General features: G+C 35.6%; 1 pseudogene; it reads left to right on the top strand.

Moving 5' to 3' along the window:
* Window positions 1–311448: 311448 nt before the first annotated feature.
* On the top strand, window positions 311449–313774 carry LOC100971125 (alcohol dehydrogenase class-3-like; annotated as a pseudogene).
* The last annotated feature ends 262942 nt before the right edge of the window (window positions 313775–576716 follow it).

The following is a 576716-nucleotide window of genomic DNA, read 5'->3' as shown; positions in this document are numbered from 1 at the left end:
TCCTGAGAAGACATCCTCAGAGCCCAATATGAAAAAAAAAATCAAAAACATATAACCTTAGGATTTTTAGTGAAATACTGAAATGAAGATAATTATTTATAAAGTAATAAGCCATTCAAAATTTTGTCTTGGAAAACACTAAAAGGGAAACTATATATCATTAAATTTTACACACACACACACACACACACACACACCCCTTCTTATTATCATGTTCTGAAAAAGTGTAGAAAAATAAAAGCCAGTTAGAACGTAAAATTGTCATGTTTATGAGAGAATGGCATTAGAAATGTGGTTACAAGGAGGTTTGTATTAAAGAATGTTAAACCTGAAATGACTAAATCAACAGTTATAATAAAAGGCTATCGGAAAATCTTCTCTCCTTAAAGATCTCTCTAGAAATTTGTTTTAACAAGCTTGTCACTGATTGACATGGTACACGTGCAAGGTTTTAGTCTTCTGATTTTTAACTAAGTTTTGATATTGAATAAGATAATGCCTTTAAAGATATTTTTGCTAATTAACCAATCTTATATGAATATTGAAATTGTAGAAGTATATTTTATATTTAGAGTAAAGGTGTAATTTTTGAAGCTTAAAAATGAAAACAAAAGAAGAGGTAAAGAATATTTACAATATAATGTATTTAATAAATTATAATTAATGCCTATCACCGCCTTTATTTATCAACTCTTATTAAAGATCTACCTTGAACATTAAAAATTATTTGAAATTCAATTCTCATATGAAAAATGGTACAACTCTGAACCCAGCAGATGTACAATCTTGGAAGAATGAAGAGTCCTAACAAATACTTTTTATTTTGTTGGTAAATTCTAAAAGACTGATGATTAGAGAGTTACAGAGGCACAGTGTTTGGCATGCTAGCTTTGACTTTTGGTTATCAAGGAAACTTTTCTGTGGAGAAAGTAACACTGAGATGAACTTGGGGTATGGCTAAGGAGTTGGGCAAATGAAAGAGGGGGCAGACAATAAGTCTAAGAAAAAAGAATAGTAGTAAATCCAGAAGCAGTAGAAAGTTTATTTTTTATCATGTTATGTTGCCATATAATCATGGCAGTTTAAAACTTAAGTAGAATAAATTAGTTATTCTAATATTTACTGAGTAACTAGGATGCACTCAGCACCATGCTAGATACTGGGGAGATATAGAGATTCTGTAAAATTCTGCCCCTATTATCAAGAAAGTTACTTACTAAATGGAAACAATAGGTCACTTCAAGAAAAAATGTTAGAATAATAGAAGCAAAGTTTAATTGAATCAAAGCAACTGAGGCTTTGTGCTGTACTGCAGGGAAGCTTTTCTGGATTACAGGAAGGTGTTTCTCTTTACGTTTTAGTAGGTAGAAGATGTTTTTTCCATTTCTTAAGTCTGATGTTTTGTTGTATACTCTGCTAATATGAGTATATAGAGAATATGAGAAACATACTCTGTGTCTAGAAGGCAACTTGTAGTCTGGGGCTGGGGGAGAGTGTTTTTTCTATCTCACTTGGTCTCGTTGCTGTTTACTTTTTCACTTGCTGCTGAATTTTTCACAATACCTGTATCAAATAGTCTTTCTCATATTGTGAACCTGGAAGCAGAGACAGAGCACATGATAGCTCATGATCTTTACATTTGAATCACTGTTAGAAAAATAAAGCTAAGATAAAAATAAAGCTAAGTTACAAACATATTTGTACCTGCAACAGTTATGCCATGTAGTATGGAAGAGCACTTGCAATCTACTTATGGGTTGAATCCAGCTTTATTTTAAACCAACTTTATTAAAAATCTACTTTTAACATTAAAAATTATTTGAAATTCAATTCCAATATGAAAAATGGTACAACTCTGATGGTTGACTGAGTTCATTATTAGGGACTAATAATAAAAACAATTTCTCTTTATACTAAAAAGATGTCAAATCTAGACATGTCCTCAATCTATTCATTGACTAATGGGTCTATCTTACTGTCATACCTGCTTCTAGTTAGGTATAGACATGGTGAAAATGTGATATGAATATTATTTGAAACATTACTACCTTTAGTAGAAGTATCAATCTACTTTTCAACCTAATTCCATAGTAACTATTATTCAAGCAGCCTAGGAAAGTTAAATTATGATCACAAAAAGGCGTAATTTGTCACTCAAATTATTTTATAGTCCTTTGGGTTTTGGTAAGGTTGAATGGTCAGTGGCTCTGGCTGGTGGATATCAATGACCTAATTGGAAATTGTTAGATGATGAACAAATAGGTAAGACTTATATCTTCTCCTGGATGTGATAATTGAACTGAGGGGAATGCCTGGAGCAAAAAGATTAGATAGGTTAGAACTAATAGTGAAGGAAACTCTATTTTCCAGTTTATTCCAACTTAACTCTAAGGACATAAAACTTCAATTTGCTGGTTGAGCAAAGGTCATGAGGTGATGAGCAAGCAATGTTATAGTCAGAATGTAAGGTGTCTGGAGTGGATATCAGTTATAACCCAAAAGTTTAGGGTTAGAATATAATAATTTAAAGTATCAACAGCAAATTTGTGCCTGTGCTCAAAATATATCTTGGAAAAAATGGTTTCTTTGCTAAGAGGTCTGCTAGTAAGATATATGTATTGGAGACTGGTAGACTACCATAACTGTGATAGCTGAAGTTAACACCTTCTTTTTTCTTCCCAAGGCTAATTGTTATTAAAAACTTATTTAAAATTAACCATAATTATTCACATAGACTTCATTATACATTTTTCTCATTTGTTCATCATTTATTCATTTATTCTTTCATTGAAGATAAATTTATTGAGTTTCAACTATCTAAATCAGAACTAGAGATACGGCATGAATACGATAGACTCAATTCCAGGTCTTGTGAAGCTCATATTAAAGAAGAACACATAGACAAAACAATTAATTACAAAAATAGCCACTAACTTACAATTTTGTTCGGAGGTATCAAAGAGCAGTTAAGAGTACTAGGAGAGTAACTGGGGAATCTGATAGAATCTGGGATTAGGAAAGGTTTCCTTGAGACACCGAATTCAACAGATTCCTAAAGGATGAAGATGCATGAATAAAAAAGGAAGTAGAAATTACTGAAAAAAGTTCTGTGGGTATAGAAAGTAGGATGTACAAATACAAGACAACTGAAGCAGATGTCTTGAAGAAAGCCAGAGTCTTAGGAGATTGGGATTAATAGAGATAATGGAATATGATAGGCTGGTAAGAAAGTCCCTGCTATGCTGTGTTTTCTATTAATATGCTAAGATCATGGTCTTTATCTTAAGAACAATGGGAGGACATTATAGGGTTTTAAACAAAGATTGACATAGCCATTTTTCATTTTAGCAAGGTTGTCTGGAGGCAATGTGAAGATTATTCTGGATTGGAAAATGAGAATAATGAATAAGGAAGACTATGGAACTATTTCTGTAATTCCAAGAAGCTACAATAGAACCTTGAAACAAGATGGTGGCAGTAAAGCTGAAGGAAATAAACAGAGATGAGAAATGGAGAGATATTTAAGAGGTAAAATGTATGAAATTTGATGATTAATAGAAAATGGAGGTGTGAGAGGATGGTTTCAAAACCTCCCATATTTGTGTGTTTTGAATTTTGGCACTGTGGTACCATTTATTGATAAATAGTGCAGATGGAACAATTTGGGAAGTAATCATTGATAAACTTGAGCAGGTTAATGATAGGTGAACATGTTATATTTTAACAAAGTGGATGGAGCACAATCACCCTGCTTTGATAGACCCAGGCAGTGACCAACATGTTTAACATATTTCTCCTTTTATGGATAAAGTAACTGAGTACAGCATAGTCTATAAAGTAAAGATAGCTTTCTGTTTTATAAAGAAATATTTTCCTACTCTACTTCCTTCACCATTCACTCATTCATTTCTCAATAATTCATCAAATACATATTGGACAACTTATGTGTTACTGATTTATCTTGGGTGCTTGAGATATGGGAATGATCAAGGCAGACTCAGACCTGGGCCATTTTGACCTTTCAAACTTTCTAATGTGAAGGTATTTAGAATGTACCAGGAAGAAAAATGACACAATCATTCTTTAGGCAATTTGATATGTCATGAATTACTAAAAATGTTAATATTCTAAAACAATAATTTACTTTCTAAGAATACTTTTTTTAAATATTGGAGCTAAGTAAAAAATTCTCTATATTTATGAATGTTTTTCAGTGCACTTTATAACAGGAAAAAGGTCAGAAACTTCTTAATGACCAAAAATGGACATTATCACAACATATGATACATTCATACAATATTCTCCACTCATTAATATGGTATTATAGAAAAACATTTTCAGATATGGAAAAATGATTTTATTATATTGCTTACTACAAAAAATATGTACATATGATTCTCACTTTGTAAAAAAAGTAAAAGGTAAATATTGATACATGTGTGACTGAGCCTGGAAATACATACTTTGAAATACTTTTGGGTGATATTTTGGTGATTCCTCTTTGTGCTCTTCTCTGCTCTCTGAGTTTTCTACAATAATTATGTATTCCTTTGTAAACAATAGAAATATCCAATCAGTATAAATATTACACATCAATTTTGTTGTTGTTCTTGAAAACCTTTTATAGTGCACATAATTATTTCTGAGTTAAAACAAAAGTGTGTGTATGTGTGTGGGTTTAGAAAGGGTGGCTATAAAACCATCTTGATGATTTTGAGGCTTATTTCAATCAGAAGACAATAAAACTTTATTATCAGTATTTATGCCTTTCCATTTCCTATGGAAATGGTCATTAGGTATATCCATGAAAGCCTTTCCATCCCAGATAACACTCAGGGGAATTAACTGAAGAAAAATGATTCTTTTCTCAGTGATGTTATCATATGTAAGTTTGATAGTATGTTAGCCACAATTGTTGAATATTTCCAAAAAGGAGATGACAGATTTATTCATGAAAGACCTATTATTAAATTCTTCCACCAGCATGTTTCATTAGGCTATTTTGTTTGAAACTCTACAGTGTTGGTTGTAAATCCCTGAAGTTCTAGAAACCTTAGGCGGTCCCTTGCAAAACACTATTCAGTATTCAAAACCATGGCAACCAGACAACTTAGTGTAACAAAGAAGGAATACATAGTATATTGTGAAAAGAGCTGGATTTAAATGCTACCATTGACTTGCACAGAGATGGTGAGAAAATCTGTTTCCTTACTTATACATTAGAGATAATACTTTTTTCATGTAACAAGTATTTATGGAGCAATTACTATATGTCAGGCATTAAGGAAGCTGGGGCAAAACAACAAATAAATTAGGAATGGTTGGCCAACATTCTCAGCAAAGGGAAGGGAACAGTGTGTAAGGACCTGACATGGTGAATAGTAAGAGAAAGAGAGTGTGCAGGTCCAAAGAGTGAGGCAAATATGTCAAATCGCATCATAATCCAGACAGCATGATGCATATATTTTTATATTTATAAAAATATTTACATTTTATTGTTACCTCTAATGTTTAACCATTGCAATGTATATTTTAAATTCATCAGTTTCCATCTCTTTCTATAAAAACAAATGTAAAAATTCAATAGAATATTGAGTCAATACAATTTAGAAATTGTATTGCTCTGCTCAGCTGGATGTTTTAAGTGTCTTTTTAATCCTGGATGATCTATAGATTATTTGTTTCCAAGAATACACAAAGGCAGTCTCTTCTGTGAAGAGTTCTCTTTTCTTTATGTAGAGAAGGGGCATCAGAGTTCCATCTGAAAGGGGGCTGCAAGACACTGCTTCTTAGGTATTAATTTAGAAGAAACAGAAAGGCCTCACTCTTCAGAAACAGCTCTCGGAATGGCAGGTTGTGTGACTGAGAATTAAGTTCAATACTCCAAAATAATTTACCCAGGGAGACTAATGTAAAAATTTGCAGTAGCCAGGGGATGATCCATAACTGTTGCTGGAATTGCCATACCTTCTGTCTTAGAGGGACATCAGACAGAAATAATAGCTGACACATAAAATGCTGGAAAATGGGACTGAGTCACAGTCAAGGGACACTTGGTTGGGACTGGGCCATGAGACAGGTGTAGAGTGAAAGAATGACAATGGACGCCTTTTGATAGTGTGAGAATCTTTGGGTAGCTAGAAAAAGAGAAGCTTGTAGTTAAGGCTGCAAAGGATCAGGCAATCTCTGGGAACTAACTCATTGTCCAGAAAAAAACAAGGAAGATACCTAAGTGGAACCAATGAGTTTAACCAAAAGGCATTATCTCAGAGAGAGGAGGGATGTCAGCATCACACACTAAGCAGTGCTACACTGTAGTGGCATGGTCTTTTACTTCATCTCATGTTAAAGGGACCTCATTCCTCAAGGAATATTAACAAGTGTTTATAGAGCAATGGAGACTGGGAAATAGGACTAAGGAATTTCTATGAAAGAAATAACATAAAAAGATTCCTTGGGAATAATAATACTCATATATTGCCTTCATATAGATTTGGAAAACTTATAAAGCCCTTTCACTTTTGTTATTCCTCCCCACTTCTGAGATTAGGCTAAATATTACATATCTAGTATGTATATATGTCTATGCATTTGTATATATGTGTGTGTATCTGCTCCTGATCAATTGACATATTGTACTTGTACTGTGAACTTATTGAATAATGGCCTATGCAAACATTAGTTTAATGCCTAACCTCTAGGAAAACTGAGGACATGGCTGTCTTTTCTTGCTGTATCTTCTGTCTTCCATAATTGAGAGGAGCCTGCCAAGTAAATACCATTAATACAGGAAATACTTTCTTTACTTTGTAGATGAGTAAGTTGAAACTCAGACAGGTACTGTGGTTTCTGTGTGGCCTCCTAGGGTGAAAATGGTATACTGCAGGCCTCTGAACTTAATTTCTTTTTCTTTTTCTTTTTTTCTTTTTGGAGCTGGAGTCTCCCTCTGTTGCCCAGGCTGGACTGTAATGGCACGATCTCGGCTCACTGCATCCTCTGCCTCCTGGGCTCAACCGATTCTCCTGCCTCAGCCTCCTGAATAGCTGGGATTACAGGCGCCTGCCACCACATCTGCCTAATTTTTGTATTTTTAGTAGAGACAGGGTTTCACCATGTTGGACAGACTAGTCTTGAACTCCTGACCTCAAGTGATACATTCACCTTGAACTCCCAAAGTGCTGGGATTACAGGCATGAGCCACCATACCGATACAGGTCTCTGCACTTCAAATCCCTTGCTGGTATACAAGGAAAGACAAAATCAACTGAAGTTTTTAAGAGAGGAGCCTGGGAAACCAGGGGATCCCTGAAAGTCAATGAAATTAGGTAGGTGGGAGAACCCCAAAAGGAAGGCAAAAAAGCACACAGGATGGGCTGTGGCAAGTTCTTAAATCTCTTTTACCTTTCTCAATCTTGTCAAGAAAAGATGTTTATTCCTATAAATTCTAATTAAGTGATTATACAGCTATTATAAAGCTATCAAATTAAATGAAGTTAGAGGAAGCTAACATTTATTGAGCACCTACTATGTGCTAGAAACTATTTTTTTGGGATTACACATATTGTTTCATTTACTCCTTACAACTATCCTGGGAGAAGTAACTACTATATTTCCATTTTAAAGTTGAAGAATCGGAGACTGATAGAACTTATTAAAGTTTCATAGCAAATGGCAGAGACAGTCTTTATAATTCCATGTCTCTCCGACTGTAAGTCACAAAGGTATTGAATCAGCAAATAACTCTCAAATGCTTACCATAAGAACTTACTGTTCAGTATGGAATATAGACCTATAAGGAGGCAAGTACAATTAGTGAAATGTGGTAGGACACTTACAGATGCTAAGAAAACATTTGGAGAAGTAGCACATGATGCCATCATGAGGCTGTCAGAAAAATCTTTCTAGAGGAATTATCTTCAAATATGAGACCTAAAGAATACAGAAAGTCTTAAAGTCTTTTCACTGTATTTTCAAAATAAGGGAATGTGGATATCTTCAGTTCAAATTATCTAGATAATTGTCTTAATAGTCCACATTGCCTAACTCTCCACCTCATTGCCCACTCATGCAAGTGTGACTTCAGAAATGGAGTTGTTACAAGAGGAATGATCTTACCAAATGGCAGAGAACTAAATATGAATTGATTTTAAAATGATATAATTTACCAGCAAATTCTATCTAGCTCTACTGTGGAATCATCTACATGTGACTCTTTGATCAATAACTCTCATCGTTTCTTTATATAATACTTGTGGCCTTTTCTGTCTTCATTTCTAAAAGTACTGACATTTTTTATTTCACTTTTCTGTGTAACATGATTTCAGATTCTTTTGTCTTTATTATATCTCCAAATCACATTGACACAAAGTATATTAACTTGGCTCTGTGGTTTTAATTTTCCTTATTTGGTATCTGTGAATGTCGTTAATGTGCCATCTACATCTCTTCCACCCACATACTTATTTTGAAGACAATGTAATAAATGAGAAACACAAATTCCACTGAGCACCAAACTATATTTTTGGCCTTGTTTTGCTCTCTTCAGCTAGCTTTTAATCTCCATGAATATTAAATGACTTTCAGATTTTAGAGTGAAATATTATGGTACATTGCCAGGTACACGACAGTTAAAACACCCACAGACTGTTGGCAGTGAATAAATCAGTGAATGTTCATGTGGATGAACAGTGTCTTAACAAGGGAACCATATGTGTTCCAATGAAAAGTTTTATAAAAATGTGTTTGTAAAGGTATTTGTTTTGTGCTATGTAAAGAAAAAAATTCAACAAAAACTATCAAGGCAACAGTGCTGCCCTTCATGTTGCTAGCAATTAGCCAAACTCCTTGAGGAGCTGTTTGTAACAGTTGTCTTTAGTTCAAGACTAATAAGTGACAGTCACGTTGTCAGAAAAAAATCCTCTGAAGTCCACTGTTTCAGGAAGTACTGTTTTGCTTTTTTTTTTTGCTCTTCAGAAATATTGACTTATATGTAAAGATGAGAGCAATATGGGTTATAGTAACGATAAGTCAGAAAAGAGTATGGAAAAATCAAGAGTATTTCTGTTTGAAAGTTATTTTGCTCTGTATGTTGCATCAATTTATACACACACACACGCAAACACACACACGCATATATATGACTAAAAGAGGAAAAATATATCAAGCAGCAATTAATGTTACCTGAAAGCTGGGGTTTTTAGAAGGTGAAAGCTACAGAGCTTGTTTGATAAGTAAAGGAGGGTTTTCCTTCATCATCTGTGATGCTTATGTTGGCCGAGGCTTTATGTCCACACAAAAACTTGTACATGAATAGCAGCTTTGTCATAATTGCCAAAAGCTGAAAGTAACTAAGATATTCTTCAATGACTGAATGTTTGTAACCACAAACAATCTGTGAATATCCATATAATAAAATATTATTTAGTGATAATAAAAAATAAGCTTTCAAGCCATGAAGATGTATAAATGTATGTTGCTAAATGAAAGAAGCAGGCCTGAGAAGAATGCCTACTCTATGATTACTATTTTATAACTTTTTGGAAAAGTAAAACTGTACAGACAGCAAATACATCAGTGGTTTTCAGCAGTCTGAGGATAGAAGGGTTGAGTAGATAAAGGCACAGGGGATATTTTGGGATAGTGAAACTATTCATATGTCCATGATTATAATATACACGTTACTGTAAACATGGACGTAAGACACCATGCATTTGTTGAAACCCACAGTATTTTGACATAGAACAAATAACAAAATTTAATATATGCAAATTTAAAAAGTAACTTAGGAGGTCATGTTATGTGTGGATGGAATATGGAACATAACAAAACAATCTAAGTACATTGCATATGTATGAAACTATCACACTGAAAATGTTGGAGAAATAGGTACTGACATAAATAACTCTAGAAATGTGTACTGTCTGTGAGACTGAAGGCTAACAGACAAACAAACAAAAATGTAAATAATTGGCCAGGCATGGTGGCTCATGCCTGTAATACCAGCACTTTGGGAGGCCAAAGCCAGCAGATTACTTGAGGCTGGGAGTTCAAGACCAGCCTGGTCAACATGAGGAAACCCTGCCTCTACTTAAAATACAAAAATTAGAGCCGGGCATGGTGGCTCATGCCTGTAATCCCAGCACTTTGGGAGGCTAAGGCAAATGGATCATAAGGTCAGGAGTTCGAGACCAGCCTGACCAACTTGGTGAAACTCCATCTCTACTAAAAATACAAAAATTAGCTGGGCGTGGTGGTGCGCACCAGTAACCCAGCTACTCAAGTGGCTGAGTCAGGAGAATCGCTTGAATCCAGGAGGCGGAGGTTGCAGTGAGCCGAGATCATGCCACGGCACTCCAGCCTGGGCAATAGAGCGAGACTCCATCTCAAAAAAAAAAAAATTAGCAGGGTAAGGTGGCATGCACCTGTAATCCCAGCTACTCAGGAGGCTGAGGCATGAGAATCATTTGAACTTGGGAGGCAGAAGTGAGCCAAGATTGCACCACTGCACTCCAGCCTGGGTGACAGAGCAAGACTCTCATTCAAAAAATAAAAAAAAAATAAAAAAATGTAAATAAGCACTATACTCTAGTTAATAAAATCATTTATCATAAAGTTTACAATATGGGAATTCTTATTTCATTCTACATACATACTAAATTAAACAGTTTACTAAATTTACAGCAGATATTGGGATATCACATATCAGTAAGGGAAGAAGACTAGAATGATTTATATGGTAATGGAATAGAATTGGAGACATCAGAATGAACTTACAGATAATAAAGATACATTGTTATATATAGAAATATTTACAGATATGTATATATGCATTTTGTGTGTATGTGTGTGTACAGAATTCCTTGTTCTGTCAGCTGAGAGGGCCTAGAAGGAACATTTTAGTGTTACAGACATGTATATATGCATTGTGTGTGTGTGTGTGTGTATGTGTACAGAATTCCTTGTTCTGTCAGCTGAGAGGGCCTAGAAGCAATATTTTAGTGGCAATGTACACAGATCTTGGTTTGTGATACCACTTGGTATGGTATGGCTGTGTCCCCCCTACCAAATCTCATCTTAAATTATAGCTCCTATAATTCTCACGTGTTGTGTGAGGGACCTGGTGAGAAATCACTGAATCATGGTATCAATTTCCCCCACACAGTTCTTGGGATAGTAAATAATTCTCATAAGATTTGATAGTTCTTCAAGGGAAACCCCTTTCACTTGCCTCTCATTCTCTCTTGTCTACCACCATGTAAGACATGCCTTTTGCCTTCCACCATGATTGTGAGGCTTCCCCAGCCACATGGAACTGTAAGTTCATTAAATCTCTTTTTCTTTATCAATTGCCTGATCTTGGGTGTGTCTTTATCAGCAGTGTGAAAACAGACTAATACAATTGGTACTCGTAGGGTGGGGTGCTTCTCTGAAGATACCTGATGTGGAAGCAACTTTGGAACACAGTAACAGGCAGAAGTTGGAACAGTTTAGAGGGCTCCGAAGAAGACAGGAAAATGTGGTAAAGTTTGGAACTTCCTAGAGAATTGCTGAATGGCTTTGACCGAAATGCTGATAATGATATGGACAATGAAATCCAGGCAGAGCTGGTCTCAGATGGAGATGAGGAACTTGTTGGGAACTGGAGTAACGGTGACTCTTGCTATGTTTTAGCAAAGAGAGTGGGGGCATATTTCCCCTGCCCTAGAGATCTGTGGAACTTTCAACTTGAGAGAGATGATTTAGGGTAACTGGTAGAAGAAATTTCTAAGCAGCAAAGCATTCAAGAGGTGAGTTGGGTGCTGTTAAAAGCATTCAGTTTTAAAAAGGAAACAGCAAAAATGTTCAGAAAATTTGCAGACTTACGATGTGATAGGAAAGAAAAACTCATTTGCTGAGGAGAAATTCAAGCCAGTTGCAGAAATGTGCATAAGTAATGAGAAGGTAAATGTTAACTGCCAAGAAAATGAGGAAAATGTATCCAGGGCATGTCAGAGCCCCTCCCATCACAGGCCTAGAGGCCTAGGAGGGAAAAACGGTGTCATGGATCAGGCCCAGGACCCCGCTGCTGTGTGCAGCCTAGGGACTTGGTGCCCTGTATCACACCTGCTCTTGCCATGGCTAAAAGGGGCCAAGGTACAGCACAGGCTGCAGCTTCAAAGGGTGCAAACCCCAAGCCTTGGCAGCTTCCAAATTGTGTTGAGCCTGCAGCTACACAGAAGTCAGGAATTGAGGTTTGGGAACCTCTGCCTAGAGTTCAGAAGATGTATGGAAATGTCCAGTCAGAAGTTTGCTGCAGGGGTGGAGCCCTCACGGAGAACTTCTGCTAGGGCAATGTGGAAGGAAAATGTGGTGTTGAAGCCCCCACACAGAGTCCCCACTTGGGCACTACCTAGTAGAGTTGTGAGAAGGTGGCCACCATCCTCCAGACTCTAGAATAGTTGATCTATTGACAGCTTGCAGCATGCACCTGGAAAAGCCACAGACACTCAACACCAGCCCTTGAAAGCAGCTGAGAGGGAGGCTATACCCTGCAAAGCTACGGAGTGGAGCTTCCCATGACCATGGGAACCCACCTCTTGCATCAGTGTGACCTGAATGTGAGACTTGGAGTCAAAGGAGATTATTTCAGAGCTTTAAGACTTGGCTGCTCCACTAGATTTTAAACTTGCATGGAGCCTGTAGCTCCTTTGTTTTGTCCAATTTCTCCCATTTTGGATGGCTGTATTTACCCTTTGCCTGTGCCCGCATTGCATCTAGGAAGTAACTAACTTGCTTTTGATTTTACAGACTAATAGGCAGTAGGGGCATGCCTTGTCTCAGATAAGACTTTGGACTGTGGACTTTTGAGTTAATGCTGATATTAGTTAAGACTTTGGAGACTGTTGGCAAGGCATAACTGGTTTTGAAATGTGAGGACATGAGATTTGGGAGGGGGCAGGGGTGGAATGGTATGGTTGGCTGTGTTACCACCCAAATCTCATCTTGAATTGTAGCTCCCATAATTCCCACAGGTAGGGACCTGGTGGGCGATAATTGAATCATGGGGGTGGTTTCCTTCACACAGTTCTCGTGGTAGTGAATACCTCTCATGAGATCTGATGGTTTTATAAGGGAAACCCCTTTTACTTAGCCCTCATTCTCTCCTGTCTGCCACCATGCAAGATGTGCCTTTGCTCCTCCTTTGCCTTCTGCAATGATTGTGAGGCCTCCTCAGCCATGTGGAACTGTGAGTCCATTATATATCTCTTTCTTTATAAATTACCTAGTCTCAGGTATGTCTTTATCGTCAGTGTAAAAACGGACTAATATATCACTGTCCAAAAAAAGAAACTGGGGTTTTGGAGAAATGGCTAATTCTAGGAAGGAGATAGAGAATATACAATTTAAGCCTGGAGCATCTTGTGCATGTATAATATGGAAATAATTCTTACTCCTTGACAGATCTCTCTCCCATGAGAGACCTCAAAAGTGGAAAAATCTTCCTTTGTTTCTCAATCTTTGTAGTTTGGACAGAAAGCAAGGAAGTAATAAAAGAAAACCTTTATTGATGAGAATACATCAAAGGGACACAGCAGGCGACTAAAGAGTTCCAGATAGCCAAAGATGAAATAATTTGAGCAAAAATATATAAATAAAATAGTCCAGGCACTGTGGCTCATGCCTGTAATCCCAGCACTTTGGGAGGCCAAGGCTCGTGGATTATCTGAGGTCAGGAGTTCAAGACCAGCCTGGCCAACATAGTGAAACCCCCTCTCTACTAAAAATACAGAAATTTGTCAGGCATTGTGGTGCACACCTGTAATGCTAGCTACTTGGGAAGCTGAGCCAGAACTGCTTGAACCTGAGAGGAACAGGTTGTAGTGAGCCAAGATCATGCCATTGCACACTCCAGCCTGAGGGACAGGTGACAAAGTAAGGTTGTGTCTCAAAAAAAATATATATATATATATATATGTGTGTGTGTGTGTGTATGTATGTGTGTGGTAATATAATATATATAACTACTCAAAGTATAAAATAATTATATATTAGTCAATACTGACATTACTGTAAGATTGAATGAATAAATAAATGAGAGATAAGAGGTGAAACTCTCAATGCAGGTATATTTCAAATAATTTATGTAGATAGTTTGCCTTCAAGAACATGGAGTAAGATTCTTCACTCCTAGGTATGGGCTGTGCATAGTGAATTCATTCTAGAATGTACAGTATGTAGGCCACACACGGTGGATCACGCCTGTAATCCTAGCACTTTAGGAGGCCAAGGCAGGTGGATCACCTGACGCCAGGAGTTTGAGACCAGCCTGGGACACATGGGGAAACCCTGTCTCTACTAACAATACAAAAATTAGCTGGGGATAGTGATGCATGCCTGTAATCTCAGCTACTCAGGAGGCTGAGGCAGGAGAATCATTTGAACTCAGGAGGTGGAGGTTGCAGTGAGTCGAGATTGTGCCACTGCACTACAGCCTGGGAGAAAGAGTGAGACTCTGTCTCAAATAAATAAATAAATAAATAAATAAATAAATAAATAAATAAATACAGTATGTAAAAAAGGAAAAGAGAATAACTTCATGCAGAAAACTGACAAATGCTACTTCAGTCAGGTAATCAAGGTCATTATCAAAAGTGAAAAGTTGTGTTGATTTTGTTGATACTATATAACTTTGATATAATATGATGAAATGGTGGTACTCTTTCTCTGTAGTTTTCATCTTGAAACATATTACCCAAATCTGATCATGAGAAAAACATTAGATAAATCCTAGTTGAGTGACATTCTGCAGAACACCTGAGCAGCACTCCTTAAAATTCCCCAGGTCATCACAATCAAGGAAAGCCTGAGAAAGTGTTGCAGATAAGAGGAGCCTAAAGAGTGATGACTACTAATGTAATGTGGTAACCTGGATAAAATTTTGGAACAGAAAAAAAATTAGGTAAAAACTGAGGAAATCTGAAAAATATGGATATAAGTGAATGCATAATTTAATGTTGGTTCGTTAATTATAACAAATGTACCTTTCTAATGTAGGATGTTAATAGGAAAAACTGGGTGTAAGGTATATGAGAATTCACTGTAGTAGCTTTGCAGCTTTTCTTTAAGTCTAAAACTTTTCTACAATAGAAAGTTTATTTTAAACATAATTAGAAAATTTTGTCAAAATTTATTAAAAATGGAGTTAAAATATTAAAAATAATTAGCAAATTTTGGACTTAGATGAAAGTTACAGAGATTGAGAAGTAAAGGAAGATTTTCTCACTCTTGAGGTATATCTTGGGAGAGAGATCCGAAAAGGACTAAAGATTATTTGTATATTATAGACACACAAAATGCACGCACGTGTGCATGTATATATGCAAAGAAAATATAAACAATATTCATACGATACACAAAAATCTTCATAGCTCCAGTCCTTAATTCCCTAACACAACCCCAATTCACTCAGTCTTCATTCATTTTTTTTTCACTCAGTGAACATTTATTCATTGCTAACTACATGCTTTGCATTATTCTAAAATCTGTAAAGAAGAAGACAAACAAGATCCCGGCCCTTCTGGAACTTAAATTATGATGAAGAAGAACGGACAATTAACAAATAAATACTACCTTAGGTTTTATATATGCAATGAGGAAATATATAGGATGAGAGGTTATTCTGCTAGTCAAGGAAAAAAATGAACTGTTCAAAAATCTACAAATCTACACAGAAATGAATATCCTACTCTTGAAACTGATAAATCTGATGACTTGCCATTGAAAACTCTGCCAATGGTTCTCCAGAAAAAACAAATTCGCTGAATACCATGCCTGCCTGGCAAAAGCAGCAAAAGCAATTGGAATTCTGCCCTTACCTTGGTTTTGCCTCCCAGTTCACGTGAGAGGACACTGATTGGTTAAACCTAAATCCCATTTTTAATTCCAGCTTCCAGGAAATCTGGAGACATAATTTTTAGCTTTACATTCTCCTCATTATAGAAAATACATTAGATGTAGGAAGGACTGGTGGTTTCAAGACTGGAAAGTATTTATATCAAATATTGCTGAGTATTCAGAAAAATAATAAGGTTGGAGATATGCTAATTTGATTTGAAACTGTATAAACCATTAGTGCCCTTGATAAATGGAGTTTTTTTATCAGAATTATGGCGACATAAATCCTATGCACCTGGTAAGTCTTGCAAAGGAATGTACATGAATTAAATTCTAAGCTCAAAGCATTATGAGAGTTAAATCAATTATTAGGTTTTGACATGAAACTCGTTGCTTCCTAGCAGACATATAAGGTAAGCTCTATAGCAAGAGAAGTTCAAAGATCATGAAGTCAAACTGATGGGTTAGAAGTGGCTTGTCCTCAAAGTATGGATATCATTGTTTTATTAAGCTAAACAAATCCGGAGGTATAGTCAGAAGAGAACATGTTTTTATTTCCACAGTTGAGCAGATGGAAGTGAAAATGTGGCCAACCCTCAAGCTGAACTATCAAGATGAGGTCCAAAGGTGATACATAGGTAGTTACGTAGAATTTTTAGAACCAAATGCAATTTGTTTCCAGCAGAGACCTGGAAAATTTCTGTAAGGAAGGCTATCAGTTGACGGTTTGTGTATCAAGGATTTCTCCCTCACCATGTGAATGGTGTGTGATGTACAAGTAAGCAAGATGGTGGCAAAAGGAGTCTCAGTGTCAGAAAGGAAAATATTAGATGATTAGCTGTAGGATTTAGTAAAATATTATTCTCCAGCTGTATTCCCTTTCGAGGGTAGGCTAAATGGATCAACAAAGGACCTTAGTTTAACTTTGATATAATAAAGCGTGTAATTCATAGGACTCTACTTCCAAGAATTCTTATTTTGCCTAATTGTAAAAGAGTATTCCAAGATGCAACCTATCATTCTCTCTTCCTGGCCCCAAAGTAAATACAAACATGCATATGTTCTGTGAACACAATGTTAAAATGGAGTCTTTCCTTTCGCTACATATCACAAACTTTCTAGTACATCCTTATTTATATTCCTCAACATACGAGTTGTCAAAAACCATCAACATTTTAATGATGGAGGCTATGTTAGGGAGATAGCTGAAGGGAACCTTTATGTACAAACTTTTCTTTGATTCCTAAACTCTTTGTTAGAAATTACAATAGGCAAAAATGGCATCATACTTTCTACCTACTAGACAACACAAGTTTTTCTTTTAATTATTTTTTCTTTTGAGTTTCTTTTAATTTGTTTTTTCTTTTCTTTAATTTCTTTTTCCCTGTTCCCTTTTTCCTTTACTTTTTAAATTGATTTTTGCCTTCATTTGGCTGTTTAATTCTTTTAACTCCTAGGTTTGTGTTCCTCTGTGAATTCCCTCCTTCCTTCTTTAAGTGCAGCCTCTATTAGAACACTTTACTTCTTTTTCTTTCTCGTAGTCTCCAAACAGGTTCTCTTTCTTCCATCTTACCCCACTACACTCTAATGTCATACTCTTCTTTATTTCTCTGCTCAGAGGGACTTTTCCCAGAGGAAACTGTTCAAGGATCAATTTTCATTTGGGGTCAAATTTTATAACTCTCTCCCCTAAAATACTCTTATGTGATTTACTAATGATGAAGAGATAATTAATATATATCTGCATAACCAATTTTATTCTTTTGATTTTTATTCTTTTCTAAGTTACATTTTATTTCTCAAACCAAGCTTCGAGCATCTAAGTTATAATAAATGATTTAATGAGTGTTTGTTTATCCCTTTAAAATACTAGCATAAGATGCTACCAACCACTCAATAACTGATTTTGCAGGAAGAGTAAAATAGAGATTTCAAGAATTAGCCAGTAAATAAGACAAATAACTTGAAGAATCTTGATGTTTTTCTTATAAGCATTCAAAAACCTCTTTTCCATAAGTGGTTGAAATATTTTTCCTAGTTGAGATATTTTTGTGGTGATTATGAGAATGGTTTTTCTATTTATTGTACTGTGTTTACATATAGATAGGCAATCTTTAGAGTATTTTTTTGTGTAGTTTCCATTATACTGTGAATGCTTATGGGAGAATAATTGTCAAAAGTAAACATGAGTAAAACATCTTATTTTCTCTGGGAACCATCATCTGCAATAGATTCCATGGTATGATATTAATGTACTTCATCATAAAAATATTTTAATGTAAAATAAGTTTTCTTTCAACATAAGAATTCAGATAAAATTATAAATATAAATTCCTAAGTAGCTGTGGTCTTTAACCCTCAAAAGCACATGAGATTGTAACACCTCGTAACACAGATACTCATTGAAAACTCTCATTAGCATTTTTTCAACTTATTTCAATAGAAGAATATAAGTAAAATGTTACAGTTAACACATCCAGAACTAAACATTTGGATATCATTTTGTAGCTGGTTTATGAAAGGTTTAGTTACATTGTCAAGGTCACTTAAGCAAGCAGTGACAGATCAATTGTTCCTAGCAATATTCACTTTTCTTCCATTTTCCTACTCTTTCTTGATTCAGCTTTGAGGACTGACAGGTATATTATTGTCAAGAGCTAGCAAACTAACATAATGAAATGATTTACGTTTTGAGTGAAGAAACTATTATGAATACTGGTGGAAAATTTGTGCGGAACAGCAGTCTATTCTGCTCTTCTCTCTTAGTTTTCGCACTATCCCTCATTTATTTTATGACCTATAACCAATATCCACTGTCAGTAATTTCACTACAGACTTTGAGAAGAACAAAACTGTCCCCACACTCCCCCACATACTCCTCACCTTTCCACCTCCCCTCCATCACCACTCCCCCCTGCCCCACCTCCAACCCAGGTCCTTTCCTTTTCTCTCTCTTATCAAGATTGGAGCTCCAGAGAAGACAATTTAAAGTTTCATCCTCAGCGATGGCCTGTGATCCTCTCCTCCCAACTCCCATCAAGCCAAATCTTTGGGAGGCTTGTTATTCAACCTTTCACCAGACAGAGTGAACATGGAAACAAAACAATAACTGATTTCCTACATCAAAAAGCTTACGTGAGTCCATTAAAAAAGAGAAAAGAGATGGCAGACTAACTTCTAAAGCCCACCAAGCCTATGAAAACCCCCTGCTTCTCACTCCTCGAATGTCACAAATTCTATTGATTATTGCTGGTAATATGATAGATTATTTTATTTTTTATTAGTTCCTGTTACAATTCTTAATTTTCAATTTGGCTGCTGGTTTATTTTAGATATCCCTCTAAAAGGTAAATTATGGAATGTGGGTTTTTTTGTGTTTCTGTGTCTTTGAATTTAGGATAAAAACTGTAAAGTGGATAAAGCCTCAAGTATGCTAATTGCCATCATTTACAAACATGCACATGTAACTGGTAAATAGAAAATAGCCAATAATTACATGGGAAATAAGCATGTGATAATTTGCAGAATTTTATATGTCAACCAAAAAAAAAATGTGTAAAGAGTAACAAAAACCCAAAACCCTAGAGAACTCATTCCTGTTTTCATAAGAACTGCCTCTCACTTCTGATTGGTGAGCCTGGGCCAAAAATAACGGAGGTTTGGTGCTAAGCAGAATAGTGTTGTGCAAAGAGCTCTGGGGTAGGTATCAAATATTCTGGGTTTGGTGACATCTCTACCACAACCTATTTTTCAGTAATTTGGGCAAGACACTTGAGTCTCTCCAACCTTGATTTTTCTCATCCATAAGAAATGTGGCTGTATTATATGCTCAGCCAACTCCCTAATTTGTTATGAAGTTTAAATTAAACAATGTAAGTGAAATCATTTTTAAAATGTAAGTATATCTAATGTAACGTTTCTCTTATTTTCAATAAAAGACCTATCATGGATTAATGATTAATGAGTCTGACTCCTCACAACCTCTACACATCCTTTCCTCACATCTGAGAGGGGAAAACAAATGAACTCAATCCTCAGGAAAAGTGGCATATTTTTCTCAGTTGGTTTTTACTGTACAGAAGTAGGCTGATTGGTGTTTTATCCAAGGGACATACCTGGTAGGCAGAGGGCTTAACTTGACCACTGGAAGTGCTTTATCTTGCCTTCATTAAGACCATACAGCATTTCGGAGGCAATGTGAGCAGGCAGACTTATGCTTGCTCATAGTACAAGTGGCTTTCACCTATATGCTTGTATCAGATTAATGGCACCCAGTCATGTTGACCGCCACCTCCTGAAGGCAGTTGAGCTTGTGATCCTTTTCTTTGTCAAATATTTATTATCTTTGTGAAAAGCCCCAGATACTCTGAGATACTCAAAGAACGAAAGCGCAAGACAGCATATGTCTCCTTGGATCTGATTAATGCTCTGATAGCGGAGTGAAATTAAGTAGACAACAAATTGCAATATACAGCAGCATTTGACAAATTCTGTATGTGTTGTTAAGAGAATAAGGATTGCGGAAGCAATCATATCTAGCTGAGGTGATGTGAAATGACTAGGTGGAGCAGAAAATATCTTCCGTTGAAGAGTGGGAGAAATTTTAGAGGACGGAGAAAGAAGGTTTGGAACCAAGGAAGTGCACTGTAGACGGAATGCCAAAGACTTTGGAGATGCTTAGGAACAAAGCTACTTTTTAAATGCCTGGATCCATTGTCATATCATCAGATAGCCTTTCTAATTTTGCATTGCAAATCACAAATAAAATGCCCTCAGGGTTTTATCAATTGACTCTCAAGAATCAATTGGTATTAAATATAATTCCTGTAAATATAATACATACTGAAATATTAGGTCCTATTATTATTATTATGCATATTAGTGAATATATCTTTAAAATTATTGTTTTAATTAGATTAGACTAACTAGAATGGCAACTGTCACTTATGTTACTATCCATGGTATTATGTTAAGAGTTCTAGTACACTAGCTAGTTAATGATCATAACTGGTCTGTTAAAAAGCCTTCAATTAAAATTTAGTCCTTTTGCAACATAAAAGGCCTGGAAGTCTAAACTCAGATCATACCTGAACTGAGAATAACTTCTAGTTTAGTTAAGACTGCCAGTGAAGAGTAGTAAAAACAGTTCTGGACAAGAAAATAGAAGACCTATTATAGTAGGCCATTCTTGCGTTGCTATCCATAAATACCCGACACTGGATAATTTATAATGAAAACAGGTTTAGTAGACTCATGGTGCTACAGGCTACACAAACAGGATGTCAGTATCTGCTTGGCCTCTGGAGAGGCCTCAGGAAGCTTTCACTCATGGTGGAAGGTGACACAGAACCAGGTGTCTCACATGGCAGAGGGGGAGCAAAAAAGAATGGACGAGAGTGCTACACAGTTTTAAAAACCAGATCTTGTGAAAACTCACTCACTATCTTGAGGACAGCACCAAGCCATGAAGGATCTGCCCCCATGAACCAAGCACCTCCACCTGGCCCCACCTCCAGGGTTGGGGATTACAATTCAACATAAGATTTGGCAGGGATGTATATTCAAACCATATCAACTATGTTTTGTTCTCAACTCTGCCCTTATCTAACTGGGCACTTTTGATTTATAATTTCTTGAGAACAATCTTGAATTTTCAGGGATTAAGTGAATGGATTATTAACATAAGCCTTGAAGTGTTGCAGGAAGTCAGGGACCTGGAACGGAGAGACTGGCTGGAGCCAAGGCAGAAGAACATAAATTGTGAAGATTTCATGGACATTTATCAGTTCCCAAAATTAATACTTTTATAATTTCTTACGCCTGTCTTTATTGCAATCTCTGAACATAAATTGTGAAGATTTCATGGACATTTATCACTTCCCTAATAATACTCTTATAATTTCTTATGCCTGTCTTTACTTTAATCTCTTAATCCTGTTATCTTCGTAAGCTGAGATTGTGTGTCACCTCAGGACCACTATTGTACAAATTGATTGTAGAACGTGTGTTTGAACAATATGAAATCTGATTGTAAAACCTGTGTTTGAACAATATGAAATCAGTGCACCCTGAAAAATAACAGAATAACAGCAATTTTCAGGGAACAAGAGAAGATAACCATAAGGTCTGACTGCCTGCAGGGTCAGGCAGAATACAGCCATATTTTTCTTCTTGCAGGGAGCCTATAAAAGGACGTGTGAGTAGGAGAAATATCGCTGAATTCTTTTCCCAGCAAGGAATATTAATAATTGATACCCTGGGGAAGGAATGCATTCCCGGGGAGAGGTCTATAGATGGCCACTCTGGGAGTGTCTGTCTTATGCAGTTGACGTAAGGACTGAAATATGCCCTGGTCTCCTGCAGTACCCTCAGGCTTGCTAGGATAGGGAAATTCCAGCCTGGTAAATTCTAGTCAGACCGGTTCTCTGCTCTTGAACCCTGTTTCCTGTAAAGATGTTTATCAAGACAATGAGTGCACAGTGGGACATAGACCCTCATCAGTAATTCTAATTTTGCCTTCACCTTGTGATCTTTATTGCTCTTTGAAGCATGTGATCCTTGTGACCTACTCCCTGTTCATACACCCTCTCCCATTTTAAAATCCCTAATAAAAACTTGCTGGTTTTGCAGCTCGGGGTCGCCATCACAATCCTACCAATATGTGATGACACCCCCAGAGGCCCAGCTGTAAAATTTCTCTCTTTGTACTCTTTCTCTTTATTTCTCAGACCAGCCGACACTTAGGGAAAATAGAAAGAACCTATGTTGAAATATTGGGGGCTGGTTCCCCTGGTATTGAAGTGCTGTTGAAAGAAGGGCAGATTTGGGAATGGAACCAGAAATGTCTGAAAAATTTGGGACCATCCCTAAACCTGGAATTTACCCACTTACCAATGTCTACATTGTTTACACTAAAATTCCTTTGTTCTCCAAAGACACAAAGTTGAACATTAGATTTGTTTACTGAACATGTTAATCTGTCCTAAGGTGAAAAGAATATAATAGAAAAAGCATAAAGTACCGAGGGAAGAACCATGAATGTGTTGCAATCACTGGAACAGATATCCCTAATTCCCTGGGGCTGAAGTTAAAAGTGCTTTGAGGAATTGGAGAAAACTTCTAGGGATCCATCTATATGACAGCTGTTTGAAGCAGTATGTGTCACATGCATGAGCATGGCCCCCTCCTCTCTGTATGAGAGGTACAACTTTGCCACACCACAGCCACATTCACAAGGAAGAGTTATGCTGCTTCGTGAAACTTAAATTATGGTATATGGCAGCCAGGCATCCTAATTACAAATGGTAAAGTAGGTTCCAGCTAGTTTAAGCAGAAAAGGTTTTACAGAGGCATAGTGGATAGTTTTATGAAACATCAAGGAAGGCCAGAGAACCAGATTTGGTTTTTAATGTCAGTAAAAAAAAAAATGCCCAACCACACCATGGGACTCTTCTAATGGAAACAGCTGTGAAGTTGATACCCACACTTAGGAACCTTGGACTTGTGTGGATGCCAATATCCCATGCTGTCCAAAAAATCCGATTTCCCTTTGACCAGCTGCCACCTTATGCAGGTGCATGTGATTGGAAGAAACTGATCACAGGCCTGCAGCCTAGCTGGAAGGGAGTCAATAGGGTGTTGTTTTTAGCTTTCCAGCCTACATTGTAAAGAAAAGAAAACTAGAAAGATGTTGAAACGTATGCTAAGTAAGCCAAATTTCAGGATCCTGTTATCTTTGTAAGCTGAGAATGTACATCACCTCAGGACCACTATTGTACAAATTGATTGTTGAACATGTGTAATGTCAAATAATAACAATAATAATGGCAATCATCATCTTTCATATAGCACTTATTGTATACAAGGTCCTGCTTTCAGCCTTTTAGCTGTTTTAATTTACTTAATCCTTAAAAATATGGTATAAGTACATTACTCATTTGCATTTTATAAAAAATGAGGCACAAGAGGCTTAGTTAGTTGCCCCAGATCATGTACCTGTTCAACGGCAGAAGCAGGCAATGGGCCTTGGCAATCCATCTCCAGAGGCCATGACCTGCACTGCTAGCCCATGCCTCCTCTCATGCACAGAGGGAGGGGACTCTGACAACTAGGGAGGAAGCAGGAGTTACAAAAGCTCTCTGGTAATCAAAATCAGTTAGCCCAACTTTACTTGCTTTGGAAAAAAAAAAAAAAAAAAAGCTCTGAACTAGAATTTGGCCCAAACTGGAATTCAACCATGGAACACAGAGCAAACCTACCAAGTAAAGGAATTTTTTTTCTTCTAGGACACAATGAAGGTTGTGCAGCTTGACTGTGCTGTGCTGTGCAGGTTGGCAAGAAGCAGTCTTGTTATTTCTATTTCTCCCAGCCCAGTCTTTTTGCTTTACTGACATAAGAAAACTTGACTGCTGGCATAGCAGAGTAATGTTTCTAGGAAAGGTCAGGGGATATTGTGTTCTGCCTCTTGACATCATCAAGGCAATCTCTGGCCTGATTGTAATTACAGATCTTTATCAATGGCCAAGAGAAGAGAAGGTAGGAATGCAGTTTGAGTTTCAAATCCCAGGGTGCTCATGTAACATAAAAAATTGAGAAAAATAATCTCTGACTTGTAAACTGAGAAAATTTGAAATGGAAATCATTGAGATAAAACAAATATTGACTCTCAGTCTAACGGTTTATAACTACATTTTAAAAATGCATCAGCTGGATTTGCTAGGACAGCAATAGCTGCCTTTTCCTATTTGATGTTTTTATTGTCTGATTTTGATGTGAAATTTTTGTCCTTTGATGTCTGGATTGTGAGAACACATATGCCTGTTAATTACTTTATTTAGAAATACTATTGTTCAGATGTTAGCATGGTTCATGCTTGGACATCCTAGGGACAATAAGGCTCTCTAGGGGGTACTTGGTCTGATGAAAATGTTGTTCCTGAATGACCATTTCTTCCTTGCATAAGTGTGCTAATAAATACCACTAATGAACATACTAAATATGGTTCTTCCTCCATTATGTACTAGGTCACCCCTAAACATATCACAGATTCATTTTACTTACAAAATGGAGCCATTTATAATATTTCCTCTTTAGAGTACTTTACTACTTTAGAGATTTTCTGTTGAAAAACTATTTATTACTTTTCCCCCATGTGGAATGATTAAAAACATTAGAAAGATGTAAATCTGAATATCATCAGAAAGAAGAGAAAAAAGTGAAAAAATAGCATAGAAAAAGATATAAACATTTTGGTAAGGTCACTAATAAAATTTGTTTTCTATTCAGTAGGTAAAAAGAAGAGCTTTAAATACTGTATCCATGTAACATTCTTATAATGTACAGTTCTTTGCCTTCAGTAAATACATTTGAGCCAAGTCAAATCATGTTCCAAGGGAGTATAATTTAAGAACAACTTTGTTGGGAAACCCATCAAGATAGTGTAGTTACATAGATGTTTTCCTGGTGGTAGAATAGCTGCATTCTAAAACATCGAAGGAGGAAGGATTGCCTTACATTCAGCAAATACATAAGAACATTCAATAGGCAGCTTGGTTGTTCTAAAGGTAGACATTCCTGTTGCCCCTATGCATTCTTGTTTACTATAGTCCTTTTATTCTATAAGCAGATGACATCAACATATGTGCACCAACTTTTAAAAAGCTATAGCAGGCTTTCTGAGTCATATTTCTATGACCTGTATTCTATTATATCATGTGGCATCAAGACAAACATAACTGATAGTAATGGAGCTGCTTTGGTGAAATCTTTTGGCTAATTTTATGTTTTCTGATGCAAAGTAGAACATTATCTCTTCCTGTTTAAGCTCTATATCTCACAATTAAATAAGAGTTTACAAAGATTTCTATAATCTCTCACTTATTTTTACCCGTATAGATTTTAAACATAACCTTAAAGAAACCTTGAGCCTTTTGGAAGATATGTCATTAGGATAATTTTAAGTCACATAGCAAATCAGAAGAGTGAAATGTAAGAAGACATGAGAAACACCTTTTCTGTTTTAATAAGCAAGTATCTAGAAAGACTGCATGTTCCTGATTAGAAAGTAAGACTATTTTGCAAGCAAGGGAAATATAAAAAGACAGGAGAAAGAGTTCCTTGGAGTGTTTCATCATTTACCAGACAGTCCTTTGAATGGTAGCCAATAAAAGCAGGCTATCACTATTAGCACCATTCATTACATTGCTAGAACATATCGATTACTTGGTTTTCAAGAAAATTACATAATAAATTCAGACTTGATTCACCATTTCCTTTTTCTATATTTGTTCTGATTTGCTGTTGAATCCATTTTTTATACATTTAACTCTGACTGTTTTCTCTATAGAGGAATGTGTGTTTCACATAATGAACAGGATCGAATTTGTGTTCAGATTATTAATGGATTGGTAACAACTGTCACTGTGCCATTCTTCTCTCAACAGCTGTTTATATTTTATTTAAAATCTGTAAAAACATTTTCATGTAGTACCTTGATCTGTATAATAATTTCCTTTTGTTCCAAGCTGTTGAAGGTGTCTTTGAACCCACTAGAAACTATTCATCTATTCCTTCAAGACAGGTTCACTTTCATCATAAAAAATGAACATCATGAAAAATGAACTCTGAAATCAAAGTAAGAAAACAAAGGTGAGTGAACTCTACAAGGCAATAGAATAAAAGTCGAGGCAGCTGCTGAAAACGATCAGTCACTATTGTTCTAACTCACTCTTGATTTGTACCACGAAGTAGTCTTGGTGGTACAAATCTTTTCCTGTTACCTTTTGTGTTCACTCACTGCTTACAGCCTCTCTAAAAATTCAGCTCACTGTTTGTCACAGTCAGGAACAAGTCTGTTAAGCTCCCCTAGTTGATAAGTAGGCGTTGTTACTTATGGATATCCTGTTGTGCTTGCCTCCTGTAGTCTTGAATTTTCTTATTGTTCAAGCCAGAATGATCTCAGAACAGCATTCTTTGTAAAATACAATGTCTACTTAAAAATTTGTCAATGTGCTTCTAAAAATAACTTGGATATGAGTACAAATGACTGTCCTCTCCACATGCTTCATAGTGATTAAAGTAAAACCAGAAAAAAAAATCTTCCAAATGGAAAAAGGAGGCAGAGCACATCCTACAAATTGCTATCTAACCCACAAAAATGCCATGAAAAGAGCTTCCTTTGTGAAGCAAAGGATGAATAAAAGCATGTGAGTCCAAAATATGCAAGTAGAGAAAAAAATAAAGAGACAAAAGCTTTTACTGCTTTGTCAATACAGGATATGAATAAGTTGAACTGGGTGAGCTGGGGGTGGGCTGTAAGGAAGAAGAGAAAGGCTGAGGAGAGAAGACTGAACAACAGACGTCTGAGAGAACACGGAGGTTTTGAGCATGCACATTTACAAATAATCTTTCTCTAGTACAAGCAGAAAGTATTCCTTTTTATTCACTTTATGTAACAATCCCTGTTTTATGGGGAACTCTAGAATCAAATTGTGAGGGATTTCTTGAGTCATATTTAATACCATTTTCCCATGACATTTTAGATGCAAAGATTCCAGATATTTATTAAGAATCAGATCATGATTTTCATGATATTTAACATCTTAAAGCATTCTTTGTGTACAAAGTAGTTCTTCCTTGTACTCAGAAAACTGCTGCTCATCAGTGAAGGGAGGTGAGAAAGACTGGGTTTAAGGAAACGAGGCTTCAGGCTGCAAAAGGAGATGCACGAATCTACTATCTAAACAAAGCCCAAGAAAAAATAGCAAAATATTTCCAAAGAGAAGTATGTTTATTTGTAGCCTCAGGAGAGGCAATTTATGTGCCAATAATTTACGTGGGTTTTATGTGCCTATTAGTTTCCTATTCAATTAAAAAATGTGTACTTACTATGGCAACACCCATCTCTCCTGATACGCAGTCTAATTGTGAATCATGCAGAGCACCTTCTTAAAGCAACACACAATCAAGCCATCAGATCCCAATACATGCAAATTTCTTTAAAACATATCATTGGAACAGATGTGCTCCAAATGCTATTTTTATTTTAGAAATGCTTTTTGTATTTCACATGTTAATGATAATTCTGAGTTTAAATGAGCTATTTAAAAATCAAGTTGCAAAATAGTAAGCACCATAAACTTACAAGTGATCTTTAAAAAAGAAATATGTCCATTTATTAAAGAGTCAATTTTCTAAATTAGTTGTTCTATTAGTTATAAGGTAATTAGGTTATCTTCTGTTTCCTCAAAATATCTGTTTTTATTTTCTCTGCATAATTGTAATCAAATATATTAATGGAAAGAGATGGTTAAAAATTTGCTCCTCTTCATTTTTTTGTCTTTATTTTGATGGTCCCTATCTTTGTAAATATTCTGGTTATTACATTGATACATTGGATGAGACCTATTTAAGAACTTTGGATGGCTTTAGAAGAATTCAGATTATTTTCTATTTTAAATTATTCAGTTTGCATACATATTTGTACATAATGCAAATGCTTCCTGTTATCTTCAATATATTTGGAATATACTGTTGCTGAAATAATTAGATAGCTTAGTGGCCAAGAGCAGAGGTTCTACATCCTAACTGTTTGTGTTTGATTATAAATTCTACTGTTTAAAAGCTGCAGACATTAAGCAAATTATTTAGTCTTTCTTTGGGCCTCCTTCTGATTGATTGTAAAAATAGGATAACTAACCTCATGGGGCTGTTGTGGAAATGACATGAATTAGTATATATCTGGCATATAATATGTTTGCAATATGTTAGCAAAAATGATTGGACCATAATCTAATATGTCTAGCAGTTTATATAGTACTTATTTAAATAATACATTATAAAGCTTACCTTATATACTATACAAAGCCATATAAATAGATAATTTCACTGTAAAATAGCCTTTTATGACAAAGATGAGTTAATTTCCTACATCTTCTGTCATAGCTGTTAGACAAATTCTCTGAGCCTAGTTTTTTCATTAATAAAATAAGGATAATAACATGTAGCCTTATAGGATTGTTATGGGGAGTCAATAAAATAATATAAATCAAATTTCAATGCAGTGAAAGGCATATGATACTCATTCAATGAATAATGGTTTTCTTAAACCTGTAGCACAATCGGTTTATAATTGAAGGTACTTTCTACAATAGAGAGTAAAATACATATGTCTACATAATATTTTAAAGTATTGAATATGTAGAAAAAGAGGAGCAAGTTAAACCTAAAGAAAACACAAAGAAAGAAATAATAAAAATTAAAGCAGAAATTAATGAAATTGAAAACAAGAAAATAGACAAAAATCAATGAAATCAAAAGCTGGTTCATTGAAAAGATCAATAAAATTAATAAGCCTCTGGCTAGGCTAACTAAGAAAAAAAGACAGAAGTCACAGATTAGTAATCTTAGAAATGAAAGAGGGAGCATCACTACAGATCCCATGGATATTAAAAGGATATTAAAGAAATACCATGAAACAACTATGAGAACGGTATAAATCTGTACATTTGTATATTTAGAAATTTTTCCACCAATATATACTCATTATCTTAAAAATCCCTTGAGAGTAATCTAGAGTTATTTTAATTGTCATAGTTCAATATGCAAGTCATTAAATACCTTTCTAAAATATTAATATTATAATTAATATTGTGACTCCATTATTTTATATGTAGCTAAGTAATAAGAATAAAAAATAAATCTTGATATACAAAACTTCCAGAAAATAAACTACATCTCCCACATTTTATAAAATAATACTTAAGAACTACCCTAGTTGACCTAGAGATTACAAATAAATATGTATATTTGTACATAAAATATGTATATTTTTACATAAATATAAAATTATTTTATAAAATAATACTTAAGAACTACCCTAGTTGACCTAGAAATTACAAATAAATATGTATATTTGTACATAAAATAACAGAAAAAAACACAGAAAATTAGGGCTTTTTCCTGCACAATTTGGATCTCAAATTAAAGAATTTAATATTTGTTGGCTAGATTTAATACATTGTGAGTAAATTGCCATCCTGTCCTCAGAACTTCTTCCTCAAATATTTTCTGAGTTCTAAGAAATTTGTTTATAAATTCAATGCTTGGCCCCACAATTCAAATAACTCTAATGATAATTTTTATATCCATACATTTAGACAATACAAACAATGTATTAATCCAGCTGTTATTTTATTGGCTAAACTATGTGCTTGGAACACTGAGAGAGAAAAATTACCTAAATATATATTTTTTCAGGGTTCTCAAATAAAAAAAAATAGAAGTAGAATTGAGAATTACATTAGTCCATTCTCAAGCTACTGTGAAGAAATACCTAAGACTGGATAATTTATGAAGGAAAAAGGTTTAATGGACTAACAGTTCCACATGGCTTGGGAGGCCTTGGGAAACTTACAATCATGGTGTACGGGACCTCTTCACAGGGCAGCAGGAGAGAGAATGAGTGCCAGCAGGGGAAATGCCAGATGCTTATAAAACCATCAGATTTTGTGAGACTTATTCACTACCACAAGAACAGTATGGGGGAAACCACCCCCATGATTCAATTATCTCCCACTGGGTCCCTCCCATGACACATGGACATTATGGGAGTAAAATTCAAGAAGAGATTTGGGTGGGGACACAGAGCCAAACCATATCACCAAAAGTCCAAGTCCAAAGTCTCGTCTGAGACAGTAAGTCCCTTCCACCTATGAGCCTGTAAAATCAAAAGCAAGTTAGTTACTTCCTAGATACAATGGGGGTACAGGCATTGGGTAAATATATCCATTTCAAATGAGAGAAATTGGCCAAAACAAAGGGGCCACAGGCCTCATGCAAGTCCAAAATTCGATAAGGCAGTAATTAAACTTTAAAGTTCCAAAATGATCCCCTTTGACTGCATGTCTTATATCCAGGTCATGCTGATGCAAGAAAGGTGTTCCCACAACCTTGGGCAGCTCCACCCCTGTGGCTCTGCAGGGTACAGCCCCATTCCTGGCTGCTTTTACGGGCTGGTATTGAGTGTCTGAGGCTTTTCCAGGTGCATGGTGCAAGTTGTTAGTGAATCTACCATTCTGGAGTCTGGAGAATAGTGGGCTTCTTCTAACAGCTCCATTAGGGAATGTCCGAGTGAGGACTCTGTGTTGGGAATCCAACCCCACATTTCCCTTCCATGCCACCCTAGCAGTGGTTCTCCATGAGGGTTCCACCCATGCAACTAAATTCTGCCTGAACATCCATGTATTTTCATACATTCTGGGAAATCTAGGCAGCGGTTCCCAAACCTCAATTTTTGACTTCGGTGCCCCTGCAGGCTCAACGTCATGTGTAAGCCACCAAGGCTTGGGGATTACATCCTCTGAAGCAATGGCCCGAGCTGTACCTTGGTCCCTTTAAGCCATGGCTGGAACTGAAGCAGCTGGAATTCAGGACACCACTTGCCCAGGCTGCACAGAGAAGAGTGGCCCTGGTCCCAACTCACAAAACTATTTTTTCCCCCTAGGCCTCCAGGCTTGTGATGGGAGGGGCTGCCCTGAAGATCTCTGATATGATCTGGACACATTTTCCCCATTGTCTTGGTTATTAACATTCTGTCTCTTCATTACTTATACAAATTTCTGCAGCCAGCTTGAATTTATCCCCAGAAAATGGGGTTTTCTTTTCTGTTGCATTATCAGGCTGCAAATTTTCCAAACTTGTATGATGTGCTTCCTCTTGAAAACCTTGCCACTTAGAAAATTCTTTCTCCAGATACCCTAAATCAGTCATCTCTCTTAAATTCAAAGCTCCACAGATCTCTAGGGCAGGAGCAAATGCTGCCAGTCTCTTTGCTAAAACATAGCAAGAGTCACCTTTATTCCAGTTCCCAAGAAATTTCTCATCTCCATCTGAGGCCACCCCAGCCTAGACTTCATTGTCCATATCACCATCACAATTTTGGCCAAAGTCATTCAACAAGTCTGTAGGAAGTTCCAAACTTTCCCACATTTTCCTGTCTTCTTCTGAGCCCTCCAAACTGTTCCAACCTTTGCCTGTTATCCAGTTCCAAAGTTGGTTCCACATTTTTGGGTGTCTTTATAGCAGCACCACACTCTCTGTGGTACCAATTTCCTGTATTAGTCTGTTCTCACATTTCTATGAATAAATACCCAAGACTGGGTAATTTATAAAAGAAAGAGGTTTAATTGACTCATGGTTCTGCATAGCTGGGGAGGCCTCAGGAAACTTACAATAATGGCAGAAAGTACCTCTTCACAGGGTGGCAGGAGAGAGAATGAGTGCCAGCAGAGAAATGCTAGATGTTTATAAAACCATCAGATTTCGTTGGAACTCACTATCACAAGAACAGCATGGGGGAAACTGCCCCTATGATTCAATAACCTCCCACCAGGTACCTTTCATGACATGTGGAGGTTATAGGGATTACAATTCAAGATGAGATTTTGGTGGGGAAACAGCCAAGCCATATGAAGAATCACAATGGTCATTTTCATTGTCAAGGAACATGAGAAATTACTTTCTGCATCTTTGCAACTCATAAAAATTCCATAAGTCATTGAGTTTTTTTTACTTGTGAAAAGTCTATAAGCCACTCAGTTGAAAATATATATATTTTTTATTATGAGCCCATACACATATCTTCCTACTGGGACATGTGAAGTTCCTGATTAAGGATGCTTAAAAATTATTTTGCCATAATTTCATGAAAATATAAAAATACATTTAAACTCTGTCAATAAATATGGCAACATTTTAATAGTGAAAATAAATTAAAGTTTTAAAATATTTAAAATAGTCTTATTTCTTAATATTATAATGAAATTATTATACTTATATAATCACAAAATGGATGTTTGAAAAGTCAGGCAATATAATTTTATATATATCATTTGATCTGAACTCAATAAAAAGAAACAAAAGAGCAGAAGAAATATTCTCAACTTCTAAAAATGTGTAACTCTAGGTGGTGTATTATGGGTAATGATTTTCCATCTTCTACTTTTCTGTATTTTTGTAATTCTAGCATAAAGACATAATATTATAATGAAAATCATCTTAATAAAAATATAAATGCAAACATGCAAAGGGAAAAAATTAGCCTAAGCTTTCCTGAAGAGGAATGAAGCCGAAGTATTTATAGCATTGACAGCTGAGACACCACCATTTTAACACTAAATTGCTATACCACGAACTGACAGAACCCTGTGTGCAGGACGAAAAACTCATAATACACCCAAAGTGAAGAATCATATAGCAGCATGAAGGGGGGAAAATGAACTAAATGGGAGAAGTGTGTATGACACCAACTGCACTTAATTTGTGAGTTGCGGAAAATAAAAGGCATAGGGTGTGAAAAATGTTTGGGGTTCCAGGTTCTAACTAACTGTACATCCTTTAAGCAAATTAAGGTTCTTTTAGCTCATCTATAAAGTGAATTAATTAAGCCAGATAATTTCTAAAGTCCATCTTGACTCTAAATCAGATCCTAGCAAAAACAAGAAATCTACCACTTCAGATCCTTATGAAACCTAGGAAAAATATGAAATGCTAAAACACAGCAATGATATTAAAACTGTTCGGAATGAACACAGAACTATAGGGCATTATTATAATGGATTATTATATTATTATATTATCCATTATTATAATGGATTGCAAAGAGAATTTTCTATAGCCTTGCACAACAGTGACACCAAAGTATCTAAATCCTATTGATATTAGTACAAGTACAGACAAACTAACCAATGAGATAAGACAGAAAGCCCAGAAACAGCCACATATATATAGTCACCTCATTTATAGTAATATTGAAGTATACTGCAAAAGGAATTATCCTTTCGATATTTGGTCATCGAATATATGGATATATATTCATATATATCCATATTAGCACAAGAGATTGAACGTGTCCCCCCAAAATTCATGTGGAAATTCTAACCCTTAAGATGATGATATGAGGAGGTGGGACCTTTGGAAGGTGATTAGGCCATGAGGCAGAGCCTTCCTGAATAGAATTAGTGGCCCTATAAAAGAATCCCCAGAGAGTTCATATGCCCATTCCACCATGTGAAGGCACAGTGAAAATACAGCAGTCTATGAACCAGGAAGTAAGCCCTCCAGCAGACACTGATTCTGTCAGTGACTTGATCTTAGATTTTCCAGCCTCCAGAACTGTGAGAAATAATTTTTTGTTGTTCATAAGTCATCAGTTTATGGCATTTTGTTATAGGAGCACAAACAGATCAGACAATGTGATTAAACAAATGTGGACCCTTACCTTGAGCTACACAAAATATTAAATTCCACATTAATAGTCAACCTAAACGTGGATAGTAAAACAATACACATTTGAAGATAAAAGAACATTTTTGTAACCATGAAAAATTGTTCTTAAGCAGGACATAAGAAGTAAAAATTATAAAGAAAACCACTAATATCAAAACATACCATTAAGCTGAGCAGGATGGCTCAAGCCTGTAATCCCAGCACTTTGGGAGGCCAAGGCAGATCATGAGGTCAAGAGATTGAGACCAGCCTGGCCAACATAGTGAAACCCTGTCTCTACTAAAAATACAAAAATTAGCCGGGCATGGTGGTGTGTGCCTGTAGTCCCAACTACTCAGGAAGCTGAGGCAGGAGAATTGCTTGAACCCAGGAGGTGGAGGTTGTGGTGAGCTGAGATCGCATCACTGCACTCCAGCCTGGGCAACAGAGAGAGACTCTGTCTCAACAAAAACAAAACAAAACAAAACAAAACAAAAAACTACACATACCATTAAATAAACTTTTGCATGTGCCTGAATCAACCAAAAACAACAAAATATATAAGCCATTGGTGTTCAAGACATAAAAATTAGACAATGCAGGGCAGTTCTCTGAGAGACATAAAATAAATGATGTGAGCCCTATTGCTTTTCCAGTAGGAAAGGGGAATCCACATTATGCTTAGCAAACTTCCAGAGTAGAAAGACTTTTCTAAGAATGTCTTTGAACCATGGTTGCTAGTGTGCTCAGGACAGATTACAAGATAAGACACAGATGCATAGCTAGAGAATGTTAGAGATCTGCAAAGGAATCTCCTCAAGGATACAGTAGAGTGCTGATTAGCACACTTGTGTGCACCAATACGAGGCAAATAACCAACCAAAACTGCTACAGGGAAAACCACCTGGAATTCTCACAGGTCTGGGAAGAGTGTATTTTCCGACCAGCCAAGTCTGGAAAAACTCATAACCCACCAGGCATTTGGTAGAGTAATAATACTGCTTCAGTTTTGGGGAATAATTATCTCTAGACAAAATATGTCATGACTACCACCTCACAAATTTTAAAAACAAAATTTGAAGGGATCAAACTCTTTCCAACTAACTATCCCAGAACAAAGCTCAAGAGTCCTTACAGGAATTCAAAGATATCCAAAATATTCCAAAGTATAATAAACAGTGTCTGACATTCAATCAGAAATTAGTAGATATGCAAAGAAACAGAAAAATACAACCTGTTCTGATGAGAATAATTATTCAACTCAAACCCATTCAAAATAGATTTGGATATTAGAGTTAGCAATAAGACATTAAAGCTGCTATACTGTATTTCATATGTTCAAAATAGTAAGTAGAGACATAGAAGGGATAAAAGAGAGCCACAGCTAACTTCTAAAAATGAAAACTACAGTATCTAAGATAAAAATAATACTAGATGGGATTAACAGAAAGCTAAATATTGCAGAACGAAAGGACAGTGTACATGAAGACATGGAAGTAGAAATTATTCAAGTAATTACAGAGAATAAAACAATTTTTTTTTGACATGGAATTTCTCTCTGTAGCCGAGGCTGGAGTGCAGTGGTGCAATCTCAGCCCACTGCAACCTCCACCTCCTGAGTTCATGTGATTCTCCTGCCTCAACCTCCCAAGTAGCCTGGATTATGGACATGCACCATACTCCTGGCTAATTTTTGTATTTTTAGTAGAGACAAGGTTTTACCATGTTGGCCAGGCTGGTCACAAACTCCTGACCTCAAGTGACCTGCCTGCCTTGGCCTCCCAGTGTGCTGGAATTACAGAATGAAACAATTTTAAAATGCACAGGGCATTGTGAACTGTAGGAAAGATTCAAGTGGCCTTTTATTTGTGTATTTAGAGCCCCCCAAAAAGAAAAAGGAAAGGAGCAAAAAGTGTGAATTAATATTTTCCCCAAAATTTCCTAATTGGATGAAAATCATAAACTCAGAGGCCTAATAAACTCAATAACCCCAGGACATGAATAAAACTACACCAAGAAGCATAAAAACTTATCAGAAAATTTACATAAAATTAAGTAAAATTTATTAGAACCAATGATAAACAGAAAAATCTTAAAAGTGAAAAGAAAAAGAAACTCATTATATGCAGAGGAACAAAAATAAGGAGGAAAGATTTCTGTTGAAAACAATGCAGATGAGAAAACAATGAAATATTATTTTTTAATGTACCAATGGGGGAAAATTATCAACTGTCTTAGTTCCAACTGCAAGACAGGATATTATAAACTGTGATATGGATTGGCTTTGTGTCCCCACCCAAATCTCATCTTGAATTGTAATCCCCAGGTGTTGAGGGATGAACCTGGTGGGAGGTGATTGGATCATGGCGTCACTTTCCCTCAGGCTGTTCTAATGATAGTGAATGAGTTCTCATGAGATCTGATGCTTTTATAAGTGTTTGGCAGTTTCTCCTTTGCACTCTCTCTCCGTGCCTTGTGAAGAAGGTGCTTGCTTCTCCTTTGCCTTCTGCCATAATTGTAAGTTCCTTGAGGCCTCCCCAGCCATGCAGAACTGTGAGTCAATTAAACCTCTTTTCATTATTAAACTACCCAGTCTTGGGCAATTCTTTATAGCAGTGAGAGAATGAACTAATACAAACTATGTAGCTTAAAAACATAAATTTATTTCTGACAGTTCTGGAGGGTGTCAGCAGGGTCAGGTTTTAGTGAGGACCCTCTTCTTGGTTATGTCCTCCCATGGCTTTACCTGCTTTATTTGGTGTACACACACACACACACACACACACACAAACAAACAACTCTAGTCTTTTTCTCTTCTTATAAGGACGCTAATCTTATCATGGGGACTCCGTTCTCCTGACCTCATCTAAAACTAATTACCTAATTGCCTCTACCTTCTAATACAACTCCATTAGGGGTTAAATTTTCAATGTATGAATTTTCAGGTATGCATACATACAGTCCATAACATTAACCTAGCATTTTTTTTTTTTTACCTAGGAAAGTATGTTTGTTTTGTTTTGTTTTGTTTGTTTGTTTTTGAGACAGTCTCACTCTGTCGCCCAGGCTGGAGTACAGTGATGTGATCTCTGCTCACTGTAACCTCCACCTCCCAGGCTCAAGAGATTCTCCTGCCTCAGTCTCCTGATTAGCTGGGATTACAGGTATGTGCCACCATGCGCAGCTAATTTTTGTATTTTTAATAGAGAAAAGGTTTTGCCATATTGGCCAGGCTGGTCTCAAACTCCTGGCCTCAAGTGCTCTGTTGGCCTTGGCCTCCCAAAGTCCTGGGATTACAGGTGTGAGCCACCATGACTGGCCAGAAAGTGTGTTCAAAAGATAAGGACAAAATACAAACTTTTTAGACATACAAAAACTGAAAAAAAAAAAAAAGTATCACCAGCATACCTGCACTACAAGAAATGTTAAAGAAAGTCTTCAGACAAAAGGAAAATAGGAAAATGATACCGCATGAAAACACAAACCCATACAAAGAAGAGAACTATAAATGATAATGACGTAGGTAAATATACAGAGTACTTTTCCTTATTGTTTATATCTCTGTAAAAACAATTGACTAAACAAAAACAATAACAATGTAGTATGGAGTTTATGAGAACGTAAAAGTCAAATAAATGAAAGCAACAACATGAAGGTCAGTAGCAGAGAAATGGAAGTCACCTATTATAAGGTTCTTATACTCTGGATGAAGTGGGAAAATATCACTTGAAAGTAGGCTGTTAGGTTAAAGCTGTAGTCTACAAACTCTTGAACAAGCACTTATATAAAAATGTTTTGGCTAAGCTGCCAAAAGAGAAAATAAAATGAAATCATAAAAGGTAATTAAAACAAAGGAAGCAGAGTACAGAAAAAGAGGAAGCAGAAACATAAGGCAAATAAGAAATTTAATGCTAACCATATAAATTAATTGTAAATGGTATAAACATCTCAATTAAAAGGACTCTATGTATCAAGCTTTTAGACATTCACTATCATTATTTGGAAATTTTAATTAGACAATGCAATATGAAATTGATGCCTATTGCTTATTTAAAAACTTATTGAAATGAAATGTACCTAATATAAAATTAATTATTCTAAAGTGAACAATTCCATGGCATTTATTACATTCACAATGTTGTGGAATCACCATCTCTGCCTAGTTATAAAATATTTATTTAAATCCAACATAAAACCCTATACCCTTTAAGCAGTTTTTCCTCATTTCACTCTATCCTCAGCCCCTTACGACCACCAATCTGCACCTTTCTCTATGAATTTACCTATTACAGATATTTCATATAAAAGAAATCATGCAATATATTACCTTTAGTGTCTGAATTCTTTCACTGAGCATATTTTTGAGGTTTATCAATGTGTAGTATGTTTCAGTACATCATTCCTTTTTACAGCTGAATAATATTCCATTGCATGTATATACCATATTTGTCAACACATTCATCTGTTGATGGATGTTTGGACTGTTTTTTGTCTATGGTGAATAGCACTGCATTAACACACATGTGAAGGTGTTTGGTGTGGGTGCTTACCTTCAACAATTTGGGTATAAACCGAGGAGTTGATTTACCAGGTCATATGATGATTCTATGCTTAACTTTATAAGGAACCTCCAAACCCTTTCCATGGCAGCTGAATCATTTTATTTCCAACCACACTGTACAAGGGTTCCAATGTATACTACATTTTGTTTATGATTTATATTAAGACAAAATTACATTGAGGTAAAATTTACATATGGTGAAATACAAGTATGTTAAAAGAACATCTTAATGAGTTTGAACAACTATACACAACCATGCAATCAACATCCTAATAAATATATTAAAACATTTCTATCATCCCAAAAAGTTCCCTTACACCCCTTCCTATATCAATAATTGTTCTCATTTATATGGTTTGTCCAAGTTCATCAGTATTTATTACTGCTAAGTTTTCTGTATGAGTATACAATTTGCTTAATGTATTGTCCAGTTGATAGAAATTTTAATATTTTAGGTTAGGGTTACTATGAATGAAACCAAGATAAACAAGCTTTTTGTGTATAGGTGTTTTCATTTCTTTGGGGTAAATACCCAGCTGTAAAATTGATGGGCCATAGGGTATATGCATGGTGGACTTTATAAGACGTTGTTGGTTTTCCAAAGTGGCTCTAACATTTTTCACTGCACCAGCAATGTGTGAGAGTTCCAATTGTTCCTCATGCTTGACAACATTTGTTGTTGACAGTTTAAATTTTAGTTATTCTGGTGCATGTAAAGCAGTATGTCACTGTAGTTTTGATTTGCTTTTTTCTGATCACAGATGAGATTGAACAATTTTTCATATTCTTATTAGCCATTTGCTTATTAGGCTTTTTTGTACAGTGTCTGTTCAAGGCTTCCAGTAATTTATTTGTCACTTTATTATAGTCATGTAGGAATCTTTTTAAATATATTCTGTAGACACATTCTTGGTCAGGTATATATGCATTACAAATTTTTCTCACAGTCTATGGCTTGCCTTTCGTATTCTTAATGCTGCCTTTTAGGGAGAAGTCCATTTAATAGAGCCCAATTTATACATTATTATTTGTCTTATGTTTTGTCCATTGTATATGCTAAAAAACATTTTTGTAAAACCTGGAGATATTGCCCTATCTTTCCTGCTATAAACTTTAACATTTTCTCCTTTACATTTAAGTGTCAATCTCAAATTAATTTTCATGTGTGGTTTGAGAAAAGGATCATGCTTTATTTTTTCCTATGTTTATCTCCTTGTTTCAACACAATTTGAGAGGAAGATTTTCCATTTCCCATTGAATTATCTTAGACCTTTTGTCAAAATATCAATCAAACATGTAAGTATGGTTCTATTTTTGGATTCTTTTTTCCCCATTGATCCGTTGCTCTGTCTACATAAGAAACTCAGGAGGCATCTTCACTAATGTCAGGAACAAAACAAAGTTGTCACTATCACCATCACTACTTACTATATATTGGCGAAGTCATTATCTTAAGTGAAATAAGCCAGGCACAAAAAGACAGATGCTGCATGTTCTCACTCATATTGGTAGATAAAAAAACTTGATCTTACGGACATAGAGAGTTCAATGATACCAGATACTGGGAAGTGTGGGTAGATGGGAGAGGAAGACAAAAAGAGGTTGGTTAATGGGTAAAAATATATAGTTTGATAGAAAAAATAAGTTCTAATATTTGATAGCATACTAGGATGACTATATTTAGCAACCATACTTTGTATATTTCAAAGTAAATGGAAAAGAAGACTTACAATGATACCAACACATAGAAATCATACATTCCCAAGGCAATGGACACCACAAATACCATGACCTGATCATTACACATTCTGTTCTATATAATAAACATACACTCATATGTACCCCATAAATATGGAACATATTATGTGTCAATAAGAGGGAGAGGTAAAAGGTAAATCTAAGCAAAACTAGGTAGCTATATTAACTATTATTTACAAAACTTGTTGTGGGTCTTTACTATGTGCCAGAACCTGAGCTATCACAACAAAGCATTTTAAGCTTTCAAAGAACTCGTGGTCTAATGAGAAAGATCAATAAACATAATAAATAATAAATAGTATCAGTAGACTCCTGTGGGAACAGAGAGAACAGTCAGTATTCTGGCTATTTAGAAAAGGTATTATTGAGCAGACATTTGGCATATTCGTGAGTATATGCCAGGCTGAGAACTGGAGAATAGGGCAATACAAAGAAAGCAGAATGTGCGAAGACATGGCAGTGGGAGAGGATCTGGGACTCTGGGGAATGTTGAGTAATGTGAAGCAAAAAAAAAAAAAATGAAATGAGACTACATCAAAAGGCAAAAAAAAAATTGTCACATGTAATCTAGGTAGAAATAGCTAATGACTTGAAGTTAGGTAAGTCATTTGCAAATAGTAGCTTTGTGTATAACTGAATATAAGACTGGAAAGCACAGATCCGTTTATTAAGCACATAATGTTTCTTGGAGCATGCCCAGAAGTAGGCTGGTATGAGGTGCATTGGACCAAGTAATCTCTTTTTGATATAGCTGAATGAAGAAAGGGCAAAAACTGGATAGGTTACATCAAAAGTAAATCACACTTCCATTAGAGGTGGTAATTTTCTGTCCCAAAGGATCCACTTTGAAATTAATAAAGCAGCGGCAAAATGGGCTGATTTAAATTTCACCTTCTCTCACTTTATATCCAACCCCTATTAGAAGTGCTAATATCCATAGGACCATAAAATGGCCTAAAGACCTCTTGTTGTGCAGATAAAGTGAGGATAATGAGGGTAAATTGAATAAATTGCATCTGGAAAATGAGGAGTTATTTAAGAATTCTATAGAACTTTTCAGGTTTCCTGTATCGAACAACCTTTTTTATTTTAACTATCATTTTAATCTAGGTTTTCTACATAAAATAAATGAAACAGAAGTTATTACAAATTGGGATGGAATGGTGAATCAGATAGATTTATCCAAAATGTGAAATCTGTTTTCAGACAAAGCTAAATTTTATCATCTAAGTTTTCATATAGTTATGATTTTATGGTAAGAAAATATAAATATGATTTGTCATCTGCAGACGTTTATGCCATGATAGTGTTTATAAGATTTTTATGAATGCTTTCAATTTTTTTCTTTTATAGATTCATTCAAATTTTAACTGCACAAATGCTATATTTATTGTTTTAAAAATCAAGACAATGTGATAAAATTGGAATTTTTAGATAGTTGACACTCAACTGTCTGTTGCTAAGGGCTATTAATCCACTTAGACATAAGAATATTATTTAACTAAATAGCTAAACATTCCCTGCTTGCCACAGAAAGTAGCTTTGGATCACAGAAACACAAGAGACCGTATAGATTTTTCTTGATTAAGAGCATGAACTCTGGGGTCTTTTCCAGTTTTCCCACTTGCTAGTTGAGTGCACATTAGGCAATTTATGTACCTTCTTCGTACTTCATTTTTTAATTTATAAATTGGGGATAATATTAGTATCTACCTCAGGAGATTACTACAAATATTTGATGTGATAGTTACAAAGCATTTAGAATAGTGCTTGGCACAAATTTTGTGTTCAAAGTACACTATTAGCTATATTTATTTGCACAGCTCTTTAGACAGCGGATTTATCAGCTGTCAAAAGCAATATCCCTATTTCTACTGTTGCATTAATTGAAGTAATCTACTCCAGGCCTACTCCAGATCCTATAGATCTTTTAAGGACCAAGTTTGGCATACAGCCATCTCTAATAAAGGCACCCTGGCTTCCAACTCTTCTTCCTCCCAGTACATTTTGTCTCTTAACTCTTTTCTCTGTAGTTGTAATGACAGTTACTCTATTAGTCTGTTTTCACTGCTATAAAGAAACACCCAAGACTGGGTAATTTATAAAGGAAATAGGTTTAATTGACTCACAGTTCCACATGGCTGGAGAGGCCTCAGGAAACTTAGAATCATGGTGGAAGTCAAGAGAAGCAAGCTTGTACCTTCTCACATGGTGGCAGGAGAGAATGAGTGAGTGCAGGAAAAACTGCCATTTATAAAACCATCAGATCTTGTGAGAACTCACTCACTATCACGAGAACAGCATGGGAAAACTGTCTCCATGATTCAATCACCTCCCACAAGGTCCCTTCCCCAACACACGGGGATTACAATTTGGATTACAATTGAAGATGAGATTTCAGTAGGGACATGGAGCCAAATCCTATCAGTTACCCAATTCAGCTCTTGATGATTCTGAATTATATATACTTCTTCCTCTCTCAACTGCTCTATAGAATTTTAGTATATTGGATTTACAATAATAATAATTAGCATTTATTAAGTTGTTGATATCTGCCAGATATGGTGCCAAATGTTTAACATATGTAATGTCACTTATGGTATCCCAAGAACTTCATTTTATAGACAAATCAACTAAGGTGCAAGAGTTAAATAAATTACCCTTCTTCCATAGTTTACCAAGCATAGAACTAGGATATGCATTCATATTTGCACAGGCTCAGATAACCAAAGCCTCAGATACATGGCCTCTACTACTGCTCTGTGAATCTCAGCCATATGAAATGGATAATATTCAAGCCTTTCAGAATTAAATATATATAAAGATCATATGATACAACTAATATTATTCTGCTATGCACAATGTAGTTCCTCAACAAATGCTTGGAATGATTTTAATGACATATCCTTAAAATTTCAAGTCAGATTTCCTCTCAGTAGCTCCCCTTCTTCACCATTATTTGTTATTCTTACACATCTTATTCCTTCTTTATTGTGACTGTTGAGACAGTCTACTGTGACATGAACCCATTTAATCTCAGGCCAATAGAAATCTGATTTCTTTTCTACCTATCAGTATTATTCTTTTTAAAAAATAGAAATTCCTGACTGTTGATTTACATGAATTTGTATAATCAACAGTAGGAACAAGTTAATTTACACAAACATTAATAAAATAAAATAAAAACTGAAGCATTTCCAAGCCTTGTTCTGGTTCAGCTTTATTTTTCCTCCCTGGGTCTTTTTTTAATAATACAGAGCCATTCCATGCTTCCCTTTACCATTCTACAATTGCAAGAAGTCACAGAAAAAAATATAATTGAACTCTTCGCTGTTTTTCAGTACACACGTAAGAGACATAAAATGGCAAATATACCAATTACACACTCAAATAATTATATATTTTTGCACAAAATTGCTTTAGCCACTTATGAACAGTTCCTGTAGAAACAAGTGGAAAAATTAAGAAAAGAAGGGTTCCAAATCAAGTTCCACAGTTTAATAGATGTAAGAATTGGGGAAATAAATTTCTTCTCTTTGAACTTGAGTTAATTTTTGTGTACCACGGGAGCCATTGTTGCTGGCTTAAACAGAGATTGCGAAAGACTGGATCATTCATTGCTTTATAAACCGCTAAACTCTATGCAAGGTAGTATTTTTCCCCCAGACTCTCAATTTATGTCCATCTATTTTGATTTTCTGATTTGTATCAAACTTATTGTTGATCCAACTTTAAGATCCAGAAATTGCCACCAGGTAGTTATGAGGATTGCTCTAAACTTGAACTGGCAGATATTTGTATTTTGTGAATTCCCAAGTTAAACCTACCCTTGACTTTGTTATGGTAGAACTATCTAAAGATACGAAGAATTTAATGAAACTTCACTCACAATTGATTTCTGAGCATACTATCATCTTTCTGAAAAAGATAGCTCATTTTTAAGCTAGTGTAATTTGAATAACATTTTAAGAATATTTTTTAGTGACTGGATTAAACTTATCATCTTTAGAGACTAGTATCTACCTCATGAATTCTTTCAGCCTACACTTTTCATTTTCTTAGTGAAGGAAAACAACTCCTTGGTAAGAGGTAAGAAATAAATGATTTTACAAATACAAAAAAAAGTTTTTTAATAAACTGTATTGTTTCATCAGTTTTGAAGCTGCTAATACACCACAGATACAGTTCCCTCCTGCTTTACCCAAGGGAAGAAGAGCTTTGAGTCCTTTTGTCACATGATGGATGTGAGTGATTTTCCTGAACAAGCACTGCTTTTCTTTCCAGAAGAAGAACATAGTTAAGCATATCAACTTTGATACACCTCCTTAAACAATTTCAAATTGGGCACTGCCGCTTTAATAACCCACACCTGGTTAAGATTCCAGTTCCATTGAATTCACACTGTGGTAATAAGCCCTGAACATCAGGCAGAGACATTAATGAGAACAATGCAATTAATCACCAAATTGTGCTCAATTTCAATAACATAAAAATTTCTCTTACATTTTTTCTCTCCAGAAATAATATTGCATGTAGTAGAAAGATAAAGTTTCAATGATGAACAACAAAAAAGTCCTTATATTAAAAAAAAAAAAAGCTAATAGCAGACCACATGAAGACAAGTGCATAAATCAAATATCTATACCATCTGTTATAGAAAATTTAACAGGAATTAAGTGACACACATTTCTAAAAATATATTGAAAAAACAGCATGCAAGAGCGCATCCAAAGAATTAAATTTCTGAGGAGGAATATAAAAATTTATCAATTAAAAAATCCTATCTCATTAAAGAAAAACAGATTTACAGCCAAACTTCTTGCCAGGTGAATCTACTCTTGTAAATATAAGACAATATAACACACACAAAAAAACAAAAACAAAACAAACAAAACACTGGGTTAAATTTCCAGAGAGCTGGGTGTACCTGAGTCACTAATTAATTTGTGTGATGTAGGAAAAATCACTCAATCTTTCTAGGCCTGTCTCCTCACCTATAAAAAATAAAGCAGTGGGACAGAAAGTAAAGCAGAATTTAACAGAGTTTAATTCTACGGCTTAAGGAATCTAGGTATCTGAAGGCTAGAAATTATAATAATTATTAATTTTTCTTATTCATCTGATTTCTGTGGAATTCTTAGTTACAGCAAGGGAACAACAACAAAAAAAGCACATTAGTAAAGATTTTTTTTTTCGGAACAGACTATTATTTCCTCACGGTGGTTAAACCCTGATGGACTACTTGCATATATTCAATACATACGCAGGAGAGTTGATCCTTGTGCTATAACATTTGTGTAGTACACGGCTAGTTGTCTTGCAATTGACACAAAGTCTACATATTTATGACTGAACATATTTCTGAAAAAGACAGTTCATTAAGGACTGTAATTTGAAAAACAGGTGCAATTAGCCCACCTGCAAAATTAGTTTATGTGCGCATTTCTGTAATAATAAAAACAAATTGGACATTTAGTTACTAGATATGCATTTTTGTAGTCTATTCTCTTTTATAATAACAAAAGAAAGAAAAGATTTTGCATGCATAATTTGGCATTCATATATGGTATAAACCCTGTTTTTCTCACTTACTTTGGAAACAGTAAGAAGGGCCACAGCTCATAGAATAAATAATATTTTGCGATTAAGAATGACTATGTTCATGCAATTTGCAGACTAGTTTACACGGTTGTATTCTGATTTTAATTTAACAGAGCCAAATCCAAATGAGTAAAAGTGGTGACTCATGTGGAAACTGGCTTTTGAGACATTTAAAATACAACTTAGAGCTTGAGTTTGATGCTGTAAAGTAAATTCATGCTATCTTGAATAGAACGTTTTGCAGTCAGGCATTGCATAAGGACATTATGGTCAATGATAGACCACATATGGGACAAAGATCCCATAAGATTATAGTTCCGTGTTCCTTGTCTATATTTAAATATTATTAGATGGAAAAATACTCACCGTGATTTACAATGGCCTACGATATTCAATATAGTAACTTGCTCTACAGGTTTGTAGCCTAGGAGCAATAGGCTATACCTTATAGCCTAGGCATGTAATAGGCTATATTATCTATGTTTGTGTAAGTACACCCTATGGTGTTTGCACAATGACAAAGTCACCTAAGGACACATTTCTCTGAACATGTCCCTTTCACTAATAAATACACGACTATTTTGTTTAGCTTAAGCAAATAGCATGTCAAGTGCTTTTAAATGTAAAACTGAAAAGACAGTAGCATTTGGTTGGCCACTAGATGTTATACACAATGCATTTTGCTAAATAACAACACCACAGTTCCTGTATAATGGAGATAATACAATCTTTTGAGCAGATGTTATAGGACAGTTAATAGCCATATCATGCCTGTGGAAAGATTTTGTTTTTACCATCTTACAAATAAGAAAATTGAAGATCAGAGAGGCTAAGGTATTTGCCTAAAGTGATGTAGCTGATAAATTTGGTATTGGGATTCAAGCCTGGGCAGTGGAGGCAATTGCTTTTCCATCCAGCAAAATGTTAAAGGACTTCCAAATATTACAGAAATTATATATTGATTTAGAAGTATTTTTCTAACTCATTTTGTGGACTTTTTAATTCATGAGTAAAATCAGGAAATGAATTAACAAAATAATCTCATGATTTCTAGTTCTTTCTATTCTTAGTAAGTGGAGTGGGTGAGGACTGTAAGATGTGCATCAAGACTTCCTCCAATTGAGTAGCAGGCCCACCTGCTGTTAAAGATGCTAGATAAATATGTTGTAGAGGAATTAAAATTAATTTTGGAGGTCTGGTAGGTTAATGTTATGACTTACGTATTAATGTGTGTAACCTACCATCAATCTCAAATACATTTGAAGAAGAAATGAATTTGAAGAAATGAAAAAAAAGCCTTTTAATAGGCATAATACCAGTGTTATAGCAAAAATGTTTACAATGGTCCAATTTTGAAATTAGTCATGATTTCTGAAGCAATGACTCTAATCACACCCACCTCAATTTTATTTCAAAAGAAAGAAAGAACAATAATATCTTAGTGCTAACATAACATCAATACTGTGCATTTCTTTTTCTCTAGAAATAATCCTAACATTACTTTGATGACATCTAGAACTTTGAAGAAATTCAGAAAATGCCTTTGCTTAGATGTTTGCCAGTACTAATCATAGTTTTTTTTAATGCCCCTAACATGGTCCCATTGCTTTATTCTTGTTTGGCCTTATGTGACAAGCCACAGGCAGATTATGATGTAATACAGTGTAGTAAATGTTATTAAAAGTGGTGAAATAAAATGCTGAGTGTGAATCACAGTCATGGGTGCTTTACGTGTTTTTACAGGTGTAGGTCTTTTTCAGGAATTTCCTTAAGTTTAGTCAATTTTTTAATTAATTCTTAATAATTATTTTAATATTCATTAAAATAGTAATAAGGACTATTTTAAAGGTCAACTTTGTCACTTTCCTCGCAAGGAGAGTAAGCACTGGGAATATCAGGTAACTGGGTCTCATAGCTTAGATAATGGGGTCAACCTTATAAACAGATCTTACAGTAGCAGAATATTTCTTAAAATATCTGGTATTTGTCCATCTTTTCATTTCTAAGTAGCTTATAAACTTTATGGAAGTGACCTCATTAACCAATTTACCATTTTTCAGAAGTAGGTTACAAGGTAAAGTATTTTAACTACTGCTTAAGACCAACTTCTGGGATGTTTTTCCTTCTGAACTCTGACTCTGGGCCCTGGTTTATTTAAATAGCACAATGGTGAGTTCCAGGTTGTGATGAATAAATGGTAGGCCTTGAATGGGACATGAAACAAATTACTTGACTTTTGAAAGTGGTTCATTAGAACTTGTGCAGACTTGTTAATGGAAGGCCTTGAAGAGACCATTAAGCATATTTCTTTATTACTTTGCAACACAACACCTGAGCTAGCTCAGAAATATAATAACCTGTCTTAAAGAAATCTGTTAAGTTAATGTTTACAATACATTCTAGATTGCAAAATTTATGAGGGAAGATGGTGTTGGTCTAACTTGCTTTCAGTAAACATCCTGTTCATGTTTACTTAATATATGAATTAATAGATAAACAATGATAGTTAAAATGTATTGACAATACACTGTTTCAGGCATTATTCTATGAATATTGTGCATACACGTTCACTTAATTATCAGGAGCTAATAATTATTATTATTAATTAAAAGGAAGAAAACAAATTTTCTTGTGAAATTGATAATTTAAATGGTCAAACTTTTTTCAGAAAAGTTTTCCTTCTGCATGAGCAAAACCCTTTATGTTTTCTGTTTCTTGCTCTTTTAAGAATAAACATATAGAAATACTAAGGTAAATACATTAAATATTTCATGACTATAAGAAAATAAGGAAAAACACTTGGGAATTTAATGTAAACATTATTTCTACAAAAACACAAATAAACTGTAAAGATAAAAAGCATAAGAATTGTTACTTTTACATAAAAATACCTTGTACATTTTATCATAGGTAATATAAATTTAGATGCATCCCCTTTAAATCATTCCATTTGTAAAAGATTTACAGTTTTAGAGCATGTGGTGGATATTTTAACATTATTGGGAAAATAAGATTTATATGCATAATAAAAGATGCAAATTCTTAATGTTGATCTGAGTTACAAGCAGAGACATACTTTTTACATGTTTCTCCTCATTATGGATTTAAAAAAATAATTGTGGCAATTATTCAGAGACTTTCACAGCCTCTTCCATTTTAGTAACTGCATTTACCTTTGAATGTAGAATTCATCCGACCAGGGTCATAGTTTTCTTAAAAGAAGAACAGTCATAGTGCTGGAAAAAACACTAATGATAGTGGTAACACATTTAGGAATCCTAAAACTTACATAGTGTTTACTTACAGAAGATGAAGGCCAGTATTTTTATCAAAAGACACTGTGTACTTGTCCCTGAATTGATTGTCAGTCTAGCAAAATAGAAACTTTGCATGTATTGTTGTCATAATCTTATTTTTTTCAAAGTCCTTCATCATCAGTTGGGTTTTTCTTTTGGCTTCATGCAGCACTGGAACCTCATTCTGTAAACCACTAGCTATGTGATCTTTAAAAAGACATCAGCATCTGACATAAATAGTTCCAAACAATTTGAGCAACAAAGCACACGCCACAAATAACTCATGTGCCTTTCCTTTCTAATAAAACCAAAAGCACTCGCACGCTATCTTTGTCCCAAGAATGTCTTATTTGAGAGTAAAAGAATAAAAAGAACAATTGCCTTAACTTTTTTTCTTATTTGTAGTAAGAAGATAAGAAATAATAATAGGACAGAGGTATTATTACCACCTGGTGCAAAATGGGGGCTGTCACTCTAAAGAGTGAAATACAAATGAAAACACTGTTTTAAAATTAAGTTTTATGTTGATAGCTATATTCTGCCAATCCATTAGTGTTGATAAAATAATTCTTAAATGTTTTTAGAGGCCTTGATAAAAAATTGAAATTTGCCAAAATGTTTCCCGCTTTTTCTCTTTGTTTCTCTCTCTCTCTCTGTCTCTCCGTCTGACCCCTATCCTTTTCTTATGAATTTGAAAATTTGCTGTTACTCTGTTGGAATGGGGGTCCTGCTCCTTTGAAACTATATGGCATCCACTCTGAAAGCCAGTAAGTATTTGCAATAGAGTCCAATTCCATTTGAAGGAGTTGTTTTGTTTAGGCTCAAAGTATTGACGTCATTCAGAGCAATTTACAAAATGTGTATGTACCCTGCTGTAAATGTTCAGTGTCAGTTCAAAAATTACATTTATATGAAATGTTCAAATCAGCGTTGTAGTAGACACATTTTATATGAAGTTTTAAAATAATTAAAAATATTCTCTTTCTATTACACAAAGAAAAAAATCATCATCTATAATTCAATTTACAAAGTAATTATTGAAACATTCATGAATATGCATTTATAGGCTGAATTTCTAACTTAAAGATTAGGTCTTTAACTGAGATCATGTTTTTCACATACAATCTGTGCTACTGGTGTAGTGATTGCTTTCTGGGTGTTATTACTAACTCCTTCCAAGAGAGAGCAGTAGTGAATTGCTTTATTTGTGCTGGCTATGTAGTTTTACTCACAAGTACTGATTTTCATTTTCAACTTTATAACCTTTCAACCTATTGACCATGAAAAATGCTCTGACACAACATGACACATATAAATGTTTAAAGTCGAAAGGGTAATTATCTATATTCATAGTTAAAACTGTGCCTTCATTTCACAATAGAAACCATATGTTCACTCAAAACACTTTCAATAGGTTAAATAACACCCAGATTAACCCTGAGTTAGTTTACTGGTTAAAATAATAACAGCATCTTCTTCCAATTCAGTAGTTCATTTATCATCTCTGATCAAGGCACTGGACATGAACTTTCAAGATTTAAAAGCTTAAGTTTAAAAAGAAAAAAGAAGCGAGAAAAAAAGCCTACAGATGTTTAAATATCCTCTTTCTTGACCTTATCATGGTCTTATCTGTTCAGGTACTTAATATTAGCTTTGAGAGTTATTATTGAAAACTATATATTCAATTTTGTCTGATATTTAATAAAATAAAACAATTTCTCTCTCAAGTCATGAAGGCAATAACTTGTAAATTTTTCCTTAGCACTGTACCATATGGAGAGCAATTTAGAACAATTATTGAATTTTTTTTAATGCAAATTGCCTTAGGCCTTGATCAGACCAGTGAGGTAGACCAGAATGAGGAAGGTGGACCTCTGTCAAGGCCAGGCTAGAACATCTTGCTTCACTGGTCAAGTGAGGGATTTTGTGAGACAAATATGTGAAATGAAACTTAACGTCACTTTCAAATAAACCAGCTTATATTTATATAGTCATCCTTACAATAATTGATTATTCTGAAACTTTTAATCATTGCAGCAGAGAGTTACAAACAGAAAACAAAATTGTGTATTATAAAAGTAATGAGAAGCCAAAGGAAAAAGATACTCTAGGGAAAAAAAAAAAAAAAAAAAAGACCAAGAGGCAAATGACTTTTCAGCATGTGCCAGCTCTGCTCATGTTATGCTGGTTGCAAACCCCTCCGCACCATGCTTTGTAATGTCACAGTTCTTTGTCAAGCTGCAGAGGAGATCACCTCCAATGAACAGATGATCTACTGGGGGCTTCATCAAAAAGGACCTTTCTGCCTCTGTAGAAGTGACATATTTTTCCTTAATATTTTATTCAAGCCCCATTGGAAGCAGAGTAAAAGCAGAGTACAGAATAAACCAGGAGACCTGTGGATGCTTGGTTGATATACTTGTTCTGATCACAATATTATTATTTTTTATGATGATAAAAAGTTGCTTGGAATTGTCATTCCTCTATATAAAGATAATACAAAGGTATGGGAACTAAGGAGGACAGTATTCCCTTTGGATTTAAATAAGTTTCCATCTTTATAGGTAAGGGCATGAACTCTAGGAGGGAGCTTTGACTGAGTGCTTTTTCCCTTGAAATAAAAAAGAAATACCTTTCTGCATATAAAAACCAGAAGTTCTACTTGTTAAAGAACAGCCTCTTCCTATCAACGGAAAAAAAATAGGTTTCTAAAATTTTGCAGTTTTGCATCCATCACTGGCTGATATGCTCTAAACAAGTGAGAAAACCATTCACCCTTAGAAAAGCTGGCTGTCACCTAGTTTACGCTCTGTATGTGAGTTTTCATATGTTCTCCTTATAAACCTGTACCATCATTTATGCATCATTTACCATAAAGACAGGACTTACTAATAAATCTCTTCTATAGAATGCTATAAAGTAATTTGAAGGTCTTTCATATTCAATATCTCAAATGACTCTGCAGCCTTCATTTTGTCATAGTATAGATTATTTTGGATATGGTTTACTTGAGCCTTACTCTTATTTATCAACAAGACTCTGAGTCTATGAATATAAAGAAAAATTCTTAGCATCTGCATGGGAGGAATACGCAAGGCTCTTGCCTCAGTTCCAGTTATCGAAAGTTAACACCAAGGCAGCAAGGCTTTTAAAGCTATCTACACTCACAGTAAGTTCTCAGCAGTGGCTGCTAAAGCCCATGAATCCAGAGGTGGTAAAAAACATTTATGTTGCATTATCAGCTCAAAGTGACAAAAGGCAAGTTGCAGTGCCAGGGCGAGTGTTTCATTAAATTTTCCAGTAAGTGAGTTAGCACGTGGAAAAAAGAATTGATACATGGTTAACACTAGTATGTGAAAGGCTGTGCTCTGCAGATCTAATAGATCCCAAATATAAGTAGTATCTACACTGATAGAAAGAAGGGTTGGAAAGAAGCAGTCAGAGAAGTTGTATCAGAGATGATTTACTCTTTTATTGGGTTTACTGTTATAATTTTGTTTTACGGACTAGAAAGAAATTAAAATTTTTACAAGGAAAATGAGAGGTTATCACTCAACTTCTTTTGTTTTGTAACAAAACAAAACAAAAATTGGAAAAAGTAAGATAAGTTTAAACATTTATTATCCTTTAGCAAGTTTGGTGTTCATTAAGGACACCTACCATGGTCAAAAAACTCAGCTAAGCAAGGGTAAAGTGTAGCATTTTTAGACCTAATTCAGCAGTCTTTAGACAACATTCTCTAAAGGTGCTGCTCACTTAGTTTTGCTCTTTCTGGACAATCAGAAACTTAATTATGATACTTCCATAATTTCATCTCTTATATCCCTGGGTCCTATAACTCTGAATTTAATACAAACTCTATAGAGGTTTCTAATGAGAATTATGTATTGTAATGCATACCTTATTGAAACATAAATATATTTAATAGCTTAAATATAGCCTGTGAATTTCTGGTGTTGACGTCTATTTTCTTCTCACTGAATATCCAGGGACAAATCCCAATCAATGCAGCAGAAACTGACCTGACTTCTCTTGAATTGTTCTGCTGATTGTTTTGTTTGGTTTTCCTGACCTCATTCCTGTGTGCCATTTGGTTCTGGGTTCTTAGTCTTTGCAATGCAAATGCCCAATGTTAACTTTAAATGCAGTCAGTAAGGAAGCCTTGTTTCTTTCCAAAATGCTCAGGAAAAAAATGCTGGCTGTCTGCTTGACTTATTAAATGGGAAACTGGTTTTTGTCTCTAAGTTGGCCCTGAAGCACTCTCTCCAGCCTGCTCTGTAATGTCTGTGTTCTTTTTCCAACTCTGAGGTGAGGAGAAGAAGTGATCTGATCCCCAGGGTGAAAGAAACACTTCCTTGTTGGAGACAAATGAAAACATATCTCCTGCTGAGGGGTGCCTTGTCATTTCTTATGTAACCACATTAAGCATGCTTCCGAGGAAAGGGGCTGGGATGTTAATGCTTAGCTACTTCATAGGCTAAGTCATCTGGGACAGAGTACATGTTTCGGGCACAAAGATGGGGGAAAGGTGTTGAAGTAAAAAGAAGTTGCGCAGGAATGTCAGAAACTACTTGCTTTTTAAATTACTCAGTATTTACTAAGCAACAACTTTCCATATGTAATATGATGAGTATGGCAGAGAATTAAAGATGAATTAGACCTAAAATCTTTATTCAGGGAGCTATGGGAGGAAAAAAAACCTCAGACACATTAATAACTTTGGTACTAAGTAGAAAGACAGTCAGGGTCATTAGTGAGAAACTGGTTGGTGTCAACCAGGGTGGGGAGTAAGTAATAAGCAAAGACTTTCTGGAAGAAATGGCCTTTGATTTGGTCTCTAAAAGGTAAGAACCTGTGTGTGCAGAGGTAGGAGTTTGAGGGCCAAAGCGGTTTAGTGCTAAATGGCCTTGCACATATAATAGTATGTAATTATATTTGTTTAATGTATATTGGATGGAAAGAGGATAGTAGAAAATACGTTTTATAAAGTAAGTTTGAGAGAGATGGCATAAGGCTTTGAATACCTGGGAAAGGAATTTAAACTTTGTTTTCTAGAGCAGGCTTTCTTAACTTTTAATCTCTTCCATCAGAATCTCCTGAAATGCTTCTTAAACAATCATTTTCATATTCATAGGCCTTACACTGAGCATCTCGATTACTAAACCGGTAACAATGGAGTTGGTATTCTGAATTCTGAATAAGTTTTTAACATATAAAAGTTATTATTATACTCACTAAAGATTAAGAACTACTGATCTAAGGTGCATGGAGTCACTGAAAGTTTTCTTTTATTCAATAGTTAGAATAAAAACCTGAAGAGTGCTACAAAATGAGAAAACTATAGAAGTGATCGCGTTTCACTAGAACTAGTTATATAATCAATTAAGCTTTCTGTGCTTAATTTACTGTGCTTACACTAGGGGTTATTGTGGGAAAACTCATAAACTTAGTTAAGCATAATATTACAAGTTGCAGATAATAAATGGTATAAAAATTCAAAGAAGGAAAATATTCGCAAGATAAGAATAAGTTGATGAGGTGTTTGTGCTGTCAGGATTTAAGCTGAGCCTTGAAATATGATAGATTCTAGCAAGAATCATAATATCCCTATATTCTGTCAATGAAAGCACAGATGATCATTTGTTGAGACTTTTTCTTTCTAACATTAAACTCATGGCAGGAATTATCATGTGGACTCTCATAAAAGTGACATTGAGCAATATAGTAAACGACATCCTCAGCAATGGCTTGGCTAAAAGTGAGTAATGGTTGTGTGTGACTATTCTTTATTTAGACTTTCAATGAAAATCAAGGCAAAACATTAAAACACAACAAAGGCATCATTCGAGGAAGTCAAACTAATAAATCTCAGGGATTTCGACCTCTAGTAACTTTATTTAGAGGATGTGAGACTGAAGTCTGTGTTATATAACCAAATAACACATATTTTGTGTTACTGTTTACAGAAAGATCCATTCCCCCAAAAATTAAAATATCAGACAGTAACATTGACATTCCCTGTGCACATCAGAAGTTTGTATGTGCACACTTAATGAAAGGAGGGTCCCACTTCAGCATTGGAATCCCAGTGTTTTTCCTTAAAAAAAATTTTAATACATTACCTTGGACAACAATTCATTGAGCACAGGGTTCCATGTATAAGATAATTTATGTGGGCCTAAAATATTTTGGGAGCGTCAGATGTCTTATCCATAGGAGAAACCCAGTGTTAGGTCAGAATTGTTCCTGATTTTGAGCGGTGCTACAAGCTGATTGGCTCACCAGGATGAGTTGGGTATGAAACATACTCCTAAGTAATAGGATGGATTGACTGGTTGGATGGAATTATTTAGTACTGTCCATTTTACTACCTGAGGACTCCTGCCAAAGACTACAATTTTAAATTTAGTGGAATTGATGTTAAGCTGTTCTGTCTGACAGTAATTAGCTAAAAGGTTTTATTGCTTCTTGAGGTTGCTCCTAGCTCATGATATAAAACCACGTATTCACTAGAGGAGAGGTCTTTTTGCTATGGCATACGGGCTGGTATCCAACTCATCTAGAAACAGAATCAAGCTATTTAAATGTAACTTAAAAGAGAAAAGAGGCTGTGCAACATAATCCTTTTAAATAACTGTTTAGAATTAGAATGAGATCAGTCCAGAGACTCTTCTCACTCTGCTGCTAGTGTGGCAATAATATTGTAATACAGGAAAAGAAGAAGCATAAATATTCAAGGATCTATGCTGAGATCAACATTTTGGTTAAAAGGCAGTTCCTGCTTTCTCCCTGTCTGTTGCAGAAGAAACTGACACTCAGGAAGATGACAACATTACAGACACTGATGTTATTATTTCAAGCCCTACAATCATGAGCCAACAATAATTGTCCATGACTTTAACAAGCATGAAGTCTAATGCCAAGAGATCACTGAAGGCTCTGAAGAGTCTTGCATTACTGTTAACTTGGCAAGATATAATAGTATAGAATGATCAGTAGTGTGAAAGTTTTTCTATAATGAACTGGTTCTAAGCTATAAGGCTGAGAAATGGCCCAGTTGAGGTAGCATTTTGAAGAGATAGCTGAAAAACTAGCGATATTTGAAGACAAAGCAAGATTCCAATGTTGAGGGTGGGGTAAGCTACTGCTATGATCTGAATGTTTGTGTGTCTCCAAAATTCATGTCAAAACTTAATCTCCATTGTGTGATTTTAAAAGATGGGGCCCTTAGAAGATTATTAGAGCATGGGGGCTTGGCCCTCATGAATAGAATTAGTACCCTTATAAAAAAGGTTTAATGGAGACTTCCACTTCTTCCACCAAGTGAGGACACGGCAGGAAAGCACAATCTCTTTTTTTTTTTTTTTTTTTTTTTTGAGACGGAGTCTCACTGTCGCCCAGGCTGGAGTGCAGTGGCCCGATCTCGGCTCATTGCAAGCTCCGCCTCCCGGGTTCACGCCATTCTCCTGCTTCAGCCTCCAGAGTAGCTGGGATTACAGGTTCCGGCCGCCACGCCCGGCTAATTTTTTGTATTTTTAGTAGAGACGGGGTTTCACCATGTTAGCCAGGATGGTCTCGATCTCCTGACCTCGTGATCCACCCACCTCGGCCTCCCAAAGTGCTGGGATTACAGGCGTGAGCCACCACGCCCGGCCAATCTTTAAAGCAGAGAGCAAGCCCTGATCATTCATTCATTCTGCTGATGCCTTGGGTTCTTAGACTTCCTAGACTTCAGAACTGTGAACAATAAATTTCTGTTTATAAATTACTCAGTCCATACTATTTTGTTATAGCAGCCTGAACATAGGAAATAGACATGAGGACTTAATTACACCAAACAATCTGGAAAAGATTGGAACCTTCCTCTTCAGACAAAGTCTAGAGCACTGGCAGCTAACATTCTTTTTCATGATGGTTTTTTAGCCTAAACTGACTAGCCAAATGTTTTCAGAACAGATATAGTTTCTGTATCCAAAAAGAAAATAAATCTGAGTTCTACAAAATAAGAATAAATATTAGACAGAAAAAAGAATGGATTTTCTTAGTGGGTTATTAAAAATAATTGTAATTTTCTCATTTTTCCCATAGGATCATGTCATGAATGACATGCCAAAATATATATTGTTTTACTTGATAGTCTTCCTATATATATATTACACATATCATATATTATAAATATAATTATAAAATTTAAATTTATACATATATTTTTATATATTATATAACTTTCCACTAATAATATAAAGTTTCCACTAAAATCTAATAATTTTCAAAAGTGACTTTATTAGGCAATTTGAATTTTTAAAAAAATTTGTGTGATTTCCTCTGAATTGTAATTGAAATTTTATTATGCTCATAATGTTGTTTAACTTGTGGACAAACTTTTTTGACTCTAAAGATAGATTGGTCAATTCCCTTCCATCAGGTATGAGACTATCACCTTTGTCTACTTTGGTGCTATGTGGAGAATAAAGAAAAACTTCCTAGACAGAGTGTAGTAATACCTTCTTAATATTATATTTTTGTTTATAGAACCCTGGAGAACCAGCCAAGTGTGGTGGCTCACTCCTGTAATCCCAACACTTTGGGAGGCCGAGGTGGGCGGATCACGAGGTTAGGAGTTTGAGACCAGCTTGGCCAACCCCATCTCTACTAAAAATACAAAAATTAGCCGGTTGTGGTGGCACGTGCCTGTAGTTCCAGCTACTGCGGAGTCTTAGTCGGGAGAATGGCTTGAACCTGGGAGGTGGAGGTTGCAGTCAGCCAAGATCACACCATTGCACTCCAGCCTGGGTGACAGAGTGAGAGTCCGTCTCAAAACAAAACAAAACAAAAACCCTGGAGACCCTTAATTCATTTTTGTGCCCATATGGAGACATCAATATTGAGGAGCTTAAAGGATTTAACATGGAAGTGATCACTTTTTATCCTGCCTAAGATGGAAATAGGAAAACAGGTGGTGATTCCTAGTCATCAAATAAAGCTGCGTCCTTAATAAGAGAACTATGGAAATGCCCACTCTTTATTCCCTAAAGTTCCACTTGGTAATTGACTGCCATTTAATAAAATGAGTTTGTAATTATATATGGATTTGGCTAGTTGTTTTTTTTTTTCTTTTTCTTTGATGAACCCTCTAGGCCTACAGAATAATCTATTCCGAAGTAATCTTTCAACCGCAAGTTTTCTATCAGTAAGAATTTGGCAGAATTGTTGCAAACTCTAGTATTTAGGTTACACATAATTGTCATTAAAAGGTAATGAAATTTATCATTATAACTATCAAGTTATAACTGAACATTATAGGATTCTAAATGGATATTACCTGGAAGGAAATAAGACATGATCTTGGTCATATCAACAGTTAGATCATCCAAATAACAATGAGTCTAATAGGAGATATTCAACCAGTGCAAATCTCACAAGGTCACCCCACATATATCCAAGAATGAACAATTAAAATATCTGCTAACACTTAATATGCAGGTAGTGGAGAAATGTAAACTTAAGAGAAGTTTATTGAGTCAAGTAATTTGTGTTGATTTACCCACCATTTTTCAGATGTTTGCAGACAATTTAATTCTGGTCTTTGGGAGTTATACCCTCAAATTTCCTAAGGGGTAGGAGTAGGAGTTGGGAATATCTTTCGTTCTTTGGAGCTTGGCATTGCTTATTTCCTTGATGGTTTGTTTGTTGTTCTGACCTAGTGCTCTAATTAGCTGTTGAAGGAAAAGGCTCTTTAGGGAAGTCACTGAGTGAGGTGTAACTAAGCCCTGACAAAAGGGGTTAGCCTGTGGCTGGTCAAAGTGGGATTAAAGTAGTAAGGAATCAACCTGAAAGTTTACAACATCAGTAAAAAGCATGTATGAGGGAATATCAGGGTATGGAAACTTCTCAAAGAAATGTTGATCAAAAGCTATGTAGTCTTTCATATTTCCTGTATCGTGCCAGTTATGAGGCTCTTGTCTCTCAGCTTCAAATCTACCCTTCCATATTCTGCTTTGTGATTTTGAAATTCTGCAAAACATATTTCTGCTTTGCCAGCAGACTTTCTGTTAGACCCTGTCAATAAGAGGTGCTGGAAAAAGACAGTAAGGCTTGAGGAAGAACACATTCCTTTCTGCTCGTTACCTTAGCCTGTTTGTACTTCCTGTTCTTGTTACCGTTGTGTCAGCCATAATTTTTTTTTACCTCAGTAACAGCAGTTGATTTCAGCTTGCAATTTTTTCCAACACTCAGAGACAGAATCTGTTCTGCCACCCTTCGGAGGCACCAGCAACAGCTGACAGTGTCCATGAGAGGCCTGGATCCTAGTTCCCTGGACCCCCAACTCCAAGCAGAGACATCAGTGGTGGCTGAGCACTGTCCAATTAGCGGTCCATGTTCCAGTACTGTGGGGCCCTTTCTCCTAGATTTTATTCTTTAATTCCAACTCTTTTGTTTGTCTTCCCAGCTCTAGAAATAATACCTACTTCTGGAAATTGCCACTTCGAGGACACATTAGTTTTCCTTTTTGCATTTTTATTTTTCAATACTTAACAATTATTTACACTGAATTATCTTTATTAAAATAAGTGGTGTTTTTAATTCTGTGACTGGATGCTATAACTGATACATGCCTTGTCTATTAATCAAAATGGCTTTTTTTTTAAGAGGCTTTCCTCATTTGGGAGTAAACAATGAAGAAAATTAACAAAATAAAATATAGAATGCAGAAAGAAAAATAAAATTATAAAATCGTTTTGTTTCTTAGAAGATCATATATAGTTCTTGCGGGCTCACGGCACCAGGACTAGCAGGCAGCTCCACCTGCAGCCCCGGTGCAGGATCCACTGGGTGAAGCCAGCTGGGCTCCTGAATCTGGTGGGGATGTGGAGAACCTTTATGCCTAGCTCAGGGATTGTAAATACAGCAGTCGGCACTCTGTATCTAGCTCAAGGTTTGTAAACACACCAATCAGCACCCTGTGTCTAGCTCAGGGTTTGTGAATGCACCAATCCACACTGTATCTAGCTAATCTGGTGGGGCCTGGAGAACCTTTGTGCTTAGCTCAGGGATTGTAAACACACCAATCAGTGCCCTGTCAAAACAGAACACTCGGCCCTACCAATCAGCAGGATGTGGGTGGGGTCAGAAAAGAGAATAAAAGCAGGCTGCCCCAGCCAGCAGTGGCAACCCGTTTGGATCCCCTTCCGCACTGTGGAAGCTTTGTTCTTTCGCTCTTTGCAATAAATCTTGCTACTGCTCACCCTTTGGGTCCACACTGCCATTATGAGCTGTAACACTCACTGCGAAGGTCTGCAGCTTCACTCCTGAAGCCAGCCAGACCATGAGCCCACCGGGAGGAACGAACGATTCCAGACTTGCCGCCTTAAGAGCTGTAACGCTCACCGCGAAGGTCTGCAGCTTCACTCCTGAAGCCAGCAAGACCACGAGCCCACCGGGAGGAACGAACAACTCCAGACGCGCCGCCTTAAGAGCTGTAACACTCACCGGGAAGGTCTGCAGCTTCACTCCTGAGCCAGCGAGACCACGAACCCACCAGAAGGAAGAAACTCTGAACACATCTGAACGTCAGAAGGAGCAAACTCCAGACGCGCCACCTTAAGAGCTGTAGCACTCACTGCGAGGGTCCGCGGCTTCATTCTTGAAGTCAGTGAGACCAAGTTCCGGACACATTCTCAGGGCCAAAATGGCTGACTAGAAGCAGCTACAGTGTGTAGCTCTCAGGGAGAGGAAGGAAAGGGAAGAGTAAATACAGCACCTTCAACTGAAATATCCAGGTATTCACATTGGGACTGACCAGGGAAACAGCTGGACCCACAGAGAACGAAGAAAAGCAGGGCAGGGTGATGGCCTGCACGAGAGTGACACGGAGCCAAGGGAACCTCCCCCTCCCAGGGAAGTGGTGAGTGAATGTGCCAACCCGAAACCATGCTTCTCTCATAGATCTTTGCAAGCCTCAAGTCAGGAGATACACTCCCAAACCCACTGCACCAGGGCCTTTGGTCTGACAGACAGAGCTATGTGGAGTCTCTGCAGAGCAGCTGCTGAGGCATACACAGAGACGCAGGAGCTTTACATACTCTGACCCTGGGACCCTTGGCAAAGGTGCCTGCCTCTCAGGCAAGGAGGGAAGTTGGATTCCGGAAGGGAACTGAATTCAGGAGGCCAAGCAGTGTAGGTCTGTGGGCTCCATTTCCATGGTGTCTCATAGGATAAGATCCACTGGCTTGGAATTCCAGCCAGGAACCTACCCTCCAAACACCCCCTCCCCACCCACAATAGTGTTGCACCTACCTGGGATGTGACAGAGTTCCCGGGTTGGGAGTGTAGGGGTGGGAGGCCACCATCTTCGCAGTTTGGATAACTCAGCCTTTCCAGCTTGCAGGTTTAGGAAAGTCCAAACCAAACTGACTGAGGATGAAAGGGACCCTCCCCCAGCACAGCAGAGGTGCTCTACCGAAATGTGACCAGACTGCTTCTTTAAGCAGGATCCCCATCCATTCCTCATCTCAGGGCAGAGCCTCCCAACCAGGGCCTCCAGCCAGCCCCACCCATATTCTCCAGCAGACAGAGTTTTTATTTCTCCCTGGGATGGAGTGCCCAAGGGGAGAGGAGGGCCACCTTCTTTGTGTTTGGACAACTCAGCTGTTCCAGCCTGCAGACTTAGGAAAGTTCAAACCATCTGGGGGCAAAAGGGACTCCCCCAACCCCCCAGCACAGCACATCTGCTCTACCAAAATGCAGCCAGACTGCTTCTTTAAGCAGGTCCCTGATCCACCGCTTTTCTCTGAGTAGGACCTCACAACTGTGGCCTCCAGCCACCCCTGCCCATATTTTCAGGCAGACAGTTTTGATTTATCCGTGGGATGGAGTGCCCAGGGGTAGGGATGGGCCACCATCTTTGCTGTTTGGGCAACTCAGCCATTCCAGCCTTTGGGCTTAGGAGAGTCCAAACTGCCCGCAGGTGGAAGTGGTACCATAGCATGGCATAGCTGCTCTATGAAAGTGTGACCAGACTGCTTCCTTAGTGGGTCCCTGATCTGTTCATCCTCACTGAGCAGGACTTCCCAACTGGGCCCTCCAGCCACTCCCACCCACATTCTCTGGCTGACAGAGGTTTCAAAACTTCCTAGTATAGCATTCCTAAAGGGAGGGGTGGGCTACCATCTTTGCTGTGTTAGCAACTTAGCCATTACAGCCTGTGGGCTTTGGTGAGCCTAACTGAAGGGGGAGAAGGGTATGATGGGAGGGAGGGGCAGAAATGGTACCCCAGCAAAACATGGCTGCTCTACTAAAGTGGGGCTAGGCTGCTTCTTTAAGCGGTTCCCTGATCCTGTTCCTCCTGGCTGCTGGGTGAGACCTTCCAACCAGGGTCTCCAGCCATCTCCTACAGGTACATCCCTGCTGGCAACAGGTGTGTACACTCCTGGGACAGAGTTCCCAGAGGGAGGGGCTGGCTGCCATCTCTGCTGTTTTGCAGCCTTCACTGGTGATATGCCAGGTACTGGAAAATCCGTGGTGACTAGGGACTGGAGCAGACGCCCAGCAAACTTCAGCACTTTATGGAAAAGTGGCCCAACTGTTAAAGAAAAACCAAAACCACAACAACAAAAAAAACTCATCCAAAGGCCAGCAACCTCAAAATGAAGGTAGATAAGCCCATAAAGATGAGGAAGAATCCATGCAAGAACTCTGACAAGTCAAAAAGCCAGAGTACCCTCTCTCTTCCAAATGACCACATCACCTCTCCTGCAAGGGTTCATAATGGGGCTGAGGCTGACATGGCTTAAACAACAGAAGTGGACTTCAGAATGTGGATGATATGGTTTGTCTGTTTCCCCACTCAAATCTCATCTTGAATTCCCATGTGTTGTGGCAGGGACCTAGTGGGAGGTAATTGAATCATGAGGCCAGGTCTTTCCCATGCTGTTCTCATAAGAATAAATCTCATGAGATCTGATGGTTTTATAAAGGGGAGTTTCCCCTGCACGAGCTCGCTTCCCTTGTCTGCCACCACGTGAGACATGCCTTTCACCTTCCGCCATGATTGTGAGGCCTCCCCAGCCATGTGGAGCTGTAAGTCCAATTGAACCTCTTTCTTTTGTAAATTGCTCAATCTTGAGTATGTCTCTATCAGCAGTGTGAAATGGACTAATACAGTGGATAAAAACAAACTTCACTGAGCTAAAGGAGCACATTCTAACTCAATGCAAGAAAGCTAAAAATCACAATAAAACATTGCAGGTGCTAACAAACAAAATATCCAGGATAGAGCTGAAAAACACAATACAATAATTTCATAATGCAATCAAAAGTATTAATAGCAGAATAGACCAAGCAGGGGAAAGGATCTCAGAGCTTGAAGACTATCTTTCTGAAATAAGACAGGCAGACAAGAATAAAGAAAAAAGAATAAAAAAGAATGAACAAAACCTCCAAGAAATATGGGGTTATGTAAAGAGACCAAATCTATAACTGATTGGTGTACCTGGAAGAGCTGGGGAGAATCGAAACAATTTGGAAAACATTTCAGGGTATTACCCATGAGAACTTCCCCAACCTTGCTAGACAGGCCAACATTCAAATTTGGGAAATGCAGAGAACCCCAGTAATATATCTCATGAGAAGATCATCTCCAAGATGCATAATCATCAGCTTATCCGAGGTTGAAATGAAAGAAAAAGTGTTAAGGGCAGCCACAGAGAAAGGCCTGGTCACCTACAATGGGAAGCCCATCAGACTAACAGAACTGGCAAACCACTGGTTTAAGTCCAAGGGTCCAAAAGCTGAAGAACTTATAGTCCAATGTTCAAGGGCAGGAAGCATTCAGGAAGGAAGAAAGATGAAGGTTGGAAGACTTAATAGGTCTTCTCTTTTCATCTTCTCCCTGCTTTATTCTAGCTGCACTGGCAGTTGATTAGGTGGTGCCCACACACATTAAGGGTGGGTCTGCTTCTTCCAGTCCACTGACTCAAATGTTAATCTCCTTTGGCAACACCATCACGGACACACCTACGAACAATACTTTGCATCCTTCAACCCAATCAAGTTGACAATATTAACCATCACAGGCAGTAATAAATAGCCTACCAATGAAAAAATGTCCAGGACCAGATGGATTCACAGCTGAATTCTACTAGATGTACAAAGAAGAGCTGGGACCATTCCTACTAGAACTATTTCAAAAAATTGAAAAGGAAAGGCTTCTCCCTAACTCATTCTATGCCAAATGATGCCAAAACCTGGCAAAGACACAATGAAAAAAGAAAACTTTAGGCCAGCATCTTTGATGAGCATCAGTACAAAAATCCTCAATAAAGTACTGGCAAACCGAATCCAGCAGCACATCAAGAAGCTTACCCACCACAATCAAGTAGGCTTCATCCCCAGGGTGAAAGGTTGGTTCAGCATACATAAATCAATAAATGTGATTCATCACATAAATAGAGCTAAAGACAAAAATTATATGATAATCTCAATAGATGCAGAAAATGCTTACGATACAATTCAACATCCCTTCATGTTAAAAATTCTCAATAAACTAGGTATTGAAGGAACATAACTCTCAATAATAAGCACCATCTATGATAAACCTACAGACAACATCATACTAAATGTTCAAGAACTGGAAGCATTCCCCTTGAAAACCAGCACAAGACAAGGATGCCCTCTCTCACCACTTTTATTCAATATAGTATTGGAAGTTCTAGCCAGAGTAATCAGGCAAGAGAAAGGAAAAAAAGGCATTCAAATAGAAAGAGAGGAAGTCAAACTATCTCTGTTTGCAGATGACATGATTCTGTATAAAGAAAACTCCAAAGTCTTGGCCCCAAAACTTCTTCAGCTGACAGACTACTTCAACAAACTTTCAGGATACAAAATCAATGTACAAAAATCACTAGCATACCTATACACCAATAATAACCAAATTGAGAGCCAGATCACAAAGGTGACCTCATTCAAAATTGTCACAAAAACAAAAAAATATGTAGGAATACAGCTAATCAAGGAGGTGAAACATCTCTACAATGAGAATTACAAAACACTGCTCAAAGAAATCAGAGAAGATACAATTGAATGCAAAAACACCCCATGCTCATTGATAGGAAAAATCAATATCATTATAATGGCTACATTGCTAAAGGCCATTTGTAGATTCAATGTTATTTTTATGAAACTACCAATGACATGCTTTACAGAACTAGAAAAAATTATTTTAAATTTTATATGGAAACAAAAAAGAGTAGAATAGCCCAGGCAATATTAAGCAAAAGGAACAAAGCTGGAGGAATCACATTACCCAATGTCAAACTATACTACAAAGCTACAGTGACCAAAACGGCATGATACTGGTACAAAAACAGGCACATAGGCCAATGGAACAGAATAGAGAGCTGAGAAATAAGGCCGCACATCTACAACTACCTGATCTTTGACATAGCTGACAAAAACAAGCAATGGGGAAAGGACTTCCTATTCAATAAATGGTGCTTGGATAACTAGCTTGCCATATGCAGAAGACTGAAGTTGGACCCTTTCCTTAGACCATATACCAAAATTAACTCAAAATGGATTAAAGACTTTAATGTAAAACTCAAAACTATAAAAACACTGGAAGACAGCCTAGGCAATACCATCCTGGACATAGGAACAGGCAAAGATTTCATGACAATGACACCAAAAGCAATTGCACCAACAGCAAAATTGACAAATGGGATCTAATTAAACTTAAGAGCTTCTGCACAGTAAAAGAAAATATCAACAGAGTAAACAGACAACCTAAAGAATGGGAGAAAAATTTTGCAAACTACCAAACTATACATCTGACAAAGGTTTAATATCCAGCATCTATAGAGAGTTAAACAAATTTAACAAGAAAAAAGAAATTTAAAAATGGGCAAAGGACATGAAAAGACACTTCTCAAAAGGAGACATATATGCAGGCAACAATCATATGAAAAAAAGCTCAATATCACTGATCAAGAAATGCAAATTAAAGCCACAATGAGATACCATTTCACACTAGTCAGAATGGCTATCATAAAAAAATTTTAAAAAAATTTAAAAAAGGAACCCCGATACACTGTTGATGGGTGTGTAAATTAGTTCAATCATTGTGGAAAGCAGTTTGGCAATTCCTTAAAGACCTAAAAGCAGAACTACCATTCTACATAGCAATCCACTACTGGGTATATACCCAGAGGAATATAAAGCATTCCACCGCAAAGATACTGTTCACAATAGCAAAGACACAAATCAACCTAAGTGGCCATCCATGACAGACTGGATAAAGAAAATGTGGTATATATACATCATGGAATATTATGCAGCCATAAGAAAGAACAAGATCATGTCTTTTGTGGGAGCATGAATGGTGTTGGAGGCTATCATCCTTAGCACACTAACACAGGAACAAAAAATCATATACCACATGGTCTCACTTATAAGTGGGAGCGAAATGATGATGGACACAAAGAAGAAAACAACAGACACTAGGTTCTACTTGATGGGGGAGGGTGGAGTAGGGAGAGGAGCAGAAAAGTAACTATCGGGTACCGAGCTTAATGCCTGTGTGATATAATAATATGTACAACAAATGAAGTGTTTATGTAACAAGCCTTCACATGTGCCCCCAAACTTAAACTAAACATTGAAAAAAACAACAATAACACATAAAAAATAGTTCCCTTAAAAAAAGAAAATCATATATACACTTTAGACAGAGAGATGTGAACCAGATAGATACATAGAAAGATATAGATGTAGATGCAAACTTATATAGAGATATGAATATACGGATAGTGTTATGGGTTGAATTGTGTTTTCCAAAAGCGTACATGTTGAAGCCCTAACCTTTAGTGCCTCAAAATGGGACTTTATTTGGAAATAAGGACTTGGTAGACATAATTTGTTAAAATGAGGTCATACTGGAGTAGGATAATCCCCTAGTCCAATATGACAGGTGTCCTTATAAAAGGAGAAATTTGGACACAGACATGAATGAGCATTGGGAGAATGTCAGGTGAACACGAAAGCAGAGATTACAGTGATATATCTGGAAGCCAAAGAACACCAAAGACTGCCTGAAAACTACCAGAAAATAGAGGGACATGGGACATATTCTCCCTTACAGTCAATTGAAGGAACCACATTTAGCTACCAGAACTGAGTGTAAACTGAAAATAAAATTCTAAGCACCCCAACCAATTGAATGGACCCCTCCTCTTGGCCAAGGGCATTCCTAAGATAACATGAAAAACTAGTTCAGGCTAACTAGATGAGGTTAATGAGGGTCAGACATACCACATTATACTCTACTTCTTTTGGATTTCAGGCACAACAGGCCAGCATTTAACATTAAAACAGACCTTAAGACTGACAAAGCAGACTCTCTGTAGCAATAAGATACCGATATGATAGATAAAAGGCCTTAAAAGAAATCAAAGTATTTTACCCCAAAATATATTTCTTTGACGTATTTTGAAATGATCCTGCAGAGGTGTCTCTTCCCTTTTCCCTTCCCTTTCCAGGTTTTTTCCCTGATCCAGGAGAGAATTAACTAAGAGTCTGGCACCTTTATAAGTCTGATAAGAAATATTTACAATATATTCTGCCTGAAGCCTGCTACTTGGAGACTTGCTTCATCTGCATAATAAAAATCCTGATCTCCACAATCTTTTGTCTTAACCCAGACACTCCCTTCTATTGATTCCAGATCTGTTTTGTTTTGTTTTTGTTTTTTGAGACAGAGTCTCGCTTATCACCCAGGCTGGAGTGCAGTGGCATGATCTGGGCTTACTGCAACCTCTGCCTCCCAGGTTCAATCCAATTCTCCTGCCTCAGCCTCCCAAGTAGTCGGGATTACAGGTGCATGCCACCACACCCAGCTGATTTTTGTATTTTTGGTAGAGACAGGGTTTCACCATGTTGGCCAGACTGATCTTGAACTCCTGACCTCAAGTAACCCACCTGCCTCGGCCTCCCAAAGTGTTGGGATTACAAGTGTGAGCCACTGCACCCGGCCAATTCCAGATCTTTAGATAAACTCTTTCAACCAACTGCCAATCAGAAAATCTTTGCAACCACCTATGACCTGGAACTCCCCAGCTTTCCCCTGCCCCTTCAAATTGACCTGTCTTTCCAGACCAAACCAGTGTACATCTGTACATCTTACATGTATTGATTGATGCCTTATGTCTCCCTAAAAACCAAGCTGTGGCATGACCACCTTGGGCATGTGTTCTCAGGACCTTCTGGAGCTGTGTCACAGGCATGTCCTTAACCCTGGCAAAACAAACTTCTAAGCTAATTGAAGCCTGTCTCAGATATGTTTTGGTTTACAAGAGAAAATACATTTCTCTTTCTTAAGCTACCCAATTTGTTGTACTTTTTTTAGGGTAGCCTTAGCAAACTAAAGTAGATAGTTATACGAGCACACATATACACTCCAATGTAAAAATAATAGCATACTTCAAAATAGGATGAAAACAGTAAGACAGTACAACTGTAATGATTTGACTTGGGTTTCTTTCAGTGTATATTGATATAACAGAAATGAAAACTGATTCTCATTGAGAGGGTATTCTCCAATTGAGCATTCATGTTGTCATGACATATATGAGGTTGAATCAGCTAAGCTCCAAGCTGAATAAATCCCTGAAGCATAAACCATTTCTATTAGGATGTCTGTGTGCCTGAACCCAGATCCTAAGTCTCTTACCAGATTTACCCTTTGTTACTCAGACCACAGGGATTCTCAACTCTGAAAACTCTAAAAACGTTCCTGTTCCTGTTTAGGTTTCTAAACCTTGTATTCCAAAAGAGCTCTGATGAGGTCCAGCCCAAATTCAGCTTCTCTGACCTTAGTTCCTTCCCACTTTTGCACTATACTTGTCTGTATTGTAGATTATTTTCCACAAAACTCTTTGAGATCTTCTCTAACTTCTCATCCTGTTTTTCAAATTCCATCAAAAACACTTTGCCTCCTATTTTATGAAGAAAACAAAGGCTGAAATCTAAGCTCATTCTACTGCCTCCACTTTGCCTTTCCTGAGGTTGATTGATTGGTTACTTTAATAATCCTAGATTTCCTGCTTAGAAAGACCATTTTCTTTCTGAGTTCTCATCTTGCAATTCTAGGTTCTCTTTAACCGCAGGACGCTAACACATTTATAGCTCTATTTCTCTTATATTCAGTATCTCCATTTCTCCTACCAACAACATGCATTCTGCTTATCTTAGAGTGTCTTTCCTGTACCATCTTATTGGTTAAGACAAAGTAATGAGTCTGGAGCAGGTGAGGAACAAGTCATATAATAATAGAAAAAGATAATTTGACTCCATGAAGCGAATTAAAAATAATTTACCCTCAAGTCTTTATTTCATAAATAAAGAGATCAGGCAGATAAGATATCCAGCCGAAGAAGTTTTGTTTTGTTTTTGTTGTTGTTGTTTTCAAAGTATTCTTTGAAAAATCTCAAAATCATCTCTTAGGCAAACCTGCAAGTTAATCTATCAATTGATGAAATAGGCAAACCTAAAAGTTAATCTATCAATTGACAAAAATAAAAAATAATTCAAGAAAAGCCACTAAGGAAATGGGAGTTTGAATGCTGAACTAGATATTACTTATTTTTCAAAACATGTTATTAAACAAATATTTATTGGCTAGAATATGTAAGGCATTCTTCTATGTACATTATATGCACTACCTCGTTTGACTCTCACTGCAACTCTGTGAATTAAGTAGTATTATTATTTCCATTCTAAACATAAAGAAACTCATGCTTAACTTAAGTAACTTGCTGTGGTCACAAAGCTTGTAGATTTATGAATAAGGACTTAAATTCCATTCTATCCAGCATCAAAGGTCTTCTCTGACCAACAATTACAACCAACACTACCTACCTGGCACTATACTCAATTATTTTTCCCTGACCATGTGGTTAGATAACTAGGGAGTGTGTGTGTCCTGTGAGTCTACTCTGATAGGGGTGGGGGAGGAGGGAAGGTAAGAAAGCTGTGGTGAGGCATGAGAAAGAGTGCATATTTGTTTTCAAAGGGGAGAATGAATTTACTCCAAGCCACCATCCTTAAATGTATTTCAGAGATACTTTTCTTTTCTCTTTCTTTCTTTCTTTCTTTTTCTTTCTTCCTTCCTTCCTTTCTTTCTTTCTTTCTTTCTTTCTTTCTTTCTTTCTTTCTTTCTTTCTTTCTTTCTTTCTTTCTTTCTCTTTCTTTCCCTCTCTCTCTCTCTCTCTTTCTTTTTGTTTGATGGAACCTCACTCTGGAGTGCAGTGATGAGATCTTGGCTCACTGCAACCTCCTCCTCCAAGGTTCAAGTGATTCTCCTGCCTCAGCCTCCTGAGTAGCTGGGACTACAGGTGCGCACCATCACTCCTGGCTAATTTTAGTATTTTTAATAGAGACGGGGTTTCACCATTTTGGCCAAGCTAGTCTTGAACTCCTGACCTCGTGATCCGCCCACCTTGGCCTCCCAAAGTGCTGCGATTACAGGCATGAGCCACCGTGCCCGGCTGAGATATTTATTTTTTATGTGACTTGACAAAGTTTAAAATTCAGTTTTTAGTTGTGAAAGATTGTCCCATCCCAGATGGGAATGATATTTCTAACCACGGCCTCATTAACGCCTTCCCAATTAAGTTTAAAATCTAAAAAGAGTGAGAAATATTCCTAAACAGCAAAAATATTTTGATTCATGTCATAAAAAAGGAACATATTCAGAGAGTAAAAAAGCACTTATTGATGCTCTTAAATCTTCAGCCATCAAGGGGGAGAGTCTCTGAAGCATGGGAACCAGACAAGAGGTCACATTGATTTCCTGCCAGCATTCACAGGTTAACCACCACAAACATGGCAATGATTATCAATGGGACTGTATGCTCTGTAAAATAAGTAGCATCAAGGTTATTTAAAATTTTCCAGGCTTCTCCTCTCCATCTTGAAAGCTGTTGGTATGCAATACAATTTTCAAGGCCAATGTTACCTACTTCAGGACAGGAAAATAAATGTGAAGCTCTATAGCATTATTTGTCGGTCATATTCTATAAAGAAATTCGAAAAGTTTAGTTCTTCCAGAATTGCTTTAAACCTCTAGGGAAGAAAAAAACCTCATTGGACATCTGTTTGCACAAGAACTTAATTCTCCTTAGAAACTTGCCACTAAATACTTAGGTGGCTTTGGCAAATTTGACAGTAATCTTTTTATACCATAGTTTCCCCATTTGTAACATGAAGAGTTAAGGGATCAAATTAGTTTTATTACTTTGTCCAGGTCTAAAATGTCATAATAAATACCATGCCATGACAAATAACTGATGATATTTTAACTCATATGATTCATACCATGTCACTAGATTTTTTTCAAATTCCATTTATGCCGAACATAGAAGAAGAAGGCAACTTTGAGACACAGATCACTTGTCTTCAGGATGAAAGACAAATTAGATTTCCAAAAATTTCTGTCTTCCCATTTCTGGTTTTCCAGGGGAAAATGGCTGAGGGTGAGCACAGGGAACATCACTAAGGGAGGCAAATGATGGTGGTAGCTGTAGTGAAATCCCTCTTCTGATCATGATTGTGTCCCAAGTGTTTCCCAGTGTAAGAGGGAGGCTCAAATATGATATTACTGAACACTTCTGGGATGATTAACAATATAAACCCTTGTAGTTTAAATTCTCATCCAAACCTCTATGTGCCCTCTTCGTTACAGAGTTGGTGGAATAGTGCTCATTCTACCCCACCTGAACTACATCTTTACTCAAAATTTTTGTGCGCCTCTTCTCTATAGCTTTTTACCAACACGGACTGAATCTTATTTTTAAAGTCTAAAATAAAGAAGTTATTACTATGTCAGCAAAAACAATTATTCACAGATTGTGAGGCTAACATATAAATCAGTCGAGTCAATTGGAGAAGCAAGAGTACTAAGATATATATACACACAAACACGTTATGTATTGTAATTGTCCTACTTATAAGTAAATGTATGTATATATTACTGTATGTATGTACGTATGCATATGTATACATATGCACATGCATACATACATATTAAGTATACACACACATGCACACATACACACACAGAAAGGATTCTGTTACAAGGATTTTACCTTACACAATTGTAGGAGCTGGCTAAGCAGTTTCTGTAAAGCTGTCATCTGTGCATCTGATGCTGTTGGTACTTGAAGACTACAGGGCAGGCAACAGAAAAGGAAAGATGAATGTAAAATGGAGAAGTGCAAGAGCAAGCTAGAGCCCACAAGCACAAGTTGGCTTGGCATGAATTAAACCTCATATCAGTCTTGTTGCCTCTGATCTTGAGGGTATGGCTGTCCTGCAGATTCTGGGCTCCTTCTTATGAAGCTAAAAATACACCTGGCCCAGAATTGAGAAGAGCTATAGGAAGATCTAGACAAAGATGAAACAGCTGCAGGTCTGGTCTCTGGCTTACACTATGGTGAGCAGTGTGTGTGTGCTACAAAATGATTGCAACTTAACTTTCACCTTCCCACAAGATCTCCCACAAGAATCTCTCTTGTGACCCATGTTTACCAAAAGCAAACTATGAAAGGGATTTTTAGGAAATGAAGTTCAGCCTAGTTAAACTGAAATGTTACAAAGCCACTATTAAGATGCTTTATTGACAACAGCAATATACTGCTAACATAGGAATTATGCCTTGCTGAAAACTGAGCATGTATCAGGCATTCTGCTGGGTAGTTTATATAGATGATTTCAAGTAGTCCTCATCTTACCAATTGAGCTAAGTATTCTTATCTCCATTTTAAAGATGAGAAGACTGAGAACCAGAGACAATACAAACTCTCTGAGATAATAGGGGTAGTATGATTTTAGAATCTTGTTCTGTCTCACTCTACCATGAGTTTATATGTTTTAATTATTCCATGTAGGATGGAGATGATGGTAATAACCAGCATCTAATCATGGGTACTATTTTGGCAGGTGCTGTGCTGAGTACTTTACATTCACTACCTTACTTAAACTTTACATATCTATGAAATAGATACTTTTATTCTATTTCACAGATAAAAGAAGAGAGGATTTGATAGGTTAAATAAACTTTCCCCAAATCACAGAAGTGGTAAGTGATTGACCCAGAACTGTGTCCAAATTTGTCTAGCTTCAAAGCCAATGTGCTTAACAGATGTCAGGTTAATGGACTTAAGTCTAATATGTACTTTTGTTTGTTTAAAATGTTCTATACCCAAAAGATATAGGTACAGATTTAAAAAATAGTAGCAGAATGAAATTCTATAATCTATATCTCTCTATCTCTCCATCTAATCATCATCTCTCCCAGTTTAAAAAAGTAGTTTCTCAGCATCTTGGAAGCCCTCTGAGTGCCTCTCCCCAATATTATCATCCACCCTTCTCCCTAGAAGTAACTAAAAACATTCACATTTTATTAACCATCTCCTTTTGTCTAAAGTTTTACATGTCTATTTAGTTTCATTTTATGTATTTTTTTGAAATTTAAATGAAATAAACCATGTCATATACATTTTTCTGTGACTTCAACTCAGAATTAAGTATGTGAAATTCCTCTAACTTGCTAGTTACTGTAATTGATTCATTTTCCCAGCTGCGTAGCTTCCCAGTATATTAATGTATTACAAATATGTGTCCATTCTGCTGTTGATTGGCATTTGGGTTGGAATATTTACTGTTACAAATAATGATCCTATTCACTTTTTAAAAACCTGTTTATTACTGCATGTACTCAAGTGTTTCTCAATGGTATTTTTGCAAGAGTGGACCGCTTGAAGTATAAGGCAAGCACATTTTCAAATACTAAGTAGAGGCCGGGCGCGGTGATTCATGCCTGTAATCCCAGCATTGTGGGAGGCCGAGGGGTGTGGATCCCCTGAGGTCAGGAGTTTGAAACCAGCCTGGCCAATGTGGTGAAACCCAGTCCCTACTAAAAAAAAAAATACAAAAAAAGCCGGGCGTGGTGGCGCGTGCCTGTAATCCCAGCTACTCCAGAGGCTGAGGCAGGAGAATCGCTTGAACTTGGGAGGCAGAGGTTGCAGTGGGCCAAGATCGTGCCACTGCACTCCAGCCTGGGCAACAGAGCAAGACTCTGTCTCAAAAACTAAACAAAATAAAACAAATTTACTAAGTAGTGTCAAAATCTTTTTGAAAATGATTTAACGCTTTGAAATTTCTACCAACTGTGCTTGAGCATTCCCATGACTCTATGTACTCTCTAACATGATATATTGAACCTTTTAATTGTTGACTGTCATTCAATATATATGATTTAAAATTTTTAATTTGAATTTTTCTGATAATAATATTGAGAGTATTTTCATGTAATATGAGTCATGTGTGTATCTTCTAAGAAAAACTTTTTTGTCTTTTGCTAATTTTTCTAAAGGGCTCTTTATAATTTTCTTATTGATACATAGTTTACTGTTATATGCATGTGTTAGAAATGTCTTCTCCTGGGAAGTGCTTATGCTTTCATGGGAACTTTAGATTATAACAATTCCTTAATTTTATAATATCCTAGTTTTTCAAATTTTCTTCATGATGTGAGTGTTGTATCTTCCTAAAAAAATTTGTTTTATTATACATATTAAAATATTCTACTTTATAGAGCTTTAATAAAAGTTTATTGCTTTGCCTTTTACATTTCGTTCTTCAATTCACCTGAAATTATGTATTTTCTGAAGTGGGAATCCAATTTAAATTTTTCATATAAAAAGCTAGCTTTCAGCCGGGCGCGGTGGCTCATGCCTGTAATTCCAGCACTTTGGGAGGCTGAGGCGGGCGGATCACCTGAGGTTGGGAGTTCCAGAGCAGCCTGACCAACATGGAGAAACCCCGTCTCTACTAAAAATACAAAATTAGCTGGGCGTGGTGGCGCATGCCTGTAATCCCAGCTACTTGGGAGGCGGAGGCAGGAGAATCACTTGAACCTGGGAGTCAGAGGTTGCAGTGAACCGAGATCGTGCCATTGCACTCCAGCCTGGGCAACAAGAGTGAAACTCCATCTCAAATAAAAATAAAAAAATTAAAAAAATTAAAAAGCCAGCTTTCTCAGTGCCAAGTTTTCATAATCTATCCTTTCCCTACTGACCCCTGATGATGGCTTTGACACAAATTATATTTACACCTTTAAGGAAGTGTTTTCCTACTGATTTGCTGATAGTTTTCTCAGGAGTGAATGTTAATTTTATTGGACACTATTTCTACAACTATCAAGATGGTTTGCGTATCATAATTTATCAGAATGGTAAATTATATTTATCATTTTAAATGCAAAATTGTCTTTGGTTTTGAAATAAACCCATATTGTTTACAATGTGTGTATATGTGTGCTTGTGTGTGTGTTTTAATACTATGTTAGATTTCATCGGGAACCATTTAGAGGTTTTCCAGATCACAACATTTTCATGAATTTCAAATACAAAACCAGATGCAGTCTGAATTTTGGTTACAAATTTTTAGAGTAGACTATTTTTTCCTACCAGTAAAGACCATTGTTATTGAGTTTCCACTCTGAATGGTGTGTCTACTTCTTGTTTATATCGACAAGATATCCCTTTTGGTTCTCAGATTTATGAGGTGGTTTTCTATAGGACTTTTCACCTTCAATGGGCTCAAGGCTTTATCTTCTGTCCCAGTTACCTTAAAGCTGTCAAAGGGGAAACCGAAGTCATCTAGGGTTTATTTGAAATCCTCTGATTTCCTGTGTTCGTATTAATTCTGGATTCTGTGCATTTTTTTTTTTTCATGCTCTTTCCAGTCTCCATGAGGAGAATCATCTAGGACATTTAATCTAGCAGAGGGCTAGCAACAGCATGGTCTATATATTCTATTCAAATTAATATTGATATCTCTCAGTGATTGCAACTCCTAAAGATTCAAGATAATGAAATTCTGAAGAGCTGAATATATATTTCCTATGATTTTAATTAAATTAGTAAAGACACTAAGAGTTTTTTGTTATAATAGCAACTCCCTAATCATATAAAGCTGCATTATTTACAAATGATAGCACAATTTTCACGAGGTCAGCACTAATTAATATAATTCCTAGTGTTAACATTGTTTCTATCATCTGATCTACTTTGTTTGAACCTCATCGTTTCCACATCTTGCCACTGAAACTATTCTAATTCACTGAATTTAATTGCATCTCTTTTTCTATGTTTCAAATATATTTTTCTGTTGATATCTTAATGGTGACATGGTGGCTTTTAGAAAGAATTCTTAATCAAAATGTAAAAAGGCTGCAGTTTGCTTTTATGTGTTGCATGTGTACAATATGGCAAAAATGACTTCACCACTACATAGGCTTACGTTATCTTTATTATCAATAAATAGGACTAATTCAACATACTTGTTCCCAAGAACTAGAGCTACGTCTTTGCATAAAAAGCTAGATATTAGTCAAAATTGCTGTATTGCCAACTCTATGGAACAGAATAACTGGCATCAGGTAGTATGAAAAGAAAGACGTAATAGATAAATAGATTGCAAATATTGTTAACTCAGTACCTTTCTGCAGAATGACATCACCTGAGAAGTTTTGTTAGCTTTGCATATCAATTGGCCTATAGTCATATTTGTGACTTCTGAAGCTTCTGTATTGTCCTTACCTGCATCCTCTTCCTCCCATCCTAACTTTATTGACTAATTAGTGTTTTCTCTTTCACTGAGTTGGGAGGACAATAGATTCTGCCACTAACAAATATGTTCAGAATTTATTTTGTACTTACAAATTAGAGATGGAATGGAGAAATCTCCAATTTTAATTAGTTATCTTTCTGGCTGATTTTTTTCTTTAAGTTTTCTCTCTTTTTAGAAAGTGTTTTCTGAATATAATCCAGTAGGTGGGCTATTGACTATTATCATGTCTGGCAGTAGAGTATTACATTAATGCCATGCTCAGTTTTCTTGATCCTAGATAAGAAGGGGAAAGAGAGATCACTCATTGGTTTAAGGTTAAGGCAGAAACATCAGGGGCACGTTGCTGAATTTTATGCTGGGTATTTTTACTTTTGAGAAATCACTTAACCTCTGCTTTGATTTTTCTAGTTGTAAAGTGGGGTGTTGAAGAGGTTATACAATTTATATTCCTAAAGTACTCTTAAAATGGAAAATGCTGTGCAGGGTGTTAATTATCTTGTCGTGTTGTTATTAATAATAATTTAAGTCATACATTTTAGAAAACGACCATCATGCCATTTTTTTGCAACCCAGCTGATTGTTTTCCCCAAAACAGCATGCATGTTAGTATAACGTAAATTCAAAGTATATAAAACATCTCTTCTGTAATTGCTAGAGGTGGTAGTATCTAAACAACTTGTAAGCTTACATTATGTTAAGAGAAAAAATAAAGTAAAACAGATAAGAAGACATGCAGACCAGTAATACCATAACACATGTATGGCTGTGTGTGCACGTGCACATATGTTTGCTCTGCCAACTAAGAGAAATGCTGAAGGGATGTTATATTAATGAAGGAACTAGGTCAGCAATCCTCAGTTTATTTTGACAAACTCTGCTTTCTTCTGTCAATTCTCTTCCTCGTAGGCCAAACAGGAGGAGAATTTCAAGTGACTTTACTGTTTTGTTCAGGCAATAAAGAGAACACATAGGTATGTAATACCTCAGGGTACTGACAGCTCACGGGCCAAGTAATGGAACAGCTCCTATGCGTAACTCCATTTCGGTTATAAAATGACGTTAAGAGCAGCAGCATTGGCAGAATTCATGTGTTTTCTATGCCATCTGAGAAGAAATGCCCTTTCACGTGAGAAGAAATTACCCTTCTTAGAGTTCTTTAGGACATGTACCAGGTAGGCTATGTGAGTAATCTTGAAAAGTTTACTGGACATCTGTTATCAGAAGGAGCTTCATTTGTGTAGACTAAGATAGATGTAAAATACTTCTGGAGTATCGCCAGAGTCAGATATAGAGCCTAATCTGCTCATTTCAGCTTGAGCCTATACTAATTTCTGTCCCCTGTCTCCTCAGACAACATTTATCTGAACCGCAGATTTTGAATCCTGAAATTCTACTCTCTGTTGCAAATCACTGTGCTTGTTTTAATGGAAAAATTATATGGTAAGATATGAAACTTGTTGAAAGCCCTTAATGTCTGAAAGTGGAGATGAGGTATGTGCATAAATGATTGCATGAGTTGAATGTTTAGTTTCAAAAAACTCCATATCAAATGGCTTTTGTTGTGTAATAAGTCACCCCAAAACTTAGTGCTTCACAACAATTGTGTGCTTGGCTCACATTTCCAGGAATTGACAATTTTGCACTAGATTCGGTTGATTTAGATCTGGGATTATTCACATGTCTGCTATTTGCTTTAGCCTGGGGCCTCAGTTCTTTTCCACATGATGTTGTGTCCTCCAACTGGCTAGCTCAGGCTTTCTCATATTCTGTAGTGTTCCAAGAAAATAAGAGAGAGAACAGAGGAATGCTTAAGCACCTTTCTATCCTCTGTTTGTGTTACATTTGCTAATGTCCGACTGGCTAACACATGTTAAATATCAACCAGATTTGTCTCTTGAAGAAACTGCAATGTAACATTATAAGGTCATAAATGTAATTAGGGAAAGAATTTGGGGCCATTTTTACACTCTACCAACACTGAGGGGCAAAAAATGGAGACTCTTGGGAAAGCCAGATGCCATTTCATGTACTTTGTCAATCAAGCATATATCTGCATATATTAAAAATGTAAAGTCCAATTCCTTTTCTTTGGATCTCTTTCCCTTGAGATTTAAGAAGTTTGCAGGTGTCTTATCATGTCCCAGGGGCCATTTCTTGCTATCTCTAACTCTGCTGAATATAAAACTAGGGTGTACCTTCTTGAGGTTAGAAAGTCTCTACAATCTCTGTTTTTTTTTTTTAAAAAAAAAGAAAAAAACCTGTCCTTCGCCAATACCAAACACTCATAGTTTTAACACAGCTTCCATGCACAAAGAGGGTCTTTGCTTTCCATTGCTTGACTATTGCACAATGCCATTGCAAAGTAGATGGAATTGAGCTATGACAGGTCTCAGGACACCCTATTCCAAAATGTGGCACCTTGGCATACTAAATATTTTAAGCTGAAGGAGTTTGAGAATAGGCAGGGGCAGGAAAGACCCTGACCTTACCCTGAAGCAGGTCATATGTCCCTCATATGAGAGGTGCTCCCCAAATACCTGGCAGAAAGGAAAATTTTTATTCTCAAAGACAGAGGGACACCAACAGGAATCCTAACAAACAAGCCTCGCTAACCACCCTTTAGTTTAATACACTTAGCTTGTACCCTTTTCTCTTATACTTTTCCATATCTTTCCATTCGCCATCAAATGTAGTATAAAATGCTCAGTTTAACCATTTCTTTGGATCTTCATTTGCTAATGAAGGCATCAAGTCACATAAAACTTATATTAAATGCTTTCCTTTTGTTAATCTGTCTTTTGACAAGGAGACCCAGCCAAGAATCTGGAAGAGTGGAAGGAAAAGGATATGTTTCCTCCCCTCCAGCTATCTGTTCTGATTGCTGCCTCTGTCCTTGCTGTAGAACTTCTTCAAGTTGCAAAGTAAAAAGAAATCAGTGCCTATGCTATCTCAGGATGTTTAAACCTAAATTTTCAAATTTGTGCCTGTACTTCCAACATTATATCTTTTTATATTCACTTACATATTTACCTTACCAGAAAGTAAGCCTGGCCTCTTACAAATTCAGAACTACCATACGTATCTTTTTCACCAGTATAGCTTCTAGGTAAAGCTCAGGAACTGCATGATGGTTTTATTTTAAGGGCTCTGTTGCTGTTACCTGTGTTCAGGCCTAGTGCAGGGTCATCCTGGGACATCCCAAAGGGTATGGTAACATTAAATTCAAAGATAAATATGTGGTCTTGATCATTTCTTACCAGAATTTCCCTAGAATTCCAATGCCTACTTTCTAGGTGCCCTCTCGGCATCTTTTATTTTTCAATGTCTCTCTCTCCCTATATATCTTACAGCCACAAAACCAATTAATTACTAAATACCTAGATTCTTGGCCACACCATACCACAAAAGTAGAATGGTTTAAGTTATAGAAGAGTTCATGGCAGAGATAAGTGTCCATGCTAAAGATAAATTATTTAAAACTAGGGGAATTAAGAGAAAGATTTTATGAAAATTATTATTTCATTTTTTCCTTTACTTGAAAAATGTATAATCTTTGGTTATTAAGAAAAAAATGGGAGAAGCTCTCTGAGTGGATAAAAGTGGAGCAAATGCATAATTACTAGAAGTTCAAGCTGTTTGGGCAGAAGAGAATGCTGGAGTAGATTGAAACTTAGAGTTTTTAAAGGGAAGAAAGAGGTGATAATTATTGATGGTATAAAAAAAGATCTTGTAGTACCTTGAAAGGTAGCCTAAGAGGTTTAAATTTTTCCATAGGGAGTAATAAAAGTGACAAAATCAGAGATATGGTTTAGAAATATGAATTAGAAAATAGCTTGAAGAGTGTACTCGAGAAAGGTATGCTTCATATGGAAATGAGCTTTGGGAAAGCTATCAAGGTAGTCCAGGGTAAAAAAACTTTTCAGTTCACTTATTTGCTTAATGGATGTAATAATATCTTGTTTACTTACCTTGAAGATTAGAAAAGATATTTCACTATAGTATCCAACACAGTACTTGGCACTTAAAAAGAAGGCTGTAATAATGGTAAGTTGCTACTGCAAGTTTCAAATATCCCTATCAGAATATATATCTGGTTTCCAATAGAGTGATTCTAAACTTGTTAAGAGGACAAACTTTTTCTATGCCTTTAATGACCCTTTTCCCCCTTTATATTTAACACAATCTAAGTTCTCAGAAAATACTTATTGAATAAAAGGCACACCCACATAGTACACTATTGCTTTTATGTAGAAAAATCTATAATTTGACATAGATTTAGTTATTCAAATTTTAATATTATACACCTTAAACGTTTTAATTTTATTGCCTTTCTATGCTACTATGCAGGGTTTTTTACTTCCCTTTATTGTTGGAATTCTCTCACAAATCCAGAGGTTTTTGCAATCTGGAAAATAAAGTCAGAGGGAGGTTTTTATAACTGTCTCATTTTAGTGCCAAACCACATTTCAGGTTCTAGTTCAATTCATTCTATTGCGGGCCTTCTGCACAGACTCACTTTGCCTCCAGTTACCTGCAGCAGATAAAAATCGAGCCCCTTGTCTTCCAGCACACGTCTAGAACTGGTCTAGCCTGTTGCTTTCTGTTCTCTCTTCTCTCCTGACTTTCAAGGGCTTCTTGGCTTTCCCAGATTTATCTCATTTCTATAATATCCCTGTGTGCACATACTTTTATGACTTTGTCCTTCGTTGTTTTACTTGGATTCCATTTGTTATTTGTTCTCTTTGTCTGTACATCACATCCATTACTCTCTGTTTTATCTAGCGCCCCAGATCCACAGGAGCCTTACTAACTGGAAAGCCCTATTGACCTTCCAGTTGATGTAGGGGGATCAGACACTGTTAAATACTTTGTTCTGTCTTAAGGCAACAAATGTGAGAAGCGCCAGAATTAAGTCAAGGCTATAGGCAAATGTAAATGCCAATGTAACTTCCAGAAGAGTGGGATAAGCATGCCCACAGGTGGCACCCAGTAAAGGATGTCGCTTATTAGTTTGTACGCTCTGGGCTTTGGATTGTTGATGGTGATAGTATTTCAGAGCCTACCAAATCCAAATATGCCTATCTTAGGCTTGTGTATACAATTCAAATATGTTTAGAGACTCACTTGCCTACAGAGGCCATGCAGTTATCCTTAATAAATAAGATCTCTATTGTGTCAGAAAGAAAATAGAAAGTGGAGAAGACAGTAATAAATCAAGAGGATAATTCCGTAGAGAGCTGCCAGCTACTACTCAACTCCAGCTAATTGTTCCATGAGGAAATGCAAGCCTGAATATATGTAATATTCTCAACTTTTTAAAAAGAAGATCAAAATCTGCAGTTTTATATGGCTGAAGTGTACTTAAGACACTGTAGGACCAGTATTTTGTGAATGTAACCTCTCTTTTACAATAATAAGAAAATGGAGTAAAATTTTACAAAACGTTACTCTATTCAATTAGGGATATTAAAATTAAATTATGATATAGCATTTACTCAGTAGTATAAGCATGCATTTATTTACAAAAAATAAATATTATTCAGTGGAATTTGTTTTTCATTGTCAATTGATATATCTATTACAGCATATTTGGAAAATATTTACCAGATTTATTTTGTATTTCTCCTGAATAATTTTCCCCTATAGCCTGTTCTTAAGGGCAAGCCAAGAGGCTTAAATCTTAGAAAGATGGATATACCAATTAGAGCGATGAAATCATTACTAGATTTTGACTGTCAAATTAGTCATTAAAGCCACTATGAATTTCTGAGTCTTTTGTTAGACAATTATTCTGGAAAGCTATGCATTACTGAGAGAAAAGAGGATTTTCTAAATTCCTTAAGCTCCATTAACATATCAAGAGCCAATTCTGATAGAGTCAAGCTTGAATAGCCAGTTTTATTCTATGCCAGGTAGAGAAATGAGGTTATGATGTACTAGAAATTCCACCTGCCAAAATAGAATGCAGAAACTTGACTGAGTTGGATGCAAGAAAATTTCAAGAGAAAATTTTAATGAAAGAAAACAGGTGCTAATATATAATTTTTCCCTCAAAGAGAATCCTCAAGGTGGTCTGTGAGAGAAATATCTAGATTAAGATGGAGGAACCTGGAAAAAACCAAAACTCTTCTCCAATAACATCACATTGTTTTGGTACCATATCTAGCATGACAAGCATTTGCTAATACATATGTATTTGAAGCAAATGATCAAAGAGTAGTTGTCTTGTTTCTTCATAGCCTGCACACATCGGGTTTCTATGTAGAAGATGTGTAGAATGATCAGAAGATTAACATCTTTTGGTCCAGATGAAGAACTCACGGTATACAAGGCCCATGAACCGAGGCTAATGGTCATGATCTTGGACTTCCACAGCCGATGTCTACAGGATGTCTCTTATGCTGACTGGCACCTTGGATAGGTTAGTGTGGAGTAGGAAAAAACTCTGCAAGACTGAACTTTTACCCATTAGAAAGTGGAATCTACTGGCTTAAACCTGAAAAGTCAAGGCTATCCTCACTTGTCAGTTATAAGTCCTTATTCCTTCCATCACCATTCAACAGGTTAGGAGCTTAAGAGCAAGATTATATCAATCGAAAATAAAATAGCTATTTTCTTGCACACCTTAAGAATGATTTGTTAGTTATTGACCTTACCACATCTCTAAGTAATTAAAGAGCTTCTTAGATAGGGCTAACTCAATTGTCTCTGCTGGGAAATTGAGTTAATTTCCTTTTTATTTTAATTCTTAATGGTCTTATGCTTTGCTGCTGTGTCCAACACTGGTCTTACCTCATGCTTGTTTGCTATAAGATGTTCCTTTCTAAAATTAAGGCATTTACCACTATTTGGGAGAAAAATCAACCTACAACAGTTCATATTTCAGATTTCAATTGTCGAATCCTCATCAACATATTTTATAGTTCCAATTGTTCAGTTCTTTGTCACAATAAACTAAGAATATTTTGATTTCTTCATGTAGTTCTTGGCTGATCATTATATAAATCCTCAGTTTTCTGTCCTTTTTTTCTGTAGTTTGCCTGCAAATACCATAAAATGGGAGGATGAGGGGAACATAAACTTTTTATTGGTAGTGTGGAGAATAATTTCACATATCAGACTTATTTACAAGTCCCTGTTTAGCATTTCCCTTCACTGTGAACTCAAACCAAAAAATGTTTGGTCCAGAAATATGGACTTTATGGTACTTGTATAGTGCCAGGATAAAAAGGCTTGTTTAATAGTAATAACAGATTAGGAAGCTCTTATGTTGCCATTTCCTGACAGTGTTCTATAGCTATGCCAACATAACATATGACTAAGTTGTGTGTCAGATTGGATGGGAACAGTAAGATATTGAGGATGTTTGGGAAAAGCAGCACTTCAACACTAGGAAACTGTCATGGTAGAGAAAATCTGAGCAGGCAAAAAAAGCAACAAGCTAATGGGCTAAATTTATGATCAGGCAACTTACAGAAAAGGAAATTGGAACGAACAAAAGCAGATAAAGAAGAGAAACACTGTTGTGACTACATTTGGTGCAGCCATTGTGGGGTGATTTTGTGGACAATAATAGTTTGAATGTGTATATACTCTATGACACAAACTTCCACTACTGAGTATAGTAATACTCTGGAGAAATTCACACACATTGGCAAGGAAACGTGTTCAACACTTCCAACTAGTTATTTCTAGTAACGGGATTAAATTTAAAAATAGTAAAATTACATAATGGAAAAGTTAAAACTTTAAAGAATTAATTCTCTTTCTTGTTTTTGTTTTTTGGAGATAGTATCTCACTCTATCACCCAGACCGGAGTGCAGTGGCACGACTGTGGCTCACAGCAGCCTCTACCTCCTGGGCTCAAGCAATCCTCCCACCTCAGCCTCCTGAGTAGCTGGGACTACAGCCACACGCCACCACACTCAGCTATTTTTTTTATTTTTTGTAGAGATAAGGTTTCACCATGTTGCCAGGCTGGTCTCAAATTCCTGAGCTCCAGTGATCTACTCACCTCAGCCTCTCAAAGTGCTGGGATTATAGTGCGTGCCACCATGCCTGGCCAGAATAAACTCTCTAGATAGCTAAATAGATTACTCTCTATAAAGGTATGTGTGTATATGTTACATATATACAACATAAATACATGGAAACCAATGTGAATAGCAACTTTCAGAATAATACATAAGGTATATTATGTGATACTATTTGTACAAGTGGTTAAGTATAATAGACATTCATTCATACATATATAGATATATGGAAATTTGAAATAGAGATAAAAATCATGATAAAGACTGCCTCTGTAAAAACAGACAAGAAGATATGACACAGTGTAAGTCAAATAACACTTCTAATACTTCAAAATTATCTGTATCCTTTTCTTAAAATAATACTTGAAGCAAATTTGGCAAAATGGTTGACAATTTCTAAAAATTATTGGAGCATAAATGTTAGTTACATTATTTTCTTTAACATCTACATTTTAAAAATTTCTAAAAATGATTGATGGAATCAGAAATCCCTCATGATTTTCAGCTTTGAAAAAAATAGATATGGATTATACTATCTTCCAGCTCTTTCTAAGGAAAATGAATCTTAACTTTGTTATAAGATGAGACATAGTAATAAGAATTCTGCTCCTTTGTTTCATCCCCCAAAGAAACCCGTTCCTAATTCCTTAAAAAGCACAATGAAGGAATTAACGTAGGATTTTTATCTCCATGCCTCTTTGAAAACTTGGGTAGCTGCTGGCATTCTTACTGCTAAGTAATTAGCTAAGGCAGCTCCTGCAAAGACAAGGCAGGTGCATCCATGTGATGGTGGCTCTGAGTTGACTTGTCCAACAAGTTGACACTGAATAGCTTGCATAAAACACTTTGCTCTGATGCTATTGCTTTAGAAAAAAAAATTGCTCCTACTTTCATAATCTCTGAAAACTCATGTCGAATTCAGAACACAAAAAAAGAATATGTGTAAATGGCTTTTAGTTAACATAAATTTTGATAATTGTGTTCATGTGGATATGCACTTCACCCATCTCTTTAAAATACTTTAAAATGAATGGAAGCAGTATAACTCACTTTCTGAGACCCATGGGGTTGAGAACAGTATGTGGCATGTTGCAGCTACTTAGTAAATATTTGTGGAAAGAAAGAGGAACAGAGTAAGAAATTTGTTATGAATAAACATGGAGACCAAAGTTAGATGCAATGCAATTAGCTTCATATTCAGAAAATGACTTGCATTGTAGTCATAAGCAGTAACACCTAGCCCAGAAAAACATCTTGTAAATTTGTGTGAAGTTCCTCCCAAGCTATGGATCTCTGAAATCTTAGGTGAAAGAGTGTTTGAAGGATACATTGTTGGAAGAGAGGCAGAAGAGGAAGCAAAAGCCCTTATATTTAAGTGACGTTCCCCTGTGGGGATTGAGTATTTTTATTCTTATGCTATCATTGATTGTCTTTGGATGAGAACCCGGGAACACCAAATGTGAAGCAGGGCATCTGCGGTCCAGGGAGCGCACTATTTTTATACTTTACAGAATTGTGAAAATCTAAGCAAAATGACTTCTTGTGACTCACATAATACTGGGCCCAGATTACAGGGACCAGCACTTCCACAGAGATATTTGAGGCCAAAAATGTAGATAAACCTCATTTTTTGACCCTCTGTAAATATCCCTGGGGTAATACAACTCAAACATGCACTTCTTTAACAGTGAGATTGTGTATTTTCCCATTGCATTGCGACATAACCATGGCATGAGATCAACTGCCTCCAGAGAGCTGAGCATTCACAAAGTCAAATTTCACAGCCCTGTTAATTTCTTCATTTCCACATTTTAATCAACATTACACTTAGGAGGAAAAAATACAGTTACCATTATCATCTGAATATCGCTTTATTTTCTCTTTTAGGGTAATTTCGTGCATAGTCCCTAACCTGTCATTAAAGTGAATTGAAATAACACACGAAGATAAAATACCAGGAAAGCTGGGTATGAAATAGTGGCTTTAAACTTTATTTTTGAGAAATAAGAGTATTTTCATATTGATATTTTCTAACATTTTTTTTTTTTTGCTTGTCTGTTAAGTTAGTGAGCAGGCTGTTGAACAATGGAAATTTTCCATCTGTAATGCAGAAATACTCTGAGATTTCCAGTCACTGAGTTTTTTCTGCTACACTGTGTGAGTTTTAAAGAGTAACTTACCTTGCCGGTGCCTGTTCCATATTAAATTTTATGTATAACAATTAAATTCCCCTCTGAGCCATCTGGTTTATTGGTTGTTTGAATTTACATTCTTCAAGTTGTCCTCCCAATTTACTCATAGTGGTACCAGATTTTCTCAGTTCGTTTTTCATAAATTCCCTGCATGTAGCCAGTCCAGTAAACTCCCCGCTGAGGTGGCTATAATGTGGCTCATACTTTTAAAGTTATATTTTCATGCATTAGACCCCACAAGGAAATGCACGTAGTTCTACTTCTGTGCATGCAAGTAAATTGGGGCACAATCTACTTTCAGAAAAATCACCTTGCTGGAAACTGAGTTTACTCTGAAATTAGTCCCTTTTTCTCTTTTTGTTATAATTGTAATCTGGGAAGAATTCTGTTATATATGTCATAGAGGTCCTTTATTTATACTTTAAATTGGAACCTGTTCTGTATATATTCATCCAAATAATTCATTCTAAGTAAATGAAAAGAAAAAATAATTACTTTTCCTCCAAGCTTTTATTTTAGAAGGTTGGTTAGGTCATCAAATTGAGGGAAAATATCCAAGTTCAAAAATCAAACTTCTTTCTTGTTGAAATGTATATAATTTCTTATTCTTCATACATTTAAGCTGCATAATAGAATATGCAGCCTAAGTAATACATGAATTCAGTAGAAAGGAAAACTAACCAGACTTTCATGTTAGTAAAACCTGGTTGAGAGTTTAATATTTCATTAAATATAATTTCAGGTATTTATTTTTGTAATATGTACTTTAAGTGCCAACAACAGCAAATCAATCTCATCTTACATAATTTATAGTCTTTCCATGTGTTATATTTTCATTGATTGTTTTATCAACTTTTTAAAACATTTTTTAAAAAGAAAAAGAATCTTTCAAATATGCAGACTATACAGAATTAATAATTTTGAATTCTACATAATATTTTTTCTAAGCATTTAATAACGCATATTACGTATATATAGATGATACCTATATTTCATATATGTATATTTCATGCAGATATGAAATATGTATATACTAAAGCCCTTCAAGAAATAATTACTAAACACCACAAATGCTGGGTACTGTGTTAGGTGCTAAGTCTACATTGGTGAATGACAGAAACAAAAATTTTTTCCCTCTTGGAACTTCACGCTAGTGAAAGGAGACAAAAAATAAGCAATAAGTATAATCAAACAATTTATACAGTATTTTAGAAACATATAAATTCTATTATATAGGTACAGATGAAAGAGATTGAGGGTTCCAGGGTGGGAGTGGGTTTTCTGTTTTAGCTGGGGTTGGGGAGTCATGGTAGACACATGAAGTAGGAGATTGAATCTTGTAAATAATGGGGGAAGAATGTTCCAGGCAGAGCAAAAAAACAGTAACAGGGTCTTATGGTGGGACTATTTTGAGACCAGGGAGGAGGACAGTGTGTCTAGAGTAGAGGTGGTCCAGCAATGGAGGGAGACATAGTGAATAAGAATAGAGAAATAAAGAAATGATACAAGTCATGAATGACTTTTTAGGCCTTTGTAAAGAGTTTGGGTTTTACTATTAACAAAAATAAGTACGATAATTTTGACTTAGATTTTAATAATATGCCTCATGCTTTTTGTTCTAATCCCTACCTCTTTCCTGAAGCAATCAAATCAATAATTCATTGAAGATATTTCTTTTCCTTTTTTATTATTTCACTATTTAAAAAATTTATGACTTTATTGATGTACAATTGACAAACAATAGACCACATGTATTTAAAATGCACAGTTTAACTTTTGACATATGTGTATGCAGTGAGACCATGAATGCAATCAATATAATGACATTTCTACCGCCTCCAAAAGTTTCCGCTTGACTCTTTGTAATCCATTACTCCCTTCACTGTGTCCGCAGGGAAACCCTGAGCTGCTTTTTTGTCATTATAGATTATTTTGCATGTTCTAGAGCTTTACATAAATGGAATTATATGGTAGATACTCTATTTTTGGTCTGTCTTCCTTCCTTAAGGAAGGAAGAAATAAATTTTGAGACTTATTCAGGTTGTTGCATGTATCATTAGTTCATTGCTTTTTACTGCTGAGTAGTATCCCATTGTATGGGTATAGCATATTTTGGTTATCTATTCAACTGTTGATAGACATTCGGGCTATTTCCACTGTTGGCTATTGTAAATAAAGCTTCTCTAAACATTGGTATATAAGTCTTTACTTATATGTATGAACATATGTTTTCATTTCTCTTTTAGAAATGGAATGGCTGCAGCATATGTTAGTTATATGTTTAGTATTTTAAGACTCTGCTAAACTATTTTCCAAAGTAGAGTGCCATCTATCTTACATTCCCACAGGCAACATGTGAAAGTTCCAGTTGCTCCACACTTTTGCCAACATTTTGTATGTCGATCATTTATTTGTATTATTTTTATTTTTTCCAGCTTTATTGAGACATAGTAGACAAAAATTTTATGTTTAAAGTATACATGTTTTGCTATAAGTGTACACTGTGAAATGATTACCACAATCCAGCCAATGAACATATTCATTACTTCAAATAGTTACCATTTTGTGTGTGTGATGAGAAAATTTGAGACCTACTCTCCTAGCAAATTTCAAGTTCACAAAACAGTATTACTAACTATAGTCAGCATGCTGTATAGATCTCCAAAACTGCATAACAAAACTTTTAACCCTTTGACCAACATCTCTCCATTTCTTCCACTCCACTTCTACCTGCCCCCTGGCAACCATCATTCTACTCTCTGTTTCTATGAGTCCAGCTGTTTTAGATTCATCATGTAGATGAGATCATGTAGTATCTGTCGTTCTGTACTTGGCCTATTTCGCTTTGCATAATGTCCTCCACATCCATCTGTGTTGTCTCAAATGGCAGAATTTTCTTCTTTTTTAAGGATTAGTAATATTTCATGTTATATAGACACCACATTTTCTTTATCCATTCATCCACTGATGAACACTTAATTTCATATCTTGACAATTATGAATAATACTGTGATGAACATGGGAGTGCAGATATTACTCTGACATACTAATTTTATTTCTTTCTGGCATATACTCAGAAATGAGATTTCTGGATCATGTGGGAGATCTATTCTTAATATTTTGAGGAACCTCCATACTATTTTTCATAATGACTATACCAATTTACATTCCCATTGACAGTGTACAAGGGTTCCCTTATCTCCGCACCTTTGCCAACACTTGCTATAATGTTTTTTGATGATAACCATTTTAACATACATTAAGTGATATATCTTATTGTGGTTTTGATTTTCATTTTCCTAATAATTAGTGACACTTAGTGTTTTTTCATATACCTGTTGGTAATTTGTATGTCTTCCATTAATAAGTATCTATTCAGGTCTTTGCTCAGTTTCAATGTGGTTGTTTACTAACTATTGAGTTTAGTTCCTTATATACTTTGGATTTTAAACTTTTACTTGATGTATGGTTTATAAATATTTTTTTCCACTCCTAGGTAAGTTGTGTCTTCTCTCTGTTAATTATTTCCTTGGAGCACAGAATAATTTTTAGTTTCATGCAATCCCATTTGGCTATTTTTGCTTTCACCACCCATCCTTTTGGGGTCATATCTAAAAATTCAGTTTACCCAAACCATTGCCAAGAAGCTGTTCCCCTGTGCTTTATTCTAATAGTTTTACAGCTTCAGGTTGTAAATTTAAGTTTTTAATCCATTTTGAGTAGTTTTTTAAATATGTTATAAGATAGAGTCCAGTATCATTCTTTTGCATGTGGATATTCAGTTTTCTCAACATCATTTATTGAAGAGACTGTCATTTCTCCGATTGTGTGTTAATGACAACCTTGTGGAAAATCAGTTGGCTGGAAATGCATGAATTTATTTCTGTGCTCTCTGTTCCATTCATCTATATGTCCATTTTTATGCCAGTACCATACTCTTTTGTTTACTATGGCTTTGTAGCATATTGAAATCAGGTAGTGCAATGCCTTCAGCTTTGTTCTTCTTGCTCAAGATTGCTCTGTCTATTCCAGATATTTTGTGGTTTCATATGAATTTTAGGGTTGTTTTTACTATTTCTGTGCAAAATGCCATTGAGGTTTTAATAGGAATTGCTTTGAATATGTAGATAATTTTAGGTACCAGAAAAATATTAATTTTGTAATTCCTGAACATTTTCCATTTATTTGGGACTTCTTCAATTTCTCTCATCAAGGTTTTATTGTGCTTAGTGTATGGACCTTTCACCTCCTTGGTTAAATTTATTCTTAGTATTGTATTCTCTTTGATGCTAATAAAAATTGATTTGGTTTCTTAATTTGTTTTTTGGATAGCATATTGTTAGTATATAGAAACACTTTTTCTTTGTATTTTGGTTTTGTATTTTGCAAATTTACCTAATTCATTTATTAGCTCTAATAGTTTTTATGATTAAGTCTTTACTTTTTTTTGTACAGAAACAAATAAACTAGACTCAAAGCACCGATTTTTATCATTCTTCTTCTTATTTTATTGTCATTATTATTATATTAAAGAGTGAGTTTTCTAGTTCTAAGTGTAACATGCAATTATTGACTATACAGTCTTCTTATATCTTTTCCTATTTGAATGTTTGTTTTTTTCTTATTTGTATGACCTCTGCTGCATATCTTCTAAATATGAATCATTTTTAGTCAAAAGTGTGTCATAATCTTCTTCTAGTCTCTTGTCTTTTAAATTAGTTTATGGTATTTATTTCTATCTTTTTGTTAGATTGACTTTCATTATCCCCATGTAAAGTTTAACAATTTTTAAAATATATTTCTATATCTTGTTTTAAATATTCTTTCTATTCTGAGGTAAAAAACATAAAACAAACTGTCGATGTGTTCATAAAAGTGTTGAATGTTTTTTCTCCTCTCTCCCAGACACTGAAAGTTTTGAATTTTCTTCCTCATTCAGGCTATTAATATGTAAGGAGTTTATCTAACTTTTTATTTCTTTTCCATGTAAAAAGCTGGTTTTCCTAACCACTTTGAAGGGTCCTTTCCCCAGTGATTTCCAATGTCACCTCTCATTTACCCAGGTAGTTGTTTTGTATATGACTGACCATTTTGTTTATGAAGTTTCTGTGGGAAGAAAATCTTCTTTATCTTTGTAGCCATACTAATTAGCATGGACCAGTTAACAATAAAATCTTTCAAAATGGAATGTCATTTGAACTGGAGCTTGACAGAAATGGTACAATTCTCCAAAAGCACATGACTGGGTCATGAGTTTTTATTAAACTTGGTTTAGAAATATTTCTTGAAAGCAAATATAAATATAAGAACTATTTTCCTATCTACTATACCACTCTAAATTTCTTAGGGGCTTACATTTTCAATTTATGTTTGAACAACTATTAAACATAAGATCTTCATGTTAAAATTATTTTTGTTTATTCATTTAACAAAAGATACTGATTATTCAATATCTAATCTGTGATGCACTATAGCTCAAGGCATAGGGTATAAAATCAGCCAGGTCATATTGTCTATCCTCATGAAGCTCATCATCTTTTCAGGGATAGGTGGATGAAGAAGTAACTTTGATATAATAAGTGCTCTAGGAGGGACATGTATAAAGGACAACAGAATATAGTGAAGGAAGAGTTAACTTTGCAGTAAAGAGCCAGAGAAGTCTTCACCGAAGTGATCATGACTTAGTTAAATCTCTGTATGAAAATTTAAAGTTCACCAGGCAGGAAAAAAAAAAAATGTGTTTTCTTACCAGTGGAATTACAAGCACAAAGTCACAGAGGCCTGATGTCATGTGGCATGTTCAGGAAATAGCAAACAACCTTTTATAACTAAAGCAAATACTTCAGGTATGGGGAAGGGCATTGAAGATTAATCTGAAAAAAATAGATTGGGATTGGATTTTGAAGAGATTCGTATGAAGAAATAGGTCATAAATCTATGGGCAACAGGCAACCACTGAAATTTTGAAATAAGCACATCACGTGATCCGATTTTTATTTCAGGAATTAACTGATGTCAGGATGATGAATGGACTGAAAGACATAAAAACTAAGACTTAGTAAAGTTTATTTTCATAGACAGAACAAGAAGCAGATTTCTGGGTTTCTGTAATAAAATCTTCACTTGTTTTCTTGCCTCTATCTTTGCCTCTTATAGAATAATCATGACACAGCAGCCAGAGCTATTCTTTTAAAGACAAAATCAGGAAAGCAAATCAGGTCATGTCACTTCTCTGCTCAACTCTTGCAATGATTCTTCAAATAGCTCAGAGTAAAAGACAAAGTCTTTATCATCAATAACGTACAAGCTCCCATCACCTGTCTGCTTTTGTCTCTTACTACTCTTTCCCTGGTTCCCTCATTCTAGCCTCACTGGCCTCCTTGCTGATTCTCATAAATGCCAGATATGCCCCATCTTAGGATCTTTGTCTCATAAATGCAGAGTTAATTATTGCTTTTAAATCTTAGCTCAAGTGTCACCCTTTCACTGAGGGCTTTCCTGGTTACCCTATTTGAATTGCAAACATCCATTTCTTCCTAGCGCTCACAATCCTCTATGTCCTGCTCTATATTTCCTCCCAAAGCATTTGTTATTCTCTAACATACTATTTAATTTATTCTTTAAATTATCCGATTGTCTTTCTCCCTTGCTAGAGTTTAAGGCATCAATCTTCTCCTTGGTTCAGTAATGTGTCTGAAAGTGCCTAGAACTTTGTCTGGCACATAGCAGGCTCTTAATTAATATTTTCAGTGAAAAAAATAAGGGTCTTAAGAAAGTAAGATAGTGAAAAAGGAACGGTTGGATTGAAGAGTTTTGAAATGAATTTAGTGTAATTGTGGGTGGGACTTAGTAATTGATTTAATACAATCATTAAGTGAGATGAGAGAATAAAAGCTTTACCAATTTATCTGGCTTTGTTGAATCAGTGGATTATGGTATTAGTAGCCTATATTCTCTTATTTCTAGAAAAGGCAGAAAAGTTAGTTCCTTATAAATTTTAAAACCATGTAAAGACTATATAAAATATATTAAAGATTTTAAAACTCTCTTAAAATCTCCAGCTATACAAATACACATTGTCTTTGCTTTAGTGTTTGATAAATATTTTTATTTTTCCTTGGAAAAGACAGAGAGACAGAGAAATAGAGAGAGCGAGATGCAAGAAGATAGGCTCTTAAATTATCATCTACCTTCCTCAAATACACAAATTAAATAAAGAGAAAAACAGATCCAAATTACCCTCTATTGCTCTTGTTTCTCTCTCTCTCTCTCTCTCTCTCTCTTTTTTTTTAAACTATGGGACCCTTGTCCTCATGATTCTGGTTATTGTGAACTTTAGCTCTTACATGGATGTAAGAGCTCTTGCAATAGTCTGGTGTCCTATAAGAGCATAGGGACAATGACTGCTATACTCTGAACAGTGTGGCCCCGAGGAGAAAAAAAGAGCTTCAATCTAGCTTGGATTCAACAGTTACTTTCAAGTTCCAGCTTTGTTAACTTATTAGCAACAAACCCTAAAGCAAATTATTTAACCTCATAAAGAATCAGTTCCTTTGTTTGTAAAATGATGCTATTGCAAAATATTGTGTGGTGAAGAAATGTAGTTTTTGAAAATCGTGAAATGCAATAAACGTGTAAGATACAGTCATCATTCTAAACAGCAAAGTGTGCTCATAGACAAGGAATCTGGCAGAGAAATTAATGTTACTTGGTCTTTAGAAAACTATTCTATTTGTTGGGGGAGGGGAAGAAAAAACTAGTTTTACAATTTTTTCAACCAAGTCTGGTACTAGGTTCCAGTGTTATTTTTCTACTAGACAGTCACAGACAGAGTTGTCACATTTATATTTTTGCCCCAAAAGTTGCCTTGGGGTATAGTCACTCAGGGACCCCTCTAAACTTTATATTAGCTCATATCAGGATATTTCCTGACTAGAAACACTACTGAATGGCATCTCTAAGGGAGTTAAGTGTGTTTAAAAATTAATCAGTACTCTAATTTCATCTTCAGAATATTTTTTAAAATCTGCTAATGTGTAGTCATGAATATAGCATCATACTATTTCTTATTAAATCTAAGATTTGAGTTTTCCATCTTGATTATATGCTTGGAAATTTCAATAATCAGTAATCTTTTTTTTCTATAATTTTTCACTGCTGAAGTTTTTCTGATATTACATAAGGCAAAGTCAATAGTAATTTTTTCCTTTGTCTTTGTACTTATAAAAGTCAATAACTGGAGCAATAAGACATCACAGGTAAAACAGGACTACTTTGAACCTCAGGGAACTAAGGCATTTTAATGCAGTAGAAAGTCCACTGAACCAGAATACCAAAGGCTTACATTTAGTTCTAATCTGCCATTAGCTAGATCCCAGGCCAATCATTTTACCTTTCCGTGAATCAACTCTTTACCCAAAAAGTAAGCAAATAGACTACATAATTTGTCAGTATGTTTTACCTACAAAATTTTATGAAAATTATCTCTTCCTGGAAGAGGATGGCAACTAGTGGAAAAGGAATTGTTTTGAAAGCCTGCTAACTGAAAGTTAGCCAAAGATGTTTGAAGCAGATACTGTCCTGATAACTTGTAGCCATTGGAGAAGACACCATTTACTAATTGTATTAAAATTAGAATTAAAAATAGCAGCATAGAGAGGCAATTTTATTATATTTATAAAATTCCCTCTCTAGGTAGTATAAAAGTCAGTAGCCAGTGATATCTAAAAGCATGCACTTGTTTTGGCTTCCCTGTGAAACTATTTTTGATATAAGAGTTTGTCAGAAGAGATTAGTGGTGATTTATATTCTCTATTTCTAATTACTTTGCCCATTTCAGATCTCCTGAACAATTCTTGATAAAACTACAGTGAAAGTTTCACAAAACCTTCAATATCTATTTATTTCTTAAGGATCTTCAGTTAATTCAAAACCAAAGAACAATCTGATATCCTGTTTAAAAATAACAATGCATGTCATACTAATTATTTATCTGAACAACAGAGGGTTTCAAATAAACAAGCAATAAAAGCAACATGTTAGGGGATGATGCGAAGAGTAACAGCAATTTCATTTTTAACCAATTCTGCTGATGCTATAATTATTATTAGTTTTTGGAAATACTCCTTCATCAAAGAATGCCTACCGTGGCATTCTGGCAGAGCCCATGTAGAGTTGACGATAAGCATTGTAAAAAGTCCCTATGCTTGTTTTTCTCTGGGAAATCAAAAACAACAACAGCTACCAATATGGATTATGAATAAAAACAAACAATAGCTCGGACTAATTGTGTATGACCACTGTATTTTCTTTCATAGGCTCATTAATTCATCAGGAAACATGTATTGACAACTCTTTACATACCAGGTACAGTGCTCTAACTTAAAACTTTTCATGTTAGACCTTGGGTTATGACTTTACAGGCAACTAGGTACTTTTTTCTGAAAAAAATAACTATTTTTCTGGCATCTTCAACATGTGCCATTTATTGCTGTTTTTCCTGATGGTAACTTCACATAATGTTGCCTTATGTTGTACTTATCAATATTCTTAAAACATTTATTGACTCCATCTTGCTTATTACCAACTCATAAGCTTTCTGCATATTTTGGCATCATATTTTATTTCTGTATTGTCCAGAGCTTTACACTTGAGATGCAGTCATCACAGTTTGGAAGCTTGTGAACATGTTGCACTCCACAATTTACAACTTCATGGAGAAACTCATTTTTCCACAGTGTTCTTATTTTGAAAATCTTCAAACCAATTGCAAAGTTGAAAAAATAGTATGATATAAGTATGCAGCTAGTCTCCAGCTAGGCCTACTAATTGTTAACATTGTGCCATTTTAAGTCTATTTATACATAGATACATTTTAGCTAAACCATTTTTTAATAAGTTGCATAAACCATGACTTTACTTTTGCATGAAGCTTTGAAAAATTACAACAAAAAAAGAGTAGGACATTTTCTACATAATCACAAAAACTCCATAATTATAAGTCTTGAAAATTAAATATTGATCAAACAGATTTATCTAATTTACAGTCCATTATAAAATGACCTCAGTAGTCCCGGTAATGTCCTTCACAGCTGTTTCATTGTTTTGGTGTTGAGCCAAAATTCAATTAAGGATCACATGCTATAAGTTAACTGTCATAACTCTTTACTCTCTTTTAATCTAAAATAGTGCCCTGCTTTAAAAAAGATTGTCTTAATGTATTAAAACTTAAAGAATCCAAGGCAGCTGCTTTTGTGATATAATTCGTACTTCTCTAATAATGCTGCATAGCTGGTGTTGGACCCTGGTCAATGTGTTTCACTAGAAGTCATGTATCATAAGTCTGATCTATGATTGGTAATGTTTGTTTGCTTGTTTTTTTTCTGTTGTAAAGGCATTTTATGCCCTTTGTAATTATTTTTAAACCCTATTTTAAGTAAATTTGATATAAATCTCTTTTTCTTTTTGACAATTTACTAATGGTTTGCAGAAGACATTGATGACTCTTCACTGTCTTGAAAATATAAACATCTTCATACATCTATTACTCTTTTTGCGCTGGGTAGATCAGTTACAATAATCTTCTTATTCCCCCATGATTCTGTGTAGAATAACTTGAATTCTTGGGCATGCAATTGTGAAATCATTTTTAACTTTTGACCAAATGTAATATCTATTAAATTTTCTGCAATGATTCCATCAATCTGTTAAAATAAAGCTGGAATTAATTATTGAAAATCAGAAATATTGAACAGGAATGAAGTCTAACTCTACCTGTCGCATGATACAAAATGTTAGCATAGTTTCTAATATATTCTTTCCTGGGAACCAAATCTTAGTAACTAGCAAATCCAGGATGACTGTTTCTCCAATATCTTTAATAGATGTAGTAAAACGGTAACACAATTATATACTGTTTTCCTAAGTAATGCTCTTGAACTATAATGTTGTATTTCCTAAGTTGTTGAACTCAAATATCTTTTCAAGAAGAGGACATAATTATTTAGCAGTTTCTTTCTTTCTTTCTTTCTTTCTTTCTTTCTTTCTTTCTTTCTTTCTTTCTTTCTTTCTCTTTCCTTCCTTCCTTCCTTCTTTTCTTTCTTTCTTCTCTCTCTCTGTCTCTCTCTTTCTCTCTAGAAATACAAGGAACTTCAGCATTTTTTCCCTAGATTTTTTGTTTGTTTCACTTTTTTTCAAGGCAAGAAACTCATGGAGTGGTTATACACTCTTTTCCTAGGTCTATGCTCAAAGCTAGATGAAGGACAGGCACCGTGGCTCACACCTGTAATCTCAGAAGTTTGGGAGGCTGTGGTGGGTGGATCACCTGAGGTCAGGAGTTCTAGACCAGCCTAGCCAACATGGCGAAATCCCATCTCTACTAAAAATACAAAAATTAGCTGCACGTGGTGGTGCACGCCTGTGATCCCAGCTACTCAGGAGGCTGAGGCAGGAGAATCACTTGAACCCAGGAGGCAGAGGTTGCAATGAGCTGAGATCACGCCACTGCACTCCAGCTTGGGCAACAGAGCGAGACTCTGTCTCAAAAACAAAAAAGCTAGATGAGTGTACCAACATGGTCAGAAGCTCTTTCATGGTTTATTGCTTTGGCCAAAGCAATTACATTTTAGAAATAAAATACAATATTACAAATAAAATAACACAAATACAATGCAATATTTTTTGTGAGCATTCTGTACTTTGCCTATACCCTCACCAGTACTAGGATAAATGTATTGAGAAGATTGCCAAAAATCCTTGTCCCTGAGGGGAGATTCTCTTTCTGTCAATGAAGATGATGAACTATTTTCATTTTCTAATTTGAGAAGACAGCCAAATGCCCTGCTGGGTTTAATCTTCTCTATTCCAGAGTATTATTTGGATTCTACAGGCTACATCGACAATTTATGTGCCTTCATTTGATTAGCAGATTATGAGGGTGGAATGTATAAATGCACTTCTTCAGCATTAAGATTGGGAGCACATTTTCTTTAAATAAGAATTGTACAAAATGATGACTGTAATAAATAATAATCATTGTATATTTCAAAATTGCCAAAAGAGTAGATTTTAAATGTTTTTATCATTTAAAAATGATAATTATATGAGGTGAATTTGTTAATTAGTTTGATTCAATCATTCCACAATGTAAACATGTATTGAAACATCACATTGTGCCACACAAACCTATGCAATTACTATTTTTATTAAAAATAGTGTGTTTTTCTTTAAAAAAGAAGAGCGACACCACCTAGATTTAACAGTGCTCTACAGTGTAACAATTTTTTAAGAGATAGGGAATATCAATGAGAAATAGCACAATTCATCTAAATCAATGTGAGAGCCATCCTTTAATTTGATACCTCATCATTTTACATTTGTTGTTTTTAAATTAATAATTTCCCAAAGCGTTCATTTTGATCAAGCCTGTCATACTCTTCAAGTAATCAAGGTACAGTTAGTGTTCAATTTCTATGCCAATTCACTATCTTGAAACAGAGTGACGAGTAAGACATATTTCAAACATACTCGGGTGATATCCAGAGTTGACAGAAGCAGAAACCTTATTTCCATTTTGTGTCTCTTGCATATCAATAATTTATAAATTATTGACCAAAAGGCCTGCATGTCTTGGTTAAGACCTTTAATGAATGAAACAAAAAAAGAAACTAGGGTTTAATTAAAGAAAGGCAAATTTGCTTGGGATTCATCCTCTATCTCCAATATTAGTGTAAATAATAATAATAATAATAAAACAGCTTCACGTGCCTTGTCTTGCAGGGCATGAAAGGTTCAAATAGAAAAGCAGCATGGTGATGGGGCTGACTGTTCCAGAATTGATGTGCCCGTGCTCCGTGAGGAACGCAGCTCATCTGTACCAGCAAATGTGTTGGCTCCTGCCTGCAATTGTATCATTCAGGTGTGCATTGTAAAAACAATTCACGGATAAGCACAGGTAAGTGTTATTACTCATGTCCTATCCTGGTAAAACCATGTAGTGTAGACATGCTGTGAAAGTGCTCACTTTTGTCCAAGTGTTTTTCTTTGGAAATTTTTTAACTGGTCCCTGTTCTGTGTTAGATTCTCGACTTCTTTCGGCAGCACTTTGAAATGACATGTAAGAAGGGGTATTATAGTGTTCAGTGTAAATAAGAAATTCCTTTTTAGTTAAAGTTTTAGGATTCTCTATCTTATTACCTCTCTCAACTAAAAAGTAATACCTCGAGTTCCTGATTGCGCTGTTGGTTGACTTTCTAATGTGGTCTTTCCTTCTTTTTATATTTTCTTTCTTTCTAAACATAGTACAATGTCTCTAGCTAAAAAAGAAATGGTTAAGTCACAAATCTGAAATATATTCCTCAGTCATGAACTTCACAGGTAACCAGTGTTCATTACAGAGGCTGAAGTTTTTAAATTTTAAGAACACTTTAAATCAATGCTTTTTGAGTGGCACTGAGTAATTTGTGCTAGTTTTCCTCAGTCGTTTAATGACCCGTAAGTGAACTATTGCACAAAATAATGCAGTGTTCACTTATAATTTTCAAATAATTTTTTGCATGAATGTACTTTTAATTTAAACAGTATTATATAAATTAACATTCTGGAGTCTGAAACATTGTTCATTCCCTCTGTAATATCCCGGTTACAGACATTGAAATAATTTCACCTTTCTTAGATCAGCCTACTATAGCAATAACAGTGTCATTTGGTTTCTCTTTAAGGAAGCATACTGATAAATTTACAATATAGTTTGCAACGATGGCCCAACTACTAAGGATATTCTACTCCATGAAGCTTGTTAAGTTATTCAACGTAAGGCCAAGGGCATATTTTTAAAGAAAATAAAATGAATGCTCTTAATTTATCAATTGTTCTGTCATTAGTGGTCTAAACTGTTGTATACTTTTTCTTGGATCATTAGGCAACCTTGTAATAAGGAGAAAAAAATGTAAATGTCTGGAAAAATTTGTTCATAGCTATAAGCCTACAACCACGGTGTTAAAAGCTCCCTAGTGGCAAGGTAGTTTCAGAATTCCCATGTGATATATAGCATTGCAAACGAGGTACTATGAAAATTTCTACAGATGGCTGCTTAATGTGTAAATTAATCTGACTCAGTAAGGATCTTGCCAGTCACTGGCAGCTATAATTATAGATCAAAATAAGATCTTGCTCTACAAATTTGTTCAACCAGAGAACTGTAGCATATACACAAGTTTATTTAAATACTTTAATTATTTACTGCCAGGATTTGTGACACACGTGTACTTCAACTTGCAAACACTAATAGGAATGATATAGCACCATGTTAGTAGCATAAAACAAACAAGGTAATTAAAAATATAGAGGAAAAACAACACAAAATAACAAAACCAAATATCCATCTCTAAGCACAATAGATTTTCAAAGCAAATTGATCAAATAATAGACATCAGTCAGAATGGGCATTTGGAAGGATCCAATTAAGTATGAAGCTGATACCTCTTTACAATCTTATAATCTTAAAATTAAAATTAAAATCTAAATTACCCCAATTAAGCCCTCATTAACTAGCTTAATTCAGAGGTCTACTTAAATTTCAAGGTAACAGCTGAAAGTTTATTTAAGACAAGCGTGTTTACACTTAATGAGATTCCTATGAATTTTTGGCTTTTTTGGAGAGTTTAGGAAAACGCCAACCTTGAAAGTCACATCTGTTCTGTTACTAGAACTAGAAAACAATCCCCTTCCTTCTATTAACTATGAGAAACAGAATTCTCTAGGAAAAATACACTGCAATTGACAAAGGATCCCCTTTTTCCCCCAAGGTAATCTTTAATATTGTCCTTACTCAATTGAAGTAAATCCTAATTTAAATAAACTAATCTGAAACTCCATTCAAAGAAAGGAAGAAGTGGTACCATAAGAGGAGATCTGCTATTACAATTTCAAAGCACTCCTTATTTTCTTTGAGGGTAATACTTAAAGATAACATTAACCAAGCTCTCTGCCTAATATTGAGGAATGTGGCCTTCTCCTTTTCCATAGTGCCAGTCTGTCAATGGAGAGATGATTAAACTATATACATCTTTCTTCACCTTCATTAAGAAACTGTGTAGCATAATGTAGGGAACATAAGGCTGGAAGTCAAGACCTTGGTTTCTGCAAGAATAACTGATTGTCAGCAAAGCACTTAACCTCTATGAACCTCAGTTACTTCATCTATAAAATGAGAAGCTTGGGCCAGGAGACATCTAAGGTGTCTCTTTCAGTTCAGTATTTAATCATCCTATAAAACAGTGTGTAAAGAAATGAAGAGAACTGACTGGTTCTCTAGCTAATCTTGACTCTTTAAACAAAGCTTCTCAGTGATATGGATGTTTCAAGGAAAAGAAGTTTGCCTTAATTTTTCACTTCACACAAAAAGCCCTACTTCTAGAAAGAAGAGGTATGTACCTCCATGATATATTCTAAGTTACTGGAAAATCCCTGTAACTCACTAAAGGCTCTGAAGTTGTCAGCTTTAGACACTTCTACATGTTAGATGGCAGCATTTTTCAGTAGGCTTTGAACTTGATTGGCTGTTACTGGGTTTGTCAAACTGGGAGCATGAATGTTTAGCGATCTGATCAAGTTAAGGTTATTCACACTTAGTGCAAATGTGTTTTTTAAATCGTGTCTCAGGTCCCCATTCTGCAGTCAGTACAGAAGCATTTGGATGGAAAAGGGACTGAGCATTACCATTTCAGAAAAGATTCTTGAAAGACACTGCATTAAGGATAACTAAGTATTAGCAAACACCAGAAAAGCAAGGGCAGGAACTCTGTGTCTCAAGATATTCAGGGTACTCACAAAATATGATATCCCATTGGGAGGAAATGGGATTTCCTCTTTTCACTAAGAGAAAAACTTAATATTTTGCTGCTAATCTTATCATGAGCTCCTAGTAGGGTTTGACTGTTCTACATTCCTTAGTCCTTTAATTAAAGCAAGACTGGAAAAGTGAAGTGCAACAAACATGAATGGTTTAGTAGCCAGAGTTTTTTCTTTTTTCTTTTTTTCTTAGAAAAACAATAAAGCAAAAGAAAAAAAATTATTTGATGATTGCTACCTAACATTTGTGTTTGGTGTTAGGAGGAAAATAGAGATTAGTGGAGAAAATAGCAAATCCCAGGTCTAAAAGGGGGCTGTGCATGTCCTCAGTTTCAACCAATGTTCCCGTATGATGGGGACTCATTATTGCCATTGATTACCATGTCTTCTGAGTTCTCACAAGAAGTCTTCAATCTAGACTTTCATAAGCCATCCTCCATTTAAAAAAGAAAAATTGACAGCTATTTTTTTAAAAGTTTAAAATATTATGCAGGTTAAACAAAACACATTGGCAGGCTAGATTGACCCAAATCTACCAGTTTTCAACTCTTGAACTAGAGCTCCATTAAACATATATGTAAGTATCAAACCCTAAAAAGCCAACACTCCTAATTGAATAAAAACAGCAATAACAACAACCAAACTCAATGCCCAAGTCAAAAACCTACCTGGGGACATACAGTAGGCTATCATCACCTGATTTCCTTGATGTTAGCCTGGTACTTAATCCACAGTGCCATGCTTTTACTGGTTAAGAATTTTTTTCCAATTATATGGACATGGAAGTATACCACCTACAGAATCAAAGATTACAGTCATTATTGTGACTAAAATAGCAGTCATATTATTAGAGTCACTGACATACACTCAAAAAAATTAGATGTGGGTGTTTGAATATTTTGAAAACGGATTATGCAGTGTATCTTCTCTATACTCTTTGCAGCTGATAAGTTATTAAATATGTTTGGAGGACAATACGTGGTTTCTTTCTAAAACAAGTAACAGTTTTTAATTTTTTCTTATTTTTTTCTTGTCAGCCATTTGCTGGGAAGTATCCAGTGTGTTCTTTCTTTTGCAGATTGCCACAAAAGGCACAACATTGAATTTGAATATTTCATTGTTTTTTAGCTGCTCTAAAGGTAAACCAAGAGAGGAAAGAAAATTCAAGTTAATTAAGGCATAATCCATTAATGGCATAAATACTGCCAACAAAAAAATAATACTCAGTACTCTTAAAACACCTCTAGCCCAATTTTGTTGATTAAGTAGGGGATTCTACTCTTAGTTTTCATATTTTTGCATTTGTTTCATAGGATCTAAGCTAATACCATAGGGCAGTGGTACCCAAATTTTTTTGTCTAATTCCCTATTACTTAAAAATAACACATAGTTAAAATTATATATGTAGTCATATACACTATATAGACCATGTGTGTGTATATGTGTGTGTATACATATATATTTGTTTATTTATTAAACAATTATTTATATGGCACCTAGCAAATGTCAGAGACCAGAGACCAAGTGGTAAGCAAGACAGCTACTTCCTATTCTATTCTAAATTTTATAACCTGGTGATTGATATAAACATTAAACAAAAAGCATTAAAAGAATTATTAAAAGTTTAATTGTGAAGAATGTTAATTAAAAAAAGAGTCTCTAATGGGGAGATTAACCATGGCCTGGTGTGGGTGGGGACTGAGAGTTTGGGTCTTGGAGGACAACTAAGAAAGTAGCATTTATGTTAGACTTGAAAGAAGGCATGAATGCTGGCCAGACCAAGAATTAGTGGAAGAGCATCCCTAGCAGCTAAAAATCAGATTTGGCTTTTAAATACTTCTTCCCTAATGGGGCCTCATTCAGCTTTCTTTAAGGCCTGTCAACAATTTCACATTTTATTATGACTTTGGTAAATGATAGTACTATTGGCAAAGGCCTTAGGTCACACAGACTGGGTTCAATTTACTCACTGTGGAAACAAGCAGAGTAAATTCTGTTACTTCTAATTTTCTTATTTGCAAATAGAAGATATAAAACCTTGTTTCTTCTCTAAACTTTTTTGGAAATTAAATTAAGTAAAACATATTAAGCAAATGGCTCAAATTTGATATACGATAGTTGTTAGTGTGTTATATTTTCTTTCCCCTTCATGCTGAAAAACCCTGAAAAAAGATACATCTTAAGAATATTGCAGGTGGATGGAATTATGAAGTTGATTGAAGGGGTTTTATTCCCGTATAAAAGTGTTTGCTTGCAACCCTTTTCTTTGCCTTTTACTTACTCTTCAGGAAACAAATAATCCTGCTTCCAAAAAAACAAAAGCTGCCATTTGTTTAATGTAAGACATTGCACTGATAAACTTTAGTAAGATGTTTAGTTTGGTCTTTACAACCTTGGGTATGAGATATTCTCACTTCCGTTTTACAAAAGGAGAAACTGAGGTTACTAATGTTAAGCAATTTGCCCAAGGTCAAATTCTTGTCAAGTAGCCACTTGGGATTTAAACTTAGGTTGCATAACTCTAAAGGCCATGTTCTTAAAACTCTGGGGCATATTTTATGGAATAAATATTTTAATTATGTGTGCACATCATTTGAAATAACTTGAAAAAAAAACCTGTTAAGTATTACATTAGAATTTTATATTAGAAATATAAAAACGTTTATTTTTATGATACAAACATCAGAAAGTACAATTCAAAAAATATTTTCTTATCTCAGTATTAGTGTTTCCTCAAGGGAAGGGTGGGGTGAGCTGAGTTTCAACATTTTTGTTTGATTGTTCTTTTGGATTTAAAACAGAAAGATTTGAGAGCCATTGGCATGGAAAGACATAACAAAATTTAAAATATTTGATTAAAGTATTTTTCTTCTGATTGTCTCTCAATAGGAAATGATAGAAAATGAGAGAAGAGTTATATACATGAGAACGCTTATTTAAAAAGTGAGCAATTAGAATCGACATCTTTATCCAACAATAGAAAAATAATTGATTAGTACAGAATTAATTCATAAAAATGAATATCAATTAGCCATTTAAAATGATAGTCCCAAAGACACTGGCAAAGTAGACAATATTTTGGTATATGAAGACATTTGGAGGAAAGCAGGATATAAAACTACCTATTAAGATTTTAACTTGGAATTGAGTCTAGACTCTTTTCCAACCTACAATATCCTGTTGCAGTGATCCCTATACTTATCACCATGGCTCCCCTTAAATAAAGTCTGCCTTATCATATTTAAAAAAAGAAGAGAAATTATAACTATATAAAAATAGAAATATAATAAACAGACAACAAAATGATAACGGTTGTTCTCTTGGACTTATATACGGGCATTAACACTATTTTTTATATTCTATTCTTTTTAAAGTGGCCAAAGTGCTTTCAATTTTAAAACATTATTTAAATAAACAGCACACACCAAGTCATAGACATACAGAGCAATTATTTCTAAAATTGTTCAACAGTGGATTATTTCTCCATCAGTTCACCCTTTCTCCTTTTACATACAACTAGACAGTGATTATCATATTTTAATATATTTGTTTTTGTGTCTAGTTCATTTGCCAGCCTCCTGACTAATTAAAAACTGGGATTGTGTCTTATCCATCTTTATATATTCAGCGCTTAGCACAGCGGCCTACATTTACTAAGATTTCAGTGTACTTAGGTTTAATAAATGGATGAATCACTATATCTTAATACCATTTATTTCTCTAGTGTGGATACAAGGGCTTGGCAATAAAAATTAAGTTTTATTTGTAGCGGGGAATTAAGTTTACTGATTATTTGTAGAGGAAAATTAAGTTTACAAAATAACAGGTTTAAGCAATGACCATCAGTAGTGAAAAACACAAGAATAGGCAAGGAAAGCAGACCTTATTTGCCTCTTGATGGAAATATACAACATCCTTAATGAAGCATTATTGCCTAAAGTTGAACCTGAAATAGAACACATCTCAAGATTCAACTAGTAGAAATATAAAAGATAGAAGAACATTAAACAACATCATAGAGATTCAATCATCAAAGTCCAGAACATGAGAACTCTAGGGGAGAGATGACCCAGTTTTGTCAACAAAGAAATTGCAAAATAAAAAAAAAGAGAGAATGGAAATATATAGATTAAAAGAGGCCTACGAGGCAAATCAATCAAATGCAGACTGCAGCTGGTTTGAATCCTTATTCAAACAAACAAACAAACAAACAATATGAAAAAGGGACTTTTGAACTCTGACTGGTGTTTTGATTGTATTATAAAGTTAGTGTTAATTTTAACTGTGTTAATTATATTATGGTCATTTTATTGGTGTGTTTGTGTCTTTTCGAGATGCATACAGGCATATTTATGGATGGTAATGAAATCTGGGTCTGTGAGAGAAGAAGGAGGGGTATCAATGAAAATGAAACCAGATGACTCATAAGTCCATAATTGCTAAACTCAGATGATGGATATGTGGTGATTTATTATACTATACTATACATTTATATATGTTTGAATTTTTTGTAATTCAAAAAATTCCTTAAAAAATAGGTTCAAAATAATTCAAAGCAAAACAAAACAAAGAAACTGGCTTAGCAAGGAGTCCCTGTTTTATTTATTCAATCAATTGCTTTCTAATAACCTGGCCAGTAAAGCACTTCTTTTGTTTTGTCTATGATAGATCAATACATTTCCATCTTATGACTATAATTTTTTAAATATTTATTTTCCTTTCAACAGTTTTCGGGGTATAGGTGGCTTTGGTTATATGGATAAGTTCTTTAGGGGTGATTTTTGAGATTTAATGCACCTGTCACTGGAGCAGTAGTGTACACTGTATTCAATTTTTTATATATATATATACACACTATATATATTACTATATATACTATATATTGCTATATATACAATATATATTACTATATGTACAATATATAACTATATATAATATATATTACTATATATAATATATAACTATATATAATATATATTACTATATATAATATATATTACTATATATACAATATACATATTACTATTGTACTATATATTACTATATATACTATATATTACTATATACACTATATATATTACTATATATACTATATATAACTGTATATACAATATATATTACTATATATACACTATATATTACTATATATACACACTATATATGACTATATATACACACTATATATATTACTATATATACACAATATATAACTATATATACACAATATATAACTATATATACACAATATATATTACTATATATACACTATATATATTACTCTATATATACACAATATATATTACTATATATACACTATATATTACTATATATACACAATATATATTACTCTATATATACACTATATATATTACTTACATACAGAATATATATATTACTATATATACTATATATAACTATATATACAATATGTATATTACTATATATACTATATATTACTATATATACAATATATATTACTATATATACTATATATTACTATTTATACTATATATATTACTATATATACAATATATATTACTATATATACAGTATATATATTACTATATATACTATATATATTACTATATATAATATATATATTACTATATATACTATATATATTACTATATATAATATATATATTACTATATATATACACACACACACACTTTTATCCCACACCTCCCTTCCAACCTTTCCCCCATGTCCACAAAGTCCATTGTATCATTCTTATGACTTTGCATCCTCATAGCTTAGCTCCCACTTGTAAGTGAGAATATATGACATTTAGTATTCCATTCCTGAGTTACCTTACTTAGAATTATGGCCTCCAACTCTATCCAAATTGCTGCAAAAGGCATTACTGTGTTTCTTTTTATGGATGAGTAGTATTCCATGGTGTGTATATGCCACATTTTCTTTATCTACTCGTTGGCTGATGGGCATTTAGGTTGGTTCCATATCTTTGCAATTGCAAATTGTGCTGCTATAAACATGCATATGCATATGCATATGTCTTTTTCATATAATGACTTACTTTCCTTTGGATAGATACCCAGTAGTGGGATTGCTGGATATGATTTTTTTTTCAATGATTTAGTACTCCTAGGATGAATACAGCATATAAAGGCAAATGTATGCAAATGAATGGATAACTGTTAAAGAACCACTAGTCTTAATTTCACAAATCTCTTTTCTTGGGAGAGAACTAACATTTTGATTTCTTTGGTATTCAATTATTTGTTGTTCATCTGACTCTCTTAGGAATTCAAAAGACTGCCCAAAGTCTTCCTGCAGCAAAGCTATGTCTGGGGCACTATGTAGAGTTAATTAGGTAAGCCAAATAGAACACAGAGATTAGCATAAAGTATAGTTAACCATGTCTACCATAGGGTAATTGTATTTTCTTACCACTTATGAAGAAATGATTATGTAGTAAATTAATGTTCCAATTTTACTATTATTTATAAAGAGCCACTATGTAAAAGACATTAAAAACTTCTGTAATGGTTGATCGTTACATGTCAACTTGGCTCCACCATGGTCCCCAAATAATGCAGTCAAACATTATTCTGGATGTATTTGTAAGGGTGTTTTTTGATGAGATTGACTTTTCAATCTGTGAATTTTGAGTAAGGCAGATTTTACCTCCATAGTGTGAGTGGACCTCATTCAATCAGTTGAAGACCTAAATAGAACAAAAAACTGAGCGCCACCAAGCAAGAGTAAATTCTGTTACAGGCAGCCTTTGATCTTGAATGGTAACATGGGCTTTTTTCCGGGAATTTCAGTCTGCCAGCCTACTCTGCAGATTTTTGGACTTGCCAGACTCCATAGTCTTGTGAGGCAATTCCATAAAATAACTCTTTTCATACACGCACACACACACACACACACATATACACACTCTCTCTAAAGGCTAGGTTTCTCTGGAGAACCCTAATACAGCCTCAGACAGAAGTTTAGATATAATAAAAGTTTCAGTTTAGCACTAAACAGAATACCTATTAACAATAGAATTTAGTAAGAATATTAGTGGTAGTCTGTAGCAGCTACATATAACGGAGGTCCCACCTTCCCTTTAAATAGCCTTACTTCTCAAACTCATCTGAAATGTTGTAGTGTCTTTTGGCTATGTAGTGTATAGATTTTCTCGTTCAATTATTTTTCTGAATTATCCTCTTTTAGAAGCAAATCCCAACTTTTTCTCATTATAAATTGTTACATATTTAAATTTTTATTTACTCTTAAAATACGCAATATTAAAGATTGCGGCAGGTAAGACACAAAGATAGCTCACAAATGTATACTTTTTAATGGGTTACAGTTTTGGAGTCGTTCTTTGCAATTTATTTAGGGAATATAAAGGCTATTTTAGTCAGTTTGGGCTGCTATCACAAAATGCCATTCACTGAGTGTCTTAAATAACTAATATTTATTTCTCACAGTTCTGGAGCCTGGGGATTCCAAGATCAAGGTGCTGACAGATTGGGTGTCAGTGAGGGCTCTCTTTCTGGTTTGTAAATGGCCTTCTTGTTAAGGCCTCACATGGCTCCTTGGTGTTTTAACAGAGGAAAAGAGAGAGAGAGGGGCAGACAGACACACAGAGAGAGGTAAGGAGAGGGAGAGAGGAGAGTTCTCCTGTTTCTTCCTCTTTTTATAAGGGCATTGATACTATCACGAGGACTCCACACTCATACCTAATCTAGTTACCTCCCAAAACCTTATGTGCTCTTGTTGCCGGGGCTGGAGTGCAATGGTGCTATGTTGGCTCACCGCGACCTCTGCCTCCCGGGTTCAAGCGATTCTCCTGCCTCACCCTTCCCAGTAGCTGGGATTACAGGCATATGCCATCACGCTCGGCTAATATTATTATTATTTTTTTTATTTTTATTTTATTTTATTATTATTATACTTTAAGTTTTAGGGTACATGTGCACAGTGTGCAGGTTAGTTACATATGTATACATGTGCCATGCTTGTGTGCTGCACCCATTAACTCGTCATTTAGCGTTAGGTATACTAATATTATATTTTAATAGAGACGGGGTTTCTCCATGTTAGTGAGGCTGGTCTCGAACTCCGGACCTCAGGTGATCCACCCACCTCGGCCTCCCAAAGTGCTGGGATTACAGGCATGAGCCAGCGCCTGGCAGAATACTTAATTTTTAAACACTTTATGAGTGCTTCAATGTATAAAATTTGGAAAGGCAACAAACATCCAGTCCACAGCAAAGGCAAACAAAAATTATAGACAACCAAGATAGATCAATGACTCAACTTCATCTTTTATGTATACATTCATCATCCTAATTCCTTTTCTCATAAAACAAAAGTATTATATCATTTATTTTCCGATGTTCACACTCACTCTGGATTTTTGTTGCTATTAATGTGGTCTGACTTCACTGGTATATTCCCATATGGAAGACAGTTCCTCCTATTATTTAAACAAAAGAAAAGAAAACAGAACAAAGTACAAAGAATGTGAAAAAGTTTTCCTGAGTATAATTGTTTATTAAGATTTGACAAACAAGGATGAAGAGGAGACCAAAAAAAATGTTTTTCCATAGGCCAGGGCAAAATTCTATTTATATTTCAAGCAGGACATTACCCTACAATGAATTTACTACCGCTTCAGTATGTCACCTCTATCTCATTTTGCCAAATCATCTATGTTGTTTTCTGTCCATCTTTTTTATCTCTTCCCTTTTCTTATAAGAAAAGCTCTGTCCTCATGTTATGCTGCCTGGGCTCTTCTCAGCACCCCGATCTTAGGGTCTTTGAGCTTATTCAATTATTTCTCGCTAAAAATGAGTTGCTGTTACAAGCAGAAATGTGGTGCAAACTGTTAAATGTAAAATCAAATAGAATTAACCAAAATAAGAAATAATTTAGTTAATTAAAAATAAATAATTATAATTTAATTAATTAGAACTAATTATGTAGAAATAGATATATATTAATAATCATAATAAAGTATAGACAACTTATTTTTTAAGTTAATATAAATGAATTTTTAAAATCCTATTATACACTCTTTATAAGAGATACATGTAAAGTATAAATACAAAGAAAAATTTTAAAAGGTTGTATAAAAGTTATATCAGTGCAATATTAAACAAAAAAGATGTTGGTTTATCAGTATCAGATATTTAGAATATAAGGCAAAAAAAAAAAATCCTAAGGAAAAGTAAGGTCACTGGACAATGACTTCAAATATATTGTAGAAAAAAAGAAACAGAGAATTTGATGAATATACCATTAAAGTGCACACAATTAAAAGCATTTTTGTAATTAATAGATCAAGTAGTCAAATTTAATAGAGATAAAGATTTAAACAAAGCAACCAATAAACAAAATCTAGCAGATATACATAGAGAACTCTGCACTGAAGATTTTAATAGTATATGTTTTCTCAGATGTACACATAAAACATTGATTAAAATTTACTAAATTCCCAGTCTCAAATTATTGGTATTAGACCATAAGTTATCATGTCCTATGGGTCTGGGAAGACCCTATAGTGTCAGAAATGAGAAAGATGTTTTAAATAATGCATTTGGAAATAGAATAAATGGGTAAATGAAGCTTACTACCTTTAATCAGTATTTTACTTACTGATATATTTTCACTTCATCCCTTTATGCTGCCCTTTGCGCGTAGTGGTATGAATATGCGACTTTAGTCCTCTAATGTTTAGATCACTATACTAGTATCAGGTAATTATATATAGTTTCATTGGAAAGTACTCAGGGTAAAATGTTTCATTTTGATGCAAAAATTCATTTTGTTTAGTCGCTCCGTTAGTAGTTGGGATTGATCAGAAGGAAAACATATAGCATGGGTTGGTTGAGGCTAATAACTTTAGCTCTGTTTTATGTTTCGATCTTTCACTCTACTACAGGTTACTACCTTTATTTCCTAAATTTAAACTGCCCAAAGAATATTTATCTTCCCCCCACAAACGTGTTCATCCTCTTCTTTTTGGTCCCCCTCTGTCAGTGAGTGGAATTGCATATACCCGGAAAAATGCATTCTGAGTCAGAAACTGCAGACAGACTCTATCCTCCCTTTCAATCTTCACCACCGATCTTTACAGTTTGGACTTAATCTCTCATCATTTCTCATCTTGGTTTTGCATCAGCAGGCTAACAATTCTTCTTGCTTCTAGTATTGTTCTCTTCTAATCCTTTATGGTACAACCAAAAGAGTCTTTCAGAAACACAAATCAAATTATAGCACGTTCTTATTTTATAGATTCCCATTGCCTATGAGATATATTCTAAACTTATTTGTGCACCATATAAGGTCTTTCAACAGCTTGCCCTTTCTCAGTTTTCTATCCTCAAATCTTCCCTTTTCTCTCATACTCATCAAGTCACCCTATCAAACTATGCCTTTCTTTGTAACTTCCACGATGCAAAATGCCTTCTCTTGACTCCTTCTTGCTCAGAGAGCTCCCTATGCTTACAAAATTTTTATTCTTTTTTTTCCCATTTAACTTCACTAATTTCTACATCATGACTCAGCTCAACATCATCTCCATGAAGGAATGTGTTTGCAATTACTACTAGTTCATGTGCTTTGCCATATGACCATAATTCCATTGTAATTATCATCCCTGCATAGACTATTTTCCCATGCATATGACAACCTTTAGATTGCAAGCTGTTTGAGAATAAAGAAAGAATTAGTCATTTGTGTCTCCTTGGTGCCCATTATTGCTCAACATATATGACTCACACGTCTCATAGGAAATGTGTAGCTGAAGTAGAACCGAAAGGCATGAAGGGAGTATGGGAGTATGGGAAGGAATGCAGCAAGGAGGGAGGTAGTCCCTCTTTCTGTATTAGCTAAATGAAGTAATTTGGATATATTATACACCTAATAAAATTAGCCTGTTTATTTCTTTCATCTGAAAGTCTTATCTGTGCACCCCCAAATTTCCCAAAATGCTGCAATAAATGCTTTGGAAATGAACTTACTCCTCCATTATACACAGCATCCCTCTTTAGTAGTTATACATGCTTAAAATATTTATTTTGGCTGGACACAATGGCTCATTCCTCTAATCCTAACACTTTGGGAGGCCAAGGTGGTGAAAGGATTGCTTGGGTTCAGGAGTTTGAGGTCAGTCAGGGCAACACAGTGAGACCCCATCTTTACAAAAAATAAAAAATTAGCTGGGTGTGGTGGTGCAGGTCTGTAGTTCCAACTACTTGGTAGACCGAGGTGGCAGGATTGCTTGAGCCCTGGGAGGTGGAGGCTGCACTCAGCTGTGACTGCACTACTGCTCTCCAGCCTGGAAAACAGAGCGAGACTCTGTCTCAACGACAGCAACAACAACAACAACAACAACAACAAAAGAAACATTTTTTAAAACTAATCTAAGAATAATAATTAATGGTATTAATGGTATTCCTGTTTCAAAGGCAAAGATCTAAGTTACACAGAAACTTTCCTTCGGTAGTTAAAATTAATTATATTTTTCATACATTTTTCTCCTTTCCTACCATTGCTAATTCTGTTTCCTCCTGAAACAGAATTGTTTTAGAATTTATGCACTTCATTTTTTAAAACATTTATTTATTGTCTTCTCTTCATATTTTGACAGGTATATTTAACATCATACATCTAAATTTAAAATATCTCTATTCTAAGTGGTCTTAGGATTCTGACCACCCTCTTTGCCTTAGGTATTATTATTGTCAAGTATTTCAGTTTTAATGTTCTTTTCCTCTTACGTCTCAAACCACGAGTTCTTATTTTTGTACAGAGCAAATTTTATTTTACATTTACCAAACTTCATATCAACTCTTACTGACATTTCTTCTTGCATTTTAAATTTTCCAGCTGGGACCATAGTCTCTCTTCTGAGGTATATTATTTAGATATTTCCTAATTGAGGCTCTGTTATGGTAAACAGTTTGTTCAGCTCTGAAAATGATTGATTTTTTCCCTAAATTTCAGTATACTAAAGTAACTGCCTGAGGGGTTCTTCCTGCCTTGTAATAAGGAGAGTTTAGTAGATATGAGGCCTGCAACACCACATGGGAGATGGAGTTTACTCAAATCATCTCCTCTGAAGCTCATAGGTTAGGGGTTTTTCAAAGGCAGCTTTGGGGGAAGAGGCGGGGGTGACTAGGTAACAGGTGCTTGCTGCTGATTGGTTGGGGTGGAGATGACATCATAAACAGTCAAAGCTGCCCTTTTGCAGGCTGAATCGCTTCTGGGTGGGGCCACAGGAGCAGGGTTGATGATGCAGGTGAGCCATGGGTGTCAGACATGCAAGAACCCTAGAAAGATATCTCAAAAGGCCAATCTACAATAGTGGTATTTGCAGGATTAATTGGGGACGTTGCCTTAGTAGGACTCAGGCTCTTCTCCTTCTCCTCAGCATGATGGCCTGCCATTAATTTTACAAAAACAGATGAGTTTTGGGTAGGGCCTATTATCATTTAAATGATAGCCTCCATGTCTTCCAAAATGAGCTTGGAATAATCATTAATTATTAACATAATAATAATTATCAGTATAGAATATATTAATTATATTAACCAATATTACATTTTACTATATTAATATATTATAATAATGTATAACTTTTAGTATAATTATTCCTTTGAATAAGTATTAAGTATTCATATAATTAATTATTAATATAATTAACAATTATAACTATATGGTCTCAATTATTTCTGGCCCCAACGCCCAGAAATAATTAAGAGAAAGGCACGATGGGCTGTAAGTTAGCTTAGCTTACTGTGAGAATTTTTCTTACTGATAATTTTTGCAAAGGTGGTTTCAATTATTTAACTGAATATTAAGTTCTAAGTTAAGTTTTTTTTTCTCAGCCTTTAAAAAAAAGGTCATTCTGCTACATTCTGGTTTCCATTGTTAGTATTGAGAAATTATTCCTCCATTCTAATTAACTTTTGTTTTTAGATGTCTCATTTTATTTCTTTTTTCTTTAAAGATCATCTCTTTGGTGTTCTTCAGAATCATGAAGAACAGTTTCTTTTTTAGCTATCTGGCTTTGAATTTGTCAGGCTTCTTAAATCTGAGGAGTCATGTTTTTCATCATGTCTGGAATATTCTCATTTTTATTTTGACTGTAGCTTTTCTTCCATTTTTTTCCCCCTTTTATCCTGAAACAGAAGTTAGACTTATGTTGGACCTCCTCAGTCTGTGCTTCATGTACCTTATTTTGTATTTTTTATCTCATTGTTTCTCTGTGTCAGCCTGGGTAGTTTGATTTATTATTAACCTCACTAGTTCTTTCCCAAGGTATCTGAATTAAACCTGCAATACAATATGTCATGGAGATTTTAATTTCACTGATTATATATGACTATTTTTACAAATTATATCTGATTAACTTATATATATTATTCTTTTTGGTGTTCCTACCTTTTTGGTAAGCAAATAAAGCTTATTGTATATCATTTAACTGTCATTCAATACTGCATTATCTTTGTGGGTATAACTTTACTCTTTTTTTCTGCTTACTCTTTTTTTTTTGTACATTGTTTCTGTAATTTTGGATGATGAGCTCTAACTATGGGATTGCCTCATCCAGACAATACTTGCTTTTACTACTATTAAATTCTGGTAATACTTTTGAGTTCATATCTTTTGGCTGAGTGTTTTAGATCTCATAGTTTCAGTCTTTCATTTAGATATGGCTCTTTTTTTCAAACTGTATATGTGTAATCATCTTCTACATCTTCCAAAGTAAGCTTACTACTCCGATTTCAATTTCTTTAATTTGGAAGGAATTTTTCTTAACTTATTACAATTAGTTATATATTTGAAAAGTTATTTTTTATATTGTATCCAAAATTTAAAAGTGTTTTGTTAAAAATTTGTTTTGTGAATATCTGTTCTGTTGTTTTATTTTTTCATTCTTTCAATGAAACTATATTAAGTACTAACTATGTACCAGGCATTCTGATAGGTATAGGGAGTTGGGATAAATAAAGAAATAAATTATTACTGAATGACATAATATATGCTGTACTGAAATCTGAATAAGAATTTATGGACACACATGAGATGCTGAATCAAAAAACAATTATTGGCTGGATATGGTGGCTCATGCCTGTAATCCCGGCACTTTGGGAGGCTGAGGCAGGCAGATCACTCAAGGTCAGAAGTTTGAGACCAGCCTGGCCAACATGGTGAAACCCTTGTCTCTAATAAAAATTCAAAAATTAGACAGACATGGTGGCGCATGCCTGTAACCCCTGCTACTTGGGAGGCTGAGGCAGCAGAATCATTTGAATCTGGGTAGCAGAGGTGGTTGCAGTGAGCCAAGATGACGTCACTGCAGTCCAGCCTGGGTGACAGAGACTCTATCTCAAAAACAAAAACAAACAAAAACAAACAAACAAAATTATTAGCCACTTCTAGGAAAATGAATTTTTTAAAAAAATGTGTATGTATATATGTGTATACATACACGTGTATGTATATATGTATATGTATATGTATATATGTATACATACACGTGTATGTATATATAGAGAGAGCATATTTACTTTGGAAAATGTACTTTTATCATTTGCTTTGGAAATGATAAGACAGGCATTCTTTCAAATATGTGATCAAGATATCAGGATGAATTTTGTAAGTGAAGATAAAAGGGAGTATATTTCAGCTGAATAAATGGTAGAAACAATGTCACTGAAATTTAAAAATATAAATATTGCCATGAATTACAAATATTTAATTGTTCTAATTGGCTAGTGAATTGGGTATGTAAAAGAGAGAAGTAAAAAGATAATATTGAAAAAGAATCATGAGAAGAAAAGCTAACACTAGAACTAAGAAATTTGAATTTTATTTTATTAGTGAGAGACAGTAAGTGAAGTGAGTGGGTAGTGGTATTTGACATTATTTGAGAAAGAAATTACATGAGGAATGCTCTTCTAAATTTGGAAATAATTTTTACAAAATGAAAGGTGGGTAGAGATATTATGTGGGCAAAATAGTTCCTCAATCGTATCATTCTAAAAGTATCTTATAACTACAGGATTATTACTGTATGAAGATAATTGATTCAGTCAGGTTATTTTAGGAAAACAGAAGCCTTTCTAGGTGTTACATGCTGGAAGAATTAAATACAGGGGAATAGATACTAATAAACCTGCTGGAATAGTTGGAAAAGTGAAGACCATGGAAAAACATGATTAAAGTTCTGAAAATCAGATAATACAATAATCACAAAGAGCCTCTACCAATTATTGCAGCAACCTGTAGAATTGAAGGGGATTATTCATGAAAAGAAATCAGAAAATCTCTTGTGAAACTGCTCTGCCTGTGTGTTATTTTCAGGACAAAATGGCATTTCATTCTCTCTGCCTTCCAAATATCATTCAAGTGCCATTCACTGGTGAATCTCAAATGGAACCCTGATGGCAAGGGAGCCTGAGAAATGTAAACTCTTGGTTTCCTGCCTCTGAGATACATGAGGGACATGGGAAGGAACAAAAAAGATGTTGAGAGGCCAACAGAAAATTCAGCATACACTTACAAATTTACTACATAGCTCTCAATACTTTGCTCAGTACGCAAAGCAGTAAAAATATATACTGGAAAATGCCTGGAGTGTTTACTGACAATTTTACTTTAGTGCAGAAACAACTAATCAAAAGGTTTAGAAAAATCATTCCTATCTGAAAGCACTTGCTTTAAAAAATCTAAAAAGTACCAATGAAGAAGGTTAATAATGGGAAACAAGTTTTTTGATTTGTCTGTTTTTTCTTCAATGTGTGAGCGTTTGTCACAGTTTAAACACCATATTACAGGATATGAAAAGAAAGCATTCTGGAAATGAGGTTCTGTTAGATCACTCTAAGTAATAATTCAATTTTATCAAGGTGGGAACTATTCCACCATGTTAAGTAAAATATGTAGGAAATATAGGATTCCACAAATCTACCAGGGAATATATATTCACTAACACACCAAAATACACACAGCTCTCTCCTTAACTGACATTCAAAAAGATAAGGCATCTAGATATCAATCTAAGTACTTTTCAAAAAGCAAAATTGTTACATATTTGCTTTTCATAGCCAAGCTCATACCGGTCTTTTAAATCCACTTTCTATCCATTTTCTTTTAGTTTGACCTGTAATCAGCAGTCTTCTTTAAGGTTAAAAAACCTAAGAATCATAAATACATGAGGCCTTGAGAGAAAATGTAGTTTATCTGGTTAATTCATGATTTTGACCAACCATGCTTTGTAACAGACACTAAAAGAAATATGTATTTCAATTATATTTTTTAAATTGTATACACAACTCTATTTTCATGCTAAATAATGTATGACTTTCATTTTATAATATTATATCCAACTTTAACATTGTAAATAAGACTCATTAAGTAATACTTTCAGTTGATTATTAACTGTACATATGGAAATGTTAAAATCAGAATTTTGTTTCCTTTTTATCATATTTTAAAAATATCTGCTTAACTTTGTTATATGGCTGGATTATAAAAGCAAATTGATATCTCATATCTAAATCATAAACTTTTTGGTTCATCTCTCTATGTTAGTTGATTTTTATGTAGGGAAAATCAGATGCAAAATAGTTGAAAGGAATAAGAAAAATAAATAATAAATCAGTAATAGTAAGCCTGAGTACCTGAGACCATATTTCTATATCATTGCTTGATCTCTCTCTCTCTCATTTCAATAATTTACATAATTTCAAGTAAGTGCAAAATGATAATATTCATTTCATTATTTGTCTGAGTACATGACCCCAATTTATAACAGCATCCAAATTTACAATCCATAGCACTTTTTTTTAAGAGACGCAAACCAAACATTTCTCTTCATAGGTCAGTGTAAGTAATCCTTTCATGCAAAGGGAGCTTTGCAGGGCCTCAAAGAAACCCCTTAAAGAGGTTCAGGGATATTACAGTGCAGCTTTCTTCAGAAACTAAATTTGCATTGGAACTGTTTACCTGAAAATAGTTTTTAAAATGTCTTATGCAGCCCCAGAGACTTTTGAACATACTTAGTAAATGAGGTAAATACTGGTTAGAATGTTTTAACTAAATAAATACCTGAGAGTTACTCTTTACCTGTTGGCAAGATTCCACAACTCCAGTATCTGAGTGAAAAATAAAGCCGAATTTTCCATCAACCCCAACAATACCTTGGTTTTCTCAGAGACTTCATTAAAATGAATGTTCTTAAAATTTAAACATTGCAACTCTCACCTCTAAGGTTTGCAGAAATGATTCTTTATTTATGAGAGATCAAAAAAGGTTATACAACACCAGTCATCCTGTCACAAGGGCTTTTGAAGTTTAGTTATATTTTTATGCTCCTGTTTCTGTTCTTAAAAATACAAAGTTTCAGCAGCATGTAAAGAATATTGCAACATATATTTCATAGAATTATTTTTCTTCTAAAAAGGATATTGCCCGCATTATATCTGCTTTCTTTCATGAAGAGGAACAAATTACATATTTTAAGAGCACATTTAAATTTGAGAAATGAGAAAAAAATAAAGATTCACCTAGATATTTAAAAGTTCCAATGTTCCAGTGTTTTACCTTTCACAGGTGGTTTAGTGATAGGAAGAGGCATTCCTTTTATTGACATGTGTGTGTGTAAAAGAAAAACTAAAAACTATATTAAATATAATTCTCAGAAGGTGTGGACCTCATATTCATCTTTATCAACACAACTTAGGGAGCATAAGGGAAAGAAATAAATAATTTCATTAAATGCAGGCAGAAATTAACCTGCCTGATAACTCTAGTTGGCTAAAACTCTTCTTTAAGCTGTTGAAATTGTCAAAGGCAGGCCACAGTCCATACTGACTGTAACTACAAGTTAGCCATCTTAGCTGAAGTCCTGGGGAATTCTAGTTTACTTTATAGAAGTATGACACTGTGGTATTTTTTTGGACTTGCTCTTACATAAATGACAGATGTCTTGCCAAGTTGTTATCAGTACCTGCAAGAACCTCTAGAGGAATAGGCAAAAGTTAATATATATTGAAAATCAATCCCATTCACTCTTCCGAGTGAATAGAAAAAACAGGCTCATTGCTTGCCTAGGTACAAAGCCTACAAACAGCATTTGAAAGCCAGAGGCAAAAGGTCCAAGACTTCTCCTCTGTACTTTTTCAAAAACTTTACATTTCATCTTCTTGAAAGTCGAAAACAACTCCAAAAAATCAGTTTTTTTTTAAATTACTGACTTTAATTGTCTCCTTTCATCCATTGAGTCCAAGAAAAGAGAAAGCAATATCATAATCACTTACATCTTAATTTCATTTGAGCCTAGTGCCAGGAAGTGTTTAATAAGATTTTTCAATAGATGATACAGTAGCAAATTGAAATAAAGACAAAACAAAATGAAATAAAGATTAAGGTATCAAAAACCACTTTTAAAACAAACATAAAATACAGGTCTTAAAAATTTTTAGAAAACGATTCAAATGTTACATCAAAAAAGGGTAGTTATGTCCTTGTAGCTGAATAGAACTATGGCCATATCTTAAAGACACATTTCATTTTTGTATAATTTCTTTTCACATTGGGTATATCAACATGCAACTGTAAAGTAATACATTTTAGGTACATGAGGCTTCATGTTTTCCATACTATTTTTGTCTTATCTTATTAGATTCACTTCTACATATCAGCAGTATTGGTAATTATATGTGTTGGCGATTGAGTCTCTAAGAATTCCAAATCTCTAAAAATCTTTCTTTCTATCAGGAAGCCATGTGGGTTACTGATGACTTGGATCATTAGCCATAAACTCAAGAGCCTACAGTAGTCAGTGAGAGAATTATAATTGATTAGAGTGTATTTTCTGTGCCAGTTATCAATCTATTGCCTCTCAGCTTTAAATCCATATGATGCTTTGCCCTGCTTTGGATTCTGAGGCTGGTCCCTCTTAACATTTTTCCTTTGCCAACTGGCACCTGGGTAAACTTTATCATGGGAAGCAATGGTGGGACACTGCAGGAAGAAGAGTCATCTCTTGCAGGTTCCAGTGTCTGTTTCTTTCCTTCTTGCTTCTGCAATGTGTGGCAGCCAGCAGTAGGCAGGACACATGGTGGCACTCATCCTCCCAAAATTTTTTATGGTATCCCAGTGGGTGACTTCCCAGTGAGTCTTGCTGGCCGTCCAGCAGGCAGTTTTCTGTGTCCAGTCTTGCAGTCTGCCCTTCTTCCCTATCCAGTATGTCATAGCCAGACCCTGTCCACTGAGGAATCTAGCCCTGGGTTTGAGGGTGATTGTGCTCTCTTCCAAATGTGTTTCTTCCCTAGGTACTCTGCCTTAGCCCTTAGCTGCTTCCTATGGATAGGATCTATGAATCCTTCAAGGATCTCTTTACCCTGTGGCAGTTAATCTCTTGTTACTAGCTAATAATTTTTATGTTAAATTTTCCCTGTACAAATTACTGGTGTGGTTTCTCTCTTCTGACTCGACCCTGAATGATTTATTCCTATCAGTTCTGGCTATTATATGGTGGAATATGTGTTTTCAAATCTTCATATTTTTCAAATAATCTGGAGGGTTTTTTTTGGTAAAAACTTTAAATTTCGTATATGCCATTTGACTTAAAATTTAGAAATCATAATGCAAACAAATATTCTATAAATTTTATGGTTTTCTAATCCTGCTACAGATAAATGGGGAGGCAGACAGGTGAATGTAGAGTCACCGAGCAGGCAAGTTTGTAGCAGAAGTGAAATTCGAACACATCAGCGCAATGAGCCATTGAGGCAGAGAGATTGGAAAGGTGAGGCTAGGGTCAGGCTTTTAAAAGATTGTTTTGGGAGAAAGTTAAGAGAGAAAGAAGATATTTCTCAAGCAAACAAAAAAAATTACAGCCACTTCAAATATGGTCAGGAAGAAGTTCCACATAATGTAGGGACACACACACACACACACACACACACTCAATTAAAACATATAGAAAATTAAAGTTAAGCCATTTGAGGCTAGAATCCCTCATGGAAATGGAAATGATTTCCTATTTCCATTTAACATGAAAAGAATCTGTAGCTTGCCTAGTTTTTAAAAGGGTAAATTGGCACTTTTTTTGCAGCTAAGAATTTTAAAAGATTAGAAGGGTCTAGAAGAGAAAAAAAGTTCAAGCAATTTTAAAAATACATATATTATTTTTGAACTATCTCAAATAAATGTGATGTGATTTTGTCACTTTATTGTGATCTAATTGTATATTCAGGAATGCAAGCCAGTTGCAAGGGTTGGTTCTATTTTTAGAACTCTCTTCTTTCACATTAAAAACGGAGAACAAAAGGGACAGTCAGGTGAATAGTGTCTGCTAATGTAGGTACTGTCCACTCAACCTCAGCATAATGGTTAAAGAAGGCTAAATATTTGAACAGTTTAGCATACAGAAGCATAGGGTCAGTACATCTTTATTTTTCATCTAGGCAGCTGGGCAGAAAATTAGTCAATTGAACTCCATCTGTCTCTATCTTTTCTCATTAGGTTTTGGAGGAAACATAATATTTTTCCAATATATATGCTCTTTTGTTTTTTTCAAAGTATATGAATTATCCCAACGCAAAAGTATGTTGAAAAATATTGAATGTCATGTCAGGAGGTTGGTGTATTTTCTCCTAATTCTAGCTAGGTATTGACATCTCCCATATATAATATAAAAATGCTGTTAAGAACAATGCTATTTTTCATCATATAATATGAACAGCACCAACAGTAATTTGTAAAACAATTAAAATGTTGAATAATAAACATGTAACTGTGACTTACTAACTTATATGTATGAGGCATATAACCATGAAAAAGACAAAGTTCCTGCATTCAAAGAGCTCTGTTTTTACCAGTGTAGACGAGCGCATACCTGACCAATTTTCTTCCTAGATTATGGTAGGTATTATAAGATAGTAATAAGCAAACTGCTAGGCACCTGGGTAGCAAGGTTGATTAATTCTTCCCAATGTTGATTAACAAAAGAGATTAACTGTGCTATGATAAATGACTAGGTTATCCCAATGCATACAAGGTAGCAATGGTTACCCACTCAAAGAAAATTGCCTGAGAAAAAATGTAGAATGTTTGTAGGTAGCCAATGATGTAGCAGGGCTAGAACATAAGGTACTTGGGGAAAATAACCAATAGGGCAAAAAGTGAAAGGATCGATGCCCTGCTAAGGAGTTTAGATTTCATTGTCTGTGAAATGGTATTGCCAGAAATGTTTTCCAGCTTCAGAGTGGTTATATATTCATGTTTGTGTTTTAAAAGAATAAGCCTAGCAATGTAAAGAGCGTATTTGGAGACAGAATGCATGAGCTCCCGGGAGCTTAGGGAATGGGCTCATGGAATAACAGAGCATTTGATGATGAGGACCGGAATCACGGAAGAAGTGTGGAGGATGAAGCATAAGACAAATTCCAAAGACATTTCAAAGATAAACTTGAGAAGACTTGGTTGACTGGATTTAAAGGGTTAGGAGAGGTCGAAGTCAAAGATGATTGAAGTTTTCTAGCCTGTGTGACTGGGAGGAGACTGGCCCCATTACTGGAGCAAGGGAACACAGAGGAGCAGCAACTTTAGGGCGGGGGTGGAAAGATAATGAGTCTAATTTGAAACATCTTAGGTTTTGAGTGTCTGTGGGCCAGGCATGCTTCGTATTTTCTAAAAATAAAAGGGCTTTTGGGGCAATCATCTAAAATAATTGTAATATTAAAATATAATTTATAAATGTCACCCTGATGTAAAAATATTTAGCAATGCACATCATTAGCTCACACCATGCTATTTCGAGAGGCCTATGCATGCACATTAGGTCTAAGGTGTAAAAGTCTTTCCATTAGAGAATGTGGCCCAGACAATTACATTTGATTTGACCTACCTCCTTGTGCATTTTGGAGACATGGATTAAAGAAATAAAATATTTTTTCTCTTATTTTACTAACAAATATTTTGGATAACTCATATATACAGATAATTGGATTTTTTTAAACTAAAAATTAGACAATAAAGTATTGAGTAGAGAATCGGGTGGCTTTAACTAATGAAAATAGAATGAACTATAAGTTCCTTTTTGTAAAGACTACTTTTTTAAAATGTCTAAAATCAAACAAAAGTGCTCAGTAATTTCTTCCCTTAAATTACTATATTAAACCTTCTAATTATGACTGCTAAATATTTGAACTGAATTGTAGAACAGAACAAATAATAGGATTAATACTAAATTCTAAATCTATTTTATATAGTACTATTGAATTTGATTAAATCAATGGTAATTTAGCAATTAGTAGAAGGGCATATAAGATGTTACTATGCAAACAGTCTGTAAGGCATACTAGCAAGCTATTGAAACTTTGGGAAACAGCAGGTACTGGTTGTTAGTCTCTTAAAGTCTGTTTCCTCACATTTTCTTACCTCTAGCCAAGCCCAAAACTCTTTAGAATACTCACCCGATTTTATAAAAATATTAACAACTCATCCATCTAATTGATCAGCACTTTCAACTCTGTTGGAACTTTTTGATTCAAATAGAATGCTGGAGGAGCAGCACGCACGAGCAATGCAGTTACATGCACTCTGTTTTTAATATTTATAATTTCTCAGTTTTACTTAGTATTAATGGGCTTACACTTCTGCTTTTAGAATTGTCTTATCCCAGGTGATTGTTTTGCTCATAGCTCATCTCAGAGTATACAGCTTACTCTATCACAATTTTCACACATATTTTTGATGACAAACATCAATGCATATTCCTTGTGTATAATCACAGTTCATGAAGATTTCACTTATTTTTCTCATTTGCTACCTTCAATGGCTCCAAAAGATGATCTGAGAAGTATTATTTGAACACATTTACAGGAGAGGAAATAGTATCAATGGTTTGCTTAAGTTCACATCACTAACAAATGATGGAAATCACACTAGAATCCTGAATTTCTTTATTCAAAATACATGTCACAGACTTAGAATGGACAAAATGCCAGTACTAGAAAAAACATTCCCATTGGAGATTTCTTTGTCTTTGATATTGTAATGTTAAAGAACATTCTCTCTCTCTCTGTCTGTCTCATTAGCCTTAAGATGAGAATGATTCCTAGTGTGATAGTTAAAAGATGCACACTAAAGTAATATATTTATAATATTCTTTTTCTACAAATAAGCACAGCTTACTGTTTAGATTGTCTTGTTTACATTCAATCTTTAATCACCAAAGAGTCTTAAAATTTTTAAAAAGCGTTTTCTATCAGTATAGAAAATGTGGCCAGATATCAGCAATCCCACATAGGAGCAGCGGGAAATAACTATTCCAGATCCATGCTCTAGAACGTATACAAAGGTACCACATTACAAGCAGCAGGGCCTTGGAAAATGCAAGGAAACAGAGGCTCCTCAGGACAATCCAATCCATCTCCATTTTGAGTGCAATACGGTCCTAGGAATTTAAGTGGGCAGAATTATCTCTTTACTTCTTTCTGTTCTGTTTTCCTATGTGCTCTCATTTTCATTGAGAAACTAATGAGGGGAAAAAATAACCCAGAGGAAACATTCTGCCTTATCAACGGAGTTCAGTGCAAATAGTCAAAGCATACCGGATATAATAATATTGCAGCTTAATTAAAAGGCTTTTAAAGCAAACCTTAAAATTATCCACATCAAGTAGTGACATTGGCTCTGGTCAGAGCCAGTGCTCTTAGAAAGCTTTTATCCAGAAAGAGATTTGTTTCTGTAAAATGAACAGAGTGGTTGTTATTGCTCTTTCTTTGTTGGCACATTGAGAATCTCCCCTAGGTAAAAATGTATAAGACCCTTAGTGTACCACCTGTAGGGCAGTTACTACAGAATCTCAGAGGTCTTTCTTTATCTGTCTTTATATTTTTTGTTTGTTAATAGAACAGTGAAAACATACATGAGGCCATATAGCATTTATTTCTAATCTGTACTCAAATCCTAACTTCTCTCCTTTCTAGTTGTAAATTTTGAGCTACTTGTTTAACTTCCCTCAGTTTCAGTTTATTCATCTCTGAAATGGCAAAAGTATATCTAGCTCACAGGCATGTGGTGAGTATTCCATGAGACTATTAATGTAAAGTACTTATCAGTTTAGAGTACTTTAGGTGTTGTTATTATTATCATTTGTCTTACTAATACCAATTTCATTGTTATTCTGTGATCCTGTGACGTTTTGGAGATCCAGCATACAGCCTTAAAGGCGAGGCTTCACTTAGATTGCAGCTAAGGACCATTGCCATTGGCCGGTCATGACTGTATGCTGGCACATGTCCCCATAATTCTACCTCAAGTCCCAGAGGATGCTAACTATGAAACAAATTCCCAACAGATCAACAAAGAGTTCTTTACTTTTTAAATTCACTGGTACAATGGGCTCCATGAAAAGACAGTGACTTGCACTTTGATTCTTTATTTCTTAAGTCAGCTAAAAAATTCTAGGTTGTGCAAAGACTGAAAAGATACCTATTTATATTTATTTCATTATTATCTCCACCACCCCCAAGCCATCAAGTGAAGGCAGAGGGGAAAGTTGTCTGCAAATCAATATGATATATAAAGGAGTGGTCCTTCGGTCCTTACTGTGTCCTGGACAGCACACTTCCTGCTCTTTGAGGCCAGTCCAGCCAAGGGAGAGGTAGAAAAAATGCTGTGATTGACATGAGACTATACAGTGGGCTGTCTCTGAATCCTGACAAGTTGAATCACTGCTGGAAGAAGGCACTTATTGAATTTACAGAGCTCTGTAATTAGTTGCAAAGCTAAATTTGCAGCACCAGCAAGCATATCTCAATCCTTACCTGATCCTTATATCGCCAGCTGTAGTTAAGGTTGAGTAAGCTGGCCCTCATGTTGGCACATTACAGAAGGGGAAATATTCTAAGAAACAATATTAGCAGGAAAAAAATGTAGATTTTAAAATAATAAGTAGCTCAACATTTTTCTCATCAAATTTATAAAAATAACTATACACATACATATGCCCCCTTTCCCACCTTTTCTTCCTTCATTGGTTCTTCTTTCTTTCATTTAAAGATAGAGAGAAGACAGTAAAAGTCATTCCATTGGATCCAGTGGGATTTGGTGGGGAACTGAATTCCCATTGGGATTCGGTGGGGAACTGAATTCTCAGTAGGATTTGGTGGGGAACTGAATTCCCATTCCATGGGATTCGGTGAAGAACTGAATTCAGGCTCTGGGTTGAGGATTGGCTGAGCACAGCACAGGCTGCCTTTCAGCCCCACCGCCCTCATTGGCAAGCAATTGCTGAGCAAGGCTTAACTTACACAATTGTACATGACAATAGGAAAGAATTATTGGGGATGAGAACTGCAGTTATTAGAGAAGAGCAGAATTAACATGACTAATACAATTGGGAAATTATTAAAGGCTGACTAGATGCTTCTCCATGTGGTTCTACTGAATAATCTTTCTGTCAGTTTAGCCAAGAACAAGAGCACAATGGGCAATTATCAAGTTTCATGGCAGGTCTCAGGTGGGGTTGGGTGGGATTAAGTTTAAAAAGATGTTATGCAATATGAGGAAGTTATGCAACAGGGACCAGTAAACAGTGTATGGTGGTCAAGGCCCACCATAGTAATGGGAGTGCAGATCTCCTCCAAATTCTTTATATTATACACATTGGTATAAACATGTCAGTCTTTTCTAAAATGCATGTTGTTGGCAGCTAAGAGAAATGAGAAAACAGGTGATTCATCAAAAGACTTGCCTAACTATAACATAATTCAATTAAAGAAGTAGAGGCTATCATAGTTAAAAAATGTAAATTGTAATTCCCGATCTCCGTGGCAATATACTTTAAATAATCCAGAATACATGTTCCCTTGTGATATTTCAGTTCTGTATACCAGAAGTTTATGATGCAATATAATAGTCTCATAATTAAAAGGCCCATTTTGCTTTTAAAACTTATAAAGTAAATTAGAACTGATCATGTGTTAATAAATGAACTCATTTATGCATATTGTGCTTTGTTCACTGTTGTTTGCCCAGAGCCTGGGACAGTTCCTGACACATATAATGGGCATGTTATAAATATTTTTCAATGAATCAATGAAATTTAATAAATCAGTTTTATATACTTAGCCCATTTGATCCTGCAGAACATGTATTAGAAACCCTGCTTGATATATATGGAAACATAGGCTAGAAAGTTTAGAAAGAAAAGTTCATTTATTGTTGCACAAAATTTCATTGAGTGAAAATTGGATCTCAAACATGAAGACTACTGGATTCCAGTCTATGGCTTTCTAACATATACTTACTCTCTCATTTGTAACAGTAGGCTATTACCTTCTAACTTCCTAATTCTCTCTAACTAAAAGTTGCTTCCTGTGTCATAGATTTTCAGATGTTATTAGTAATGGCCCAAGGTTTCTTTATCACAGATTAAATAACAGAAAACAAGTATTTGAGTAGCAGGTTAAACATGAAAATATTTAAGTATAGGTTGTTAGCACCCAGAGTTTGGATCTTTTGGACCATATTATATTACCTTCTGAATAATAGGAGGCCTGTGTTTTGGTGATAATAAGTAAAAAGGAAATTTAGTTTTTTAGAATATATCCAGACATGGCTTTGTTAACTGTGGTGGAATGGGTTGATTATTTCAACGCTTCACATCTTCAAGGACTCACACTGTTTTTATTGCTCTCCACCCTGCCATCCTAGGAGGACTCTTCTCACCCTGCTACAGGCACAGCATTGTTGCAGCATAACCGTGTACTACATTAATGTCACAAAAGTGACCACCGATAGACTGTTCTTTACTCTGTGTCTCTTTCCAAGAACAAAGAAACTTTTCCCTAAAGACCCTAAGCAAACTTCTTTTAATAGCTTTTTGCCATAATTATGTCATATAAATCAATCAATGGCAAGGAGAATGTAATTATCATGACTATCATAATCAGTATTTACTCCCAAGGAACACTAAATGAGACAATATAGGCAGCTTCCTTAGCACCGTCCCTTAGCACAAAATGTCAGCATTCAGTAAATGTGAAGGATTTTCTCCATTAGTCAAGAAATAGGCATATTCTGTGGAATTATGAAGGCAACCACCAAAAGAAATAACACTGGGCCAGATAAAATACAGTTTCTCCTGTAAACTGTGTCTGTGTTAAAAGAGAAAGGGGAAGATCATATTTTCTTTTTAATATGTTTTTAATTATATGGTTGAAATTGGTTTGCTATGTGTACTTATTAATTTTTATCATGCTTACCCCTTTATATTAGTGCATTTCAGTCAGTATTCATGTAAATATCAGAACCCATTTATTGAACTTGAATTATTGTATTGCTGAGCCCTCTATGTTTGCCATAGTCAAAGATCCTGCCATCATTTATGTAATCACATTTATTAAGCACCTATGATGGACCAAGCATAAGGAGAGACTCATAACTTCTCAAAGGGCCTCTCATTATACTGTAGTGCCCAGAAAGCGTAGTTCTCTAATAAACATTTACTAATAGTAATGGAGAAAAATGGGAATTTTTAGTTTTATTACAGCGTTACAACCCTACTTTTTAAAGATTGATGTTTATGAAACAATCTGCTAGAATAAATAACATGGAGGACTCAACTTTTCCTATACATTTGTCAGTTTGGTCTTTTTTATGGCAAGATAAATTATGTGATTTGCTAAGACAATGAAAGAATTAATTTCCACAATTATCTTCTCAATAATAGAAATACTCTTAAAAATTTATTAAACATATCTTTTATCTTTATATATGTATAAACGGTCTCAACTTCTTCTATTTTAGCGTAGCACAGTGTTAAACAGCACCAGCTTTGAAATCAGATAGACCTATTTTCACATTCTTATCCTCTTGGTTTTTCCATTTAGTCTGTGCGTGACTTTGAATATGGGCAAAATTCTCTAAGCCTCACTCTCCTCATCTATAAGAGGATCCTAATAATCCCTTTCTAAATTGGGTTGCTGTAAGGATGAAATGGGATAATGCAGTAAATAATTTAGTACTGAACTTGACCCATAGTGAGCATCCACTAAATATTTAATGTTATTATATTTGTAGTGAGTAAATGATATCTACTCCTAGTGTCCTAGTGAGTAAATGATATCCAAGGCCGGCGTGGTGACTCACGCCTATAATCCTAGCACTTTGGGAGGCTGAGGCAGGTGGACTGCCTTCGCTCAGGAGCTCGAGACCAGCCTGGCCAACATGGTGAAACCCCATCTCTACTAAAATACAAAAAATTAGCAGGGCATGGTGGTGCACACCTGTAGTCCCAGATACTCGAGAAGCTGAGACATGAGAATTGTTTGAACTCGGGAAGTGGAGGTTGCAGTGAGCAGAGATCACGCCACTGCACTCCAGCCTGGGCAACAGAGAGAGACTCTGTCTCTAAAAAAGAAAACAATAACAGCAACAACAACCGCCGCCCCCCCCCCAACACACACACAAACCAAATGATATTTAAATTGGCTGTTTTCAGCTGTGTTTTAGGATGTATACACTCACAGGAACAAAGTTTCAATGGAAGCTAATTTTTTGAGGTAGTCCTTAAACACCAAGTGCATTAAAAATCTACTAAAAGGCCATATTGGTACCATATGCCCTAGTTCTTGATTTGCTGCCTCATTTGGGGGAAAGAAGGAGAAAGATGAAGAATAGGAATAGGAGAAATATGGTGAAAGGATAAAAGTTTTCTGTTATTAATACTTCCTGGACACGTTGTTAATTTTGGAGACTAGTTTGAAATAGGTGAAACTTTCTTTTTGATTTGATATATTCCCTTTCCATGAAGCCTCACAGGGTAAGTCTTCAGGTTGGCAGCATTGAGATTCTCTAAAAGAATAAAGATTTTCAGAGTGATTCCATAACAATAGTGGAAACATTAGGGAGTAATAAAATAGTGAAACAAAAATAGTGTTTGTTATTTGCTTGTACTTATTTCTAACTTGAGAATTGCTTTTATTTGGTATATTTTAAAACTGGAGACTAAATTTACAAAGTGTGCATAATGTGTATTTGTATGTGTTCTTTTGAAAGTATGTCAAGGCTCTTGTAAGAATGGAAGACTCAAGTCATTTCTACCAATATAGGTTATAATAAAGCTATTTAGAATTTGCTTAAATGGAGAATGTGTACTCACTCAGTTAGGTATTCCGCTATCCTTATAAAAATTTCATGTAGGAGTTTTTCCTCAATTAATCTGCCAGCACACAAGGCAAAAAAGCATATAACTTACAAATTGAATGAAGAGAAGAATCTCATGCAAAATGAGGATAGAAATAGCAAAGCTGCATCGTACCCTTTACATATGGGCTAAATGCTTTCCTGAAATGTCTGGAAAGCGAATTTCTGCATTATTGAGCCTATTACCTCTCATTGTATTTACTGGACTGAATATCCGTTTTGCCAGGGGTGGAAAAAGAGCCATAAAGAAAACTAAATTCCTTGGCTCCACCCCGATCTACTTTTGAATTCCCCTTCCTCTTCTTTCCCAAATGGAGACCCTGGGGGTAATGCTCTTCAAGGAGACTGCAGACTGTTCCCAGGAAAACTTCTGTAAATCTCCAGAGTAATTAGGATGGAGATTATTTCTTGTCCTGATCCTATCTTTTTCTTCCTCACCCTCAACCAGGTCCCTGTCTGTTGTCTTTCCAGAGATGAAGACAGGGTCCCTAAAGGGTACCCTCCTTTACTTCAAATATTGCCAGTGGTGAGGAGCTAATAATACTCATTTAGCTGGAATTTATCTAGAATCTTCTTATTTAGGGATAAGAATGGGAGCAAGGCATATTCCCCTAGTGGGTATCTAAGCATATTTCCTCTGTTCCCTCTGAAGACCATTCGTTTGGCCCTAGGAAACATTCCACAAATACAGGGTTGGGAGAATGCATGCTTGAAACCATATTCTTGATTTATAAATCCCATAACACAAAATGCTGCACACAGGTCATGAAGCAAAAATCCTACATGGTCACATAAAATACTCTGGCTTTATTTATTTAAAGAATTAACCTTTCTCTCATAGGCAGCTGGAATTTCTATCAGTTCTCCCTAACTAAGGTATTTTATATGTAATTGCCACATTGCCCCACTCATATAAGAGACACTATCAATTCACTCTGTTGCCTCCAGTTGTTTCTGTCACAAAAATAGGACCCTTGGCTGCTTTTGCTTCCTTTTAACAAGTATTTGTTAATTTTAATAATTTGCAGAGTTTAAAGAACAGCAGTTCTGTTTGTGTAAATCACAAGATTTAATTAGAGAAGAGGAATCCAAATGGTGCAAATAAAAGTCTGTGCATAATAAAATATTAATTGCCTTTAAAAATACAATAGTGTTCCAGTATTCTATTACACTCTAGCGGAAAGTGCTGCAAGCAACAGAGTGCAGTACCACAGCTTGGCTGTAATCATGGCAGCCATGGAAAACTGTTTGCAACCCTGAAAGGTTGGAGGAGCAACTGCCTTTGTTGCATCGCTGATTAGGATATCCTAGGTGTTTTTTCCCTTGGGGTGTGGGACATCCATCATATTCTCATTGTACTTCTCATCCTTGCACTCTTCTGTACCTTTTCCTAGAAATTCCTAAAATGTGGAATACTTTAAAGAATTTAAGGTCTTAGGGTTTCTGGTAGAGGGAAAAAGCAAGTTAAAAGAAAGGAATTTGTTTTGGCTCTACCATTGAGATATTGCATCAGTGATAAGTCCTGTGACCTTCGGTCCACAGCTTCACATAATGAGATCTCTGCCTCTTCACCTGTGGAATATATAAGGGCAAAGTGCTCAAATCAAAAGGGGTCCCTTTGATTTCTAATCAGTCTAGTATTCTAGTTAGTATTCATCTTCACATTAATCTTTTTTAGGAGAAGTTAAGTCTAGAATAAAAATTGTGATATATTATTAGGTAATACATTGTGCTTTCCAAATACAGAGTTTATGATAAATACATGTAAGATCAGAAGTAATACCTTGTCATTCTGCATTGTGTTCAAAGATATGCTTCACAACTTTGGGAGGTGGGTGGACACTTGAAGTCAGGAGTTCGAGACAAGACTGGCCAACATGGCGAAAACCATCTCTGCCAAAAATACAAAAATTAGCCAGGGGTGGTGGCAAGTGTCTATAATCCCAGCTACTTGGGAGGCTGAGGCAGGAGAATTGCTTGAATGCAGGAGGCAGAAGTTGCAGTGAGCTGAGATTGCCCCACTATACTCCAGCCTGGGTGACAGAGTGAGAGTCTGTCTCAAAAAACAAAACAAACAAAAAACCAAAAAGATATGCTTGACATACATTATGTATTTGATTGTATTCAATAGAAATTATCAAGTAATTCTGTATTAGAAGAATTTATAAAGTTAATGCCAAACAATTACTGTTACTATTGTTATTAGAATTATTGGATTAAATTTTCATAAAAAATAAGCATAAATAAACTTGTTAAAAATTAAAATCAATATTAGATCCCTATGTTATAAGTTTATTTTAACTTATAATAATTTAATTTTAGAATAACTCATTCACTCATATATTCATTCATTTATTCAAAAGACAGATATTAAGTGGCACACTCTTTAAGATTACTATGCTATTAATGAATCTGGGCAAGGAGCAAAAGAGGCGTTGGCACCAAAGTCACAGATCTTTCCATCCAGGGCAGACAGGTATTTCAAGATGTAATTTTACTTACATTCAATTAGTATGATAATAAGGAGGCTACAGTGTGCTTTAAGAGTATACATTAAAGGTTTAATATCCTTTAACATCCTAGTTTAAAAATAACTAGTAGCCATTGATTAGTAGCTAACACTAAGTATCCCTTTCTAATAAAAAATTTTAGCTTTTACTACATATTTTTCTATATTTTTATTGAAAATATCTAGGAATTTCTACCAAATTTGATTTCTAGAATATACATTGTAGAAATTTTATATCAGTAAGTATCAGCGACAGGATAGTCATTCATGGTGAAGAAAAAATATGTTAACTCTGCTTCCTACTATTGTTAGCAGAAATCCTATGGCAAATATATATTTATACTAACAATTTGTTTTCTCAACTATATTTGTTCTTTTATAGCTGTCAAAGAAAATAATACTTGGTGTGAATTAAGCAAATATATCTACCTCCTGTCTCTCTGGAGAATCACTGGAATTAAAGTCTAGAATTAGAAAACAAAATAGTCAAAACAATAAATAGAATATGAGAGGTGTCACTGTTACAAAAATATTTTAATACATTTCTAGAAGACCATAATTGGATAGGGAAAAGCCTTAGCCTAAAGTACAATATTGATTGCTGTAGGAAAAGTTGGGGTTATTCCATCTGAAAGAGCTCTGGAAAATTCCTGTGACTCAGAGGCAGCAGATATGAAAGAGGACAAACCTGTGCGGTAGAGCTATGGTCCACTAGACTGGTCTCCCACTCCTGCCTACACAGTGAAGATGGCATTTACCCAACTAGACCATCTGGGGAAGGGTTATGCTTACAGGCTGACCCATAATGACTAGCAATGAATGTTTTCTCATATTGGCATGGTGGTGAGGTCCAGGTTAACCCTGCTCTACCTGTTCTCCTTAAAATGAAGCCGACTAATACACCCACAGACCCCACCGCACCCTTCCACTCAGAGTGTCCAGGCAGAATTCCACGCTCAGGGAAGAAACCGACCAGAAGTAAAAGCAGAGAAATCATACCAGCTATGTGTCCTGTGGAAACCAAAGATTACTAACATACGAGGACAGCAAGCTGCGTGGAAGAGAGACACCATATAAACAAAGAAAAAAAATGCCCCAAAGGAAACATAATTCACAGCACCAGGCAGCTTTTAGAATTTTTTTTACTTATCTTCTGAGATATTTAAGAAGTTATCAGGTTCATAAAACATGAAAAGTACACAATCAAAGGATCAATCAAAAAACATGAAAAGCTCTTAAGATATCAAAATATGGAATCTGAAATTAAAATAAACCAACAAAACTAGAAGATAATAATAGCAAAAATTTGTATATACTTACAATATGCCAGATCATGTTTTATGCCCTTTATGTGTGTTATCTTATTTAATTTTCACAACAATGCTGATATAGACACACTATTATCCTTTTTTATAAATAAGCCTAAAGCACACAATTGTTAAATTGTTAAAGGGGCACTTATTACCCAGTAAATAAGTGGCAGTAATGAGATACAAGCCTTAGTATTCTGCCTCCAAAAACCTAGCAGTTAGGAATTAAACTATATTTCCTCCCAAAATACATGAATGATAAAGAAAAAATAAGTTTAATAAGGTTCCAAAGGGAGAAAGACAAAAAATTATCTACAAAGTAATAAAAATCAGAGAGGCATCAGACATTTTGTCAACCATACTTTACGCCAGATAGCAATAAGGCTCTTAAATTCTTACATCAAATGATTTTCAATTCAGATTTAATATCAAACCAAGCAGGCCTTTTATAGCATTCAAGGACTGAAACACTTGACCTCTTTAATATCTCTTAGGAAGTATCTGGAGTATGTGTGCCATCAAAATGAAGAAGTACAACAAAAAAGAAGGATGCACAAGATAAAAAATAAATCTGGCCAACCACAGGAAAAAGAGAAAGACAGAGAAAGAGGAAGAAAGAGAGGAAGGGAGGAAAGAAGGAAAGGTGGACATTACTGTATGCTATTGTAGACTTTATAAACACTGTACACTTAGGATGTACTAAATTTATATTTTTTCTTTCTTCAGTAATAAATTAAACTTAGCTTACTGTAACATTTTTTACTTTATAAACTTTATTAACTTTTTTGACTCTTTCATAATATCACAGCTTAAAGCACACACATTGTACAGCTATACAAAATATTTATTTCTTTATATCCTTATTTTATAAGCTTTTTTTCTGCTTTAAACTTTTTTGTTACAAACTGAAATACAAACGTAATCGTTAGCCTAGGCCTACACAGGGTCAAGATCATTGATATCACTGTCTTCCATCTCCACATCTTGTCCCACTGGATGGTGTTCAGGAGCAATAAAGCACATCGAGCTGTCATTTCCTATGATAAGAAGGCCTTCTTCTGGAATACTTCCTGAAGGACCTGCCTGGGGCTGTTTTACAGTTGTTTTTCTTGTGAAGTAGAAGAAGTACACTCAGATATAATGACAAAAATGTATTGCATAGTAAGTATATAAGTCACATAATAATTTATTATCATTATTAAGTATTACGTACTGTACATAATTGTATATGCTATACCTTTAACAGCTGTCAATGCAATGGGTTTGTTTACACCAGCATCACCACAAATGTGTGTGTAAGGCGTTGCGCTGCAACATTACAGTGACTAGGATGTCACTAGTTAATCGAACTTTTCAGCTCCATCATAATCTATAGGACCACCATTGTCTATGTAGTTTGTCATTGACTCAAATGTTACATGGTGAATGACTGTACCTGCAGTGCAGTTCTGATGGGAGTGGGAAGCACAAGGCTTTGGATAGTGATCTCCAGAAAAAAATGACAAATGGAGACAGCAGAAAGTGGAAGCTGTTCTGGCAAAAGTGAAAACATGCTGAAGGTATAAAAATTACGAATTAGAGGCCAGGCGCAGTGGCTCACGCCTGTAATCCCGGCACTTTGGGAGGCCGAGGCAGGTGGATCACGAGGTCAGGAGATCGAGACCATCCTGGCTAACACGGTGAAACCCCGTCTCTACTAAAAATACAAAAAATTAGCTGGGCGTGGAGGCGGGCGCCTGTAGTCCCAGCTACTCGGGAGGCTGAGGCAGGAGAATGGCATGAACCCGTGGGACGGAGCTTGCAGTGAGCCGAGATCGCGCCACTGCACTCCAGCCTGGGTGACAGAGTGAGACTCTGTCTCAAAAAAAAAAAAAAAAAAATACGAAATAGAAAACACTTTAGCAGCTCTCGGAATAACAATGAGTTTGAAATATAAACTAAACTGAATTACGGCATAATTCTGAGTAATTGAATGAGTATAAGAAAAGAGAATCCACCTGACATTGCTGGTAGAAACATTCTCTTTGGAATAGCCCAAAAGTCATTGAATTGGGCCCACTAAACCTAGTGTCACTGCTTGGAATAGCACTGAACAATATATGCATGGTCATAGTCAGGTTACTACTGATTCTCAAATTTTAGAGTCAATCGGTATTCATAGAAGATTTATTTGTGGTTGCAGTTTAGATTGTAAATATGACCTGCATAGATGGCATACATTTTAGAATGTAGCTGAGAGGTAAAATAAAAAAGAGGATTAGGAAAAGTTAAGGAAAATATAGAAGCTCAATTATATTCATCTGACAAAATGAAGAATCAAGAGATAGTTTTGAATGTTATAAACACTAAAAATTGGGGTTTAAAAGGTAACCAATAGAAGATGAAACTGGAGGTCATTGTGTTAAGTGAAATAAACCAGATACAGAAAGACAAATATATTGCATATTCTCATTCATATATGGGAGCTAAAAAGTAGATCTCATAGAGGTAGAGAATTGATTGGTAGTTATCCTACAATAAGGCTTGTATAGCCATGTCATATTATGGGTCAAGACACCATAAATTGGGTCATATAAGTCATAATTGGGTCAATATGGTAGCTACATACACACACACACATACACACTCTCTCTCTCTCTCTCTCTCTCTCTCTCTCTAAAGGCTAGGTTTCTCTGGAAAACCCTGACTAATATAGCCTCAGACAAAAGTTTTGATATAATAAAAGTTTCAGTTTAGCACTAAACAGAATACCTATTCACAATAGAATTTAGTAAGAATATTAGTGGTAGTCTGTGGCAGCTACATATAAGGGAGGTCCTACCTTCCCTTTAAATAGCCTTACTTCTCAAACTCATCTGAAATGTTGTAGTGTCTTTTGGCAATTTAGTGTATAGATTTTCTCTTTCAATTATTTTTCTGAATTATCCTCTTTCAGAAGCAAATCCCAATTTTGTCTCATTATGAATTGTTACATATTTAACTTTTTATTTATTCTTAAAATATGCAATATTAAAGATTGCAGCAGGTAAGACACAAAGATAGCTCACAAATGTATACTTTTTAATGGGTTACAGTTTTGGAGTCATTCTATGCAATTTATTTAGGGAATATAAAGGCTATTTTAGTCAGTTTGGGCTGCTATCACAAAATGCCATTCACTGAGTGTCTTAAATAACTAATATTTATTTCTCACAGTTCTGGAGCTTGGGGATTCCAAGATCAAGGTGCTGACAGATTGGGTGTCAGTGAGGGCTCTCTTTCTGGTTTGTAAATGGCCTTCTTGTTAAGGCCTCACATGGCTCCTTGGTGTTTTAACAGAGGAAAAGAGAGAGAGAGGGGCAGACACACAGAGAGAGGTAAGGAGAGGGAGAGAGAAGGAGAGTTCTCCTGTTTCTTCCTCTTTTTATAAGGGCATTGATACTATCACGAGGACTCCACACTCATACCTAATCTAGTTACTTCCCAAAACCTTATGTGCTCTTGTTGCCGGGGCTGGAGTGCAATGGTGCTATGTTGGCTCACCGCGACCTCTGCCTCCCGGGTTCAAGCGATTCTCCTGCCTCACCCTTCCCAGTAGCTGGGATTACAGGCATACGCCATCACGCCCGGCTAATATTATATTTTAATAGAGACGGGGTTTCTCCATGTTGGTGAGGCTGGTCTCGAACTCCGGACCTCAGGTGATCCGCCCACCTCGGCCTCCCAAAGTGCTGGGATTACAGGCATGAGCCAGCGCCCGGCAGAATACTTAATTTTTAAACATTTTATGAGTGCTTCAATGTATAAAATTTGGAGAGACAACAAACATCCAGTCCATAGCAAAGGCAAACAAAAATTATAGACAACCAGGATAGATCAATGACTCAACCTCATCTTTTATGTATACATTCATCATCCTAATTCCTTTTCTCATAAAACAAAAGTATTATATCATTTATTTTCCGATGTTCACACTCACTCTGGATTTTTGTTGCTGTTAATGTAGTCTGACTTCACAGGTATATCCCCATATGGAAGACAGTTCCTCCTATTATTTAAACAAAAGAAAAGAAAACAGAACAAAACAAAGTACAAAGAATGTGAAAAAGTTTTCCTGAGTATAATTGTTTATTAAGATTTGACAAACGAGGATGAAGAGGAGACCAAAAAAAATGTTTTTCCATAGGCCAGGGCAAAATTCTATTTACATTTCAAGCAGGACATTACCCTACGATGAATCTACTACCCCTTCAATATGTCACCTCTATCTCATTTTGCCAAATCATCTATGTTGTTTTCTGTCCATCTTTTTTATCTCTTCCCTTTTCTTATAAGAAAAGCTCTGTCCTCATGTTATGCTGCCTGGGCTCTTCTCAGTACCCCCGACCTTAGGGTCTTTGAGCTTATTCAATTATTTCCAGCTAAAAATGAGTTGCTGTTACAAGCAGAATTGTGGTGCAAACTGTTAAATATAAAACCAAATAGAATTACAAATAATTTAGTTAATTAAAAATAAATAATTATAATTTAATTGGAACTAATTATGTAGAAATAGATACAATATATTAATAATCATAATATAGTATAAATAGACAACTTATTTTTTAAGTTAATATAAATGAATTTTTAAAATCCTATTGTATGCTCTTTATAAGAGATACATGTAAATTATAAATACAAAGAAAAGTTTTAAAAAGTTGTATAAAAGTTATATCAGTGCAATATTAAACAAAAAAGATGTTGGTTTATCAGTATCAAATATTTAGAATATAAAGCAAAAAAAAAAATCCTAAGGAAAAGTAAGGTCACTGAACAATGACTTCAAATATATTGTGGAAAAAAGAAATAGAATTTGATGAATATACCAGTGAAGTGCACACAATTAAAAGCATTTTTGTAATTAATAGATCAAGTAGTCAAATTTAATAGAGATAAAGATTTAAACAAAGCAACCAATAAACAAAATCTAGCAGATATACATAGAGAACTCTGCACTGAAGATTTTAATAGTATATGTTTTCTCAGATGTACACATAAAACATTGATTAAAATTTACTAAATTCCCAGTCTCAAATTATTGGTATTATACCATGAGTTATCATGTCCTATGGCTCTGAGAAGACCCTGTAGTGTCAGAAATGAGAAAGATATTTTAAATAATGCACTTGGAAATAGAATAAATGGGTAAATGAAGCTTACTACCTTCAATCAGTATTTCACTTACTGATATATTTTCACTTCATCCCTTTATGCTGCCCTTTGCGCGTGGTGGTATGAATATGCGACTTTAGTCCTCTAATGTTTAGATCACTATACTAGTATCAGGTAATTATATATAGTTTCATTGGAAAGTACTCAGGGTAAAATATCTCATTTTGATGCAAAAATTCATTTTGTTTAGTCGCTCCATTAGTAGCTGGGATTGATCAGAAGGAAAACATATAGCATGGGTTGGTTGAGGCTAATAAGTTTACCTCTGTTTTATGTTTCGATCTTTTGCTCTACTACAGGTTACTACCTTTATTTCTTAAATTTAAACTGCCCAAAAGATATTTATCTTCCCCCCACAAACTTGTTCATCCTCTTCTTTTTGGTTCCCCTCTGTCAGTGAGTGGAATTGCATATACCCAGAAAAATGCAAACATAAAGAAGCAGGGAATAGAATAGTGGTTAGGGGCTGGAGGGAAAATGAGAAGATCTAGATCAAAGGGTACAGCAAACATTCAGTTATAAGATGAATAAGCTCTGGGGATCTAATTTATAGCATGGTGACTATAGTTATCAGTACTGTATCATACACTTGAAATTTGCTAAAACAGTAGATCTTAAAAGCTGTTACAATACACATGCACACACACATACACACACAAAACAATGGCAGCTATGTAAGGTGAGAAATGTGTTAACCAACTTGATTGACATAATCATTTTACAATGTATACTTATATCAAATAATCATATTGTAGGCCTTGAATACATACAATTTTTATTTATTAATTATTCTGCCACAAAGCTAGAAAAAAAACAGGAACTATGTTTTCAGCAATATAACCAGAAGTTTCTGTCCTTTGTGGAGTGGGCTCCTGGATTCCACAGATAAATTCCTAAGATTGCAAATGAATGTGGGACAAATGATTTGGGTCAGTATGTTTTCTATATTCTAATATCTGAGTAATCATGATATATTAGATTCATATGTAGCAGAACAAAAGGCAAGATTTATTTTCCAAAAAATTTCTAGATATAAGGAAAAGACTGAAAGTTTATACTTGAAGGCATTTACCCCTTTGAGTTTTGAGTGTATAATTACATGGGATGAATACAGGGTGTAACAAAAATATATTTAGCAGATAAGTGGAAGATATGAATCTTGACTAATTGCTATGTGACAGTGGCCAAGCACGCTATCATTTTTGTGATTCAATTTTCTCATCCACATGAAAAAGTAAGAGAGGAAGAGAAGAAAGAAGGCTGAAAAAGAAGAGGGAGAGAAACAGGGAAGAAGGAAGGATGAATGGAGAAAATAAAGGAAGAAAGGAAAAAAGGCAGGCAGATAGGCAGTCAGTCAAGAGGGAAGGGGGGATTTGACTTTAGATTGGCTCTAAATTTATATATTACTCTGAGTGAGGAAGATGGTTTACTTGGAACTGAAATGATAGATGTGTAGTTTTGGAGATTGGTAGGGATTTTAGAAAGCTTTGAGGCAGAGGTGTATATTTTAGTTGTGGAGTTTCAGGAAATGGGGTCCCTGAAGTCTCAAGAAGTAGGTGGTGGGGTCAAATCAGTTACTAATTACAGAAAACAAAACAAAGCAGAGGATGCTTGGAGGCACTGGCAATTTATTAATGTATCAAAACTACATTACTCTATATTCAAAGTACTTTTTTAGGAGCTTTAGAGGTTCAACAGACACAGGCTCTGATTTAAAGAAGGTTACACCCAGACAGGAAGACAACACACAGTGTCTTCTTAAACTTATAAAAAATCAAATGCAATTGCCAAATATGTTGTAGAAAATAAATGGTCTGGGATTGCAGAAGAAAAACCACTAATGCCTTTGCTAGAACGAGAGAAGACTTTTGAGGGCACAACGGGTTAGAGACTGAGATTTCATAGCAGTTCAGACTGGGCCTCCCTCCCCGCAACTCTCCCTTTCTCTTTCCCTTTCCCTCTCAATTTCTCTAAAAGAGGCTACCTGAAACAATAGACCTGGTAAGGGAATAGCGTTAATGCGATCTTTCAGGGAAGGTGGAGTGACTTTGTTTACCTGAGAAATGAAACTAGAAACTGTTGGTCACTGGAGACTTTTTTCAGTCTTTGTATGGAGCGCAGAAGTAGTTGGATTTCGAAATCTATATGGCCCTTGATCCCTGGAACTTTGTTTCCATTTTTGCCTTATTCTTAAGTAGCTTGCTTAGACTAGTCAATGGTGGACAATACTGTGGCTCTTCCCAGCCACTTCCCCTAGAGCTCTCGCTCAACATGTAAGGCATGCTTCCAAGTTATCTCAGACAGTTTTCCAGATATTTGTACTGCACAAGGATTGTAGTTGTCCAGCCTCAGATACCAGTTTTAGCGCCACCTGCTGCTTAACTGTTTTTTTTGTTATAGCAGTACTGCCTTCAGTGACATTTTCTATAATACATCTGGCCAATTTGTGAATCATCTCCGATCCAACTAGCTGGAAAAATCATATGTAAGCAGTATCTTTGGGGTCATGTCTGAATAAAGTAGACATTCTTTCTGCTACATACTGATGGTTAGGACTGTCACATGGTCATTCATAACTAGAGAGAGGTTGGGAAGTGAAGTCTAGCTGTGTGCCCAGGAAGAAGGGAAAGTTCATTTTAATGATCCAGCTAGCAATATCTGGGAAATGGAAAGAGTGTTGTGATAGATTGACAATGCCTGCCACGGGAAAAGGGTCGGTGTGGAAATATTTGTGTCACGTATTTGCCATCCTGGCCATAAACAATGCAATTAGAAACAATTGTTAGCCAAATCTCTTAAAAGTTTATAAATGATCCGATTTTATTTCAAATACGTTTCCCCAATAATCTCCATCTTTTCTTAACGATCCTCTTCAGTGCTTTTAAAACAAATTTTGGCTAAAACTAGAGTTTAAATTTAAAACAGCCACCAGAGTATCTTTTATAAAAAGCCTAGTTTTAGAACATCCTTCGCTTTAAAATTCTACTGTCTGTTCTCTAATTCCACAGGGCCCAAATATTTCAGAAGCAATATAATCTTCTGTTTATTTCAAATTTCTAAGCTTTCCCTAGGGCACTTGTCTCTCTATAGGACATGAGTAACTAGGAACTTTGGTCTGATGCTATCCACTTGGTTAAAGTTCACAAAGGGGAGAAATTGCCCATGTGGAAACTGCAGTTCCAATACTTGTCGCTGAACATAAAATAACTCGGGCCTCCAGGGTTAATGGTAACATTAGAATCACTTGAGGCTCAGGTAAGAAAATTGTAATTAAAAAGGAAATACAGTTTGAGATATAGCTGAACTTTATTGTATAAAAGTACAGTGTAGCATTTCCTTCTTAACCTTGGAGCCAAGTCTCTGAACGTGCTGAAGTTTTTGATACCTAGAAAATGCCTTGATGAGGGAAGGGGAGAAGGAATCGGGGGGAGTTAAATAGACCACTGTTGGAGTTCTGCCCTGAATTTTTTAGAATAATTAAGCCCTGCTTGCCATCTATTTCAAGTTTCTCTACTTTTGTTTCATCTCAGCTCAATTTTCTTCTCATCAGTTCTTGTGCAAGGTGCCTTTGGCTTTAGTTCCTTCACAACTGATTGGCATCATCCCCTTCCCTTTATGGAATATCCCCCCAATTTCTCCATTTAGGAGTTTAGCCAATTAAGCAGAGTATCTTTTTTTAATTATTATTAACTAAAATTGCATGGCCTAGTAGCAGTGTTTTCTTATTCCTTCTCTGTGACAGGCTGAAATAAACACACCACCATCTGATAAAGGTCAGCTTTGAAACACAGCTGCCTGCTGGGCGTGGAGCGCAGACACAGTGCACCCCAAACCTTTCCTGACTACTAATACAATTTCAAATCCAATTAAAACCCTTAGCCTCCTCATTGAATCCTGAAGTGCTTAGGGAACCAGCCTCTTCAGACATAGCCTAGTGAAGTCTTCTTCCCCTTCCTACTTTCAATCACCACTAACTCTCAGCAGTTGTTTATTTCTAGGACTAAATTGAAAAGACCTCAACAAAGACATTTTGGAAATGGAAACCCAAGAGCACAGACCTCTCACTTTTCACATATCCACCCGAGTCTTGGTATAATAATTCACAACGTGGCACATACAACTTCCTCCCTCAACAGACTCACTAGCTTGGAATCCTAAGTCTGCCAAAGCCTGTTTTGTTTTCCCACTTGCATTCACATTGTTTAAATGGAGTGAAGCCCAGGAGAAATTGATTTCTCTTGGTTGCATTATACTTACATGTTTGTCTGATCTCATAGCTATGCTGAGTGCTTAGCAATATGACAGTTTTAATAAACACCACACAGTTCTGAGTAGGAGGCATGCAATCAGGAAAGGTGGGGACCATTAGCGTACCTGCTTATTAGTCCCTTTGACAAGACGGACATAGGGCACTTGATATCTTGCACCTGCTACAGATGCTCTGATCCTCAGTAGTGATGTGCTCTTCACCTGAGGACTCAGTTGCAGCAGTGGTATGCATTTCTCTTTGTTGTGTTTCTATCCCTCCTGATACTTCAGCTCTGCAAAGTACTCAGTGGGCCAGAACCACTCTTTCTTTGTGTTTGTGCACATGGTGTTAAGGGATTAAAAAACGGGGAGGAAGATTTACCCTTTAGGAAGTAAAGTGTTGGAAGCTTACACTGCTGCTGAACAGCTTATGACTGCTAAAGGGGGGTTTCCTTTCACTCAGATGGTCTAGGGACCTGAGAATCACAAATGTGGTTCAAACCCTTGACGCTGTACCTATTGCGGCATCTGTCCTCTCCATGCTATTGTTGGTGGCTAATATACAGAGCAACGTCTTTACAAAACATTTACATGTAGGGAAATTTTGCAAAGCACTGAAAGGAGTTTCAAGTCCTCTCAGAAAGTCCACAGGGTTCAGTGAAAATAGAATCTAATCAACCTGTAAAAATTGAAATCCCACATCTTTTGCATGACTTGATTTGATTTGAGGTATCTTCTTTTTGATCCCCAAGCAATAAAATGAGTTGACTATCTCTCCTGGAACATTATCTGCACCTGTCTTTGCTTTTCTCGGCCTCCTCTTTATTCTTTGTCTTCTTTCAGGCTTCTATTTCTGAAATCTTACTAATTACTCCTTGGCCTAGGTATAATCCATCTTTACTGTGGTGAGTGGCTTTGCCACTAACTAGAGAGGAAAGGAAAACAGTCCTTACTGCCTGCCTCCTATTTATGAGGTACTTCTTTGCCCATCCCTTTTTTGTGTCCTTCTTTCCCTAAGTTTCATGATTTCCCTCTTGGCTCCCAGGGTTTTATAAAGATTTTCTGAAGAATCATTGCTTAATCAATTAAATTTGTATCAGAGCAGTTTCAGAATTCTGTGTGGTGTTTAGACAGGCATCTCCTGTGCTCACAACACAACAGTACCATAGGGAAGTTGATGTTTAAGTAAATCTTTCATTAAATGTTTCAAGACTGAGACATCTGTCTCATTCAGCATCTCCAATAATAAAAATATTGTATATTCATGCAATATTTAAAAATTCATATGAAAGTGTAACTATTATTTAATTTTATCCTAAAAGGTAACCATGGAAAGTAGTATAGCACTTTTTCAATTAATTTTTTAACACATGAGAAATTAAAACTTGAAGGATTTTAGTGGCAGAAATGGAATTAGAAGCCAGATCTGATAATATTTGGTCCACCTTTCCATTATAACACAGTTGACATAATATCTAAAAATTACAGAGAATCAACAGTGATTATTAGTTTTGATACTATATATAATACTTGCACACATTACATTAACCTAAATTTGCAATAATCTGTAAAATGTCGATTTTTTCATGTTACATCTGCTTTTGAATTATTAGTTACTTTCTCCATTATACCTTGTCCTATACCGCCATCAAAAGCATATGTTTAGTATAATATTTTACAATAGGTTTCTTTATGTATTAATACAAACAGCCCTTCATTCTGAGAAACTCTGAGCCTGTGTATAATGCCAAGCTCACTGAAGGGGTAAAAAAAATTTTTTTTCAGTGAAAAATGTGTGAATACAATATAGAACTCAAAGGAATTTTACTATAGGGAGTCCAAACTTTCTTACCTACTCAAAAAAAAAATTTCATGGGGATGCTAGGGAACATTGTTTAATGCCACATTCCAGAGGCAATACCCAAAGCAAGGGTTCCTTCTAGCATCACGTTAGCACACAGGTTCAATTATGAATATGTGGAGAACATCAGTGAACTGCCCCCAGCTTCTCCTTTGCCTCTCTTCTACAGTCATCTCCCATCTGTACATTGTTAATGATCTCTGAGCTCTGTGCTGCTCAACTCTAAGCACGAATGTGATCACAGCCTAAGGAGGGAAAGCCTCATTTGAGTTTGATCTGTTCATTCAGCAATAGTGGAAGGAAAGGTGTGGAGTGATTTGCCCAACTCTGGAAGCATTTCTGGAGAAGCGTGTTGAAGCCAGCAGACTTAATTTGTTTGACCTTCAGATTCCATCTTCCTTGAAATTAACCTTTGTTTTTATTCCTTTTCCTTTTTTGTTGTTGTTTTCATGGCCAGTGGTGGTATCTCTTAGAACAGTCAAAACTGGTATTCGTATACATGTGGCAATTATGTGTATTTGGGTGTTGTGGTGTATGGTCTGGCATTACATTAATAAAGAGATCCCATGTTGCATAATTCTAAGATTTAAGATTACTACTTTGAATGCTTTTAAATTTTTGTCCTGATTTGTGCTCATATATATTCTAGCATACTTCATCTTTCCTATGAGGAGAGATAATAGGAGGCAATTTCTACATTACTTATCTCTGCTTTAATTACAACATATTGCATGGGAGACATTATTTTCAAATGCTTTCCTTTTTTTCTCAGTCCTGATTGTTTCTCATCCCAGAGCAAATATTCGCTTAAATGTTGTAAGCCATCTGTAGTTTATAAAACACCTTTAAGCTATTGTTTTAAAGTTTCATACCTTTTAATGTTTTCCTATTTATTTCCTGCTGATATCAACATATACCCTGCCAAAACCAATCTTTGGTGGATACTAACATATTCCTATTGAACATTTGATCCAGAAAGTTTGCATATAATAAGCAGAATGAACATCTGTGAGGGCTAGATAATTTTTAATATTTATGGAGAGTTCATTTCAGTGTTACAATTCTTATGATGAGTTTGGTATTTCAAGACACAGTGTAGGGTGAGTCCTTGAAGCAGATTGCATCATGGGACAAGTTTGAGAACTGAGTACTAAAATGTTGATTAATTGGGATTTCAACTGTGTAGGAAAATATCACTTGTAAGAATTTGAGCACTGTGAAAAGTACTCATGAATAGGAGTTGATGTCATACATTTTAAAATTGGCATATGCCAAATGCATTACAGAAAAATGTTTCCACCTTAGAGAGAAAAGTCCACAAATGAAACTTAATGTTTTTACTCAACAAGATGTCTAATGCTTTGGCTAACACTTTGGAAAACAGAAAAAGTAATAATTGTGGAATTAGAACAACATCTTATTAGTATATTCTCCTGTCCATAAAGTGTTAGTGCCTGGAAACAAGTCACAGGTTCAAGTATAATATCAATGCATTATATGGCAAGGAAACTTGTCTGAGGTGGTTTTTTTGGAGTCTCACTCTGTCACCCAGGCTGGAGTGCAGTGACACAATCTCGGCTCAGTGCAACCTCAGCCTACCGGATTCAAGCGATTCTCCTGCCTTGGCCTCCTGAGTAGCTGGGAATACAGCCGTGTGCCACCACGCCCAGCTAATTTTTGTAATTTTAGTAGAGATGGGTTTTCATCATGTTGTCCAGGCTGGTCTCAAACTTCTGACCTCAAGTGATCCACGCACTTCAGCCTCCTAAAGTGCTTGGACTACAGGAGTGAGCCACCATGCCCTGCCCTACTCTGAAGTTTTTGGGTTTTATTGATTTTTTTTTTCCTGTGGGTATTTTAATGTTTTCTAACTCCTCTCCCAGGTAGTTTCCTCAGGGTCAGATAAAGTGAACTGGTTGGCACAGGAGTTTGCTAAGATAATAAATGTTGTTATCATATACTGATGAATAAATTGCCAATCAGATTTAGACTCAGGGATCAGAACGGTATTTAGAGATCGTGTGCTTTCAACCTTCATTAAATTGCACTCTAAATACATTTTAAAAATTCATCTGATGATGTAATGTAGTTTGAGGCAGATGCAGGACTGAAATGTAACTCTGTCTCTTAAAGTACCTGAAGCATAGTGAATCTGGGAAATAAGCTTGAAAAATGGCCAAGATGGGTACAAGTTAATCTGCAATGACTATCCTTGTTTATGGACTACTGTTAAGGAGCCTCCACTTTTCTTCACAATCCTCTTATACACATTATGACTTTAGAGAAAGCCAACCTTCCCGAGTTGTTTACGTCAGTAGGCAAAATCCCTTTGTGTCCAAAAACAGTATTCATAGGAAAAAGGGCTTCAGGCTTTTTATTCTGTAATTCTCTTCTACCTATCTTTTTCTGCCTCACAATTTCCATTTAGATCCTGAAATCGATACTGAAGATAATTAACCTTAGATCAGAAAAGGCAGCCTCCTCTTCTCAGCTAGCCGTTGGAAATGGCTTGTTACTTAGCCATTGGAAAATAATGAAAGAAGATATTGGAAGATGGTTGTAGCACCATACTTTTGTGCTGTGTTGTTTTAAGCTTCCTAAATATATAATTTGATTAATTATTTATTGATCAAAATGATGCTATGAATTTCCTGTGCATATTTCACTTTGGGTCATACAGAAAAATATAGTTTATTTCTTATTGGTTTTGGAGGTAATGATCCTGCTGAAGGTATTAATGATACATGGATAGAATTCTTCAGCACAGAAGTGCTGCTGTGTTATCCAGAAAATTCTCTAGAACAATAAATATTATAAGCAAATAAGTATCTCTCCTCATGGGACCGTGTGGTTTTCTCAACACCAAACTGAAAAGAATCACTTAAGAGTTCATCTTTGTCTGGGCACGGTGGCTCACACATGTAATCCCAGCACTTTGGGAGGCCGAGGCGGGCAGATCACGAAGTCAGGAGATTGAGACCATCCTGGCCAACATAGTGAAACCCCGTCTCTACTAAAATACAAAAAATTAACCGTGCGTGGTGGCAGGAGCTGTAGTCACAGCTACTGGGGAGGCTGAGGCAGGAGAATCGCTTGAACCCGGGAGATGGATGTTGCAGTGTGCCGAGATCGCGCCACCGCACTCCAGCCTGGCAACAGAGCGAGACTCCATCTCAAAAGAAAAAAGAAGGGGGTTCATCTTTGACAGGCATGATATAAACAAGAGGGTGCGAAGAAAATATGTATAGAATAAGTAAATCATCTGGAAGAATTAAAAACCAGCACACTATAAACAATAAGTTGATCAATGTACCCCAATGCTGTTTGTGGATCTCTAGGAGGCAGAGACCATTGTCTCTGCAGTGTCAACGTGAACACAAAGACTGCCCTATACTTGCTATTTAATAAATTGTTGTTGAATTGATTAATTGATTAGCTAGTTATCCAATAAAAACGAAGCCATTGGCCGGGCGCGGTGGCTCACACCTGTAATCCCAGCACTTTGGGAGGCCGAGGCGGGTGGATCACGAGGTCAGGATATCGAGACCATCCCGGCTAACACGGTGAAATCCCGTCTCTACTAAAAACACACACAAAAAAATTAGCCGGGCATGGTGGTGGGCGCCTGTAGTCCCAGCTACTTGGGAGGCTGAGGCAGGAGAATGGCGTGAACCCGGGAGGCAGAGCTTGCAGTGAGCCAAGATTGCGCCACTGCACTCCAGCCTGGGCGACAGAGCGAGACTCCGTCTCAAAAAAAAAGAAAAAAGAAAAGAAAAAAAAACCCGAAGCCGTTATTTTCTTTTCTTAATAATCCATATGTATCAAATAAAATGTTTGCAATATGGGTCGTTAAGCAATTTGGTGTTGATATCCCCGGTAATTCAAATAAATCAACAAATCCAGAGAAGAATTTAAAGGTTGGTTCACCATTAGCTAAGAAAAATTGAATAAGGAAGTCAATCTTTCAAGTAAATAATGCATCCCAAGTCTATGTAACGTAAACAAATAGAAGCCTTTTAAATGACACGTTTGTTTTCCTACTTCACTTGACCCTGTAAAGACGGTTTAATAATTATGTTGTACAATGCTTTCTGTCTTTTCAAGGCAACTTAGGATAAGCTATTAGTTTCACATATAATGGAAATTTTCAAAGGTAAAATGTTACATTTAATTGGGCTAGGGACTTGAGCATAATGTTGCTCTCAAACAAAATGCCAGCGTCCCTCAAGGCATGCTAAGAGATATTATCTATGGGGCACCTTACTGCAAACTTCTGTTAACCTGGGTCATAAAGACATGAATGAGTTTATATAAAATGTGTTAGGAGTCGTGGGATTATTTTCCTTATTCTTTAAACCTTTATTCTAACTCTAGAACTTTGAAAAATGCATCATTTATTCTGCTCATTTAACCTTAATCCAGTGAACATAATTTAGCCTTTCTTGGTGACACATTTGGAAATACATAACGTGTGAAAACACTGATATGGGCATAGAGGCAGATGGCATGAGCATGTTGTCATCCATCATTCAGCCTTCTTTTTAGACCATGCCCCTTACCACTCTGCTGAACTGTTGTTGTGGCCACATGGCCTCTGGGTGTGAGACTTTTTGATGTGTAGATTACCCACATACACAATAAACATGCAGATAACCAAACACAAATGCTTGATGGATGGAGATGTTTTTCAAGTGTTACAATATGGAGAGGTACATCACTACATTTTTCTTCCCTACCTCTCTTACTCTTTGTTGAGCTATTCCAGTTTCATTCTGCCACTTGGTCTTCCATCATATTTATAAAAACTAATTTAATTCAATAAATTTTGATAAACACCTTCCATATGTCAAGTACTAGAGTAAGTGTTGAGGATGGATAATGCCTGTTTCTGCCCTTAATGAATTCACAATCTACCATAGTTTACAAGTACATGGCTGCTAGTTCAGAGAGCTGTGACCTTCACAATTTTAAAGATACTGAATTACCAGCTACGCATTTTTGTTTCCCTAACACTGAAACCTACTGGCAATTGCTATTTATAAGCATACTTGCACCATCATTACACAGCTTTGAAGAAAGTGAAATACTCCTTGTTCCCATATCTCTGTCAAAAATGGAAAAATAAAAGATAGGCCACAAGAAAAATGAGAAAGCATGTTTATTTGTAGGAGAAAATAATATTCTTATGAATTTAAATGACAAACAAGAGTTTCAAGACCATGACTTAAATCATCTCACCTTCCACCCTCACAGGTTATTTATCTGCCCCATAGGCATTTGGGTTTGTGATTATATATCTGCGGCTTACTTGCTACTTCTAACTTCCGCCAACAATTCTGCCACAAATTATTTATAAGCTTGGATATCTGCTTTCTTCACTTTTTAAAACTACTACTCTTTTTTGTATCTTCTTTCTTTTAACTTTCTAGTATTACCTTTGAAAGAGCTGAATTTTCAAAAATGTCATTAGCCAGTGAGAATACTTCTTTCCCTGGTGGACAAACTAATGATAGCATCTTTGCTGTAACCCCTTTTATTTCCATAATTATTATTTTTACAATGTTTTGCTTAGATCAGTTACCAGGTTACATATAGTGAAAAAAACAAAATTCTTTTAGTTTTTTTCATTTGTTTGAGTTCTTCAATTCAAAAAAGATCATATCATTAGGTAATGTGGTCACATTTTATGTTCTACCCAATGAAATGGTTATAGGAATAACCATTTTATGTATGAAAATTCATGTTTTAATGAAATAGTTTACATTTTGCCTTTAGTTCTTTCTCCCTATATGTTTTTGTCCCAGTGTGTTTCAATGCTTTGACTCCTCAACAGCTCCTTTCTAAGTTTCCATATTATAAAGATGTAAAAACAGCTGTTGTATTGAGTCTTCATAAATGCAATCTGACCCTAACGAACAGGAGAAATTAGAAAGGGCTGCTTATAGACACATTCAGAACATCTATTTAATCAGTGACAATGAAACATATAATTAACTTTAAAAGGAAACAGCAACATAACTGTGCACTTTGAAGGACAAAGCCTTCATGACATCTCTCCTCTAGCTGAACACAAAGTTAAACACCCACATGTACACAAAAATAGCTGTCTATAAAGTGCCATCTGTGATGCTTAATATTTTGGAGGTGGGTGCGGGGGCGGTGGGGAAAACTTATGTGAGGTAAACCAACATGTGTTAGACATCAGCAAAAGATGAGGCAGTCAGAAACATAAGCCTTAACCTCAAGTCCTATAGTATAAACAGCAATAACATTAACAGTTACCCAAACAAAGGAAACATAAAGAAATCTTTCCATAAACACAAAACAAAAATGTGTTCAGCCAAATGTATTTCTGTAGTGTCTGGAAAGCAAGGTTGTTTAGTATTGCTGTAATTATCACAATTACCATTTTCCTGGGAGTGAGAAGGTTGTTTTTGTTTTCTTAAGTTATTGTAATTGCACATTAGTGAGTAAAGACAGTCCCCTTAGGTAAACACCAATCTCATCTTGTGTGTGTAAACATAGATTAAGGCATTTTAATAAGTTCATTCATTATCCAGTTGAATAGGGAACTTGCTGTACCTGTTTGAACAGAATGAAGAGAATAATGCATTTGATATTGCAAAGGTACGGGATAACTAGAACGGGCAGTATGGAAATGTTCCATTTGTAGGCTCTATTTAGAATGAGCTTCTGAAAAAGAGCCGTAGTCTGAATCAAACTACAAGTGTCATGGTTCTCTCTAGTCTTATAAACAAACTAAATTTGATCTCTTGCTTCAAGATTTTCATTTCTCATATTTGAAGGAAAGAAAAGCATTGATATGTCATTAAGAGTGGGGGTCACCCTTGATGAAGTGTGATGTTTGGGAGCAACTCATCTAACTTATTTATGTTTAAAAATAATGAGCTACAGAAATTCGTTGCAATCATCTTGAGCCAAAAGGCTACCATGACCTAGATGATTAGGCATATTTCCTATGGATATAGGATCCGAAGAAGGCATAGACAGGGAAAGGCTGCTTATGCCAAAAAAAATGATACATACGCCTAAAAGCAAAAGTGAAGAAAGAGGGAAAAATTGTGGATGGTTGTTCTTGTTTAAAAACGTTCTAAAAGATTTTAGTAATGAGACTGGGGACATAAAAGAATTGAAGTATAGTGCTAAGTCATGAAGGACAAACTTTGAGATGAAAAGAATCTAGAGTTGAAAATAAAAACAAGATTCTTACTTTTTCTTTCCTTTACATGCCTTTGAAATTCAGAGCATTGCTCTGGTGGACAGGAATATTAACAATTGGAATGCAAACTGAGTTGGTATAATAAGAAATATCAAAACTTTCATTTTAGTAATCAGACTCAAGTCACAGAGGACAGCCCTGCTTGAAGCCCATTAACACATCATAATAACAACCACCTGATGTAATGAAAACAAATGAATTCCAAAGAAATAGAAAATGTAAGAGTGGGTCATTATTGCACACACTAATGAGGAACAGACTTTACCTGTTGTCTTGGGTTCCAAATACATTTTTCAGTCCACCGAGGGCATTTACAGCAGGAAAAATTTCATTCTTGTTTGGAAATTCTCTTTGGAACATCTTATGGGACAATTTTCTTGTCTTCAGCCTTTTTGTTTCAATTTTGCTACCTAAAATTTCTCTCTGTTGCTCATTACTTTATTTATAATTTTATAGAAAACAAGGATGTGAGAGAGCAGGGAGAGAAAAAGCAAAGAGCTTAAAACATTATTGTTCTAAGTCAAATTGCTCAAATAATCAAGACATAAAATATCAGAAAGGACTTTACTCTTATTTATCACATTCCATTTCCTAGATTTTTTTTTTTTTGTCATTACTAATGACAACCATTCCTGGCACAGTGTTTCAGAAAGGGATGAGTGCAAACCTTGGAATTTGTGTGGCTTTTGGTAACTTGGGATTCTAATCTGTTATATGGGGTAAATAATGACAGTTCATGCTTTAATTCCATGTTGGTTATGAGGATCAAATTGTATGTCTTCCTACACATCTCTGCCCAGCTCCTGACACCATAGGTAGTTTAGAGCAATTTACACATCAACAGCTTCAAAGTCCCCCTACCGACTCTCCTTTTCTCAAACCAGCTCCAACACCACCCCTCACCATCCACCCTGCAGACAACTTCATAATATTACAATTTAGAGTTTGTCTTTCTCCCAATCTCTGAGCCATTACCCAGCCACTTCTCAGCTGAGAAAAATTGGTACATATGTGACATATTCCCATTGTATTTTAGGCTAAGATACAGGCAAAGTAGGCTAGAGTAATGCACATTTCTTCTCAACTAGTTGCAATTTGACTCTTTTCTTTTGTAGGAATAATCTTGTTTTAGGATTCTTTGTGCCTAGATCAGTGCCTGGAACCTAGTAGATGCTCAAAAGTTTGTGTAATAAATAAAACTGAATGATTTCATTTAGAAACTCTAAAGTACTGTACAGATGTTAGGTGTCTTATTCAAATATCAGATCCTCTTTTGGTTGATTAGAGTTTCTATCCAATGCTGATACCCTGGAATGTCACAAACAAATTCTTCTAACAAGGACAGACATAGACAGATTCCAATTCTCATCCTCTCACTTATTAACAAATCCCAGCACTTTGGGAGGCCGAGGCGGGTGGATCACGAGGTCAAGAGATTGAGACTATCCTGGCTAACACGGTGAAACCCCGTCTCTACTAAAAATACAAAAAAAAAAAAAAAAAATTAGCTGGGCGTGGTGGTGGGTGCCTTTAGTCCCAGCTACTCGGGAGGCTGAGGCAGGAGAATGGCGTGAACCCGGGAGGCAGAGCTTGCAGAGCCGAGATCATGCCACTGCACTCCAGCCTGGGTGACAGAGCGAGTCTCCGTCTCAAAAAAACAAACAAACAAACAAACAAAAAAACACAAGGACAGACATAGATAGATTCCAATTCTCATTCTCTCACTTATTAACTTTATGTTATTAACTTTATGTTAATAAGTGAGAGAATAAGTTATGAAACCTCTCTCAAACTCAGTGTTTTTGTCTGTAAAAAGGAGAAAGTAATACCTACCTCCCAAAGTGATAATGTCCACCTGACAGGAGTGCTGTGAGAACTGAGTAGTAGATGACAGCTGGCACAGCACCTGGCTCTGAGGAGGCACTCAATCTATCTCCCTTGACTGACTAGATTAGCCTTGTTGGACAAATCTGGGAGACCATGAAATCTTTTTACATGGCTTTTAAATATATGCCATGCATTTTTTATGCCCTGCGTTTTGGTATATGATTGTATCCTGGACGAATCCTACCTGTAACCAAATCAGTCATGAAGGTAACTACATTAGATAGAAAGCTACAAAGCAGAAATGCCAACCAGATCAAAACATTCCTCACTGGCTTACCACAATGCCAAACAAAAACAAAAACAAAAAAAAGGCCCACAGTTGACTGTTCAGAAATCCTTTATCTTGCAAATATACCTCATGGATACAAATTATTAAACTGCTACTAAAATTTTAATATAAAAATGTAACGCAAAATAATCTCAGATTTGAAAGAGTCCCTAAATGCAGCAAGGGCATGCATTTTACTTTTCTTGGGATAGTTCAAATTTACACCTGTTTTTTGATACAATTATTAACAGCAGCCCTGGATACTCTTGTCCTGGTTTGGATAATAAATGGCATGGTCATCCTACCTAAAAATATCTGTCTAGTCTTCATCTCATACTTAAATGCTTTCTACAATACCCCTATCACATGGCTAGCATTTGGCTTGAACCGTTTTTCCGACAGAGAACTTACTACCCCTGAGAAAGTCTAATATATCATGGTTTTGTGTTGTTAGGTCTTTCTTAAAATAAGATAATTGGGTCTGGTTTTTGCTTCTACCCTTTGGTTCTCACCATAACCTATGGTAATACAGAACAAGTCTGCCTCTTTTCCTGCATGACAGACCTTTGAATATTTGAAGAGAGCAGTTATGTCCTGCCTGAGTTTGCTCATTTTCTGACTTTGAATCCCCATCTCTTAGTTCAATTGTTCTTTGTATAACTGGCCATAGAATTTCTTCACCTTTCTGATTGCGCTTTTCTGAATGCATTACAGTTTATCTTTGTCCATGCCTAAGTGAATTGCCCAGAAAACAACAACATAATACAACTATGGTTTGCCTAATATCAAGAAAAGCATGACCGAGAACACTGCCTTGGGGTATTATGTTTCTAATAACTAAACTAAAAATCCAGTAGTTGTTCTGATCATCACATCAAACTATTATATTTTTTAGAAATTATTTTCCAAAAACAAAGCCATGCTTTCTCCATTCCAGTAATTGTGAAAGTGAGATTTTGGTATTCACAGTAGAGAGTGAATTTGCTTTGAGGAATCAAGGCATTGAGAGGACACAGTTGTTAAGAAGGAAAGAACTTGTCCAGGAAGGGAAAGTTTGGATGTTTTCTTCGTGGGTGGGAGTATAGCAGAAGGACCCAAATCAATAAAGAACAGGAAACTTGCTGTGGACAACATTATTAGTGTGAGCCAATGCTTCAGATTTTCATCCCTTTCCTTGACCAAGGGAAGATTAACTTTTGTGCAGGGCCATGTGCCTAGTGATGGCCAGTGGGTTTTGATAAGGGGTGATGAGAATTAATTTGAGGTATGCGATTTTTCATGTTTCCTTCCACTACTAAGTAGATTCCTGAAGCATCATGTTGAGGTGGAGTTGTCACTATATTAACACAGTCTGAAACACTAAGCCACCATATGGGAACACCTGTCTTGGAGAGTCATCCACTTTTACACCTGTTAAGGCCTACACTGACTGTGTACTTGTTATTAGAGGAGGTCTGAGTCTATATACATTGAGGAGATAGTCAACACATGATTCATGGCTTCCATTTACTAATCACTTACCAAGTGATAAGCGCTGTACTGAGCACTATCCATAGATTTTCTCACTCTGTCTTTCTAATTATCCCCAAAACATGCATTAGTTCTAATATACAAACACCAGAGGTGAGGTTAGTTCTTAAGGGGTTAGCTAGCTAGTTTTTGAATGTGGGTCTGTATGGTGTCAAGCTCTGTTCTCTCTGCTGCATTATGCTGCTCTTACATACTTAGCTATACTATTTTGGTGTCCCTGTTGACAAGATGAAGGCGATTATTTTAAGTGTGAAAAGAGAATACATTAGTGATTCATTCAACAGTTCAATCTGCCTCTCAGTAAGCTTTTATTGAGCAATAATTATAAACTTAGTGCAATCCTAGAGATTAGATATAAAGATAATTAAGCTAAGGCTCCTACCCCTCTCACCTATCTTTTCTTCCTTTCTCTTTCCTTCATTTTATTGGGTCACAATTCTTCCATAGGTTTTTCCCCCTTTTTTAGAGATGCTCCCTATATTGCCTGGGCTGGACTCAAACTCTCAGGCTCAAGGATCCTCCCACCTTAGCCTCCTGAGTAACTGGGACAAGAGATGCATGCCACCGTGCCAAACTCCTTCCCATTCTTAATATTCCTTCCAGTGAAATGAGTTCAATTATTGTAACTCTGGATATCTCTATAATTTTACTCACTCTGTCTCTGGGTAAGAAGAATGATGTAACGGATTGGTCGTTTTGGGTAAAATAACTAAATATTCTCAGTCCACCTTCCTTTGTTGTTCTTCTTGGGAGGGGACTTGACTTCTGGAAGCTCAGTTCTCCTCTCTTCTTTACTGTTTGTCTTTTCTGTGCTAATTCCTTCCACCTGGGAAGGCCTGTTCTAACTCCATGTTCCCTATGAAGGAGTGAGCTAATCAGTCTAATTTTGGAAATTAGTGGCCAAGCTCATTTGACTCTGACATTAGTCAACCTTCTCTAACATAACTTCTATTAATAATAAAAAGTGCCATTTTGGCCTCTGTATTAGTTTTCTATGGTTGTATAAGAAATTACCACAAACTGCAAGGTAGAAACCAACACAAATGTATTTTCTCATGGTTTCTGTAGGTGAGCAGTCTCGATATGCTATCTAGCTCATTTCTCTGCTCAGGATCTCACTAGGCTGAAATCCAGAAGTTGACTAACATTGCAGTTCTCATCTGTGCTTAGAGTTCTTCTCCTTGCCAAGTGGCTGTTGGAAGACTTCATTTCCTTGCTGGCTTTCAGTTTGGGGCTCCAGACAGCATCTAAAGGCTGCCCATATTTCTTACCCCACAATCTCCTTCATCTTTATGGCAGCCATAGCAACTCAAACCCTTCTTTTGCTTTGTATGTCTGGCTTTGATGACTGACCAGAGAATACTCTTCGCTTTTAAAGGGCTCATGTGATTGTATCAGCCCACTTGAATAATCTCCCTATCTTAAGGCCAACTATGCCATATAACAAAATCTAAATGCAAGAGTAAAATTCATCACAGTCACAGTCCCAGAGATTATGCAGTACATGTATTCTGGGTGTATGTGTTGCAGTGAGGAGGAACTCGAGGGTCACCTTAGAATTCTGACTATTGCAGCTTCCATCTTTTTTTTATTATATTTCTCAGACTGTCTAGAAGTGATGGAAGAGGAGTAGATTTTGTTTATTGGGATTCCCTTAATGCTTTTCATAATTTCTTTTTTTTTCCTGTCTCTATTGTTTATGTATCTTCCTCTTTTTGATGATAGAAATCAAAAGAAAAATTGACTATACATAAATAACATATTCACACACACACAGACTTATATTTTGCATTCTAATTTGAAGAATGAAAAATTGCAAAGGTTAATGAATATATTGAAGCAGCAATTCCTGGAGCTGGGTAAGAATGGAGAGGAGTTGGAGAGGACTCATGGAGTAACTGTTCTATCCATAGTGTCAGCTTCATTCTTTCTTTCTTCTTGGAATTAGAATCAAATGGTTGTCAAAGGAGCACTAACCCTAACCCTAACCCTAGCCAGAATCCCCTTTAGGTGTGCCTAAATACAGGCATACCTCCTTTTATTGGCTTCTTCCTTAAATCCAAAGCTTCATTTTACAGTTTCTCAATAGGTTTCTTATGACAAAGTTTTACTATGACTCTTTCTTTACATGCAGTCTGCCTTCAAGAAATTATTCAAAACTTTCTCAGAATGAAATTCCTGGGATTTAAGGGTCCCTTCATATTATCTCCATATTTGTTATATTGCAAGACCTTAAATTTAAAAATATATATATCTACTAGGCTATGTACAAATTTACAATTTTAGGCCTGGCAGGTTAGTTAAGGAAAGGCCGTGATTTATTACACCGACACCACTGACATAGGTAGCTAGAGCTCCTTATGTACAATACTCTTAAAACCTCTGAGATATTCATAGACAGTCTCATTTTACATAGAAAAAAAGTTGTCAAGACCTTGTGGCTAGTCAGAAGTGAGAAAAGACAATGACGAATGGAAATACATATTGTTTTATAATAACTTTTCTGTTCACTGGAAGAAAACACCATGTTAATTACTGAATTGAATGTGAACACTAAGTTGTTTTGTAAGACGCTTACTATGAAGAGCTTAAATAAGAGCAGAATCATCTTTGTTTATAAAATGCAAACTATGAATTCACCTAAACTCATACAATCTATGAGAAACTATCTAAAAATATTCACTTCTATAAAAGATGGGTATTGCTGGTGAGAGAGATTTGATAACTGAATTAATTATACTCCATCATTTGAGCCCATGACATAATAGATGACAATATTAAATGATCAAAATGTATGATTTTTCTGTAAAAACACTCAAATAAAAAAATTAAATGATTCTGGCAAATTAACTGGAAATACGACATACCTTCTTTTATTGCCTTTCACTTAGCAGATACTGCCTTTTTACAAAGGGAAGATTTGTGGCCATCCTGCATCCAGCAAGTCTATCAGTACCATTTTTTCAACAGCACATGCTAACTTCCTGTCTCTTTGTAATATTTTGGTAATACTCATAATATTTCAAACTTTTTCATTGTAGTGATCTTTGATGTTACTATTGTAAATTTTTGGAGCACCATGATTTGTGCCTGCTAAAATCAGAAAATTTAATAAATGTGTGTGTCTGCCTGCTCCACTGACAAGCCATTCTTTCTTCTTTCTCCCTCTCCTCAGGCCTCCCTATTTCCCAAGACACAACAATATTGTATTATAATTATGCCAGTTAGTAAGTAAATAATGGCCTCTAAGTGTTCAGGTGAAAGGAGAAGCTGTGCGTGTCTCACTTTAAATCAAAAGCTCAAAATGATTAAGCCTAGTGAGGAAGGCATGTAGGAAGACGAGATAGGCTGAAGCTAAGCCTGTTGCCACAAGCAGTTAGCTAAATTATCAATACAAGAGCAAAGTTATTGAAATGAAAAGTGTTACTCAATTGAACACATGAATGATAAGAAAGTAAAATGCCCTTATTGCTAATATGAAGAAACTTCTAGTGATCTGGATAGAAGGCCAAATCAGCCATAGCATTTCTTTAAGCCAAAGCCTAATCCAGAGCAAGATCATAAATCTCCTTAGTTTTATGAAAGCTGAGAGAGCTTAGGAAACTGCAGAAGGAAAGTTGGAAGCTAGCAGAGGTTGGTTCATGAGGTTTAAGAAAAAAAGCCATCTCTGTATGATGAAAGTACAAGATAAAGCAACAAATGCTGACGTAAAAGCTGCAGCAAGTTATTCAGAAGATCTAAGATTCTTGATGAACATGGCTACACTAAGGGACAGATTTTCAATGTAGACAAAACAGTTTTCTAATGTAAGAAGATGCTTTCTAGGACTTTCATAGCTAGAGAGAAGTCAGTGCTTGGCTCCAAAGCTTCAAACAACTGCCCTTCCCTTCCCTTCCCTTCCCTTCCCTTCCCTTCCTTTCCCTCCCCTCCCCTCCCCTCTCCTCCCTTCTCTTCCCTTCTCCCTCTTGTCTTTTCTTTCTTTCTCCTACCTTCCTTCCTTCCTTCCCTCCCTCCTTCCTTCCTCCCTCCCTCCGTCCTTCATTTCCCTTTCCCTTCCCTTCTCTTCCCTTCTCTGCCTCTCTAGTTGTGTGAAGGCTGACTCTGTTGTTAGGGGCTGTTGCATCTGGGGATTTGAAGTTGAAGCCAATTTTCATTTACCATTCTGAAAATCCTAGGGCCCTTAATAATTATGCTAAATCTACTCTGGCTGTCTTCTATAAATGAGACAACAAATCCTGGGTGACAGCACATCTATTTACTGAATATTTTAAGACCATTTTTGAAGCCTACTTCTCAGCAAAAAATATTCCTTTTAAAATATTATTGCCCATTAACAATGCTCCCAGTCACCCAAGAGCTCTGGTAATAATGTACAAGGAGATAAATGTTTTCATGCCTGGTAACACAACATCCATTCTTTGGCCTATTAATCAAGGAGTAATTTTGACTTTCAAGTTTTATTATTTAAGAAATATATTTCATAAGGCTATTGCTGCCATAAATAATGATTCCCCGATGGATCCAGGAAAAGTAAATTGAAAACAGTCTGGAAAATATTTGCCATTCTAGGTGCCATTAAGAACATTCATGATTCATGGGAGGAGGGCAAAATATCAACAGTAAGAGGAGTATGGAAGAAGTTGATTCCAACTCTCATAAATGACTGTGAGAGGTTCAAGACTTCAGTGGAGGAAGTAACTGCAGTTGTGGTGGAAATAGCAAGAGAACTACAATTAGAAGTGGAACCTGAAGAAGTGACTGAGTAGCTTCAACCTATGATAAAACTTGAATTGATGAGGAGTTACTTCTTACAGATGAGCAAAGTAAGTGCTTTCTTGAGATAGAATCTCCTCCTGGTAAAGAAGCTTTGAACACTGTTAAAATAACAACAAGGAATTTAGAATAGTACATAAACTTAGTTGATAAAGCAGCAGCAGGGGTTGAGAGGATTGACTCCAATTTTGGAGGAAGTTCTTCTACTTGAAGTAAAATACTATCAACCAGTATCACATGCTACAGAGAAATATTTTATGAAAGGGAGAGTCAATCAATCAGACAAACTTCACTGTCTTATTTTAAGAAATTGCCACAGATACCTCAACCTTCAGCAACCACCACCATGATCAGTAAGCAGCCATCAAAATCAAGGTGAGACACTCCACCAGCAAAAAGAGCCTGACTTGCTGAAGAATCAAATGATAGCATTTGCGGCAGTAACATATTTTAATTAAGTTATACACATTGTTTTGTTAGGTGTAATCATATTGCACACTTAATAGACTTAAAAATACACAGTATAGTGTACACATGAATCTGATATGTGCTGAGAAACCAAAAAATATGTGTGACTCTTTTTTGCAATATCCACTTTATTGGGGTGGTCTGGAACTGAACTTGCAATATCTCTGTGGTATGCCTGTATACCAAAGGAGTTCATAATAATTTCAGAAACGTCCTGCTTCAGGGCTAGTAAAGCAGATCCCAAGATTACTGAATTCCATACACATGCCCAGTGTTGAGTTGGCAAATCACCTTCTAGGTTGAGTGGCATATTTGACAACTGGAGATTATACAACTATAAAATCAAGGCAAACATTGAAGTCCTTTTCTTCCAGGCTTGTTGAAAAGAAATGAAGACTTGCTCTTTTTTTTCGTGTATTCTGGGTTGATGTTTAGGGATTGCAAGGATTTCAGCCAACAGAATCTTGTCAAAATTCCTGAATTGATTCTTCATGGCTGTGAGTCCTCATGCTGTGCAGTGTTGGTCACACTGCAGTGCAGAGCATGGCATGCTTCCCACTGGCAACAGGGTGTTAGACCATTGGCTTCTCTCCAGTACTAACAATCATTGCTACTTCTGGGGAAATTGTGCCACCTTTTTATGCTGCACGAAGTGTCTTAAATAGGCATTTAATTTATTCACTGTAACAGTTGCCTTTGTTGAATAAATATCAACTGCTTATTAGAAACCTATTTATTGAAGATGAGCAGCTATATCATAGACACATATCAAATTTATGGTTACTAAATCTCACTTAACATGCTTTGAATATTCCATTGGTCTTTAACACACTGTACCAAGATGACTGTATTTATTCTAACCTTTCAAACAAAAATAGCTGCTATTGAATACAATGTATAATTTTTATTCTCTCAGGCTTATTTATGCAATGTTAAAAACAATGTGATAGGTACCTACTCTATATTACTTGTAGTGGTTAAGAATTTCAATAAATGTGTTTTTAATATTCATTTGATTTTCAATCAACAGAAATTATCTTATTAAATGTGTGAGATATTTATAATATTTATTGTAATATGTTACCCCAAATTCCTCCTAATCTCCTACTAGCTCTCTTGGGAAGAAGTGGAAACTCTGTTATTAGGAAAAGGATTACTTAATTTGTTCCACAGCAAAGCCCTGTAACAGGGCTAATCTGGTTGGAGATTCAATTGACAAATTGGCAGCTAGGATTCTCACCCAAGCAACAATGAACGAGAAAGTTTGCTTTTTTCAAATGTGACATGTTCTCTCATTCAAGAAGCTGTCAGCAGTTGTACATGCTTCTGGTATACTGAATAATTGAATTGGGCCATTTTCAGAATACAACAATAGTGTTTTATTATTATTATTTTGTACTATTGGTTATGAGATGAGTGTAGTCTCTCTTCACTGAGGCTGATGAGGCTTTCAGTTGGCAGCTGACATTTCTAAACCTATCATCATAAGAAAGGGCTACCTAAGATCTGGCATTTCCCATTAAAAAGACTGTGAGTTGAGACATCTGTAATTTGAATTGTTTTCTACTGATTATTTTTTGTTTTCTGATTTTTAAAAATGCTAAAAGATTTTTTTTTCTTCAATCCGTCTTACTGGATTCCTTTTAAACAAATGAGTTGTAAGAACAAGCAGCAAAATTTATAAACGTAGAATATATAGATTCTAGCTGTCAGAAACCATGTTGTCTATTTGGGGAGTGTTTTAATATCTCAAAAAACAAACTTCTATACAAGATTGGTATTTTAAAATGAAAATTGGAATTGAATAACTAACAGGAAACAAGATATTTTAGGTAAGAATAATCAAGTTAATTTAGAGTCCTATCTGACCCCTGTAATAACCCCAGTGAGGGTAACTACTTCCCAAAGGGCATTAGGATATTTTCATGAGGTCATCAACAATAAATAAACTATTATACATGTTGTTTTAAATGCTTCCAATGCAATTTATTTTATTATCAAACGATTTGATGGGAATCATCCTTTATAAACATCATGAAACATTTGTTAAAGTTTTTTTTTTTTTTAATCCTCTGACTGTTGATTATCTTCTTCTCTAGACAAGAGTCAGGCATGTTGTAAGCATTATCTGGGGACTGAGCATTTCCTGGCAAGCCATTCTGCAAAGGTCAACAGAGCAAGAGATTATCCCCTGTTGGTTATAGAAGCTAACCCATCCACTTCAAAAGAGCCAACAGTTTCTTGCTCTTTGTGAAATCAGTTATAATCAATGGGATGTAAAGATTACATTTCTGCCTCTAGTCGCACACCCTGTTTCTTTTGCATTAGTATTGATTTAGTCATGAGTCTATTTAACCATTAAAGGCATTACTGTATTCCCAAATCCTGCATTTAAAGAAATCCAGAGTGTCTTATTGAGAATTAAGAAAACAGACGGGTCTATCTCCCTTAAGTTACATTGGATTGGATTATGTTGAAAAAAAATCACCATTAGGTAGTTATTTATGCACATGGAGGAATTGCCTATGATTTTTGAATAAGTAGAATAGTTGTTTCAATTTTGAGATAATAATAATGATAAAATAAATAATAATATAGTTATTGATTAAATGAGCCAGTCCTTATAGTGAGCATTTTGTACATTATGCATTTAGTCCTCAGAACAAAGCAGTTTATATACCACTTTGCTGATTAAAAAATGGACACTACTAAGTAATTTATGCAGTCACACCACTATTAAGTGTTGACCCTAATATTAAAACTGGAATCTGTCCGAAGACAAACTCAGTACTTTAACCACTATGCTATACTATTTCCAATACTTTAAAATACATTTGGTGTTTTGAAAATTTGGTTGATTTTACATGACAATAAAAGTTGTTGATAGCCACTTCCTGGTGTGTTACTCAGTGTCTTACAGGAATCTGGCCTTTATCCAGCTTTCTTGAAACATTGAACAGCTAGAATAGACTACTTAATTGTATTTTCCAATGATAATTTCCAGCTCAATAGAAAAATATCCATGTGAAATAGTATTTATCACAATGAGTGAAACCACAGTTACTTGCTTCTCCTGTTACTATTTTTGTTTGTTTCTTCAATAGTTAAACTTGTACTGAAATAATACCAAATGTGTGATGTGTTTACAGAAAAAAGGAAGGAAGGAAGGAAAAGAGGAAGGAAGGAAGGAAAAGAGGAAGGAAGGAAGGCAGGAAGGAAAAATGGAAGGAAGGAAGGAAAGAAGGAAGGAGATTGAAAGAGAAAGAGAATGAGGAAACAAAGTAGATGAATTTTGGAGATATTGCTGCATCCTAGCATATGTTTTAATTCTTGAGGTCATTCTTTGAATATGACTTGACTGTTTATGGCTATTTGCCTCTATTATTGCATGTTTGCAAAAATGAGTGAAAACAGATTTTAAAATAAAAATAAATTATTGACTCATGCCAAATATGTATTTGGTATTGACAAAGAAACACATTAAGAGCTAATTTCTTTTAATTGAATGTTTATTCCCTAGTTGGCATGAATCCATCTACTAATAGTTTCAATAATTATGTGAATGCATGTGTTAAATTTACATGAATAGCTCTATTGTTGGGAAAAAAATTAACCAAATGTCCACAACACTGCCTTATCTGATACTTTACAGTAATTCTGAAGGAGAATCAGTAGAGACACTGAAACAATGAAATATCTGAATATTAAAAATGTGATTTTGGATCAAATGCATTTCAGAATCTGAGTGAATGAAGAATATGAACAAGGTAAGAAGTCCTTTTTAGGTTTTGGGCAAAATGGAAATTCTGAAAAAAGACAAAAATATACAAGAAAATTTATTTGGGAAGTGCATATGTAACTCAAGAGATGACAAGTTATCTAATAGAGTTTATCTTTTTTTTTTCTTTTTTTGTTGCCTGAACCAGATGGCCCCTCCTTAATTAAAATGAGTGCATGGTTCCAAAGCGTTCATTGCAGTCTCCCCACGGCCCAGTTGTACCACAAATGATTCTCACTTCTGGGAAAATATATTGTCTTCCTACATAACAAGAACCTTTGAAGCAACCTTCCTTGCAACTCAGTCTCCTTCTTTTTCTTAGTCTAATTATCTTTCAAAAATAATCAGAATTGTAATTTAAATATTACTGTACATAATTAACCACACTGGTTGACAGAGAATGAGAAATTATGGCTCCAGGCAAGCATCAAAATTAATATATACAACTGGGAATACATCTTGTCATGAAGGAATGTCATCTGTCTAGTATGCAGAGAGAAGCTGAGCTGAGCAGTCCAGGCCCTCCTCTGACCGGACCACTATCTTGGGTAAGGTTCATGAAATCCCATGCACAGTCTGCCCAGTCCTACTCTTTCTGATGCTTTGTTTTCTGTTTTTCGTGGTGAAATTTATCTGAAACTCCCCAATGACCACCTGTTTCATCTTCTTAGAAGTCTCTGGCTTCTTTTAGATGTCAGCATTTGTAGGTAATTTTTGCTCTTACTGTTTCTATTTTAGCTTTATGGCCAGTTGTGAAGGGTTCTCAGGTCTGGCTCTTTCCCAGGCATATTGTAGAAAGGTGACTTTGCTGTGAACCCTATATTTTAATGCACTGGGGAGGATGTAAAGGCAAATAAGCTGTAATTAAATCTTTGTGTGCCACAGGGCCAAGTATCATCTGAAGGCTGCTGAGTAGTGAGACCGAGCTAAAACGCTGGTTCTTACAAAAGAAACAGGCACCCCATGCATGGCAAGTAGGTTCTTTCTGGTTTTCACCAAAAATTGGGCTTATCAAGATTTCTGAGATATTGTTGTCTTTCAATACCTTTCAGCTAAAGGACCGTGTTGGGCCGTGTAGAAATGATGGATGTCAAAATGATGCCTCTCAATTAGGAATTACCAGGATTTGCCCTCTGAAATTAATTTTAAAGGAAAATATATCATTCTTTCTTCATTTTTTAAGAATGCAAAAAGCAACCCTAGGCTGTAGCCCAGATTTCCATAAGAAGCAAAAGGAATCAGCCGAAGTATTAGTTGAAGAAAGGAGGATAATAAGACAAGGAAAGAAATGAGAATTAGTGATGATTTCACAATCAAGTAGAGTCTTTTGGTTGCCCTCATTGTTAACTTCATGAACTTTATAATAACATTTTGCCCATGTTTGCATCTTCCCTGCTGGTACAGCATGCTTACTCTTGTGGTCTCTATTCTTTTTGGTGGTGGTTGTTATTTTGTAATTCCCTTGTGTTGGTTTTTTCCTTCAGAAGAGGCATAATGTAATGGATCCATTCACCAAATTTTTTAATTTGGTCCATTGCTTCTACCATGAAAGGAAAGCTGAATGCTGACATTTTTCATCGAAATCCTGTGCACCTTTACTGAAAGCGAAAGGAAGATAATGGCTCTGGCAGCTATTTCCTAATAAGGTCTTCCCCTTAATGGCCTTAGAAAGTAAATTAGAAAACATGGCTGCAGATTGTGTTTCTTGATCGGATGCATTTTTCTTGCCCAAAGGATGTAGACGCTAGGCAGCATTGCCTCAATTAGATGCCATCTTCTTCCTCAGAAATGGAAACTTTTATGTAGCTTTCACTTTAAACTGCACAGGAATGTGGATGACTGCATCTAACTGTAAGCAAGTCTGATAATAAGCTGAGCTGATGATGGAAACAACCATTTGTTACGTTTGCCTTTGATTGTAAATAGCACTAAATGTCTCTTTTCTTCCAATGTTTTCTCAAAATTAAGATGTATTTGTTTAGAACTCAGAAAACATTTATTTATCTTTCTTTTTTTAAAACAGAAGCAGCTATAATAGATGACTATTTTTCCAGTATTTAGCAACCAATTTTACAGATAATTAAATTACTCTAACAAGATTAATCAACTTTTAATATGAAACTGCAATGTTGATTTCATTGTATATGTATTTTATGCTACTCTCATATATGCCAACTAGACGTTTATGTGTATTAAAATACCTATACCCACTTGCACCCATGGCTATTAAACAATTAACCCACTTTTCATGGGTAATCAACCCACAATAATTTGGTTTGGGTGTTCATTACCCAGATTAATTCAAATAAAAAAGACACAGTGAGGCAGAAATTGGATAAGTGGATACTATCTAATCCCAACTGTCTTAATTTTCCGTAGGGAAGTCTGAATTGGATTTTGACAAAATACCTCTCTTCATCACAACTCCTCCAATCAAATACAGTGTGATTTTTTTCTATTTCTTAAATTATTCTTCCATGAGTTGTATGTAGTTAATAGTCTTCAAAATTCTGAAGAACTAGGTTATAAAAATCTCCAACTCCTCCACACCCAAACCCTACTCAATTAAAATTTATTTTATTTACATATATTCATATACATAATATACAAAACAGTAAACACAAGAGAGATAGTGAAGCCTTCTTAAAGGTATAATGAATTGACTTTAAATTTTTAGCAAAAAAAAATTACAAAATCTAGCAATGATGCTCAGTTCTTCTGATTTTTTTTTTTCCTTTTATAGCCCCCAGCTGCTGTCAGTTAATCAAGGGCCAAAAAAACTCAAAGAACAATATGTGTCACCTCAGGGTATTTGATTTCTTTCATAATTTAACTCCTGCTTAAAAGGCTAAGACATATGTATCTTTATATGATAATCAGTACCTGGGAAGATTAGGATTTTTTATATAAATGGATCTATTCACATATAAAAATATAATTGAAAATAACCCAAATATTCAAACTAAGGGAATTTAAAATAAATTTTGCTGTGCCCATGCAGTATGCATACTCATTTAAAGTGATGTTTTTGAAAACTGTTTAATGACATGGACAATGCTTATGTGTTCCTTCAGTGATTCTTAACCCTCGCTACACTTTACAGTCAGCTAGGGTGCACGTAAAAGAATAAATATGAGTAGCGCCACCTCCAGGCATTCTGATTTAATTGGTCTTGACTGGGATCTGAGCTTAAGTGTATTTTAAAATCACAGAGGATTATTATTTTCCATTAAAATCATGATGCCAACTTGTAAATATAGTATACACTATTTTTAAAATACTACAAATGTTCTTGTAGGCAAGAAGGAGATCTAGAAATAAATGTTTTCAAATAATGTGTTGTTGAACTTAGGTAATGCAACTTTGAATAATAATTATTTTTGATTTGGATATATTTTCACACTGGGTATGTGTTTGTTGAGCTTAAATTTATTTAAAATGAAATTAAAGGCAAATAGTATTCCAATGTATATTTGAAAAAGGAATATCTTAGAGATATATACTTGGACAAATTCATCAGAAATATACTGGCATAAAGATTTATTAGTTGATATAATCTTCTTTCTGCACATCCACATACACAAGCACCCAGTCTCTTGTGTTTAGACCATTCATTCACACATCAAAGTATGATGTTACTCTTTGAAGGACTGAGTCATACCCTTTCACATATATCTTTGTCAGAACATAGGAAGCCACATAAGTGAGCATTATATGTAGAAAAACACTGGTGGATAAGCACATAGATGGTTTTCAATCCTAGCTGTTCTACCTGGAGTGAGCGTTACATTCTAAGACACAGAAAACAACCCGAGAAGAAAGCTTCAGAGAAATATTAGGAGAGTTTAAGGATAGCACTCAAGTCAAATCTTTTTTCTCCCATTTTAAGTTAAAGACACTTATAAAGAATTTTCTTTAAGAGTAATGTAATGCAGATGCATAAATATTTTGTGCATAGCATGAATATTATGTTCTGTAACCACAATTAAGTCTTCTGGGTTTTATTCAGTAATTTAAAAAATAAAGCCATTTTTGTTGTGGCGGTGATTAGTTTTATGTGTCAACTTGACTGGGCCATGGGGTGCCCAGACATTTGGTCAAACATCATTCTGAATGTATCTGTGAAGGTGCAGATTAAAAGTTGACTCTATGGACTGAGTAATGCAGATTGTCCTCACTGATGTGGATGGGCCCCATTCAATCAAGTGAAAACCTGAATCGAACAAAAAGCCTGAGTAGGAGGGAACTCCTCCTGCCTGATTACTTTGAGTTGGAACATAGGTCTTCTGATTTAAACTGAAACAATTCTTCTTGAGTCTCAAGTCTTTCAGCTTCCAAACCAATTTATACTATCAGCTCTTCTGGTTCTGAAATCTTTGGTCTCAGACTAGAACTACATATTAGCTCTTCCGTGTCTCCAGTTTGCTGAATGAAAATCTTGGGGGTTCTCAGCCTCTGTAATTGTGTGAGCTAATTCCCTATTACACACACACATACCCTATTGCCCTATTGGACTGTTTCTGCGGAGGACTATAAACTAATGTCTAATGATTAATACAATTAGTATAGTCATGAAAAATTATTTACTATGCAAATAAATAGTAAAATAGTGTGACTGGATTTTAGTTTAGTCTATGAGTTGAATATTACTCATCTTAGGCAACTTGAAAGAGACTGTTTCAAATATTAAAGCCTTACACAATTTTTACTTCTACTGAATTGCTTCATACAATGCAAAATTTTAGTTTCATATGTAGACCATGATTGTTTAGTAAATCCTTTAAAAAAAAAAAGAACACTGGAATTTCTAATGGCTTTCATTTTTTTTCTGTGTTTATATAAGGACCACAAGTCTTCCCCAAAGCCTCAAGAATATTCACCTCTAATTGAAAAATCTACTTATTTCCTGAAGACATTCTTCCCAGAGTCCCTTGGTTGTATGTTTTCTATACAAAAGAATTGATTTCCAGTTTTAGTGCATAGCTACTATTCTCATGCCTCAATTTCATAGCATTCCTGAACTAGATCCACTGATCCTGGACTCAGTATCTCCAGATTTTGGATATTCTTACAATATTGATTCTACATATTCTCCAAGAACTCTTTCCCAAAGTATTGTTAGGGAGATAGTTTGGCAATAACACTCTTAAAAAAACCAGACAGTGTGTTTTCTTTATCTTTTTGGTGAAATATAATGTTTCTGAGTACACAGTGTTAGGATGACTTTTTAATTCTTTCTTGCCACTTTAAAGACATTGCTCTGATGCCTATTGGTTACTTACATTATAGCTGTTGAAATTCTATTTTTTATTCATCATTCTCAAAGAGATTTTATTTACTTATTAATCTATTTATTTTTGAGAGATGGTCTTGCTCTGTTGCCCAGGCTGGGGTGCAGTGGCATGAACATGGCTCACTGCAGCCTCAACCTCCTGGGCTCAAGCAATCCTCCCAGCTCAGCCTCCCCAGTAGCTGTGATAACAGGTTCATGCCACCATACCTGGCTATTTTTTTTTAATTTATTTTTTTAGAAACAGGGTCTCTCCATGTTGCCCAGGCTGGTCCTGAACTCCTGGGCTCAAGTGATTCTCCTGCCTCAGTTTCCCAAAGTTTTGAAATGGCAAGTTTGAGCCATCATGCCTCACTCTTGGAAGGATTTTAAACGTTTGAGAATGGGAGCAGGGAGCTATTCTGATGTTTAGTATAAATGAGTATTGATTTGAATCTGTTTTTACTTATTCCACTTAGAATTCATTGGAATTTTTGAAATTGAAAGTGTATTTCTTAATTGGTTCTGAAAAATTCTCATCTATTAACTTCCTGGACATTGCCTTTTCTCCATTCTCTTTCTCTTTTCTATTCTTCTGTGACTTTGATTACAAATAAATTATGTCTTTGGACTCTCGTCTCTTTGCTTCCTGTTACTTCTGTAATCTCTTTTTTATATTTTTCATCCATTTGATTTCTTCTACTGCATTGTTGGTTTATTCTGCTACATATGATAGTCACAAATTCTCTAGACAGCTGTGTCTACTCTGATTCTTAAATCTTATACAATGTTTCTAACCTCAATGATTGTGTAATTTATTTCCAGTAGTTTTATTTGATCTTTTTTTCAAATCTGCTTAAGCATTTCCGATAGTCTCTGATTCCTTGCTCATGTTTTGGACTCCATCATTTATTTCTTTGAATATTTTTGTAAATACTTTATGTTTTGTGTTTGATGATTCTAATATCTGAAGCCCTTGGGGATCTAAATCTAGTATTTATTGTTTCTGCTTTTAATATTTTTCTCACTCATGGTGATTTATTTCCTTGTGTGCTTGATATTTTTCTTTCTATTGTGAGTTCATACTTACCTGGACTTAATCCATAAAAATCCCATGGAGCCTAAATTGACAGGCTTCCCTCTTGAATGTAAATGTGTTTGTTTCCATTGAAATAATATATTTTTAATTCGATCTATTATCTTGGAATTTCTTAGACTATAGTCTTTTCCTGGTCACTATAATAAACAGACTCACATGAGATTAGGCCTATAATCATAATTCTCAGAGCAGGCTCTTACTGCTATTTCTGTGATTAATTTCCCAGCTGTACCTTGGCAACCGACATGCTTTCTCTTTAGTTCTCCTTGCTACAAACGGAATATATATAGCATCATCACCTTCAATGAGAGGGAGACACTATTGAGGTATCTAACTTTGTGTGGTGAAAAGGAATCCTCTCCTTCATCTCCTTCCCCTACCTTTTAGGGATCAGAGTCTCATCTAATTTTTCCCAAGTGTTATACTTAACACACAACTGTAGCTCTTAGTGTCCATTTTCACCCAGGGGTACCACACCTTCCATGTTCATTTAAAACTCTGGCTTCAGAATTCTGCTTTTTTTTTTTTAGTCTCCAAGAAATTAATTTTCTTATTTTGACATCAGCACATTTAAAGAAAGCTTGTTATAATTTACTAAGGGTTTTGGAAATGGAAGGTTTTTCAAATGATCTGTCTCCTATAATGGTACCTTATGGAATCATTAATACTCTTTCTACACATGAGTGGCCTTAGAATAACTGTTCATTCTTCTCTAGAAAGCACAGCCCTTTATGTACTTGAACGTAGCAACTGAGATTGAACCCTTTATATCTTTGTGTGTGTGTGTTAGGCATCCTCCTGACCTGTTCAAAATTTCCCATTTGACATCATTTCAAGTCCACTTAACATACTGAACTATTACCTCTGAACGCATTTCAGTTGGCTCTGTCTATATTTCAATAACTGAGAAACACACTATAGGTAGGTCCTGACAAGAACAAAGCAGAGTATCATGGTCACTTCCCTCAATCTCTTTCATTAATATAGCTTAGGAGTAAGTTTACTTTTTCATGCGCAGTAACATAACATTTCTCTTGTGTTTGTGGTCTCTTAAACCCTTATGTCTTAGATCATTGCTAATCCACACTTTCCCTTTTCATACTTGTAGAATTGTTTTTACTAAACAGAATGCCATCACTTGATATTTGTCCTTATTAATCTTCATTTTATTGGGTTAAAGTCACTGTATTAGGAGTCTAGTTTGAACTTATTTGTTATCTTTCCTAGCTTTAAAGTATTAGCAGTTATTCGATATTTTATATTCTTCCATGTATTTTCTTCAAATTTCATGAATATATTTCAACATTTAATTTTTTATTCCAAATTTCAATTTCCCACCACCAAAGATGTTTCCTAAACCTGTGAGTATGTGTGTGTGTGTGTGTGTGTAAGTGCGTGTATGTGTGTATGTGTGTGCTGTCCTAGCAATAGATTATTAAAGATGAAATATTACATCAAGGTGAAGATTACGGACTCAGGATAGAAACGTAAAAGAAATAAGATATACATGTAAATGTAAGAAACACAGGCTGGATTAAAATGTAAATTTGCTTTAAATTGTATGACTCCCTACAAGCATGTGCTGGGTTGTCTGGTTAAAAATTAATTTAATTACTTCTAACATACATTTAAGTGTCTTTTAAAAATATGACACACACTGAGGATAGAAGTTGCACAAAATTGGCTTCATCTCTACCAATCTTTGTCAAACATTCTTTTCTCTCATTACTGCAATTAATTCGGTCAATAATTTTAACTTATGAATTACAAAAGAAAATTTAAACCAAAACATAATTTTCTTTAACTGTATACATTAAAATAACAAGAAGAAGGAATCTTATTTATTCCCCAATTGCATTGGTATTTACTGAGAACCTTCTCCATTGCTGTTACTATTCTAAGTAGTGGAGATGCAGCATTTAAAATCCCTGTCCTCGTGGAGCTTATGAGAAGCCAGGTAATAAACAGTCACATACTGAATAATTAATGCAAATATATAGTATGTCAGCTTGGAGGAAATACCATGATAAAAGAAGGATGGGATGGTGAAATGGTGATATTTTGGGAATAGAGGGCTTGTAATTTTAAATTGATTGTTTAGGAAAAGCTTCATTGGAAACAAAATGGCATTTGAGCAAAGACAATGTAGCTGAGAGAGTGGGTATGCTTAAATGTGGAGAAACACAAGTTCAAAAGCTTTAAGGCATGAGAATATATGGAGTATTCCAAGGTATCTGGAATGGAGTAGGCAAAGAGGAGATTGTTATAATATTATATGAGGTTGAAATGGCAGGGATGAAATATGGCTAGATTCTCATTGCATTTTGGAGGGAAAACAAACAGGATTTATCATCAGATTGGATTACCCATGTGAATGAAAGAGGAATCAATGATGAAAATGAAATTTTTGACCTAAGTACCTGTAATTATAAAGTGGCCATTCAACTGGATGGGAAAAGTTGTAAGATATTTATGTTTGTTGGTGGAAGATCAGGAGTTTATATTAGAAATGCTGATTTTGGTATGTCTATTAGACATCAAGTAGAGATACTAGATGAGTAGTTGGATATCTGAGTGGGGAGTTCAGGTGACCTATGTTGTCTATTGCTGCATAACAAACTACCCCAATTTAGTGGCTTCCAATAATAGTTTGTTACTACTTCTCACAATTCTGTACATTGTCTGTGCTCAGCTTAGTGTTTCTTGTTTTGAGTCTCTCGTAGCTGCAGTTAAATGAAGACAGAGACTGGAGTCATTTGAAGGCTTGACTAGACAGCTGAAGGACCCATTCACATGGTGTGCAGTCCATGCTAGCTGTAAGCTAGGATTCAGCCAGGGCTATTTATAAAGCATATACACGTGATCTTTCCTTGGGGCTTTGGCTTGCATGGAGGCTGGGTTCCAAGAAAGAGATCCCAGGAGCAAGGGATTGGTCCAAATGCAAGCTATAAGGCTTCTTATAGCCTAACTTCGGAAGTTACACAGCCTCACATCTGCTGTATTCTACTTGTTGGAGTAATTTCCAGGGTGGGCCCAGATTCATGGGGAGAGAGTTATGCAAGAATGAGAATATCAGTAGAAGTGGCTCAGGAAAGGCCATTTTTAAAGGTTAGCTACTGGAACATGATATACAGATTGAGTGTCATAAGGCATATGGATGGCATTCATTCATAAGACACGATGAAATCAATAAGGCTGTAATACAGAGGAAAGAACAGGACTCCCAGTGGAGGGAGCCCTGAAATACTTTAAGATTTACGGGTTGAGGAAGAAGAAGAAACAAGTAAAGAAGATGAGAAAGAAAGGCCAAAGAAATAGGAGAGGAAAAAAAAACAAACAGTAGAGTGTAGTGCCTGGATGCCAAAGCCACAAGGAGGATGTTACCAATTATGGCAAGTGTTGCTGACAGTGCAAGAAGTTGTCAGATAAGACTTGGCCACCCCAGCATGAAAGCCATCAGTATAGCTTCAGTGGAGTCATGAGGAAGAAAGTTTATTGGGATGTTTTCATGAGCCACTTTGATGAGAAGAGCTAGAGGTAGTCAGTCTAGATCGCTTTTTAAAAAATGTTTATATTACAAGGCAGAAGCAAAGGGAAGTATTTGGTTGAGGGGATCAGGAAGTCGAAAGATGAGTTTTTCCTTATCAGGGTATGTTTATACGCTAACAGAAATTATACAATGCAGAGAGAAAAATTGAGAATCTAAACAGGCTAAGCAGAATTGTTGGTTCTTTGTCCTTAAGTAGATGAGAGGACACTCATGGAAGGATGACCTTAGATTTGCAGTGTGAAAAGTTCACGCAAAATAACAGGAAGGAAGACAGGAAATATGGACCTTGATGGAGATTGGAGGATAACTGAAGTGGTAGGAGATTTCGGAATTATCTTCTGTTTGCTGGTGTTTTCTCAGTGAAATTGCCAACCAGATCATCACCAGAGAAACAGAATGTGGAATGAAGTGCAGGAGTTTGAGGGCAAGAAGAAATGTGAAATAGTTATTAGAGAGTGAGGGAGACAGTGTGATGACAGTGGACTTGGGACATGTAAGATTATAAGGCAATAGTATGAATAGGCCTGTAATATAATTTATAGAGACAGATATTTTATAGTTTTATAGAGCCATAGATAGAGATAGAAATGTTGGTGGGGGAAAGAGAGAAAACCTGTCACCACATTCAGTGGGGGTAACATTTTCTTTTTAAGCCGTAAAAAAATATATACGGGCAAAATTTTAGTCTCATATCAGAGCAGAGAAAATTATGTGCACTACAAGAATTGGTTGGAATATCCTTTCTAAAGAATCAAAAATACAGTTGTAGAGTTTTATTACTTTTACAACCCATATTCTTAAAAGCCTTCAAAAGAGGATTTGGAAAAGGAATAGCTGAAAATATATTGAAAAAAAAGTTATTATGGTTAAAACCTTCAGCTTTTGCCTAAAACTATGAAATCACAGGCCCATGAATGAGTTGCTTTCTCTATATTTAATGACATACGTAAGTAAGGACAATTGCTTCAGAAGTACTGTGCTAGCTATTCTTGCACTGCTATAAATAAATACTTGAGATGGCATAATGTATAAAGAGGGTTAACTGGCTCATGGTTCTGCAGGCTATATAGGAAGCATAGCAGCTTCTGCTTCTGGGGAGGCCTCAGGAAGCTTTCAACCACGTCAGAAGGCAAAGGGAGAGTGAAGCATCTAACATGGTGGGAGCAACAAGGGAGGTGGTGCTACACAGTTTTAACCAAATATCGTGAGAACGAACTCACTATCGCAACAACAGTACCAAGGGGGATGGTGCTAAACCATTCTAGAGAAACTGCCCCCAAGATCCAATCATCTCCTACCGGGCCCCACCTCCAACATTAAGAATTACAATTTGACATGAGATTTGTTAGGGACACATATCTATACCATATTAGACACATACTTATATAGAGAGATAAACTAGTTTGAAATTATATAATAAAATATACTAGGTATCTTACTTCAAAAGATGGTAAAAAATAGTAAAAGCTTCTCAAAGCCTGGAAACATGACAGTATGAGAACATTAAATAAACACCAATAGCCATAGCAATCCCGCAAATGGGTTTAGTTTTTGTAGGTTTTTTGTCTGAAATTTTAGTGTCTATTACAATTTTTTGGAAAGAAATGATTTTTACAGGTAGCTTAACCTTTACATTAAATACAATATTTTTTTCGTGTAGAAGATTTAGACAATTTCTGAATATGTTTAATGCATTCATTCAAAAACTTATTACTAAGAGCGTATTTGTTCTAGGCACTGTGCTAGATGCCAGATATTCGTGAGAAATAAAAGCAGGCTTGATTTCTCCTCTTATGAAGCTCATAAACAAAAGCACACAAAAGAGCATGAAAAATTATGTTTGCTCGCATTACTCAAGGATTAGTCAAAACAAAGAATTTGGTGTGTTTCAATGGGATAGACCTGCTCACTGGTCTGATAACATGACTCCAGCACCTGTTAATTTCTGATTTTTTTTTTAAATTACAGCCTTTCTAGTAGATGTGTGATATCTCATTGTGGTTATGACTTGTATTTCCCTAATGACAATCATACTGAGCGTTTTTAATATTCTTATTGGCCATTTTTATGCTTCTTTGGAGAAATGTCTATTCCGCGCTTTTGCCCAATTTTAAGTTGAATTGTTTGCCTTTTTGTTGTTGAGTTGTGAGAATTCTTTATATATTCTAAATGTAAACTCTTATCTGATGTACAATTTTAAAATATTTTTTCTATTCTGTGGATTGTTTTCTCACCTTTTTGATAATGTTCTTTCATATGCCAATGTTTTTAATTTTGATGAAGTTCAGTCTATTTTTTCCTTTTGTTGCTCATGTCTTTGTTGTCATATTGAAGAATTCATTGCCAAATTCAAGGTCATGAAGATTACTCCAGCGTTTTCTTCTAAGAGTTTTATGGTTTAATTCTTAGGTTTAGGTCACTGACCTATTTGAATTAATTTTTTATAGAGCCCAAGATAAGGTTCCACTTCATTCTTTTGTGTATGGAAATCCAGTCATCTCACACCAGCTGTTGAAGAGATTATTTTTTCCCCATTGAGTGAAAAACAAAATCCATTGTCTATAGATATATAGGTTTATTTTGGACTCTCCATTTTTTTTGGTTCATATGTCTATCATTATAGCAGTACTTCCCTATTTTAATTACCATACCTTTGTAGTGAGGTTTGAAATCAAGAAGCATAGGTCCTCCAATTTAGTTTTTCTTTTTCAAGATTGTTTTAGCTATTTGGAGCCCCTTGCCATTCTCTGTGAATTTGAAGATCAATTTTTCCATTTATGCAGAAAAATCTGCCAGAATTTGGAGGGAGATTGCATTGCCATTGTATATGGCTTTGGGTATTACTGCTATCTTAACAATATTAAGCCTTCTTATCCATAAGCATAAGCTATGTTTCTATTTATTAATATTTAGGTGTCTTTTAATTTATTTCAGCAATATCATGTAGTTTTCAGCACATGAGCTTTTCCCTTTTTTGATAAATTATTTCTAGGTTTTTATTCTTTTAGGTGCTATTGTAAATGAAAGTGCTTTCTTAATTTTCTTTATGAATTAGTCATTGCTGGTGAGGAGAGACTAGTCATTATTGTATGCTGAACTTGTACTCTAAAACTTTGCTCAATTTATTTAATAGTTCTAGCAGCTTACTTGTGAATTATTTATAATTTTCTATATATAAGACATATATAAGGCCATATCACATGTGAATAGAAATAGTTTTATTCTAGTTTATTTGCCTTTTATTGCTTTTTCTTATTCAGTTGCTCTGGCAAGAACTTCCAGTACAGCGTTGATGAGCAGTGGTAAAAGTGAGTATCCTTGTCTTGTTAAACTGTGGATTATTAGGACATATTATTAACCTAGGAAAATTTTTAAAGTTTTCATAAGTAAGGACTGCAAGTATATATATGTGTGTGTGCATGTGTGTGTGTTTGTCTATAGTAAGCTAGCTGTCACAAATGACAATCCTCAAGCACTCTGTGGCTTTCTGTAATAAAATGTGTCTTGTTTTGTTTTATTTCTGTTTTTTTTTTCAGCCTATAATGTTATAGGATGGAGAAGTTGATTGACCCTCTTTCAGCCTTAATCTCTGCCAACTTTGGCTTCAAAGGCTACAGAGGCAGGGGAAAAGAAAACTAGAAAATTTTGAGAGATGTTTTTACAGGTTATGACTGGATGATGCTGCATCAATTTCATCCACAGAACTATCACATAGCCTCAATCCACCTGGAAGAGAGGCTGAAAAATGTAATTGCACTATGGATAATAATCACGGTATTGTAAACATGTAACATTTTTTTTCCTGCCACAATACATATTAATACTATTCAGGTCCACACAATCACACAGATATATTTTGCTGGCATACATACTGTTTATACTCTGCATGTTTTTTTTCTGCATTAATCTCTGGAAGGCAGCTTCTTTTCCTGTTATCCCTTCCCCAGTGAATATATTCTCACTCTAACCACAACAGACTACTCATTTTTCTCAACATGAAGTTCTGTCACACATTTTACATAATCGTTTTTGCCATAAAAATTCCCTTTTTAAACTATTAGGTTAAGTTCAGATGTACATGTGCAGGTTTGTTACAGGGGTAGACTCATGGGGGGTGGTTATATAGGTAAACTCGTGTCATAGGGGTTTGTTGTACAGATTATTTCATCACCCAGGTATTAAGCCTGGTACCCAGTAGTTATTTTCCTGATCTTCTCCCTCCTCCCATCCTCCACCCTCCAGTAGGTCCCAGGGTCTGTTGTTTCTTTGTGCCCATGTGTTCTCATCAAAAATGCCCTTTCTGGCTGGGCGCGGTGGTTCACGCCTGTAATCCCAGCACTTTGCGAGGCCGAGGTGGGCGGATCACGAGGTCAGGAGATGGAGACCATCTTGGCTAACACAGTGAAACCCCATCTCTACTAAAAAAAATACAAAAAATTAGCTGGGCGTGGTGGTGGGCGCCTGTAGTCCCAGCTACTTGGGAGGCTGAAGCAGGAGAATGGCGTGAACCCAGGAGGCAGAGCTTGCAGTGACCCGAGATCACACCACTGCACTTCAGCCTGGGCGACACAGCAAGACTCTGTCTCAAAAAAAAAAAAAAAAAAAAAAAAAAAGCCCTTTCTTTCATCTTCACTTGCAAATATCCTATTTGTCATTCAAAACTTAACTCTCATATCATATTTTCTGTACAATTTGCCTAGACAACATAAATCACTCCCTTACATCTTCAGAGCACTTACACAAACATGAATAATAATATGTACAACATTTACCAGGCACTTACCATGTGACAGGTACAATGCTGTATGTTTTACAGGCTCATCTGTGTTAATCCTCAAAATAACTACATAGAATAAGTAAAATCATAATTATTTTCTCCAGTGTGGAAACTGAGATTTAGAGAGATAAGGTAATTTATTTAAGGTAAAACCTGTCCAAAGTCCATGACCTTAACAATATTCAACATGGACTCATATTGTTCTGTCATCACCTTACACTTTTTTTTTGCTTTGTTTAAACTAGGAGAGTAGTCATGAGTTGCTGGAGGGAATAGCTACGTGATCCATTTTGTGTCTCCAGATCATATTACAGGAATACCACTGCTTTTTCCTCACTACTAGAGATTAATTGCCAGCCTATTATTTCTGTGACATATATTACTAACCTTGATCTCTTTGGAAGAAAGTGTTACAAAATCAGCAACAGCTCACATTTTATGATATCTATAAAAAATTAAGGGCTCTGAAGAAAAATATGGGCAACATGTTCTTGTTCCTACATAGATTATCTTAATGAATTATTCCCCTATTCAGTCAAGCAGAGACTGGTCTGGCAACATATACTCAAATTCCTTGTCAGTGGCTATGTATCTAGGAAATACAAGCTAATTTAGGCATTGCCAAACAAAAATAATTAGAAAGAGAACTCTTAAAGACAGGGACAAATTATGTTTGAAAATTTTAATGTTTTGCATTATCTGCACCACTGCCTTCTCCATTGTAATGACTTATTGAGATCTAGTTTTACAGAGAATAACTAATCCTTATCATCAAAAGTGAACTGTGTCAGAGAAGCAGTGGTCATGTCAACCTGCCACCACCAATTAGAACTTATTTGTTTTAGTGGATTCTTTTTCCAACTATTATTCTACGTAATAGCAAATCATATTTCTCAAACATAAAACTTACATTCAGTGGCCTCATAGGTACATGCAAGTATTAATTAAAAATCTTTGGAATTATGTCTCTCAACTTTGATTTAGCGATTCTGTCCTAAATCAGTTACATCTCATTAAAAACAACAGAATAGCAAGTATCCAAGTTTCTCTCATAATTCAGACGTTCTGTTTTATATGTCAGTAGTTCTTAAAGGCCTATTTGAAGATCAGCTGTTACAGAATCCCTAGACAACAGTCATACTCACACATACACCACATATGCACACACACACACATACAAATATATATGTAGTACATGTAATTTGTATAAAACTACATATACACACATATACACAGATATACACGTACATACATGTGTATGCATATCAAACATGTATATACTGAATTCTGAGTTTGAGGTGGGCTTTAAGAATTTCTTTAAAAATTATGTGTTGAAATTCATAAACACAACTTAAAAATAATTAGTTCAAAGATTTATAGTAAAAAGCAAATGTTCTCTGATCCATCCCTCAAAAGAAAGTATCTAGTTCTCTGTCTTTTTTCTCCTTTTTTTGTTTTTAAGACAGAGTGTTGCTCTGTCACCCAGGCTGGAATGCAGTGGCACAACCTTGGTTCAGCACAATCTCAGCTCACTGCGACCACCTCCCAGGTTTGAGCGATTCTCTTGCCTCAGCCTCCCGTGTAACTAGGATTACAGGCACCTGTCACCACACCCGGCAAATTTTTGTATGTTTAATAGATACAAGGTTTCACTGTGTTGGCCAGGCTGGTCTCGAACTGGAGACCTCAGGTGATCCGCCGGTCCTGGCCTCCCAAAGTGCTGGGATTACAGGCATCAGCCACTGTGCCTGGTCTAGTTCTCTGCCCTCAAGTTTTAATAAGAGAGCATGATTCCTTGGTCATTTTTAGTAATTTGTTTAATTTTGAATGTGACTAAAAATACTAGATCAAATTGATCTCTGGCCAATTGAATTGCAATGAATAAATCCATCTTGAGCCTTTAAAATATATCAATCTCTATATTTTAGAGAAGCAATCTGATTAATTTATACATGAATTCCTTAGTAGTGTATGCACTCTCATTTCTGAGAAACCTACTCTAATTTTATGTCTTCAAATAGTCATTAAAATTGTTTGGGACTGAATTATATGACATGTTCCATTATAGCTTTGATGGACATGTTAAAGCTTAATGATCAATACTATGATTAATGCATGGGTGGTGCTATTTACACTGATGTCATATGTCACCATATACACATTAATTAATAAAGTAATTTTGAGCAAATTTTTTAATGAGATGTTGTAGTTTGATATATAGTTATCATTCAAAAAACAGCCCAATTGAAGATGAAGAACAAAGTTGGATGACTGATATTACCTGACTTTAAGACTGACTGACTATAAAGCTACCATAATCAAGACAGTGTGCTATTGGTGAAAGAATAAACACAGATTAATGTAACAGGACGGAGAGCCCAGAAGTAGAACCACATCAATTTTGTTAACATATTTTTGACAAGAGAGCAAAATGTCCAGTTGATCCAGCACCATTTATTAAAAATATGGGTCTTCTTAATAAATGGTGCTGGAACAGCTGTACATTCATATGTAAAAAAAAATGAATCCAAACATAGACCTTACACCTTTCACGCAAATTAACTCAAAATGAGTCACAGATCTGAAGGTAAAACACAATACTATATAAAACTTCCAAAAGATAATGTAGAAGAAAATCCTGGGTTTGGCAATGACTTTTCAGATACAACACCAAAGGCACAAACCATGAAAGAAATAATTGATAAACTGGATTTTATTAGAATTAAAATTGTTTGCTCTGTGAAAGACACTGTAAAGAAAGAGCAAAGACTAGCCACGGACTGGTAGGAAATATTTGCAACGGATGTATCTGATAAAGGACTGTTAACCAAAATATAAAAAGAGCACTTAAAACTCAACAATACAAATATGAACAATTCAATTGAAAAATGGGCAAAAGATCTGGACATCTTATCACAGAAGATATACAGATTTAAATAAGTATATAAAAAGATGTTACGTATCATATGCTTTTCAAGGAAATGTGAAATAAAACAAATTAAATACAAATAAGAAACTTGACTGCATATTACTAAGTGACAGGAGCCAGTCTGAAAAGACTAAATACTTTATCATTCCAACTATTTGACATTATGGAAAAGGCAAAACTATGGAAACAGTAAAAATATCTGTGGTTGTTAAAGTTTAGCAGGGAGGAATGAATAGGTGGAGCACAGATGATTTTTAAAGCACTGAAACTCTGACACTATAATTGTGACTAAAAGTCATTATACATTTGTTCAAACCGATAGAATGTACAACATCAAGAGTAAGCACTAATGTAAACTATAGACTTTGGTGATAATGATGTGTCAATGTAGACTCATCAATTGTAGCAAATGTACCACTTTGGTGGGGGATGTTAAGAATATGGGAGGCTGTGCATGTGCATATGGGAACTCTCTGTACTTTCGTCTTAATTTTGCTATGAACCTAAAACTTCTGTACAAATTTAAGTGCATTAACACAACAACAAAAATCCATAACCCATTTATCAGTAATTTTTTGTTAATATCACAAATCATGAAGTATTTCAGAATGCTACTAATTTGACCATATGAATTTTATATTAAAATGTTAAGGAAGCATCTAATATGTAGGAGATATATATGTGTGTGTGTGTACCTATATACACACATGCAAAAAAATCTTAATATAATAGCTGATTGTATTCAACTGTATTTTCCAATAGGATGAAATAAATTTTAAAAAAGAAAACCAATTATGAGTGCAAAATATATTTCAGTAACTATTACAAAATATCAAAATGTCATCTGATCCATATAGTCAGCATTTATATAATGGCCAATGGCTGGAGTAGATGAAATGCGTAAGTCAGGGAAAAGGGAAACAGATTGATAGACCTTTAAAAATTATATTGTTATCACATATGCTTGCAAAAATTATGTAATTCTCTGTGGCTATATTATAGTTTTGTAGTGTTCTTAAAAAATAACCTGAAATATCAGTTTCATTAAAATTACTTTTTTCTTTCTTAATGCATTTATTCATTTCCTTATTTATTTACCAGAACATGTGATACATATATGCACTTAATAAAACTAGTGATTTGCACCTGAACAGATGCAATACGTAGCTCAGAACAGGTAAATAAAATAATTTTAAATAGTGCTTAAAAGGGGACAAAACAGATTTGTAGATTTTTTCTGTGCTAGAAAATATGGGTTCCTATATTAACTTTTGCGGGGAAATCATATTAGTCCTTTGAATTTACACTCAAGTTGTTTTTTTCTGCTGGTCAGTAGAGGGAGAAGTCCACCAGAGGATAACTTTTTTTATTGACAGATAATATGTTTATAAACTAGATGAAGATGAAAAAATGACAAAAAAATCTAAAAGCAGTGCCTAGACTTGGTTCAATATAAAGTTTAGCAAACTTGTGAAAAGTTGGAATGGAAATTTTAAAACGCAGATTAAAGAAAGATTTTAGTAAGAAATTGATATAATTTTCTATATGTTTTTTATTACATGCTAGTAACACACTATTTTAGATCACTTTTCAAAATATCTAGATTCAATAGAAAAATCTATTTCTTAAGTTTTGAGAACTGTTAAACTTAATATGCTATTGCTGTTAAAAACTTTGCTTTTATTTTATCTTCCTTGTCCTCCTTTTTTAGGAAATCCTTTATGGGGAAAGAAGAATCCTTTCTTCATAGATTTGGTTAGAAGCAAAATTTCCATATGAATTTTTCCTTTTTTACTTTGTTGTACAGAATGTGAGGAACAATCTTTGTCTACATAACAACTGAACATGGTTTAGTGTTAGACAAACTGAACTATAATGCAATAAATTTACATTGAATACCCATTTACTGAATGTCAATAATTTTCTTCAGTGCCAGAAATAAGAGTAGCACTAAAAGATATAATCAATAAAAGAGACAGCCACTCTTTTCAAGATAGTCATATTGCAACATAAAACAGCAGGTAATTCAGATTACTAAAATGGCCTGTAAAGTCAGTCCATTAAGTAAAGTAATATTATTGAGACAATAAAAACTTATGTTACCATGGTCTTTCTATTCTTTTGTTTCTAGATAAAGTTGTTCTATTACAGCAAATCTCTAGAATGTTGGAGCTTGTATTCATATATTCTCAAAATGCTACAAAGAAATACCTAAGACTGGGTAATATATAAAGAAAAGAGGTTTAATTGGCTCAAGGTTACACAGGCTGTACAGGAAACATAATTCTGGTATCTGCTGGGCCTCTGGGGAGGCCTCAGGAAACTTAAAATCATGGTGGAAGATGAAGGGGAAGCCAGCATGTCACGTAGCTGGAGCAGCAAGAGAGAGGGGGAGGTGCCACACACTTTTAAACAACCAGATCTCATGAGAACTCACTAACTATCAGGAAAACAGCAGCAGTGGACAAATCCACCCCCATGATCCAATTACTTCCCACTAGGCTCCACCTCCAATGTTGGGAATTACAATTTGACTGAGGTTTGAACAGGGACACAGATCCCAACCGTATTATAACTTACGTTTAAGTTAATGTGCAATGTTTTCTAGTTGTTACAAAACCATAGATTTTGAAAAGAAGATAAATATATTTCCTGATTTTCTTTTTCAATGTAAAATTAACAAGGTTAAGATTGATATATACTTATTTTCTAAGTGGATGGGGGTATTTATGCTTGTACATGAATATGTACATACACAACTCAACATACTGTTTATCCAGTTCTAAATTATTTTATTCATTTTTAATATAGGAGGGCTATTAGGGGAGGTGGAAATGGCCAAGTAAGAAAACAATGACAGATAAAGACATGAGATAAGCGGTAAAAAATAAGCATGCTCATATATATATATATATATATATATATATATTTTTAGATGTAGTGTCGCTCTGTCACCAGGCTGGAGTGTGGTGGTGTGATTTTGGCTCACTGCAACCCCGGACACCCTGGTTCAAGCGATTCTCCTTCCTCAGCATCCCGAGTAGCTGAGATTACAGGCACGTGCCACCATGCCCAGCTATTTTTTGTATTTTTAGTAGAGACAGGATTTCACCATGCTGGCCAGGATGGTCTTGATCTTCTCCTGACTTCGTGATCCGCCCGCCTCAGCCTCCCAAAGTGCTGTGATTACAGGTGTGAGCCACCGCTCCTGGTCAAGCATGCTCATTTTTAAGTAAACAAAGATGACATAAGTGAATGTTCTTCCTAATCTAGGCCACCTCTGGATTTACAACTAAATAGAAAAGGAAAGACGGGATGATTAGATGGTTGCGAAGTAGGTATTAGAAAAACAAATAAGGAGTTTATTTTCATAAGATGGATATGAGGTTTATCCCTTTCTTTCAGAGTTTAAACCCATGGCAAAATAAATATGTATATTAATAGTTTATAAAGAGAAAACATATTGTGTATCTTAGGTTGTATTTTCTAGAAACTGAGCCTAAAATAGGAATTTGCATTCCTAAATTTATTGAAATAATGCTCTTTAAGAAAAATCTGGGCATGAGTGAGGGGAAAAAAAATGAGGAAGAGGAAAGAGCTGACCAGAATACACTTAGGTAAATTCTGTCCTTAGCCTTATCCTGGGAGTATTCTGGGGAGTGAATTGCATTGTACAGGAATTCTGCCTTGGAGCCAGGGGGATGTAGACCTTCAGACCTGTGGAGAGGAGTTGACCCTGTCAGTCCAGGCAAGGCTTCAGAAAAGGTTGTATGTGCACTCAACAGGGGTTGAGAGGATCAGCCAGTAAAGGGGATTCAAGTGGGGTATACACCAAGATGGCTCCATTATGTTAAACAAACATACAAAATAATATGGGTGGAAGAGTCTAATTTCAGCTGGGAGATTTGTGAATGTGTTTATGACATGTAGCTCTGTCACATGTCACATGTCTGTCACATGTCCCTACCTAACTAGAGCTTGCAATGGTGGTTCTCCTATGTCATTATTCTCCAGAATTCCTTGTGGGAAATGTCAGAATTCCTTTAGCAGTGATTTTTAAGCTGTTTCCAGTAGAATAAATTCAAATAACTCACTTCCGGTTTTTACAGGCATATTACCAGTGAAGGTTGCAGGTTATCTCAAAGAAATATGAAACATGAAACCAGGATATTTTATGGACCAAACCTTTATAGTTTCTGTCATTTTTTACAACTGCACCTTTATGCAGCTTTGAGTTTATGTGTGTTGTGTTTTGAGGGGATGCATTTTTCTATTTTGTATTTCTGAAGCTAGTGTTTGAAAGATCATATTTAGGAGCGTCTGTTTTTTTCTTCTATTTACATTATGGTTATGTGATTTAATGACAATAGAAGGAGTTATAGTGTGTTGGGGGTTTATAAAATTCATATGGTTAAGAGCGGTAAGTATGTGTGCATTGGAGAAGTCACAATCCACCTATCAATTACACCCAGGGGCTAAACTAGATGTGGAAGTTGAATCAACCTGAGTCTGGAATGTGTTCATACTCTGCTCAGTTGCAGAGTATAAATCTTTCAGATCGTAATACAATTTTATTTCCAGTCTTATAATCCTATGCTTGCATTAAACCTAGGCTTCTTAGAGGATGGTTGTGGTGGCTCACATCTGTAATCCCAACACTTTAGGATGGCTGAGGTAGGCAGATCACTCGAGCCCAGGAGTTTGAGACCAGCCTAAGCAACATGGTGAAACCAAGTATCTACTAAAAATAAAAAAAATAATAATGGTGTGGTAGCGCATGCCTGTAGTCCCAGCTACTCAAGAGGCTCATGTGGGAAGATTGCTTGAGCCCGGGAAGCAGACATTGCGCTGAGATCGTGCTACTGCATTCCAGCCTGGGTGACAGAGCAAAATTCCATGTCTAAATAAATAAATAAATAAATAAAGGCTTATTTAATGTCCACACTCATTCTCGTAACATGCATTAAAAATTTAAAAACAATCATAGGCAAAATTCATATTTCTAGTCTACTGAGGAAAAAGTAAGCCATTCAATTATTTGGAAATTTATTAAATTTTAACTGACCAACACTGTCCTCAGAATAGCTTATTTTATTAATTATGTTATCAGTTTTGGGAAGGATTATGTCTTATTTTTTCAAACATATGCTATGGAATGTTGGAAGTGATCTTCGGGGAATTGTGTGAAATATTTTTTGCCTAAAAGAGGGAAATTAATCTCTAGACATAGAAATTATACTTTCTTATTACATAGAAGAATGTTTGCCATGAAGATCATAAATGAGATTTTTAGGGGCAGTGATCTCCCATTTTCACACTGAGTCTTGTTACTTCTCACTGTCTTATAGCTTTCCTAGCACTCCTCAGAAGTATGATGAAAGGGAGCTTTCAGATATAAGAGAGGAGACCTAATTGCTTTAGCAAACCAGTCTGAATAGGTGGTCTTTATATAGGGAAAAAGAAAGTGATTGAATGGGTATCATAGAAATTGATTTGGAAAGAGGTAGACTAGTGTAGAGACAAACATTTCAGTAAGTTTCAGGACTCAGAATGGTCAATTGTGAAAAATCATAGAAATATAAGTGAGATCAAGGGACCTGGGACTCCCACCTTGTCTGCTCTGAACCTCAAATTTAAGCTCTAGCTTGAAGATTCCTTTCTGAAAACTTGGAGCCTCCTGTAGTGGTCTAATACAGATCAAAGAACATCACTGCATCCAATTGTAAAGGCAGCATGGTCTTAATACAAAGACTGGGAGTCAAAAATTAGAGTACAGCCTCATCTTGCATCTTCTGCAAAATCATCAAATGGTATCTTATATACACGAAAGACCAGACTCATCATTTAGCATGGGGATAAAATGATATGCTTTGGAACATGACCGATTCACATTCTAGTTTACCACTTAATGGTGGCCTAATACAGATCAAATTGCTATGTTAATTTGGCCAAGTTCTTAATTTTTCTAAATTTTAATTTCTAAATAATCAATTTTCCTCAAATTTGGAATGAGAAGCTTTGCTAAACTTGATTAAAACAAATATTTAATGGTTACATTTCTATGTTGAATATAATAATTATAATATAATCATATTTCTGTATATGGGTATGAAGAGTAGTCTTCTTTGACATGCTATCAATACTTACTAAATAACTCATTTTTTACTGAAAGGCAATGTTATATTTGCATTACATTATATAATTTGTGTAACATTGTTATATTTGTATATTTTCTTATGTACATAAATTTTTATTTCTCTATGTTCTTTAATACAGATACAACTTTGTTCCTTTGACAATACCATACAATTTTTATTATATTGAGCTTATATTAAGTTTTGCTATCTGTTAAGGCAAATAACTCTGTACAGTCTTTCTTACAATATTCCTATATTTTTTCACAGACGTTTTTGTTTCAACTGAAATTTTAAATTAATTAAAATCAATTTTATGAAGGTTCCAAAATATCCCTCATTTGAATGATAATTGGATTATATAGTAACAGCATTGGATCTTTTCCCCTAAGCTCCAGACTCAAGTATAACCGGCTATATTTTCATCTGGATATTTCAAATACACAGCCCACATTTAACATGCCCAACACTGAGTTTCTGCTGCAACCCTTCCTTTCTCAGTTAATGGTAATATCCTATGTGTACACGAGCAAAAAATCTTGATCTCATCATTAATTTCACTCTTTCCTTCACAACAAACAGCCAGTATCAGGGCTTTAGCTTTCATACATATCCAGGATATGATCACATCTCACAAAATCTGTGGCTACCACCTGGCCTGTGCCACCTTTATTTCTCACGGGGACCACTGCAGTAGCCTCACAACTGTTCTTCCTGTTCTGCCTTGGCTCTCCTTAGTATGGTGAATTGGGCAACAAGAGTTTTCCTGTCAAAAACTCAGAGCATGTTTCTGTCTGCTTAAGGCCCTCCAGTGACTTTCTATCCTACTCAGAGTGAAAAAAAATACTTACAATGATATGAGCTGGTTTTCCCTCACTACCTTACCCTTTGCTTACTCCACTTCAGCTGTATTAGTGTCTTACATATTCTCAACTCAAGAGACATTGTAACTTTCCTCCTCTGCCTGGGAGGGTCTTTAATCAGATGCCACATGGCTTGCTCTCCTATCCCCTTTAGGTCTGCATTCAAATGTCATGTTCTCACTGAAGCCTTTTCTGACTACGCTGTGAGAAACTTCTATCTCTACAACAGTTTCAGTTTGCTTTTACTGCTTTATTTTTCTTCATAACATTTTACTCTGTTTAGCATATGTGTTTATTTTATTTTCTGCATCCCACTTCTATCATTGCATTCTCAATATACAAAGTAACAAAAATTAATATTCATTGAATTAATGAATGATAAAACACACACACATACAAGAAATGACATTTACATGATACTGAGTTTTGCCATGCAGGAATACAACATGTTTTTCCCTTTACTTAGGATCTATTTCATGCCCTTATGCATTTAAAGCTCTCTCTAAAGGGACTCTACCCTTCTATTGTATAGTTCGCTCCAATATTTTTTATAGTTTCAATGTAATTTAAATGGACTATTTTCAGTTTTAAGTAGCTATATCTATTCTAGAAAAGCTTATTAACATGTATTATTGATCTTGTATCTAGCCATTATACCAAATTATTTTATTAATTCTATTAGTTTTTTACCTGATCAGATACAAGATCATGGAATTATAGCATCTCTGCTCAATAGTCTTTAGTTTTTTGTGTTTTATTTTATATATATATATATTTTTTTTTATTATACTTTAAGTTCTAGGGTACATGTGCACAACATGCAGGTTTGTTACATATATATACATGTGCCATGTTGGTGTGCTGTACCCATTAACTCATCATTTACATTAGGTATATCTCCTAATGCTTTCCCTCCCCCCTCCCCCCGCCCCACAACAGGCCCCGTTGTGTGATGTTCCCCTTCCTGTGTCCAAGTATTCTCATTGTTCAATAGTCTTTAGTTTTTATGTCATAGCTTCCCAATGCTTCAGATGAAAATTGTAGCACTAATCTGATTCACGTATTGTAATATAGAACCTCTTTCCCCTCATCTTAGGGGATAAGGTTTTATCTTTTAATGTGGAATTTAGAAATTTGTGTTAATTCTGGCTGAAAGTTTGTGAGTCTTTTCCACATGCAATTTCAAACTTCAGCTCAGAAGGTTTTTTTTTCTTTTATTGTGCAGTTGTTAGTTTTCCACTTGTTTCTCTTTTTTCTCCTTTTGGCATTCCTATTGTAAGTCCGTAGATATACCTTTCTTACCTTTTAGCTTTTCCTTCAAGACTTACATTCCTTTTTATTTATTTATTTTTTGAGACAGGGTCTCACTCTGTTGCCCAGGCTGGAGTGCAGAGGTGCAATCATGATCACAGGTCACTCTAAAACCTCATACTCCTGGGCTCAAGTGGCTCTTCAACGTCAGCCTGCTGAGGAATGAGGACTACAGGCAAGTGTCACTATGCCTGGCTAATTAACTTAATTAACTTTTTTTCTTTTTTTTTTTTTTTTTTGTAGAGATGAAGGTCTCACTATGTTTCCCAGGCTAGTCTCAAACCCCTGGCCTCAAGTGATCCTCCTACCTGGGCCTCCCAAAGTGCTGGGATTACATGCATGAGTCATTGTGCTCAGCTGCATTCCTTTTTGTCAGTGCTGTAAAATTATGTTTTATTAGTGTTATAAAATTTTATTTTCTACTTGATCTTCAAGATTAAAAGATCTCACCTTGACAGTGATCCTTCTAATTTCCAATTTCTGTCTTGAGTTTTTACACTCAAAAATTATATAATATGTGTTGTTGAATACATTTTGTGCTCTAATTGCTTCTCCATGTGTATTTTCATTTCTACTACTTAAAATTAAACTGGATTTTCCCTCAGTCTTTTAAAATAATATATTATTTTACCTTTTAATGTTTCATCAGCAACCATATAGTTCTATAAAACAGCAGGTAAATTTTGGAATAAAGGCATAGAAATTTCTGTTCTTGCGATTTAGTTGATAACAAACTGGAGAAAATTACCCTTCTGCTGAAGAATGGGAAAGAATCCTGATGTGGCCTGATTTTCTTGTGTGTAAATCAAAGCCCTTTCCCAACCGGGAAACTGAGATGTAGCTTAACCCTGAAGTTATCCTGCAGGTCAGGGGTGGTTCTCCCTTTATCATAAACAGCAAACAGGCTGTTCTTTTTTTTTTTTCTAGGGATTTCACTGTTTTCTGCTATCTAGATTTTCCCAAAGATCCGCTAAATCCTAAACTTCATCTTGGTCTGAAGAAGGGCAAGTCCTCTCTCCAGTTCTTCATTTGCTGACTCTCACTGATGCAAGAAGAATGAAGTCTCTTACTTGCCTTCTCCTAGGACATCCTGGGAGAAACTGTGACTGCTGGTGTGTTCTCAAAACTCACCAACATGATTCTCCTTGTGGCTATATGACTCTAGAAAGGGAATTTAAATAAAATGATAACAATTAACAGATACTTTTATGTAAACAACCGGTAGTGACCACTATACTAGTTGGTTTGTATTTACCAAATTCCATGTCTGAGGCCAAGAATTTATCTCTAAATCCTCTGGGATAAAAATCCAGCATCTCATCTTTTTTTCTGCCAGCTGTAAAAACATTGCAGGAAGGTACTGAGTACTTTTTGTTGTTGTTTTCTCCTTTCTTTGAATCTTTGGCTTTGACAAGCATGGAGTGAAAATCATATAGAGCATGGAGCTTATAGCAAAGGAGAATGTAGAGGCAAAGAGAATAAAAATGCTGGGATAATTTCTTGAAAAATGACTTAGAGGAAGATGTCTTATTTTTGTGTCGTATAACCTCTCACATGGTTCTTGAATGTTGCTAACTATGGCTAGCAGTGTGATTTCCAACAAGTAAACTGTAATCTAGCCAATGCTGTGAGAGTTGTACATGTCAACCAAGGGTCAAATATGGCTATACCTGTCAAGAGTTGCAAAGTAAATGTAGAATCTTACTTTCCCGAGGTGCATATAATTTAAGTTTCTTGTTCTGTTCTTTACTGTGGCATTATTAAAACTTAAACCCACGCCATTTTCCTACTGAGTCATTTTCAATGCATAAGAATATGCTTTCAAGCTATAACTGCATCAATACCGTGATTGTACTTTCTATTGAGAATACAAATGCTTTTTTTCCCCCTTCAGAGCTGTCAAAGCTTCTGATGCTGAAGAGTTGATCTTGGAAAATGCAGGTTCTGTCCTGCTACCAGCAGAAAGTGAAGAAAGTCCTTAATTTCACAATCGATGTCATCCTAACGATGCCAGTATAATAATGGTGCAGAAAACATACTTCATTGATTTTATCTTTTTCTATTTGGGAAGGCAAAATTAATCATTCATCTGAACTGTGATGTGACAAGTTAGATATCATATTCTGTTAAAATCAGTTAGTTGTCGATCAAAATCAACAGTGCTTTTTCTTCAGATTGATTGGCACTAAATTCTTCATAGCTTAAGAAATTTGACATTTTATATAAGAACTCACACAGCATGGAGCCACAATTTTATTGTCGATTATAACATGCCTGTAATTGACAAGTAAGTAAGTAAACACCTGTTTGGTGTGATCCATTCATCTTAATTCCATTGTGGTCCCATGCTTTTGCTTTAATTTTATGCTTGCTATATTTGGACCTGAAATAACTCCCCACAAGCCTTTCTGTAAGCAATATTAAAAACAAACTTCTTTGGTTAACTTTCTGTATTTCTCAGTCAGATGCTAGGATCAGATGCACAGCCACAAACTTAGTTTCTCACACTATACATGTAATATATTAATTACATAATTTACCCTATGTATATTTGGTTGCTACCAAATGTTGATGAATCTTTGTTAGTGGATTGTGTGCTTTTTCCATATGTAATGAGAGTTTGCGACACTGCTTCTGCTTGGAAAGTATGCTATAGTTAATGCATTTATTTTATTAAACACCAACAGAACTACATCTAGTTATTTCTAATCACTTGGTAGCTAATAAACATTAGCCTAATTTAATAAACCTAATTTGACATCATGATTTTTTCCCTTTGTATTAAATTTGAGCTCTAGAATTTAGGTGGCCAGACCTTCATTAGGTTGTGCCCCTATTTTCCACAGTACTTCCATAGTATTGATTTAGTCTTGTTCAAAAAAGGCAAGTCAATAAACTTAATAAAGAAACAAAAATCCTCACTATTCACAGGTTCTATATTCTGAATTTGTAATTTTGTCTACTCGTTAAAATGTCTTTGCAGCCCCAAAATTAATACTTGTGGGCTTTTGGGTCATTTGCAGACATGTGCAGATTAGCCAAAAATTTGAGTCTCTTGGGCATGTTCCCAGCTGAGGTTGAACAAAGTGAATCTGCCTTCTTGTTTCAGGTCTCGGTCACATGGCAAACAAGTGTTTGTTTTGAGGGCTACTTAATGGCACATTTTTTGTATTTTTGTGATTTTTTAGGTGATTTTTGCTGTTAAAATAGCCCCCAAGCATAGTGCTGAAGTGCTGTCTAATGATGCTAAATGCAAGAAGGCAGTTCTGTGCCACATGGGGAGAATTTGTTTTAGGTAAGTTTTATTCAGGCATGAGTTATAGTGTGGTTGGCTGTGAGTTCAATGTTAGTTCAATGTGAGTTCAATGAATCAACAATATAGTACATCCATAAAAAGGAAGAAGAAATTTACCAATCTGTACATGAGAATGCTCCGGAAAACGCTAAAGTAACTTCTACAGTATGTGATGAAGCTATGGTAAAGATTTAAAAAGACTTAATTTTTCAATTCAACTGATTAAAAAAAAACAGTGGGTAGCATTATGACGCTGAAAACCAAATAAATTTATGATCATGTTATCCAGTATCAGGAAAATATTAAACCTTTCTCTGGTAGTGTCAACTGGCTCTCATGTTTCAAAAGGTGCTAAGGTATGAAAACTGCTAAAATTATGGGTAATGTAGATTCTATGGATCAGGAGGCTGAAAAGGAATTTAGAAAATACTATTATATAGAAAAAGCATTCTGTGGAAGAGCAGGTTTTCAAAGCTGATGAGATTGGCTTGTTTAACATTAGTGGATGACCCATACAACTCAAATGGTGTTTTGGTTGAAGTGTTGTGACCATTGTCTTCCAGGCATCTAATTCTGTAGTGCTCCTTGGAGCAATAGTTCCGTACTCACTAATTCAGTGTTTGTGGTGACTTTATAAAGCATATCTACATTGAATAAAGAGAATTGACTGTAAATGAATAAATATATTCCATTGTATTCAAGTGTTCCATAGAAATATAGAACACAAATCAATTTCTCGTCATCATAAATAACAATGTAACTGATGGCAAAAATCTCATTTGTCTTTAATAGCTACTATCTATATCATTTAGCTTATTTGAGAGAAGCAACATAACATAGACTATATTGCTATCTGATTAGTGAGATCAAGTAGGCTACTAAAAAATTCCCAACCTGAAAGGAAGCAGCACCACAATGACATAACCTCCTGTATCAGTCAGGATTTCCTAGATGGCTGCAGTCTGTAACAAACAATCCAAACACCTCAGCAATTTACCATCACATTGCCATTTATGGTAAAGGAGAATGAGATTAGGTACGTCACATATTAATTCTTAAAATTTATGTTCTGTGTCTGGAAGTTCATTATTTCTTTTCTTTTTTCTTTTTCTTTTTTTTAGCCAAAGAAAGTCACATAATTATTCCCGTGAACCACAGAGTAGGATTTTTGGTGAACAGTAAAATAATGCTTCATATTCCCTTAATAATCATGAATTTAAAAACAACAGGTTGGGCGTAGTGGCTCACACCTATAATCCCAGCACTTTGGGAGGCCGAGGCAGGTGATCACTTGAGGCCAGGAGCTTGACATCAACCTGGCCAAAATGGCAACACTCTGTTTCCACTAAAAATACAAAAATTAGCTGGGCATGGTGGTGCATGACTGTAATCCCAACTACTTGGGAGGCTGAGGCATGAGAATCGCTTGAGCCCAGGAGGCGGAGGTTGCAGTTTGCCAAGATTGCACCATTGCACGCCAGCCTGGCCTACAGAGGGAAACTATGTCTCAAAAAAACAAAACAAGACAAAACAAAACCAAACAAACCCACAAAACTAGCAATGGAAAAGGATTGCAATATGAATACCACATGGGAGCAGTTGTGTTAACTCAGATTCATGAATATCAATATTTTCTACTATGGAAATCTAATTATTATAACTTTTCTACTTAGGCCTATCCTGCAGCTATTTGTTGCCATTAGGGTAATTACCAGTTCCCTAGCCTGCCATTTCATTGACTTCGTAATGTGGACTTTACCATCTATATCTTTCCATTTTTTGCCTTCATTTTATGCAACTGCAATCTTGATAAGAACCAAAATATGTCATACCTTTGTGTTTTGATAATACTGTCTATTCTTCCCGGAATGCAGTTTCTATCATTCCCCCTTGGTTTGGTTAATATTTTCTAATCCTTTAAAAATTCCCTCACTCTTGGCTCTATCCCATTGCAAGACAGATTGTCTCCTCTTCTTTGTTCTGAGAATAAACTATCATTATTGCATATTACAACACATTCCATTAAACATATATATATATATATATATATATATATATATGTCCACCAGACTGGGAGCTTATTAATGGCACAAGAACGGTGTCTTAATTATATTTGCATGCTACTGTCTCATAAGGTACCAGAACATTTTAGATTATAAATAGTGTGTTGAATAAATAAGTCAGCATTGAGTTCAGATCAAATAGCAATTATTTGTGTGTAATTTTATGTATCAATTCAAAATCATAAATCCAATAATATTCAAGCCCAATATTATGATAAAATTCAAGATACCTATGTATTCACAGAACTTGTATATCTGGAGAACTCTATAAACTTTATAAATTAATGTCTTCAGCTACAGGATGAATGCTTTGTGATTTTGTTCCTGAAGCACTTCCATAAGAAACCACAAAAATAACTTTCAAAACATCCTATAAAATTAGCTTAAGGGTGAATACTTGATAAATTTGGAAAAGCCTCTAACTTGTTCATGCATTATGCTCAGGAAATGCTACGCAAAGATGATTTTTAAGTAAGAAATTAGGACCTGAATGCAGGTACTGTTGTGACACTTACACAACACTTTGTCCTGATTTCTTGATTAATGAAAAAGTAAGAAAATAATGCAAATGACCAATTTTTCCCTTGAAGAATGAAGGAAGAAGAATCAAATCAGAAATTAGATCTTGCCTTGCTCCTATGACACTTTACAAAGACCTTCAAACACATTAGCCTGGTATGTTGTATTAAAATTTAAAACTATAAAACTTTAAGATTTATTTAAAATTTCAATACATTTCTTGTCTTCCATCCTGTCATTTAATGTTGCAGTTTTTCAAGACTTAGTCCTAGCTTCTTTTTCTCTATATTATGTATTTTCATCTATGTTCACTTTTTCAATTACCACTTATAAAAAGATTCTCAAATTTACGTGTAGTCTAAATCTTCATTGTTTTCTAGACTTTATATGGAGACACTAACATACCATTTTTGGATCTATCAAAAACATATTACTCAATGTGTTCAAACTTATTCCTTCTTTCCAAACTAATTATCTTCCAGGGCGATACCAGTCAGTGATCAGCAGTATCATGCATCTAGATGGGGAAGTCAGAAATTCAGGAGTCTGTTTTGTCCTTCTCTAATGGCTGTAATATACAGTGCAACACCAAGCCCTGCATATTTTGGTTCTTAATTGGCTCTTCAATCCACTTCCCTCAACCTCCACTGCTATTCCACTAAAGCAAGACATTGTGAACCCATACCTGAGATACTATAATAGCCAACATTCTTCTTGACCCACAAACAAATATTCAAATTTGTATTAGGCTTCTCCAGAAAAACAGAATCAATAAGATAGTTATATATATGTATATATATATATGCACATATATAGAGTTATATATAGATATATGTATGTTTTAAAATATAATATAAATAGTACATTAATAACTATATTTTAATTATAAACATAAATATATTTATTTTAAGGTGTTGTCTCATGTGATTATGAAGGTAGGCAAGTCCAAAATCTCCATAGTGGGCTGGAGACTCAAAAAAGAGCTGATGTGCAATTCAAGTCAGAAGACTGCCTGTTGGTAGAATTTCTTCTTGCTCAAGGGAGGTCAGGCTTTTTGTTCTATTCAAACCTTCAATTAAGTAGATGAGGCTCACTTATATTATAGAAGTCAATCTACTTTACTTGAGGTCCACCAACTTAAATGTTACTTTCACCCCAAAACGCCTGCACAGAAACATTCGGAATACTGTCTGGCCAAAATATCTGGGCCTATGGCCCAGCGAAGTTGACACATAAAATAAACTTTCACAATATTGCAGGCAGGTTTACACTTTTTTATTACAACTCCAGTCATGCTACCCTTTTCTCTATGAGGGCAGAAATAATATATAATTTTGTCTATATTTGCATTTTCTTCATCATACTATTTCAAGCACAGAGCACATCAAATGTGATAAATGTTGTTGAACAAATGGTGAGAAGCAAAAGAATGACCAAACACTCGGGTAAATTTCTGTGATGGCCTGCCATATTTTAATACCAGCCACAAGAAAGAAGAACATTCACTGAAAAAACTATATAAGGACTACAGAATAATCTCATTAACACTCAGTAGGTATCTCCTTTTATTTATCACCTAAATTCTCTACATTCTCTTTGATACTAGCCTTCAAGATATTGAATATCTTGGTTTGTTTTTCTAAATATTTTTCACTCTTATTCTTTTAATGCATCCTCACATATGACCTCTGTAAGAGGCATTATCATTCATTTTCTAGATAAGCAAAATCAACTCGCATTAGTACACAGGACTTGATCAGAGTCTCATTGCTATTCAAACCTGGGAAACTACTGCCATCCAAGTTTTCCCAACATCTCAGCTCTCTCTTTTTACCTAGAAATTTTTGATAAATGGGTTTTTACAGTTTGTAACTTATTGAGTATGCAGAGAGTACACAGAGTCACAGGCAGGAGGACTCTAGTAAGAAACTTGGCTAGTAAATGTCAGAAAGAAAACTCTTCTGTAGATTTAAAAACTAACGCAATCTGAGCAGCAGGAAGCTGTAGCATGAATTCTAGTAAGGGAGAATGGGAGCCAAGGAAACAAGATGAAGAGAAAGTTAAATAGCAGGAGGGTTTAAAAAGAAAACACAACTACAGTAGTCCCCCCTTTATCCCTGATGATAAGTTCCAAGACTCCCAGTGGATGCCTGAAACTGCAGATAGTACTTAACCCTATAATATATACTATATTTTTCCCATATGTACCTATGATAAAGCTTATAAATTAGGCACAGGAAGAGACTAAAAACCATAATTAATAATGAATTAAAACAATTATAACAATACACTTTAATAAAAATTATGTGAGTGTGGTTCTCTCTCTTTCAAAAGATCTTACTATACTGTATTCACATACTTTGGAACTGTGATTGACTGTGGGTAACTGAAACTACAGAATGCGAAACTGCAGATGAGATGGGACTATTCTACCTTGCTCTAGAAACCAAAATAAGGTAAAAGAACAAAAGATAGAGAAGGGAAGGGTAATCTAAATAGCAGCAATAAAGAAAAGCAATGAATGTTAAGGAGACTATCAAGGTGAAGTTAAGTACATGTTGCCTTACAATAGAAAACACAGGGTCATGAAACAAAATGAGGTGACTCATGAAGCAAAGGCAGAAGAAATTAAGGACAAGTATTGAGACTTTTCAGGAAGGAAAGTGAGATCCCTGTCTCAGATTAGAAGAAAGACAGGAATTACTTTTACAATATAACATTGCAAATGAGAAGGGAAGATGGATGGTAGTCACAAAGCTGTTGATAATGATGCTATTAATAGAAGATTCTTTTATATTATTACAAGTTCCCACCACTGTTACTTAGAGATGATAATAAATGGATATATCAAGTCTAGAGGAGAAAAATATATTTTTTCTCAAGCCTCATAAACTCTTGGTTGGAATAAACTCCTTTAACAAAACACTTAACAAAATTAAAAACAACAGCTTTTTCATATACATATGGGAAATACCCAGAAAATGAGTACTTGTCAAGGAGGTGGCTTTAAATTCCAGTTAAAGTAGCATTTTCAACAAAGAACAGTAAATTTTTAGAGAATTGACAAGACACAGGACAAGGACTTTGAGTTTCTAGGGGTGGCAACTTGTAGGAAGACAAATAACTGGCAGATAAAGGCTAATGCATAAGTCAGTGACTGTCAATTCCTCTGGTGCCATCTCTGGACTGTTCAGGGCTAAAGTCTTCAGTGGTCAACCTTTGCTGTCCCTGATAGAAAGACGATGAGGGAAGCGGGATACCTTCTCCCTTTGTATTAATAAATCTATGTCCTGATTTTTAGGCAAATAGAGGAAGGGCAGAGCACTTCCTTGTACTTGCTTCTTCTTAATTGCCTTCAGCTCAACAATCCTTATGCTGAAGAAGCATATTTTGGGGGGGTATGTTCTGTTCTTCCAAGCATCCCAATCTCACAAACATGCCAATATGGGGTTGGGATTATCAAGAATAGAACAGGACCACTTCTATCTCATAAATATTCTGTAGTTCCAGGAATTACATTTCTTGGGATGAGGAATATATTTTTTAATGTAAACAATATATTAAATAGTATTTAGGTTCCCTGATAAAATTCTAAAAATATATTTTTCTTAAAATGAAACTAAATATTAGTTTTAGTTTATTAATTTAGCATGCCCTCATTAGACACTGACACAATTAGATATGGTGTCATGACATGACTTGGACTCTGACACCACTGGACCCTGAGTTACTGTCTATTGTTTATTATTATTATTATTATTTACTCATAAGGATCACTGGTGTTTGAGGACACACATTGAATTTGAAGAGGATGAGGAGATAGATGAAAATATCTTGGCAAATCTAAGTAGAGTTTAAGTTTGAAGCATTTTCAACTCAAGACTTCAGAGGTTGAAATGATTGATGTTTCATTTTTACCTAACTTGAGAAGTTATTAATTAAAAATATTTATTAAACAATACATGTATCTGTATTTACGCTAGATGTGAGTGATCTCAGGTTGACAATACAATACTGAGTCCCTGACTTTAAGGAATCTAAATGTAGTTATAACTTCTGTTTTCTCCATAGATATATTATGAATAGTTCTCTTTGGTTCTCCCTGATAGAAACAGGGTGGCAGGAGCAGGATACCTTCTCTCTTTGTAAATCCGTATCTTGATTTTTAGACAAATAGAGGGAAAGCAAAGCACTTTCTTGCATTGATTCTTCTTAATTGCCTTCAGCTCAACAATACTTATGCTAAAGAAGCATATTTTGGGGGTTATGTTCTGTTCATAGTATATAAATATCTGAAGAGAGGACAAAGAAGAAACATAGTGAAAGGCAGAAAACCTTTTTTTATGTGTGAAATAGGTGAAAATTGGGCTAGATGGGTAAAGAAGAAAGGGCTGATTCTGTTTCCTAGCACTGCCCTAATAAATTACCACAAATATAGCAGCTTAAAACAACAGAAATTAATTATCTCACAGTTCTGGGAATTAGAAGTCTGAAATTAAGGTGTGTGCAGTGCCTTATTCCCTCTAAAAGCTCTAGGAGAGACTCCTTCTTTGCTTGTTCCATGTTCTGAGGGCTCTAGGTATTCCTTGGTTTGCGATTGTATCACTCCACTCTCTGCCTGCATCTTCCCATGGCTTTCTCCTATCTGTCTCTGTGTCTTCTCCTCTTATAAGAACAATTGTCATTAGATTTAGGGCTAGCCTAGATTGCCTAAGATGATCTCCTTTCAAGAGCCTTAACTTAATTGCAGCTTCAAAGACTTTTTCCAATTAAGATGACATTCACAGATTCTAGGGATTGAGGTATGGAAACATCTTTTAGGAGGGCCCCATTCAACCCACTACAGGAATTAAAATAGGAACACTTTGTATTTGAGGAGACAGTTGTCGTGGAGTGATAAGTTTAAGAAAGAAAAACATCAAGAGAAAAAGCAAAACAAGCAGAAGAATTCTGGAAAATAAGAGAGCTGTGAGGGAAGGATGAAGCAAATTCTTTTCTGTAGCTTTTACTTAGTGTTATAATTGGGCACGAATATTGGTTGACCTTCAGAGGAAGTAAGTAGATGTTTTATGGGACGTTAGTGCCATGTAATGACTATAGAAAATGTGAACCTATATCTAATAGGCTCTTCCTTTGTATTGGACTGTATGTTTACAAATCAGAAGTTTACTCTTCATGCCTTGAGGTAAAACAAAGGTTTTCACAATTATCTTATTATCAACCAGAATCATCAATCATCTGCAGAGCTTAAAAATAAAAAGGGGAGGTTCCAAGATGGCCGAATAAGAACAGCTCCAGTCTACAGCTCCCAGCGTGAGCGACGCAGAAGAAGGCTGATTTCTGCATTTCCAACTGAGGTACCAGGTTCGTCTCACTGGGGCTTGTCAGACAGTGGGTGCAGCCCACAGAGCAGGGTGGGGCAACGCCTCACCCAGGAAGTGCAAGGGGTCAGGGAATTCCCTCTCCTAGCCAAGGGAAACCATGACAGACGGTACCTGGAAAATCAGGGCACTCCCACCCTAATACCATGCTTTTCCAATGGTCTTAGCAAATAGCACACCAGGAGATTATATCCTGCGCATGGCTCAGAGGGTCCCACACCCACAGAGCCTAGCTCACTGCTAGCACAGAAGTCAGAGAATGAACTACAAGGTGGCAGAGATGTTGGGGGAGGAGTGTCCACCATTGCTAAGGCTTGAGTAGGTAAACAAAGCCACCAGGAATCTCTAACTGGGTGGAGCCCACCACAGCTCAAGGAGGCCTGTCTGTCTCTGTAGACTCCACCTCTGGGGGCAGGGCATAGATGAACAAAAGGCAGCAGAAACTTCTGCAGACTTAAACATCCCTGTCTGATAGCTTTGAAGAGAGTAGTGATTCTCCCAGCATGGAGTTTGAGAGCTGAGAATGGACAGACTGCCTCCTCAAGTGGGTCCCTGACCCCTGAGTAGCCTAACTGGGAGACACCTCCCACTAGGGGCTCACTGACACCTCATACAGCTGGGTGTCCCTCTGAGATGAAGCATTCAGAGGAAGGATCAGGTAGCAACATTTGCCATTCTGCAGTATTTGCTGTTCTGTAGCCTCCACTCGTGATACCCAGGAAAGCAGGGGTCTGGAGTGGACCTCCAGCAAACTCCAACAGACCTGCAGCTGAGGGTCCTGACTGTTAGAAGGAAAACTAACAAACAGAAAGGACATCCACACCAAAACCCCATCTGTACATCATCAAAGACCAAAGGTAGATAAAACCACAAAGATGGGGAGAAACCAGGGCAGAAAAGCTGAAAATTCTAAGAATCAGAGCACCTTTTCTCCTCCAAAGGAATGCAGCTCCTCACCAGAAGAGGAACAAAGCTGCTCTGAGAATGACTTTGACAAGTTGAGAGAAAAGTCTTCAGACGATCAGTAATAACAAACTTCTCCGAGCTAAAGGATGATGTTCAAACCCATCGCAAAACAGCTAAAAAAACTTGAAAAAAGATTAGATGAATGGCTAACTAGAATAAACAGTGTAGAGAAGACCTTAAATGACCTGATGGAGCTGAAAAGCATGGCATGAGAACTACGTGATGCATGCACAAGCTTCAGTAGCCGATTCAATCAAGTGGAAGAAAGGGTATCAGTGATGGAAGATCAAATGAATGAAATGAAGCGAGAAGAGAAGTTTAGAGAAAAAAGAGTAAAAAGAAATGAACAAAGCCTCCAAGAAATATGGGACTATGTGAAAAGACCAAATATACATCAGATTGGTGTACCTGAAAGTGACAGGGAGAATGGAACCAAGTTAGAAAACACTCTTCAGGATATTATCCAGGAGAACTTCCCCAATCTAGCAAGGCAGGCCAACATTCAGATTCAGGAAATACAGAGAATGCCACAAAGATACTCCTCAAGAAGAGCAACTCCAAGAAACATAATTGTCAGATTCACCAAAGTTGAAATGAAGGAAAAAATGTTAAGGGCAGCCAGAAAGAAAGGTTGGGTTACCCACAAAGGGAAGGCCATCAGACTAACAGCAGATCTCTTGGCAGAAACTTTACAAGCCAGAAGAGACTGGGGGCCAATATTCAACATTCTTAAAGAAAAGAATTTTCAACCCAGAATTTCATCTCCAGCCAAACTAAGCTTCAAAAGTGAAGGAGAAATAAAATCCTTTACAGACAAGCAAATGCTGAGAGATTCTGTCACCACCAGGCCTGCCTTACAAGAGCTCCTGAAGGGAGCACTAAACATGGAAAGGAACAACCAGTACCAGCCACTGCAAAAATATGCCAAATTGTAAACACCATCGATGCTAGGAAGAAACTGCATCAACTAATGAGCAAAATAACCAGCTAACATCATAATGACAGGATCACATTCACAAATAACAATATTAACCTTAAACGGAAATGGGTTAAATGCCCCAATTAAAAGATACAGACTGGCAAATTGGATAAAGAGTCAAGACCCATCAGTATGCTGTATTCAGGAGACCCATCTCATGTGCAGAGACATGCATAGGCTCAAAATAAAGGGATAGAGGAAGATCTACCAAGAAAATGGAAAACAAAAAAAAGCAGGAGTTGCAATCCTAGTCTCTGATAAAACAGACTTTAAACCAACAAAGATCAAAAGAGACAAAGAAGGCCATTACATAATGGTAAAGGGATCAATTCAACAAGAAAAGCTAACTATCCTAAATATATATGCACCCAAAAAGGAGCAACCAGATTCATAAAGCAAGTCCATAGAGACCTACAAAGAGACTTAGACTCCCACACAATAATAATGGGAGACTTTAACACCCCACAGTCAACATTAGACAGATGAGTGAGACAGAAAGTTAACAAAGATATCCAGGAATTGAACCTGGCTCTGCACAAAGCAGACCTAATAGACATCTACAGAACTCTCCACCCCAAATTAACAGAATATACATTCTTCTCAGCACCACATTGCACTTATTCCAAAATTGAAATAAATAGTTGAAAGTAAAGCACTCATCAGCAAATGTAAAAGAACAGAAGTTATAGCAAACTGTCTCACAGACCACAGTGCAATCAAACTAGAACACAGGATTAAGAAACTCACTCAAAACCGCTCAACTACATGGAAACTGAACAACCTGCTCCTGAGTGACTACTGGGTACATAACAAAATGAAGGCAGAAATAAAGATGTTCTTTGCAACCAATGAGAACAAAGACACAACATACCAGAATCTCTGGGACACATTTAAAGGAGTGTGTAGAGGGAAATTTATAGCACTAAATGCCCACAAGGGAAAGCAGGAAAGATCTAAAATTGACACCCTAAAATCACAATTAAAAGAACTAGAGAAGCAAGAGCAAACATTTTCAAAAGCTAGCAGAAGGCAAGAAATAACTAAAATCGGAGCAGAATTGAAAGAGATAGAGACACAAAAAAAAACCCTTCAAAAAAATCAATGAATCCAGGAGCTGGTTTTTCAAAAAGATCAACAAAATTGATTGACCACTAGCAAGACTAACAAAGAAGAAAAGAGAGAAGAATCAAATAGATGCAATAAAAAATGATAAAGGGGATATCAGCACCGATCCCACAAAAATGGAAACTACCATCAGAAAATATTATAAACACTTCTATGCAAATAAACTAGAAAATCTAGAAGAAATGGATAAATTCCTGGACACACACATTCCCAAGACTAAACCAGGAAGAAGTTGAATCTCTGAATAGACCAATAACAGGCTCTGAAATTGTGGCAATAATTAATAGCCTATGAACTAAAAAAAGTCCAAGACCAGATAGATTCACAGCCGAATTCTACCAGAGGTACAAAGAGGAATGGTATCATTCCTTCTGAAACTATTCCAATCAATAGAAAAAGAGGGAATCCTCCCTAACTCATTTTATGAGGCTAGTATCATCCTGATACAAAGCCTGGCAGAGACACAACAAAAAAAAGAGAATTTTACCAATATCCCTGATGAACATCAATGCAAAAATTCTCAATAAAATACTGGCAAACCAAATCCAGCAGCACATCAAAAAGCTTATCCAACATAATCAAGTTGGCTTCATCCCTGGGATGCAAGGCTGGTTCAACATATGCAAATCAATAAACATAATCCATCACATAAACAGAACCAAAGACAAAAACCACATGATTATCTCAATAGATGCAGAAAAGGCCTTTGACAAAATTCAACAGTGCTTCATGCTAAAAACTCTCAATAAACTAGGTATTGATGGGACGTATCTCAAAATAATAAGAGCTATTTATGACAAACCCACAGCCAATATCATACTGAATGGGCAAAAACTGGAAGCACTCCCTATGAAAACTGGCACAAGACAGGGATGCCCTCTCTCACCACTCCTAGTCAACATATTGTTGGAAGTTCTGGCCAGGGCAATCAAGCAGGAGAAAGAAATAAAGAGTATTCAATTAGGAAAAGAGGAAGTCAAATTGTCCCTGTTTGCAGATGACATGAGTGTATATTTAGAAAACCCCATCATCTCAGCCCAAAATCTCCTTGTTGATAAGCAACTTCAGCAAAGTCTCAGGATACAAAATCAATGTGCAAAAATCATAAGCATTCCTATACACCAATAACAGACAAACAGAGAGCCAAATCATGAATGAACTCTCATTCACAATTGCTTCAAAGAGAATAAAATACCTAGGAATCCAACTTACAAGGGATGTGAAGGACCTCTTCAAAGAGAACTACAAACCACCGCTCAACGAAATAAAAGAGGACACAAACAAATGGAAGAACATTCCATGCTCATGGATAGGAAGAAACAATATTATGAAAATGGCCATACTGTCCGAGGTAATTTATAGATTCAATGCTATCCTCAACAAGCTACCAATGACTTTCTTCACAGAATTGGAAAAAACGACTTTAAAGTTCATATGAAACCAAAAAAGAGGCTGCATTACCAAGACAATCCTAAGCCAAAAGTAGAAAGCTGGAGGCATCACGCTACCTGACTTCAAACTATACTACAAGGCTACAGTAACCAAAACACCATGGTACTGGTACCAAAACAGAGAGATAGGCCAATGGAACAGAACAGAGCCCTCAGAAATAATACCACACATCTACAACCAGGTGATCTTTGACAAACCTGACAAAAACAAGAAATGGGGAAAGGATTCCCTATTTAATAAATGGTGCTGGGAAAACTGGCTAGCCATATGTAGAAAGCTGAAACTGGATCCCTTCCTTACACCTTATACAAAAATTAATTCAAGATGGATTAAAGACTTCAATGTCAAACCTAAAACCATAAAAACCCTAGAAGAAAATCTAGGCAATACCATTCAGGACATAGGCTTGGGCAAGGACTTCGTGACTAAAACACCAAAAGCAATGACAACAAAAGCCAAAATTGACAAATGGGATCTAATTAAACTAAAGAGCTTCTGCACAGCCAAAGAAACTACCATCAGAGTGAACAGACAACCTACAGAATGGGAGAAAATTTTTAGTTTACCCATCTGACAAAGGGCCAATATCCAGAATCTACAAAGAACTTAAACAAATTTACAAGAAAAAAATCAAACAACCCCATCAAAAGGTGGGTGAAGGATATGAACAGACACTTCTCAAAAGAAGACATTTATGCAGCCAACTGATAAATGAAAAAATGCTCATCATCACTGGCCATCAGAGAAATGCATATCAAAACCACAGTGGATACCATCTCACACCTGTTAGAACGGCGATCGTTAAAAAGTCAGGAAACAACAAATGCTGGAGAGAATGTGGAGAAAAAGGAACAGTTTTAAACTGTTGGTGGGACTGTAAACTAGTTCAACCATTGTAGAAGACAGTGTGGTGATTCTTCAAGGATCTAGAGCTAGAAATACCATTTGACCCAGCCATCCCATTACTGGGTATATACCCAAAGGATTATAAATCATGCTACTATAAAGACACATGCAGACATATGTTTATTGCGGCACTATTCACAATAACAAAGACTTGGAACAAAGCCAAATGTCCACCAATGATAGACTGGATTAAGAAAATGTGGCACACATATACACCATAGAATACTATGCAGCCATAAAAAAGGATGAGTTCATGTCCTTTGTAGGGACATGGATGAAGCTGGAAACCATCATTCTGAGCAAACTATCACAAGGACAGAAAACCAAACACCACATGTTCTCACTCATAGAGGGGAATTGAACAATGAGAACACTTGGACACAGGGTGAGGAATATCACACACTGAGGCCTGTCGTGGGGTGCCAGAAGGGGGAAGGGATAGCATTAGGAGAGATACCTAATGTAAATGACGGGTTAACGGGTGCAGCACACTAACATGGCACATGTATACATATGTAACAAACCTGCACATTGTGCACATGTACCCTAGAACTCTAAGTATAATAAATAAATAAGAATCCTGTGATACTTCCCCAACTCTCTTGGGTCAAGTTAATTTGGGAGCTACCGTCCAACTCTACAGGTAGGAGAATCCAATAAATATTATGAAATGTAGCCAAAATTATCCTTTAGAGGTGTTTAGCCCTGCTTATTGCCTAAGAGTAAATGAAAATTTAGTTACATTGCCACAACGGTATTTGAAGGTTCTGAGCCCCATATTTCATAGAAGTGAAAAATGTAAGTGCCTATAATAGTTATATACAGAGAAGCACTAACCCAACCCAGTCAAGTGTTTTGAACAAAAGGCAGCTGTATGGTAGCTATATGGTATGCCTCAACTAAAACAACTCAGAGATTTTCAGGAAAATAAACATTTTTGTGGGGAGACCTTATATTATAAGGAAACTTGGAGTTTGTATCAGCTTTGAAGACATGCTACACTAAAGTCACAGGGAGAAAGGCATAAGCTAAAGAAACATGTATCCTTGCCGTGACCGTTTCTTTCCTCTAACATTGACATTAGACTCACCCAGAGTCGAAGCATGTGCAACTACCCAGCAGGGACCTGCCTCAGTTTGCACTGCACTTGACTCAGCATTGCACAAAACCTACGTGTTTTTATTTTTTCCCTCATATAGTGGCCATCATCTTTCAAATATGTACAATCTGTAGGCAAATAATAGGTGCTTGATTTTAATTAAAACAAATTAAATATTAGTTTTATAAAAATAAACATGTGTACCTAAGATGATATTAGCATTTGCCTCAATTTGTAATGTGGGATGTGAAGTACTTTCTTCTTTAGAATTTGATAAAGCACTCAGGGCTACAGTGTGAAACTTTAAGGTAGTGCTAACCCTCTACAGGTACAGACCTCAGCGCGAGAGCTGTCTTCAAAAGGAAGATTTGGAAGAGGACACAGAATAGGTTGCTGAAAGTAGGTTGGAATGTAATTCTTAATAGTATCCTTCTGTGGCCTCTTTAAAAAGACTAGATCTGTCTCTCTAATTAATAAACATCGGTATATTTGGTTGCATTGGTAATGCGTGCATCCTCCAAAGGCTTCCACTCTGTATTATAAATCTTCTTCCTTCAAGTTATCATGGGAAGACTGAGGTGAACATATCTCTCTCTGTAACAACCTTACCACTTGCTTGTCTTATAGAGATTATACATCAATATCAACTGACTCAAAGAAAAAATTTGAAAAAACGTTTGGCAGTCAACTTAACTAGGTCTGCAATGAGGAAAACCTGAGGATCAGAGACAGGAAAAAGGATGGAAGTGACACTTATTAGGAGCACTATGTATGGAATGGGATTCCCTCCGTTGAAATTCATATGAAAGACATTGAAACTGAACATCTTTGAACTCTAATTCTTCTAGGTTTAGTAGCCATGGAGTATCACATATAAAAGGAGGTAAGATGTTCTGTTGAGTTACTACTGCCTTAGACAAACATTAAGACACATTGCATGGCATACATAGAGTTGTATGTGTATACATGCATGAATGTGGGTAATTATTTTATAAGAAGGTAATGAAAGTTTAAGTGAGAAAACAAACTACATGTAGAAAAGAGATAAAAATATTTTAAAAAAGAAGCATAAGTGAAAAAAAAGAAAACTTGAATATTTGCCTATTTCTCTCTTCTTGCCACAAAAAATCGAACCTAAATTCCAGTGTCCAATGTCCTCCTGACAACTGAATCCTGGAAGAGGTGCTTTGAAAGACTTGGATGTTAATCTGAAACTAATTCAAGCCTTTTGAGTTCAAAAATTGGATTGGAAATCTTTTAAGAGCAGGCTTTCTCATGAGATTTCCATTACTTCTATTCTTACTGATAAGCCACAGGTATCAGAGAAACATCCATTTGTGTGCTATCTTTGGATCCTTCACTACAAGAGAAGAGGTACAGAAAAAAAAGGATGGGGCTTGCTTTGATTCAAGTTTCAGAGGAAAGTTTCAATCAATTCGAATTTTGTCTGAAACCACTCTACTATAATAGCTTAAAGTCTTTATTAGATACTCCTATGATGTTACCTTCAGTGTAATATGCCAGCTTTAAGAGAGGGAGTTGATCTGGTCTCATGGATAAGATCTAGTACTGGCTCTGTTCCTGACCTATGAAATAGACCTTGGATAAGTAATTCATTTACTTTGTTCCTCAGTTTCCTTACCTCTGTAGTGAAGCTAGTTACTTAAAAAAGCATTCTCTGTAACATGATTTGAGTTACTTGGTCAAAGTTGACATTTATATATGTGATGTTGTTATTAATACTTAAAAGCATTTTCATATATGCTGGCTTTGCACATTTCAAGTGGAGTAGCTTGTGAGGAGAGCTAGCTATATGATAAGGGAATATGCCTAGACTGTATATGGGTGTTTGGTTCCACATGTCCTCTAGTACATTTGCATAAGCTACTTTTAATGAACACATACGGACTTTTTCCCATGAAAAGTTTAAGAAATGTATATTCTTCTTCTTCTTTCCCCCCTCACCCTGAACATGGCTCTGTCACTGATAAGTAATTTTTTATCAGCAGGAGAGCTTTCTTCTACTGCTGGTGTGATATATAAACCCTTGGGGCCAAATTGTGTCAAGCGTCTACCTTTTTCCCACTCCATGACTCAATGTCACACCTGCTCTGTGAAATTACAATGTCAAGGAAGCAGTGTTTTTCTTTTGTCCACTGACATAAAAACAGTCAGCAATACCAGAAATCCTAGAAACTCACAGTAGCTTTTTGTTTTAACCTCATTGAGTCCTCTTAGAGACTTCAATTAATAGGATTAAATATACTTTATGAGAATTATCAATATACTTTAAATATAAATATATGCTGCCAAGTCAACCCTAGAGGGGAAAATGAAAAACAATTGCAAAAATTTCTATTTCTGTAATAAGATGGAACATTTCCCCCAATCGAATCCTGCATTATAGGCCATAAATAAAAATATCACTAAGGAAATGTCTTTCTCAGAATGATGTACTCCCTGTGGCATGGCATAATGAGCTTGGATATGCTACAGACACTGAATAAGCAACAAGCTAATTGAAGATTCAAGTTTATTAAACTTGAATGGCATGATTTTAAGGACTTCTTTATATGGAAATAATGCACGGTTATAGATTACTTCATTTGTATTTTCTTTGTAAAAACTAAAACTTAAAGTGCAGTCAGCTTTTATGTATGGTGTCTGCTTTATTTCAAAGACTGCTTTGCTCCTCTAACCTGATGTTCTGTAGACATAAATGAAAATAGAGTATATGATTTTAAGTTTTACTTAAGGTCAAAATCTAAGGCATTGACATTCTACTATGATGCTTAAGAGGTGATACATTCTTTTGTAATAGTTATGGTATATTTGAGGCTATGTGCTAGTGGTAAAGTGCTATGGTCATGTGCTAAGAGTAATGAATATATATAGAAAGTGAAAGAGGCATTGAATTTTCTTTACTATATTGTTCACCCTTTCTAAGAAGTAATATATTAAAATAAAAAGCGATGCCATCTATCCCTAATTGTTGTCACTGTTTTACTATTATTTATGTTGTTTTAATTAAAAACATCACAGACAACTTTATTCGTTTCCAATGCAGAAATAAGCAGCCATGAGATGGGAAATGCTTGGTCTGGTCATGTCAATCCTATTGATTACACATTAAGATCACAATATGATCCCATGCATGTATCATGCCATTTCCAGTTACATATAAAGATGCTACTGTATTGTGCATACCCACTCTCTCTCACACACACACACATACACACACTCACATTTTTTAGAGCACATTATACTATGCCAGAAGATTCATGAGCACTATTGTAGAATGAATAAAAATCACTGATTAGAGAGAAACAAAAGTCCAAGCTTATTTATTTATTCTTTTTTTAGCAAATATTTATTGAACACCTAATGTGCCCCTGGCATGTTCTAGGTACTACAAATAGGGCATTGAACAAAAAGCAGGCCCCAAATTCTGTACTTGTGGAACTCATATTTCAGTGGAAGGAATTGACTACATAGTAGTACTTAAATAAAATCAGCTGGATGTTGTACAGTATGAGGCATATAGGATAAGGGTAAGAATAAAGATAAATAGGAGGACTAAAATTTAGACAAGATGGTCAGTGTAGACTTCATTGAGAAGATGTATTGGTTTTCTATTGATTTATAATAAATGAGCACAAACTTAGTGGCTTAAAACAATACAAATGTATGAATATTGTTCTAGAGGGGAAAAGTCTAAAATCAATGTGTTGGCAAGGCTGTGTTCCATCTTAGGACAATTAGTTTGTCGTTTCCAGCTTCTAGAAGCTGCCTGCTTGGCTTATGATATCTTCCTTAAGTCATTCTACCTTGTTGCTTTCATTGCCTCATCTTCTACTACTCACTGTGACCCTTCTGGCTCCTTCTTATAAGAACACCTGTGAGTAGATTGGGCCTGCCTGGGTAATCCAGAATAAAATCCCATCTCAAGATCTTTAACTTAATCGCATCCACAAAAATTATATTGCCAAATAAGGTAAAATGATCATAGGTTCTAGTGATTAGGATGTTGCCAACATATTTTGGGAGTAGGTGGTACTTATTCAATCTGCCACTGAAGGTAAAATTTGGGTAAAGACCTGAGAGAACAAGGGGCCTAGCTATGCAATATATCCAGGGGAAGACCTTTCTAGGGAAAGGAAAAAATAAACACGAAGTTATTGATTAGGAGTATTCCTAATATGTTTCAGGGACAAGAAGAAAGCTGCAAGAGAGAGCAGTGAGGTCACATGGGTGACAATTTTTGTGGGAGTTACATAGAACATCTAGGATATGATAATAAATCACATAGAAAGAGCTTTGTCTTACATGCTGAATGACATAGGGACTTGTTGGATGGTTTTGAGGAAAAAGTGATGTTATCTGTCTAATGTTTAATGGGGATCACTCTGGATGAAAGGTTGAGAATAGTCTGAAAGAGGTCAATAGTAGAAGCAGGAGATAAACAAGAAGGGTATTGCCATAATGCACATGAGAAATTATGATAGACTATATTAGATGATGGCAGTGGTTGTTCAGATAAGTTATCATATTCTGGATAGATTTTGAAGGTAGAATTGGCCGAAAATGAGAAGCATCAAGGATGACGCCATGCTTTGAAACTAAGAAATGAAAGGAATAGAGCTTTCATTAACAGAATTGGAGAAGGCTATGAGTACAGCCAGTTTTGAAAGGAAGATCCAGGGCATAGTTTGGGGTGCATTGAGTTTGGAATTCCTATGAGTCATACAAATGGAAATCAGATTAGAGTTACAGTATGAAGACATAAATTCAGAAATCATCAGCATATAATGATTTAAATCCCAGAGATTGGATGAGGGCCCCTGGGGATTAGATGTAAAGAGAAAAGAGAACATTGCTAATGTTTCATATTTAGGGCCTTTGGGCACTCTAAATGTAGAGGTTGGCCAAGGCTGGCTTCCTGGACTTAATATCTGTATAGTTGCACTAGGCCTCACACACAGAAGGGCCTCAAGTTTGTTTTAAGTTTCTGCTCTTTGCCTTGAAATTCTTGATTTTTGACGAAGGAGCCCCACATCTTCATTTTGCACTGTGCTCCACAAATCATGTAGCTGATTCTGGTTGAGGAGTAATAAAGGAACCAGGAAAAGAAACTAGGAAGTGGCCAGAGAAGTAAAATAAAAATCAGGGAAAAATGGAATCTTGGAAGCAAGATAAATAAAGAATTGTTGGGAACAGAGAGCGATACATCTTGTCAACAGCTGCTGACAGGTCAAGTAAGGTAAAGACTGAAAAATGACTACTAGAGATAGCAATGGGCAAGTCTTTGATGTTTGAGAGGAACAATTTTATTATAGTGGTAGAAGGAAATCCTGATTGGAGTGAATTTATTTAAAATTTCCAAGAGAAATTGCCAAAGAACTTTGCTCTAGAGCAAATAAAGAATGAATTAGGTGAGAGAAAGAGAGAATAGAGGGGTAACAGCATGACTGTATATTAGTTACACTGATAAGAATAGAGGAGAAAGGCGATGAAGCAGGAGAGGAAGAGGGAATAGTTGCTGGAAGAATGTTTTCCGTAGAAATGGTCTCAGAGCCGGTATACAGTAGAAGCACTGGCCTTAACTAGCAGCACAGAAGGATCAGTCATAGTAACATCCTAAAAGTTGCAGTATGTTGGTCCTGACATTGAAAGTGCCGTAAGACTTCTGACACTATCTGTCTAGATTCACCACAAGAGAAAAAAAATGTACTGTGAGAGTTAACAAACACATCCACATTGTCCCTTTATTTATGAAGTAGGAAGGAAGATAGTCAGCTGAGAGTGAGGATAAAGAAAGACGTTAGAGATCTGAGGGGAGAAAGATAAGCATAAAATAGATTTTTTAGGACAATAGAAGAGAGGAGCTGCAAGGAAAATATAGTGTGATTTGCAGGTAGTACTAAGGGTCTACATGTGTTAAATGATCATCAATTTAAAGTTTGTCTACTGTGTGTTTTCTTCTTCCAACCTCAGCTGGCTGCATCAGTACAGACATAAAGAAATACAGTCAGATGTAATAAGAGTTGTTTTATCAAGGGAATGTATTAAAACAATAGATAAAGTAAAACGAGGTGAGGTTAAAAGCAAGGTACAGTAATAATGATGTTTATGAAATGTGACTTACATAAGAAAAAAAGAGGACATAAATGGATTGAGAAACAGTGAAAGTATGGTGGAATCAAGGAATTTAAGGTACACATGGGAGTGGAGCATTGTTGGAGTTGAAATAACAGAGGAAATAAACACAGAAGAGACTAGGAGACGGCATAGGGCAGGATGTTTGAAATTGTACTGTGGAAGGGTTGCCACTCTTGATAATAATAAGGTAACAGGATGACTGTGGGACTGAGGGGGCTGAAATTGTGTAGAGAGCAAGTTAATTGAAGAAGACAGGGATCTAAGGGGCTACTGATGAAGAAATAGTCTATGTAAATACTATGATCACCAAAACCAAAGAATAGTGTTGGAGAGAGTTATCAACCAGCCTGGTGTTAAAATATTTGGGAAGTGAGTCTTGTTATTACATGGGAGATTGACAGATGGCTACAGCATAGAAGACAGTGGGTGATCTGGTCTATAATGAGATTGAAAACAGAGACTTTTCTTTTTTAATACGTGAGGAAAATGATATGGAAGTGGAAACATGGAGTATGAAAGAAATATACCCTATCTCCAGAAAACATGTTCTAAGAGATTTGAAAGAGAAAACAGCTACCATTTAAGAGGGATCTATAGACAATTGTATCATTAGAGAAGAACAAAACATCAGTTAGGGAACAAAGGTGAAGAGAATATTCACAGAAAAGTTTGAGATTAATGATGATTTTAGTAATGATGAAGCCACTTAAAATATCTTTTCCTTAAAGTGTAAAAGGCTTTAATGAATTTAAAAAGATAGGAATCATACAGAATATATTCTCCAGGAATTAAATATAAAATCAATTACTTCAAAATATCTAAAAATTTCTAAATAGTTAAAAATACACCAACACATTTATAAATAATTGCAAGAGAAATTAGAAAATATTTCAGCATTGAATAGAAATAAAAGCAAAAAATATCAAAATTTGTGTGCTGAAGATAAGCAGAGCTTGGGGGAAGTTTGTGACTTTGAATACTTATATTAAAATAAAGAAAAATTTCACATCAATGATTTTAATTCTCAATATTGGAAGCTAGGAAAAGAAAAATAAATCAAAATAAGTAGAACGAAGGTATTAAAGAAGATCATAAAGCAACGAAATAGAGAATAGATAAGCAGTAGAGAAAAATAACAACAAAAAATAGATAAATTAAACTTTTTTTTTTCTCTTCAACAAACATCACTAAGAAACCGATGGTAAGTTACTTTCTGGGAGAGAATTTTTTGGTATGTATATCTCAGTACTTTTATATTTAGAATAAACAAAGAAGTACAAAAATTTTTAAATAAGAAGACAAAAAATACAATGAACAATAAGCCAAAGATTAAGAAAATACTTCACAAAAGAAGATATATGGATGACTGGTAAGCATATGCAATATTTTCAACAAATTTAGTAAATTCAAATCACAGTGAGAGACCACTACATATCCACTGGAATAATCAAAAAGATGAACCGTGTTCAATCAGTATCAAGTGTTGGCAAAAATGAATGATCAGAACTCATTGTTGAAGGCGGTATAAAATTTTACAACTACTCTATAGAGTTGTTTGGCTGTAGTTTATAAAGTTCAACCTATGCATACCATAGGACCAAGAAATTATACAAGTAGTTATTTACGCAAGAGAAAGAAAAACATTTATCCATAAAAAAAAAACCCTTGTATACAAATGTTCATAGAGGTTTGGGGAAAAAGGAACCCACATGTCAACAAGATAAACTTTAGTATGGATAAACTAGTATGTTCATATGATGGGCCACTATTTATCTATGAAATAATATCAGTTACCAAGATATACAACAACATGGAAGAATCACAAAAACATTCCAAGTGAAAGTAGCCAGATACATAAGATTATCTACTGTAAATTTCATTATATGAATTACTAAACAAGTACAATTAATTTAAAGTGATGGAAATCAAATCAATGTTTGCTTGGAGAGAGGAATAGGAGTCATTTGGATTGAGAGGGGGCATGAAGGAACTTTTTGGGATGACAGAAATATTCTGTATATGGATTAGGACAATGTTTACACAGCAGATACATTTGTACAATTTGTCAAACATTAATGTTAATGTACATAAATGAAGTTAAAAAATGAAAGTTAATGCATATGAAGTTACTGCATATCATGGAAATCAGCAAGAAAAAAATATTGTTTTAAGAAGATAAAAACATCGTTTTTTGTTTAGTACTTTTTGTAATTCTTGGGTTTGGGTAATTTCAGATGATGACCAGCTTTGTTTAATATCTTATGGCATTTTCACAAACAATGCAACATTATTTTTAAAGACATTTCTATTAACTTGATAAAGCAGATTAGTTTTTAATGAAAATATGTCCTTTGGTTATAAAATATGTCTAAACAAAATTTTATATTTTGTAAACTTATTTCTTACTCTCTCGGTGGCTAATGAGATTTAATTAAGTTTAATTACAAAGTTTATCATAATGACAGAAAAGTATATAATCTTTTTCATCTCTATACCTCATCCTAATTCTCTCAGGAAAAAATAAAATTGGTTTCTGTTCTAAGGAGTAGGGAGTAGAGGTACAGATGATGATTGAATAAAGCAACATCTTCTATATACATTTCTTCGTATATATTTAAATTAAGGGGCTTTCATTATCCTTGGAACAGCAACATAATATAACTACAAATAATTATTTTTTGTTTCCAGAATCATTGCTGCTTTTAAAAAGTTTGTACTCTCATAGCTTACTTTTTATTTTTATTTTTAAACTTTCTGTTGGTTGCACAAGATTATCTTATTCTGAAAGACTTCCTTTTCTTTCTCACCAACCAATTCCACATGCGTAGTGGGTCTGGTATTGGAAACGAACTTCGTAATTTTTCTGGATATACTCAGTGTATAAGATGTCCTGTTTCCTCTGCTTGTATTCCACAAACTATTTTCCTCATCTTATTTACTGAAGCTAATCTGTCCTTAAGTGGATGAGATCATGTTTATGCTTCAGAAAGCTCTTTCTGCTCTGACTGGATGTTTGCGCTCTCATTTTAATCTTTACCCTTTACTCTCTCAATGTAGCTCACCGTACAAAATATTTCCCTCCTACCTTGGGGGAAAAAAAACACCAGATAAGAAAAGATGTTTTTTACTCTGCATATAGCATTTTGTCTAATATAGTATAATTGTGTAATAACTATTCATGGGACTAAAGAAAAATTAATGTTGGAAATTTTCTTCCTAAGAAAACAATTATTATGTTATCTATATTGAAATGAATTTCAATATATGGGAATAGTGAGGTCTGGAAAATTGATACTTTCAAAGAGCATCATGAAAATGACTTTTTGAAACAGGGAACAAATTCATAAAGAAATCTAGCAAGATTTGAGACAGCGATGCAGGATTTTTTGCTCCTTAGTTCAGCTAAAATTCAGGTTCTTGTCACACGACCAGGAAAAATTAGGCAGGCACCCAGAAATATTGAAAGGTAAGGAGAGTGGAATTTATTGTTAAGAAAGCTCTCAGCCAATAGAAAGGGATCCTGCCAACAGGCTCCCACCTCACAGATTGAATACCAGGCCACCACACACAGCTGAAGAGTCCAGGCTCCTCCCTGCTATACTAGGTGACAATTCCCCATGGCTCCACCAACTATCCCAGCGCGCAGGCCAGTCCTTTGTGGGCGCTCAGAAACAAGGTCCTGGGCAGGTTCCCTTATCCGCACAAAAGCATCTGATGTAAACACTTGTGGGGCGGATCGGAGATTCTCCGGGGACCTTCGCTTATCTGCCTCCTGCATCTATCAATAGGATGACCCTAGGAAAGAGAAATTTGTATTTCCTCCATAAACACAATGAAAAGTTTTGTAAAATGGATGAATGGTATTTTTTGCTTTTGGTTGTGTCATTTACGAGTTTGAAGAACTAAAATATCTGCTTTTTTCTTTAGAGCTCGAGCAAAGAGAGATAGGAACTTTATCCCTCAGTGGACTCAATTTTGGCATGACATCAGAATCAGAGTAACATTTCATTAAAAGGAAGAAAAGAGGTGGGAGACTCTAACAACAAAACAGGTCATAGCGTTCCTTTATATTTGAACAACAAAAAAACGCTTTTGAAATGTTGTTTTCTTCTTTATTTTCATAGGAATATAGAAATCTCCTTTTTGGTTAAAGCTCATTTTGTAGACTTGGTAAAAAAATTTGGACCTATTAATTTCAATAGCTCTGGTCATTGGGGTTCTAATTATAACCAGTTAAAAACAAGCATATATCTGTTTTATTTATTTATTTATTTTTTCCTGCTGGATGCTACAGATGGATTGTGCCTCTGGCAGTTTATAACTCTCTTTTAAGAAAATACTTTTCAGTATCATTTATAGCAATCAGAATAGATATTCTTTAGCAGAATGGATGATCTGTATTTATGTTTGAATTAGACAATGATTATGTGTGTTTTCATTATTGCTCTTGCTCCATGTCCTGGTGAGATTACTGAAAGAAGGTTCGTTTCACCAAGTAGGAGAGCGTGACATCACTGATCAGTGGAAACATCTGACTTCTGGCTGACTGTCACAACCTCTCTGGGGAATTCTGACATGTTTCCAGGGACATTCAAAGCCCTCCTTTGTGTGCAATCAGCCAACCTGTAAACTTCCATGTGGAGGAACTGCACCCTTAAACCATATAATATGAGAAACAAACATGATTAAACTAGAATAAGGCTAAGATATGTAGTCCACAACCTGCCTCACATCCTGAAGGTGGCACACAAGGTCATGTAAAAATTGGGAAACCTGTGAAAAAACTTTCAGCATAGTGTTCTTTCTCATTATATTTTACAATACTAGTAATACTCATTATCTTCACTATATTAACCAATATCAGTTGAATGTTCACTGTGGGCCAAGCACTATACTAAGCACTTTCTATGAATTATCTTAAGTAATACTGGCAAGAATGCTGTGTCAGCTTCCCATAAGGCTTAAAGTTATTATTTCTCTCTCCTAGTCTGCACCTCATTTCATCATCCCTAAGAAAGGCTTCCAGTCAGGGTGAGGTACAAGATGAACACTTGTTCCCTCCTGGATTGCAGTCATAGTGATTATCACCATGGCTGAATTCTCCTGTGGAACAGTGCTCATGCATGCATCTCTTTCACAGAAATGGAAAAGTAAACTCAAGGGAATTGAGTTTACCACCAACTAGTGTATGACCTCTTCCTTGACCTTTTTCACACTCCTACTTCCTTACCTGTAAAGGGAAATACTATTTTTTATCTTATAGGCCTAAACTTTTATATATTAGGAATTGAGGAATGCAAGTTAGTGCCTTCAGCTCAGAACATTTCTTCCATTACCCAAATAAAAACATAATAAAAGAATAATTTTTGTTTAAAAATATTTTCCCTTTCAAAATCTTCTAATAAACACATATTACCATATTTATTTGCCCTCAGATAATTATGAGACTTTAATTTATAACTCTCTGTGAACACAGAGTTTCCTGGGGGTGATAGTATTAGAGGGGCAGATAGAAGAACCAAAAAAAGGGCAAGTATACTGAAGAGGGAAAATACACACACACACACATTTTATCTATGTAGAAAAACATTGGTGCAATGTCTATAGCACAACTTTCTGGGTTATCTGATCCTAATTATATGGTAGCTATTTTATAACTCTGAAAGTTATAGATGACTGATAGCAATGCAAAATAATGTGTGTATGTATATATGTAAATGAATACTGGCTGGTGGAGAGAAGAAACCCTCACCCCAGGAACTACCATCTTTGTCTCCATTTGTACACTCATTTTAGTACTCCTGTCTATAAGTGTGTCTGTCCTTGGAGTCTCCTTTGAACTGGTTATAACACCTCACCAGTTGCCTCATTAGTGAGTTATTTAAATATCTTTAACATATGATTATTTCTATATCTGTAAGAAAGTCATGACTTTTACCTTGTTTGAAAATTTTCTTTTTAACACTCAAGTCTCAGTTCTGGTTCTATCTATCTTTGGACATGTTCGATGCACACATCTTTAATGAGCTGAGCCTCTACATGAGCTTGCACATGCCAAGCGCTGTGGTAGACAATAGAAACAGCAAACACACTATCCGACACAGAGAAAGAAAAATGGCTGACTCAGAAAAATAATTCCTGTTTCCTGTAAGCCTCTCAGCCTCTTTTGTTCTTTCTTCTTTGCTTGCTTTCTTTCTGTCTTATGAAGTAAAACAAATGAGATGATTATTTCATTAAGATGAATGATACGAGCATAGGTAAATTGCCTATCATTTATAATAAAATTGATAAAGTATTTAAGCTAAAAAGATTATTTTTCAATGCTACAAAGATTAAATATCAGTCCTTATCAAAAAGGGAGAAAAGTGACACACCACTTTGTTCTGATAGAGATTTTTACTCTAAAAATCTCAAAAAGAATTCCAAGGAGACAGAGTGGAGTGATTTGGTGACTTATTCTATGTAGGCAGGAAGAGAGTAAGAATCTGAAAGTAACTGTGGTACAAGACTGCCAATAATTGGTTCACTCACCATTGCCTGGGCTGACAGGTGAATTAAACTGAAAGATATGCCTGCCAGGTATTTGGAAGACTTTCTTCTTCTCACCCCATTATATGCTTTGAACTTTATGTTGTGTCATTGTGATAAAATAAAGACTCGCAGAGTAAAAAGCTAGCCTTTAGCTTGACAATTTAAACCATTTCTTACTTTACTGTAACACTGTATGTATTTTCTAACTATAAAGAGGGATAAAAACCATCACAGGGTGGACACATACAATAATTTCTATTAAAAGTGGACATGACCCATTACTTTCACTGTGGCCTTTATTTTTCTGCATCTAGAGATTTAATTTTATGGGAATTGTAGAATAACTATGGTGCCATTATACATATAAAACTCAAGTATGAAAGCTATGGCTACAAAAGCAAAGTGTAAAATTTGATACTATTATCTGAATGTTTTCACTCCATTTATTCACACTTTCTCACTGGTATAATTAATCAAATTCAAAAAATATTTATCTAACATTTGACTCTGAGGGTATGGCAATAAATAAAAGACACATAGTCCTTGAATTCATTATTTTACACTGTAATTGAGGATTTAAGTTTAAATCTAAATATAATAGTTTTTAAGTTAAAAATAAATTTGAAATAGGCAAACAAAATTCATATATATGAATACTTATTAAACAAAATTCTGACAGTAGGTCAGTGTTCTGCAGATAATTAAGATAAGGTGATGTTTAAAAAGTAATTGTTGTATATTACACCAAGCAGGAAAGGTCTCTTCAGGAGAGTCTTTCATTTAAGCTGTGATGAAAATGACAGAAAAGGACACAGTCCAGCAAACTGAGACGAAAGCTTCCCCCAAGCAAAGAGACAGCTAGGTAAAAGATAATTGAAATATGTTCAATATATTGTTCAAACTAATTATATGTTTAATATATTTTAGATCTATATATAAAAAATTGAGAACGCTACCTCCTACTCAGAATGACTACTAACAATAAAAAAGAAAATAATGTGTTGAAAAGGATAGAAAGAGGTTCGAACCCTTGTACAGTAAGTCTTCACTTACCATCCTAGATTGTTCTTGGAAACTGCGACTTGACACAAAACAAGATAATGAAACCAATTTTACCATGCACTAACAGATATAAACAAGGGGTGACTTTCCTACAGCATATTTCTGGTCACAGAAACATCACAAAACTTCTAAATAAAGCCCCCAAACACTTCTCATATTAAACACTGGAATAAATGTGGCTTATACATACATTTAAGACATTAGTACAAACAAGTAAGGTCATTATTTACCCATTTATTTCAGTTCAGTGTCATGGGTTCAGTTCAGTATCATGAATCCCCAAGGCTCAGAGACCAAGGCAGGAGCGTGCCCTCGACAGGAGGCCATTGCATTGTAGGGTGCACTCTCACACACACCCACACTCATTCACACTGGGACGACGTAGACACCCCAGTGAACCTAATGTTCATAGCTTTGGGATGTGAGAGGAACCCAGAGTACCTGGAAAAAACCCACGCAGACATGGAGGGAACGTGCAAACTCCACATGGCCCTGGCAAGGAATAGATTTTTTAATTCTCATCTACATTATAATAAAACGACACTGGACGAAATGCCGAGATTGATCACACTACAAAGGGAATATCTTAGCGCTGTGGAACTGTGCATTTAAAAAATAGGTAAGATGGTAAATTTTATGCCATGTATATTTTACTACAATTTAAAATATATGGAAATGTCTAAAAGAGCCGTTTTTTAAGAGAAGAACATGCTATTTAATATGTACCCATTTTTTGTTTTTTCAGCTTTTAATTTAGAGAGAAACAGCTAACACAAGAGTCTTAGGAGACACAGCAATGAAAAGGGAGCCATTCCCGAGAAGCTGCCTTATCACAAGGTGGATAGGGAGAACAATGTTCAGGGTCTATGTATCCGTTCTCCTTCCCAAGAATGTCCACTACCTGAAGGCAAAGCTCTGGTTTGATTTATTCACTGTTGTTTTCCAACACCTAGCACAGAACCTGACAAATCATAGACACTCACGAAATATTTGTTCAGTTAATTAGTCTGTTAATAAAGAGAAGATACTGCCATTGGCTCAAATAGTAATCTGTTCACCTTTTTTTCTTTTTCCATTTTGAGGAATATAGCTCAGGGTTATATATATATAAAATGCACACAAATCAAAGGGACAAGACTTTTTTCTTTGTTTTCTTTATCTTTTTTGTCTATGAGGAGGGAGGAAAAGTGATCATAGAGGGCTAGATGATGATAACAAGTTAGATCAAAATGTCAAAGTGTTTTAAAAAGTGGTAAGCAATAGTACTAAGAACTCAAATGAAGATAACGTCTAGAGAAAATAAATAAAGTTTAATGTTGGAACTTTTCAGCTGAGAGTATGCAGAACTTTAAGAGGACTTCTCATTGTCTAAGACTCAGCATTGAGGCCACTCCCTACTTTCAGAGCTGACAGTAAGGACTCAGATTTGGAAACCTGGAGCCTCAGCACTGAAGAGAAGAGGGTGTGAGGAAGAAGAATGGTGGGTATTAACCCTGAGGATTTTTTGAAAACTGGGATATTTCGATAGTAGCAGATATTTAGTTAGAGATAACTGATACTTCATTGAAGAACAACAAGGAAGGCTCCATTTGGTACAAAAATATGACATTTCCCTAATCTGGATTAAGACTTCCATATTTTTAATAGAATGGTGGTTCTCAAAGTTTACAAAGATAGGTATCTGAGAAACATACATAAATTGCAGATCCCTGGTCTCTACCCCAGTGTTATCTTGAATCAATTTTTATTTTTTATTTTTTTATTTTTTTAGACGGAGTTTCTCTCTTGTTGCCCAGACTGGAGTGCAATGGTGCAATCTCGGCTCACTGCAACCTCCACCTCCCGGGTTCAAGTGATTCTCCTGCCTCAGCCTCCTGAGTAGCTGGGATTACAGGAGTGTGCCACCACACCCGGCTAATGTGTGAGGTAAAATAGCATGACCACAATGCTTTAATTCCCACTTGTAGACAGGTAGATTATTTCTACATTCATCTGTAGCAAAAATATTAGATTAAAATATTTGTAATAATACTTGTGGCATAAAACTATACTGCACATAGCACAATTTATAATTGATAAGATGCGGAACCAACTAAAGTGCCCATCAACCAACGAGTGACTAAAGAGACTGTGGTATGTATACATCATGGGTTACTACTCAGCCATTAAAAAAAAAAAAATGTATTTTGCAGCAACTTGGGTGGAGCTGGAGACCTTAAGTGAAGTAACTCAGGAATGGAAAACCAAATATTTATGTTCTCACTTATAAGTGGGAGCTAAGCTATGAGGATTCAAAGGCATAAGACTAATATAATGGGCTTTGGGGACTCAGAGATAAAGGTTGGCAAGTGTGTGAGGGATAAAGGACAACATACTGGGTATAGGGTATACTGCTTGGGTGATGAGTGCACCAAAATCTCAGAAATCATCACTAAAGGACTTATTCATGTAACCAAACATCATCTGTTCCACAAAAGCTACTGAAATAAAAATAAAAAATAAAAAATATATACTGCATATATTATTAATGTTATATATTATATACCTACCAATATATGAAGTATAGTTGTGAATATATGTTGTATGGCTATATGTTACATATATATTTACAAATGTGCATATATACATATGTACATATATATGCTTATGTATATCTATCATCTACCTATTTCCAACAGTTTTGTACTGTGAAAATATACTAGGTGCCATGTACTATGGAAAGAGGAATGAAATAATAAATAAACAGACATGGAACTGACATTTTAGTGGTTTCAAAAGTCAGTGAACAGGTTTATGCTTAAATAATATGCCTGGCGTTAAGTGCTATAAAGAAAAAAAAAAGTGCAGTAAGAAAAAGAAAATTGAGGATGGTACTATTTTTAGATAAAGACATTTTTAAATAAAATTTATTTAAGATAAATTTTGATAAATTCTGTCAAATTTTTCTTAATAATGCTCTAGTTTAATGTCTTCTCATTGTCACTGAAGTTCTTTAATATTACTATGAGCTGTCCAAATATAAACTCCGGCCGTCTTTCCCTTCCTTCCTTCCTTCCTTCCTTCCTTCCTTCCTTCCTTCCTTCCCTCCTTCCTCCTTCACTCCCTCTCTCCCTTCCTCCCTCCCTTCTTCCTTCCCTTCTTTCCTTCCTTTTTTCTTTCTTACTTTTCTTTTTTTTTGCTTCCCCATTATAGTCTCTCTTTTTTCACCTTAATGATGCATTCCAAAAAATTAGTAGATAAGCTAGATATAAATTTGGATTGTAAACTTGTATTTATTGGGCTTTCTCTGAAGTCATCCAATGAGACCTGAGAAGAGATATGCTTTGCTTTTACCGTATATCCCTGGTTCATGGGTACTACCTGTCAAAGAAGGCTTTATGGTAATTTCCTTAGCATGGACTGTTGTGTATGTCATTGTATGTGTGTATTCTGGAAAACTTAGACTCCGAACTCATATGAAGACAGACTTGATATTACAGATTTGCAAACAAATCATTTTTTTTTCCTACTCAGAGCAAAGGCCAAAACAGATTAGGTTCCTTGTTATCTCTTTTGCTGGACTGCTTAGTTTTTCTGCACATCTGTCTCTGATGGTGTAGTCATTAGACTGTTTGAGATTCATGCTTGAATCTGTTCCAAATCTAAATTGCAGGAGCCAAAGCTTACATCCTTTCCTCATGTCTAATACAATTCTAGCTCTGGATTGGCAGGATTAGTTCGGCCATAGCATCAATGATGGTATTACTTTGTTTTGATCTCCCTTTTTGGTTTCGACCTTTTGTTTTCATACGAGCTCAGCTATACACTTAAGACATATCACCATTATTAGAGATTTTGTATTAGGATGGTTTTCAGGATATCTAGTCTGATAATATTTGTAAGAATTGAAGTGCTAGACATTTTTCAGTACATTATAAATTTTCAAAAATAGAAATAAAGTGTTGTTAGCCATGCCCATTTGTTTTACCTAAAAAATACAGTGCTTTGAAATGAAAGGCTAACTTATACTAACAAGGTATCTAGACTGTCTGTTTTATTGACAGAAAGAAAAGACAAAACTGCTAATACAAAACTGTAAAACCAGCTGAGGAACTGTGGTCCTATTTACTGTTCTTATCTATTTCTCCTCGATTTTATGGTACAAAAGTCAACCAGTCTCTCATATTTTTTCAACAAATTCAGGTACATGTAAGAGATTTCAAATATAGCTTAACTAGTGTCTCATCCAGGAAAGTCAACGTTGATATGAAATTCTGATTCTGCAAACAAGGATCTACCTCTGTTGGGAACACAGGAGATTTCTGGATGACACCATCTGCTCAAGTTTTTCAGTGGGGACCAATGTGCCAGGAAAGAACACAGAAATGTAGCTTCTGTGTGTTTGTGTGTGTGTGTGTGTGTGTGTGAGATTGCATCTCTGGAAAATCAGAGTCATAACTAAATTAACTCTTTCAAAATGTTCTTATCCTATCAATCCCATATTTAAAATCCTCTGATGTCTTTTCACTGAAATTAGAATAAATCCCAAATTTCTCACATGGTCTGGCTCCTGTCTGCCTCATCAAGTTCATTTCTTATCATTGTGTCCCTCATTTACTAGTCTCCAGCCACATTAAAAACACATCAGGGATTTTGCCGTTGTAGTTCTGTTTTCCTGGAATGGTCTTTTTTCAGATCTTCACGTGGCTACCCACTTCTCAACACCGAGTTTCAGTTCAGTTGTTGCCTCTTCAAAAACTCCCGCCAAGGTTACGCTATCTAAAATACAGACAGAATATTTCCAGCTCCACTCATTAGTTTTGGTGGGGTTTATTATTTATTTATATGCTGGCAAATTTTATATATGACCCTCTTTAGAGGATTTAAGTTCTGTGAAGTCAAGAACTTTGTCTTTCTTTTTTTTTCAACTCTGTATTTTCAATTCCTAGAATGTTATCTATCACATAGCAGATGTCCAATAAATATTTGCTGAATAAATAAGTGACTGGATGTTCCGGAGACATTATCCCAAGTGTTTCTGATACCCTTTTAGTGCAAAGCCTGCTGAGGTCAGGAAAAATTACTACCTTTTTTTTCTTTTTCTTTTTCTTTTTTTTGAGACAGAGTCTCACTCTTTCGCTCAGGCTGGAGTGCAATAGCATGATCTGGGCTCATTGCAACCTCCACCTCCCTGGTTCAAGCAGTTCTCTGCCTCAGCCTCCCGAGTAGCTGGGATTACACACACCTGCCAGTACGCCCAGCTAATTTTTTGTATTTTTAGTAGAGATGGGGTTTCACTATCTTGGCCAGGCTGGTCTTAAACTCCTGACCTCATGATCCACCTGCCTTGGCCTCCCAAAGTGCTGGGATCACAGGCGTGAGCCACCACACCTGGCCAAGAATTACTATTTATAGATCCCCTGCATGGTTCTACTTTCACATCTTTTGTTTACTAGAAAAAAATTATTTTCTCTTATTTTTTATTTCTTTATTATTATTATTAATTTTTTTTGAGAAAGGGTCTTGTTCTTTCACCCAGCCTGGAGTACAGTGGTGCAACTTCTCTGGCTCAGACAATCTTCCCACCTCAGCCTCCAAGCAGTTGGGACTACAAAATATTAAAAAATACATACAAATTAGCTGTGCATGATCTTACTATGTTGCTCAGGCTAGTCTTGAACTCCTGGGCTCAAGGGATTCTCCTGCCTTGGCCCCCAAAGTTCTAGGATTACAGGTGTGAATCACTACCTGTAGCACCTTACTTTTTAATGCATATGTTCTATCTTATAAGCTGGAGAATTTTAGAACCTGTTTCATCCAAAGAAGTTAATCTAATTTCTTTGCAGCCATTCAGGCAGAGCCAAAAGGTGAATAAGATAGTCCAGTTGGAGCAATATGCAAATGCCCATTGATTAAGTTGTACAACTATACGTGTAAGAGATCTAGAGCCTTTAGAAATAGCCTTGGAGAGTATGGAATACAGATTTAGTGTTCACTATTACAAGAACTCTCTGTATATGTGCCTGTGGGTCTCCATGGAAGTGATGGTTGAATGAAAGTTTTCCCAGCCTAATTATGAACAAGGTGAAAAATCAAAAGCTGAAGAACATATAGAGCTAAAGCGTAGAGCACGGAATCAAGTATAAGAAGTATCAAGGAAGGGTCTGTGGGCTCATTGTTTTGAGAGGACTATCGATAGAGAAGGCAACCAGCAAAACTGAATGAATATACGGTTTGCAACTGACAGTGTTTTGAGTTCCATGGCTTTGAATGAGCTCAATAAGGAGCCTTCAACTTTGCAGCATAATGAATTAAAGAAAAAAACAACAGAAGGAGATGTGACTGGAGTCTTCCATGGTCACTGTTAGTTAGCATTAGGCTTATCCTTTAGTCCAGTGATTCTCAACTGGGGGCAATTTTGGCCCCCTGAGGGGTAGAAGGTCTTTCTGGTAATGTCTGGAGGGTTTCTTTGATTGTCACAACTCAGAGGTGCTTCTGGTACTGGGAAGGTGGGGGCCAGAGGTGCTGCTAAAGATCCTACAATGCACAGGACACAGCCCTTTACAACAAATCATTATGCAGCCCACCATGTCAATAATATTAGCTGAAGTTGAGAACACCTGCTGTAGGCAGTGATCACTTCTTGAAGGTTTTGAGAAAGGAGTGACACATGGAAAGTATTATTTTAGTCAAGGTTCCTTCATTGCCTGTGACAGAAACTGTCTTATGCCAAAAGGAGGCTTTATTTTTAGAATGGAGGCATGTCTCATGAACCTCCAGAGAAGGAATTCAGACAAGCCTTAAGAAGAAACTGAAACCACAAAAACAGAGAGCTATCGGAGAAGTTGCCTTCTATTTTTCTCTCTGTCAGGCAGTCTTCATTTTTGTCACTCTCTCGACTGTCTTTACTGAAAGCTGTTTCATAAAGATGTCAGAATCTAACTGCCTCATACCTCCCAGAATTAAATGCTACTTTGTTATCCACATTGATAATTTATTATTATCACTATACCCTCTCTTGGTATGTTAAGAATAAAATATTTTTACAGCCTAATCTGGGCTTCGAAAATCCAACTCTCTACAGGGTCTTTCTCTTATTATGCAAACAGGAGTCGAGAGCTCCTATTTTCTCTTTCTGGCAGGAAACTGGAAATGAATCCTGCAAAGCAGCCTGTGTCCGTATGCAAATTTTTCAACTAAAAACTTTTGCATACACACTGTTTAGTCACTTGTGTAAGTTTGTTCAGTATTTTCTGCTATAAGCTACTTGAGGACCACTATATAACCAGGAAACTATCACCTTTGATTAACCTGACATAAGCAGACTATCTAGGGTAACTATGTACTAATAGAAACAAATCAGAATTGTTGGACACATTTTTTTTTTATTTGGAGTCTCGCTCTGTCGCCCAGGCTGGAGTGCAGTGGCGCAATCTTGGCGCACTGTAAGCTCCGCTTGCCAGATTCAGGCCATTCTCCTGCCTCAGCCTCCCGAGTAGCTGGGACTACAGGCACCTGCCACCACGCCCGGCTATTTTTTTGTATTTTTAGTAGAGACGTAGTTTCACCGTGTTAGCCAGGATGGTCTCCATCTCCTGACCTCGTGATCCACCCGCCTCGGCCTCCCAAAGTGTTGGGATTACAGGCTTGAGCCACCGCGCCCAGCTGGACACATTTTTATAAAAGTTTATAAAATGCCTAATCTCAATTTCTGAATTTATCTTATTCAGAAAAGATTAAATTGTGGATTGTGGATGAGCGAAATCGTTCAGGAACAGGCACCAGTCTATGAATCAGTTTGAAAGACACTGACCCAGTCTGGCAATTTCAAAGGTATGATCTGTGGAACATAGGGCTCAGTATTGTCTTCGAAAATAAGTATTTTATGGTTGAATAGGTGTTATGGGTTGAATTGTGTTCCCCCAAAAGATATGTTGAAGTTTTAAGTCCAGGTACCTGTGAATGTGACTTTATTTGAAAATAAGATGTTTGGATATATTCACAGGTACCTGTGAATGTGACTTTATTTGAAAATCAAGTTCAAATGATGTCATTAGGGTGAGTCCTAATCCAACATGACTGGTGTTCTCACAAGAGAAGAGAAATTTGGACAAAGACAAATAGAGGAGAATGCCATGACACAGACGCAGAGGGAAGATGGTCATGGAAAGATGGAGACAGAGACCGGAGTTACGCCGCCACAGCTAAGGAATACCTAGTGCTACCAGAAGCCGGAAGAAGAAAAGCCACACCCTCCCCTAGAGGGTATGGAAGGAGAATGGCCCTGCCAATACCTTCATTTTAGACTTCTGGCCTCCGGGACTGTGGGATAAGTTTCTGTTGTTTTAGGCAACCAGTTTATTGTATTTTGTTACAGCAGCCCTAGGAAACGAATACAATATGTTTAAAAAATTCTGCATGCTATTGCATCCTCATCTCAGAGATTTCTGATTCATATTAGCATAAGGATTCTAAGACTTTCTACTTTATTTTTTTTAAAAATTAACTTTAATTCTAAATCTGAGATTTATTTCACCATGAAACACATTTGTACACAATGTTTATATTCCAAAAAGCAAGAGTTCCTTGGATTACTGTTGAGGATTTTTAATTTTTCTGTTTATTTTATAAATGAACAAAAATTGGGAGCTATAGTGGTGATAACTGTTGGCCTAACTCTCTTTTACCCGGGTTTTACCCTGGTTTTTTACCATAACATTTTTACCATAGTATAGCATAGAGATGTAGAGAATAGACAAACAATAACAAATCCTAATTTTCTTTTGAATGAATTGTTAAAATTGTGCAATTTTCTTCCCAGGACTATATCTCATATATATTTGGGATAAAAAGGTAGATGGACACTGATAGATTAAGTCTTTTCATTCTTATTTTCAAACACCCTTAAAATAGCTAAGAAAAACGTAATATAAAATAAAATACATATAAGGAATGAATTCCAGGTGTTTTTGTTTATACAATACTATTTGAATAAAATACACAACTATGAAATACAACAAAGTCATAAAGCAGCTATTTATTCAATACCTCCATATGATACCGAAAATAATTTTACATGTTTGAAAAATCTGGATAAATATTAAATAATTATTAAAAACCCATAGCAGTATGTATTTTTTAAGAGCTAAAGTAGAATTTAGCACAGCACCAAAGCAATTATTTTATTTCCTCTCTGAATATGGAACCACTCAATATTAATAATAAGAAAATTAATAGTAATCCAAAGCATTAGGCTAGATGATTGTTAATTACTAAGTAAAATTAAAATCTGAAAGCACTATAATATTACTTTACCAAATGACATTATTTAAAACACTATCATTATAGTCAAGGGAAAACAGCACTGAAATGTTAAACTCTGTTAATTTTATTTCAAATGATCAATGTCTCTTATAATCAGAGAGTTTATGTTAATACCGGGCTTCACATTTTCTTTTTCAGTGTATTAACCAAAAGGCTTCCAACTCCTTTTTAAGCAGTAATGCTCCTTAGGGGAAATTTATACAGCCTGTATTGGCAATCCAACACAGAAAAACTACAAAGGTGATGACACTTATCCTGAGAACCGCAAAACTATTTGAATTAAAATAAAAATAAGATGAACCTGGGTCCTTTCTCCAAATAAGCCTAACTCAGGTTTGAAATTGGCAAAACAACTCTGAGCTACATCAAAGTTAATTGGGAGAAATTTTGCCTTTCCAGTAGAGTCGTGTATTCTCTTCCATTTAAGAGTTTAAGAGCTCATGCTGAGTTCTAACACCCTTCTGGAGCTACATTAAATTGAATGTTTCTTTCTTAATTTCTGACTAATAAAGAAATGATTATTGACCTACAGATTCTCCCTCTCTACTGCAATATTTAGACTTATGATTTGGCATAAATAGAGATTCTTGCAATATATAGAATTTTTAGGAAGCAGAGACCACACAGTAAACAATATGTATTTGTTTAATGAACAATTTGCTGAGTTCTATATTGCTCTTGCATTACAGATAAGAAATCTGAGATCAAGAAAATTTCATGAAATATGTTCAGGGTCTCTTGAGTCCCCATAAGTGTGCTACAACATTCTTTTCAATATGCAATACTGCTTGAGACTAGATTAGACTCATTGGATAGTGTTTCCCAAAACCTCTTGGTCCAGTATTGTTCAACGATAAGTTTGCATCAGTTCCAAAATGGAAAAGAGCAATTTTTAATATAAATCTTTCTTTATTCATTAGTGATGGAATCCCAGTTTTATTTGGGCACTAGTCTATCCATAAAGATTACATTTCTTAATTTTTCATACAGCTAGATGTGGTCATGTGACTAAATTCTAGCCAATGATGTGATACTGGAAGTAATATCCTGTTCCTGGGTATACAGCAAGATAGAAGAAAACTGAATAAGTAATGAATATGGTTCTCCATGCCAAATCTGGACTGTCTCCAGTCATTTTTTTACATGCAATGAAAGTGCATTTCCACCATGTTAAATCACTACTCTGTATATGTGTATGGGTTTGAGTTTCAGAGTGGGCAGTGGTTTTTTTTTTCTTTTTTATGCAGAAGGATCTAATATTATCTCATTCAGCAATGTGAGTTTCTCCTAAAACTCTATATATTCAATACAAAAACTCAGTCTTGGTTAGGCAATTATATCTTCTTTATCCTTTTCATATTTTGGAATTTAAAATATCTTTGTTTATCATATGAAAAAAAGCTCAACATCTCTGATCGTTAGAGAAATGCAAATCAAAACTACAATGAGATACCACCTCACATCAGTCAGAATGGCTATTAGTAAAAAGTCAAAAAATAACAGATGCTAGCAAGGTTGGGGAGAAAAAGGAATGCTTTTACACTGTTGGTAGTGTTAATTAGTTCAACCATGTGGAAGACAGTGTGGCCATTCCTTAAAGACCTAGAGACAGAAATACCATTTGACCCAGCAATCCCATTACTAGGTATATACCCAAAGGAATACAAATCATTCTATTATAAAGATACACGCACATGTATGTTCATTGCAGCACTATTAACAATAGCAAAGACATGGAGTTAACCTAAATGACCAACAATGATAGAATAAAGATGATGTGATACATATATACCATGGAATACTACGCAGCCTCAAAAAGAACAAGATCATGTCCTTCACAGGGACATGGAAGGAGCTGGAGGCCATTATCCTCAGCAAACTAATGCAGGAATAGAAAACCAAATACTGTATGTTCTCATTTATAAGTGGGAACTAAATGATAAGAACACATGGATACATAGGAACAACCCACACTGGGGCCTCTTGGAGGGTGGGAGGAGGGAGAGGATCAGAAAAATAACTAATGGATACTCGGCTTCATACCTGGGTGATGAAATAATCTGTACAACAAACCCCCATGACACACATTTACCTAGGTAGCAAACATACACACCCTGCACAAGTGTCCCTGAACATAAAAGTTAAAAAATAATAAAAATATTTTTAAATCTTTGTTTTATGAAATAATTTTAAATAATAACTGTTAAGTTTTTGTTTACATAATTTGAAAAATTAAAAGTTGGCAAACCTATGAAATTCCAAAAATTTCTATTTTTATATTTTACTAAATGAAAAAATGTGGAGACAACCAATTTAGGTCATTTTTCATTTGCCAGCTTCACCAGATCAAAGAGAAATTTGAAACCTGCAGTTGAATTCATTAAGATTCTAAATAAAAGTCATTTGAACCAATGTTTATTAATTTTTGCATATTTATACTGTTAATATGATTTCCTCAATAATGCAGAATTTTTTATTTTATTTTACTCAAGATTTAAATGCCTGACCTCTTCTTATTAATGTTGATGATATTAATTGTGCTTAAAAGTCATACCATGAAATATAGGTCAATGGTTTATTAATTAGTGGCAATTTAGAATATAACAGTAAACAAAGCAAATAGAGTGAAAATGGCCTAGATATTTGTAATTAGGCAATATATCCCTTCAAATGTTATTAGACAAAGCAATTCCATTTGCTTTTGAGGAAAATTAAGTTGCCATTGCAAAAATATAAACTCTATTTGAACCAAATAGTGGTGGTTTTGTTCTCTATTGCTAAGCCTGGCATTCTGGGACATCTGTTTTTTACTCTGACCACTGGTCATTAAGTACCTTTAAATACATTGATTGTATTTGCTGAAGGAACAAAACACATATTATATAAATGTAATTTTTAAAAACTAATTTCCTTGGTCAAATTGTTTTAGTTTTACTATAGTTTTGGCTTTTAGAGAAACATTCAAAATTGCAGATTTAAAGTAACATGCCATTAAACAGGCCTGTGTATTTATCTACTTAAATAATATATATTTAATAAATTTATAGTTAGATTTCTTCCTGAGAAAAATGAAGAAACTGATGGAAATAAATTCAGAAACGTAATTAAAATTTTGTTCTCTTCTAGACAGTATTTTCTAATGTCATTTCATTTATTTGTTTATGTATTTGTTTATAATTTATGAAAATAAGAAAAGTTCTATCAACATTGATTATGTAAGGATTATGAGTACTTTAATGGACAATACTATTAAATATAACTGATCATACCTTTTAAAAATAAATTTATTATCTATCTATATTTATTATCTGCTTTAAATGTTTACCAAACTTAACTTCCTATTGGACTACTCACATTAAAGAGAATCTTGACTTCATTAATGTGCACATTATCCAATTCATGCTGAATCCAAGAGTTATGATATTGAACAATATGCCTGGGGGTTCTTATAATTCAAAATTTAAGTATGTCTATAATTATGACATTTTGTGAACTTTATGCGGTTATGCCACCCCATGATGTTTAATGTTGTTCTTTTTAATCCGGTGCATTTGCTTATTTAGCTACTGGCATTTAATGTAAAGGATATGTCTTCTCATATGGCTATAAATGTCTTTTATGTGTTTAATGCAAAGCTTGCTAAGCTTTAGCAATATATATTTTGGTATCTTTATGTTTACACCTGTGAAATCTTTTCTAATAGCTATAATTATGTAGGTGTCTCTTGTAACTCTTACTTTAGAAAGAATGCCATACTATATTTAGTAGATACCATAAATGACTTCAATACAATTTTTCTATTATTCTTATGATCAGCTCAACTCACTTTTCAGACATATGCCTAGTATTTTTCAATCTTCAAATGACCATTGTACTTTTCTAGGGGCAAGAGAGCAGGCTATTTCTAAACAACTACAGTTCCCATTATACCAAAAGAGTATCTTCTCAGGGGATTATAAAAGCTGTAATTTCATCTCAGGGTTCCTGCAACTAAACTGCTTGAGTTTCCTCCTGCAATTTATGGCATTACGTGCATCCTTGAAGGAATTATAGACTTATAATACTCCCTTGAGATATATTGTTATTCTTTATGTTTTCCATGTTTATGTCTAAAAAGGTTCTGCAACTGGCACTTGATGGAAGAGCAGATTGTGTAGTTACCTCTTCAATTATTTTTAGCAATTTAAAAGACAGCAACTGTAACTTAACACAAATGCCTTTCTACAGTAGTTCACTTGGGCTAAAATCTGCAAAATCTGCAAAGTTCTAACTTCCAATAGACATCTCAGGGTTATTGACTCTGCCCTCCAAATTTATGTCTTAATTGAATGTAATCACTCGCTATTTTATGTAAAACTATATACTGTAGTTTGTTATGAAATATGTTCCTTTTACCAGTTATGCTAATTGTATATATACATATAGATAGATGCATAATTATGTTTTCGATTTTTGTCTCTGAATATGTGGCCTCATTTTCTTCCTATTAAATTTTAAATCCATATCAGTAATGTCAGTTACTTTTATTATTATTTTCACAAAAGAGTTAAGTAGTCATTTCAGAGCCTGAAAGCTGAGTAACACAGTAAACCAGGGTTTCTTAATTTAAACACTAATGGCATTTTGGACTATGTAACTACTTGTTGCAAGAGGATTGTCTTAGACATTATAGAGTGTTTGGCAACATCCTTGGCTACCGCCAATTGGAATTAGTCATACACTCCAATTGTGGCAACCCAATATTTCTCCAGACATTGCCAAATGTCTCCCAGGGACATCATAATAATGATGTCCAGTGAGAAACATCAATATAATGCATTGAACTTTATTGAACAGATTGGCATCAATTGCTTATTTCAACCTTGAAAATGAATCTTCTCAGAATTCTACCCTATTGAGTCCATATCAAGTATGGTAGTGATAATAACATAGAGAAATAAGACTCTTGACAGTAATCACAGTAATCACACAATATGTCTCAAATACCAGCTATTGATATATTGGTAAGGGTCATATGAGGCCTTGAGTGTGGAACATATGCTACTCTAAGGGTGAAAAAAAAGGCTCACAGTATTGCAGTCTACTAAAATGGATAGGTCAAATATACAGAAAGATGTAAGAGTTAAAAGTACCCATGAAAAAGTAGATAGTTCTAGCTCTATTTGATACAATAAATATTTTAATGTACCTGAACTTTTGCCCTAGTTCAGTCAAAATAATAACCAAATTTTTCATTTTATGTTTCATATAAATATTTAAGAGTGTAAATATACTTGTATGTGCTTTTATAAATCAGAAATTGTATCACTCTAAATGTGTTCATATACGGATCTGTTTTTAGATAAATATCAAGATATTACAGGCGTACTTGCAAGTTCACAAGTAGCTAAAATGAAAAGGATTTTGGACAGTGATTTCCCGTCCTTTGATTACAAACATCACTAATTACATTGCATTAAAAGAAGTATGAAAATTTCTATTTTGTCCAGTCATTTTTGGCTAATTAATATACCTTTCATACCGACACAGGTTTCAAATTTTGGAAACCAGAAGTTATAAACATGTCTGCAACTAAAGGACATGTTTTTGAATAATGCATATCACTGTTACCTATCTGCATATATACATATATGCCAAAATACATACATACATACATATGCAGACATTAATGAGCATAACTTTGACATAAGACCAATTAACAACTTGTAAATTCTGCTATGATTATTAAGTGCACACATTATCTTAAAAAGCGTTATTGAAAACATTATTATTTTTTGTCTTGCATATTCTCAAAGATGTTAAAACTACATCTCATTATGTAACTAGACATGATTAATATTTTTTACATTTCAAAATTCTAAAATTGGAACTCACTATCTTTGGATAAGTACACTTAGGTTTAGCCTCAGATTTGCTATTTAAATATGTTATATTGAGAAAATAGCTTAATATTTCTGAAACACAATGTCCTTCTATGTAAATTCAGAAGAAACCATTATTTGTAAATTTTGTGGCTTACATTATAGGTTCTTTATCCATTTAATTCTCATTAAATAACTTTTTCATTTACCAGATTTTTATTGAATGTGTGTTATATACTAGTTTCTATATTAGGTGTTGTAAAATTGAAGAAGACAGACATGATCCTTGGAATGATCTTTTGAATCAGTTAGGTGAAGTAAACATGTATTGATGCCCACATATTCAGCATTTTGTGCTTCTTTTTCATTCCTAAAAACACTTAGATTTTTTATCAGAGAACATTGCCTCCAGCTTTGTAATTTGAGATTGACCTTCACACTCCTTAGCCCCTGCAAACTTGAGATTTTTGGTCAATGGTTAACAAAAAGACGCGCCCTCTCACTCACTTTCTCTTTCTGAATCTGAACTAAGAATAATGTGGTTGGTCTAAAAATTGTTGATGACTGACTTTTGATACTAAAAGATACTGAAAGATAGAGCAAGGAAATGTAATAAAACCAGTCCTTGGTGACATTGTTGAACCAGTGAATCAACCAACTCTGAATTTGGCCTTACTTCTGATATTTTCTATTACATAAACCAATATATTCCCTTATTTTTAATGGCAAGTTATATTGATTTTCTAATACACGCTATATTAAAAGTCTAAACGTATATACAAAGCTTTATCCAGAATGCATAGGAATAAATAAAGAAAATAAAGCTTATCCGTAGCATATTTAGTAAGTGACTGAGCTGAGATTAACATCCAAGTCTATTTGACTTTAAAATTTCAGAATTAAAGATATGATTTCCATAAAAGTGCAAAACACTATAAAATTTGATGTGGTAAGATAATCCCAAACATTTAGTCTCTGAGTCTGAGACATGGCTACAAGATTTATTCACATTGCCTTTTTATTTGGCTGGCAAGTGACTAGTAGGTCCTAAAGTTGTGAGTACTATGGAAATGAGATTCTCTTTGAATTGGAGTTTGGCAAATATATTTTGATAGAAGTGAAGACTTGACCATAATTGATGCTGAATACATTGCTTTATGGGGCATTGAGGATTTTGTTGTTTTAACTTGCCTTCACTATGTTTCATAAATGATGACTGCTAGTGTTAAAAATAAATGTTCTGGCATGGTGGCTCATGCCTGCAATCTCAGCACTTTGAAAGGCTGAGGTGGATGGATCACTTGAGTCCAGGAATTTGAGACTAGCTTGGGCGACATGGCAAAACCCTGCTCTACTAAAAACACAAAAATTAGCCAGGTATGATGGCGCATGCCTGTAATCCTAGCCACTTGGGAAGCTGAGGCACGGGATTCACTTGAGCCCAGGAGGTTGAGCTTGCAGTGAGCTGAGATCATACCACTGCCGTCCAGCCTGGGTGACAGAGTAAGACTCTGTCTCAAAAAAGAAAAACGTGTTATGACACTGTAACAATGAAATATGATTAAGCAAAAAATGCAAATAAAAACATACAATGACTTCTGTGACTATTTCCCCTTCTTTTTTATCCTCTTGTCTTCTTCCAGTACTTTCTCTTCTTTCATTTCAGACACATAGGCAATGACATGCAGGCAATGGCATGTGCAAATACCTGGACACCCCAAAAGGATGTGACAAGGTTGGTTGCAAAGGATATTGTGTCATCACCGAGTGATATTGTAAAGGCCTGTAGATATTTTAGATTTCCTGGTTTCTGGAAATTACTTTGAAATTCAACCTTTGGGCTGATAGTTCCACCATACAACAGCTTAATTTAAACTTTTTTGAAGTGTAGAGTTTCATTTTCTTTTGGGAACCCATTTTAGCACCACTTCCAGGCATGTCATTTTTTTATCAGAATATTTTGAAATATAAATTTTTCCTCTTCCTAACCCACCTAACTTTGCATTATCCCACACTCTCACAAGGATCATTACACTTCCTCTTCAATTTTATTAAGATCTTCAGGGTTTCACTCCCTTCCTGGAGTATCTTTTTTTCTTAATTCTGTCTATACCAACCACTTAAAATCCAATTTCTCAAGTATTCTGATAATTTGCCATCTTGATATTTCACTTAATTCTTCACTAAGTTACAATTTTGGAAAAGGCTATGCATCCACTATTTCTCTTTTTGCTCCTCTGTTTTAGATGGTTAACTGTTATAGCCTCTGACTTTGGCTTTTCTACTGATTTTTAGGGAGCTTTTAAGATTATGTCTGTTCTTATGTATGACTTATTTTCCCTTTTCAGACTTTTCCACATTCTCTAATAGCTGTTTCTTCATTCAGAGTTTATGAATAGCTGTTTTTTGTGCCTTGAACTGAAAATGTTCATCTATCTGTATATCAAAACAGTAGTATGCGTTGAGATGATGTGAAGTTGCATCCTCAAATGCTGAAGTATTTATTAACTAAACTCATTGTAATAATTACTAATAAATTTTTCTACAAAATTTAATCATTTTGGCACTAATTGTGGACAGGTAGAACATTTATCTGCTGAAGTATCTCATTATAGGATGTTAATAGAAAAATTAATATATCAGAAGGGCACACGGATGTCTCAACTCTTCCGTGCTTTTAAAAAATCTGTAAGTTTTAGTACAGTTAGTGTCATAGGACTAAAAGCATTTTGGACATGAATGTAATGCTGTAAACAGTGATTAAATGGTCACTTGGAGTTTAACATCCTGTTCTACATGGAGACCAAGGTAGGAGTGAAGTGGTCGCTAAAAGTGGGATAGCTTATATTAAAACTGCCCTTGTATTAAAAAATGGTATTCTTGGCCAGACATGGACATCAGCAATTAGCACTGATTTTTCACACAAGGACAGATTCATTTCCACGAATGCTCTAAACCAAGAAAAGCCAAGTCTGGTGGAAAAATGTGGTAGAGGATTTTCCCAGCACAAAACATTGGTAGATCTGGAGTCAAGAGATCTAGATTCAAAATTTGAGCTCCCTTTACATCAACTATATAACTTTGAACAAAGTAATTTCTCTGTGCCTCCCTTTTCTCCTATGATAGATGAAAATCATGGTTCTCTTCCTCCCAGAGTTAGAGGTATTAAAAAATAACATATAGGGAATTCTACTACAATGAATGTCATGAATGGTAGATTCATGATTTTTATTATGTGTTAATTTTATTTCCCACCCACCCTTCCTCCACTACTGATTCAAATCTATAATAATGTGTTTTCTTCACCATTAATGTTTTGTGTGACTTTCACGAACACAACTTACTGGGTATCTCTATAAACATCCATTTATAAACTTTTTGTCTAACACTTGATATGTGTATATACATTGATTGATTGACTTTCACAAATCAAATATACATTGATTGATTGACTTTTTTCATCTCCCTCTTCATAATTTCCCTGAGAAGTTTTACCCAACATTGCTGCTTAGTTCTCATCCAACAGATAGAAAATGGAGACCAGATTCTACGCCTGGATTCCATGACATTAAAGTGGACTGCTGTTCTGATCTATGGAAGCTTGTCTGAGCTACAATCTGGTAGATGTATCATCATTCCCTCCTGGCCATGCTAACATCCTAAAATTGAACTATTTGAATGTTAATAATAGAGTAAATTTTTCTATACCCTATGGAAAGTAGAGATTTGAGCACCTGGCCTACCATCATGCTCTACCTCCCCCACTTCCTTTTCAGAACATTCAGCATGATTTATGTGTGGGGTTATACTGGCAATGTCTGACAAATGTGATTGAATTATTCTTTTCTTCTGTATATTTTTTTCAAACAGAAATGGTTTTGGAACTCCAAGTGACCATTTAATCACTGTTTACAGCATTACATTCATGTCCAAAATGCTTTTAGTCCTATCACACTGACTGTACTAAAACTTACAGATTTTTTAAAAGCACAGAAGAGTTGAGACATCAATGTGCCCTTCTGATACATTAATTTTTCTGTTAACATCCTATAATGAGATACTTCAGCAGATAAATGTTCTACCTGTCCACAAGCAAAATTGCTTCTCAACTATTTACCTCTCTTTAACTCATCTTCAATAAAAGTTTGATATCACAGATTGGTCATATGTCATCTTCATCCATTTAACACAAATTGTATATACACTTCAGATAGGAAACATAATGAAAGCTTACACTTTTCCAAAAACATCTCCAGAAATCTTTTGACTCTAGTAATAATGTCTTGATTGTTTCTAAGGCCATTTTCTGGTTCTATAATATATCCCTGCCACTGCTCTGTGGATTTTTGAAAATAGTATACTTGATCTAAACATTTTTAAAACAACCGAACAGTAAGTTTAGATTCAAAGCTGCAGAGTGACTATTTTTGTGTCCATCTGTACTTGTCATTTCACATCAAAGCAGAAATCTGTGAATATATTCTATTTTGTTTCCATTATTGTCACACATAATGATTGCTCAAAAGTGTTCCTCAAAGCCATTTTATTTTAGACCATCCCTGGTTTCCTCAGTGAAATAGCACAATGGAAATTCTGCTGTATTTTAACAACCTTTTTTTTCAAAACCCACACTTAAACATGAAGCCTAAGAATTTAAATTTCTGTTTAAACATTCTCTCTTGAGCCATAGCTGCTATGCTGTTTTCCTATTCATTCTCAGTATTTCCTCTCTTTTTGTCCTTCTCTACACATCTAGTACTGCATTTTTCTACCTCACCTCCCATGCCTCCTTGCCAAGCCTAGACTCCAGGGCTAGTCATTCCAATCATAATTTTCTTCATAGCAGAGACTCTTTCATGCTAAGAAATTCTTATCAACCTTACTGTGACAGATATTTATGAAATTCTTTAACTACTGTTTCTCCTACTGAGGCTGTGTTTGTGGATGGACATCATGAAACTGGATGAATTTAGGCCAGGAGCTCAAATCTCTATTTTCAATAGATTATAGAAAAAAAATTATCCCAATATTGATACTCAATACATTCAATTTCAGGAGTCTGGCATGGCCAGGAGGGAATGATGATAAATCTGCTAGATTGTCAGCAGACAGGCTTTCATATATGAGAACAGCAGTTCACTTTAATGTCAGGGAATCCAGGTATATGATCTGGTCTTTAGTTCCTATCTGTTCAATAGGAACTAGACAGCAATATAGGGTCGAATTTCTCAGGGAAATTGGGAAGAGGGAACTAGGAAGAAACAACACAGACTGTATTATTCAGCTTTAAATCTTTGGTATCTAAATTAATGTCATGAATTGTATGTGTTCAATAATGTCATGAATTTTATGTGTTCAATAAAGTTAGTGAATAAAATTAGACCAGTTTATTCTATTTAATATCCACGCCATACAACCCAACTTCATCTTCTGCTGCTCATCAATGCTTTTATTAATCTCTAGTTGATTACTGAACATATTCCAAAGAACTGCTACTACAAATGGCTCCTACTCTCTCTAAGTACTCCTACTCAGCTCGTTTTAAATAGTCTTTCTTTCCATTACTCCAATGAAGCAATTCTGGTCAAGGTCAGTCAATAACTTCTATATTCCCCAATTTAATGGTTTTTCCTCCACAATATTAGCTCTGTTGCAGACTCCACTTCAGACTGTATGCTGCTCCTCTTCAAACAAATCTCCCAATATTTGGTTTTATGCAAAGTTTTGGTCACGAGACACCTTCTCCTCTCTATTTGTATTATTGACTTCGTTAATCTCAGCCAGTGCCCTGGTTAATGCATTTATAAACTACTATCTATCAAACTTCTCTATCTAGTTCTTATTGTTCCCCCGAGCCCCAACCTTATATATGTGACTAGCAATTTGACATCACCACTCAGACTTTAACAGAAATATCAAAATAATCCAAACCCCAACATGACATTTAAATATCCTTTAAAGCTGTCTCATCACCATCTCCTCCTTCCTATAACCGTTATCCACCCAGTTTGTTTAAGCAAAACTCCTTGATTTCTCCCTTTGTATCATTTCTGAAGTTCAACCTTAAATATATTTCTCCAACTTTTCTACTTCTCTGCAATGCCACTGCTTCCAACCAAGTTCAAACCACATTATTATATTTTGTCTGTAATTTCCTTCTAAATAATCTTCTTGTTTTTATTTTTCCCCCTTTAAAGCTGGTCTTCTACACAGCATCCTGAGTAACTGTTTAAGGACATGATCATGTTACTTGGCTACTTCAATCTTTGAATGACTTTCGTTTACATTTAGAGGAAAAATCCAAACTCTCTATTCAGACCTCTAAGGTCTTAAATGAGGTGGCCCATCCCTACTTCTCTGATCTCATATCAAAATCCTCTCTCCCTTCTCTCACTATCCTAAACTAGTATCACCCTTTTCCTTTAAACATACTCAACTAGTCCACCTATAAGCCTTTGCACTGGGTATTTTCTCTTCCTGTATACGTTTTTCATTGATTCTTTTTATGCCTTAGTCTCTAAATGTCTTACCTAATCATCGCCTGTGAACCAGACTCTACTCAAGGGCTTGAACTTATACTCGAGGGCTTGAACTTGTATTATTAGATGAACATCCATTACCAAATGAAATTATAGTTTTATTTGTTTGACTTTTAAAAAAGCCTCTATGCCAGCCATTATCAGCCTGAAGCTCCAATAATATGAAAAGTTAATTGGACCAAGAATTTTATCTCTCTCTCTTATTGCTCTAAGTCTAGTATCTAAAAGAATAGTAACTGGCTTACAGTGAGAACTCAATACAGTTTACTTTGTCAATGACTGAAAGAGTCCTTGTAATATTTTTGTACCTATCTATTGATATGGTTTGGCTGTGTCCCCACACAAATCTTATCCTGAATTGTAGCTCCCATAATCCCCATGTGTCATGGGAGGGACCTGGTGGGAGGTTATTGAATCATGGGAGTGGGCTTTCCTGTCCTGTTCTTGTGATAGTGAATAAGTCTCACAAGATCTGATGGTTTCATAAGGGGCAGTTCCCCTACACACTCTCTTGCCTGCCACCACGTAAGATGTGCCTTTGCTCCTCCTTCACCTTCTGCCATGATTGTGAGGTCCCCCCAGCCATGTGGAACTGTGAGTCCATTAAGCCTCTTTTTCTATATAAATTATCCAGTCTCAGGTATTTCTTCACAGCACTATGAAAATGGACTAATATATCTATCTTCTTTAGTAGACAAAAATCTACTTGAGAATGAAGACTAAGTACTATATTTACAATGGCACCTGATATATATTAGATATTCAAACAAGTTTCAAAACATCAATTCCCAAGTGCTTGGGAGCCCACCCCTTGCATCAGTGTGCCCTAGATGTGGGACACGGAGTCAAAGGAGATTATTTTGGAGCTTTAAGATTTAATTACTGCCATACTAGGCTTTGAACTTGTATGGGGCTTGTTGCCCCTTTCTTTGGGCTGATTTCTCCCCCTTGGAATGTGGTATTTACTCAGTGCCTATACTCCCATTGTATCTTGGAAGTAACCAACTTGCTTTTAATTTTACAGGCTCATAGGTGGAAGGAACTTGCCTTGTCTCACATGACACTTTGGACTTTGGACTTCTGAATTAATGCTGGAATGAGTTAAAACTTTGTGGGGGCCTGTTGGGAAGGGATGATTGCATTTTGCAATGTGAGAAAAACATGAGATTTGGGGGGCCAGGGGTAGGATGATATGGTTTGGATCTGTCTCCCCACTCAAATCTTTTTCAATTGTCATCCCCAGTTTTGGAGTGAGGCGTGGTAGAAGGTGATTGCATCATGGGGGTGGATCCCTCATGAATGGTTTAGCACCATCCTCTCGGTGCTGTCTCATGATAATGAGTTCTCATGAGATCTGGTTGTTTAAAAGTGTATGGCACCTCCATCCCCCACCCCTCCCATCTTAGTCCTGCTCCTGCCATTTAAGATGCTGGCTCTCGCTTCTCCTTCTGCTATGAGTAAAAGTTCATGAGGCCTTCCCAGTAGCAGATGCTGTCATGCTTCCTATACAGCCTGCAGAACCGTGAGCCAACTAAACTTATTTTCTTTATAAATTTACCAGTCTCAGGTATTTCTTTATAGCAGCATGAGAATAAACTAATACAATAAATAGATGCAATAACTATATAGTCATGGAAATCTTTGAAAAGGGAGAAATGTTTGGATTGTTTCTCAGAAAATTAGTAGAATTTCACCAAAAGAGGAAGTGGAAAAAGACATTTCAGGAAGAAGAAATGGCAAATAAAAAAGGCCTGAGGATATGAAAGAACATGGCTTTGTGGGGATAATTAAGGCATTTAGAATGCCTGAGGAATTGCAATAAATACCTCATATTTCTTTTAACCAAGTCCTTATTTGTTATAGACTGTTTCTGTCCCCCCAAAATTTATAGTTTAAATTCTAATCACCATTGTGATGGTATTAGGAGGTGGAACTTTTGGGAAGTAATTAGGTCATGAGCGTTGGAGGCCTCATGAAATGAACTAGTGCCCCTACAAAAAAGACCCCAGAGAGGTGTGTCTCTGTTTCCCCTATGGAAGGATAAATGTTCTTGGAATTCAAACCTTCAGAACCATGACAAATTGTTGTTGCTTATAACCAACCCAGTCTATGATACTTTGTTATAACGACCTGAACTAAGATACATTTTTTTCTCTTAAAATCTCTTTCTTGTTTGTTGTTATATTGCCTGTCTTTTTAAAATTATCTTTATTTTAAATTGGCACATAATAATTGTACACATGTATAGGGTAAAGAGTGATATCTTGATACATATAGATAATGTGTAAGGATCAAATCAGGCTAATTAGCATATTCATCACCTCAAACATTTTTTTTTGCATTAGAAACATTTAAAATCCTCTCTTCTAGTGATTTTAAAAATATACAATGAATTAGTGTTAAGTACAGTCACCCTACAGTGCTATAGAACAGGGGTCCTCAACCCTCGGGCTGTGGACCAGTACTGCTTCATGGCTTGTGAGGAATCGGGCCACACAGCAGGTGATGAGTGACAGATGAGCGAGCATTACTGTCTGTGAGATCAGCAGTGACATTAGATTCTCACAGGAGAACAAACCCTACTGTAAACTGCACGTGCAAGGGGATCGAGGTTGTGTGCTCCTTATAAGAATCTAATGCCTAACAGTTTCATCCCAAAACCATCTCGCCAACCCCTACCCACCCTGCCGTAGAAAAATTGTCTTCCACAAAACCAGTCCCTGGTACCAAAAACGTTGGGGATGCTATTATAGAACACTAGAAGCTATTACTCTTATCTAGCTGCAATTTTGTAGCTGTTAACCAACTCTTCCCTATTGTTTCCTGCCCCCTACCCTTCCTACCCTCTAATACCTACAATTCTTCTCTGTTTGGTAAGCAGGAGATCCCCAGCAGTCCTCATTCCCTCCACGGACACCTGCAATTCTACCTAAATGAGATGCCATTGCTAATTTCACTGCTCAAGCGTATGGACTCATTATTGTCTACTCTAACTGACAAATGCACATTTTAAAATGTTTCGCAGCCTCTAGTCTGTTTCTGCTCCAATCTACATAACTTGATGTTGCCAGATAGATAATCCGAACACAAAACTCTGATCAGGCACTTCCCTACCCTCGACTGAAAAATCTTCGATGATTCCCCATTGCTAACTGAAAACATTTCCAACTCCCTTAATTGAATAAAAGCTCTTTAAAAGCTCTTGCCGAGCTGTTTTTCCAGACTTACCTCCCACTCTTCTTTTTCTTGTACTCTATACTATAGCCAGAATGGAGTATTTGCATATCCTTGTGCATTTCTAGCTACATTATTTCCAAACTTGGTAATTCTACTATACTTTTCCCTGTGTACAACGCCCTTTCCACTATCTCCGCAATCAACACAACTTCCAAGTTTCATATGCCACATCAAGATGTGCCTGAACTATCCAGGCAGAAATATCTCACTTTTCACTTAACTCTCCTAAATGGGCAAGTGGTTATTTCTAACTTACATTGTAATTTCAGAAAACCATTATTAGGTTTTCTACTTTATGTGAGTCCCCTATCCTATTGCCTGTAACTTCTTATTACTCACAATGCATTTTTTTCTCTTCTCATAATTACTTAATATTTCATAATAAAAAGTAAATTATATAAGGATGTAAATATACGTGAATACCACTATTGCTAAGTCTAAAAAAATGTAGTAACACCATACATAAATGTAAAATCACAGACTTTGGTCAAAGATGCTGTGGGAGAGAAGGAATTAAAAGGAGGAGAAAGAGAAGAATTGGAACCTTTGTCCTCAAGCTTTTGCTATGTGCTATTACCACAATCACGGCTTTATCTACTGTTTTCAGAAAAAATCAGTCAGGTATGAAAAATAAGACTCCAAGTGGCTACAGAACATAAAGCAGGGGACTGCCATAGCCAAGAATTAGACCAATTGCTACTTACCTTCAAAACTTGTTTTCTTGCCCAAAATACTGAAAAACTGACTGAGATTCCCTAGACAGTAGGGATTAACATATCTGAGGACCAGTTATTTTAGTATAATATTGTTAATAAAGCACAATCTTGACAAGCTGAGTCTCCAATATTTCAGTACTCGGTGACTTCCACTTTAGTTAACGGACTTATTTTACATTTAAACTACAATAAAATGAAAGCGGTGTTCAGGATTCAATGCAACATCCATTGACTATTGTACAAAACTTTTTCAACCTAAAAAATACAGTTGTATCTGAAAACAACAGCAATGGTCCAGCAATTATATATTTTTTCAATAATAGATTTTATGTTTAGAGTAGACATTAGGTGTCCTGCACCAATCTAAGAAATACCTGAGTATTATTCAACAAACATCTGTTATGCTTATGGCTTGAGTAATGACAGTTGATATTGAAAATATGTCAACTCTCTTAACATCATCAAGAGCAGAATTCTTAACCAGTGGATGTTATCAATAACATGGAATGCTTCTTCTTTGAGAATGAAAGTTATATGGTCAGCTTTGGCTGTTTCACTGTTGATGAAACTCTGGGCAGCCAATGTGTCACTGGGGGGATGACAGTACTCTTAAGAAGGAAGTTACCAAAAGTGAACTGATTCCCCTTGTGACAAATACAGTGATGGGGCAGATGAGGTAAACTTACAACTGTTATGGTTTCTCTGTTTCTATTTCAGGTGCTTAAGTGTCCGAGAAGCTGAAGCCCATGCTTACCCTTGAATCTCTTCTGTTTTTTTCTCTGTTCCTCAGTGGTCTCTAAAATAAAACTAATTTCAGTGCTGGTTATAAGAAAACCTGATATTGAGGTTCAGCAGGGACTGCTAGATGGTTTCCTGTTCAACATTTTCAATAAGGAATACATATATAGGGTAAAAGTTAAAAACAAAAATCAAAATTTTTCCAGTACATTAAGCTATGCAATGACAGGTGAAAGTCTCTCTCTACCTCCAAAACCTCGGTCCCTTTTGCCTTAGACTGTTTCTCGTTAACTGTATTGAGGATTTGATGTTTTAGTGTTGTTCTACCTGCAGTTATCAACAATGTGCTTTATTAACATGTTTTAACTGTTAGTCATTCTAAGATGTGCTAAAAATTATAGCCCATGAGCAACAGTATCAAGGGGATTCCTTTTTTTTTTTTTTTGAGACGGAGTCTCGCTCTGTTACCAGGCTGGAGTGCAGTGGCGCCATCTCAGCTCACTGAAACCTCCAACTCTCAAGGGGCTTCTTGTATATGTTTTACTCAATGGTATTTTAAAATTTATTTTTGTGAATTATTTCATTCAATCCTTGTAAAACACCAAGAGATAATTATCTCAATTTTTAACTATGAGGAGGTTGAAATTAAGACACCGAAAATAACTTGCATAGAGTCACACCAGTAAGATATGAGTTAGAGAAGCCAGGACTCAAATCTGTCTGACTCCACTGAATGATGTTCTAAAGCATTGCTCTATATGGTATTGCCTTTATGTAGCCTTGAAAATTTAAATTATAGTGATTCTTGGATTTCCACCAGAAACCCAGCTTCGAATTCATCAACTGAGCTGTTTGCCTACACATGTTCATACAAATGTGCTTTCAGTCCAGCCCCCATTCCTAAGGCTGCCAGATTTAGCAAATAAAAAGTCAGGCCGGGTGCGGCGGCTCACGCCTGTAATCCCAGCACTTTGGAGGCCGAGGTGGGCGGATCACAAGGTCAGAAGTTTGAGACCAGCCTGACCAACATGGTGAAACCCTGTCTCTACTACAAATACAAAAATTAGCCAGGTGTGGTGGCACGTGCGTGTAATCCCAGCTGCTCAGGAAGCTGAGGCAGGAGAATTGCTTGAACCCAGGAGGCAGAGATTGCAGTGAGCCTAGACTCCAGCCTGGGTGACAGAACGAGACTCCATCTCAAAAAAAAAAAAAAAAAAAAAAAAAAAGTCAGGATGGTTGGTTAAATTTTAATTGCAAATAGACAACAAAAACTTTTTTAGTCTAAGTGTACCCCAACCAAAATAGCGAGAGTGGACATTCACTGGGCAAGTACCATGCAATCTTTGGTAGATGGCTATACTAAAAAGTATTCATTGTTCATGGGAAATTGAAATATAACTGGATGTCTTATGTTTTGCCTAATAATCCTACCCATTCCACTTCTTTTGGGTTTCAGTGCTTTGATATTTAACATACAATCCAAGAATTGCCATTCCCATGAAAGTAACTGTAACCCTCATACCTTATACTTTCTTCACTTTCTGTTTTCCTCAGTACATTGTTTTCTATTCTGAAAAATACAAAAACAAAAAACTGGCATTGGAAGACTTGTGTTCTGTTACAATTTGAAAAATTGTGCAGGGTCAGAGGGATGCCATTTAGTAAAGGATGTCTGGCCATAATTGATGTCTTCATAGCAGTTGTGATCTTATGCTCCAATCTGTCTAAGTCCAGCTCTTGACTCCATTTTGGGTTCATACAACTGCTCACAAAACACCTAAAAAATAAAAATATAGAATGTGAATATATTAATTTATGATGAGAACTACCTGACTACTTGCTCTCTCTAGAAGGCCCATTCTCTCTGTGTCTACTCAGTCTCACTAGGAGACACATTTTTTTCTTGGTAAAAACATGTGGAAAATAAAGGATTTTGATGACTTTTTTAAGTGCTATTTTTAAATCTTCTGTTTCTAATCTGCAAAATGGGTTTAATAAGTACTAACCTGATGGGGTGGATGCAAGGACTAGAGATAATATACAGATGAATATTGAATTTTATTAATTTATGTATTCATATTTGGTAAAGAAAACAAAAACGATAATTCAGAAAATTGATTGTTGAACACAGAATCAGAGTGTCAGGAATTAAATGTCATTTTGCTACAATCAGTAATTATAACTCTCTTAAATAAAGGATTATATTTGTTTGATAAATGTAATATTCTTCTTTCGGAATTAGAGTTTCTTTTTACATATTAAGTACTTGAAAGAGCTTTGCCAATGTTAGTGTGACTTCTCTTACCTACTTCTATTTTCTGTGTTTCTATTGTTTACAAACACCTCTTTGGATTTCAAAAAGTAAACATTTTTAAAAGGCATGATTATATTAAATCACCTTTAGATATACTGATTATACTAACAAAATGGAAGTAGACTAGAAGTTATTCTTTCTCTTTAAGTTGATTTTTCATATATTTTCATTGATTTATTGACTATTGGTTTCATGACAGTATTAACCTGTTTTCATACTGCTATAAAGAACTGCCTGAGACTGGGTAATTTATAAAGAAAAGAGCTTTAATTGACTCAGTTCCATATGGCTAGGGAGACCTCAGGAAACTTACAATCATGGCAGAAGGGGAAGTAGGCATGTCTTACATGGTGGCAGGCGAGATCGAGTGTGTGAAGGAGGAACTCAAGCACTTATGAAACCATCAGATCTTGTGAGAACTCACTATTATGAGAAGAGCATGAGGGAAACCACCCCCATGATCCAATCAGCTACCTCCCTCAACATGTGGAGATTAGAGGTCCCTCCCTCCCTCGAAACATGAGGATTACAATTCCAGATGAGATTTGGGTGGGGACACAGAGCCAAAGTGTATCAATCTGCCCCTGACCCCTCCCAAATCACGTCTTTTTCACATTTCAAAGCCAATCATGCCTTCCCAACAGTCCCCCAAAGTCTTAATTCATTCCAGCATTAACCCAAAATTTCAAGTCCAAAGTCACATCTGAGACAAGGCAAGAAGTCACCTTCTGACTATGAGCTGTAAAATCAAAAACAAGTTAGTTACTTCCAAGATACAATAGGGGTACAGGCATTGGGTAAATACACCCATCCAAATGGAAAAAATAGTCAAAACAAAGAGGCTACAGTCCCCTTGTAAGTCCAAAACCCAGTGAGGCAGTTCTTAAAGCTTAAAGCTCCAAAATTATGCCCTTTGACTCCATGTCTCACATACAGGACATGCTGATGCAAAGGGTAGGCTCCCATGGCCTTGGGCACCTCCCCTACTGGCTGGCATTGAGCACCTGTGGCTTTTCCAGGCACATGGTGCAAGCTATTGGTGGATCTACCATTCTGGGATCTGGAGGACAGTGGCCTTCTTCTCTCAGCTCCACTAAACAGTGTCCCAGTAGGGACTCTGTGTGAGGGCTTCAAACTCCACATTTACCTTCTGCACTGCCTTAGCAGAGGGTCTTCATGAGGGATCAACCCCTGCAGCAAACTTCTACCTGGACATCCCAACGTTTCCATACAACCTCTAAAATCTAGGCAGAGGTTCCCAAACCTCATTTCTTGACTTCTGTACACCCACAGGCCCATCACCACATGGAAGCTGCCAAGGCTTGGCGCTTGCACCCTCTGAAGTAACATCTGAAGCAACAGCCTGAGCTGTACCTTGGCCCCTTTTAGTCTCAGCTGGAGCTGGAGAGACTGGGATACACACAGAGCACCCAGTCCCGAGGCTTCATGCAACAGTGGGGGCCCTGGGCCAGGCCTAGAAAACATTTTTTTTTTTCTCCCAAGGCCTCCAGGCCTGTGATGGAAGGGGCTGCCACCAAAATATCTGACATGCCCTGGAGACATTTTCCCCATTGTCTTGGCTATTAACATTTGGCTCCTTGTTACTCATGCTTGAATTTCCCCCCAGAAAAAATGGTTTTTCTTTCCTATTGCATTATCATGGTGCAAATTTTCCACACTTTTGTGCTCTGCTTCCCTTTTAAACATAAGTTCTAATTTCAGATCATCTCTCTCAAGTTCAAAGTTCCACAGATCTCTAGGGCAGGGGCAAAATGCTGCCAGTCTCTTTGTTAAAGCAAGGAAAAGTCACATTTGCTCCAATTCCAAAGAGGTTCCTCATCTCCATCTGAGACTACTTTAGCCTGGACTTCATTGTCCACACCACTATTAGCATTTTGGGTTTGGACACAGAGCCAAACCATATCATTGACCATCCTTAGAACTATATATTTCTACAGTCCTCAAGGAAAGATTATTGTCACTCTCATATACTACCTACAGTTTCCTGTCCTGAATCTGCTGCTTCTTTTTTGTGCAGCTTTTGACAAAGCACTTAGCCTCTCACTACCTCAGGTCATTCATCTGTAAAATGGGAATAGTAAGAATTCATAGGGCTCTCATGATGATCTATTCACAGGTAAGAATAAATTTAAACATAAAACATTTCCGTAAAACTATCCTAGCTTGGAACTACTTAAGGCATGTATTTATATTTGAGATGGAAATAATATTTCTTAGTTCTCTAGGTTATTTTATCATTCTTCATTTTCTCCAGTGTCAGATGTTGTATCAGTGCCCTCATTACCTGTATCAATTTCCTATGGTTGCTTTAACAAACCATCACCAATATAACAGCTTAAACAACACAAACTTATTATTGTACAGTTCTGGAGGTCAGAAGTCCAAAATGGGTCTCATTGGACTAAAATTAAGATCTCAGCAGGGCCTTTCCCAGTGTCTTGACGCCACCTCCATTCCTTGGTTTGCAGTTTCTTTCTATCTTCAAAAGGGAAGATAGAAGTATTGAATATTCTCAGATCATTCTTCTGTAGTCACCACTGTATCTTCCTCTTCTCTTCTGCCTTTCTCTTCCATTTGTAAGAATCCTTGTGATTACATTGAGCCTACCCAGATTATTTACCTCAATCTCTCTAAAGACAGCTAACTAGCAACTTTAAATCCATTTGTAACCTTGATTTTCCTTTGTGATATAATCTAACATATTTAGAGAACTAGAATATGAACATCACTGGGGAGACCTCAGATAATGATTCTGCCCACCAAAACATTCCTTGAAGTTAATTTTGTAGAGTGACACCTCAGTATCTTCTACATAGTGGATTTATATACCAGGTATATTGTACCTCATATCCTTGAAGCCCAAGATATCAATGAATATATCTAAAAATTAGGAGTTCTGTTCAAATCAGCAACAATTTATGAAAGAGCCATAATTCATTAGACAAATATTTATTGAGTATCTATCCATTATCAAGTTTCTTGCATTGAGTATTGAGGGCACAGAAATGAATGAATTAATTTAAAGTTTGGCTTTCATGGAACTTAAATTACATTGGAAAAAGGTAGAAAATAAAGAGAAAACTAAAATAAATGATACTTTCTGATAACAATAATAATGCTTTCTGATAATGATACTTTCTGATAATAAATAATTCTTTCTGAATAAAATACAACGTGGACTATATAGTGATCGCTTGGGAGTACAATTTTAGCACTTTCTCTTAAAAAGGAGAATTTAGGGTGAAACCTGAAGAGATATAATCCTGCTGAGATTGAAGAAAAGCATTTTAGGTAAGTTAGACAGTGAGAATAGAGTAAGATTGTTTTGTAATAGAGGCAGAAAGAAGGCTGAAGTATCAGAAGCAGAAAAAAGTAAAGGAAGAGTGATGAGAAATGATATGGGAGAGTTAAACACAGGAGAAAATAAAGGGTCTGCTTTGTAGGTCATGATAAGTAAGATGAATTTTAATCTCATTATAATATAAATTTTCTGAAGCAGCAAAACAAATTCATGTTGTAAAAGGCATACTGGCTCTTTTGTGAAGAAAAGATTATAGGAAAATAATGGAATGCTCTTTTGCAGGCTAGCTAGGGGTCATAATGGCTTGGGTTAGGGTGACAATGGTCAGATTTGACATGTATCATGGTGGCAGAACCAAGATGACTTTGAAGGAATTGACTGTAGGACAAGAAGAAATCAGAATCTTAAAGAGGTGGGTGGATGTGGGCACCATTTACCCATATGTGGAGGCAGGTGTGAGAAGGGTGTGTGAAGCACAGGGAGGGTTAGGGACAGAGAGGGGTGATACCTTTCCTCACCCATTATAGGGTCATGACCAACACTCCTGTAACAAAAGACAGGTTAACAAAGGGAAAACATAAAAAATTTACTTAATTACAGTTTTATGTGACATGGGAATCCTCAGGAATAAAGACCCAAAGATCCAGGTCACATGCAGAATAGACAACTGTGGAAAAATGCAATTGGACAAAAGGGTATAGTCTAGTGGAAATTGTCAGGGAAACTTAGCACAGTCTGTCTGTTCAGATTCTTCTTGGCTTTTCTGTGTAGTATTCCTTCCCCCTGGTATAGGGCAGGACCCTTCTGAAATTAGAGTGTTTGAAAAAGAAGGAAGAAGAAAGAGAGTGACCTTTTGGGGTTTTATGGCTTGCTTTGGGGGAGAAGAGTTTTAATTTCTATGACCCCTTTGGAGAAGACAAATTCTAGTATCTATGACTTGGTTTGAGGAAGTAAGAGGTGTGGGAGACAGGAGAACAGGGGAAGACTTTGCTTCTGAGACTTTGCTTCTGAGGCCCTTCCAATTTCCTTCAGTTCAAAATACTCAGCATGCCAAGGTGCCATCCTTTGGGGTATCGTGTTCTGAGCCCCGACAGTGTCATGTGATAGACACTAAGCCAGGACTTGACTCCTCAAATATATGGGCTCAGCCCTAAGAAATGTAATAATTTGACACCATGGAAAATCCCAAGTCTGTAAAATATCACAAGGGGTGGGTGATTAAAAATTATCTGCCTCAACTATTTCTTTTGCAGAAATGCATGGAGATTGGGGCTTGCTCATAGTAGCATTACTTAGGAATGGAAAAGCTGAGACTAGAAATCAAGCCACCCTGGCTCCCAAACTCAGTTTGGCAATGTCCCCAAACATTTTCTCTATAGCTGACACTTAGAAGTGCCCTGTCTATAGCCCTCTGACCTTGACTTCTAATTGCCAGCATCTTTCTTCTAGGCCTGCAGGCTTCGTCTACATTAACACAGTCCACCTTCACCCTAGGCAATATTCAACCAATGATTATACGATATGTACTAACCCAGCTCCTCTGTCCTCCTATGCAGTAACACTAAAGCACTGCTTTACACTGTTGCCCAGTTTCTCTGTGAGATTAAGCTCCAGTAGCCATGTAGGTTTAATAAGCTGCCACTTAGTAGCTACCTTTCTTTTCTGTAACACTTCTTTTCTCCCCACCCATGTTCTCAGTACCTCCCAAGTAAAGTACCCACCTTACAACCCTTACCTCAAGAGTTGCCTCTAGGGAAATCAAATTAGCACACAGCTTGTAGCTTAGTGTCTGCTTCTGCATAACTTTGTAGCTCCATTCACTGTTTTAAACTTGGTGCCTGCACCATTTTGGAAAGTTGAAAGGTAAAGAATGCTCCCAGCACTTTGGGAGGCGGAGACGGGCGGATCACGAGGTCAGGAGATCAAGACCATCCTGGCTAACATGGTGAAACTCTGTCTCTACTAAAAACATACAAAAAATTAGCCGGGCGTGGTGGCGGGCGCCTGTAGTCCCAGCTACCCCGGATGCTGAGGCAGGAGAATGGCGTAAACCTGGGAGGCGGAGCTTGCAGTGAGCCGAGATGGCGCCACTGCACTCCAGCCTGGCAACATGAGCGACACTCCGTCTCAAAAAAAAAAAAAAAAAAAAAAAAAAGAATGCTGTAAGAATGTAAGAATGGACTTTAATGACTACCCTTGTAAAATAGCATATTGTGGCTTTTACTTATTTTGCCTATATTCTCGCTTCTTCTTCTCAAAAGACATCAAGAAATACAAAAGACAAATCTTCTTGCATTATTAGTAAGTGTTTCACTTTCCAAAGCCCGGGCAGTGAGTAAGCTAGTATAAAGCTTTGTAAGGTGCTACTTCCAAAAGGGAGAAATTGTAATTTTTCAGCAAATTCAGAAACATCTCAGTTATGTAAAATGCCAGGTCTGCCTATGGACTTTCTTGCATCATCTCTGTTTTATTTTCTTTGGAGCATAGATTTGATATTTTCTTTTCATTAACTATAAAATTTTTCAGTGATGAACTATTTCTTAAATGTTTAAAAATCTTGGTTTTTCCTATGTCTCAAATTTAATGGAATAAAACTATTATCTTTGGGTTGTGGATGCCAATTCTTTATCTCTCATCGCTGACACATGCCATAATTCAGTCTCTGTGTCCTGTTGTTGTTCATAAACCAACAAGCTTTGGTGGTTTATGTCATCAGCAGAAAACCTGAAAGTGAATTATAGCCTTGCATTCAATCTCTACGTTCTGTGCAGAAATAGCCAGTTTTTCAGAATGTGCAATTTAGAGACTTGGGAGCAAGAGACTTATAAAGTGTATTTCTTGTAGCCTGTGCCAAAGTCAAAGCTATGAGCATTCAAAATAAAAGATTGATATAAAATCGGTTCAAAATACACCTACAGTTTTATGGGCAACATAATGTTTTTATTAATATTCTGGAAACTTTAGAGAGGATTACATTCTACTTCCTTTTAAACTAGAGAATTTCTAAAAAGGAAAAAAAAACAAATTTGGATTTTATCAAAATTGAGTTGGGAGGGTGATAACTAGGACATATTGACTCGTGGGCAGTAGACTTTTCACTGTATGTGCTAGTATTTATCCATGTAAAATAGTTGAATAAACATCTATACAAATGTCTATACAGAGAGCTAACCTGAGACCAGACACACAATGTCCTCCTTTAAAAGGTGCTAAAAACCTATATATTTTAAAGTTTATTTAGATAATTTAAGAAAGTAAACTATTGCTATTTATATTAATCACACCTATAATAACTAATATTTTTCGCTGCACAAACAGCATATCCCAACACAAAAAGGATTATCCTCCCAAATAGGATGAGATACAAAGTGCAATTGTATTGGGAAGTGATCAACAACCTATTGGAAAAAACCTCTTAGCTTGAAGCATGGTTTTTGCACCAGACTTTTACTTGGAAAGAGTACTTTGAGGGAAACGTGTAGCACTTTTAAATACATGCCCTTATTGAAACTAAAAATGTGCATGAGAATTCATATTTTGAAAACTACACAATTACCTCTTGACCCTCTTTGAGTGTTAAATATTCCCTTAATATGTGCCATATACCATTTTAGGTTCTGTAAATGTGGAAATAACAGCAATAAACAAAACAGACACCTCTGTTCTCAATAATCTAATGGAGCAAAATGGAACAACATCTTATGGAACAGTATGAGAGGAAAAGAGTGATCAAAGATGGGGTCAGAAAAATAGCAGAAAACAGATGTAATACAATTTGTAGGCCTTTTAAAAGAGTTAAGATTTGACGGTAGGTGAAGCAGGAAGTCAATAAAGTTGTATCAGAAGTGATCTGAAGATTGCCTCCTCTTTTGTTAAAAGTAGACTGTTTAAGGGAGATGGAATATAAAAGCCAGGAAATGGATTGGAAAGTCATTGGAAATTGTTCAGTCAAAATATCATAAGGATTTGTACCATGGTGATATAGGTGAAGTAGTGATTAGTTTCTGTATAGATTTTGGAGTAGCATCAAACAAATGTACTGATCCTTTGAATGTAAGATATGACACAGAGGAGTCAAACATGATTCCACGGTATAGAATTTACTTGTTCAACTCTCATTTGTTGGAATAAATAAGTGAAAGTAGATACTAGTCTGGGTGACAAAGATAATGGCTTTGAGAATATGACACATAAAGTGCCCAAGTTGGGGAGGGTGTCACATTAAACAATTTATATCTTTTGTCAGTTAGAAAGATTTAGAAAAATTATTAGCAATCCCAAACTCGTGATCTCATGAACCTTTCTCCTCAGCCAGTAGCACTAAAGGTTAAGAAGTTCTGGTGACTAAAATCACATTTGGGTAGTCCTTGTTACAGTTGTAAAGATTCAATAATTATGTGTAGGGATGTTTTAAAGGAGAGTCACAGAGAAGTAAGAGTTTTATAGCCTTTATTTATAGAATTCAATGGTGCCTGTGGCTTTATTTTTCAACCTCAAAGACCTGAGAGCTTCAGATACCTATTTCCATTACCAAGGGCCTTGGGTCTGAAGGGAAAACCTCCATAGCTTAGTGTAGTTCCACTTTGGATTCAGTGGATCTTACCATCTATCACAATGTTGGAGGCACATCAAGGGTGCTCATTAAATTTTGGTTAAATTGAAATAAATGTCTTGCTCTTTTCAGAATTTTGACATCAGAAAAATATATTACATTTTAGTGGAAAATGTCCTTGAACAAGCAGTTTTATTGAAATTTTTCTTCATCCAGTGCCTTTTTTTTGGTCTGACATTCTTCACCACACACAGTTTCCTCATTGATTTTGAACAAAAAAATCATTTTCTAATCCATTATTATAATAGTCTAGTTATAGTATTTCCAAATTGAGAGGGTGATTTTTTTGGAGAAAGCACAGATTGTTGGAGTCTTGGTTTTACCACAGTGAGAACATGGGCAAGTAGGTGAACCTGAATTAGCATCTGTTTTTCCACAGATACAAAATAAGTAGGGAGACTGATATTTTTCAGGATTCTGGTACTGCAGCACAATCACAAAAGTACCTAACACATAGGAGGCAAATAATACATGAGAATTGTCTTTTTCAAGTACTACATTTAAATTTTGTAGCTTTATAATAATAATTGAATACTATTAATTTTAGAGGATCCTATAGCAACACATAAAAGGTCAAGATGAAGGGGCGAGGAAGAGATCAGCTCCTTGCTGCCCTCATCATTTTTTGAGTTGTCCCAAGTAGGAGTGTTGCTTCATAAAAAAGCTCTGATATCAAACTATGGAATATTCCCCTGTATATGGAATACCTAAAAATCGTTATTTCTTTTCGGGAGATAAAGGGCTCTAAGTTCAAATGGGCTATTGATTTTGTTAAAAGGAGGGAAAACAATCTGCTCCAGGGAAACTTTACTTGAACAATTCTATATATAAACTACCATTATAAATCTATTTTTAGTTGTATCATTTGAAACTGTACATAAAAAAAAATTAGAAAAATTGGAATGAGAGAAAAAAAGATTTGACAGGATGTACAGATGAGCAGCATATGCCTTTAGCACTAAGGCAAGTGTCCTTGCATATTCCAGCATAGTCTGCTCAGGTTAGTAGTCCGAGCATCATTGAAATACAGCCCTGACAGGTATTGTAAAGTCCTCATCACACTGAGCCAAGCAAGGACAGAGCTCAAAAAAAATTTTTTAAATAACCAATTTGCAACTCCATTAAAATTGTATTTTATTTACCTAAACAAGATTTTCTGACACTTCTGAAAAACTAGAAGTGAAGCTCACGCTGACAAAAAGAAGAACTGAGAGTATGTGGCTGTTAGAAAATCTGTAGCAAGGTTATCAAAGTTCAAGGTATGCTCTTAGTACCTTAAATCTTACTAATGTGTCTAAGAGTAAGTTTTGCATATGCAAAAATAAAAACTAAAAGTAGGTAATTACAATACCCCGTAAATATTAGGAAATGATATTTTCTGATATCGTCATATGAATGAACACGAGATTGAATTTTGGAATCCCACAAAAGGAAATGCTGTAGCACTGCTCTTTAAAATTCTATAGGACACACATGCACACAATTGGAAAGCAACTTATTTTTATTGACAATAATACATTATAAAAATGTATACGCACCAACTAGCAAAGCATATAGGGTGAATCTGTAATATAACTCTACAAATAAGAAATACATTTTAAATTATTAAAAATGACTAATAATCACTCGTCTTCTGAGTTTCTCAATTAGCTTAAGCAACTGAAATAATTGTTCAAATTATGCATCCATGAAACTGCAAGAGCCCAAATAAAAAGCCATGGTTTTGCCCTGGGCTCAAGCTCTTTTGGAATGCTCTGCAAATACAATTTCCAGAGACTTACATACAACAAAATGGGAGAAAACTCTAACTCACTTATAATAAGGAAAAGTCAGGGTCAGTATTATTCAAAAACTAAGAACATATTATTGTCTGGAATTAAATTTTCACCTTTTATATATTTCCTTTTTTAAATTATTTAAAAATTTTTTCGGGTGTTTTCTTGCCTTCATAATTCAGCTCAAATATCACTCTATGAAATTTCCCCCTAATCTCTGAGGCAGAAAAAGTCACAGACGTATCAGTTCTTATAAGTCAGATTCTTTAACGTACTTACTTTGGTATATTTAACAACGTATCTTACTCACTACACCCTGAGCCCTCCAAAAGCAAGGGATATGCATTCTTCAGCTTTGCCCCTGTGTAGAGTACCCAAAGTAGTTCCTAGTGCAGAACAGATGCCAAAGAAATGATTGTTGAACAATTAGGTGTATAAATAAATGTGTAACCATAAAGGCATTTTAACTCAAAGAACCTTTACTATTTTAGCTACCAATAACTTAACTGTTTAAGTACATAAGATAATAAATCACAGCCAGGTGCGGTGGCTCACGCCTGTAATCCCAGCACTTTGGGAGGCCGAGACGGGAGGATCACGAGGTCAGGAGATCGAGACCATCCTGGCTAACACGGTGAAACCCCGTCTCTAATAAAAATACAAAAAATGAGCCGGGCGTGGTGGCGGGCGCCTGTAGTCTCAGCTACTTGGGAGACTGAGGTGGGAGAATGGCGTGAACCCGGGAGGCGGAGCTTGCAGTGAGCCAAGACCACACCACTGCACTCCAGCCTGGGTGACAGAGCGAGATTCCGTCTCGAAAAAATAAATAAATAAATAAATAAATAAATAAATAAATAAATAGATAGATAATAAATCACAAAGGGGTGACTTTCATTTATATAAACTAGGGTGGAGAGAGATGAAGGTAAATACTTAAAAGTCACATGGAAAACAATCACTGCTATGTGTTTTTTGAGGTAAATCTAACTATAGGAAAATTATAACCTAACTGGAATATAAATTATCGACTTCATTCTTTGCTAGTTATGTGTGAATATTCTTAAATTGAAAACTTTTATTTATTTGGGACACCAATAAAACTGTATAATAGTAAAAAATAAAAATAACAGTCTCTCCAAAAGTGAAGACACACAGACACACACACACACACACACACCGGCGCATGCACACAATGTTTGCCAGAGCAAAACAAAGCAATATAACTTTGTAATGAAGAGTTCAATAGTGAAGTCAGGATGAGCTTAAAGGATAGAATGTAATGAACAGTTGATAAAAGTTTGATAAAGATTCAAAGCTTATGTTGATTATGAGAATGAAGGCTTAGCATTTCCATTATTGAACATTTTTCTGCAGCTTTTTTCAGCAGATATTAAGCTTGTAAAGAGCAAAAGCTTTCAAGAATCAAGTCTTTAAGAGAAGCAATAATAGCATTTGGAAAATTTATTAAAATACAAAAGGATCAAAAGTCTTTAAAGAACTAATCTATGTGGCAATCTTGCATTCCTTTGTACAACTAAATTGAGTCCAAAGTATTAAACTGAAAGCATGGAACTGTAATTACACAACTAACTAGCCACCTGCAGTTTAGATAGTGTCAAGTGAATTGGGTCAGGTTGGAATAAAGTCAAATACTTAAATGAGGAATAAAACACTTCCTTAGCCCTGTTATTGGGCTGTTAGTGTGACTATGAACTGACTGACACTTTGAATAGCAAAATCTTCATGGTTTCACACATTTGCCCTTATGTTATCATTTAAAAGTATGTAAAAACATACAAGATGAAAGTGCTTAATTTGAACAGAAATACTCAGGGTATGAAGGTCAAATGGACAATTCCTTCTGCTTTTTTCTTGTATATGTAAAGTAAGAACTAAAAATCAAACTTTCCAAGTATTTTCCCATAAGATATAATAACAAATACAAACACTTGTATCATAACATAATTTCTAAAAGTCTTTCTCATATACTGTCTTATTTGCTCCACAGCTGCTGAGAAAGCTTAGGCTCTGAGAACCTGACTTTTTCAAGATTCTTTAGCTCACAAATGGTGGAATCAGGACTTAAATTCAAATATTCTGATGTCAAATTCCAAAATTCCAAGGCTCTTGAAGAACGTTGCTACTAATTATGAGCCTATTATATTATAAGTATATAGGTTCCACCAAAATTCGGCAATATTTTCTAGAAATTAGAATTATGAACCATTGTATATTGTGTTAGAAGTGAGAAATAAGAAATAGCAAGAAATATGTTTTTATAGCAGGAGCCTAATAAGCATTTCAGGTGTCTTCTCCTTAGTAGATATAACAGAAACTTTATAATAGTAAAAGTATAGGTTGAAATAGTATAGGTTGAAGATAAATAATTGTTTAATATGGGAAACTCAAAGTAAAAAAATAAACAGGGCATTAACAAATAACAACTTAGCACTCCATACTTCTGGAAATTCAGAAGTCACTGCCTGAAACTACCTATTTTGACCTATTGTCTTGAGTAGACATTACTTCCAGATACACAGACTTACACTGACAGCCATAGTAAAAATGTACAGTTTTGCTCATGCTTCTATATATGTAAACTGTACCTTTTCAATATGTGTCAGTTTCTGGGCAGACAAAATATAGTCCCCTGATCGAATCGAATAATGTAATTCAAATGTAGTTTTTTTTTCTTTGCTGACAGCATGAGGCCCTGTAGCACAGTGGCTTGCAACAATAGCCGAACACAGAGATTATAAGACATCTCTTGGACTCAGCTGGACCTCCTAGTGTGTAATGCAAAAGACCAAGTAGAAGTTTATTTACAGTTTAACTCTGATATGAAAGAGAAGTTTTATTTGGTGTCAACTAGTGTGTATGATACTAGAAATGAATTTATCACAAGTGGCTTGAGAAATTTCTGTATTCATGATTTGGGATTGTAGCTCACTACTCCTTGATATGTAAAGGATTTTTTTGGTCAATGAACAGAACTCACCCACACTTACAGAAGCTTTTTTATACTTTGTGGGAGTTCATGTTTTTAGAAAATATTCATCCAATCTTGCTGCTGCAGCTGAATTAGACTCTATCCTGGGAACAACAAACCTTAGATTTGCTGTTGCTCTAGGTTTTTTTTTTTAACTTAAAAATGTATTTTTAATGTACTACAACATATTTAAGATCTAGTACAATATGCATTTCAGACATATGAATGAATTTTACACACAATGAGATTAAATAGCTTTGAGATAATCTCGGTTAATGCATCCTAATAGAGGTAGAGCAAAAGGTCATTTGATTTCAATTGTGTAAATAGTTGAACATAAAGGAGAGAAGGATACACCAAGAATATGAGAGCCTACCAGAGACAACAGTTATGTTTCTTGGTTATAAATATTTTTAATTTGTTGAAAAACTAGTTTAACAAATAGGTACAATAGATATTGTCTCAGATTGTCCTAAAATCTGACAATTACTTTGAATAATAAGCAAATGCAAAACACTTTCACAGAAGACAATGCAAATGCATTTATCTGGAAAAGCACTTGATCTTCTCTAGGAGCTACCGGATTTATTACAGAGAATATTATACGATAGAACAAAAAACACTAGTGTGTGCTTTATGGGTGAATGGCTAGATAGATGAACCTGACAAAGAGATCCACATAATGAAAGAAGGAGTGTAGAGAAAAAGTACAAAGAGGCAGGACCTGTGGGTAGGCAAGCATAAGAGGGAAAATTTGGCAAGATGTGTAAAGCAGTTTTAGGATGTAAAAATTGATGAGTAAAGAAAGGGACTTCAAAGTTTAAGTAGACATGTAATTTAAAATGGAGATAGGTTTGTTTATCTATATCTATCAATCATCTACCTATATTTTATAGCTATTAGGCTCTTTTTCATTCACATGCCTTTTGGATCTTCCTGATATGTTAAGGTTAAATATATCTATAAAAAATTGGGGGCTTCCATATTTTGGTGTCAAAGAGATCCGTAATTAACAAAGATAACTTAATGTATGACTCTCAATTTCCTCATTTCTAATTTAATAATTATAACTATCAGTAATGATAGTATCTGTATCTATCAATCTATATATCTATATTATTAAATCTATATCTAAATGTAAATCTAGGCATGGGCATAGATATGTCATTTATTAAGAACAGTACTAGACAATTTACATTTTAACTTTGTAATAAAAACCCAACAAGGCAGGAAATACTACTATTATTATTAAACAGATGAGGAAAAAGATTTCCAGTAGCTATCCCACTTAGTCTACATCGCAGAACAGATTCCCAGATCTTCACCAGTTGATTATGTTTTCTAAGAAAATCTTTTTTAAAAATAAAACTGAGAGGAATATTGTAAAGTTACATGAGGTAATAAATGAAGATTTTGTGAAAGAAGATCATTAAGTAAAATTGAGGGACAAATATATGTTGAGAGCACATATTTTATAGCCTAGGCTGCCTGCATGCTTACTCTACCAACTATATGACATAAGGAAAATCATTTAACCTCCCAATCTCTCAGCTACCTCATCTATAAAATAGCATATTGACAGAAGCTACCTCTTGGGCTTGTTTTGAGAAGTAAGTGAATTTAAAAATAAATTATAAAGCATATGGAATAGTGCCAAGCATAAAGTAAGCCTTATGTAATTATCTACTGTTATTTTAGATAGCCCATTGGTTGTTTTTATTTTTTATTTTACAGTCTGGTGCTAAAAGTTTTTTAAAAAGCAAATAAATGTTTGCTGTTCCTCAGTGAGCGTAAATAAAATTTGAATATTGTTTGGGAGTCCGAGGTGGGCAGATCACCTGAGGTCAGGAGTTCGAGATCAACCTGGCCAACATGGTGAAACCCCGTCTCTACTAAAAATACAAAAATTAGCCAGGCATGGTGGCCCATGCCTGTAATCCTAGCTACTAGGGAGGCTGAGGCACAAGAATCGCCTGAACCCAGGAGGTGGAGGTTGCAGTGAGCCGAATCCCGCTACTGCACTCCAGCCTGGGTGATAGAGCGAGACTTCATCTCAAATTAAAAAAAAAAAAAGTTGAATATTGTCCCAGTTCTCTGGTTTCTGTCTAATTGACCTTCGCAAGACTCACCAAGCGGGTGCCCCATTTACTGAGCCCGCAGCTCTCAACTCCTCGCAGAAGGGAGTGTGTGAACAAACAAAGCGGAAACTGGAGTACAGGAGCGCTGAAGTCAGCTGGCCGCTCTGGTGCCTGCAGGAATGAACTCCATTCACTTGGACCGCTGTGTTCCACCCCTCACGGGAGGGGTGCACAGGTGAGCAAGTGCAGGAGCTGGGGCAAGCGCTCCGGCAGGAGCCAACTCCGTGCCAGCCCTGCAGCAGCATGTGGCGGAGGTGCCCGCGACCCCTGAAGCCCCAGAGCGAGTGTTACAGTGTTCTTTTAGCTCTGCTGTCCGTGGACGGCTTAAGTGTTAATAGCTCAGTGGACCCTTTGCCTTTTCGCATGAGATGGCTGCCTTCTGCCTGTGAGGGCAAAGAGTCAGTGTGACAGCCTTTTTCATCTGCACTCCTGGTACCTGAGCTCTTGTCCAGCTTTTGGGAGAAATGAAGTCACCCGAACGAATTGAAAGATGGTAAATGTGGAAGATTTTATTGCTGATGGAGGTGGCTCTCAGTGGGAAGGGGAACTGAAGAGGAGACGGGAGGGAAGGTAATTTTCCCTTGAAGTCTGATCGTCTCTGGCCAAATTCTTCTCCTAAGTTACACTGTCCAGCTGTCCCTCTGAAGTCAAGCCGCTTCTCTCCAATGTCCAACTGTAGTCGCTGACGTCCAGCTGCTTCTCCTCTCTCTGCCAGCTGAGTTTGGTTTTTTTTTTATTGGCGCAGGATGGCTCCAGGCAGGGCCACGGGTGGTTTTGGAAAAGGCAACACTTGAGAACACAAAGTGAGTTCTCACTTTGGGCGGTGGTTTCAGGCTTCAGGGTGGAGTTTTGTCAGGAACCCACCCTTTTCTGCCTAGAATTTCTCTGCCTCCTGTCCCTATCAGAAACAGTTATATCTCCGTGTGGTGAAGTTTATTTTAAAGAGAAAAACAAACTGATATCTTCTGGTTGCTATGTGACTAGTGTCTCCTTTGCTGCCCCAGGTCTTGGCAAGGACAGGCCACATGAGGACATGCTCCAGTTCTATCTTAAAACACTTCTGCCTTCCCTGTTTGTGACCACCCTATACGAGATTGCTGTAAAACCGCTCTTGAGCAGACTGACATCTTCCTGTATTTCATAAAAATTTCCAATCCTAGTCTTATGTTGTACATTTCATTGCTCTACTAATCTGGCTATGGATTCCTTTGAATACCTGGATGGCACAAGGAATCTGGTAATCTGGTTCTCCAGATGACAATGATGTTAAAATTACATTAAAATCAAATGTTAAGGCTGGTGCCATATTCATAACATCTATATGTTAGGTTTTCTACACATGTGCTGGATAGTAAAACTCAGTAGTAGTTTTCCCTTCTGTACTTCTGAAAAAGCCTTGGAGTATATTACGGTCTCTCTATTCTGGCCTAAACAGTAAATATTATTTATATTATTTTCAATATCTTTTAGCCACCTTCAATATGTTTTCAAGTTTGTAACTCAGCAAATGTTTTTTATATGCTTCTTGGGCAGGTACTTTCTCAGAACTTGAATGACTTACTCCTTGAAATTTCATTATGCACTTGGCCTGTTGTATTGGAATAGCCTTCCAGCTGGTCAGAAACACATTGGGATACCAACTTTATTTTTTGTTTTCTTCATATTGCTTTATGCTCTACTTCTCTAGCTGTTTCTAGTTCTTTTTGTTAGATCTTCATTGAGTCAGCAAAACTGTTTAGCAGTTACTATATGGTAGATAGTGTGGTAGGTACCAAAACTTAAAAATAAAGTTAAAAAAATAATTTTTATATCCCTGCCATCAAAAAATTTACAAGCCAGTGGGATGGGAGAAGGGATAAAATACAAAACAAAAAGCAATTTTTAAAAAATAACGTAATGTGTTTTTTTCAGACAATTTGGTGTTGTACATGTGTCAACATTTTATTACAATCTTGCTGCAGGGAAGAAGACTTGTAGCTAGTCACTCGAAAGATTAGATTTCCTTTTCTTTGAGACATACTAAAAGAAAAGTGAATGGTTAGCTAATTATTATACTTCATAAGAGAAAAAACAGCTAGTTAAGAATTATTAAACAATGCCTTCAAGACTGGTTCAAGATAGTTAGTTTCCTCTCAAGGTTAACAGTCCACTGAATAGGTGAGTAGCTGAGCTCTCAGAAGGGTCTTATTTCCATTAAAGTGTATTTATTGGATAATTTTTTCCCAAAAATATTTTATAAATTATAACATGAACAAAGTGTCTGTCTTTGGCCAAGGTTGGGTCAATTTTTCCTGTCTTACGTGAGTTTGTAAAAGTAGAACTGAAGGTCTGAATAAGAGATTACTAATCAATGATGATTGGGGAAGAATGAGGGTTAGAAAATCTCAGACAAACATTATTGCTGAGATAGAGATGACACAAACAAATGGAAAAACATTCCATACTCATGGATGTGAAGAATCAATATTGTTAAAAATGGTCATACTGCCCAAAGCAATTTACAGATTCAGTGCTATTCCTATCAAACTACCAATGATATTTTTCACAGAACTAGATAAAAACATTCTAAAAATCATTTGGGATCAAAAGAGCCTGAATAGCTAAAGGAATTCCAAGCAAAAAGAGCAAAGCTGGAGGCATCACACTACCCAACTTCAAACTATACTAAAAGACTACAGTAACTAAAACAGCATGGTACTGGTATGAAAACAGACACATAGATCAATGGAACAGGTTAGGGAACTCAGAAGGAAAGCTGCACACCTACCACCATCGAATCTTCAACAAAGCCAGCAATAAAAAGCAATGGGAAAAGGAATCCCTATACATGGTACTGGGATAACTGGCTAGCCATAAGCAGAAGATTGAAATTAGAAACCTACCTTTTACCTTATACAAAAATCAACTCAAAATGGGTTAAAGATTTAAGTGTAAAACCTGAAACTATAAAATCCCTAAAAAAAAAAACTAGGAAATACCATTCTGGATATTGGCCATGGCAAAGACTTCATGACGAAGATGCCAAATACAAGTGCAATGAAAACAAAAATTGATGAATGGGACCTAATTGAAGTAAGGAGCTTGTGGACAGCAATAGAAACTATCAATAGAGTAAATGGAAAACCTACAGAATAGAATAAAATACTTGCAAACTATGTATCCTACAAAGGTCCAATAGCCAGAATCTAGAGGAAACTTAATCAAATTTACAAGGAAATAAACAATCCCATTAGTAAGTGAGCAAAGGACATGAACAGATACTTCTTAAAAGACATATGGGTGACCAACAAGGATATGAACAAATGATCAATATCACTAACCATTAGGGAAATGCAAATCAAAACCGCAATGAGATACCATCTCACACCAGCTAGAATGGCTACTATTAAAAAGTCAAAAAATAGCAGACATTGGCAAGGTTGTGGAGCAAAGGAAATCCTTATACACTGCTAGTGGGAATGTAAATCAATTTACCCACTGTGGAACTCAGTCGGGATGTTTCTCAAAGAACTTAAAACAGAACTACCATTTGACCCAGCAATCCCATTACTGGGTATATGTCCAAAGGAATATAAATCATTCTACCATAAAGACACATCCATGTGTATGTTCATTACAGCACGAGTCACAATGGCAAAGACATGGAATCCACCTAGATGTTCATAAATGGTGGACTGGATAAAGAAAATATGGGACGAGTATACCATGGAATACTACATAGCCATAAAAAAGAATGGGACCAGGCCGGGTGTGATGGCTTACACCTGTAATCCCAGCACTTTGGGAGGCTGAGGCAGGTGGATTATGAGGTCAAGAGATTGAGACCATCCTGGCCAACATAGTGAAACCCTGTCTCTACTAAAAGTACAAAATTAGCTGGGCGTGGTGGTGCACGCCTGTAGTCCCAGCTACTTGGGAGGCTGAGGCAGGAGAATCGCTTGAACCCGGGAGGTGGAGGTTGCAGTAAGCCAAGAATGCGCCACTGCACTCCAGTCTGATGACAGAGTGAGACTCTGTCTCAAAAAAAAAAAAAAAAAAAAAAAAAAAAGAATGAGACCATACCTTTTGCAGTAATGTGGATGGAGCTGTGGGCCATTATCTATTATTATCCGCAGTGAATTAATACAGGAACAAAAAAACAAATAACACATGTTCTCCCCGGGAGCTATTAAGTACACATACACTCAAAAAATGACCAATAGACACTGGGGCCTACATGAGGGCGAAGGGTAGGAGGAGAGTGAGTATTAAAAAACTATCTATTAGGTATTATGCTGATTACCTGGAAGACAAAATATCTCCACACCAAACCCCACAATGTGCAATTTACCCATGTGATGAATCTGCACGTGTGCTCCTTGAACTTAAAATAAAAATTGGAAAGAAAAAAAAAAGTATTGCTAAGAAGAAAGGATTTATCCATAGTGGAAAAGGAGTATCTCATAATTTGGACCATTGATAAACTGAAATAAATGAATGGGTTCAGTAGTTTACTGTTCAAATCTATCTAAAAGTTCTGGCCTAACTGAGTTCTATGGGAAAAAGATGCTGAGATTTAAAAACTTGTCCTATAGAAATCCACCTTCGATGTGGGTCACCACAAGGATTGAACCAACTAAGACACAGATGAGCTCTTCCCCACTTTCAGCACAATTAAGCGCATGCACGCCTCTGTAAGAGTGTATACAAAGAAGAGGTGTTAAAAAACACACAGTATTTTTTTAACTCTAAAGTGAGTAATGTGTACACAAGATTTTTTGTTTTGTTTTGATTTTAGGGCTGTGACAATTGAGATGGTGGGTCACTTTCTTAAAAATGAAAAGTACATAGTTGAGTCAAGTGATCATATGAATGGTCCAGAGCCAGGAAGGGGCATTTTCCAACATGGAGTTAAGTGTCACTTAAAGGAGGGGTGGAAATCAAGAAAGAATTGGAGAGCTATGATGAAAATGATTGGTGAATTCCACTTTCTGCCTAAAAATATTTTGAAAGCAAAAATCCATATATGTTTTTAGTCACAATCGTATAAACTTTAAAAACTGTCTTAACCTGTGTAACTCCTTGATGTGTATTATTTTTATAATTACCTGCTGAGTTCCTTGTATTGATTAGCAGCAAAAGCTTTGACAACCCTGATTAACTAGAGATAATAATATTGAAAGTTAAAGCATTATTGATTACATGACTTTCAGGCAGTATCTAATTTAATTTTGAAAACTACCTTATTAGATACATATTATTACTATTTCTGGAAAAAATTCATGACATTAAGGAAAGCTAGGTAACTAGCTCAAAGTCACAGAGAGTGGTTGGCCTTAATGCAAACAGAAGCCTTTCTTTTTTTAATTCCAAAATCTAAGCTGTCAGTGCTATGCCTTCTGTGCAAACCTTAAGTCTTGAGTTCGAATCCTCCCTCTACCACTCTTGCAAATATGAATAAATTATTTGGCTTCTCTGAGGTACATTTTCTTCCAAGTAATGCACCCAATTTGAGGCCTCATCTATTCAAAACACCCATATCTGTCCTGGACCTCTAGAACTAGTTTCTTTTTTTCCTAAAATGTTTGTCTTTGGAAGAAGTAAGGCAAAGGGGAACACTCTAGAGAAACACCACTTTCTTTACATTGAAGCCAGGTTTAAGGGTGAAACTCTCAAAGGACACAAAGTTTGTTGACTCGTTAGGAAAAGACAAAGTCAGAGGAGGCTAGAAAAGTGGCTCTTAGACTAAACATCAGAATAGCAGTGGGGTCCCTCTAAATGTGTATGACCTCATGATTCTGCCCTCAGTCTTCTTTTGCTTTGAGCTGTTTCTTGGAGCAATCGACAATACCTTGTAAGCCTGTTGAGAGGGCTATTGTGAAGATGGCAGTGCAGACCAGGAGGACGTTAAGTATGATTCTAATATTGTCTTTTGGTAATCAGACTAGGAACTCCCTATAAAAAGCAGAATTATAGCCCCAGAAGTGTTTCCATGGTAATGATGTTAAAGGGATGACATAAAAGCAAAGCCCAGCATACCATCAAGAAGAAAAAGTGAAAAAATAGAAATCCAGACACTACAGTTAGCTTTCTTTCTTTTTACAGTGAGTATGAATGTGGTAGGTGCTCATTAAATATTTATTAAATTGAATTGAAAATAATATTGTGACTGCCATTGTTTTTTCAGTACTCTGTGTGAGATAATTGAATCAATGACAGAAAGCATAAGGAAGGTATTTTGCATATAGTAAGATCCTGTATAAATGGAAGTGGCTTTAAAAAACGTAATTAAACCAGGCTTTTTCGAGTACTAAGCAAGCATGTACTAAGTACTGAAGATGCAAATACTAATAAATTCTTAGTTCTAGAATAAATAAATATTATGAAAAAGGAAGTGTCAGAAAAAAAGTTGTCTTGGAAATGGGTAAACGATTGCCAAAAAAAAAAAATCAACTTGCAAATGGCAAATGAGTTTCCTGTGTGTCCTTTCAGTGGAACACTGAACATTGTCTACCAAACTCTCTGGGGGTTATCTGTTACTATAAGCTTGTGCACCTTTGATTGTCTTTATTGACTAGGCTATTTTACAACTCTATAGGGACGGAAGCTGCGTGGTAGCAAACTGATAACAATGAAAATCTTTATTGTCCATAGAAATGCAAATGAATTTTGTCCAGTAGAGAATTAAAATCTCTGTAAGACATTTTCATTTGAATCAGTTTTAACATTTTTCTTGTTTCCTCACTAATTAATGAGCTAAATAAAATCTCTGATAGATATTCATTTTATATTTGATGAGAGTCATGATTTTACCATCTTGAAAATTATCTTTTCACAGAAGGGAATTACTAAGTGCCTCTTAGGTGCCTGGTATTAAACTTGCCAATGTCTTTTATGCTACCTCATTGAATATTCAAGGCAATTCCACAAGGTGGGAAGACTTTCTTGTAGAGTCCTTGTGTACTGATAAGAGCTCTGAGTTTCAGGAAGAAAAGGTAGGTTAACAAATATTTATGAAACAACATGAGAAGTGCTCTACAAAGATTTAAGGGGGATCCTAAATAGCCATGATTGGTAGAAGTGAACTGAAATTATTGGCTTATTAAACATATGAAATGCTTGAATATATATTTTAATATTAGCGTACAGTGTTTTATTATAATCTACATTTAAAACAATTTTATTATGTTATACTTATGTTTGAGAATTAAAGTCAGTTTTTTATAAACCAGTAATGTACATTTCAGAAACTTAAAAATGAAGAAATTTGTAACATGCTACTATGCTGATTTTACTCTGAACCTCTTTATTGATATATGAGTTATTTTTTCTTTCTGAGGTAAATAAATTACATTTTATAAAGTATACTGCCTTTTTTTTCACTTAGACGATTAGAAAGCAAAACAAGAAGTAGAAAAACAAGAAGAGAACATTTACCTATTTGTTTGAAAGCCAGAAAATACTAAAAAAAACTAGTGAATTGACTAGGAAATCAAAGTGAAGGAAATACTAGTATTACGTGAAGAATTAAGAAAATGGGATATCTTAGAATTTTGATGCATTTTTTGCAAAAGAATAATGAATCCTATTCTTTCCCTAGAGGAGGTATTCATAAACCATTGCCTTACCTGTTTTTACACATTTTTTTGACTCCCTGACCCCACTCTCAGATTCTTTGCTTATCATGGCCATAACTGTAAGCAAACAACTTTTTCCCCTCCATGATTTAGAAATGGACATTCAGCTACAACAAGAAGAACAAGCACAATAGGGACAGCAAGCAGTATGAGCTTTATTCACATCTCATTCTGGAGAACTAAGATTAGTGGAAGGTAGGGTCAAAAATGTCCAACCCTGTATAATCCCAGATTTGGTGTTTCTTCATGATGTAGCCAAGATCAAATAAACCTAGTTTCTCCTACAAGTGGCCTTTAGAGTCTCCATTATTATTGAGATGAAATAATGGTGTCCTGTGGGACAACAAATGAGTTCTAGAGTTAGATGGACTTGGGATTGAATTCTGGCTCTGTCTTTTATTAGCTGTCTCAACTTTGCTAAGTTTTCTAACATACCACAACCTATTTCTTTAGCTGCAATATTAGTATGATAATATGTCCTTCATGGGGATGTTGTGAAGGTAGATTGAACAATGCCATATATTGTAATTAACCTATAATTGATTATTAATATTGGTAACTATTATAAATACAATATAAAAATCAGGTACAATCCTGCTAGAAACAGTTTCATTACATTTCAGTGATCAAATACTTTTGTTTGATGTGTTATTTGGACCTCAGTAATTATAGAGCCTATCAAAGCGTTCTTAAATAATTCAGAGGTAGTTTATTTTACTTTCTGGCTATGAAAATAAACCTCCACACATGAAAAGCTAAAGTAAGTATGAAATTAAGGTGGCTTATACATGGAACCCCAACATTTCGGGAGGCTGAGGCAGGATGATTACTTGAGGCCAGGAGTTAGATACCATCCTGGGCAGAATAATGAGATCCCATCTTGACAAAAAAATAAAAATAAAAAAATTAGCCAGATGTGGTGGCCCTCACTTGCAGTCCCAGCTACTCAAGAGGCTGAGGCAGGAGGATTGCTTGAGTCCAGGAGGGTAAGGCTGTTGTGACCTATAATCATACCACTGCACTCCAGCCTGGGCAACAGAGTGAGACCCTATTTGTAAATTTAAAAAAAAGAAAAAGCAATTAAGGACGTCAGCATGGCCATGTATTGGGCCAGAATTAGTATTATAGGCATTTATTTCATCATCTTAGCCTTTCAACATTTCTGTCTTTTGACAGTACTTCAAGCACAAAGTTTGTGTCCTTAATGTAGCTATGCTTTAGAAATCAGCTCTATGGGGCACAGAATCAAAAAGAAATGTATCTGCAGTACAAATGGAGCAACTTGTTTCATGCAAAATTGAATAATAAAGAATACTACTTATATGAAGTAGTGTGAAGATAGTGGGACATATTCAAATTTTGCACTGATAATTTTCACCAAAATTAATGCCTCAACGGATGATGTTTATATAGGTGTATTTCACTGGCCTAAGGTAGAATTTCAGGGTAGGAAGATACATGCCAGAAAGAAATAATTTAGTACTGATTGTTAATTTTGTGTGTGTGTCCCTTTTGCATAGGTAGATGAATATCAGCTCTCAATATTTTCCCCTCCTGTTCTTCTAAACAATGACCTCTATAACCTGAAAGAAAATTAGTAGTATGCAGGAAAAACATTTTTTAATGATCCTGAAAAAAGGTTAATTACCTTCACAACTAGAAACTGTTCATTTCTTCCCCAAACCTCTTCTTAATTCCCTTTGCTGCTCTACCTTATTTGTCAGATATTTATATCTCAAATGATTATTTTATTCTCTAAAAGAACGGGGCCTTTCTTGGTTTAGACTTTGCAGAGCTTTCATTTATTTTATCGTACAAAATAAAATCCATCACATTTGCAAAGTACATTGATATTATTTTCATATTTACCTTAAATATGAAGATTCATTTAAAGATATCTGTAAAAAGTGCACCCTGCTATGTTTCACTAAATAAATGTTATTCAATTAATGTAAATAATATCTTATTTTTAAGGATAAAGCTTTTTAAAATTTCATACATCTAATTATTTATCCATTTTTAAAGATTTTTAAATTTATTTATTTATTTTATTTTTTAGAGACAGATTATCTTTCTGTTGGTCAGGCTGGGGTACAGTGGCTTGATCCTAGCTCACTGCAGCCTCAAATTCCTGGGCTCAAGTAATCCTCCCATTTCAGCCTCCCCAAGAGCTGGGATTACAGGAACCTGCTACACCCGGCTTGGTTTTGAAATCCTGGCTTCAAGTGATCCTCCCACCTTGGCCTCCCAAAGTGCTGTGATGACAGATGTGAGCCACCATGCTTGGCCTGTTTATCCTTAAACTGCTTTTGAAAAATCTTGATTTTAATGGGAATTTTTAACATTATAGGAGCCCCTAGTAGCAGTATTTTAAAGACAATGAAACTTTCAAACTATATATATTTATCAACAAAATGTACTCTAAGCAGTTTTACCAGTGAAGTAATTTGAGCAATAAGTCTCTGACTCCACATGCAAACCACATTTTCTACCTTTTGGCTGCCAAAAAAATGAATATGGCTTTTGGCTTGGAATTCATTTAAACTTCATTTTCCCCTTTGTTTCAAATTTGTATTTCTTCTCTTCTCAAGGGCATTTTCTATACAAAATTTTTCTATCTAAACTTGCATGTGTTTTACCCAGTTAGCTTCATGAATAATGATTATTTCTTCATCACATTAAAAAAAATGAATTAAAAGGTAAGACTGTAAATCAATTAGTTCTGGATACTACATAATATCAACCATACAACTTTCTGTGGGTTTGAAAAACCCAGATGTTGACATCATAAGGGTAATACCTGTAGAAAATTGACCGTATCTTTCAGTTTTAGTATTTCACTCTCATCCATGTGAAGAGACCACCAAACAGGCTTTGTGTGAGCAATAAAGCTGTTTATTTCACCTGGGTGCAGGTGGGCTGAGTCCAAAAAGAGAGTCAGTGAAGGGAAGTAGGGGTGGGGCCGTTTTATAGGATTTGGGTAGATAAAGGAAAATTACAGTCAAAGGGGTTTGTTCTCTGGCGGGCAGAGTGGGGGTCACAAGGTACTCAGTGGGGGAGCTTTTGAGCCAGGATGAGCCAGGAGAAGGAATTTCACAAGACAATGTCATCAGTTAAGGCAGGAACAGGACATTTTCACTTCTTTTGTGGTGGAATGTCAGCAGTTAAGGCAGGAACCAGCCATCTGGATGTGTACCTGCAGGTCACAGAGTATGTGATGGCTTAGCTTGGGCTCAGAGGCCTGACATTCCTGTCTTCTTATATTAATAAGAACAATAAAATGAAATAGTGGTAAAGTGTTGGGACACTGAAAATTTTTTGGTGGTATGGAGAGATAATGGGCGATGTTTCTCAGGGCTGCTTCGAGTGGGATTAGGGGCGGCATGGGAACCTAGAGTGGGAGAGATTAAGCTGAAGGAAAATTTTGTGGTAAGGGGTGATATTGTGGGGTTGTTAGAAGAAACATTTGTTATTTAGAATTATTGGTGATGGCCTGGATACAGTTTTGTATGAATTGAAAAACTAAACAGAATAAGAGAAGGAGAAAAACAGGTATTAAAGGACTAAGAATTGGGAGGACCTACGACATCTAATTAGAGAGTGCCTAAGGTGGTTCAGCATAGCCTTGCCAGTAAAGATTATTTATTTACTTCAAGAGTTAAGAGTGGCGGTTTGGGGATAGCACCAGGAGATATCAGCTGTGCTGGCTTGGAGAAACAGTGTAAACTGGCAGTGTAAACAAGAGCAGGGCATGTATGAGTAGTTGAGAACGGTAAATAGGAGTATGACTAGACAGAAGATAGTAGGGATGACAAGTTTTTTGGGGCACAGTCCAAGTTGGTCTGGTGTCTGGAATGAGACTGGGGCCTAATAAAAAAGGAGCTCAAATGGGCTGTACCCTGTAGCATTCTGAGGACAGGCCTGAATTCTGAGAAGTGAAAGTGGTAAAAGTACTGTCCAGTCCTTTTTAAGTTGGTTGCTGAGCTTGGTGAGGTGTGTTTTTAAAAGACCTTTAGTCTGTTCTACTTTTCCTGAAGACGGAGGACCGTAAGGGATATAAAGGTTTCACTGAATACTAAGAGCCTGAAAAACTGCTTGGCTGATTTGACTAATAAAGGCTGGTCTGTTATCAGACTGTATAGAGGTGGGAAGGCTAAACTGAGGAATTGTGTCTGACAGAAGGGAAGAAATGACTGTGGTGGCCTTCTCAGACCCTGTAGGAAAGGCCTGTACCTATCCAGTGAAAGTGCCTGTCTAGACTAAGAGGTATTTTAGTTATCTGACTCAGGGCATGTTGAGTAAAGCTAATTTGCCAGTCCTGGGTGGGGGCAAATCCTCGAGCTTGATGTGTAAGGAAGGGAGGGGGCCTGAATAATCCCTGAGGAGTAGTAGAATAGCAGATGGAACACTGAGAAGTTATTTCCTTGAGGATAGATTTCCACGATGGAAAGAAAATGAGAGGTTCTAAGAGGCGGGCTAGTGGCTTGTACTATAGCATAGCCTGCCTTTGCTGGTGTGTGGCGATTAGGCCTGGTGGAACTGCCATCAATAAATCAAGCGTGCTCAGGGTGAGGAACAGGGAAGAAGGAAATATGGGGAAATGGGGTGAATGTCAGGTGAATCAGAGAGATACAGTCATGGGGGTCAGGTGTGGTATCAGGAATAATGTGGGAGGCCTGATTGAAGTCCGGGCCAGGAACAATGGTAATTGTGGGAGTTAACAAAGAGTGAGTACAGCTGAAGGAGCCAGGGAGCCGAAAGTATATGCGTCAGGTATGAGGAAGAAAATAGATTTTGGAAGTTATGAGAAATGTAGAGAGTAAGTTGAGCATAGTTTGTGATTTTTAGGGCCTCTAAAAGTATTAGGGCAGCAGCAGCCACTGCACGCAGACATGAGGGCTAGGCTAAAACAGTAAGGTCAAGTTGTTTGGACAGAAAGGCTACAGGGTGCGCTCCTGGCTCTTGTGTAAGAATTCTGACCACACTAACCATGCCTAGGAAGGAAAGGAGTTGTTGTTTTGTAAGGGATTGAGGTTTGGGAGATTAATTGGACATCAGCAGGGAGAGCACATGTGTTTTTATGAGAATTATGCTGAGATAGGTAACAGATAAGGAAGAAATTTGGGCTTGACTGAAGTAATGGGGGCTGTCTGTGAAACTTTGCGGCAGTACAGCCTAAGTAATTTGCTGAGCCTGATGGGTGTCAGGGTCAGTCCAAGTGAAAGCGAAGAGAGGCTGGGATGATGGGTGCAAAGGAATAGTAAAGAAAGCAGGTTTGAGATCCAGAACAGAATAATGGATTGTGGAGGGAGGTATTGAGGATAGGAGAGTATATGGGTTTGGCACCATGGGGTGGATAGGCAAAACAATTTGGTTGATAAGGCATAGATCCTGAACTAACTTGGAAGGCTTGTCTGGTTTTAGGACAGGTATAATGGGGGAATTGTAAGGAGAGTTTATAGGCTTTAAAAGGCCATGCCGTAGCAGGCGAGTGATAACAGGCTTTAATCCTTTCAAAGCATGGTGTGGGATGGGATATTGGCATTGAGCGGGGTAAGGGTGATTAGGTTTTAATGAGATGGTAAGGGGTGCATGATCGGTCGCCAAGGAGGGAGTAGAGGTATCTTATTCTTGTGGGTTAAGGTGGGGGGATACAAGAGGAGGACGCAAAGGAGGCTTTGGATTGGGAAGAAGGGCAGCAATGAGATGTAGCTGTAATACAGGAATAGTCAGGGAAGCAGATAATTTAGTTAAAGTGTCTTGGCCTAATAAGGGAACTGGGCAGGTGGGGATAACTAAAAGGAGTGCTTAGAAGAGTATTGTCTAAGTTGGCACCAGAGTTGGGGAGTTTTAAGAGGTTTAGAAGCCTGGCCGTCAATATCCACAACAGTTATGGAGGCAAGGGAAACAGGCCCTTGAAAAGAAGGTAATGTGGAGTGGGTAGCCTCCGTATTGATTAAGAAGGGGACGGGCTTAGCTTCCACTGTGAGAGTTACCCGAAGCTCGGCGTCCGTGATGGCCTAGGGGGCTTCTGAGGTGATCGGGCAGTGTCAGTCTTCAGCCGCTAAGCCAAGAAGATCTGGGAAGCAGTCAGAGAGCCTTGGGCCAGAGTTCCAGGGGCTCTGGTAGTGGCTGCCAGGTGAGTTGGACAGTCCGATTTCCAGTGGGGTCCCGCACAGATGGGACGCGGCTTAGGAGGAATCCTGGGCTGCAGGCATTCCTTGGCCTGGAGGCCAGATTTTTGGCACTTGTAGCAAGCTCCTGTGGGAGGATGTTCTGGAGGAAGGCCTGGCTGCTGTGGTTCAGGCGTTTGGAAGTTCTTGTGTGCTGGAGATGTGGCTGGGGTTTGTCTCACAGTGGATGCAAGGAATTGCAACTTTTTTCTATTATTGTACACCTTGAAGGTGAGGTTAATTAAATCCTGTTGTGGGGTTTAAGGGCCGGAATTTAATTTTTGGAGTTTTATTTAATGTCGGGAGCAGATTGGGTAATAAAATGTATTTTGAGAATAAGATGGCCTTTTGACCTTTTAGGGTCTAGGGCTGTAAAGTGTCTCAGGGTTGCTGCCAAATGAGTCATGAACAGGGCTGGATTTTTATATTTGATGAAAAAGAGCCTAAACGCTATCTGATTTGGGCTAAAGAAAAAGGAGCATTAACCTTGACTATGCCTTTAGCTCCAGCCACCTTTTTAAGAGTAAATTGCTGGGCAGGTGGGGGAGGGCTAGTCACGGAATGAAACTGTAAGCCGGACCAGGTGTGAGGAGGGGAGGTGATAAAAGGATTACAGGGTGGAGGAGCAGAGGCTGAGGAAGAATTGGGACCTAGCTCTGCAGGGTGAGGAGCAGCCTGGGGAGGAGGGGAGAGGTCAGATGGGTCTGTAGAAAAGGAAGATTAGAAAGACTCAGCAACCCTTGGGGTTGGGACTGACGGGACAGGTGGGAGGGAAAGAAGGAAGATTTGGGATGAGTTGCATTGGGAACAGAGACTAGAGAGGGACCGATGTGTAAAAGAATGCCTGGGCGTCAGGCACCTCAGACCATTTACCCATCTTACAACAAGAATTATTTAGATCTTGCAGGATGGAAAAATTGAAAGTGCCGTTTTCTGGCTATTTGGAACTACTGTCGAGTTTGTATTGGGGTCAGGTGGCATTGCAGAAGAAAATAAGATGCTTAGATTTTAGGTCAGGTGAGAGTTGAAGAGGTTTTAAGTTCTTAAGAACACAGGCTAAGGGAGAAGAAGGAGGAATGGAGGGTGGAAGATTGCCCATAGTGAAGGAGGCAAGCCCAGAGAAAAGAGAGAGTAGAGACACAGAGGGAAGGGGTTTGGAGGGAAGCGGGAGAAGTAGGGGCACGGAAATAAGGGATCGGGGCACAGAGATATAAGAGGTTGGGGCATGGAAATAAGGGATCGGGGCACAGAGATATAAGAGGTTGGGGTGTGGAAATAAGGGATCAGGGCGCAGAGATATGAGGTTGGGGTACTTGCCCCTCCCCTAGAAAAGCGGGACTTGCCACTAAGGGTCAAGTAGAAGGGGTTGGGGGTTTCTTGCCCCCCAGAAAGGCGGAGAAGGGGTAGAGACATGGAGAGAAGGGGTTAGGGTACTTGGCCCTCCCCCAGAAAAGCGGGACTTGCCTCTAAGGGTGAAGGACCAAGGCAGGCATCCCTGCGTGGTCTGACACCTCTGAAACATGGGTGAATAATCAGAGAGGCATCCCTGAAATGATTAAACACCAAGGGAAGGCTGCCTTCCCAGTCCGTGACCAGCACTGGAGTTTTGGGTCCACGGATAAAACGTGTCTCCTTTGTCTCTACCAGAAAATGAAAGGAATTGAAATGAAAAGAAGGGAGAGATTGAAGTGTGGCACCAAGATTGAAAGGAGAAAGAGGTTGAGGGATAGTAAGTGAGGTTGGAGAAGAGAGTAAAAAGAGGCCACTTACCATACTTGAAATTGGTGAGACGTTTCTTGGGCTGGTCAGTCTGAGGACCTGAGGTTGTAGGTGGATCTTTCTCATGGAGCAAAGAACAGGAGGACAGGGGATTGATGTCCCAAGGGAGGTCCCCCGATCCAAGTCACAGCACCAAATTTCACTCGTGTCTGTGTGAAGAGACCACCAAACAGGCTTTCTGTGAGCAATAAAGCTGTTTATTTCACCTGGGTGCAGGTGTGCTGGGTCCAAAAAGAGAGTCAGGGAAGGGAGATAGGGGTGGGGCCGTTTTATAGGATTTGGGTAGGTAAATCCTACCCAATCCAGTCAAAGGGGGGGTTGTTCTCTGGCGGGCAGAGTGGGGGTTACAGGTTACTCAGTGGGGGAGCTTTTGAGCCAGGATGAGCCAGGAGAAGGAATTTCACAAGACAATGTCATCAGTTGAGGCAGGAACAGGACATTTTCACTTCTTTTGTGGTGGAATGTCAGCAGTTAAGGCAGGAACCAGCCGTCTGGATGTGTACATGCAGGTCACAGGGGATATGATGGCTTAGCTTGGGCTCAGAGGCCTGACATAGTATAATTTCCACCATCGATTCATCAATCAATTAGCACCAATCAGTTAATCAATCATCATCATCAGTAATTGTTCTTAAATAGGTATTGAGCACAAATCATGTTATGACATTACCTTAGAAATTAAGTAAATCTATTGGTGTAAAAATGAGTTATTTTTAATGGCAGCTTATGGTTGACTTGGGGAGGCCTGATATATTGATAAAAAAATGAATTTAAGATAATGTATGATACAGAACAGAAAATGTGTTCTGTGATAGTTCACAGGCAGGAGCGTTTGAGGAGATAGTTCTCCATGAGTCTATCATATTACTGCACAAGCAGAGGCACTGATTCCTTTTGTTCCAGATTATCTCTTATGGATGTTTGTATAACAAGCAGCTTAGAAGGTACGGTGTGTCCCTCAGAGTAAAGGGTAGATTTGTGGGCTGCCTAGTGTGATAAAGATAATGTTTCCTTCTAGGAAAAGATTAGGCAGATTTGCTTCCAGTTCATTATAGAAACTCAGGGTTTTCTAAACTCAGGGTTCCTCAGCTCTAATGCAAACCCTCTGCGTGCAAAGCTTCCACAGGAACCATTTTATGTCATTCTGTAGCATTTGAGTAAGAAGGGAGCTGACACAAACATGAAGCTCATAGTGCTTTCTGTGCCATGAGGAATAAAATCCTATGTCTCTGACCCAAGAGTGTTTTGTTTTCTGCCAGTACATATGAAATTGTAGCAGACTGACTTACTAGTTTGCAAGTAGGCTAAAATTTCAGCCCTTTCACAATTCCTTACAGAGGTTTGTTTTGGAGGAAAGAATCTCAACGTTTTGATTATATAAGTGTAAATAAATTCTTCCCAGGTTTTGGCACATTCCTAGTCATGGACAACTTTTAATTATCTAGAATTTAGAACTCCATCAAACCCCAAATAAAAATGAAGGAGTGTGGTGTAGGTAAAAGGTGTAATTCACAAATTTGTTTGTTGAGGGCGAATGTAACAGGACACACATATGTAAAAGAAAGAGGGGTTGGAAAAGTTGAGTAATTTCAAAATTATGTTTGATTTGCTGTTTGACTTGTGTTACCTGAGTAAAAGCCATGATGATAAACCCCTTAATTTTTGCCCAAAACGTTGTATAGATGGTAATTTTTCAGTTGAAAATCCTTATTGTAAATTATATTATTTCTCCATATGTTTATTCTCTAATTTGATTTTTGGCAAGCAGTGTTAGTTATCCTCATCTTGTTTCTGTACAGAAATGTATATAGCATAGCTTTGAAATTATGGCTACCAAATGGAATATAGCTTCCTATTAAGAGATTTGATCATGGGCATGCTTATGTTCAATAAAAGTTATCAAAATCATGATCATAATTAGGAAATTTAATTCTCCTCATGTACAGCACGTTATGAATTATGCGGAGTTATTTTTGAACCACAATGCAACACTAAATTAGGTTCCTCTTTCTTTAAAAAAATTAAAGAATAATCAGTTACTATTCTCTCCTTATTTCTAATTTCTACAATGGTGCCTTGATTGTAAACCTACAGAAATCATGTCTTTTTCTCCCCCTATTTTCTGTTTTAATATCACTTCACATCCGTTTCACTTTTTCTCTGGGGCTCTTTTATGAAGCCCACTGGCACTGGTAATAATTCTTCATGGTGGAACCCAGCAAATGCTGTTGTCATTTCTCTTAAGCCAGACTAGTCTTGCAAACATACTGACTCCATTTAGTGAAAATAAAAGGAGATAGAACAGAAAGAGGAGATCATGCATATCTTAAAATAACAACAGCCATATGACAGTTTCAGGCCTGTGTTTGGAGAGAATTTGCATATATCCCATTAAGCCTGCCTGAGCTCCACTTTCAAATTTTGATGTTGCCAGTCAATTTGCAGAGGTCAATAATATCTTTTCCTAAATGCAAGTTTTCTTATAATTGCACCTCAATAACTGACAACTGGCCCTGACAAAAAGACAAGAAAGACAAGTGTTTGTTGCAAGAAAACATCAATATACAGCATTTTGTAGACAGGACTACTCTGGAGAGACTCTGCTATATTTGGACCATTAGCATCAAGTCAAGGTTTCAAATGATAAATTCAATTAGAGTGGAGTTGACTAAGTGATCTAAAATAGTGTGCATTAGGAGCAATGTACAAGCATGGAGTTCATTAAATAGCAGTATCAGTGTGATCACCTTTTAGTAACATAATCAATTTACTGGTCTTTGAATAGTAGCAGTGGTCAGACTAAATTAAATTTAATGTACATTGACCAAGTGATTTACAGTATCTAGATTTACAGTGTCTCAGAATAAAGAATGATGACTTTCAAGCATTCCAGGAACGAAGGGAGGAATAAATTATAATATGGGCCAAGTAAGGTGAGAAAACTTATCTTTTGTTTGCTTCCAAGTTTTACAATAGTTCTTTTTCTGAAGTCTGCAAAAAAAATGTCAGACTAATTGGAATCCTGTGAACCCCACAGATACTACAGACTTGAGTGCTGCATTGACAAATCGGTATTCCATTTAAATTCCCATCAAAGTCTTTAAGGTTTATATTCCTGAATTCCTACTGACAGGTGCTATGCAATCAGCACTATTACCATATGCTGGAAATAGGCATTGTAGCTTAATAAGGAAAGCTTGAAGTTTCAAAGACGGGACAAGCAAAACAGTCTGAATTTATTACAAGCACATCCAAATCCTTCATCTTTCAACTTTTTTCTTAAAATATGACATATGAATAAAAGAATAGTAACAAAGATCTTATCTGAGTGGTGGCCACATGTGTCATATTCAGATATATTTTTCCACAGCCTACATTTTGTCCCCAGAGAGCTCTTGTTTATTTGTATAAGATTTGCCAATAACCATCACAGCCATGTCCAATATTCTATACTTGTACTCCAAGTGTCTGGCTTGTTGATGATTTGGGGGGAAAAAATTAGAGGACCAGTGGAAATCTGTTTGATGTGTTTATGCTCCACATGATCTTTAGAATAAATCAGCTTCCTATATTTTAACAGTGATTGGTACTATTCAGGGTTAGAACAGGTTGTATACCAGAAATTCTAAACTATAATAGATACAGCAGTTGCTACCAAATAAAATAAGATACGTCTTCAATGGAGAACACTTTTTTAAAGTACCCAGGTTTTACATATATTCTTTAAAATTCCTTTACTACACTTCAATTCCTGCCAGAATTGACTGCTATTCTGTTAGGCAGGGCTAGGGGGTGCTATAACCTTACAGCTGAATGAAATCTGCACCCCAGTATTGAAAACAAGATATTTTATCAGCCTCAGATCAGAAAAGGTGGGATGTACATGTGTTTGGACATGCGTGCACACATAGGTTTCTATCCACTTTGGTAAGGTATGAGAAAGAAGAAATTTGAGTAAGAATATTTGCAACTGTTGATTTTTACATAGAATATGTTGGTGCTTCAAATCATTCTAAGTTTTAAAACGTGAATTTTGCATTTTAGTTAAATTATTGAGATTATTTTTTCTTAAGTAAATATTTTTATCTTTCTCCAAATTTTAAGAAAGAGATTCTAGAGGATAATTGAAATTCTGGATAGGCAGTTATGCTAATTAAGAATTTTATTATATAATGTTTTTTATTAAGCCAATTGTGTTTCAGGTCAACCTAAGAATATTGTATTTTAGAAAGTAGCAAAAAAGCCAATTCCATTATTTAATTTACTAATTTTCTCACACTTTAGAAAATTAAATATTTTTGGTAAAGAACAAGATTTTCTTAAGTTAGAAAACAGTGTAAGTAATATTGAGCCACTATCATTATTGCTTTTCCTTCTTTAGAAGTATTGAGGATATTTTGGAATTTTTTATATTTTTATTGCAACTTTCTTTTGAATGAGACTTCCCCTAACTAATTAGTAATTAAGTAAAGAAGAGATTTCTACTCTCTCTCTCTCTCTTTTTTTTTTTTTTTTTTTTTTTTTGAGACAGGGTCTCACTCTGCTGCCCCTGCTGGAGTGCAGTAGTTTGCTCTCGGTTCACCACAACCTCCACCTCCCTGGCTCAAGCGATTCTCCTGCCTCAGCCTCCCGAGGAGCTGGGATTATAGGCACCCACCACCACACCTGGCTAATTTTTGTATTTTTAGTAGACAAGGGTTTCACCATGTTAGCCAGGCTGGTCTTGAACTCCTGACCTCAAGTGATCCACTTGCCTCGGCCTCCCAAAATGCTGGGATTACATGCGTGAGCCACCACACCAGGCAGAAGAGATTTTCAAAAAGAACCTTTATATAAAATGTCTTTATATGTAATGTATTTTGTAAGACTCAGATTTACTGTCTTTAGAAGCTGGAATCATAGTGATTTCTTTTTGGCATATTTGGTTTCTTGATAAGCTATTTTTTAAAGGAAATTTTAAATAATGCAATCATGTCATGTTGTTTGAATCCTCCCTATCTTCTAACTTTTGAAGACAACCTGAAACAGGAGATTGGTGAGGAATAAAGCACTTGTGAATTTGGTTAAATTAATTTCAGAAAAATGTGTTAAATCCTACAATGCCTAGCACTATGATAGACCCTACAAATATGGGATGAATGAAAGTCAGGGCCTGTCAGTGGGAAGCTTGGTCCAATCTTTTCTTCATTATGAAGATGGAATATGGACCCCAGATTGGTTTGATTTCGTGAACGTAGAGAAAAGCTTCCCCCTAGTTACTTTACTTGGCCTTTAAATAAGTTACATAGTTTGAAACACCTTTGCTATGTAGGAAAGATGTGGATTGATCTTTGTCTGAAAAGCATACTTAGTACTTCTGAGAGGAATGCTGTTTTTTACATCATCAATTATTTTCACTTATGGGGAGGCCTTCCTTAGGTCCAGGATTTCAGAGGGCAATTAAATTTAATTAGTTTGGCAAATAGTGAATGAGAACTTACAATATACCAGTCCTGGTCATCAACTATGGGGACGGGGTGGTTTCTGTCATATTGGAGCCCACATTGTAGTTGAGGAATGAAAAATTACATAGAAAATTTACAATATGTTTTACTCTGTGAAAAAGGCTAAGTAGACGATGTGAAAATACTTCAAGGGAAAATTACCTAACCTATATTCTCTAACATGAAAATCACAGCCAAAGAAAAAGAGACAATAAATGTGTGGGATGCAGCAGTTGGAACCACTTTAAATTAACACTAAATTCCTGATTTTATTAAGAAATACCATTAGATTACAGGTTTCTAAGTGATGAGTAGTTATGTTTTGACTGACTGACTGTAAGTAGGGGTTTTGACTTAAACAGTTTTTTTTTGTGTACCCCTTGTGGCGCTCAAAATCATTGTGTATAAAAGACATCAATGAAGTGTTTTTCTACTGATTATTTGTTACTGAAATAATGATATGAAATGCTGTTTTCCTGTTACATGATTAAAATAAGCATTTAAAAGAAAATCTCAAATATATAAACCCCTTAGGGATCCAAGAATCTTAAAACTTGCTTGTCCTAATAATGAGTTAAAATGCATTGTTATTTGTGCATGGTGTTTGTGAGTGGATGTGTGTATTTATTGAACTGTGTGTGTGAAAGTGATTTAGGAGGTCAGCAAGGGCGCCCTTTCTCCTGTGCAGTCGTTACAGCTATTCAGCCCTTGCCAGTCAGAATGTGATGGATGAGTTCAGGAATTGAACTCTGACCCTCACTGGGAGAACATGGACCTTGTCAGGGGTATCTCAAAGAATTCCCATTATCCTTTCATTTTAAAGATTCTTGAAATTGCTTGTAATTCTTGCCTTAGGTAATGAAAACTTTCTTTTCAGTTTATAATAAGCTAATAGGAAAATGATGTGCATTCCAAATAGCCACTCATGGCATAAAATTACTATCTGACTCAGATAATATTAATATTATAGCCAAAAAGTATTAATTGCCACTGCAACTGTTACCAAAATAATTGACCAAATTCACCTAATGGCTCTAATTTATTTGTAGCACTGAACAATTATTGGAGAAGATGAAGCCAATTGCCATAGAATAAAAATTATTCTTGTAATTTGTATACTGCATTGTTCCTGAGCACACATACAAACTCTATGTGTAATGCATAAACTCTTTAAAAAAAATTAAGCACATACAAAAACACAAGCTCATTCAGCATTAGCATATAATTAACTGATTCCTCAAAAATAACTGGATGTTTCATTATTTGTCTCACGTCAATCCTGCTGTTGGCTGCATTTTATTTTATTATTTTTTAAAAGCCTGAATAATGAAATCCAAAACCCCACATCTAGCTCAGAGCCCCCAAAATGCCTCTAAGATAGTTGTATAGTAAAGCAACTACATCTAATTCACGTAGGCATATTTAATCAATGGGAAAATTGTTAAGTGTCCCAAAAGAAACTATGTTAAAAAATTATTGTAAAACAACGTATATGCTGAATATACTTCAGTTCAGTTAAATTTTTTTCTAAGATGTAACAATCAACTAACACTAAAATTGACAACCTTATATAAGACCATTAGGTGACATTTAAGAGCAGAATCAGCATTGCTTCTTATTTTGCAGGATTTCTCAGATATTAGAATGCTTTTAGCACTATGTCTGGGGTGACCTGATTATGACAGATTTATTTTCCTTATAAATTGCTTCTAAAGATAAACAGAAGCCATTTGGGAAGAGATTTATTCTTTTCAAAATCAAAAACTCAAGCTACAAGAAAAAGCTTGCAGTTAAAATAAAAGCTGTATTTAAATATTCAACATTCAACAAAGGACATGACTAAGTTAAGTCTCTATATAATCAGAAAACATGGGATTCTACCAAAAAATTATTCATGAGGAATGGGAAGGTTAAGAGAGGAGAAATGCTTAAGTCTTACAAATTAAGCTTCAGAAACACAATTCAAGAAGGGGTTGTAGCAATATGGTACCTGTTTTCACATATATTATGACATATCAAAACTTAAACATGCTTTCAGTGGTTTATTCAATATTTCATCTCCAAATAATAGTCAAAATGAAAGAATCTATTTTATGGTATTTGTTGGTTCTTCATAAATTTATCAGTTTAGTCATCCCTTTATCCACCACTCCCTTTTTCACTCCTTCCTCCTAGCACGTAGTTATAACATCTAATAGTTTTGTTTTAAATGCTAATAAAGTGTTTATTGTCATTCAGTGGTATTGCATCAGTAATATTTTCTTCAGGAATTCCAAAAAGCACAACTCTAGGTGGAGCCAAGTACATTACGCAATCTGAGAATGGTGTTCCTCAGAGGTATTCAAGCAGAGTCACATGATAAAGCTCTGATGGATGTAATAGATGATAAGGCATAGCTCCTAGCAATTGCTAGATAAAGGCTAATTTATGATTGTGTCTCTCAACAATCCAGTTTTCCCTACCCTGACCCCTCCTCTATGTTATAGCTTACAATAATGTAAGTTTATATTTGGTAAATTTCATATTAGTAATAAAATTATTACCTCTGTACGTATTTATTGGTTATCTTCTATTTGCACCTTGTTCTATATAGGTGCTAATGTGTTTGGTGGGTCGCCCTTTCATTCTCACATGGCCAATATTTTCCCCATCAAAATTACCTAGTTTCAATCCTGCCAATTCTACTTGAAAATGGTGAGATGATAAAATTAAAGGCAGGGGAAACTTTGAGTGAGGTATAGAAGGAAAAGTTTGCTGTCATTACTCTTCATGTTTGCTCCTCCAACTCTCTCCCCCAACCCCATATAGGATGGATGCCTTCTGAAACCAACATGTAATGATGTTTTCTCTTCGTGTTTAAAAGATAGGATAAACTCTAATTATTTTTATTGCTCTTGGGTGGTTACACAAAGATCTATGTACCCCTTTTCCAGAAATAGACTACATTAAAAAGGAAGAAAATAATAACATCAACATGTGCTCTGTTCAAAGTCTCTCTTTAAAGATTATCCAGAAATCACAGGAATCCTTATTTCCTCTCAGAAAATATAAAGTCTTTTTCTTTTAGTGTCCTGAATAAAGTAAGAACGTTATAACTGAATGCCACAAATAAATCTGTCTCAAATGAGGGAAGAAAACTAAAAGATTATATGTTACAAATATTCAAAATTTCCGGCCAAAGGCACATACTATAAATGGTCACAAGCCGTCTCCCTTTGAAGAACTCACAGAATAGCACTCAGAATTTGGCTGTGAGTAATCAAGCTTCATGGCTATACAAACAATGCAGACACAGGGGTCTGAGTTTGGTTTAATGTTCTCCTGTAAACATTTTGAAATTCTTAATAGTTCATGAATACTGAGCCTCATATTTTTGTTTTTTACTGGGCTCTGCAAATTATGTGGCCACGGATTCTGGTGGAAGCACATTTGCATCAGTTTGGGTTCTTGAATGCTTGGAAGTCAAGAAAATTCCATCATCAGCAAAGGACTAGACTTGAAACAATTCCTTAATAACTGAGAATTACTGCCATTGCTTTAGCTAGAGAATTAAGAGGCAAGAAATACTTCTGTTCATTCTCTGTCTCTTGGTTTTCTGAACATTCATGTTCAGGTTGAAATAACCAAAAGGAGCTCTGGTAAGAAGAAATATTTTTCATTTTGACAGATTCTGAAACAACCTTTCTCTTGGCTGTTTAGCTTTTCTGTTTGTATTCTCTCTTCTGCTTTCTCTGGAAATAGGTGAGTTTACAAAAGTGGAAAATTCACCTGATTCCTTTTTGGCCTTGCATCTATGACTACATCTGTGAATGCATCTATGAATTCCTTAGAAGCTTGGACTCTGGAAGCCAAATGCTTTGGTTTGGCTCCCCTTTGGGGTACTTAAAAATTTTTCTATAGAGTGTAAACTTGAAAAACTTTTTAATAATCTCTTACTGAGATTTCTCATTGGTAAAATAGGAATACCAATAGTATATAGTATATATCTCGTTTCTTTTTATTAGACTTAAATGAGATAATGTGCATTAAATATTTAACAAGTTCCTGGCACATACTAAATTATCAGTATATTTAACCATTTCTTTCTACTGTTAAGTTCAGCTTTAATGTCAGTCCTTTATGCATATATCATATTATCTAAAATTATATGCCACAATATCTCGAAGTATTACATTGATAATTATTTTATCAATAAGAATTATTTCTGTTTTGCTACCAGCACTATGTAAATGTTGCTTCTCTGTTGCCTCTTCCTCCTTTACTTGAAGTCTTTTAAATAAATGAAATTTTATAGTAACTATTTTACATAAACCTTTTCTAGTAGTTTCTCTTTTTTCAGAGCTCCACATTTTTTCTTTTGCTTTTTCAAATAAAACATGTAAGAGGAAGCTAAAATATGAAAAAGTGCTTAATATTTTTTATATTCATAGCTTGAAACTAAATATAGTACTAGCTTCCGTATATTAAATCAATCTACTGGTTATTTCTATGAATCATAGAAATACCATTTCACAAATTTTACTTTCAATCACAAAGAACTGGTAATGTTTTCCTTGCAAAATGAGATTTACATCCTCTTTTCTCAGCAAATGAATATAGAAAATAGTGCAGGAGAGTATGGTTGGCAGAGATTCATGAATAGAAGCTGGGCGTTTTTTCTCAGAGACCCCAAAGGGGAAATGTTAACAAGGAGCTATAAGGTGGCAGAGAAAGCCTAATGAAGTTCATTTCCCACCAGTCAAAGAGATGAACATTTTAGGAGGCACAGCAATCGATCAGTAGGCTTATTAAATATTAACACATCTTTCTCACTTTCTTCATTAGAGTTTTTGCGGAGTAACTAAGAATGTGACTGCGCCAAAGACTTGAACTCTTTCAAGAACCAAGGTAGACATCAGCAATCAGTGTTGATATTTAATTATAATACATGATGCTTCATCTCAGAAATACCAGTAATGTCACTGGCATAGAACTCTAAAGAATAACCATGTATAATCATCCTGTCTCTTTATCCTCCACGTGCACACACACACACACACACACACACACTTCTTGATTAAAGCCATAAAGCCATAGTCAATTGTTAAGAATAAGCACTTGGCGTATCAGAGAGCTACTAAATAAAATCCCTAGACAGTCTTTGTGATAGTTGTTTTCAAGATCTTAGATGTCTTGACAACATTACCCTTCTAAGTGCAGGTTACAAAGTTTACCCAGACTTACCTCCTGGATATTTTAGGTGAGTGTAGCGCTCAGTCCGGACATCTGCTTTTGAAAACAGTATCCTGTTTGATTTTCAAATGTATTTTGTGGGGCCTCTTCTATTGTGATTATTGTATTGTCAGAGTGTACATTTTAACCACATAGATCTCTTAAAAAACAGCAACTGATTTCTACAGGATGCTGAAATGCCTCCTTAAATACTCAGAAAAAAATATTTCTCCCTAATGTACTTAATTTTCTTAGCTGAATGATAAATTTGTACTACCTTAAGCAATTCTTCATCACTGTATCCTTAGACCACTGTGAGGGGTATATTTGAAGACTGAGGTTAAATTATTATAGTCATAAAAATATTTCAGGCTACAAATATGCAATTCTTAGGGAAAAATAAAACTGTTTGCTGCTTCTGAATTGAACTTTCAAAATGCTGCTTTGAGAGTATATGTTCACGCTGAAATACTTTTTTTACTCTCCATTGCCCAAAGGTCAAGTCTAGACTTCCTCTGCAGAGGGTTTCACAATCTGGACCCTTACTTTTCATTTATATCTGTTCCCCATGTCAATCAAACTGGCACACTTAATAGACTGAATTTATTTTGTTTTCTTTCACCTTTATTATTTTGCTCACTTTCCTTGATTGGAATTCCCTTTCTCTTTTATGCAAATTCCAACTATCTTCATGTAACATTATTGGGAGCCTACTATCTGCAAGGCCCTATGCTTGTGATTTTACGTGGAATCTCCAAATAAATCTCTGAAACAGTGGTTTATTTTAAAGATTAAGAAACTATGGCTTGCACATACTAAATTCCTTTCCTGAGGCACAGAGCTACAAAATGACAGAGACTAGATTTAAAATACAAGTTCAGTTTTTTTTTCTTTTTTATTTCACAGTTGCCTTCAAGCCAGATAAAATTCTATCTCCTTTATAAGCCTTCTCTACTAAATCTCAAGTAATTTCCAAACTCCTAAACAAAATTGCCTGTATAATTAACTGGCAACTGTAGTCGTGTAACATTTCCTTATTCTGTGACTGCCTCCTCCTCTAAATCGTATGCTTCTTAAAATGAAGAGTTCTGACTTTTTCTAACCCCCATAATATTTTGCAAAGCCTAAATTTCTTAATCTATGTATTGATAAAACAGTAAATGGCATTGTTTCAAGTTATAAAAATTTTTTCTCTTCCCTAGACCTTATCCTGTTAAAATGTACAATGTCAGAGAAATGTTTCTTTTATGTGAGGATATATGTATACTCATAAATATATGCCTCTATCTAAGAGAGGGGCAAAAAAAGAGGCCTGTTTGATATTGAACATCTAGATGGTACTTGGGAGGATGATAGTGGATCCTCAAGATCCCCTTGGTCTAAGCAGTAGTACATACATCAAGCAGATTCCTAGTGTAGTAGGCATAAAGAATCATTACTCATCTGCTGTAATTGTTTATTGTCAGTGGAAACAATGCCTAAGCTCAGTATTCAAGGCAATAGTTAAAGTTAGAGATTTCACGATAGTGAATCTGTCTGAGCAAGGAGTACATTCAAACTTCAGCACTGGATTTACCTCGGCATCTTTTAACCTGCCCATGTTGTATTCAGACAAAAGAGAAATGTAAAAACTAGATTAGTGGTGTACAACATTAAGCCAATGTCAGAAATATGATTTCACCAGGGAATTATACATTCATAATATCTCCTCTTTATCTCTCTAAAAACAAGCATACTTAAAATTTCACATTGCAATATTTCGTGTTTATTTTTGTAATAGAGCCTTGATAGAAACAAATGAGATATACAAGCATACATTTCTAGGAGGTAATTTTGGAAACTGGAATAGCTTAGTACAATAAATGTTTTTAGAATAAATGAATAATTGAATATAACTAGGTTAGACTTTAGTAATAGAAATTCTATACTTAATACCTTAGAGGCCATGACAACTTTTAAAGATCTGTTAAATTTAATTTAATTCAATCTAGAAATTGATGCCTTCCTGTTTGGAGCCGTAGTAATGAGTGATTCTGTAAAAGAGCCCTTGTTGCCAGAGGAACTCCTATCAACTATAGGAATATTCAGATGATCTAAGTGAGAATTTTGCAGCTAATGAAAGAAATGGGTTCAAAAAGAACTGCAGAAGGCAGGCAAATGTTGCAAGAAAGGCAGTATTAATAGTGTATTAATAGTCAAATGGCAGTGCTAGAATAATAATAATTTAAGGATATTAACAATGACATTTGTATAATTGTGGTCTGGCACTACCCCTCGAATTCAGAATGATCTTGGTTAGGATAAATGCCAAGTAAACTATTTCAACTTATTTGTAAGTTGCATTTATAACATTGATCTGAAATCCATCTGCAACTGGTATTAAACTCATTTAATGCTGTGTTAGATTCATATTCTGGAAGCTAAGCACTGGTTGAAAAGAAGTGACTGGGAAAATGGTAGGTTTGGAGAAGCATTGGAATCATAACTATAGTAGCTTTGATTTTGGGAAAAGTAAGCAAGATGTGCAACAGAAGACCTGGAATAGAGTTCCAAATCCAATCACTACTAATTGAGGTCCTTTGAAAGTCTTGATCCTTTATAAATTTGACTTTATTAAATTGGGATGAAAATGTTAACACCTAACTCAGGCTGTGAAACTATTTGTCAGAAAATATCTGTGAAAGTTCTATGTAGTGGTTAAAGTACACAGAATTATTAGTATACTTCGTCAATTTATGTGAAAGAATGACACAGATGCAGATTAATAGATATCTTCTTCCCTTGTACATGATCTGTTTGTTTGTTTTTTTTCCTTTGGACGGAGTCTCACTCTGTTGCCCAGACTGCAGTGCAGTGGTGCGATCCTGGCTTACTGCAACCTCTGCCTCCCGGGTTCAAGCGATTCTCATTCCTCAACCTCCCGAGCAGCTGGGATTACAGGCATGCGCCACCATGCCAGGTTAATTTTGTATTTTTAGTAGAAATGGGGTTTCTCCATGTTGGTTAGGCTGGTCTCAAACTTCCAACCTCAGGTGATCCGCCCTTCTCCGCTTCGCAAAGTGCTGGGATTACAGGCATGAGCCACCGCGCCCGGACAAGCTGTTTCTTCTTAATGAATGGCAAAAGGAAAAGTATTCTATAGGCTGATAGGCTTTGGAAAGGCCTTCTTTGCAAAAGTGCCAGTAGTTTGTTAACTTGTTATGTTTTATGTCAAACAAACTCCTACTTTTCTTCCCACCTTTGAAAGACAGAGTTCATTTGCAAATATCCCCAATTGAAGTAACGCACTAATGGCACATGAAGGTAAAAGTGACTGATGACAGATTAATCTCTGAGATAAGATTTGATAGCAATGGGTTAACTAGTCAAAAAAGCCCTACAACTTTGATATCCAAGGTGCAGAGTACCTTGACAGAGATGCAGCATTTAAAAAGGGATGAATGAGAGTGCCACAAAAATATGGAGTCACTTTAAGTAGAGTTCACCCTGTGGTCAAACGATGTAGCAGATTCTTTGGCAGATCAAAGAGAAAATCTAGTTTCCTCAGATAAAGGAGCTGAAACAGTTGAGGAAACAAAAATGGGACCTCAAAATACTTTAGTCAAAGCAGAAAACATGTGAACTAAATGACTGAAAAACTATTCCTGGGGGTGGAAAGTTTAAAAAAGTCACTTTTGAGTCTAGGGAGCAAAGGCCAACAGAGAAACTGAAGAGTAAACACACCATGGTTAAGAGGGAAACTTTTGCCACTGAGTGATGCTGGTGTCAAGAGAATATTTGAAATTACCTTAGAGATCAAGGGTAGAAATTCTGTCTTGGCTAGTGGAGTCGGGAGAAAATCTCAGTGTGTAAGAGGAGAGATCAAAGTTAAAACCTCAAAGCTTCCCAGAAAACCACAGACAAAGTAGCATGTTTCTAATGCACCCTGAATGTGCATTTCCAGAGGCAACACAGAAGTTGAGGGTATTTTGTGAATATTTATTAGAAAATAACAATTATTTTAAATTATGATATTACTTATAATATTTATATATTTATATAATATAATAAGGGGGAAACAAAGCCATGAGATAAAAAAGCATTATATATTTAGGTAGGTTCAATAGATACTATACATAGTTGTATTTTTGTACTTTGATCCAATTCATACATAAAATTTAATATCTTTAAAGTGAGGTAAAATTTAAGCAACTTAAATTTTAGATAATGCCAAAATTAGATTTAGATGCAAGGAATTATTTTCAATATGTTTTCACTAAATATGTAGCAGTGAATATGCATGTGAAGAGATATGTTCCACCATTTAACAGTAAATTAAGAGAAATGTGAACTTTTTCTTCAGTTGTGAAGTTCAGATCTTCCTTTTCTCATGCATGAGCACATCTCTAAGTTCTTTCATGGCAAAAATATTTGGAATATTTGTTTTTTTACTATTGATTTTTAAATCTCAACTCTGCCGCAATAGCAAATGTACTTGCACAGAAAAACCAAGTGCTAATATTTGAGACCTTCAAAGAAGGATCACTTCAAATGGAAGTGATTAACATTATGGCTAACACTTTATCACTGTTTTGTGATACCAGTCTTTTGTGCCGACTATCCCAATAATAATGCTAAAAATCGCATTAATATATTGATACAGTAATGATTTATTTCAAATAAACAGAAAAAATGGTGCATAAAACTGAGAAAGATCATATTAATTTATTGTCAATATGATAACTCTGCCACATATAAAGACACCACAGATGTTTCTAGAAAATTGACACAGTGTTTAGTATTGCAGGCTTAACACTGCGATCATTACTGAGCTCACCACATTCAATGACTTGTTGTAACATGTATAGAACCATTAAGCTGACTTCAAATAAAAGGATGCATTTCGAGTATAATGAATATTCTGCCTTGCCCCAGTATTATTGTTCTGGATGTTTTTCTCACACAATATCTTTATAGAGTCTTCAGCTCACATGATCTCTGCGACACTTGTTTCTTTGATTACTTTCTATTACTAAAATCATCCCTTCAGTTTAGCCTGTCATCTACAACTAGCTCCTGAAATCTTTCTACCTCTCTGATTATCTTACTATTTAACCCTACTTGGCTTTCCTCTACCTCTGCCTATCCTTTCGATGTTGGTATTCCCCTGAAGGCACCCTTTCAACTTTTGTGTTCTATACATTCTTCTTGGTAGATCTTAGCCTCTGTCATAGCTGCAGCTACCATTTATAAACTGATGGCTTCTAAAACTTTAAACCAAACCCTATTCTTTTAAATTCAAAAATTATACTTCCAACATTTCTTACAAACCATTACCATTCAGTTTGTATCCCAAGTAATGATTCCAGCTGACACGTTTCTGGAATTTGGCTTTTACTATCTAATTACATAATTCCTGTCCTAGGCAAGTCTCTCATATGCCCCCATATGTCTTGCCTAGCCTTTTAAAAATGGCCTCCCACATACTTTTACAGTGACAACTGTTTCTCCAGACTTTAGCAAAGGTTACTTTAGGTAGAGCACACATTGAACCCTGTGATTTCTCTACTAAAAGACCTTTCATATGACTTGGTGTGTCCACGAGATAGAGTTCAAAGGCTCTGATGCGTATCAGGCAAAATCCTCTAAAATCCAGGCTTTCCAAGCTCACTGAGCCCAAATTCTCCATTACCCTATAACCAGTGGCCTCCAGATCCACTGACCTTCTTAAACTCCTTTTCTTATCATGCTCATTCACTGTTACATGCTTTTTACCTGTAGCTCTATTGGCCTTGAATGTTCTTTCCGTTTCCCATCTGGCAAATGCCTACTTACTCTTTAACTTGTCCACTTTGTGAAAACATATTAAACTCAAGAGAGTGTGTTGTTTCCTTCTCCTTTTATTCTATGTTATTATTTTCTCTTTTGAAGCATTTTCATCATAGTATTATAATGATCTATTCACAAGCATCTTATCCATTAGAAAGTGTTGTAGTCGTGTTTACATCTTCCATTGCCTAGCACTTAATGGTTCTCTGGAGTTTCACTGTTCATAAGTAACTAAGCTGAGATTTGACTCCCAGTCTTCTAAGTCAATATCCAGACCCATTCCCATTAAAATGGATTGCCACCCTGTCTCGGGGTTCTTTTTTCCTTTTGGGCCTGTATTCTTAGTTACCCGGTATTTTTCACTCTGGCTGTGCTTGCTACTTTATCAAAACAAACTTGGATTCTAATTTATCAGGATTATACTCAGTGGTTTCATTGCCATTGTGATATTTTGGAAAAGGAAAGATGTCACAATAATTTAAATCATTCATATGTAAGCATCCAGATATAATTCACACCGTTTATTTGTGGTTACAATGCATGTGAATAGATATTTTATGCACTTTCTTTATCTGTATAATGGGTCATTTTGACAAGTCTGCAAGGTGCAGACAAATTTCTTCTCCTGTGTACGTATTTTCATCCATGATATGTGACGGAATGCTTTCATTTAGGAACTGGGAAATGTTGGGATTGCTAGCAGCTGAAGAAGAAACACTTAGGGATGAGTGAAAGGGATAAAAATGAAGGGAGAGTAGCCTGATGCCTATACTTTATCTGGTCTCTTTAACTGAGTGTGAGTAATATTGGATAAAGATTAGAATATGGTGAAAATTTTGGTTTGGTTTTTAAATGTAGACTTACTTATACCTATAGAATATGTTATAACTATCACAGGTTAGGAAATATTTGAGTGAAATTTACCTATATTATGTCCTATCATTACCAAGCAGTTTTGAGGTAGAGTAGGTTTTAGCCATATATGCCTTTATACACAGACAGAAATATTGTCTGGGCCCACAGAAGAAATCTGTAGCAACTGGGGAGCTACACAGTGCCTGAGACATACTGACCTCTCCCAGGCTCAAAAGTGTGTGACAGCAGTACAGAATACAAACACCTTACAAAGACATACAACATATACAGATAGGTATATGAAGATATAGTGAATTAATTTTCTTTATTATTATTATTATTATTATACTTTAAGTTTTAGGTACATGTGCACAATGTGCAGGTTAGTTACATATGTATACATGTGCCATGCTGGTGCGCTGCACCCACTAACTCATCATCTAGCATTAGGTATATCTCCCAATGCTTTCCCTCCCCCCTTCCCCCCACCCCACAACAGTCCCCAGAGTATGATGTTCCCCTTCCTGTGTCCATGTGTTCTCATTGTTCAATTCCCACCTATGAGTGAGAATATGTGGTGTTTGGTTTTCTGTTCTTGCAATAGTTTAGTGAGAATGATGATTTCCAATTTCATCCATGTCCCTACAAAGGACATGAACTCATCATTTTTTATGGCTGCATAGTATTCCATGGTGTATATGTGCCACATTTTCTTAATCCAGTCTATCATTGTTGGACATTTGGGTTGGTTCCAAGTCTTTGCTATTGTGAATAATGCTGCAATAAACATACGTGTGCATGTGTCTTTATAGCAGCATGATTTATAGTCCTTTGGGTATATACCCAGTAATGGGATGGCTGGGTCAAATGGTATTTCTAGTTCTAGATCCCTGAGGAATCGCCACACTGACTTCCACAATGGTTGAACTAGTTTACAGTCCCACCAACAGTGTAAAAGTGTTCCTATTTCTCCACATCCTCTCCAGCACCCGTTGTTTCCTGACTTTTTAATGATTGCCATTCTAACTGGTGTGAGATGGTATCTCGTTGTGGTTTTGATTTGCATTTCTCTGATGGCAGTGATGGTGAGCATTTTTTCATGTGTCTTTTGGCTGCATAAATGTCTTCTTTTGAGAAGTGTCTGTTCATGTCCTTCACCCACTTTTTGATGGGGTTTGTTTTTTTCTTGTAAATTTGTTTGAGTTCATTGTAGATTCTGGATATTAGCCCTTTGTCAGATGAGTAGGTTGCAAAAATTTTCTCCCATTTTGTAGGTTGCCTGTTCACTCTGATGGTAGTTTCTTTTGCTGTGCAGAAGCTCTTTAGTTTAATTAGATCCGATTTGTCAATTTTGGCTTTTGTTGCCATTGCTTTTGGTGTTTTAGACATGAAGACCTTGCCCATGCCTATGTCCTGAATGGTACTGCCTAGGTTTTCTTCTAGGGTTTTTATGGTTTTAGGTCTAACGTTTAAGTCTTTAATCCATCTTGAATTGATTTTTGTATAAGGTGTAAGGAAGGGATCCAGTTTCCGCTTTCTACATATGGCTATCCAGTTTTCCCAGCACCATTTATTAAATAAGGAATCCTTTCCCCATTGCCTGTTTCTCTCAGGTTTGTCAAAGATCAGACAGTTGTAGATATGCGGCGTTATTTCTGAGGGCTCTGTTCTGTTCCACTGATCTATATCTCTGTTTTGGTACCAGTACCATGCTGTTTTGGTTACTGTAGACTTGTAGTATAGTTTGAAGTCAGGTAGTGTGATGCCTCCAGCTTTGTTCTTTTGGCTTAGGATTGACTTGGCGATGCGGGCTCTTTTTTGGTTCCATATGAACTTTAAAGTAGTTTTTTCCAATTCTGTGAAGAAAGTCATTGGTAGCTTGATGGGGATGGCATGGAATCTGTAAATTACCTTGGGCAGTATGGCCATTTTCATGATATTGATTCTTCCTATCCATGAGCATGGAATGTTCTTCCATTTGTTTGTATCCTCTTTTATTTCCTTGAGCAGTGGTTTGTAGTTCTCCTTGAAGAGGCCCTTCACATCCCTTGTAAGTTGGATTCCTAGGTATTTTATTCTCTTTGAAGCAATTGTGAATGGGAGTTCACTCATGATTTGACTCTCTGTTTGCCTGTTGTTGTTGTGTAAGAATGCTTGTGATTTTTGTACATTGATTTTGTATCCTGAGACTTTGCTGAAGGTGCTTATCAGTTTAAGGAGATTTTGGGCTGAGACAATGGGGTTTTCTAGATATACAATCATGTCGTCCGCAAACAGGGACAATTTGACTTCCTCTTTTCCTAATTGAATACCCTTTATTTCCTTCTCCTGCCTAATTGCCCTGGCCAGAACTTCCAACACTATGTTGAATAGGAGTGGTGAGAGAGGGCATCCCTGTGTTGTGCCAGTTTTCAAAGGAAATGCTTCCAGTTTTTGCCCATTCAGTATGATATTGGCTGTGGGTTTGTCATAGATAGCTCTTATTATTTTGAGATACATCCCATCAATACGTAATTTATTGAGAGTTTTTAGCATGAAGGGTTGTTGAATTTTGTCAAAGGCCTTTTCTGCATCTATTGAGATAATCATGTGGTTTTTGTCTTTGGTTCTGTTTATATGCTGGATTACATGTATTGATTTGCGTATATTGAATCAGCCTTGCATCCCAGGGATGAAGCCCACTTGATCATGGTGGATAAGCTTTTTGATGTGCTGCTGGATTCGGTTTGCCAGTATTTTATTGAGGATTTTTGCATCAATGTTCATCAAGGATATTGGTCTAAAATTCTCTTTTTTGGTTGTGTCTCTGCCTGGCTTTGGTATCAGGATGATGCTGGCCTCATAAAATGAGTTAGGGAGGATTCCCTCTTTTTCTATTGATTGGAATAGTTTCAGAAGGAATGGTACCAGTTCCTCCTTCTACCCCTAGTAGAATTCGGCTGTGAATCCATCTGGTCCTGGACTCTTTTTGGTTGGTAAGCTATTGATTATTGCCACAATTTCAGCTCCTGTTATTGGTCTATTCAGAGATTCAACTTCTTCCTGGTTTAGTCTTGGGAGAGTGTATGTGTTGAGGAATTTATCCATTTCTTCTAGATTTTCTAGTTTATTTGCGTAGAGGTGTTTGTAGTATTCTCTGATGGTAGTTTGTATTTCTGTGGGATCGGTGGTGATATCCCCTTTATCATTTTTTATTGCGTCTATTTGATTCTTCTCTCTTTTTTTCTTTATCAGTCTTGCTAGTGGTCTATCAATTTTGTTGATCCTTTCAAAAAACCAGCTCCTGGATCCATTAATTTTTTAAAGGGTTTTTTGTGTCTCTATTTCCTTCAGTTCTGCTCCGATCTTAGTTATTTCTTGCCTTCTGCTAGCTTTTGAATGTGTTTGCTCTTGCTTTTCTAGTTCTTTTAATTGTGATGTTAGGGTGTCAATTTTGGATCTTTCCTGCTTTCTCTTGTGGGCATTTAGTGCTATAAATTTCCCTCTACACACTGCTTTGAATGCATCCCAGAGATTCTAGTATGTTGTGTCTTTGTTCTCACTGGTTTCAAAGAACACCTTTATTTCTGCCTTCATTTTGTTATGTACCCAGTAGTCATTCAGGAGCAGGTTGTTCAGTTTCCATGTAGTTGAGCGGTTTTGAGTGAGATTCTTAATCCTGAGTTCTAGTTTGATTGCACTGTGGTCTGAAAGATAGTTTGTTATAATTTCTGTTCTTTTACATTTGCTGAAGAGAGCTTTACTTCCAAGTATGTGGTCAATTTTGGAATAGGTTGGTGTGGTGCTGAAAAAAATGTATATTCTGTTGATTTGGGGTGGAGAGTTCTGTAGATATCTATTAGGTCTGCTTGGTGCAGAGCTGAGTTCAATTCCTGGGTATCTTTGTTAACTTTCTGTCTTGTTGATCTGTCTAATGTTGACAGTGGGTTGTTAAAGTCTCCCATTATTAATGTGTGGGAGTCTAAGTCTCTTTGTAGGTCACTCAGGACTTGCTTTATGAATCTGGGTGCTCCTGTATTGGGTGCATATATATTTAGGATAGTTAGCTCTTCTTGTTGAATTGATCCCTTTACCATTATGTAAATGCCTTCTTTGTCTCTTTGATCTTTGTTGGTTTAAAGTCTGTTTTATCAGAGACTATGATTGCAACCCCTGCCTTTTTTTGTTTTCCATTTGCTTGGTAGATCTTCCTCCATCCTTTTATTTTGAGCCTATGTGTGTCTCTGCACATGAGATGGGTTTCCTGAATACAGCACACTGATGAGTCTTGACTCTTTATCCAACTTGCCAGTCCGTGTCTTTTAATTGAAGCATTTAGTCCATTTACATTTAAAGTTAATATTGTTATGTGTGAATTTGATCCTGTCATTATGATGTTAGCTAGTTATTTTGCTCGTTAGTTCATGCAGTTTCTTCCTAGTCTCGATGGTCTTTACATTTTGGCATGATTTTGCAGCAGCTGGTACCAGTTGTTCCTTTCCATGTTTAGCGCTTCCTTCAGGAGCTCTTTTAGGGCAGGCCTGGTGGTGACAAAATCTCTCAGCATTTGCTTGTCTGTAAAGTATTTTATTTCTCCTTCACTTATGAAGCTTAATTTGGCTGGATATGAAATTCTGGGTTGAAAATTCTTTTCTTTAAGAATGTTGAATATTGGCCCCCACTCTCTTCTGGCTTGTAGAGTTTCTGCCAAGAGATCTGCTGTTATTCTGATGGGCTTCCTTTTGTGGGTAACCCAATCTTTCTCTCTGGCTGCCCTTAACATTTTTTCCTTCATTTCAACTTTGGTGAATCTGACAATTATGTGTCTTGGAGTTGGTCTTCTTGAGGGGTATCTTTGTGGCGTTCTCTGTATTTCCTGAATCTGAATGTTGGCCTGCCTTGCTAGATTGGGGAAGTTCTCCTGGATAATATCCTGCAGAGTGCTTTCCAACTTGGTTCCATTCTCCCCGTCACTTTCAGGTACACCAATCAGACGTAGATTTGGTCTTTTCACATAGTCCCATATTTCTTGGAGGGTTTGCTCGTTTCTTTTTATTCTTTTTTCTCTAAACTTCCCTTCTCGCTTCATTTCATTCACTTCATCTTTCGTCACTGATACCCTTTCTTCCAGTTGATCGCATGGGCTCCTGAGGCTTCTGCATTCTTCACGTAGTTCTCAAGCCTTGGTTTTCAGCTCCATCAGCTCCTTTAAGCACTTCTCTGTATTGGTTATTCTAGTTATACATTCTTCTAAACTTTTTTCAAAGTTTTCAACTTCTTTGCCTTTGGTTTGAATTTCCTCCCGTAGCTCGGAGTAATTTGATCGTCTGAAGCCTTCTTCTCTCAGCTCGTCAAAGTCATTCTCTGTTCAGCTTTGTTCTGTTGCTGGTGAGGAACTGTGTTCCTTTGGAGGAGGAGAGGCGCTCTGCTTTTTAGAGTTTCCAGTTTTTCTGCTCTGTTTTTTCCTCGTCTTTGTGGTTTTATCTGCTTTTGGTCTTTGAGGATGGTGATGTACAGATGGGTTTTTGGTGTGGATGTCTTTTCTGTTTGTTAGTTTTCCTTCTAACAGACAGGACCCTCAGCTGCAGGTCTGTTGGAATACCCGGCCGTGTGAGGTGTCAGTGTGCCCCTGCTGGGGGGTGCCTCCCAGTTAGGCTGCTCGGGGGTCAGGGGTCAGGGACCCACTTGAGGAGGCAGTCTGCCGGTTCTCAGATCTCCAGCTGCGTGCTGGGAGAACCACTGCTCTCTTCAAAGCTGTCAGACAGGGACATTTAAGTCTGCAGAGGTTACTGCTGTCTTTTTGTTTGTCTGTGTCCTGCCCCCAGAGGTGGAGCCTACAGAGGCAGGCAGGCCTCCTTGAGCTGTGGTGGGCTCCACCCAGTTGAAACTTCCCGGCTGCTTTGTTTACCTAAGCAAGCCTGAGCAATGGCAGGCGCCCCTCCCCCAGCCTCGCTGCCGCCTTGTAGTTTGATCTCAGACTGCTGTGCTAGCAATCAGCGAGACTCTGTGGGTGTAGGACCCTCCAAGCCATGTGCGGGATATAATCTCCTGGTGTGCTGTTTTTTAAGCCCGTCGGAAAAGCGCAGTATTTGGGTGGGAGTGACCCGATTTTCCAGGTGCCGTCTGTCACCCCTTTCTTTGACTAGGAAAGGGAACTCCCTGACCCCTTGCACTTCCCGAGTGAGGCAATGCCTCGCCCTGCTTCGGCTCGCACACGGTGCGCACACCCAGTGACCTGCGCCCACTGTCTGGCACTCCCTATTGAGATGAACCCGGTACCTCGATGGAAATGCAGAAATCACCCCTCTTCTGCGTCGCTCTCGCTGGGAGCTGTAGACCAGAGCTGTTCCTATTCGGCCATCTTGGCTCCTCCCACTCTTGAATGAATTTTCATATTTTAATAATACTGGGCATTTTTTCACCTAAAAGATGGTATTTGGATCAAACGAATGTGTAACAAAAGTGACTTATTTAGTTTCTCAGAGTTTCAGTGTTCTTATATTTAAAATGAGAGAGTAGGGCTATAAGATCTAAGTATCCTTGTTTGAAATTCTATTACTTTATGAGAAAATCTCGACAATTACTAATACAATAGAGCAAACATAAACATATATTTGTCCTTTGGAAATCTTTGTGACATTTGAGAAGTCCAGTAAGGATTGTGTGTCTTGTGAAGCTTGCAATTACAAGAAGTGCAAATACTTTCAGATTTGTTTTGGCGTGACGTACCGTAGATTTCTTTTACCAATGTTGACTATCCACTGAAGTCTGGACTCTAAAATTCTTCAACATTCAAATTCACTGCCTGAGGAAAAACACATGGGTAGAACAGAGAATGAGACTATGGCATTTAATTATTAAATCAATACATGTGCCTGACTTGCAGAAGCTAGGTACAGTTTAAATCTGGTTACAAGAAGTCAATCATCCATTCTGCAAAATTCTGAAAGCATGCAATCATACCTTTTGCATTTGAAAGCGCTTGAAAGGTACAACAGTCTAGTGTATAACTAATTAACTAACTAGAAAGGAAAACATTACATTTGCATTGGGCACATTATATGACCTTTTTCTTTTGAACTTTTCAAACAGTATTGTAGTATGACAGGCATTTTCCTTTTACATAGTCACAGAGAGTTCTTACAGATCCTGCATGAACTCACAGAGGATGTGAGAAGGAAGTTTGTGGTTTTTCTTGCTCTTCTGTCTGTAAAACAGCTGTATTTGATTCTTCTTTGTTTTGCCCTAAGACTGTGATGATTTTGCTGTGAGATTTTTTAGACACCAACAACAGTTATAAATAAATATATTGTTTTAATGTGAGCTTAAAATTATGCAAGGCATGATTCTGTGTACCGTACATGCATCATCTTATTTAATATTCACAGAAATCCTAAGAAGTATGTATTCTTATGATACTTATTTTACAGCTATGGAGAAACTGTCAATATAATTTTCTAATGCCTCCTATCTTATAAGTATTGTTAGACATCAAATCCAAAACTTTTACAGATCTCAAAGCTCCTTCTCATAATCATCCATCATGGGGTCTCAGTACTCTTTCCTGTGCACCCATCCACACATATCTTGGTCTCTTCTAGTGCATGGATAAATGGGAGGAGAGCTTAATTTTCAACTGTAGCTATAGAAGAAGAAAGAAGTGTTTCTCATACCACATTAAAGTCAGTTCAATAAAACTAGTATTGGTTAATTTGCTAAGATATTTTATTTCCCTTAAGCATCAAAATGACTTTTTACATGTATCTAGCAGAATGTCCTTACTATATTTTCTTCCATTTTCATGGGTTCAAGTGTGAAAAGTATGCAAGAAAGCTGCAGCTGTGCTTAAAACTTTCATTTTCTATGTGTGGTTCTTTTGATCCTGCAATGAAAGGCTACAGAAGGAAAAAGCATGAATTTCTTTATTTTGAGAAAAATTCATTCCCCACTTGCTCAATAGATTTGAAAAATCCAGTCAAATTCCCAGGTAGGGTAGTAATATTTTCAGTAATGTTCATGTAGATTATCTCTTTCTTTGAGTTGAATAGAAACTGCTCTGTGATACGGGCAAAATATGTTTCAAACCACATAATTGGTCGGAAATCAAGAAAAAATATGTCATTATAAGGGTATCTTTCTCTTTATGGCAAATAAAGGTAGAGAGGTTGACGATACAATGCAGACAAGAAATTGCACTTCTATTCTGAGTGGCTTTCTCAGATAATCTCTAGAGGCTTTACAAGAATTAAAAATTCTTAATAGCAACATCAAACTTCAGTTACTTTGGTTTAGATTTTAAAACAGAAATTGATTTAGCATTTTAGATCTCTACTGGGGATTACTTCTGCATTCATGAAAGATGTTGTTAGAGGCAGGCATACCATATGACCAATATGTGCTGATACAGGCAAAGATTTTTATAGTTTCCAGGAAGTCACAAAGATGCTTCCGTAACAACTGCAGGAATTGACCGCCCCAATCTGTGAGAGTTGAGGATGGGAATTTAAATACATGGTTATTAGTGTAGAGAGCAGTTTGCACAAGTATCTTGGAACTGTCCTCATCTATTCTTTTCATTGTTATTGCTACTATTTTTATAGAGCCCCAGGTGTCCAGAGTACCTCAAAAGTGATGTGAAACACAATGAAACAAAACACCTCTTGCAAATTCAACCTTGTGGTTATGATTTCAAGTATCACATCTGTTCTAATTAGCTCATAAGCAGATATGGAGCCTTATGTAATAAAATATCGTAGGAGTTAGTTACATTATTCTCAGTCTCACTAAAAATAACTGTACTTGACAGTTTGAGTAGCTTTTGTGAACATTGAATATTTTTAGGAGAACATGAAAATTAGAAGAGGCTTTCTAAATATTTCTTAGTAAAACTCACTTAACAAACAATAAGGAAAAAAGACACTTACATAAAGATAGAATAAATAAATAGCTTGATATTCACATTTGGATGAAGCAATTCTCTCACATTGATAGGAAAAAAGCATAAATGTGGAGGATCTTAGGTGTTGGAATATTCAATTCTAATACATAGAATGCTCTATACTTATGAGAGAGAGGGGGATGGGGGAAGAGAAGAAGGGGAAAAAGAAGAAGAAGAGGTAGAAGAAGAAAAATAAGGAAGGAAGAGGATGAGGAGGAGAAAGAGGAGGAAGGGGAGGAGGAGAGGAAGAAGAAGAGGAAGAGAAGGAAGGAGGAAGAGCACAGAAGAAGAGGAAGAAGAGGTAGAAGAAAAAGAAGAAGGAAGGAAGAGGAGGAGGAGAAAGAGGAGGAAGGGGAGGAGGAGGGGAAGAAGAAGAGGAAAAGGAGGAAGGAGGAAGAGCGCAGAAAATTATGGAAATAAAGAATTGATATCAGTAAGAATTAGAAAGAGAAATTTTACATTAATTTACCTTATAGGAGATGGAAACAGGACAATAATATTTAGTATATAAAATGTTATTTAAGCCTGATAATTTATAAAATAACTAATTAGACTATAATCACACTGAGGAGAGGGGCCCTAGTGATCTACCAGCATAAAGTCCATCACAAAATAGGTAAAATTAGTGATTACCTAATGCTTGTCAAATAACATGGGGATAATAATTTGCTGCTTAAATCCCTGCAAATCTAGTTATCTTTAGATTAAGATTAAAGTTTCATGGTAAAGAATATTTTCAACAAATGGTGCTTGCACAACTGGACATCTGCATTCAAGAGAATGAAGTTGTACACTTACCTCACACTATATACAAAAATTAAAAATCAATCAAAGATCTAACTGTAAGAGTGAAAACTATAAAACTCTTAGAAGGAAACAGGTGTTCTTCATCACCTTGGATTAGGCAATGGTTTCTTAAATGTGACACCAAGAGCAGAAGTAATATAGTAAATAAAATAGATAAATTAGACTTCATCAAAATTCAAATCTTTTGTGTTTATAAGATATCATAAAGGAGGTGAAAAGGCAACCTACAGAATGGGAGAAAAATTTTGCTAGTAAAATATTTGATAAGGTACTTTTACCTAGAATATATGAAGAATATTTATAACTCAATTATTTTAAAAAGACAGATAATATAATTTTTAAATGTACAAAGCATCTGAATAGACATTTCTCCAAAAAAGATAAACAAATGGATAGAACCCGTGGACATGGCAAACCAGGTTATCAAGTACAAGGCTGCAGTTGCCTGGGAGGCTGGAAAGCCTCTCTCCACAGAGTAGGTAGAGGTGGCACCCCCAAAGGCTCATGAAGTTCAAATTGAGATTGTTGCCACTGTGGTTTGCCACACTGACGCCTATACCCTGAGCAGAGCTGGTCCTGAGGGTTGTTTTCCGGTGATCTTGGGACATGAAGGTGCTGGAATTGTGAAAAGTGTTGGTGAGGGAGTTACTAAGCTGAAGGCGGGTGACACTGTCATCTCACTTTACATCCCACAGTGTGGAGAATGCAAATTTTGTCTAAATCCTAAAACTAACCTTTGCCAGAAGATAAAGTCACACAAGGGAAAGGATTAATGCCAGATGGTACCAGCAGATTTACTTGCAAAGGAAAGATAATTTTACATTACATGGGAATCAGCTCATTTTCTGAATACACAGTTGTGGCTGATATCTCTGTTGCCAAAATAGATCCTTTAGCACCTTTGGATAAAGTTGGCCTTCTAGGTTGTGGAATTTCAACTGGTTATGATCCTGCTGTGAACACTGCCAAGCTGGAGCCTGACTCTGTTTGTGCCATCTTTGGCCTGGGAGGAGTTGGATCGGGGGTTACCATGGGCTGTAAAGTGACTGGTGCATCCCAGATCATTGGTGTGGACATCAATAAAGATAAATTTGCAAGGGCCAAAGAACTTGGAGCCGCTGAATGCATTAGTCCTCAGGATTTTAGTAAACCCACCCAGGAAGTGCTCATTGAGATAATGAGCACTGATGGAGGAGTGGACTATTCCTTTGAATGTACGGGTAATGTGAAGGTCATGAGAGCAGCACTTGAGGCATGTCACCAGGGCTAGGGCACCAATGTGGTGGTTGGAGTAGCTGCTTCAGGTGAAGAAATTGCTGCTCATCCATTCCAGCTGGCAACAGGTCGCACATGGAAAGGCATTGCCTTTGGAGGATGGAAGAGTATAGAAAGTGTCCCAAAGTTGGTGTCTGAATATATGTCCAAAAAGATAAAAGCTGATGAGTTTATGACTCACAATCTGTCTTTTGATGAAATTAACAAAGCCTTTGAACTCATGCATTCTGGAAAGAGCATTCGAACTGTTGTCAAGATTTAATTCCAAAGAGAAAAATAACATCCATCTTGTCGCGATCTGATGGGAGCAGCCTAACAGGCAGGGAGAAGCTCCTCCAAGCTCACAGCCTCGCAGACCTTCAGCAGCAACTCCAGAGAATAGTGTGATGTGTGTAATTCATGAATTTCTGTAATCAAGGACAAGGATAATTTAGTCATGAACCTGTTTTCTGGACCATCCTCCACATAAATAATTGCTAGCTCATTAAGGAATATTTTAACATAATAAAAGTAATTTCTACCAAAAAAAAAAAAAGACATACAAATGGCCAATAAGCACAAAAAATGTGTCCAGGCTGGGTGCAGTGGCTTATGCCTGTGCTCCCAGCACTTTGGGAGGCCTAGGTGGGTGGATCACCTGAGTTCAGGAATTCGAGACCAGCCTGACCAACATGGAATAACACTGTCTCTACTGAAAATACAAAATTAGCCAGGCGTGGTGGCGCATGCCTGTAATCCCAGATACTTGGGGGGCTGAGGCAGGAGAATTGCTTGAACTTGGGAGACAGAGATTGTGGTGAGCTGAGATTGTGCCATTGCACTCCAGCCTGGGCAACAAGAGCGAAATCCTGTCTCAAATAAATAAATAAATAAATAAATACAATTTAAAAAATGTGTCCAATGTTATTAGCCATTAGGGAAATGCAAATCAAAACCACAATGAGATACTATCTCACATTCATTAGATTGACTAAAATTAAAAAGACAGATAATAACAAGTGTTGGTTAAGATGGGGAGAAAGTCTATTCCTCATATTGCTGGTGGGAATGTAAAATGGTGCAGCCACTTTGCAAAACTATCCAGAAATTCTTCCTAAGGTTAACATTTGAGTTAAAATAGAGTTAACATTTGACTCAGCGATTGTACGCCTAGGTATATACCTAAAAGGAATGAAAATATATGTCCACATGAAAACTTGGACATAAATGCGTGTGGTGCCATTATTCATAATAGCAATATAGAGATAAATTCTCAGCTATCCATCAATTTATGAATGAATAAATGCAGTGACACATATCCACACAATGGAATAGTATCTGGCAATAAAAAGGAAGTATTGCTACTTGCTACAACATGGATGAATCTCAAAACTTTGTACTAAGTGAAAGAAGCTATCACAAAAGACCATATATTATTGCATTTGTAAGAAATGTCCAGAAGAACCAAATCTATAGAAACAGAAAGTAGATTAGTGTTTGCCTGATACTGGGGCGAAACGGAGAGTAACTGTTAAAGGATATGAAGTTTCTTTTGGGGGTCATGACAATCCCCCCAAATATTCTAAATTGACTATGGTGATGTTGATACAACTCTGTAAATATACTAAAAACCATTGAATTGAATATTTTAAATGTGTGAACTGTACGGTATATGAATTATGTCTCAACTGTGCTGTTCCAAAATAAAACAATGTAAATGTGTTTCAGATATTTCAATGACAGTCTGAATAGTCTTTTCCATGAGGAAAGAAAAACTAGATGCAAAGTATGAAGAGATTATCAAAAGATACCAACCTAAAAATAGAAATGTCATGACAACTGAATTGCTTTAGGAAAAGTTTGCAATTTTTTTCAAAAAGTAACATCATCTAACATGTTAATTTATTCTCCTTATCAAATAGGTTTATAATATAAACAAAGGCAAAAAAAAATGTTTCATGACATTAATCTGTCTTAGCTAGGGTTTCACAAATTTTTCATTAACTATAAATAGGGCCAGCCAAATTGTTCAGAAGATGCAAAAAAGCATCTATCACCACTTGTAGAAAAAGTTCAAATGTAATGGTCTTCTGACTGGATCATAGAAATCATTTTAACATGCAATATGCATCATATTGGGAAACTTGGTGGAACTTAGGTGTCAAAACAAAAAAAAAACAAGTTAGAAGAGCATAACAATAAGAACAGAAAAAATTATATAAATTGGATAAGGCCATAAGAAACACAGAGGGGATAATTATAAAAGTTGTATAGCACCACCCACTAGACCAAAAAAAAAAAAAGTCTAGCTGCTACTGGCAAGCTATGAAACACAATGAAGAAACATATTTTCCAACATACTCATATGCATGAAAGACAATAACACTATCCCATCTGTGGTCTGTTATGTCATATTGCAATGTCGTAGTTATTCTGGGTTTGGAGAGGGCTCCCTCAACAGATGTACCTACAACCTGTCCCACAACACATTCTCCTGAGGTAGAAGAAGTACATTAGAGCTCAAATGACATTATTTTTCATATACAGCCATACACTGGAAAAGAAACAACAGATTGAAGTGAGTGGAAATGGAGATGTTAGTAGGTGATGAGGACCCCAAAAATCACAAATTAACATTTATGTAATCATAAAGCATAATATAATGTAATCGGTTATAATATATTGATTGTACCTGACAACTGTGGACATTTTTATAGTTTTCAAAGCGCTTCCAACTCCTTCATTAGATTCACTCTTGCCTAAAAAGCAAAGCTGAGCATTTTACAAATAACGCAAAGAAGGCTTAGAGAGTTCAATTATGCTTCTGATACTCGAGTAGGAGTACCCGTGTATGAGGAATGATGCCAGTGGGAAATGCAATGCCATATGAGGAAAACGGAAAGATGAAGGATTTTCTTCGAGCTTTAATTCTGCATCAATACAGATAGAATCTTGTCTGGTTCAAGGTGTGTGTGTGTGTGTGTGTGTGTGTTTATTATATCATGAAATATAATTTATTGTTTAATAATAAATACATATGTATCACAATTCCAACTATTATATATATATATATTCCAACATATACATATATATTTCTCCAATTCCATCACGAGCTCCCAAGTCGAAGCAGCATCGTCTCCTAAAGCAGAGCCTTGTTAATCTCTTTCCTTCATTCTTGCTGCCTCCCATTTCAGTCTCTTTCCCATGTAGCAGGCAGAGTGATGTTCAACTTGTAAGTTAAATGAATGCACATCTCTGTTCGATATCATCCAATATCTTTCTATCTAACTCAGAGTCAAATCCAAAGTTCTTAAGATGACCTAAAGTTTTATACCGTATGGATCTCTAATAATGTTGTGACCTCCGCTCCTATCCCTCAGTCCTCTCCAACCTCCAATTATGATCCTCCAATATATCCTGAATGTTCCCACCTCTGTACCTTGTCACCATTCCCTCTACCAAGGATACCCTTCCCCTCATATCCACGTGGTTCTCTACCTCACTTTATCTGAAATGCTTTCCCTGAGCCCCCTATCTAAATACTAGAAAGACAAACACAATTCTTTAGTTTGTTTTATTTATATGACGTAGAACTATCTGAAACTATCATTTATCTGTATCTTATCCGTGTCAGTCTCCACTGCTAGAAATAAGCTCCATGTGGGCAGGCCTTTGGTCTCTTTTGTTCACTGCTTTATCCTCAAAGCTTAAAATTATTCTTGAAACAAAATGGCGTTAAATAAATTTTTCTTAAATGAATGAGTGACAAACAATAATAAAAATACAAAATAACAGTAATTATATCTCTTATTCTGCTTCTCACAACAACACTCATCAGTAGAAATATTTAATCTCATTTTTACAGCCAAACAAATTCAGGCTCAGAAAAGTTAGGTTGTACACCCAAAAGCTCAGAGCTCTATAGCTCAATTTTTACTCAGATTTGAATCTGATAGCACTGCCCCCTGTTTTCAAGACATTTCTTTAAGCCCTGAGGTTTCTTGGAGGTTCCCTATGGGCTGCTGTCATCCTTAAGGGAAGGGCTAGCTGTGGGGTTTCAGGTTCCATTGCCGCCATTTCAATCAAGTGTCTGATTCTTCTTTAAGATATGAAGCTTCATGTAAGATTTCATTTAAAATACTTTTTTAAAGTATTGTTTCCAAGACCTATAGAAAGAGGTCATGTAGTATATGGCATTATATAGTGTGTGGTATAAAAATATATATAAATGAGTGATTTACTAGGTAATAGGCATATTTATTTTGCACCCCCAATGAGGAAAAGAGTAAACTTTTTCTTCTTTGTTTTTCTTCCCCTCTAGTGAATGTTAATTGTGTAAAACACTGCACTTGGTGCTATGGAATATGCAGAGTTGAATAAAACATGCTCTCTTGAGTACTTATATACAAACTAGAAATGTAAAATAAATTGTTAGATATATCATTTACATTTTGTGATATATCTCAGAAGAATTTAACTTGAAATCAGGATATGGAAATCTTAACTTCCTAGAGCACAATCTGAAAGTCAAGGAAATTTAAGATTTTCAGAACTAAAATATCTGATATATAATCAGTGCATGAGAGTTCATATTTATACGTGGAAGAGGCCCTCATTGTGTCTGTTAGGGGCTGCTGATTCACACCTCACACACACTTGAAACATGTTTCTATCTTTTCTTCCTCCATTCTTTCCTTTCTTCCTTTTCCTTTTTCTAAGATTTCAGCATAATGGAAGAATACAATTAAAAGTGGGGAGAAGACAGCTAAATTAAGTTCCTACACATGAGTGGAATATAAGAGCTGATAACCTGGTAATGAGAGAGCTGGAAAAAAAAAAACCTTGACCAATGACCATCACAATATACAGGAAAATGTGTTCACATCTCTCTTTGCAGATAGGGAGTTAATAGTTAAAATAACATGTTTTACTAACTGTTAGAATTTAAATGGGAAATCTCAATATTTGACAATATCTTCACAAGACAACTTTTTTTGACCAATATAGATAAGTGAGATGTCATAGTTTTGTGGGCATGTAGGAGTGTGTATATTCCACTAATAAATTCAATCCTTCGATGAGCTATTTCAAATGAATAAAACAGTTTATTATACATAGATATAACATATAGCACTACATTATAAATCTTTCATGCATGATTTTATTACTTTTATTTTCATGTTTACTGGGTAACGTCGTAAAATAACGGCCCTGTTAAGGTAATTAATGTTGAATTACAGTGGAAAGCCAATTGAATTATTTGTGACATTCATATTAATACTAAATGAGTTCACTGTGATTAATGCTGTTAAATAGATACTAGAGGAATTAATATTGATTAGACAATTATTTTAAAGTGTTGCTGTTTATTGCAATTTATACCAACTTCTTTTTTGAGTAAACCTTCCTTTAGTGATGGCATCCAGTGCAAACTGTGTAATCATCCAGGGAGCCTGAACGATGGGCACACAGTTTTGTGTTGTGTTGTGTGTTGTTTGTTGCATTTAAAATGGCAAAATATGAAACTTTCTTTTGCTCTGACCTCCTTAGTGATGGCCTACTTATGCTCCCTAAACATCCCAATGTTTTTTTAACAAGTTCTGAATCATTGCCTGTAACTTTTCCCAGATTCAGTGTGCCCCTGAATCCTATGTGTGGTTGCCTAAGATCTACCTGTTCCTTAAGGTCTGTCACGTTCAGTCACCCATTTGACACCTTTTTAAACCACCCAGTTAAACTTAGTTACTGCATAGTACTTTATAAGTGCTAGAACACTAGCACATCATTTGAGGTTTAGGATATGATACCCTAAGATGATGTTCTCATTTTAATATATACTTATATAAATATATCACACATAAATATTTTCAACAATAGGTGTTTTTACATAACATGGTTTACTTTTATGGCAATTGTTAAACAATTTGTACTTATATAGGCACATTCAGATGAGTTCCCAAAGGTGGTAGAAAATATTGATAGTTATTTCTGTTCTTGTCATTTATCTGTGAGACTGTCTTGTGGGAATGGGGAGAATGAGAATCAATTTAAGCTCCACCCTTCTGATCTTCAGACAGAAAACTGTGAGGATCAAAAGTATATCTGAACCTCAGTATCTTTTGTGAAAATATGTAATAAGTCATGTTGTCAGGTAGTTACACAAGAATTGTGCAGATCTTTTGAAAAATGAATTAAATAAAATAATTCGAAACTATTAATTAAAGAACTATGGAAGCTAAAACTTTTTTTTTTTTTGAGACAGAGTCTCGCTCTGTCACCCAGCCTGGAGTGCAATGGCACGACCTCGGCTCACTGCAACCTCCACTTCTGAAGTTCAAGAGATTCATCTGTCTCAGCTTCCTGAGTAGCTGAGATTACAGGCATGTGCCACCACGCCTGGCTAATTTTTTTTCTTTTTTTTTTGTATTAGTAGAGACGGGGTTTCTCCATGTTGTCCAGGCTGGTCTCGAACACTTGACCTGGTGATCCACCTGCCTCGGCTTCCCAAAGTGCTGGGATTACAGGTGTGAGCCACCGCATCCAGCCACTAAAACAATTTTATGCAGAAACAGCTGGTTATATATATCAGATGAAATTTCTCTTCTTAATAAAACTTGTGAGCAAATTTTCTCCATCAGATCCTGATACCAGGGAAGGGTTTCCTGAATAGCATAAGGAGAGCATTGAGAGAGGCTTACCTTCTGTAGTCTATCAGTCAGAGTTCAAAAACAATTTTATGTATACACATACATACACACACACATATATACACACATACAAATAACATAACACAAAAACGCATAACATGTATACGTGAACACATACATAAACATGTATGCATATTTACAGATACTTTTTTTTTTTAGGAATTATCTCATGTGGTTGTGAAATTTGTATGGTAGGCTAGCAGGCAGAAGTTGACACTTCAGGGTTGAAGGAGAATTTCTTCTCAGGAAAATCTCAGGGTTTTTTTCTTAAGGCCTTCAAATGATTGGATAAGGCCCACACATACCATCGAAGGGTAATCTTTACTTAAGGTGAACTGGATTGTAGATTTTTGCCATATCTATAACATATCTAAACAGCAACATCTAGGTTACTGTGTAATGAATAACTGGGCACTGTAGCCTAGGTAAGTAGACAGATAAAACTAACCATCACACCTGAAATGGCAGTATATCTGGTTGGAATAGAAGTCGCTTCTTTTCTTTTTTCTTTTCTTTTCTTTTCTTTTCTTTTCTTTTCTTTTCTTTTCTTTTCTTTTCTTTTCTTTTCTTTCCTTTTCTTTCTTCTTTCTCTCTCTCTTCTCTCTCTCTTCTCTCTCTCTCTTTTCCTTTCTTTCTTCTTTCTTTCTTCCTTCCTTCCTTTCTTCTTTCTCTCTCTCCTTCCTTCCTTCCTTCCTCCCTTCCTTTTCTTTATTTTTATTTTGTTTTTCTTAATATTATGATTATCAGGGGTTTTTTTCTGTTTTAACATTTTTTAGTTTTTCATTTTTAACATCCTTTTACAGAAGTTAAGATATTGATTTTGGTAACTTGGCTTTTGCCAATCGGGATACTTTTTCTTAGCAACAGATATGTATATTTTTCAAAATAATTAGTTGTCTGTCTTAGCAACTATTTTTTTCACTATGGTCAATGATGCCTTGCTTTTTCTGCCATAAATAGTATATCATTCATTTCAAATATTGTAAAGAAAAGACAAGTTACTGTTTAACTTCCTTATTTCATTAACATCACAGCAAGTGTTGGTAATAATGGTAGATATGTATAATGATCAAATGATGAATAATCTGTATAAGAAACAGATAAGAGGTACTCTGATATTATGAACGTGAGAATAATTTTGGGTACATAAGATAATTAAAGCCAACAACTAATTGGCATTCTTTATAGTCATATTTTGGGCTTTAGATACTTTCTTATAAATATTTGAAAGCCAGAGAACTTTGCTTACCAAAATATATTCTCAGGAAAAGCTTCATATGTAGACTGATTTGTATTTTTTATTGATTCTCTTTTTCTCCATGCTTTAATAGATTTACTGAAATTAACTATGTTTCCCGACATCACAGAGTTGGTCTAGAAAATTTTGAAATATTCTTATTGTTCTCAAAGGAAAAAATGCAATCACTCACTCAAACGCTCTCTGCTTGTGTCCATGTATAATTCCTCAATTTAACTTCAAGAACTGTTTAGTGAATTTCCATAGATACCATGGCTTATTGCATTTTTCTAGCCAGGAGTATATTTAAACTGAAAGTAGTTTGTCTTGGTGTCACAACAGAAAACTGTTATTTCCCTTGTCTTTGCATGATCATGATGCAGTGAATAAAAAGATTTTTAAAAAAGAGAGAACTATAAATGGCAAAACCCAGAAGGGAATGTCTTCAGGCCTTACACCATAATAGGAACATCTATAGAAAGAAGCCATTCAAAGATTATGCTCAATTTCGATAAAAATAACTAGCATTGGAAAGTGGAGAAAATTTGTAATACATCTCTAAAATTTGGATTATGTCTTAAGTAATGGTTATAAAATATATAAAATCAGTATCAGTCTAGTCCACAAGAGAATAATATTTACAACTTTTTTTAAAAAAGAATAAACTGAAGAACATTGAAGCAAGCCTGCTTCCTTTGAAAGCAGGATTCTTATCTCCAAAGCATAACTGCTTTTTCTGCAAATCTTATAATATCTTCTTCGGCACATGTGCAATAGCTGATCTTAAAAGATACATAGCATTATGTGGCTGAGTATCTTTGGGAAAAATCCAGCTCTTACAGTTAAAATATAGTTTGAGGCTTATCAGGTGATATTTATGGCATATCTTGTTGGAGGGGGAAATTATCATTGCTTCCATTAGTGATTAGTGTACCAAAAGTTAAACCTTTTATGCCTTAAAGAATTCATTCTGTTATCATTAGCTTATTATTATTTCATCCTCTTCCTTTAGTATTATCAGGACACTGACTGCTTTCATTTCATCAAGTTAATGCACTAGATGCTAGTGCGATATTTTCCCCCATTATTGTGTAGAGTTTTTCCTTAAACATCTTGGCAAGTGAGTCAAAAAGAAAGTTTCTCTCATTTTCTGACTATTTCTTTCTTCAAGAATAGGTGAATGAAGATTTGCACCATTTGTTTATTATTATTATTATCATTATTATTTTGCTAAGTAGGCAAAGTTATGCTTTGCCAATAATGCATATAATATCACTATTACAAAAACTTTTTTTTTGGAAGGGGCATGGTACAGACTTTTCTGCTCCCTTTCCTATAAAAAAGTTGTCTCTGCCATGATGTGCCTCAAGACTTCTCACACATCTACAGTGAGACTGTATTCTTTAGACAAAATTGGCTTTCCATCTTCCTTGAAAATTCTTATTCTGGAGTATTTGACTTCATTATTAATCATGTTTAGCCTTTTATAATTTTATTATTGGCAATAAATAACAGGACTGTGTTCAGGATAACAGGGAATATCACCCTCAAAATGACCATTGCATGAAATGGTTGTTTTGTCACCTGGTATGTTGTTAAGTCACCTTGTATGAGGATATCCTTGCTAATATTTCCAGTCCATTTCTTCTTTGGATAGATGTAAAAAGTGGATTTTGCACATTTAGTTGTGTTTCTCATATAGTTTATAAACACGTGTAGCAATATTTAAAAAATAGAACCCACTGTCTAAAAACCTACGGTTGTTGACTTGGATTACATACATTTCTATTTTTCAAGTAAAATAACTCTCATTAACATAGCTTATGAGGCCTATCATTAACTGACTCCTGCCTCTGCCTTCAGTCTCTGCTCCCACCTTCACTCCCCACCCCCTATTCTGTGTTTTCCAGTCACATGGACTCACTTGCACTTCCCCAAGTCTTCAGGCTCTCCCTGCATTCTGGCCTGTGTATACACCATTCTTTCTGAATGTAACATGCCTTTTCCTCCTTCTTTGGCAGTTTAATTCCTCTTCATTCTTAGCTGTAAGCATGGAAGTAGCTTCCTTAGAAGAGTGTTCTTTGTCCTCTCAAGTCCGGGTTAATTGAGTCACCTTGGTCTTTCAGGCCCCTTTTGTACTCACTTGGGTTATGGTACTAATCTCATTAAATTGGAACTGCCCATGTGTCTTTATAGTTGGCCCCTCTATACTTAGCACCTAGCACAGGGCCACAGACATTGTAGATAAGATGGGAAAGAATCGTTGATTGAATGAATGAATAGTCTTTGCTTTGTAGTGTACTATAGTGCTACACACGTGAGCAGATAATGTCCTTTCGCTCTATCATTATAACAAAATACATTCTCATTTCCATCCACTTCTTAATTTGATGTGTTATCTAAAAGTATTTTGAAGCCATGGTTATGGGAGGTCACACCCTAGTCTATGCTGAGCGTTGATTTAAAAATACACTTAATAAAATATGTTCAGAAGCACATAGTAATATTTTTGGAAAGGTTTTTCTTCTCCTCTTTTATCCAATTAATGAAGCATTTGTATCCATGGTACCCCTGCTGTTAAGTGGTTAGCTTTCTTCTTTAGCTTTAATTAAGTGTCTTCAGTTAAAGAAGTCTTTTAAAATTTGTTTTTAATCACAAACAAGTGAAAAATGTCTAAATTCCTTCGAGGTATTTTTCTAAGTTTTCCGATTATATTTAAACAAAACAGATAGTCGAAGCCTTGGCCCACTCTTTCTTGGACTTGGCCTCTTGAAATACTTCCTGAAATTTCTAGTCACCATTTACCAGGAAGTACCTGACTGTAAAAACAGAGGGTTTCACATCTAAACATTTATTACGTGAAAGGAAACTGCTGCTCACATTGAACTTAGCTATAATACTGTTAGCAGAAGTTAATCTGCAGAAGAAGCACTTCTAATTAGAGACTGAAAGCAATCTACAAAGATGTTCACAAACTATTTCTGAGGGTAAATTGCTTTGTATTGCTCAATTTTGTATGTTTTCCCATCTTCATAAACATGGGGATTCTATAGTTCTTTCTTCCAAGAAAAAAAATCTAAATGAATACTATGGCATTGCTCTATTGCTTGCAAGCTCTGAACTTCATGATCCTTCAGTGGATGCAAAGCAATTCTTGATCAATGAATAGTATCAAGTATTGAGATAAACAAAATATTCTGTGTGCTCTGCATTCTAACACTACTCAGGTAGAATGAGAATCTTGAACATTACATTTTAAGATCACTAACAATTGTGTATGGTATTGACATGATAAATTAGTTTCTCAGTTTTTTTTTTTTAAGAAATACACGGTTTCAAGTGAGACCATAACCAACTTTTAATTATATATTTCCCTTGACTGTACCCAATACATACTCAAATCATATAAAATTATACAACAAAATGCTTAAGATGAATTTGGCTGTACCTTCAGATGAAAATAAATGAAAACTACCCAGATGTGGCTTCTAAATAGTCCATGTGTTCTCTGTTGTGGCAATGCCAATATCTTTTAGGAATTTATAATAGCATATTCCTTAAGTTAAATACTTCATGTTGTAAATTGTGCATCTAAAATTCATTATTCCACACTCAGATATATTTTTACATCATTTATAACTGATCTCTTCTGAGAAGCTCTTATGTATTTGATAAACCATGCCCTTAGGTGGTTTATTTTATTTTATTCTATTTTTATAACTTTTTTTTTCTCTGCTAATTGTCTTGAAATATTGGTTTATTCTTGCTTTCTTGACTTTCTTACTACTCTCTTCTCATTAATCGCTCCAATTTTTGGTTTTTGTTCTTTATCATCTTTAACCTTTCTAAAAATTTGGCCCTGTGGATCGTCCCTTGACCTCAATAACACTACTTTCTCTCGATTTTCTTATTTTACCTTACTGGCATTTCTTTGTTCATATTCTTCTGAATCGCAGAGATTCTCAGAGGTTTTATTCCACTTTCTTTTTTTGTCATGCTCTGATTCCATTTAGACTAGACCATCATTTAATCAAAACAAATGTAGGAAATAATGTACGTTCACAGGGACAAGCCTGAAAAGTGTTAGGCAGGTTCCAGGCCCCAGCCATATTTCTGGACTCAGAATAGAACTGAGAAGTTCTATTTGGACTCAGAAGTCTCAATAGAGCATTATAGTGCTCATCAGAAGCTAATCCAGAGACTCTGCTACAAAGACCTGACTAAAGCAATGTGGCACAGAGGAAAGTTAAGGACACATGCCATATTTGACACCAAGCTGACAGCATTAACACTAATCTCAGATCCCATGCTAATACATATGAGATTATTACAGGCTGCCAACCATACTCAAGCCTAATGCAAAATTTAAGCAGGGTTGAGTTTGCTGGCTGAAAATATAATAACATAGGGTCAGGATGATATAAAAGCTTAGACTTCTGCAAACTCCATTTTGTCTATAACCTTTCAAGATTGCTTTAGTTATCTATTACCATGTAACAAACCACTAACTCTTAGTGATAAAACAAAATAGCTATTTTTAATCTCTCATTTTCCTGTGGTTTGACTTGAATCAGCTGGGTGGTTATTCTGCTCTATGTGATTTCAGCTGGCACTACAATCATCGGGAGGCCCGACTGGACTGGGATATCAAAGACTCACTCTTGTGACTAGTAGCTGGTGCTGGCACTCTGTGAGTAGCTCAGCTGGGTCTAACAAGAGTGTGACGGTTCCCTTCCACATGTTCTTTGATGGAGTGAGGCCTTCTCATTTGACTTCATTATTAATCATGTTTAGCCTTTTATAATTTTATCATTGGCAATAAATAACAGGACTGTGTTCAGGATAACAGGTAATATCACCCTCAAAACAACCATTGCATGAAACAGTTCTTTTGTTACCTGGTATGTTGTTAAGTCACCTTGTGACTTAACATATTGTTAAGTCATATTGTTCATATTGTGACTTAATGAAGTCAAATCAGCATGGCAGCTGGTTTTCAAGAGAAAGTGTTTTAAGAGTGCCAATGCAGAATCTGTAGATCTCTTCAGATGCAAGCTCAAAGTTACAAAATGTAATTTTTTTACTTCATTCTCAGACTTCATTTCTCAATGGAAGAAGTGATAAGAAATTTATAATCACCTTTAATCCACTATATATACATAGCAGAGAATTCAATATTCTGGGACTATCATCTAAACATTTTATTTTTATATTTTCAGATTGGACTACATTATATAATAAAAACATTTTAGGGGGAGCCACATGACACTGCTGAATTATTGTAAATTAAAATCATGTTGCTTTAATATATGTGTGTGTGTGTGTGTGTGTGTGTGTGTGTACATCTGCTACTTGTTATAAGTATGCTACACTTTCTTTTTTATTTTTGAATGTATGTTGGATCAATAGGTTGTGCTTCTTTCCAAAAATCATTTGTGCTGAATTTTTGGCAAAGCTAATTATCACTGAGCTGACATTATCAAGTAAATGTTATGAATAATGTAAATTCACAGGGACAAGCCTGAATATATATGCATTAACTATAATATATAATATAAATCAAATTTATTAGCTATCTTGTAAAATGCATTTTCTATCCTAATAGCTATAATTCTCAGAACATTGAAATATGAGTAAGTTTTTCAAAGATATCTAAAAAGATAATGCAAAACAAAAATGAAGTTTATATTTAAAAATTTTTAAGACTATGACATCTTTTGTTATCATTATTATATTACTATCATTTCTTCCTGCTTCATGCCTAATGTAATTATTTAATTAGTCATTTTAGACATTAAAGGATATATAAATTTTAAATAACATGTAAAATACATTTCTATGGAAAGTACGCAAATTCTTAAAAGATAAGGAAGAACTTTACATTTCCACAGATGATTTTCTTGTTTTTAAAAGCTCTTTTTAAATATTTGTATACATTTAGGGAGTACAAGGGCAGTTTTGTTACATGGATATATTGCTTAGTGGTGAAGTCTGGGCTTTTAGTGGCACCATCAGCCAAATAGTGTAAATTGTATCCATTAGGTAGTTTCTCATTCCTCAGCCCCCTCCCACCCTTGCACCCTTATGAGTCTCCAATGCCTATTATTCTGCACTCTATGTCCAAGCTTACACATTATTTAACTCCCACTTATAAATGAGGACATGTAGTATTTGACTTCCTGTTTCTGAGTTATTTCACTTAAGATAATGCCTTGCAGTTCCACCTATGTTGCTGCAGAACACATAATTTTTTATGGCTGAATACTATTCCATTGTATGTGATGTGTACATATATCACATACAATGAAGTAATAGATAGATATAGATATAGATATAGACATTTTCTTTATCCAATCATCTGTTGTTGGATACTTAGGTTGATTTCATATCTTTGCTACTGTGAATAGTGCTGCTATTAAAGATACCATTGCAGATTTCTTTTTAATATGATTTATTTTCTTTAGGTTAGATATACAGTAGCAGCGTTGCTGGATCAAATGGTAGGTCTATTTTTAGTCCTTTGAGAACTAGCTTTCCTGTTTCCCATAGAGTATTACTAATTTACATCCCCACCAACAGTGTATAAGCATTACCTTTTCTCTACATCCTCACCACCATCTGTTAGCTTTTGACTTTTTAGCAATAGCCATTCTGATGGTGTAAGATGGTATTGTATTGTAGTTTTAATTATCATTTCTCTGATGAAAATTAATGTTGAGCATTTTTTATTATGCCTGTTAGCCATTTGTATGTCTTCTTTTGAAAAACGTCTGTTCATGTCCTTTTTTACTTTTTAGAGGGATTATTTTGATTTATTTTTGAGTTCTTTGAGTTCTTTGTAGATTCTGTATATTAATCTTTTGTCAGATGCATAGTTCACGCTACTTTCTCTCATTCTGCAGGTTGTCTGTTCACTTGATGTATTGTTTATTTTGCTGTACAGAAGCTTTTTAGTTTAATTAAATGCCATTTGCCTCTTTTTGTTTTTGTTGCATTTGCTTTGGAGCTCTTAGTTGTGAATTATTTGCCTAGAAAAATGTCCAGAAGAGTTTTTACTAGGTTTTCTGCCATTGTTTTTATAGTTTCAGGTCTTATATTTAAATCTGTAATCCATTGTGAGTTAATTTTTTCCCCAACATTTTCAACCTCTTCATTGAGAGCACCTTGAGTTAATCCTGCATATGGTGAGATGTAGGGGTTCAGTTTCATTCTTCTGCATATGGCAATCCAATTGTGTCAGCACCATTTATTGAATAGAATGTCCTTTCCCCAGTGCATGTTTTTGCCAACTTTGTTAAAGATCAAGTGGCTGTAGGTGTGTGGCTTTATTTCTTGGTTCTCTATTCTTTTTCATTGATCTGTGTGTATATTTTTATACCAGTGGCATGCTTTTTTGATTACACAAGCCTTTTAGTATAATTTAAAGTCAGGTAATGTAATGTCTCCAGCTTTGTTCTTTTTATTTAGGATTTCTTTTGGTTACTTAGGCTCTTTTTTCCTTCCATTTGAAGTTTAGCATTATTTTTACTTATTTTGTGAAAAATGTAGTTGGTATTTTGATAGGAACCGAATTGAATCTGTAGATTGTTTTGGGTAGTATGGTAATTTTAGCAATATTGTTTGTCTGGATTAATAAGCATGGGATTTTTTTCATTTGTTTGTGGCATCTGTAATTTTTTTCATCACTGTTTTCTGGTTTTCCTTGTAGAGATCTTTCACCTCTTTAGTTAAATACATTCCTGGGATTTTTTTTGTTTTGGTAACTATGTAAATGGGATTGACATCTTGATTTGGTTCTCAACTGGATTGTTATTGGTATTTAGAAATGTTACTGATCAACAAACTAGGCATAGAATGATGTACCTTAAAATAATAAAAGCCATATATGATGAACCCATAGCCAACATCACACTGAATGGGGAAAATTGAAAACATTCCCCTAAGAACTGGAACAAGACAAGAATGCCCAGTGTTATCACTTCTATTCAACTGAATACTAGAAATCCTAGCCAGGGAAATCAGGCAAGGGGAAGAAATGAAAGGCATTCAAATAGGAAAAGATGAAATCGAACAATCTCTGTTTGCTGATGATATAATCTTATACCTAGAAAACCTTAGAGACTTCTCCGAAATACTCCTAGATTTGATAAATGAATGCAGTAAAGTTTTAGGATGCCAAATAAATGTACAAAAATCAATTCTACAGATCATTTTTACCATTTGAAATTCCTTTAAAGCATAAATTTTGATTTAGATTTAAATTCTGTTTCTCATTTATGAATCTTTGAATTAATGAGGAAATTGAAATCAAGAGGACAGTCTTCAAGCTATGAAAAGACTGCTTTAATTGACTATTTCCTTGTATAATGGATTGAGGAGAATTATTCTTTCCATGAAGTTGTCTGAGAAGGAAAGGCAGCTTCTGCCTCCTTTTTTGTGTGTGTGTTCTCATCATAGCCATACCTAAATGTTTCTTGTATGTCTAGACTTAAATGAGTATTAGAGCTGAGTTAATTTTTGTAACACCATTGATTTTTCAATTGGTAGGGATGTCAATTTCTAAGTGACTCAAATTTTCGTTGTTATTTTTAGATTTCCATAATATTATTAATATAATAGCAGCATATGAACTTGTAATAAAGATCTATTTTCTGACATAAATTAAAATGAAACTAAAGTTTTCAAAGACATTTTCTTGAATACTTTTAGTCCTAAGACATTAGTCTTTTAGTTAAAGAACAACCTTAGTAAACTCAAATGAATAAAGGAATCTTTATAAAATAATGTTAGATTGATTGTAGTTTTGAATATTTTTCTTATTTAAAGCCAACCAATTGACCAGAACTAATGACAGTCCCAAAATATACCTGCTCTTACATGCCTTTGTGATTTAAGACAATTTAATTACTTTTCCTTTGTGTGTGTGCGCGTGTGTGTGTGTAGCTCTATGGATTGCTATGTAGATAGACAGATACTTTATCCCTTAAATTGTGTTGTCCTTTTGTATCCTCCACTGTCTGGTAAGCTAGTTTAGTGCTTAATAGCAGTATAGTCTCTATGTGTTGTTATAAATCATTCACTGGAATCTCTAATGTTAAAATATCAGGGCCATTTGGCACAAGAGACTGGTATAATCCAAAATAGGGAAAGCTTATATTTTATGACTATTATGACTAGCTTTGAGCAGTGAAAAAATAAATTTAATTAGTATTACAAAAATGCAACCCCTGTGGTTTACCCTGAATTATACATATGACAAAACATCTCAGGCAATTAACCTGGATGTGGCAGTTACAGGGCATGCCATATGACAGTGTATGAAAGAATGCTATTGCCCTATTTATAATTGTCCAGTAAATGATGTCTAGAATTCTAAGCATAACAATAGTTATTAAATACACTTCAATGAAACCAAAATGCCTTGTAGCCAGTATATATCACCATTCTTTTCTTTTACAAATAAGATTCTTCTCGCCATATAGTCTGTTTTACAGCATACTTGTAACAACTCTCTCCCCATCTTCTGCTTTCGTGGGAAGATTCTGTACCTAGATTGTATTCTGTTCATAGAAACTTTCAATTTTCAACCTGTGTTGTTTTAGAATCCAGATGCTTCATTTGTCAATTTTAAACTCTCATTTTTATCCAGCTCTTATTACTTTAAAAAATGCTTGGAGTTGCCAAAAAGTTAGTTTAGTAAGTGGTAGTATTTGTTAGAGTGCTAGATGAACAACCAGTTGACTGTGACCTAATATATAGTTAAATTTGTGAAAAGAAAATATTAAAATCAGTAATTTTAGTAAAAAGATTTTTTAAATTACTTGTAAAGAGCCCTGTTATGTATAACTTCAATAATTAGCCAAGTCACTTTATGTCTAGAGAAGCTGGAACTAATTGCCTGCTTCCATGTATTCTCAAATATTGAGGAATTTTTCAGCTACCTACAAACACACACACACATACTCACACAAATCACAGCTTTCAGGGATTTGTCTTTTGTCTGTCAGACTGATAAGTACTTCATATAAAAGGGTAAACATCATATAAATACACAACTATATAAATTTATCAACATGTAGGAAAAACAATAATACTTTAATTCTAATATTCCTTTAGATATATATTTTAGGTCAATATATCCAGAGACAGCACTATTCATTTTTAATGACTAGAAGTGCAGTACAACTGTGAGAAGTGTATTTCTAGCACTTAGACTTAGCAACATCTTCACCACCTCACATGGCAGACAAAACTGACATAAAAAAATAGTAAATTGTCTGTCCACACATTTCTACTGAAAAACCGGTTATACAGCTACATCTAGATGCATGTGCAATTCAACAGCCCTGATATAAGACATTAAAAGCATATGAGATAATTTCTAACTTGAATTTTTTTTTTTTTTTTTTTTTTTTGAGACGGAGTCTAGCTCTGTCGCCCAGGCTGGAGTGCAGTGGTGCGATCTCGGCTCACTGCAACCTCCGCCTCCTGGGTTCAAGCAATTCTTCTGCCTCAGCCTCCCAAGTAGCTGGGACTACAGGCGCACACTGCTACACCCAGCTAATTTTTTGTATTTTAGTAGAGACAGGGTTTCACCGTGTTGCCCAGGCTTATCGCGAACTCCTGAGCTGAGGCAATCTGCCTGCCTTGGCCTCCCAAAGTGCTGGGATTACAGGCTTGAGCCAGAATTTTTTAAATATACGATCATTTTGCACTATATTATATCACTCTAACTAGCATTTTATATTTGTATAGGACTTAAAGAATAGACTATCACATGCATTGGATTATTGTAATTAAATAAGACATTTTATATTATTCTAACTTCATTGTTGTTGAAATGTTACTTTTTTTTTTATTATACTTTAAGTTTTAGGGTACATGTGCACAATGTGCAGGTTAGTTACATATGTACACATGTGCCATGTTGGTGTGCTGCACCCAGTAACTCGTCATTTAACATTAGGTATATCTCCTAATGCTATCCCTCCCCCCTCCACCCACCCCCAACAGGCCCCGGTATGTGATGTTCCCCTTCCTGTGTCCATGTGTTCTCATTGTTCAATTCCCACCTATGAGTGAGAAGATGCGGTGTTTGGTTTTTTGTCCTTGCGATAGTTTGCTGAGAATGATGGTTTCCAGCTTCATCCGTGTCCCTACAAAGGACATGAACTCATCTTTCCTTATGGCTGCATAGTATTCCATGGTGTATATGTGCCACATTTTCTTAATCCAGTCTATCATTGTTGGACATTTGGCTTGGTTGCAAGTCTTTGCTATTGTGAATAGTGCTGCAATAAACAAACATGTGCATGTGTCTTTATAGCAGCATGATTTATAATCCTTTGGGTATATACCCAGTAATGGGATGGCTGGGTCAAATGGTATTTCTAGTTCTAGATCCCTGAGGAATCGCCACGCTGACTTCCACAATGGTTGAACTAGTTTACAGTCCCACCAACAGTGTAAAAGTGTTCCTATTTCTCCACATCCTCTCCAGCACCTGTTGTTTCCTGACTTTTTAATGATTGCCATTCTAATAGGTGTGAGATGGTATCTCATTGTGGTTTTGATTTGCATTTCTCTGATGGCCAGTGATGGTGAGCATTTTTTCATGTGTCTTTTGGCTGCATAAATGTCTTCTTTTGAGAAGTGTCTGTTCATATCCTTCACCCACTTTTTGATGGGGTTGTTTGTTTTTTTCTTGTAAATTTGTTGGGGTTCATTGTAGATTATGGATATTAGCCCTTTGTCAGATGAGTAGGTTGCAAAAATATTCTCCCATTCTGTAGGTTGCCTGTTCACTCTGATGGTAGTTTCTTTTGCTGTGCAGAAGCTCTTCAGTTTAATTAGATCCCATTTGTCAATTTTGGCTTTTGTTGCCATTGCTTTTGGTCTTTTAGACATGAAGTCCTTGCCCATGCCTATGTCCTGAATGGTATTGCCTAGGTTTTCTTCTAGGGTTTTTATGGTTTTAGGTCTAACATTTAAGTCTTTAATCCATCTTGAATTAATTTTTGTATAAGGTGTAAGGAAGGGATCCAGTTTCAGCTTTCTACATATGGCTAGCCAGTTTTCCCAGCACCATTTATAAAATAGGGAATCATTTCCCCATTTCTTGTTTTTGTCAGCTTTGTCAAAGATCAGATGTTTGTAGATATGTGGCATTATTTCTGAGGGCTCTGTTCTGTTCCATTGGTCTATATCTCTGTTTTGGTACCAGTACCATGCTGTTTTGGTTACTGTAGCCTTGTAGCATTGTTTGAAGTCAGGTAGCGTGATACCTCCAGCTTTGTTCTTTTGGCTTAGGATTGACTTGGCAATGCAGGCTTACATTTTTTTAATCATTTTGTAGTTACAAAAATTATTTCTCTTAATGTTTAGCTAGTCCAGGGACTTCAGTCAGTTTTCACTAATTTGAATTGAATCGACTGGATTTATTTGAACAGGCGGTTGTCCTAGGGCAGTCTAAGAATGATTGAGACAAAAATGTCAAATGGAATGTTCAGCAAGATAGAGTGTGCTCAGCAGTCAGTGGCCAGAGGACTGGAGTTCAGTATCCATGAAGATTCACTAAAGACAGGAAGCAACGTTAGATTCTGAGCTTTGAATATTTTGTGGCAGCAAGTAGATGATCCACTGTGATGCAGTTCGGAGATAGCACATGCAGGTCAGAAGTAGGAAAGACAAAGCAGAACAATAAACAGAAAAACGTCCAAGTGAATTGACTGTTCAATTTCTATTTTCAAGGTTCTCAGACCAATTGGGAAGCAGCTTGCAAATCTTTAGTATTTAAGCAAAGTTAACAAGGACATAACTGAATATTAAGTATTCAGCTGAAGTGGAAACTGTTGGATTCCTACCTGATTAGACACTCCTGGAAATTCCACTCCCAGCTCTGCATGCTTCTCTTCTAGGGGCTGGAATCTATAGTCATCTTCAGCATCCTTGTGGTGCTGGAGTCACTTGTCCCAGAGGGGAAAGTGCCTGGGAGTTTAGGTTTTCACAGGACATGCAATAGGTAGTGATGGACTAATGCCATGTTTTAAAGGTTCAACTGCCTTTACCTTGACACGGGACAAACTACAATGTAATTTACACCCGAGAGCTCTCTGCACCTGCAATTGTACCTTCCTTGGTTTTTTGGCCTTTCCCCCTCCCATACTGGTTTATCATCAGAGCCCTTGTACATGAATTCTACTTTTAATATTCCCTTCTAGGGAAACAAGACTGAACCACCTGCTAAACAATTAGGACTACATGAGTAACTCAGTTAGAATTATAGCCTTAATCGAAAGAAAAAGTTTAATGACTCACTATGCAAACCATGCTCACTATGCAGTTTATATTAGGTGTGAAGAAGTGTATCTCAAAACATAGTCTGAGAATCACCTGCATCAGAATCTTTTTGGATGGTTATAACAAGCAGGGCTTTTGCCACATATCTACTGCATCAGAGTCACTGAGTTGTGGCATGGAAGTTGCCATCTTTAAAGACAGCCTCTAGTGATGCTTATGCACATCAAAGTTAAAAAGAATACTCTGATTTAAATCATGTATGAAAAGCAGGTTTATTTCCTAGCTTCCATATGGTTGGAACTGCTATTCGTAGCATAGTTTAGGCTGGCTATGGCAAAGAAACCAGACAGAGCTGACGTTATCTGAAAGTATACACACCGTCTGCCAGAGTCAATTTATTTGAGATAATAGATTTACTTAGGACTCCTTTTAAGGATGAGGAGTCCAAGATCTAAAGAGGTTAAGTGATTTGTCCAATAGCATGAAAGGCTATCTTTAGATGGTAAGAAGCCCAGATATCCAAATTCCAAAAACTTTGTACTCCTCTTATCCATGTTACCTCCTATGGTTGTTCATATTACAGCTCTCGAATTAAACGAAAATTATTATAACGGCCACCACCAACAAAATATTTACAACCACAGTTAATAGTTTTGCTTATTTCGGATTTGCCTATGAAGATATGAACACATATCTGCTTCGGTGAGAAAAGATTTGTTCCATGCATATTTCTAGACTTTTCCCCTTCATTGTGCTATATGGTCATATAAGACAGATTCTGATGGCTTCAGGGGCTAGTAACAGAGCAGCTGCATACGGGAATATATAGCATCCCATATGGATGAGACTTTGTCTAGAATATATGAAAATACTTAGTGGCTTAAATTAATTAAGCAATAGAATGGTTACCTTTATACACACACACAAAATCATATGCCTGACATCATGTAAAAAAGCAAGCATTAGCTAACTAAATTGTTCACTGTTTAACTAGTTGACTTATCACACGGATGGAACCTGAGTGTTTACACAATTGTACATATGACCACATTCTAATAACAAATGAAAATGTTTGAGGGATTATCTCTTATTTTTCAATGCTGATGCTTTGACTCTCATTAATATATATAAAATCAAGTGTTGAGTATATAGTTTTAAATTTACATTTCTATTAATTTTGTTTTTTAATCTAAGAGAGAAATGGAAAATCAAAACAATAAAAATTTGGAATTTTCTTAGTGGTTTTGCAATACATTTACTTGTAGTAAAAGTGAATTGGCTGATACTTGTGCTTTATCATTAAAATATATTTACAGTTTTATTTAGTATGAAATTAGCATTTGCAGCCTTTAATCATTATAGTTTTCAATGAGTTTCATTCAATTCAGGGTACATTTTCTTTTCACTTAGAGAAATATGATTTTTTTATGTTGCTTTTTGTGATTATTTTGGATTTGTGCTATAGCTAGACCCTGAAATGTCCACATTTAAAATGAATAATTCATGAGTTTTTGTTTTGTGTAGTTCTTAAAGTATGTTATTGGACAGGACATTGTGAGTGTGCGTATGTTATTTTTCTTTTTTTTTAATGGCAACCGCAGCACACTACATACTAACTGCAAAACACAAATATTAAATTTTATATTTTTATACCTAAAATGTAATCCAGAAGCCTTAGAGAATGTCAAGAACTTGTCTCTCTCTTAAAAAGCATAGCTTAGGGTCTGATATAAATTTATTAAGGTGTGTAGCTATGCCAAGTCTCATCATGAGTAGATAGTTCTATAAAATGACCATTGAAAACATACAGTAGCAATTGTCAATCTATACAAATCTGCTGTATGTTCCATAAGCTGCAGTGCTTATTTTTCTACCTACTCTTATATTGTTAGCCCATTGGATAGGAATTTTTATTCCTGTTTATACTCTGCAAATAGTTCCTTTTCTAAATCAATCTTGCTTTAGCTCTTAAGGCTTGTTCTCAACCACGAAGAAGAAAATAAACAAAGACTAGGGCTCATTAGTAAACGTACTCCTTCCTCCTTTGCTTTTATTTCCAGTTATTATTTATCTTCATTTTGAATGTATATATACCTTGTGTGTATACATTTATTTACTTATTATTATAAAATACAGACAATTTTTAACCCACATCTCAAAAGCTGCTGTAGGCTTTGTTCATTTGTTTTTACTTGATGACTCTAATTTCAATGCTACATCCAGAGAATCTCCTATTACATTAGGGGATTGTCTTAGTCCATTTTGTGCCTCTATTAACAGAATGCCCAAGACTGGGAAATTTATAAATAATGTAAAGTTTTTTCTCAAGGTTCTGGAGGTTGGCAAGTATAAGATTAAGGGACCATCTTCTGGTGAGGGCCTTCTTGCTATACAGTCTCCCAGCAGAAGACAAAAGGGCAAGAGAGGGTGAGAGAGGACCAAACTTGCCCTTTTATGTGGCACCAATTCAAACCATGAAGGTGGAGCCCTTATGTCCTAATCATCTATTACGGGTCCCACCAGTTAATACTGTTACAATGGCAATTACATTTCAACCAGAATTTTGGAGGAGACAAATATTCCAACCATACCATTGATAAAATGACATTTTGGTATAATGGAAAGATTTAACATTAATGAAAGTTTGATTGGGGTAAAGCTGTCTGATTAACATGTATGGACTGTGGCATGCCATGTCACCTCCTTCCCTCAGTTTCTGCACCTATAAAATAAAGATAATTATGATGATACTTTATACGGCAGACTGGATAATGACATAGAGATGCTCACACTGTAATCTCTGAAACATGTGCCTATGTTATCTTACAAGCAAAAGGAACTTTGTAGATGGAGTTAAGACTTCAGACCTTAAAATAGGAAGGCTATCCTGGATTATCTGTGTGGGTAAAATGTTATCACATGGCATTCTTAAAGTTAAAGAGGAAGGTAGAAAGTTCTGAGAGATCCAGTGACAGAAGATGAAAGCATGAAAGAGGCTCAACACACCATTACTTGCTTTAGAGACAAAGAAGAGGAACAACTTGCTAAGCAACTCAGATAGTCCTTAGAGGCTGAGAATAGCTCTCAGCTGACAGCCAGTAAGAAAATGGGGAGCTCGGTTCTAGAACCAAAAGGAACTGAATTCTGCCAGCGACTGAATGAGCAAGACAACAGATTCTCCCGTAGAACTTCCAGAAAGGAAGACAGCCTGATGACACCTCGCAAAGCTGAGATAATAAACTTGTGTGGTTTTTACCACCACAATTGTGTTTATTTGTTAATGACAACAATAACAACTAATGCAATATGGTTGAAGCAAATAAATATTAACTGTTTGTGAAAACATTGTTCAAGCTTCAAAGTATAATTCAGTTTTATAAACATTTGTTAAAGTCTCACCCTGAACACACTGATATGTGCCAGGGATATAAAGAAAGGTAAGATATCATCCCTGGTCTCCAAAAACTAATATTTTATCAGAAGAGACTAGTATATAAACAAATAAATCAAAGGCACTGTATGTCAAATTTCTCGTAAGAGGTGTCATGTCAGGAACAGTGACAGGATAAATGAGAAAGTTTAGCTTCTGTAGTTGTATATTATCTTGTATTTTTAGCACTCATTGAAGAGAATCATTAGATTTTTCAACACAACAGAAAATTCCTTTTTTTCCACTCTAAAACTGTAAAAATATATTTGGGTATAAAATTATTTTATGCAACACATTCATGAGTTCTAGATAATGGCCCATATTCAGTTGGTTAAAAAAAATTTTGCTACTTTCAATTCTTAAAGTGTAAACAATTTTTGAACTCTTGAGCTTAAGTAATCAGAGTATGCTCAATCTGGTCTTCAAATATGAGGTCTTAGATGCACTGTAATTTGTTGAAAATAAATTTATTACTAGAGAATGGGCTTGCCTTACGCACACAGAATCATATGTTATCATTGTGCTTATGGTGGTAAATTTTATAAGTCAATGTGGTTAGACTATGGTACTCAGGTGGCAAAATACTGTTCTATATGTTACTGTGGAGGTGTTTTTCAGATGTGATTAACATTTAAATTAGCAGATTTTTGAGCAAAGCAGAATAACTTCAGTAATGTGGATGGGCTTTATGAAATTAATTGATGGCTTTAAGAGAAAGAGAGTATCTCAAGGAAAAAGCAATTCTGCCTCTAGCCAGCCTTCAATCTCAGCTGCAGCATCAGCTCTTCCCTGCCTCTCCAGGGTTACTGCAGATTTTGGACTTGCCAGTCCCCACAATTGTGTGAATAAATTCTCTAAAATAAATCTCACTATATGTATATATATATATCCTATTGGTTCTAGTGATTCCGTTTCTCTGGGAAATTCTGACTAATAATTCTGATAAGTTCTTGCCATTGATGATAAACTATTCTGTAAAATAAAGTCATTCTGCTCTCTTCATAAAATGACACGATCTTTTAAAAATGATGTAATGTTTTCTGTATACAATTGTATAAGTAGGCTGGGTGCAGTGGCTTATGACTATAATCCCAACAATTTGGGAGTCTGAGGCAGAAGATTGCTTCAGCCTAGGAGATCGAGACCAACCTGGGCAACAATGTGAGACCCCGTTTCTACAAAAAATACATAAATTATCCCGTCGTGATGGAGTGCCTGTGGTGCTGTTACTTGGGAGGCTGAGGTGGGAGGACAGCTTGAGCCTGAGAGGTCAAGGTTGCAGCGAGCGGTGATTGTGGCACTGCACTCCAGCCTGGGTGAAAGAGCAATACTCTGTATCAAAAAAAAATAAAAATATATAAATAAATAAAACTGTGTAAGCAAAGTAAGAAATGTTTTCCTGATAATAAACACAATGAGTCAAAATTAAATTTCTACAAATTGTAATAGATTTCTGTTAAAATAATTTAGACGAGTACATATTAAACTTTTATTTTACTGCTACATATATTAGATAATAGTTCTTTAAATGTGAGCAGGGGAACTAAAATCTACAAAAAACCACATAAGATAGAATGCAATATAACTTAAAAGAACCAAATCTTCTGATTTATTTTGAACATATATTCTACTTCTGAATATTCCTAATACTATCAAGTTATTGCCATGAAAATAATTCTGTATATTTAGCATTCATTACTATGAGTATTATGCTTATAGACCTATCTATTGTTTTATTTCGTCTAGAAGATACAAATAAAAGCTAGATATTATTTTTTCCTCTTTCTATATTTGAAAGTGAATTCTTAGGGGGAGTCATATAACTTAGAGTCATATAGTTAATTAGGAGGAGGGACCAAATCTTCCAGTGTTCCTAGAAGTGAGATAAATGAGAAGCCTACTGAAATCTTCTTTAATCTTTATAAGCAGAAAAGTTCTAGGTCAAGTGAAGGAAACTCTAACTTGAATGAAAAGAAGAGAGAGTCACCCTTCCTAAGTCAATTCCTAGACTTGAGCTTGTTTATCAACCCAGAACACCTTAAATTAAGGGATCAGCCACGTCCCTTGGGGGAAGGACTCTGGTACACTATCAAAAATGTATTCGACTAATCCTTTTTCCAGCCTTCCCCAAAGTGACCTACAGTCTTTTACCAGAGTAACTGTGCATGGAGGAAAGGAAATAATCAGGACTTTTAGAGACTGCTGGACACTGGCTCTGAACTGACACTAATTCTAGGAGACGCAAAATGTCACTGTGACCCATAGGTTAGAGTAGGGTCTTATGAAAGTCAGGTGACCATTGGAATCTCAGTTCTGGTTCACCTCACAGCAGATTCAATGTGTCCCTGAACCCATCCTGTGACTATTTCCCCAGTTCCAGGGTGCATGATTGGACTAGACATACTCAGTAGCTGGCAGAATTCCCACATTGGTTTCCTGACCCATACAGTGAGGGGTATTATGATGGGAAAGACCAAGTGGAAGCCACTAGAATTTCCTGTACCTAGGAAAATAGTAAGCCAAAAGCAATATAATATTCCTGGAAAGACTACAGCAACTAGTGCCGCATTAAAGACTTGTAGGATGCAGAGGTGGTGATTCCCACCACATCTCGATTCAACTCTCCTATTTGGCTTGTGCAGACCACAGATGGATCTTGGATAATGACAATGGATTATCATAAGCTTAACCACGTGGTGACTCCAACTGCAGCTGCTGTACCAGATGTGGTTTTACTGCTTGAGCAAATTAACACATTCCCCTGTACCTAGTATGCAGCTATTTATCTGGTACATGCCTTTTTTCTCCATCCTTGCCAATAAAGACCATTAGAAGCAGTTTGCTTTCAGTGGGCAAGGCCAGCAATGCACTTTCCATGTCGTAGCTCAGGGGTATATCAAGTCTCTAACCCTATACATAATTTAGTTTGTAGTGCTTTTGATCACCCTTCGCTTCCACTAGATTCTACATTATCAATTACATTGATGATATTATGCTAATTGGACCCAGGGAGCAAGAAATAACAACAACTTCAGACTTACTGGTAAGGCATTAACATGCCAAAGAATAGGAAATCAATATGACAAATTCTGGAATCTATTATCTCGTTAAAATTTCTAGTGGTCCGTTGGTGGGGATATGTTGAGATTTTTCTTCTAAGGTGGAGGATAAGTTGTTACATCTTCCACTTCTACAACCAAAAGGGCACCATGCCTAGTGACCTTGGATTTTGGAGGCAATATAATTCTCATTTGGGTGTGTTACTTCTTAAATGAGAGATAGAATTTAAATCTAAATCAAAATTTATGCTTTAAAGGAATTTCAAATGGTAAAAATGATCTGTAGAATTGATTTTTGTGCATTTATTTGGTATCCTGAAACTTTATTGAATTCATTTATCAAATTTACTGAGGGACTCGGAGAGTTGACAGTTTTGACTGGTGCTCAGAAAAGGAGAAAGGTCTGCAACAGATCCAGGCTGCTGAGCAAGCTCCTCTGCTACTAGAACATATGATCCAGCAGATCCAATAGTACTTGAAGTGTCAGTGGTAGATAAAGATGCTGTTTGGAGCATTTGATAGGCAAGTATAGGTGACTCACAGCACAGTTCCTCAAGATTTCGGAGCAAAGCTCTGCCATTCTCTGAAGATAAATAGACAACTTCTCTCCTTTTGATAAACAGCTCTTGGCCTGCTGAGACTTAGTAGAGACTGAATACTTAACTACAGGCTATCAGGTTACCATGCAACCTGAGCTGCTCGTCATTCACTGAGAGTTATCTGATGCACCAAGCCATAAAATTGGACGAGCTAAGCAGCACTTCATCAAATAGAAATGGTATATATGTGATTGATCCTAAGAAGGCCCTGAAGAAACAAGTAAGTTATATGCAAAAGTGGCCCAACTGTCCATGGTACCCACTCCTGCTTCACTTCCTTCTGTCTCTCAACCTGCCCTTGTGGTCTCATGGGGGAGTTCCCTACCATCAGTCAACAAAGGAAGAGGAGACTGGGGCTTGGTTTATAGATGCTTGCGCGTGATATGCAGGCATTACTCAAAAGTGGAAAGCGGCAGCATAATAGCCTTATTCTGGGGCATCCCTGAAGAACAGTGGTGAAGGGAAATATTCCCAGTGGGCAGAACATTGAGCAGTACACCTAGTTGTTAACTTTTCTGGAAGAAGAAATGTCCAGATGTGTAATAATATACCAATTTATTAGCTGTGGCCAATGGCTTGGCTGGATGGTTAGGAGCTTGGAAGAAACATGACTGAAAAATTCATGACAAGGAAATTTGAGGGAGTATCAGGATAGACCTCTGTGGGCAGAAAATATAAATATATGTGTGCCATGTGAATGTTCAGTAAAGAGTGACCTCAGCAGAGAAGAGTTTTACAAATCAGGTGGATAGGATGACCTGTCCAGTGGTTACCAGTCAGCCTCTTTCCTGAGACACCACTGTCATCATCGAATGGGCTAATGAAAGAAGTGGCCATGGTGTCAGAGATGGAGAGACAGAGGTTATGCATGGCTCAGCAACATGGATTTCTACTCACCAAGGCAGACCTGACTGTGGTTCCTGCTGAGTGTTTAATCTACTAGTAGCAGAGATCAACAATTTTTCCAACATGGCATCATTTATTTGGGTGTTCAGCCTATTACCTAGAGGCAAGTTGATCCTATTGGTCCACCTCCATCAGGGAAGGGGCAGCGCTTTGTTCTTATTGAAACAGATCCTTACTCTATTTAAATACAGTTTGCCTTCCTTGCATACAATGCTTCTGCCAAAACTACCATTCATGGACTTACAGAATGCCTTATTCACCTTTATGGTATTCCACACAGCATTGCTTCTGATCAGGGAACATAACTCACAGCAAAAGCATGGGGCAATAAGCCCATGCACATGGGTCTTAATCATATTTTCCACCATACTGAACAGCTGGTTTGACAGAGCAGTGGAATGGCCTTTTGAGAGCTCAGTTACAGCACCAGCTAGGTGGCAATACTTTTCAGGGCTGGGAAAGGTTTTCCTAGGCTAAATATGCTCTGAATCAGCATCCAATATACAGTGCTATTTCTCCCATGGCCAAGATTTTTGAGGTCAGGAATAAAGGGTGGAAATGGAAATAATACTACTTAAAATTACCCCCTAGTAACCCATTCGCAAAATTTTTGCCGCTTTGTAGTAAGCCCAAAGCTATCTCTCTGAAGAATCCCGACTAATACAGCTATTGCCACTTTTTACATGAATCGCTGTTCAATCATATTCAATGTTCTCCGTGAGAGCACATTCTCTGTGAATGGAGTATGAGAATTTAGGTCTTTCTGCATAGTGATTTTCTTGTTCTGTCTTCCTTTTCTTTTGTGGTTCTGTTTTCACATTTAATTTGTAAAATGTAACCATGAGTTTTAAATAATAAATTTATGGGCAATCTGCAAAAATTTAGTAACACTTTTGTGAATAGTTTATAACCCTTCATGAAGGATGTACAGTTTATTTTTTTTATTTGGAATATGCATTTGGATAAGTTTGTCTAACATTTAGGAGACTGTCAAAGAAATTCTAGAAACATTTTGCTAATTGATTTCCTTTATCTAAACTGATTATTAAAATGGTCACTCAATATTCAATCTTCTAAGTGAGTGTGTGTTAAGTGAAAATAAAGACCAGCTCACTTAAAATACCAGAAGACTTTAAAGTGAAACTCGCTGGGTAAAGTGAGTAAAGGTTACATATATAGATTTTCCCCCATAAATTATTTATTTTCACTTATCGGCATTATCAAGAATATAGTTTTAGCCAAGTCTCCATCAAAGCTGTTTTTCATCTTTTCTTCCTTCTCCTAACTTGTTTTACAACTTGGGAAAACAGCTGTCAATTGAAGTCACTTGTGTGTGGATAACGTCACTTCTTTTTCAGCCCAAACTAGGTCATGTCCTATTCATATATACTACTTGTTTTTTCCTCATAATACTTACGACAGTTTAAAAACTGATGTTTATTTGTATTATATTTATTACCTGATGTCTTCTCCCAAAATTATCCAAATCTTTGAAGGCAGGACCATAATTTTCACACTATTATATTCCAGGTTTCTGGCATAGAGACTGGCTTACAGAAAGACTTCTATAAGCATTTGATGAAAGAAAGAATTAAAAGGTTGATAGGTGGTAATAATATATTTGCATGTGCACCTTAGACTTTAATCACTTAGATGCAGGATTTTTTTTCTTTCATAGTGAAAGAATTTAGCACAGCAGATATACAATAAGATTTTTGAAGAGAGAATTGTTTTATACAAAAAGGAAAAATAATGAATACTCCTAGGCATTTATTTCATTATGTTCAGTATTCAGAGAGTAAATTTGAAAATATTTTTGTTTTGTTTTATAGGGCCTATAGTTAAATGCAATTTACAAATAGATGTGAACTTTATGAGAACAAGAAGAGTTTTCTTTTTCTTGGATTTATCAAGACTATAGTGCTCATTATGAGTAAATGAGCAAATGCTGAATATAATAAAGTAGGTTAAAAATTTGAAAGTCTTACGCATTTATTCACTTTTAGATTCATTTACCAAGGTGTATCAAAATGAGTATGAATGAATGATTCAGAGAGTTTGTTTTTCATTGTCTATTCAGAAAAGCTTCAATAGATAATAATTACTGTTTTGAGGTCAACTACCAACAGTTAGAGAACTACTATAATTTGTTTGCTCATAGTAAATGAGACCAAATCAAACATTTATTTATTATGGAATTTAAAACTGTCTAGATGAGTTTCCTGGAAATAGACTTGAAAATGGAGATCATACAAAGAAAATAATATGGGATTGAGGAATAGGAAGTTCGTGCATATCATTTACAATACTGAGAGGGAAAATAAGTGGTATATTGAGTTCAGCATGTGAAAAATGTTTTGGGGAAAGCATAACAATTTTTGGAGGGTAAAAGGCATTCTGTAAAACAGCCATTCATTGATAATGATTTTGTCAATTGGCTCTAAATTGCAATAAAGCCTGATATTAGTCAGGTTTATTGTTTAGCTGAACCATTTTTCACTTAAAATGGGTAATTTAGCTATGAATCTGTTTTTCCTTTTGTGGAATTTTAGATGTTTATTTTCAAATGTAATATAACTACAATGCATCAATAGAAAAGTATAACTTTAAGAGAGTCATCTTAATCTAGATTTACAGAAGAATATGTATGATGCTTAGTATTCTTTAATGTTGTAGCTCAAACATTTGTAGGAACACTGAGCAGAAGACATTAGCTTGATTTTGAAGTCCTTAATTTCCAAACATTTTGGTAATTTTATTGTGTATAACCTCTTATAGTTCAGGTCATTTTTGCAGATGCCAAATTCAAGAAAATTGAATATCTAAAATGAACGGTAAAAGAGCATAGCTATATTTTTCCTTAGCTAAGAAATATTAACAATAAAATGTCTTTCCTTATAAAATCTCCCATAATTTCTCAAAGTAAATGTTTTGGTTTATGATACAAAACTTGATTTCCTTTTTTATTGAAAATAAATTTATATATTCAAGTTATAAATACAGACATTTGAATTAGATTAACTTTGCTGAATATAAATGCAATTAAATGAAAGTTATATGATGGTATCTTCTATAATGTCAAGAATATCACATCTTAAGTGTGAAGAGAATGAGCCCAGAAAGTTTCTCAAAGCTTCCTAGTAAAGCAATAATAAATAATTACATTTTGTACAATGAGATACAGATAACATAATACAATAGTTCAATTCTATATTCATAATAAGAAAATAAAATAATAAAATTTTCAAATATATCTAAGTACACCTAAGTCATTTTCTTTCACTTGGTCCTTGCTTTTCATTGAGATATAGTTTATCAGAGGTACACTGTCAACATTACAGCACAAAATATTTATTCTCAAGCCTCCAAAGAGGACTAATCCTGAAATAAGTGAATAATGCTTAGGAACTTATATTTTAGATATTTCACTTGTAGATGGACTTTTATGAGGTTTTATAAACCAACAAAAGCAACCAGGTTGCTAAGCATGTGAGTTAAGGAGAGATGTTGTATAAGACAAAATGTATTAAAGTGTTGGGCTCACAATTTCCAGTCATTCTGCCAGAAAAGGGGCATTTGGAATTTGCACAGTCAGCTAATTCTCCATCCAGACTGCTTATTCCCCAATCTCCAAATCCTCCCCTTCCACTGAGGCTCTTGAGAAGAACACAAAATCTCAGCTATAACATCTGCCTGGACTTGCTCTTAGAAATTCACTGTTTCTCTGAGGCATCTTACACGGTTACTGAGTCATAGCCTTTCCAAGGCTAAAGAGTCATCGAAGCTTCCTTATAATCTAGCCCAGTATATCGGGTTTGGAGATTATGTGGGGTTTTCGGCCAAAGCTATGGGTAGAAATATAGAATTTGTCTGAAATTGTACCTGGCCTTTGTATACTTCCTAAAAACCTGGTATGATTTATCAATTATTTGGAGATTTTCGGTTCTAATTACTTCTTTTTATTGAATTATGACTAATCTATGTCATAAATATCTTTGTGTTGTTTTTAAGAAATGAAAATATACACATACAGGCTCACAAACATATTAAAACACCAATCAGAGAGAGAAGTGCATTTTCACTTTACACTCTATACGTGGTAAAACTACTCTCTTTGGACTGATTGTGATATTAGAAGTCAAACAAAGATTATTACATTATTTCCAATTTAAGCTTTTTCTTCATTTTCCAATAATTGCATTTCTGAAGCCTCAAAGATATACTCTCAAATTTTAAGAACCTTGGGGAAATTAGCCAGTTTTGTACTAATAAGTTAATGATAGTGTTGAAATAACCTTTTTCCAAGGTAACATAAAAGGCTGTAGCAATGCTCTACTTTCTTAGGTATAATACCTTTTTAATTGACCTGAAATAAAATGTGTATATTTTCCTTTCAGAAAAAGTAATTTGGCTTAATTTCAGTGAATGACATTGTATTTGGTAATCCACAACAACAAAGATATTTATGTATTTTTCCCATTCTTAATCATCTCTTAGACTGCTATTGTCCAAGGCTACTGTTAGTTTCTCTTTAAGCAACTGATACATATATTGAGAGATGCAGGCAAGGATGTTGATCTGTGTGATATTATAAAATATAGTACAATGATTCAAACTCTGCTTCAGAAAGCTACAATATCAACTTCTCTTCCCTATAAAATAAAAAGTTTTAAAAATACTCAAAGTTATAATTTTATTTTCTTTCTAGCTTATTCCATTATTTCATTAAGTAAATATATACTTTATTGCAACATATTATACTTTATAGGATCTTCAAGGAATATTCATGAAGTAGTCAAGGAACTCTGTCTTTAAGGAGTTTCTATTTTATGTATACCTAATTTTGCTAATAGAGAAGAATAATGTAATATAAATAAAATACGCAAAAGCACATAGTAATTTAGATGGACATATCTGACTCCAAAAATTATAACAAAGGTGAAAGTGATCAAAACTCTAAGGCATATTTTTTGTATTATATTTTATGTAATTATTGCATTGTGTTTGGTACATAATTGACAATCAATAAATGTTCGTGAAATTAATAGATGATGATGGACAAGAAGAAGAAACCTGATCTAAATTGAGAAAGAAATAATAATTCCACCAATAATCTCTTATTATAGGAATGTGTGAAATATCTGGGGGACATAAAATATGCCCCCTAGAGGAATAAAATATGTCAGCAGTCTTTAGGAAGGTTATAATCTAGTTAAAGTAATCAACTTTGCCAGTCACTGTTGGTTCCCTAGTCTCTTTTCCTCCATGGGCTGCAATGATCCTTTCCTAAATCCTTTAGAGATAGTATGACCCTGTCTATACCTTGATTTTGATTTTATAGCCTCCAGACTGTTAGAGAATATTTCTGTTGTTTTAAGCCACCCAGTTTGTGGTGACTTAAAACAACAAAAAGTACTGAACAACATTGTAACAATTTGTTACAATTGCCACAGGAAACGAATGTGAAGTGTTAGGAAGGAAAGAAACATATTGAGGAAGGAAGGAAATGTATATAGAATAAATATAAAATAATTTGAGGCACCCACAATACTTAAGCAAATTGTTCATTATAAAAAGATGGAGTTGCAAATACATTTGCCTGTTGATATTGTAAGACTGCAAAAAGGAATATGGCTTCTAAAGTCTCAGCAAGGCTCAGAGAACTTTTCAATTTCAAGACCCTCTTCTTGGCTAATTTTCTTTCATTTTTTAATTTAACTCATACCTGTGAAAGGTTACCGAGAAGTTTCTCATAACTCAGACTTGAGTTAATTTTCTGATTCATATTCTACCTCTAGCATTTCCTTAGATGGATGAATATGGGAAAGTTACTGTATTAGTCTGGTAAGGCTGCAGTCTTAGTTACTTGGGTTGTTGCAACAAACTACCAGAGACTGATGGCTTATAAAAAACAAAAATGTATTTCTCCCAGTTCTGAAAGCTGGAAGTCTGAGATCAGGGTACCAGGATAGTCAGGTTCCGGTAAAGGTCCTTTTTTCCTCACATAACAGAAAGGGTGAGAGAGCTCTCTGGAGTCTCCTTGAAAGGAGAACTAATCCTATTAACGAGGGCCCCACGCTTATGACCCAATAATGTCCCCAAGAGCCCACCTCTTTATACCATCCCACTGAGCTTAAAATTTCAAGATATACATTTCTGTGGGGAAACGAATTCAGTCCATGCTTTACTCCATCCTTCACCTCCTATAATTCATATCCTTCATTCCATCTCAACAACCCCAAAAGCCTTAACTAGTTTCATCTTCAACTCTGAAGTTTAAAGTCCAAAGTCTCATTTAAATATCATCTAAATCAGAGCCAGAAGGGTGGAGCAAGATGGTGGAACAGAAGGCTCCACTGATTATCACCCCCACAGAGACATCAATTTAACAACTGTCAACACACACAAAAAAGCACTTTTATAAGAACCAAAAATCAGGTGAGCACTCATAGTACCTGCTTTTAACTTTATAACACTGAAAGAGGCACTGAAGAGGTAGGAAAAACAGTCTTGAATTACCAATGCCACCCCTCCCCCATATTCTGGTAGTGGTGGGGTGGTGCAGAGTGTTCTGTGCTCTGGGGAGAGGGAGACCACAGCAGTTGTGAGGCATAAAACTCAGTCCTGCCCTGTGATAGCAGAAAAAAAAAAAAAAAAAACTGGACCAAACTCAGCTGACTCCCGCCCATGAAGGGAGCATTTAAACCAGCCCTAGTTAGAGAGGAATCACTGATCCCAGAAGTCCGAATTTGAATTCCCATAAACCTTGTCACTTTGGGGCCAAAGTGCTCTGGGTCCCAACATAAACTTGAAAGAGAATGTAAGCCACAAAGACTGCAAATCCTGGGTGAGTCCTAGGGCTGAACTGGGCCCAGAACCAGAGGACTGGAGGACACATGATCTACTGGGACACCAGCCAGGTAGCAAGGGAGTGTTGGCATCACCCCTCCCCTAACCTCAGGCTACACAGCTCACGGCTACAAAAAAAGACCCCTTCCTTTCACTTGAGGAGGGGAGAGGAAAAAGTGGGGAGATCTTTGCCTTGCATCTTGGATACCAGCTCAACCACAGAAGAATAGGGCATCGCTCAGAGTCATGAGGCCCCTGTTCCAGGCCCTAGCTCCTGGATGGCATTTCTAGTCACATCTTGAGCCACGGGGAAACCCTCTTTCTTGAAGGGAAGAAACTAGTACTGGTAGAATTAATAACCTGCTAACTAAAGAGCCCTTGGCCACTGAACAATCAGCAGGATACCCATGTGCTACTATGTTAAGAGCCATGGTTGACACTCTGAGATTTGCTGGCTTTGGGTGAGAATCTGCACATTCCCAGCTGTGATGGCTATGGGGCAAGACTCCTTCTGCTTGAGAAAAGCTGAGAGAGAAGTAAAGGTGACTTTATCTTGCACCTCACGTACCAGCTCAGCAACAGAGGGGTAGAGCACCAAGTGGGCTCTTGGAGTCCCTGGTTCCAAGACTTGGCCCTTCGATGGCACTTCTGGACTTACCCTGGACCAGAGGGGAACCCACTGTGCTATAGGGTGAATCCCAGGCCAGGCAGCATTTACCACAAGCTGACTAAAGAGCCCTTGGGTCTTAAGGGAACATTGGCAATAGTCTGGCAGTACTTCCTCTGAGCCTGTGGTGGTGGTGGTCACATAGTGAGGCTTCTCCGCCTTTGAAAATGGGAGAGAAGAATGGGAAGGACTGTGTCTTGAGGTTTGAGTGCCAGCCAAGCTGCAGTGCATTAAAACACCAGGCAAACTTTTAAGTTTTTGACTCTAGTACCTGGCCCCTGGTGCCTCTGGACCTGCCCAGGACCTGGGGGAACTCCTTGCCATGAAGGGAAGTAAACTGTCCTGGTTGGCCTTGCCACTTGCTGAGTATAGGAACCCAAGGCCTTGAGTGAACATAGGCGGTAGCCAGGGAATGGTTAAATCAGGCCTTGGGTGAGACTCAGTGCTGTGCTGGCATCAGGTCTGAACCAGTGCAGTCCTAGTCATGGTGGCCACAGAAGTGATTTTGTCACTCCACCCCCAGCTCCAGGTAGTTCAGAACAAAGAGACTCCCTTTGCTTGGGAGAAAATAAGGAAGGAAAACAAGAGACTCTGCCTGGTAATCCAGAGAATTCTTCAGGATTTTGTCTAAGACCATCAAGGCAGTATCTCTATGAGTCTTCAAGAACCACAGCATCACTGGGTTTGTGGTGCCCCATAAAGCAGATGCAGCTTACAGCACAACATCCAAATCTTTTAGAATATCTGGAAACAGTAGGAGTAGCTTTACTTATATCAGAAAAAAATAGATTTTAAGACAAAAGCTGTAAGAAGAGACAGAGAAGGTCACTATGTAATGACAAGTGATTCAGCAAGAGATATAATAATTTTAAATATATATGTACACAACAGTGGAACACCCAGGTAAATAAGGCAAATATTATTAGAGCTAAAGAGAGAGATAGATCCCAATACAATATTAGCTGGAGATTTCAAAACCCCACTTTCATAATTGGACAGATCTTTCGAACAGAAAATCAACAAAGAAACATCGAACTTAATCTTCACTATCAACCAAATGGACCTGATAGATGTTTTAAAAATATTTCATCCAATGGCTGAAGAATACATATTCTTTTCTTTAGCACACGGCTCATTCTCAAGGATAGATCATATGTTAGGTCGCAAAACAAGTATTTAAACATTTTTTTTAAAAAACCTGAAATAATATCAAGTAACTTCTCTTACCACAATGGAACAACACTAGAAATCAATAACAAGAGGAATTTTGGAAGCTATACAAACACATGGAATTAAATAATATGCTTCTGAATGACTAGTGGGTCGATGAATAAATTAAGAAGAATATTTAAAAGATTATTGTGACAAAAGATAAAAAAAAAAGAAGCATACCACAACTTATGAGATACAGCAAAAACAATACTAAGAGGCAAGTTTACAGTTATGAGTACCTACATTAAAAAAGAAGACAGACTTCAAATAAACAACCTAATGATGCATCTTTAAGAACTAGAAAAAGCAAGAGCAAACCAAAGCCGAAATTAGTGGAAGAAAATAAATAATAAAGATTAGAGCAGAAATAAATGAAATTGAAATGAAGAAAACAATACGAAAGATCAATGAAACAAAAAGCTGGTTTTTTGAAAAGTTAAACAAAATTGAGAAATCCTTAGTGAGACTAGGTAAGGAAAAAGGGAGAAGATCCAAATAAATGAAATCAGAGGTGAAAAATGAGACATTACAACTGATACCACATAACTTCACAGGATCATTAATGGCTACTGTGTCCGGAATTGGTAGGTTCTTGGTCTCACCGACTTCAAGAACGAAGCCGCGGACCATCGTGATGAGTGTTAAAGTTCTTAAAGGTGGTGTGTCTGGAGTTTGTTCCTTCTGAGGTTCAGACGTGTTTGGAGTTTCTTCCTTCTGGTGGGTTCATGGTCTCGCTGGCCTCAGGAGTGAAGCTACAGACTTTCACAGTGAGTATTACAGCTCATAAAGACAGTGGGAAACCAAAAAGTGAGGAGTAGCAAGATTTATTGCAAAGAGCAAAAGAACAAACCTTCCATAGTATGGAAGGGGACCCGAGTGGGTTGCTACTGCTGGCTAGGGCAGCCTGCTTTTATTCCCTTATCTGGCCCCACCCACATCCTGCTGATTGGTCCATTTTACAGAGAGCTGATTGGTCCATTTTGACAGGGTGCTGATTGGTGCATTTACAAATCCCTGAGCTAGACACAGAGTGCTGATTGGTGCATTTACAATCCTCTAGCTAGATATAAAATTTCTCCAAGTCCTCACCATATTAGCTAGATACAGAGTGCTGATTGGTGCATTTACAAACCTTGAGCTAGACACAGGGTGCTGATTGGTGTGTTTACAATCCTTTAGCTAGACATGACGGTTCTCCAAGTCCCCACCAGATTAGCTAGATACAGAGTGCTGATTGGTGTATTTACAAACCTTGAGCTAGATACAGGGTGCTGATTCGTGCATTTACAATCCTCCAGCTAGACATAAAAGTTCTCCAAGTCCCCACCCAACTCAAGAGCCCAGCTGGCTTCGCCTAGTGGATCCCGTGCCAGGGCCACAGGCAGAGCTGCCTGCCAGTCCCGCTCTGCACACCCTGCACTCCTCAGCCCTTGGGCAGTCGATGGGACCCGGTGCTGCAGAGCAGGGGGCGGCACCTGTTGGGGAGGCTCAGGCCACGTGGGAGCCCACTGCAGGGGGAGCTTGGGCATGGCAGGCTGCAGGTCCTGAGCCCTGCCCCACAGAGAGGCGGCTGAGGCCCAGCAAGAATTCAAGCATGGCACGGGCAGGCCAGCAGTGCCGGGGGACCTGGCACCCCCTCCACAGCTGCTGGCCTGGGTGCTAAGCCCCTCACTGCCCGGGGCCAGCAGTGCTGGCCGCCACTCTAAGTGCAGGGCCCGCCGAGCCCATGCCCACCCAGAACTCGTGCTGGCCCACGAGCCCCACGTGCAGCCCCAGTTCCCACCTGTGCCTCGCCCTCCACACCTCCCCACAAGCAGAGGGAGCCAACTCTGGCCTTGGCCAGCCCAGAGAGGGGCCTCCACAGCACAGCGGCGGGCTGAAGGGCTCCTCAAGTGTGGCCAGAGTGGATGCCAAGGCCGAGGAGGTGCTGAGAGCGAGTGAGGGCCACCAGCACGTTATCACCTCTCACTACTATAAGCAATTACATGCCATCAGACTGGAAAATCTAGAAGAAATGGCCAAATTCCTAGACATGTACAACCTGTGAAATCTGAGCCAAGAAGAAATTCAAAACCTGAACAGACCAATAACAAGTAACAAGATTGAAGCCTTCATGGAGAGTCTCCCAGAAAAGAAAAGCCCATGACCCAATGCTTTCACTACTGAATTTGACCAAAGATTTAAATAACTCATACCAATTCTAGTCGGACTATTCTGCAAAAATCGAGGAGGGAATACTTCCAAACTCGTTCTATGAGGATGGTATTACCCTGATACCAAAACCAGACAAAGACACATCAAAAAAAGAAAACTACAGGCCAATATCTCTGATGAATATTCATCCAAAAATTCTTAGTAAAATACTAGCAAACTGAATTCAACAATATATTAGAAAGATCCTTCATTTTGACCAAATGGGGCTTATCTCTGGGATAAAGGATGCTTCGACATAGACAAATCCATCAAATCCATCAATGTGATAACAATAGAATGAAGGACAAAAACCATATGATCATTTCAACTGATGCTGAAAAAGCATTTGATAAAATTCAACATCCCTTCATGATAAAAACCCTCAAAAAACTGGGAATGGAAGGAAGCTACTTCAACAAAATAAAAGCCATATATGACAGACCAACAGTCAGTATCATACTGAACAGGGAAAAACTGAAATGCTTTCCTCTAAGATCTGGAAAAATGACAAGGATGCCCACTTTCATCACTGCTATTCAATATAGTACTAGAAGTCCTAGCTAGAGCAATCGGACAAGAGAAAGAAATAAAGGGCATACAAATTGGAAAGGAAAAAGTCAAATTATCCTTGTTTGCTATGATATGATTTTGTATATGGAAAGACCTAAAGACTCCATAAAAAAACTAATGAAACTGATAAACAAATTTAGTAAAGTTGCAGGATGAAAAATCAACATAAAATATCAGTAACGTTTCTATATGCCAACAGTGAGAAATCTGAAAAGGAAATAAAAAAGTAGTTCCATTTACAATAAACACAAATAAAATTAAATACCTAGACATTTAAAAAAGAAGTGAAATATCTCTATAATGAAAACTATAAAACACTGATGAAAGAAATTGAAGAAGACACACAAAAAAAGAAAAAATGTTTCATGTTCATGGATTGGAAGAATTAATATTGTTAAAATGTCCATACTACCCAAAGAAGTCCACAGATTCAATGAAATTCCTACCAAGATTTCAGGGACATTTTTTTTTACAGAAATAGAAAAAAATAATCTAAAATTTATATGGAACCACAAAAGACCCAGAATAGCCAAAGCTATCTTAAGCAAAAAGAGGAAGGAACTGGAGGAATCACATTACTCAACTTCAAATTATACTACAGAGTGATAGTAAGCCAAACAACATGGTATTGGCATAAAAACAGAAATATAGACCAATGGAACAGGATAGAAAACCCAGAAACAAATCCACACACCTATGGTGAACACATTTTTGACAAAGTTCCCAAGAAAACACACTGGGGAAAAGAAAGATTCTTTAGTAGATGGTACTGGGAAAACTGGATATCCATACACAGAAGAAAACTGGATTTCTATCTCTCACCACAAATATCAAATCAAAATAGATTAAAGACTTAAATATGAGACCTCAAACTACAAAACTACTACTAGAAAATATAGGGGATACTCTGCAGGACATTGTTCTGGGCAAAAATTTTCAGGCTAATACCCCACAAGCACAGGCAACCAAAGTAAAAATGGACAAATGGGATCACAACAAGTTAAAAATCTTCTGCACAGCAAAGGAAATAATCATCCTGGAAGGTTCTACAGGAAGTTTATTGTTAATTTAGGCTACCCAGTGGCTGACTGATAGATAGGGCTGAAGATGATGGTGGTGATGATGATAACATAAACAAGGCTAAGGAGGGAGCAAATATTGCCATTTAAAATAAAAGCAATAAATCACTTTTTAGGGAAAACAAGGAAATAATTTTGTCAATTAGGTAACAGTTTGGGACATGTAAGTAGTTATACAGAGCAGACATTACAGAATTGATACATAGAAAAGAGGTCTCAAGATTTGCAGGCCGGGCGCGGTGGCTCATGCCTGTAATCCCAGCACTTTGGGAGGCCGAGGTGAGCAGCTCACAAGGTCAGGAGTTTGAGACCAGCCTGGCAAGCATAGTGAAACCCCATTTCTACTAAAAATACAAAATGTAGCCGGGTGTGGTGGTGGGCACCTGTAATCCCAGCTACTCAGGAGGCTGAGGCAGAAGAATTGCTTGAACCCGGGAGGCAGAGGTTGCAGTGAGCCAAGATCACGCCACTGCACTCCAGCCTGGGTGACAGAGCGAGACTCCGTCTCAAAAAAAAAAAAAAAAAACAAGATTTGTAAATTATCTCCCAGAAATGCCACAGAGAATATTATTTAAGCTCAAAATAGAGTAGGTAGCTTTATATATATATATATATATATATATATATATATATATATATATATATATATCTATGTATGAAATGAGCTTAAAAAGAAGAGTCATGTAGGTAGAAGAGGGGCTTATTTAACTAGAGATGAAGTATTAATGCAGAACTTTTACACATCATTATTCCAAATATTGCTATATGTTATGCTGATGTTCAAGATATTCTCATACTTTTTACCTTTTATAAAACATCAATTAGTTTACTACTTAAAAACATTGTTGGTAATTCTAACTTATTTGCAAATGGTGAGAGCTTTGTAGTTTATGCCACTATGGCCAATAAAGGATGGACTACCTATTTGGAGATATACATTAATTCTACTTTACGAATGACTTGTTCATTGACCTTGTTAATAGAACTGTAACTTAGCTCTTATTTTCTTTGTTTCTGTGGGAGAAGCTCAAAACCCAATCATTCAAGCAAAATGATTAATTAATGAGTATACATACAAATCAAGTGAAAAGTCACTAGGGAGGTAAATACGTAGATCTTCATTCATTTTCACCTGCTTCCATTTATTTATTCCACAATTTTTTTTGTCATATACTTACTGGATTAGTATTGGGATCTATAGCAGTGAACAAAATATACACAGATCCCTGATCTCATGCAACTAAATAGACAATAAACAGTACAAACAAAATTTATAATAACTTACATGGCAATAAATACTATGAAGAACGATTAAGCAAGAATGGGGTAGGAAGTGCAGGTCGGTTGAAGGTGCAATTTTAAAAACAAATAATGATCTGAGAAGCCCTTACTAAAATGAAGATACTTGAGTATAATCATTAAACCCATGCGGGAAAGAGATACGAGGATATATGGAGTAAGAATATTTGAAAAGGAGCATTTTAAGAGAGAACAAGCAAAAGGCACCTGAAGGGGAAGCACTTGAAGTGCTCAAGGAGAGTGGCATCTTAATAGACTAGTGTCTCACACATACAATGAGTATGTCAATCAATAAAAGATAGGGTCAAATTTATCAATGAACGCTCAGTAACTTTTGGAACATTGTATCTGTTGGAAGTAAAAACCTTACTGCTCTGTTGGAACATTGTATTGTTAAAAGTAAAAATTAAATTGAAATGAACTTTGACAAGAGCAGAAAAGGAGAGAAAAAATCTATATGATCTATTTATATGTCTCTATATACATCTACATCTATATTAATTTTATATTATATACAAAATATTCTATTAATATTTTATTTATAATATAATTACTATATTATATATGTATATAGCCTAAGTATATTACATATATATATATATAAAATCTCAAAGATTCTGGAAGAAAAAAGTAGTCATTTGCCTTTATTTCTGCCCCATTGCCTGTACAAGGGAGACTGATGAATCAATATACTGAAGAAGTTGTTGAGTTATTTTGTTCAGTTTTCCTTTCATTTGAAGCTGCTTGTTCATATTATACTTACCATTGCCTTTCCTTAAAAATATTTGCAAAGAAAAATGAGAAGAATTCTTCAAAGGCCCACAGAGTCAAAATCCTATTATATGTCATAAAGGGAAACATATTTTGAGATTATTTTTGGGCAGTCACGATGCTGGAAAACATTCCTTGTACATAGTAGGTGATTAGTTTGTTTGCATGCTGCTAATAAAGACCTACCCAGGACTAGGTAATTTATAAAGGAAAGAGGTTTAATTGACTCACAGTTTCACATGGCTGGGAGGCCTCACAATCATGGCAGAAAGCAAAGGGGAAGCAAGACACGTCTTACATGGCAACCGGCAAGAGAGCGCTTGTGCAGAGGGACTCCCATTTATAAATCATCAGATCTCGTGAGACTTATTCACTACCATGAGAACAATATGATTATATTATTATTTTATTATTAGATATGTGATTATATATCATATATATCATGATTATATTAGCTCCCTTTGGCCCTGCCCTTGACACATGGGTATTATTACAATTGAAGGTGAGATTTGAGTGGGGAGACAGCCAAACCATAACAGTAGGTGATCAACATGTCTCCTTTAATGGTGAGAGCCAATCTGGAGCTAAAAAACATGCAAGTAACTTATAAATTACATATACATATGTACATATATACACATATATAACTAGTTTTATATATATACTTTTTAATATATAAATGAAACATTATTAAGAAATCTCAAGTAGTTACATAAAAAAGGAAATAGATTATGAGTTAATATAAATAGTAACAGAGAACCCTTCCAAAGTCAAGATATGTTTATAAAATTTAAATAAGGAGTCAAGAAAAACCAATAGAAATTACATTATATTATTATCTTATAGAGTCATTTAATACACATTCATCTACAACAAAAAAATAAATTTTAAAAAGTATTTAATAGTTATTCAATTTCATTTAAGTCATGCCTTTTTTTCCATTTAAAAGTCCTATTTGGATTTTTTTAGTCCTTGTGATCCTATTTGAACATTTTTAGTCCTTGTGATATTAAATTAAATTCAGAATACCTATTTTGTTACCTCAGAATTTCACCTCAGAAATAAGAAATACTATAATAATGTACAATAGCGCAGCATCCATGAAAAATCATCTTAGACAGGTACTATAATTGTATAAGGAACATGAACAAAAGAGGAAAGTCTTAGAGAAAATTGAGGTACTCAAAACATGTATTGTTCTCACTAATCAAATTTAAAAACAACAGACTTTACAAGAATGTTCCAAAAAGACAACGCTTTTTAGTTTTGAATTCATGGAGGCTAAAATTTTAAACAAAAGCTTGCTGACATGATTTTTATAAGCTGCCAACCATTTACGTTAGTTGAAGGCAAAAGATTTTTAAGGATTTTCAAGCAATAAATCTTATGTATACAATTCCTTTTAAAAAGCATGTTACTAAAACATTTTTTCTGAATTAAAATATTTGGCTTTGCACAAAAAGTGAATGATATTCTTACATGCGCCATTTGAAAATGAGAGTATATTTGGTATTCCAATGAGCAGTATAGCCATCATGGAGGAAATTAGCCACTTACAAATAAGAGAAATACAAAATAATCATTCTACACTATGTTTTCTAACTTTAAAATTTGGCTGATATAATTTCCAAGTGAAATAGAATTCATGCTTAACTTTAATTTATTTATTCTTCAACAATAGAAGTTCATTAGTCGTATTCTAAGATTCTAAATTTGTGTGTATGTGATTGAATAAACTGCTAAAAAAATCATTAAAATCTCTTCTCTGGCGATTCTATTCTATCAGTATAAGAGCATGATTTAACACCACTGGGAATGGGGAGGTGGAATAGAGTACAGATTTTATTTGTATCCAGGTACTGGCATTTTTTAGCAAATATCAAAAAACCTCTTAAAAACCTCTCACTTATCTATAATTTATTTATCAACATTTTTATTTCCAATTATCTTATTTGCCTATTTTACTCAAGTTTTGTTTCTTCCAGTTCACCTAAATAACACTTCTCAAGCCACCAATGACTTCTGCCTTACAAATTCAAAGGTCAATTTTCTGCCTTGTGTCCTTTGAATTATCAACACCATATGACACAGTCAACTATTTCAAACTTCCGGAATGATTTTGTTCAAACTATCTTGGAATTCCAGCATTTACATAACTTTCCTTCAACTTTTTGGATGATGTTACCTTCTTTTTTTGTTAGCTCCCTTTTTTGGCTAGGAGGTTGTCATATTTACTCTGTTCTCAAAAGTCTCTAGTTATTATCATCTTTCTAGTTGATTTCATGCAGTCATACAAAATTAAATGATATTTAGGTCCTGAAGACTTCTAGAATAACATCTCCTACCCTGAATTTTTCTCCTCCCCAACACCAGCAAATTCAAAGATTCAACTATGTTAACAACATCACTGTTAGAATGCTGAACAGTCTGCTGAAAATGAACATTTCCCAGATAGAATATATTAGTTTATTCTCTGGACTGTCAAGCTTCCAAATGTCCTGAGTACATGGCAGTACCATCAACACAGCTGCTCAAGCCAAAAATGTAAGAGTGTTTTTTAAATCTTTCTTTCTACCACCTACATGAACAATATACAGTCATGTGTTGCTTAACCACAGGAATACGTTCTGAGGAATGCATAGTTAAGCAATTTCATCCGTATGCAAACAGCACAGAGTGTATTTACTCAAACCTAGATGGAATAGCCTAAGCTAAGCTTTATGGTATAGCTTATTGCTTCTAGGCTATATACCTGTACAGCATGTTACTAGACTGAATATTGCAGTCAATTATTAAACAACGGTAAGTATGTCTGTATTTTATTTTAACGTATCTAAAAATAGAAAAGGTAACTTAAAAACTATGGTACAAGAGATACAAAGTGGTGCACCTGTACAGGACATTTACCATGAATATAGCTTGCGGGAGTGGAAATTGCTTTGGGTGAGTCAGTGAGTGAATGGTGAGTGAATGAGAAGGGATAGGACATTACTGTACGCTACCATAGACTTTATAAACGCTTTACACTTTGACGATACTAATTTTTTTTTTTTTTGAGACGGAGTTTCGGTCTTGTTGCCCAGGCTGGGGTGCAATGGCATGATCTCAGCTCACCGCAACCTCTGCCTCCCAGGTTCAAGCAATTCTCCTGCCTCAGCCTCCCGAGTAGCTGGGATTACAGGCATGAGCCACCATGCTCGGCCTTAAATTTTTAAAAATTCTGAGTTTATTATGAAATTTTTACTTCATTGAAAGTTTAATTTTTTTAATCTTTTGACTTTTTTGTAATAACACTTAGCTTAATACACATACTGTACAGCAGTACAAAAATATTTTATTTTTTAAAATCCTTACTGTATAAGATTTTATTCTATTTTAAATTTTTTTGTTTTACTTCTTAAGCTTAAAACAAACGCAAGACACAAACACACATAACATAGAATATATTTTAAGGATAGGGTTGATAGAAATTATTGATACAGTCACATGCCACATAATGGCATTTTGGTCAACAATGGATTGCATATATGACAGTGGTCCCACAAGATTACAATGCACACATATTAGCCGAGGCCTACACAAGGTCAGGATCATTAGTATCACTGTTTTCCACCTCCACACCTTGTCCCACTGGAAAGGCTTCAGGGGCAATAACATGCATGGAGCTGTCATCTCCTATGATAACAGTACCTTATATGGAACACTTTCTGAAAAATCAGCCTGAGACTCTTCTAAAAATAGCCCGAGACTGTTCTAAAAATTGCTTTAAAAAAAATAAGTAGAAAAAGTACACTCTAAAACAACAATAATAAAATGTATAGCATAGTAAATGCATAAACCAGTAACATAGTCATTTATTGCTACTATCTGGTATTAGGTACTGTACATAATTTTGTGTGCTATACTTTTAGACAGCTGGCAATGTGGTAGGTTTGTTTACACCAGCATCACCACAAACATGAGAGTAATGCATTGTGCCATGACATTAAAACAACTATGAAATCGTGAGGTGGTAGAAAATTCTCAGCTGCATTGTAATCTTGTGGGACCACTGTCATATATGCAATCCATTGTTGACCAAAATGCCATTATGTGGCACGTGACTGTATCAATAATTTCTATCAACCCTATCCTTAAAATATATTCTATGTCCACTTTCCTACATCTCTACTCTTCAATTCTATATACTATGATCTTTCACTTACAGCAGGAATATTCCATTATGTAATTTCCTTAGTTTCATCATTCTTTACACAGCAGCCAAAATAATCATTTTAGAAAGTAAATAAAACTTGCATTAGTTTTGTTCTCATGAGAAGCAGACCCTAGACAAATAAAATCGTGTGTGAGAATCTTATTTTGGAAGCAAAGCAATATATGGAATAGGAGTGGGAAGTTAAAAAAAAAAAAGGAAAGGAGGTAGCCAGTAAAGGATGTGTTATCAAGCCAGCTACCTCCATGGATTATTAAAGCTTAATGCCCCCAAAGAAACTCTGGATAATGGCTCCTTGGAGTTATCCCACCAGAAGGGTGAGGGAGCTGGGGTATTTATAGGCAGCAGTCATTGCCTGAGGGTTGCCTTAGGTGTGTGAATTTCCAGCACTTTTGCCTGCTTGTGTGAGGGCAAACCAATGTTCCAAAGCTTCAGAGAAAGCCTTAGGCAAAGAGATATATCTATAGATACTAGCCATAAGAAGTCAGCTGAAGAATATTTAAGTGGTCAGGTCCAATGGAGATGAACAGGACATATAAGCCATTATTTTCTTTCTTAAAACTGCAAAGGTTTCTTATTTCGTTTTAAAAAAGATCTCAGCTTCTCACCATAGTGTAATGGCCAACTTGGTGCTCTTTTATATGCTGAGGTTACCCACTGCAATGCTTTACTGAAGTGGGTTTTCTGCATGCGCTCTTCCTCTAGACCATTACCTAGCATGCTCCTTCTCATCATTCAGGGTTCAGCTCTCATAACACTTTATCTGTGAAGCATCTCGTACCTACCCTAATGAACTAGCATAGCCACCAATACTACACTGGCACACTCCTTTTTCATTCTACTTATCTTTTTTTAAAGTCTTTATGATAATCTCAATATCTATTTATCTTATTTAAAATGGACTGAATCTTGCATGGAAGTGTAGGCCTCATGAGAAAAAAGAATTTAGTCTAGTTCTGCATTATATCCCTAGCATTTTGAACAAAGCCTAGTATGTAGTAGCTGCCCTAAAAAATTATTGAAGAGTTATTTTGATTATTTAATTCAATGTAGGACTTAACTCATTTTTTCAGTTTTCTTCATTTTTTGGTCATTGTTTCCCTAGCACACAATATGTATTTGAAATTTTGGAACAGATCATCTGAGTTCAAATAGCTCCATATTTATGAGCTATGAACTTTAGACAAGTTATCTGACCTCTTTTTGTAGTCTTTGCTTTATTGTTGTTGTATTTAAATGTGCTGATATATATATCATCTATGATACATATCTATGATATATGTGTATCATCTATGATACACATATATATCATCTACGATACACAGATGATACATACACGTGTATATCATCTACGATATATAGATGATACATCTACGATATTTAGATGATACATACACATGTATATCATCTACGATATATAGATGATACATACACGTGTATATCATCTATGATATATAGATGATACATACACGTGTATATCATCTACGATATATAGATGATACATACATGTGTATATCATCTATGATATATAGATGATACATACACGTGTATATATCTATGATGTATAGATGATATACATATATATCATCTATGATATATAGATGATATATATATACATATATATCATATTGCATATATATCATATATATGATATATATGATATATGATATATATATGATGATTCAGATAGTACCTGGCAAATAGTACTACACAAGTGTTAACCATTAGCTATTTTTTTCAATAGACATTATTAAGGATTATATCCAAATATACCTTTTAGATCTAAAACTGAATTAAAACTTTGTTTAGGCCAGGCACAGTGACTGATGCCTATAATTCCAGCACTTTGAGAGGCCAAGATGGGAGAATTGCTTGAGGCCAGACATTTGCCACCAGCCTGGGCAGCATAGTGAGACCCTCGTTTTTACAAAAAAAAAAAAAAAGAAATTCTTTCAATTAGCCAAGTATGGTGATGCTCCTTTGTAATCCCAGCTACTCCAGAGGCTGAGGCTGGATAATTGCTTAAGCTCAGGAGTTTGAGGCTGCAGTGAGCTATGATCACACCGCTGGACTCCAGCCTGGGTGACAGTGAGATCTTGAATCTAAAAATAAATGAATAAATAAAATAATTTTTAAAACTTTGTTTAATGTTTCCAGAGTGGAAAGAGTAACTTAGCAGCTTTAGAACCTGAATCAGGAATGTTCTACTTAGTAGCCTGTGACTAATTTCCCTTCTTGAAACTTCCTTTTTAATCCAAAATGGGGATAATAGTGCACATGATTTAGAGTTGTCTTGGAATAAATAAGAAGTATGTAAAATACATGGCATGTAGAAGTTGTATCCAAGAGTACTGTTTTTTTTTTTTGCCCCTCTCTCACTGCCATTAACTATTTGTATGATTTTAGAAAACTTACCCGAGGATCACATGAAATAATCGGAGTGAGGGAGAGGGTTCTTAAAACTGTTAATATGTCTTTCTAACTGAAAAGAAAAGAAAGCAGGGGCACAGGGTCCTAATAAGTGAGGAAAATGTTTTTGAAAAGTCTTGATGCACATTTATATATTAAAATCTCTTGTAAGTCTGTGGGTAGAAAGCAAAAACAAAGAAACTAATGATTAACTTTTTCTTTAGGTTAATTTCACCCAACATAAATTCACAATGAAACAGCCTTTGGTCACTGCAAATCTACCAAGATCTTTGGAAACATTGGAACTTTCTGCAAGATCTAAAACTCTTCCTGTTTTAGTTTCTGAAATTTCATAACTTTTCTTTTTCTATTAGTGCTGTAAAGTTTGTATCACTTTTAAACCGGTTAGGAGTCCAAGAGTTATAAAGCTTCATCCCAACACTTTCTACGTTTTGAGCATGATTCATTTTAGCTGTGTTCTTTCCTATTGCTGACACAGGCCTTCCTTCCTTATTACATTGTATCCTTTTTCATCCTACCTTCTAAACCCTTTTATGCTGTAGTTCTGTATCTCTACTTCAAAAAATATTATCTTCTCATTTTTGATATTATACAGATCAAAATATGCAGGGAATATGGGCAATTCCATAACTGACATCCAAAGGGAAAGAAAAATGCTAATTATTTCTAATCATCCTATACTGGCATAAGAGAATTATAAAGAAAATTAAAAGATTTAAACATTTCAGAAATAAAAATGTCATATGAACTAGATTTTTTCCAGTTTTTTGCATGAATTATTTTTTCCTCATTACCAGTAGTTAAGGGGCATGCAAGTCCTCCTACAATAAGTTATATTAAGATCTTCTCAATCTGGTAATCAAATTATGCCAAATTTTGCAGTGGTCCATTTTTTTGTAAAAACATCATAATTAAATATCTTTTGCAATGTACATAGAAGAGTTTTTCTTGCCAATACATTGCAGAAAACTAGAATGGAGATATTTATAAAGGAGGAGCTATTTAGTAAGAAACAACAACCAAAAAAAAAAAAAATAGGATCTTAATCCATGAAATCATTCTTAAAATCAAGTATAAATCTCACCCTAGAAAAATCTAATTTTTATCTGCTTTTTAAAATATCTCCATGGCTGCAATTGTTGGTAGTTTTTATAATCCTTGGACTCCTAACCAGCAAGAATATTCTTAGGAGTTGAGGAAAGGATAGGATACATCAAAACAAAGATGGTCAGATGCTATTAGTGGTCATTCTAATTCCGGCTGACCTATCTTGAAGGACAACTTGGCATTTCTTATTCCAAAGGCTACTTCATGTTAATTTTCATGGAACCAACCCATTCTGATCCTCTCGAACCTTTCTTAATCAGCCATCCCCTCTATTTCTTCTACTCAGAACCTCTTCTTTTTCCCTGGAATTGACTTAAAATCCGTACTTGAATCGTTCTCATGAAACCCCATTTTACACTGCATTTTCTCCCACTGGCTGTATAAATAATCTAATAAGACATGTGTATGTAGTTTGTAAGAATATTATTAGCAGTGTTTCACTAATTCTGAGAAGTATATATAATCATTTACCACATTTTACAGTAGAATCTTTGGGGTTCAGTTGAGAATGTGCACAAAAAAGTCCAGCTTTGTGGGCATCCAACCTGGGCATTGCATGAAGTCCTGTGTTCAGAAGGGCCTTGTGCTTAGTTTATGCTTAGTTTAGTGTCACTGCTTTGAAATTCTTAATGATCTTATCTTTGAACCTGTGTTTTATAAGTAAAGCCTGATGGCACAACACATTTGAGAAGAGGAGGTGCGTACATTTTGGTATCCAAGCCATGCTTTGTCACAGCATTGGCATATAGTTGTTCCAGTGCCCCACCAAGATCTCGAAATTCTGGTGGATCTACGATGCATGGGAATTCAGCAAGATTCAAAATGAGTAGAAATTAAGTATATCACATCCATGAAAGAGTAAGTGAAGAAAATGTCAGCCCCAAGAGGTCACACTTCCCATTGAAACAAGGATTTTCTTCAAGTGCAGAAAGAAAGCAATGGTATTCTAAGAACCATAGATGACAAATAAATCCTATCATACTCTATTTTTACTCATATTACCTCCCTGTATTAGCCAGACACGTATGTGGGCATTGATAATGAGAAAAGGGAAATAGAGCAATAACTCCATTTCCTTTCACCCTTTTCCTACTCCACAGTGAGTCACCGGTAGAAGGTTTTCATAGAATACACATGTGTTAAGAAGTAAAATGTAAACAGTTGAATTTATTTTGTGCAGAATATCCACTATTGTGGTGAGAATAAAATATGTATGTATATATGAGCTACAAAATATAAATTATATAATTTTGGTGAGTCTGTATATTAAATGCTTTTATATTTGCATCTAAAACTGACATTTTTCATAATGATGAATGTTAATTATGCTAATAATTTAAAATTTTAATTTTCCTATATGTAGAATGATAATAGATAATAACCATAACTACTTAAATCTTTCATTTATATAAGTTTGAAATTATAGAAAACTTAAAGTATAATAATACCAGTATTACTAACAACAGGATTACTGAAAATAATTTTTTTCAGATTTCTTCTTAATCTTAGATTATAGATTAGGCATATATATATATATTTTTCAAATTAATGTATTTATAAGCACACACTTGAAATAATTTCTCTCTGGTTATGCCATCAACTCAATTAAGTCTATTTTGTATTGCTTTCAAAGTAATTATTTTAAAAATTTATAAATATTTAAAATATGATTATAAATGTAAATCTATAAAGAAAGATATATTCCAAGAAAACTATATTCTACATATATATGTATTTGTATATATGTGCATGTATATATGTGTGTATATAAATATACACACACGTTTATACACATATATCTATCTAGTACGAAGTTATATTTATGGAACATTCATTTGAGCAGAGCAAAGAGCAGAGCAACAAAAAGACTATCCACTTTTTTTTTGTTTCACTAGTGTACCTTAAGGATAGCCTCCTAGAAATGGAATGGCTCAGCTAAAGGTAGAAATATGTGTAATTTTTCTAGGCATTATCAAATTCCCTTCCATAGAAGTTGTGCCATTTTGCATTCCCGCTAGCAATGTATGGCAGTGACGATTCCTCCATATATTTGACAATAGAATGTGCTTTCAAACTATTAATCAATGTCTTTGCTCAAGAAAGTAGGGCAAATGAAATGAATGACAATTTATAGAACAAGAAAACTAAATGGAGAAATAAGTATTTAAGGAGCTGACCAATAATAAACAGAAAAATGGAGGTTACATACAAAACAGTACTTTTATACATTTATCTCAGTTACATACAAAACGGTACTTTTATGCATTAAACTCATCAGCAAAAATCTAAAATTATCACCATAACAAATATGTCAAAGTTATGGAGCTACAGAACCTTGTTGCCTTACGTGTTGGTATTTTCCATTTATTTGTAGAACTATTGGTCTGATGTAGTAAAGTGAAGATGCCTATAGCTTTAGAGACAGAATTTTTGTTTCTGGGCATATATTCTAGAGAAATCTTATTTTATTTTTTTTTTTTTGAGACAGAGTCTCACTCTGTTGCCCAGGCTGGAGTGCAGTGGCTTGATCTCGGCTCACTGCAAGTTCACCCTCCCGGGTTCATGCCATTCTCCTGCCTCAGCCTCCCAAGTAGCTGGGACCACAGGGGCCTGCCACCAAGCCCGGCTAATTTTTTTGTGTTTTTAGTAGAGACGGGGTTTCAACCTGTTAGCCAGGATGGTCTCGATCTCCTGACCTTGTGATCCGCCCGCCTCGGCCTCCCAAAGTGCTGGGATTATAGGCGTGAGCCACCACGCCTGGCCGAGAAATCTTTTTATATGTGTTCAAGGAGACATATATAAGATCATTGTTGCACCATTGATTGCAATAGGAAAAAATTATTAATAACTTAAATGTTTACTAGAAATATAAATAGTTGTAGATTTATAGGATTAAATGTCATGTAACAACACAGTGAATGAGCTAGAGTTCTAAGAATCAAATTGATAAATTATAAAATCTTAATTTAGTGCAAAAATAAGAGAAAATTGCAGATCAATACCTACACCATTTACATAACATTTGATAATATAGAAATAATATAATGCATATATTCTTTATTTAAAGTACATAGGTTACATATGGTAAAAGATATATGTGTATACATACAGAATGTAATATATATTCCTGAAATTATATGAATATAGAAGCAATAAAATATAAAATGTGCATATTTTATAGTTAAAAGAAAAGCACATAAAGTAAACGTAAGAATACAGAATAATTAACAGTAAATTTAGGCTAGGCATTATCTTTAGGCAGGGACAGTTAATATGACTAAATGATATTCTGTTTAAAAATATAATATTTTAAGCTGAAAGATGCATATGTTAGTATTTATTATACTATTCTCCATAGTTTTCTGTGTGCTTGAAATATTTCATAATTACACAAATAAATCAACATGAATGCACACATACAATTATATAACTATTAAGTAGATATCAGATATTTAATAGTCTCAGGGCTTTTTATCACACTGAAAAATTGGGAAGAATTTTAAAAATTCAAGTTTGAAAAATAACACCTTTTTTTCAACATAGGAAGGCCTTGATCCAATAGAATTCAGTCAAACTGAATCCTGAACTAGTGAAAAATTATTTGGCTTATCTTAAACTTTAGAAGAACGTTATAAAATATAGGAAAAGGTGTGTGTGTGTGTGTGTGTGTGTGTGTGTGTGTGTGTGTTTCATAGAAATTTTAAGCTTCCTGTCTCCGTCTTGGAGTGAGTTAAATTTGTGTTAATCTTTATATCTACCTTTCCAGGACAATACAATATTGAGAACTTAGTTTCAGAATGAGATCCCCTCCAGGTGCTATCAGATACTCAATTATCAGCGAGATTCAATTATCGTTACCTATGTTTTACTTATTAAAGTAGTAAATGAACTAATGCATTTGAGAAAGAAAAGAATTTTGACAACATTTTAAAGGAGTAGAATTCACTTGTAAAATGTTGTTGTTAAAAAAATACAATTAACCAGAACCAATTCTGGTTGATCAGAGAGTTAGTTACTACAATGGAATTAAATTCTATTATGTCTAAATTCATTTCTCCATGAAAGAAGCCTACAGAAGTTTTAATAAAGGGACCTTATATAAAACGTAAATCATGGCTGGGCATGGTGGCCTGCTCCTGTAGTCCTCATCTACTGGGAAGGCTAAGGCAAGAGGATCCCTTGAGTGCAGGAACTCAAGGCTGCCTTTAGCTGTGATTGTGTTACCGCATTGTAGCCTGGGCAACAGGGTGAGGCCCTCTCTCTAAAAAACTAAATTTTGTTTTAAAGAAGGTACGCTGAGAGTTCTGAGCTAAAATTTCTTGTAGAATGAAATAAGGGTGAATAATATGCATTGGCATATAATTAAGGTGCCTAATTGTATAATGTAATGAGACATTCAAAGAAAAGGATAAATCTCCGAGAATGAGAAGAACTACAATAAAATTTATAAGGGAATTTTGGATTCTCAAGATTACAAGAGTCTTCAAAAGTCCAGTCAATTTATTTTGAAGTTGGCTGTGCATAAGAGCTATCTTAGGTTGGTTTGTTGTTAGTTTTTATGAAACACAGATTTCTAGATGTCTTTGCTCCTTTAAATACTCTGATTCTAATTTATTAGGGTAAATTTCACCACCCTTCAATTCAGTGCTCACCTTCTCCAGATTTCATGCTGTTGGCTCCCCAATTGCTTTAAAATCTGAAACGTGTTTCAAAGGCTATTTTTTGACCACTGTCAAACAAAATATAATGTACCTTGTTGAATTATGTAGAGAGATTCTCTGAAAAAGGATCCGATATTTAGTTTCTACTAAATTTTCACCATGTTTATTTTCACAACAATAAAAAAAAATGTAAAAAGGATAAGAAAAAAAAATCCAGATAATTAGAACAACAAAAGACAGGCACTCATCCATTCATTCACAGCAAATTTATTAAGCACCTACTATTTATCAGGAACTAGAGATGCTATGGCTTTTTTTCTTAACACTGGGTAAAATAGCGTAAAAGTTAGGATTCTTTCAGAGTAAGCTGCAAGTGTTGAACTGCAGTTACAAAATTATTTATTGGTAAAACCAAGTCCTAGGTAATGGAAAACAGCTACATTTTATTAAGCAAACAAGCCTAGACTTGTATTTTTAGAAGGAATTAAAACTGATTTGATTGAGAAAAGCCAAATGCTATTGAAGTTATAAGAATAATGTAACTTTGTGCATCTTAAAATTTAAAAAGGCAATTTAGGACATTGCCATCTTGCTTTATTTATTTATTTTTTATTATTAGCATGATGGTTCATTTCACTTTGAGATTTTGCACCACTAAGTTATTTTAAAATCCTTATATATTTTTATTTTAACAAATTTAATATTTAGTTTTAAATGCAATTTAAAAAATTATAGTTGGTATATATTTATGTGGTACAAAGTGATGTGATTCTTGAATACAATGTGGAATAATTAAATCAAGTTAATTAATATGTTTATCACTTCAAATAGATATCATTTTTTGTGGTGTATTCTCAGTGATTTTGAAATGCACAATGCAGTACTATTTACTATATCTACCACAGTATGCAATGGATTTCAAAGTAAACAAACAACTTCCTCCTATTTGAGGCATTGTACCCTTTGACAATTATCTCCCTAAGCCCCTCATTTCTCTCTACCCTCAGCCACTGGTGACCACCATTCTACTTTCTGCCTCTTTGAGTTCAATTTTTTTAGGTTCCACATATAAGAAAAACATTGTGCTTGCCTCTCTATCTCTGGCTTCTTTCACTTAGTATAATGTTCTCCAATTCCATTTACTTTGTTGCAAATGACAAAATTTCCTTCTTTTGTAAGGCTGAATAGTATTCCATTGTGTATATATTTCTCATTTTCTCTATCCATTTATTTGCTGATGGATAGTAAGATTGATCCCATAACTTTGCTATTGTGAATAGTGTGTCAATAAACATCAGAGTGCAAGCATCTGTTTAACATACTGATCTCTAATCCTTTGAGTAAATACCTAGAAGTTGAACTGCTGGATTATATGGTGATTTTATTTTTACTTGTTGAATAACCTTCATAAGGTTTTTCATAATGGCTATACTAATTTACTTTTCCACCAACAGTATACATTTTTCCTTTTCTCCACATTCTCACCAACACTTATTATCTTTTGTATTTTTGATAACAGCCATTCTGACAGGTGTGATTTAATACCTTATTGTGTTTTTAATTTTCTTACCTCTAATGATTAGTGATACTGAGCATTTTTTCATATATCAGTTGGCTATTTGTATCTCTTCTTTTGAGAAAAGTCTATTCAGGCCTCTTGCCTATTTCATAATTGGATTATTTGTTTTCTTTCTATAGAAAAGAGAGAAAATAGAATTGTTGAGTGTTTTATATATTTTGGATGTTAATCCCATATCAGATGCATGGCTTGCCAAAATTTTCTTCTAATCCTTAGGTTATATCTAAACTCTATTAATTGTTTTGTCTGTTGTGGGGAAGCTTTTTATTTAATGTAATCACATTCATCTATTTTTGCTTTTGTTGTCTGCAACAAATCAAAAAAAATTACTGCCCAGACTAATACTGTGCAGTTTTTCCCCTATGGTTTCTTTTTGGTATTTTACAATTCCAGGTGTTATGTTTAGTCCATTTTTAGTTGATTTTTGTATACGGTGTGAGATAAGGGTCCAATTTCATTCTTCTACATATGGATATCTAGTTTTCTGAACACTATTTATTAAATAAACTGTCCAATTGCCAATGTATACTTGTCACTTTTGTCAAATTCAATTGACTATACATGTGTGGGCTCATTACTGGGCTCTCCATCCTGTTCCGTTGAAAGATGAGTGTAGGTTTATGTCAGTACAATGCTGTTTTAATTACTATCGCTTAGCAATATAGTTTGAAATCAGGTAGTATAATACCTCCAGATTTGGTCTTTTTGCTCATGATTGCCTTGTCTATTTGATTTTTTTTATGATTTTCTGCAAATTTTAGGATTATTTTATTCTATTTCTATGAAAAATAACATTGGAAATTTGATAAGGATTACAAGGAATCTGCAGATTATTTGGGGTAGTAAGGACAGGTTTGCAACATTAATGCTTCCAATCCATGAACACTGGATATTTTTCCACTTATTGCATCTTTGTGAATATTTTTAATTAATATTTTATAGTTTTCAATGTACAGGTCTTTCACCTTTTTGGTTAATTTTTTTCTTAAGTATATATTTTTTAGCTATTGTCCTTGGAATCTTTTCCTTTTCTGGATAGTTTATTGTTAGTCTACAGGAGTGCTACTAATTTTTATGTGTTGATTTTGTGTCCTACACCTTTACAGTATTCATTTATTAGTTCTAACAGTTTTTTTTTTTGATGTGAAATCTTTAAGGTTTCCTATATGTAAGATTATGTCATCAGCAGTGACAATTTCACTTTTATCTTTCCTACTTTCATGCCTTTTATTTATTTATTTATTCCCCTTGATTGCTCTGGCAAGGACTTCCAATACTATGTTGAATAGAAGTGGTGAGACAAAGCATTCTTGTCTTGTTCTGGATCTTAGAGGAAAGGATTTCCATTTTTCACCATTGTGTATTATACTAGCTGTGAGCCTATCATTTATGGCCTTTGTTGTGCTGAATTACATTCCTTGTATACATAATTTGTTGAATTTTTAAAAAAATCATAAGAGGATTTTAATTTTGTACAGTGCTTTTTCAACGTCTAATCAAATGATCACATGGTTTTTGTCTTTCTTTCTTTCTTTTTTTTTTTTTTGAGATGGAGTCTTGCTCTGTCACCCAGGCTAGAGTGTAGTGGTGCAATCTCGCTCACTGCAAGCTCCGCCTCCCAGGTTCACGCCATTCTCCTGCCTCAGCCTCCCGAGTAGCTGGGACTACAGGTGCCCGCCACCAAGCCCAGCTAATTTTTTGTATTTTTAGTAGATACAGGGTTTCACCGTGTCAGCCGGGATGGTCTCGATCTCCTGACTTCGTGATTCACCTGCCTCGGCCTCCCAAAGTGCTAGGATTACAGGCGTGAGCCACTGCGCCCAGCCGGTTTTTGTCTTTCATTATGTTAATGTGATGTATCTGTTAATGTCTTTTACTCTATTTTTTTTTTTTTTTTTTTTTTTTTGAGATAGAGTCTGGCTCTGTCACCCAGGCTGGAATGCAGTGGCGCGATCTCAGCTCACTGCAAGCTCCGCCTCCAGGGTTCACGCCATTCTCCTGCCTCAGCCACCCGAGTAGCTGGGACTACAGGCATCCGCCACCATGCCCGGCTAATTTTTTGTATTTTTTTCATAGAGAGGATTTCACCGTGTTAGCCAGGATGGTCTCGATCTCCTGACCTCGTGATCCGCCCGCCTCAGCCTCCCAAAGTGCTGAGATTACAGGCGTGAGCCACTGCACCCAGCCATCCTTTACTCTTTTAATGTGATTGATCTGCATATATTGAACAATACTTCTATCCCAGGGATGAATCTCACTTAATCATGGTGAACACTGTTGTTTTAATGTGTTATTGAAATTGTCTTTGCTAACATTCTGTTGAGGACTTTTGCATCTATTTCTAACAATGATCTTGGCCTGTAGTTTTCTTTTCTTGTTCTCTTCTTGTCTGGATTTTGTAGTATCAGTGTGATGCTGGCTTCCTAAAGAGAGTTTGGAAGTATTCCCACCTCTTCAATTTTTTCAGAATTTGTGAAGGAATTATACTAGTTCTTTAAATGTTTGGTAGAATTCACGAGTGAAGCCATCAGACTCTTGGCGTTTCTTTGATGGGAGACTTTAAATTACTGATTCAATCTCCTTACATATTGTTGGTCTGTTCAGATTTTCTATTTCTTCATGATGCAGTCTTTGTAGGTTGTATTGGGCTAGAAATTTATCCATTTCTTCCAGGTTATCCAATTTGGGGGCCTATAATTGTTCATAATAGTATGTTATACTTTGTATTTCTGTGGTATAAGTTTCAATGTCTCTGCTTTCATTTCTGATTTTACTTGAGTCTTAACTCTTTTTGCCCATTAGTCCAGTTAAAAGTTTATCTTAAAAAAAAAAAAAACTTTAGTTCCATTGATCTTTTGTATTATATTTCTGCTCTAATCATTATTATTTTTTTCCTTCTGCTGATTTTAGGCTTAGTTTGTTCTTCACTTTTATATTTCCTTGAGGCATAAGATCAAGTTGTTTATTCTTCTTTTTGATGTAGGCATTTATTGCTATAAACTTTCCTCTTAGAAGCTTTTGCTGCATCTCATAAGTTTGAATATGTTGTGTTTCCACTTTTGTTTTTCTCGAAATATTTTCTAATTTCTCTTTTATTATTTTTTGTTTACCCATTTATCAGGAGCTTTTTAAAAATTTCCATGTATTTTTGAATTTTCCTAGCTTCTTACTGTTATTGATTTCTAGTTTCATACCACTGTGGTCAGAGAAGGTACTTGATACAATTAGATTGACCAAGACTTGACTTGTGGATGAACATATAATCTATCCTGGAGAATATTCCCCATGTGCTTGAGAAGAATGTGTATTCTGTTGATTGATGGAATGTTCCATTTATGTCTGTTAGGCCTGTTGTTCAAGTTGAATTTTACTTATTAATTTTCTGTTTGGGTGGTCTGTCCATTTTTGAAAGTGGGGTATTGAAGTTTCCTACTGTTACTGTAATATATCCTCTTTTCAGATCCTCTAATATTTGCTTTCTATATTTAGGTGCTCTGGTGTTGATGCATATACATTTATAATCATTATAACCTTTTGAGGAATTGACCCCTTTGTCATTATATGATTTCCTTCTTTGTCTCTTTTTACAGCTTTGACTTAAGGTTTATTTTGTCTGAAATAAGTGTAAGAGTTAAAAAAGAGGAAAGAAACATGAAAAGTGATTCAATAGTCAAAGACAGGTTTATTTGGGGGAATAAACCTGAGAGGGGCTTCTGACTGACTTCAGTCAGGAGCCCTCTCTCTTACAAACTAAGAGTATATATTGGTTTTAGGGTGAGGGGGGCTTATGATAAGCTTGGAATGTTTCTGTGTTGGGGAGAAGTTTATAGCAGGGTTAGAGTATCTCTGGGCAGAGGGGAGGTTATCTTGGCGCTGACATCTTTTTGGCTGGAAGGGAGGTTATCTCAGGGCTGGCATGTCTCTGGTAGGTGGTGTTATTTGTGATTTGTGGTCATGCTGACCTTAGCCATTAGGCTGATGCCCTTTGGATTTAGGCAGTTTTTTCTCAAGGTGAAACTTAAAATGGCAGTACTTGTCCAAGATGGTGATGCTCCTGCTTTGTCAATAAGGACAGCTACTTGTACTCTCTTTTGGTTTCCCTTTGCATGGAATATCTTTTTCCGTCTTTTTAGTTTTAATTTATGTGTATCCTTAAAAGAGAGGTGACTTTCTTGTAGACAATACAGAGTTGGGTTTTATTTTTTTATATACATTCAGTTTGCCTTTGTCTTTTTAATGCAAAATGTATTACATTTACATTCAAAGTACTCTTGATCCTTATTTGATCAAGAGTACTTTGTAGTCAGTAAGGACTTATTACTTATCAAATAAGGATCAAGAGTACTTTGTAGTAAGTAAGGACTTACTACTCACATTTTTAAATTGTTTCTTTGTTGGTTGGTCAATATTTAAATTTTTTCTTGCTCTCTTCCTTTGTGATTGATGATTTTCTGTAGTGGTATGCTTTAAATACTTTCTATTTTGTTTAGTGCCTCTACTATAGATTTTTGCTTTGTGGTTACCATGAGGTTTACATATCACATCTGATACGTATAACAATCTGTTCCAAGCTGACACTAACTCAACTTTAATTGTATACAACTATATGCTTTTATTTCTCACTCCAACATTGTATGCCTTTGATTTTAGAATTTACAATTTATTTTAGCTGTAGTTATCATTAATAGTTCTTTTAACTCTTTTACTAGAACTAAAATTGTTTTACACATCACCATTACAGTCCTAGAATACAGAAAGTTCCCAACTTAACAATGGTTTGACTTACAATTTTTTGACTCTTTGGGTTTATTGAGACATAACCCAACATAATTCAAGAGCTCATTATGACTTATGATGAAGATATGGTTTATATTGAATGTGTATCACTTTTGCACTATTATAAAGTTGAAAGTCTTTGTAATCTTGTGTCTTTGCATTGGTGTCTGTGCGCTTGAGGAGACCGCCAACTTTTTTTGCTTGTACTGGTGTTTTTTTGTTTGTTTTGTTTTGTTTTGTTTTGTTTTAAGGTCAGCGGTAGACCTTCATTATTTAGTGATTCTGGATGGGCCAGCTGATAGCAAATCTTGGCAGGCAAAACTTGCTTTCAGATTCTCTAGATAGCTGAACTGCTAAGTTTGGGTGGGGCAGCTTGCTGGACTCTGCAGTCATGCTGAGCTGCTAGATAGGCACTGCAATCACTGCATATCAGGTTGGGCCACAGGGTGTATTTCCTGGCCAGATGGTACCACTATTTGAGTTCAGCGATTGGATAGGGTTGCAGGAGGGATTCCACGGTAAAGTAGAGTTGCTGATTGGGATGGACAGGACCAGATGCTTTGCTCAGTAGAAATGCATGGTTGAGGTTTACCCCTCTTCCTATAAAGAACCTTGAGGCAGGTTTGAGGCTGAGCTGAGTACTGTTTAAATTCCTAGATGTCGTGCCACTAGCTTGTGCTCTTTGCCGTAATCTGCTGTGACAGTTGCTCTCTCCCTGGGAGAGGTCTGAGTGTGGGTTTTGAGATGATACTGAGTGCTGTTAAACTCTCAGGTGTAGCTAACTAGGCCCTGCTCTTTCCCATACTTTGCTGTTGTGTTTGTTTCCCTTCCTGGGCACGGCCCTGGGGCAGGGTCGGACGCTTGTCTTGGAAACTAGCTGTCTAGGGATTCAAGCCAGGTAGAACTTCCCTCCTCTTCCGGAAGCAACCAACTCAGCTTTGTGTGTCGGCTATGCTGTTAGTTGATACCTCTGATTGGGTGCCACTGCTGGCAAGTACACACAGCTGCCACCAAGATCTCCATGCTTGTTGCTGCGCTTTCCACCTTTCTGCTTTGTTTCTACCTCACTCCCAGATCGTCTAACCATGCCATTTCCCTATGCATTTCCTTTAAGGTGAGATGGGAGTGGGCTTCCTGGAAAGCAACTCAGAATGCTAAAGGAATCTGTGTGTTTGCTTCTGGTTCTTTCTTTCTGTAGAAACCATGAACCCTGGAAAATTCTCTCTATGGCACTATGCAGACTTGGAAAAGGAAGAGGGGTACACAGTCAGAGTGAGACTGTTTCTCCTATCGGTTTCATGTGATTTTTATTCCATTCTGTGGACCACAGAACAGACTCAAGTTTATCTGCAATTTTGGAGGTTTTTACCAAGGTATTCTTATCTGTGGATAATTGTTGGTTAAACTTTGTGGCCTGAGAGTGAAGCCTGGAATTTCCTATTTTGCTATCTTCATATCACTGCCATCTTCCTTTAATTATATATTTTGCAAAGGCTTTTTGGCACACTATATGTCTATTGGAGAGGGGAAAATTGAAATTTTAAAATTTATTTTATTTCAATTTAGGGTAAAATTGCTGCCTTAAAAGATTCTAGAAAAATAACAAAATAACTAATGAATGCCAAATAATATTTGAATATTTTAAAGTACTACTAAAATTGTTTTGTGGCATTTCAATAGTGCAATGTATAATAGAATATGTAGGAAAATATAAGATGCTTCCAAAATAAAAATCTTCTGTGAGGAATGAGATATGTTGAGCCTACTCCCTATTATTCTGAATACATAAATTCATGATATCAACTTCCCCCCTTCTCTTTGGAAACTCTGATCTGCCTTTGAAGTCCACTTGAGGGCAAACTTGTTCCTTGTCTTACCTTTGCACACTAAAACAAAAAATTCATTATAGATTTGATTTAGCTCATATTGAAAGAGATGCATCACCTTTTGAAATGGATTAATCTTTCAATAAAAAGACCAGTCACTTTCAGAATGAGATATAGTTCAGTCTCTATTAAATGAAATACATTATTCACTTAGTAATATCTATCACTTGTTAATTAAGATACTACATTTATGCCCTAGGCTCAGATCATATATATTATCTATTAAATATATCAATATTGGATAAAACAAAATGTTAAATGAATGTTTCAATAAACAACATTATTAAAAAATATTAGCATTTTAGTAATTTTCAATTTTAGTTTCCTCAAGGAAAGTGAGCTGCTTAGGTTTCATTTATTTACTTAACTTTTTTTATTTTTTGAAGATAGAAAAATAATACAACAATGATTTTCTTGAAAACTTGCTGGAACCATGATTCCCAGTTGTTATTCTTGACAAAGAGTAAATTATTATAAATGAGTTTGACTTAAAATAACACAATTTTTTTTAATATCCTTATTAGAATTTGAAGACATTTTATATATAAGGCAATGGGAAAATTAACTGCTCTTCTCGCTGCCATAAAATTAGAAAAGCATTTTCTATGTTTGTTGTTTTTGTATGAACTTTTTGGTACTTTCTTTATATGTAATCTGGCATCCTAGCTCCCCATAATATATGTTTAACAAGTTATGTACTAAATAAAAAATGTTACACTAACTAATTAATCTGGATAAAGGACACTTAGCTTTTGCAACCTTAGTGTTGTAAATTAGTCAGTAAATACTTAGTTTTCCATGGCTATCTAGATTTTAGGCAAAAACAAATGGTTTGCTTAAGCCAGATTTTCAGATTACATGCAGCAAACTTTGAAAGGCTAAGTGTCCTTTATCCAGATTTAAACTAATATTGAAATTATGACAAACTCTCAGGATTTAAATCATTCCCTATTTTTTGGTCTTTTCTTTTTTGACATTCAGTGTTGTATTAATATTTTTGTAAAAAGTCCTGAGTTTACACCCTTTCTGAGAATTTCTCAATCACTGCAAATCTTAGCTGTCCTCCAAAAGGGCCACACCCAAATAATTGACAGGAGCTCAAGTAAAACTGAACTCAAAGGCACCTGTGTTTGAAGAAGCCCACAGGGACATTACTCACAGAGGTGGAGGAAACAGAAAACCATTTATTTTCATAAAAATCACAAATCTTTTGCAATAGAACTCTGTGAAGCAAACTTCAGATTTGCATTTCTAAATGCGCATGTCCTTTCTCAACCTGGCAGCACTAACAAACACCTCTAATAGCCCATTTTAACACCACTTCAAATATTTTTCAAACTCTATTTTTTGTTCCAGGTTGATTTGGAGACTACTGGCATTTCTCAAGACCTCTGAAGTTTTCTATTCTCTTCCTTTGTGTTTGCTTCCTCTCTACTAGGATAAATTGGCTTTGTTGAGTCTTTTTTCACTCACCTCCAAATTTGCATCTCTGTCAGGATTCTCTCAAATTCTGGTGGCCTAATGAGTTCTTTTCTAAACCCTGCTTTGCTTCAAAACTGCCTCAAATCACATGTTTTTTCTCTCTCTTCGTTTTTCTCTTCGTATTTTGTTATTAAAAAAACTCTTTCTAAATGTATGTTTCTACCTTGCTTGCATTCTATATTCTTTATCTGTAAATTTTACAATTTATAGAAAACATCATTTTCCCCCCTCAGCTTCTTGGTTTAATCAACAGAGCAATTTTACATGTATGTTTTTATCATTTATACTATTTTTCTTGTAGTTTTTCAGAAACACTTATTATTCTCTTATGGTCATGTAAATATGAGTTAACCAGAACAACCTAAAAAGCAATTGTACTTTTTCTAGGATTTATTTTAAATGCACAATTATAGATTACACAAAATGTGGTTAAAAATTAAAGAACTGATATATGTGGATGGTTGGTTGAGTAGGGCTTGTTATATTACAATCTCTAAATATGTGGACAGGCACAGTGTTATAAATTAGTCAGTAAATACTTAGTTTTCTATGGATTTCTAGATTTTAGGCAAAAATAAATGGTTTGCCTAAACCAGATTAGAAGTTATGACTCATATAAAAGTTACAAACGAAACTGTGGAATTTACTAGTTATATATAGTCTAATATTCCTTTTAAAATTTCTCCATTTGTCCCAACTTACCTTTCAGACAATCTTCTGAAATTCTGCTTCTATATATATATATATGTGAAATTTACCACCAATGCCCTGATTATAGAGGTTTCCTATCTTCCATTAATGCAAACACCCCAGAATATCCTTCCTCACATCAATAACCATCAACGCGACTAGCTCCTTTTATCTTGTCCTAAGGAAAATAATTTCATAATGAAAAAATTACATTTTCTAATTTTTATAGTATTTTTGCAAAGTTTTGCTTTCTATAAAGATAAAAAATAGACAATTAAGGATGCTAAAGAAAGAAACATCAGCAAAGGCAAATATGCCTCAAGGGAAAATGAAAACACCTCTGAATTTTAGATTAGAAGTCACTGGTGACAATTTGTAGTGTAAATTCTATAAAGTGGTGGCAGGAGCAGTCCCATTGGAAAAGGTTAGGCAAGAGTAAGTGGCACAGAAATGGAAGAAACAGGAACAGCAGGTTAGAAAAAGGCACATTGTTGCTTCTTTTTTTTCTTAAATTTTTAATTAATAAAGGAAATGGCTTGTTGGGAAATAAAATGAAAAATGATTGTAGAGGAAAGTAATGGCAATTATCTGTTAAATATTATATTAAGGGAGACAATCACCATTCAAGCATAACTGAAATATATTTTTCAGAAAGAGGACTAGAAATAATGAAAGAATATGGTTACTGTTGATTTAGAGTAAAATAAACAAAATTTTGCTAGAAAATATACTTATTCATTTACTCATTTGTTCATTCATTGACCCAACAGGCATGTATTCATGTATTAGGATACCTGAAATTTCTACACATTAGAAAAGGAAAAATGAATAAAATGTAGTTTTGGCCTTCAAGTTAGCATATCTTTGAAAGGAGAAAAGCATGTAGGTAAAGAAGTGGTGAATGTGCTAAAGAATTTAGCAAACTTATAAACAAAGTATGTTAATGACGATAATCACCATGTAGAGTGAGAGGTTGGAAACATCGGGCCTATCTCTGCAAAATAAATTATCTTAATTTATGAGTAGGATGGGTACCAAGTAAACAGGTAGAATGAACACCCATTTACTAGACAGAAAGTATAAAAATGCCTAGGGAACAGTATGAGGAAAAGGTAGAAATAAAGCAACTTTATCTATTTATGAACAGTTTCATGAAACTTACTCTAATCACTTTGGAATCCAGAGTGGTTGATAGAGTAGTACGAACTTATAAATGTAAACAGCATCATTTGATGTTTTATTTCTACCTGATTACCCTCCCTTATTCCTATTAAAAACAATGAAAACAGTAACTGATTATAACAGTAAATCTTAATTGTTACTGCTTGTTATGGCTATGCTTAGTACTTTTAATCTATTAATTTGTTTGATCTTTAAAACAACCCTATTGTGTGGGAATTATTTACTTCAGTTTATAGATGACAGAGTCGGACTTGAACGCTTTAAGTAATTTACCTGAAATTTTGAGCTAATGAATGAGAGACAGGTGGAAATCCAAAACTTTCTAGCTATCACAAAATTTTGTCTCTGTTAATATAACTTGTTTCTTTTAATGTCAATAAAGAATTTTATATTAGAAAACCAGCTTAATATGCTCCTAAGTACAATGTCGAGAAAAAGTAAACCAAGTCTACATTTTACATGCCATAAGGAAGAGCAAGTATTTTTCCTTTACTATATTTTCTAATTATAATAGTTATACATATTAGTTGTAAAATTTTAAATAATGAACTACACACATAACATATTTGTGAATATGTGTATTTGTGTTTGTGTGTGTGCATGTGTGTGTATAAACATGTTATATACCAAGGACCCTGTGAATAAATAATTATTTCATAAACAAGGGTTTAAAGTGTATGAATAGTCCAAAAATTTCAACCTTAGATTCATGTCCATATGCAGATACATGATAATTAGAAGCTGTTCTTTACATTCTTTATGAGGATTAAAACAAAAGCAAGGTTTTAGCACATCATAATCAGCTAGGAAGCATCGGAACTTAGAATCGTCTCAGAGAAAAACGATTTATTTAAATTTCTCAGCAGCTAGAAGTATCTGCTTAGCATGTTAAGAATGCAGACCATGTCAGGGAATTAGAAAAATGACTTGTTATGTCAATGAATCTCAGAGCACTGGATTGGCTAGAGCAATGCTAGTCTTAGAAACTTGTTCAGTTTCTCTCCAGTGCAACACCATTAAATTTAATTACAAAGAAAAACTTATTTTTGTTATACAAATAATATCCCCATGTAGCCTAATTTAAACTAATTGCCTACATAGTTTTCATTCCAAGGGGAAAACTAAAGTAAAATAAGTGCTGACTTATTGAAAATGTCTTTAATTATATTATCACATTGAATTCTGCTTTGACCCTTCTTCAAAAGTTACTTTTAAAATAAAAAATATTACTGTAAATTGTAGCATACCTGCAATTTGTAGAGCTTCAATCATGCCTGACCTACTTTACCAGTTTTTTTTTTCTTTCTAACATAGAAAATACCTTTCTGCAGAAAAATCTCCAAGTGTCTACAATAGGACATGAATAGCTATGCTATTTTTCTTCATTATCATTTCTTGTTATTTTATTTTTTGTTGTGAGGAGAAAAACCTACCTATGAATCTGGAGGTGACAGAATAACCAGTATCTGGCCTTGGGGATGAAGGGATTTTTGCATACAAGCCTAAGGACGAGACAGTGTCAAATGTACCTTCTATAGAAACCTGTGGTGTAGCAACACCAGAACAAAGGGCTGGGCTCCTGATTCCTCTCACAGCATGGAAGAAATAAGATTTTTAATTGGATTCAATGATGGCCTCACCAGAGCCTTGTCACTAGCTTTATAAGGAGATAGTTCTTAAGCGACATCAGTCAAGCAGGCTAGAGGGCATCCTAACCCATCATTAACTCAAATCTTGATGACTGGCTAGAAGAAGCACTCCTGAGACATCAATAGAATGGAGAAACAATGCTGCCTGCACAGACAGCTATAATGTCAGACATTCTGTTGACTTCTTTCTCAATTTCCTTTTTAATTCTGGAGTGGACGAGAGGACCCAAATTTTCTCACTCTTGATCCTCATGCAAGAAATATAGCTTCTTTGAAAGGTAATTATTTAAGGACATGCATAGTAATGTAGCATACTTTAGACTCCCCAGAATTGTTATTTCTCCTGCTCTATGATGGAAATATACAAGAAGATGAAGCTCTTAGGAGACTGGGGAGGACTCTGGGTAGTGCTTCTTCAGCTTCAGCTCTATTTCGCAATGCACCTCCCACCTGCTTTTAAAAAGTCATGTTACAGTTTAAGGTTTGTTTCATCGAAATACCATAAAGTTCAGAACTGTCGGAGATTATGTTCTTATAAGCTACTCTTTGCTATCTGCTTTCTGAAAATCTGATTTTTTTGTCTAACAGAGAAAAAGAAGTTTTTCAAATTTTAAGTGGTAACAAAGTTTCTCAACCTCAGCAATAATGACATTTTGGGTGAGACAATTCTTTGTTGTAAAGGGGTTGTATTGTGTATGGTAGGATGTATAGCAGCATCCCTGGCTTCCAACTGCTAGATGCCAGTAGTATCCCCCTTCTCCAGCTGTGCAACCAAAAAAAAAAGTCTTTATACAGTGCCACATGTCCCCTGGAGGGTAAATTTGTCCCCATTTGAGAAGCATGGAAATAAAACCAACTACTTTTTTTCCCCATATTTCAAGTTACTTAGTTCTAGCATGTGGAAAGGTCAAGTCGATTAGATCTTCAACATAAACATCCCTTACCAGCACTCTTAACCTGAATGCTCTATGTGAAAAGAAGAGAATGATTCAATTAAGCACAGTGAAGAATTTGTACTTAGTAGACTGTGTGTAAGAAGAGGAATAAATCAACCCATAGACAATGATCATGAGAAGGCAACAAACACAATGTCCTCTGAATAGTCTTCTCCCTGAATTTGATAAGGCATTCACAAAATTCTATAGTGGGACACCAAATAGGTGCTATTGTGAGGTGAAGCCAGCTGGGCTTCTGGGTCAGGTGGGGACTTGGAGAACTTTTCTGTCTAGCTAAAGGATTGTAAATGCACCAATCAGTGCTCTGTGTCTGGCTAAAGGTTTGTAAACACACCAATCAGCACTCTGTGCTACCTAATCGGGTGGGTACTTGGAGAACTTTTCTGTCTAGCTAAAGGATTGTAAATGCACCAATCAGTGCTCTGTGTCTAGCTAAAGGTTTTTAAACACACCAATCAGCACTCTGTGTCTACCTAATCGGGTGGGTACTTGGAGAACTTTTCTGTCTAGCTAAAGGATTGTAAATGCACCAATCAGTGCTCTGTGTCTAGCTGAAGGTTTATAAACACACCAATCAGCACTCTGTAAAAACGGACCAATCAGCACTCTGTAAAATGGACCAATCAGTGCTCTGTAAAATGGACCAATCAGCAGGATGTGGGAGGGGCCAAATAAGGGAATAAAAGCTGGCCACACAGGCCAGCCCTGGCAATCTGCTCAGGTTCTCTTCCATGCTGTGGAACCTTTGTACTTTTGCTCTTCACAGTAAATCTTGCTGCTGGTCACTGGGTACACACTACCTTTATGAGCTATAACACTCACTGCCAAGGTCTGGGGTTTCCCTCCTGAAGTCAGTGAGACTGCGAACCCACCGGGAGGAACAAACAACTCCAGACGCGCCACCTAAGAGCTGTAACACTCACTGCGAAGGTCTGTGGCTTCACTCCTCAAGTCAGGGAAACCACGAACCCACCAGGAGGAACAAACAACTAGGACGCGCCACCTTTAAGAGCTGTAACACTCACTGAGAGGGTCTGCGAGGGTCTGCGGCTTCACTCCTGAAGTCAAGCGAGACCACAAACCCACGGGAAGGAAGAAAGTCCAGACACATCTGGACGTCTGAAGGAACAAACTCCAGACTCACCATGTTTAAGAACTGTAACACTCACTGCAAGGGGCTGTGGCTTCATTGTTGAAGTCAGTGAGATCAAGAACCCACTGGCAGGAACCAATTCCGGACACACTATGAGACCTCAGTCACCCAGGTGTTTAGAGCACTGCAGAGCTCCACACAGATAAATGATGGTCTTTAGATGAATGGGCACACTTAAAGAGTTGCTTCTTTACTATATCTGAAAATTTAAAGCACTATGAGAGGGGAACAAAACCTGAAATAGACATTTCCCTTGCAAAAATGCGACAGAAAAATACAAATTATATATATTTTCAATATATAATACTATTTTTTTTTTTTTTTAGTTTTTGTTTTTTGAGATGGAGTCCTGCTCTGTCACCAGGCTGGAGTGCAGTGGCACAATCCCGGCTCACTGCAACCTCTGCCTCCCGGCTTCAAGCGATTCTCCTGCCTCAGCGTCCCGAGTAGCTAGGATTACAGGCGTGCGCCACTACGCCCAGGTAATTTTTGTACTTTTAATAGAGACGGGGTTTCATCATGTTGGCCAGGATGGTCTTGATCTCCTGACCTTGTGGTCCGCCCGCCTCAGCCTCCCAAAGTGCTGGGATTACAGGCGTGAGCCACCGCGCCCGGCCTATCTTATCTTTTATGCTTGAAGAGGTAAATGTGAAAGACAAACACAAAGTCTGAACAAAAATTATCTGAACTGATAAGAATTTTTAAGAATCTGGAATCTAAAGCTGTGGTAGCATTGGCATCAAGAGAAACAGATGTACCTACCATCTACTCTATTAAAATCTTGCTTGAAACTTCGCATTTAAAGAAGGCTTGTGTCTTTTCCGTGGAAAAATGGGAGTAGGGATTGGACTGCCTAAAATTCTTTCTAGCTTTACATTGTTATGTTATGCTGTTTATTCTTTAATGAGGTAGGTACATTTCTGTTCTGTATCATGTTTATGTGCTAGTTTCCCAAATGCAGTCTAAAGATATCAGAAATTTCATAGTTTTTGCCATCATTGTCAAAAGATTAAAAGGCCAATGATAAGGCCAACAATTGGCTTTTGGAAGCAAATTCTTACCTTTTTTTCCCCCAGCATTTGTTGACAAACACATACAATTTTTTTTTGCAGGGGAATAACCCACAAAAATATTTTGCTGTATTTAAAACGTTTATAATTTGCTGGAAAAGTAGGCAAAGATGAATTTGTCATTCTCCCAGGTTTCATTTTGTAAGCAGAATTGTTACTTTTTGTTTTATTTATTCATTTATGAGATGGAGTCTTGCTCTGTCACCCAGGTTGGAGTGCATCGGCGCAATCTCAGCTCACTGCAACCTCTACCTCTCCAGTTCAAGTGATTCTCCTGCCTCAGCCTCCCAAGTAGCTGGGATTACAGGCATGTGCCACCACACCTGGCTAATTTTTGTATGTTTAGTAGAGACAGGGTTTCACCATGTTGGCCAGGCTGGTCTCAAACTCCTGACCTCAGGTGATCTGCCTGCCTTGGCCTCCCAAAGTGCTGGGATTACAGGCATGAGCCACTGTACTGGCTTTGCTGCTTTATTTTTATTTGATCACCAAAGCAAGGATTTTAATAATTTTTATAAGAAAATTCATGACCATATTTGAGTATACAATCAAAAGCTAATTCTAATGTGTTCCTAAGACTGAGAGGCACATGGTGAGTTATTACAGACTCACAGCAGCCTAATTTTAAATTTGGTATAATAAAAAATGACCACAGGTATGACAAAAATTTATTGGATTACTATACTTCTAAATTTTAATTTTGTAGAAAATTTGGCAGGAGAGTATGGTCACATGGTGTTAAACACTCTGTTCAGTTTTGATAATGACTGTCAACTTGGGTTTTTGACAGTGTGATGTGAAAAGTTCTGTTACAGAGAATTAGCTTCATAGAGAAAGGTAATGTTCATAAATTTGCTAACTGATATTATTTTATTGCTTTGAAGACTGATATTCAGGGTTTATCCACAAAGCCTATGCAGCACAAGAAGTAGTAGAATTGTGTTTCTTAAAGTGACTCCTGCCAACTCCAGCCAGCTAGGATGAACTCTAAGCTTAAGAAAGTACTTAGATCAGCGGAAGCATTTGAATCACTGTCTCACTGCCAAGAGCATGCCAACTAAGATGTTCTTTGTGTAATCTCCTTATTTTTGTTGTAAACAATATTGTTCTATGCATAGAAGAGAAATGGTTTCTATTTGATTCATTTGTATGCTTCCTTGAATGAGCGATTCACCTTATCTCATTTAACTGCTATATATAATGAATATTATGCCTCTAATAGGTATGAGAAAACTGAAGCTTAGAATGGTCGAATACCTTAACCAAGCTAGTAAACTAATGAGGCAAACTGAAGTTTCTTAACCGGATTGTTCTCACTCCAAGCCACATTTTTCACCATAGTCTTCGAAAACAAAAGGATTTAAGTAGTCTGTATTCTTTATTCATGACTTGTCTAAACTAAACCCAGTCTTGTTCCTTTTGTCCATCTATAAGTGAGATATAAAACTGAAATAAAGACATTCTTTTTACCTGAGGAGTCAAGGTAATTGTCATAGCTCCACTTAGAAAGCTTTTAGTAACACTGGTTGACCCAGGCAAGGATGGCTTTTAAATCTAGGGGTATTTTAAGTATTATGTGTAAGTTCCCATCACCTTTTGAAGACTACCAAATTATTTTTTTACAATAAATATTTACTATAATAAATATTCTGCTAAAAGTCATATTTCCAATTTTTGAGAAATTGAAACAAACCTTTTTTTTTTTTTGAAACAAGGTCTTGCTATGTTGCCCAGGCTGGAGTGCACTGGTGTGATCTCAGCTCACCACAATTTCTCTACCTCTGTACTCAAGTGATCCTCCCACCTCAGCCTCCTGAGCAACTGGGACTATAGGTGTGTTCCACCACTCCTCACTAACATATATATATTTTTTGGGTAAAGATGGTCTTTCACCATGTTGCCCAAGTTGTTCCTGAACTCCTGGGCTCAAGTGATCCACCCACCTTGGCCTCCCAAAGTGCTGGGACAAAACAAATCTTACAAGTAATTATATATTGGTATGCATATATCATCCCTGGCCACTTTCTGCTCTACTTCTTCAGAGATCTTATTTACATGATTTGCTCCAATGAGTTGTTTAATAATTAAGAAAAGAGTATACTTGGAATGTTTAAGGAATTTAAGCTGAGGAATATTGAAGCACTCATGAGAGTGTGGGGTGTGGACAAAAGCATGGACTTTGAGGCCAGATTGATCTGGATTTGAGTTCTGACCCAGACTCCTGCCTTGTAAATTAGAGTTTAAAATACGTATCGTATAGATTTGAGTGAGATAATTCTGAATATGAGACTGCTTTGCTGTGTGCTTGGCACATAGTACACTTTCAATAGATGACATTAGATGTGATGACAGGACAATTATAAAAAACTTACCTTTAACATTGATTTTCTCTTTTATTTGCATTTCTAGCTAGATTATAGAAAGAGCACATTTCAGACTTCAAATAATATGAATGAAAGCCAGAGATGACTACTACTCCTTGTGAAGGTTTTAACTTTTAACTATCTTCCTACTTCCATTCCTTGTCCTTCTGCAGTTTATTCTCCACCCAGCAGCCAAAAAGATCCTTTTAATCACAAATATGATTATGTAATTCCTCTGCTGAAAGGCTCTGAATGCTTCCCTGTCTCCCATGAAGAAAAAACTTAACTATACTATTGGTGGAAATAGTGCAGCCATTATGGAAAACAATATGGAGGTTCTTCAGTGAAACAGAACTACCAGGTGATATAGCAATTCTACTTCTGGGTATTTATCCAAAAGAACTGAAATTAGGATCTTGAAAAGATATTAGCACTCCCATGTTCATTGTGGAACCATTCACAATAGCCATGATGTGGAAATGGCTTAAATGTACATCAATAGATGAATGGATTTTTTAAAATGTGGTATAGACATACAATAAAATATTACTCAGACTTCAAAAGGAGGAAATTCTGTGATATGGGCCAACATGGATGGACCTTGAAGACACTATGCTAAGTGAAATAAGCCAGTTACAGAAGGCCAAATACCATATGTTTCCATTTATGTGAGATATTTAAAATAGTCAATTGATAGAAGCACAGTGGGGGCTGAGGGGAGGGGGGAAACAGGAAATTGTTAATAAGTGGGTATATAATTTCAGTTATGCAAGGTAAATAAGTTCTAAAGATTTTCTGTAAAATATTGTGCTGATAGTTAACTATACTGTATTATACACTTAAAAATCTGTTTAAGGAGGTAGACTGCATGTTAAGCGTTCTTGCCACAATAAAATTTTTAAATTACTTTATTTATAATAAAATCTTTGTGATTGCCTCTAAGGCTATTGCTACACGCAGTCACGCTCTTATCTCAGGGCCTTGGCAAGCCATTTTCTCTCTGCCTAGATGTTCTACCCCAATATTCTGGTGGTTTCCTATTTCCTCACCTTCAAATTTTGCTCAAATACTATTATCCCAATGAAGCCTACTTTCAGTATCCATTTATGATTGTAACTCAGCCTCTTATAATCCTTATGCCCTGGCATTCCTCATATCTCAGCAAAACACAATTTTTGATTGTTTTTTTCATATAACATCATCATAATCCATATCACCTCTAATATACTATATAGTTTTATTTATTTCATGTTTTTTACTGTCTACCTTCTTCTGTGGGTCTAGGTCAAAGCAAGAAACTTTAAGGTCATGATGGAGTAGGGTAAATATTAGAAGTAACAGCTAGTCTTGCTCCATGACATATTTTCTGAACAAGAATGCAGAATGGCATAGATTTGCTTAACAAAAGTTTATAATCACTTCCAAAATAGTGAACATTCATGTTCTTAGAAAAAGGTACCTATAGCATCCCTGATTATATGATTCTTAAAGGCTGGAGCATGCCTTACCTTTTTCTGTATTCAGAGTCTATTTGAACATACTAGTACTATTAAATTAATATATAAAATGGACAAATAAATGTTCGACAGGTCCTTAAAAGCTAGAGAAACACTTATTATATTTCCATCCTTAAAGTCTATGCTCTGTGAGAGTACTCATAATGTATACACACATGTTACATAGTAATGTAGATGGAAAAGATACACACATACGGACACTAAGGTAAATGAATTAATTCAATGTTTGTATGCTGCTATAAAGATATTTTTATTCATATAGCTAAATGTGAGCACTTATGAAACTGAAGTAACCATTCTAAATCCAAAAATAGCATGCTTAGCATAATAACCAGCTCTGACACTTTTGCAATGAGATTAAATCATTGTCAGAAAAAGATAATGGACACAGCATGGTTCTACAAAATCTTTGCCAAATAAACTGGATACAATCCAACTAACTGATGAAATAATACTGCCTCGGAAATGACAGAAACCTTCCAGCAGGCACAAGTCAGACCATTGGTTAATCACAGCCACTTAGGGGATCAAGACCCTGGCCCCGAATGCAATTACCCAAAATCTGAAAATTGTGCTAATCATTAACATCAATTATTCTTTTCGAAGGACCTCAGGTTTTACTTTAGTTCATTTAAAGATTACCAGAAATCAGAGATTATCTCTATTTTTATATCAATATGTACCCCTTCTCCAAAGAAAGGAGCTGATACTGTTATTATCTAAACAAACCTGGTTTTCAGGTTTCACTAATATTTTTTCCACTCGTTAAACTGTATGTCTTAGCTTATATGTTCTAATTGTCAAAAACTGTTCAATATCAAATAATAACTGTAAGAATATGACTCAATATGATGGTCACTAAATTTGGAGATTTTGTATGTTTGTTAATTTTAAGGACTATATCCAGTAGAATGCTGAGGTATATACGATTAACATTCAGAAGCCTCTGAGTCCTAGTATCAATTATATGTGTTCTGTGTCACAATGAGCAAGTGTTTGAACCCAGTCTATGTCATGATGATGAAAAACACTAGTTTTCAAAATAGCCCATGTGGAATTTGTGCTGTCTTAAAGGGAAATTTGGTTTGGTATAGAGAACCTGATTATCTGTATTGTTTGAAATGGACAAAAATACAGAAATCCAAAGACTGTCTATTTTGTAGGCAAATCTGGTTCTTGCAGCAAAACAAAAGGTGACTACATATAAGCCTGAAAGTGTGTGAAAATCTTTTATCAGTTTAAAATGTTGTGAAATGTGAATGATGACAAAAAAGTATTTTTGTATAAGCTTAACCCTAATCCAAGCACCAGCCTGAATCCTAATCACAACAGGCCAGCACTGATGGAACGAGTTCCACTGTGGATCCCAGTGTGGATCCCAAGAACTCAGGACCAGACCCATCTTTATGGACCCAGATGCCGTGTCTCCAGTCCTGCCCCTGCAGACTCAGTCTCCAGGATTTCTCATGTGGACCTTGTTGCTAGACCTGTCCCTGTGGACTCTCTTGTCAGGCAGGCCCCCATGGACCCAGGATCTAAACTTTTACCTGTAGACCTGTGATGCATGCTTGTACATATAAACCCAGACTCCAGGCTTACCCAAGAAACACTGGCATCAGGTCAGTCCACCCGAGAAGTTCAGCAGCAAGCCCATCCACGGACCCCACCAGATGGCCTTCCCAGAATGTCTAGATGGGTTGAGGGGGGAAGGGCTTTTCCTGCTGAAACCAGTCTATAAAGATGTAAGATATATCTGCTTCTTCAAAAGTGTAGATACCAATGCAACAATACAAGCATAAGGAGTAATTAGGAAAACATTTTACCACAAAAGGAACAAAATGAAGCTCAGTAACCAAACCTAAAGAAATCGAAATCTACAATTTGCCTGAGAAAGAATTCAAGATAATTGTTTTAAGGAAATATTAGTGAGCTAAAAACAAACAAAAACAGACAACAGGAAAACAATACATAAGCCAAATGAGTAGTTTCATATAAAACTAGAAACCGTAAAAAAGAATAAAACAGAAATTCTGGAGCCAAAGAACACAATAGCTGAACTGAAAAATTCAATAGAACTTCAATAACAGATTTGATCAAGTAGAAAAAAAAAAAATCAGTGAGCTCAAAGACAGGTTATTTGAAATTATCCAGTTAGAGTAACAACAATAACAACAAAAATGGGAAAAATTTAAAGAATCCTATGGAACATATGAGATATAATCAAGAGGACCAATGTTTGCATTATGACATTTTAAGAAGAAGCAGAGAAAAAAGGGGAAGAATGTTTATTAAAAGAAACAATGACAGAAAACTTTCCAAATCTGAAACAGGAAATGAACATCCAGATTTAAAAAGCACAAAAAGCCCAACATAGGTTAAATATACATAAATCTTTATCATTATAATCAGATTCTCAAAAGTCAAAGACAAAGAGACAATTTTGAAAACAAAAAAAGAAAAGTGACTCACTACATACAAGGTACCCCTAATGGCTGTCGGCAGATTTTCAACAAAAAACTTTGCAGAACCAGAGAAAAAGTGGAATAATATCTCCAAAGAAAAAAAAACTCTCAACAAAAATACTAAAAATGGAAAATATACCCTCTAGAAATGAAGAAGAGATAAAGACATTTCCAGACAACATAGATGAACCGGGAAAACATTATTCTAAATGAAATAAGGCAGGTACCAAAAGAAATATACATCATGATTTTACTTAAATGTGGAATCTAAAAATGTTGAATACATAGAGAGAAAGTATAATTTTGGTTATCAAAGCAGGGAGGTCAGGAAAATGGGGAGATGTTGGTCAAAAGGTACAAAGTTGAAGTTATGTAGGATAAATAAGTCTAAAAATGTAATAAACAAGATGATGATTATAGTTAATACTGTATTATATTCTGGAAATTTACCAAGAGAGTAGATTTCAGGTGCTTGCATCTCACATAAAAGGTAATTATGTGAGGAGACTGATATGTTAATTTGCTTGACTATAGTAATTATGTTACTATGTATATGTATTTCAAAACATTATGTACACCTTAAATATATAGAATTAAAAAAAAAAACTTTCTCAGACAAACTAAACTGTGGCAGTCCATCTGCACTAGATCTCCCTTAAAGACATACTTAGGGAAGTTCAACTTGAAATGAAAGGATGTGAACTAATAACATAAAACCATATGAAGATATAAAATTTATTTGTAAGAGTAAGAATATAGTCATCTTCAGAGTACTCTTATACTATAATGATAATACAAAGCACTTTTAACTCTAACATAAAAGGCAAATGTGTTAATCACTGTAGCTACAAAAATTTGTTGCTAAATATACAATATATAAATGTTGAAATATGTTACAGCAATATAATTTTTTAAATGTCTTCAGTTTTATATTCATCACTAGCGATAATCTTTTAATCTTCTTTCATATTTCTCAAACAATATTTAGAATTTCACCATTTCCAATTCACCTTCTACTGCAGTCAGACTTTCACCTGTAGCTTTCCATTGAGGTAGGCAAAAGTTCCCTACTACCCCTAATCACCATGCAGAATGGTCTCCTTTCAATTCTGAAAATATTTAACTTTTCTATAGCATTTTGCACTGTTGGTCATATTCTTCCTTTTGAAATTCTATCTTCTCTTGAATTGTATGGCACAAATCTTTTTCTCTTTAATTTAGGATGATTTTATCCTACTCCCCTTTCCTAGGTTCTCTTTAGACATCATCCATTGCATTTTAGTGTTCTCAGTTTATATTGTTGATATTCATTTCCTCTCTGTGCATTCTCAATTTTTCCTAGGACTTCAATTCCTATTATAAAATATTTTGATGATTTTCAATTATACTCGTCATTCTGTTGAGTGCAAGGTATTTATCAGTTTGCCCGCTGAAGAACTATACAAAAATACTGCACAGATAATTAAATTCAGATGTCCAGAAACAGTTACTTCCCCTCAAATATGTTCCTCAACTTCTATACCTTATTTATTATGATCAAAAAAGTACTATCACCTAGGTACATAACTCAGAAAAAAATTTTTTGCTTTTAATTTCTGTGTTTATTTGCTCTCTGTGTTATGTTTTATCATTACTATCCTATCCCATTTTACTCCTCGCGTATATTCAATCAGGCCCTAACTTCTGCCATTTCCACCTCCTTTGGATCCTCCTCTCAAATTTCAGTCTTCATTTTGTATTTCAATGCACTTCTTATCTTCACTTTTTATAACTGCAATTATTTTTCCTCAAATATTCTCTTTGCTTCTGTTATTGATTCCCTTCAATTCACTGTCGACAACTTATCTAGAGATACTGTCTCTAGAATAAAAATCTGATTTTGTGACACTACTAATTAAAGCTTTTTAATTTCTCTCTGACATTCGGATAATGTACAAATTCTTTATTAGGTAAACTTCAGTTCACTTCCTTTAATGTATAGTTTACATACATATACACACACATATATAAAATACATAATATTAGATAAGAGAGGGTTTAAGAACAAGTTGGTAGAAGAAAATCACTGAAGAGATAGGATAAAATGTTTAAAGATGTTACCAGTTCTAGTTTTCTCTTAGAGATTAAGTATAATAAAAGCTGGAAGTCATATTTACGAGTTGATATCAGGAAGTCATTGTTGGCTCCATGGAATGTGGTGGTGATCAAAACCAGTAGAAGTGTCCTTCAAGAACATAAAGCTAATAGGAGAGAGGAAAAAAAAAAACAACCAAATAAGTCTTTATTTACATGCTGAGAAGTAAAGTAATGGAATGCTGTTGTAGAGGATAAGAGTAGACGTTTTCTACCTTTGGTAATCAAGGGAGGATTCATAAAGGTAGTGACATTTAGATTCTGAAAGTTATCAGTATTGAAAAGGAGTTACTAATGTTTAAACCCTAGCAAAATGGAGCAAAGAGGTCATAAAAGAATGATCCTCATAAATACATGCCTATGGTAGGAACTATGCAAAGAATTCCTCAAACTACAGTATTGCAGATAGGCTGCTTGCGCAAGAACAATTGCCTGACATGACTGTCTGCACCAAGGCACTAACATCAACTACTGCAATAAGCTTCTGTAACCAATGGTCTTTGTTTCAGAACAGCTTATGTGGACTTCTTTTTGTTGTTAAAAGTTTTCTCTTGCCTCAAGCCCCTTGGATGCATCTATGGTCTGCCATAACACATGTATCCTCGATTAGAATTCCCTATTACTCCTGAATAAACTATTTGCTTTGGACAGTTGGTCTCTCTGTCACTTATTTTAGGTTGACATAATCTGGTATCAGTGTAAGGTCAGCCAAGAGGAAGGAAAAATAGACCCAAAGTTAGGCAAGTAAGTTTTTATTAACTTGCCAGCTGCCCCCTTAACAGTCAGAGAGGAAGCAGCACCAAGCCTACAGAATGAGGGATTTATATTGGGGAGGGGAGTTTGAGGGAGTTCTTTGATATGGCTGCATCCCTGGGTTGTTTGCTGGTTAATTTTGCCACATATTTATTACAGGAGAGTGTAGGTAAAGTTTGTTTATGCTTCCCACGACCTCCCCCTGTGCGGTATGGATGGTTTGTAATTGGGGTTTGCTTATCACAGCAAGGTCTGATAAGCGAAGACTGCTGGATTCACCGTGGTGCCTAGATAAGGGCTTAGAAATACAAAGAGGCTTAGGGGAAGGGTGGGCAGCACAGAGAAGAGTTGCAGAACACTAGGGGGAGGGGTGAGCAGCATCAAGAAGCTTTCTTGGGGCAGTTTGTCCCTAACATTCAGATGTGAGAATCAAAGAAGACAAGCCTATTCCAGATCAGCATCCGCTGGAACCATGTGTGGTACCCACTTGAGGCCATTGTGCTCTCTGCTTCCCTGCATTGTATTTCTGCTGGATGTAAGTTCCTCTCATAAGGGAAATGATCAGATCCTGGTGCCTGGAGGAAAATTCAAATAGCAGAGTTGGGATGTGGCGCCCCCAAGCCCTTTTGCAGGCTCTCTAAGGCTGAGATCCTGGCTCAATACACTGTAGGAAAATAACCTCTTTTCTCCACCCCTGGTATATAATGCCCAGGCTCTCTTTTAAGTTGAGTTCTCTCCTTTTGGTTGAGCTCTCCAACTTTATATGTTTTGTAAAGGCTTAAAGGATATTGTCCTTCTGATGGTACACTTTTGGTTTTATTTTTGATCTGGTCTGGGTACCTTGTTTAAAAATTTGTTGAGTTGGGTTTTTTCCTTGTTTCTAAAAAACTTCTGAGGGTAACCATCTAATGGTGAACATTGGTTGACCAATAAGAGTTACTAGGGTGATTGCTACCAATTCATGAGCACTTTGGTCTCCAAAGATCAAGACTCCTGTGAGAAGTTAAATTGGTAATGGATAGGCAAGATTACCACTATAGCCCCCGTCAGTCTAAAGAAAATTTTCATAGAACAGGGAAACCTTGGTCACAGGTCAGTTAACTAAAGTTAAAGCCATCTTCCAAGTGAAAGATATATCCCATGCATGGCACACCGTAAAAGCAAAATACTTTACCTACAATTCCTAATTTTCTTACAAGATTATAGAATTTCCTTTTTGCCCTCAAAGAATTTATAAGATACATAATGTGATAGTCTTAGTCCATTTCTGTTGCTACAAAGGAATATCTGAGGCTGGGTCATTTATTAAGAAAAGGACTTTTTTTTTTGACTCATGATTCTGCAGGATATACAGGAAGCATGGTGCTAGCATCTGCTTATGGTGAGGGACTTGGATTGCTTTCATTCATGGTAGATATTGTGAAGGGGAGCCAGTATGTACAGATCACATGATGAGGGGAAGGCAGGAGAGAGAGAAGAGAGGGAAGTGCCGTGCTCTTTTCAACAACCAGTTCCCATGAGAGTTGGATGAGAACTCACTCACTCTTGCAAGAGAGAATGACACCAGGCTATTTGTGAGGGTTCTTCTCCCATAACCCAAACACCTCCTACCAAGCCCCACCTCCAACATTCGTGATCAAATTTTAACATGAGATTTGGAAGCATCAAATGTCCAAACAACAGAAAGGATCATCAAATTCTAAGGCATGCAAAGATAATTGCCCCACAGGAACTCTAGACCTCAATATGTTCAAACATTATGATCCATCCTCACCTATGTGTTTGAAACTGATGGACGAATTACACCAAGGATAACTTAGAATTAACAATGGCCAGTATTTGAAACTTTCCAAATGAACAAGACTAGTCTAAGAAGTACACTTGAATCCCAAGCTTCATGTATTAAGGAGAGAAAATGAGATTCTTATTTTAATTGGCACTCAGAAGGCTCAGAGAAAACAAGGTTCTAATATAAATATTTGAAAGATTTATTGTGAAAAGCAAAAGACTCTTTCGTTTGGAGTATACATTCACTAGTAATTTTTTTTCTCTCATGGGTAGCAGTTGCTTTTCTGTTTGTTTCATTTTTTATTTGTTGTACTGAGAACTTGATTTAAATTTTTGCTTGTCAGGGGCATGCAAGTTATTGAGCATGCATATGCAGGGAGCCAACCAATCATTTGGAAGCCCTTAGGAACATGCCCAGACAGAAATGTGGGTTGCACCCCACTCGTGTCTAGTGTATTGACTGTTGCCAATTCTCAGGTGTTGTCTAAGCCTTTCTTTCTTTGAATGACTTTGAGAGTGGCTTTGTATCATGGAAGGACTCCATATTTTTGCTCTCTCTTTGAAGTGTCTCATGAATCTATGGTTAAAGTCAAAAAAATACTTATTAGATTTGGCCTTGGATTACTTGTAAGGCATACCTTTCGTTCAGAACTTTGGTCTATATTCAGCATATTCATGATTGAGTCCAGGTATAGAGAATGCTTTGTTTGTTTGTTTGTTTACTGTATTTGTTAATTAGCTCCTCCTTGGAGTCAATAATCAAATTAAAAAACAAGCTAAGTTGAAAAGATTGCCTATCAATCTAAATTGGTCTTCAAAGTATAGCTTTCTTGGGATTTTGGAGGGCTATTTTGAAACTCTTTAGAAAATAAATATATAAGACAATCTTCATTTGTAAGGCCATCTCCTTCTTCTTACCTAAATCACTAGAGACTTTTCTAATGGAAAAAGGCATTGGCTTAAATCCAGATATTAGGCCTCACCTTCGATTATTTTATCTGAACTGGACTTCCTATTTATGTCCTTCTTTGTCTCACAAATAATGGTGTTTACAGCTAAGTTCTGGGCCTTTGAGATGTAACTTTTTTACCTTATTTCATCGAACAGTTATCCCCTTGCAAGTGCAAATTTAGGGTAGCCTGGCTAGCAATTGCTCAGTATAATAAAACATAGCCAAAAAGTGATAGTCTGAATGTAATTATATATATCTAAATGTATATATGTCTGCATATGATATATACATATGCTTATATACAATGTTAAAATGTTCTGTCAGAGAAATAGGAAACTAACTCAAATACATTTTGGTCCCTGTGATTTGAGACAATACTTGATAAATAAAACTAGTCTTAAAATTGCTAGAAAAAAAAAATTCCTCTAAAATAAAAACAGGAATGTCTTCAGAATTAGCATTACTTATAATAAAAGCAGATATTTTTACCTAGATTTACTAGTCAAACAAGTTTGTTGTCTCCTAGATATACAAGGCCATAAAGCTATAAATCTAACCACAGCAGAATATACAGCGAAAATCAATTAATTTTTTTGCTTCTGTAATATCTTAAACACTTGTCTGATTTGTTGAAAACTAACTTAAGTTAATGACTAACTCTGTTTTTCCTAAGAAATTCAAACATAATTGTTAAGAACAAGTAAATTATGTTAAAATAAATGGGATAAAAGTTTGCAGATGAAAATTGTCATAGTAATTGGAAATTTTTTTTTTTTTTTTTTTTTTTTTTTTGAGACAGAGTCTTCTTGCTCTGTCGCCCAGGCTGGAGTGCAATGGCATGATCTCGGCTCACTGTAACCTCTGCCTCCCAGGTTCAAGCGATTCTCCTGCCCCAGCCTACCAAGTAGCTGGGATTACAGGCACTGCCACCACGCCCAGTTAATTATTTTTTTGTGTGTATTATTAGTAGAGACAGGGTTTTGCCATGTTGGCTAGCCTGGTCTCGAACCCCTGACCTCAGGTGATCCACCGCCTTGGCCTCCCAAAGTGCTGGGATTACAGGTGTGAGCCACCACACCTGGCTGTAACTTGAAATCTTAAAGTCATATTTAATTAAATAATAAATAAGTAGGAAATTTCTGAGTCATTTGTAAGTAACATTAATTGCTGAACGTAGGTTTTCAATGTATATAATTTGGCATCTTATTATTATATGATATAGAAAAGCTAAATATATTTGGATCTGTAAGCATAAAAATTGTTTTATGGAAACATGCTTTTAAAAAATACGAAACATATATTTACAAAATGTTGATATAACAGTTTGAAATTGCCTACTTCCCTGATTTTCACTAAAAATTATGGTTGCTGACAGTTTAAAAATTCCAATCAATATATGATAATTGGAACTAGAAATAAAAATGGATATAAGAAAAGTAAGACTTGCTTTTGGTAAGTAAATCTAAGAGGTATGAAGAATGCATTTTGACTAAGGAAAAAAGAAATTTTTTCCCTGAAGTAAAATGACTGACTGCTAAAATCTAATAAAAAGAGAAAAAAGTATACGACAAATAATTTTAAAAATATACTGTCAAAGGTTTGTAGAAGATGAATCTTATGAAAATAACTTTATCTGAAGAAAACTGGTTAGAATTAGAAGAAAATTATGTTTTTTCTAAAAATTTGACATTTAATTAAAAATACACTAATGCAAGACTAGAATTGAATCTTCTCTGTTAAAACAGCAAGGTTTCCTTGGAGTATTGATATTCCCTTATTAGGAAATACAGATACTCTTCAACTTATGATGAGGACACATACCAACAATTCCATCATAAGTTAAAATTATTGTAAGTCAAAAATGTATTTAATGCAGATAACCTACCAAATACCATAACTTAGCTGGGTCTATCTTACGCATACTCAGAACACTTACATTAGCTTACAGTTGGGCAAAATTTGGCAACACAGTACACTGTAGAGTATGTACACTGATCATGTGGCTGACTAGTAGCTATGGCTCCCTGCCAATGTTTGACATACTGAGACAGTATCATAACGCTGTCTACTGCATGCATATCACTTTTGCAGCATCATAAAGTCAAACGAATTATATGTCAAACCATCATGATTTGGCCCTGCCTATAGCAAAAGATTTTCTTTTACCTTTACCTTCCTAGTGTTATACTTTCAGGTAATTGGCCTAGGAAACAAAGATTCTGTGTTCTTTAAATATTATTTCTTTTGCTTCATGTTTTGTTTTATGAGGTCTTTGCTTGCATAAGAAAAGTGAGTCTTCTCTAAATTAAAAGATTTATGGTTTTTCTACAACTATGTAACATTTCTATATTTGTATTTAAAATCTTTGTCATTTTGGAATTATTTTAAAGTGATTTCTGACCTATTTAATCAAGTGTTTTAAATCTTTTGACATTTTTAACAAACTTCATAAAATCAAATTTTGAATTAAGTCTTTTTGACCCCAAATTAACTTTGGGAAATTTCACAAAAGCCCCTGAAAATCCACAGAGACATATTAAACCAATTAGGCTTATTTGAAATATTAAATTACATGGAAAGCATAGTCAAAATAAGAAATGATGTTTAACCTTCTTTGAGTTATATTGCATAGATATGTTAATATGTCTTCAAAAAATTATATGCAATTCCAAGAAATCTGATATATTTTCAGTCACAATTTATTATTATTACATGTTATATCAAGTTGTTGTATATCATAGAAATAACCAAATTGCTTGTTAACTGCATCGTTATTATAATAAATTCTCTTCAGATTTTGACCATAGCCATTCTAAGTCTTTGTCATCTACGGAGCTATTGTCTTGATACTTCTCTAAAAGCACTTGCAATCAGTTGCAGTCTAAAAATGCATTTTCTTCAAAGATAGTTTGCCTATTGGAAAAGACAATTGCAAAAAGATTCCCTCTAATCTTTCTGGAAGCACGCATCACAGGTCTTGTTAACCAATCCTTGTATCACCATCCTTAGAGCGATTGATTCCTGGATGCATGTATTTCCATCACTAACACCTTACTAGAACAACACTCTTGTCTATGAATTAATACTAAAAAAATTCCAGGAATTGAATTAGACAACATCTGTGCTAGACTGCTTCCTCAAGATGACTGGACAAGTCCTGTACATTTTTTCCTCACTTTTAGTATTTTACTTTGCTCTCCTTCTCTTCTTCTTGGAAAAGCAATTTCTTTATCCTCATTTCCAAGTCCACTGCCAAAGGAGGAAACCGTACCAATTATTGGAACAGTCATCATAAACCCTGATCTGTCTGTGATGCTGTCGACCCTTTGCTTAATGCTATAATGAGCCTCACTGGTTTTTCAACACCAAATAACTGGTCCAATTGCATACTGGAACTTTTTTATAGAATTACACTTTCCTATTACCGTTCAGTTCTTATACTTTGTTTAACTTGTTTAAACTAGTGGCCTTCTAGTTGGGCCTCTGAGATCTGCAAAAGAGCAAAATTTACAAACCACTTCCTAGAAATCCCTAATTTTACAAACAAGATTATTGAAGTATTTTTTTTTAAAAAAGGATTATTAACTGTATGCAATATCAAAACAGATCCATGGCTTAAGTCAATTGTTTGTAGAAACATTACTTCGAAAGAATCGTATGCAACCCTCTTGGATTTATTTATATTTCTGAATGGGGAAACTCAATTTGTTTAGATTCATGGATAATGGGAGGCCAATGTGGACTAGAATATTGATCACTTTGTTGTCAGTACATAATAGATCCAAAACAGATCACTGGGGTAAACATTGGACTAGCCCCCTTTCAGCACATCAAAGGGCCATGCTCCAGCTACCTGGCAGAGCTTGGGACTCTGGATTTGTTTCCTTTGTTAGAGCTTTTGCATCATAGTTTGGTGTTGCTGCAAATAAAGGGATGATTATAAATCTACTTGTTACTCTAAGAATTTTTATAGACTCCACTGCAAAGCCTAGCTCCACACAGCATCACTTATTTAATTCTAATTTTAGATAATAGAATAACTCCTGATTATTTATTGGCTGAATAAGGTAAAGTCTATGCTATTGCTAATATCATTCTGAACCTAGACAAACTTTCTGGGAAGTTGAGACCCAGTTATACAAAATAAGAGAACAAGCCATATGACTACAACAGCTCTTGCCCAGTGCCCCATGGTCATTTGATTCATTTAGTTGGTAGCTTTTTCCTAGGTTCCTGGCTCAAAAACATTATGCAAACTGGGGTTATAATATTACTATTAATTTTGCTGTTACCATTTTGAAGCGTTGTACTTGTGGCATAGCAAATTTCTGCAAAACTACCACTTCTGAGAACTCTGATAGACAAAACTACCAATGGTGAGCTAGAATTAAAAAACAAAGAAACAAAAAAACTCTGGAAAGAAACTTGCTTTTCTTTGCCATGTTTCTGGTTAGAGCAAAAAGGGGAATACATGTCTTTTCTGAGAACTATTCATTGCAAATGTTCATATGGACTGGGATAGATTTCTCACTATTTATCTCCAATTGATGATTTAGTTTAAAACCTACATCTCATTCGTAGCTGCTGAAAGCAAACTCAAAACATCTCTGGAAGAATACCCCTTAAACACAGGTCTCAAATAATTTCCACTAAGAAGTTCACAATAAAAGACCAAGAAAAATATGGAGAGCCATAAGAAACAAGAAGCTATAAAATCAGACCCACTGTGATACATTAATAATAAACAAACATAAAACTGCTTTATATGTTTAAAGAAGTAACAAGAGATGAAAATCATGATAAAGAAAAAGGACATTGCAAACTGACATGGAAGATGTAAGAAAGAATCAAATACATCTACTGGAAATGAAAAAATATAAGAAAGTAAAAATTTGATAAATAGATATGAGGCATGTTAAATGCACTGATGGGAACAATAAGCAATCATAATATGAATCTAGAGTAAACTAGAATGTAGCACAGAGTCCAAAAATCATAATTAAAAAAAATCATGAATGAAGATTTTAAGGGACATGGAGGATTCAGTGGGAACATCTTATGTATATATAATCAGAGTGCCTTAAGGAAAAAAATATGGAAAATAGTTGCAGGACAATGTTCAACAAGATAATAAGTTTTTCATAAGTAATAAAATAATTATCAGATTCATGAATTCTAGGCAAAGTAAATTAAAAACAAATCTGTACCTAATACAATATGGTAAAATTGTAGCACACAAAAGACAAAAATATATTAAAAGCAACTCAGGAGAAGAATGAATTTCCCACAAACAAAAATGGATAGACTGAAGGAATAGGAAGCTAGAATCAACAGAATAGTATCTTCAGTGTATTGACAGAATACAACGGAAAAATATATAATTTATATACAATTGTTTTCTAAAGCTGGTTCAAAAATAAAACCAAGAAAGGGAAGAATTAAAAACTAGTGAATGTTGGGTTCTATGGCACACTCCCATAATCCTAGTGCTTCGGGAGAAGCCTAAGTGTAAGGATGGCTTCAGGACAGAAATTCATTTGAGGCTGCAATGAGCTACAATAGTACCACCGCAGTCTAGCCTGGGTGATAGAGGAGCCTTTGTTTAAAAAAAAAGAAAAAAAACTATAGATGGGACAAATTGCATATTCCAAACAAACAGAAATTTAAAATAAACTCTAATGCTATTAAGTATAATCAACATAAATAAATTAACTAATAAATTAAAAATATTTTAGGACAGATTTTTTAAATTTTAGCTATTTGTTAGAAGCAAACCTAAAATGTAAGGACACAACAAGTTTTGTTCTCTTTTTTTTTGTAAAATGATGTTAAACACATACCAGGCAATATTAACTAAAAGAAAGCCTGCATAGTACATTAATTTATCAAGGACACAACACCACCACCAAACAAAAAGACTAAAAGTTCAACGGCAAACAAAAATTTTGTGTAGCTCAAATGACTACATGTGAACAAATGGTCAGCTGATTAGTTCTGTTGATCTCTGCTGGCATTTTTTTTTTTTTTTTTTGCATTTGGAACTTGCCTAGCCTTGGCTGAACTCAGCTGTCACAACTTGGCTCTGATCTAAATGTCTGTCACCTCCCTTATGAGCCCATCAATTCAAGTTCAAGTGTGTGAATCCTCATCAAACTTCAGCTTGCATTATGTCTACTAAAATCTCATTGGCCAAAGCATATTCCATGCAGGAGGTAGCATAGACTGACCATACTGGGAAGATGGTGCATAAGAGAGTGTCTGGATACTTGATCCAATGACTGAGAAAGGAGTGAAGAATAGAAATTATAACACGAGCCAGCATAAAGCATTATATTAATATCTATTAAAGCTGGCTTTATAGCAAAGGCAGTAATAGACTACTACTGATCTATAAAATGTTTAATTCTTACGGAAAATAGAATGATTCTAAAATAATTTTCATTAAATAATATGCACGTTTATAGTATAAAAAGTAAATGTGGCTAATATAGATGAAAAAGTAAATCCATAAAGTTAGTTTTAACTCATCTGTCTCAATAATCAAGGTTAATCAAAGACAAAAATCAGCAAGATCTAGATCAGCACTGTCCAAAAGAGATATGAGAGCCACAGATGTGATCTTCAAGTTTCTAGTAAGCAGATTAAAGAAAGTAATAAAAAAAAAGGTGAATAATACCTTAACATGTTAAACTATGTTAATAACATGTTTTATTTAACCTAATATATCCAAAACATTATTTCCACAAGTAATCAGTATAAAATGTCATGTCATTTTTTCCACTTTTGCTTTACATTGCATTTATTTTTACAAGAATAAAGGAATAATTAATTGGTTAAGGGGAGGTAAATAATTAAGAGATCAGTATGTTATCTAAAGCTTTTCAATAAAGGTAATGGAAGTTGAGGCAAAGAAATGTTTTGAGCTAAATGCTGAAGTTTTTATGGAACAAGTGAAGTTCACTGGGTGACAGGATATAAGCCTCAAAGGAGCAGAAGATTTGTTTCTTATATTTTAATAAGTTGAGAAGTTGCAGGAAATTCTGCAGGCAAAGATACAAAAGCAAAAACAATACATACCTGTTGTTCTGATTCTGTCATAATTGGGATATATGAGGACAGACTCCACCCAGGGCAATCAAAGTTACAGTATGTCGCAAGAGAATAGCCAGGTGACAGCAAGGACAGAATATGGGAGAAATTTTGAAAAGAATTTGAGAATATGATGGAAGTGGTCAATCACCAGGTAAGCACTTTAAAAGGCTAAGTGGAACAAAGAGAAAGACAGAGGGGAGAGGAAAAGGGAAAGAAGAAAGAGGAAGAGGAAGACAGGAACTTGGCAAATTTGTTCAATTGAGGAGGCAAAACAGCAAGAGAAAGAGTGCATAGGAGAAAAATAGACAAGATAACAAGAAAAGCTTAGCCTTTGTGCCTTTCCCCATGCTTCTCTCTGTTTTGTATGTCCTCTACCTTCCCTGCTTTGAATCTTTATTATAATCTAAACAGATTTCTTTCTTATTCCTACAGTACAGTCATTATAGTTATTTATATTCAGGTTTCTCTCCCTCCAACATGTTAAAGGTAAGTTCCTTGAAAACAGGGATTAGTCTTTATCAGCTTTTAATGTCTCAGCTTCTATAAAATGTCTGGGACATAATAAGTGTTCAATGCTTGTTTTAGGAATGATTTATCCCTTGAATAGGTGCATTTGTATATAGAATAGGATCCACAGTTCTAAGACTTGCAAGTACAAACTGAGAGCATAGCCTCAATTCCCTTCTCTCTGAAGTGAAAGTGTTTGTCCAGACTGACCTCTACGATTCTCTTCAGCTAGAAATTTTATGACTTCTAAATGACTAATCCTTTCATTTGTTCAAATGTTTCACCAGTGGTTTCAAGTTTTTACTTTCTGTACTAAGATGCCCAAGCTGGTTTTGAGAGTTTTTGACACTGACCTCTATTTTGAAAGCCTTCCACATCGAGTACCATATCACCACTTCTCTTTTAAACTTTTATATCAAAAAAAGTTAACTTTTATAACACATACCTTGCAGGAAAAAATATGCTATGAATGATCTCTTTCTAAATATCATGTAAATGTTGTGTTTCTTAGAACCTAATATTTTATTTAATATTAGATTTTAAATTATTTAACTCAGTGCCCAAAATGGCTTAGCACTTTTTTCTTTTATAAGAAATAAGGCACTATAAAAACTTAAAACAAATAATATCTATAATAAATTATCTCAAGAAAATGGACTCCAGAAAAATCCAAAATTATTCACCATTTTGGAAAATCAGTTAAATAGAGTATTTCGGGTTTCTAAGTGCAATGATTACATATACGTTATAGGATTATATACAATATTTATTATAAATGCATTCTCCAGAAGATGAAATTTAGAGTCAATATAAACAACCTTCTTTCTGTCTAACAAAATTTTCTTTCTTTTGGTTTAGTTTTTTTTTTGCTTATTCTTTAAATCTTGTTTCTTTTAATCCCTGAAAGTTTGAACTAAGGAGTCATCATGAAGAACATTTAATTATGCTTGAAATGTTTGCCTCACATGTTTGATATGAAGTTTGGAGTCTATAAAAACACTGCTTCTGAACTGTTTTGCACAGGTAGATGTCCAAGTATTTTGTCAGCAAAAATGCATTATTAACGAATGACAGTTGGAATAAAAAGAGCTTTAAGAATATAGAATCATGCGTTACTTATAAAGGAAATAATTGCAACTAATGTTCAACTGTTCTAATTAATTGTCTTATTCAGACAGAATGGACACCCTCAACACAAGGATCCATGAGACAAAAGCTGCCTCTTTTTTCTATCACCCAAGGCAGCATTCAGCTGGTTGAAGAAAGTTTTTTATCACTGAATTGTCCCACCCTTATCTGTTAATTTGCTCTGAGATACAGTATTTGGAATTATAGCAATAATCATAAGGAATACTTGGTAAATGGCATAGAGCAGAGCAATAGTTCTTAAAGTATTGTTCAGGGATCCCTGGGATATGTAGATGGTTCTTTAAGATGTCCTAGAATGGACTACTTCCTGTGTCAATTAATTTCCTGTGTCAGTTAATATGTGTCAAATTTTCACATATTAATTTGTCCAGTCAATTCTGGAGAAGAGGAATTACGTGGATTATGGGGCCACAAATAATTTTTTTTGTATCTTGTCATGTCTCAGAATTCTACCATAGTCTCTGATTCATACCATTTTTGTCCACCTAATAGTGATTTTACACCATTGCTCTTCTTGTTGCATTTGTAATTTTTAGGTAGAATTCCAGTAATGAAGGGGGACATAAAGTTTCCAGCAGGAAAATCTGGGCAAGTTTTCAAACACCAAGGAGCATTTGGAACAAACAAATTGCATGTAATGTTATAAATTATAGAAATTGTAAAAGAGAAAAGCAGTAAATTCAAAAAAAGTAAATTTGCTTTTTAGAATTGATCAATACAATAGGTGGTCTTTGGCATGCCATGCCAAAATTTTAGTTATCACTTCAATGTGCTATGTTTACTAAATTTTCATTCATAGGTCAAAATGGTTTGGCTCTGTGTCTCTACCCAAAGCTCGTGTTGAATCGTGATTCCCCACTGTTGTACATGGGTCCTGGTGGGAGGTGACTGGATCATGAGGGTTGTTTCTATTGGTTTAGCACCATAGTCCTAGTGCTGTTTTGTGATAGAGTTCTCATAAGATCTGGATGTTTGAAAGTGTGCAGCACCTCCCACTTCACACACACTCTCTCTCCTGCAGCCATATGAAGGTGTGCCTGCTTCCCCTTCACCTTCTACCATGATTGTAAGTTTCCTGAGCCCAACTCAGCAGTAGAAGCCTGTACAGCCCACAGAACTGTGAGCCAATTCAACCTCTTTTCTTTATAAATTACCCAGTCTAGGGTATGTCTTTATAGCAGTGTGAGAAACAGACTAATAGTTAGGTATATTTGTTTCCTATGACTGTTGTAACAAATTACCACAATCTTGGAGGCTTAAAACAATAGAAAGTTATTTTCTCACAGTTTTGGAAGTCAAAAGCCTGAAATGCAGGTGTTGGCCGGGCCATGAGACCTTCAAAGACTTTAGGAGATAAGGCGCTCTTGCCTCTTCCAGCTTTTGGTGGCTCTAGGCGTTCCTTGGTTTGGGCCACATCACTCCAATCTCTACCCCCATGGTCATATTATATCCTCCTTTTCTTTCTCTATCTCATAAAGATACATGTGATTGAGAGTTAATTATATCTTTTAAGGATACATGTGATTGAGAGTTAATTACATCTTTTACCATATAAGGTAATATTCACAACTTCCAGGAATCAGGACTTAAACACATCCTTTTGGCTTTGGAGGTACTCCGCAGCGAGCAGGCCTATGCAAACTTACCCCTAAAGACTGAGGAAGCTGAGAGGCTGAAAAAACAGGCTGACAAATCCAGTTTCCCAGAAAGAAACATTTAATAGGGGCTTATGAACAGAAGCCATGTCCTTGGCAGTCACAAGACAAGATGGTGACAAGACAAGATCCCTGTGTCATTATCCTCCAGACCCAGGGCTTATATACTACAAGAAAAGAATGTGTCGGGCAATTGAAGTCAGCCCTCAGGGAAAAGCAAGAATGCTATGTGAATCTGCCTAAGGACAAGTTTTATAGTTAAGGTTGTTTTGATACGAGAGCAGGATTTGCAGTAACTGTACATAAAGTAGGAACCTTAAAGGCATTCCTGGAACAGGGGTTAATCAAAAGTCAGCATAGTGGATTAGCATCCAAGATGGAGTTACTTTAGCCTCCACACGGGGCCATCACTTAGCCCACCACAATAGGCATAACAAATCGTATTTTTAGTACAACTCAATGTAAAGATAATATGTCTTTCATGGCGGGGGCAATGATGAGAAGACAAATAACTAAATAATGTGTTATAAACTATACCTTTTCAAATGACTACTTAGAAGAGTGATAGGTGTTAACATTTCCAGTTGTATCAATCTCTCATTTTGTTGTTCTACCTTCTGATAGAATATTGAGAAATTAAAAAATAGCTTGTAATTTATTTTCCAAGAAAGCCAGTATTTATCCTAGAAATTGCCTCATCCTTAAACTTATAAAATTCACTTCTGCCAAAAGAAAGAAAAAATGGAAGGATAAATAGGCTGCTCATATGAAAATGACGACTTCATGTCACGTATCTGTTTTCTTTTGGAGACAATTCACAAGCCACCATTTTGCCCTAGGGAGAATTGTTGCCATTTTCACAGCAAAGTGTTTTTTTTGTACAGTGAAATGACAGTTTTCTTCAACAGTAAAACTGAATTAACTTCTGAAGGAAAAAATGCAGTAAAAATGTCAAACTCATAAAATATATCATGTTTTGAACATCTGCACATGTTTTTTGACTGACCTGACCAAGAAAGAAAATGTCCTCAAGGTACTAGTGATTCAGGAACTAGGTGGTTGAAGGACAGGTAGGGGCGAGGATGGGAGATGGGAGTATTGGGAATAAGGAGGATGGATTGTAAGTGTAACTTAGATACAATTGTATCATCCAGAAATAGCCCCATATCTTGAGTTCTAAGGTATAGAACTTCTGGGTGATAATAATAGATACGCTTGTTATTTGTGCAACGCCATATTAAATAGTCTAAAAGATCTTTGCAAGTCTAGAGTCAAAGTGATACAGCTCTAAACTAGAAAGCCTGATATGTCTCAGAGGAAAGTCTTCCTTCTTTACCTCCCATCTTTCTCCACTTTCTTCCTCTTTCCATCCTTCTCTCTTTTCTCCCTTCTCTGTTTGTTTTTCTCCCTCTCTTTTCCTCTCTCCATCCCTTTTTAAAATGTCTTTTCAGAAAAATGGTTTGGATTACTGAAAACAATATTTAGTCACAGACACTAAATATATGGATGTCAAATAATGCAACCTACAAGAAAGAGACATTGTGCCTCTTTATATTCTGTGAAAAGACGAGTTTAAATCACAAAGCTTTTAAAATATTCTACGTGAAGAGATAATTCAACATTTTTCCTCCTGACCAAGGGAAGAAAATCAAAACAGTTCCACACAGTGTCATGCCATGCACGACACAAAAGAATAAGAGAATGAGATATTATGAATATCCACAACTTTACAACTATCTATAATTCTTTATTATTTATAAAACTATTTCATAATTCTTTAATTTTGTCATCATAAGAGCCATTGAAGTAAATAGGAAAGACAGTCATCCATTCAGTGTTTTGTAGAAGAAGACATGGATCCAGAGTCAACCTGAGATGTTAACTACTGGTACAAAATATCGGGCTCACTGCAGAAAGGGTAGATATCTGTGTCAATATCTGTGGCTACATATAATAGACAGAGCATTTCAAGATGCTTCGTCTCAGCATATTGTTTGACTCTACCTAAAGAGCTTCATATTCTTGGGACTCAATTCTATTCTTTTTATAATAAAGAAGGAGTAATCTGTGATTTCTCAAATTCTTTTAAGCTCACACAAGTTCAAATTGTAGAAATCCTTTTCAGCAAGAGCCTTGCCTGCCCTCTGTGCATAGGAAAACTTTACCTTTTCTCTTTAAATTTCTTTATTCTGGCTGATGAGAGCACATTTTATTTTCGGAACCCAAACTTACCTCAGTGTGACGTTAAGCCAAGAGGATTGTTTGGAATAAGAAGACAATTCCAGGACTCTGAGTTTTCTTCATTACCAAAGTCAGTTGTTCATAAGGCAGCATCTCAGGCTCTTATGTTTGTCTTTTTTGCTAGCCACCTTCCACTGGAACCATCATCTTGTTCTGTTCCTCTCAGTGGTATACCCTATTATAGCCAGCCAACTGATCAGATGAAGAAAGTTAGTTTTCAACCATGACTAATGTGCAAGATATGAATGAAGGAAAACCTACACATAGGAGTTCTTCAAAGTTAATAATATAATTGCATCTGGCAATCAATTGAAGTCTGTATTTTTTCACATATCCTTGAGAAAATTCAGATGTTTCCTGGTTAATACAGAGAGGATGAGAGAGGGCCTGGTATATAGTACGAACTTCTGCCCTGGCTGCTGCTCAGGCTCCTGTTCTGGTTTGTATTTGTATACATATTCTGAGAAAGTCTCCTAGACAAATACTCTGTATCATCATCTGTCATGTTACCTTTAGGATTGTGTGAAAGAGAGGATATTTATTCAAAGAAAGTATGTTATGAAGTAGGTATAATCTCTAAATAATAAATGTAGATTCAAATTTTACCTTTTTTAAAAAGGCTAACATTATTAATTCACTGGATATTAATGTAATTTAAGGGATTATTTTTAAAAATTATTTAAGAAAAAGTAAAGTTGGAGATCATTAGGAAAGCAAGATGAAGTCCTTTCTTTAAACAATAAGTGTTTGCTATGTTATCCCATCTATCAATTCATGTATTTGAACCTCTTTTTCCCATTCATATTCCTCAAATTCCCCCAACTGGAAACATTTTTAAAACAGTTGAAAAAATTCAATAAAGTCACAATATTTTATTTAAGAAATAAACTCTGGAAGGAAGCAATAAGATACGATCTTTTGACTGTTCCTCTCTCTATAGCAGCACTCGTGGCCCCCTAATCCATATGTCACTTTCATTATATCTTTGATTGGTGTTCAGTGCTTGACTTGTTCTGATGGGTAATAGTAAAGGTTTGGATACAGTTTCAGGTATTTTCCAAATCATGATGCCATTTTGAGGAAAGTGACAAAAGCTAGACTTTTGACCATCTATTACCCCATCGTTTCCATGTTTTCTGTTTCATTTGTCCCTTTATTTAAGATAAGATAATTTCATTCCAGGATACATCCAGATTTACCAAGATTGATTAATTTCTCAACCTTACTGAGCCTTATTATTCTCAAATAACATGAGGTTGAACACCAGTTAGGTCATTTATTTTCTAAGGTGTGCCAGCTATCCTTGGTTTGTAACACCCTTTAAGAGCTAGTTTCTTGGCTGGGCGCAATGGCTCACGCCTGTAATCCCAGTACTTTGGGAGGCCGAGGCAGGTGGATCATGAGGTCAGGAGTTCGAGACCAGCCTGGCCAAGATGGTGAAACCCCATCTCTACTAAAAATACAAAACTTAGCCTGGCATGGTGGCACATGCCTGTAGTCCCAGCTACTTGGGAGGCTGAGGCAGGAGAATCGCTTGAGCCCAGGAGGCAGAGGTTGCGGTGAGCCGAGATCGTGCCATCGCACTCCAGCTTGGGTGATAAGAGTGAAACTCCATCAAAAAGAAAAAAAAAAAAGATCTGGGACCAGCTCTATGCCCCAGGAAATTAAACACCATGAAGCTCATTACCCAGGCTCCCTACTCTCTGCTTCCAGTTGGGGTCAACCAATGAAAGACACAGTCAAGAGGTGGCAGAATGGAAAGAGAGAGAATGCTGGGTAGGTATTTTCTCTCTGCCTCCAGTTTTCACCAATATGCTAGCTCTGATGCATTCCTAGAGACACCACTCCCACTCCTGCTGTGAAAATTCTTATTTCACAGCTGCAGTCCTCACTGAGCACAAAAACCATCCATCCCTTCACTTGCCCTCCAGGCCCTGGGGTGCTAACACTTTGCTAGTTGTTTCAGGCAGTTCTCTGGGATACAAATTCTGAGAGGGGTATTTCTGTGGGGGAGCTTGGCTGTGATGCAAGCTTAGGAGAAACACAGGCTGAGTTGGAAAGAAATGAGATCGGACAAAAAGAAATGTCCTCTGATGCACTTACAGTATTGGCTTCTGCTCTGAAGCTGAGATGGAGCTTAAGAGAAGTTTGAATCCCAATCAGCAGGCTGGGTCTTTGTGTTCCTTTAGGACCAGTTTATGGATGTGGGCTGCTCAGAGAAGAGCCATAACCTTGGAGAAGATAGCTCTTTCTGGCTGAGGACACTCAGCCCTCAACCTGCATAGCTGGAGGAAAGAGGAAATTATTCTGGAGGAGAAAGCTCGCAGAACACCACAGCATTCACTGTAATGGCCCCTCAGCTTTTCTAGCATTTTGTTGGTTCTTTTAACCTTGCCCAAACCTCTGCAATTAATCCCTTTATTATACTCACTTTGGTTAAACCCTTTGAAGAAGCATTTGTTTTAGTCTAGGTCTAAAATTAAAGTTTCTTTAAAAGCTTCTCAGGCAGTCTTTTTTTTTTTTTTTTTTTGAGATAGTCTTGCTCTGTTGTCCAGGCTGGAGTGTAGTGGCACAATCTCAGCTCACTGCAACCTCCACGTCCTGGGTTCAAGTGATTCTCCTGTCACAGCCTCTGAGTAGCTGGGCTTACAGGTGCGTGCCACCACACTTGGCTAATTTTTGTATTTTTAGTAGAGACAGGGTTTCGTCATGTTGGCCAGGCTGGTCTCAAACCCCTGATCTCAGGTGATTCACCTGCCTCACCCTCCCAAAGTGTCAGGATTACAGGTGTGAGCCACTGCACCTGGCTCAAGCAGTCTTTTATGTTTCCACTTTTGACTCCTGGTTCTACCACTTACTCACCGCTTACTTTGAGACTTTGATAGTGAGAGGTGAAGCTAGCTGGGTTTCTGGGTTGGGTGGGGACTTGGAGAACTTTTCTGTCTAGCTAAAGGATTGTAAACACACCAATCAGTGCTCTGTGTCTAGCTAAAGGTTTGTAAACACACCAATCAGCGCTATGTAAAAATGCACCAATCAGCACTCTGTGTCTAGCTAAAGGTTTGTAAATGCACCAATCAGCACTCTGTAAAAACACACCAATCAGCACTCTGTGTCTAGCTAAAGGTTTGTAAACGCACCAATCAGCAGTCTGTAAAAACGGACCAATCAGCACTCTGTAAAATGGACCAATCAGCAGGATGTGGGCAGGGCCAAATAAGGGACTAAAAGCTGGCCACCTGAGCCAGCAGCGGCAACCTGCTTGTGTCCCCTTCCACGCTGTGGAAGCTTTGTTCTTTCACTCTTCACAATAAATCTTCCTGTTGCTCACTCTTTGGGTCTGCACTACCTTTATGAGCTGTAACACTCACAGCGAAGGGCTGTGGCTTCACTCCTGAAGTCAGTGAGAACACAAACCCACCGAGAAGAACAAACAACTCCAGATGTGCCACCTTTAAAAGCTGTAACACTCACTGGGAAGGTCTCTGGCTTCACTCCTGAAGTCAGTGAGACCATGAACCCAACGGGAGGAACAAACAACTCTGGGAGGAACAAACAACTTCAGATGTGCCACCTTTAAGAGCTGTAACACTCACTGCGAAGGCCTGTGGCTTCACTACTGAAGTCAGTAAGACCATGAACCCACCGGAAGAAAGAAACTCCGGACACATTTGAACATCTGAAGGAACAAACTCTGGACACACCATCTTTAAGAACTGTAACACTCACCACGAGGGTCCGCAGCTTCATTCTTGAAGTCAGCAAGACCAAGAACCCCCTGGAAGAAACGAATTCTGGACACAGTAGGTTATTTACAACGTCTGGGTTTTGTTTCTATCAGTATAAAATATAGATAATAGTACGTATTTGATAGGATTACTTTGAGAACTACTTAAAATAACCAAGTGATTAGAGATGTACTTAGTACGTGAAAAAAGCCAATAAAGATAATTTGTACTTTTACCTATAGTTTTCATTTCATCTCCAAAGAGCTGTTTTCATTAGATCTTTTTTTTTTCTTTTTTGAGACGGAGTCACTCTGTCCCCCAGGCTGGAGTGCGGTGCTGCGATCCCCGCTCCCTGCAAGCTCCGCCTCTGGGGTTCATGCCATTCTCCTGCCTCAGCCTCCCAAGTAGCTGGGACTACAGGCGCCCTACACCAGGCCTGGCTAATTTTTTTTTTTTTTGTATTTTTAGTAGAGATGGGGTTTCACCATGTTAGCCAGGATGGTCTCGATCTCCTGAGTTCGTGATCTGCCTGCTTTGGATTTCCAAAGTGCTGGGATTACAGGAGTGAGCCACCACGCCTGGCCCGTTAGATCTTCTTTTCTTTTTTTTTTTTTGTGAGACGGAGTCTGCCTGTGTAGCCTGTGCTGGAGTGCAGTGGCGCGATCTTGGCTCACTGCAAACTCTGCCTCCTGGGTTCACACCATTCTCCTGCTTCAGCCTCCTAAGTAACTGGGGTTACAGGGTTACAGGTGCCCGCCATCATGCCCAGCTAATTTTTTGTATTTTTAGTAGAGACGTGGTTTCACCGTGTTAGCCATGATGGTCTTGATTTCCTGACCTCGTGATCTACCCGCCTCCGCCTCCCAAAGTGCTGGGATTACAGGCGTGAGCCACCGTGCCTGGCCCCATTAGATCTTTTAACAGTTTAAATCCTGTAATTAGCATTGCAGCTAATTGTTATTAAGTTAAAAAGTTGTGGAAGATATTTAAAAATCCATTTTGCTGCACTGCTTTAATGAAGTTTATTTATAATCTCTGCTGCTTTAAATGTCTAATTTCACCCATTTGTAAAATTTATGAGCTGGTAAATATTTTTCAGAAATATACAATTATAGATCATTTAAAATACCTTGTTTCTGTGCTGTTGATGTTATATAGTAGCTGCTTAACATTTAAATATATCCATAAGAACCTAAAATCATGGCGGTGTTTTAATGGTTAGGTGGTAGTGGTTAATGTTGTTAGTACTGTTTTTTACCTGATTGATTTGTATCTTGCCTTAATATGCTCTTGCTGTTGTTGTTTTCTAGTAATTATATTCATTCCTTTAGTAGTTTATCCAATTGAAAGTGAACAGAGTAGCTCACTGTAGCTAATGTCTGTCCAAGGCTTACATTTATCAAATTCGATCTGACTTTTTCTATGTATGCATTTGAAGCCAACTTACTAAAAGTAAAGTCCCTTGCCTTCATCCATGTTTTCTGCTTTTAGAAAGAAAGCTAATATTTTCTTTCTGACTTTAGCAAATGTGAAAATTACTTTTACCTGAAGCTAGAATTTGGACCAGAAAGGGAGCATAACAACTTTTGATTAAAAGAATTCCAGACAAATCTATTCCTGCTTGTCACCTGTCATTAAGTGGATTTAAGCCTCTGAAAGGTTGAAAATTGTTTTTCAGGGTGTTATTTAGGCTTTTGTTATTGGAAGCGCTCTGATTATTCCATCTTTTGTACCCTTTTAAAAATGTAAATTGGGGGTTGACACTTTACTATTAATATATAGTTTCACTGTTGGCAAATGGAAAACAAATCTGAATGATTTTTCTTCAGCTAACTATCAAATTTTCCAAAGAGAAGAAGAAATATTTTTCACGAACGTGCTGAATAGCTTTCATCAAGCTTAATGGTGACAAAGAACATTATGTTTAGACACTAGAAAGATAATATAAGGATATTAGTGTGAGAACAAATTTCAGGCCTATTACAAACAACTCCATGTAGAAGAGTTATGTGTAACATATAAAACCAACTTAAAGGCTTTGGAGTAGGTCATAAAGCATTCACAAATGATGTCAAATATCTATGCAGATTAAAGATCATAGATGAAAAGATAAACAAAAAAGTAGAGAAAAGTTTGGGTAAGAGAATTAAAGCTCTAACTTTTCATGTGGCTTTTTGGAACTACAGCGGTACAGATTTTATTTTCATCTTATGTATACTTTATGAATTATTTATTACTCTAATAAAATAACATAATTTTACAATTAAAAAATCAGAGACAATTTCATAGGATTAAGATGTTGCTCTTGGATTGCATTTGGTTTTCATGAGCATTCTGATTTTGATGTGAATATTAGCTAGCCAACTAGGGCCTGACAAATACTGAAATATATTTAGTTCATTATGTAATGTGGAGTTGATTCAAATTTTGGCTTCTATGTTGTAGGTATATATATGAATTACAACCTTTAACTTAACGACTGATAAGTATGGTAAAGTGAAAATTTTTAAAAAATTTTATTGATCTATACCTGTTTTACACACACACACACACACTTACATGCACACACAATATTTTAATCTAAGTAAAAGGAGAGCAAGGAGTCTCCATGTCATCCTGTTGTTTCAGATCATGTAAGATTCAGACGGCCTCCTAAGGAATATCCCATAGTGTACCGAGACTTATATGGCAATATAACTGCTGGTGCTTTATATTTATATGAAATTGTGCCTCCCTTTTCTAATAATGCTTTTTCACTTAATCTGTTTGCATCATTTGGAAAGGTAGTTTTTCTTTTTTTTAAAATCAATTTCTCTAGTCTCTGATCTATATCTTTCTTCTGTTGTCTATTTCTTTAAATATAGGATATAAAATGACAATTTAAAACCTGACCTATTTTTTTAGTAATCCAGTGACACCTGTTCAAATGGGATATCTAGCATAAATTAATAATGGATATGTATTTGAAAAGAGGCAGTCATTAAAAACATGAAGATATTTTGTATGTTTTCAGTATTCCAAAGCATTTTAATGTGGAAAAAAAGAATAATAGATTCATCAAGCGTTGTCTCTCAGATCTCAGCCTGTGTGGGAGTCTTGACCTCATACTATTGATCTAAGCTATTGGGTGGCAATTGGGAAGTTAAGAATATGCTGAATTATTTAAATATTCAAATTCACTCAGCAAAATAAATGCAAGGAGAATGAGAATTAGAGCATTTCATTTAATTAATATTTACTACATAGCTACAGGGTGCTTGGCACAAAATCAGGTGCTGTTTGTACAGCAAATGTCCTTCTTAATGCAAAAATATTATATATGTTTTACTGGATATGAGCCTGGATTTACAGTCTCTGTTATAAGGAATGTCTTGTGAAATCTTATAAACATCTCAAGAGATGTTTATAAGAGCATTGCTGGTAAGTTCACCATGAAAACATAGCCAGATTGACCTTTAGAGTTCAGGGTTAGTATACTGCTCCAGTAACATTTGCCTTGCTTTGCCTGGTTCTAAAACTTACACAAGCATCTCCTTCATTTCTGAATACCCACTGAATGAAAAGCAACTGAAGCCAGGGAAAGGTTATTTTTGACAGACTACTGTTCTACTATACTAGTATACTAGTATGCTGGTATACTAGTAGAATAGACTACTGTTCTACTGTAGAACAGTAGTTGGGAAACTAAAACTTTACAAGCCAAATTTGCTCCACTATCTGTTTTTGAAAATAAAGCTTTATTGGAACAGTCACACCCATTTACTGTGTTTTCATGTTGTCTGTGTCCTTTCACACTACAATAACAGTGGTGAGTAGTTGCAACACAGCATATAGAGCTCTCAAAGCCAAATGTAGTTTGGTCTGGCCCTTTATAGAAAAAAAGTCTGCTGGTTCCTATTGTAAAGAGTTATCCTTTTCATTTTGAGGAAGTAAATTTTCGTCAACCCACACATAAGACAAAAAAGACACACAGGCACTTCAATGTCTGATCTAAGCTTGCTGAATTTGGAGGAGCCACAGTATTTCTAGGAATCCGAAAAGATTAATAGAGCATGGGAAAATCCAAAGGACAGATTTGTTTTAGAAAAATGTGAAGTCTGTCCATCCTAGTTCTATTCACACAGTGAGTGTCATTTTTTGAGTTGTTCTAACTTGAATGCTGTGTGTATACATGGAGGCTTGAAATTCTTTTCTTCGGTTGTTTTCACCTTGCTTTTTAGTAATATATTAGATTTATTTTCAATTTCATGTATACTTTTTTCCACTAAATGAATAGTAGCATATAATATCTTCAGTGGCTGATTTTACTTTAACTCACAAATTCTTTCTCCTTCTTGTCATATATATATATATATATATATATATATATAGCCATATGTGTATCTATATAATCACAAGAGTCTATATCTCTGCATCATTTAATAAAATAGATAAAATTCTTGACTATAAATTTCCTTGTCATCTCAAAGAACAAAACAGCAGGTACCTTAGGGCAAACAGAACCGAGAAATAGTACAAAATGTTACATGTGATGTGACAGAGGATGGTTGTGCCAAATCCCTCGTAAACATCTGCTACAATGAGAATGACCATTAATCTTTTATGTCCTCTCTTCCTTGCTTATCTTCTACCCTTTAGGGCAGTAGCAATCTTTGGGGACTCAAATTCCTGAAGTTTCACAGAGAAGCAAATTACTTTGTGTAGATTTTATAAGCAGGCATCTCAATAATATTTATTGAGTATACGCTTTGCACAAAACAAAATTCCAGAAGTTCTTGAGTACTTTTGAAAAATCTTGAATTATAGTTCCTGCCCTGGAGGGGATTATACTCTAAATGATGTCTTAGAAAAATAAAAAGCTCATTTTGAGAAGAAAAAAAGTTTGACAACTTTGTTTCTGTAAAAGTTGTATAATTGGTTTGCCATTACATCAGAAACAATAATTAATGAGACAAAATTTAGAAAAAAAAAGCAAAACAAAACTGTTAACAAGAAAGAGCATATATCATTAAGAAGGCCTTTCATATCCTGTCATCACTAACTGCGAAGTCTATAAATTGATGATAGCAACAACAGAAGTTTTTAGCTCTTATGAAAATCACAGTTACACTTTCATAGAGAGTGATGAAGGAAATGGCATATTCATGCTTTGTAGCTCTGGTCCAGAAGACAGCTTGAATCGTTACTAATGCTACTGTGCTGTATTAAGTGTAATTGAAGCATAGAAGGCAGAGATGTTTGAAAGAGTCTTTTAAAATAATCTATAGTTCCTCCTAGGCTTTTCTAAATTGAAAACAACATGGTTACCACTTCATATTTGCCACTGAGTATTAGGGTCTTGTCTCTCAGAAAATGAGATAGCAGTTTGATGCCCATAAATCAAGAAGCATCTGTTTTAAAACAAATTATGATGACTTGGCGAGGGAGCTTAAAGGTATAGAGTATTGCATCAGAAATTACAGAACTAGTTGTGGCTCCCACATTTTCTTGGCATTCCAATACTGCATTTTTATGTGAATTTGAACACTGACAGTGTGTGTCTTAGGTCCCTTAGAAGAGATCTCTGCTTGGCTGTGTCTCCTGTGATCCATTCCACACACATACTCTCACTGTTGAATTCTCTACCTTTTCAGAAAGTCATTTGGAGGCACAAGTTATTTCTGCCTGTATGACCCCAAGTGGTCACATACGCTCTATGGAAAGCAGTAGTCGGCCAGCGTGGTGGCTCACGCCTGTAATCCCAGCACTTTGGGAGGCCGAGGCAGGTGGATCACGAGGTCAGGAGATCAAGACCATCCTGGCTAACATGTGAAACCCCGTCTCTACTAAAAATACAAAAAATTAGCTGGGCATGGTGGTGGGTGCCTGTAGTCCCAGCTACTTGGGAGGCTGAGGCAGGAGAATGGCGTGAACCTGGGAGGTGGAGCTTGCAGTGAGCCGGGATTGCGCCACTGCACTCCAGCCTGGGCAACAGAGCGAGATTCGGTCTGTCTCCCAATTTCAGAGGACGCACACAAGTGACTTGTTATGTAATTCATCTGAAAGCTCTTCAGGGCCTCAGATAAAGATACTTCCCACTTCCCTTGATGATGGGGAAATGAAACAGCTCAGAGTATACTTTCTATAAACACATTAACAAAGAATAAGATAGCCTCTATTACAGCCTGGTACCTCTGTCAAAGCTTGAATTGTTTTAACATTTGGTTTCACCTGCCTATTATGATTGTTCAGTACAAGCGGAGAAAATAATTCAAATTACACCTAAGGGTCAGCGTCATGGAAATGTGGCCTCTGCAACAAAACAGGGGCCTATGTACAGATGGGTTCCATGCTTAGCTTAATATTCTGCTATTTCACTCTTGAAATTTTTAATAACTTTACCTTTGAACTTGTGCTTTGTAATTGAGGTCTGAAGGGACAAGAGACTTGTGCAATATGTATGTCCGTTGTTTCTAGATTCCCATTCTTTTACAGCATCCCCAGTGCTACCGTAAACCTAAGATGCTGGTGAATCCACAGTGCATGGGAATTTAGAGGGACTCAAACCCAGTAAAAGGTATGCTGTTACATATATGTCTAAGTAAGCAGGGACGCTGACAACCCTGAGAGTCCTCACTTTCCATTCAAACTAGAACTTGCTTCAAACACAGAAAGAAGGCAATATTGATCTAAGAAACACAAATAACTGAGAACCCCATTATAGCCTTTCTTGCTAATGCTACTTTGTCTATTACCCTGCCATTTGCACTGAAAGTCATGACAGAAAGGGAACAATAGGGCAACCCAGAATCCGTTTTCATTTCAGTCCTTCTTTATTAAGTGTGCAACAGGTAGAGAATGTAAATACGCACCTATCTGACGGTAAAATGAAAACAGTTGAGATAGTTTTGTGCAGCATTTCCACTATTCTTTTAAGAACTAAATACATGTTTGTGCACAAATAATGAAATATGAATTATACAATTTTGGTGATTCTTATGCAAGTCAAATGCTTTTATATTTTCATTTAAAATTGGCATTGTGCCATACAACGATGAATGGTACAATTCATGTAACAATTTAAAATTTCAGCTTTACTAGAGTGAATTAAAAAGCAAAGAGAAAACACTACAACAAACTGAGAGTAAGAATTTGAAAGAAAAGAGGAAGCCTTATATTTTGTGCATGCACATGTTCTTAAATATAATTATACTATTTCAGTTATCAACATGTCACAAAATAAAATTTATCCAAATTATTACACAGTCTTTTTAATAATTATTTTTAGTGATCACAAAAAATTATTTGAATAGGTATACTATAATTAACTCAATCATACACTATATATTTTTGGATATGTAAATTATTTAAATTATGCAAAATAACATACTGTTGTGTAATTTATCATTTATTAAACAAATATTTTATATGTAAAGATTTATACTTAAGTAATTTTTCAACATATTATAGCAGACATGTCCTCAATATTCAAATTATAGTAAACAAAATTTAGCAGATACAGACTGACATCTGAATTGAAATTAATATGCCACTTCTTTGGTTAACCACCACACAGACTTACAATATTAAATTAGGCCATCCTATTATATAATCTGGTTTCCATATTAGAATTAAGGTCAGGAGATTCTCTGCATGCATTTGAATAGTCTTTTTTTTAAAAAATACAGCATTAAAAAATTAAAAAGAAAAGAAATTGAAGCTCTTACTACAGCTGCTGTGACATTTAATTTTAACACCAAATTTTAGAACTTTAAATGTTTTGAAATGTAGTAAAAAATCATTAAGTCATTGAGGAAGGGGCTTTTTGGGTGCATAATAGCAGCTAAATGGCAATCGTAATATTTCTTAATATACATATCTCGCTCATTTGTGCTTTTAATAGTAAAATGTAAATAGCTCTAACAGCTCTTTTACTTTTTTGATCCTAAAAGTGATGTCCCTTTGAAGAAAAATATATATAAATGTGTATGTACATATACACGTATATGTATATATGTATACGTGTATATATAAAATAATAAGAAAAAAGACCATTGAAGATTACACACACACACACTCACATAAAACTTTTACTATTGCAACTAACCCTGGTCTCTGAATCGGTTTCCTACAGAGAAATTCAGAAAGTAAACTTATTGGAAGTCAAAGGAATGATTTTTATCATGTATACATATATCTGTTTTAATACACATACTTAGAGTTGTCAAAATATGATTTCAAAACATGACTTTCATACAAATATGTAGTAACCCTATACCAAAATGTCTTTAAGTCATTAATGAAGGACCAAGAAGAATGGTAAAGCTGGCCTAAAGAGTGTTTGAAAAACATTTATTTATATAGTCCCTCATGAAAGACCTCCTCAAGTAAGTTTGTTATATTGGAGACAAGACTGGTCAATGTATTTACTGTTAGCTAATAAAAACATAACAGTTAGGGTTACCTTTTCTACCAGATAGAAATAATGTGCCTTTTTATAGAATAAAAATCTATGAATTAACATGCAACTTCCTAGAATTTAGGTGCTAATGTAAATTGCAAATCAGATGAAAATATATTCTAGACCATGGATTGACAAACCTTTTTCATAAAGGCCAGATAGTAAATATTTTGCCTTTTCCGGCCACAGCCTCCTTGTATATTCTTCATTTTGTTTTTCTGTTTCTTTAATTTTATTTTACTGTGGTAAGAACATTTCATGTGAGATCTGCCCTCCTAACAAATTTTTAAGTGCAAAATGCAGTATTGTTTACTATGAGTACAATGTTGTACAGCAGATCTCTAGATTGTACTTGTCTATCTTCACTGAAACTTTATACTCATTGATTAGTAACTCCCCATTTTCCCTTTTCCTCAGACCCTGTTTATTTCATCTTTTGCAACACTTAAAAAATGTAAAATACATTCTCAGCTTGAAGATCATAAACAAATAGGCCATGAATTTGGCTGACATACCATAGTTTGCAAACACCTGTTCTACTGATAATCCTTGGATAAGCTGGTTAGACAATGCCCAATGTGATATTCAAAGAACATTTGGCCATTCTATTGTCTTGCTTCCATATTTTGAATAAATGTTCTTAACAATCTTTAACTGTTATTTTACATAATTTCCAAATATGTTCACAAAAATGGTTAATCTCTTTTTTTGGTCGGTCTAAATAATTACACAGGCACAGTGCAAATGTTAGCCATACAAGCCTCTGCATTGTATAGTTAACAAAATCTAGACCCATCTGACCTTGAGCGATGATTAAGGCAGAGAGTTACTTTTCTTTTTCTTTTTTTAAAAGTTTTTTTGGATACATGGTGGGTTTAGAGAGTTACTTTTCATTTGAAAATTTTATAGAGAACCTAGGATTGCATTTTCAATATTTTCTATTATTCCAGAGATTTCTTTGTAATCACTCTTATTGGCTTTTTATTTTGGAGTCTCAGAAACCAATCCCCCAAAAATTCACCTCTACAGATTTCACTAGCAGTATATATAAATAAGGTTAAATTCTTTTCCCCTCAAGGTCTCCCAAGGTCCTGGTTTCCAGCCTGCTAGGAAGTGAACTTCCACATTATTACCTGTAAGGCTTGGAACCCATAAACCATAGAACAGTTATCAGGCCTGTTTTTGAGAAATTCTTTGTAGAAATTAATTCCATATATAAAGTACAATATTTTTTCATAATTGTAAGATTATAATATGTGATCAAGTAAAACATGAAACTTCAGTAATGATTTTGGATATACATTCTGTGCAATTATAGTCTTGCAAAAAGGATGACAAATTTTTATTAAGCCTACAAAAATAACTACATTGCCATTGAAAAGAAAGAAACTTAGTAAAAGTATTGTTTGTAAATTCCGAAAGGAGAGGGAAAAGTATGTTATTTAAATATACTTTATCACTTTGCAAAAGCATAGTCTATTACATCCAGGGCTAGAAATTGATCAAAAAGAAAGGCTTCCTTATCTATCAAAATAGAACAGTAAACATGGTAGTAATAATATCATCATACTTTCAATAAAAAGTAACCACAATTGAATTTCCTTCATTGGTTCATTCAGTTCTTAATTATTTCTTATTCTACTGGATCTCGAGTCATCAGGCTGCATTCTTGAGTCATCTGGTTCTCAAATAGAGAAGAGAAAATCATGACTCAGTTCCCAGTATAGACTGACAGTTTTCTAAGCAGTATCAACTCAAAATCCCATACACATGAATTTTTCGCTTGATGTCACAGTAGTTAAGAATACTTGGCACAGTTCTTTTTGTTCTACAAAGGCTTAATACTGTCCTTTGTTGAACATCCAACAAATTCTGTGGCTCTTGAGCCTTCTGTTAAGCATGAGAGGGGAGTAGAAGCAAGCTGTTGATGTTGATGATGATGATGTTGACTGAATACGACTTGTCTCGTTACAGTAATCAACAATATCAGAGTGGAGGGGATGATTCTTTTGGGGTGAAGTAAATAACTCCTTTCAAAGGAATTGATCAGTTCTTAACACTGAGGGCAAGAACATATTATAAATAGTAAGAGCATTCATACGTTTCCTGGGAAATCCAATATAACTTGTAAAGAACATCATCTTTAAAACATATTTATTTTAATAATTTTTATTTGTATAGAATTAGCCTAAGAAAGGCTAAACTTTACTTTTCATTTGACACCTTTCTCTTGTAGATCTTACAATAATATTGAGCTAATTAATAAGAAGCATATAAAACAAATCTAATTATTTCTAGCATCTTCCTCTTTTTGAAGTGAAAGAAAAAATGATCATAATGTTTGCAAAGGCTATCTGGGAAACTGCAAAGATAATCTTGGGTATAAAAGACATCTTGAAAATTATACTTTTTTCTGAATTTAAGATGTAATCTTGGGATCATAAAATCAAAATAATTTTCAAATAAGTTATGGCCATTTGATTAAGATAGACATGTAGATACTTGAGAAAAATAAATAGTGTTAGCTTAACTACTTATTAGTCAAAGGCAAAATGTAATATTTTTAAGAACATATAAAAGAAGATAACACAAAAATAATAGCTTTTTCTGAAGAAATATTTATTTAAAAAAAAAATCAAGAATTAAGTCAATTCAGTTTGAACCACAGAAAATTATCCTAGCAAAATATAGAATCTCTATTACATGGGAAGATAATCCAAAAAGTAAAAATTACTTGTTATTACTATTTGTTAAGAGCAGACTAAATACTCTAAGACCAATTAGTTATTTTATCCTTCAAAAAACCAAAATTTTAGTTCTTCTTTAATATAACTTTTAGCAGTAGAGAATATACAATTTTTAAAATGGGTGAACCCCTAAAACGGAGTCAGATTTGATGTTTTAATATGTTTCATTGTTTCTTTTCAGATACATACCTATGGGAATTGTGATTCAATTTTCTGGGGCTGCCATAACATATTACTGCAACAAGTGGCTTAAATCAACAGAAATTTATTGTCTCTCAGTTCTAGAGACAAGCAGTCTGCAGGCAGGGCGGTGCTCCCTCCAAAGCCTTTAGGGGAGGATCATTCCTTGCCTCTTCTAGCTTTCGGTAGCCTCAGGCATTCTTCAGCCGTGGCAGCATAACTCCCATCTTTGCTTCCATGGTTTACATGTTCATCTTCCTCCCTCTGTCTCTGTGTCTTCATGTGGTGTTTTTTTCTCTGTATCTCTCTCCTCTTCTTATATGGCTCTAATAATATTGAATTATGGCCCTTTATAATACCTCATCTTTATTTACTTGATTATAGCTGCAAAAGCTCTATTTCCAAATAAGTTGACATTCACAGGTACTGTGGACCATGATTCTCATATATATTTATAATTCCCCCCAGCCCCCTGCCCAAGATGTAGTCTTGCTCTGGAGTATAATGGCACAACCTCGGGTCACGCAATCTCCACCTCTCGGGTTCAAGCAATTGTCCTGCCTCAGCCTCTGGAGTAGCTGGGATTACAGACACGCGACACCACACCCGGCTAATTTTTGTGTTTTTAGTAAAGACGTGTTGGCCAGGCTGGTCTTGAACTCCTGACCTCATGATCCACCTGCCTCGGCCTCCCAAAGTTCTGCGATTACAGGTGTGAGCCACTGTGCCCAGCTTTAATATATATATATTTTTAAGACAAAGCTCAATTCATAATAAATTATAAAACAAGACAAAAAAATTCATTTCCTTCAAACAAGTTACAGATTGTATTACCAACTTAAATTTTGTCCTGTGCAATAGCCTTTCTTATTCTGAAAACAAGCTGACATTTTATTTTAGGGCAAAATGACTTTTTCTTTATCCCCCAAGGTGGAGAAAGAGGAGGAGACAGGGAAGAGAGGAACACATTCATTACTTTCAGTTGTATTTTGTTGCCACTATCATTCCTAGAATAGACTCAGCTACTATATTAATTCTAACTCTTAAGCAAATTAATTTCTATTTCACAGTGAAAATTAAGAAGTAGGCCATTGAAAACTACATGTTAATATACAAATATTTGAACGTATGAACAAAGTTCACAAACATACATAGGAGAAGCTTCTACAGCTCGAATAATTTCTTTAACACTTTCTTGAATGAATGAACATCTTCGTAAACATGAACAGGAGATATAGTTATTCAATGAAATATTAGATGAGAATTCTAAATTTTTTCTTACTTAGGAAAAGTAAGAAAAAAAATCCAGGTGTTCCAAGATTGTCATTAATTCAATTTAATTTTGTCCCAGGATTTTAAATTAATCAAGAATCTGAAAATTATGTTTAAGCTGGCATACTAGAGAGCATAATCACAGATGATATTTTAAAAGTCTGGCTGGAATTACAATTTAATATATTGGCACAGTATTATACATTGTTCATAATCTTAAACATTAATGTAGAAGTATCACTAGCTTACATGATCTGTATACCAATATAAGAAGTTTAGAAAGTTCATATTCATTAATCTTTTTATAAGAAAGAAACCCAAAATATATTTAAAATGTGATGTATTCTTGTATAGTTATGCAAATAAATAAAATCAGAGAAAGAACAAAGTATTTTTTAACCAAAATTATAGATTTTCTGATTTTCGCCAGGGATTCACTTTGATCATGTAAACATAGATTTTTATATAAATTGATTCTGAGTTAGTAGATTTTGAAGGAAGTTTGTTTTGTTTGTTTGTTTGTCTGTTTGTTTATTCAAGAATAACACTTCAAAATGTGAGGTTTTCTTCCCTTTCCATCCCTGGAAATCTTCTGTTCCTTATTATTATTTATTATTTATTACTTTTTTCTATAAGAAGTAAAAATAAAACTTTTTTAATTTAAGAGACATTATAATCTTGTATACACTTATGAAGCATAAAAATATTTCCGATTCATAGAATAAATGGTAAAGCCTTTCTCAGTTTTGGATGCTGAGACACAGAGAACTTGCAACTTTGGTATGTGCTGTGACCAGGGTCAAATCTAAACAGAACATAAAAGCTTATAGGTTCAGATCTCAGGGTATTTGTCCTTTACAATGAGCATAAAATATTTTATTAATTGACCCAAACTCACTATAGACAAAGAGCAAAACAAAGAAAAAGACTAACAAGCAACATTCTTTCATTTTCAACCTTACAGAGATTCTCATTATCCCACCCGAGATTGGATTGTAAAATTTGATCCTCAACCATTGCTGTTCCTGATGGGGAAAAACGTCTTAACATAAGCAAACCAGAATAAGAGCTAGAAGCAAAAATAAAACCACAGAGTGAGAGAGAGGGAGTGATTGAAAAATAGAGAGAAAGACAGAGACTTATTGAAGGTAAATTTCTATTGTACCTTAGGAATTAATCCAGAGTCCCAAGGAGGGGAGGTAGAATACACCCAGGGATTTTACAAATCATAAAGTGCAAGGTGCATTTCTTTAGACATAAAGTTTAATTGCCTCAAGCAAAAGAGTCTACTTGAACGTTTCTTTGGAATCTCCAAAACTGTCAAGGTATAATTTTCATTGCTAAAATCATGACTCTCATACAGATATACAGTGAACACATATCAAAGATATATTCAACTAATTAATGAGGAATCCAGTAGAATAGTAAGGTTGATTCAGAGCATTTGAAGCAGAAGAAATTTTATAGCTACTTAGAAAAGTCATGCTGAAATAAATTTGGTAAGTTAGAAACAAAACTGTTTCATGTCCAATAGGTCAATATAACTGTACATTTTGTGTTTATCTTTTCTATCAGACAGAAATCATTTGCTTCTCCTCTGGGCAACATTATACAAGTTAATACTAACCTTTACAAATTTGGGGCATAAATCAATAGTAAATAGCAAGTTAAACAAAGGTCCATTCCCCAGTGAATTAAATAGTACTGAGTGGGCCTGTTATACAATGCTATAATGTTAAATGGACACACAGCCATTTTCTGCTTTATTTTCATGTCTGGATTATTTTTCTTAACAGATCTTTGGGACTTACTGTAGAAAGTATTTGTCAGCTCTTCCCTATTAATTGAAATAACATAAATAAATCAAATTTGAGATGTTTCTCTAAGAATAAGAGAATAAATAAGTCTCAGAGCCTTGGATATTGATAAAGAGATTACTGTATAAGTGTTTACTATGCATGATTTATAGTATTTTATACTGTTATTTGAGTTTCATTTTTCTTTCACTGTTTTACATATGGTCTCACAGCTGATTATAGATTTAAGTGTTAGTACACGGCAATGAAAATAATTTTTAAAATGACAGTATATAAGAAAATCTTCATTTAATAAATATACTTGTTAGTTTTGAAAACAAATATGACAACACTGAAGAGGGTATGTTATCAGTATTCTGAAATGATTTTGTTAACAATAGTCACATAAGTTTTCATTCTGTGTCTTAATTGTAGATATATAACTTTTAAAGAATAATTTATATCAATACAATGCAAACAGTAATAATAAAAATGACATTTATGCTTTCTGTGAACAGAATAGGTAGTAGAATTCTGACAGGGCTTAGGCAAATAGATTTCTCATCTTATTTTGCATCCAGACCTAGGTGCAGGGTTACTAGAAATATTGATCCTAGAGGGAGGAACTGAAACCAGAAAATAGCATGTCTCTTGAAATGTGCAGTTCCTGGGTCTCTCTGAGGTAGCTTCTGTTTCATCTGCAGGTAGTTTTCAGGCATGTGTCCAAATTTTAAGTGTTCTACATCATACATTCCAAGAGGGAATAAATGTTGTATCTTTCATTTGTATCTAATGGTTATTCTACTTTCATGTGCGTCCTTGTGAAGAGACCACCAAACAGGCTTTGTGTGAGCAATAAAGCTTTTAATCATCTGGGTGCAAGCGGGCTGAGTATGAAAAGAGAGTCAGGGAAGGGAGATAAGGGTGGGGCCGTTTTATAGGATTTGGGTAGTTAAAGGAAAATTACAGTCAAAGGGGGTCGTTCTCTTGTGGGCAGGAGTGGGGGTCACAAGGTACTCAGTGAGGGAGCTTTTGAGCCAGGATGAGCCAGGAGAAGGAATTTCACAAGACAATGTCATCAGTTAAGGCAGGAACAGGACATTTTCACTTCTTTTGTGGTGGAATGTCAGCAGTTAAGGCAGGAACCAGCCATCTGGATGTGTACCTGCAGGTCACAGGGTATGTGATGGCTTAGCTTGGGCTCAGAGGCCTGACATTCCTGTCTTCTTATATTAATAAGAAAAATGAAACAAAATAGTGGTAAAGTGTTGGGACGGTGAAAATTTTGGGGAACAGTATGGAGAGATAATGGGCAATGTTTCTCAGGGCTGCTTCGAGCGGGATTAGGGGCGGCGTGGGAACCTAGAGTGGGAGAGATTAAGCTGAAGGAAGATTCTGTGGCAAGGGGTGATATTGTGGGGTTGTTAGAAGAAACATTTGTTATTTAGAATTATTGGTGATGGCCTGGATACAGTTTTGTGTGAATTGAAACACTAAACAGAATAAGAGAAGGAGAAAAACAGGTATTAAAGGACTAAGAATTCGGAGGACCTACGACATCTAATTAGAGAGTGCCTAAGGTGGTTCAGCATGGCCTTGCCAGTAAAGATTACTTATTTACTCTAAGAGTTAAGAGTGGTGGTTTGGGGATAGCACCAGGAGATATCAGCTGTGCTGGCTTGGAGAAACAGTGTAAACTGGCAGTGTAAACAAGAGCAGGGCATGTATGAGTAGTTGAGAACGGTGAATAGGAGTATGACTAGACAGAAGACAGTAGGGATGACAAGTTTTTTGGGGGCACAGTCTAAGTTGGGCTGGTGTCTGGAATGAGACTGGGGCCTAATAAAAAGGAGCATCTATACAGGAGCTCAAATGGGCTGTACCCTGTAGCATTCTGAGGACAGGTCTGACTTCTGAGAAGGGAAAGTGGTAAAAGTATTGTCCAGTCCTTTTTAAGTTGGTGGCTGAGCTTGTGAGGTGTGTTTTTAAAAGATCTTTAGTCCGTTCTACTTTTCCTGAAGACGGAGGACCCTAAGGGATATAAAGGTTTCACTGAATACTAAGAGCCTGAAAAACTGTTTGGCTGATTTGACTAATAAAGGTTGGTCTGTTATCAGACTATATAGAGGTGGGAAGGCTAAACTGAGGAATTATGTCTGACAGAAGGGAAGAAATGACTACGGTGGCCTTCTCAGACCCTGTAGGAAAGGCCTGTACCTATCCAGTGAAAGTGCCTGTCTAGACTAAGACGTATTTTAGTTATCTGACTTGGGGCATGTTGAGTAAAGCTAATTTACCAGTCCTGGGTGGGGGCAAATCCTTGAGCTTGATGTGTATGGAAGGGAGGGGGCCTGAATAATCCCTAAGGAGTAGTAGAATAGCAGATGGAACACTGAGTAGTTATTTCCTTGAGGATAGATTTCCACGATGGAAAGAAAATGAGAGGTTCTAAGAGGCGGGCTAGTGGCTTGTACTATAGCATAGCCTGCCTTTGCTGGTGTGTGGTGATGAGGCCTGGTGGAACTGCCATCAATAAATCAAGCGTGCTCAGGGTGAGGAACAGGAAACAAGGAAATATGGGGAAATGGGGTGAATGTCAGGTGGATCAGAGAGATACAGTCATGGAGGTCAGGTGTGGTATCAGGAATAATGTGGGAGGCCGGATTGAAGTCCGGGCCAGGAACAATGGTAATTGTGGGACTTAACAAAGAGTGAGTACAGCTGAAGGAGCCGGGAAGCAGAAAGTATATGCGTCAGGTATGAGGAAGAAAATAGATTTTGGAAGTTATGAGAAATGTAGAGAGTAAGTTGAGCATAATTTGTGATTTTGAGGGCCTCTAAAAGTATTAGGGTGGCAGCAGCCACTGCACGCAGACATGAGGGCTAGGCTAAAACAGTAAGGTCAAGTTGTTTGGACAGAAAGGCTACAGGGTGCGGTCCTGGCTCTTGTGTAAGAATTCTGACCACGCTAACCATGCCTAGGCAGGAAAGGAGTTGTTGTTTTGTAAGGGATTGAGGTTTGGGAGATTAATCGGACACAATCAGCAGGGAGAGCACGTGTGTTTTTATGAGAATTATGTGGAGATAGGTAACAGATGAGGATGAAATTTGGCTTGACTGAAGTAATGGGGGCTGTCTGTGAAGCCTTGTGGCAGTACAGCCTAGGTAATTTGCTGAGCCTAATGGATGTCAGGGTCAGTCCAGGTGAAAGCAAAGCGAGCCTGGGACGAAGGGTGCAGGGGAATAGTGAAAAAAGCATCTTTAAGATGGAGAACAGAATAGTGAGTTGTGGAGGAAGGTATTGAGCACAAAAGAGTGTACGGGTTTGGCACCACGGGGTGGATAGGCAAAACAATTTGGTTGATAAGGCGCAGATCCTGAACTAATCTGTAAGACTTGTCCGGTTTTTGGACAGGTAAAATGGGGGAATTGTAAGGAGAGTTTATAGGTTTTAGAAGCCCATGCTGTAGCAGGCAAGTGATAACAGCCTTTAATCCTTTTAAAGCGTGCTGTGGGATGGGATATTGGTGTTGAGGGGGGTAAGGGTGATTAGGTTTTAATGAGATGGTAAAGGGTGCATGATCAGTCTCCAAGGAGGGAGTAGAGGTATCTTATACTTGTGGGTTAAGGTCGGGGGATACAAGAGGAGGACGCAAAGGAGGCTTTGGATTGTGAAGAAGGGCGGCAATGAGACGTAGCTGTAGTCCAGGAATAGTCAGGGAAGCAGATAATTTAGTTAAAGTGTCTCGGCCTCATAAGGGAACTGGGCAGGTGGGGATAACTAAAAGGAGTGCTTAAAAGAGTATTGTCTAAGTTGGCACCAGAGTTGGGGAGTTTTAAGAGGTTTAGAAGCCTGGCTGTCAATACCCACAACAGTTATGGAGGCAAGGGAAACAGGCCCTTGAAAAGAAGGTAATGTGGAGTGGGTAGCCTCCGTATTGATTAAGAAGGGGACAGAATTACCCTCCGCTGTGAGAGTTACCTAGAGCATGTGTGATGGTCCTGTAGGCTTCCGAGGCGATTGGGCAGTGTCAGTCTTCAGCTGCTAAGCCTAGAAGATCTGGGAAGGAGTCAGTCAGAGAGCCTTGGGCCAGAATTCCAGGGGGCTCTGGGAGTGGTTGCCAAGTGAGTTGAACAGTCTGATTTCCAGTGGGGTCCTGCACAGATGGGACACGGCTTAGGAGGAATCCCGGGCTGCGGGCATTCCTTGGCCTGGTGGCCAAATTTCTGGCACTTGTAGCAAGCTCCTGGGGGAGGAGGTTCTGGAGGAACGCCTGGCTGCTGCGATTCAGGCGTTTGGAAGTTCTTGTGTGCTGGAGATGTGGCTGGGGTTTGCCTCACAGTGGAGGCAAGTAATTGCAACTCAGAAATACATTGCTACTTGGCTGCCTCTACTCTATTATTGTACACCTTGAAGGTGAGGTTAATTAAGTCCTGTTGTGGGGTTTGAGGGCCGGAATTTATTTTTTGGAGTTTTATTTAATGTCAGGAGCGGATTGGATAATAAAATGTATATTGACAATAAGACGGCCTTTTGACCTTTTAGGGTCTAGGGCTGTAAAGTGTCTCAGAGTTGCTGCCAAACGAGCCATGAACTGGGCTGGATTTTTATATTTGATGAAAAAGAGCCTAAACGCTATCTGATTTGGGATAAAGAAAAAGGAGCATTAAACTTGACTATGCCTTTAACTCCAGCCACCTTTATAAGAGTAAATTGGTGGGCAGGTCAGGGAGGGCTAGTCACGGAACGAAACTGTAAGCCGGACCAGGTGTGAGGAGGGGAGGTGATAAAAGGATTATAGGGTGGAGGAGCAGAGGCTGCGGAAGAATTGGGACCTAGCTCTGCCTGGCGAGGAGGGGAGAGGTCAGATAGGTCTGTAGAAAAGGAAGATTAGAAAGACTCAGTGACGCTTGGGGTTGGGACTGAGGGGACAGGCGGGAGGGAAAGAAGGAAGATTTGGCACGAGTTGCATTGGGCACAGAGACTAGGAAGGGACCGATGTGTAAAAGAATGCCTGGACGTCAGGCACCTCAGACCGTTTGCCCATTTTTACGACAAGAATTATTTAGATCTTGCAGGATGGAAAAATTGAAAGTGCTGTTTTCTGGGTATTTGGAACCACTTTCGAGTTTGTATTGGGGTCAAGCGGCATTGCAGAAGAAAATAAGATGCTTAGATTTTAGGTCAGGTGAGAGTTGAAGAGGTTTTAAGTTCTTAAGAACACAGGCTAAGGGAGAAGAAGGAGGAATCTCCTTCCACTATGGGTGGAAGGTTGTCCATAGTGAAGGAGGCAAGCCCAGAGAAAAGAGAGAGTAGAGACATGGAGGGAAGGGGTTCGGGGGTTCTTACCCTCCAGAAAAGTGGGAAAGGGGTCAGGGCACAGAGATACGAGGTCGGAGTACGGAAATAAGGGATTGGGGCACAGAGATATAAGAGGTTGGGGCACAGAAATAAGGGATCGGTGCACAGAGATATAAGAGGTTGGGGTGCAGAAATAAGGGATCAGGGTGCAGAGATATAAGGGGTTGGGGTACTTGCTCCTCCCCTAGAAAAGTGGGACTTGCTGCTAAGGGTGAAGGAGAAGGGGTTGGGGGTTTCTTGCCCCCCAGAATGGCAGAGAAGGGGTAGAGACACGGAGAGAAGGGGTTGGGGTACTTGCCCCTCCCACAGAAAAGCAGGACTTGCCACTAAGGGTGAAGGACCAAGGCAGGCGTCCCTGCATGGTCTGACACCACTGAAACCTGGGTGAATAATCAGAGAGGTGTCCTTGCAATGATTAAACACCAAGGGAAGGCTGCCTTCCCAGTCCGTGACCGGCGCCAGAGTTTTGGGTCCATGGATAAAACGTGTTTCCTTTGTCTCTACCAGAAAATGAAAAGAATTAAAATTAAGAGAAGGGAGAGATTGAAGTGTGGTGCCAAGATTGAAAGGAGAAAGAGGTTGAGGGATAATGAGGGAGGTTGGAGAATCGAGTAAAAAGAGGCCGCTTACCAGATTTGAAATTGGTGAGATGTTTCTTGAGCTGGTTGGTCTGAGGACTTGAGGTCATAGGTGGACCTTTCTCACGGAGCAAAAAGCAGGAGGACAGGGGATTGATCTCCCAAGGGAGGTCCTCCCATCTGAGTCACGGCACCAAATTTCATGCGCGTCCGTGTGAAGAGACCACCAAATAAGCTTTGTGTGAGCAATAAAGCTTTTAATCACCTGGGTGCAGGCAGGCTAAGTCCAAAAAGAGAGTCAGCGAAGGGAGATAAAAGTGGGGCCATTTTATAGGATTTGGGTAGATAAAGGAAAAATACAGTCAAAGGGGGTTGTTCTCTGGTGGGCAGGAGTGGGGGTCACAAAGTACTCAGTGGGGAAGCTTTTGAGCCAGAATGAGCCAGAAGGAATTTCACAAGACAATGTCATCAGTTAAGGCAGGAACAGGCCATTTTCACTTCTTTTGTGGTGCACTGTCGTCAGTTAAGGCAGGAACCGGCCATCTGGATGTGTACGTGCAGGTCACAGGGGAATGATGGCTTAGCTTGGGCTCAGAGGCCTGACACTACCACGTGTTTTTCACTATATATATAATATATTATATATTATGCTTTATATGTTATAATATATAACATATATATATATTTGGAAAATTAATCATGAAAAACCATCAGATTTTAGGGAATTTTTTTTTACCTAAACATATTTGACAATGATCCAATCATCTAAATTTTGAAGTTAGCAATTTACTATTCTCATTTTAAAGATGAGAAAAAGAAAGCTTATAGTGATTCAATAACTTGCCCAGTATCACCAAAATTGTGAGTGGATTAGAATTCAGTCATCATCTTACCAATTTCTTACTATTTCCAGAACTACCACACTACCCTAAACTACTCACATCTGTATTAGTATAAGAACCTCTTGAAGGTTCTCTTTGTTTTTATCATTCCTCAGTGAGCACCCTTCCTACCCAACTATACTGTGTATAATAGCCAAAGAGCATTTTTTAATTAAAAATTCTAATAGTGCCCAATTGTGTTCAGAATATACTTCACTCTACCATGGCCTACAAGGCAACATCGAATTTGGCTTTTGACTACTTAATGGTTCGGTATCTTTCCACATCCTTTCTTCACTCCTCCCCCCTCAATATCCACCCTCCTTACAGGACTTTTTTACTTCATACTCGCCTTTTGGCTACTAACTTATTTTTCTTATGAAATTGCCTCCCCCTTAACCCAGACCTTACTATGGCTATGCCTCTTTCCCATATCTCATTGGCCACATGAATGGCTCTCCTAACAACACCATCTAACATAGTCTTCAACTTTCATCAATTTCCATTCAACTAGTTTAGTTTATTTTCTTCAAAACATGGCATTACTCATTAATTCAACAATATTTACTGCATACCCATGGTGCCTGTCATTGTTCTAGTCTTCAGAATACAGCAATAAATAAAATAGACAAAAAGATCCTAGCTACATAAAGTGTACATTCTAGTTGGGTGAGATAGTCAATAGAGAACTAAGTAAGTACAATCAATGATATGTGATGTGTTATATAGTAGAAGTAAATAAGTACGATCAATGAGCAGTAATGTGTTACATAGAAAAAATAAAGCAAGAAGATAATAGTGTTGTATAGTAGAAACAATGCTGCAATTTTAAATAGATGCTTAGGAAGAGCCTCTTTGAGAAGAGTGGATTTAAGCCAAGACCTGAAGGAGCAGAGGAAATGAGCTGTGCTTATATCTGAAGAAAGAAAATTCTAGGTGCATGCTTTGACATTCTTGAAATATACTTTTATTAGCCTTTCCCCCCATTAGAATCTAGTTCCATGAAATCAGGACCTTGTCTGGTACTGTACCCTTAGAACTTACAATAATGCCTGCCATATGAGATACACTTTCATATCTAACAATTTTCTTCTGTTTGTTTCCAGTACATTCCTCAGTGGTGAATTTTGTATTATTATTTTTTAATACAAAAGCATATTGGATTACTGTCATCAGGGAAATGCTGTCTAAATTCTTTTCCTGGTCTAACTGACATTTTATACATGCATTCTTATTATGCTTCTGTACTCATATTATCTTACACTTGAATGCATTCAAATTTCCCTGCCACTTTTCTAACTACTTCTGCAGCCTCATAAAATCTTCCTACTTTATAGCCATTAGCTTGAGATTTTGCTACCTGTCCAGAAGTTTAGTATTCTTTTCAAAATTATGAATCTTACTATGTACTTCCTCCCTGTCCCATGTATATAAATATTTATATAAATGTTGCGATTAGCCACAACAAAGTGTTTTTATTCTGAGGCTTGTGCACATATTCCTACCTTTTATCTCTAATTTCCACACTTTATTCTTGAAAAAACAAAATAATGAGTCTAGAATTTACCTCTAGACCCCAAGTTTCTTTAGTGTTTCTGATATTATCTTGTATGTGCAACTTTGGCAAAACCTATTTGTATGATTATTCCTTGTATTTCCTCTCCTTTCACTCTCCAACCCCAATATACCAACTTATTTCAATTCTTAATATTGATTATGTCTCCCACACCCACTTATTTACTCCATGCTAGTTTATTCTCTTCTGTTTTAGCTTTTGTTTTGATTATTCTTAACCCAGTAGGTATTATGAATCCAAGTCTACTGAAATTCCAATTACAAAAAAAGTGTTTCTGTGCAGAATGATTTCTGCATTTATACAGTAAAAGCCGAAAGACTTTTCATCTTTAATCTGATTATAGAGAAACCTGAATCATAAAGAGTATAAGGAATTCTAAATAATTATGTTAGATTTCTTCTTTTTTTTTTTTTAATCTTTGTGAGGGCATTTGCTAGATATGATTTTCCAATCATTTTCTGTTTTTTTTCTTCATAAAGGTAGCAATACCCTAAATCAGGAAGCTCTTTGCATCTGCTAGATCTAAGTATGCCTTGGTTACAAAAAATTTAAAAAGTCAGACCACTTAATTCAGAGTATTTACATAAAACTGGCAAGAAGTCAAGTTTCCCATTTTGTGTTGAGTGAGGCAAGCTGCCTTGCTTGCAAAGATCTGGTGGAGATATAGCAAGTAGCTGGCAGAGCAAGCAGTCTGCTGGGTGTCTCTAAGTTACCTGCAGAGCAGGCAGTCTGGATTATTCTCTCAGCCTCCTGTGCATATTTTACAGATGCCGCTTCACATTCTTTCTGGAGTCCTCAGGAGCATTTGAAATTCAGAGGCTTGGCAAAGGCATGCTTATCTGATGCTTTCTTATTTGATCTTGCTGAAAGGGGTGATTCTTTGAAAGTGTGAAAATACCTTACCAAGGTACATAAACAGATGTATAGTTACTGAAACTCATTTAAAATACCTAAGGGGATTCATTCTCCTGACATACATTTAATTCCCGTTATGATTAATGGGAGCATTACTTGATTTACAACATGCCCCTGCCTTTAGATGGCTAATGTCTGCAGAGGAAGGAACCGTCAGCAAAATTATGAACTCGATTCATGGTTCGGCTCTTACTTAGCTTAAGTTAGATCCCATGACTTGATTATCAGTATTACTCTATCTACCCATATTGACAGAACCTCAGGTTTTATACTGCAATAATTTTTTAAAAATCTAACCTAATTAGGAATTTTCCACGAGATTATTCACTGTCAAGTACTAATGACTGCAATAAAGAAAGAAAATTTTAGCTAAAACAAACAAATGATTAGACTCAGCAACACAATTAATGGCTTGACTAATTTGTCTTCCCTTCTTTCTACGTTACTTTTTATATGAACTTTAGCAGGAAGATAATTACCTAATTCCTTATATAAATAACATGTATTATCATTTAGCATTTATTGAAATATATATAAATTATCTAGGCACCAGGAACTGGTTTCATAAACATTAATTATGATAATGATGAAGATACCACAAAACCATACGTTAATATCTTATAAAATTTGCATAGTTTTAAATAGTTAATCATATTTCTATACTTTGTAATTTTTATTCCCTCTGCTACTGGGACCATCCTGGTCTATCTTTAAGAAGAATAAATGTAGTTAAAGGCTCAGTGAAAACTTTACGCTTATTTAATTTAAAAAATTTCAATTAAATTATTATTTGCCATTCTGTAGTCCAGACAAAATGCTCAGAAAATTCCCAAACTTAGTCTTTTATACACATTTTCTCCTAAGTATTATTGTCTACAAACTTACCAGAAAACCACCATTTGAGAATTACATTGAAGACTAGAATTGGTGCTTTCCCTGTATACATCCTGAATTTTATATGCCAGTTTAGTCTTGTAGCTAGATGTGAAATCAACAATGCTGGTTCTAAAATGTTATGCTTAGAATAATCTCTTAATCTCTATGCCCATCTTGATATGCTGACTTAGCAAATCAGGAGGGAAGTCAGAATTGTATTTGTTTAAATTAATCACTACTATTGATTTCAATGCCATTAGTTTTACCATTTATTAATGCATTAAATATTTATTGAGCACCTACTATAACCTAGGCATTAGTATTGGCACTGCAGATACAGTGCGAACTAAAAGGATTTTAGTTGCCTTTTTGAGGCTTACATTCTAGAAACACTGACTTAAAATATCTAATTTTTCTGCTGAATCTGGCATAATCACCAAAAATGGTTGTACAGATTCAGGAAAGAGGATGACCATTTATTTATATTGTGGTCTACATGAATAGTATGTTTAGGAGTTGTACAGTATACAGCATGAATGGCTCTATTCAGTAAAACTGACTTTTGTTTTAATTCTAGATGATGTACATAGCAGACAAAACATGCCTGTTTTCATTGCCTTCTATTGGTAAATAGATATACCACAGTGATTCCAAAAACTGAAATACATTCTTACATAGCTAAATATATAAATAATTTATGGTAATTTGCTCTGACTTGATTTCCAGATGTCTCAAAAGACTTGCTTGCTTTACTGAGTCTTCTTTTAATATCATCATGGCCAAAGTGAAGCATAGAAAGTCATAAGAAATAGATACAGAGATCCCAGATAATTGGTGCTAAATACTGAAAATGGGGCACTACTGCCATTTTCTAAAATTGATGTCATCTGATAATCAATAAGCCTTTCTGGCTGGTGTTGATTCACATGCTTATTCAAAATCTGATTGGTAGTCTACAGAGAGTTTATAGGAATAAATGCTTCGCTAAACTCACGTTTTAAAAACTGACTGGCCACTAGCCAAGGATGTCAGAATTGAGTCAGTTTACCATATAATTCAGTATAAAGTGTATTCACTTGGAAAATATATTTTTCGCTATATATTTTGCTATGTCTTTTGAAGAAGCATACAAACTTTTGCTTGAATGTTTATTTTTTAGCCCAAACTTTAACCTTAATAAATCATTCATTATCTTTACTACAGTTGTCTTAATTGGAAGAAAGAGAAACCCATACAAATTAAAGTAGGTTTTTTATTTTTTGGCTTTCTTTCTTTCTTTCCTTTCTTTCTTTCTTTCTTAAAAATAAAGATAGAAATTCTACACAACAATTAAAACTGGGCTTATCCAGAAGTAGGAAGTTTTCAGCTAGATATTCTGAGACTGGAGGCTAATGGATTCTGCACTTATTTTCCCTGGTGAGAGGATGCCTTTACTTAAGACAACTTGTTGAGAGGATGCCTTTACTTAAGACAACTTGTTCATGACCTCATCTCCTCATGACACCGGCTCCTGCCCACATTCTATAAGATCTCACTGGTGCCATATTTAACTGTATGGCTCTGTGCCCTAAATGCAAATTTTCTGGAAACAGAATATGATCAATTCTCTTTATACAATTATTATGCTCCTCTCTTTTCACATCTAACCCTAATTAATTAGTTGTAGTCATCAGGACAAGAATATGTGTTACAACTACAGCCATCTAAATCCATTATTTCTGCAGGCACTGTGAGTTTGGAGCAATTTCAGAAAAATAGGTATGATATTGTCAATAACACATGGATTTGATATTTTCATTTGTGCTAGGAGACTTACTACATCAACAGACTCTTGTCTTCTGGCTTTCCATTGGATTCAGACAATAGATTGATCCAACAGGTGACTGAGGAAAGAAGAGTGAGAGTGGGTTTTTTATTCTACTTGCTCTTTGTGGTGTCAACTTGGGCTGAGGGTTGGGAGACAGAAACTAGATTGTAAGGAGATGAAGAATTAAAAAAAAACATTATTTTTTGAATAGTTTGAAGTTTGTTTGAGAAAGGAAGAATGGAGAGAGGTTGGTAGTTTGAGTGTACCATAGGATTGAAGCTGATTCTTTCCCCTCCTTGATTAGAAAATAAAGAGAATAGACATGCTTGTAATTGGAGAAATGTAATCTCATAGGGAAGAGACAGGGCATAATTGATAGAGAAAAATTGTTGAGAAAGGGGTTGGCAATGCATCTTGCATATGGTTGAAAGGATTAGACTTGTATGAGGAAAGAAATGCCTCTGTACTTCAATCCACAGAGGGACTCAAATCAGGATGAATTAGTTTAACTCTGAATTGAATTTAAATGTTTATTGAATTGAACGAGGTTTTCAGTTTTTAGATGAAGATTGTTTTGTGAATTTGAAAAATGTTTATGGATTTATAAACCTATTTTCTTACATGAGTCATTTACTGCTACTAAAATAGGCTATAGATAAGAGTAGTTATGCTTGAACTTAGCTAATTTGAGCTATAATTCTAAACTTTACACTGTGGAATTATAGGTAATTCTGTACCTATGTGAGGAACTAAAGTGATAGACCAAACAGAAGTTTATTTTGAGATAATCTGAAGATTCACATGAGTGGTAACTCATTTTATGGGAATAAGCTAAACAAAATGAATTTGACCTAATGTAAAAGTCTAGAGTATTTGATCTTAATAGAAGATGACGACTTTTATTTGTCATCTATAGTCTTCTATACCCATACCTGCATCTTAGGAATAAAAAGGACTAGAGATACCATTTCAATAGTCTCTGTGATATTTTGATCCCCAAGCAGCACAGTAATGTGTTGCTGTAATATCATGCATGTACTAGTAATCAGAGTATCCTCTTATTTCATTCTGATTTCCTGCAAGTCAGTGCAAAATGTCAAAGCTTAGAGGTGTCAGGAAAAATGTTCTAAATATTTCAAGTCATTGAGAGAGAATGTCTGAATTAGAGTTGGCATGAGGTAGAGAGACTATAAGAGAGGTAGAGTCTTCTGGAATGACTATTGTATCTGCATTTTCTGGGGTACCAGTTGTCCTGGCAAAGCAGAAGGATGCCTTCAGAGATTTCAAATGCTCTACAATCTAAAATCAAATGGAGAATGTATGGCAGCACAGAGTAATAATAGTACTTGTCAGAGCAGTACAAATATTGAGCTTACTGAGCCCATATATGATATCCCCTCAGAATTATCAGAAATAATCACAGGGGACTTTGTAGGGAGCTGAGGATCAAAAGGGACAATTAATGAACCAGAAAACAACAACAAAATATGAGATATTCTAGTAATGGTCCTTTCAGGTCCCCAGCATATCATTTAGTCATAATAAAGTACTTCATGTTCAGAATGTGGTAACGTATTTCAGTAAGCAGTTTATTTAATGCATGAGAGTGAATCAAACAGTGGGGAGGCATTCTAATTCTGAACCACCAAAAACTCTCCAAGATATCAAACATAAGTAGATAAGCTTATGATTTTCTTTATATATACTTGGGCAATGTCATTTACAATCACATCTCTTAATATTAACAAAGCCACCACCAGCCAGGCAAAACTGTGATTTTTCTTTGTCACCACTTAAAACATACATTTCATGTGAATTACGTAAGTATAAGTATACGTTGTTGCATTCCACACTAATTCTTTTGCACCCGCTAACACAGATTACAAATAGTATTGAAAAGGTTTTAAATCAATATTAAGAAACTAGAATTTTTAAAAAGATAATAAAAGCCCTGTTAATTTTAGGTTTCCTTTTGTATGGTTTTTTGGGGAAAAAAACCCCCTAATTTGGATAATCAATGTGGCTTATTAAAACCCTATTAAATCTATCACTGTCTCTACCTCTATGTTTCTTGCTGTTTAAAAAGTAATGCTACTTCCTTCTTGCTCAGGGACTGAGGCATCTTTGTTTTAATATAGTCCTACTCAGTGCAAAGATAGAATGAGAGAGGGTAAAAACTGATGCAAATCTCATGAGATTGTGTAAAGCTAATAATAATGGCTTTAATGAGCCATTCGGGTGTTGCTTACACTGCAATCACAGACTCTGCAGAGTGGTGAAAGAAAACGCTGAGAGTGTGGGCTCCCAGAGGAGTAAGCTAAGATTAGGTGGTTAGTGGAGAGGGAAGAAAAAAAAATCTTTCTAGTAGAATGCCAAATTAGGTTGCTGAGACTGCTGCTGTAGCGTCTGACCAAGTACATGCATGTGATGAGTGACTGTCATGAGGATGAAGGGTTCATGTATGATAAAAACCCCAAAATATTCAACCTTTTTGACCTCCTCTATGTCCTTAAGGGTAGTGAAATTCACAAGCTGCAACACTATTCATTCTTCAATGAATAGTGCAGTTCCTTATTCTTTAAGGGAGAAGACTTCTGAGATCCATAAGCAAATTCCAATATTATCCACCCTCAGCTCACATGGGAAAACCGTAGCTAAAAACAATAAGCAAAAAAATAATGAAAATTAAGGCAAGAAAATATAATTATCTGACTTCAGAATTTTTAGAATTTGAATGAGATCAAACATTTGTCAATAAGTTATGCAGTTATTTCTGTGTGTGTGTGTGTACACACGCATGTGTGTCTTTTCTCAAATTTTAATTGTTGGACTGAATAGTCTTGCTGTACACATTAAAAAAAAAATTGGGATGCTTTTTTGCAAATGAAAAGGTTCATTTTGCTTTAATGAAGATACTATTGGTATAGGTAATAGAATCAATCCTAAAATATTGTGAAATTCAGTGTATTTTGATCCATTTGTACTCATTGTCACCAAGATTCTGGATCTGTGTCTCTGTGATTTACTTTGTCCTGCTTAATGTATCGGTTTCATTCATAAGCTGGATTTATTATGATATCAAAATGATTGTAGCATTTTACTTTCCAAATCAATACACTGGAGAGCAAGAGAGCCTGTCTGTCCGGGCAAACCAAGCTAAATTCTGAGGTGCACTCTGTTTGGACCACATTCGTTTTCTTGCTGACCTTTTAATGTGACCTTTGAAATAGAGCAAACAGTTCTTTTAGTCTATTAATAGTTTACAACCCTCACTTTTGGTCTTTGGATGGATTCTACCTCCTCCTCATGGTTCCTCAAGTAGTTCCTCAAGGAGTCATTCAAAGGTCAAAGATGGATGTCGAGGAGGAATAAAAAATGCTCAATTTATTTGTTCTTCTTATAAACTGTATATCATTCTTAAAAATTGTTCACCCTGTGTTTGGCTTTGACTTCAACATGAAATGACTAAATTATCTGGCTAAACCAAGCATCCATTCCACTTCCCTGGATTCTTTTTCTCCATGCACTGATCAACTGAGTCAACCTTTCTTTAATACATGTCATACATATTTCACTCTTGAAAAAAATTACCTAAAATATTTAGTCATTTCCAAATGATTTTACTATCCAGTTCTTAAAATCTGAAATGATAATATATTTCTATCAGAATCAATATTCTTCCTTATTTAATATTCCTACTGCCATCTAACCTTCTTATATCAATTTGCAATTGTGGAAGCAAATTTTAGGAAGATTTTTTAAGATGTTCCTAAGTGAGAGCCCATATAAGAATTTTAAAAAAGAGGCCGGGCATGGTAGCTCACGACTGTAATTCCAGCATTTTGGGAGGCCGAGGCGGGTGGATCACCTGAGGTCGGGAGTTTGAGACCAGCCTGACCAACATGGAGAAACCCCATCTCTACTAAAAATACAAAATTAGCTGGGTGTGGTGGTGCATGCCTGTAATCCCAGCTACTCAGGAAGCTGACCTAGGAGAATCACTTGAACCTGGGAGGCAGATGTTGCAGTGAGCCAAGATCACGCCATTGCACCCCAGCCTGGGCAACAAGAGTGAAACTCTGCCTCCAAAAAAAAAAAGAATTAAGAAAGAGAGATAACTAAGAAAAGCAAGACTTTGTTCCAGTTTCTTTTCTGACTCTCATTATTCTTACAAGTTATTTTCTTTAAATCTCTGGAATTAATTTTCCTATTTCTCCCCGTTTATTTTTGGATTGGAGAAAATATTATTGCAGGATTTTATTTTACTTATTTCAGCAAAATTTTCCACTTCTGTGCCCCACATTTTATACTAGCATTAATTTCTGCTGTTGTGAAAATACTGACAAATTTTGTCACTGACCCAAAACCTGGCAGGTTAAAATTTAAGTAGTAATGATGTGGTATTAATGAAGCTTGTGAATATTTATTATTGAAAGATCCAAGGTGGCTTGGCCACATGGAACATATTGTTCCTGTGCTATTCTGCAGCATATGGAGGGTTCACATTTGCATTTTAACCTAATCAAATATCAAATATTAATACAATCAGGAGGGCTCGAAATATTTTGAGAGTACTGTGACTTTTTAAATTATAAATATGAATAATAGACTTGGCTAAGTTACAAAACTTAAGTGTAATCAGAGCTTTTAACTTTTTTTTGTTTCTATAATCACCCTTTCATTTTGCTTGTCCTGAATGTAATTAATATGTTTCTAATCACAAATGTGCTTAAAATAGAGAAGAAAAATAGTCGCAGACAACTAGGTTTTATCAAACTCATTGTCCCCTTATATTGAAGAGTGGTATAAATGAATTTGATTGAAAATGTTTTTAATTCATATTTTTGCATGAAATATCTAGCAGTTTATAAACAGGACCATGGCCTGCTATTCTTGATTTGTGTTGTATTAATATGGTTTGTATAGATGTAATCTTATTGTTTATCATTTAAAATATTACATGCACTTATATGAGAGGACTGTCATATAGGAATATTTCCTTCTGACATTGGAAACGCTATAAATATCATATGAAGTACCTTGCATTCAATCATACCATTACATTTTTTGACACGATGTATATTAAAACAATTGCTGAAAAGTGTGTCCTATTAAGGAATCCCAAAGTTCTATTGTAGTGAGCTATTCCTGGAAGATTAATATTGATCACTACTTGACAGGGTTTACAGTTTATTTTTTACTCACAGGGAAGACATCAAGGAAACAATAACACATGATACAAAGATTAAGACCATGTTTCATATAGTAAAGAAATAAAGGAAAAAAGTCAGAATGTTTTAGTGTTGGATATAGAATATCTACTGGATTTTTCTTCAATCTCATAGCTTTACTTTGGGTAAACAGGGTGCATGATTCAAAGAAAAACACCTCAGTTTCTATGTGATGTAGTTGGAATGGGATGTAAATCACATCTTTGTTTATGTTTAACATAAAAAACAAAAAATTGAGAAATTATTGTAACAACCAAAAGTTTCTTCTGAATATAATAGCAAAACTCTGCTGTATATACAAAGTTGTGTAACTATGAATTAAAAACTTTCTTCAATTTAGGTGACAGTTTTCTGTATGGTAAACAGGATCAAATAATGTAGTTAAATATAAGGCATTTGATGTTCTTCACATTGGCCAGTGTAGTAAGAAAGTGGACTCTAAGATTAAAAAAAAAATCGTGAAATAATGCTAACAGAAAAAAAAAGCAACACACTTTTAGGAGCAGTTTGACATAAGCTTAGTGCAGCGAGCTTGGACTCTGGACTAGATGACTGAGTTCTCTTGCCAACTGAATAACCTTGGACATTTTTGTTAACTTCATTGGACATCAGTTTCCCCACCTATTAAATGGCCATTATAATAGTATAAATTTCATAGAGCTGCGTTTGATACACAGAAAGCACTCAAAACATTAGCAAGTATGTTTGGTCATGGGGGAAAGAAGGAAGTTTCCATTTTTGTTAGTAGTTTGTACATGGTTACACTAGAGTTTGATTTTCAATTTTTTCTTCCAAATATTTAAAACTTATAAATAAAGCATAGCTTTATTTTACTATTATATTATCTGCCTAATCTCATTTATTTTAGTGGTAAAATATTGCTCAATTCTAAAAATAGGTAAATTAAAATAATATAACTGAATAACTTATTTTTTTCTAAATGGAAAGAGACAACGGACTCAAGCTGGATTTCAACTCATATCTGAAATATTATAAAAGGCATATAATGTACACATGAAATCAAATCACAAAAGAACTAGATTTTTTATACAATCTTCTTTTCCCTATACACTATGTTGAACTTCTCTGCTATTATGAAAATATTTCAATAATGAAAGGCTGACTGCTTAACTGGTATATCAAATATTACTTTTGAAATGCCAAGTAATTACATTGCAAGATGCATCATTAGGTCCAGGAAATGTGAGGACAGTAGCCACCCTATTATCTCAAGATTACCATAGATATGGAATGTGACAATATGTAGGAAACCTGTTAAAGATTTGGAAGAAAGCCTCAAAATAAATTTGGTTCTAAATGAATTTTAGTTTTAGTTAAGAATTTCAACAGTCATTCCAATTAATTTTTATTTTTATCAGGATTTCTTACAATAGTTTCCAAATTAAAAATTCTCCAAAACTGTTTTCATGGCTTTCACACCTTATCCTTTTGTATGAGTATTATGATCAGGCTCTATGAGGTTAATTTGAAAGAGTTCTTAGAATATTGAGAAACAATGTAGAATTGTATTCAAATTAAATAATATTTATCTAATTTATAAATCTACTGTAAAAAGATGTATAGTAAGATTCTGATTAATAAATATATTTGCACCCCAAAAGTGCAAAGTCTGCTTGAAAAACCCCATTAGAAATCAGGTAATTGTGTATTTTCAAAATTAATAATTAAGTATATTTCACATTCAATGTTCCAAGAGTAAGAAAGCAGTAAAAAATTTTTCTATATGTCATGCATTGTATATTTTTCATTTGCACACTAGACAAGATGTCTATTTGAAACAATCATTTATAGGTGCAATTCAACTGGATTCACAAATTTATTCAAAATTGTAGATTTTAAAAAAATTATGTCAGATTCTAAATGTATTTTTATTATTGCGTTACTTTTCTCTATCCAAATGCAGTGGATTATCTCCATCCAAATAGGTTTGATTCAAAAAATGCTTTTAATGTATATGTGCTTAATACTATTAAAAATTCATTTTAAGGATGGCCTGAAAAGAATAATAGTGCTTAGCTCTTTTAACATTTTGTTAATAGAGTTCACAATGAACCTGAGTGGCTATAGAAGCATCATTAGGGGCTGGCAATACATGGTTTAATAAAAATAGAATGCTAATGGGCACCTTATTTACTCATGAAAAGTTAAACAAGTCATATAACTGAAAGGTACACTTTTCTTATCTGGAAAATATGATTAATCCTCTGCTGACTATTTTGCAGAGTTAGTATAAACACGAAGTAAGTCGAGTATTTGTAAAGTTGTTTGAAATCATACTGCTAGATAAGGGAAGATATTAAAATGTAGTTGACTATAGTCAGTCTCAATCAGTCTGCATAGTGGCATAAAATACAAAACACCTAATTTTATGTCAGCCTCTCAATTCTTGTGACCATTATCATTGGCAGCATGAATTTAACTTGCTGAATTTAGGATTGACCTAATGTGGTTACCACTTCCAAAAATCTATTACTTGCCCTCTCTGCTACTGATGGAACATTCAGCCTGAATCCATTTCGGCTCATGTTACAGTTTGTCCTCAATTGTTTTCAGATGCAAGGCAACTGAAACCTATCTGGAAGAAAACCTAAAGGGAGTTCAGTACTGCTGCATTCTTGGCAATTACAGGCGTATCTAATTTCAAATTTTAGGCATGTATAAGAAAAAAAGGGTGTCAGAGGGAGATTCACTGTACAGTACTCAATTTATCAGAGAGGAGACTATGATCACAGCATTTTGATACTTCATTTACTAAACAAGCTGTTTCTTATTGATAAATTTGGGAAGTCACTTCAGCTGTGTTCTCTGAATTTTAAAATATAAATGTAAGTTCAAAATGTGCAACAAGCTGTACAAAAAAGTCAGAATCACAGTGGACTTAGCCCAGAACATCTGTTTTCCCTGTCAATATCCCTGCACACATGCCCTTTGGTCTTATTGTTTTTCGATGGCAACACACCATGGATGATAATGGTATTTCTGAAATAAACAAAACCACTCCCTTTGGAAATTGGGCTGGACTCATTCTCTTTACATCATTCATTTAAATCAATTAAATTGAATGTATTTATCAAGGTTGTACTACGAGTTTAGGAGTGCATTACTTGAACATACTCATGGTATTCTTTTAACTGCATTATAAAAATGATGCTGTGATTACCTTTCACCAATTTGGAACTCTGAAAGATTATTCAAGGACAACTTTAAACATCTGGCAAGAAATTATATGTTTGTATTTTATAATTTGGATGGTCGTGAAAAATGTCTTAAAAAGCGCAGATTGAACAGGCCATGTCATCTTTGGTCATGTTAATTATGTTAATTAAATATTGTCTGTAGTTATAACTTTAACATTTTAAAACACATTAATAGAGGCAAAGTGTAAGCTATCAAGATTCATTAATTTCCAAATAAGAAATACTCCTATGGTGTTCATTCAGGCTAAGCGAGCTGAGAGGTGGACCAATTTATACCTTCTTGTATGAATGTTTTGACTATGTGTAGGCATAGCCTTCATCTTTACTGTTTTGAGCAGAGTTTAACATGCCTTTCACATAAATAACAATAATACATGTCATATGTTAAATAATATTGGACCTAGTCTAACAAAAACTAAATTATACCTTGAGGGGAAACAAAAAAGCTTCTGGAGCACCTTAGGTAAATTAGCTACCAGGTCTTTAGGATTAATTTATTCATTACATTTACATGCAAAATATACTGAAAAATGGATTCATTTACTTGGACGATTGAGGCCTCAAGCTCAAGTTTTTCATTAACTACTCAGATAATTTAGGCAAGTTTTTTTTTCTTTTTTATACTTGAATTATCTTGATAATTGCTTCTTCACTTGATTTTATGTAGGGAAAAAATAGAAAAAATCCTTCACAGCCTGCTAAGTATTTTTCTTATTACTATTTTTACTCAAAATGTCTTTTTTTAAATCCTGTGAAATTTAATGAATAATCAGTCACCTGTTTTCTTCCATGTATGCATTGATGATGGATGCTGTAGGAAGATATCTGGCTATCTACCCTTGCATCTATCTATCTATTTCCTGTGTGTGTGTATGTGTGCATAAATATGTTGTACTGGAACTCTATTAACTTCAATAGCGGTGGCACCAAGTTCAAGAGGCCAAAGGAGACACCCAGAGCCAGGAAACAAGACAAAGGGTTTATTGAGAGGATTTACTTACAGAGCAGTCCAATGGTGGCAGGCTGGATAGGAGAACCCCAACCGCTTGCAAAAAGCATGCAGTTTATATAGCATTTTCACTTAGCACCCTCCTGCTAACAACCTCCACCTGGTAACCTTCATTTACCCCAAAACAAAGGGCCTGATTCCCTATATGGCCTGCATTCCATGGGGCAGGCCGGGGGTTCAGATGTTCCTCATAGGTAAGGAATAAATATCTGGGTTGACTACTCCCAATTACCTTAGCTCAGAACTCAAAACACACATTCAGGTGCATCTGCCACACAACATATTTGTGTGTATATGTACATAGGTTACATATACACACATGTGTATCATATTACATCTGTATGTAATACATGTATTCATGTATATACATATATATGAATTTTTTCCAGTTGGAAGAATTTTTTTTCTATTGGATTTGACAGTCCCACTGATGTACTTATTCAACATAATATTAGCTAGTCATATAATCACTAAATGTATTTCACTGTTCAGTTTGAGTAATCATTTGGTTGTTAGGGGAAGTGGTGATGTAATTTATGCAAATAGATTGATGAAGGAGCTGCTGACATGGCAGTTTATATGTATGGCTCTTGTTTGAGGGGATTAAATATAATGATAATAGTAAGGTTCTTAACAACTCTCTTCAGAGAGGCCATGGGTGGACTTGATTGTGTAAAGAACCAGAAATTATGTATGTGCATATTTGGGCACTCCATTTCTCATTCTACCTGCCATTTGAAACTACTTCTAATCTTTCAAAATACTGTAACTCCTCTCAGGCCTTGGTGAGCCTGCAGATGATGCCCTCCCTTCCTGGAATGCCTTTGCCCCCTTCCTCTATTCCCTTGGATTGCCTGTATGCACCTCTTTTCCTTTTACGACACCCAGATCTTTTCAAGTTGCATGATCATATATTTTTCCTGACAAATTTCAGTTGCTGACACTTACATTAAAGTGTAGCCCCTCAACATTTTTCTCTCTGTCCTCCTATCACCAGTCAAGACTCAATCAACATCACAGTTTCTCGTTCGTTTGTCTGTTTTTGTCCTTTTCATTTACGATATTGCTTTCTCTGTCTCTTCCATCCATTCGCAGGATGGCAATATGGACCAGCACTGTCCAACAGAACTTTCTGTGTTGATGTAGTTGTTCTGTCTCTGTGAAATAATCATTAACCACATTTGGCTGTTTGTGCACGTGAATTGTGGCTAGTACAACTCAGGGACTGTATTTGTAATTGTATTTCATTTTAATGAGTTACAATTTAAATTAAAACAGCCACAGGCTATTGAACAGTATAGCTTTGGAACTTGCTGCCACTATCAATTGCACAGGATGCAAAATCACACTGTAAAGCATTCTACTCTTGGCCCTTTATGTACAGATCCCGTAATGTAATACTCTTACTTAAGTATATTTTCAGGCTCATCATGTACTCCAATCCTTTACTCTACCCTCATTTGCTTCATAGCCTGACTTCCCTCCTTACCTAGTTTGCATTTCTTCATCTATTCTTATAATTACTCCTGCCCCATTTTTCTTGTGTCATACTTAACTGACAAAACTACAAACCCTAACCCAACTTTTTGCAAATTTCAAACCAGAAAAGAACTAATTAAATGACCTGGAAGGAAAAACAGAATAATACAAAACACAGATGTGCTGACCTGTCTTACTTTAAATTAAAGATCATGTATTGGTCTACACTGTCAAAAAAACTTACTATGTTTTCTGATTATTCATGTCTCTACTCTTCAAAATGAGCAGTTCATACCATATGTCTCTTCGAACATCAACATCTCTCTTTCATACTCAATGACACTTGATTATATTACCTAATGTTTCACTTGAGGAAGTTAGAGAAGACTACTTAATCAATTTGCTGCAAATTTTATTTTCTATCTACATTTGTTCATATAACTTTGTTGACTGCCCTCCCTTTTTATCAAAAAAATGAGTTCCAAACTTAGATATTTTGAGAAGGAGAGATATGATTGTTCTCTTTCCCTCCTACAAATTGTTCTGTGTTTGGCTCCTTCCTGTCATTCAAGCTTATGTTCAAGGGGCATCTCCTTAGTGAGGACTTCCTTGATCAGATTACTCATCCCTCTCTCCACTGAAGCCACCGATATCAATTGTAATCATCCTGTTTGATTGCCTTTATTGTATAAGGACTCAATAAAATTATATTGTCTACTTGTTTACTTATATACTGTCTCCCCTGTGAGGTAAATTAATCTCCTTTTGAACAGGAGCATGATATCTGAGTCAGTCTGTCTTCAGCAACTAGAGTAGTGCCTGGAATATTACAGAACTCTAAAAATTTTCATTGAATGGGCAAACAAATTAAGAAAGGAAATAATAAAATTGTCCTTTTGTACTCAGCCAAGCTATCAACTTCTCTTGATTTTTCCCCTCTTCTCTAACCATATCCATGGTTCTAGAAAAAAGTGTCCATCCGTTGTCTTCTTATAGAAACCTTTAGCACTGACTGATGCTTAAGTATCAGTTTCCTTCATTCTGTCCTAGACTGTGAACTTGTGGGAAAATGTCTGAATATTATTGCTTTTATCTGCCATATCTAACACAATAGCGACTTGTAGTAAGCATCTCATTGGCATATCTGTCATGAATGTTCTTAATTTTGGAGTTCCTTAAGGTGCTATGCTATTTTTTTCCTTCCTTTAGTGCCCTTTCCCTGTTAATTTATCTATACTGATGATGTTATTGTCATTGTTACAAAAATAAATTATAATTTCCTATCTGTACTATAGATGTCTTTTTTGACCTAGGTATCTGTTTACCTGGCATGTCCTCACCAAACATAGTCCTCCTCCAGAATTCCCTACAGCAATAAATAATACCATCACACACTGAGAACCTCAGCAATGAGATGTTACTACTGACCCTTCTCTCTTACCATATTTAAGCTTTCACCAAGAGTTGACAATTCTATCTCTAAGATACATTGCCAAATCTTTCACTTCTCTCTTTCTTCACTGTCATGCCTATTGTCCTGTTACCATTTCTGGCCTGGAATTTTGAAATAACCAAATTAGTCATCCTTATGATCTATGATTTTCTCTTCCAGTCTAGTCTCCACACTATTGCTAGACTCATCTAAAAACTGGCTTCTGATTATATTACTCTACTGTTTTAAATAGCCCTTCAATGATTTATTATTATTCATTAGGCAAAAACTTGTATTAAATAGATTAACATGAGATGAAACCTACATACCTCTCCAGAATTTAATCACAATACTCTCCTATATCTTTTCTCTACCTCAGCCCCTGTACTTTCCCTTGCTACTCCCATCTTTTGCACCTAGTGATGCATCCACTTGGAGGCTATCTTTATTGCTGATCTTTTAAATTGTTCCGGCTTATTCACCTTTCAGGTCTCAAGATCAAGTGTTACTTTACGAAGAACATAAAGTATAATCTTTATAAAGAACATAAGTTATACTCGTGTATACTTTCATAGCTCCCTGTCTGTATAAATTTCTGGTTGCATCAGAATAATTATGGTAGACTGAAACTGAAAGACTACAATGATAAATTTTCCTGTTCACTAGTTTTTGATTTTTTTTCTGTACACTGTATCTTTAGAATTCTATGAAAATGTGTAAACCTTATTTTACTGTACCTTCAAAATTACCATGTGAGTTCAACAGGCTAGGCATCATCATCCCCCATTACACAGGTGAGGTCACTGAGATTCAGATTGACAAATGCTAAATTCAAAAGTGGTACATGAAGCCAGGCGTTCTGATACTGAGCCCCATGTTTCTTAAATCAGGACAGCCATGTTGTTGTAATCATAATTTACATTTAAGTATGTTTTTTCAGGGAGTCAGATCTCAAAGTAACCTAAAAAACTAACATATTTTGGAATTTATAGTATTATGTTGTTTACAGAATTTTTTGTCATAGTTAAATGGCCTGGTCTTTATTTAAACTGACCCTACATTGTGTTCTTGATAGTTGTTCATGCCTTTTATTAAAGAGAGGAAGAAAATACTTCTTTTTAGGAGTCTGGCTTCAAGCTGTTGCAAGAACAAATTATTCTATGCTTACAATGTATAGTATAATGATAAACATTTTTTAAAAGAAAAAGCATACATATTATATTCAATGAGGAATGTTGTTTTCTTAGAGAACTATGAGGAACAAGGATTTTAAAACAATTTTGTTGTATATGACTCATGAATAAATTCTCCCTTCATTGTAGAAGGCACCATCTTTGCCCCATTATTAGATGAAATAAACCCAAGGACAAAGGAAATCAAGAGGTAATCCTTTTGGCAATCTTGTCATGCAGTTTCTGCAAAACATTCCCTGCAGTGCAGGATTGTTCAAAGCTTCACACACAGAGTCTTGCTTGCTGCGAGAAAAAACTAGCTGCCTCTTGCTGAGAAAGATTTTCTGAAAAAGAATAGGAACTGAGTGACTTGCTGTATCCGTGTGGTCTAAGGTCTTGGCAGACCACAAGTCCATGTTTCAGTGATCCATGGTATTTGTTTCACATTCTTGTGCCCCGATTGGATGAGAGTATTTAGCTTTGAGAAGGAAACATCTCATTTAATGTTGCACTCCTTTTTCCAAGGAGCATATTTTTCTTCATCAATTCCTTATTTCTCATACTTTTATTTTATTTACCTATCTCTGTTTTTCCTTAATCCTATTAGCCCTTGATGTTAAAAACATGCAGCATTATAAAATAACAAAAATATACAACTCATGTGATATGTATAATACATATAAAACACAAATACTGAAGATTGTGTAAGAAAATTTCACCTTATGAAATTTCCCAAGTCACTGAGAGTGCATCAGAATTTCACATTTTGGGAAGAAATACTTGGGATTGGAGCATGACACTTTCCCACTCTTGTTTACCTAAGAACTGAAGTTATATATTGACATAGAAGTGCATTAGAAGAGGATGTTGCCGAAAAGAAAACTGAAATTTTGCTGTATAAGTGTGAAACTGAACTGTCTAGTATACTATAGTAGATTGGCTATCTCTTAGTCAGTTGTCACTCATTCATACATTTGAAACAAATCTTTATTAATTGCATATATTAATGTAAGTAATACCGATAAAATACACATTAGAAATCTGCATGTTATGCTGGCTTTGATATATAGCTGTGATTATAATGGTATTTTATTTGGCCAACATTCCACAAAAATATGAAATTGAAAAGTGTAAAAATTATTTTTTAGACTATTCTTTGCAAAAAAAAACTTTTCCCATGCTTTTATGAAGATTTAGAAAATTTAGAATTCTAAAGGCTCTCTTAAAGATGACTTCTTTCCTTGTTTTTTAGACAATGAAACAGAGCTCAGAATGTTCAAAGTTTTCCAAAGATAGTGTGGAGGGGATGTTGAATCATTTCAGGCCAGTGTCTTCTATAGAACAGAATATTATATAATATTTTAATTATTTGTTGTCCATATTTAATATATAAAAATTCGATCGAGTGGAAAACATATCAACATCTAAAACAATAAAGTAAAAATAATAAAAAATAGTAAACAAAAACTTTCAATAACAGGACTTCACTTTTTGTGGTTGAAATTACTCATTAAATAAAAAGGTGACTGTGAAATATTTCTTGACATATCAATGAAGGAAACGGTTAAAAAGCAATTATCATCTTGACCTTTTAATTCAAATTTAGGCTCAAAACATTAATATGATCTGTAAATTAGAACAAATGAGATGAGAATTATGATGAATATATGGTGATTGTGGCTATATTTAGCAACCTTTTAAGAATAGCAGGTACTGGGCCTGGCGCAGTGGCTCACGCCTGTAATCCCAGCATTTTGGGAGGCCGAGGTGGGTGGATCACCTGAGGTCAGGAGTTCGAGACCAGCCTGACCAACATGGAGAAACCCCCTCTCTACTAAAAATACAAAAAATTAGCCAGGCATGGTGGCGCATGACTGTAATCCCAGCTACTTGGGAGGCTGAGGCAGGAGAATAGCGTGAACCCAGGAGGCGGAGGTTGCAGTGAGCTGGGATTGCGCCATGGCACTCCAGCCTGGGCAACAAGAGTGAAACTCTGTCTCAAAAAAAAAAAAAAAAAAAAAGAATAACAGGTACTTTATAAATGTTTGTAGAATGAACAGATTTTGTGGAATCTCAGATTTATTTCAGCTTCTAGAAACTCTTGATATCATTCAATATTTTGACTATATCTTCTACAACAAGGTATAGTATAGTGAAAAAATAGACAAATATGAAAAATACTGTTTCCATAAGAATATGACTTCTTTGTTGCCATTTCAAATAATTCCTTTTAATACTTATTTTATTTTGTAAACTAAACTTTTTTTTTTTTTTTTAGTTTTGGAAAACTTGTAGATTTATGGAACAGTTGCAAAGATAATACAGATCATTTTCATCTACATATCATTCAGTTTCCCTTTCCCCCTGACATTAACATCTTGTTTATCTAGGGTACATTTGTCAAAATAAAGAAATTGTCATTGGTAAATGACTATTAGCAGCAGATTCCACCAGTTTCTCCGTGAATGTCATTTTTCTGATATAGGATCCCATTTAGGATATTGGCATTGGGATTCCATAGTCTCCTCTGGGTCTGTGACAATAGCTCTGTCTTTGTTTTTAAACAACCTTGACAGCTTTGAAAGGAAGTAGGCGTGATGTAGAGTATCCCTGAATTTTGGATTGCCTGATGTTTTTCTTAGCTTAGATTGAAGTTATGTGTTTTTGAGAACACCATAGAGAAGTAGCCTTCTCATTCCAACATATCAAAGATTACATGGTATTAACATGACAAATCCCTGGTGATGTTAACCTTGTTGGAGTTATTGTCTGTCAGGTGCTTCCACTGTAAGTCACCTTCTGTTTCCATACTTTATTCTTTGGAAGCAAGTTACTCTTCTACCCCACACTAAAGGGGAGGAGAATCAAGATCCATCTTCTGTAGGGAGTTATGTCTATGTAGATCATTTGGAATTCTGTAAGAAAAATTTTATTTTATTTTGTAAATTATGTAAATTTACATAATAAAATGTAAATCCTCATTTTATTTTGTAAATTATGATGAAACAATGGTATTATTGTACATAATTTAAATTTTATTTCATGATTCTACTTTTTTTTTTTTTTTTAGTTTTAAACCTAACTGCTACATCCACAATGCTTTCTTTGAGAACTTTAAGTGAATGTGGGAAAAAAGGAAACAGTCTATACTGTTTATAAAATTTGTTTTCATATATGGTCTAATTAAACTCAAATGCCAGAACAACCCTTCTGTTTCTTCAGTAGGAAATCATATTAAGAAGAAGTCTTATGTCCCTTGGTGGACCTAGAAAATTATCAGTGTTAATCTCAATAAATTGGATAAAGCATATCAGTATACTTTATTAAAGCTACATATCTACTAAGAAATGGAGACATCAATGCTAAAAATAATATTTTTGAGATATAACCAAACACAACCATTTTTTTCCATGCACACAGATGGAATATAATGAATCAAAATTGCAACTACATTCCATAATCAGGGAACATATTTTCTAAAAGCCTTAGCTTCAAGGGATTTGAATTTATGCTTTGGAAAGACTAAATAGCCTGCTCATTGTGACCTCAATGGGCAACAAGGGACATCTAGAGACAATAGATCTGGCACAGATATTGGTCTGCGGCTATTAAGCGTCTTATAAGTGAGTAACAAAACTTTAAAATCAATACAGATTGTTCTGGCAAGTCAATGAAGAGACTGTCAAATAAAGGGTAATATGTTCAAACAGATGACTATCCATAAGGATGTGGCTGACTACATTTAACAGAGAATATGTTTTGGAAAGAGAACAGCTCTACTATCCCATAAGTAGAAAGTCTGAGTGATCTCAACTTTATAAAATATATTGTTAATATCACATTGAATATATTATACCATAAGAAAAGTTTCTTATGATGAGATAATGAATTAAGAAGTATTTTCAAATGGTAAAATTCTCACAAATGTTAGTAATGATTTAGAGTTATTGCACCATAATTCTGAACTTACTGCTTGAAAAGATGTCAGTTTAGTGATAATTTGTACATTATAACACTGACAGCACTGAACTATGATTTCATCTGTAAGTGAAATAGTCAGTTTTGAGACATTTCAAGTTATTTTCCCTTCCTTTTCAATAAGTCCTGTCTAGAAGAGACTATTATTTTCCAACAATTAAATTATCCTTGGCTCATCTTTTACCTACTTCATGTTCAGTTAAGTAGGGACATGCCTATTCACTTGTGGTTTATATTTGTGTTTCTGACCAGAAATGACACATTAACAGCAAAGCAGGAAGTCCTTGCACTGAAAGTTCCCCTAAACCCACCAAAATGTGCATAACCTCAACTTGAAATAGGAAGATAACAGACCCAAAAGTGACATGAAGAGTTTGACTTCAACTTCTTTTGATTCTACCTATGAATTTCTCAAACTATTTGCTGTTCTGTCTCCTCACAGTCATTCTGGTTTGGACGTCAGGAGCTCTCCCTGCTTCCCTGTGCACACCCACCTCTGAATGGGTCCCTTTCTCTGCAGGTGTGGCTTTCTGCAAATCTGTTCTCTAAACCTCTGCCAGATTGATCTTTCTGAAATGTAATCTAGACATGCTACCCCCTCTTCTTAAAATCCTCCACTATTTCCCTATATCATTCATGATAAAGTCCAACTTGATTCGCTTGGCCTGTGAAGTCCTTCACAACCGGGACTTTGTTCACCTGTCCACACTCACCTGATCCAGCCTATATGCACTTCTCATAAGGAGCTGCTTCCACTTTTCAGTTTTTGGATCTCAGTTCCCTAATCCACTGCCTTACTGTCCTTTTGCATGTTGTTCCTTCAATCTGGAACATTCTTATTCAGTCTTTTGACACGGCTTTTCTATACCTGAGAGTGGTTTGAGTGCCTTGTAGGTGTTACAATAGCCACTCTGTGCATATCTCATTATAGCACCTCTGTACTCTTTTCTATCTATCCCCTTATCTTTCTTCTCCACCAGACTAAAAACTTCTTGGTCAGCTGCTGCATTGTTAATCATATTTCCAGTATGTAGGATAGCGGCCAATACAGAATGGATATTCATTGAATATTTGCTAAATACATGTTGAAGCTATGTTTTCAAGTATATGCTCAGTTAAATGATGTATTTCTATTATATGGAGTTATGCATTTGAAAAAGAGAACATTTTCAAGTACTCTCAGGTTTTTTTTGTTTTTGTTTTTTTTTTTTTAGATGGAGTCTCGCTCTGTCTCCCAGCCTGGAGTGCAATGGTGCAATCTCACTGCAATCTCCGCCTCCCTGGTTCAAGCAATTCTCCTGCCTCAGCCTCCCTCGTAGCTGGGATTAGAGGTGTGCACCACCACACCTTGCTAATTTTTGTATTTTTAGTAGAGACGGGGTTTCACCATGTTGGCCAGGCTGGTCTCAAACTCCTGACCTCAGGTGATCTGCCCGCCTTGGCCTCCCAAAGTGCTGGGATTACAGGCATGAGCCACCGCGCCCAGCCAGGATGTATTTTCTTAATAGTTATTCAGATTTATAAAATTGAAAACTATACTGTCTATATTTGAAAGAACTATGGAAAGAATTCATTGAAACCTCCATTAGCATTTTCTTCTCAATTTCATTACGAAGTTTTGTACCTTTTTTCAAAATTATCCTTAAAGTCTGTAATCTTATAATTTTCCTGAGAATCTAATCCAATTTTGATGCAAATTTTATCAATATCTATTGAGTGATGTTACAAGTATGCAAAAGTAACTACAAAGAACATTTTTTAAGAAAACAGTTCACATTGGAATTTCTTACATATAGATAATTCAAAGTGAATGAAACTAAAGGTGACATATTCACATAAATGAAATGTAAGACATTGATTAAGGAGGCATATTCAATGGTGGATTGCTTTATTTGAGATGGAATGAAGGCACAAATAACAGCTGGTCTGAGCATTGTTCAAAGGCAGTGAGGCATAAGGGACCCTGCAGAAGGGAAAACAGTAAATGAACAGTCTCCGTGGTATTGTTGGGAAAACCTTATTTTGTGTAAGCCAAGATTACAATAATTGAGAACACTTAGAACACAGGAGCTAAATCAGTAAATGGCACTTTTTACCAAATCTCTACCTTTTAGTAGTTCTTCCAGGGTGAAAGAAGCTGTTCCCACCTGGGAATCATTGGAGTGGTCCACTTTCAACCAAATAGTCCTGTGTAGTACCCTAAAGAAAAAATGATCTCTTGCTGTCAATAGCACAATATTTGAATAACAATAGTTTAATAATAGCCAACATCAATTTAGTACTAATCATATGGCAAGTACTTTACAAGTATTATCTGACTAAACTCTTAATACCTTCTAGGAGTAGTGGTGTCACATTTTACATAAATATACAAATACAAAGGTATAATCACCTGTTTGAGGTAACACAGCTAAAAAGTAGCTGAGTTAAGTATTCAAATCACATCCTTTTGGCTTCACAGCCCAAAGTCTTAACTGAGGAAAATAACATGTTTTATAATCGAAAGAGAAAATTATCATATGTTAACTTTTTGTAGAAAAAAAATTCTATTTTCCTCATTCATTTGATTTTCTCAATATAACTTTTTTTTTTTCTTTAAATAAAGTGGCTTTTGCTACCTCCAAACAGGAACACAGGTTTGAGAAATTTCATTTTCAAGTTAGGTAATGTTTTTCGTTCTGATGAGACCTCCGAAGATGACTTTGACATTTAAAAGTGATGTGAAGATAAAATGATCAAAGCTGTCAAATGATACTGCAACTGTAAGAATGTAGTAATTTTATCATCTACTTTCACCATGAGTATTATATATGCTTTTTAGACAAGCATTTTTAGGGTATATATGTTTGTTTTTTTAAGGCATCATGATTGACAGAAATTATTGCAAGATCAAAAGTAAATCAAATTTAGAACTTGTAACCCAGCATGAACAGCTAAAAAACAAAAACAAAAACCAACCAACCAACAAACACCTGCATCTTGCATGAACTATCTGTTGAGAACTCTATAGTTCCTCTATGGATTCATAAATCCTAATTGCATAATCTTGGGTTCTCTGAAAATCATACACATCATCCAAAGCTGTTGTTAGCCTTTGGTACAATATAAGCACATTTCTCTTACTTTAGCAATTTTCTTTTATTTCTTTGGAATTATGTAAGGTCTATTAACTTCAAAGTTATTTTCACAGACTATTCAAGGAAGTAGAAAGTTGCCATGGTATCTAAGTCAGGTTTCTCTGTAGCACAAAGGATAAGTGTGAAAAAATATTTCTAGTCTTGTGAAAACCAAAGGAAATTATTGTAACACAACATTTCTGATCTTGTGGAAAACATTTTTGAAATTGAATAAAATTGCTGTGCTTTAAGGGAGACAGAGCTCTCAGTGTATTAAACTATATGTCATTATGTTGCCAGGAGTCTCTATTTTACATCGCAGTTAAACTTCATGGCTGAAACAACAAACAGACTTTCTCAAATATTCTTATAAATATCACATTTCAGTGAGTTAGTTGGTTCATATGTTCTGGGTGTGTAGAGACTGAAGTATCTGCTGTATCTGACTATTTTAAAGATCATATTAATACCATACAGTTTCAGTTCTAAATCTCAAAAGATTAAGGTTTATTAGCACATTAAGAAAGTCAAAAGGAAAAAATCTAAATTAATACTAATAAAAAAGAAAAATATCTAAATAGATATAAACAATTATTTTTGTCTTGGTCTGAACATGTTTATAACTTAATGAATTAATTTCTTCTCATTTATTGTACAAATTTTGATTTGTATCTATAAGTCTTTTTAGCAAAATTCCCCAATTTAATGCATCCTATATGTACCCAATAAAGGAGAGAAACACAGACAAGGTCAGTTTTCTGCCCAGGACTGAGTCCAGATACAAAGAAAAATATTTACCATGAGAATTCATAACTATACCTCTTATACAGTCAAGGTTTAACATTAGCATTAACAAAAACTGGTCTTGCAAAAGCTGCCTCTACATGATTCCTATATGTAAGGCCCTAACAATTAAAATACTAAAATCCAAAGTTACAAAACACAAAAGAAAATAAGTCACCATAAACAAGAGTTAAGAAACAGCATAGGCCTGTTGCGGTGGCTCATGCCTGTAATCCCAGAATTCTGGGAGGCTGAGGTGGGCAGATTATGAGGTCAAGAGATGGAGACCGTCCTGGCCAACATGGTGAAGCCCTGTCTCTACTAAAAATAGAAAAATTAGCTGGGCGTGGTGGCGGGCACCTATAATCCCAGCTACTCTGGAGGCTGAGGCAGGAGAATTGCTTTAACCAGGCAGGCAGAGGTTACAGTGAGCCGAGATCGCACCACTGCACCCCAGCCTGGCAACAGAGCGAGACTCTGTCTCAAAAAAAAAAGAAAAAAAGAAAGAAAGAAAGAAACAGCATAGTGAAGATTTGGAACCCCAACTAACTCAGATATTGGATTTCCAAGTAAAGATTATATACATAATATCAAGTAAATTTATAATATCAAATAAAAATATGTAAGAAAATAAGGAACAAGTTAGTACCTTTTTTAAAACAGATTAGTCAAGAAAATAAATAGAAAATTGAGTACTGTTAATATTAATCATAAAGGACCTGTATTAAGTGCTACTAATAAAACTAATAAAATATTTTAAATAGAAAAATAATTATTATTGCTATAAAGCAAGTGGTCAGGTAAAACAATAAGCTTAATGCAGGTGAAAGAGAGAGTTAATAAATTGAAAATTTGAAAATACGCTAAAATGGCCGGGTGCGGTGGCTCACGTCTGTTAACCCCAGCGCTTTGGCAGGCCAAGGCGGACGGATCACAAGGTCAGGAGATAGAGACCATCCTGGCTAACACGGTGAAACCCCGTCTCTACTAAAAATACAAAAAATTAGCCGGGAGTGAGTGGCGGGCGCCTGTAGTCCCAGCTACTTCGGAGGCTGAGACAGGAGAATGGCGTGAACCCGGGAGGTAGAGCTTGCAGTGACCCAAGATCGCTCCACTGCGCTCCAGCCTGGGCGACAGAGCGAGACTCCGTCTCAAAAAAAGAAAGAAAGAAAAAAGAAAATACCGTAAAATGAAGCATGAGACAAAGATAGAAAAATATGAGAGCTGAAGAGATATGATAGAAAGGAAGTCTAACATGTATGTAAGATGGAGACCCAGAATAAAAGTAAATGAAGAATGAAAATACATGCTTTATAAAAATGTATTAACTGAGAATTTTCTAGATCTCTTAATGACTTTAGAGTCTCATTAAAAACTACAACCCCCAAATAAGGTAAACTACAAGTTCACCCTGGGCAATATCATGATCATCCTACAAAATACCAAAAGAAAGAGGAAAAAGAAAGATTACTTACGAGATTAGAATTTTAAAAAATACTAGATGTCTCAATAGAAAAATAGAAACTGAAACAAAAATGTGTAAAGTTTAAGAAAAAATAAGTTTAAATTAGAATTGTATATCTGGTAAAATAAATTGAAGACAGTAGGTGAAATTCATTTTACAATAAACTAGAATTGAGTTTACTGATGACAGATTTTCACTTATAAGCCTACAGAATGCAATTTAGGGAGGATGAATTTGAACCCCAAGAAAGAACAAAAAAATCAAGCACTAAGAGTATGAAAAATATTAAGCATGCATAATATATACAGTAATTGGCTTTATAAAAAAAGAAGGAATAAAAAAAGCTTCTCTTATTCTTCAAAGGAAAAGATACAAGGACCAAGGCATAGCATCACACTCTATATTACTGATACATTAATTATTTACTTTTTAAAGAAAAGCCCAATTATAATAATTGAGCCTTTGCCAGTCATTAAGTATTTATTACCCATTTGCCCTCTTTCCTCACATGTTGAAAATAAATGTCAGTTCATTTTTTCTTAGGTTTATCTTGCACATCAACCTTCTCTTTATACTACTGTCTATATGAGCTATAATTTTGTTGCTTCTTTGCAAACAATAATAACATTTCTACTTCTGTTATTTCTCTTTTCTATTACAGAACCACACTATTTTAAACTATTTAAAATTCCATCTGAAAATCTCTGAGAAGCAACTTTTTTGTTAATTTTAATGTATTTGGTCTTTCCATTATTTCAAAAATACATAGTGTGACTGTCTAGTTAAATAGAAAAAAACTTACTAAACAATTCGTTTCTCCATGGTGTTCAGAAATGAAGACATGGGCTGTTGACTAAAATAGGCCCAGATTCAAATCCCTCTGCAACCCTGAGCACTTTTCTATTTAACAGTATCTTTCTCATTGTACTAGCTGCCTGCTTTCTCATATTTTATTTCTTTTTGTAAGTTCTAGTCTCAATCATTCATTCTTTTTTTAATTTATTTTTTATTTCAATAGGTTTTTAGGGAGCAGGTTGTGTTTGACTACATGAATAAATTCTCTAGTGGTGATTTCTGAGATTTTGGTGCACCCATCACCCGAGTGTACACTGTACCCAGTGTGTAGTCTTCCATCCCTCACCCCCCTCCCACCCTTTCCCCTAAGTCCCCAAAGTCTAGTGTATCATTCTTATGCCTTTGCATCCTCATAGCTTAGCTCTCACTAATGAGTGAGAACATGTGGTATTTGGTTTCCAATTCTTGAGTTATGTCACTTAGAATAATAGTCTCCAATTCCATCCAGGTTGCTGCAAATGCCATTATTTTGTTCCTTTTTATGGCTGAGTAGTATTTTGTGGTATACTAGCATTGGGGCTGGTTCCATATTTTTGCAGTTGCAAATTGTCCTGCTATAAACATGCATGTGTGAGTATCTTTTTCATATAATGACTTCTTGACTTATTTTCCTGTGGGTAGATAGCTAGTAGTGGAACTGCTGGATCAAATGGTTGATCTACTTTTAGTTCTTTAAGGAATCTCCACACTTTTTTTCATAGTGCGTGTACTAGTTTACATTCCCACCAACAGTGTAAAAGTGTTCCTTTTTCACCACATCCACACCAACATCTATTTTTTATTTATTTATTATGGCCATTCTTGCAGCAGTAAGTTGGTATCACATTGTGGTTTTAATTTGAATTTTCCTGATCATTATTGATGCTGAGTATTTTTCCATATGCTTGTTGGCCATTTGTATATCTTCTTTTGAGAATTGTCTATTAATATCCTTAGCCTACTTTTTGATGGGATCGTTTGTTTTTTTCTTGCTAATTTGTTTGAATTCTTTGTAGATTCTGGATATTGGTTCTTTGTCAGATGTATAGATTGTGAAGATTTTCTCTCACTCTGTGGGTTGTCTGTTAACTCTGTTGATTATTTCTTGTTTGCTGTGTAGGAGCTTTTCAGTTCAATTAAGCCCCGTCTCTATTTATCTTTGTTTTTGTTGCATTTGCTTTTGGGTTTTTGGTCATGAAGTCTTTGCCTAAGCCAATGTCTAGAAGGGTTTTTCCAACGTTATCTTCTAGAATTTTTATGGTTTCAGGTCTTAGATTTAAGCTTTTGATTCATCTTGAGTTGATTTTCATATAAGGTGAGAGATGGCAATCCAGTTTAATTCTTCTACATACATGTGGCTTGCCAGTTATCCCAGCACCATTTGTTGAATAGAGTGTCTTTCCCCATTTTATGTTGTTTGCTTTGTCAAAGATCAGTTGGCTGTAAGTATTTGGCTTTATTTCTGGGTTCTCTATACTGTTCCATTGGTCTATACCCCTATTTTTATGCTAGTACCATGCCATTTTGGTGACTATGGCCTTGTAGTATAGTTTGAAGTCAGGTAATGTAATGCCTCCAGATTTGTTCTTTTCGCTTAGTCTTGCTTTGGATATGCAGGCTCTTTTTTGGTTCCACCTGAATTTTAGGATTGTTTTTTCTGTTCTGTGAAGAATGATGGTGGTATTTTGATGGAAATTGCATTGAATTTGTAGATTGCTTTTGGCATTATGGTCATTTTCACAATATTGATTCCACCAATCCATGACAAAAGGATGTGTTTCCATTTGTTTGTATTGTCTATGATTTCTTACAGGAGTGTTTAGTAGTTATTTTTTTTGTAGAATTCTTTCACCTCCTTGGTTATGTATATTCCTAAATTTTTTGTTTGTTTGTTTGTTTGTTTTGTAGCTATTGTAAAGGGGATTGAGTACTTGATTTGATTCTCAGCTTGGTTGCTGTTGGTGTATAGCAGAACTACCGAGTTGTGTAGGTAAATCTAGTATCCTGATACTTTGCTGAATTCATTTGCCAGTTCTAGGAGCTTTTAAGAGGAGTCGTTAGGGTTTCCTAGATGTACAATCATATAATCAGCATATAGAGACTGTTTGACTTCCTCTTTACCAATTTGGATGCCCTTTCTTTCTTTCTCTTGTCTGATTGCACTGGCTAGGACTTCCAGTACTATGTTGAATAGAAGTGGTAAGAGTGGGCATGCTTGTCTTGTTCCAGTTCTAGGGGGAAATGCTTTCAACTTTTCCCCATTCAGTATAATGTTGGCTGTGGGTTTGTCATAGATGATTTTTATTACCTTAAGGTATGTCCCTTCTATGCCGATTTTGCTGAGGGTTTTAATCATAAAGGGATGCTGTATTTTGTCAAATGCTTTTTCTGCATCTATTGAGATAATTATGTGATTTTTGTTAATTCTATTTATATGGTGTGTCACATTTACTGACTTACATATGTTAAACCATCCATATGTTAAACTGGGTATGAAACCCAGTTGATCATGACAAATTATCTTTTTGATATGCTGTTGGATTCAGTTCACTAGTATTTTGTTAGGATTTTTGCATCTATGTTCATCAGGGATATTGGTTTGTAGTTTTTGTTTCTTGTTATGTCATTTTCTCATTTTGGTATTAGGGTGTTACTGGCTTCGTAGAATAATTTATGGAGGATTCTCTGTTTCTCCCTCCTTGGAATATTGTCAGTAGGATTGGTACCAATTTTTTGAATGTCTGACAGAATTCAGCTGTGAATTCTTCTGGTCCTGGACTTTTTTCTTGGCCATTTTTAAAATTATTATTTCAACCTTGCTGCTTGTTGTTGGTCTGTTCAGAGTTTCTATACCTTCCTGGTTTAATCTAGGAGGGTTGTATATTTCCAGGAATTTATGAGTTTCCTCTAGGTTTTCTTGTTTATATGCATAAAGGTGTGCATAGTAGCCTTGAATAAACTTTTGTATTTCAAGGGTAGCAGTTGTAATATCTCCTGTTTCATTTCTAATTGAGCTTATTTGGATCTTCTCTCTTCTTTTCTTGGTTAATCTTGCTAATGGTCTATCAATTTTATTCATCTTTTCAAAGAATCAGCTTTTTGTTTCATTTATCTTTTGTATTGTTTTTCTTGTTGTTTTTTTAACTTCATTTAGTTCTGCTCTGATCTTTGTTATTTCTTTTCTTCTGCTGGGTTTGGGTTTAGATTATTCTTGTTTCTCCACTTCTGTGAGGTGTGACCTTAGCTCTATTTGTGCACTTTCAAACTTTTCGATGTAGGCATTTAATGCTATGAACTTTCCTCTTAGCACTACTTTTACTGTATCACAGAGGTTTTGATATGTTGTGTCACTATTATCTGTCAGTTCAAAGAATTTTTAAATTTCCATCTTGATTTCATGGTTGACTCAATGATCATTCAGGAGCAGGTTATTTAATGTCCATGTATTTGTATGTATGGTTCTGAGGGTTCCTTTTAGAGTTAATTTTCAATTTTATTCCACTGTTGTCTAAGAGAGTACTTGGAATAATTTTGATTTCCTTAAATTTATGGAGACTTGTGGCCTATCATATAGCCTATCTTGGAGAATGTTCCATGTGCTGATGAATAGAATGTATATTCTGAAGTTTTTGGATAGAACAAATATTCTATAAATATTTGTTAAGCCCACTTGTTCTAGGGTGTTTTTTAAGCCTATTGTTTCTTTGTTGCCTTTCTATCTTGATGACCTGTCTAGTGCTGTCAGTAGAGTATGAAGTCTCCCGTTATTATTGTGTTGCCATCTATCTTGTTTCTTAGGTCTAGTAGTAATTGTTTTATAAATTTAGGAGCTCCAGTGTTACGTGCATATATATTTAGGATTGTGATGTTTTCCTGTTGGCCTAGTCCTTTTATCATTATATAATATCTTTCTTTGTCTTTTTAAACTGCTGTTGCTTTAAAGTTTGTTTTGTCGAGATAAGAATAGTTACTCCTGCTCACTTTTGTTGTCCATTTGCATGGAATATCTTTTTTCACTGCTTTATCTTAAGTTTATGTGAGTCCTTATGTGTTAAGTAATTCTCCTAAAGATAGCAGAAACTTGGTTGGTGAATTTTTATCCATTCTGCCATTCTGTATCTTTTAAGTGGGTTTTTTTTTTTTTTTTTTTTTTTTTTTTTTGAGACGGAGTCTCACTCTGTCGCCCAGGCTGCAGTGCAGTGGCACGATCTCGGCTCACTGCAAGCTCTGCCTCCCGGGTTCATGCCATTCTCCTGCCTCAGCCTCCCGAGTAGCTGGGACTACAGGCACATGCCACCATGCCCAGCTAATTTTTTTGTATTTTTAGTAGAAACAGGGTTTCACCATGTTAGCCAGGATGGTTTCGATCTCCTGACCTCGTGATCCGCCTGCCTCGGCCTCCCAAAGTGCTGGGATTATAGGCTTGAGCCACCACGCCCAGTCTTAAGTGGGGTATTTAGGCCATTTACTTGCAACATTAGTATTAAGATGCGAAGTACTATTTATCATGCTATCTGTTGCCTGAATACCTTGTTGTTGTTTTTTTCATTGTGTTATTGTTATATAGGTCCTGTGAGATTTATGCTTTAAGGAGGTTCTATTTTGGTGTATTTCAAAGATTTGTTTCAATATTTAGAGCTCCTTTTAGAAGTTCTTGCAGTGTTGACTTGGTAGTGGCAAATTCTTTCAGCATATGTTTGTCTGAAAAGACTATTTTTCCTTCGTTTATGAAGCTTAGTTTCACTGGATACAAAATCTTGGCTGATAATTGTTTCGCTTAAGGAAGCTAAAAATAGGACCCCAATCTTTTCTAGCTTGTAGAGTTTCTGCTGAGAAATCTACTATTAATGCTTTTGCCTTATAGCTCTTAAGATTCTTTCCTTCATTCTGACTTTAAATAACCTGATGACTATGTGCCTAGGTGATAACCTTTTTGCAATGACTTGCCCAGGTGTTCTTTGAGCTTCTTGTATTTGGATGTCTAGATCTCTAGCAAAGTCGGGGAAGTTTTTCTTTATTATTCCCTCAAATATGTTTTCCATATGTTTAGATTTATCTTCTTTCTTGAGAAAACCAATTTTTCTTAGGTTTGCATGTTTAACATAGTCTCAAACTTCACAGAGGGTTTGTTCATTTTTTACAATTACTTTTTCTTTGTCTTTGACAGATTGAGTTAATTCAAAAGCCTTGTCTTTGAATTCTGAAGTTTTTTTCTTCTACTTGTTCAATTCTATTGCTGAGACTTTCCAGTGCATTTTGCATTTCTCTAATTGTGTCTTTGATTTCCAGAAGTTGTGATTGTTTTTTATTTACGCTATTTCCCTGAAGATTTTTTCTTTCATATCCTATATCATGTTTTTGATCTTTTTTAATTGAACTTCACCTTTCTCTGGTGCCTCCTTGATTAGCTTAATAATCAACCTTCTCAATTCTTCTTGCGATTCAGAGATTTTATTTTGGTTTAGATCCATTGCTGGTGAGCTAGTGTGACCTTTTGGAGGTGTTACAGAACCTTTTTTGTCATATTACAGAATTGTTTTTCTGGTTCCTTCTCTTGTGGGTAGACTATGTCAGAGGGAAGACCTGAGACTCAAGGGCTGCTGCTCAGATTCCTTTGTCCCACAGGGTGCTCCCTTGATGTGCTGTTTCCCCTCTTCCCCTAGGAATAGGGCTTTCTGAGAGCCAAACAGCAGTGATTGATTTCCTTTTCTAGATCTAGCCACCCAGTGGAGCTACTGGGCTCTGAGCTGGTCTTGGGGAGTGTTGGCAAAAAGTCCTGTGATGTGATCCGTCTTCATGTCTTTCAGCCATGGATAACAGTATCTGCCCCAGTGGCCGTAACAGGGGAGTGAAGTGGACTCTGTGATGGTCCTTGGTTGTATTTTTGTTTAGTGCACTGGTTTTGTGTTGATTGGCCTCCAGCTAGGAGGTGGCACTTTTAAGAGTGCATCAGCTGTGGTACTATAGGGAGGACGCAAACTTGCCCTAGGGATGCCTGGTTAAGTATTCAGGTTTCTCAAGTGGTAGGCAGGGCCATAGAGCTCCCAAGAGATTATGACTGTTGTCTTCAACTAACAGGGCAGGTAGAGAAAGACTACCAGGTGCAGGCAGGGATAGGCATGTCTGAGCTCAGACTCTGCATGGGTGGGGCTTGCTGCAGCTGCTGTGGGGAATAAGGGTGTGGTTTTCAGGCCAATGGAGTTATATTCCTAGGAGAGTCACACAGGTGGCCTGGAAAGTAGAGGAAAGCTGGCAGTCACCAGCCTCACCCCACTCCCATGCAGCCTGTAGTCTTAAAGGATGGTCTCTGATGGGTGTGGTGGCTCACACCTGCACTCCCAACACTTTGGGAGGTCAAGGTGGGCAGATCACTTGAGGTCAGGAGTTTTAGACCAGCCTGGCCAACATGGTGAAACCCTGTCTCTACTAAAAGTACAAAAATTAGCAAAGTGTGGTGGTGCATGCCTGTAATCCCAGCTGCACAGGAGGCTGAGGCAGGAGAATCGCTTGAAGTAGATCCCGCCACTGCACCCCAGCCTGTGTGACAGAGTGAGACTCCCTTTCAAGAAAAAAAAAAAAAAAATTAGCTGGCTGTGGTGGCAGGCACCTGTAATCCCTGAGAGACTGAGGCAGGAAAATTACTTGACCCAGGAGGTGGAGGTTGCAGTGAGCTAAGATTGCACCACTGCACTCCAGCCTGGGTGACCGAGAGCGAGACTTTTATACATATATAAAAGTTGATCTCACTCCCACTATGGCCCCTAATGATGCGTCTATTTTCAGGCAGCCAGGGACCAGGGTTGAGAACTTCCCCCTGACCACGAACCTCCTTGCTGAGAAAACAAGCAGACTCATAGTTTTTTTTGCATCTCAGGAGGCCTGCAGCAGCAATCTAGTTCCTTCAATAATTTATTCTTGTATCTCCTATTGACCCCCTCTTCAGACTTCGGAATTTTTGCATTAATTATTTAACTATTCTGTTGGTTGTTAAACTATTATCTCTACAAACTATTATAGCTACAAATTTACCTTTGTTTAATCAGCTTGGTGATTTTGGGGCTGGGACAAAGAAAACTATATTATCTTTTGTCACCTGGCTTCTTGATACAGGTCTTGCCAATGGAAACATGGGGGAAGACTGGCAGGGAGGAAGTGGGAATAAAGGCTTTGATCCCTGCTGTCTGCTTGATGTTGTTTACAGCATCACACCAGCAATGGTCCATATCCCTCTGCCAACAGTTGGTTCTAGTTTCCTGTTTCTTTTAGCACTCCCCAAACCAGCGTTGTTCATAACAGCAAAAAAAAAAAAAAAAAAAAAAAAAAAAAAAAAGGAAAAGGAAAATGTATGTCAGTAGTAGGATAGATAAATATTTCATGGTCAATCCAACAGTGAGAATTAACGAATTAAAGTAACATGTATTAACTTGAATGAATCTCAAAGACATGATGTTGAAGAGGCAAAACAATGGAATACATAGAGAATTATTTCATTTATATATTATTTTAAAAAGTGGGACATATGCATAGGTGTTAGAACAATAAAGAAGAACAAGAAAATGATTACCTCCGAATTTAATGGTTCTCTGCAGAGCAAGGAAAGAGATGTGAATGGGGAGAGACATCTTCTGGACAATTATATATGTAGCAACTGTATTGCAGTTCTTTAAACTTTGTATGGATTCTGTCTCAATCTTTTATTCCTAGACAATTTTTTCATAATAAAAATAAAATAATTAAAACAAAATTTCAAAAGCAGAAATAATAGGCCTTGGTAAGATAAACTGGTGTTCATGTAAATAGCAGAGTGTCATGGTTTTTTCTCAACTCAAATATGGTAAAGAGAAAATAAACAAGTTTTAGAATTCTGTATGTACCAATGAGATGTTCAAAAATCGAAAAGGAGAAAAGGACGCATGTGAGAGAAGGAAGGAAAGAAAGAAGCAAGGGAGGGAGGGGGGAAAGAAGGAAGAAAAAATAAGAGGAATAAAAGGAAAAAATAATCTTACCCCTTCATAATTTCAAAGAGAAGAGGAGTCTTCTAAAACATTGGAATTGTATTTATGAGACTGTAAAATGCAAGTCATGATTCTCCTTGTTGAGTGAAGGTATAAAAAGTATGTATTTTTATCACAATAAAAATAAATGTCACAAAGAAAAATATGAGTATTATTCACCTGATTATAATATTGGGATAATGACCATGCTTCTTAGCTCTTAATCAGTTTAACTGTGACAAATGTGTTCGTTCAGGTAGACAATTGCATAGTTTCATGTATTTGGCAGACAATTCTTAATTTTTTTTTTTTCTGAGGCCGATTCTCGTTCTGTTGCTCAGGGTGGAGTGCAGTGGCGTGATCACTACTCACTCCAGCCTTGACCTCCCAGGCTGAAGTGATCCTCCCAAGTAGTTGGGACTACAGGCATGCAGCCCCACACTGGCTAATTTTTTTAATTTTTTAATTTTGTAGAGATGAGATATCGCTATGTTGCGTAGGCTGGTCTTTAACTCTCGGGGTCAAGCAGTCCTTTTAAAGTATTGAGATTATAGGTGTGAGCCACCACACTCAGACTTGATCTTCTTTAATACTCCTATTTTATAGTTGTTAGATGTTGTCTCAAGATAAATTTAGTATTTTAAAATTAATAGAATCATATTAAATTTACATATTAAATATTACATTTATTCACTAAGTTATATTTTAAATAATATAATTAACTAACATATAACATACTTAAAATATAATTATATTGTGTTATAAATGTTAACTTTATTAAATATTAAATTTATAAGTAAATATTATTACATTAACAAAATATTGTCTAACTCTTGTAAACTCAAAAATGTGTCTTCTCCATTATGCTCAGTTCATTTTTTACTCATTCTCATTTCTCTTCTTTCCTTCTTTCTTTCACCACTTATTATCTGTTTCAGGGTTTTTAGAAGAGCTTGTAGAATTTTTACATAAGTCATAAGGTTTGGAAAATCACATTTAAATTAGTAGGAGTGTTGGTCTAAACCCAGGCAATCCTGCTGCATATACTTACACTTCTTCACTCCTAACTACATTAAAAAAAATTCATGGACTCTTTTTGCTTAGAATTGTACTTCTTCTAATAGGGAGGAAGCTGATCAAAGGTTCCTACTCATTGTTCATAAATTCTTCATTTGCAAAATTTATCTACTAGCTAAAATTCATTTGTAACCTCAAGATCAAAACTCAAGGCACTTGTAAGTCATTTGTGGACATGCACAGGGCAGGGAAAAAATGAGTTATTCAATGTGCATATTCACAGCTGAGGTCAAATAAGGAGATATTTTGCTTTCTTGTTCTAACTGTCATACTGTAAATGAGTGTCTTTTTATTGGTCTGTTTATTTGCCACTTATTTTTTTATTTGTTTGTGCTTATTGTGGTTAATTTTTCTGTTTAAAATGGCCCCCATCATGCAGAAATGCAGTCTAGTGCTCCTAAGTGCAAGAAGGCTGTGATGGTCCTCACAGAGAAAATTCATGTTAGGTAAGCTTCATTCAGGAAGAGTTACAATGCTGTTGGCTGTGAGTTTAATGTACAAACTATATATTACATAAGGTATCTTTAAACAGAAACACACATAAAACAAAGTTATATATTGGTCAGTTGATGAAAATATGCGCAGAGGCTCACAGGAACCTAACCTTGTATTTCCCCTAGGAACAATAGCTCAGCTTTCACTAATTTAGTGTTCACAGAGACTTTATAGGGTGCGATTAAAGTGAGTAGTGAGAATAGACTGTATTCTAACAAATAAATAACTAAGGAAGCACATGTATAAATATACATAGGAAGAGAATGAAAGCATGAAAACATATTACATATAGGACTGAACTCTTCAGCTTGACAGTATATATATATATATATACTTGACAGTATATATATATATATATATATACATACTTGACAGTATATATATATATACACACATACTGGGCAGTATATATATATACACACATACTTGACAGTATATATATATATATACTTGACAGTATATATATATGCATACAAATTTGTTTTGCTTGGTTGATTAGTGTATATGTATGAATATATATACATATTCATATATATATACACTATATATTCACATGAATATACACATATTCATATATATATACACTAATCAACCAAGCAAAACAAATTTGTATGCATATACTGTCAATATATGTATATGTATAGTAGTGTATATATGTGGTGTGTGTGTATATATATGTATATACACTAATCAACCAAGCAAAACAAATTTGTACATTATTAACTTGAAAACTGAAAATTGGAAGAATTAAAAGTTTCTAGTTAGCCTGGGGTAATCAATGGAAATTAATTTTACAATGCATACTTTTTACTGTTTTATGGAAAATAAATGCTATTGATAGTCTTGTTATGCTGCCTGTATTGAATTATCTTAGCAAATACAAAGTCGTGTTTACATGTGCTTTTATAACTTGCCTTAAGTATATTCTGTCAGCAATAAACAACTTGGGTGCACATTCTAAAATGAATATTTTCAAAAACATAATGTGTATTGTGTGCATGTTCATGTTTGTATTGCTCTCATTCAGTACTCCACACTTCTTCAGTACATAAATTAGAGGGTAGTTCATCACTCAAATACACCTCTTTAAGAACATAAACTTTATAGTAGTACTCCCCTTATTGATAAGGCATACATTCCAAGATCACCAGTGGATGCCTGAAACCATGGATATTACTATCCACAAACCCTACTTAAAATGCTTTTTTCCTATACACACATATTTATGATCAAGCTTGATTTGTAAATTAGGCACAGTAAGAGATTAACAATAATAACTAATTATAAAATAAAGCAATTATAACAATACTCTGCAATAAAAGTTATATGTGAATATGATCTCACTCTTTTTCTCAAAATATCTTATTGTACTATACTCATCCTTCTCTTGTGATGAAGGGAGGTGATGAAATGTATATGTAATGAGGTGAAATGAGGTGAAAGACATAGACGTTGTGACATAGTGTTGTTACTATTGACCTTCTGATGACAGGTCAGAGGGAGGATCATCTGCTTTGGGTGATCCTAGATCATGGATCCATGTCCATGTCTATGTCCATGGTTGGATGTCAGGAGAAGATGATGTCTATGAATACAGGGTGGGTAGTGTATATAATGTGGATACACTGGACAAAGAAAGGATTCTTTGTCCTCTCTTTAGTGGGATAGAACGGAGAAGTGCAAGATTTCATCACACTGCTTGGAGTAGCACAATGTAAAACTTACGAATTTTTTTTCTGAAATTTTTCATTTAATATTGTTAGATCCTGGTTCACTGCAGGTAACTGAAACCAGGAGAGCAAAACTGCAGACAAGGGAGACAACTGTATTCATTATATTATTTACTTTAAAATATATTGCCATAAAAATATTTTTTTAAAAAGAAAATTTTTGAATCTATTTAGGATATTTCTTAATCTCCCCACATTTGCTTTTCATTGTGTCTTTTCAAGGAAAACAACCTATTGTATGGATTCAAATTTGACTAGGTTCTTTGTGGCACTTTAAATATTCCCTTAAAAAGTGACATTTGTTTAACCAAATCTCTAATTTGTTCAACCAAATCCAATTTTCTTAACTAGATCTCTGAATGGTAGTTAATAGATAATTACAGATTATCCCATTATCCCTGACTTGATAGTTTTAACTAAAATTCAAATAGGTAAAATGAAAATGCAGTCAATTAATAGTGTTCCATTTTTTGTTTTAGTTTTTGTGTTTCTCCAGTGATCTTCATAGACTTAGATACTATTCTCTATTAGTAAAACACTTTCTAATAGGATGAATACCTTGCCTATCATTTGGCTCTATTTTGAATATTTGGAATATAAATGAAGTAATTTTTCCCTAGCTTGAATAAGTATTTGTGGCCTTTTCCCAATGGTGTACCTACTACACATCTCTGTTTGAGGTTAGATTTCATAGGCTCATTGCATTTTTCAAGTTTGTATAGCTTTTATTGACTAATATTTATAAAATTCTTTTGTAGAAACATATTTTCCCTTAGTTTACTCATAGTGATGGGAGTAACACTTTGGTGTAGTATCTATTTAGAGTGTTAAATAGAGACCACTCTAAGTAAATAGGTGCCATTTTGTCACCATGGCATTTAATCTTTTGTCCTTGTCACAATTAAAATGCTAAATAACCATTATGTTATTCACTCTAACCAGTTTTCTGAATCTAATCTATAAATAACTATGGGTTGCAGCAATGTTAGATGAAATTTATTTATAAATTTTTAGTATCTAAGCTCAAAGTCACTATGAAATACATGCTCATTATGGGGAAAAAAAAAGTCTCCCAAGCTGTAGTACTTTTATAATAGTACTTTTGTAATAGTTATGCCAGTGAGATAGAAACAGAGTTGACTATAGACACCCGTATTAGCAAGCATAAACTTCAGTATCATGAATTTCATAACTTAAGTAATATAATTGATGGTCTGCACTCCAAATAAATGTTCACAATTACAGCACTTTGCTGTAGTGATTTTTGTTTCTCAAATGTGTGAAGTCATATTCTAACTCTTTGCAGATGCACATCCACCTTAAGCATAATGTGGTATTTTTCAGAAGTATGAATTACCATCAGGTGTGAGCAGAAGGTATGAGGGAATCTCAGATCAGGCACATGAAAAGGAAAATCAGAGAAGGGGAAGAGAAATCCAAAATATTTTAGAAGGGCAAGGCTATCAAAAAATGGAAATAGGCCATGCTGAATCAAAATAAAATTGAAAAGACTGAACTACATAAAAATAACCCAGAATAACATTTTCATATAAATGCTCTTTCATAACTCTTCTCATTATCTTTGATTATTTATGCTGATAGTTAAATCCTTGAGTACCCAGGGGAAATCTATTTCCAAAAAATATCCACTGACCACGTTTTCTAAGGTATAACTTTTCTCTTGCAACTTGAAGCACACCTACTTCTAACTTACTCCATCAACTATTCTGTCTCTCATTGGTGTCTTTGAAACACTATCACTCTGTTGACTTCTTTCAATAGTTATTTTATCATATTCATATCACTTCAATGATTCAAAACAACATCACCTCCCTTCAACCGTATAGCCCCCTCAATTATTCACTGTGTTTTTCCTCACAGATAATATCTGTAGTTATCTTTAGCACATTACTATTTTCACTTAACAATACCTTTTCTCATTTTCAGAAACTTGCTATTTGGCCTCTGCCTCCATCAGCACTATTCCTGCGGTTACACAGTTTACCGGTGACTACTGTGACACTAATCTATGGGATGCTTTTCAATGCTTAGTTGTCCTGACTTCTACACTCTCTCTTCTCTTGAAATTCTTAAATGGCTCCTGGAACACAATTTTCCCTGGTTTTTTGCTTGTTTTGTTTTCTCTTCCCTTGTATACTCATCCATGCCAAGCCACTTAGAGCTCTAAATAAATTACAATCTTTCTTATCTTTAGGTAAGTTAAATGTGGCATGACCATCCATTTGGGTGTTCTGTTGCCCTTTTTCCAATTGCAAGGATATTCCAAGTCTGACTATTCCAGTTACTTCTGTTCTCTTCTTGAAAGCACATGAAATATTTGGTTACTGTCCAAGTATCAGGAGCATGGGGTAATTATAAAAGGCCACTGTTACCCTCTTGTATCCTAGTCATTTTTCAATGTGTCTGTCACACCATGCAGAGAACATTGCAAGACTAGGTGAGGCTTGCCGTTACTTAAAAAGAATTGCACAAGTTCACTGTGATTTCAGATTCTTCAAAAACCATTTTTGCTATGCTGTAATTTTTACCTTGTCCCAAGACTCTACCTGGAGATCAGGAGCAAGAAATGAGGGTCTTTCTGAGTGCCCTTTCATCTGAGGTTCTTTTTAACTAACTATAGTTTTTCTTTACTTCTCGAGCCCCAGAACTCTATTTATTTTCACTGACTGTTGCATTGTCTCCCATCATTCCAATATTGTTCACCCATTCTGCTGTAACAGCACTTCCTTGAGACATGCAATACTGCAAGATGAACTTGATAGATTTCATCTCACCCTGTGGATAGGGCTTTATAGGTGGGGTGATAGTTAGATCTCTTACCATCTTTTTATCCTTGTAGATATTTTGTGCTTAACTTCTCCAGTCACACAGATTTTTGGATTTTTCTCTCCTTTTGCAGCAACATAACAACACTGGATTATTTGTAAGAGACATTGGAAAACACCTTGACTGCTTTTTGGGAAATCTGATGGTAGATGCTTGGGCTCCAGTTTTCAGAACTGTATTTTTTCCAGCCTTTAAAGGACAATATCCGTGAAGTGGTAGATATTCTCAATTTGTAAATACTGACATTTTGCCAATTACCAAAAATAAATTATTCTTAATACCTCATAAATTTTTTTAAGTATACTATAAAAATGGGAAAAATTTGAAATTTGGTCAAACCTATGGAGGTAGATGTCAGTGTGGCTAGAAAATTATGAAACATGGCAGAAACTATAGAAGACATGACCATGTCTTTTAGGGTCTGTGGGCTTCGCCTACAGATGTAGTTAAATGAATCCCATGTAGAGGAGCATGAAATTCTAATGTTGGAGCCTCTCTAGCCTGGACATATTGATTGTTCAGGCTGCCCATATTATCACACTCTTTCACAAAATCTCCATCCTCCTTGTGTCACTGGGTCCTTTATGCTGTATCTGTCATCCAGTTTGTTTACCTAAGAACATTAAAAATCCTTGATTACAATCAAATATTTCAGTGGATTTGAAATGTTTAGAATGTTGTGATAAACGTTTACTTTGATTTTTTCCTAAATGAAAACGTTCTGATGATGGGTTTTTGAGCTGGCTGCAACAAACTTTTCTGCTTTTCAGTTACAAGGCTGCATAAGAAACAGGTCATTTCATATATTAATGAAGTACTTACTTTCCCTTTCACATAAGGGTGGTCCCAACAGAAGGGACATTTTAGACAGGGCTGTGGAGAGGCTGGTTTTCAGTACTATTGTACAGTAAAAAATATTTTTGTCTTGGTTTGCGCTCACCACCTCCTTTCACTATCTTTTTTTTCCTTTCCTATGTTTCTGACACTAATGTAGTTTTAATTTAAGATGATGAATGATCCAAAAGATACAACATGAATCACTAGAGGAATATAGAAGACAGACTCTGCTTAGTTTAATTCTTTGTTTAAACTTAATTTTATTGGTTTACCATTGTCAATTATGAATATTATTATAATATGTCTACAGTCTTGCTCTGGGGAGGAGAAAGTTACTTCCAGAAGGATAAAAACAATAGTTGCATACAGTACATACAAGGAACATTAAAGGTGGTAAGGAAACAAGTATCTAAGATAAACTCTTTGCTCCATTAGGGGGACATGAATTCCAGCAAGCGAATTGGCTCACGGAAATAAGAAAATGCATGAAAATATCACAGAATCCATAGTTTACATGACATAAAAGGGGCCAAACACACAGGCAGCCTGTAGGTTGGCATGGGCTTCATGTACTTTTCCATGTTTGAGGAAAAGTAATAATCTCTTTCTGCCTAGTCGGTCTCAGTGTTAGTACCAAGGAGAGTCTTCCCATGTTTGTGGAGATTGTTCAGGTCTGGCTCATATGCTGAAAGGGATGTACTGGAACCTTTACAAATATGAAAGCCAAAAAAAAAATCGGCAGAAAATGCTGAAATGTTTGTATGAGAATTTAGCCTGCTTAGGGAAGAAGCCTGGGCAATTATGCCAAGGAGGACAACAAAATATTGCACTACAGTGATGCAGCAATTTGCAGATTATTTGGGAAAATATCCTTCAGTAAAATGTCTACTTGGGTGTAATGGGCAATGGAGACAAATTTCGATATCCTTTACTGAATCAAATGTGAGGTTAACTGAGGAGAAAATCAATCCTTTTTTTAAAAAAGTATGGTTATATGTGACCTGGTCAAAACTTGATTCAGCTACACAAAATTATCTGTTGTGTTTTATAAGATACTCACTTGGAATTAGGTGAGTAATATCTGGTTCACAAATATGTAGGTTAAAGTCACTTAAAAAGAAACGCTTCCAAAATATGTAGCTGTGCTAGAACATCTATTTCTTTTATACAGAGAAAATGAAGGGCCAATGAGAAGAAATCTGTACCTTAGAATGCATTTTCCTGTTCTTCCTATATTATTTCTAGTTCTAGAAACAGTTCTAATAACAAAGTGTAAAATTAAAATGCAATGCAGTGCAGTTCTTAAGACTATGGGCGTTTGAGTCAAATAGAGCTAAATACAAATTCTATTTTTGTCATTTACTGATTGAATGAACCTAGGAAACCTATTGAACTAGCCAACCTTCGCATTTCCATTAGGATAATGGGAATAATACAAACTTTATAGTTTCAAGAGGATAAAATGAGAGAATATATGTTAAAATAACAAAGTGACTGGCATTTAATAAATTCTGAAAGATTATTTCACTTACCTAAGTATTCAAAAATATTTATTGAACATTTGTGATATGCTAGACAATGGTTCTAGGGATATAAGTCTTTGATATCAGGAAGTCTGATGAAAAGAAAATTAATAAACACTGAAACAAATAATATGTCAGAAGTGTGGCCTGAGATAAAAAATGCAAAGTGCTAAATGATAGTGATTTATGGGCTGGAGAAATTATTTTTTTATTTTTATTTTCAATTTTCATTTATTCACTTTCTACAGTGGTTATTTTATGACTGGTTTATTTCATTTAGCATGAAGTTTTCAAGGTTCATCCCTGTTGTAGTATATGCCAGAATTTTCTTCTCGTTTTTCAGCTTTACTGAAGTACTATTAAAAAATAAAAATGGTATAAACAGGTATTCAAGGCATACAGGTTGATATTTTGATATGAAAATATATTGTGAAATGATTACCACAATCAAGGTAATTAACCTATTCATCACCTCAAATACTTACCTCTCCTTTTTTTTTTTTTTTTTTTTGTGGTGAGAATACTTAAGTTCTACTCTCTTGGCAAGTTTCAAGTATGTAATACATTGTTATTACCTGTAGTAACTATGAGGTACAGTATATATCATATAAAAATTATTCATCTTGCAACTGCAAATTTGTACCCTCTGACCAACCTCTCCCATCTCACCCATCTCCTGACCTCTGGTAACCACACTCTCTTTCTATGAGTTCCATTTTTTAGACTCTGCATGTAGGTGAGATCATGCAGTATTTTTCTATTTCTGGCTTATGTCACTGAGCATAATATCTTCCAGTTTCATCCATATTGTTGCAATGGCAGGATTTCCTTCTTTTTTAGAGTCTGAAATATTCCTCTGTGTGTGTGTGTGTGTATCAAGTTCTTTCTCCATTCATCCATTGATTTGATGGACATTTAGATTGTTTCTATACTTAACTATTGTGAATAATGCTGAAATGAATATGGGGCTGCAGGTATCCCTTCACATTAGTTATTTTATTTCTATTGGATATATAGCCAGAAGTAGCTTGCTGAATCATATGATAATTCTCTTTTTAATTTTTTGATAAATCTCCATACTGCCTTCCACTATGGCTGCACCAATTTACATTCCCACCAGCAATGTACATGACTTTCCTGTTCTCTAAATCCTCACCAACATTTACTGTCTTTTGAATTTTTTAATAATAAGCATCCTAAAAGGTGTGAAGTGATAGTTCATTGAGTTCTGATTTGCATTTCCATAATGATTAGTGATGTTGAGCACCTTTTCATGTACCTATTGACTATTTATATGTCTTCTTTGGAAAAATGTCTATTTAGGTCCCATGCTCCATTTTATATTGTGTTATTATTATTATTTGCTATTAAGTTATATAAGTTTCTTATATATTTTGGATATTAATCCTTTGCCTTATTGAATTTTCTATTGCTTATAGTAGAATATCTGAAACTGAGTAATTTATTTTAAAAAATAAATATATTTTTTACAGTTACAGAGATGAAGAAGTTCAAGGCCAAGGGGCTGCATCTGGCGAGAACCTTCTTGCTGGCAAGGACTCTCTGGAGTGCCAGGGTCATGAAGGGCATCATGTGGAGAAGGCACAGAGCATGCTAGCCCAGGTCTCTCTTCCTCTTCTATTTTTTAATTTTTTAAAATTTTTTTAATGTTTTGAGTCAGGATCTTGCTCTTTCACTCAGGCTGGGGTGTAGTGGTACAATCATAGATCACTGAAGCCTTGACCTCCCAGGTTAAAGTGATCCTTCTGCCTCAGCCTTCTGAGTAGTTGGGACTACAGGTGCACACTACCATGCCTGGCTAATCTTTGTGTTTTTGTAGAGATGGGGTTTTTGCCATGTTTCCCAGGCTGATTTCAAACACCTGAGCTCAAGCAATGCGCCTGCTTTGGCCTCTCAAAGTGCTGGGCTTACAAGTGTGAGCCGCCATGCCTGGCCTATTTTATCTTCTTATAAACCAATCAGTCTCACTCTCATGAAAATCCATTAATCCATTAACTGAATAATCTATGAATGAATTAACTCAGTCATGAGGGCAGATCCTTCATGGTCCATTCACCTCTTAAAGGCCCTACTTCTCAATACTGCAAAATTAGAGATTAAATTTCAACATGAATTTTGGAGGAAACAAATATTCAAACAATAGCATTTTGCACCTAGCCACATAAAACTCATGTCCTTCTCACATACAGTTACACCCATTCCATCTCCATAGTCCCAGAGTCTTAACTTGCATCAGCACCAGTTCAAAAGTCCAAAGTCCAGAGTTTTATCTGTGAGCCTGCAAAATCAATACAAATTATCTACTTCCATGATGAGATGGTGGTACAGGAACAAGATATTCTTATTCCAAAAGGGAAAAATAAGTAAAACAGAAGGAATAACAGACCTCTAGTAAGTCTAAAACCCAGAGACATTAAATCTTAAAAAAGCAAATAATCTCTTTTAACTCCATGTGCTACCTCTTGGGCACATTGAGATAACAGTTGGGTCTTTAAGGCCTCAGGCAGCTCTGTCCCCATGTCTTTGCTGGCTGTAGCCCACATGGCTTCTTGTACAGGTTAGGGTTGGATACCTGAAGCTTTCTCAGGCAAGCATTCCATGCTGCTGGTGACTCCACAGTTCTGGAGTCTCCCTGGTCATATAGCTGCCATGGCTCCACAGGCATTGTCCTGGTAGGGACTCTACAACAGCCTCAACTCCACATTTTTTCTGCTCAGCATTGCCCTAGAAGGGGCTATTTGTGGTGACTCTGCTCTAGGACAATGGTCCCTAGGCTTTTGATGACATCTTTTGAAATTTGGGTGGAGGCTGTGAAGCCTCCACAGCTCTTGCTTTCTGCAAGCCTTTAGAATTAGCACCATGTGGATGTTGCTAATACAACTTGTACCTTATGGAGTTGCAACAAGAACCACAGCTGGGGCCACTTGAGCCAGGGCTGGAGTGGACATGGAGTGGTGCACTAGGGTGCAATAAGCGGGGTGCACTAAGCAGAGTCCAAGGTGGCCCTGGGTAATGAACCCGTAGAGAGCATCCAGGGCCTTCCCCATAAAACCATTTGGCCTCCAAGATCTTTGGGCTTGTGATGGGAAGGGCAGCCTTGAAAATCTCTAAAATGCTTTTGGGACTCTTTCTACCACTGTCAAGGAATAGCAGCTGACTCCCTTCTGTCTATGCTAATCTCTTTAGCAAATTGTCTTTGGGCTACACCCAGGACAAAGTATGTTTTACTGAACACACGTTTTCACTCTTTATATGGTGGGGCTGAGAATTTTCCAAATCTTTCTGCCCTGCTTCTCTTTTAATTTTAATTTCTGTCTTTAAATTATTCCTTTTCTCCAGAATCTCAGCATAAGTTGCCAAAAGTAACCCCGCAAATTCTTCCATATTTTGCATAGAAATTTCTTCTGCCAGATATCCTAGTTCATCACTCTCAAGTTTAATCTTTCCACAAAGCCCTCAGGCATGGACATAATTCAGCCAAATTCTTTGCCAATTTATGACAAGAATGGCTTTTTCTTTTTTCAGTTCCCAATACCTTGTTCATCAGTTCCAACTGAAATTGCAGCAGAATAGTCTTTAATCTGCATATGCTTATCAGCATCCTGGTCACAACCACTTAATCAATCTCTAATGAGCTCCAAACCTTCCCTAGTCATCTTGTCTTCTAAGCCCTCACAAGAATCTAGGCTTTTTATAGTCTGCCCCCCTAACTTCTTCCAGCCTCTCCCCATTACCCAGTTCCAAAGCCACTTCTGCATTTTCTGGTATTTATTATCAGCAATATGCCATTTGTTGGTACCAATTTTCTGTCTTAGTTCATTTTCTGTTACTTATTAAAAAAATACCTGAAAGTAGCTATCTTACAAAGAGAAAAAGTATATTTCTTTCATTTATAGAGGCTGAGAACACCAAGATCAAAGAATGACAGGTTAGATCTCACTAAGGCAGGCCTCCATAACTACTGTTTCAGTACTGACTGAGTGGTTAAGTTAAATATTAAAAGCTAAAAAAAGCCAGTGCCTTTATTCAAAGACTGGAAGGTAACAAAAGGCCACCAAGAGTTTCTCCCTAGGCCTTTCCTGGGCCTTAAAGCATGATAAAATAATGGAGGGATTCTTAATAAGACCCATTTAAGATTAAACAAGTTTTATTCGGAGGTCTGAAGAAACTCCCCAGGCCTCCACAAACAAGTTTATTGGGGGTCTGAAGGAACTCTCCAAACCTCCCTGATTTAGCAGAAGATAAGATAAGGGTAATCACCCGAGCACCTGGACCAATTTAGATTAAGTAAATTTACTGAGGCTCCAGAAGAAGGTCTTTAGGACTCAGACCTTAATTATAGATTAAAAGAAGTTAATCACTTATGTCTTTAGATGAATGCACACTTACATGTAAACATATAGCTTAGAAGTTATATAAACTCTGGAAAACTGTAATTTTGAGTTGGTCTGGCAGTAATTTCCAGGCCTTCTCCCTGTAACCAGTTGCAGAAATAAAAACTCTCTTCCTACCCAGTTCATTTGCATCTCGTTATTGGGCACGAGAAATAGCAGCCCAATCCTCAGTTTGGTCAGGAACAAAAGGGCTTCATCTTTTGAGGGCCTTTGTGCTGGCAGGACTCTCCATGGAGTCCTGAGGCAGTTCAGAACGCAAATGCAATAGATTCATTGCCAGATGTGCACAGCAAGTCAATATGCCAAGACATCAATTTGCAGCAGGGAAAAAGTATTAATCATGGGGCTGCTGAATGAGCAGTTGAGAGAAACTTCAAATTTTGGAGGGGGCCAAAGTGTAGAGATCATCAGTTGGTCAATGAGTGCAGGGTGAAGTTATGGGCTATGCATGCTAGCTTGGGTCTTTCTTCCTTTTCTTTAAAACCACTAGTTCCACTTCAGTGATAACCCATTAATCATTAACTCAGTAATCCATTAATCTGTAAATGGGTCCCAGTCATCTCTTAAAGGCCCCACTTCTCACTACTGCCACATTGGAAATTAAATTTCAAAACATGAGTTTTGAAGGGGACAGATACTCAAAGGATAGCATCATTATTTGATATATGGTTTGCAACTATTTTTTTCCCATTATATAGGTCACCTTTATATTTTGTTGATTATTTTGTTTGCTGTAAAGAGACTTAATTTTGATGTAGTCCCACTCGTTTTGTTTGTTTGCTTGCCTTTTATGCATGTGCTTTCAATATCATATCCAAAAATCATTGCCAAGACCAAGACCCTTGTAAAGGAGATTCTCCATGATTTATTCTAGGAGTATTGTAATTTTAGATCTTACATTTAAATTATTAATGCATTTTAAGTCAAATATTGTATAAGGTGAAAGCTAAAAATCCAACCTCATTTTGTCACCAGTCAATATACAGTTTTCTCAATTTGATATACAGTTTTCCCAACACCATTTATTCTGTGTATTCTTGGCACCTTTGTCAAAGAGTTGATCATGTATATGTGGGTTTACTTCTGGGCTTTTTACTCTGTTCCATTGGGATGTGTTTTTTTATGCTAATACCAAATTATTTTGACTAGGGCTTTGTAATATTAATTTAGAATCAGGAAATATGATAGATCCATCTTTGATTTTCCTACTCAAGCTTACTTTAGCTATTCAGGGTGTTTTGTGGTTCCATATGAATTTTATAATTGATTTTTCTATTACTGTAAAAATGTCATTGGAATATTTTCTTTTTTTGTGTGATGGAGTCTCGCTCTGTTGCCCAGGCTGGAGTGCAGTGGCATGATCTCGGCTCACTGCAAACTCCGCCTCCTGGGTTCATGCCATTCTCCTGCCTTAGCCTCCCGAGTAGCTGGGACTACAGGCTCCCACCACCACGCCCGGCTAATTTTTTTTATTTTTGGTAGAGACGGGTTTCATGCGCGTCTGTGTGAAGAGACCACCAAAAAGGATTTGTGTGAGCAACATGGCTGTTTATTTCACCTGTGTGCAGATGGGCTGAGTCTGAAAAGAGAGTCAGCGAAGGGAGATAGGGGTGGGGCCGTTTTTTAGGATTTGGGAAGGTAATGGAAAATTACAGTCAAAGGGGGTTGTTCTCTGGTGGGCAGGGTTGGGGGTCACAAGGTGCTCAGTGGGGGAGCTTCTGAGCCAGGAGAAGGAAATTCACAGGGTTAATCACTCAGTTAAGGTGGGGCAGGAACAAATCACAATGGTGGTATGTCATCAGTTAAGGCGGGGCAGGGCCTTTTCACTTCTTTTGTGATTCTTCAGTTACTTCAGGCCATCTGGGCATATATGTGCAAGTCACCGGGGATGCGATGGCTTGGCTTGGGCTCAGAGGCCTGACAATCCTGCCTTCTTATATTAATAAGAAAAATAAAACAGTGTTGAAGTCTTGGGGTGGCGAAAATTTTGGGGGGGTGATATGGAGAGAGAATGGACGATGTTTCTCAGGGCTGCTTCAGGCGGGATTAGGGGCAGCGTGGGAACTTAGAGTGGGAGAGATTAAGCTGAAGGAAGATTTTGTGGAAAGGGGTGATATTGTGGGGTTGTTAGAAGAAACATTTGTCATTTAGAATTATTGGTGATGGCCTGGATACGGTTTTGTATGAATTGAAAAACTAAATGGAATAAGAGAAGGAGAAAAACAGGTATAAAAGGTCTAAGAATTGGGAGGACCTAGGACATCTGATTAGAGAGTGCCTAAGGAGATTCAGCATAGTCCTGCCAGCAAAGATTATTTATTTACTTCAAGACTTAAGAGTGGCGGTTTGGGGATAGCACGAGGAGATATCAGCTGTGATGGCTTGGAGAAACAGTGTAAACTGGCAGTGTAAACAAGAGCAGGGCATGTATGAGTAGTTGAGAACCGAGAATAGGAGTATGACTAGACAGAAAATAGTAGGGATGACAAGTTTTTTTGGGGGCACACTCTAAGTTGGTCCGGTGTCTGGAATGAGACTGGGGCCTAATAAAAAGGAGCATCTATACAGGAGCTCAAATGGGCTGTACCTTGTAGCATTCTGAGGACGGGTCTGACTTCTGAGAAGGGAAAGTGGTAAAAGTATTGTCCAGTTCTTTTTAAGTTGGTGGCTGAGCTTGGTGAGGTGTGTTTTTGAAAGACCTTTAGTCCGTTCTACTTTTCTTGAAGACAGATGACTATAAGGGATACAAAGGTTTCACTGAATACTAAGAGCCTGAAAAACTGCTTGGCTGATTTGACTAATAAAGGTTGGTCTGTTATCAGACTGTATAGAGGTAGGAAGGCTAAACTGAGGGATTATGTCTGACAGAAGGGAAGAAATGACTGCGGTGGCCTTCTCAGACCCTGTAGGAAAGGCCTCTACCTATCTAGTGAAAGTGTCTACTTAGACTAAGAGGTATTTTAGTTTTTGTGACTCAGGGCATGTTGAGTAAAGCTAATTTGCCAGTTCCGGGGGCGGGGGCGGGGGGCAAATCCTCAAGTTTGATGTGTAGGGAAGGGAGGGGTCCTGAATAATCCTTGAGGAGTAGTAGAATAGCAGAGAGAATAGCAGATGGAACACTGAGAAATTATTTCCTTGAGGATAGATTTCTACAATGGAAAGGAAATGAGAGGTTCTAAGAGGCGGGCTAGTGGCTTGTATTATAGCATAGCCTGCCTTTGCTGGTGTGTGGCGATTAGGCCTGGTGGAACTGCCATCAATAAATCAAGCGTGATCAGGGTGAGGAACAGGAAACAAGGAAATATGGGGAAATGGGGTGAATGTCAGGTGGATCAGAGACATACAGTCATGGGGGTCAGGTGTGGTATCAGGAATAATGTGGGAGGCCAGATTGAAGTCTGGGCCAGGAACAATGGTAATTGTGGGACTTAACAAAGAGTGAGTACAGCTGAGGGAGCCGGGGAGCAGAAAGTATATGCATCAGGTATGAGGAAGAAAATAGATTTTGGAAGTTATGAGAAATGTAGAGAGTAAGTTGAGCATAGTTTGTGATTTTTAGGGCCTCTAAAAGTATTAGGGTGGCAGCAGCCGCTGCATGGAGACATGAAGGCTAGGCTAAAACAGTAAGGTCAAGTTGTTTGGACAGAAAGGCTACAGGGTGCGGTCCTGGCTCTTGTGTAAGAATTCTGACCGCACTAACCATGCCTAGGAAGGAAAGGAGTTGTTGTTTTGTAAGGGATTGAGGTTTGGGAGATTAATTGGACACGATCAGCAGGGAGAGCACATGTGTTTTTATGAGAATTATGCTGAGATAGGTAACAGATGAGGATGAAATTTGAGCTTGACTGAAGTAATGGGGGCTGTCTGTGAAGCCTTGCGGCAGTACAGCCCAGGTAATTTGCTGAGCCTAATGGGTGTTAGGGTCAGTCCAGCTGAAAGCGAAGAGAGGCTGGGATGATGAGTGCAAAGGAATAGTAAAGAAAACATGTTTGAGATCCAGAACAGAATAATGGATTGTGGAGGGAGGTATTGAGGATAGGAGAGTATATGGGTTTGGCACCATGGGGTGGATAGGCAAAACAATTTGGTTGATAAGGCATAGATCCTGAACTAACTTGGAAGGCTTGTCTGGTTTTAGGACAGGTATAATGGGGGAATTGTAAGGAGAGTTTATAGGCTTTAAAAGGCCATGCTGTAGCACACAAGTGATAACAGGTTTTAATCCTTTCAAAGCATGGTGTGGGATGAGATATTGGCATTGAGCGGGGTAAGGGTGATTAGGTTTTAATGAGATAGTAAGGGGTGCATGATCAGTTGCCAAGGAGGGAGTAGAGGTATCTTATTATTGTGGGTTAAGGTGGGGGAATACAAGAGGAGGACGCAAAGGAGGCTTTGGATTGGGAAGAAGGGCAGCAATGAGATGTAGCTGTAATCCAGGACTAGTCAGGGAAGCAGATAATTTAGTTAAAGTGTCTCAGCCTAATAAGGGAACTGGGCAGGTGGGGATAACTAAAAGAGTGCTTAAAAGAGTATTGTCTAAGTTGGCACCAGAGTTGGGGAGTTTTAAGAGGTTTAGAAGCCTGGCCGTCAATATCCACAACAGTTATGGAGGCAAGGGAAACAGGCCCTTGAAAAGAAGGTAATGTGGAGTGGGTAGCCTCCATATTGATTAAGGGGACGGACTTACCTTCCACTGTGAGAGTTACTCGAAGCTCAGCGTCTGTGATGATCTACGGGGCTTTCGAGGTGATCGGGCAGCGTCAGTCTTCAGCTGCTAAGCCGAGAAGGAGTCAGTCAGAGAGCCTTGGGCCAGAGTTCCAGGGGCTCTGGGAGTGGCTGCCAGGTGAGTTGAACAGTCCGATTTCCAGTGGGGTCCCACACAGATGGACACGGCTTAGGAGGAATCCTGGGCTGCAGGCATTCCTTGGCCTGGTGGTCAGATTTCTGGCACTTGTAGCAAGCTCCTGGGGGAGGAGGTTCTGGAGGAACTCCTGGCTGCTGTGGTTCAGGCGTTTGGAAGTTCTTGTGTGCTGGAGATGTGGCTGGGGTTTGTCTCACAGTGAAGGCAAGGAATTGCAACTTTTTTTTTATTATTGTACACCTTGAAGGTGAGGTTAATTAAGTCCTGTTGTGGGGTTTGAGGGCCAGATTCCAGTTTTTGGAGTTTTATTTAACGTCGGGAGCAGATTAGGTAGTAAAATGTATATTGAGAATACGATGGCCTTTTGACCTTTTAGGGTCTAGGGCTGTAAAGCGTCTCAGGGTTGCTGTGGAACGAGCCATAAACTGGGCTGGGTTTTTATATTTGATGAAAAGGAGCCTAAACACTTCTGATTTGGGATAAAGAAAAAGGAGCATTAACCTTGACTATGCCTTTGGCTCCAGCCACCTTTTTAAGAGTAAATTGCTGGGCAGGTGGTGGAGGGCTAGTCACGGAACGAAACTGTAAGCCAGACCAGGTGTGAGGAGGGGAGGTGATAAAAAGATTATAGGGTGGAGGGGCGGAGGCTGAGGAGGAATCGGGACCTAGCTTGGCCTGGTGAGGAGGGGAGAGGTCAGATGGGTCTGTAGAAAAGGAAGATTAGAAAGACTCAGTGATGCCTGGGGTTGGGACTGAGGGGACAGGCGGGAGGGGAAAGAAGGAAGATTTGGGATGAGTTGCACTGGGCACAGAGACTAGGAAGGGACCGATGTGTAAAAGAATGCCTGGACGTCAGGTACCTCAGACCATTTGCCCATTTTACGGCAAGAATTATTTAGATCTTGTAGGATGGAAAAATTCAAAGTGCCGTTTTCTGGCTATTTGGAACTACTGTCGAGTTTGTATTGGGGTCAAGTGGCATTGCAGAAGAAAATAAGACACTTAGATTTTAGGTCAGGTGAGAGCTGAAGAGGTTTTAAGTTCTTAAGAACACAAGCTAAGGGAGAAGGAGGAATGGAAGGTGGAAGCTTGCCCATAGTGAAGTAGGCAAGCCCAGAGAAAAGAGTAGAGACACGGAGAAGGGGTGGGGGTTTCTTGCCCTCCAGAAAAGCAGAGAAGGGGTCGGGGTGCAGAGATATGAGGTTGGGGTACGTGCCCCCCCCTCCAGAAAAGCAGAGAAGGGGTAGAGACACAGAGAGAAGGGGTTGGGGTACTTGCACCTCCCCTAGAAAAGCGGGACTTGCCACTGAGGGGAAGGAGAAGGGGTTGAGGGGTTCTTGCCCTTGCCCCAGGAAATCAGAGAAGGGGTAGAGGCACGGAGAGAAGGGGTTGGGGTACTTGCCCCTTCCCCAGAAAAGCGGGACTTGCCACTAAGGGTGAAGGAGAAGGGGTTGAGGGGTACTTGCCCCTCCCCTAGAAAAGCGGGACTTGCTGCTAAGGGTGAAGGACCAAGGCAGGCGTCCCTGCGTGGTCTGACACCTTTGAAACGTGGGTGAATAATCAGAGGCGTCCCTGCAATGATTAAACACCAAGGGAAGGCTGCCTTCCCAGTCCGTGACCGGCGCCGGAGTTTTGGTTCCACGGATAAAATGTGTCTCCTTTGTCTCTACCAGAAAATGAAAGGAATTGAAATTAAGAGAAGGGAGAGATTGAAGTGTAGCGCCAAGATTGAAAGGAGAAAGAGGTTGAGGGATAATGAGGGAGGTTGGAGAAGAGAGTAAAAAGAGGCCGCTTACCGGATTTGAAATTGGTGAGATGTTGCTTGGGCTGGTCGTTCTGAGGACCTGAGGTCATAGGTGGATCTTTCTCACGGAGCAAAGAGCAGGAGGACGGGGGGATTGATCTCCCAAGGGAGGTTCCCCCATCCGAGTCACGGCACCAAATTTCATGCACATCTGTGTGAAGAGACCACCAAACAGGGTTTATGTGAGCAACATGGCTGTTTATTTCACCTGGGTGCAGGAGAGCTGAGTCCGCAAAGAGAGTCAGCGAAGGGAGATAGGGGTGGGCCATTTTATAGAATTTGGGAAGATAATGGAAAATTACAGTCAAAGGGGGTTGTTCTCTGGTGGGCAGGGGCGGGGTCACAAGGGGCTCAGTGGGGGAGCTTCTGAACCAGGAGAAGGAAATTCACAGGGTTAATCACTCAGTTAAGGTGGGGCAGGAACAAATCACAATGGTGGTATGTCATCAGTTAAGGCGGGGCAGGGCCTTTTCACTTCTTTTGTGATTCTTCAGTTACTTCAGGCCATCTGGGCATATATGTGCAAGTCACAGGGGATGCGATGGCTTGGCTTGGGCTCAGAGGCCTGACAACGGGGTTTCACTGTGTTAGCCAGGATGGTCTCGATCTTCTGACCTCGTGATCCACCTGCCACGGCCTCCCAAAGTGCTGGGATTACAGGCATGAGCCACCGTGCCTAGCCTCATTGGAATTTTAATAGGGATTGCATTGAATCTGTAGATCTCTTTGGGTAGTATGTGCATTTTGCCAATATGAGTCTCCTGATTCATAAACATGGTATATCTTTCAATTTATTTGTGTCTTTTTTATATTTTTTTAGTGTACAATTGTGGGGAAAAGAAAGAGAGATCAGACTGTTACTGTGTCTATGTAGAAAGAAATAGACATAAGGGACTCCATTTTGTTCCGTCCTAAGAAAAATTCTTCTGCCTTGAGATGCTGTTAATCTGTAACCCTACCCCCAACCCTGTACTCCCTGAAACATGTGCTGTGTCAACTCAAGGGTAAATGGATTAAGGGCTGTGCAGGATGTGCTTTGTGAAACAAATGCTTGAAAGTAGCATGCTTGTTAAGTGTCATTACCACTCCCTAATCTCAAGTACCCAGAGACACAATACACTGCAGAAAGCCACAGGGACCTCTGCCTAGGAAAGCCAGGTATTGTCCAAGGTTTCTCCCCATGTGGTAGTCTGAAATATGGCCTCGTGGGAAGGGAAAGACCTGACCATCCCCCAGCCTGACACCCCTAAAGGGTCTGTGCTGTGGAGGATTAGTAAAAGAGGAAGGCCTCTTTGCAGTTGAGATAAGAGGAAGGCATCTGTCTCTGCTAGTCCCTGGGCAATGGAATGTCTCGATTGTATATTCCATCTACTGAGATAGGAGAAAGCCGCCTTAGGGCTGGAGGTGGGACATGCTGGCAGCAATACTGCTCTTTAAGGCATTGAGATGTTTATGTATATGCACATCAAAAGCACAGCACTTTTTTGTTTACCTTGTTTAGGATATAGAAACATTTGTTCACATGTTTTCCTGCTGACCCTCTCTCCACTATTACCCTATTGTCCTGCCACATCCCACTCTCTGACAAACGCCCAATAATGATCAATAAATACTAAGGGAACTCAGAGACTGGTGCCAGTGCCGGTCCTCCGTATCCTGAGCGCTGGTCCCCTTGGCCCACTTTTCGTTCTCTATACTTTGTCTCTGTGTCTCTTTTCTCAAGTCTCTTGTTCCACCGGACGAGAAACGCCCACAGGTGTGGAGGGGCAGGTCACCCCTTCATACAGTCTTTCCCCTTGGTTAAATTTGTTCTTATGTATTTTACTCTTTTTGATGTGATTGTAAATGGATTGTTTTCTTAATCTGGATTGGGGGGGGATAGTTCTTTGTAGGTGTATAGAAATGCAACTGATTTTTGTATATTAATTTGTATCTTGTATCTTTACCGAATTTGCTTTTTATTTCTAACAGATTTTGACATCTAGGTTTTTCTATATATAAGATCATGTCATCTGCCATAGGGCAATTTTACTTCTTACTTCTTTATTTGAATGTTATTTATTTATTTATTGTCTAATTGCTCTGGCTAGGTCTTCAAATACTGTGTTGAATGTAAGTGGGGAGAATGGATATTCTTGTCTTAATCCTGATCTTAGAGAAAAAGTTTTTAGCTTTTCATCATTGAGTATGATATTAGCTGTGGGCTTGTGACATATGGCCTTTTTTGTGTTGAGGAACATTTATTTATTTATTTATTTATTTATTTAGTTATTTATTTATTTATTTATTTTGAGACAGAGTCTTTCTCTTTCTCCCAGGCTGGAGGGCAATGGCGTGGTTTTGCTCACTGCAACCTCCGCCTTCCAGGTTCAAGGATTCTTCTGCATCAGCCTCGCAATTAGCTAGGAATACAGGTAAGTGCCACGATGCCCAGCTAATTTTTGTATTTTCAGTAGAGACAGAGTTTCACCATGTTGGTCAGCCTGCTCTTGAACTCTGGACCTCAAATGATCTACCTACTTCGGCTTCCCAAAGTGTTGGGATTACAGGTGTTAACCAATGCATCCAGCCTTGAGGTGTATTTATTCTATATCTAATTTGATGAGCGTTTTCATCAGGAAATAATATCTAATTTTGTGAAATGCTTTTGTGCAGTTTTGAGATGATTATCTTTTTATTTTTCAGTTTGTTAATATTGTGTACCACATTTATTGATTTGCATATGTTAATCCATCCTTGCATCCCAGGAATAAATTTTGCTTAGTCATGGTGAATGATCTTTTTAATGTACTATTAAATTCAGTTAGCTAGTATTTTTTTGAGAATTTTTGTATCTATGTTCATCAGGCATATTGGCTTGTAATTTTCTTTTCTGGTAGTCTTCTGGTCTGGCTTTTGTATTAGGGCAATTCTGGCATTTTAAAATGAGTTTAGAGGTATTTCATTCTTCTCAAGTTTTTGGAAGAGTTTGAGAATGATAGGTGGTATTTTGGTTTTTCCTTTAAATAATTGATAGAATTTACCAGTGAAAGTGTCTGGTCCTTGGGACATTTTTGGTTATTGATTCAATTTCCTTACTTGTTATCATTCTATTCAGAGATCTATTTCTTCATATTTCAGCCTTGGGAGGTTGTATGTTTCTCAGAATGTATCCTTTTTTTTTTTTTTTTTTTTTTTTTCTAGTTTATCAACTTCGGGGCATACAGTTTTTCTTAGTAGTCTATGGTTTTTTTTTTTGTATTTCTGTGGTATCACTTGTAATGTCTCCTCATTTATTTCTGATTTTATTTATTTGATTCTGCTCTCTTTTTTTCTTAGTTTAGTTAAAAATTTGTTAATTTCATTTATCTTTAAAAACTCCTACTGTCCTATTGTGTTTCTAGTCTTTATATAATTTATTTCTGCTTACATCTTTGTTATTTTCTTCTACTAATTTTGGTATTAGTTTGTTTTCTTTTTTTCTTTTTCTACTTTCCAAAGGTGTAAAGTTATGTTGTTTACTTGAGATCTTTTTTTTTCTTCATTAGACCATTATCACTATAAACTTCCCTCTTTGAACTGCTTTTGCTGCATCTTGTAAGATTTAGTAAGCTGTGTTTTCCATTTTCATTTGTCTCAAGATATTTTTTAACTGTCCCTTTGAATTCTTTTTTGACCCATTGATTGTTCAGGACCATATTGTTGAATTAACATGTATTTATGAATTTTTCAGTGTTCCTCTTTCCATTGGTTTCCAGTTTTGTACCATTGTGGTCAGAGAAAATATTTAATATATTAACTTTCTTGAATTGGTTAAGACTTGTTTTGTTTCCTAACATATTATCTATTCTGGAGAATGTTTGGTGCGCTGGGTGCTAACTGGGTGGGATGCAGCTGTTCTGGCTCCAGTGAAGGTGTGGCAGCATAGTCTCTGTATAGCTTCATCATTTGAAGTCAGTATCAGTGAAGGTTGCAAGAGTCCTCAGCAGCTAAGCCAGTCAGTGTATGCAGTGTTGGTGAGGGCTGTTAGGGTCTTCGGTGGCAAAGGCTGTTGGGGTCTTCCTATTCTCTTTTCTTTTCTCATGAGGAAAGCCTTGGTCAAGGGTATCTCTCTTGGTGTGGGTTCTGGCTCACAGTTGTGCTCACAGTGGCGTTGGCACTGATGTCTGATACGCAGTGCTGCAGTGTTTGCAGTGTTAACTACCGAGCCAGTGTCTTGAGCTTGAGCATACACAAAACAGGTATGGCTTCAGGATTTTTGGTAAGTATTGGTTGGGGGGATGGCAACACTGGTCATGTGGCAACACAACAGCAGTTCCTACTTGGATGTGGAGGGGCAAAGCAGCATCTTCTTCTCTGGGGGAACTGCGACAGCAGTGGCTGTTGGTTACTTCAGTGGAGAAAGCTGCAGATGTCCTCTGTGGAGTAGGCTGCTAGGGTCTGTTTTGATAAATGCTAAGGGAACTTTTGCTGTAAAAGTTGTGAGGAATCCACAGATGCTGCATGGGCTGTTGAGATTCTCTGTAACAAAGGCTGCCACAGCCCTCTGCAGAGTAGGCCACCAGGAACCGTGGTGGCACCCATTGTATAGCTGATACTGATAGTCCTCACCCTTCTTTGTTTCTAGCTGTTTCCAGATGTCAGGTATGCCTAGTAATCCCTTATGTTTGTTTTTTCTGTTTTCTGCTCCAGTGTTTTGCTGTTGCTCTTAATTGGACTCTTGAACCTACCCAGGGTTATTATTATTTGTGGATTGTTAAGTCATTGTTTATTGTAGGGTGACAAAGACTGCCATCTTGCCATCTTGCTAACATCACTGATTTTTATTTTAGAAGAAACAGGAAATATTTTTATGAAAACAGGATATATGACCATATGCCTAATATTATTTGAAGAAAGGAGAAATGCATTTCAGGGGACAGTAAATATAATTGTTCTGAGGCACTAGTGTTACATTAGTGTCATTCTTTTATTAATAAGTCCTCTATATTGATGGACAAACAGGCTGTATATATGCACCCAAACACATGCTATCCTTTTGTACTGGGACAATCTTTCTGGTCATTTGCCATTTTTACTAGTTAACTTCTTTTAATTATTTAGATCTAAATTTAAATATTTCCTCCTACTCCCTTACTCTCGTAGGTTAGGTCATGTCCTTCTATGTTCTCACATCACCGCATACCTTTCATTTTTAATACTGTTGGTTTTACATTCACTTTTGTATTTATTCGAATAAACTTGGTTTCTGGCAGGAAACTGTGTTCCAAGAGGAAAGGATACATGTCAATTTAAAATTGTCACTATAACTTAGTGCCCAAAGTATTGCTGAGAACAGAATAAAGTTTCAATAAATATTTATTGAATACATGGGTAACAAAGGAATGAGTGCATAAATAAAGAGAGATAAGCATTTGAAAACTGGGACACACTTCTACATGGAATGTGAAGTATTAACTTATTGGAAAAAAATGAAATAAAAGGCAATGAAATATTTATTTTTTTATAGAACAAAACATTTCACTGATTTGTATACCTAACTGCAGTTAACTATATTTCCAGCATGATCCTCAGCCTAACAGTGAAGAACTAGAGAGCTCAGAAGAAATCTGTTAGCCTCCCCAGAAAATAGTATAAAGTGAATGCGCTTTGGATGATAGGCTATTAAGAAACCATGCTCAGATACTTAAAATAGCATATTCATTTGCTAAAATCATTTCTTTTTTGAAATAAGAATTAATGTTAAGCACTAACAATATTTTAAGTGGTTCATATTAACCATGGCTACTTCCATACCATAGACCCAACTACTGAGAAAATATAGTAAACCTCCATATTAAAAAAAAAAAAAGAAGAAAGAAACAGTATTTTGTATCACAACAGATGCATAAAACATTTTTGTCCTGGAGTAAAGTCACCATTAAAAAAGAAAGAGAAGAGGAAGTTATTTATTATTTATTTATTTCACCATTGGTAGATAAACCACATAGAATTAGGCCCATTACATCTCAATATGTTTCTTTGGCGAGACACATTGTATTGTTCCATAAGTAATTTCCTATTAAAAGTTTAGACATTTCATCGATCACTAGAAAATTATTAAATGAACTAATGTAATTATTTTACATGGTACTTCTGCATTAGAACTATTTAAATTGCACCTGTATTTGCATTTAAATGCAAATTGCAAAACATATATATTTATATTTTTTATTCATTCATACCCATTGATATACAAATACATACACATGAATAGAGAATATACCTAGCATTAATAAATGTAAACAATTTTATATTTGCCTCAAAAATTTATTTTTAAATTGTAAACATAATACAGATATGCAAAATACTCCTTGCAGTCTCCTTTCTGTCTCATTCTTGTCAGAGGCAACCAAAATGCTTACATGAATTTGGCATGCATGTAATCTTTAGTGTTTTTGATTTAGAATTTCACTCAGATACTAGCATACAGAATGCATTATTCAATTATTTTTAAAAATTTTTTTGATTTGAATATTTGGCTATATATCTAGGTCAATATTTAATTACTTCTGAGGTTATAGGCTATGAATATTCCATGTCTTATTTATCCATTTCACTATAAATGGGTAGTTTGGGATTTTGTTTGTTTGTTTTTAGTATGTTAAAAGACTCTACATGACCTGAGCCACTGATACTTCTTTGATCACATTGGCTACAATTCTGCCATTTTCTCATTTTGTTCTTGCCTCCTTAAAATTCTTCAAAAGTTTGATAAGTGATTGTAGTTTTAAGCCACTAAGTTTCAGGGTAGTTTGCTATTCAGCAATAAATAACCAAACAACATACCCTTTCAAAATCTTTAACATCTTTGTTTACATCAAAACCTTAGATTTAGTTGCTATTGTGAATGGACTGTGCTAACATGCTATACCTGGTATCTAGAAATGCTACTGATTTTTCTTTATTAGCCTTGTGTTAGGTAATCTTGCTAAAGTATCTTCTTTTGTCAAATAGATTGTGATTGTTCTTGGGTTTTCTGTGTAAACAAGTAAATATATCTCTGCAAATAATAGAATTTTTCCTTTTTCCATTCTTTGTATCTCCTATTTACTTTTCTTATTGCACTAATTTAAAGTTAAGTATAATGTTGAATGTCAGCAGTGGTAACAAGCATTCTTGTCATACTCTTGAGTTTAATGGGAAACTTCTTAATTTTAGCGTAAAGTACCTAGTAAATTTTGATAGATTTTCTTTATCATCTTGTGGGCCATCCAAAACCACAAACTATTAATAGTCCTAGTGAAGAAAGCTGATGATTCTCAGTCACAAACAAAGAGCCTATTTTCTGAGCCTCTTCAATAAAAGAGGTAGTGAGCTTCTGTGACAAATAAGAAAGCTGTGGACATTTAGGTTGCATCCACCTGTGTTGTGTATTTTTAATTTCCTGTGGACTCTTTACATTGTTTGTTGGTTAAAGTGGGAATAAAACAAAATGAAAGTAACCATAGAAGAGATCAAGTTCTCATTCTGTCCAGCACTATTTCTAGATGAACATTAGGATCTGGCCTAGCTCACAGGTTAAAAATGATGCTTTCTGTTTCTAGTTTGCCAAGCATCTGCTTTAAATTATTACTAAATTTTCAACAATATTATATCTGCATCTTTTCTGATATTTTTATTTTAATAAACAAATGAATACTTTTTGCATTACTAAGTTAGTTGTGAATTTACAGCTGATGGGGGGAAATGCCTATATTTCTATATCTATTATTTAATTTTTATAGCTAAAAATAGGCTGAAGAGCCATCTGAATTTTTGAAAAGAGAATACAGATGCTCCCCAATTCATCATGACTTGACTTAAGATATTTTTACTTTATGATTGTGCAAAAGCAACATGCACATCAATAAATTACCTGAAGTATTCAATACTTCATTGTAAAATAGACTTTGCATTGAATGATTTTCATCAACTGTAGACTAATGTGAGTGTTTTGAGCACATTTATGGCAGGCTAGGCTAGGCAAAGATGTTCAGAAGGTTGGGAGTACTGAATGCATTTTTTACTTCAAATATTTTCAACTTACAATAGATTTATTGGGAAGTAACTCCGTCAGGAGTCAAGGAGCATCTGTACATGATTTGCAAGAAACTGAAGATAATATAATTTAATTTTTTACTTCCCACATGATTTCCTTTGTAGCAGCTCCAGTTTTCAATCATTTAGCCCCAGTTAGAAGTTTTCCACTCACAAAATGGTTGTTATCATTTAAATAAGCACATGGGAATTGTAGACACCTATAATGATTAAATTCTTTCTCATATTAGGATGAACTATGCTTTGCTTACATTAAATTAACTCAATATTCTGAAGTTATTCAAGATAAGCCCAATCTCTCAACTAAATGCTAGTTTATCAGGTTTCAGAGACAGCTATCAAAAATAGCTATCAAAGGCTCTTAAATTGTGTCTTTTCCAGTCTAAACACATAAGTTTACCATATATCACTGTTTCCAGACATAACTACCCTAGTCACCCTCCTAGACACTCTAATATTGTGATGCCAGAATGAAATTCAGTGGTGTCTGTGCACTTGGACCAGAAATAATAGCACATTATTATATCAGTCTTTTCCTTGGATAGTAAAACTGTGCGGTGCATTATTTATTTTGGTAGTCATGTAATACTGTTGATTCTTATATCACATAGCATTTACAAATTGCTTTTGTCGAGGTCACCAATAATTTTCATGTTTTTAAAACCAGTGGTACTAATTAACATTTTCTTGTTTGGCCTCTGTTATTGGTTGAACTGTATCCCCTAGAAGAAAGGTTGAAATCCTAACCTGTGAATGTGATCTTATTTGAAAATAGAGTCTTTGAAAATGTAATCAAGTTAAGATAAAGTCATACTTGATTAGAGTGGGACCTAATCTGATATCATTGGTGTTCTTATAAGAAGTGGAGACGTGACCCAGATATACACATAAAGAGAACATCATTTGATGCTGCAGGCAGAGATTGTAGTGATGCATCTAAGACTTAAGGAACATCAAGGATTATAGTGTTCACCAGAAGCTAAGAAAAAGGCATGGAAAAGATTTTCCCCTAGAGCCTTTAACATGATCATGACCCTGCCAACACCTTATTTTGGACTTGTGGCTTCCAAACCTATAAGAGAATAAGTTTCTGTTGTTTTAAGACACATCATTTATGGTAATTTGCTATGACAGCCATAGCAAACTATATAGATTTTTTGTACTGGAAAATGATGGGGTGCCACTGTAATACATACCTAAAAAGGTGGAAGAGACTTTAGGATCAGGCGGTAAGTAGAAGCTGGAAGAATCTTGAGGTAAGCAGAAAAAGCCTAGATTGCCTTGAGATTATTGATACAAATATAAATGCTAAAGTTACTTCTTGTGAAGTCTTAGATAAAAATGAGAAACATGATTTTGGGAACTCCTTTAGAAAGGTGCCTTATTATAAAGTGGCACAAAACTTGACTTAATTGTTTTCTTCTGCCGGGTGAAAAAGTGGAACTTGTAGGTGAGGTACTTGCATATTTAACTTGGGGGATTTCCAAGTACAGTGTGGATGTTGCAGCCTGGTTTGTCCTTGCTGCTTATAGTAAAATATTAAAAGAAAGAAAGAAAAAGGAGGAAGCTATGAGGCAAATAAGAACTAGAACTTGAACATTGGAAAAATTCTCAGTACATCCATATTGCAAGAAATGATAAAGCACACTCTGGAAAGAACACTAAGAGTGTCATGGGACTAACTTTTGCTGGAGAGATTAGACTTGTGACTCATGAGTTCACTCAACCATCTCAGTAGAACCTCTGCCATCTTGGACTGAAAGGGACAGAGATTTGACAAAATGTAAGAAGGCAGTCAGACTTCTGGAATTCCTGGGTAGGAAATGGGCTGAAAGGGCTACTTGACAATGAATACATATCATTTTTCAAGAAAAGCAAAGCCTGATTTTGAGAGTAGCTCAGAGGCTAGCAGGGCTGTGGAAGATCTGCCTACACACTGATTTTGGATTTCTAGCCTTCAGAACTCTGAAATAATACATTTCTGATTTTACACAACCTAGTCTGTGATAACTTGTTATGGCAGCACTAGGAAACAATGAAACCTCTCAGCATCTTTTGATAGTGCGTAATATCATCTCAAAAATCCCTTTTACCATAACTTCTATTACACCAAGGCTTTGAGCTTGTTACTATTACTACCTGTTTTTAATGCATTTTCCATGTTGCAACCAGAGTGTTCCTTTAATTGCTTATGTAACAGTTTATTTCCAGTGATTCTGGTTACATGGAACTCCTGCATGGCTATCTGGTTTGTTTTTGTTTGTTTGTTTGTTTGTTTGTTTGAGACAGAGTCTCACTCTGTCACCCAGGCGGGAGTGTGGTGGCACAATCTCAGCTCACTGCAACCTCTGCCTCCTGGGTTCAAGCAATTCTCCTGCATCTGCCTCTTGAGTATCTGGGATTAAAGCCATGTACCACCACACCTGGTTAATTTTTTGGTAGAGACAGTTTCACCATTATGGCAAGGCTAGTCTTGAATTCCTGACCTCAGATGATCTACTTGCCTTGGCCTCCCAAAATGCTGGGACTACAGGTGTGAGCCACCTCACCTGGCCACATGGCTATCTTTACAGCAATGATTCAGAGACCCAGGTTCCTGGCATCCTGTTGCTCCACCATTATATAGAACCACATAGAAAGATGTATTATTGATGGAGAGGGAATAATAAGTGAGAATGGGGGATCATGTATTGGAGATTTTAATGGATGGGACTGACCTAGAAGCAATGCACATCTATCCCTTCACATTTCATTGATTAGAATTCAGTGGCATTACCACACCTAGATAAAAAAGAAAAAAAGAAGCCCAGAAAATACAATCTAATTATGTGGGCTGAAGGAAGAAGATAAAGATTGTGTGACACTTACAGGTGCTTTCACTACAGTCCATTTTACTCTTCATTAAAGATTCACTTAACTCATTTTACTCATTCACAGCCACTTAAAGCCCTTAATGACTCCCAAGCATACGAAGTGTTTCCAGTCACAGTATCTAACTCAAAGTTCAGATGACCAGTTACCCAGAAGATGAACTATCCTCTCTATCAGATTCAGTTATGGCTCTTCCAGATACGGGAACCTATGCATAAAAAAGACAAGTTATCCACATTCCCAATATACATATACATTATTATATACTGAAGCTGGGACACAGGAACTCCAGTAATTACTTCCATGTAAAATGGGAAGCATAGGAGATATCCTGATGGCTAGACCTTATTAAGATCTTTTACCCTAAGTGTGGGTAAATATTTTGATTAGAAAATGATCCCCATGTTGTCTGGGAATAAACTTTTCCCTTGTCTTCTGGGTACTGGATTTATTTTATTTATTTTTTATTTATTTTTATTTTTTAAATTGAGACAGAGCCTTGCTCTGTGGCCTAGGCTGGAGTGCAGTAGCACGATCTCAACTCACTGTTGAGTTTGAAGCCTCCTGGCTTCAAATGATCCTCTTGCCTCAGCTTCCCAAATAGCTGAGATAACAGGCACACACCACCATATCCAGCTAATTTTTGTATTTTTAGTAGAGAGAGAGTTTCACCATGTTGGCCAGGCTGGTCTTGGACTCCTGACCTCAAGTGATCTGCCCACCTCGGCCTCTCAAAGTGCTGGGGTTACAGGCATATGCCACCGTGCTCAGCCAGCTCTATTGTTTAGAAGGTTCTCTCATCCATTTTTCTTCATAGTTATACCACCAGTGGGTGTTGGGAAAACATCTTCATTGAGGCTGAAGAAAGTTTGCACATTACTTTCAAATGGTAAAAATTTAGTTTCAAATGAAAGTTTAAGACTTGAACAAAGATATTTAGTACAGGCTCATGATTTCTTTGGCAATAGATTTCTCTTAAAAACTTAGCTAAACATGAAAGAAACTTAAATGCATGTTACTAAAAGACAGCATCTTAAGAGGCTACATACTATATGATTCCAACTATATGACATGCTCAAAAAGGCAAAACTATGGAGATGGTAAAAAGATCCGTGGTTGTCAGGTGTTGGGGGAAGAGAGGGGTGAATAGGTGGTGCACAAGAGGATTTTCCAGGGAGTGAAAATATTCTGTATAATCCCATATAATGGTGTATACCTGTTATTATATATTTGTTAAAACCCATAGAATATGAAACACAATACTGAACCCTAATATAAACTAGGGACTTTGGGTGATAATAAGGTGTGAATAAATATAGGTTCATTAATTGTAACACCATTTATCACTATGTTGAATGATGCTGATAATGGGTGAGAATACGTATGCATGGGGGTAGGGTGTATATGGGATATTGCTGTACTTTCCTTTAAATTTTGCTGTTAGCCTAAAAATTCTATTAAAAAATAATAAAATTAAAAAGAAATCACACAACCCAGCTGGCATTAATTTGTTTAATTCTACTTCATATACCAATAACTATGTTCCAATTTTTTCTTAGACCAAATTCCCAAGCCCGATTCACTTATCTGCTTCCATTCTTACTTGACATTTCTCAAATTAATGCTGGCTGTCTTGAGGATGCCTGAGACAATTAGTTTTGCTGTGAAGATAAAACCTTAAATTTGGTCATTTTTTTAAATAAAAAAGTCTTACTAGAAACTTGTCACTGAAAACATCTCTGGTCTTTTCCTACCAAGATTTTGAAATTTGCTTTTTCAATACCTTGGGGCACCCCATTCCTGGACTTTCTCTATTAGCTTACATTTATACCTGAAATAAGCCTTGTTTTCTTTGTTTTCCTTATGTTTTCTTATGTTTGTGTTTTCCTTATGTTTTCTTATGTTTTTCTCACATTAGTGAGTGCAGCAGATGATATTCTATACACATTGTAATTCTGACTCCTAACTACTTGCTATAGAGCTACAACTTAATAAATGTTTGATTCTGTCATCAGTTAGTTATTGGTGACTCCTATACCAAATATTTTTCCATGAAATAGCAGAATTCTCCATCCCTCCAGGCTGCTATGCTTAATTTCTCATTGTCCTACCCACAACTGTAAACTAATGTTACATATATTAAATTTTATTTTATTTTTATACCATGCATTCACCAGCACCCCCACACCATTTTAAATATCAAATACTATGTCAGCCAGGATTCAGTTAGAAAAACAGAAAGGAATTTAATTCAGAAAATTATGTAATTATACAACTCTCTATGAAATTAAAATCAGGGAAGACTGTACATCAATCAAAAGTCTACAAGATTTTAGGGATTCCAGAAGTTGCAAGGAGCACAGGAAACTGCCAGCAATGATTATAGTTATCCCCACCTCAAAATGGGTGGGTGGAAGAAAAGTCTGAAAGGCCACTGTGAAATCTCGCCTCTGACAAAATCCACATGTCTGCTAGAAGTAAAAATAATAATGGCTTCTGTTTCTTTTCTACCTTTCAAAACTTACACAATTGCTGCTCAGTAATGGATCTAATCCAGATCCTTACCATAGAAATTCTGGGAAATATAATGCCCAGATATCCAGCCCCTGAAATACGATGGTGGGGGCTATGGTTCTAAGTTGCTAAAAGTCTGTGTTTCAGCTACCAACCCATTCTGAAATCTTAAATTCATTTTCAAGGTTCTCTGAGCTCCTGCTCTGCGAACTTCTCACTTTCACTGTATCCCTGATTTGCTAAGCCTCAGCCATTCTGGATTTCTTAACTGAAACACAGCATGTTCTCCCTCAGATCTAGGTTTTTCACATATTGTTTTCTTCCTGGAATATTCTTTCTCATTCATGTTCCCATTATTTGGCTAATACCTACTCATTCTTCAAATCTCACATTAAGTATCAACTCCCCAGAGTCTCTTTTGGAATCCCTAATACAGCTTAAATCACATTATTACATGTTTCTACTGCACCATGTTCCTTAAATGTCTCAGTTTTTAATGTACATCAAACTTGGTAGATTATTTAGCATCAGTTCCCACACTAGATTTTTATCTCCATTAAGTTATAGAGCATATTTATCTTATTTACTACCATTTCCTTAGCAGCATTTCTAGGATAACTCAACCTATTTCAAATTTATTTAACTTTATGTTACATGAGAATACTATTAAAATATTTTCAAATGCTTTGCTTAAATTCATATTATATCCCTTTCATCTCTGAAAAGGAGAAAGTAAAGTTAGTGTAACATGACTTGTGAGTAAATATTGTTTTAAAAAATCAATTTAGAATCAACTATATAAACACTAAAATTATGGTTCTTTAGAAAAAGTTATCCAGCAACAGAATGAACAATTGAGTCAGATAAAATAGCATTTATCAACTGTGTATTATGATAAAGTGTATCTACTCATTGCTGTAGAAAAGGCAAAGATTACGAAAAAATCTTGTTTCTTCAAAGAATTAAAATTTATTTTATGAATTCATTGAAGTAGGGGTACAAAGAATAAAATGACATCGACAACTACAAAATTAAACACAATCAGGTAATGTCATTTTATCCAGCTACCATTTGGAACTGATTTTTAAGAGACATTTTATCAAATGCATTATATTGGAATCCACAAGTTTTGCATGAACTTTGTGTGTGTGTGTGTGTGGACAAGGAAGTATCTTTCCCTTCGTGGGGGTTGGAGAGAGGCACAAGTCAATTAACTAAAAGGGTCCACCTTGAATTAGCAAAACAAATACTAGGAATTCAGAACTTCTAAACTAAGAGCAGAACAGTTCTTTCCAAAAGCTAATTTGAGACATTTTTTTTGAGAGAGGCGCTGTCTTTTGGATAGGTTGATTACCTCTTCCTCCAGATTGTCTAAAGCTCTATCTGTTTTAAATTGGGTATTTAGGAATGATATATTTGGATTTCATTATCTCAGCACCCCATAGAAAGGACTCCACTGAATTTCTTTTAATGTTAAAATTGAACCTTTTATAGTTGAACAATGTCCATGTTTTTCATAAGATTGTGTGAAGGCATCCATCCATCCATTATGTTCTTCAATGTTTTTAACATAAGAAACCACATGTTAAAGTCTCCATTCAGTTTTGAGCCAAGAAAATGTTTGTGTATGCAGGCAACCTTGGGAGAAACACATTTTTCCTTTTTGCCTTGGCTGCCAAGATGAACACACATAAATTCGGTGTTTATCTGCAGTGATTGACTCATCACAGGTGCCTGGTAACAGCAATTCTTCTGTTCCCTTAAAGTGCTTTTTTTCTTGGCAGGCCCTGGAAGGAATGTTTAACAGAGTTGCTTTATACTGTGTTGAAACTGATTCAAATTCTTTTGAAAAACAACAAAACAAAAAGCACTAAATACAAATAGTAAATAATCAAATAAACATAATAATTACATAATCCTGATCGCCAGTGAATAATGCATTATCAGTAAAGGCTAACCTTAAGTTTTATAAAATGAAGGCAGTTACTTCATTTTATATTTTCTTTTCATTATGACAGGAAAAAAATTCACGTGAGTTAGTGTCCTGAATTTTTTTTTTTTTTTTGAGACGGAGTCTCGCTCTGTCGCCCAGGCTGGAGTGCAGTGGCGCGATCTCGGCTCACTGCAAGCTCCGCCTCCCGGGTTCACGCCATTCTCCTGCCTCAGCCTCCCGAGTAGCTGGGACTACAGGCGCCCGCTACCACGCCCGGCTAATTTTTTGTATTTTTAGTAGAGACGGGGTTTCACCGTGTTAGCCAGGATGGTCTCGATCTCCTGACCTCGTGATCCACCCGCCTCGGCCTCCCAAAGTGCTGGGATTACAGGCGTGAGCCACCGCGCCCGGCCCCTGAATTTTTTCTTTAAGAAAAATATTGATTGATTCATTTCAATTTTTTACATATCTATTCATCGATTCAAAAGTACATTTCAAGCATTTATCATGTATTAGTATAGCAGACATTGCTTAAAATAGGAAAAGTATCAAATCTAAGAGATTAAAAAAATAAAAAAATAATTTGGGTGGGAATTATTACACATCACTTCTTCACCAAATAGACCAAAATTTCTCAGAAAAAAAATTGTGACTCAAACAGTAGGCTGGACAATAATATATTATTATAGTAATGGCTAGAAAGTAAATATGTAAAATTTAGGGGGTTAATATACATAACTATATTCTTATGAAATAGTAACTGTATTGTGTCAGGCATGGATATTTCTGCAGAACTGTGTGGGGCTTTCACTACCTATCACTAATCAGAAGGATTTTTAGATCCTTATAAAATTTTTTTTTACATTGCAAAAATCTAGCCAAATCTTGATCATTTTTAAATAACTTGATAATCAATAAACTTTATCACAAAATAAGCAAATTTGAAAACAGTAAAAATAATTATTGGAGTACTGTATTGACATAAAAACATCAGATAATATTTAATTATTGGTTATGATTTTTTAAAAAAGTATTAATATAGACAATAAGGTGACATTTTGATATTTTTTACTTGGCTTTTTGTTTGCTTACCTGTTTTGGAATAACAGCATAGTGTGATAAACCAGATTAATAAGTGACTTTCTGGTCTTTCTTCAAGTAGTAAAATAATAGAAACATTTTCTTAATATCTTATTCTTATATGAATGGCTATGCAAATTGAGTAATCTTGTAAATTCATATATCAATAAAGACTATATATGCCTTGTTTATTGAAGTAAAAACAAAGATTAAGGAATTATAGCTCTGATCATTTTAAGAGAAAGAATTTTCCCGTGCTAATTCCCATTAGCTAACATTTATTTCACTTCTGAGCTAGATATTATTAATGTAAATCTATTCTTCTGCAGTCTAACATTTGAAAGCCTCGGTATTACCAGAGGAAATATTGAATGGTCAATCCAATAGTTGTCACTCAGGATTTTTATGTAGCCTAGTTTCCACCATGTGTACATGAAATATATTTTTTCAGCCATGGACATATCAGTGTAAAAAAAAATATATCATCTGTATTAGTCTGTTTTCATACTGCTTTAAAGAACTGCCCAAGACTGGGTAATTTATAAAGGAAAGAGGTTTAATTGACTCAGTTCAGCTTGGCTGGAGAGGCCTCAGGAAACGTACAATCATGGAGGAAGGTGAAGGGGAAGCAAGGCACCTTTTTCACAAAGCAACAGGAAGAAGTGCCAAGCAAAATGGGAAGAGCTCCTTGTAAAACTATCAGATCTCTTGAGAACTCACTCACTATCATGAGAACAGCATCGGGGAAACAAACTCCGTGATTCAGTTACCTTCACCTGGTCCCTCCCTTGACACATGGGGATTATGGGGATTACTGGGATTACAGTTCAAGATGAGATGTGGGTGGGGACATAAAGCCTAATAACATTCTGCCCCTGGTCCCTCCCAAATCTCATGTCCCTTTCACATTTCAAAGCCAATCATGCCTTCCCAGGAGTCCCCCAAAGTCTTAATTCATTGCAGCATTAGTCCATAAGTTCAAGTCTAAAATCTCATCTGAAACAAGGTAAGTCGCTTCCACCCATGAGCCTATAAAATCAAAAGCAAGTTAGTTCCTTTCTAAATACAATGTGTGAGCAAGCTTTGCATAAATACACTTGTTCTAAATGGGAGAAATTGGCCAAAACAAAGGGGCTGCAGTCCCCATTCAAGTCCAAAACCCAGCAGGGCTGTCAAATCTTAAAGCTCCAAATGATCTCCTTTGACTTTGTGTCTTACATCCAGGTCATACTGATACAACAGGTGGGCTCCCACAACCTTGGGCAGCTCTTCCCCTGTGGCTTTGAAGGGTACAACCTCCCTCCTGGCTGTTTTCACAGGCTTGTGTTGAGTACCTGGCTTTTCCAGTCACACAGTGCAAGCTGTGGGTGGGTCTTCTGGGGTCTGGCAAATGGAGACTCTCTTCTCACAGCTCCACTAGGTGATGCCCCAGTGGGGACTCTGTGTGGGGGCTCCAACCCCACATTTTCCTTCTGCACTGCCTTAGCAGAGGTTCTCAATGAGGGCTCCACCCCTGCAGAAAACTTCTCTCTGGACATCCAGGAGTTTGCATAAATCCTCTGAAATCTAGCTGGAGGTTCCCAAACCTCAATTCTTGACTTCTGTGCACCCGCAGGCCCAACACCATGTGTAAGCTGCCATGGCTTGGGGCTTGCACCCTCTGAAGCAATGACCTGAGCTGTACATTGGCCCTTTTGGCCATGACTGGGACACAGAGCACCAAGTCCTGAGATTGCACCAAGCATCAAGTCCCTGTGCCCAGCCCACAAAACCACTTTTTTTCACTTTGCCCTCTGGGCCTGTGGTGGGAAGGGATGCTATGAAGACTTATGACATGCCCTGGAGACGTTTTCCCCATTGTCTTGGTGATTAACATCTGACTCCTTGTTATTTATGCAAATTTCTGCAGCCAGCTTGAATTTCTCCTCAGAAAATGGGTTTTTCTTTTCTATTGCATTATCAGGCCGCAAATTTTCTAAACTTTTATGCGCTGCTTCCCTTTTAAACAAAGGTTTCAATTCCAAATAATATCTTTGTGAATGCATAAAACTGAATGCTTTTAAGAGTACCCAAGTCACCTCTTGAATGCTTTGCCTCTTAGAAATTTCTTCCACCAGATACCCTAAACTATCTCTCTCAAGTTCAACATTCCACAGATCTCCAGGGCAGGGGCAAAATGACACCAGCCTCTTTGCTAAAGCATAGCAAGAGTCACATTTATTCCAATTCCCAACAAGTTCCTCATCTCCATCTGAGACCACCTCAGCCTGCAATTCATTATCCATATTACTATCAGCATTTTGGTCAAAACTATTTAATAAGTCTCTAGGAAGTTCCAAACTCTTCCACACCTTCCTGTCTTCTTCTGAGCCCTCCAAACTGTTCCAACCTGTCCATTACCCAGTTCCAAAGTTGCTTCCACATTTTCTGGTATCTTTAGAGCAGCACCCTACTCTCTGCAGTACCAACTTACTTTATTAGTCCATTTTCACACTACTGTAAAGAACTGCCCAAGACTAGGTAATTTATAAAGGGAAGAGATTTAATTGACTCACAGTTCAGCGTGGCTGGAGAGACCTCAGCACACTTACAATCATGGAGGAAGGTGAAGGGGAAGCAAGGCACCTTCTTCTCAAGGCAACAGGAAGGACAAGTGCTGAGTGAAAGGGGAAGAGCACCTTATAAAACATCAGATCTTGTGAGAACTCACTCACTATCATGAGAACAGCAAGGGGGAAACTTAACCCATGACTGAATTACCTCCACCTGGTCTTTCCTTGACACGTGAAGATTATGGGAATTATCAGGATTACAATTCAAGGTGAGGTCTGGGTGGGGACCCAAAGCCTAGTCATATCATCATCAGACAATTTTAAAATTCAGAAGCAGATAGAGTAATATTAGACAAAGTAAGCATCACAGCAAAAAAAAAAAAAAAAAAAAAAATAGGACAGAATGATATTGTATAATAATAAAAGGGTCATTATGCCAAGAATACATAGTAATTCCAAATGTTTGTGAACCAAACAACAGAACTGCAAAATACGTAAAACCAAAACTGATATAATTGAAAAGACAAATAGACAAATGCATAAAGTCAGGGACACCAATGCCCTTTTCTCAAAAACTGATAAAATCACTGAACCTGAAATTAGCAAGAATATAGAGGAACTCAATAGTATCATCAAATATCAACAACAGGATCTGACTGATATTTATAGAACTTTATATCCAATCACAGTGGAATATGCATTCTTTTCATGTGTCCATGAAATGTGTACTAAGATAGCCATATCCTGGGTGAGTCATAAAACAAACTTTAACAATTAAAATTATACAAATTGTTCCCTTGTGAAAATGGAATTAAACTAGAAATCAAAACTAGAAAGATAACAGGAAAACCCCTAAACATTTAGGAATTAAAAAACATACTTATAAACAACCCATTTGTCAAATAGGAATTCTCAATGAAAATTTTAAAAAATATAAGCATCAAACTAAAAATTAAAATAAAACACATCTGTATTTGTGGAACACAATAAAGCAATGTCAAGAAGGAAATGTATACTACGGATGCATACATTAGGAAAGAGAATATGTTTCAAATCAGTAATTTTATTTTTCACTTCAAGAATTTAAAAAAAGAGAAAAATAAACCACATCAAGCAGAAGGAAGGAAATAATAAACATAACAGCAGATATCAATGAAACTGAAAACAGAAAACAGTAGAGAAAATACAATAAAACAAAGAGCTGATTGTTTAGATATATTAATAAAACTGACAAATCTCTATCATGACTTACAATAAAAAAAGACACAAATTACCAATATAAGAAATGAAACAAGGGATATCACTACAGATTCAATAGATACCAAAAGGATAGTAAGAAAATATTATAACAACTCTAAACACAAAAATTTGTCCACTTGATTAAATAGACCAATTTCTTGAAGAACACAATTGTCACAACTCACCAAATATATTATAGAAAGGTAATTTGAATATCCTTTTAATTACTAAGTAAGTTGAATTACTAATTTAAACTTCCCCAAACAGAAATCTCCAGTTCAAAATAGTTTCACTGGAGAATATACTAAAATGTTAAAGAACAATGAACAATAATTCTGTGAATCTCTTTCAGAAAAATAAAAGACTTGCTTCCCAATTCATTTTATGAAGCTAGCCTTACCCTAATATCAAAACCAGACAGGGAGAGTATAAGAAAAACACATATATTATCATGAATATGACACAAAAATTCTTAACAAATTATTCTCCAACAGAATTTATCAATATATAAAAATAATTATACATTATGACTAAGCTGGTTTATTTCAGGGATTTAAAGGTGGCTCAAGATCGCAAACTTATCAATATAATCTATTATACTAATGATCTGAGGAAGAAAAATCACATGCTCTATTAATTGATGCATAGAATGTTTTATAACAAACTTCTAGAACAATAGGAATAGAGGGAAACTTCTTCAGTGTGATAACATCTACAAACAACGTAAAGCTAACACTGTGTTTAATTGGGTAAGAATGAATGCTTTATCTGTATAATTAGAAGCAACACAAGGGTTTACTTTCTTATAATTCTTACTAAACAGAACACCATGTTATAAGTTGTAGCAGGTGCAATAAGGCAAGAAAAACAATAAAGGCACACAAATTGGAAAGGAAGAAATAAAAATGTTCCTATCATATTTGCAAAGGAAATGATGGTCTGCATAGGAAATCCCAAGGAATCTACAAAAACATTCTTAGTACTAATAAGTAAATTCATCAAGGTCACAACAATGAATGTACAGACACCAAAATTAAAATCCAGGATCCTTCACAATCATTAAAAAAAATACTTAGATGTTAATATATCAAAATATGTACAGGACTTGTAAATTGAAACTACAAAATTCTGATAAAAGAAATCAAAGATCTAAATACATGGAGAGACATACTGTGCACATGAATTGGAAAACTCAATATATAAAATATATGTTGTTCCAAAATTGATATAAAGGTTTAATGAAATTGATATTAAAATCCTAGCAAGATTTTATATATATAAATATGCATATATATGAGATTTATCTTTTATACATAAAATATATATACATACATATAAATATGTGTATATTTTACATAAAATATAGTTATATATATTTTGTGTATATATAGAGAGAGATGTGGAGAGATATTTCTGTCTGTCTATAGATAGATGGTTGGACGGATGGATAGATTTATCCAAAAATGCATGTGGAAAGAAAGGAATTCAAACAGCTAGAAAAGCGTGGGCTCTGTGACTCTTGCCTGTAATCCTTGCGCTTTGGGTGGCTGAAGAGGGAGGATCACTTGAGATCAGGAGTTTGAGATCAGCCTGGGCAACATAGTGAGACCCTACCTCTACAAAAAAATTAAAAAGTTAGCCAGGTACAGTGGGATGTGCCTGTAGTCTCAGTGACTTGGGAGGCTGAGTCAGGAAGATCACTTAAAGAGCACAGGAGTTCCAAGCTGCAGTGAGCCATTGCAATCCAGCCTGAGTGAAAGAGCAAGACATTGTATCAGTAATAATAATAATAATAGTTAAAATAATTTTGAAAACAAAGAATAAAGTGGGAGGAAGCAATCTACCTGAAACCAAGACATTATATAGCTACAATAATCAAGAGTGTATAGTTTTGGACGAGGGATAAATGCAATGATCAATGGAACAGAATAGAAAACCAAGAAGTAGACCCACAGAAGTAGACCCAACGGATTCTTGAGAAAGGTGCAATAGTAGTTTAATAGTGAAAAGATAACATTTTCAGCAATAATGCTGCAATATGGAATATTCACAGGCAAGCAATAAATAAATAAATGAGCTTCAACCTAATTATCTCAAGTTATACAAAAATTGATGTAAAAATGGACCATGAAATTAAATGTAATACATAAAATTATAAAATATTTAGTGAAACACGTAAGAGAAATCTTTGAGATCTAGAATTAGGTGAACTGTTCTTAGACTTGATTCTGAAAGTAAAATCAATAAAAAGAAAGATTGATAAGCTAGATAAAATCAAAATTAAAAACTTTTTATGAAAAGCATTGTTAAGATAATGAAAGCTACAGACAGTGAGAAAATATTTGCAAGCAACATATCTTACAAAAGACTACTATTAGAATATATACAAAGAACTTTCAAAGGTCATCATAAAACTTTCTATTAGAAAATGGGCAAAAGACATGTAGAAGCATTTTATTGAAGAGGATATCAGATGACAAATAAGCACATGAAAAGATTCTCCTCACCCCTAGCCATTAAGCAAAGGCTAAATTAAAACCACAGTGATAAATCACTATATATCTGTCATAATAGCTAAAATAAAAACGTGTGACAGTAACATCAATTGCTGGTGAAGATGTATAAAAGATGTTCACTCATACATTGATGCTGGTTGTGTTAAATGTTACAGCTACTTTGGAAAACATTTAGGCATGTTCTTTAAAAACTAAAAAGCAACTATCATTCAACCTAGCAAATATACTCCCCACAAAGTTAAAACTTAGGTTCACACACACAAAAATCTATACATTAATGTTGATAGCAACATTATTTATAATAGCCCAAAACTGTAAACTCAGATGTCCTTAAATGTGTAAATGGTTAAACGTCTGTGTTATCCATTTATACCATGGATAACTCTATAATAAAAAGGAACAAACTATTGATACATGTAATAATAACTGGATGAGTCTCTAGAAATTTATGTTGGGTGAATAAAATCAATCCCCCAAAATCACATACCATATGATTCCATTCACCTAAAATTTTTGAAATGACAAAATTATAGGAATGAAGAACAGATTCATAGTTACCAGAGTTTGAGAAGGAGGTAAGAGTGGGAGGCAAGTAAGTGGGTATGTCCATAAAAGAACAGCATGAGAAATTCTGATGACCAGGAGAGAATGGAAACCAATGGGTGAAATGGAGAAATTCAAAAGAGAATTAGGATAGGTAGAAAGAATCAGATCGAAAAATCTACAATTAAAAAAAAATCTGAAATTAAGAATTCATTAGATGTCTTTAAGAGGAGATTAGATATTGCAGAAAAGTATACTAACAAACTGGAAGTCAGGACAATAAATAACCATAGTAAAGCACAGAGAGCATAAGTAACCAAGAATACAGCATGCAGCATAAGGGATATGTGCAATACAGTGAGGAAGGTACAATATATATCTAGTTGGAGTTCCAGAAATAAAGAGGAAGAAAGAATAAGAAAGAAGAAAAATCTAGAGAGATAATAACTAATATTTCTAACTGACATAAGCCATTTATGCATAGATTGAAGTTCAGAAAATCTGTAAATGCATAATTTATAATAAATAAAATACAAAGTAAATTTTATTAGGCACATTATAGTCAAACTGCTGAAGAGAAAGATCTTAAAAACAGCTTCTTCAAAAACAACAGTGAGACTTAAAACTGACTGATGACAGACATGGAAGACAGAAGAAAATGAAATGCTGTATTTAGAGCAGTGAAAGCTTCATTTCTATGCCTATTGAAAATATCCTCTAAAGATGGAAGCAAACATGTGCTGTTTCAGACAAAGTACATCTGACTGAGATAAAGTATTATTACTGAATCTGCAAAAATAAAATTCTGAATGGCCAAAGTATACATAATGGTATAAAATACTGTAAGTTATAATCACTGGAAAAGTTGAAAGTAGCAACATATTTTGCTCTGAAAATTGCAGCATCTGCCTTAATTGCTTTTGACTGTGGTTTTGAGTGCTTTTTTGTTTAGATTAAAAAGTTAAGTAAAAACATAAACTCCCTTTGTTCATAATATGAATATAAAATTAAAACTACATACAAGTCAAATAAATTATGCATAATGAGAAACAAGAAGTTTGTTTACTGAAAGCTGCTATTCCTACATCTCTCATAGCATTTGTCCTTTTATCCACAAAAATCTATCACCAAACTACAAAAGGTTTGAAAATTTACAACTATGCCTAGCACAAAGTGAGTAACCAATAAATGTTTTCTGAACATATTTTTTTGAAATGTAAACATGGTGATTTCATCAGTACAATTATAATTAATACCATATAATCAGTTCATCAAACTGAAAATGGATAAAAATGCACAAATATCAAAAGCATATAGAAGTGTCAGAAGGTTTGCCTTGAAAAGTGAATTGAAAATCAACTAGTGCTCAGTCTAGTGGCATTTAGCATTCCTATCACCCATAAACAACTGCTATATGTGACATAATTATTATCAGTATTTACCCTGGAAACAGTTAATCCATTACTTAATATGTATTTGGAATTCAGTCAAGGAAAATATCAGATAGAAAGAAAGAAGTTCCGTGGTGATTTGCAGTCTTTGTCAGTAACTCATGCTTGTAGACCCAGCTGTATGATTGCCTCCATTTAATCCGTCTTTTTCATTTTTAAAAAGCCACCAGTTATCTTGGAAATAAAATAAGCCTTTTTTTCAAAGATGGAAAATTGTATCTTCGTGTAACGGTAACATAATGCACTGATGCTGATAACAAAATGGAATAAAGAAAAATTAAAGGCATTTAGAGCCTAGCTCTTACAACATGCATTCACATTCCTTTATCTGACTTTATATAAATGAACACAAAAGAAATAATACACTCCAAAAGGCAAGAAAAGAATACAGCAGGAGGGCTGAGATAGGAAAAATATGTGGAAGGAGGATGGTGGTGCTGGACCAAAGACAGGAAAGTCATAAGTTGGCAAGAACGATCAGAACAAAATGAGCATATAAGGAAGAAACAGTGTGACTTTGGCACTAGCAGGCCATCTCAGATGCTGTATTTGGTGCTTAGGTTATGTTCAGTTAGCTGTTTGTGGGCTTGCAAAATGAGAAGAACGTGCAAAGTTCCCAACAGGATGGATATGTGAGAGGTGAGAAACAGATTTTCAGGCTTCTATCCCACATTTGTCCTTAAAATTTGCTACATACAAATTATAAGTAAAAGGAAGAGTCTGAAATATATTGCAGGTTACAAAAGAACCATGTGTCATGGTCATGCTTGCCAGGACCTCAGAATTGGGTCCCTCTACAAATTCTTCCCTCAGTGACGCAGAATACGGTACAGACATGTATTGTTTATCAAAGTTACATCTTAGGGTGGAATCAAGTATTGTTTCTCACATTACAATAATCTGAATTAAGAATCAGGGTCATATTTTTAGTACTGTTAAATGTACATTTTGTCCCAAGAATCATTATGCTTCTTTCATTGCTTTTATACAAATGTAAATACACACACACACACACACACACACACAAATTAAACAGCCCAAATACTAGAAATACTACAGCAGGAGCTCTTTTACAGAACTAGGCAAGAAGTAATGCATTACAAAGAGGATCATGTTACTTCCCTGCTAAAAACTCTCTTTGATTCCTAGTTAATAGCCTTAGAATAAATTCCAAATTCTTTAGCAAGGCACATAAATGCTTCACAATCTGGATCGTGCTTATGCAAACCTCCCTCCTCTCACTCTGATGTATATACATAATAATACATTAATAATAAAATGTTAAAAGAGCTAACACTTATGCAGTGCTATCTGCCAACAATATTTCTAAATAGTAGACATATTAACTCATTTAATTCTTAAGTCATATAAGATACATGTATCATTATTATTCCTATTTTAATATATTCCATTATTATTCCTATTTATAATTTTATCTATAAAATTCCTATTTTATAGATGAATAAATTGACATAGAGGTTGAGTAATTTGTCCCATTTTATGGCAAAGCCAGGATTCAAACCCAGGTCCTTGAAATTCTGCAAGTGTGGTGTGCTTTCTCTGACCTCTGAGGCCTCAACATGAAACTTTCCTCCTACATGCACCTAAAGCCCATCCTAGGCTTACTCTCATTATGTAAAATAATCGTACCTTAGTGATATTTCCTGCTTATTTTTCTGCTCACAAGAATATAACACTACATTGAATATGGCTTTATCTTTTTCATCACTGCATCTTCCTGTTGGTTAGAGTAAAGGCTCAAATTCAAGCTCCCACCACATTTGATAGATGAAGATTGGGGAGAAATTCCTCAATAAATTGGAGCTTCCATTTTCTTATCCCAACCACTTGGCAATGATTTCAACTATAGTTCATAAGGTCTAGGTGAATGCTGTTTATAAATATACATGATTGTATTTTAATTCAAGCCTAAAATTAGCCCAGAGAAGAAAAGAGTGCTATCTAAAATAATGCTTGTTTTATGCTTGAAGTGAAATACATGTTTTTATAAGTGAATGAAGGATGCTCATATTGATTACTTACTCTGTTCCACACATACTGTTAGAATGTTAGTAGGTCTCCATGAGTAATGCTGACAAAATTAATAAATGAGTGAGTCAATTGAGTGGACAGGTCACTTGCAAGCGTGATGTGACTAGAAATGAACTAAAGCCAAGAATTACAATTTCTGCTGATTTTTGGTAATGCTTCGAATTTCCATCATTCAATTAATTAAGTTAAAGACTGTTTCCAAAGATAACTCAATTGGGGATACTGGATCAATCTTTTAGTATTCGTTATTTCATCATTTTAATTCTTGCTCTGTGTCCATCCCTCTGCTCTCCCAGTCTCCTTGCTTTTACTGCTCAAGTTGGAAACACCTTTCTGTGTTAGGTTAAAATGCAAGTATTCCCCGAATAACAACAACAACAATAAAATATAAATTCCTCTTTCTAGCTTTACGAATTACAGGATTAAACATAATGCTGGATTAAATGCCTTGTCATCTCACATCTGTTGGGAGGTAATACATTCTTACAGAGGTGGGCTGTTTCATGAACTAGAAGGCCTGATCATAGGGCATTTTCAAGGCATGTAGATCCAGGATGGGGCACGTTGGAAGTACTGGGTTGACAGAGGAAAAGATGATGTCATGTGAGACACTAAAATAAAACAGAGAATGCCTGTATTAGAGGTGTGCCAGATACTCCTATTGGTATCAGAAAAGGCCCAAATTAAAGCTCTTCACCAGATGTGATAGATGCAGATTTGGGAGAAATTCCTTAATAAATTGGAGCTTCTATTCTTCTATCCACAGTCACTCTGTAATGATTTTAACTGTAGTTCATAAGGTCTGGGTGAATGCCGTTTATAAATATAGATGATTGTATATTAAGTGAAGCCTAAAATAACCCCAGGGAAAGAGAAAAAAGTATTATCTAAAAATGCAAACCGTACTGTGGGGGCTGAGGCCCTGTAGGGACAGTGAATGTGAAAGATATTACTAAGAGACAATCACCTGAAAGGTGGGGATTCTGGATTGCAGAGAAGATGAGTGGGAAACCTACCCAGAAGGATGGGGAAGAGCAATACTACAATGATGTTCAACAGATGGCTTGGTTCATCAGGTCCTGAAACAGTCATTGGATTTGCCATACTGCATCTAATGAGGATATCAAAATATCAACTAAGCTACTTAAAAAAAAAAAAAAAAAGAGCTTCACACACTCCCTCTGCCTCAGAACTCCTGGAGGAGCCCACCTACATTCCCCTTCTCTGCCCTTGAACCCCCCAGAGCTGTGATGGCTGATGAAAACAGCCATGGTCATCTCCCTCCTTCTGGCCAAGAATCAGCAAACCAAGAGACCTATGCATTTTCTGTTCATCTTGATCTGGAGCCTATTTACCACTTGAGTCTCCCTAGCCATATTCATAGACTTGCTGTTTTCAAGCATGACATGGTCTTCCATCCCTCTGTATCGTTTTACAAACATCACCATCTCCCTAAAATGTCCTCTCTTTCCTGGTCTATTTGCTTAATACTTCCATCTTTTAAAGTTTTAGCTTTAAAGTCATTTTCCCTTTGAAGTCCATTTTTATATTTTCCATAAGGTAGATTTGCCTCTTCCCTTTTTTATGCTCCTTCAGAACTAAATATCCTGTTCTTTGAGTTTAGCACATATAACATCTCATTGTACTTATTTATGTGTAAGTCAAACTCCCTTCCCAGCAATATACTTGAAACAACTTGAGGAGTTTAACAACATTTAGCAAATAATGGGACATTAAATAAATATTTAACAACATTTAGCAAATAATGGGAAATTAAATAAATATTTGACTTAATAATGAATACATTAATCATATAAAATAATATTTTCTGCCTTTACAATTTTCTCTTAGATGAGCTTGCAGTCAGAACATCTGGTGCATACAAAAGACTCAATATTTCATAAAATGTGGAAAAAAGCTTTTACTAAGAAATAAGGAAAAAAGTTTGGGTATATTTCCTTTGACAGCAATTAGTCCAGGACCAATTATTTCTGGTATCTGGGAATTATTTAAGTTTTCAAAATATAAACAGCGTCATCAATGGAATGAGTGTAACTAACAACAGCTTATTATTAATGGAAATGATGGAAATTAAGGAATGTTACTCTATATTACACTGTGAATTTCTTTTCCCAAGACGACAAGTTTTCTTTGTGTGTTCTTCTACGTTAATTGGGATTTGCCCTGGCTAATATTTGGAGAATAAACAAACACTACAGACTCAGAATGTAAAAACATAACTACCATTCAGAAAAAGTGCATTGCAAAAGGAAAAGAGAAGGTGACAAGACCATAGCTTAACACATCAAAATGTCTGGCTATCTTTATTCCTTGTGTTAAACCAAAATCCCTTCTGAGATTTGCTTTGTTGTCAGAGAAGGAAGAGCTGTCTGGTGACACTGAGGCAGGGTAGGTTAGATCTGATGCTCAAACAGAAGGAAAGGAAACTGTATATTCTTAGGTTACTTCAAGAGTACTGATAATATTCATCTGAAAGGGAACATAATGTCTATCTGGAAAAAATAATTAAAATCAAAAAAAGCTTACAGGATTTGTCCAGGATGCTAAATAAGATTCACAAGATCAGTGTTTGACATGGGTGGGAAGTTGAGCAGGGAGTAGAGGGGAGGGCGACAGTTTAAAACATTAACTGTTCTTTGAGTTGAGATATTAAACTTTTATAATATTTGGCATGAAATCCTATTGATTGTGTAAAGGCTAATTTCCTTTTCATTGAATACAAGAGAAAAATATATATGTAACAGTGCCATAGTCAAGAGAAAATGTTTATTTCCTTGTCTTGCATGAGAAATCCAGATTAAGGACTAATAATATACACAAAGAGTTATCAAATTAGATTGAGACAAGGCCCTATCATAGAAAGATTTCATGATAAGTTATTTAAGCCTGTTTTTTATACTTGCAAATTTATTTCCAGAAAGTTATGTTTATTTTCTCTTTTGCAATTTTCCACACATAGTAATTGTTCATTTATTTATGTCAGTTTTATTGTTATTTTCATAAGCATTAAAAAAAAGCACATCAAAATTTGGTAGGTGCTACTTGGGGAAAATACTTTCCCATTTTCCATTCTTACTATTTTATTTGGTTTATTTATTTTTTAGCATGTCCAGAGCATTTTCATAATATAGGAAAGTATACTGTTATTTCTGTGTAGTTTGAATAATATTTAAAATATTGATTTTTCCTTGTTCTTATCCAAGGACTGTGATAAGGTTACCTCTGTTTCTATTTTTTACTCTTTTTCTCTTATAGCTAATTTATCCACCTGGAGTTTAGTTTTTTCTAACCAATCATCCTCATGCAATTTAAAAATAATCATTTCTTTGCTTACCTTTTCGAAAAAACACTTGAATAAATATTAAATAATGAATTATTACTATTATTAAATATAATAAACATGAGTATAAAGCATGTGTCTTGTCTTGCCCAGTCACCATATGATTATGAGGATTAGCTTTATCCACTTGGTTTTGATAAGATGAACATGTAGCAGGAAACTACCCCTTATTCTATCTGGATGGTGCTTCACCAGCTTTTTTGTCTATTTAAGACCAAATAGATTATGAAATCAAATGAAATTTCAATCACTTCTTTACTGAGAATAGATAATCATTTCAAGCGATAGTGTGCATGACTGTGGTGGTGGTTGTGATATTGGTTTCTGATCCAGGTAAATCATTCCCTTATTCAGACTGGAGTAGCATCTCATGCCCTAGAATTTTAGGGGTGCTCCCTGTGCTTTCAATGAGTCTCAAACACACCAACTCTCATCTAGAACTCTCTGTTTGCTCCTCAATTTCTGCAGCTCCTACTTTTTCTTCTTTTCCTGGGATTTCCCATTCTTCTCTACAAAAATGACCAACTCCCAGTTCCTGCCTGGGTGGAAGTGACAATTTTATTACTTTTTCTTTCACCTCATGATTCTACAAAGGGAACAAATGAGCCCTGGTTTAAGGCTTGCAGATCCATTGGTGAGATGGGGAGGAGACTCTTTTATCCACGGGAAAAACAGTTGAGGGGGGGTTCCTTCTTATACTGGTCTGCTATGACTGCCACATTAAAATACCACAGACTGAGTGGCTTAAACAGCAGAAATTTATTTCTCAGAGTTCTGGAGGTTAGAAGTCCAAGATCAGGGAGCCTCAGTGTGTTTATTTTTCCTAAAGCCTCTCGCCTTGACTTTCAGTTCATCGTATTTTCACTGTGTCCTCACATGGCTGTTTCTCTGTGCACATCCCTCCCCAGCCCCCTGGCTTTTCTTCTCTTCTTCTTCTAAGGATACCAGACCTATTGGATTAAGGCCCTACCCTTATGACCTCATTTAACCCTAATAATCTCTTTAAAGGTTTTATCTCCAAATTGACACAATGGAGGTTAGGACTTAAACATATGATTTTGGGCAGGGGGCAATTCAGTCCATAACATTTTGCTTTTGGCAGTTGGAATCTTCCTAAAAAAGAAAAAAAATATATATATATGTACAGTTTATACTTCTAGGATTAGAACTTCAGAGAGGTCTTGATACTTGTTATATTGGATTCACATTCCTCCTATTAATGTAATTTTTACTTTATAATTTCTGAATGTATATCTTTGATCCTATTAGAATTCATTTCAGCTATTCAAAAGTGATTTTTATTTTTCTCATCTTCATTGTGGTACAATACATATCCAGGGTATAATTAACTTTAAAAAAGAAAACCAAAATGTCCAGGGAACTAATTGTATTTTTCATACGACACAATTTTGATATTGATGTAGTAACTTCTTCTTTCACTGAGTATGGTACTCAGAAAGCCTGTCCAGCTCTTATTGGTGTAATTACACACATGGAAAATCTTACCTTTTAGTGTTAAAACAGAGGAATACTATCATACATTCTGAACAGCTAGGATGCATTTCAAATTGATATGAGAAATATTCTTACATATTTCTTTTCCTTGAAAATATATGACAAATATCTAAAACTGGTAGTCAAGCAGCCAAACTCCATACACAAATTTGTTTTGTTTCTTGCATTTTTTTGGTTTTATTTTTGTTTCTAATGACATAGAATGCTTTTCACCATAGTAAGCATTATTTCCTTTCAGTTCTCCACATCACTTGCCTACCTATAGAGACATATGATGCTTAAATTCTCTGATTTAAAAGACAGAAAATATATGATATAGAAATATTTACAAAACTTTTTTTTCTACTATTATGGACTCAGAAACATCAGGGTGGATGACTGGGAATGAGCAATTTTAGGTGAAAACTAATTTTTATATATGCCTTCCATTTTTTCTGATGTGAATAGATAAATTATTATTTGCATATTTTAAGTAATTATATACAAAATCATGCCTTACTAAGATTTGGCCTAGATGATGTATTTTATTAAATAATAAATAGTATGCTTTGCCAGAAATTCAAATTTAGAAAACTTCATATTAAAATTCATATCATTATCTAAAGATCAGAAAAATGAAATTATTGTCTGCATTCCCAACAATCAGTATAGCAGAGTATTGATGTCCACTGTGGTCATTCACATGTTCTTTTATTCACACAGGCCCAGCTCATCCCTATGGTTTTATAACCTTCTCAGTTTCTCACTCCTTTTATTAGTGTGATGGTCCTGGTCCCAACAGCTTTTGAGTATGTGACTACTACTTTACGTTCTCACTTAACTTGATGATAAATGAAAATAATCAAATTTAACAAGATTAAGCAGTACAAAAGGAGTTTATTGGCTCAAATAACTAAAAAGTCCAAGGATGAAGCTATCTTAAGGCACAAAGTTGGGGACCCAAATAGTTTTGTTATGGCTTTGATTTCTTCATTAGATTCTGCTTTTCTCTTTGACTTAATTCTCTGTTTAAACATGATTTAAACTAAATTGTTTGTATAGGTAGAAGTTTGAGAGCCAAGAAGGCACTTCTTGCTAATATCTTCAACAAACATCAGGGCTAACCTTCATTGGCTTAGACGAAGTCATGGTTTGCTTTCTTAATGAATATTGTGACTAGTGCTAGGAGTTATCCAATTAGGTTTTGGTCATGTGCCCAAACTAGATTTCATACTTCACTGGGACAACATATACTGATTGGGAGCTTGGCATGTAGAGATTCAGGTCAGACAGAACTAATTGCAGATATTCCCCAATTTCTTGCTTCCCAGCATTCACATTTTTTATTCAATACAGAAAAATTTTAAAACACCTGTACCTAACTTGGTATAGTGATACCACAAATCAGTGTAGACATACTTAAATTTTCCCTAGTATAAGATTACTTAATACCTCACACAATTACTATAGCCAGTTACTAGTCCAAGCCACGTGGTTAATAAGCCATTCTTTGGCTCAGTGTCAGAAGTGACTTCTTGTGATCTGGAGCTCACCCTCATCATACTCAATGTATCATGGCCAGTAAGTAGAATCTCTTTGATTATAACTTCATTTGGACAGTGCAGATGGGGAAAGAATATATGGTATTCATCTGTCCACACCAAGAATCATGTCCTTTATGTAGGTGTACAAAGGACCCCCTGTACTGCAGTAAAGACAGCTCCCTGGTAAACCAATCTGGCTATTTCTGATTCATCAATCTGGAAGCTTTCATGTTTATATTTTCCTATAATGTAACATCTGAGAAGGAGATTTCAAAAAATATCTTTCTAGTAATTGCTATGATTTGACATTCCCCTCTCATTGGTACAGGTTTGGATCATGGTACCTGCAGATGATGTTAATAGTTAAACAATTTTAAGATTTTTGTTTCCCTAACTTGGGTTTATCAGGCAATAAATCTAATTCCATTTAAATTTCCGTTCAATTTTTCCCATCAATTTTCTCTCAGTCTACTCCTTAGGATAGTTACCAAAGGCAAGTATCTAAAAGCTTTTAATCTGTATTCCAGCATAGGTGCTGGTCTCTAAGTGGCTTCTGTCTGGGTTTTCACATCTAAAACAATACAGTTAATCTACCCCTACCTCAGAGTGAAACTCAATTAACTGCTTATTTTTTTATGGTGGACTTAATTTTTACCATTTTTAGACAGTTTGTGTAAATCTGAAGATACTAGGGAGGTATCTACAGCCAAACTCTCTCTCTTCCTTGGAACTTATTTTGTTTTGTTTCCAGCTTCCTTCCTTTAGTGCAAGGCTTGGAATGGGACTTTTAAGCAATAAAATGTACATGACTATCATACTGTTAGATATCTTAAAATGATGAAAACTGGGTATATTAGTCTGTTCTCATGCTGCTAATAAAGACATACCCAAGACTGGATAATTTATAAAGAACAAAGGTTTAATTGACTCACAGTTTCACATGGCTGGGGAGGCCTCATAATCACGGCTGAAGGTGAAAGGGAAGCAAAGTCACATCTTACATGGTGGCAGGCAAGACAGCTTGTGTAGGGGAACTCCCCTTTATAAAACTATCAGGTCTTGTGAGACTTATTCACTATCATGAGAACAGCATGGGAAACATCTGCCTCCATGATTTAATTACCTCCCACTGAGTCCCTCTCATGACACATGGGAATTATGGGAGCTACAATTTAAGATGAGATTTGGGTGGGGACACAGCCAAACCATATCACTGGGGGAAAGTTTTTTTCTCTATGTTAAGGCGTGTGTGTGTGCGTGTGTGTGCGTGTGTGTGTCTGTGTGTTTTCCAATGTTCTGTTCAGATCAGATTCTATCTCATTTGTAGGAATTTACTTAAAGTCATGAGTAATCAACTGATTTACATGTCCTTTTATTTTTATATTAATTCTCTTAAAGTTCCAGCCAAAATAAACACTTGGCCTGAGTCACAGTATCCAACAACTAAAAATTTATCATGTGAAAAATATTGACTCCTTATAACCTGAGGTATATCATCCACCACCCCAGTCTCTGTAATTGCAAATTTGAGGATATTTTCAGTCACTAGGCTGGAGTGCAGTGGCTCGATCTCGGCTCAATGCAGCCACAGCCTCCTGGGTTCAAGTGATTCTCCTGCCTCAGCTTCCTGAGTAGCTGGGACTACAGGTGCACTCCACCATGCCCAGCTAATTTTTTGTATTTTAATAGAGACGGTGTTTCACCATGTTGGCCAGGATGGTCTCCATCTCCTGACCTCGTGGTCCGCCCGCCTCAGCCTCCCAAAGTGCTGGGATTACAAGCATGAGCCACCATGCCCGGCCTTGCATTTCAATTCTCAGATCTATTTTCTTCTGTAATGGTGCCATTATAAACCAAATTTTCTTAAAAAGTGGTGAAGATGGCCACCTTCTGTTGCCTTTATAGCCTAACCCATTAGAAATGAATCTCCTTTGCCTGCCTCACATCATGGGCTCCTCACTGTGTCCCTCCACAGTATAAAATTAGATGAGATATACTGGATGGACAGGCCTGAATATGGGGCTCACCTACAGTGCTGGGTGATGAGAAGAGTCTTATTCAAATCCTTGAAATGACTCAGGAGTGGTTCCCAAAAAGTAAACAAGAAAGGTAGACAATTGTCTATGATAGTCTACAATAAATGTTTTCTCTCAAACAAGAAGAAAATTGTCACAAAAAAAGATTACCAAATTTATAAAGTGCATATGCATTTATCCCATGAATCTATCTTATGTCAGTTTAATGCTTATGCCCAACTGGAGACCCTAACAAGGTAATGGAGTTACCCATTGACATGGGAGTCCTCACAAGATAATCGAGACCCAAAGGAGCAGTTAAGAGTTGAGTTTATATACTGAATTGAACAAAAAATGGTAAATTATGAAAATGTGACAGGACAAAGGGACTTGAGATAGGGCAGTTAATGGTGGAAAAGTAACAAGGAAGGTCAGAGTTAGTTTACAAGGTTTACAGATTTCTCTCAGTCTGTACTCCTCATTCCTGATCGTAAGAATGTTATTTTCCTTCTGTTATAAGAAGGGCAAATTCCATAGAGTGGCTTTATTTCCCTCCTTCAGGATGAAAAAGGGGAAGTCAGAGTGTCCTTCTTGCACTTCCTGTTTTTCAAGTGCCTTAGCTCAAATAATACTTATGCCAAAGTGGCATATTTTAGGTGGCATGTTCTGCCACCCTGCACAAGATATTTGCAGTCTTTGTTGTTATTGTTGTTGTTGACTACCAACTGAGAGTGACTAGTTTTATTAAAAATAGATTAGCATTCACTATCATCAGGAAAGAGCTTATGGTAAGATAACTATATTAAGCATCAAATATAAAACATGGGAAAATGTTTGACAAAGCATAACATACTATTTAAGCCTTTTCAACAGTGTGAAAAGACAGATTAGGAAATTGCTTTTGAAGTGTCTTATAATGGTTGAATTAGTTCAGGAAGAGTACTCTGCTATTAGCTGTAGTGGTTTTTGACCTCAATACACTGTTCCTCTAATAAAGGCCCACGTAAGTCAACAGTACAAATGAATTTAAAGCATAAGGTGTTACAAATGTCTAAGTAATGCCAGTGGTTTTCAAACACTGCTACATATTTGAATCTTCTGGGCCCAGGCCCAATTTAGGGGGATTCCTATTCAATTGATCAGGGGTATTTAAAGCTCCTCTGGTAATTTTGATATAGACACAGGGATAGATACACTAGTTTCAGTGAACATGGTTAGGATATCCACATTTGCCAGTAACAGTGATGTCACTTTAGAAATAGAGGCAGTAGAAGTTTGAGTAAATAAACAATGTGCTTACTAAAGTGCAATTACCTAATTTGCACTTATTTCACATTTCACAATTACCTTATTTCACATTACTTCCATTAAAACCCACAAGAAATCTTTCTGGTAATACAGTGCTGAATTATTGTATAGTTATTTTACAGAATCAATTTATTTTTAGTCAGAAGAACTGATGGAATTGTATCACTTTCTTTTCAAGGTGTGTGGGAGGGTGGGGGTGCTGAATTCAAAGAGTGCATACTCTTCAATAAGTCAGTTCCTTCTTTAAAAAGAAATTTACTGAGCACTAGGTAAGCATGATTATAGACACTAACCTAAAAATTGGAGGTACATGGGCAAGACTAATAAAAATCCTGTTCTCATCGATCTTGAATTATTATAGTATATATAACTTTATCGTCCAAAACAGTGAACACATTTTCTTTTTACTTTTCTTACAGCACAAAACAAATGTCTGCTATATTTGAATCTGAAATTAATTCCTTTGATTTGGGGGCCACTGAGCAAAATGTCCTAGTGCTTTAAAATGACTAAAAGAAAAGTAACATGTGAGGTTAGCAAAGTAAACAGAAAGAAACCAAAGATTATTTGGAATGAAAAAGGGACGTAACTATACAGATGCAAATTATATTTTTTCAATAATAAGAGAAAATCATGGGCAATATTTGCCAATAAATTTAAAGATGTAAAGTAAAGTCTCAATAAAATATAAAAGATTTAATATTAAAAATAAATTAAAATCTTGAATAGTTCAAAACCATTGAAGGAATCAAATTGTTAATTATAAATATCTTCCCAAGCACCAAAAACCAAACAGACAAATAAAAAAACCACTAGACCCAGTTCATTTTAAAAGTCAGACAAAATGTTTGTGAAAATGAAAAAATTATAAGCCGATATCATTTATGAATGTGGATGCAAAAATAAAAAATATTAGGACATAGAAGCCACCAACATATAAAAGTAGACATATATAATGACAAAAGTAGGTTTACACCAGAAGTGCTAAAATAATTTAAGATTAAACAATCAACATAGTTTATTCATTACATTAAATACTAAAAGTGAAAAATATTATTACAGTAGATGCAACAAAAGAGCATTCAATAGAATCAGTTATCCATATATGTTTTAAAAATTCTTAGAAAATATGAAGAGTCAGACAATGTCAACTGTAGAAGAACTAGAACAATGGAAGCTTATATTAAATTTTGGGCGAGCTGAAAATTTGTATAACCATTTTAGAAAACCATGTATTATCATGAAGATTTATAAAGTATGACCTAACAATTTCATTCCTAGAAATATGCTAGATACCGGTGGTTTTTTACACTTGAAAGTGCATCAGATTCACCTGGACAGGTTGTTAAAAACTGTACCCCATTGCCCCCAGAGTTTTTGATTCAGCAGTTCTGGAGTGAGGCTGAAGGATTTGCCTATCTAACAAGTTCCCAAGTGATACCTCTGGCCAAGAGGAGAAACTTTGAGTACCATTACTATGAAGATACACTTGTATTTGTGCTACTACAGACATATGAAAAACTAGAAACAAAAAAAAAAATTTCCATGAGGAGAGGAATAGATACATAAAATCCAATGGAATCTAGTACTAGTGACAATGAATGGTCTACAGCCCATACAACAACTTGGATGAATTTCTGATCTAAAAAAGGAGGTTGCAGAAGAATACATACAAAAACCAATTTGTGTAATTGTCAAAGCATGCAAAACACCAATGTATAGTGATATGCAGTTTTTTGATAAAACGATACAAAAAAGCAAATGGAAAATATACATATAATTGAGGAGTGTTCACCTCTGATGGGAAATGAAAGATATTGGAGCAGAGCACACAGGGTTTTAAAGAATACATCTTAAGATGAATGGTATGAAAGTAGGTATTTCTTTTTCCTTTTTTTGGTAGTACATTTTAACTCTCCTGTGTGTTATAAACTAATAAATATATTGAATATTCTATAATAAAGGAGTAATCCCTAATTAGTATTAACCTTAATTCAGACTGCTAATCTCTACTTTCATTGTCTTTAATAGCTGCTTTTATAAAACTGTCTACATAGTTCTCCACCCTAAAACAATTCTAAGGAGAGACATTTCTTCTTTATCTCATAAACGTTAGAGGATCCTTTGTGTTTTAGTCTTTAGGTCTGCATTTTGTAAAATGATGATAAATTTTTACTGCCAGCTAGATAAGCTATTTCTCTGTGACCTTCCTTAGAAACTACTCTTTCAGCCAGATATGTCCAATCACCTGCTTCATTCAGTTATGAATATAATTTTATAGAAATTCAAAGCAGTAATATTTTGAACTTGGATTTAAAGTTACCTAGTCCGGTCAAATATTTGTTGCATGTATTTCCCTTGCAATGACACAAATAAATGGCTTCCTAATCTCAGACTGAAGTTCTGTCATTGTAGGAAATTGAGTAATTAATGAAAGCATTTTTAAAAATATCATTGCAAAACTAAAACAAAAATAAAAGTGTCTGGAAGAAAAATTTCCCAGACTTCTAAACTTCAAATATTAATACACGCTTTGGAAGCAGAAAGAATAAGCCTGAATTCCAAATTATGCGAAAGTTTTTCAAGTACTTGTAAGTACTTTTCATTTTTCCTCTAAGTATTCTCCCCTTCAATATGAACATCTTCAGCTCTTTTCTTGTAACACTCTCCTTTGGACACACTCAAATTTATCAGTGCTTCTCCAAGACTATGACAGCACTCAAACCCAAATACCACTTATCATTATCAGAATATAACATTTATTAATACCTGCTATCATAATTTTAATTCATTTTTGCAGAAGTATGACATTGCTAACGTGTGTTGAGGTTCTGTCAAGCTAATGTTTTTCAGTCTAATGAGCCTTCTGTTAATACACAATGTTCACCTTTAGGCATAACTAACAGTCTATGTAAAAGTTTTGTTGTAATTTTTTCTATATGTTAAGGTTTAAATTAACTTTTATCTTGTCACATTTACATTATTAATCTATTGTGTTGGGATATTTTTGGATCTCAGATATGACATCCAACATATCATTATCCCCACAAGTTTTCTATAACCCACACAAGTCATAACCTATTTTCAATGTCTTCATCAAAAGACATTGAAAAAAATTGAATTAGGATCTGGAACAAAACCTTAAACCATTCCCTTTAGGTTACTATTGATATATTAGTCAACATTTTCTGGTAAGTTTGTTTAAGTAGTTACCATTAATGAAATGTTTCTTAGTTTAAATTTCATCATGTTTTCCACTAACTTATTATGAAAGATTTCAAGTGCATTATATCTATAAAGCCCTCTTGATTTACCAGTCTCAAAATCCTTTCAAAAAGTAAATGATAGTCTGATATATTTCATTTTCATTTCAATGAACATCCAATGGTTTTTCCTAATTATCTCTGACATTCTTAATGTCCACAAAACATCTGTGAGCTAATCTGTATAAAAATTTTGCATCAGATCAGTAACAACTTCATATGTCTTTAGTATCCCCTTCTCTGGGATGAATATTTTATTTCTGTTTTCATTGCTTCAGTACCCCTTTCATTATTTTCCTGGTAGCAGAATCACATTATTTTGTGATAGAATCCATAGAATGTCTTCTCAGTGGGATTATTCTGAAAATGGTCTTGTGACTCTGGCCGGAGTGATTGGCTTAAGAATGGGTAGACCACCAAACCTCGCTCAATACCAAAACTTTTTTGATGAAACGATTATCCTTTTCTCTTGAGGTAACTTAGGTGAGAGCATGCACTTCCCTATTCGGGTCATTGAGGTGAAAATAATGGTGATTGTCTTTTTCAGGGGGCAGTACTGACTATAACCAGATCACTATCTAGAGATAAGCAGGGCTGAGAGATGGAGAAATAGGCCTCTGATGTCATTATTTGTGTCCCCATATATCTTAAATCAGCTGTATATTTAAGTTTCTCAGTGGTGTGAAGCAACAAATTCTAAAGATAGGAGTCGGTTAATGTATTCTCAAACCTATCCAAAACTGTTTTAGGTGCTGTAGTGACTGAAGACATCCTTAATGAATAATAGAGTTTTGCTTTTGAAAATCAGCATTTGTCTACTTCCTCAGTGTACAGGCAAGTCTTCTGATTTCTCATAGATACTGTTTTGTATGTTGGCTCAAAAATAAAGTGAAACATTGAGAAATTTGCATATGTTAGTGGACATTTCACTTCTTTCATATTTCCTACTGTGCTAAAATTATCTTTGTGTCTTTCATTACTCTGCTTCTTCCTTTCCTCTATACTCACCAAAATGTGTTTAATAATTTTAGGGCACATTTACAGATAATTGGCTTTGATTTCCCCAGTTTTTAGAGGAAATGTATTTAAAACAGTTTTTAAAAACTACTATTTGCATTTTAAGAATAAACTATTAAGAAATAATCTTTAAAAAAGTTTTATATATTTTTCTACTACTGTACAAAGGCATTAAAATAAAATTGAACATGTTTGTTGCATGATATGTGAACAGAAAACATATTTATATGTTACTTCACATTATCAATCACAATAATTTGTTTTTTTAATATATGGTCATTTGATTTGTCTTTCTCATATGAACACTGAGAAAATACACCACAATTTGGAGACATAAGGTCTCCCTCTAGACTTTCTTTGATTGAGGCTGCTTCCTGCAGTACCCAAGATCATTTTGAAAAAAATTGAGCTTCTAGGCATTCTAATGAGAACACCATTTGGGAAATGAACCAATGAGCTGCTGCAATTTAGAGGGTGCTATAAGTCTGGCAATGGTACTAGGAGAGGTACAAAGTTTTCGAATTAATCTCAGTGGACTAATTATGGTCACTTAAGTGTCAGTGTTGTTAACTTTTTTCATTGCAATGGAAAGAGCTAACTCCTTTGCTTTTCTAGGCCAGCAGAACACCCACCATAGCAGGAGGTGGCATTCATTTGAAATAATGTGCTGTAGGGAGAGCCTTTATGAACTAGATGTGCAGAAACTTGAATATTATTTTGATTAATTGGTTAATTGAAGTGCTGCTACTATTGTCCTTAAAATTAGAATGAAAGTAATCGTTATAGTGCTGTCAGCTAAAAAGTGGCTGGACTCCAACCGTGAAGTTTATAGAATTCTGTATTTTTATCTATAAAATATTGTCCACCGGCAGGGAAGACAGTTTACCTTAATAAGGTAATAAATATTTTTGAGGAAATATTTCTGTATCTTATAATACTACCTGGTATTAAAACCCAAAGAACATCCTAATAAAATAGTGAGCAAATGATAAATCTTTGTTTCAAAGGATACTTGGAAGTTTTGTGTTTCAAACAGTATTCATCACTACCTTCTTTGTTGGCTGATGCTAGGCTGATGCTAGGCTAAAATGACACCAATAATTAGAATAAAATTGCATTGTGAAACTAACTAAAACACTCTACTGCGATTATTCGGTTTAGTACTTCCTTCTTCATACAAATACAATAAAGGTCATAATTGGTAGGGAAACATATCAATAGGTTATATGTCATAATAAAAAGATAACATAAGGAATTTTGACAAAACTAACAGTGAAATGTGATTTTTCTTTAGATACAAAACGAGAAAGAAAACACACTACATCTCACAAAAGAACTTTCATTTTGATTTCACATTCACATCCTCCACCTACAAAATGCTGAAATCACAACTACATTACCACAAAAAAATAAATTTTATAAGTTCACATAAATCATTTGGAAATGTGCATCCTTATGCAAACTTGTCATTATAATTTTGTATAGAATATTACCTCTTTCAAAGCATATTCGATGAAGTGGTCACGTTCTAATATTCTATTAACCAGAACAGTTTAATCCCAATTATGTTTTTTAAAAAAATCTTTAATTAAATAAAGGAGGAGTCTGGAATCACAAAACAATCTTTGCTTTGTTAGTCAAAATTACTGCCTCAGAGTTCTCTAATTGTATACTAGATTAGAATAATCAGAATTCTACAGAGTGCCTTTTCGGTCATTCATCATTCATGAGTATAATGGAAAAAAATGTCTGTAATTATAATCAGTTAGATCATTAAAATCCTAAATTCTGATATCAAAAGAACAACACTTTAAATAATTCTTTATACAAAATATAAAAGTGTATTTTTGACTACTTATTCCATGTGTGATGAGGCCGATGAGTTAGTTTTCCTTCCAAATTTCAATACTGGGATACTAAAAAAGAGAGAAAATTGATGGCCCTTAGAGATTCACTCAGCAACTACTATAACTGCTGTCAAATCGATCAACCAATTAATCATAACTGTGAATAAAATATAAGAAATGTACTCAAAATAATAAAGTAAGTATCTCTAAAGTTAGAGATATATATGTGTGACACACATATAGTATGGATTGTATGTACGCATATGTATATTATACACATATAATATCCATGTATATATAAAGATACATACATGAATAATAAAATTTTAAAGTTAAGTAATAGAAACATAAAATTTAGGATAGGAGAGGAGAGAAACAGGATTATAAGAAAGGGGAACACAGGGATCTTCAATGGCTTTGGCAATGAACTCTTTCTAAGTGGAGTGGTGGGTTCAGGTCACTATCTTACACTTTATAAATTTCTTTGGGTGAACATTCTATATTAGAGAAGGTAATTATAAAGTAACTAGATTGATAGGCTTAATAGCAGTATATAAACAGCCTGTACTGTTAGGCCTTCTGAAATAATTTAAAAATTTTTAAATTTCAAAGACTAAAGCAACTAATATTTTCTTATTTACATGTCTGTACATTGTAAACTAGTCTTGTGGTAGCTGGTAGAATCATAACAGAACAAGTCAAAACAAGTAAGCACATTTCAACCCTTTGTTTATTTCATATCCACTCACATTGCTACTACTAAAGAAAATCTCTATGCTAAGCTGAAAGTCACTGTGGCTGCACTGTACACTTTGCCTGTTGTAGGAGTAGGACCTCAAAGCCTATTGAGAAAAAGCACGGATGTATATATTAAACATCTACTATAGGGAAGAAATGAAGAATTAGGAAAAATATATTAATCTACCACATTACTAAAGAAAAAATTAGTGTTCTGGAAGTTATCAGAAAAAGAAAAAAAAGTGGAAGCATTAAGAGAAGAGTTGTTTAACTAGATTTCCAATTATTCCAATATAACTTTACATGCAAACAGGGATATTTGTTAAAATAATAAAAATATAATTTATAATTTAAAAACTATAATTTTTTTTTTTACCATTAAAACATATGGGAAAATATTATAAAACTACAATTATAATATACCAAAAACATACACAACATATAGTATATGTATATTTTATATAATTATATATGTATATATTTATTAAGCATATAAATAGAATAAGAAAATGTAATCTAAGTAACAAAAGATAAAACAGAAAATTTAAAAAAATGAAAAAACAAACATTAAACATCTAATGTTTAAAAACATTAGATGATATAAAAAGTGTAACTATAACACCAGTTACAATTAAAAATGAATTAAACTATAATTCAAAGTACAGAAATTTTATTTGTAAAAACATAATATATAATATATTGTCTACCTTTAAAATAAAATACTATAGAGAGTTTGAAAGCAGAAGTTAAAAAAATTCAAGACAAATAATCAAAATAAATCATTAATTATTATGTTAATAATAGTCAAAATTAAAATGATAAAAATAGAAAGAATGTATTCTTTAAAAAAACAGAGATTAACAAGATATAATTAACAGCAATTTTCATATGCTTAATAATTTAGCCTTAGCTATACAAAACTACTCTCAGAAATATTGAAAGAAATAAATATTTCAAAACCTGTAGTTTCTGAATTTAACATATTTATTTTAAAATATGCATTTTAAAATTATTTATTTGTTGTTTGTGAAACAACACGTCACATAACATTTATCATCTTAACCATTTTTAAGTGTGCAGTACAGTAGTGTGAACTATACAGGCATACCTCAGAGAGATTGTAGGCTCAGTTCCAGACTACCACAATAAAGCAAATATTGAAATGAAGTGAGTCACACAAATGTGTTGACTTCCCAGTACACATAAAGGTTATGTTTATACGGTACAGTAGTCTAGCAAGTGCGCAATTGCATTATGTCTAGAAAATGTACGTACCTTAATTAAAAATACTTTATTGCTAAAAATTGCTAACAATCATCAGAACTTTCAGCAAATCATCATCTTTTGGCAGGTGGAAGGCGTTGCCTTGATGTTGATGGTTGCTGACTGATCAATGTGGTGGTTACTAAAGGTTGGAATGGCTGTGGCAATTTCTTACAATAAAACAATGAAATTTGCTGCACTGATTGACTCTCCTTTTTATGAAAGATTTCTGTGTAACATGTGATGTTGTTTGATAGCATTTTACCCACAGTAGAATTTTTTTCAAAATTGGAGTCTATGTTCTCAAACTCTGCTGCTGCTTTATTAACTAAGTTTATGTAGTATTCTAAATCCTTTGTCATCATTTCAACAATGTTCATAACATTCTCACCAGGAGTAGATTTCATCTTAAGAAACCACTTTCTTTGTTTATCCATAAAAAGTAGGTCCTTATTTGTTGCAGTTTTATCAGAAGATTGCCAGAATTTCATCACTTCTTTAGGATCCACTTCTAATTCTAGTTATCTTGCTATTTCTACAACATTTGCAGTGACTTCCTCCACTGAAGTCTTAAACTCCTCAAAGTCATTCATAAGAGTTGGAATGAACATCTTTCAAACTCCTGTTAATGTCAATATTTTGACCTCTCCCATGAATGACAAATGTTCTTAATGGCAGCTAGAATAGTAAATTTTTTCCGGAAAATTTTCAATTTGTTTTGCCCAAATTTATCAAAGGAATCACTTGATCTATGGCCACTACAGCCTTACAAAATGTGTCTATTAATAAGAATTGAAAGTGAAAATTACTGGTTGAACCATGGCTTCAGAATGGATGTTGTGTTATCAGGCATGAAAAAAACGTTAAGCTCCTTGTACATCTCCATCAGAGCTCTTAAGTGACCATGTACATTGTCAATGAGCAGTGATATTTTGAAAAGAGTCTTTTTATCTGAGCAGTAGGTCTCAACAGTAGGTTTAAGATATTCACTAAATCATGCCATAAACAGATGTGCTGTCATATAGACTTTGTTTCTCCATTTATTGAGCCCAGGCAGAGTAGATTTAACATAATTCTTAAAGACCCTGGGTTGTAACAGTAAATTAGTATTGGCTTCCACTTAAAGTCATCAGCCACACTAGCCCCTAACAAAGTCAGCCTGTCCTTCGAAGCCAGACATTGATTTCTCCTCTCTAGCTATGAAAGTCTTAGATTATGAAAGTCTTAGAAGTATTTTTCCTATGGAAGGCTATTTTGTATACTTTGGAAATCTGTTGTTTCATATAGCCACCTTCATCAATTATCATAGCTAGATCTTCTGGATTACTCAACGCACCTTCTACATCAGCATTTACTGTTTCATCTTGCCCTTTTCTGTTATAGCTGCTTTTCTTAAACCTCATGAACCAACCTTTGCTAGCTTTGAACTTTTCTTCTAAACCTCTCTCAGTCTTCAATAATTGAAGAGAGTTAGAGTCTTGCTTTGAAGTAGGCTTTGACTGATGGGAAATGTTGTGGCTGGTTTGATCTTCTGTCCACTAAAACTTTCTCTACGTCAGCAATAAAACTAGTTTGCTTTCTTATCCTTTTTCTGTTCACTGGAGTAGCACTTTTAATTTCCTTCAAGAACTTTTTCTTTGCATTCACAATTGACCGTTTGGTGCAAGAGACCTAACTCTCAGCTTATCTTAGTTTCCAACATGCTTTCCTCACTAATTAGACATTTCTAGCTCTTTAGTGAGAAACATGTAACTCTTCTTTTCACTTAAACATTTAGAGGCCATTGTAGGGTTAGCAAATGGCCTATTTTCAATATTGTTGTGTCTCAGAGAACAGGGAGAGCTGAGGAGAGAGAGAGGTGGGAGGATGGCTGGTTGGTGGAGTAGTCAGAACACACAAGCAACATTTATTGATTAAGTTTGCTGCTTATGTACATGCAGCTTGTGATACCCCTAAAACAATTATGATAGTAACATCAAAGATCAATGACCAAAGACCACCACAACAGATGATAATAATAACTAAAAAGTTTAAAATATTGTAAGGATTACCAAAATGTAATATAGGGACACAAAATGAGCACATAGTGCTGACTTGATACCACAAAGGGCTATCATGGGTGAAAGACAAACGCTTTTTTTCTTTTTTGTAACAATTTTAATGCAGCTGTTTGTGGCTTTTCATTTGCCTAGGGTGCTGCAACCTCTTAATTGGTTCCAGAGTTCTCATAAAGGCTTTTTGGATTATATATTCCTGTTAAGTCAGTGTCTTTGTAGGGGAAAATTGTCTGGGGATTTTTTTTTTTTTTTTTTTCCTCTGATGGAGTCTCCCTCTGTTGCCCAGACTGGAGTGCAATGGTGTGACCTCCACCTCCTGGGTTTGAGCAATTCTCCTGCCTCAGCCTCCCAAGTAGCAGGGATTACAGGCGTCCGCCACCACACCTGGCTAATTTTTGTATTTTTAACAGAGACGGGGTTTCACCATGTTGGGTAGGCTGGTCTCAAACTCTTGACTTCAAGTGATCTTCCCGCCTTGGCCTCCCAGAGTACTGGGATTACAGTCATGAGTCACAACACCCAGCCTGTCTGGGGATTTTTATTCAACTGTTCTGCTGATGTCACTCAGAATACATATTACTTTTAAGAACATGTGGAATAATGATAGAAACTTATTGTGCGTTAGGCCACAAAAGAAAGCTTCAATAAATTTCAAAGAATTTACAAATGGACTGAGTTCTTAGACATTTGTGCGTGTGTGTGTGTGTTTATGATGAAATAATAGTAGCCTTAAAAAATATTTTGTTTCAACAAACTAAAAAAAGCACTCTAAAAAATAACCTATGGTTTACACCGGAAAGTCTCAAGGAAATTTAAAAATTATCAGTGTTAAATATAAATAAAAGTACTTGTCAAAATATGTGGAGTTTATTTAAGGTTGTCATTACAAAAACACTTTTAATGTAAAGAAGCACAAGATAGCCTAAATGCAAGCCTATGTGTCCATTTAAGTAGTTAGAAAATAATCACCTGATTAAAACCAAACATAATAATAACAAACTAGTAAAGAACTTAGTAATGAGAATATCAGAACTTAATGAAATATAAAGCGATTAAAATATGAGAGAAAAGCAACATAATAAATGAGAGTCAATATAATATGACCATTACTTTTAATGGCAAAAACTGCCATTACTTTTGTATCAATCTAATAAAAGGGAGACTAAGTATAACAAATATAGAGGTAATTGGCTAAACTTCAAGACAAGAACTTCTGGAACACTTGTACACCTAGCATACTAGGAAGGAATAATGTGCTGTATGTAGCTGGGATAGCCATCCTGTCACTTTATTTATTTATTTATTTATTTTTTAGATTGCCTGGATTTAAAATGCAACCCTCCATTCTTCAATTTTAGTTTTTGGACCTTACTAGCTTGTTACCTATAGCACGAACTTTCATCTCTCTATGGCTCCATTTTCTCATCTGTAAAATTCTCTCTCTGTTTGTACATGGGCTTCAGAAAGAGACAGAGGAAGAGAGAGAGAGAGAGAATTAGGTTGAGTCAATGCCCTTAAGCATTTATGACTAATTGTCAAACGCTGATGCCCAATAAATACTGAATTTTAATTGATTGCTCTGGTGGAAGACACTTTGTTCCTTTAGTAAGAAGAATGTGTTTGAGCCTTAGATCAGCTACTTGCAAGGTATATGATTTCAGCAAGTCTGTGAGACTTTCTTACATAATCCATTAAGTGGCAATATTAATTTCTACATAATAGGGGTTGTTTTAAAGTGATAATGTATGTGGAAGTGCTTAATAAGAAATCTCAGTTTTATAATTAGGTTTAGTGACTGATTCTTCTTAATCCTCCTTTAAGGATTCTGGGACTTATTGTATGAAAACAAAATAGGAATTCTAACAAGTTTTTCTGGAGGGGATGCGAATAGTAGCATTATAAAAACTAATGCCCAACAAGAAAAATAACTTAGCCAGGTAGATAAATTCTTTAGCATAATTTGTTAAGTTTTCACTTATTATGTCATTTTATTCTACTTTGAAAGATTATGCTGAAATAACATAATATTGATACTAAAACTGGGTTATTAAAAGGAATAAAACAAGACTAGTGTATAGTACTATTTGTCACACAATTTTCTGAAACGTTAACTATGATAATATCAAATGTATTGATTTGTAGTCCATAATCCAGTTATATAGGTAACAATTTATATCTTTGGAAATTGAGTTTTGTTTGCAAATAAAATCAACGTTAGGGAATAAAAATTTGATGATGTTGGACAGATTAGATTGAACTTTTCATATACCTTAAAAATACAAAAGAATCAGAAAAACAATTTGTTTATATGGCACAATTTCAGAACACAAGACATATGATGCTCGGGAGACTAGAAATTTGATTTACTCAATATTAAAAATATTGAGTAAATATTCACTAAAGAAGTCCTAGCCAAGAGATTTCAGTTTTTTAAAAATTGAAACAATAAAAGTAAAAATGCTTGAGCTTATTGTATAGAAATATATTTTAGTTTTTAGAAGTGGTGAATTTTTCAGGAAGGTCGAAGTTCGCACCAGTTATGTCTCTGCTTCTCTCTGGGGAACTCCATTTACCTGACTCTAACTATCTCAACACATTCACCTGTGTATGTCTTCAAACCATCTGAAGTGCCATGGGTGTATTAAGTGGAAGTAAGAGTAAACATTGTGTTTTTTATTGCATTGTATATTTTAATGATTTGAATATGTGATTGGAGTTTCTGCTTGCATTACCAGATAAGGAAGAGTCAGTAAAGCAACACACATTAAGACAGTGAAGTAGGGTCGGGCCAGTGGCTCACGCCTGTAATCCCAGCACTTTGGGAGGCAGAGGCTGGTGGATCACGACGTCAGGAGATCGAGACCATCCTGACTAACACGGTGAAACCCTGTCTCTACTAAAAATACAAAAAATTAGCCGGGCTTGGTGGTGGGCGCCTGTAGTCCCAGCTACTCAGGGGGCTGAGGCAGGAGAATGGTGTGAACCTGGGAGGTGGAGCTTGCAGTGAGCCACTGCACTCCAGCCTGGGCGACAGAGCGAGACTCCGTCTCAAAAAAAAAAAAAAAAAAAAAGACAGCGAAGTACTTTATATTCCAAGTTCTGTACTTTTATTAAAGTCATTACACTAATAATATTGACTGGGTTTATGTAATGAAATGTATTGTAGAATGCATACTGCTTATCTGTGTGTAGGCTATAGTTTAGCATATTTTAACCCCAAATTTATTTTAATTCAGAAAGTAATAGCCAAAATGTCTCATTTAATTTACCTTACTCCAAAGGAATAATGGCTATGTTGCTCTCGAATCATAGAAACAAGTTAGCTGATTGTTCAAAAGTACATAAACAATTTTCAGGAATGCTTCATTGCATAGTAACATTAGAAATCTATTTTAAGATTATGATAATTTTTCATAATCTCTTAAGTTTGATTTCAAAGGACTTTAAAATAAAATACCCAGCCAGGCACAGTGGCTTACACCTCTAATCCCAGCACTTGAGGAGACTGAGGTGGGAAGATTGCTTAAGGCCAGGAGTTTGACCTGACGGGAAACAGAGGCAGAACGCATCTAGACCAAAAACAAACAAACAACAAAAAAAATTACAACCCTAGCTATTCAGGAGTCCGATGTCAGAAGATCTCTTGAGGCCAGGAGTTCAAGGTTACAGTGAGCTATGATCATACCACTACACTCCAGCCTGGGTGACAGAGTGAGACTGTCTCTAAAAACAAACAAACAAACAAACACACACACACTTAAACATTTTTAAGGAATCTGTATTTCTGAAAAGAAATTTAAGCACAAATTTACCAAACAACACATATGCCAGTAAACAACTAGAGTTTTGATTTCAAAGTCAGTGATTATCCTATCTCATTATGATAATATTTGGGTCAAGAAATGTATGCTTTCTTTAAAAGTCATCCTTTTAATTCTTCACAAAGATAAAAAAGTTTTTTTTAAAGTCAATGACCAACCAAACAAAATCTCCCACTACTTCTTATTTGCTATATTTGGCTCTTATATGCACAGTTTCTGGTGTTTTTTTGTATTTATGAATATGCCCAGATTTTTAAAAGTTGGGACTTAACCTTAGTATATTCACAGGCCCATATAGGTACCTGCTGAAATTCGTAAGATCAAAGATGTTGCTAATACAATCTGTAGATTTTTAAGTTTGCCTAACATCAAAGGCAAAAACAAATTAAGCAAACACAAATCAGAAGCAATATCAAGTTGATGGAAATGAGTAAAACTACTTAGTATCTAACCCTGTTGCTGCATGAGTTGTACTGAAGAACACTGAGGTTCAAGATGATTTACACAAATAGTGTCTCTTTTTCAGAATGATTATTCTAGTAGACACATGCATTCATATTGTAGGACATTAACATCTGATTTCATTAGTATATTACAAACCTGCAGATATAAATTTATCATATAAAACTGCACAGTTTAGCAAAGTAATACAGAGTGACAGCTCAAATTCAAATAAGATCATTTCATAGGCAGCCTATTTAAGACCTTTAATTATTTGGGAATCTATAACCAATCTTATTTTCCCACTAAGTAGAGTCATTAAAGGAAAATAATACATCTCATCTCACACTAAAAATGCGGAAAATATACTACTACACCCTTCATAATATATCTCAATAATTCTGTTTAAAATATGCCTTTTTACTATAATTTAATATAGCCAATTTAGTGATATTTAGATGTATCATGCTTAATGTGCACATAGCTGTAATAGAATTCTTAATTTTCTTCAGAAATATAAATATTAAAACTCTTTGTGTATACATACATACACATATGCACTTAAATATACACTTATATATACATATATACACACATATATACATATATATACACACTTAAAAATTTATACTTAAAAGTAATAAACTAAGAATTTTGGTCATCTAGACATGTTTGGAACGAAGTAATATGCCCCAGGTGGCCATAGCATTTCCCTATTTGTTCTCTCAACATAAACTATATGCCAAGTGATGTATTAAATATTTATATTACTCTATCATTTAACTCTCAAGAGCCTATAATAAAGATGCTATTATAACTTTCACTTAAAAGGTATGAAAAATGAAGCCGATTGAGGTCAACTGACTTACCAAGGGTCACATAACTAGTTATCACTGGTGCCCGTGTAGCCTTACTCTAGAACACATGTTCTTAGATATTATCCTATACCCTCTTTTCTTTCACTAGTTTCATGACATCATTCATGCACGCCTAGTGGATTGGAGAATGATGTGTTGTTCACCCCATATCCACAATTGAGAACACACTTTCCCACAGAATAAATGGCATAATAGATGATTAAGCCCCTAGGTGAAACATATAAACATGAACAAATATGTATGATAAGCAGAAAGATTCAAAGCAACCATAGGTCAATAACAGAAAATTTTCTTGAATTTATGTTTTACAGAACATTTAATGATATATACAGAGAGCACAGCAATATGCACTCATAAAATGCCTATCCTGTCTATACATATTTAGGATAGGAAAAAGGGACACAGATTAACTGCTACAAAGAATTAGTTGAAATGTGATTTTTATCATTTACATTTTTATGCCCCAAAAAACATTTTAAGTAGGTTAGAGTTATTTTAAGAATAAAAAGAAAAAAACAAAATGGAACCAAATAAAATCAAGTTATCATCAAATAATCAAAGTACTTTAAAATGATGGTTATTAAGTAAAGATTAATATGAATTTATACCAAGATTTTAAATTATATATATTCATGAATTTAAATTACGCATTATGCCTTGCCTAATCTTCACAATTACATTTTTTCACAATTAACTGGATTTTTCTTACATATATTTATTAGTTATAGAATGTGGAGCACTAACCTTTTACTTTCTATTAAATTGTTCAGAAATACTTGACTATCCAACAATAAAGATTGGGAAAGTAACTCTATCAGAGCAACACAAAGACATAAATTAGTTAAATAAAGAATTACATGGACTTTTGAGTTATTTAATGTCTAGCAACCACTTACATACCATAGTGGTCAACATGGCGAAACCCCATCTCTACTAAGATTACAAAAAATTAGCCAGGCCTAGTGGTGCACCTGTAGTCCCGGCTACTCAGGAAGCTGAGGTGGGATCACCTGATCCTGGGAAGTCAAGGCTGCAGTGAGACATGGTCACACCATGGCACTCCAGCCTGGGTAATGGGAGTGAGACCCTGTCTCAAAAAACAAAGAAAAGAAAAGAAGAGAGAAAAAGAAGAGAAAAAAAAAGGTACATACTCTACATTCATTTCAAGCATGTTATCTGAAAAACAAGTTATTTTATAATTACTTATTTTCTAAGTTTGCAATATTATACTAGGTCATATGTATCATTCATCACAGTTTTAAATACACAATAAGCTCCCTAGAAATAGTTATTTTTATTATTTTATTTTTTATTCATGTAACTCCATTTGTAACTTGGGAATGCCTTATTACTTGTGCATTAGGTTTAATAAGGTATAGATTTCCAGTTAAAACAAATACAGTTTGTAAAACTAACATACTAATTAAAGATAATTCTTATGTCAGTAAGAAAATAAATGGAAGCATTGCTGTTTTAAGTCCCTTTATGTTTTAAGTTATTTAATTATAACAACTATATTAAGATACTGAATGGGTATAGAAGTGAGGAGTCATGTTGAAGTAGGATTATAATTAAATCTTTATAAATCAATGGCTCATAGTTCTTAAGTACATGACAGTAAAGTTTCCATTGATCTCAGATCTTTAGTTCTTAATCCACAGAAGGATTTTAGAACAACTTCTATCTTGTGAACATAAACGGAAGATCTTAAATGATTTCAGCAAAACACTATTGGTGGACATATGAGCACTTTTGTAAAACATATTCTCACTTTCAGAAATACCAGACATCCTTTAATTATATCATGCTTCTTCTAATTTTTCCTTTCTATGAGATTATTTTCATTAGCATACAAGCATATCCTAATTTAACCCATCTTAAAAACGAAATCCTATAATCGAGCCCCTTATTGACCCCCTAATTCCTTCCAGCTATGTCTACATTTCTGTTATCCCTTTATAGCTAAAATGCATGGTAATCATATTTATTGTATTTTAGCCACATTTATTATAACATGCAATTAATGTATGTACCATTAAGACAGAAAAACTACTAAACTATGACCAAAACTTTCATATCACATAGAATTTTTATTTTATGTATATTGAAAGAGCTTTTTAATTTTATTTTTATGTAACAGTGATGAAAATATAAGTAACTATGAAAAACTTCATGAAAAAGCAGGCAATGACAACTCCATTGGAACAGCTGCCTAGGTACTCATAAGAATAAATGTCGTAATTTCTTTTTTTTTTTTTTTTTTTTTTTTGAGACAGAGTCTCACTCTGTCACCCAGGCTGGAGTGCAGTGGCTTGATCTCGCCTCACTGCAAGCTCCACCTCCTGGGTTCACACCATTCTCCCACCTCAGCCTCCTGAGTAGCTGGGACTATAGGCACCTGCCACCATGCCCGGCTAATTTTTTGTATTTTTAGTAGAGACAGGGTTTCACCGTGTTAGCCAGGATGGTCTCGATCTCCTGACCTCGTGATCCACCTGCCTCTGCCTCCCAAAGTGCTGGGATTACAGGCGTGAGCCACCGTGCCAGGCCAAATGTTGTAATTTTAATCTACATCCTAATTTCAGAGATTTAAAAGATGAAATAGTGCATTTGTTAGAACTAATAAAATATAGGGTCTATACTCTGTCTCTAAGAGCTGTCCTTTCTGTTTGCTCTTCGATCATCTCTAGTTAGACTTTTATCTATGCAACGTCAAATGAAAATGCTTTTGTAAACTTCTCCAGTGATCATGTGTTTAAATATTCAATTGGCAATTCTCAGTTATTTGTTTTAATCTATCAGCAGTATTTGACACAAGAAATTACTCCCTCCTTCTTGAAATGCCTTATTTTCTTGGCTTCTAGTGTGTGGATTCCCTATATTTCTCCCACTTCTTTTTATGCCGTTAGTTTTTTAGTTTGTTTGTTTCTGGTTTTGGCTAGTTCCTTTCTCTTTAACTCTAAATGTTGAAGTAGCTGTGATTCAGTTTCCGGATCTTTTCTCTCTTTGCACTCATTCTTTTGTGATCTAACAGTATTGTGTAGTTTTTAAAAAAACTAGTAAATAACTCTAACTGGAGATTCCCACATACTAATTTTTCATTCAGACTTCTTCCCCAGATTTCAGGATATTCAGTTACATACTTGAAACATCCATTTGCATGTCTCAATGACATTTCAAAGTTAAAATATTGATCATTCCTTTAAACCCAGTGCCTTCATCTTTAGTCCCATCTCAGGAAAAAATCAATTTTATCTTTCCAGCAGCACAGGCCCACAAAGCCTCCATTTCACACTTGGCTTCTCTCTTCCACACTCTACATCTATATTATTATTTTAAAAAAATTCCTATTGTAGCTACTTTAAAAATACGTTCAAAATCTGACCACTTCTCATCTTCCTCCCCACTCTCACACTATCACAACCCTGGCTGAAACCGTGATCTTCTTACCTGCTTTGTTATACTTGACACTAGCTGGTATCCTTGTTGCCACTCTTGTTTCTTTATAGTCTTCTATTAACACAGAAGCCAACGTGATCCTTTGGAAATATAGTCATGCCATTCTATTCTTCATAAGGCCCTCTGATGACTTCCTATCCCACTACAAATACAACATTATAATGGCCTCTAAGAACCCTACAATTTGTATCACCACCACCACCACCACCACACTTCCCTTGCCTCTTTGCCTTTCTTTCCTCCTGTGTTGCCTTTATCTTTATATGCATGTGGTGATCTTCTTGATGCTCCTGTGACCAGGTAAGCTCTAGCCTCACTGCCATTGCACATGGGGTTCTTCCTATGTATAACACTGCTGCCTCAGATATCCACATAGTTGTACTTTCTCGTCTTCTTTAAGTCTTTGTCCAAAGTCTACATTCTCAGTGAAGAGCTCACTGACCACCCTATTTATTTATTTATTTATTTAATTTTATTTTACTGTTTTTGAGACACAGTCTTACTCTGTCACCCAGGCTGGAGTGCAGTGGCATGATCTTGGCTCACTGCAGGCTCCGCCTCCTGGGTTCAAGCAATTCTCCTGCCTCAGCCTCCTGAGTAGCTGGGATTACAGGCACCCACCACCACACCCAGCTAATTTTTGTATTTTTAGTACAGATGGGGTTTCACCATGTTGGCCAGGATGGTTTTGATCTCCTGACCTCATGATTCGCCCACCTTGGCCTCCCAAAGTGCTGGGATTATAGGCGTGAGCCACTGTGCCCAGTCGTAATTATATCTTAATCTCTTAATAATGGTAACAATAAAACTAGAAAAGTTTCTAGGTATCAAACACCTACTACACACTGGATGCTGTATGAATATTATTTCAAGCATTCCAACAAATCTCTCAAAAAACTTCATCATATAGATGAAGAAACTGAGTGTCAGACCAAATAGTAGATTGCATCATTATTTTCAATCTTTAGTCCTTCCTGTGTTCATAAACTTTGCCTTTTGGCAGTTCTTTCAAAATAGGAGTTGAGTATATTTCTCCATTCTTTGACTGTAAATGACTTACGTTGGAAAATAGAGGGTGTCCAAATTTTCCGTGTAGGCCTTAAAAGGACTGGGGTGTTTCTACTTTCTTCTTGCAGCATTGCCGTTGCAAAATTAAGTTCACACTCTAGCTTGCTTGCGAGTCTGAAAATAAAAACAGAAAATCGTAGCAGAGCTGCCCCACCTCATATACAGACCAGCAGAAATAGCAGATCCATCCAGCTATTGCAGGGTGAAACAGGGACTCACAGCTAAACCCATTCTAAATCAGATAAACTCTAATTAAACATCAACTGTCCTGTAGATGCATGAGTAAAAATAAATGATTGTAGTTTTAAGCCACTGAGTTTTGAGAAAGTTTGTCAGGTACGAAGAGCAAACCAATGCAGGAAGTTTAATAGTTTGCTCAAAGTATCACAGCTAGGATGTGGTGGAACTAGGTTAAAACCTTGAATAGTCTTACTATAGAGCTTGAACTCTTTAAACATTATGATACTACTCATATCCTCCACTCTTCAAACCATCAAGAGTTAGTAATGACAAATATGAATCTATTTTAGGCCCATATTTCAAACTACTATCCATAATCAATAGGGTGATCATACCTTCAGATTTACCTAAGATAGATCCAGTTTTCCTAGAATGCTTATTAATAGTGCCACCTTGTACTCTAAAAAAGTTCCATTTATTCACCAAATGAAACTAGTGAAGAAGTTTACCCTAGTGAACACTAGTTAATCTGATCATTAGTCATTCTGTGTTGTCTTCATTCTGATAGAGAGCCAAAGAGAAGGAGCCAGTTGGAGAACAAAAGTATAATTTGGATTGAGGATAAAAGGGACACTATTGGCAATGTGGTTCTCAAGATCATCGTTCCATCAACTGTGATGGAAAACTGAATTTAGAGAAGACAATCAGTCTTACAACTATTGATTTTGGGTACACCAGGGGGTTAAAGGGATTGAGTCATTTATTTAGAGATGTTTTAATTTTGGAATATCTACAATATCCTGTGGATTTTAATAGGAAAAAAAGAAATTTGGGAGTCCATAGACAGAAAGGAATACAATTTCACCTTTGAATTAATAAACTGTATTATATTGGATATTTCAGCTAGTCTATGTAAATCTTCATTAGTCTTCCATAAACTAGAAAGATGATACTACATTATCCAACTAACAGGGTCGTGAGAATTAAATGGAATCGCATTTAAGGAAGTGTTATATAGTTAGTACTGTTAATTTTAGTTTTAAACATGGTATCACTGGAGTGCTGAGAGACATTTAGGTTTTGCAGTAAAATTTAGAATAATATAGTTGATTTTTAGGGATTTAATATAAAATGATTAAAATATTCATTTTTTCCTGCTTTATTGATTTATAATTGACAAAACTTATATATATTTACACCGAACAATATGCTGTTTTGATATATGTATACATAGTGAAATAATTAACATAAGCTAATTAACATATCCATCACCTGACATAGTTAGCATTTTTTTGTATGTGGTGAGAACATTTAAGGAATATTATCTTAGCATGTTTCAAGTATAAAACACAGTATTATTAACTATAGTCATCATGTTTCTCATTAGATCTCCAGAACTTATTCATTCTGCATTACTAAAACTTTGTACCTTCTGACCAACATCTCTTCATTTCCCCCACTCCCCCACCACCTGGCAAACAACATTCTACTCTCTGCTTCTGAATTTAACTTTTTTAGATTCTACATTGAAGTGAGATAATGCAGCATTTTTTTTGGCTTTTTTTTGTTATTTTTATTTTTTGGCTTATTTTTGGTTTGTGCCCAGCTTATTTCACCTAGCATAATTTCCTCAAGGTCCATTCATGTTGTTGGAAATGATGAGATTGTCTTCTCTTTTAAGGCTAATATTCTATTGAATATATTCATATATAGTATTGAAATATATATATATATATATATATATACACACACAAACACACTCACAGACACACACACATAAAATACATTTTCTTTCTGATTATTCATGGCCATAAAACAAAAAAGTTGTCTTTTTACCTAACATTAGCACTCTGACTGCAATCTCTAAAAAACTATACTTAACAAGACTTATAGTTAATAAGATTGAAGAAATATCATTTGGATGTAATTCATGTAGCTACCTGAAATCTGTGAAGATTCTTGGCCTGTACTTTGTGTACATTTTTTTTTTTTACATATTATGATACCTCCAATCTCATTAGCCCATAATAATTAAAATACTATCATTTATGACTTCTGTTACTGGCCATGAGGAAATAGCTGTATCACATCAACCATTTCACTTAGAACAATTTTGAAACTATATAACGTTTTTTAAAATTGAGTATTGGAAAACAACAAAGACATTCAGAACTTGAGGGGACACTATCCTAGGAAGAATAATGAAGTACACAGAAGTAAGGACAACCATTTCTATAATTTTTCCAATAAGATAAATCCCTGATTTCCAATTTCAGATATAGAGGCCAGGCAGAAAATGAGGATTTGAAGCTTTTAACAGCCTCGTTGTGAATTCCTAAACTGGACTGGCTTCTGAGACCAAGAAAACAAACAGAAAGTGACTGTTAACAGGGCAAAAACAAACAAACAAAAACACTAAACAGAGCTTCCTAAATTTAAATAAAGGGAAACTGTAATTCAGGAACTAGTAAGAAGAAGGAGGTTCGGTAAAAGCACAAGGCTTTCAGTTGTGACCCTTAAAAGATTATGTTTTCTAGGAGTAATGCCAAATCAGAAATAGTCAAATCCCTAGAAACTTGAAAATTACACCATCTGTCCTCTTGACCAAGTCAACTGGATCTGCTTTTATTACAATTTTGGGGCAGGAGAAGTTGAATCTTATCCAGAGGAAATTACCATCATTCTGATCTTCTATAATATGCACACAATTCACAGAATTTAATTTTCTAAAAAAATAGCATACATACCACTTGGAAAAAAAGTTAGCAGTGTTCACTAAAGTCAAATATATGCAATCCTATGGACCAGAAATGTTCAACAGAATTGCTTATTTGTGTCAGAAGGCATGTACATGGGTGTACATAACAGAATCATTCTGAGCAGCCCCAACAAAACTATAAACAATCCAAATAATCATTAACAAGAGAAATGGATAAATAATTTTTGTGTATTTATTTAATGGAATACTATAAAATAATGAAAATGAACTAGCTATTTCTACATGCAACAACATGCATGAATCTCACAGAACTAGTGCTTGCATAGATGAAGGTAAACACCAAACAGTAGTTCCTATGTGATTCCATTCCCAGGGACTTCAGTAACAGCAAAAGTAATCTATGATAAATAGAAGTCACAATAGAAGTTAGGGAACCTTCCAAGATTTTGTTGATGTTCTGTTTCCTTCCTGGGTGATGGTCTACAAACATGTTCAAATAGCAGATTTATCAAGTTGTATGTTTAAGATTTAAGCATATATGTGTAATGTTTTTCTGTATATATGTTATGCTTCAAAAATTCACTAAAATATCCATAGGATAGTGTTTTCACTAACCTGTTTTTTCATTACTATGTAACTGATATTTGCACATTAGTAGGTGAAATGGAATGGAGCATTCAGATGCATATAAGTTTGAATCTATTTTACTGTAAAGAAGACATTTTGAATTAGATGGTGAAGTGTGGTTTATTAAATTGGGTATGGAAGTTTTGATGAAGAAGATGAGATAAGACAGATAAGTAGAAGTTAGCCAAGTGAAGGACCCAGAGTTAAAAGAGATTACCTGAAAAAATCCTGTAATCCGTAGAAGTTAGCCAAGTGAATGACCAAGAGTTAAAAGAGATTACCTGAAAAAATCCTATAATCCAATCAAGTGCACATTGGTCAATCTGGTTACCTAATGAAAAAATGGCTTATTTTCTGTGTTGTTGATTTTGAGACCACAATAAGTGTTTTCTAAATTCTTCCTGGGTCATTACGCACTTGTTTATTTTCAGCTGACTCTTCTGATATTTTTACCTTTTATTTCTGATGGAACTATAACTAATTATTATTGCTCTACTTTATATTTGAAACATCCTCAAGGTTCTCACTTTGCTCTATGTGCTATACCTATTGTTTACCTATAGTATCTAATTCAATCTTAACAGTAACCAAAAACAAATATGCATGTAAACATATATTTTAACAGCATATATAGACATATATGTGTGTGTCTGTTCATTTGTGTATATGCATCTATTTGAATGTGTGTGTGTGATAATTGTAAACATGTGCGAGACCAAGGACAATGACATTTCTCTTTAACTTTCAGGTAAAAGGGGATTATGATCTACAATATTCTTGCATTTTTCTTTTAGATTATCCTTTAGATCCCAATTTAAATGTTTTCTTCTCTGAAATATTAGTTCTTATGTCAAATGACATTTTTAATTTTATCTTCACACTTAATCACAGTTTTAAATTATAGTATGTATTTTATTATATATTTATAGTTCTGTATTTTTTGTGTAATATCCATCTCTTCCAAAAAGGCGGGGGACTTGGTTGTCTCATTCAACTCTATGTACCCAGAGTCTAGAATTTTTTTTTTGCATAAAAATAGTACTCAATACTCAATAATTTTTTATTGAATGAATAAATAAGAAAAAGAAAACAAAATCAAGACAGAAAGCCTGAAAACTCTTACAGAGATATTGAAGCTGCTCAGACATCTGTTCATTATCTTTTCAGATTCAAGCATTTAAATTTGAGGAACTCTGCCATAGGAAACCCCAGAAGAATCATATTACAGTACATTTTCTATTGCTTGTATATCCAAAATACTATCTGAAAAGTAATACATTTATTATTTAAATAAATTTAGGTCAGGTTTTTTTCCTCAAGACATAAAATTTTAAGCAGAGTAATACTATGAGAGGTGAGATTTCTGAAAATAGTCTTTATGAATAGCTAATAGAAACATGTACTATTCAGAAATATGCCATATAAGAAGATTGTTTGAATGTGGTGACCTCAGCACATCTACATAAACTTCTTTCTCAATTTTAGTCTTTCTTTTAGTCAGATGGCTCCTGCAGACAATGATCATCTGTGTTTAAGAAATACTTTGGGTTTTGGCGAGCCTTGACACAGAAAATTGTGGAAATTCCTCCTTCTTCCCCTTGTGCTAGACAAAGACCTAGAAGAAAATTCAAGACTCTTGAGTAGAACATGAAAGAGACTAAACATAGAAGGACATTGTCCCAAAGATATAAGGGAGAGGAAAGAAGGCTGGGAGGCTGTCTTAGTTTGTTTCTGCTGCTATAACAAGATACCCCAGACTGAATCATTTATAAAGAATGGACGTTTATTTGGCTCATGGTTCTGGAGGCTGGGAAGTCCAAGAGCATAGCACTGGCATTTGGTGAGGGCCATCTCATGGTAGAAAGCAGAAGCAAGCATGTGAGACACAGAGTAGAAATTGGCCCAAATTCCTTTTTGTATCAGGAGCCCACTTAAGTGGTTACTAACCCACTCCTAAGTTAATGGCATTAATCTCTTCATAAGAATGGAGCCCTCATGACCTAATCATCTCTTAAAGTTCCTGCCTCTCAACCTTGTTTCAATGGTAATTAAATCTCAGCATGAGCTTTGAGGGGGCCTTTTAACCATAGCAGAGACCTATGAGAATATATGAAAATATTTTACTGATATGGAAAACTTTAAATATTAAGAAATAAATGACTGTTCTAGAAAAAAAGTTTAACACAAATGGCAGACAGAGGGTTAATGTCTTTAATATAGAACGTTTTCTTACATATTCTCTAAAAATGGAAAATTTATACAATTAAAAAGTAAACATAATTCATTCAGTGAACTTTAATTCTTGAAGAGCAAACCCAAATGGACATAAAACTTCAATAAGATGCTCAAATTTAATGGTATTTAAGGAAATACAAAAAATACATTAAAGTACAGTAATCCCTCTGTACTTTAATATCCATGAGAGTTTGGTTCCAGGACATCCCACAGATACCAAAATACATGGATATTCAAGTCTCTGATGGAAAATGGGGTATTCCTTGCATATATCTACCCACATTTTCCCATATGCTTTAAATAGTCTCTATATTATTTATAATATTTAATACAATGTAAGTAGTTGTTATATTGTATTGTTTAGGAAATAATGACAAAAAATCTGCACATGTTCAGAACACATGCAACCATTTGTTTTTTTTCTGGATATATTTAACTTGAGATCGGTTGAATTCATGGGTAGAGAACCCATAGATATGGAGGGCCAACTGTAAATGATGTATCATTTTATGCTGATCAGAATAACTAAGAATAATTTTTAAAATCGACTGCTGGTATAATGTGAACCTTATAAGTTGAGGTGGACAGTAGTATATAAACAATTATCAACATTAAAATAAAAATTAATGCTTATAAACTCATTTCACAGATTGGAAGACATCCAATCTCCAGATATAAAAGCATCAGCACACATTATTAAATGCAAATGTAAAATCATTTTTATTGAAGTATTATTTGAGCTGGCAAAATACTCAAGGAGTATGCTTATTATTGGAGAAATGATGAATAAATTTTGGTACAACTCTATGGACTGTTCTAATTCCATTAAAAGAATGAATTGAACTGTGGTAGTTTCGCTTTTTTTGAGATGAAGTCTTGCTCTGTCACCAGGCTGGAGTGCAGTGGCGCGATCTCGGCTCACTACAACCTCCACCTCCTGGGTTCAAGCAATTCTCCTGCCTCAGCCTCCACAGTAGCTGGGATTACAGGTGCATGCCACCACGCCCAGAAGGTTTTTATATTTTTAGTAGAAATGGGGCTTCTCCATGTTGGCCAGGATAGTCTTAATCTCTCTTGACCTCGTGATCCACCCACCTCAGCCTCCCAAAATGCTGGGATTACAGGTGTGAGCCACTGTGCCCAGACTTGCTACGTTTTTTAAGGAGAAAAACAAGCTACATAAATATGTACATAAATGTATTTTTTGTTAAATTTATATACAGCTATACATCTGTCTATCTTTCTATTTCTCTATCTATCGATAAACTCCAATATACAAATTGGGAGAAAAAGAGTTGTTCTTGTGTTGGTGTGGATAAAGAAGAAAATAGAGAGAAGCCAGTGATAAAAGCAACATCAAAGTAAATTAAATTAAATTTCAGTAAAATATGATAAAGACCCAAACACACCAGAAACTGCCAATCACATATGACGTCTGCTCTTATTCTCTGCTTTTTGTCTTGTACATTTTCTAAGCAATGGACAATTTCTTTGTCAACAAAATTCCATCTTCTCTCAAATATGCAAGAAAGCACACTACTGATTTTCTCCCATTATCGTTTTTCCCCTTTCCCCATTCTTTTGAGACTACTTCTATATCTAGCTACACCCAATTTTGTGTTCCCTTTTAAAGCAAAATTTCACAAGGACCTATTTATATCTTCTAGCACATAACTAAATATGCCCTTGTTAAATTCAGTAATGTCCTTTATGTTGCTAAATCCAATGGTCAACTTCCCATCCTCCTCTTTCTTGATTAATTAATTAATGCCTTTTAACTTATTAATTTTCTCTTCCTTCAAGCACCTCTTCATTTGAGTTCCAGGACACTCAAATCTGATTTTATTTTTAAATTTCCTAATGGATTGTTTTTTGATTTTGTTACTCCTCCTTCCTCATCTACCTGAGTGTTGAATGATGGAGAGTTCTGAGCTAAATCTTTTTGACCTCTTCTTTTTTCTACGAATACTTATGCACTTGGTTATCTTATTAGTCCCAAGGCTTTAAAAAATTTTATATCCAGGAGATACAGACCAGCTTTCTTTTTCCCCTGAGTCTAGTGTAGATTTTGGAAAGAAATAATAATAATAAAAAAGAACTTTATCTCAATCAATAAACAACCCTATCTTGTTATCCTTCATTTCTCTTTTTGTTTTCCTTAGATACCAGGTCTAATTTATCAGTAAATCCCATGGACCCCACCTCAAATATACATTTATAATCTGACCACTTCTCACATCTCTACTACCACCAGGCTAGCATAAACCAATGTCGTGCATAGTCTGCATTACAAGAGTTTTCATAATAGTTTGTCTTTCTTCCGCACTTCAAGTCCATTCATAACATAATAGATAACTTGTTAGGTATGTGGCTCTGCTTAATTCCCCCCATAGGCTTCCCATCTGAATAAGTGCAAAAGTTGAACTCCTAGCATTGACTGACTATTGTCCTTTTATTTCTCTTTGTCTACCCTCTTTAGTTCACTTGCTGTATACTCTGCTACTCTGCCTCACTTGCTTTTCTCCCCCCCTTTAGGTATCCGCATGGCCAACTTTCTTGTCTCTTTAAGATCTTTTCTCAAATTTCACATCCAGAGTGAGGTCTTCCCCATTAACTAACCTACTTAAAATTAAACCATAAGCATTACCCTAACATCTGCCCCTTATCCCAATCTCCTGCATCATTTTTCTCCATAGCATTTTTATTGCCATCAATATACCTGTGTTTCCCTTTGGTTTTCTTTACCGTCTATCTTCCACACTGGAATGTAAAGGCAGGCATTTTTGGCATGTTTTGTCCTCTATAGTTAAACGAGGCCTGGCACCACAGTTAGTACTTAATAAGTATTTGTTTAATGAATAAATGAAGGAGTAATATGATCTCATTTGTGCATCTTCATAAAATATATATATATATGAATGCATAAATATGTATTCTTTATACACATGTATAAAGAAATGTTAAAAATAAAATTAAAATGAATGTCTATGTAGAATCTGGTATGATTTGAATATACTAAAAATCTGTTGGTCTAAGGAAGACATTTCTAATAGTTGAGCAATTTGTAGGATTATCGAAGATAGATGAACTTTTGAGAGATTTGATATAAATATAAGGTTATTGTTACTTAATGTTTTTAAAAGACTATGAGGTTTTAAAGTATTTAAAGTTTTAAAAGAGCTATACATTAGATAATTTTAGAATATTCTTGCTATTTTAAGGTTGGCTTTAAAATATTTATCAGCACATTCCCCATGTTCTTCATATGTGGTAGAGGTAATAACCAAAATTCTTTTTCCCTATATCTGAAAGCTTGAACTATCACAAATTTAATAAAGGAAACTCTATTTGCATGGATATTAAAAATAGTATAAAAAACCTCTCAAAACACATTTTTTATTATGTATTGAAAGCATTTCTATGCAAAACATAAATTTTTGGTTTGCTTTTCAAATAGACAGCACTAAAATTTTTAATTTAAAATGATCAATAAGTAATAGGAACATTATATCAGCCTTTCACTTCTTAAACTGACACTCAGAATTCTTTATGATTTGTAATAAGTGTGAGAACAAAAAAGAGGATTAAACATTGATTCCCAATAAATTGAAAGGATTAGTGTTTTCTTTGGCATAGAAACTTGCTGAGAAACTCAAGATAGAGCAGTACATTTTAAAATGGTAATTGATGTCTTAAAAACACACAGTGTTGTAGGTTTAAAAATGAAGGCTTGTAGATGAAAAAAAAAATTGACAAAATAGCTTCTCTCTGATACCATCTTTCAAATAGCTGAATAAGTAATGCACATTTTTTAAATGAGAATTGCTGATGTAGTGACAATATACTTTCTACTAAAATGAACTATTTACTTACTCTATTCAAATAACAACTTGATTCATTGCAAAGCATTTTGAGGCTTCTTCAGAATGAAAGAATGTGGCAGCTGTAAGAATTTTCTCCATATACAAAGGCATGAATTTTTTCCATATACAATTGCATAATTTAGGAGAAAATCATCTACCTACACAGGGGCTTTGCTTTCTTTTTGGACATTAAGCCCATAGTACATATAGGCTTGATTTGGAATTAGTTGGACTATCAAATCATAGTCAATTCTACAAGTTACTTTATAAATTAATGAATTCTTACAGTGAAACTTGCTTAATAGATGGATATTATGGCATGGCTTTATTTAGTCATCCTAGGTAAGAAGATGAGAAACTATTTTAGTTTCTGGTTATCATAGATGGAAATTTTAGATAAAAATTATGACCCAATAGGTTTTCAGAAGGCTAAGAAGTTACGCACACTTGAATTTGAGGGCCTTGCCATTCCACACATGTATGATCTTGGACAAATCATTTATCACATCTGAGCTTCAGTTTTCTTATTGAAATACATAACAATACTTTATTCAAAGGGGCTTTAGATAATGCATGCAAAAACTCAATACAATAAGCAAAATGTTCTCATATGAATTATTACAATGGAAGAAGGTGATTACAAATAGGTAAGATTATTGAGTAAATTATTCATGAAACAAGGACATTAATGAGTTGAGAATAATGGTTCATGTGTCATTGGCTTACATGGTGATAGCTATCACTGAGAATTTAAAAAATATTTTTAGAGATGAAAGGAGGTAAAATTGGTTTTTTGAACTTAGAGTCCTGGGGCTACATCTAGACTGTGTCAAGCACTCAGCTGGAAATTGAAAAAGAGATCAGTTTTGGTGTTTTTGTCCCCTCCCAGTTTGGGGCATTTTAAGGATTCCACAAATTTCACTTGCTTATTTAACTAATACCAGTCAACCATTTCAAGGGAATTTTTCACTCAGACTGGTTGATTTTCTGGCCCATTAAGACAGCTGATTCAATTCAACTGAGATTATATAGCTTAATCGCCCATGCATGTTGATTGTCCTACCAAGTGGTAGCAGGCCACAGCTATAGGTAACCTTTCATGTAAATTTATCTCCATTTGGTATTTCTTTGGCTTTTAATGTGGGGGCTAGGGGGTTGGATCTCAAGTACTTGGAATTGCATCATTGACTCACATGCTGAAAATGATAGCTAGGAAGCCGAAAAAACTTAATATATTTGGCTTTTCATGAAGGCACATCTCTTAGTGGAGAACTGACTGAAGTTTCACTGCTAGAATCTGTTTCAAGGAATTAAAGACAGAGCTGTAAATCTTGTCTTAAAGTGCTTTGGATTTTGAAAAAGTTACCTTTTTAAAATGTCACTGAATTTGAGAAGACAATAGAGGTCTTTAGGTCAATTATTCTGTTTAGAATAGATCAATATTATTTAGTGATTTGCTGATTCTAATAAATATGTCCAGAAAAATCTGATTAAACCATTTATAACACCTATTTTCCTTGATGTAGATTTACAGATCATAGTAAAATGTTTGGATTTTATGCTAAGTGCAATAAGAAGTCACAAGCAGAAAAATGATGTAATTTTAATTACACTTACAGAGGAATACTCTGGCTATGGTGTAGAGGATGGTCTGTAAAAAGACGTGAATGGAAGTGCGATATTAGTTACTAAGCTATTGCTCTAATATAGATGGGAAATGAAAGTGGCTTTGACTGAGGTTAGGAGCAATGAAGAAATTGAAAGTGCTTAAATTCTACATATACTTTGGAAGTGCAGCTGCAAGGAGATGAGAATAGATTAATTGTAGAAGGTGAGAAAGAACCATGGTTGAGCTTGAGCTGTTTTGATAAAGCAAATCCATAGGAGATGGAAAAGACTGCAAGAGAAGCAGGTTTGGAGATAGAAGAATAAAATGTTCTCTTTAGAACAAGTTAATTTTAGAACAAATTATATTCGGGACCACCAAGTGGAGGTGTTGGGTGTATGGTTGGCTATGAGTCTGGATTATGAGGAAGAGTCTGGACTTGAGATAGAAATTTTCACATTAAGTATTTTAATCCATGGAGTTGGATAAAATTCTATCTATTAATATCTATCTATCTATCTATCTATCTATCTATCTATCTATGTATTATCGATTGAGTTATCTACCTACCTACCTTTGTACCTACCTATCATACAGAGAAAGAAGGAGAGAGAGAGAAAGCTATTTAAAGAAAAAGGGCCAAGGACCTATTCCTGCAGTTATTCAATATTTAAAGTTCAGGCAGAGAAGGAGCTAACAGGAGATTAAGAAAAATAAATAGAGAAATAGTAGAATTTATTTTCATTAAGATCAAGGAAAAAATACTAAGATAAAAGGAGAAACATAGGGATCATGTGGTTCAGATACTGTGAAGAAGTTCTTAATGTATGGGGAAAGTAATAATTTTGGATTTTCAATATAAATTCACAAACATCAATGGAGTGGTAAGAATGAAAGTCCTTTTGGAATGTGAAGAAGATAGGGTGGGAAATAAAGAAGTAAAGACTGAAAGGATACACTGTTCTTATGAATTCTGATGGACTTTTCCTATTAGAAATATGAACAAAAAAGAATAAGTCCAAATTAAATATTCTTTAGAATATTATACAATAAAAGTAACATTATTAAGACAATATTTAATTTTTTAAGGAGATAAACTATAATTTGATTATCATGACTGCATTCTAATGAGAATAGATCCTAGTATAATTGGTGGATACTTTTTCATGGCTGTGGTTATTTGAGACTGGCTCTACAAGGGATAAGAAAATACAAGAAAATTCCTGGTTAAAGAAACGTGTCAAAGGCAGACAACAAACAAAGTTTGAAACTAGGAGATGTATAATATAAAATCTTTGTCTCTCACATACCACAATTAGTAAAATTGACTTTGCTTATTAATGCCATGGAGAGTGAATTTTCTTTTGGTCATATGTTAGCCATTGGGCTTATTTGCTTTTATATCTATTTTTGCACTTCTTTTTCTCTTCCTAGTATCAGAGCTGGCCCCTACAGGCTACCCTTTCACAGGCTCCAATTTTAAATAGTTTCTGTAGGCTTTGCTCAATGGGAAGCAATGACAAGGACTGAGAAGACGGAGGGAAGATATTCTAGGATATCCCTCTCCTGCTACCTTTTTGGGGGGATTGTGTCCAGCAGTGGATCTACCTCCTCTATAGCTTTTGTTTCAACCATGTAGGCCCCCCATGACCCCATCTGGGCCCATCTGCTAACACTGTCTCAAACCTTTGCTTTCCAGATTAAGGGTGGTAACATCTACTTTCTGCTTTGGGTTCTCAGCTATTTCATCAACGATGTAACAAATTCACTGGATTAAATTTCTTCTTTTTGAAGTATTTAGAAAAGTTTCTTTTTGTCTGCTTACCCTGACTGATAAAAATATAAATATTATATACAATATATTGTATTTATATCTTAAAATAAATATATTTATAATTATATACTTCATAAATATATCATAATATATATACAAATTATGATCTAGGTGGGAAATGAGGTGGCTCTGACTGAGGTTGGGAGCAATGAAGAAGTTGAAAGTGCTTAAATTCTACGTATAATTTGGAAGCACAAATATATTAATATACCTATAATAAAAATATATATTTATATATTTTGTAAGCAGACTATATATATATATTTATCAGTCAGAGTAAGCAGACAAAAAGAAACATATATATGGCAGAGTTCTGATTCTTGTTTTGTATGGGATGAAAGAAGAGGCTGACTGCAGCAGATAGCAGCTTCCGTATACGCTCACAACAAATAACAGTATTAATACAGGACTATTTTAAGAAGCAAATCTTCAGAACAGTTTTAGTACAACTTCTGAACTACTCTGGATTATCAAGTATACTGAAATCAGAACTTACAAGCTAATTTTTGTTTTCTCACTGATTTTTAAGACTTCTTTCTTTCATAGCTGCAAGTTTTATATTATCCATGATGCTTTAGTGGTAATATCCCTAACAAAAGTTCAGCAATATAGTTCCGACTCTTATTAGATATTTATCCTAGCATTCTTTTTTTTTTTTTTTTTGAGACGGAGTGTCTGTCGTCCAGGCTGGAGTGCAGTGGCACGATCTTGGCTGACTGCAACATCCACCTCGCAGGTTCAAGTGATTCTCGTGCCTCAGCCTCCTGAGTAGCTGAGATTACAGGCACAAGCCACCATGCCAGGCTAATTTTTGTATTTTTAGTAGAGATAGGGTTTCATCATGTTGACCAGGCTAGTCTCGAACTTCTGACCTCATGTAATCTGCCTGCCTTGGCCTCCCAGAGGGCTGGGATTATAGGCATGAGCCACCGTGCCCGGCCTACCCTAGCATTCTTGATAAAACTGTTTCTGTTTTCTTAGTTCCCCTCCTTAATCAAACTTCTTCTGTGATATTTTCCTTCACCATTAAAGCTAGAGTTTATTTTTCTATCTCCTCATAATTAGTTCCTTCTGAACATATAAAAGTTAACTACCTTGATAATATTCTTTTTCCAGTGACTTTTTTCCTGTAATCTGGATCAAATTTATCTTAGTACTACAGCAACTAACATTTACTCCATATTTACAACTAACTCAACCTTGTCCCTCTGTTCCAATTAACAGTGGAATAATGAAATATATTTTCCAATTTCGACACCTCAGGCATTTGCTCGTAGTTTTAGCAGCTTTGCTGAGATAACTTTAAAACAGGGATATAATCTTTTATTGTTTGCAAATTTTAAGAACATTTTTCAAAATTGCGGCTCTTGACCAAACATTGTAGTGTTTATTTAATACAAATAGGATAGGGAATAATCTCTTTCAAGGGTAAAGCTAGAATCTAAATAAATTTCAGCTTAACAGAAAAACAAAACTGTCCAAAAGTAGAATGAACTGACTCTAGAGATAGTGAATTTTATAGCCCTGTAGGATAGGTAAAGATCAGTAGGATGACTGCTTGGCATATGGATTGTAGAGGAGAACTAGCTATCCAGGGAAGGGCAGTGGAACATTATGATTAAGACCATAAGTAAGAGAAAGAGATAAAGAAGGTAAGCACTATATTTAAGTCCCAATTAAGACATTTAGTAGCCTTGTGTCCTTGAGCTAAATACTTAACATCTCTAAGCCTCAAATTTCTCAACTATAAAATGAGGATAGTGACTTTGGTGGACGTTGTGAGGGTTAAATAAAATTCAATGAGAAAATATATGTTAAATAATCATAGTGACTACCATATAGTAGTTAGCTCTAACACTCAGTAGATGTTTTTACTACTTTATTATTATTATTAGTCAGTTGAATTGTTTGATTTTATGGCCTCTACCAATTATGAAAATCTGTGATTACATAATTCCATTAGAATAGCCACCTCCTCAAAACTGACAATTGTATTTTAAGTCATGGCAAAGAAAATGCAGTGGTGTTTAACCATTACAAATAAAGTTATAAGGGATGTTATCAGTCTCTGTGATGTGTATAAAGACCCAGCTTTCTTATGTATATGCATATCTAGATTTAGCTCTACTTATGTGGAGCCTAAATAACTCCTACAGTTCTAAAAATTAATACGTAAAATAAAAGGGAAAGAAAAAACCCTCTTTTTATGATTTTATCCCTTAGAGTTTATCAAATAAGAACTAGAAATTTGGAAGTATGGGTTAAATTCTATTTTCCATAGAATAATATGAAAAGACAGACAAGAAACATTAGTGAAGTTAATGCTCTCTAATTTGCTTCTCTATGGATAAGGCAATACACTAAGAATTTAATAAACCCTATGGTGAAGCCTCATAACCACAATCATCCTGTTTTACAGATGAAGAAACCCATGTTTAGGAAGGTTAAGCAAGTTGTGCAGTGCCAAAATCTTAATATATGAATGGGGTCAAATGAACTCAGTTCTCAGCCTTTAAAATCTATGCACTCATTTTATTCCTTCGTAGTTTTATACAAAAGATTTGTTCTAAATTAGCAGAGTCAGCATTTATAGATAAAAGGCTAATTCAAGGAGCTGAAAAGTCACAATCTTTTTACTGTTATTTCACAATTTGGAATTTAGTGCTCTTTCTGACTTCTAGATTGCATTTTCTAGCTAACCCCAAAAACATTGGAAACAAACAAGGTAATTTAGTGTTGATTTCTTGTAACAGGCCTTACCCTGACAATACTTATCCCTCCACCACAGCCCCAGTGGCTATAGGATGAAGATGCTTGAAAGGCACAGGGTTTCCAACAAGCATCTCTGTAAACTATCTTCTTCTTTTTTTAACAAACTTTTTATTTTAGAATAATTTTATGGTTACAGAAAAGTTGCAAAGATAACACAGAGAGTTCTCATATATCTCACACCCAGTACTTTTTATTATGAACATCTTATATTACTATGCAGTTGTCATAACTAACAAACCAGTAGTAATACATTATTATTAACTAAAGTCCACACTTTATTTAGCTTTCTTCAGTTTTTGCCAAAAGTCCTTTTTCTATTCCAGAATCCCATTCAGGATATCACATTACATTTAGTTGTCACATTGCCTTAGACTACTCTAGACTAAGTTTTTCCAACTTTCCTTGTTTCTTATGACCTGGAAAGTTTTGAGGAATACTAGCCAAGTGTTTTGTAGATGTTCCTAAACTGGGGTTCATCTAATGTTTTCTTTATTATTAGACTGCGTGAAGGGTTATGGGGAAGAAGCTCACACAGGTAAAGTGTCATTCTCATCACATTACATCATAAGTTCATACTATGAATATGTCTCATCATGTTGATTTGTTGATGTTTAACATGGTCACTTAACTGAAATAGTGTTTTCAAAGTTTCCCCACTATAAAATTACTATTTTTTCCCTCTTTCCATAATGTACTCTTGGGAGGGTGTATTAATCCATTCTCATACTGCTATAAAGACATACCTGAGACTGAGTAATTTATAAAGAAAAGTTTAATTAGCTCATGGTTCCTGTGTACAGGCTTCTGCTTCTGGGGAGGCCTCAGGAAACATAATCATGGTGGAAGGTGAAGGAGAAGCGGGCACATTTTCACATGATGAGCAGGAAAGAGAGGAGGGGGGAGGTGCTACATACTTTCAAACAACCAGGTCTTGTGAGAACTCTATCCCAAGACAGCACTAGGATAATGGTGCTAAACCATTAGAAACCACTTCCATGACCCAATGACCTCCCACCAGACCCCACTTCCAACATTGGGAATTACAATTCAAAATTACATTTGGGTGGGGACGCAGAGCCAAACCATATCAGAAGGCAATCAGTATGTGTAGCCCATGCTTAAGGGATTCTCCTGCATGCTACTGAGTTTTAATACCCAAAGTTAATAAAATATATATAGATATGTCTTTCAAGATAGTTTTTTTGGCCCATGGATATACAGAAAAATTTATACCCTAAGCTCTTACAACATTTTAAACAAACAAAAAAAATGTGCAAAGAAGTCTCAAGTTACATTACAAATGCAATTTGTAGAATGCCATAATCACTTGGACATGCTATGAAAATTGCTAAGGCTCGAAGGTGCCATGCTCACTGAGCTATTCTTTGCCACTGTGCACTTTTCTGTAACACATTTCTATAGTGTCTTTAATGTTTAGCTCTTGATTTTGCCTGGTTTTGTAAAGACTTGAAATATTTGGAAAATGATTGAAGAAAATAGTGGTGAATGAAGCAAAATGAACAAAGAAAGCTGGTATAATAGAAGGAAATGTATCAGCATAAAAACAAATCCTTTGTTAACAACCTTAGTCCTTTTAAGTATTTTACTTTCTAATATGATGATTTATTTACATATATAATTTGTTATGGCTTATTACTTTCATATTTTAGAACTTAATTGAGGGATTATAATCGACGTAAACATTAGAGTAACAGGAAACATCAAAAAGTAAAAGGGAAACTGGCTTCATATTAACATATTTTCAAAGAACATTTGATTTTCAGGAATGGATTACCAAAGTAAGTGGTACATGTATTAAGTATGATGTCAACCTCTACTGGTCTTTTAGTAGTGAATGTATAGTCAAAAACTATGGTGAGTATTGAAGAAGTTGTCCAATCAGGAGACACTTGTGACCTAGGTCACAAATACTGATCGCCCCCTCTGGAGATGCTGATGCTTGAATCTGTGAGGGACAGAGCTCTCCAAATGAATGTTATTTTTAAGAAAGTTTAGAAAACTTTTGTAATTATCTTCAAGTTGCCTGCCAGGCCAATACTACAGTAAGGTCCTAAGAAATATACATACTCAACCAACTCTTTTCAGCAAAAGGATATCCACACAGACATTTAGGGAGGGGAGTGATAAAAGATAAACTTCCAAAATTGAACACTAACATTGTTTTAATTCACAACTTTGACTTTTTAGTGGTTTCACATGAACTCAGTATTTCCAAATAAATTTTATTAGAAAATAACCATTGTATTAGTCTAACATTACATGAACTAGTCTACTGATAGGTATAGTTTGTAAAAAATCTGCCACACCTGATTTCTGTGTTTTTTTCTCGGACTGCTTTCTCAGACTTAAATACTATTTTCCCTCTTTTGGTAGAAAATTCTTCCATCTTTCAACTCTCACCTGAAGCATTCTTTTTTTCTCTAAAGTTTTCTAATACCCCCTTCCAAAATAAGCTCTACTAGTCTATTCACTATATTCCCACTGTGTAAATATTTCATCACTGTACTGATAACATAAAGATGTACCTATTTTAAAAGTCTGCTTATATTTTGCTTTATGATATACCTGATTTAAAAAGCAGGGGCTGGGGTCTTATTTATGTCATGGCCTTAGTGCCCTCTGTACTTTCTGAAACATAGTAAATGCTCAGTACACATTTATTGAATGAATGAAACGTGAAAATAATGCTATTGCACTTTTAACATTTATGTTTATTTTGTTCTTTTTTAATTAAAAATTCTACTGAAGTCCCTGTAACTAGTTCGGCAGTGCACACTTTAGCAATTTTATTCCTTTATAAAATGTATCACTGCATAGAGTAATGTTTTAAAATACAGATTCACATAGAACCAATATCTGAAGAATATTCTTTAAAATAAAGAATGTAATGACCAAGTTGTTACACTTTGTTTTTAGTCATTTATGAATTTTATTATCAAACTGAGGAAAACAAAATTTCCCTGGCCCTCCTAGATGATTTCTCTAAACCCTGAAGCAAAAGGATTGATATATGCTGTGGCATCTGAATCTGGTGTAGATAGATAGTATAGCTGCAAATGTTATTCATAGTCATATAAATACCTAATCCCTGTGAATTGTGCTGAGCTATTTGCCTCAATGATTTACTTCACTAGTGAATTACAGATTGATTCTGAGTCATATTAAAGGTATTTCAGTTAAAATGTAGATATGAGTTCCCCCAATGTCATCTTATCCTCATATTTTAGTACTTATTGAAAAGGGATGTCCAAAGAAGATTTTTGCTGAACCACCCATTAATTTTTGTGCCTGTTAAATCCGTGTCTTGCTGCTATTGTATTCCTAAACAAATACACAAACTATTTGCTTACTTTTAATTTAACAATTGAACACATTGCCAATTATTTCTTAGTGTTTTCTAATAAAGTGCCTAAAATAAATACAGCCCAGTATGAGAACACCATTGATTGATGTAATTTCATGTTAATAGTTTTCATATCATTCCACATGCTCAAATTATTACCTAAAAGCGTTCTATTGGCCACTTTAAATGCTTGTGTGCATTGAGCAGCATTCTCATCGAACTCTCCATAATGACTTCTAAATGCTTTCCCTAAGAGGTTCAAGCTAATTCGGAACCTATTGGTGTGGATGGAAAGTTTAAATTATATTTCCTAATATGCATTACCCTGCACTTATCAGCACTAAATTTAATCTGTCATCGCATTGTCCAATCATCCAGTTTAATTAGATCCTTCTGGATTTCCTCATAATCTGCATGTTTTTTCACTAACCTAAATAATTCTTGGTGATCAGCAGAAATGTAACACCTCACTATCTACCACATTCTCTGTATCACTAACATAGTTTAACAGCCCTCAGCCTGCTATCAGCATCTTGAGCACCCCGCTGTGAAGTTGCTTCCTCTGGAGAAATATGTACTCTTCATTTCAAACAGCTTAATCCATATTTATCCTTAAGAAAGCATACCCTTCTGATTCTACCAGTTTTATGTGAGCTATCAATATATTTTTAGGGAATTTCACATTTAAACATATTTCCACAAGTATGTTTTGAAAGCTTAACCAGTTTGGAATAGTATATGAGTGGTGTGTTGGGAGAAGTTGAAGAATTAAAAGAGTGAATGAGTTCTGAGGTTTCTTACCAATGTAAGAATATCATGTGCTTGCAGTACTGAGAGCAAGAAAAGAGGAAGTGAAGATTTACCAAGTACATTATAGTAGTTGCTGCCACACATGATTAGCATTGCCATGTGTACTTTATATGTACAAACTCAAATGCTGAGAACAACTTTATCATCACTTGACTACAAATAAGGAAACTGAAATTTGAAGGATTCTATTCAAGTGCAGCACAGAGTTAAACCCTTCCCACTGGGTTGGGCAGGCTTCAAAGTCATTGATCACAGCCATTAAATTTATCCCAGACCTTCTCTTATTATATTTAACTCTTTTTGATAAATTTTATAGATTACATGGCATACACAAAATTCATGTGGTCAGTCATTTTATGATTTGCCATGTGGCATTATACAGGATGTTTCTGAATGTTTATTTCTAGAAAGTGTTTGCTTATGGATTTGTATTTTCTATGCTCCATAAATTGTTTCTTCAAATGACACCATACTTTTCAAGATGTGGGTCCTTTTAAACTTATGTGGAATATAAACAATACATTTAATAAAAATTACTATTTCTATATTATACTATCAGTTAGGACTTCTTTGGTTGGTAGTGAAGGAAAAACAAACTCAAACTGGCTAACAAGAAAAACATTCTTGTTGGTGTACTTAAATCACAAGGAAGGCTTAATGCCGAGGCTCAAATGAAGTCACTGCAACCCATTTCCCTCCATATTTTGATTCACTTATCCACCATGTTGGTTTTATATCCGAGTGCCACATGACAGCAGAGACTGTAAGCAGGTCTAGGCCTGCACTTCCAGGGTTAAACCCAAAGGTAGAAAGCTCTTGAGCTTTCTGAACAAAACAGTCTGAGTCTGAACAAAAGAGTCATTGTAATCTCTTTTCTCTGGTTGGGGCATGTGTTCAATTCTCAACATTTTCTATGACCAAGGAATAAATAATCTAAGCCATGCCTTAATCACAACTTTGTACCTAGTTCTGCAGTTGGAATCAACTATTCCAGAAAAACACAGACCAAGGGTAAAAGAGCTGGGTATTACTTTGTTCTATACAAATGTATACCATATCTGGGGACATATTCCCTTCTACCATGATTGGCCGTAGCATACTCTTGTTCAGTAAGGTGCATAAAAAATAGTATTACTTAATATTTGTTGAATTAATTAAAAATTATGCGAGTATATAATGGATGTATAAAGACACATAATTCATGCATAAGTACATCAAACCAAGTTAATATTACAATTTGGCAGATTAACCTTTAGTTTCTTTTCAGTTTTTTTCACCATCACTGTTATTATCTTTTTCCCGTGTTGGCTTGAACAAGTTACAGCAGATATACGTAATGATTATTAACACGGCATATTCTCAATAAATTTGCCAGTCATATAGAAGCAAGCTAAATTTAAATATCCAAAAGTCTAGTTAGTTAGGTGATAATTTTACATTACAAATACTTTTAATCTTTGCATTATATTTTTGTTTCTTACATACTTATTTCAGAAAGTAATTTGCAATTTTAAAAAAGAATGTGATACTCAAATGGATAAACAGTAGAGAAAAGTTAGTATAATAAAGAGCACAGTTATCAAAGTATAGATAAAATAGTTGAAAAATCTAAGAAAATTTAATGGAATAAAAATTACTTAAATAAGACAATTGACAAAAGCGTATATGTTTTTCTTAATTGTAAAGAATATCCTGGCCTGGTGTGGTGGTTCATGCCTCTAATCCCAGAATTTTGGGAGACCAAGGTGGAAGGATCTTGCAGCCCAGCAGTTTAAGACCAGCCTAGATAACACAGTAAGACCCCACCTCTAAAAAATAGAAAAAAAATTAGCCGGGTGTGGTGACATGTGCCTGTGGTCCCAGTGACTTGGGAAGCTGAGGTGGGAGTATCACTTGTGCCTGGAAAGTCAAGACTGCAGTGAGTTGTGATTGCACCACTGGACTCCAACCTGGCTAACAGAGCAAGAACCTGTCTCAAAATAAATCAAAAGAAAAAAGGAAAAGATGCTGTCTTAAGTTTTTGTAGTTGTGAAAAACGCATTTCTATGTTATAAGCCAAAATAGTATCTATAGCGTTTATTTAATAAAAATAAAACAAATCCAATTAAAACATACCCAGCAGCTAAGAAGTAGATATAATCAGTGCTTTAAACACCCCTCAGTGGCCCTTGATCCCCGATGCCATGGGTAACCATTAGTCTCAATATTATATTAACAATTCCCTTGATTATCTTTCTGTTGTATGCTAAGATTTTATTGTTTAGTGGTATATATTTTGAACTTTAAATAAGTGGGGACCATATTTATTTTTCTGTGATTTGGTTCTTTTGTTTTTTCTTTTTGAAATTCATCCATGTCGACACAATTGCAATTTATAGATTTATATCACTTTAGAGCATTTTAAAAAATTTATATTTTATTTATTAATCCTTTTATTCCTAGTTTTTTGTTTTTGTTTTTGTTTTTTTGGCTTTTTTTTTTTTTTTTTTTGACAGAGTTTTGCTCTGTCTCCCAGGCTGGAGTGCAGTGGCACAATCTTGGCTCACTGAAACCTCTGCCTTCTGGGTTCAAATGATTCTCCTGTCTCAGCCTCCCGAGTAGCTGGGACTACAGGCACGTGCCACCACACTCGGCTAATGTTTGTATTTTTAGTAGAGACAGGGTTTCACCATGTTGGCAGGCTGGTCCCGAACTCCTGACCTCGGGTGATCCACTCACCTCAGCCTCCCAAAGTGCTGGGATTACAGGTGTAAGCCACTGCACCCAGGCTTTGGCTTATTTTTGAGTGACAGTTTAAAACCTTAAAGATTTTAAATTGCTCCTGGAACAGCTTAAGGTGTGCCACTTGCAAAAACTGTGATTTGCATGATACTTTCTGGAAAAGCACATCTAATGGTTATATCAGTTAAGTTCTACAAGGAGTTAATACACTCTGCTAGGATTTGGAAAGGATTTTTTCTTTTTTTTTTTTTTTTCGAGACGGAGTCTCGCTCTGTCGCCCAGGCTGGAGGGAAGTGGCGCTGTCTCGGCTCACTGCAAGCTCAGCCTCCCAGGTTCATACCATTCTCCTGCCTCAGCCTCCCGAGTAGCTGGGAATACGGGCGCCCACCACCACGCCTGGCTAATTTTTTCGTATTTTTTTTAGTAAAGACGGGGTTTTACCGTGTCAGCCAGGATGGTCTCGATCTCCTGACCTCGTGATTCGCCTGCCTCTGCCTCCCAAAGTGCTGGGATTACAGGCATGAGCCACCTTGCCCCGCCACTGGAAAGGATTCCTAATGAAGGTACAATAATAGAGGCGTGGGCAGTGATAAGGGAACAAATCAGAGATGTTGAGACACTAAAGGACTAACAATAGGAAGCCATTCGCAGCCATTGGCCTGAAGATTCCTAGGAAATAGGGTTCTCAGAGTTGACTGGGAGCCGGGGCTCTGAGCAATGGGCAGCTGACAGAAGCCATGGGCTGAGAATGAAGCAATCAATGACCAGAACAGCTAAAGCAGGGCAAGAGTGGGAGGATAAATACCTGACCTGTTTCTCCTTTTCTTCTTTCCTTCCATCTCTACTTTTAAAGTGAATGAGATTTGTTTTCCATTTCCTTTGATTCTCCTCTTTTAGCTTTAATGTTGTACAATTGAATTTTATTTTTTAACTTATTCCCTCCCTCCCTCCCTTTCTTCCTTCCTTCTTTCCCTCTTTCCTCTTTACTCCTGAGAATACAAATTTAACATGTACGCAGTGTGTTCGTTTCCTCTCCTTTCAATGAAAGAAAGCTTATAATTCTATTTAGCTTTAAAGTTATAACTTAACTAAAAACAAGTTTTTAGCTTTAAAATTATAACTTAACTAAAAATATGTTCCTTTCTCTTTACTCCTGAGAATAAAATTTAACATGTATGCAATGTATTCATTTCCTCTCCTTTTCATGGAAGAAAGTTTATAATTCTATTTAGCTTTAAAATTATAACTTAACTAAAATGTACTTTTATATACATGATATTTTTCTAATGTGCTCAATGTATCCAAGAAAAATATTAATGACCACTTTTCCATTTTTTTCTCCTTTCTTGAAAACTAATAAATGATCATCCTTTATTTAACATTTGGGTTGCTACTATTTTCCTTTCTCATACACATAAAAACTAAATTTTCTGTGCTTTAGAAAATAATTCAGTCTTAGTATAAGAATATGCAGTTGGAGGTTTCCAATAGGAGGGCTTCAGTTGATATTCTGTGCTATCGAGCATGTAGAAAAAGACTTTTTTTTTTTTAATTGGTCAACACAACAAACAACATCACAAATAAGTCTGTTAGATATGACTTTAGGGCAGCTACTAGTACCAGTTTACTTAACTATTCTTAGCAATAAAATACTATGAGGGTTAAGAAATCTTGAGAAATTCCTTGAAGCCTTGTCTTTATTCCCAGGTGGATTGTATTGCTCCTTTGTCATCACTTCCTAGTCTTCCTTCCGTCTTATCTACCCAGATCCACCTGCTACTGCTATATTTTGCCTGACATGACTAGCCCTATAATGCATCTCCCTAGTAAGTCTAGGAATATTGTAATAAAATGGCATCTTCATACTTCTTCCTGGTTTCCAAAATCACTTGCAAGAACTTTTGTATCACCTACCTAGACTTTTCTCTCTGGGCTTTAAACCTTTGTCATCTTTATTACATAATTAACACATTTACATACACTAGTTAAAATGAACTTTCATAGATAAATGTTCTGATGTTCACAAACACATAAAGATACATGAAATAATTAAGATTAATTCTATTCCCATTATTCAGGTAGAAAATTTAGTCTCATAGTTGATAAATAGCTAGATTTAGTGTTGCAGTTTGTACAACCTGGAGCATGGACTAGAATGTAGTTCTTGAAAAAAACCCTGTGTTCTTTCCACTACAGCATTCTGCTTTATCCTGTCTATATACATTCAAGGATTTTATACTCTCGTTTAGAGCAGACATTGTTTAGCTTTTTGCTTGCTAATTACCATGTCTGTCATTGACTACCTTAAATCAATTTACATAATTGTTCATGTCCTAATCATATGTCTACCATAAAATTTAATCATTCCTTTATTATTAAATATAAGGTAATATCCCATTTTTTGTTCCCACAAATAACAGTCATGATAGTCTTTGTACATAAATCTTTGCTCACATCACCTTAGGAAAAATTATGTTAGAGGGAATTGCTGGGTTAAAGAGTATGAACATTTTAAGGTTTTTGAAACATAATGCCAAATTGCTTTCCAGAAAGGTTGTATCAATTTATGTTTCTGTCAGTAGTTAATGAGAATTGCTGTTTTAATTTGCTTTGGGGTGGGGTTGGGACTAGGGATTAATAGTATCACATTTTTACAGCACTTGGGAGGAAATTTTCCTTCCTTCTCTCTATGTTACTCTCATGACTACAAGATTTTTTTTATGATAAAGGAAGTATTGAATCCATTGCTTATAACTCAGAACCACTAAGAGCTTTTCTGAGTCTCTCATAGATTAGCTGAAAGAGAAAAGATAGGATAAAAGGAAAAATACCAGACTAGATATAGAGGTGTACCTAAAAATGAGATTTTTAGGGTGCTGAATGTTATTTCAAGCCTTTCTCCCATTTTGTCATGAGACTTCTTTTTACTAAACAAAATGCATGTGAGAGATTCCATCAAAGCAGATTGCGCACTTGCAAAGACTGAAGCTGGGTCCACAATGCCCACCACCCCTGAGTTGGCTTTCTGCATCAACAGTGCAGGAAGTACAGGGCACATCAAAAGAGCAGTCAGCTAAAAATATAACCCCCATTCAGCTAATATCATACACACCATGGTAGTTTAGCTTAAAACGCTGTTTCTAGAAGCTCTTATTTATTTTAATACACCTAGGATGACTCTCCCAATAAGCTCGTGTTTCTGAAAGTGTTGTCTAAGGCCAACTAGCATTCTAATCAACTAGGGTGTTTGTTTGGTTGCAAATTCCTGGACACTACTGGGGATTTATTGAATTAGAATCTCTGGGTGTGAAGCTCAAAAACTGAATTTTAATAAGCTCTGTTGCTTAGACTTTAATGTACATACAAATCCCCTGGATATCTTGTTAAATGTAGATTATGATGGAATATATCTGGGTTGAAGCCAGAGATTCAGCATTTCTAAAAGGCTCCCGAATGAGGCCAGTATCCCTGGGTCATGGGCTCCACTTTGAATAGCAAAGCACAGGAGTTTGAGAATCACAGCTTTGAACCATTATCTATTTTCATTTTGAATTTCTTTATTTATGGTTAGTCAATCAGGAGGAATTGAGCTAAAAACAGGTGATCCTGTGATTGAAGCCTAAATGGGATGCCACCAGCAAGAAATCAATCCATCATAGAACTGGCTATGAAGGCACCCAAATGTGGAGCAAAGTTTGTATAGAATAAGAAAGGAGAACAATATTAACACAAATGTGGCCTGTTTTATATTCAGGGTCAGGCCTGGAATTCATAACAATGACAAGGTCATTTTCCTACCCATTCTTCACCCTGCACATCCAATGCTGCCTCATGTCTCTGTCTCACTGCCTCCCTGATTTTCTTGTCCTTGTCATGGACTTTTGCCATGCTTTTTTTTTTTTTGCTTTGGTTGTTGGAGTAAAATCCAAATTATATTATGTGGCAAATTCTGGCCCAATTTATAGATACTCCTTGGTTCTCCTTTTATCTGAGTTGAGAGGTCTTATTCTTTTCATAAAAATGGTTATCCTACCTAAAATTTTACTGACTAATCAAGTGCATCATTTTATGGTAAAACACCAGATAGACTATGTTACTTAAATTCAAGTGATCTTGAATTATCTTCATTTCAATGTTTAAACATTTAGGGAAACAAGATCTCTGAAGGATTTCATGAAGGGTAAGGTATCTATCCATTTATCTAGGTGAGAAAGTTCTAAATGTATTCTAAGAACTTCTGTTCTCTTAAACACTCTGAATAAAATGAACTTTTGAACAGAAGCTACATGTAGGAAATCTGTGCATATACCACAGCTTCTCTGGAACATCTGTAAGCACATCAGTACAATAAGACACTGAGAATTTAGCAACCAGCAAAATAAAGAAATTATTTTTAGACACTGTAAATACCATTCTAGGCATTTAAAAATCTACTTTGGTATTAAGTTAAATCATCAGAAATCTACATGCTTGTTCTAAGTCGCATTAGATACTACCTAAACACATATTGAACAGTGACTGTTAACCAGACACTACTCTAAGCACTTTATTGTGTTATCTCACATGCTTTTTATTGACTTTTCTCAGTAAAACTAAAAGGAAAATACGATTATTTTTCAATTTTATAGATAAGGGAACCAAGGTATGTAGATGTCAATCAGTTTGCCCAGGGGTGCATAGGTGGGAATCTAGTTTGTCAGAATTCAGGGCTTGTCAAATCAAATAAAATACTTTGGTATTTTTTTTCCCATTTGTTTAGTTTAATGCCACCAGATTATTTTGTTGTATTTTTTTAAACGGTCTAGGAATACTAACAGAAATATTTATTAATTTACCCCTTGTTTCTCTACCCACCTCCCAGAAAGAGGCACTGAATTAAATTAACTTCTCTTTCAATATCAGTAAGGATTATGCTTTTCCTGAATGACCATTTTTATTTTTATCTTATGGAAACTATGAGGCAGGACATTGATAGCATTTCCATTTTCTGTGTTGGCGCTGGAAGGATTAGAGCTAACAAGCGAATAGTACTACATACGCTGTTCTAAGAATATTCTTGAAATCTTCAGTGTTTTTGCATTGTAAGTACAATGGCGAATAGAAAGAAATGAACTGTTTTGGCTTGGATAAAACTGTAGTCACCAAACTGCAGCTAAAGGGAAATAAGCTGGCTGAAAAAAACTGTTAGATTCATAGATTTTAGCGTTGTTGAAGTTGTAGAAATTTTTAGCCTGAATATTTCATACAGAGTAAAATAGATTCTTTATTTTCTTTTAGAGAGATCATGACAGCAACATCACAGCAAAACTAAGTCTGTTTAAATATCTTTTCAATTAAACAAGTCTTATTTGTCAGATGTGTCAGGTAATGTGGTATGTTCTGTCAAAACTCAAATATGACAAGGTCTCTGATCTCAAGGACTTTAGAGTTTATTGGGAGATATGAACAACTAAATCAACAACTATACATAGTGGGAAACAAGGTGAAAAATGCAACATCTTAACAGCTGGCGCCACAAGTTATTTCAGGTCACTCTGCTTTTGTTTAGAAAAATACCTAAGTAATAATTTTGGGGTTGAAGATGAGACACAAGTACAGCAAAGGAAAAATCAACTTTTCTACATTAGAAATAATAGAAATTTAAATAGAAGAAAGAAAAGAGAAATGAAGAGAGAGAAGTGAGAAATATGTATAGACCTTATTAAATACGGAAATGACTGATCAAATTTTTATGACAAGTATGGAGCAATGAACTTAACTTCTTTCTCTTGCTGAACTATACATCTCTATCAGCTAAGACTTTTGTAGGCAGAGGCTCAAGCTAATTTTTGCAGAAAAAAAGGAATTTAATGGTTCATAGAAATGACAAGCTCATGGGTTGACCTCAAACATAATCTGACCTCAGGGGCATAAACAACATCGTTAGTAACATTTTCTTCTGGTAGGGCTCCTTCCTTTCACCTCTGTTTGTGCCTGTCCTCTTGCAAGCTAGGTATAGCAGCTCGATCCACAGTGTCTTAGATTCAAATCCAGCAGGAAAGAAGAATATATGCCATGCAGCTCCCACATAAATCCTAAGGTTCACTCTGTCCATTTCTGAAGCCAACACTCTGACTGAAGAATTTTCATGCTCTGATTTGCTGGGGAAACCAAATGTAAATGTTGTTTTAAGTTAACTTTTTAAATGAAAAATATCACTTGAAAATGTATACCAATTGCAACCTGAGGACTTCTGGCCTGACTTTAAAGGTCAAATATTTGCAGTAATGATTCAGACACATTATTATAGTGATCTTTATAGGAGAAAACTACGGAAAGTGGTATTTTCATGGAATCTTATTAAAATAACATTTTTATTTTAGACTGGTTTTAGATTCACAGAAAAATTGTGAAGCTAGTACAAAGATTTCACATACGCACAAACACCTATTATCAACATTTTATATTAGTATGATACATTTGTTACAATTAATAAACAGATTATCAATTTATTATTATTAACTAAAGTTCACACTTTAGTTTTTAC

The sequence above is a fragment of the Pan paniscus genome, chromosome 1 (genome assembly GCF_029289425.2).
Source record: "Pan paniscus chromosome 1, NHGRI_mPanPan1-v2.0_pri, whole genome shotgun sequence".
NCBI lineage: Eukaryota > Metazoa > Chordata > Mammalia > Primates > Hominidae > Pan > Pan paniscus.
The sequence above is the reverse complement of the archived record's forward strand: the minus strand, read 5'-3'. Positions and strand labels throughout refer to the sequence as shown.